Below are 453,739 nucleotides of genomic sequence, written 5' to 3'. Positions count from 1 at the left end.
AGAACTATCTCGCTGGATTGTTTTCTTGTTTATGGTTCAACTACGTGGCTCTGCGTTCTAAACCCAACTTGACTCCTTCTAAGCAGTGTGACCTTGAGCAAATTATTCATCGTATGTGCCCTAGTTTCTTCACTTGCAAAGTAGGAATAACAATACCTACTTCATCGAATTGTCATCAGGCTAAAATGGGTTAATGTATGCAAAGTGCCTAGAACGGCCCCCAGTTTCTTCCTAGCATTGTGCTCAGCACATAGTAGGCACTTTGGAAAATACTTGCTGAGGGGATTTGACTAAATGAAAGAAGGAACATTGTCCCGTTCACGAGCAGACACCGCATGTACAGGAAAAAAATCTGTTCAAGATACTGACTCACAGGCTTTGAAAACCTCATGCTTTCCAAAGGAGACAGTTTGGAGGGTGGGGGGATGCGCTAGCGGTTTGGGATGGAAATAATATAAAATTAGATTGTGATAATCACTGTACAACTATAAATGTAATAAATTCATTGAGTAATAATAATTTAAAAAATCTGTTTAAACTGCTTCCGCTCTGCCTCAAGCTGGCCAACAGATGTCACTGCAGCTCCCTGGGTGGAGGAGCCAAGGCCCCAGCAGGTTGAGCCAGGGCGATGCAGCTTACCCGGGGCACTGGACAGGTATCCCAAACGGAGGGCCAGAAATTATCATTGTATCGACAAGTCAAAGCCAAGCGCTAAAGCCAAATTATGTTTTATGTGATTACATATTCTAAAGCTGCGTTTTCTTTCTGTTTTCTCACTTTATTGAATAGTGACAAGGAGCTGGCCACGCAGGCATCTTCTATAACCGCAGCCTGAGTTCAACGAGGTGAAACGTAGTGGGAGATAAACAGAGCGGGCATCCGACTTGCAGGAGAGGAGGCCACGAGCCCTGCGTGACACCTCTTCCTCTGCGCTTTGGATTTGTGTGGGGCAGGGGCAGTGCCTGTGAATCTTCTCTGTGTGCCAGGGTCAGGGATATGCAGAAGGGAGCTGGGCCCGGCCCTGGGGAAGCGTCTGGTCTTCGCCCAGACAACCAATCTGGGCCAGCAAACCAATCAGTACTAATGACGGTCTGGGGGTGTCTAGTGACAGGAGGAAGAGGGTGAGGTCGGGAAATCGAGGGGGGCTTCTTGAGATGTCTGGCTGCTGTCTGTTGGGGCTAAGGCACCCTGGGCCGAGGTGCTTTGTGAGCAAAAGTGGGGGGCCTGGAATAGCTGGGCTCCGTGACTGGTATGGCTGGAGAAGAGCATTCAAGAAGCTGTTTAGCCTGCCTGGAGGACAGGGCCAAGGACAGGGAGCATGTTAGTTACCGAGCGCTGGCAGACTAGCTAGTCTAGCAGTCTAGCACTTTTTCTTTTCCCTGCCAGGTCTTGTCAAAAGTCAGTGGAGTCCAGCAGCCTGGTATAACCCTAGCGTATTTTTGTTCCAGTGTAATTATTCACGGAAGTCCCTTTCGCTCTCCAAACTTTCCTAGTTTGGACGGTCACCTTAGCTCGAGACCCACCTGCCTCCGTTACCATGGTGAGTCCCTCTTTCCTGAGCACAGGAGCTGGATGTTGTCCATCTCAGCAGGTACGGCTGGGAGGAGAGGAAGAGTGAGTCTCATTCCGGGGAACCTCGGAGCCTTTTCTCCTTCTGCGGAGGGGCTGAGATGTCTCTTCCCTTGAGAAGGAGCCCCCATCAGGGTCTCTGCCCGCAAGGGGTTGGAGCAGATTTCCGAGTTTGCTGGAAGCTGCCGATGGAGGCTGAAGAGAGCTCCTTGCCTGTTCCTTGTCGGCTGTTTTCCTACCTCCAGGCCACTGCAGGCCTGGCCGCAGGAGGCAATGGCCACAGGGGTTCAGATCCACAGTGAAGGGGTGGGGCAGCCCTGCCAGGTACTCAGACCCAGAGCAGGAGAGGATGGCCGGGGGTACCCCGAGCTCTGCATCTGCTCTGTTCCTGACACCCTGTGTGACCTGGCTGGGCTCCTGCCCTCTCTGGGCCTCGACTTCCCCACCAGTACCCTGAAGGGTTAGTTGAGATGGTCTGCGTGGGACTGGCCACCCCCGGGAAAGTCGCCCTGAGGCAGTTCTGTGGGCAGGGGGTGGGGGCGGTGAGGGAGGGGTGAGGGCACAGGCGGGGGGGACTCCGAAGGCGGCCGGGCACATCTCCGCAGGAATATTAACTGTCCCCGTCACTTCTCCCAGTCTGGGAAAGGCCATGCCCATAAATTAGGGCTGTGAGTCTGCCAGGAAGAGACTTAATGAAAGGAGGAGATGGACTTCGGAGAGAGCAGGCAGTGCCTCTGGAGGTCAAAAGTCCAGCCCCAGCCTGGACAGAAGGGACCTGGAGCCAGGGAGGGGCGGGGGAGTCCACAGTCAGGGGCGGCCTGGGCCAGGAAAGCAGTGCTCACCACTGAATTCCCAGCAGCCGGCACCCAGTAGGGCCTCACCAATGTGTCTGACTGACTGGGGACCAAATGACACGGCAAGTCATGCCGAGCTCAGATGGAAACCCGGGCCTCTGGACTCCAGCTGGTTCCCCGCCCCCCAGACCAGAAGGGTCTGGATAGGAAAGGGGTCGCAGAAGCAAAAGGCTTCTCCAGGAGATGGTGACGGCGGCTTCCTTTTGTTTTTGAGAGGAAAGGTCAGCTTTGACAGGGTTGCAGAACCCCCGGAAGCCTGATGCGTTTCTGTCCCGCGCAGAGCTGCCTCATGTCTATCACATTTCTGACAGTCACACACCTCTTCTCTCCCCCCTACCTGCTCTTTAACGGCACATCCTGGATGGAGAGTCCCCCCACCCCCTGCCACCCCGCCCCTGGCACCTGCAGTTCCCTGCCCACATCAAACTTGCCCCAGCATTCGCAGCATCCTATTAGAGACAAAGGCCAGCCATTCGGTGGGTTCTTGGCTCTGCTGAGAGAGGGTGTCGGGAGGGCCGGCCAGACCCCTCCCTCTCGCCTTTTTCGGTGAGGCCTCTCTGTGGCCCCTTCCCTCACCCCCCTGCCTCCGGTGGACCTCTTCTGTCTCCAGTGCCCAGCATAGAATGGGCAGAAGGAAGGAACACGTAAGAGAGCTACGCAGTTCTCCTAGCCCACCTATCACAGCTCTCCACGTCCTGACTTTGCCAAGGGCGGAAGTCCCTCTAGCGCCTCCCAGTGGAAAATGAGGGGAATGCAGAACCATCTTACCCACCCACATCTCTGCCCCTAGCCATTAATGGTCTTCTTGAATTCTCAGACTCACAAGATCTTCTTGCCTCCAGGCCTTTGTACGAGTTGATGAGACTCCTGATCGGTCTCTGTTTTTCAAACGCCTACTCATCCTTCAAAACCCTGCTCATATGTGACTTTCAGAAGTTTCCCTAGGCTGGGTCAGGCCCTTACTCTGAGCTCTCATGATTTCCTTGGATTTCTTTTCTCTAGAACTTGATTGAATATAATTCCTCCCCTGGGTCATTAGCTTTTCTAGGACTGGAAAGGTTATATTCAGTAGAGACTAAGCGAATTGCTGGATTTGCAGAGGAGGCAAGGCTGGGGGCCCTGGGGACCTGCTGATAGTCCCATAAAGCCAAAGGCCACTGACAGGCTGCAGGAAGGGTAGCAGCTCAGAGACAACATTTAATGGCAATCAGGGAATGGCACTAAGGTTAAATGTTGATTGGCAAACATTCAGCACTCGATGAGTTGATTTTTTTTTTTTTGTCTTTTGTCTTTTTTGTTGTTGTTGCTGTTGCTATTTCTTGGGCCGCTCCCGCGGCATATGGAGGTTCCCAGGCTAGGGGTCGAATCGGAGCTGTAGCCACCGGCCTACGCCAGAGCCACAGCAACGCGGGATCCGAGCCGCGTCTGCGACCTACACTACAGCTCACGGTCACGCCGGATCGTTAACCCACTGAGCAAGGGCAGGGATCGAACCCGCAACCTCATGGTTCCCAGTCGGATTCGTTAACCATTGCGCCACGACGGGAACTCCCGATGAGTTGATTTTTGACAACTCTTGATTTGATATCTAGCTTAGCGACAGCTGTCATCTAAAACCCTCAAAAATTTTTGCTGACAATGAACCCACAGCTAGTAGCATTTCTCTGTGCCGGGACTCCCTGCGTGCCGTTTTAGTCTTCATTACCAAGGGGTATGTCTTTGGAAAGGCGGGGGGAGGGGGGCAAGGGGGTGCGGGGCTGACCCGTTAGAGACACAGACCTCTAACCTGCGTAAGCGAGACCATCACTATTGCGTCCTGCGGGATTGGTCGAGCACGCTTTGAAAGTCACTGATGGTTGGGAATGAGTCAAGAGAATTTAACCCCTTCTCCTGAGGAATGACTGGGAGGAGGGAGTTTGCTGGGAGGAGATGAGGAGACTCGTGCACTGCCAACCACTCTGTGAAGAGCTGTCCTGGGCTGAGGTGTGCTCCCGGCCTCCAAGGCAAAGCTGGGACTATTGAGAAATCCCAGGCGGATTCCTCTGGCGCCGAAAGGTATGCACCCAGGAGGGAGGTAGGTGAGTGCCTCATCAAGAGAGGGTGCTCCTTGCTGACATGGCTTTCAAGGCGTCCCACGTTACCTCTGAGGTCCCTTTCAATGTCTAGAAGACATGAATTCTAGAATGACACAGCCCTAAGATTCTAAAATGCGAGAACGCTAGACTTCTGCCACATAAAGGACATAAAGGAGTATCAGCTGATTCAACACAGGGGACGATGTCAAAGCAGCAAATAATGACCACTCCTCTTTCCTGTCTGAGTTAACTGCCTCTGATTCGCCGATGCTGGATTTGCTCCCTGACAGCCTCATCTGATGCTCGTGATTGTCAGTCCAACGCCATCTTCCCCACGACTCCCAACCCCACCAGAGTGATGGATGTGGAATCAAAGGTAAGAGGAGGGAGGTTCCCGTCGTGGCTCAGTGGTTAACGAATCCGACTAGGAACCATGAGGTTGCAGGTTCGATCCTTGGCCTCGCTCAGCAGGTTAAGGATCCGGTGTTGCCATGAGCTGTGGTGTAGGTCGCAGACGCGGCTCGGATCCCTTGTTGCTGTGGCTGTGGTGTAGGCCGGCGGCTACAGCTCCGATTAGACCCCTAGCCTGGGAACCTCCATATGCCACGGCAGCGGCCCAAGAAATGGCAAAAAGACAAAAAAAAAAAAAAAAAAAAAAAGGTAAGAGGATGCAGAGGAAGTGTAGGATCCCACCCTGGCTGTGGAGAACCCTATCTCAGGATAAAGAGCAAACTGGTTTGGAGAGCAATGCATCCCATCGGGAAGTCCCTCCACATGTCTAGCCTCAAGCTTACGACATGCAGTCAGAGCCTGTTTCCTCTCCCCTTGTCTGGGAGAAGACACCGAGGGTCACCACTTCACCTCAGGAAGGTCCCAAATGCTCTCCCAAGGGTCCTCCCACCCCCTTCAACGACCAAGGTCAGCAGGAGTGACACGGCGCCATTTACAAGAACGGAGCATCTGAGATTATTGCAGACTTTATAGAAAACTGCTCAAGGGAGACTCAGATTTCTTGGGTGGGGGCGGGAAGACAGGCCTCAAGCCAATATGGTGGGGGAGGGGAACCTCCTGTGCGCAGAGGCAGCTCAGACCAGCCATTCCGCCTGACCTGGGGGTGGGAGTCAGGGAGAGGCAGCCCCCTCCCCTCTCACCAGTTGTGCTTTGGGATCATGCAGAAGGCAGGGCGCTGAGCTCTGACCCTGGACAGGAGGGCTTGTGCCTGAGACAGGAGGAGAGAACCCCCTTCCTCATCCAGAAGGTGTAGGGGGAGGGGAGACAGGGGTGGGAAGCCGGCAGCAAAAATTCCCAGGGGAGGAGTCAATGGGGGGCGGGGAGAACATGAGGGCAGCAGCTCCTGGCCCTTCAGAGACCCCTCCCCCACCCCTCTCTGTGACCCAATGGTCAGGTGACACCGGGTCTGAGGCCAGCCCATCTACTTTGCACCCCCAGGACTCTCCCCTCCAGGATCTCCCACGGGGATCTGCTGGACGGCTGGGGATGCTTGGCACCGGCGCCTGTTTTGCAGGGCTGGAGAGCTCACCCTCAGAGGGAAGCACAGGTGCATATAGCCCAAGGATGGATTCCTCGCTGACCTCGTGAGCAGCAGGTGCGGTACTGAGTGCAAATGATGGCCGTGAGGGGGACGGAGAGCCCAAGACTTGGGCAGGCGGATGAAACTCGGATTGAGGTGAAGAGCCGAGAGTTTGAGACGGGGGACAAGCACTGAGTATTGGGGGCTCAGAGCCAAAAGTGGAAAGGCTGAGGACTGGCTCCGCACTAAGGTGATAACGGGGTTTGCCTGTCCCTGGGACGGGAAAGACAGACAGGAGCTGGGCCAAGGAAGGAGGGGGCCAAGGAAGTGAGGGGCCTGAACCAGAGCCGGGTGGTGGGTGGTATGAAACACATCCACAGGTTGGGGAAGGGTGCTCGATTCTCAGAACCCCCGGATGTAGGTCTCTAGGATGGAGAGTTAAGAGCTCCAGAATGAGAGGGGAAAAAAGGCTCAAAATTCACAAAAACCTTGGGGGGGGGGGGCGCTCTGCCTGATACCGGAATAGGATATGAGGGCCCCTGAGCACTGGAACGGAGCTGAGGGCTCCAGGTGCAGAGTAGTCTAGAGGGATGTTTCCTGTTGAGAGGTCTGGGTGGCGGAAGCAGTCTCAGGGCCTCTAGACTGAAGGACAGAGTCTCGCGCGGGGTCGGGGGGGCGCGCTTTGGGTGGTTCAAGAGGGATGCCAGAGCCTGGGATGGGCAGGTGGGACTTATGGAATCAGAAGAGGGATGTCTCTGGGTCTTTGATGGAGACAATTCTTGGAAGCTGGCGGAGATGGGGTACCGCTTGGGGCCTCCGGGTAGGGGAGATGGCATAATCCCAAGGTCTCGGGTCGGTCGGGGTCAAGTCTCACAGCCCCAAGCTCGCGGGCGTCTCCGACCCACGGCTTCGAGCCAGGCAGCCTCAGTAAGATCATCAGCTGGCAGGGGCGGACCCCAAGCCCCAGCGGGCAGAGTTCAGAGGCCGGAGCCGGGGGAAGTGGCGCGAGAGCCGGCGGGGGCGGCCGGGGCGGGCGCGCGGCGCGGGTCGGCGTCCTGCTCGTAGCGGTAGTGGTAGCCTTCCATCTGGTCCCGGCAGGCCTCGCGCAAGTTGCGCATCCAGCGCTGGATGCCGCGGCGGTTTAGGTAGAGCACCATTAGGAAGATGAGGCCGATGAGCGCCAGAACCAGCCCGAAGAAGACGTAGGAGGCTTCCAGCTCCGGGCCAGCGAGTTCCACTTCTTCCCCGCGACCGTCGAGGTCGCCGTCGGCGCAGCGCAGCCGCGCCTCGTCCAGGTCCAGGAAAGGCCGGTCGTGCAGCGCCCGTGGGGCGGCACAGCGTAGGCGCCGCGCGTCGGGGACGCGCTCCGTGGCGTTCCGCAGCCAGGCCAGCAGGGGGCGCGCGGCACAGCCGCAGCGCAGGGGTTGTCGGCGAGCAGCAGGCGCGGCGCCGGGAGGTCGCCCTCGCGCTCCAGCGCGCGCAGCTCGTCGGGGCCCAGGCCCGCCAGCGCGTTGAGGCGCGCGTCCAGCTGCTCCAGGCGCGGCCGGCGCAGCGCGGCGGGCGGCAGGTGGCTCAGCGCGTTGCCCGCCAGGCCCAGGAGGCGCAGCTCGTCCAGCGGGGCGAGCGCGACGTCCAGCGCAGCCAGCAGCGCGGGGCCGCCCCGCGCCAGCGCGTGGTTGAGCAGCAGCGAGCGCAGCGTGGGCAGCCCGCGGAAGGCGCCGCCGCCGAGGACGCGCAGCGGGTTGTGGCTCAGGTCGAGCGCCGCCAGGCTGGGAAGCCCGTCGAAGGCGCCGTCCTCCACCACCTCGATGTTGTTGTGCGTGAGGCGCAGCGCGGTCAGGAGCGGCAGGCGCACGCCGCCCGCCTCCGCCTCCTCGCCGTCCGCGTCCCCGCCGGCGAAGGCGGCCGCGCGCAGCACCGTCAGGTTGGCGCCCACGATGGTGAGGTTGCGCGCGTCGGGCGGCACGTCCCGCGGCGGCTGCCGGAGCTCGGCGCCCGACGCGCAGCGCAACAGCAGCCTGGGGCTGCCGAAGCAGTAGCACTGGAAGGGACAGGGCGCGGCGGGCCGGCTCAGCGCCGCCGCCACGAGCAGCAGTCCCGGCAGCAGCGGGCCCCTGTGTTCCGGCCGTCCCGCGCGCGGGGCCATCGCGACTGCCCCCGCATCCAGCGCCCGGGCCGCCGCGCTCACCAGTGAGTTCGGAGCGCCTGGGAGGGGAGGGGCAAGGGAGGGGGGCAGGTGGGGCAAGTCCTTGACCCGGAGCTCCTGGCGCTCGCGGTCGGTCCGTCCGCTGGCTTTGCAGTCCGAGGAGGCTTCACTTTCCTGGCTGGAGCGGGAGGGGTCAGGCGGGGAGCCGAGCCCCCCGCCCCCGGTGCCCTCCTCGCCCTGCGCACCGGCCTCCGACTTCCGCGGCGGTGCCGGGCTCCGAGCCGAGTGGGCAGGGTTTGCCTCCCCCCTCCCCGCCTCCTGGCCTCCTCCTCCGCCCCCAGTGGTGTCTCCGCGCCCTCCTTGCAGAGAGGCGGAGTGGGAGGCTCCCGAGAACCAGGGCTTTTGGCTGCCGCTCTCTGTCGCTCTCTCCTCTGCCTCCTCGGCTTCTGGGCTGCTGAGAAGTTTGGCTCCGAGGTTCTGACTTGCCTCCGCTTCATCTCCCCCTACCCGCCGCGTTTAAGCTGGTTCCTCCCTCTCCGGCACGTGTGGGGCGGGGCCCGCCCGGGCGGGGAGGGCTGGCAGGTGGGTCAGCATCACCGAGAGAGAAACTGGGGGGAAGACGTTCGAGTTCCTCCGACCAGCGCAGGCAGGGATGAGGGGTGGGCTGGGCAAGAACCTCATTTTTCCGCCTCTTCCTAATCCCTGTGATCAAGCAGAAGGCTGCGCTAGGAGGAGGAAAATCCCCAGCCTCAGCCCCCTCCTCTGCGACCCCAGTTACATCAGGCCTGGCTGGGTCGACACCCCTGCAAGTCCCGCGAGACCACCTTCTTCTCCAGCCCCACCCCATCCACCCCGAGGAAGTCGGCAGCATCCCCTGCCTTCTCCCCACCCCTCCTCCCCCAACTCACTGGCTTCTCTGCCCGAGTTCTGGCATCTGATTTCCTCCACCAGGCTGGACTCCTCCCCCAAGCCCTCGCCTAGGCCCTGGGACTCAGTGGGTGTGGTGATTCAGCTCTTTGCCATCCCCTGCCCCAAGACCTGGGGACCCCTGCTAGATGGTTCTGGGTCTCAGGACCTGAGGGTTGGATGCCTGCCCCTCCTCCCCTCCAGGGTACCCCACCTATACATGGTGAATGCCTCGGAGAGTTCTGGGCTCCAGAGGTTGTCCAAACAGAAACAGTTTTGCAGCATGGAGTAGGGGTCTCAGAGGGGCTGGGCTGAGCTGTTTTTAGGTTTGTTTTGTTCTGGATTTTTTTTTTTTTTTTTTTCCCCAGAACTGGGAAGCTCAGGACCTGATTTAAAGAGACAGGCTCCTGAGAAGGGAACACTCTTGGCCTTGGCATGAATTATTCAGGCTAGAGAGGCTGACACTTGATCTGAAGGCCCTTCTGGTATCAGCAGAATTAGTTGGGATAAAGGCTCTGTGCCGCCCCCCACCTCCCCGCCCCCGAAGAATCAGTCAGTCTCTTTCTTCTGAATTAGGATTGGTTGTTGAGTTGACTCCTTCCGTGAGGTTATATTTAACTGATCCACCGACAGGGCGATACCACTTAAGGAGAAGAGGTAGACCCTGTGGTGGCCTGGGTCTCAGGCAAGGGCCAGTGTTAAGGAGCAGGGCTTTTGATGCTGGGGGTGGAGGGTAGCCCTCCTCTTCCCCTCCCCTCTCCGTCCCCGTCATCACTCCCAGGTATTGGCAGAAGAGAATAGTAACTTGCACATGCATATCGGCGTGTCCGATGGATGTACATGCGAGGTTGCACATGTACAGTAGAAGCTTGACACATAAAGAGACCTAGGTGTGTCCACATGTGAGCACACAGCCTCATGCTCACTTGGTGTGCATACACATGCATAGGAAGGCTTGCACAAGCTTGTGCACAGCTCCAGGCAGGCTCAGGTGTGCCTCTTACAAGTCCATGCAGGCTCATTCACACACGGGCACATATGGACATAGATTTGAGAGCATCCTGATATGTGTCTGTAGACCCATAAGCACATACATATTTGAACATTCGTACTTCTGGATCCATGCAGGTGTTTGGGTGTGTTCTCAGAGGGGCACGCTTATGGGCCGATGCATGGAAGCACGTGCATCCAGAGGTTGCCCAACTCACTCTGACTGAGCCCACTTCTGCCGGCCACCATGCCCCTGGTCTGTGGAGTTAACAGGGCGTGGTGTCCTTTCTCATGTGGGCACAAGGACTCAAACAGATGCTGTTGAGGCTGAGCTCTCAGCTCTTGCCCCAGTCCCAGCCATGGCCCATGGCAGCTCTAAGCCCCAGCTCGGACATCTTCCTCAGTGGGAGGCACTGGCTCTTCTGCACTATTGTGTTTTCAGTACAAGGACTAGCATGAGACTGGGCAGTACATGTTTGCAGATGAATGAAAAGTTATTTGCCTCCTTGTCCTGCTGCATGGAGCCCCTTCTGCCTCCAGCCACTAAGAAATCACAGACCAACTGCCAAGGCCACACCTCCCTCCACAGGCCCCATGGTGGCTGGTTTCTGATTGGCTGATGGCTCTCCTGGAAAAGGCCTGCAGAGGAGCAGGCAGCTTTGCTTGGTGGGGGGGTGGGGTGCAGGTGCTAGACACCTCCTTTGGGGAAGGGAGGTCTAGCGAGAACCTAGCACCATCAGGAGCCAGAGAACAAGGCAATGACTATTTTATAAATGGGAAGGAGAGCCCAGAGGGTCAGGGACTTGCCCCAAAGCCTGTGGTCCTCAGGGCTTTGCCTGGAAATCTGGCCCCAGGGTCCTTTCCCAGGGCTTTGTCCAAGGTGGTAGCTGTGTCTGAGCGGGGCCAGCACCACAGGGAAATCTCACCCTGACCCCAGGAATCTGAAGCTAAGAACAGATGCCAGGGTGGGTCTGCTGTGACCTTGGGCCTCTCTTCACCCCTGGACTGTCGGCTTCTACTTCTGCAAAGAACGTGGGCTTCTGAATTCCTGGTCGTTTCAGAGCTATTGGGATATTATGAAAGGAAAATATTTTGAAACAAGAAACACTGTGTCATTAGGGCCCGGGGCCTGGCACCCATGTAACTCTGCATGAAGCACCGCCCTTTTGGGGACTCATTAGCTCCCATGTCGTTTTGCTCTGTTCCATCTTCCTTCATCCCCCGATACCACAAATTCATGGTAGCTGCTAACAGGGACAAGTCTGCAGGTGCTGTCTCTGCCTGTGCCTCCACCCTGCCTTCCCCCCATCTCCTGTTTGTGCAGGTGTTCCTCTCCTCTGTCCAGGACCCCATGGACCCAAGTTTGTGAGTCATTTGGGGGTGTCTGTTCTCTGGGGGAACAGCCCTCTCCCTTTCTGGGGTTGTCCGTGTTTGGCATGCAGTAGGTGTTCAGTAAATGTATGTCCAAACTACAGAACATTAGAGAACAGGTAAGCAGTTGGAAAGATAGTGTTAATATCAGAAAGAGGCTTCTCCACCCCAAACTGATCAATAAACAGTGCAACTCCAGCTAAAAAAAAAAAAGTCTCTGTCCAGTAGCTTCTGAGGCTGTGTGTCTGTTCTCTGATGCATCCAGTGGGTTTTTCTCACTCTTTGCCCCACGTGGGCACTCTCTGCCCTCCCCTGGATGTTATTTCTCCACTCAGGCCTTCTGCCCCTTCTGCTTGAGCTCTTTCCTCCTCCAGGGAGCCTTCTTGGCTTCTTCTCTCTCCTTGAACTTCACGTAGTGATCAGAGGGGGAGAGGTCCCCTGAGCCCCCTGAGGGTTGGCAGTTGGAACTCGGGCCCAGTTGTCGGCTCAGAGCTCAGCGTGCAGAGGGCCCCAGGGAACACTTACTAAATGCAGTACTGATTGAGAGATCTCTGGCTCCGTCCACCCTGTGAAGCAGGCTAGGTGAGGACCCCCCCCCCCACCCCCATCTACACTTGACTCAGGAGACAGCTTCCCAGAAAGGTTAAGTGCTTTCCCCAAGGTTGCACAGCTGACCAGGGCCTGAGCCTGCCAGCAGCTCGGGTTTCCTGTTCGTTCATCTCCCTTGCCGCAGCCCTCCCCATCCTAGATCCTCTCTCTAGGGAGTGTGACTGGGTCAGATCCCAGGGGAGCCTGTGGGCCAAGAGCTCAGGCCCTCAGGGTTTTCTTAGGACTCAGCAAACGAGTCACCCCAGCCCCGCCCAGGCAGAGTGATCCGCTGCCCTGGGCTGGAGTGACAGGCCCCATGTCAGCCCCACTGGACCCCAGTTCTTGAATCTGTTATCCCACAGGGTCTCAGGGCCCCCCTCAGCTTTCCAAGGCGCTGTCCCTCCCCTAAACTCCAGCTCCTACCCTGGATCCCCTTTCTCCCGGCAGAGACCCTGCTCTCTGGAAGCTCCTCTAGGCTTTGGTACAGAACCTGATGAGGTTTTTGACTTCCCTGAGGTCACCCGGCAGGTAGCGCTGCCCCATCTGCCTCCAGCTCCATTTCTAACAGGACAGAGTCTCCAGTGCCACTGGAGCCTGTGGGCAAGTCTGCCTTTCCCACTCTCGGCTTCTCTGTCTGCAAAGGTGCGTATGTGCACAGGATGAGCTAGGAGGGCTTTTGAGTCTTGCATCCCTTGGCCTTTTAAGAATTGGGGGTTGTGGAGGAGAAGGTAATACTGTGACTTGCCCGAGTCGGGGGCCCTCACCAAATTGTGACCTTGAACTTGGCCCCACCCTCCGCTATAGGGCAGTGGGAGGACGGTCGGGGGGTCCTCCTGAGTCTGATGTTCGAGCAGCCTGCAGTCCAGGCTCCCTTCATCCCGGCAGCCCTCATGCTGGCCTCCCCTTCCCTCCGCTCCCCCTTCCTCTGAGGCAAGTGGAGGAGCTGCCTGGCAGGCCTGACATGATGAAGCTCAGTCATTAGGTGGCGGGGGAGGCCCCAGGTTCTCTCCTGGAGCTTCTGCGCTGGCGGGGAGGGGCACACTCCACGGCGGCCTCTGCTGTTCCCATTTCTCCCTCCCCCTGCCCCCACCACCGCGAAATGGGAAAATCCATAGGCCCAAGATTCATTTTCTCCATTGAGTCAGCAAAGGCCACACTCTGCTTCTGAGGGGCGGGCCAGTGGCTTTTAAATAACTCTCCGATATTTAATACCCTCCTCCTACATTCTGTGGCCTGGGCCTCTGGGGAAAGGCTAGAATAAACGAGTTGGATGAATCCTCTGAAAGTCTGAAAGTCATAAGGGCTCCTGCCCAAATCTTCCCCCCCTCCAGACCCCCAGGCCATGGGGGGTGGGGGGGGAACCCGTTCCTTACCACCTTCGCACTGTGCTGTATAGTTTCTAGGCGGTACCCCAGTTTAGAATTGGAAACGAGTTTAGAAAAGGGGATTTACCCCATTTGTCTTTTGGTCTTGGTCTCCGGCTGGCTGTGTGCTTTCGAGCAGGTCCCTGTCCCTCTCTGGGCTTCTATTTCCTCACAAGGTGCTTCACCCTGTGGGTTTCCACTTGTTCCGCGTGGGTGCTCTCTGCCCTCCCCTGGATGTTATTTCTCCGTTGCAGCCTTCTGCCCCTCAGGGCTCAGCTTGAGCTCTTTCCCCCTCCAGGGAGCCTTCCTGGCTTCTTCTCTCTCCTTGAACTTCACGTAGTGATCAGAGGGGGAGAGGTCCCCTGAGCCCCCAGAGGGTTGGCAGTTGGAACTCGGGCCCAGTTGTCGGCCCCCAGCTCAGAGCTCGGCGTGCAGAGGGCCCCAGGGAACACTTACTAAATGCAGTACTGATTGAGAAATCTCTGGCTCCGTCCACCCTGTGAAGCAGGCTAGGTGAGGACCCCCCCCACCCCCATCTACACTTGACCTCATCAGCCTGTGGGTTTCCACTTGTCCCTCTAGCTGTTCCATTTCCCGAGTTACTGCCCTGGTCCAGGTCTCCTCTCATGGAGCTACTTTTTGCCTTCTTGGGGAAGCTAAAGGGTAGGGCAGACTGAGGCGCAAAGCCAGGCAGCATCTGGCCCCAGGATTTCAGTGTAAGTCGGGGACAGGTGTGCGTGGGGGGACGGGGGGAGGAACAGAGTTGGATTCTCAGGAGCCCTGCCCACCCCCATCCCTGTTTCCTTTCTTTTGCACGTAGAGGTCAGGACAGACCCAGGGCAATCATGTATGTAAATCTTGGCTTCCTTACAGCTCAGGGTCTCTTGGGTTTCAAGGCAGTTTGAGGAGGTAAGAGCAAAACCCTCTTCCTAAGCTGTGTCAGGGTCAGGCTCCTGACCTGAAGTTAGCGGCCAGTTCTCCCGGCTTCACCACTGTTCCGTGTCATTGGGAAGACAGGGATTGATATCTCTGTTGGTTATATGAGAACCCGGGAGGTTAAGAGATGTGCTTAGAGCCACCTCAGATGAGTGATGGAACAGGGCCTAATATCTAGGATTTCTAATTCCCAGCTCATGCCACTGCCTGCTCTGGGAGGAAGTTGGGGGCTGAAGGGTGGGACTGGAAGAGTCAGGTGGCCTCCTGCTTAGTCTGGGAGTGATCTTATTTTGCTTGACTGCCCTGGCATCCTCTGGGGTCCTTATGATCCTCCTCTGCTGTACCAAGCCTTCTACTTCTAACTCTATAGAATCTTAGACTCAAAGCATTGAATTCTAAGAACCGCAAGGCTTGGAGAGCCGTAGAACCATGATCTGTTCGAATCAGAACATAGGATTCTTATGGTGTTGGTTGTATGAATGGTGGTAAAACAGAAGCTGCGGTAGGTTGTTAATATTGATGTTCCCCAATGAACCCTGCCTACTGTGGCCATGCTTTTATCCTGTCCCTTCCCACACCGACTTCGGTTTGGCCGTGTGAATTCCTTCAGCTCTTGAGACATCAGCAAATGTGATGCAAACGGAGGATTACAGATTGCTCGTGCCTGGGGTCTCCTCTCTTCTTGCTCCCCTGAGATCTCCATGCGTAGAAACCTAAGTAAGCCTCTTAGAGGAAGAGACCAGAAATGAGCCACCCTGCTGAAGCCTGCTAAACCAGCAACTCTCAGATGATCTTCCAGCTGCCTGAGTGACCCCAGATAAGACCAGGAGACCTACCCAGCTGGCCCAAGCCCAAACTGCTGACTTGCAGAATTGTGAGCGAATAAAGGGGATGCTCTTTTGGGTCATTAACTTTTGGGGGCTGGTTTGTTACACAGCAGTGGATGACTGACTCAGAGCCTTAGAATTAGAACGGTAGATCTTAGTCACCGATTCCACATACTGCTACAATGACAGTATCATAGATTCTGGGACCAGAAACTGGCGTCTTTGGTGTAGTACCAGAGGAGTGAAAGGGCCCTGGGACCTCACTTCTTTAACTCTCACCTGTGCTGCACTCTCTAATTCACGGACCAGTGGACCCACTTGCTCTCTTCCAACCTGGAGTCTTCTGCCCCAGGGACCCTGACACTTTAGTGTCTGCCCTTCCTGTCATGCCGTCTTCTTGTTCCACCTCTCAACCAGTCTCTCAGTTCCATCCTTCTTTAGGGAAACTTCCCATATTGATCTACTTGCTCTGGTCTTGGGAGATAAATGTGGATTTGGTGGACATTTGTCCTGGTATTTATCCCAGTTCCTGGCACAGTGCCTGGTACAGAGTGGGGGTCAGTGAACATAGCTGGAGGGAAACCAACCATCACCGCCATCAGGAAACTTTCCTCTTTTCCAGCCCTGTCCCCTCATTACTGCAGTCCATGAACTGTCCATGGTTCTGAACGCCTATCCTTGCTACTGTTTGCCTCAGAATGGCTACTTCCCAAGGGTAGGAATCCTGGAATTCAATCAGTCTCTCCCCAGCCCCCTCTCTCTTCCTTCCTCCCTCCCTCTCTCTCTCTCTCTCTTCATCCCTCCCCTCCTGCCCTATCTCCCTCTTCCCCCACCCCATCCATCATATACAGATCATTGGCCCAAACTATTTAATGCAAACTAATATGAGATGATATATACTAATTAGGCTTAGGTTTAGCCGTGTGCATCAGAATGCCCCAAACAGCAGTCTCTTAAATGATATGGAAGTAGTTCATGTTTTTCTTTCATAGAAGAGAACATGGTTCCAAGTCAGCCCAGAGTCTGAACAGCTGCTCCATAGTTATGAGAAACTAGCCCTCCTTCCAGTCTCCCACTCTGCCTTCCCTAGGGTGTAGTCCCTTATGGTACAAAATGGTTGCAAGGGCGCCAACACTCACATCAGGTAGCAGATGGAGGGAAAGGATAAATAAGGGTACTCCCTCCCTTTATGGGCACTTCCGATGATTTCAGGCAGCACTCTCACCCGCATGGCCACATCTAACTAGGTTCAAAGGGCCTGGGAACGAGGGTCTTTTAACGAGGGGTCGATTTTCCTAGCAGAAAGTTGTGGTCTTTATTACTGCGGAGGAAGGAGAAATAGTTACTGCAAAGTAACTGGAAAGCTCTGACATTAGTACTGGAACAGTGGTGTTGGTGACAGCGACTGTGGCATCCTAGTTGTGTTGATGGTGACAGCAGTGGTCACGGTGGTAGAGGGAGTGGCAGTGGCGGTGACAGCGGTGATGAGAGTGGTGGCGGTGATGAAGAAGGACGTAATGGCGAGGGTGGTCACGATAAAGCTGCTGGTCCATAAACGCTCTGATCCAGGAGCACAGACTCACTCAAGCATCCTCCTGGACCAGGAGAAAAATGGGAAGATAGACCCAGTGATGCCAAGGTGTCTGGTGCTTGGGGCCTGCTCCAAGCCCCAGGGGAGTGATTTCTGGCCCTCCCCTCCGCTGCTTTGCGGTTCATCAGCCATGAGACTCTCACCTTCCTGAGTCCAAGTCACCCCCAGCCGAGCATGAATCAGATTTCCCCCACACCCCGTTTAGGCTGGAAATAACTCTGGAACGAAAATGTAAGGCCTTAGGGAGGGGAAACAGGAAGGGTGATATTGGACTTCCATTTATTAGACAACAAATGCTGACGTAATTTGTTGTTTCAGTCAAGGAAATCTTTGCTGTGAAATATACAGAGAAACACATAGACATATAGTCTCAGACACAGAGACGAATGGTAGAGAGAGCTGCAGATGTGCAGAAACAGGCCCGTAGTCATGGAGACGCGTAGCCACAGACTCACGAGGAGGCACTAGGCCATCTGATTCCATAGGACGACCTTTCCTGTTACCCCAGGGTCCCATGCACTGAAGCCAAAAGGACAATGAAGAGGGGGCTCAGAGCCCAGTAGCCACTCAGAAAAGGAGGCCTTTCGACCTTTGAAACCTGTCTTGCCTGGGGTGAGATTGTACCAATGCACTGAGGCCTGCCCCGGGCCAGCCCAGGTTCTGCGGCTGAAGGTGACCAGAGGGGTGGGACTGGAGTAGGAGGGGGTGTGTCCTCCAGGACGTCTCCCCCCGGGGGCCCAAGGACACACCTGGAGGCCATTAGCAGAAGAGCCATCAAGCTCCGGCTCCAGGTGAGAAGGCGTGATGGGAACATGTGGCAGCCTCCTGGCCGCTGGAGCTGGAGCAGGGAGGACACCTTGGCCCGAGTGGATCCAGCATCACTCCCCCAGCACCGCCCCCCCCAGGATGCGGCGGTAACCACAGCGCAGGCCCTGGTGCTCAAGATGGGTGGTGAGCCCACCTCAGCCCTTGGACACCAGATTTCCTGACCTTCGTAGTGACACTCCTCTTCTAGGGAGCCTTCCAGATGATTCCACTGCCCCCTTTCCCACCGCCCTGCCCCTGACCTACCTACCCTTTCCATCGATCTGTGCTTGTCGGTAAATGGCAGCCCTGCCCGGCCCAGCAGCTGCCGCCCTCCTCCTCTCTGCCTGGCTGGAGCGCTTTTTTTTTTTTTAACTACAGTTTCAGTTCTTTCCAGCGATTGACGATTTTAGGGTCCCCCTGGAGTCTCAGGGCCCTTTGCTGCTAAGCCTTGGCCCTGGGACTCGTAACTGCATCGTTTCCCACCACGGGAGCGCTGGCGCTCCAGCTCACCAAGGATCCCTAGAGAGCCCCCCTCTTTACAGACAGACCATCTCGTGCCACCCAGCCTAGACCTCAAGACCTGGAGGTTTCCTGCCATCCCAGAGCTTCTGGTCCTTTCCAGCCTCCTGTTGGCCATTTCCAGGGATGCCTTAGTGCCAGTTTTTCCCATTGGGTTCCATTCTAGTTCCCTCCCTTTCCCCGACTGTGTCCCCAAGTGGTAGAGAAAACATTCAGCCTCAGGTGTGGTTGGAGTAGCTTCCCCCAACCCTCATAAGGTCTCCTTCCCCTGGGGAGCTAGCTCTATGACTGCATCGCTTTCTCAAAGGCTGCGAGTGGGCAGGAGGACCTCGAAGCTGGCCAGAACATGGGTTATTAGCTGCCCCACGCATTCCTGGACGTCGGGCAGGAACCTGGGACAGACAGTGGAGGAACCTGAGCAGTTCCCTGCTGCGTGGCCCTCCCTCCGTGCCTGGCAGCCCCAGGGCACACCCGCCGTAGACAGTCCTCCCTCCTTAGCGCGGTAGACAGTCCTCCCTCCTTAGCGCGGTGGTGCCTCCTCGCTGTGCCGGGGCTTCAGCTCGGCCCTGCCCATGGGTCCCCGGCCCTGCCCTGGGGAAGGAAATAAGAAGCCAGTTGCAAGTTCAGAAAAAGAAAGGCTAAAAAGGAGCCCACAATCGGCCCTAATTAGCCACTGGGAAGAGAAAAGGAGGTCAGAGGACTGAGTCGACTTCTGAAAGGAAGCACCTGGCAGGCAGAGTGGGGCTGGTTGGTGCTCCACGCCACCCAGCACGGGGCTGGGCCTCGAGCATCCGGACCCACCCGACCCCCAGACTCCTAGGGCCCCCAGCTGGGGAGGGGCTCCACTTCTACCCACAGGCCCTTTGGAAGAGGCTCTGGATCTCGGGAAGGGGGAGGAAGGGCCATGGGAGGAAGGGAGCCGGAGGGAGGGCGGAAGCCAGGCTGACTTGACTGAGCATCCCTCGTACCCAGTGTGCTGAGTTGAGAGCTTTACACATGGTTGTGTTTAGTTCTCACGGTGGCTCTGAAATGGAGGTACTTTGGCCCCAATTTTTAAATAAAGAAGTGGACCCTCAGGTTAAGTAGTTGACCCAAGATCACACAGCTTAAAAGGGGCCGAGTGGAGAGTCCAGCTCAGGCTGTGGGCTCTGCAGCCTGTGCTCTTGGTGCTATAAAGTGAGCGCTCAGAGGGCAGAGCCCTAGCCCGCGTCATCCCTGTGCCCCCAGGACCCAGTCTGGGGAGGGGCAGGCACATGGCACGTGCCGAGAAGAGCGGTGAGCTCAACAGGCAGAACAGGCTGAACCAGGGAAGGACATAAAAAAGAGGGGGACAGATGGAGGGATGGGGGCGGCACTGCCTCTGGAGACAGCCAGATCACTCCGGTGCTGGGGGCCCCCATGCAGGGGACCCCCAGAGTGGGGTGGGGGGCTTTCCTGGGGCTGAGGACCGTGCTGGACTGAACACAGCCTGTGCCCAGCCATGAGGGAGACAGGCAGGGGACAAGTGCATGTCTTCTCCCCACTTTGCTGCTCCTCCTACCACTGCCCCACCCCAGACCATTCAGCTGAAGCAGAAAACAAAATGAGGAACCCTTAGCTTTTGCTGGAGCCGTGCCACCCCTGCCTGGGCAGATCACCAGCAGGCCAGCTGGGCCGGGGCCAGGCTGTGGTCCAGAGCGGCAGGGAGTGGGGGGCCGGGGGGCTGCGGAGGAGAGGAACATCGGGCCTTAGGGCAGGGCCACTGTGGGCAAGGCACCCCTCCACACTGGCTGCTGCTTCTGGCACAGGCTGAGTGTCCCTAACACAGGAGACAGGAGGCAGAATGATGAAGGGGATGGGGCCCCTCCTTTGGCTGCCTGTGAGCACCCCAGTAGCCCCTGGGGTGTAGGAGAGAGAGATTTGGGGTCAGGCTGACGTCGCATAGCAGCTGGTTCAGTCTTCACAACTACCACCCTGAAAGCTAGTGATTCTCAACCCTGATTTTAAAGATGAGGAAACTGTGCCTCGGGCGAGGAACTTGCCTAAGGTCACGGAGTGAGTAGGAGGAGGGCTGGGAGTCCACCCCAGGCTCCTTGGCTCCAGGCCTGCCCTTAATCACGATCTCCTGAGAGGAGCAGCAAGAGGCTTGCCTGTCTGCACCCACCAGCAATTAGGGGCCCCTCGGTATTGTGAAAAATGTCACTGGAGTGTGTCTGATTAGCCTCATCAGTGCCCAGCATGGGACACGTGTGTTTTTAAGATGGATTACCATTATCCTTGGCTGAAGAATTGCATGGGGTTTTCTAATTACAAATTATTCCTGCTGGATTTCATTATGCTCCCTCTTGTCCTGGCTTTTTGTGTTCTCAATAATCTTACAAAAGTTGAAAATCATAGTTTGCCAAGCTTATTTTCTAGGTCTTAAAATATACAGCTAAGCTTTTATTAAGGCACAGTGTTGTTATATACATATATTTTTGTTGGTGTTTTTTTTTTTTTCAGTGTTGTTATATTTTTAACAAGTGAATGTTTGACTCAATAGTGTAGGCAAGTGTTTGAATTTTACCCTTCCACATTTATAATGAGTCAGAAGAGCAGGATGGAGATTTACCTTCCTATAGTAAAACATTCATTCAAAAAGCAAATTTCCTGGGTTAGAGGGAGATTCTTAAAATGTTTCGAGCTGTTTTCAGTCAATAGCCAGTAGTTGTAGCTAAGTAGCCTGGGTAAATGTGGTCATTTCTAAGTGAGACTTTTCACTGAGGACTGAACATTCTTTCGATTTAACGACATTAACAAAGATAGCAGATAAAGAGTGCTTTATAGCATTAAAAAATGAGGAAGAAGAAAATGCAGCAGTCAGCAGGACCCAGCATGGGTTTACCTAAAGGAAATTGGGCTAATCTCCCATCTCCTCCTTGGGGAGAAACTGAGTACTAGATCTGTGGTCGGTCAGAGTGTTGAAAATCTTGATTTCAAAAAGGCATTTAGAACCTCTCCCAAGGTATTTTTCTGGCAAGATGAGGGGCAGGATCAGATAGTGATCCTCGAGGGGAACCCCTAGCTGCCTGGCTAGCGGGTGCAGGAGAATTGATGAGTAAATCAAGGGCAGCCTGCAAGGCTGAGTAGCACTACTCGGGCTCCAGCCTCCATCTGACCAGCGGGTCTGATGTGTTTCTGAAGGACTTGGATGAGGCCAAGTAAGATGTGTGTCTAATCTGTGGGCGCGAGAGTGACTGTGTCAGGTGGACAGATTGGGTTTCAGAATGATCTGAATCGACTTGACCTACAGGTTCAAGTTCACCCAGGTAAATGTCAAGTCCGTACCTTCCGGGGAAGAGGTTAGGGGAGGGAGAGGGGAAGGATTTATGGAGCACACACTCTCTGCACACCCTTTGAATAAGATCGTTCACTTAGTTATGAAGCCCCTTGAGGGAGGACGTTGCTCTCATTGTATAGAGGAAGCAGCGGAGGCCCTGCGGGTGGAGCTAAGCCCTGGCTCTAGGTCATGGCTAGAAACAGAGCTGAGATCCAGACCAAAGCTGGTCGGACTCCTCAGTCCAACTGCTCACGAATTGTTTGGGATGCAGTGGAGCTTAACAGCGGATTATGCGAGAAGACAAAAACACCCATTTATGTGATGTTAGCCCCCACGTCGAATGCGGGGGCTTTCCTGAACCTCAGTTCTGAGACCACCCCGGAGCCAGGCGTCGGGCGCAGAGATGAGAACATCTAGCCCCTGGGCAAGCTGAGCATCTGGTCGAGGCAGAGAAACCAACACCACCACAGGTGAACCGACAGTTGTGGGCGTCCTGGGCGCTATGGGGGTTTAGGAACAGGGGCCTACCTGCCTCAGGGCATCCGAGGACGGTTGATCTGGGAGGTCAGGGAGCACATGGGTTGCCGGCCCAGGTAGAGGACACCGGCCTGGGCATTTGATGTCACCCCCTCTGCTCTGGGCTCACTACGAGCCCCGGGAAGGGTTGGGGCTAAAGGGATGGGGAATTTTGCCAACCCTCCACTCCCAGCCCGCAACCCAGAAATGGAAGAGAGCAAGAGGAGTGGGTGTTCTGGAAACCAGCGTGAGGGCCGTGCCTCTGGGAACTCTGGGAGGTTCTGGGACCTTGGGCTCCAACCATGAGGGTTCCTTTGTCACCGCCAGTGTGTCCTAAAGCTCTTCCATACAGTGAGGAGGGCCAGAAGCGGGTGTTCAGGGGCAGTGGACAGGCAAAGCGCAGATGTCCTAAGCATCATTTGGAAGAGGAAAGGACAGACCACGTCCTTGTGCCCGTGGGGGTGACGCTGTGAAGAAGCTAGGGAGGTCTACGCGGTGGGGGTAGCCTAGGTGGGCAGAGGCGGGAGGTCAGGGGACGGAGGAGGGGGCTGCTGAGATGCAGTTGTCAAGGTCTTCAAAGGCCACACCATGTGGGCCTTGCCGGCCTGTTCAAGATGTTCACTTTTATCCCAAAGGCAAGGAGAAGCCACTGAAGGCTTTTAAATAGGAGAGGTGACAATTTCATGAGCTTTTTGGAGAGATCACGGTCACTGCAGGATTGAAGAGGGGCCACGTGTGAGAAGACAACTGAGGGGATGCTTGGAAGAGCACAGGTGGGTGGTGCCACTGCCTGGACTGCGTGGCGATGTGGACGTGGGGAGACGTGGTGGGTTTGTCCCTCGGGGCCTGGTGACAGACTGGGTCTGGGGGCAGGGGTGGGATGGTTCTGGAGTGCCTGGCTTGTGGATGATGAGATCATTCACTGAGAGAGGGAAGATGGAGGGCAGGGTGGGCAGAGAGGGTGAACTTGGCCTTGGTCCTGACGAGAGAGATGCCCGGAAGACCAAGTGAAGCTGCTGAATGGGCAGCTGGACACTGACGTCTGGGGTTTAGGAGCCGTGTCAGGGCTGGAGCTGCAAAGCTGGGGGTTGTTGGCATTCAGGTGGTAGTTGAAGCCGTCTGCTTATTCAAGGCCCTTGGGATCCCCTGCCTTCCCTGGGGATGCAGGGCCCCGTCCTGCTCTGAGGCTGGCCCTGGGCCACCGCCTGGGCTCCCACGGCTGCCCCATCACAGTGCGTGGTCAATGTCTGCCTCCCTTCTTAGGTGGCGAGCTCCTCGAGGGCAGAGACCACATCCATCTCTGCATCCCCAGGGCTCAGCCGGGGGCCTGGCACAGAGGAGGCATGGGTGGCAGTTTGATAACAGAGGCATGAACCATCTCTCAGTGGAGTGGGCATGAGTTTCCCACCCTAGAAGCACATGCATAAGGTTCTAGAGCCCACTGGGGAGTAGAGGGGATTCCTCTGTCCAGCAGGTGTCCTCTCGGGATCCTCTGAGCCCTGGATTCGAATTTCCAGGACCCGAGTCACATTCCCTAGGGAGGAGGAAGTATTATTTCCTCTCATCCCTGAGTCCAAACCTCTCTGTGGCCTCCTCCTCCACTGGAGAGGTTTCTGGAGGCTGTGCTGACCTCAGCAGATGCTGCCCTCCCCCTCAAGCCTCTCAGCTCTGGAGCTGCCGCCCCAGCGTAGATGCCTTGTTAGAGGTTCGCAGAAGTTGCTGAGGTAGCTTTGGCCTGGCCGCTAGGGCTGGCTGCCTGCCCTGCCCAGCTTCTTCGACCTCAGCCCTGGCCTGGGCTCTCCTCCCTTCCCAGCCACCCCTACGCTACCCACTGCATTCCCTACTGCAGCAGCTTGGCCACTGCAGGAGCCAAAGTGGGCCTCCACCTGGAGATTCTGGGGGCTTGGCAGGAAAGGGGTGTACATGGAAGGAGGAGGCGGGGGAGCAGACTGGGGTGAAGAAGCTGGGCAGGGGGGCAGGGGATGGGCCTGGAAAGGGGCAGTGTGACACAGAGCAGAGGACATGCAGGATTATTTAGCTTCCTGGCTTTGCCCAGGGAGAAACTGAAGAGCTGGAAGGGAAGTGCTGGGGGCGGGGTGGGAGGTGGGAGAGGGCCCAGGAGGCTGTGACTGTGACAGTCCCATCTGCAGGAGGGGCTGGGAGCTATGAGGGTCCTGGGGCGGGAGGTTCAGGAGTCCAGGTTGACTGAGATGGACTGTTTTCCTGTATGAATCAGGTGTCTCCTGTCTTGTCTCCCTGTTACACGGGGAGCTCCTTGAACACAGGGACTCTGCCTCCTCCATGTGACTGGGATATTCCTAAGGCGGGGACTCGTCTAGAGTCTCCCTGAGGTGGGTAGACACGGCCCAGGCAGGACCAAACCTTCAACCTCTGTCCATCCACAGCCCTTGGCGTTGGGGCAGCACAGAGAGGAGAGGGGACTGGGCCCCTGCAACTCAGACAAGGAGACAAGAAGACACCTCACAGGTGGGAAGGGGGAACCTCAAAGCCTGGGAAATGGGAGATAAAACCAGCAGAGAGGAAGGTTCCAGCCCCCCACCCCTGCGGGCTGAATTCTTACAGAGGCAGCAGAGCCTGAGAACATGTACATTGTTACAATAGGTGGGAATGCTGCAGTCTTCCTACCCTGGCTCAGAGTGTTCAGCCTCAGATAACTGGCCAGGCAGTGACCCACGCCAGCTATGCCAGCCTGGGTAGCAAACACTGTGAGGGACAGCCAGGCTGCCCCAGAAAATCCAGAACCCCCTTGGCTTCCAACCCACCATAGAACATGACCACAGGAACTTAAAATGGACCAAGACATGGCTGTACCATACCCTTTGTTAATATCATTTTTATGCTTGGTTTTAAAATAAAGCTTATTTTACTGTTAGTTTCAGAGAGGGCTCACCATAGAAAATTTGAAAAATAGAAGTTGAAAGAAAAATAAATAGACCCACCATTCCACTATCCAGAGATTTTTTGGACAAATTTCCTCCCAGTCTCTTTTCTATGCATACTTTCTCCACGATGGTGTTAACACTGCCCCGATCTTTAACATTGTTTTTATTTTATCTTATTTTATTATTTTATTTACTTATTTTTGTACTTTTGTCTTTTTAGGGCCGCACCCGAGGCATGTGGAGCTTCCCAGGCTAGGGGTCTAATCAGAGCTGTAGCCACCGACCTGCAAGACAGCCACAGCAACACCAGATCCAAGCCGCATCTGCGACCTACACCACAGCTCATGGCAATGCCGGATCCTTAACCCACTGAGCGAGGCCAGGAATTGAACCCGCAACCTCATGGTTCCTAGTTGGATTCGTTTCCCCTGCACCATGACGGGAACTTCCCTATTTTATTTTTTCTTATAATTATGAAGGTAAAGCATAATCTTTGGGTTTTTTTTTTTTAAAGGAAAGTACAGAAAAAAAGCACAAAAAATCAAGAAAAAATTATTCACAATCCCATTAGCCCATAAATCATTGTGTGAAGATATTGGAATATTTACTTCCAGTCATTTTTCTGTGCCTCACACTTAAAACACGTTAGGAACCATAAGTACAAATTCTCTGTGTTTACAATTTGGGAGATAGCATTATGTATTTATAATAACAAAATCACCCACCTGTATTTGAATCCTGACTCCATCACTTACCAGCGGAGTGACTTTGAGAAAGTTACTAGACCTCTAGAACCTCAATTGCCTCATCTCTAAAATGGGATCAATCCTTACCCAGTGAAAAAGAGAGTTTGCTGAGTTCCCTTGCAGTGCAGCAGGTTAAGGATCTGGCATTGTCACAGCTTCAGACCCTGGCCAGGGAACTTCCACATGCCGTAGAGAGAGAGAGAGGGTGTGTTAGCTGTGCAGATTTGTTTATATAGAAGTCCTGGAATGTGTCCAGCATTTAGGGATAGTAGGCATCTGTCACATCTTGTGCTGCCTGTGACTAATCTATTGCCTTTTTTTTTTTTTTTTTGAGTGAATATCCCACTAGGTCAGTTCTTATGGCACCTGGGATGGGGATCTTCCATTTCAAAGCTAAAAGGGGCCAGCTATTTTCCCACTGCCACCATCTGCCAATTTGGCCAGTCCCTGACTCAGGACTTTGATGTGACAATTAGTGAGGCTAGGAAGAATATTCATTCAAATTCACTTGTGCTGACATGTAGCAGTGCCACGTCCAGGTGTGCAGTGTTGTGGAGATGTTCAAAGGTCGGTCAGGCTGGTGGAGGTGTTGGGGCCCCCTGTTCCCATGGCATGAACTTAGCTGTGACTCCATCTGCCCACTCTTGATTCTCCAGCTTTCTCATCCATTCTGAGCTGCCCAGTGGAACTGCTACATTTTTTTTTTTCTGTTTTGCTTAGTCTGAGTCAATTTCTGTTGCTTGTAATCACAAAGGTTGCTTCCTAAATCTTTTCCACAGTAGCATAAATTTTAAGCACGAACTTCAATTCCCAGCCAAAGTTTTAATGCAGACAAGTCCTGGATGTGCCTGAATGTTGTGCTTAATGCTGATCTTTTGGACAAAGAACAGGGTGACCCTAGATCTGTGCCTTGTTGCTCAGCCCAGAGCCTGTGTGGAGAGAGGAGATACTCAGAGCTGCTTGAAGGAAAGAATGAAGGAAGAGAGAGAGCAGGCAAGGGATGGATTCCTACGTGCCCACTTTCTGCAAGCAGTTTGTCTGTGGTCCACTTGAATTTCTGAGTTTTTATGGGCCTCTCCCTGATGAATCCTGTGACTTGAGCAGCCTAAAACCATTGCAACTCATTTTCCCCTCCCGTGTTTTCCATTGGATGGCGTGACCCAAGATAAAACCCTGAGTAGCTCCCCAAACCTTTCCAGTCCAACTCTTAAATGTTTCTCAGTCCATGTCTTGCCTCCCTCCTCAGGATACCAGCTTAGTCTGTCATTTTCTGTCATCTATCTGAATTTGCTCATGGGGACCTGACCTTGCTCGCCACAAGACTGGGCTTCAAGAGTTAGGTATCAGGCTCCAGAGGCCAGGTCACGTTTGACCAGCAGGACTGCTTGCCTGGGTATCTCAGGCCTTAGGCAAGGGGCTGCAGGCAGACCCAGCCAACAAGCAGAGCACCAGACACCAGCCAGGCCTGGATCTCACCTGGAGCCAAGTTTGGGACTATCAGTTTGGTAAGGGGAGGTATTTGTGTGCCTTTCTAGAACTCCTAGAGGGCAGGGGATGAGTCTCATTCAGCTCTTTATCCCCCGCTCCCACACCCCCAGCCCCCCTCCCCAGTCCCGGCATAGGGCTTGGCATACTGTTAGGGCTCAGGAAGTGGGCATTGATCCGAGACTTTGGGGTCACTGCCTCAGTCCCCCCTTGGCACACCATCCGAAGCTAGACCTGGACCAGCTACCTCTCCTGCCTCAGCTCCCCGCTTCCTATCTCATGCTCTAGACTCCATCCACACCAACTAGTTCCCTGAACGTGTGCCAGGCTGTCTCAGCGCCATGCTTTGTACATGCTGTTCTCTTTGCCGAAGGCCCTCCTCAACCGGGCCAGCCTGCCGATCTCCCACTAATCCCTTCTTCCTTTTAGGCTCAGTAAGTGCAATTACCACCTCCCCTGGGGAGCCTTCTCGAACTGACCTCGTGACCCATCTGGGTCCTGCGTGCAGTGACACCACTAGGCCACACTTCTGCGGGAACTGGGTCTCTTTCTCTCCATACTTCCAGTGCCCAGCCGGGGCCTGGCACAGACGGCAAACCAGGGGGTGTTAGGTGGCCCTCTACCCCCCAACACACACACACCTGGAAGGCAGGAGATGTAGCTGGAGAGGTTGTAGGACCTTGAATGCCAGGCTAAGGAGAGAGGCCTAGTCAGGTTTCATTTTTCAATAATCCTGGTGGCCAGGACCCCCTCATTTTGGGGAAAGAAGACTGATTTTTCAGTTTATCCCTCCCCTAGCCCAGAGAATAGGGGATGGTTTTTGACAGGAAGGTGGGCCTCTGCCTGACGTCATGGCCTCCCCTTCCCCTGGACCCCCTTCCTTGCCTGCCTTTACCCCCAACGCCTGAAGTCTCTTCCCCCAAAGCTTGGGGTCCAGGATCCAACCGCACTACTCAAAGGCCAAGTCCAAACCTCATCCCCTGTTATGTAAGTGAATTATCCGCTGTTCCCAACTAGCGCCAGCCAGATCTCCTCCTCCTCCTAATTGATTTAATCTTCTCATACCAGAGAGCTGGGCGGGGCTGGGGAGACAGTGTTGATCAGATGCCAAAAAGTCAGTGACGTAGGCTCGTTAATTACAGAGAATCTAGGTCATGGATTGGCTCTGGGTGGCTGGTGTTTTTCCCCTCCCCTCTCCAAGGCCATTTTCAGCTTCTTCTTAGATTTTTCATCTTCTCCTTAGACCTCAAACCTCAGGCCTAAATGGAGTGAAAGCTGAGGGTCCCATTAAACCCTATTTCTGCCTCTCAAATCTCCCCAAACCCTCCGCTCAGGATGGAAATGCCCTGCATTCCAATCTAAACACAGCTCAGTTAACCTACTTGTTGAGGACTGAAAAGATACACAGATGATTTAATTTGAGGATGGGAAGAGCCTTCAGAGATGTCTTTATTTACTTCCCACACCAAGCACGTCTCCCCTCTGTAGCTTCTCTGATAGAAGATGCCCAGATCCTACCTGTGCAGCGCCACGGATAGGAAGCTCACTTCTCTAAGAAGGTTCTCCCCTTGTATTGATGTCCTTTCTCACGTGGGGCTGAGCTCTCAGCCTTGTGACTTCCTCGGGGAGCCAGTTTTGCCTCTGGAGCCACACGGCCGGCCCCAGGACGGCCACCTGATCCTGGGACATGGTCATTGTCACCCCTAACTTTTCTCTTCTCCAGGTTGAACACCTTGGTTGTTGTTGATCTTCTTCTTCTCCCCTCCCCTCCCCTCCCCCCTCCTCCTCCTCCTTCTTGTTTTAAACCAGCTCTTCACTTGGTAGATTTTACAGATGACTCCTCTCTGTATCTCTCAGGTAGACAAGCCATGGATGTCATCACCCCCCACCCCCCACCCCTGATGCACAGAGCAGAGCACAGGCTCCAGGGCAGTGTGGACAGCTCATGTCAGGGCTGGACCCCCACCCTGTTTGATCTTGATGTTAGACTTTCATTGATACCAAGCTGAGATCTTTTGGGGCCTTAGTGCACTTTGAACTCTACTTGGGTGCAAAGTCCACTCACCCCCGTAGTAATTTTTCTCACATTAGCAATGGAAGGTCTCCAAGAAAATGATCTTTGTTATATTAGGACTATCTCCATGTTTCCCATAATTCTTCTATCCATATACCCTGACATTTATCTTTCCATATAATCACGTAATTATATATCCACTCTTTCACCCACATGACTATATACCTATATATGAATCTATCCACTCACCAAACACACTATCCACCTACATACCCTTCCATTCAGGTGTCCCCATGCATGTACTCATTCACCTGTCCATCTGCCCACCTACCTACCAACCCAGTTGCCCACGTATCCATTTTCTTTCTGCCTATACAATCATGTACTTATCTGCCAATCCATCCATCTACCCACCCATATACCCACTCAGCCATCCACACATCATCCCTTCATCTCCTCTCTCTCCTAGTCACCCATACATCTATATTCATCATCCGTCCAACTCTCTATTCATCCATCTAATACTTACTGAGATTCTATTACATTTTGAACCTTGTGTTGAGTATTCTGAGTGATTCAAAGCTGAATAAAATACAGACTCTCTCTCTTCACTCTTCTTAGGAGAAGGACAGGAGCAGATAAGGCAGTTGATGCTGAGAGTTATAAAAGAGGAACAAAGAAAATGCTTTGGGGATTCAGAGGAGATAGAAGTGGCATCTGGATAAGGCTGTGGATGCCTTCTCACCAGGGAAGACTTTTGGTTTGAGCCTTGAAGGAATGGCAGGCGGTATTTGGACATACATAGATGCAATGGAAGTAATTTCAAGAAGCAGCAGCACATCCAAGATATAGAAAGAATTCCTATCTTCTTCTTCTTTTTTTTTTTCTGTCTTTTTAAGGCCACACCCACAGCATATGGAAGTTCCCAGGTTAGAGTAGAACTGGAGCTGCAGCTGCTGGCATATGCCACAGCCACAGCAATGCAGGATCTAAGCCATGTCTGTGACCTACACCACAGCTCGTGGCAATGCCAGATCCTTAACCCACTGAGCGATGCCAGGGATCAAACCTGCGTCCTCATGGATACCAGTCGGGTTCATTAACCTCTGAGCCACGACAGGAACTTCGTGTCTTATTCTTTATATCCCTGCCAAAGTGCCTAGTGCAGATATGGACACACATTAGTAGCCTAATACATACTTTCTGATATTTTTTCATTTCTCGACAGGGGCACCTCCCAACACTTGATCAGGATCAGGATAAGAATTCATTCTTTCTCTTTTAAGAGGATTCTACTCTTGCCTTGTTAGATGGTCTTGAGCAAGTCACAAAACCTTTCCGGGTTTCTCTGAGTCTAGGGTTGAATTTCTGTCTCTATCAGATGATCCTTTTCCCCTAATCTTAGTTCCCTTTACTGTGCATTCTGCAGGGAGGTCAGCATTTCCACACATCTTAATTTTTCTTTTCTTTTCTTGGCAGCAATGAACACAATCCCACCTGTCTTCAATGTCTTCAGACTCATCCCCAGGCAAACATCTGCACTGGCTCTAGTGTAGAGGGAGGGACATGTTCCGAAAGGGACATAGAAATGAGGTAGAAGCCAGGAGCCATGAACTCAAATCCACTTTTGCCTTGAGTTTGCTACATGACCTTGGGCAAATCTCTTTCCCTCTCTGTTTTAAAGTTTCCCCCTATAGAATTTTAGCTCTGAACACCACATTTGAGATCATCTAATCCAACATTCATCTTACAAATTGAAAAACAGCCTCAGAGAATGTACCTGTTTGCTCTAGAGCATGTCAGAATTAAGCTTCAAATTTTCTGACTTTCGGCTCAGGGTTTTCTTTATCCAACGACTACATTTTATCACCAGTCCTAGCCCCCAAAATCTTGGGGAGAGCGTCCTCTCCCACCTCCGTTCTCCAGGAAACAATAAGTGAGTCTTGCAAGCGTTCTGGCCGGGTATTCCTGATTCATGCCTAGGTGGGGGCTGGGCAGGCAGTATTTAAGAGCAAGTATTCCGAGCCTGACGGAGTTAATTATGTTCATCAGGGAGAGAGAAGAGAAAGGAACAAGGCGCTCTGGTTATCTACTGGGCCTTAATCAAATTGAGAAACGAGGAAATCCATCACCCAGAGGCTAAGGGAGTTGGAGAGCTCAGCTTCCGCTGGCTCCAAGTCCTGTAATGGGTTGGGCGCTGTCCAAGGTGCTGACATCTTCACTTACTGCTCTGGGTTGCTGGGAGGAGCTGGGAGGGGCCGCATGGGGCAGAGGGATGGCAGCTTTTAGGAGATGGCCCAGGATAGAATGGAAAAATGTCTGGACACGTTGGGGAGAAGCTAGAGCTCCTAATCTTTCCTTTTCCATTTGCCTGTCTGATTTAGAGAAAATTATCCCTTCTTAAATCTAGAATCTTGGGCTGGGATTAGGGAAATGAGAGGGGAGTGCCCTAGAGCCTTTGATCTCAGGGAGTGCACCCCCCCCGCCCCTGGCATGAGGATGGAAATTCAGTCTTTGTCCTTTGGAACTTCCACATATTAAGGGGAGATGCGGCTTCTGTTTTTATAAAATCCTCAGTTCAATGGCAGAGAAATGAACTTGCCTTTGGGAATTTATTAATCTGGTGGAGAATCATCATTCTGCCTTTAACTCTAACTCAAGTATGATATAAGGGAGGCAAGGCACAGACCCTGTTTACAAGGAGCCTTCAGTCTAATGGGGAAGACATGGTCTTTCTTTAGAAAACTCTGAGTTTGGCTGAAGAGACATGCCTTAATTTAGAGGGGAATGTCAGTTATAATCAAAGGGACAAGATACACAGATATGTTAAAAGGTGCACTATGAAAAACCAAAGAGTCAGATCTTTACATTTGTAATTGAGGTTATTGGTCTTAGATGTTTTGTGTCAATCAAGGAAGGCTTCCTGGTAGAGGTGAACATTTTGAGCCCGTAGACCTTAGGCCTCCTGAGAATTACAGCCAGACCTTTTCATTCTTTTATATCCCTTTTGGAATTAGCTCAAGTCTGGGCACAGAGAAGGTTCTTGTTTAATGAACAATCAGCAGATAGGGAGTGAATATTCTTACTTGGTGGGTGTGGAGACAGCTGAGTGAGGATGAGGTAGGAATCAGGAAAGAGGACTGGTTGGAATGGAATGCCAGAGGTTGGGGGTGGGCTAGGGAAGGCAGTGGGATGATAGCATGAGCAGAGCAAGTAGCCCAATGTGTGCCCAGGACAGTGAAGCACAGCATATGGAGCAACTCCCTCATGTTTTTGGAGCTGGGGAGAGACACTCTATTGAATCTTGGGTTATTAAAGCTAGAGACTATTAAATTACAAAATCATAGACTGCTCAGCTTCTAGACCCACAGAGATGTGGAAAGTTAGGGTATTAAAAATCATAGCATCTTAGCAGGGCAGAATCACAAGGGTTGAAATTATAGAACTGTGGAATATTAGAGCCAAAGAGTCAAAAATCCGTATTAGAGAATCTTAAAACTCAAGAATCTCAGTGTCAAAAAGGAAAAAACCCCAACAATTTATTGACTCCCTCTATTTGTATCAGTTATGGTGCTGGGAATGTTGGAATATACTAGAGTATATTATCCTGTTTAATTCCCATGAGAAGCTTTAAGATGTTCAATCCCACTCCTACTTAATGCAGTACTTCTGACAAATGTTTATCAAGACAGACTTGCATAAATTTCACCACAGGGAAGACATTGCCTCAGTGCATACCTCTACCCCCTGCTGAATGGAAGCCAGGAAGCTCTCCCTTATATAAGCTGCATTCTGTCTCCCTGTAGTGTCCCCACACTGGTCCAGTTCATGTCCTCTGAGCTCCACTGAGTAAGTCTAATCTCCCACTCACATGACAGCTTTTCAGATGGCTAAAGACAGTCCTTATTTCTTTCTTCTCTAGGATAAGCTGGTTTGTTCATTCTGTAGCTAGAAATGGGACAGCAAGTCAAAGAATATTTGAGCTGGAAAAGCTCTTAGAGGTCATCTTGTCCAGAGACTTCCTTTTACCGCCAAGCAGTATAGAATCATGGTCAGGAGCCTGGGCTTTAGAAAGAGATGAGCCTAAATTCAGAATCCAGAGATCCAGCACTAACTTGCTATGTAACCTTGGGCTTCGATCTCCTTATCTATAAAATAAAGAGAATAATAATATCGACATAGCAGAGTTAGTTGATGCGAGGCTTGATTGAGATAATGCAAGGGAAGCTCTTAGCAGCATGCCTGGCACAAAGCAAGCAGTCAATAAATATTAGCTATGATTTTTGGAGGCCCAGAGGGGGCAGGGACTTGCTCAAAATCACAGAGCAACTCAGAGGCAGAGCTGGGGTGAGACCAAGGACTCCTGCCTCCCATCTCAGGGTCCTTTCCTGTTCCACATTTTTACTCTACCTTCCTGGGGGAAAGGAAAAAAAAAAAAACACAGGGAACTGGAATACTTGGCTCACTGAATCAGTTAGAATGCAAGTAAGATGAAACTTGGTTTAGAGTGGCTTAAACCTTCTCTTTCCTTAACAAGGAAGCTGAAGGAAGGTGAATCCAGGATTGGTCTGGTGATTCAACCATGTCTCTGCTGACCCAGGCTTTTCCCATTCTAAACCTTGAGAGAGAGGCCCCTTGTGATCACAGACTGGCTGATGTGACACCAAGCATTATGTCCTCCCAAGCAGGAAGAAGGGGTATGGGGGCAAAAGGGGTCTTCTCTCTTGCCTCTCTCTTACCCAAGAGGGGAGGCTTCTTATATCTCACTGTCCAAAATAAAGTCACATGTCCGCTTAAGAGATGACTCACTGGCAAAGAGGAAGGGCATTTCCATGAATGGCTTGGCTCATCCTTGGGAACATTGCTACTGGAAAGAGGAAAAGGGGATTGGCTGTGGGAGGCAACCAACAGTGCCTGGCATACCCACCCTCTGTCTCTTTTCTGGGTTGGGCTTCCCTCTCAACTTGGCCTCTGCCAGGTGGCCTTCTCTGATTTCCACCTCCTCGTCTCACAGACCCTCTTGGCATCATGTACGTGAGAATTGCCCAATTCGAGTCACAGTCTACTTTGCTAAGCTCTCATCTTTTCATGCCTAAATCTTATCTTCCCAGCCCCTCTATGAGAATTGGGAGAATAATACCAGCTACTCATGAGCAAGAACGTATTGGGTGCCAGGCACCATTCTAGGCACTTGTGGTAGCTTACTTCCAAATGATTCCAAAGAGCCACACCTGCCAGTATCCATTCCATTTTGTGTTCCCCTCCTACACTGTACCAACGTTAGTCTGTGTGACACATAGAATATGGTAAAAGTAATGGTATGTCACTTCCAAGGTTAGGTTATAAAACATACTGTGGCTTCCATCTTGGTAGATTCTCTTTCTTGGATCATTCATTTGGGAGGAGGAGACCTCTTTCCCTGATGCATTTTCTCTCCCAATTACATTAGTTAGCAGCTATTACATCTATTGTGTATATGTGATTCAAGACAAATAGGTTTATTAGAAAAAATATTGGCGTTTTAAGAGGGGGCATCCCTGGGCTCTTGAGCAACCTTGGCCACATTAACTGCACTTTTCTAAGCTTTGGTTTCTTTATTCACCATACAGGGATGATAGCCCCTGTTCCACATTGCTCACCAGGAAGCCATGAGGGTCAAGTGTGAAGGTGCTTTGTGAAATGTAGAGAAGAAATTGAGGGCCTCGACCCACTTCTTCAGTTTCATCACTCACCATGATCTCCTAGACTGCACTGTTGCCCTGCTGAGCTAGTGGAAATTTCCCAAGCCTGCCAGGAGCTCTCTGTGTGCTGAGCTTTTATTCTGTGTAGTTTCTTCTCCCTGAACACTCTTCCCAACTTCTCTACCTGGTGCGTTCCTACTCATCTTTCAAGACGCATCTTAGATGTCCCCACTTCTAGGATGCCTCTCTTGACCTGGTTCAAGGCCTCCTACTTCTCTTGATTAGAGCACTAGCCTCCTGCCTGAGCTCTGGGCCTCCAGCTTCCCTCTTCATTCAAAGCCCCCATGGTGCAGCCTGCAGCCTTTCTAAAACACAAATCTTGTCCTGTCACTCTTGGCTTAAAATAACCGGTCAATTGAATAATCCATCAATCAATGCTTCAAGGGCTCCTCTTTGCCCTCAGGAAGACATCCAAAGCTTTCGGCTAGAACTCAAGGCTTGGTCCCCACTGGTATCTCCAGCCTCAGCTCTCCTCTCTCTCCTGATGGCCCTGCACATGCAGCGCCTCCCAGCTACACCACTCTTACACCATAGTTTACACCAGCCTGCCCTCTCGTGTCTTCCTATCTCTGTTGGTCCTGTTGTTTCTCAGGCCCACTCACATCTGCTCTCCCTGGGGTTTCCCATCTAGTCTTTAAGGCCAGATCTGATTTAACCTTTTCTGGGAAGCCTTCCACAGTGGCCCCAAGAAGCAGCCCTGGCTCCCTCTTCTTCTCTCTGCAATATGACTACACATGCTTTTGTTAATCGTTGTCAGCTTGTCTTCTTATACTGGGGTTTTCCTGTACCAGACACACGGCTGCGTGCCCAGCATTGGCAGCACAGGGAAATAGAGCAGCCATGTGATCTGGTGGATAGTACGATGATTGAATGAATGAATGGATGGCAAATGAATGAATGAATGGTGAATGAATCCATCCTTGAACCACCACTTTTTGGCCAGTCTTAGAACTGTTGTTTCCAAGGATTAGCCCATTTCATAGCAAAAGGGGAAGCAGAAGGAAGGGACTGCTCTGGAAGGGAGAAAGAAAATCAATAAAAATGTAAATCTGGTTGAGAAAAGCTGTCCCAGGCTGGCTGTGGGGAGAGATAAGCCTGGGCTGGCTGAGCCCTGCCTGACAGTGAAAGAGAGATTAGGCGACAACAGCACCGTAGCCGGGGCAGGGCAGGGGGAGCATGTCTCCCCTCCGTGGTGCCTCCTCCCTCTGACTTCACCGCCCACTCCCACCCCCACCTGCTCCTTAAATTCTTTCAGGGACATGGGAAGGGACAGGAAACTTACAAATAGTGATCCTCAGGTGCACTGCCTGTGCATGAGTATGTCCTCCTTATTTGGTTCTCCAAGCTTCTGGGAGATCAACTCACATTACAGGTGAAGAAAGTGAGAAGCAGAGAAGTTAAATCTTGTTCAGGGTCACACCATGAGCCAGTGGCAGAGTCAAGATGTGAACCCAAATCTGACTGACTCCAAAACTCCATTTTTTTTTTTTAATTCCATTCAACTGGAGGGCTACAGCCAGGCTTCAGGTGGTCCCCGAGCTCTGAAATCAGAGGCACACTGGTGTATACGTTTGTGTGCATTTTCAGTGGCGAGTCCATCTCTTTTATCAGATTCCCTAAGGTGGTTGTCACCACCCCATGTCTTATACCCTGCTGCGTCCCTGGAGATGGTGGCCTTTGAGCTGGGTCTGGAAGATTGGGTAGGACTTCATGAAGCAGGATGGAGAAGCAAGCAGTGGGGTGGGGCGTGAAGGGGTCCAGCTGCGTGGAGGGAGGAGCACATGCGGGGCTCGTTGGGGGAGAGAATTTGACATGTCCAAAGAGTGGCAAGGGGGCCGTGGATTCTTGCTCCTCATTTATTTATGCTCCAATTGAGGCTCCTGGCTCCCGGCTCCTGAGGGGCACTGCCTGCCCTGCAACTTCCCAGCGTGGGTATACAGGAAAGGAACTCCAGGCTGGGCATCAGGATGCCCATTCTGGTGCCAGCTCTGTCCTCTGCTAGATTTTACTGCCAAAAAATCTAGTAGGAGGGGTTCCCGTTGTGGCTGAGTGGTAACAAACCCGACTAGTATCCTTGAGGACATGGGTTCGATCCCTGGCCTCACTCAGTGGGTTAAGGATCCAGTGCTGCCGTGAGCTGTGGTGTGGGTCACAGACGTGGCTCAGATCTGGTGTTGCTGTGACTGTGGCTGGCAGCTGCAGCTCCAATTCAGCCCCTAGCCTGGGAACTTCCATATGCTGTGGGTACGGCCCTAAAGAGGAAAACAAAATCTAGTAGGAGACTTAACACCTTCTCCTACAACTCCCAGGGACGAGGTAAGAAGAAAATGAGGTCACATGTGCAGTTGCTTGAGGCTTCTCATTGGCCAGAGGCCATGTCAGGGAAAGGGCTGCTCCCTGGAGCCCCCAGGCCCCAGGAAGTCCTCTGGCCCTTACCTGCTCCAGCCCTGGCTCTCAGCCCCGGCTCTCAGCCCCACATCTCACTTGGAGTTACTCCTGGAGTCTCCTCATCCTGACTAGCCCGGATTTTTTTTTTTTCCCCAGGGCTGCAACCACAGCATATGGAGGTTCCCAGGCTAGGGGTTGAATCAGAGCTGTAGCCACCGGCCTACACCACAGCCACAGCCACGCAAGATCCGAGCCACATCTGTGACCTCCACCACAGCTCACGGCAACGCTGGATCCTTAAGCCACTGAGCAAGGCCAGAGATCGAACCTGTGTCCTCATGGCTGCTAGTCAGATGTGTTTCCGCTGCGCCACGACGGGAACTCCTCCAGCCTGGGTGTTTTTAAGCACAAGCACCTCATCTTTAAGTCTCAGCTTAACCTTGAGATGGATTCAGTACAAAGCTATGGCTGTTTGAGCATCAGGGAGGGACAGGGAGAAGCATCTGCAGTATGTTGATGCTGTCAGGTTCTTGGGAAATATGCACAGGTAGACACTTTGCCCACAATGGGGCAAGATTGCCAGTTCTTTCCGCTCCAGCTTCCCTTGTGTCCCAGTTTCCCTTTAACTGAGGTGGTTGGCACGGGCCTGTCTAGGATCTGGCTGAAGGGGACTGGAGTTGGGGATCAATTTAAGTTGGGTTCACAGGGAGATTTTATATCTCTATATGCAGTTCTCGGTCACTTTTGTGTACAGATAAATCATGGCTGGCTTCCTCTGTAGAGAAGATGGCTTCTAGGAATCTTCCTACCCATAGTCCAACCCGTTTGGCTCTGTGACATCAAGGTGTCATATCCAGAGGTCATCCTGTGATATGACTATGTCTTCTGCTGCCCAGCCCTGGACGTATACGGGCAGTAGAAGAAAAACAGATTTGAAATGTACAGAACCAAAAGCTAGTCTGTAGAAAATATTTCCAGTCGTTCAAAGGAAAAATTGTGGAAGTTTGCCCAGCAGTTAGTAAAAAATCTTATGCTGTTTTTCTGAATTGTGGAATGTGTATGTTTTGACTCCTTTTTTTTTTCCATTCTAAGTAAATATTCACCTTCTTACCTAATTTTCTGTTCCTTTTCTTAAAGAGGAGTCTCCAGATTGTATAAGCTTCAGTTCCCCACACAATCTGGATCTCATTCTAGTGCTACCGTTACTTTTGTGTGATCCTGGAGAAGTGGCTTATCCTTCCTGAACAGCTCTCTCTCCTGGAAAACATGAGTGACAGTTTGGACAGGTGAGGACGTGGAAGGCCCTGTGACTTTGTTCCATTTCTGAAACTGTTCCTAGAGGAAGCTGCACAGCCAGACAAAAATTAGACCAGAATATACAGGTAGGGGAGGCTGTAATGTATGAGACATCATGGTGAGCCGTGCATCCAGTAAAACTTAAATCGAAAAACTGGCCATAAGGTGGTTGTTGCAAACTGCAATGCAGTTTATAAGAAAGGATTCTGGAAACAGAAGAGACTTTACGCAAGAACAAATTTAGTAGTGAGCTGTATCTATAATTCCAGGTTATTCCTGCAAAATCTGGGAAACAAGAGGGAAAGAAAAGGGGTATGAAGTACACAGAGCCTTCTCTTGTTGGAGGACTTTGAAATTCCTGGCATGGATAAATACAGGCTCAGATATTTGTTAAACAGTTGAAGGTATCAGCTAGTAGAATAAAAATGGGGCCGAGAACTCTGGTCCCTCTCTCTTCTTTCATGTGGGATGGCCTCGAAGCCCTGCCACTGAGAGAGGCATAGAGGGCCAGAGCCAGGTGCGCCCCAGGCCCCCAGCTTCTCCCCCAGCTCCCAGCAGAGGGCTGGACACAGGGTTCGGGAAGCCCCTGCTGATGGCTCCCCGCCTCCTGCCTCCCAAGTAGCCAGGCTGGGGATGGGTGGGGACCAAATGGGACAGGAGCAGAGGGAGAAACTCTCCCCTTCCCAGAGAGAGAACCAGGCCGGAGAAGACTGGCCATAAAACAAGCCAAGCCAGGACAAGGCCTGACACAGACAAGATCTGCTTGTTCAGACCCAAGCATCCCATGGACCACTTGTTACACAAACCCAGGCATTACCCCAAAAGCAGGTTCTTATGCCAACCCAGGCATCACAGAGAACCAGATGTTACCCCAAAACAGGGGTGTCACAGACCCAAACGGTGTCTACACACCCCAGGCGACACCACATCACTTAGGAAGGGATGAAATTAGAATTCTCATCACAAAAGTCACAGTGGCTTAGGTGGGCCCGGGTCAAAGGTGTGAAATCTTGGCAATGAATGGTACCAGTGAGTCTGTGCTGAATGCTTGGTCCTTGAAGTTAGAAAATGCCCTCCACCAGAGACCCTAAGGCACAGTCACCCACACTGTAGCTCCCTGAGGGCAAGGGCTGGGATTTCCTGAGTCCAGAGAGTGAATCCCCCAGCTCAGCCAAGACCCCTGGGACCCTCACACCAGGTGTCCTGAAGGCCCTGCCCAGCCCGGATGTCCCGAATGTGACCCATTCCCTCCCCAGTGGGTGTCCCCAGAGCTCTGCCTCCAGGGGGCGCCAAATGGACACTTCTCAACAGAGGCTGGACAGGCTCCACCTCCAGCAGAGCGGGCTTGGGGAGGAGACCTGAGTCCCTCCTGGCCACAGAGAAGGTCACCGTTGGAAGGAGCCTGAAAGCTGACAAGTTCATGTCCACCTGATAGAGGTAGAGGCTGAGGCTCAGAGAGGCGCTCCAGGTGAGCAGCAGAGAAGGGCCAGGACCCAGTGTGCAGGGCCACCTGGCCTACTACTGTCCACTTCTCCATCCTAGGGCCCTTGGGGAAAGAGATGCAGTCCTTCCACCCAGGAAAGCCTGGTTTCAAGTCAGCTGTGCAGCTGGAGGAGAAAGCGGGGAAACCCTAGTGCTTCAGGAGTGGCCAACGCAGCAACCCCCCACGTAATTCTTTGGTTCAGATGAGAAAACAAAGGCCCAAAATGGTCAGTAACTTGCCCAAAGCCACAAAGCAAGTGAGCAGAGGACTCAGAATTGGAAAATGGGGCTCTCGACACCCAATCTCAGGCCAAAGGCTCTTGCTGTGGCTGCCACTCTTGGCCAAGGTGGGGGGCCCAGGGATAGCTCACACTCTGGATTCCTCAGGCTCCTTCTTTGGCCCAGACACTAACAGCTGCTGCTGGAGGCCAGGGCTGGACATAGTCGCCTTGGTCCCCTCCTCTTTTTCCTGCTGTCTCAGGATGGCCAAAATCAAGGCGAAGCAGGCCAGGGAGCCTGTCTTGAAGAAGAACTGCAGACCGATGAACCTGGGAGAGAACAAGGGATCCCTGAACATAGGAGCGCCTTGTCCAGGGCTTGGGTGTCCTGGGGATGGGAGCAGAGCAGGGTCAGCAGTCATCACCCATTGTGTAGTTGGAGACATTGGGGCCTTGTAGGGGAGAGGCCTCTGGCTGCAGGGCAGTGGGCCCTGTCACCATGGCCTTGGTTGACCCCCATGGGGGGTCCTTTTGTGGAAGGGGGGAAAGGCTCTGAAAAGGGAGCCTCCGGTCGGGGCAGAAGCCCGGGCATCTTCCCTGCCCTGTCCCCCCTGTCTTGTGACCTGGGCTAGCCCCGCCTCTCTCTGAATCTCTCTAAGGGCTCAGGGGTCTGACAACTGCAACTCTGGATCACCTCACCTGCCACAGAAAAGAAGGATTCCCTCTCCCCAGTTTGTCTAACTCATCAAGGCTCTTCTTTAATTTTCCTCCTCAAGGAAGCCCTCCTGGACCCATGTGCTCCTCAGAGCTGGAAGGGACCAGCTTCCTGCTCCCAGCCCTGCTGGCAAGTCCTTCTGCCCAACTGCTCATCTATCCCAGGGCCAGTGGCCTCTCTGCCTTCAGGTTCCTTTGGGCTCCCCATTGTACAGATGGGAAGACTGAGTCCTAGAAAAGGCAGGTCTCACAGTGAGGGAGACAGAGCTGAGCCTGGATCCCAGGCCTCCTGAGCCTAGACAGTCATCTTCCTACCCTGCCTCAACCTGCTCCCTCCCGCTGCTGGGCCGCTCCAGTTCCCCCTCACTCAGCCAGCACAGACTGGTTGGGCCGGTTATCAGCTGTGTGTCCTTGGGCCAGTTACTTAAATCTCACTTTTCCTCATCCATCAAAGGGGTAGACAGAGTCCAGCTCGCAGGGCTGGTGAGCTCACCGCTGGATAGAGCACCTGTCACCCTGCAGGCGGATGTCAGTGGACCTCCCCTCCCTGCTGGTGTCCTGCCTGGGACCCCAAGAGTATTTCCAGGTTTCCCAGGCAGCCCCCCTGGCAGCTCTTAGCCCAGGTCTCACCGGTTTCGAAGCAGGTCGTGGTCATAGTAGCGACAGACGGCCCGGCGCCCACAGCTCTGGGCCCAGTACACACAGGTGGTGTCGATGGCGCTGCCGTGGATCACAGGGCTGGGCATCCAGGCTGGAGGAGGAAGTGCTCAGGGGACAATGGAATCTGGCATTCCTGTACCCCTCCCACTCCTGGCATATGTAACCCCCGAGGGGCTCCGAGCCCCTCCGGTTAGGTCTTCAGCCTTCAGGCCCACCCCTTACGCTGGTATTGGGTGCCCTCTCCCTCATGGGCTGCTTAGCCGCTTGCACACCCACCTCCAGGGCACCTACAATGGATCTGCGGCCCTGTGGGCCAGTGCACCCTAAGGCCAGGGACTGGGTCCCACTCCTTCCTGTGCCCCCCTGGCCCAGCACACAGTGGGTATCAGGACCAGTGGTCCCCAGCCGATTCCTTACCCAAGACTCTCTGGAGCATAAACTGGATCCCTACAGCCAGAGTCTTATCTTCTTTCTTCACTCCCCTAACGACAGGGACACAGTGACATGAGGACTGAGTGAGTTCCGGCCTTCAAGGGGCTCTCACCACCCCCATCTCTCCTATCACCCAGCCCCAGCCTGCCCCCAGTCTAAGGCCCTTGGACGGTGACCCAGCCCCAGCCTGCCCCCAGTCTAAGGTCCTTGGACGGTGGGGCTCAGGCCCTATGCTCCCTTCAACCCGCAGAGCTAGGTCCCCAGCTACATCAGGGCCCCGGGCTGGCCTCCCTGGGTCCTGGTCACAGATACCTCCCCTCTTTCCCACTCCCTGGTCCCTCCGAATTCTTCCCTTCCTCCTACACTTGGCAAAACCTGGAGCTGGGCAGCCAGACGCAGCATTTAGCTTCCCAATCATTGTAATGCTTCAGCCTGGGGGGCCCTGCCAACCCCTGGCTCCTCCTCCTGAGTAATCCCAGCACCTGGCATCTATCTACAGCTCAGTCCTTCCGCACTGTGCGCTCACATCACCCCCATGTGGTAGGCATAGTACCAGGCCCATTTTACAGATAAAGAGACTGACAGATGTTTCGACAGGTTAAGTGACTTAGCCTGGACCCCACGGCTGCTGGGTGTCAAGGATCAGAATTCTGCAGCTTTAATGCCACTTAATCAGGCTGCCGGCTGGGGCATCTGAGTCCTCTACTTCTGCACTTATGGCCAGATATGGATCTAATGCCTTCTAATAGTGTAAGGGGCTCCAACCCCCTTCTAATTTTCTAGAAAACAGGGAATAAGATAATCCCAACATAATGAAAATTTGGAATTATCCTGCTCTGCCCCTTATTCCAGCCCCCACACCAAGAGACGCTGACTTTGGCTTCAGGTAACAGTTTGCAGTCCCATCAGGCACCCTCAGGACAATGGCCAGAAAGATCTAGCACAGGCTGGGTCCAGAGTGGATACTGACAGGGGCCTAGGTGTGGCCTCTCCCTCTCTGGGGAACATAGTGTTCGGGGCTCTGGGCTCTGGCATCAGGACTGATCCACCCAACACTTGCTGTGTGACCTGGGGCTAGTGCTTGAATTTCTCTGAGCCTCAGTTTTCTTATCTGTAAGATGGGAAGAAAACTACATCTCATCAGGTTGCCAGGAGGATGAAGACGAGGGAGAGTCTAGTCTGCCACGGGGGCCCGGGACACGTCCTCCTTTGAATGGCTCCCTCCAGATTCCTTGTCCTGCCTGTGGTTAAGGCCCTCTTGGTACCACTGGTTCCAGTCCGCCTCTGCTATCACCTTAGGATGAGCATGAAGGAGGGCGTGTGGGTGACGCTGGCCACTGCTGCACCCAGGCTGACCAGGATCATGAAGGGCAGCACCAGGTGGCTGCAGGGGACTCGCAGGAGCCCGCGGGCACAGGGCCGCCCCCCGCCACGCAGCTGCAGTTGGTGTAGAAGACCTGGGGGGCGGGGGAGAAGAGCCTCAGGAACCTCTAAGGACAAGCAGGCGGCCACGGGCCGAGGCCCTGGGAGGCTTATGAGAGACCCGTGGACACAAACGAGCTGGGGCAGAGCTGGCTGGATGCTGGGATTTCGGAGCCTTTGCCTGAGTCAGGACGGCCCGAGCCGGCAGACAGGCTTTCGACCCACAAGTGGGCTGAGGCTGGGCTGATGCCGTGGGGAGAGGTGGACATGGAGGAAGGAAAAGCAGAGCATCACACCCCCCCACACACACCCTTTACACACACTCACACCCCCCCACACTCACACATAGGCAGTCATTACATATACACACGGACTCCACATATGCAGCCCCCCCAACACACACACATGTTCACATGCTTACATACTCACACTCAAACAGCACCGACACTCGCTCGTTCTTTAACCTGGTGATGCCAGCATACTCCACATCCCTGACTGTGCAAGGAATTAAAGCGTGTTTGGGGGAAGGAACTCAGATTTTCCAGTTCCTTTCACTGAAGTCTTCCAGGACACTGGATTCTAGAGTGGGTTCTCCAGGGGCGATTCACGCACAGGATGGAGAGAGGCAGAGAGCACAGTGGGAGTCCTGGTTCCCCAGGTGAGGGAGGGGCAAGGACGTCTTCACCAGAGAGAGCTGTTGGATTGGGGCCTACTGCATGCTTAAAACGTCTCGGGGACTGTGCTCCTTTTCCTGGATTATGTCATGCGGCTCTACACTTCATGAATTTATCTGAGCGCAGCATTTAGCACAGTGCCTGGTATGCAGCAGGCACTCAATACTGTCACCTCCATTTTGCAGGCCAGGAAACCGAGGCACAGATTAAACCATTCGCCTAAGGTAACAGAGCCAATAGGAGGCAAACGGATTCCAACCAGATGGCCTGGCCTCAGTGCTCATAGGCCCATATCCACAGGCGATCACTTGTCCCCTGGGGCCCCTGGAGGGGTCTCAGAGAGATCCAACCAGGACAGGACAGTGAGTGCTAGGAGGCTCGAAAGCCTTTCCAAATGCAAACAGTTTCCACGGCTTGGGGGCGCCTGGCTAGCTTCTGAAGCACCATCGACCAGGTGCTTTGCTCTGCGCCAGCCCAGGGGCCCAGGTCGCTCCCTGTAGGAGTCTCAGGCTTAGATGCTAATGCTCAGCAGGACACACACACTCCCACCCACCAGCCCAGGGCCTGAGGGAGGTGGGTCTTGTCCCCACTTGTCCTTTGGGGACAAGGAGGAGAAAGCGGAGGAGCCAGCTGGTCCTGGTGTTCTTCCTAAGGTTGGCACAGAATGCCCTGCTGCTAGTTATGCTGCTCTTCCTCCCTGCGCACCCCCCACCCCCAGGAATTCCTTGAGAGCAGGGTCCCTTGGCTCTGGGTTTGTCCTCAGCCCCCCTGCACAGGGCCTGGCACAGAGGAGGGGCTCCGTGGAGGTTTGTTGACGGAGTGACTGACTGAATGGGCTCATTGCTCCAACCTCCCCACTGGTCTCCCGTCTCCCTGTCTCCTGGCCTGCAGTCTGCATTCTTCCTCCTTTTTTTTTTTGCCTTTTTAGGGCTGCACCTCCCACATATGGAAGTTCCCAGGCTAGGGGTCCAATCAGAGCTGCAGCTGCCAGCCTACACCACAGCCACAGCAACGCCAGATCCAAGCCACGTCTGCCACCTACACCACAGCTCATGGCAACACTGAATCCTTAACCCACTGACCGAGGCCAGGGATTGAACTCGCATCCTCATGGATGCTAGTCAGGATTGTTACCGCTGAGCCACAGCAAGACTCCTTGGCCTGCATCCTGTTCGCCTTCCCCCTCATTATGGCCTCAGATGTGATCCAGCAGATCTGACCCTGTCACTGTGCTTAAAACCCATCCAGGTCTCCCCATTGCTCTCTGGAGAAAGTCTCCACTCATGGCCTCACATTCAAGGCCTTCCTCGCCTGGGCCTTGCTTTTCCTCTGTGAATCCTTAGGCTTCTGCTCCCAGAAGTTCTTTGCAGTGTCTTGAAACAGTGCGCATGTGTGTGTGTGTGTTTGTGTGTGTGTGTGTGTGCGCCTGTGCGCATGCATGCACATAAGCAAGCTGTATGATGTGTCCCCTGCCTAGAAAGCCATTCGCTGGTTTGCCTGCTCACCCTTGAAGATCCAGCACAAATCCCGAGTCCTTGGAAGCCTCTGGAACCGTCCCGGGGGCTGCATCTCCTACCATCCTTGTCTGTATGTGTGGAGTCCACCTCTCCTGCCCGTCACCCCCCCGGGATTCCTGAGTTAGTTCCTTTTGTCCCCCTCCTGTGTGGACAGCTGGGGCCACATCTGATTCACCTCCGAGCTCTGGGCCCTGGCACATGTCTGGGCTGGGCTGGCAGTGAGAGCTTATTGAAAGCATAACATTCCACATCTGCCAACAGAAAGAGGCGGATGACAGAGAGAAGAGCCAGAGGATGAGACCACTCCGAGGTGGAGGGTGTGACGGGCACACAGAGACGGGGAGGGCGGAGCCCGTGGGAGGCAGAGGGGGCGGCCAGAGGCCTCACCCACCTACCTGGCTTTTGTCCCGAGCCTCCTGGACTAGCCGGCTGGTGCAGCCTGCGTGACAAGGCGTGAGGTACTCCACACGCGCGCTGGAGTCGCAGACGGGGTTAAAGTCATCGGATGGGCAGGAGCAGGGCTCCATGCAGCCTGGAAATAGCTCCAGCCCAGGCTGGGCGCTGCGGGGAGAGAAGGCCCGCCTGTTGGTCCGGCTCTCCCTCCCACAGGCCATGGAGCCAGAGCTACCTCAGCCCCGGAGAGCCGTGGTCAGAGATTTCGGCTCCACACAGAGGTTTTTCACTGCCAGGGCTGCTCCATCACAGGCAGTGATGAGCCCCTTGGCATGGACCCCGCAAGAGGCCTCCAGTGGGAGAAGGGGGGGCAGAGTCTGGACCAGAGGCTCTGAGAACCCGTCCAGCCCCAAGATCCTACAGGTCTTTGAGCTGCGTCTGCAAACGTCTCTGCTCCTCAATGACCCATTTTTAGAGGCTGTAAGATAAATTCTTCGCCGAACGTAGTCTCAGCTGAAAGGGGCCTTTATCTGATGAGGTGGATGTAACTTCCTTTTCTGAGAGCACTCGAGCCGTCTGTGTGGGGCCCAGTCAGGGTACCTGCGTAACTGGGATCTCTGAGCTGCTCCTGCCTCTCTCTGGCCTGGTTCTCTGACAGGTTGGCGGGTTCTCCTTTCCCACCTCCCTCCTGTCTTCTCTTGACCTCTCTCTCACTCTAGCAACCCTGCCTCCTGTCCAGGGAACATTTTAGTTCCACCCAGCTCCCTTCGGAGGGCCTGTCCCCCTGCCCCAACACCCAGGGGTGTCCCTGTTCTTGTCCAGCCAGGACCAGATGGGGTGCACAGGGGCAGGAGATCAGAAGAGAGGCAACTCAACCTCTCTGTGGCTTGCTAGCCTGCTGTCCTCATTGGTGAAACAGGGATGGTGGCAGGACCCGTCCTGGAGATGCCGTGAGGGTTCAGGGCGATGGAATATGGGAGGGGTTGGCACGTGGGAGACCCTTGGTTCTCGGCAGCTATTATATCACTAGGTGTGCTGGAGTATGAGGAATTCTCCTCAATTTGATCTGCTGCTCCCCAAAGACATCTTCAGTGACTTAGAACTCAAAGCTCAGTGAGTAAATTGTGAGAATATAGAAGAGAACGTGGGTGAGATGAGATGCCAGGGTCAAGGTGAAAGGCAGAGGAAGAGAAAAACGGGGCATGTGAGGTAGGCTGGTTTTCCCCCACTTGCCTTTTAAAAAATCATGGGCAAATAGTTATGTACTTTTGACTCTGAAAATCATTAAAAGGCCCCGGCTCCCTCCTCAGCCCAGGGGCTTCATGCAGGCCTGGCTGGAGCTCCACCTCTGTGCCCAGACTAGGCTCTGCAGAAGGATGCGCCCTGGACCTTTGGGAAAAGGAGAAGGGAGACAGAAGGTGGGGAGAGAGAAGGGAGACGGGGAAGGGGCTGGCGAGGTGGGACCAGGACCCAGGGGCAAGGGCTGAGCGTTTCTGGGCTGAGGCTCCCTGTAGTGACACAGAAGGAACCTCAGGTGTGCAAAGTTGGCACCTGCGTGGAGGGAGGAGACGTTGAAGAATAGGAGGAAACAGAAAAAGTTGGGGACTTCTAGCTGAGCGTGGGGCCGCCGTATGCCTGGGGCAGTTCCTGGGCAAAATGGAGTCATTCTGGAGACGAGGCAGTGTTGGAACTTCCAACCTTCCCTCCAAGACGGCTCCCAAGGAGAGAGGGCCTGTGTCATGAGGGGTCGGGGGAGAGGGAGAGGGAGGGATTTTCAGAAGCTTTGCTCCTGGAGGGCGGGGGCAGGCACTGGCCCCCAGACAGGAGAAGAACTCCAATGTTAGGGTCATGGAACAGCAGCATTGTAGCTCCCAGGCTCTAAGGGCCAACGATCTCCAAAGTCTTTAGGCTAAACTCCTTCCAGGGTGTAAGCTTGCTCTGCAGCACTCCCAGCAGGGGCCTTCCAGCTCCCACCGCCCACCCCCAGCAATGAGAACTCCATGTCTACTGGGCAGGCCTTTCCTCTGCCAGGGGGGCAGAGCCTTCCTCAGGCTGAGCTGGTCCTGCTCCTGTGGTGTGGCCTCTGCTCCAGCCCTGCCAGGCCACTCTGCCTTACTTACGCCATCCACCCTGGTGGCCTTGCCCTGCCCCGGCCTCCACGCCTCCTGAGGCCTGAGGGGTCCTGCCCGAGCAGTTCCATCACTCCCTCTTCCAGGGGTACCTGACACCTTCACTGGAGCCTTCGGGAAAGAAGCCCCACTGCTCACAACTGATCCCGGTGGGGAGCTGAGGGAGATTTGAGGTGCCCCCTTGGCCTGGCCTTATCTGGGCCACCCCCTCGCGTGTCCCCAGCACCCTCCTCCAGCTTATGCCCGCAGGCTCCCGCCCGGACTCACCCAGGCTGGTGGTTGATGCCCGCGATATGGTGGGTAGAGCAGCCCATGAAGAAGAGGGGTGTGCTGAGGAGTAGGCATAACAGTGCCCCCAGCAGGCAAAGGATGCCGCAGTGCATGGGGCCCAGGCGGAGGCGCTTGACCAGGATGCCCCCTGCCACGATGCCCAAGATGGCCAAGGGGATGGTGAGGCAGCCGATGAGCAGGTTGGCGTAGGAGGCTGTGACGGAGAACTGGCGCTCCAGGAACTTGGGCAGGAAGGTGGCCATGCCCGCCACCATGGACGACATGCACACCTGGGACAGGACCACCAGCAGGAAGATGGGGTGGCGCAGGGTCCGCAACAGCACCCTGGGGAACACTGTGGGGGGAGCGGGGAGAAGGTCAGAGGGGACCGGCCATGCCACGCGTTTCCGCCCCATCCGGCGCCGTTCACATCGTTCCGTTCCTTCGTCTCACGGCCTTGCAGGTGATTCTCTTGCACTCAGCCCCACCCCATTTGACTCCTTTCCACTTAATTCTGTTCTGTCTTTGAAATGCGGTTGCCTTCCTTGCCATGGAGTCAGCCTTTCATTTGACTGCATTTCCTTCCATTCAATGCTACTCAAGATGCGATTCCACGTGGCTCTATTCCATTTCGATTCTATCTCATTCATCCCATCCCATCTCACTTCATTTCTTCTCTTCTATGTATTCATCTCATTTCCCCCACTCAGCTGTTTCCATCCTGTCCTGCTCTAGCTCTTTCCAGGCCAACCCAGGCCTTCGTCTTCCCTTTTGTGTCCCTGACATGGGCCAGCATCCGCTCCCCTGATCTTCCCATTCCTAGTTTGTGTTTGTTTCTTCAGAGCACTTTACCTAAAATCCTACACCTTTAACCCATTTAGCCACATTCTTGTCATCCCACCAGAATGTAAGCTTCGTTTCAAGCAGGGATCTTTGTCTGTTATGCCAGTTGCTGAATCTCCAGAGCCCAGGATATAGTAGTTACTCAACAGGTAGTTAAAGAATGAAGGAAAGAATGAGTGAATGGACATAGAAATGAATAGGTAATCAAACAGCCAAATATTGGGGCAGAATCTAAAACCTCCAGAGAAGGTGAAAGCTGAGAAGGCCTGGTGCTGGGCTGTTTCCTGGAGGTAGGGCCTGAGGAATGGGGCACAGCTGGAGCAAAAGCACGGAGACAGGAGTAGAATTGACAGCTCTGGCTTTGAAGCTGCCTCCTAAACCAATGCCTATGTACAGGTCTCCCCCCTTGCAAGTCGCTAAACTGTTTTTTTGTTTTTTGTTTTTTGTATTTCTCTAGGCCACACTTGCGGCATATGGAGGTTCCCAGGCTAGGGGTCTAATCAGAGCTGTAGTTGCTGGCCTTCACCAGAGCCATAGCAATGCGGGATCTGAGCCATGTCTGCAACCTACACCATAGCTCATGGCAATGCCGGATCCTTAACCCACTGGGCAAGGCCAGGGATCGAACCCGCAACCTCATGGTTCCTAGTCGGATTCGTTAACCACTGTGCCATGTCGAGAACTCCTCCAAGTCACTAGACTGAAGGGCACATGACATTGAGAAAGGCCTGGCCTGTGGGCACATGACATTGAGAAAGGCCTGGCCTGTGGGCTTCAGGGCCTTCATCAGCGTAGGAAGAGCTGATACTGGAAGGAGGAGAGCGCGGGCCCTGGTTAGGGGAGGAAAGCCAAGGCGATGGCCAAGAAGACTTTGCTCTGACTCGTGAACTCTCTTCACTAACAACAAAAGAGAAGAGGTGTTTCTGCCCTCAGGAGGCTACACGGATTTAGACAAAGTGAGGGGAGAGAGGAGCAGAGGCCTTTGTAAGAAAAGGCATCAGAGGCACAAGGCCAGGCTGGGCTGGAGGAGAGAAGGCCACGGGCTCCTCTGGGCGAAGTGGGGGGCCCTTCTGTTCCAGCAGCAGAAGGACCCCGGCCTCTGCCACGGAGATTTCCCTCCATCCTCAGAGTATGACCAGGGCCAAGCCAGCTGGTTCCCTGGCCCCCTGGGCCTGGCCAAGAATGGTTTCCTTCAGAGCCAGAAAATAAAAACAGAGTCCAGGCAGGGTGGGTGGGAGCTGGGGCCATGGAATTCCCCCTTCTTCGTGTCCCAGGTCAGCCTCCTGGCCCTGGTCCCTTTCCATACATGCCATGTACATTCAGCTGGCACCTGGGATGGGGAGGGTGTGACGCCAGGCCTTCACCCCAGGGCACTGCTCCAGCTTCCCTCCCTCCCTGAGCTTCCCTGGCCAGGAGTAGCCTGGATTTGGCCCAAGCTGTATAGGTGACCTCATTGTACAGGTGGGGACAAGACAGGAGCAGGGACTTACCCAAGTTCATCCAAAGAGGTCGCAGCCAAGCCAGAGGGCCCCGGGGGTTTCCTGACTCCCAGGGTAAGGGCCGTTTCCCCTCTATCCCCCCCCCCCCCGCTGCCACCCCATTCAGCATTCCTGTGTCTCTGGCTGCCTGACTCCAGAAGGTTCCATCTCACAGATTGCTTCTCTCCCATTCTCCTGTGCTAATCACTGCAGTGCACTTTGTCCCCATTCTCTATCTCTCTCCGCATCTGCAACCTGTGCCTAGAACAGATGGAAAATTCCTGGAGGGCAGAGTGATGCCTTCCCCTTAGATAGGGATGCCTGAAAGAGAGCTCTGGGCTGTCTCTAGCTCAGAGACATCCTTCTCCACCGGACAGGGCCTTCCCTTAGCTCAGCGCAATGTCTCCTCCCATCAGACAAACCAGGGCCTCTTTCCAATTTGAGACTATGTCTCTCTTCTGAGACGGGGACTCCTCCTGCACGGAGGCCAGGTCTCCACCATTAGACAAGGCAAGTTCTCCCTCCATCCAGGGACTCGGTATCCTCCATCAGACAGAGACCTCCGTGTCTCTCATCAAAGAGGGCCTCTCCCAGCTCAGGGACCATATCTCCCCCATCAGAGAGGGCTCTTCCTTAGCTGAGGGCCCTCCCCCCCCAAGAGCTTAGGACTCCTCCAACTGAACGGCCATGGTTCCTCCTCCCTCTGCCTCCCTCCTGGCCCTAGGTGGTCAAGGCTAAGCCTCAGGATCAGACGGACCCCTCTGGAGCTCAGCAGAAAGCCCAGCAGCCAGGGTGGTGGACCAGCCACAAGGCCTATGCTGGCCCTGCCTTGGCCTGCCCCCAGGATCATGTAGGAGCTGAAACCGTCAGAGACAGTCTGGCCCAGGACACCCGCTCCAAGATCCATTTTCAGCAACTGGCCCCAGCTTTCCTCTGGGCTGGAGCCAAAGCAATGATTAATAAGCTCTTCCACGGAGCATCATACTGGGGCCTTCCAGCAGCTGGGGGTGACCTGAGGTTAAGGCATCTAAGCCCCTGCTGCGAGGCCCAGTACACCCCTTTCCTGGAGAAGTGGAGTCCTGGAGAAGTGGGGCGAGATTACTGGCATACCCCAGCATGGAATCATAGGAAACTCTTCCCAAGAAGCAGATCGAATAAACTTCCTATTTGCAAAAGTCCTTGTGGAGGGAGGTGGTTCAAGCAAACTCTGTGGTTATCCCACTCCTAAACCACAGGCAACTCAATTTACTGACCTGGGACATGGTCAGAGTAATAATAGGAGGGCGGGGTGGTAATTGAAAGAATAATTGTGTCTTATATAAGCACAGTTTTTTAAAAATAGTATACAAAGGGCCTTCCATTCATCATCCCAGCTGAGTCTCCTAACAGTCCTTGAGAGAGGCAGAGCAGATTACCGATCCAGTATTTCAGATGAGGAAACTCTGGTTAGGGGAGGAAAGTAACTTCAGATTGTGCCCAGTTAGTGTCAGGGCTGGGTCTCTAACCCAGGGCTTCTGACTCATCATCCAGGCTCTACAAGAGCCTGGCACACAGCAGGCACTCAGTCAATGCCTGTGGGATCAGACTCTTTAGAAATGATGGTGGGGTCACAACATGGACCCCAGTTACAGATAACTGAGTTCATAGTCTCGGGGTCGGAGTGACATGGATCTTACTTCTGTATTAACGGGGAAACAGAGGCCCAGAAAGGAGCAAGGACCTAGGACAAAAGCCCAGGTTTCTGGACTTTAGCCCAGAGCTTCTTCCACCCATGCCACAGCCTAGGAATTTAATCAGTATTTACTGAGAGCCTCCTCTTTGCAGGCTCTGGGGTGGGAGAAGAAGGGTCACAGAAGAGCTGGAATGGGCCTTGACCCTCAGGAGCTCGCGGCTTGGGAAAAGGGATGGACAACACAGATCCAAGCTGATACAGGAACTCCAAGGTTTTGGAACGCCGAGAAGCGGGAGAGCCAGGCTGGGGGAAAGAGAGAATGGCTTTGACCTAGAGGGATGAGGAAGATTTTAATAGATGGCAATAAAAAATGATGTTCAAGGCAAAGAGGATCTTATGAGCAAAGGACCGTACGGTGCTCACGAGGGGCCTGTAGGCATGGAAGATGCATCGAGAGAGGCAGGAGGGGCTGATCCTGTACAGTCCCATGTGCCTCTCTGGCCCCACCTCTGGCCTGAGCTCACTTACCTTTGATGAACTGGATCACAGTCAGGTCTGGGGCCATCTGGGCTAGGCCATCCTTCTTTTCTGGAGACGCTCCAGGGCTCTGCTCAGATGGGGAGTCCTCACCCTGGGAAGACACACAGCCAAGGACAGTCAGCTGGATGCCAGGCATTCTGCGCAGGGAAGCTCTGGGCCAGGGAAGGGAGCTCTGGGCCGGGGAAGGGAGCTCTTGGAGAGGACAGCACAGGGTCCACCACCTCATCAGGAACAACAGGGGCCAGCAGAGTCCCTTTTGATATTGGCCCTGCAAGTACTTAACAAGTGGGATTTTTTTTTTTTTTTTTGACTACTCCAACAACTTGCATAAGTTCCCAGGCCAGGGATCGAACCTGAGCCACAACAGTGACAGCGTTGAGTGCTTAACCACTAGGCCACTAGGGAATTCCCTTAATAAATGATTTTGAAAGAACGGATGAAATCCCAACGGTGGAACTTGGCCATCACCATTATGAACATCGTTTTTGTTTAATTTTTTTATTATTCAATGAATTTATTACATTTATAGTTGTACAATGATCATCACAACTCAATTTTATAGGATTTCCATCCCAGACCCCCAGAGCATCCCCCCACCCCCCGAACTGTCCCCTTTGGAAACCATACATTGTTCAGAGTCTGTGAGTCTGTATCTGTTCTGCCAAGAAGTTCATTCTGTCCTCTTTTCCGAGTCCCCATCCCCGTTATTAACGTGGTAACAAGACACGTCGCCATGAAGTTCCCACCATAACCCCCCCATCATCGTCATCCCCAGCACCTTCACTCGCCCCATTCACGTCACCAAGGCCGTCAGGAACGAACGACCCGTACCGCCCTCACTGTTGTCACTGTCCCGGTCAGTATCCCCCACTGCCTGCGCGATCTCCACCGCTGTCACCTGACCCTTAGAATCACCAGCAACACCCATGATCAGAATCACTAATACCAAGATCACGGGCTCTGACAGCCACGCAGGAGCACATTCGTTGCGAGGTTAGGTAACGTGCTCCGCATCCCACAGCGAGAAAGTGGCAGAACTGAGATCGGAGCTCAGGCCTGCCCGAGTAGAAAAAGCATGCTTTACTTCTTAGGTCCTGTGAGTCCGAGTCCTGACACAGGAGGGGCCGAATTCGGAGGCACCTTTGTGGGGTGATGCGAAGGGGCCTGAAATCTGTCTTATTTCTCTGAGTGAGGCACTAGGGGTCTATTATTCATGCATATCTCAGAGCGGTGCTGTCCAATGGAGCAGCCACCAGCCGCATGCGGCCTCTGAGCACTGGAGCTAATGGCTGGGCCAAATTGAGATGTGTAAGATACATATTGCATTTCAAGGACTTAGAATGGAAAAAAAAAAAAAAGAATGGAAAATACATCATGATTAGTTTTCTATATTTACGAAATGCTTAAAAGAGGGTTTTTTTTTTTTTTTGGTCCTTTTAGGGCCTCACTTGTGGCAAATGGAAGCTCCCAGACTAGGGATTGAATTGGGGCTGTAGCTGCCGGCCTACACCACAGCCACAGTAACACCAGATCCAAGCCAAGTCCACCACCCACACAGGAGCTGGCAGCAAGGTTGGATCCTTTAACCCACTGAGCGAGGCCAGGGATTGAACCCTCATCCTCATGGATACTAGTCAGATTCTTAACCTGCTGAGTCACAATGGGAACTCCAAAATGAGAATATTTCACATACAGTGGGTTAAAGAAAATATTTTGTTAAAATTAATATCTCGGAAGTCCCCATGTGGTGCAGAGGGTTAAGTATTCGACGTTGCCACAACCGTGGCATGGGTTCTCTCCCTGGCCTAGGAACTTCCACATGCTGCAGTTCCGGGCAGGAAAAAAGAAATTCAGTTCTTTTCCTTCTGAATGTGGCTCTTAGACAATTTAGAATGCCATTTATGGCTCACATGATATTTCTTTTGGACATGTTGCCCTAAGGAGAACTAGAGAAGTCCCCTCCTCGGTTCTCAGTCCTGGCCCAGCTGTGGGAGAGCGTGGGTCCCTGGGGGGGTGGGTGCTGCCCCAGGATCGGAAGTCAGAGAGGCGGGGACAGACTGCCAGCTTCCCACGTTTCTTATCAAGGAGGGGCAGGCTTGCTCTTCAGACAGGTAGCATCTTGTTAGTTCCTTGCCTGGGGTTCCTTGTCCCGAGGGAACAATAAAAACAAACACCATGTCATCTGCTGCCACATGTGTAACTCTGTGGTCGACACCTCACTTTCACAACTACCCTGTCCTTTAATTCCCACGAGTCTGATGCAGGGCCTTATCACTGCATCTATTTCACAGAAAAGGAAACGGAGGTCCCCAAAGGGGAAGTGTCACCCCGGAGTTATTGACAAAGCAGGGTCTAGTACCGTGCCCTGTACCCATCTTGCCCTCTGGGGTTTGTGGGGGAGAGAGACCTCAGGGGCCGGGGAGGGGGGTCTGGAGGGCATCCATGGGGAGGGAGGTCTGGGAGCGGACAGACAGGAAGGAAGGTGTTTTGACGCAGGGGTGCAGTACCTGCAGGAGGGCCGGCGTGGGATGGGACCTGTCGGGTGCGGGACGTGGGGGAACCAATCTGACCACGGCCGAGAACCTCTCCGGGAGGGAGCAGGGCAGTTAGGAGGGCCGGGCTGAGGGGTCTGGGCTTTCTCCTGCAGGGGGGACTGAGAACACAGACCTCCAGCCCCTGTCTCTATGCTCTCCAGAAGTTTCCGCCTCTCTCCCCGCATCTGTTTTGAGGAATCCTGACTAATAGTGGGCTCCAGAAACAGGAAACATCTAGCCTCTGCTCAGACTGGGTCTCGGAGCACAGTCTATCTGGCCTGCGGTTTGCCCAGGTCAGCAGGTCTGGGCCGAGGGGGCTGGTCCAACTTCCCTTCTTGGGCCATATGCTGACTGCTGCAGCCTGCAGGACTGGGTCTCTGTGTGTGGTCCAGCTGGGCCTCCAGGGGGTCCAGAAACTGTCCTCAGAGGAAGCTGGGTTCCTCAAAAGATCCAGGCCAGGGCTGTGACCCCAGCCCAGGGAGCCAGTGCTGACCCTGGGGGATGATGGGGAACTCTCTGTCAACTTTCAGCTTCCATCACATGTGGCCACAGGAGGCAGCCACGGGGATGGGGTTATCTGCTTAACTTCCCATCCTCTACAGGAAGGAGATACTGTTTTCTAGCAGAGTTCCTGAGCCTCTGAGCTTTGGGAAGGAGCAGCGTGCCCCTGGCTCCCTTACAATGGGATTCTTGCAATTGGCTGTGACTCTTTTCTCTTTGGCTACTGGAAAGCTCAGGAGCAAATAAGTGGTTCAAGGATACCAAGCAAATTCATCTCCATCTCTCTCCTGTTCTGATAACTTTTTGCTGTTATTTCTGGTGTCCTGTTTCTCCTTCTTGATTGAGGGACTCAGCACATGCCTAGCAATGGCGCTTCCAGGGCCTGGATTCCACGTTTCACTAGCCAATCCACCAGGTCATTTAATCTCTCTGTAAATCAGTACCTTGATTTAAAAGAGGGGTTAGGAGTACCCATCGTGGCTCAGGGGAAATGAATCTGACTCATATCCATGAGGACACAGGTTCAATCCCTGGCCTCACGCAGTGGGTTAAGGATCTGGTGTTTCTGTGAGCTGTGGTGTAGGTCACAGATGCAGCAGGGATGTGGCGTGGCTGTGGCTGTGGTGTAGGCTGGTGGCTATAGCTCTAATTATTCAACCCCTAGCCTGAGAACCTCCATATTCTGTGGGTGTGGCCCTAAAAAGACAAACAAACAAACCAACCAAAGGAAAGGTTAATAAATGAAACTATTTCATAGAATGGAGCGCACTTAACACAAAGGGCTCAGAAGAGGGTACGATCAGAGCAGGCGATATGTTTTGGCCTGATTTATTGGCCCTGTACATGTGTTTGGTGTGAGCTGCCTCAAACCTTTTACGGAATATAGTGAAAGTAGGAGACAGAAAAGCATCTAAGAAGAATACAAGAGAAAAGGTAATTTTCCCCTTATTTTTTCTTTTAAGACCTGGCCTGATCTGTGCTAAGAATGAGCACTCCTGGTTACTGAGCTTACATATCAAGTATTAAATCACCCACTTTTTAGCATCACTTTGCCTCATTTCCTTCTTACAAAAGCCCCAAGACGTAGGTGGTATGTTTCTACCCATTTTACAGATGTCAGACTTAGTGAGTGGCCAAGTCAGGATTCACACTCTGCTGGTGTGGTATAGACAAGCCTGCTGTTGGTCTCCCTCCCTGCCACTGAGGGGTGCCTCAGACACCGAGGAAACACTTGCATGGTGCCTCCTGGGCCAGGTCAGCTACCGGGCACTTCTCTTCTGTAGCCTCCGTCTCTTCCTCTGTCAAATGCTGTATTGGGCTAGATCAGTGTTCTTTTAAAAACTGGTTTTTAGCAGCAGAAACCTTTTCTCAATGGAAATCTCACTCAAAAGACTAGTATAAAAACCCCAAGTAGAACTGGTCTGATTGAAGTGTGTGTGTAGGAGAATTCTGGTCCTTCGCCCTGCTGGAGCACACCTAGCCTCAGTCCCCCTATGGTGGCACCCTTAGGATTCTATGGGGTGCAGTTTGAAAACCACTTGAGTAGACTACCCAAAAGGGCCCTCTAGCGCCATTGTTTGGGGAAGCTCTGATCTGCACCTGCGGGAAGAGGAATCCTCTCTTTAGTTTTTGGGGCTGAGATCCGGCCTTGTACAGGCCAATGCAGTGGGAGGTGGTAGTGGCCAAGCTATGAGCACAACCTTGATTGCCTCTGGGCCTGAACCCTGCTGTCCATCAGGCAGAGTGGAGGTTGAACCGGATGATCACATGGAGTTGGCAGAACTTGCCTAGTCTTCTGCCCATTGTACAGACAGGGAGACTGAGGCCAGAGACCTTCTCTGGGTCACACAATCTTTATCTTACATATCACCATCTCCTGGATACCAGCAAAAGCTGCATTTGCTTCTAGGAGGGTATCTTGGGGACCCCTGAGCCTGGGAGGGGGTGCTTGAAGGGACTTCAGAAAGGGCACCCCTTTTATGTGCTCCCCCTCCTGTTCCTACTCACTGCAGAAGATACACATCCCATGTCTGAGGACCTGGGCCTTCTGGCTGCTGATTTTGCCTAACTGGGCCCTTCCTCCTGTCCCTCCACTTCCCCATCAGTGGCTTGAGGGGGCGAGGCCAGCCTGAGCAACCGCGAGCGGACCCAGCCAAGGCGGCCTCGGGAGGCGGGGGAACAGTTCCTCCCACATCAATATTTATTGCCCCAGAGCTGCTGGAAGCAGATCATCATGTTCTTAGTCTTCGGTTCTTTTTTAAGAACCTCTCACCCCTTCCCTCCCCACTCCCCAACCCCGTGTGCTGACAACGGAATGAATCCAGACAGCCAGACAGGTTCACAGCCGGGGAGCCAGGGTTTCAAGGCATCACAGAGACGCGGCTCTTAAAACGCAGCATCTCTGCATTACAGCAACTTCAAGTCAAGGAATTGTGCATTCTCGGAACCCAAAGTACATAGAAGATTGATTGCTTCAGGAATATAACCTCAGCATCTTGCACAACGGCACATAATGAAGAAGTGACTTGCTCAAGGTCACATGACTGACATATGACTAAGCCTGGCACAGCCACGTTCACCCTTGTTTCTTCCACCTAGTCTACCCCATGGCCCAAGTGGCAGTTCTTCTCTGTACTGATGTAGGACCCAAACTGGGGACTACCCGAAACTAGCAGCTCTGTCTCTTCCTTTCCTCTGTGATCATCCCCGCTTCTAAGAACTCTCACCCAAGTTCCAGGAATTCTATCTCATTCACATTTTGGCTTGTGCTAAGCAGAACCGGGAAGGACCATGTGTGGGTCCAAGCCGTCGTCTTCCCCGGAAATCGGTCCTCTCCAGCGCCTGCCTCCCCCTGCTTCTGAGCCCACATCAGCCTTTTGCTGTCTCTGGGGTGCCCATCCCACAGCAGAGCAGGATCCAGGGCTGTGGGGTCCCCTCCCACGCTGCTCTTTGGGCTCATCCCCTGCCCCACCTTACTGCCGATGCCCTGGTTCCTGCCTGGACCAACGCCATAGCTGTCGGATCCATCACCCTGCCCCCAGCTGCTCTCTGCACACTCCCCTATCCTTTCAGAGCCTTTCTGTGCTTAGCACCTGTCATAAAGTCACAGGACTCCCTGCTTCCTGTCCAGGGCTACCCACCCCTCTTAAAACCGGCAGGAAGGCTTTTCCTGATCTGGCCCCTGCGGGCTGGTCAACGTCAACTCTCTTTGGTCCCCCGCCCTGCCCCGTGTAGACAGCCCCTGCCGCAGTAGGGGTGAGACATGGGATGGTGAGGTTTGAGGGGCAGTGGGTGTGGGGTTAGACCCCTTGGGACCAGGTCCCAGCTTTTCCAGGCAGGGACATTTTCAGCCCTTCCTCTTATGGCCAAACTTGCTTGCTCTAAGGAGGTCCTATCTCATATTATGGCAAACATATTCAAATGCACCATCCTGCCACATTAAATTGAATTATTCTTGCTGCAAAATAGTTGACAAGATTTTTACAAATTGTCCCTTTGAAATTAGAATTACTTAGTGACAACCAACTTCCTTAATTTATTATTGTGATTTCTCAACAAATACCTCCCGTGAAATAAGAAGAAACGTATTTATATATTTCTGTGCCACCGGTTCCTGGCACAGAACTCCAGAAACGCTTGAACATAAGGGCGCTAGGAGAATCTTTTGTTCTAATATTTTGTCTTTGACCTGGTTCCTGACACAGAGCTTCTAAGATCTTTGTACTTTGCTGGGATCTCAGATGCTCCTGACTTGGACTTTTTGGACTTTCCCTTGGACTCTCCTGAGTGGTAGGAACATCCTTTGTTTGAAGGAGGTGATGCTGGCCGGCTCCTGGATGAGGACAGCTCACCAGAAAGATCAAGCCATGATTGGAAGCTTGGAACTTTCAGCCCAATTCTGCAGAGAGGGGGAGGGGCTGAACATGGAATGAATAATCAACCATGCCTACAGCATGCAGCCTCCATAAAAATCCCTGGAGTATGGAATTCATAGTGCTTCCAGGTTGGTGAACACAGCCAGTGCCAGGTGGGTGATGCACCCCAGCTCCTCGGGGACAGGGGCTCCTGTGCTTGGCTTCCTCCCAGACCTCACCCTATGGGTCTCTTTGGCTGTTGGTCTGTATCCTTATCATATCCTTTATTACATAATGCGCTGGGAAACAAGTTTTCCCCGAGTTCTATGAGCCAGTCCAGCAAATCATGAAATGCAAGGAGGGGTTGGGGGATCCTCCAATGGGGAGCTGTGTCAGACAGAAGCTGTGTGGGTAACTCGGGGACTCTTCTACCTGGGACTGGCCTCTGCAGTGGGGGTGGTCTTTTGGGGTTGAGCCCTTACCCTGTGGGGTCTGGCATTGTCTCCAGGTAGACAGTGTCAGCGTGGAGTCCCGTTTAGGACACCCAGTGGATGTCACAGAGAATTGATCAGTGCAGGAATAACCCCATGGACTTGGTCACAGAAGTACTGTGTGTCGGGGGGGCGGGGGGTGTAAAGGTGAAACAGGAATACTCTTCCTTTATACCCCGGACTTGGGAGAAGAGAAAATCTAATGCACAAATTTTCAGAATGTAAAGAAATCTATAGGAGTACTAAAGAAAAATTAATGAAGCTGACATTAATGACATAATTGAGCTTTGGGGTTTTGTTTGTTTGTTTTGCTTTTTTCTTTTTAGGGCCACACCCGCAGCATATGGAGGTTCCCAGGTGAGGGGTCGAATTGGAGCTGTAGCCTCCAGCCTATGTCAGAGCCACAGCATCGCAGGATCTGAGCTGTGCCTGCGACCTACACCCCAGCTCACGGCAACGCCAGATCCTTAACCCATTGAGTGAGGTCAGGGATCGAACCTGCATCCTCATGGATGCTAGTCAGATTCGTTAACGGCTGAGCCATGCCAGGAACTCCCATGACTGAGTTTTTGGAAGACATTTCTATTTTGTCATTTTCTTTTGTATTTTAGAGTCAGTTTATTGTTTTTCAGGCCTCACATTTTTGTGGGTACCCGGAAAACTTAGAGACCGCCGGTCTAGAATCATCTCTCCTGCTCAGTGGCCCCACGTGGTCCCGGCGTCTCCTCCCACCTGCGACCTTGAGTGCATCCTTGTACCTTCTGGGCCTCAAGGTCCTCCTTTGAGGAAAGAGCCCAAGCAGCTAAGCAGAGGGGTTCAGTGAGAGTGCCCTGACGTGCCTCGGCAGCTGTTACTTGTCAGAGAGCCTCTGTCCTCACCAGGCTGTGCCTGATTTAAGGGCAGAGCCTGTGAGCTGAGCCCAGGGTCCAGCCCGATGCCTGGCCCAGGGGAGGCATGCAATGCATGTTGGTCCCCTCACTGTTCCTGAAAAAGCCAAGTTCATTTCTACAGGCAAATCCTTTGCCCAGGGTGGTTCCACACCTAGAATCCCACCCCCCTCTCTTTTCTGCGCTTCCACCCATCCTTCAAAGTCCAGCTCGGGTCCCCTCTCTTCAGAGCCGTCTTCTCAGATGCTTCTGCAAACCCTCCACCTCCTCCTAGCTCTCATCCTTGCTCTAGCACATTCAGAATCTACCAAACGCTTTAAGTAATGAGCAGAAAGGCAGTAGGGTCGTAGTTGGGGGTGTGGGCTCAGACAGGCTTGGCTTCTGGTCCCAGCCCTGTCCTTGCTGGCCTTCTGATCTTAGGCAGGTCACTTCCATCTCCAGCCCTCGATGGCCTCAGCTATGGAAGGGACTCACTATGCAGGGAGGCTGCGGGAAGGTGATGGAGCCTGGACAGGAACGGCTTTGTGAGCTGGGAAATGCAGCACCCAGGAAGGATGAAGTTTAATGTCACCAAGGAGGACCCATGGGTGGGGGCTGGAGCCTGGAGTAGGGCAGGGATGCAAAGGGGGCTTACTTTGCTGACAGGTGAGTCGGAAACTGCCAAGACCTTGCGCCGGAAGCGAAGCTCATGCTTCTCCTTGGGCATCTCCTTGGGGAAGAAGAAGTAGGGGATGGCCGCCAGGGCCACTGCGCCAGCAGAGATGAGGAAGCCCAGCCACCAGGCACCCACCCATCGGGGTCCTTTGATGTTAGGCTGATGCCACCTGGAAGAAAAGGCCATGGTGATGTTGGGGTCAGGATGGGGTGTCACTTCTTGGTCACCACCCAGGACTGGCCTGAGACATGAAGTGGCCTGGGCCCAGAGTCAGGAGACCCAGCTTCCAGTCGTGGCTCTGACAGTTATGCCTTGTGTGACCTTGGGCAAGTCTCTGGCCTTTCCTAGGCCTTGACTTTTTCAACTACTAAGGCAATGTGTGCTGTGGTCACTGTCATTAACTTTGGAAACGGACTGCTGGGTCTGAATCCCACTGCTAACATAACCTTTGGCAAATTAGTTAATCTCTTGATGCCTCAGTTTCCTTCTCTGTAAAATACAGATATCAGTAGCACCTACATTATAGGGTTGTTGTGAGAATCATAGAAACTAAACTGTGTAAAGCATTTAGAGGAGTTCCCGTCAGGGCTCAGTGGTTAACGAACCCGACTAGCCTCCATGAGGATGCAGGTTCGATCCCTGGCCTCTCGCAGTGGGTTAAGGATCCTGTGTTGCCGTGAGCTGTGGTGTAGGTCGCAGACGCAGCTCAGATCCTGAGTTGCTGTGGCTCTGGTGTAGGCTGGTGGCTATAGCTCAGATTTGACCCCTAGCCTGGGAACCTCCATGTACCACGGGTGTGGCTCTAAAAAGACAAAAACACACAAACAAAAACATTTAGAATAGTGCTGGGGGAGTTCCCTGGAGGCCTAGCAGTGAAGGATTCAATGTTGAAACTGCTGTGGCTTGGGTTTCAATCCTAGCCCAGGAACTTTGCAGGCTGCAGGCATAGCCCCCCCCACCCCCCCGCCCGCAAAAAAGAATAGTACAGGCCCATAAATAGTACGGGCGCATAAATGCCAGAGCATGAGGTTGGAAGGTGAGCAAGGAGTCTGTAACTTTATCAAGTTCCCCAGGTGATTTTGCTCCCTTTCCAGGTGTAATTGGGACAAGATTATCCCAGATGTACCTCCTGCCTGAAGTGCCTACATCTCCCATCAAACCTACTGACTCCCTGGCAAGTCGGGTATGTCCTCCCTCAATCACCACAGAATCTGAAAACACTTTATTTCTATTTTTTATTTTTTTGTCTATTTAGGGCCATATCCGCGGCATCTGGAAGTTCCCAGATTAGGGCTCGAACTGCCTACATCACAGCCACAGCAATGTGGGATCTGAGCCGCGTCTGGGACCTACACCACAGATCACAGCAACACCAGATCCTTACTAAACCTCTGAGCCACGATGGGAACTCCTGCAAACACTTTATAACAATTTAGATGCATGATGACACCAACCCGTGAGTGGGGCTGGTTCCCGGGTGCTTGATCCTGAGCTCCTCCGGGACGGGGCCCAGAGTACACAGTCAGCACTCAGCAAATGTATCTGTAAAGCTGGGAGTGGAGCTGCCTTTGCACCGATTCCCTCCTCCACTTACTATGCCCTGGCTTCCGGGTCAGGCTGGTGGGAGCTCACACTCGCATCTCTTCAAACCCTCCGCCTCTCACTTTCAAGTCTGTGCCTGCAGTGAACATGACCGGCCCCGCTCATGAAATCCCCAGAGAGAAAGAAGGACTAGGGAGGTGGCACCCTGGTCCACAGAAATGGCACATCCACCCACGAAGGTGTCTCAGCAGCCAGGATGATGTCAGCAGAGCCAGAAACATAATCCCTTGCCCTGAGCTGGCGTGTGTCTGGGAAACTGGACTCCCAGGACTATTCCATCAAGGGAGATAGGAGTTGCAGGAGTTCCCGTCTTGGCGCAGCGAAATGAATCTGACTAGGTTGCAGGTTTGGTCCCTGACCTTGCTCAGTGGGTTAAGGATCTGGCATTGCCATGAACTGTGGTGTTGGTCGCAGACGTGGCTCGGATCCGCGTGGATGTGGCTGTGGCGTAGGCCAGCAGCAACAGCTCTGATTAGACCCCTAGCCTGGGAATCTCCATATGTCACTACCAACTCTTGTTCAGAGCTGCCTGGACCTGTCCTGACTGCAGGCGCACTTGGGCAAAAACCTGGAGAACAAGAAACAGAATCTGCTGCGTCCATCTACTCGAGCTTGCTGAAAAATCTCCAGGTGCAGGATGGGACATCTGAACAGTGGGAGGCAGAAGGCAGAGTTGGGGGCTCAGAGCTGCTTGGTGACCAGCAGGCAGCTGAGATGCCACAGTGACCTGTTCTACAAAGACGCCACTCCCATGCCCCTTAGGGCACCAGAGATGGAACCTACCCAAACTCCTCCCTCCTGGCTGCCTTCAGACCAAATTTTGGTCCCACTCCTTGGGCCACCTGACTATTTCCTGGAGCAGAGACTGCTGTTCCCCAGATGGTGACCTTGGCACAGGTTGCCAGGCTCCGGGGTTGTCAGAACTGGTAGAGTCCTTAGAGGTTACCCAGTGGATTTCCCACCTGAGACAGGCTCAGGGTAGCTGAGTCCTGCTTCAAAGTTCTCTCCAGCAGGCCAGCGTCCTCTCTGCGTCATCTGGGGCTTGTTCCCCCTAAAGATGGGAGCCCTCTATAGGCTGAGAGAATATGTGGCCCTGTCTGCCCCACAGCGTATCCGAACGTGGGGCTGGGGGCCTGGGCCAGCTCAAGGGTGGAACTGGGTGAGGATCTGTAACACCAGTGATAACTACAACGCCCCATTCACCGTAGAGCCTATGGCTACCCTCTCACCACATTCTGACTGCAGCCTTGGGAGGTGGACAGGACAGAGCATCTCAAAGATGGGAAGGCTGAGGCTCAGAGAAGTTAAGAGGTAGGTCTAAGGTCAGTGGGACTGCTGGGATTTGAACCTGGGTCCCCCCAGGCTCAGTGTCTCCTACGATGCTCAGTGAGCTGGGTCTGCGTGCTCCTGGGGACAATTGCGTGTGCCGAGGCTCACCTGCTGGCATTCGATCGATGTCCACGTAAAGGCGCAGCATGAGGCCTCCCAGCCCATAGGCCATGCCTGGCCCCATCATGGTCACTGCAAACAGGATCCCTGCAACAGGATGCCTAGGTCAGGCCCCACTGGCATGGCTGCCCGCTGCAGGTCAGCGCCTGCCCAGCCTCCCGTGAACGCGAGCAGCCCATTCCCCCGCCCCTCAGGCCTGGGAAGCTCTCCAGGGCCTCTCTGGCCACATGGAGCAGAGGTCAGGGACTTGTACCCAGCCCGACCTGGCCCCCGCTCAGAGCCCCAGGCGTGGCCGGGTCCTTACCCAGGTAGAGGGGTGAGTTGCTGCTGTGGGCAAAGTCGTCGATGTAGGAGATGCCAAAGGGCTGAATGGGCACCCCGCCCACGCCGAGGAGGGTCTGGGCTGTGAACATGATCCCTACCACGGCCAGATGCTGGACCTCCGTGGAGCCTGAGCAGCTGCTGTTGGACAGGGCTGGGGCTGGGGCTGGGGCCTTTCTGGTGGGCAGGCACAGGGATGCCTCAAAGTCCTGAGACAGGTCCGCTGAGAGGTGATAAAAAGAGAAGAGCAGTCGCTAAGACTTACAGCACTTATTGGCGCAAGGTACTGTTCTGAGTGCCGTGTGTGTAAATTATCTGACCCCGCCACAAACCCAGGGCATGGGCGCTCTCATTTCGCAGATGAGAAAACTGATGCTCAGGCAGCAACCAGCAAGGGGTGGAGCCAGGATTGGAACCCAGCAGTCCAGCTGCAAGTCCATGCTCTTAAACGGCCCTGTGCCACCTATCTGAGCAGAGGTATGTGGAAGTGCCATGGCCATGGTGGCTCCTGGGTGGGGGTGGGGTGGGGCTATTGAAGGAGGTAGAGTTTGGACTCGGGGAAGAACAAACAAGATTTTCCAGAAAGAGAAGGTGGGGAGAGGTGTTCCAGGAAGAGGTCACAGCACATGCAACACCAGGGGCTTGAAAGTTCCGCAGGGCTGTCTCAGGGTCAGGAGCAGGCTGAAGGCAGGGCCTGGACCTCGGAGGGCTCTCATGCTCTTGGCCTTCATTTTGGGAAGGGCTCGGTGTCAGCTTGGGACACAGATGCAGGGTGCAGTAAAGGGACATTTCTTAAATTAGTACCAGACATTCGTTTTCTGTAACTCACCAATATTTGGTGAGCAAACTTAAAGAGACTCTCATACTATTATTATCCCAAATGTGGGTCTAGGAGGGGCCTTCTGTCCGTGGTTGGCCCCGCCCTTTCTGAAGCCATGTCCACCTGGCCCAGAGAGCCACTCTCTGGAGCTGGAAAAAGCCACGTGAACCAAGGGCAAGGACCTAGAGCCTCACCCGAGGCTGCATGAGTTGAAGACGGTGAGACTGACAGAGGCCATTGCTCAGCCCCTCTGGGTCTTGGCGTCCTCATCTCTCAAACAAGCTTCCTCAAATGCAAGTTCCACAAAAACATGGATTTCAGAAGCAGAATGATCCAGTAGTTCAAAGCAGGGGCTCTAAGGGCCAGGCTACCTGGGCATCTCAGTGCTCGACTAGCGGCTGGCCTTGGGGAAGCCCCACCCTCTCTGTGCCTCGGTTTCCTCATTTGCAAAGTAGGATAATGATAACACCTGCTCAAAGGGTGGTAAACATTAAGAGTGATGAGCGGTGCCTGTGTACAGGGCCTGCTAGACATTAGATAAGAGGATTATACGGCTCTGTCTTCTTTTTCCACCCCGGGGTCCCCAGAGCCCAGCAGAGGGCCTGCACATAACTATTAATGAGAATTAATTAATTACTATTGGCTGAGGAATGAGTGAAGGAAATAGCTGTGACCGTCAGAGCAGGTGGTATTTTGGGGGTCACCACGTCTGGTTCACCCATTTGACAGATGTGGACACTGAGGCTCAGACAGGAGAAGGGCTTTGCGGGCCTGGGGTTTCCTGGGGGAGTAGCAGGGCGGTGTGCGGCAGTGAGCATGAAGAACGTGTGTGATCCTGTGCAGGAAAAGCTCTGTTAAAGTGAAAATTCTGCACAGAGAAATGCGAGGAAGCATCATTCTTCAGCATCCCCATCCGGCCTCTGGACAGTTCTCCGCTCAGGCCCCGACAAGCACTCTGCCTGCCAGAACTTCCTGCCCCCACGTGGCCATCACGCATGCGTCTCCCGCCACCTGATATGCCCCCTCTCTCTACCCTGAGGCCCAAATGCCACCTCCCCCAGCTCACTCCATCCTCCAGTGTCCTTCCCCTACTCAGGGCTCTACGGCTCCCTGGCCCCGTCTCCCCAGGTGCCGGATTCTCCAGCCTGTGGTGGGGCCACCCATGCTCATGCCAACCCTCGCTCCCTTGGAGCTTCTTGAGGGCTGGTCATATCTGCTCCACCTTCCACCCCTGGGCCTGGCATGGAGTAGGAGCTCCGGGGTCTGAGCTGGTGGGAGGGCGAGGGAGGAAGGATGCTTTCTGACAGCCCTCCTCCCCTGGGAAGCCTTCCAGGATGTCAGGCTGGACTGCGGGCTCCTTCCTTGGGCTACTACAGCCCTGTCCTTCCTTCTTCACACAATTGATACCCTGGGCAGGGGAATGGGAGGGGTTATTTGTCTCTCTTCTCTCCCAGACTGGGAGCTCCCAGGAGGCAAGGACTGAGTCCCCTGAGAGGGTCCACCACAAAGTAGGCAGTACTAGGGTTTCTTGGGTGGACCCCATATGGGAAGGGGTGGTGGAGGGGGAGTGGATGGGCATGTGGATGGATAGGTGGGCGGATGGGTGGGCAGGTAGGTGGACGGATGGGTGGATGGGTAGGTGGACAGATGGGTGGATGGGTAGGTGGATGGATGGGTAGACCGGACAGGAAAAACTGCTTGGGTCATTCTCCAAGGGATAAGCATTCATCTGTCAAGGTGATTCTCACAAATCCCACTGGGCTAAACAGAGGCTACACTATTCCTAAAATTCTTTCATGTTTTTGTCTGTGCATTCACTCACTCATTCTTTCTTTCATCAATATCATGGCTTCTTGTGAGGCTTAAATGCATCAATACATGTAAAGTGCTTAGAAGAGTGGTGTCTCATAGGTGCTGGGTGATACTGCTATTATTAGTCCACAAACATCTCCTGAGAACCTACACATGCCAGGCCCTCGATGAGGCTGTGTTATTAATTCACCCCCACCTCAAGAAAAGACAGTGACATACAAGCAGGCCCTCACCCCTCTGCCCCACTACACCCTACCTCCCTGCCCAGGGCTGCCAGAGGACCCGCTGGGGCTGAGACTGCTGGAGGCAGTGGAGTGAGTGGGGGGGGACTAGCAGACATGCTGGGAAGCTGGGCCCATCCTGACCTATGGAAGCCTGGGGATGGGCCCTGGTGCACGGAAATGCAGCAACTCCTGTCCACCCTCAGCCCACCCCCTGCTGCTCTTACCAGGGCTGGTGTGGTCATAGCGATACGGCTCTGAGATGAAGTGCGGGACAGTCATGAGCACGCCTGCCACGGTCACAAGGAGAGCACCATAGCCAATCAGCCGGGGGCGATGCACTCGGCTGCCGAAATAGCTCACGAACACGATCAGGGCTGTGTTCCCCACCTGCAAAGGGATGAGGGGACCCATTAAAGTGGAGCAGGGGGCCCTCCGTGTCACCATGGCCAATCTTGGTCTTCCCTTCTATAGAATGGACTAGCTGTCTGAATACGAATCATTTGGGTCCCTCTTACAAATACCGATGCCAGGGCTTCCTAGGAAGGGCCCCACTGCTCCCACTATGGAGAGAATTGAGAGCAGCGTGGACAAGGCTAGAGGTTCAGTTTCATTCTAGAATACGGGTTGGAGCCCGGGTTAGAACTTGGGGTGGTGGGGCAGTCAAGGAGAGGGATCTGAGCTTCCGGGACGTCCTGAATGAGTAACAAAGTCTAAAGCCAGAGGACTCAGGCTTGGAATTTCAAAATCCTCAGATGTGGGTGCTGGAGGGCACTTGAGGGCATGCAGGAAGGGCAGGCTCTGTGTCGGACGCTGGGTGTGTACCCCACTCAGCTGCTTACTGGCCGATCACCAAGGATGAAATACTCACCCTCTGAGCCCCGGGTTCCTTGTCGGCCGAGTGGGGCAGAATTAGCAGAGGGCCAGTGGGAGGGCTGACCCTGGGAAGGAGGGCCATTCTCCATTTTATAGACGGGACACCGAGCCCTGGAGTCAGGGAGCGACTTGCCCAAGGCCCCAGAGCTATGTAATGACGTTCCCTTTCCCCCTCTGAGATGGGGAGTTGGGTGATAAGGAATACTGAGGCTGTGGTGCAGACTGCAGGCCTTGGTTGGGAGGAAAGTGACACATCACTTCTGGAAAGTACAGATGGCCGGAGTTCTCCTTGTGGCTCTGCCATAACGAATCTGACTAGTATCCATGAGGATGTGGGTTCAATCCCTAGCCCTGCTCAGTGAGTTAAGGATCCAGCATTGCCATGAGCTGTGGTGTAGGCCGGCAACTGCAGTTCCGATTCAACCCCTAGCCTGGGAACTTCCATATGCTGCAGGTGTGGCTCTAAAAAGACAAAAAAAAAAAAAAAAAAAAAAAAAAGGCTAGATAGCCAAAGGACCATTTTGTATTGTTTCCTGGTTACTAATCCGATTACACTGTGCTAATGTACTCTATTCTTTTTGTTACAGATTATCTTAATGGTAGGCCAGGGTAATAAAAGAGATTAAAGAATTCAAATAATTCAAAAAAAAAAAAAAGGGCGGGAGAGAATTTTACAGAAATCTGCAGAGGGTGGGGTAGAGAGAGAGGGTTCTGCGGACAGCGGCCTTCTCCGAGGGTGCAAACATCTGGTGGGGGAGGGGCTGGGCACAGCTGGACTCTGATCTCCAAATCCACCCAAAGCAGCTTGTCTACTCCCCACTGCTTGGCCGTCCGCCCAGAGGCAGAGGCCCATGGATCCTGGGGCACCTCCAACCCTGGCATCCTCCCCGCCCCCCCCAAGTCTGCCTTGGATCTGATCTGAACCTCTCCCACTCCTGTGGAATTGACTGCCTCTGATTCCTTCCTGGGACAGACACTAGCTGGGTGCCTGGAAAAAGCTAAAGGACCCGAAAGGAGAGTGGGTGGATATGGGGACCCTGGCTAGCTCTGAAAGCCTCCCCCGTCCCCGTGCCCCAGCAGAGTGTCCCCAAGGGCGGCTGGGAAGTGGTTGTGATGGGGTTGCAGGTGGCACTGGGAGGGAGGGGCTGGGGTGGCGGGGGTGGAGTCTCCGCAGGGTCTGCCCCTGAGGCTGCCCCGGGGCCAGTACCTCGTTGAAGGCGGCCAGCAGCCCGGAGGTCTGACTGGAGAGGCCGAAGCGCTTCTCCACCGTGGAGATGGAGCTCTTGAGGTAGCCGGAGATCATGAGCTGCGCCAGCTGCAGCAGGCTGTGACACAGGACGAAAAACTGCGGGGGCCCCCGCGGGGGCGGCAGCAGCGCGGGGGGGGGGGGGGGGCAGGGAGACGGGTAGGGAGACAGAGATGGAGATGGAGGGAAAGTGAGGCCATGAGGTAGAGAAACGAGCCAGAGGAGACAGATAGGCAGCAGCAGAGAGACGGAGGGAGGCAGAGACCAGAGCAAAAGGGGAGAGAGAGAGAGAGTTAGAGAGCAGCACACGGCTTCTCACCTGGGCCTAAAACCTGGAAAAGCCGTCCCGGGTGCCTGGGGGTGTGGCAGGCACCGGGGACCCACATGAAAGCCAGAAAGCAGGGTCTTCGTGGGGCCCAGAATGGTGGGAAGCTCTCTGCCCCTCAGAGCACCCGTCACCAGGCTGGACTGGAACCCCCTCCCTGTTCCACCACTCTGCCCCTTTCTCCAGGAAGCTCTCCGCCCCACTCTGTGCTCTCTGGAAGCTCCCCTGGGTGGCCACCTGCACACAGCAACCCCCCCACCAGCTGCCCAGCCCCACCCCACCCAACCTCACCCACATACCCCACCTGCCTGCAGTTCTACAAAACTGGCAGAATTTCTAAGGAAAAAAAAAAAAAAAACTTGCTTCAAAGAATTAAAAATAGAGTGTTTATGCCAGAGCTTGAAAAATAGTCTTTGTTCTTGGTTTCCTCATCTGTGCAGGAGGGTGACATCCCTGCCTTCCTGGGTTGCTGTGAGAACTAAAGAAGATGATGCGGGAAAGGTTCCAGCGGATGCTTGGATGTTTAGTGCTGCCCCTGGCGGAGCCAGAGCTCCCAGGATTCATATAGGTTCAGGGTCACCAGGTCCTGCTCTTTCCTACCAGAAAAAGAGGTGGCGAAAAGACTGGCCCCTCACTGCCCCACAGAGAAGCCCCTCGGGAAGGAGAGAGCCTGGGCCTGGAACTGAGCTAAGGGCTGCTACCTAGATCGCTGCCACCCATTCTACAGGAGAGGAAACTGAGGCTCAGGGAAAGGGAGCAATGTGCTTGGTGTTTCATGGCCAGTAAGTGGTAGAGCCTGCCCTGCGCAGCTCGGATAACCCTGCACCTGCCAGGCCCTGAGAGGTACCTTGATGCTGTGGAACACACTTGGCCTCAAGTCCTGAGGATGCAGGCTGGCTTTGCCTCCAGGTGTGTCTTCTGTGCCCATCATGGCCTTGGTGTCTTTGTCTGGCACCTGGAGCGCCTCACCCACTGGCCCTGTGGGACAGACAGCCGGGGGTGAGAGTGGAGATGACCCAAGCAGCCCAAGGTGTTTCAAGGGGTGGTGAGAACCTGTCAGCCTTCTTGCATCGTAGGTGCTGGAAGGGCCCTTCCTGAGAAGGTGGGTGTGTGCTCCATATGCCCACGCTAGCCAGATCCCACTGGGACCGCCTAGTGATGCCTTCATTTCATTCCTAGCATAAAGCATCCTTCTAAGGAGAAGATGCTGCCACACAAGCTTTAAGCTGTGGCCTTACTGTAGAAATGCACAGCCTTAGCCGCCCTGGGGCCTCTAGCTGTGAGACATCCAGGGCTCATGGAGGCTGAGTCTCGGTCTGTCTGTCTTGCTCAGTCTAGGACCAGAGGTCTGGGACCAGGTGTAGGGTCAAGGCTTGGTCCAATGTCAGGCCATAAAGGCTTCACCTAGGGTTAGTTTTGGAGAAATACCATCACCTCCACAGGGCACCAGACTACATGTAACCACAGAGCTAACCAGCCCAATGCCCAAATCATGCAGGAACCGTGTTGCTGGGCTGTGCAGAAAGGGCCCTCAGAGGTCACCCCATTTAACCCCTGCCCATCCACCCCTGGTCAAAAAGAGGCCCCAAGTGTGGAGATGCCTCAGGAGGCAGAGCTGGGTTAGAACCTGGATCCTCGGCCCCATTATGCATGTACCTCCCATGGTAACCGCGGTAACCACGTCAGGCTCCCCCTCACTGCAGCCCTTTCGGAGGCATCTCTCAAGGTCTCCTGACATGTAATCTCAGCGAGGAGCCAGAAGTCTGGCCTGGGGAGATTCCACCCCTTCATTTAGAATGAAAACCACCTGCACCTCCTGGCAGGCCAGGCCTCCTTGGCCTTCCTCCCCTCCGAGGCCCCACTTCCTGCGGAAGCCTCTCCATTGTGTCAGATCCCTCTCAACCTGGCAGGAGCTTCCCCTCATTCAACAAACTCCATGGGGAAGCTGAACACTGCCCTGAGGACACTTCTAACCCAGAGCGGGGAGGTGGGGACTCCCACTCCATCTCCAGACCTGGAAGGCAAACTCAGGGAGGAGGGTGACAGAGAACCGCCACCAGAGAGGGTTTTGTGCTCCTCATAACGAGGTACCTGGAGCCGGAGGAATTTTTAAAAATTAAGATATAATTCACATACCATAAAACTTACCCTTTCAGAGTAGACAATTCAGTGGTTTTAATATATTCAAAAAGTCATATACCGTCACCACTACCTAATTCCAGAATATTTTCATCACCCCAATAAGAAATCCCATACCCATCAGCAATCATTCCCCATTCCTCCCTCTCCCCAGCTCCTGGCAACCACGAATCTATTTTCTAGCTCTCTAGGTTTGCCTGTTCTGGATATTTCATATACATTCATGTAAATGAAATCATTAAACATGTGGTCTTTTGGGACTGGCTTCTTTCAGTGAGTATAATTTCTCACGGTTCATCTACGTTGTGGCATGAATCAGTACTTCATTCCTTTTGATGGCTGAATAATATTCCAGGGCATGCATGTGTATCTATCACATTTTGTTTATCCACGTATCTCTTGATGGACATTGGCGCTGTTTCAGGTTTGGTGAACACGCATACACAATTTTTTGCGTGGACAGTTGTTCTCAGTTCTCTTGGGTATACAGCCGGAAGTCAGGCTCTTGGGTCACATGAGTTAACACTCGATGTTTAACTTTCTGAGGAACTGTTTTCCAACACTGACACTCCTGCCAGCAGTGGATAATGGTTGCAATTTCGCCACATTCTTGCTAATACTTATTATGGTCTGTCTCTTTTTTTTTTTTTTTTCAGTTCTTTCACAATCTATCTTGACTTATCATGGGTTTTTTTTTTTATTTTTTTTATTTTCCCACTGTACAGCATGGGGGTCAGGTTATCCTTTCATGTATACATTGCAATTACAGTTTTTTTCCCCCATGTCTCTTTGTTTTGTTTTTGTCCTTTTGCCTTTTCTTGGGCCACTCCCGCAGCATATGGAGTTTCCCAGGCTAGGGAGTCGAATCGGAGCTGTAGTTGCTGGCCTATGCCAGAGCCACAGCCACGCAGGACCCGAGCCGCGTCTGCAACCTACACCGTAGCTCACAGCAACACTGGGTCCTTAACCCGCTAAACCAGGCCAGGGATCGAACCTGCAACCTCATGGTTCCTAGTCGGATTCTTTAACCCCTGCGCCACAACGGGAACGCTTGGTCTGCCTCTTTGATGAGAATCATCCTCATGAGTGAGAAATGCTATCTCATGTGGTTTTGATTTGCAGTTTCCTAATGACGGATGAGGTGGAGCATCTTTTCCTTGCTTATTGGCCATGTCTTTGGGAAAATGTCCATTCAGAGAGCTTGAGGAATCTGGCTGAAGAAATGGAAGCGTGTGTGACTAGAGAGATGTCCCTTTTCAGAGGCCTGAGCACTCAGAGGAAACAAAGGAGATACTGAAGCAGAAGTAACACCTGCCAGGGAGAGCTAAGTGATTGGCCTAGGTAAGGGGCGTGGAGGGGGCTCTGTGGAGACCCCTTCGAAGGAGAAGAGAAGGTCCAAGCCAATGTGGCCTCAGGAGACTGATGGGACCGTTCCTGAACCCCGGTTCCTCTGACAGCAGAAACCAGTCACGGATTCCAGCCCAGATCCTGTGCGACGCGGATGTGCGGGCTCATGTGCCTGTTCTACATGCTCCTGAAGCCTTGTCCACAACGCGCTGCCTCTGTGCTTCTGCGGAGGACCCGAGGCTCGCAGGTAACTAGCTCCGCTGGCTCTCACTGGCGCAGGAACTCAGGCCCAGGTATTACCCTCAAGGGGCCAGGCCAACCAGGTGAGGAGGCTGGAGCAGAGGGTGGGAGGGCAGAAGTCCCTGACCTGGATCCCCAGCTCTGAAAGAAACCCATGGGATGGATGCGGGAGGGGTCAAAGGGTTACTGGGCTAGCGTAGACCCTTCCTTCTCCCTGTGGTTCAGTCTATAGCGTGCGCCTCTGTGTGGACGAGGGAAGACCTGGCCCCGTTCCCCTGGGTTCTGGGAGCAGCCACCAGTCAGTGGCCAGTCAGTCACTAACCAGGGCTGGTCAGATGGGTCATCAGCCCCCTTTTGGCCCTTCCCGTGAGCCGGAGGCCGCCACAGAAGGGCTGGTAGTAGACGGTCCGACCCCCGATAAGGAATAGAACTCCCTCGAAAGGAGGGTCCGAGTCCAGGGCTGTGTGTCCACCTTATGTGCTGTCTCTGAGGCCCTTCCTGTCCTGGGAGGGTTTTTTCAAGGACCAGTCCTGACAGGAGAGAGGGCAGCTGAAGAAGTGAACATGGGCCGGGCCAGGGTGGCCTACAGGGATGAGGGGAGACGCGGGGAGCCAGGCCCCAGGAAAAAATTCCAGCCTCTCCCTCTCCTAGGTGGGCAGCCAGTTTTGGGGGTCCCAGGAAGGCCAGGTGGTTCCAAGGGCTGGCAGCCCACAGCCCCAGAGCTGCCAGGCAAGGGTCTGTGTGACTGTAGTGGGTCACGCAGCTGGTCACAGACACAGGCACCCTCATGTCCATCATCTGGCAGGTCACCAGTCCACTAGTCCACTGTCCTTTAGGAGACTTGTCTGCTGGGGCTGTCAGTTGACCGCCTGCCCTGCCGCTGCTCAGCAAGCTGGTCAAAGAGTGACTTTGAAAGCCTGCCAGCCTGAGACCTTCCGATCAGTCTGAGACTCTGGGGGTCTGCCAGGCAAAGGGTCTGTCTTTCCCTTGACCAGGAATCTGAGTCTTCAGGGAAGGGGCCAGGTTCCAAGAGCAGCCTGACAGGGAGGGCTGCTTTTCTCGGCCTCTTTCCTGGAAAGGCTCAGAGGCCTGCCTTCCCCAGCCACCTCCCAGCTACAAAGAGCAAACCTCAGGCAGATCTGGGGCTGCAGGTAGGTTTCAAAGTCCTCAGACCTGGGTCTGAACCGCAGCCCCATCACTGGTCTGCTCTCTGAGCCAGGATGTGGGACTGTTCCCTCTGTAAGGTGAGGATGTAGCATCTATGTCAAGCAAAGACAGCTCGGTGCCTGGCTCAGGCCTGGCACACAGTAGGTCGGTCCCTGAGGGCGGATGCTGTCCCCTCTCCTGATAACCTTCAAGAAGCTCCGAGGTTCAGGGCCCAGCTAAACGCACTTCCTTCCAGGCAGGCCTGTCTCCTCCACATCAGGGCCCCCTGTCATCACCGTCACTCCTTCTCTGGGTCATCTCTCCGCTCCCATCCCAGCCCATCGTCCGCAAGACCCAAGACCTGGACCCCCTCCTGCCGTGCACATACTCTAGCTGGGGAGGCAGCTGCCCAGACTGGAATCCTCCAGCTGCAATCCCTCTGTGCGACCTTAGCCAGCAGCCCCTCTGCCTCCTCGTCCTCATGCAGGGATGGCAATCCCCACCCACCCTGCAGAGAGCACCTGCCGAGAGCCAGAAACTTCCACACCCACTCAGCCTGGGCATGCCTTACCGACTATGTGAACTTGACTTTGCTTTACCGCCTCATTAGCACTTTTTCTTCTTACTGTTCTTACACTGAGCAGCCCCAGCAAATGGTTTGATTTTTTATTACAGGAACTTCTGGAAAGACAGAGCGACTCTTCAAGGGGAACCATCAACAGAGTGTGCACCTCAGATTCTTGGAATATCTTCCCCCCAAATCCTCGTCTTGCTCTCTCTACCAACACAATTTTATCATGATTCTTTCCCAATCCGAGGCAAGCCTCCCTCCCCCACCCCCTCCCCATCCTGCAGAGCCGGCCTTAAAACAAACTTCCAAATTCTCAACAAATATTGACCTTTCCTCCCCACTCTGAGACACTGCCAAAGCTTGGAGAAGTGGTGGCGTCCCTTACCACAGTAAAGAGACTTTGTCTGAGCGGCAGAGTGTGTCAGGAATGTGCAGGGAGCCAGCAAGGACATAATGCATCATAGGTGCACCGTCAGCATGGTTCTCCTCCCTGTCAAGTGCAAACACCTCGCCTGCCTCCGTCCTTGCTTTGGGACCTGAAGGAGCGTGGCCGAATCTAGAACCCAGGAATGGATGGAGAGGAAGTTCCATCCTGGAGGGAGAGGGGGAGCGAGGAGGGCTGGCTCCCTGGCTTGGCCCCACCCCCACAGGAAGTGGGAGGATGGAGGACTTTGTCCTGGGGTTGTGCTATGCGCTGGGCTGGGCACACGCACCCATCCTCTGAGCAAACCATTAGGGTAGGTGCTATGAGGAAACTGAAGCAGGGAGAGGGGATGGGCTCTTCCAGGTCCGGGGCTGGTAAACGGCAAAGCCTGGGCTGGAACTTAGATCTGCCTGTCCCCTGACACCACAAGGTGGTAGCTGCCAACGATGGACTTAGGACAAGTGGAAAATGCTCCTCAGGTAGCCATTTCTTTTTTCTTTTTTTTTTTTTTTTTTAAATGTCTTCCTTAGGGCCACACCTGCAGCATATGGAGGTTCCCAGGCTAGGTGTCTAGGTGTCCAATCAGAGCTGTCGCCGCTGGCCGATACCACAGCCACAGCCACTCGGGATCCTTAACCCACTGAGCAAGGCCAGGGATCGAACCTGTGTCCTCGTGGATGCCAGTCGGGTTCGTTAACCGCTGAGCCATGCAGTAGCCATTTCTTATTCTGGTCCGGCTTCCTTCCAGTGAATTTTCAAAGGGGGTTGTATGGAGATAGTCAGCCATTCCACCAGCTGACTCTTTTTAAAAAAAATTTTTGGGCCATGCCCATGGCATGAGGATATTCTCAGGCCAGGGACTGAACCCGAGCCACAGCAGTGACAGGGCTAAATCCTTAACTACTAGGCCACCAGGGAACTCCCTACCAGCTGACTCTTGAGCAAGTCAGTCAGTCAGTCACGGGTCGGTAAACACCTGACTGGCCTCAGAGAGCACGGTCCGGGCGAGGCGGGACAGAGAAAGGTGCTGAGAAGGACGTGTGGCTCCCGTCTGGGGGACGTGCTCATGACAAAGGTTAAGACTCTTAACCAGGGCCCAGGTTTGAACTCTGAGGAGGGATGTGGTGAGAAATGCCGAGAGAACCTGGGAGGCTTGTCGCATCCTGAGGCCGGAGGAGGAGGGCTTAGCCCAAGGAGGGGTAGGCAAAGGCCACATTTTCTCCAGAACTTTCCAGCCTGTCTCTCAGCAGAGACAGCACAGACTAGGATCACGTAGACCCAGTGTGGCCTTGGGCCAGCAACGAGACCTCTCTGAGCCTCTGCAAAATAATGTCTCGCGTCTCACAAGGGTCCCATGGGATGATGTTCAAACTCCGAGATGTCCCACATTGTCGTCTGGTCAGTGTTTGCCCTAAATTCGCCAGGGAGCAATTTCCAAGCCTGGCACCAGGCTTCAGAACCTACATCCTCCTGTGGGACACTCAGCCCCAGTGTTATTCTCTCACCTCCTCCTGATCCCCGAAGAGGCACAGGCACATCTGGAAGCTTCCTTCCGCTGTCTCCTGTCTGCCCTTTCCACTCCATCCCTGCCTGCTGCATTCTAAGGCCATTTGGGGTTTCTTTTGATAGTCTCCCCGTGTGAGAGAAAGAACGACCTCTCGTCAACACCTGCCACCACACACGCTTTGCTGGGGCCATCGGAGGAGCCAGCAGAGAGAGAACACAAGGCAGAGCCCTGGCCAAAAGCTCCATATGCAGCTGTGTGAACTGTGCACCATGAGGTGACCAGCGCCCTCTGGAGTTGTGCAGCGCATAGCAGTCCCGCCTAAGGACATCTGACTCTCAGATATTTTTCTTGGCCTTGCATAATGCTGGCTTGCTGAGTGTTTTTACGTTAGTTGCCAGCATCAGGAAATTTCATATAAAACTCCCAACTTTTGTTTTTTCTTGGAAGATTAGTAGATCTGGCAACACTGGGCCCACATTTCCAGTCGGGTTTTTTGTTTTGTTTTGTCTTTAGGGCTACATCTGCTGCATATGGAGGTTCCCAGGTAGGGGTTGAATCAGAGCTGTAGCTGCCGGCCTATGACAGAGCCACAGCAGCACAGCATCTGAGCCACATCTGTGCACCACAGCTCACGGCAACGCCGGATCCTTAACCCACTGAGCGAGGCCAGGGATCAAACATGCTTCCTCATGGATGCTAATCAGATTCATTCCCGCTGAGCCACGATGGGAACTCCTGGGCCCACGTTTCCATATGAAAACACTCACCTGGTCTCAGACTGCCGACTTTCATGTGGCGATTTGGCCTGTCAGAGCCCCTTTGGGTCCACCTGGCCACCTTAGAACCCTCTTCGCCGGCCTTGAGCTTCCCCATCTGTGCCCCATAGCAGCCCTGGGCCTGAGGCGTCTGCTGGCCAAGAAGCCAGGGCTGCGTTAACCCTCTGAGAGGTGAGGCGACAAAGCCAGAAAGGGCCGTGACTTGCCCAAGGTCGCCATGGAGGGGACAGAGCTGTTCTCTGCTGGTTCTAGGAGTGAGGATGAAGATTAGTTCCATACATCCTGACAGCTCAGCAGGGCAAGTGGCTGGGGTCCCAGAAGCCAGCAGCCCAGGGCTCTGCTTTCAGGGAGCTCCCAGGGTGTGTGTGTGTGTGTATGTGTGAGATGGTGAGGCAGACATTTAACAGACATGTGCTCACTCTGTGACACAAGGAGTTCCAAATCTATAGAAACATAGTGAGAGGTCCCAGCCTACACTGGAAGGTTCTAGAAGGCTTCCTGGCAGAAGAAACATCAGAGTAAAGGGCAGAAGTATGCAAGTGCAAAGACTGCTCAGGGAACAAAGAGTCCAGCAAGACTGGAGCGCCGGGTTCAAGGTGAGGAGGTGATGCTGAGATGTTGGAGGGGCTAAGCTCTGACCGCCCTTGAACACCAGACAGGAGGGCTGGGCTTTGTCCTGAGCCCAGTGGTGAGGTCTGATGTGGCTTCCTGGGAAGACGTCAGGTGCCTGTGGAGGGTTAGTGGAGACGTCAGGATGGGCCTGGGGCTGGGGAGACGGCAGGGGTGGAGTCCAGGGACCGAGTGACCGGAGGGCCTGGGCCAGGTCATAGCAGTGGGGTGTAGAGTAATGAGCTGATGGCCCCCGGGGAGGTGGGAGGGCTAGGACTTGGTGGGAAAGCAGGTGGGTGGGGAGTAGGGGGGACTGAGTTGTCCTGGGGTCAGGGAAGCGGGGAGAGGTGAGGCTTGGGTCTGTGTACCCCATTGAGGGCAGGTTTTAGGGTGATGGTCTCAGATGTGGTGAGACTGGGCTGGTGAGAGTCTCTAGGGGGCGATGGCCAGGGGGCTCTCAGTCTGGAAGGCCTGCAGGCAGAGACCGAACAGGAGGCACACATGGGCAAACTCGCCTTGAGAGGGAGCAGCCCCCACCATACGACCTGATGGAGGAGGACAGAGCAAGAGAAGGAACCCATCCTGCCACCACAGTCAGGGGCCAACACTGAGCGCGTGGGGGGCGGGGGGGCGCGGTAGTGTCACAAAGGAGCCGGGATGTTTCTGGAAAACCTACCAACCTTATACCTTCACACCAGAGCGCAGAAAAGGAAATATTCCCAGCAGCACTGGGCCATCCGTCTGTCACAGTGATGGGAGAGACCGCTCTCCAGAGGTGATGGGGTGGGAGGAGGCCGACCCCTGCCTCCAGCCCCTCCTACCCCCGAGATTGTCCTGGGCTCCCCAGGCCTGCCGGCTCCCCTGCCTAGCTCCGGAAGCCCATGCCAGCTGCTTCTCCCTCCGCAAACCTCACCCCTACTCCTGATCCAGGTCCTCAGCCCTTTTTCAGGGAGGCCAGGCTAGTCACCATCCTGCATGATTTACGTTCCCTCTTACCTGCTTGATTAGCCAGTGGACTCTCCCAGACAGAGGCTGTCCTCTCCTGGGTCCTGATGGAGCCTATCAAGTTCCTGTTGAAACCCTCTGGGCCAGAAGACTTTGAAATCAAATATTTGTTTGCCCCACGGTGGCTCTGACCTTGAGAAGTTGATTTAGCCTGTCTAAGCCTCAGCGTCTGCCCCCGAGCACAAGCATTTTGGGTAGGATTAAAGGAAAATGCCCTGCCTGGTAGGCTGTGGTCCTTAACAACGGCTAACCCCCTTCCCCCCAACCCCATCTGCAGCTTGGGACTCCAGACACCTCAGCCTCCAGGAGGTCAAGGCCACCCCTAGTAACCACTCTTCTCTGGCCCCAGGAAATGCTTGCCATTCGCCAAATTCATCCTATGCTTTTTCCGCTTCTCAGCCTTTGCATGTGCTGTTCCCTCAGCCCGGAGTGTCCTGCCTTTCCAGCAAACCGCTTCTCATCTTTCAAGCCTGGCCCGCCTTAAAAACATGATGGTTGAATTGAGCTAAACTGAATGAGGGAGAAGAAAAAGTTGGGGTGGGGGTAGGGGGTTCTGGGGAAGCAGGGGCTGCAGTGTGGGCCTGGGCTGGGGTGGGAGCCGTGCGGGGACACTGAAGCTTTCACTTCCCAGTGTGGCCTCACGGGCGCGGGTGAGGGTGGTCTCTGGCTTTGGACTTGGCTGTCATCTTTGGGAAATTCCTCCTAGCAAGACCCTTGGATGGTCTCTTGGGAGGACAGCATGCGGCAGGCATCCAGCTGTTGCTTTCTGGTGGTTTCCAGGCTGGGTCAGAGACCTTGTGCTGGGACTTTCTAATCCCGATTCTGGCCCTGACTATCCCATCTAGACCCGAGATGACCCAGGAGACAGTGATGGGGGGAGGCGGCAGAGCCCTGAGCCCACAGGGAATCTGGATCAGCCTCTTTAGGCCTTAAACACGGCACCTGAGGCTCAGAGACATGTGGCTATTGACTCAGGCTGCAGCAGCTCTCCCCAACCACGAGTCCCAGCTCATCTTTCTTTGTGCTCACATTATTCCCCAAGGCCCCATTGCAACCCCCCTCACTCCTTATCATGAGTCTTGAGTCCTCACTAAGAGTAGGCTTTCATGACTGACAAGGGATTAATCTCCAAAATATGCAAACATCTCATGGAGCTTAATATAAAAAAACGAACAACCTAAGCAAAAGAAATGAACAGAAGAATTCAACAGCAATGTCTCCAAAGAAGACAGAGAGGTGGCCAAAAAAAAAAAAAATATATATATATATATATATATATATGAAAAGACGTTCAACATCACTAATTATTAGAGAAATCCAAGTCCAAACTACAGTGAGGTACCACCTCACACCAGTCAGAATGGCCATTATCAAAAAATCTACAAACGATAAATTCTAGAAAGGGTGTGGAGAAAAGGGAAGCCTTCTACACTGTTGGTGGAAATGGAGGACAGTATGGAGGTTCCTTTAAAAAAACTAAATATAGAACTACCATATGATCCAGCAATTCCACTCCAGGGCATCTATCCAGAGAAAATCACAATTTGGAAAGATACATGCATCCCAACGTTCATAGCAACACTGTCTACAATAGCCAAGACACGGAAGCAACCTAAATGTCCATCAACAGAGGAATGGATCAAGAAGATACGGTACATACATGCAATGGAATATTATTCAGCCATAAAAAAGAATGAAATAATGCCATTTGCAGCATCATGGATGGACCTAGAGATTATCATACCGAGTGACGTAACTCAAAGACAAATATTATGCACTATCACTTATATGGGGAATCTAATAAAAATGATACAAGAGATCTTATTTAAAAAACAAAAACAGGAGTGCCATTGTGGCACAGTAGAAATGAATCCAACTACTATTCATGAAGATGTGGGTTTGATCCCTGGCCTCGCTCAGTGGGTCGGGGATCAGGCATTGCTGTGAGCAGTGGTGTAGGTTGTGGACGTGGCTTGGATCCCCAACTGCTGTGGCTGTAGCTCCGATTTGACCCCTAGCCTGGGAACTTTCATATGCTGCTGGTGTGACCCTAAAAAGCAATAAATAAATAAATAAAATTAAAAAACAAACTCACAGATTTCAAAACCAATCTTATGGTTACCATAGGTGAAACTGTTGAGGGGCGGGAAGAATTGGGAAAGTGGGAATAAGGTACACACACCACTGTATAAAAGAGATGATTAATGAGAACCTCCTGCACAGCACAGGAAAATCTACTCAATAGTTTGTAATAACCTATATGGGAAAAAATATGGATATATTTGGATGTATGACTGACTCACTTTGCTGTACACCTGAACCTAATACAACCTTGGAAATGAACTATACTCCAATAAAATAAAATTAAAAAAAAAAAAAGAGTAGGCTTTCGAAGCAGGTTGGAGGAAAGGGAACAAGGTCATGGGGTGGGGATGGGGGGTAGGAGCATGGGGAGGCAGGAGGACAGCATCTCTGCTAAGCCTTCCCCAATAACCCATCTCTGCCCAGCCTGTACAGAGTTCTGCGGCCTCAGGAATGGCTCATGTCAGATCCTCTCCCCAAGAGGCTCCCAGCCTGGTAAAGTAGGCATTGTTTCCCATCACTTCAAGTATTAGTGCTTAGGGCTCTGGGCTGCAGCCCAAGAGGGGGAGCAGGAACTCAGTTTACCTCCTCTGTACCCCTAGGGTGTGGCTGAGGCCTAGACTGGCATGGAAGAGGGAGCCAAGGCTGCTCTTACAGAGAGGCCGTCAATATTTCCTCCAGGGACAGAAAACTGAGCTTCTCAGCACAGGAAGGGACCTAGGGACCGCTTCAGCTGACCCCTAACGTCTAGCGCACAGGTGAAGAAATGAGCCCCAGAAAGGGACAGAAGTAGACTGGGCGCTGGCTACCTGGCACCCATTTGCAGGGTTTCAGCAAGCTCACTCGCCATCTGGTTCCCAGCTGCCCGAGAACTGGCCCATCAGGCAAGGCCTGGCCTGGGAGGAATAATGCCTCTGCCCGCTCCCCAGCCACTAGCTCCCAGAGAACAGCTAGCTTTGTCTGGAGGCAGTGGAGGAGCACACAGGCGGGTGGAGGCTCACCAGCGTGGGCTGTGTGGCCGGAAGAGAAACTGCTGAGGGCAAGGGCATAGGACGGAAAGGGCTTTGGCATTGGGCAGACCTGGTTCTGGCCCCTACTCTGCTGCTTGTTTGCTGGGTGACCTCGGACAAGCCACTTGCCCTCTCTGAGCATCTGTTTCCTCACACATTAAAAAGGGGCAGAGCATGGCACTAAATTCTCATAAAGCCAGTGATGCAGCGTTGCAATTCGGACCTGGTTCTTTCCCTTGCCCCACCTCCCTGTCCTGGGTTGGCCCACATTTAGGTCTAGGACAAAAAAGAGCAAAAGAAACAACACCAGGCACAGGGAAGGGTGAACACAGAGAGGGTCAAACAGCATATGGGAGAGAGGTTACTTCCAGCTGGGAAAATCAGCCTGGAAAGCTTCCTGGAAGAGGAGGAGGAGTTAAAAAAACAGGGCAAATTTCACCAGGATGGAATGTGGGCAGGTGTCTTCCAGGTAGAGCTAAAGCCGAGCGATGAGGCAGAGGTAGGAAAAGGTAGGAAAAGCCGGCTTCTCTGAATCGCAAAGTGGGAATAGCCTAGGGAGAACATTTTCTCAGGCCCCTCCTCCACTGATAGGGAAGCGCTGCCTGTTGCCTAAGGGCACGTGGTGAACGGCTGGTGGGGCCTGGCCGAGGGCCGGATCGGACCCTGATTCCTCTCTCTCTGGTGCCTGCCCCTGGCTGGGACAGCTGGCCCCTCTCCCTCAGGAATGGGTCCCTTCCCAGGCTCCAGGCTGGGTATCCTGCCCCGCCTGCATCGCCACATTCCCCAGAAAGAGTGCACAGGGGAAAAAGCCTGGCCACAGCTCAGGTTGGGGCTCAGGAAGGGAGGCCAGAGGTGGCTTCTGGTGGCTCAGTGGGGGTCAGCCTCCTGCTGCACGTGTGGGAAGTGGAGGGGCAGCGAGAGAATATTCTGGAGCTGCGCCCTACCCGGGTCAGGATGACAGCTGGAGGATCAGCGCAGTACAGCCAAAGTCACTAGATTCTTCCCGTATCCACGGGATCACCGACCCTCTGACGCCAAGGCTGACTGGGAATTGGGGTTGTCAGTGGCCCATCTCCAAACCAACCCACCCAAATCTGACCCCGCTGTCACCTCTCCTGGAGGAACTGCAGAGGGAGCATCCAGCCCTACCCTGCCTTCCACGCCACAATCCTCAAGCCGTGGCTGCAACACAGCCACGCCTGCCTGCTCGGCCAAGGAAGCCCTCACATCGTGCGTGCCCTGGTCGCAAGTCCGGCCTTGCCTGAGCAGGCGGGAGGCACACGGATGGCTGGAGGGAGGCCAGAGGTGATGGCCACAGCGTGTCCCGCCCCAGAGCCACTGTGTCTGAAGAGCCTTTGTTTCTTCCACCTCCCGCCTCCTGCCCAAGAAATGCTCCACTGGGAGCTCCGTTTCCAGAACCACGGCCCTCTCCACATGGTGCTTTGGTCACATGCCAGACTTGGCTTCTCAAGGCTTCAAGCCACCTCCCCTGCAGACTCCTCCCACACCACCGCCACCCGGTGCCTGTAGGGCTCTGCAGGTCGCTCTCTGCATCAGCTCCTTTGCTGTGCTAATCTTTCCGCTTCTCCGCCTGCAGCTCTGTCTCTCTTCTGTGGCTCTTTTGGTCTGGTTCTCTCTTTCTCTCACTGCTCTGCTTGTCTTTATTTCTGCTGGTCCCTCCCGCAGCCCCCTCTCCTGCTGGTCGCCCCTGTCCCTGCAGATACTCCAGCTGACACCTGTCGATCTTTGTCTCCAGCTGTCTCTGGCCTTCTGTCTCAGCCTTTGTCTGACTCCATCTATCTCTGGATTTGCTTCGTCTCTGACTACACGTCTATCTGTTTTTATCTGCTTTGTCTCTATCTTTGCCTGCTTCAGAGAAGGAGCAGGGCTCGAGGAACTGGCAGGGGGCCTGCTTTCCAATCCCATCTTGGGAGATCAAGGGAGAAGAGAACCTCAGGGAGGTCAGGCTGGGTGCCCTGCCTCCAGCTGAGTAAACAGCTAGTCCTGCCCCTCTGGTCATTATTCATTCAGCACGCCTGCCCGCTCTAGGTCCAACCACATGCCTGGCTCCCCGTAGGGACCTGCAAGCCCCCTGCTGTGCACAGCACACTTGCGTTAGCTCTGTAGCCTCACCCTTTGCAATGCCTCTCCCTTACTTTGTCTGGACTTACCTATCCGGGGTCCCATGACTTCTGGGGTGCGCTGTTTCAATCTCAGGACTGGAGCTCAGCAGGAGAGAGGAAGCGCAGACCTCTCGAGGGCTCCTGGAGATGGGGATGCCCGGCGTGGGGACTCCAGGCACCAGGTCGGTCGATGCTTCTTGGCCACACAGGACAGCAGCCACCTCTCAGCCTCCCACCGAGTACGGGCTAAGAAGTCCTGCTCAAACTTGACTGCACTCCCCAAGTGCCTATGTCACTTGTTCCTTCTCTCTCTCTTTCTCTGAATTCCTCTGATTTCTGGCCAGGGCAGCCCGGGGCTAGAGTTGTGTAGGAGGCTGGGTCTGTTTAGATCCAGCCCCACGGATGGGAGGAGGCTGCTGACTAGCCTCCCCTCCGCCTGTTCCTTCCCAGCCCCTAGGCTTGGCATTTCCCCTGGATGTTTTCTCCTACTAGCGGTGGAGCTGGAGCCGTGAGGGGCCCCGCAGAGGGGAAAGCGGCTGGGCCGGGCCCTCCCAGGCCTGGGGTCATTCAGTGCTGATTTTCCTGAGTCTCCTCTCTGCACCCCCATTCTCACTCCCAGCCTCCCCCCCACCAAACTGTTGTCCCCGTCCTGGTACCTTTCCCACCCTCCATGAGCCCCAGGCAAGCCCCTTTCCCTCTCTGTCCCCCTTCACAGAACCTCTGTCCCCCTTAAGCTCTCATCCTCTCCCATCGAACCCCAAATCCTGTCTCCTCTCTGGGCTCCACAAACCCAGAGCAAGGAAGGACCCTATCCCCTGGGAATCAGAGTGGCCAGCGCCTGCAGGAGGGATGGCGGGGTGGGGGATGGGGGTGGGTGGGGGGCGGGGAGGGGTAGCAGGGGATGACTCATGGTAGCAACTCCCTAAGTAAGACGATCTCAGTGGAGGGGGCTGGAGAACAGAAGGGCACATATAACACCGGCCCAGGATTTTGGGGACTGTAGCCTGAGGATGGAGGCCTTGGAGCCAGACCCTCTGAGTCCCATCTCAGCCTTGTCATTTACCAGTCAAGTGCCTCAGGCAAGTCCCTGCACCTCTCCTGGTGTCAGCTGCCTCATCTATAAAGAAGGAGCAATCGTCCTCCCTTGCAGGGCTGCTGTGCAAGTTCAGTGAGTGAGAACGAAGCCAAGCCTGAGGCCCGGAGCTCTGAGAAGGTAGCAGCAGAGATGGGGCTCAGAACAGGGCAGCAAGAGGGACAGCAAATCTGGTTTGCTCCTTCCAGGTTGCTCAGCACTTTCACGCGTGAGGTCCTGTTGGGGCCTCCTAGTGGCAGAGGGCGCCGGGCACCTCTTCCTCCACTTTGCTGATGAGATGTTGAGTCTCAGTAACCATCCAGAGGCCACCTTTTAGTAAGTGGTAGGGTTGTGCCTTGAACCTCTGATGCCAGGAACCAGGCTTTTTCCTCTGCCCAGGCTGCGATTTTCTGAGGAAGACCTCTGGGTTTCCCCAAATCCAAGATACAGAAGTGAACCCAACTCGCTTCTGAGAATAGAGTGATATGAGGAGGTGGAATTGGAGTCCAGCTTTGGAGGTGCAATGACAGACAGACATCAGCCCCACTTGGCTCCTAGTGGCTGTATGGGATGCTAGAAGGAGGTGGGGTGTATCTGAAATAATCAGATCAGCCTGGCACATAGTAGGCCTTCAACTGATACTCATAGTGTGAATCTCCGAGAATCCAGAAATTGGAATGGAAGACCATCACTTGGGGAAAGGTCAACAGTTGGCTTGGGTTGATAGAAAAACCAGACCCCCATCCTGCTTAAAATCAGGGTCTCTTAAGCAAACTGGCCTAAGAGCAAATTGACTCTCTCTTTAAATCCTTCAGACTGAAGTCCACCCACAGAGTCGGGCAGAGGTGCAGACTTCCAGACTCCAAAGTGCAGGTGCACGGTTGAGAGAGGGAAGGTCCCTTTAGACTTTCTGGAGGCTTACTCACCTCCATCTTGGTCCTGAGGACTGCGTATGGGGTGGCATAATCTGGGTATAGGCTGGGACCAGCGTGGCTGGCTACGTTCACTTCATCAGTCTTTGAGCACAGCAATGCACACCATCCTGCAGGGCACGGAACATGCAGTAACCTCAGGCATGAGGGAACTTCATTGATGATTCCAGCCTTCCCAGGCTAACACAGCCGAGTCCAAGTATATTCCCAAACTTAGCTGTAGAACAGGAGCAAGAGTCCAGTCCCCAGAACCTTCTGGGAGTTAGATTAACAGGACTTCAGACAGTTCTTGGGCTGATCCTGCAGGGAGGTCCCACTCTGGGTGGCCCGGGCTGGAGGTTCAACCAAACTGGTTTGCGCCCCACCTTTGCCACTTGTGGTATGGTGTTTGCCGAGCCCCGTGCATTTGACAGAGCCCCGTGATGTGTGTGCATGGCAGCACCATCCATGGAGTCCCACAGTTTGCAAAGACAGACACCCTTTTTTTAAAGTCCCACACTGTTGGCAAAGCCTGGCATGGTTTGCAGAGTGCTGCAGCTTCCAGGGCTCTGCGACGTTGGTACAGCGTCTTGCGCTGGAACTGATGCTGCTTGTGAAACCCTAGGCTGTTTGCAGAACCCAAGCCCTTCTGCTCTTTAAGTCAACCCACGTGGGAAAATGCCTTTTTGCCAATGAGACAAAATAGGAGACTCCTCATTTTGTAGAACCATCTGAATTTGGGTACAAGGGAAGGGTCCTGGGCTCCAGCCTCAAGACCTCAGTTCTGGTCCCAGATCAGTCGCTACCTCGCTGTGGGACTTGGAGCAAGTCCTGTCTCCTCTCCGGGCCTCAGTCTTCTCATCTGTTAAATGGAAATGGTGACATCAAACCACCCACCCTCAGAACTGTTAGGAAGGTCACTGTAAAGACGCCTGGAGGATGGGGAGCAGAGCGGGGGCGGGGGGAAGAGGAAGAGTGGCCAGAGGCCCCTTCCTGAAAAAAGGCTCCAAACTCAAATGGCCACATCAGCATGTTTACTCCCACTTCCCTGTGGCCTGGCAGCTGGGGAGCGGATATCTATAAATGAGCCCTGGGCTAGGCAGACAAGTAACGGCCTCAGCGCCTCAGCCATCCCTACCCCAGATGCTGCCTGGGGGTCTGACCCCCAGCTGTGCTGACATCCTCTTACGCCTGGCTCATTAGATCTGCCCCTAGAAGGCAGTGTCATATTTATTTCACCCATGAGGCCTCTGACACGCAGAGAGGCCATGTGACTTGCCCAGGGCTATCTGTCAAGCAGATATCCGGGGCTAGGATCTGCGCCAAGGGCACCAAGGCTAGATGCATGGTAGTAAGAAGGTCAGAGCAGGGAAGAACTGGGAGCTCACTTGATGCAATGCCTCCCTTCTTCAGATTGGGAGACTGAGGCCCCGAGAGGGACAGGCTCTGATGTTTTGTGACCACGAAGAAGTCACAAATCTCTCTCTGGGCTTTAGTTTCTTCCCCTAGTGGAGGAGAAAGAGACCCCCTCCTGCCAAGGGTTCAGGACTTTCCCCTCTTTGTTGGCATGGCTCCTGGATCGGAAGGCAGCAAATTTCCCAACAGGGTAAAAGGGAAAACATGGATCTGCAGGCAGGTGGCCGTCCGGCCTGGCCACCCAGCCCTCCCCACCCTGGCTCAGCACACCCACCCTTGCACAGCCCATGCCGTGCTCCCTGCAGCCTAATTGGCCTGGAGTTTCTTCCTGGAGAAGCCCTTTTGCCCTAACAGCAGCCTTCCCCTAAGAACACCTGCCTCCACCTCTCAGCGGCCTCTCCCTCCAGCTCAGAGAGAACACGTTCTCTGCTAGAAACTCTGCATCCCTCCCTGAAAGCAGCAGCCCTGCGTCCCAGACAGAGCATGAGCTTGGGCCTCAGCTGCTTCAGTCTTGACTCAGTAAGAAGATCTCTGAGACTCAACTTCCTCACATGAAAAGATGTCAAGAAACCTGGCAGGGCTCTACTAAACCCAATCATCTCACCCTCTCATCAGTCTGGGTGTTTGAAGTTCTCCCAGGAGACTGTAAACTCCCCAGTGGCCAAGCTGGGTGACCTGAGACCAGTCGCTTGCCCTCTCTGATCCCCAGTGCCTTTGTCTGTGAAATACCTTCCAGGGCTGTCCAAAGGCTCAGAGGGGTTGATGGATTGTGCTCGCTCCGTCTGAGAGCTGAGCAGACATAAGCCGATATTAATATGGCGATGATGTAATGATGATGAGTCTCGGAATTCTGGAAGCAGAGGATGAGGAAGAAGCAAATGAGATGCGTGCCAGGTCAGTCTGACCTCATTGACAACCCCATGCGAATCAATCACTGCGAAGGCCCTCTGAAGCGGAAGGGCGCTCACGGGCGAAATGGGGGCTCACGGGCAGTGGGGGCGGGTGGGTGGGGGGAAGTTATTAGCAGCTACTGTTCTCTGAGTGCTGCCCGCTATGCCCTCTCACAGGGCCCAGACTGGACACTGGCTGGCCCGTGGTCCCCAGCCCTGGGTCTGCCACTCACACACGCCCTGGCATTGGTCAGGGCCTCTCTCCTGCCTGGTCCTCAGTGTCCTTATTTAAAGCGGTGAGAGTGGGCTCACTCTGCTCTGCCCGGCTTTGGGGAAGGAACCTGGGAGCTGATGGATGTACCGCTGCTTTTGTAAAGTGCTAAGTACGGGACATGAGGGATGATGGTTATTAATAATCCTGCTCCTGGGAGAGAGGGCATGGGGGAGGGGATGCAGCAGAGGCTGGGGGAGGGGAGTGAGCATCTGCCCCTGGCCGTCAGGGCCTCAGCGCCCCGCAGACTTTGTAACACTGCCCCCTGGGGGTCAGAGAGGAGGTCTGTGCCCCTGGCTCTTCCAGGAGAGTCCAGTCCAGGAGGAGGGACCAGAAGGACCACTGTCGGAGGAGGCTGAAATGGATGCTCCTGAAAGAGCCCAGTGAGAGCAGTCACTGCCTGCTCCCTGCTCTCTCTCCTCCACACTCTCAAATCGGCCCACTTCTTCCCATCCTGCTGTCACTGCCCTGGTCCTGCCACCAGCAGCTCTGGACTGGAGAGTCCCAGCCTCCTCTCCATCTCCAGGCTCTACCTTCCTGTGAGCCAGAGAGAACCTTCCAGCCCTTCAATCTGCCCATGCCCTTCCTGCTTAAAACCCTGTCCCCACCTTGGCCCCCCAATAACCTCAGGATAAACCCATCTCTCTCAGCCTGACATGGAGTGCCCCCAACTCTCTGTCTTTTTTTTTTTTTTTTTTTTTTTTTGTCTTTTTAGGGCCACACCAGTGGTACATGGAAGTTCCCAGGCTAGAGGTCGAATCGGAGCTGTAGCCACCTGCCTACACCACAGCTACAGCAACACCAGATCCGAGCCTCGTCTTCGACCTACACCACAGCTCACGGCAACACCGGATCCTTAACCCACTGAACGAGGCCAGGGATTGAGCCCACATCCTCCTGGATACCTGTCGGGTTTGTTAACTGCCGAGCCACGACAGGTACTCCTACTTCTCTGTCTTCTGCCAGATCGGAATTTCCACTTGCAGGTGAGGGGAAATGGTGGTTAAGCCCAAGGCTTTGGGGCAGGAATACTGGCTTCTCCATAGGGTAGCTGGATTATTGAACTCATTGCTTGTTGGGTTTTTTGGTGCGTACGTGTGGTAGAATATCCAAAATGCAAGATTGACCATTTGAACCATTTTACGTATAGAGTTCAGTGGCATTAAGTTCAGTCACATTGTTGTGGCATCGTCCCCACCGTTCATCTCCAGAATTTCTGCATCTTCCCAAACTGAAATTCTGTTCCCAAGAGTGAGTTAATCCTTTATGCTTCTGTTTTCTCATCTGCAAGTTGGGACTGATAAGTGGACAGCTTTGCACAGTACCTGGGAGGTAAGTAATAGACGCTTAACAATCATTGCTACTCTTTTATGCTCTGGAGGAAAGTAAGTGTGGCAGCACTGCAGGGGTTGTCTCTAGAAGTCCAGGGCTGTCACAGCCCAGAGTCATTTCTGTGACTGGCAAAGTTTATGACAGCTGCTGGGGAAGATGAGTCACTTCCTCCCCTGAGGAGGCGATGAGCCTGGAGATGGGAAGGCAGGAAGCAGAGTGAGCTCGAGCAGCTGCTTCTTGACCAGGCTGGCCCTCCTAGGATGCTCTGGGGACCACTATGCAGGCAAGGAGGATTCTGACAGGCAGTAGGGTCCAGTGTGGGCCCGTTTTCATCAGTACAGTTTCTTTTTCTTTGCTTTGCTTTTTTTCCTTTTTTTTTTTTTTTCTTTTTTAAGGGCTGCATCCTTGGCATATGAAGGTTCCCAGGCTAGGGATTTAATCAGAGCTATAGCTGCTGGCCTACACCACAGCGCACGGCAACGCCAGATCCTTAACCCACTGAGCGAGGCCAGGGATTGAGCCCACAACCTCATGGTTCCTAGTTAGATTCGTTTCTGCTTTGCCACAATAGGAACTCCCCCCTTTCTTTCTTTCTTTCTTTCTTTCCTTCTTTTTTTCTTTCTTTCTCTCCTTCTTTTTCTTTTTTTTTGTCTTTTTAGGGCCACACATGCAGCATATGGAAGTTCCCAGGCTAGGCATTCAATCGGAGCTGCAGCTGCTGGCCTACACCACAGCCACAGCAATGCGGTATCTGAGCCAAGTCTGTGACCTACACCACAGTTCACGGAAACGCCGGATCCTTAACCACTGAGCGAGGCCAGGGATCGAACCCAAGTCCTCATGGATACTAGTCAGGTTTGTCACCGCTGAGCCTCAACGGGAACTCCAGGACTCCTGTCTCTTGAGTGAAAAATATGGACTATCTTTCAGAAATAGCCACAAGGGAAGGCAGTTCACAGAAGCAAACCAGTCTATTCCCTGGAGTCCCTCAGACCTGAAATCTGCGAACAATGAGCTGTGTATTTCATTTTTCTAAGCCTCAGGGTCCTTGACTATACAATGAATGTGATAATTATGACTGAAATTCATTACAGGACAAGTATTATCCAAAGTACTTTATGGAGTTCCCGTCGTGGCGCAGTGGTTAACGAATCTGACTAGGAACCATGAGGTTGCGGGTTCGGTCCCTGCCCCTGCTCAGTGGGTTAACGATCCGGCGTGGCCGTGAGCTGTGGTGTAGGTTGCAGACGCGGCTCGGATCCTGCGTTGCTGTGGCTCTGGCGTAGGCTGGTGGCCACAGCTCTGATTAGACCCCTAGCCTGGGAACCTCCATATGCCGCAGGAGCGGCCCAAGAAATAGCAAAAAAAAAAAAAAACAAACCCAAAACAAACAAAAAAAAAACAAAGTACTTTACTTGTATTAATTCAGTTAATGTTCCAACTACCTATGATAATCCTCCATATCCTGCGCAGCTTAGTGCTGTGCAGTGAGCAGTAAGGTCTGAGGCACACATGCAGTGGTATCACAGCTCCGCTGGCCGTGTGGTAAGATGCGAACGATCACCACACAGCCTGTGACGGCTTTCACAGCATTTCCATGTACCTTAGCATGACACACACCACAGCTCATTCACCAGAGGAAGCTGTGACAGAGGTGCCGGTGGGCCCCAGAGCTGACCACTCCCCACGAGTCCTCTCACCTGAGGAGGCTGTGACAGCTGTGCACATTTACCTCAGATATGACCACTGACCACAAGTCCCCTCACCCCAGAAGGCTGTGAACGAGGTTCACAGGTATCCCAGGCGTGACTGCTGACCACAAGTCCCTTCTGGGGAGGTTTGACTGCAGTGGTCATGATCCCCAGACCTGATCCCTCACCAGAAGTCCCCCCACCTGAGGAGGCTGTGACAGAGGTGCATGTGGACAACAAACCTGACCACTGACTACAAGTCCCCTTTCCCAAGGAAGCGTGACTGCAGCACACCTGTACCCCAGACCTGACCACTCACAATTTGCCTTGCCTGAGGAGGCTGTGACAGCAGTGCCCATAGACCCCACACTTGACCCCTCACCACAAGTTCCCTCACCTGAGGAGGCTGTGACAGCAGTACAGGAGTACCTCAGCGGTGACCCCTTACCACAAGTCCCAACCCTGAGGAGGCTGTGACAGCACTGCATTTTATCCCAGACCTGACCCCTCACCACAAGTCCCCTCACTTGAGGAGGCTGTGACAGAGCTGCATGTATATTTCAGACCCGATCTCTCACCACAAGTCCCCAAACCTGAGGAGGTTGTGATGGCCGTGAAGGCATACCCCAGACGTGACCTCTCACCACAAGTCCCAAACCTGAGACGGCTTTGACAGAGGTGCATATATACCTCAGACCTGACCACTGACCACAAGTCCCTGCACCAGAGGAGGCTGTGACAGCAGTGCCCTTGTATCCCAGACGTGACTGCTGCCCGCAAGTGCCTTCTCCTTGTTGGAAATTACAATAACTCTGGCTCAGGTCGTCAGTGTTGGAAAGTGAGACATATGGACAAGGAGAAATCTCGACAAGGATCTTTACTTCTGCAGAAGGGCGTGGGCACTCCAAAAAGTGTGCGCGCCGAACAAAGGACCCTCCCCTATTTATCCCTAACGCAGGTGATGTACCTGTCCCCTTCCCATTGGTCAGGTCTGGGCGCACACTCTTCCTGGTTGGCTAATTTGAAACAAACTGTTACTGCGAGAAGAGGGAAAGGGGAGGGGGAGGGGTCGCAGGAAGGTGAAACGGAGCAAAATGGAGTGACCAAGATTTCCTTTGATAGAAAAGATATTATGTTACTTTCCACATCCTGAGGAGGCTTGACTGCAGCGCACGAGGACCCCAGACCTAACTGCTGACCACAAGTCCTCTCACAGGAGGAGGCTGTGATGGCAGCGCAGGGGTACCTCACAGATGTCTGCTCACTACAAGTCCCCTCACCCAAGGAGGCTGTGATGGAAGTTCCAGGTTACCTCAGAGGTGACTTCTCACCAGACACCCTCACCTTGAGGAGGCTGTGACATGGTGCACCTGTACCCCAGACCTGACCCCTCACCACAAATCCCCACACCTGAGGAAACTGGGACAGCGGTGCCCACGTACTCAGACATGACCCCTCACCACAAGTCCCCTGACCTGAGGAGGCTGGGATGGCTGTGAAGGCATACTGCCGACGTGACCCCTCACCACAAGTTCAAGCTGGAGAAGGCTGTGACAGAGGTGCATGTATACCTCAGACCTGACCAATGACCACCAGTCCCCTCACCTGAGGAGGCTGTGACAGCAGTGAAGGGGTTCCTCAGAGGTGACCCCTCAGCACAAGTCCCCTGAGGGGGCTCTGATGAAGGTGCACTTAACCCAGAACTAATTCCTCACCATAAGTCTCGTTACCTGAGGAGACTGTGACAGAGGTACCCATGGACCCAGACCTGATTGCTCACCCCAAGTCCCTGCCCCCAAGGAGACCATGACAGCAGTGCCTTGTATCCCAGACATGACTGCTGACAATAAGTTTCACCTCCCAAGGAGGCTTGATTGTGGTGCACATGGACCCCAGACCTGACCAGTTTCTACAAGTTCTCTCACATGAGGAGGCTGTGACATCAGTTCAGGGGTACCTCAGAGATGACTGGTCACCACAAGTCTGCAAACCTAAGGAAGTTGTGATGGCCATGCAGGCATACCCCAGACATGACCTCTCACCACAAGTCCCCACACCCAAGGAGGCTGTGATAGCAGTGCCCGTGGACCCAGACTTGATTCCTCACACAAGTCCCCAAATCTGAGGAGGCTGTGACAGCAGTGCAGGAGAACCTCGCAGGTGACCCCTCACCATAAATCCCTGAACCTGAGGAGACTATGACAGCAGTGTCCTTGTATCACAGATGTGACCGCTGACCACGAGCCCCTTTTCCAGGGAGGCTTATCTGCGGTGCATGTGGACCCCAGACCTGAACGTTCACCACACCTCCTCTCCTGTGAGGAGGGTGTAACAGCAGTGCGGCAAGCCTGAGATGTGACCCCTCACCACAAGTCCCCGCACGCAAAGAGGCTGTGACAGCAGTGCCCGTGGATCCAGACTTGATCCCTCACCAAGAGTCTCCTCACTCGAGGAAGCTGTGACAGCAGTGCACCTTTACCCCCCATCTGACCCCTCACCCCAAGTCCTGGAATCTCAGGAGACTGTCGCAGCAGTGCTTATATCCCAGACGTAACTGCTGCCCACAAGTCCTCCTTCTACGAAGGAGCCTTAACTGCAGACCTGACCATTTACCATAAGTCCCTGACCCTGAGGAGGCTGTGACAGCAGTGCAAGGCGACCTCAGAGGTGACCGCTCACCATGAGTCCCCAAACCTAAGGAGGATGCGATAGCTGTGAAGGCATACCTCAGACGTGACCTCTCACAAGTCCCAAATCTGAGACAGCTGTGACAGAGGTGCACGTATACCTCAGATCCGACCTACGACCACAAGTCTCCTCACCCGAGGAGGCTGTGAGGGCAGATATGGGGTACCCCAGATCTGACGCTTCGCCACGAGTCCCCTCACCCAGAGAGGCTGTGACAGAGCTGCACATTTAGCTCCGATCTGGCTGATACCACCTCCCAAGCTGTGACAGCCATGCGTGTGTACCTCAGACATGGCCACTCAACACCTATCTCCTCCTCTAAGGAGAAGGCTGTGGCACAGAGAGGTGAGGAGACTCGCTCAAGGTTACACAACTGGTAAGAGGCAGACTGGCATAACCTGGCCCCAGAGCTCACGTTCCTAACTATGGCACTTAACTGTCCCAAGGGCTAGTGAGAGGACTTTGTCATCGGTCCACTGGTCACTCAACCATGGGGTTGAAGACAGAGCAGCGTAGGAGCAAACCACCTTCGCCTGGGTTCCGGAAAGAACGTGGATGGGATCAGGGTATCCGTGTTCTCCGCAGGACCCCGGTCAAAGAACATTAAACCTCATACCCTCAGGGAACTTTCATTAGCCAGATCCTCTGCCTCTGGAGGGAAAAACCTTAGAGGGAAAGCTATCCGGGATGGCCCCTCAGTGGCTGTGGTGGCGATGGCAGAGAACACGTCTTCACAGCACTTCACAGTTTGCAAAAATCTCATCTAGCATGTCTTCTGAAACCTCCACTCCAGCCAGAATTGCTGGTACTACTCTCCTGGTTCACAAAGAGGAGATGGAGGCAGAGAGAAGCGAAGTAATTGCCCAAGGAGAGCTGGCAAGTGGAGGGGCTGGGATTTGAACCCAAGGGTGTTGGCCCCTGAAGCTGATGCTACACTGCCTCCTGGTGGCAGGAAAGTTGGTGACAGTGATAAGTGTGCTGGAGGCGCGGTCTCTTCTCTCCCGAGCTCCAGGAACCTCTTGCCCGCAGCAGGAGGCAGCCCAGATTCTCCCCAGCCTTTTATAACTTCCCTTTCCTCCTTGGCACCTTCATTTTCTAGCCTCTTGGCTCTGTTGGAGCCTGGCGCCAGCGAAGGTGAGGAGCAGCAGGGGTGAGACGGAGACAGACAGGGTGTCACTGACGACTTCCCGGGGCAGAGGGCTGTGGGCGCTGCCTGCCACTCAGGGGGAGCTTCAGAGGGCTGCCTGCCTTCGCTTAGGAGCTCAAAGATGTTCCTGAGATACACAAGCTCCTCCTGGAGACATTTCTGGACCTCCCCACTTTCTCAAGGGGGAGAGATCCGGACTGGGTGTGCTATGGGCTCCCCATGGCCCCAGGAGAGAGATGCAGGGCTGTGTAACCTGGGTGGATGCTTATGACACCTGCCGGCACCTTTCACCTCTTCTCAGCCTGCACAGAGCGTGCATTAAGTGAACAAGCCCTCATTCTGGGAGAGGCAACCGTTTCAGAGAGCTCCAAGCCAGGCTTGATTCACACGGGTCTGGAACCAAGACCTGAGCACATAGGCACTATCTAACCTCCCACACCCACTCGGTGGGGAACAAACACCCCCGCAGTCTCAGATCTTCACAAAATTCTCCTCCACTCTTGTCTTGAGCTCTGCCGCCCTACATGCACCGCGCCACTAAATCCGAAAACTTGCTTTTGTCTCTCTCTCATCTCCTTCTCTCCTATCTGATCTGACTCACTGGGAGCTGGACCCTGAGCTCAGAAGTCCCTGTCCTCCTCCTCTGCTGACTGTCCCTCCCACTCCCTCCTGTTCCTTCCTCCTCCCCCTTTCTACTGGCCAATGCCCATCAACCAGTGGTAGGAATCTGTTCAATTTTATCTTTTTATTTATTTGTTTGTTTGTTTATTTATTCAGGGCGGAAACAGCAGCGTATGGAAGTTCCCAGGCTAGGGGTCAAATCAGATTTGTAGCCTCTGGCCTACACCACAGCCACAGTCATGCCAGATCTGAGCCACATCTGCAGCCTATACCACAGCTCATGGCAACACCAGATCCTTAACCCTCTGAGCGAGGCCAGGGATCGAACCTGCATCCTCATGGATACTAGTCAGATTCGTTTCCGCTGAGCCACAACGGGAACTCCTCCAATTTTAAAATGCAACAAAATCTCCCCTGACCCCTCATTGCCCTCCAGTCACCCATGTCTCTTTACAAACATCTTGAAAATATTGTTCACTTTCTCCATTTACCCCCTAAATGTCCATGTCCCCAAACTCCCACCCCCACTGTTCCACTGGACCTGTCCAGGCTGAGGTGGGCAGTAATTTCCTCCTTACTGGATCCCTCAGCCCTTCTTTTTTTTTTTTTTTTTTTTTTTTTTTTTTGTCTTTTTGCTATTTCTTGGGTCGCTCCTGCGGCATATGGAGGTTCCCAGGCTAGGGGTTGAATCGGAGCTGTAGCTGCCAGCCTACACCAGAGTCACAGCAACTCGGGATCCAAGCCGTGTCTGCAACCTACACCACAGCTCACAGCAATGCTGGATCGTTAACCCACTGAGCAAGGGCAGGGACCGAACCCGCAACCTCATGGTTCCTAGTCGGATTCGTTAACCACTGCGCCACAACGGGAACTCCCCTCAGCCCTTCTTAACTGATCATCTTTCCAGTTTCATTAAGCAGCTTTTACTGCTGCTGGCCACGCGTGCCCTTTGGAGAGCTTTCGTGATGTCACATGCTCCTGGCTTTGCTTCGCTCTCTCCGGCCATTTTTCTCCCCAGCATGTTTTGCCAACCCTTCTTGTTCTGCCTCATTCTCATGCTGGTTTACCTCCAAGGTTATGTCCTTACTCTAAACCCTCTCACTAGCCCCATAAAACATAGACCTTCCAAGTCTTTGTATGCAACTTGGCTCTCTCCTGAGCTCCAGACTTAAACCCTCCAATTTCTGCTAGACCTCCCCACCTAACTATCCCATGGGCTCCTCTAATGCAACATGTCCAAGACCAGACTCCTTGTCTTCCTCCAAAACCTTCTTCTACCTACACTGCCCGCTGCCACCTGCTCCACCCCATCAACATCACCGCCCTCTGCCTTGTCACCCAAGCCAGAAAGCCAGCCTCATCTCACCCTCTTGCATATGCAGTTATCAAATTCTGACTATCCTTCCCCTGGAAGATTTCTCTGATTCTTGATAGTTAAGAAGCAGGAGGCTTGGATACTAAAAACTAGGGTAATGAAACCACTGCTCAGATGAACTGAAGTGAAGCATGTGACCCCCTGGGCACAGTCATTGGCACAAGGAAGCACTCAGTAAAGGGCAGCGGCTTCTGCCATCATTACCATCGTTCCTTCTCCTTCTTTCTCTCCCGCCATCTCGCTCCCTGGCTGGCCTCCCTGCCTGTTGCCTCTCCCGCTTGAATCTCTTCTCCTTGTGGCAGTAGGTGTGATCTTTCCGAAACGTGCACCTGTTAGTCCCCTGCCTGAAGGCTGCCGTGGTTCTCAGTGTCCTCGTGCTGAGTTCATATTCCTTGGCCTGGAATTCAAGACCCTTCTGGCTCTGGCCCCTGCCGACCTCTTTAGCCTCGTCTTTGGAGACTCCCAGTCTCTCCCTCTGTTCCACATCCCAAACACACTTTTCTCTGCCCCTCGGACACAACTGCCCCTTCCTGACTCTGCCACACATTTTCCACCCTGTCCCTGCCCTGTTGGCCCGGAGAGCGCTCCTCCACTGCTTATAATTCACAACCACCTGAAAGATGTCTTCTGAGAGGCAAGCCTGTTTTGTTCCCTTCTCTGGGCCCATCAGCTCTGCAGTAGCCCAGATCACACTAGACATGATGGGGGGTCAGTTTTTTCCATAGGCTATGCCACCCCCCCCCCCGACGCTGTCAATTCACTGTGATCAGGCACCCAACCTGAAGCCAGCTTCATTTACCGTGGAATGAACGCTGGACCTCAGTTCTCCTGATCTTCAAAGTGTAAGACTCTTGCTGTAGCGTGGATAGCTGTGACTGGTGAGTCGACCATCTGCGGCTACCAGTTACACCAAGATTGCAACAGCATTTTTACTTTCAGTACAACCAAGCAGCTCTGTAAATAAAATCTTAACATTTTGGGCCTGTTTTTTTTTTTTTGGTTTTGTTTTGTTTTGTTTTTTTCATGCCTTTCTTTTCTTTTTAATGAAACTTTTTTACATTAGGACATTTTATGTGACAACTGCCAAAAAAGTATTTTTAAGAATTTAAGTGAAGTAAACACCTTCCTCTTTGGTTAAAAAACAAAACAAAACAAATTTTTTTTAATTTAAAAATCAAGTAGACAGCAAAGGCAGAGAGCCTGGTTAACCCAGAGGAGAACAAGAACCCTGGGCAATGGAGGAAGATGAAGTCACAGAAGGCTTCCTGGAGGAGGTTTGACTTAAGAGTTAATAGATATCGAAGAAAGCGTGAGGGTGAGCCAGAGAGGGCAAACGAGCGAGAGAGCGTGCAGCTGTGGGAAACGGAGTGGCTCTCTGTTCCGTCACACTCGTTCCTCTTGCCTCAAAATACTCAAACTGTCCTCTCACCCCCATCTTCTGGCCAATAGCACAGCACTTTACAGTTTACACAGAGGGTTTTCACAGCTTGTTCCTGATTTGTGTGTTTGTCTTAGAGGCTAGCCTGAGAGTTGGCTAATCTGAGACTCCATTCTGCCTTGTCCTCGGCCCACTGTGTGACCTGGGAAATTCCTTTCACCTCTGAGCCTCGGTTTCCTCGTGTCACATGGGGATGGCAGTTGATGCTCAGTAGGTAGCAAAGCCTCCATAGACCACAGAGTTCTGTGCCCCCGTGAGGACTATTAATCTTGTTGTTCTAATATCAGCGAAGCCCAGGGGAAGCTGCTAACCAGCCACTTGGGTGTCCCCAGAAAAACATTACATTTGGCCCTATTAGAAGGGGAGCCTGGGGGCAGGACCCCAGCAGGCTAAGGATGGGAGGGCCTGAAGATTTAATGAAACCAGTCTCAGCCCCGGCCTAGTCCTCCCCACTGAAGCAGTGCTGGCCTGGGGAGAGGAAGGGACAGCTGGAGTGGCCCAGGTTGCAGGTGAGCTGAACCACCTTCCTTAGGCTGCAAAGGAAGTGCCTGGCACCTGTCAGAGACCAGGAGGGACAAGGTTCTGAAAAGGCACAGTTTAGAGGAACAGGCAGCGAGGGCCCCTCGCCCCAGTGTAAGAGGGGCTCTAAGGGAAGGGAGGTGGCCTAAAATCTTTCTGCCCCAATTTACAGCATTCCAGGCTGGCTGCTGATTTACTCTGTGGCTTTGGCCACACACAGCCCATCCCTGGGCCTCGCCCTCCTTGTCAGCAGCAATAGGGCAGCAGGACAAGAAGTTCTCCACAGCCAAGGGTTTGATTTCTCAGAAATGCTGGAGGGGAAGCCCTGACGTGGCCAGGACAACACAGACGCCATCTCCAGCCCCAAGGGACCCCCTGGCTGTGAGGGAAACATGGATGATGACACACAGAACGATTTGGGCCACCAGACAGGGACACGTCAGTGCTTCTCCCTTGGTGGGCCTTTGGGAGCCCTGGGCAGGGAACCTGGAGTCTGCTTCAGTGCAGCTCTGTCACCAGCTCCTTGTGTGACCATGAGCAAGTCACTCCTTTCTCTGAGTTTTTTTTTAATTTGAAAAACAGGGGGAGGCGCATGGGGATTGGACTACATTGCTCGCTTTTAAGGACCTTCTGGCTTTGATGTTCTGCAATTACCCTGCAAAGCGTGTCCAACCCGCTTTCATGGGCCCAGTCAGCGGAGGGAACAGCTTCTCAGAGTTGCCGTGGCTTTCAAAGAAACGTGGCATCTCATAAGATGCTGAAATAAAAGAATAAAAATTCCCCCTGGCTAGCTGATTATGGGAAAGAGTTCTGCTTAACTCAGGCAAACCCTTTTATTCATGAATTCATTTATGAACACTATTTGTTGAGGGTCTATCATGAGCCAAGCTCTACCAGGCCCTGGTTGTACAACAGTGCTGCCCAGGACACAGGGCCTGACTGTCACAACCTTTTCCTATGGAGATGAACCCAGTTTACCTTTCTCTTAAATCCGTTCTTGAAAAGAACATTTTTCTAGCCATGGAGAGCCTCTGTTTCAGAGTCCATCTGAAACTAGTTGAAAATGCCCTCGGAACAAAACAGAAATTCATAACTCTGACATCTGCCTAAGAAATGGAGAGAGGAAAATAAAACCTTTGCCCTGACTCTTCCCCGGGGGAAACGAGAGCTTCCGAAGCCTCCAGGTGTCTTGGCTTGGTGGAAAGAGTCCAAGGCAGAGCCAGAGGCCTGGTTTCCAGCGCCAAGAATGGTACAGACCAGCTGTTGACCTGGGCTGCTCCCAGCTCCCACCCAGGCCTGACTCTTCATTTGTGAAGAAAGAATCAGGGACTCAACGATCCGAGGGCTGGTCCCACGCTTCCTTGCTCTGTGATGTGACAAGGCTTTTGTTAGAAGAGGGAGAAGCTGGAGGTGGTTTTGGAAAAGCAAGAGCATCTGCACCAGGGGTCACAGGGGCAGAGAGGCGTGATCTGAACATCAACGCGACCTGGCCCTGGATCGCTCAGTCAAGGTGAAGGGCAAGTCAGCACTTCTCTAGCTCAGTTCTGGGGGTTGGAAAGTCTCGCCTGGGGGGTCTTGGGCTGCCAGGCCTATGCGGAAACCTTCTTCAACAGCCTGGGGAGGGGACTGACTCCCTGCACTGCTTGGTCTTCTCTCCTGACACTGGTTCTGGGGCTTTTCAGTTCTCTGTAGTTCCCCCCGAGCTGGGCATGAAATGGCTAAACAGTGACATGTGCTAAGCTGCAGCCCGGAGTGGGAAAGACCCCAGTGTGATGTGGGGTCTGGCTTTCCCCCCCCGCCCCCCAATACGGGGAGAATCCATCTTCCACTTGGATTCCATTTGGGAAATGACTCCTTCTACCCAAGGCACGGATAATGCCTCTACCCTTGTAGGATCACCAACCTCTGGGGTTGTTGGGGACTAAGGGATTTCCTGGGACATTGGACTTGCAGTGCCAAAACCGGCAGTTTTGGGCAAATCAGGATGGTTGGCCCCTGGATATGACCAAGAAACCGGACACAAAGACAGATCCCAGGGCCCCAGCAGACACTGCACAGAAAGGGGAGCTGTTCTTGGCTGAAGCAGATGGCATTCTGCAGCAGCCTTTGGGGCCGGTAGCTCTCCCTGCCAATAAGATTTCATAGAAAGGGGATACTCCATGATCTGATTGATATGGTTCATTTATGTTACTTTTTTTTTTTTTTTAAAGAATCAATGGATTGAGGGTGAGAAGTTTGCTTAAAGGTGTAAGTTCCCATGCTAGGGGTCGAATCAGAGCTACAGGTGCCAGCCTACACCACAGCTCACAGCAACACCAGATCCTTAACCCACTGAGCGAGTCCAGGGATTGAACCTGCATCTTCACAGATACTAGTCATTTTGCTTCACCTACACCTCAATGGGAACTCCTTGCTTAAAGGTTTTTTAATCCAGTTCCTATTGATATAGTTCCTATGTTGAACTTCCTTTGCATCATTTCAGCCCAAATACCCCAGTTTGCATACCTCTAGTTATATGGAATTCACTCATTTTCAAGCCAGTCTTTTGCCTTATGGGATAGTTCTAATTGTTAGAAAATTATTCCCTGTATGGGACTAAAAAAACTCTGGGTCCCTGGAGCTTCTAAAACTGGTCCCCCAGTTCTTTGTGAGTCTTGTAACTGCCCTTTGACAGCCCTTCAGGCACTTATATTCACCTCTCTTCCCCACCAGACAGAACCAGCTTTTCAACCACTGAGCATTAGATAACTCACCATCTTGGGCATCTTGGTTGTGCAATGGAATTCCAGACACAAAGAAACTGCTGGGGTTAAGATCCATGATTCGAAAGGAAAAGATGCATGTTCTAGCTAACGATTCCTTGATTTTTCTGGTTTCCAGTATGGGCTGATGTTTGCTGTGTCTGTCTGCAAACTTGCTGATCTGACCCACTATGGAGTCCACCTGTAATGGATCAAAGGACTCCTCACCTGTCTTCTACCTGGTGGGCATCCCCTCTCTGCCTGAAACCCTCTTCTTCCTTGTCTTCTTGCTTTTCCTCTTAATTTACCTGCTTATCCTGGTGGGTAACGCCCTGATCCTGGTGGCCGTGGGGACAGAGCCCAGACTCCATAAACCCATGTACTTCTTCCTGATCAACCTCTCAGCCCTGGACATCCTCTCCACTACAACCACCCTCCCCAAAATGCTGTCCCTCCTCTTGCTTGGGGACCACGTCTTCAGCTTCCCCGCCTGCTTCCTGCAGATGTACCTCTTCCATGGCCTTAACTGCTCTGAAGCCTTCATCCTGGTGGTCATGGCCTATGACCGCTACGTGGCTATCTGCCGGCCCCTGCACTACCCTGTGCACATGACCCCGCAGACCAATGCTGCCCTGGCGGCCAGTGCCTGGCTCGCCGCCCTCCTTCTGCCCATCCCAGCAGTGGTGAAGACCTCCCAGATGGCATATGACAACATTGCTCGAATCTACCACTGCTTCTGTGACCACCTGGCTCTAGTTCAGGCCTCCTGCTCTGACACCACCCCCCAGACCCTCCTGGGCTTCTGCATCGCCATGGTCGTGTCCTTCCTGCCCCTCCTCCTGGTGCTTCTCTCCTATGCCCACATTGTGGCCTCGGTGCTTCGCATCAGCTCCCGAGAAGGACGCTCCAAAGCCTTCTCCACCTGCACCTCCCACCTGCTGGTGGTTGGCACCTACTACTCATCCATCGCCATAGCCTATGTGGCCTACAGGGCTGACCTGCCCCTTGACTTCCACATCGTGGGCAACGTGGTGTTTGCCATCCTCACACCTGTCCTCAACCCTCTCATCTACACCCTGAGAAACAAGGATGTCAAGGCAGCCATCACCAAAATTGCATGTCGCCAGGAGCCAGGACATCCTGGGGGCCCTTGATCCTTAGATGTACTTAATTCTGTTCCCAGGATATCAGTGTGCTAAGAAGACAGAATGCCATCAAAAAAGTTCCTTGAAGGAAAGAATGACATAGCAGGGCTGTCACCAAAGTGGCACATCCCCAAGACCCAGGGCATTCTGAGCCACTTGATCCTTAGTTGCAACTAATTTAGCTCCCTGGACACCAATGACAGTGCCCAGCACAGAATAAACACAGTATTTTAAAATGACTTACTGCAGCCCAAATTGACTTTATTCAGTTGACCAGAGAGCTAAAACCTGCTACTCAAATATGGGATCAAGAAGTCCTAGAAGTTCCCTGGTGGCTCAGCTGGTAAAGCAGATTTGTCACTGCTGTGGCACAGGTTCAATTCCTGGCCCAGAAACTTCTACATGCCATAAGCAGGGCCAAAAGTAACAACAACAACAACAACAAAAACAAAAGAAGTCTTCCCACAGGTGCTGTGGAATAATTATAGTTTTCTTGTTTTTACTCAGTCCTGAATGTGATGATTAAAATTTGATCACCCAATCACATATATCTGGACCATACTTCCCTTAAAAAAGACACAGGCACCCGCATGTTTATTGCAGCTCTATTCACAATAACCAAGACACGGAAACAACCCAAATGTCCATTGACAGATGATTGGATTAGGAAGATGTGGTATAAACACACAATGGAATACTACTCAGCCATAGAAAAGAACGAAATAATGCCATTTGCAGCAACATGGTTGAAACTAGAGACTCTTATACTGAGTGAAGTACATCTGAAAGAGAAAGACAAATACCATGTGATATCACTTATATCTGGAATCTAATATATAGCACAAATGAACCTTTCCACAGAAAAGAAAATCATGGACTTGGAGGATAGACTTGTGGTTGCCAAGGGGCGGGGGGAGTGGGGTGGATGGGGAGCTTGGGGTTAACAGATCCAAACTATTGCCTTTGGAATGGATTAGCAATGAGATCCTGCTGTGTAGCACTGGGAACTATGTCTAGTCACTTATGATGGAGCATGATAATGTGAGAAAAAAGAATGTATACATGTATGTGTAACTGGGTCACCATGCTGTACAGTAGAAAAAAATTGTATTGGGGAAATAAGTATTACAAATAATAATAACAACAAAAAATTTGATCACCCAATCATTTATAAAAATTTTTACTAGGTGCTAGAGAAAGAAATAAACCAGACATAGTTGCTGCCCTCAAGGAATCCATAGTCTAGTTTGAGAGTTGGACTCAAGGAAATAGTGTAAGGTGATAGAACAGAGAGAAGAAAAGGTGGCTGTGGGAGCCAAGAAGTTAGCATTCAATTCAGTGTTAAAAATTTCTCTTGTAAGTTCTTAGACTTTTGGCATTGATACCACTTTTTTTTTTTTTTTTTTTTTTTTTTAGAGCTGCACCCGTGGCATATGGAGGTTCCCAGGCTACAGCTGCCAGCCTGCACCACAGCAATGCGGGACCTGAGCCGCACTTGTGACTTACACCACAGCCCGCAGCAATGCTGGATCCTTAACCCAGTAAGCTAGGCCAGGGATCGAAACCACGTCCTCATAGATCCTAATCGGGATCGTTAACCGCTGAGCCACAAAGGGAACTCCTGATACCATTTGTTTTTTAACAAGTACTCAGGCGTCAGCAATATGGTCGGGTGGGAGGCTTAAAATAACTGCATAAGAAAATCACTGGCTGCTCTAATCAGGGAACTCTGATAGGGTCCACGTTCCTGTCCAATGGGAAGAATCCGTTTTCAGCTTGGATGCCCATTAAAAAGTGATGCTGCCTGCCAAGAGCCAGTGGGAGGAAGTCAGAGTGGCTCCACGCACCATTGCCCACAGTGACCCATTTGGGGGAACTTGTGCTTCCAGTATTGACGCTTCTGGCCTCTGGATTAAGCAGTCCTGATTCAACAGAAGACACAGTAAATCTCACTAAGTTTAGAGTTACAACTTCTGCCTGGTCATTTTCAGCCCACTGTGCAAGTGGACCAGCCATCAAAAAAAGGAGTTGCCATCCTTAGAAGGCCAATGGACCCTGATCTCCTGGAGGAAGTGAGACCGCTCTTACATAATGGGGGCTTCGAGGTCGGTCCTCAGGCACAGGAGCATTTCTTGTTTCTTCCATGAACTTTAACTTTTAGTGGGCAATTAAAGCAACCCTAGCTTGATGAGACATAGTGACCAGGGTATCCGAACTGTCAGGGATGAGGGTCTGGGTCATGCTAGAAGGAAATCCATCTAGACCAACTGAAGTGACAGAATGTGAAGGAAAGAGGTTGGAATATAGGATGGGAGGCAGAAGAGAGAGAAGATGAGTGTCACTGGTGGCTTTGGGACTGACTGCGGCAACTGGGGCAGTAGTTAATCCTTTGCTTAGACATTCTCCCTGGGAGTTCCCCTCATGACTCAGCGGAAACGAATTTGACTGGCATCAATGAGGTTGTGGGTTCGATCCCTGGCCTCGCTCAGTGGGTTAAGGATCCGGCGTTGCTGTGGCTGTGGTGTAGGTCGGCAGCTGCCGCTCTGATTTGATCCCTAACCTAGGAACTCCCATGTGCCATGGGTGTGGACCTAAAAAGACAAAAAAAAAAAAAAAAGAATTTTCCCCTGAAATTGTGACTAATCAGAATCCTGGAAACCCTATGTCCAAATGGAGCAAACTTTTTGTGATAAGTATATGACGTAAGAGGTTCAAGGCTTAGACTGTGAAGTAGACACAGCTGGTGGTCTGCCCTCCAGCAGCTGAGCGTTAGCTGCTAACACCTCACACACATACATCCCAAAATAGAGGCATAATGGCCCTGGATCTTGTTGCCTTTCTTTTGGGAGGCAGGGAGGGAGCACGAGAGTAACGTTACAAGCAGAGCAGACCAACCACTGGGTACTAAGCCATCTAAGCTTAGATGCCAGCTTTTGATTGCGGAACGTGGTAAAGCCAGCTGTTTGGCATCTAGAGACCCTGAGAGCCCATGAAAGTTGCATCTTCTCCTGCAAGAAAAGAGTATCACCAGTCCCCCTGGTAAACTGAATATGTGCAGGCAGCCTCTGGCCTGGATCTTGCTAGATAATACAAACGAAGCTCCTGGAATAATTTTCAAAGACTCCTGTCCTACTCCCATCATTATCTCATTAATCCTCTCCAAACCTCTATGAGCTGGGCAAATTATGTTCCATTGTTTACAGCTGGAGAAACTCAGACCGGGAGAGGTTAAGTAATTTACCGAAGGTGACAGAGTTAAAATATATTAGAACTGGTATTCAAAGCCCAGACTTGTCCCTTTGGACCCCACGCTCTTAGCCACGATAGAGCAGTTAGAACAAAGGCTGGGGAACGAAGTCTTGATCAGCCCAGCAGCTCTGATGTTAAGCATGAGCATCAGCGTAAGTCATTTCACTTCTCTGGACCCCAGTTTCCTCCTCTTGGCTGCCTGCCTCCCCTGGCTGTTTGGGGGACTGGACCGAATAATGTCAATAAAAGCTGCCCCATTGATTGTCAAGTTCTGGAACCCATGCGGGCCGATAACAACATTGTTCTCATTATCAGCAAATCCCAGAGGCAAGTCCCCTCCCAACACCTGCTCTAGGAGGGGCCAAGAGGTTGATCCTGGGTGACTGGGTGGGGCTGAGTGCCCCCAAAGGAGCCCCATCTTGAGGGAGAGGGCCCCAGCAGGCCTGGCTGAAAGGAGGGTTAATAAGCTACAGCCTAGCACCTACCTGCTTCTCTCCTGCCAGGCCAGGTTGGAAGACACAAAGAAGACACCACAGGAGACACCAAGGTAGACGGGGCTTGGCAGGTGAGTGGGCTGGGGATGAAGTGCCAAAGCCCAGCAAAGACCAGAGTGGGGAGATGGGGCAAGGATGGTGGGGGGCGCGGTTTAGAACCAGGGCCAGGGATCGGGAAGATGGGCTGGGTGTATACAAGAGGCAGGCAACCAGGATCCAGGTTGGCTGTGCACATGTGGGCTGTGGGACCTTGGACCACACATCCCGGCAGGTCTGTGTGCTCAGAGGTGGGATTCACATCATCCTGGCCAAGTCCTTCCCACAGGAAGGCAAGGCTGATGACAGCAATGATAATGAAAACGCCAACAGACTTCGAGTTCTTACCTGTTCTGGGCTCTTGTGTAGCATTGTCTAAGCATTCTTTCCACAAGAACTCACAACAAACCCTGGCCATCACAGATGAGGGAAATGAGCTCAGAGAGGGGAGAGCGACTGGCCCAAGGTCACGCAACTGCAGGTAGGAGCTGGGATTGGAATCCAGCCCTTTCCGACTCACAGGTGCACACACTTGACCACTAAGGCCCACAGGACGTGATGGAGGGCAAGTCCCTGGCTGGCAGCAGGTGCTCACTAGGCGGGAGAGCCTTCATCCTCTCCCTATGGAGCACGGACCCTGTGACATGCGCTCTGCCAAGCCCGGCGGCGGGGGGACACCCCAGAAAGAGTTCATGGAATTAGAAACCCCTTAGAGATCGTCTCCTCCAAACCCCTCACTGTACAGGTAAGAAAACCAAGGCTCAGGGGCCCAAGGTCACAGCAAGCACGTGGGAGAGCTGGTCCAGGAGCCAGGCCCCGTGGTTGCCGCTCCTTTACAGCAGGCTGCCTCCTGAACAGCCTCCGCTCTCACCCCTCACCGGCCATGGCCTTGAACGAGGGCCTGTCCTCCAACCCTCAGACTCTCATTTGCTAAAGGCCACAGCCACTCCCGGGAGGCGCTGGATGACGGACAGGGGGGACATACCTGAAGTGTAGCACCAGGTCGGACACGTGCTGATCGGCTTTGCTGTCCTTCCCTGTCCCCACCTGCACCGTCACCAGCTCGTAGACAGTCAGTGCCAACAGGGAGCACGCGTGGGGCAAGTTCTGTGCCCTGGGAAGCAGCGCCCTTAGGCCCTGAGCCCAGGCTGTGTCACTCAGGTATAGTGTGCAATTCAAAGCAAACCGAGAGCCCTGACCGGTGACACAGGTGTGAGCAAGTCCAGCCACGTGTGGCTAGTTCCTCTGATGGGCTCGAGGAATGGGCTTTGAAAGAGCAAAGGTGAAATTCTTTGGGGATGTATTTGTGGTGTCCCTCCTTGGCTGATGGCGCAGTGCCACCTGGCAATGAAAAGCCATGTGCCACCTCTCCACTGTGGCCTCACATCCCTACCTCCATCCGCAAAGCAGCGGGACAGAGCAGGGGCAAGAGAGGTAGCAGAGTTGATGGCTTCTAAGGAGCCCTCTGGCCTCAGCTCTCTGTGTTTCTGCCCCTCGGATCCTCCGTTTTGCCTCCCCTGGGCCTGGCAGCCGTGACCGCCTCTCTGAGAGCAGAAATGTCCAGGGCAATGCAGTTTGCATTCCTTCAGGTGTGAGGAAAAACCTGGTGACCACACTATTTGGAGTGGGGTTCTACCTAACTGAGGGTAAACCTTTTAAAATGGAGACCATCAGGTCACGCTCTTGCCAGGTCCTGGGGGTGGCCTCTGAGGTTCTCTTCCAAGGAGCACACACGCGGGCTGGTTGTCTCTTCCCCGCTCATTTCAGACAAAGCATTGGCCAGTCACCACTTCCAAATCTAGAAACCAGGCTTCATGATCCAAATCAATCACAGAGCAAACCTGTACATTTTTAAAAGGTGGTGAAGACGGGTGGCGGAGGGGAATCTGGCTGGAAGAGAAGATTCAAAAAACCCTTTTTTTTTCTAGTCTGATATTCCATGATTCTAGGACCTGAGAAGTGTTTTTTACCTAGTTTGTTTTGCATTTGTTTTAGAAAAGAAAGAAGGTTGCTGTCATTCCTAGGAATTCAAAGGGAAACCCCTGGTGAAATCACTAGGGTTCAAACAGCAGTGATGCAAATATAAACATGAAGCTGCCTGAACTGCTCATCAGAGACTCCCCCTGAAGTAGGGATGAGCCCGAATCGCCTCGGCTCAAGCCCAGAAGCCCCCCTGTTGATCCCAGTGCAGTTAGCAAACATCCTCTGATATAGGGGTTCTTGTCTTTGGGCAGCTATAGCTTTTGGTTCCCTGGGTCCTTTCCAGCAACAAGAGGTCTCATGACAGCTCCTTGTGGCTTCTTCTGAGCTGGTATTGGAGGAGCCAACAGCAGAATGGGCATCAAAAAATGAAACAGCATCCCCACTGGGCTGTGACAGCCAGGAGGAAGGAAGGTGGCAGATGCAGGATGCACCCTCAATGGGGGGGGGGGAGATACATCTGCTTGGACTCCAAAAGGGAGAGAGTTGTCCTGCTGAAGGCATTTGTCCCTCTCATCGATGCCACATGAGTGGGAGAGCACCCGGAGAATTCAGCAGGGAGAGAGGCAGGTGGAGCTGCTGCACCTGCAAAATGAGAGGGGGGCCATTCACTGAGTCTTGAGTAGCCTGAGCAGCAGCATGTGGCAGAAAACCCAAGAAAAATCAGCCCTTCCTAGTGAGGTGGTGATAGTGATGTTACTTTAAAAAAGAAAAAACAAAACAAAACAAAAACAATAACATAGGAATATAAGAGCTCATCTAAGACCTGACGCCCAAAAGATAGTGTGGGACTTGGAGCAGAGACGAGACAGAAATTCTTTCAATGCACTTATCACAGTTGTAACTAGATAATTAACTGTGTTGTTAGCTGCTAAAAATACCATCCTTCTACTAGAATTGAAGCCCCGTAAAGACAGAGGCCTCATATGCCCTGATTACCGTGTACACTGTAGCTGCTTACTAAACACCTGATGGAAGAAAGAAGGAGTAAACTGTAGGTTAAGATAGAAGAATTTATCTTGGATGGTTCCAGTCCTCTAGGGATTTGGATTGCAATAATTGTAGATGGGACCATGCAGAAATCTCCTTGCAAACTCCTGTTTTATCCAGTTTCCAGATGATCTGGTTGCCTGTTGCTCCAGCATGTAGTTCTGTCCCACCATGGATGCCACAGCCTGTAATGGATCAAAAGACTCTTCACCTGTCTTCTACCTGGTGGGCATCCCTACTCTCCAGGGGTCCCTCTTCCTCCCTGTCTTCTTCATCTTCTTGTTCTTCTACCTGCTCATCCTGTGGGTAACGCCCTGATCCTGGTGGCCGTGGGACAGAGCCCAGACTCCATAAACCCATGTACTTCTTCCTGATCAACCTCTCAGCCCTGGACATCCTCTTCACCACAACCACTGTCCCCAAGATGCTGTCCCTCCTCTTGCTTGGGGACCACGTCCTCAGCTTCCCCGCCTGCTTCCTGCAGATGTACCTCTTCCATAGCTTCTCCTGCGCCGAAGCCTTCATCCTGGTGGTCATGGCCTATGACCGCTACGTGGCTATCTGCCGGCCCCTGCACTACCCTGTGCACTGACCCCGCAGACCAATGCTGCCCTGGCGCCAGTGCCTGGCTCACCGCCCTCCTTCTGCCCATCCCAGCAGTGGGAAGACCTCCCAGATGGCTTTGCCACATGTTCAATCTACCACTGCTTCTGTGACCACCTGGCTGTGGTCCAGGCCTCCTGCTCTGACACCACCCCCCAGACCCTCCTGGGCTTCTGCATCGCCATGGTCGTGTCCTTCCTGCCCCTCCTCCTGGTGCTTCTCTCCTATGCCCACATTGTGGCCTCGGTGCTTCGCATCAGCTCCCGAGAAGGACGCTCCAAAGCCTTCTCCACCTGCACCTCCCACCTGCTGGTGGTTGGCACCTACTACTCATCCATCGCCATAGCCTATGTGGCCTACAGGGCTGACCTGCCCCTTGACTTCCACATCATGGGTAACGTGGTGTATGCCATCCTCACACCTGTCCTCAACCCTCTCATCTACACCCTGAGAAACAAGGATGTCAAGGCAGCCATCACCAAAATCGCATGTCGCCAGGAGCCAGGACATCCTGGGGGCCCTTGATCCTTAGATGTACTTAATTCTGTTCCCAGGATACCAGTGTGCTAAGAAGACAGAATGCCATCAATAAAGTTTCTTGGAAGTTCCTGTCGTGGCACAGTGGTAAACGAATCTGACTAGGAACCATGAGGTCTCGGGTTCAATCCCTGGCCTCGCTCAATGGGTTAATGATCCAGCGTTGCTGTGAGCTGTGGTGTAGGTTGTAGACATGGCTGGGATCTGCGTTGCTGTGGCTGTGGTGTCGGCTGGCAGCTACAGCTCCAATTAGACCCCTAGCCTGGGAACCTCCATATGCCGCAGGTGTGGCCCTAAAAAGAAAAAAAAGACCAAAAAAAAAAAAAGTTTCTTGAAGGAAAGAATGACTTATAGCAGGGCCAAAAATACACCATTGAGTCTTCCCTTTTCATTAATCATAGGCTAGGTAATAAAATCAATCCTTCTGTGGAAAGAAATAGAATAAATAAGATAAAATACAAAAAGGAGATCTCTGGTGGCCTAGTGGGTTAAGGATCTGGCATCGTCACTGGTGTGACTCGAGTTGTTGCCATGGTATGGGTTCAATCCCTGGCCCTGGAAATTCTGCATGCCATGGGTATGGCCAAATTTTTTTTTTTTTTTATCTTTTTGCCTTTTCTATAGCTGCCGGCCTACGCTACAGCCACAGCAACACAGGATTCGAGCCAAGTCTGTGACCTACACCACAGCTCATGGCAATGCTGGATCCTTAACCCCCTAATCGAGGCCAGGGATTCAACCAGCAACCTCATGGTTCATAGTCAGATTCGTTAACCACTGAGCCACAATAGGAACTCCCCCCCCCAATTTTTTTAAAATATATAAAAAGTCATATAAAATATGAAAGTATATTTTTAAAAGTATTACATATATTTTTTAAAATATAATAAGGCTAAAAGGTAGTAAGATGGGAACACAGAGAGGTTAGTTATTGAGACATAGAGAGGCATATAGATCAATGAAACAGAATAAAGAGACCCAAAGGAGACCCTTGAATATATGGGCAACCGATATATATGTTATGATATATAAATGACATTGCGTTCAATATCAAAGATGGATACATAATAAGATATTAGTACTATCAAGGCTCCAAATGTCAAAAATGAAATGTGTCTCTTACCTCAAAGAAACACAATCAATCTCAACCTAAGTATGAAAGGTGAAACTATGAAACTGTATAGAAGACTGTAATTCTGATTTGGGGAGGGGGAAATATTTCTTAAACAAGATTTTTTAAAAGGATGTAAACCTAGAGAAACAAGTATAAACTCAACTGCTTTCAAATGTAAAATTTCTATTTATCAAAAACACCAAAAAAAAAAAAAAAAAAAGAGAGAGAGAGAGAGGGGAAAGTCAAGCTACAGAACAGAAGAAATTTTTTTGCAATGCATATAATCAACTAAAAGACTCAGGAGTCCTGGCCAGGATATTTAGATTCATCTTATATCAATTTTTTAAAAGGTAGTCAAGCCATTAGAAAAATGAGCAAAAGAATTCACAAGAAGGAATAAATGTCCAATACATATAAGAAAATGTGCCCAACTTCTTTAGTAGAAGGAAAAGCACAAATTACAACAGTTACCACTAGAAACCACTCACTTCCACTAGAAATAGTTAGCACTAGAAACCAAATGTCAGTCTGATGACACCCAGGTTGGCAAGGATATGGGTTGATGGGGCACTCATACATCGAGAGTGGGAAAGGTTTTTTGTTTCTTTGCTTTTTCTTTTCATGGCCGCACCTGCAGCATATGGAAGGTCCCAGGTTAGGGGGAGAATCAGAGCTGCAGCTGCTGACGTATGCCACAGCCGCAGCAACACCAGGTCTGAGCTGCATCCACAACCTACACCAAAGCCTGGGGCAATGCTGGATCTTTAACCCACTGAGCAAGGCCAGGGGTGAACCCATCCTCATGGACGCTATGTTGGCTTCTTAACCCACTGAGCCATGACAGGGACTCCGAGAGTGGGAATGCTAATTGGCACAGACAGACACTTTGGAAAATGGTTTATCACTATCTTATAACGTTGAAGACATACATGCTCTGTGATCTAGCACAGCAGCATTTCTTTAATTTGTGAAATGTTCATAAAAAGTAACACTACATATACCAAGAAAATATGAAGGAGGAGTTCCCGTTGTGGCACAGTGGAAACGAAACTGACTAGGAACCATGAGGCTGCGGGTTCGATCCCAGGCCTCGCTCAGAGGGTTAAGGATTGGTGTTGCCATAAGCTGTGGTGTAGTTCGCAGCCGCGTCTTGGCTCTAGTGTTGCTGTGGCGTAGGCCGGTGGCTACAGCTCCGATTAGATCCCTGGCCTGGGAACCTCCATATGTCACGGGAGTGGCCCTAAAAAGAAATAAAAGACAAAAATAGAAAAAAAGAAAAGAGGAATTAGGTATACATGCGCCATAGAGGAATCTCACATAGTGCTGGGTGAAATAATCACAACTCAGTTATACAACACTCAGGCAAAACTAAACTGCATTTTTGATCAATACATACAGATGTAATTATGAAGAAAAGAGAAGGCATATTTATTTAAAATCAGAATCACAGTTATTTCTGCAGGTGAGGAAGAGGTTTGTAATCAGAGAGGGCTACCAAGGGGCTTATGGGGTGAGGTCAACATTTTGGTCTCCCCTGAATAATAGTGACATGGTATATTCTTTATGATTAGACTCTATATACTTAGGCTTTGCCGTGAGCTGCGGTGCAGGTCGCAGGCGGAGATGCTGTGGGACTTCCCTCCTGATTGGCTGGAGTGACAATAGGAGGCGGTACCGGTGAATTTAAAGGAGAAGGTGTGAAAAAGTGTAGAAGAGGAGACAAGGGAACAAAGCAGGAACGTATAGGACGACTACCTGCCAGCATTAAAGTCTTATTTGAGTGAGGTTTATTGTCTGCAGAGCCTTCTTGTGTTAAACTCAGATACATCAGGAAAATATTTAAAATTGATTTCATTTTTACCTAAAAGAGCAGTTCTTCTCCTGAGTTATAGTATGTGACTACCTGTGCTAATGTTACTGATTCTTCCCAGTGGAGTTTTTTTTTTTTTTTTTTTTTTTTTTTTAAGGCTAAGCTTTGGGGCTTTGTTGTATCTGCAGAGATGATCTGTTTTTTTTTTTTTAATTGACCCTCACAAATGGCTGCCTAAGCTTCTTGTCAGAAAAATCAAATCTGTCAGCAAATGACATAAGGTGTCTTTCATGTGTTATGTGCACAATCATGAGCCTACTATGTGCTATATTTTATAGCTCAGTGTTACTGGGAGAGGAAGGAAGAAGAAAGAGATAAAAATAAATTCCAAGATTTCAAAGGCAACTTTAAAATACTTCTAAACTTAATTAGAATATTGAGCTCTAAAACTGACTTTGTCACTTAAGTGAAAACATTTTTGCAGCCATGAAATTTTGGTTACATTTTAAGAACGATATTTATGTAATACCATTTTTCTGAACTGTTTTTTTATATTCTTGATGATAGACAAAATATTCTTATTTTCTGCTTTCTATTTGTATTCTAAATAGTATGGTTCACTTTAATTTCTTGTATCTTCCCCTTAAGTTTGCTTCAAATATATTCCCAGAATCATTTGCACTTACCCTGTCTAGTGTCACCTTTGAAGACTTCGTTATTTCTAAGTTAACTTTGTTTTGTTCTAAGCAGTGCATGTTTTAAATAACCTGCCCACTTTTCCTAAGCTGGGTCACCAAATGCTACACCCACAACATGTGGAAAGTGAACAGCACCCTCCTAAACAACCAGTGGGTCACAAAAGTAACCAAAGACAAAGCAGAACATATTTTGAGATGAATGAAGATGAAAGAACAATGTGCTGAAACTTATGAGATGCAGCGAAAGAGAGTGCTTAGAGGGAAATTTATAGCTGTAAATAATATTTACGTTAAAAAGGAAGATAGCTCTCAAATGAATAACCCAATTTTTAACTTTAAGAAATGAGACGAGAAAAGCAAACTAAGGGAGTTCCCGTGTGGCTCAGTGGTAATGAATCCAACTAGTTTCCATGAGGATGTGGCTGTGGCCAGCAGCTACAGCTCCAATTTGACCCCTAGCCTGGGAACGTCCATATGCCGTGGGGTTTGGCCCTTAAAAAGACCAAAAAAAAAAAAAAAAAAAAAGAAAAAAGAAAAAAGAAAAGCAAACTGAACTCAAAGCAATCAGCAGGCATGAAATAATGATAAAGATGAGAATGGAAATAAATGGAAAGAGTAGAAAAACAATAGAGAAAACAGACAGAAGCAAAATTGGCTCTTTGAATGTATCAACAAAACTGACAAACATTTAGCAAGATGGGCAAAGGAAAAGGAAAGAAGACCTAATTACTAAAATCAGTAGGACGCAACGTTGTCTCTATGAGGATTTGGGTTCGATCCCTGGCCTTGCTTGGTGGGTTGAAGATCCTGCATTGCTGTGGCTGTGGCGTAGACCAGTAGCTGCAGCTCCAATTTGACCCATAGCCTCGGAACTTCCATTTGTCACAGATGCGGCCGAAAGAAAGGAAGAAAGAAAGGGAGTTCCCATTAAGAAAGGAATTCAGCTGGTTAAGAACCTGACATAGTCTTGTGAGGATTCGAGTTCAACATCTGGCCTGATCAGTGGGTTAAGGATTCAGGTGTTGCCATAAGCTGTGGCGTGGGTCACAGATGTACTTGGATCTGGCGTAGCTGTGGCTGTCGTGTAGCTTGGCAGCTGCAGCTCTGATATGACCCCTAGCCTGAGAACTTCCATATGCCTCAAGTGCAGGTGTGAAAAGAAAAAGAAAAAAAAAATGAAAGAAAGGACATGACCTCTGATTACAGAGACATAGAAATGATAAGAGACTGCCACATAACATCTGAAACAAAAAGCTGAGTTTATCCCTTAAGCATGGAAATGTTTCGTTTGTGGCACAGTTTATTTCCGAGCAACACAGGGAGCTGACCTCATAGGGTTGTGGAAAATCTGGAGATTAGGGTTGGTGGACTTTTAGGGGGAGGAGGAGTGTCTAGAGACTGGTTTGCCTTTAGCTCTGGAAGTGTGGTTACAGCAGTGAAGCGGCTGCTGGGTGGCTGGCTTTCAGCAGTGTGTGTGCTGATGCGAAGTTGTCATTGAGTGATGAAACAGGTTTAAAAAAAGTTCTGATGACTATTTGTCACCATGGCTACGGAGGAGCCAGTCATTTCCTAGAAGTATGGGAACATTTTTATGCTCAGAGGTAATGAAATAAATCATATTTTATCCCATAATGGTAAAATGGTAAGCCTCAGAATGTTGGCTTTTGACAAGGAAATCTCAGCCAACTCTTAACTCTCCTATTGAGGTTCATTTTCTTTAGTAAAACCAAACAAAATTAGAAACCTGAAGGGAATCGAGGTCTCGGTTTTTGTTGGATGTCTCCAGCTTAACTGCAATTCTACCAACTGTTGTACTCCAAGTGGATTCTTCTGGCCCAAGTCCCCAAGTCTCTTAATTAGTTTTATCCATAACACACCAGAAAGTCTTTAGTCATCCTCGTGTTGCTGACAGCTGGGTCTGGATGGTCCTTAAGGAGTTCTGTAGTCTCTGAGAGACAGAAAACAGATCAAAAGAATTCACCTGTTGTGTGGATTGTTATCTGCTGATTCTGCAGAATTCTTTGCCTTTAACTTAAGAATGATTATATCTTCTCCCCCAGAAACACCTCTAGCATTTACATTTATGATCTGGAAGCAAAGATCCATAGACACAAATTTATTCCAAATGCGAAGTTCTCTCTTCCATCAGAGGGAGAAGGTCTGGAGAGAAGATGGCCCATATAGCGCTTGTTTGCTATTCAAAGAAACGACGGAACCACCTTCAGCTCCATGGTGAAGTTCATTAGATCACGAGGAGCAGCTACAGCCTCTGCTGTACCAGTTTCTGCTTTCCATGAAGTTTGATACTCAGCTGCCAATGGCTTAGTATTCTCGAATCCTACACTATCTGCTATGGAAGTCTCTTCTCTGGGCTGAAATGAATCATTCATGCATGGTTTCTCCCAGTTCTGGGCAGCAGCCTCAGGCACTGGTGTAACAATGTCATCCCAGTCATTGCTGTGACTCAGCATCCTCAGAGCCTCTGGGTTTGAAGCTTGGACTGTCCCGGTACAGGCATATACACACAGATTTTATTTTATCTTATTTTATTATTTTATTTATTGCATTTTAGGGTCACGCCCACAGCATTTGGAAGTTCCCAGGCTAGGGATCGAATTGGAGCTACAGCTGCCGGCCTGCACCACAGCTACAGCAACGCCAGATTCTTAACCACTCACCACGGCTAGGGATCGAACCCACAACCTCATGGGTCCTACTCAAGTTCGTTAACCACGGAGCCATGAAGGAAACTCCAACACACACATTTTAGAATCTGCTTACCTCTTGGCCCAGAATTCCTACTTCTAAGGATCTATCTCAGAGAAATATTTGGGTATATATGTCCCCAAATACATATTAAGAGGATGTTAATTATAATATTATTCATAATAGCAATAACTGGGTACAACTTAAATGTCTGTCGTCAGGGAAATTACTACACAAATGTCATGTCCACGCCATCAAATACCAAATTCAGATAAAAGAATAAAGTAGATCAGATAAACGATTCCAAGGCTTGGTTTCTTTCATTTTTCTCTCAATTTAATTTTTATTTTACTTCAGCGTATGCTAGATTTACAATGTTGTGTTAGTTTCAAGTGTCCAGCAAAGTGGTTTAGTTATACGTATATTCAATCTTTTTCAGATTTCTTTTCCCATATTGGTTATCACAGAATTTGAGTCAAGTTGCCTGTGCCAGACAGTAGGTTTTTGTTGATTATATATTTAGTATGTAGTAATGTGTATATTTCAAGACATTAGGTTAGAATATAACGGGATAAGGACAAAATGATTCAAGATATGCTAAAAGCAAAACAAAGCAAAACCACACACACGCACATGTTTAGAAAAGGTCTGACACGAACACACCAGTTTAGTAACAGTGATTTCCTCTGAGGAAGGAAGGAGAAAAATGGGGAAGGGCTGGTGTGAAAACTTCCACTTTTACAAAAGAAAGCTCTGGATTGATGAAAATACTTTACCAGGGGATCTATCTGTTACATGTGAAATTTTAAAAATCACTTAAATTTTGTACATGTTACTGAAAGAATGACAGAGTCAGAAATAGAGAGCTATGGAGCCAAAGGAAGCATCAGGAAGCCGAGGCAGGAACCATCTGTGACTTGACCTTGGCCTTGGGGCACAGACCTCCGCCTCACATATAACAGCGCTAGTTCTATTCAATCATGCAGCAGGTTTTTCCTATTTGGGTTGATTGAAATAACTGCTCTTTTTAATTGAATGTTTATCATGAAATCTTACCGATAGCCCATTACACTCTTTTTACAGATAAGGAAGAAAGGCTCAGTGAGGGAAGGGATTTGTCCAAGGTGACGTAACTGGAAAGAATTCAGATCACAGCCACCATGTGCTGCTCGCTAAGCTGCTGAACCCGTCCAAATCCCAGCTCTGCCACCAGCCATTTGCACGACTTTAAGTCCACCAGTCACTCGTTGGACCCTGGCCAAGCCACTTCTCTAGATCACAGTTGCCTCAAATGTCAAACACTAGGAATAAACCTAATGGCTGTTGTGAGACCAGACAGGCCAGCAGGAAGCAAACTGCTTCATTAGTGATAAAGTTCCGGGACTCAGGAGGGTGGTTAATGATGCTGTTTTCATCCTCCGCAAAGCCCAGAGCCAAGTCCCCTGCTCCATCCTAGGAAGTTGCTCCCAGCTGGCAGGGACAGGGTCCCATAGGAGAGTCGACTTAACAAAGAGCGCCCAGCAGGCCCTGGCTCTGAGGTTTAATGGGCCGTGACTCAGCCCCAACCTGGCTCTCCCCCTAGGGCCAAGGTGATGACTCCACAGATGACACCAAGCTGAATCGGGCGGGTCAGGTGAGCGGGGCTAGGGAGGGAGTATCTGCGTGGCTGAGGGGGCCTGGGGCAGGTAGAGCCATGCGGAGGAGCCTGGGGGCGCCCCCCTCCCATGTGTGAACCTCAGGGTCCCCATGTGCACACACTGTCAGATTGTGTGACTGTGGGTCAGCGTCCCCGCAGGACAGACAGGGATGAGCGGTCACAAACCAAGAGCCTGATGGTATGGTTAGAGTTTGTCACAAGGAAGCCAGGCCCATGACAGGTAAAGAAATGAGACTATTGACTGAGGCCTCTGCCACCACTGAGCCACAGATGGGGGACCTGCGTTCAGAGACAGAAAATGGAAGGTGGTGGGGCCAGCGTGGAAACCCAGGTCTTTCTCACTCCAGTTAAGGAGCCCAAACTCTGTAATTCACACATGTCCTGCTCCTCTTCTGTGGGAACAGCACAAGTTAGGGGAACTATGAGAGAATGGCATGGATTTGGGAATTGCAATGACATGTAATGGCACAAAGACTCTAAGAATCAAGCATGCAACAGGAGCTTCATAAATGGGAGAACCTCACTCTCCCTTCTTAGAGGCTTGGGCCACGAGACATCTCTGACCCCTCACTGGGCCACTCAAAAATGTGTACTGAGGAGTTCCCACTGAGGCTCGGTGAAATCAATCTGACTAGTATCTGTGAGGACACAGGTTCAATCCCTGGCCTCTCTCAGTCGGTTGAAGATTCAGTGTGGCCGTGAGCTATGGTGTAGTTTGCATACCCGGCCTGGATCTGGCGTTGCTGTGGCCGTGGTGTAGGCCGGCGGCTATAGCTCTGATTCGACCCCTACCTAGGAACCTCCATATGCCACACCTGTGGCCCTAAAAAAAAAGACAAAAAAAAAAAAAAGTGTGCTGAGTTGGGAGAGACGTTTCAGATGGGAAAAATGAGTTTCAGATGGGAAAAAAGAGTCTCAGAGGCCCGAAGTCACAGCAAGTGAATGGCAGAGCTGGCCCAGAAGTCAAGATGGACTCAGTCCTTTGTAACAGCCTGGCTCCAGAACAGTCTCTGCTCTCAACCCCTCACCACGCTTGAACAAGGCTCTGCTCTTCTCCAGCCCCAGCTTCTCATTGTTGAAGGGGTGTACCTGCTCCCTGGCAGGGTGGGATGATGGGAGGAGAAATATACAGTGTTGGGGTGGACGTTTGGTAATTGGTCTTTCTGTCCTTCTCTGTCCCCCACCAGCACTGTAATTGGCTCATAGATGATCCCGACCAAGGAAATGGTCTTATAACAACATTTAGTGTCCTTAAGCCCTGAAAGCATCCCCCTGGAGTCCCTTTGCGGAGCACAGGGTTAGGGATCTGGCATTGTCACTGGGGTAGCTTGGGTTGCTGCTGTGGTGTGGGTTTGACTCCTGACCCAGGAACTTCTACAGGCCAAGGGCTTGGCCAAAAAAAAGCCTCAAAAACAAACCATCAAAAGCCCTCTATAATGTGTATTCAAAATAAAATCATTTAATTAAGGCAAAAAAAAAAAAAAAAGAAATGTAAAGTCTAGAACATTTCTGATTTTTACCATGATGCTACACCAATGCTTTTTAAAAGATGTGGAATTCTAAAGTCTTTCCAAAACATTTTTTGGTGCCCCATCTGACTAAGTATGTACTTTGTTTGTCTGTTGCATAGGCCCATTCTGCCCAATAGACGTTTAGAGAAGGGAAGTGCTTCAGTGCCTTTGGGGTGAGCAAATAAACCTCAACTCCATGGTCTGACTTGTGGCCCCGAGTAGGTGGAGCAGCCTGGGCTTATTGATGAATTGTCCCCAGGCTCAAGGTGATAATCCTGCCCAGATGCTAGTTTAGTTCTGGTTCTGTCACCACTGACTGTGTGACTTTGGGCAAATTATAGCCCACATCTGAGCCCCCCTGTTGTATTCCTAATCCGTATAAGAAAAGGATTAGACTAAAACTATTTCTTGCTAATGACCCTTTCATTCCAATTTTATGATTCAGTAGCAAAACAAAGCCAGTTGGGAAAGCTGCATTCGGGCTCCTGCCTCTGGAGCACTGGGTCCTGAAAACGGTGGTGGTGGATTATTAAACAGAAACAATCAGTCTCCATTACAGCCCCTGCAAATGCTGGCTGTTTGATGGAGCCGTAGACACAAGACAACCCAGTGTGATAAGTGATGACAAAGAAAAGTGCAGGAACCCAGAAAAGAGACGCCCAAGCCAGGGGGACAAAGGCCTCACGGAGGAGGGAAGATGAGGCAAGAGCAAGGAGTGGCCATTTGATGAGAGTAAGGAGAAACAAAGCTGAAGAGAGGGTAAGGAATCAGCTTCGCTCATGAAAAATCCTTATGAACACTGGGTGGGAACCAAGACACTGGGTTTAAGACCCACCTCTGCTATGAACTTAAGGGCTGACCGTGAAAAGACACTCTGTTTCCAGACTTCAAATTCAGACCTCTTAATAGAAATGGGCCAGGAGTTCCTGTTGTGGCTCAGGGGTTAAGACCCGACATTGTCTCTGTGAGATGCGGGTTCGATTCCTGGACTTGCTCAGTGTGTTAAGGATCTGTTGTTGCCACAAGCTGTAGCATAAACCTCAGCTGCAGCTCCAATTTGACTCGTAGGCTGGGAATTTCCATTTGCCACAGGTGCAGCAGAAAGAAAGAAAGAAAGAGAGAAAGAGAGAAAGAAAAGAAAGAAAGAAAGAAAGAGAGGGAGGGAGGGAAGGAAGAAAGAAAGAAAGAAAGAAATGGGCCAGAGGAGGGAGGAGGAGGTGTACGACTGGACTTGATAGCTCTGAATTTCTGCCCCTCAAACCCCACCTCAGCTTAATTCAGTGACATTCAATCCAAAATTGACTTTTTTCTAACAACGTGCAGGAAAATGTGATCAAGAGTTAGTTGTAAGTAATTATGCTTATACTTAACTAGAGAGTAAATATAGAATTCTCATTCCAGAATCCTTTGTTTCTGTGGTTTCCAAATATTCCAGTGTCCAGATGTTCCAGTTGCCCATCTTGCAAAAATCCAGCTCTGTCTCACCATGGAGGCCACAACTTGTAATGGATCAGTGGGTGGCTCACCAGTCTTCTACCTGGTGGGCCTCCCCTCTCTTCCAGAGTCCCTCTTCCTCCCTGTGTTTTTTATTTTTCTCCTCTTCTATCTTCTCATCCTTACGGGTAACACCCTGATCCTGGTGGCCGTGGGACAGAGCCCAGACTCCATAAACCCATGTACTTCTTCCTGATCAACCTCTCAGCCCTGGACATCCTCTTCACCACAACCACTGTCCCCAAGATGCTGTCCCTCCTCTTGTTTGGGGACCACGTCCTCAGCTTTACTTCCTGCTTATTGCAGATGTACCTCTTCCAAAGCTTTACCTGCTCTGAAGCCTTCATCCTGGTGGTCATGGCCTATGACCGCTACGTGGCTATCTGCCGCCCCCTGCACTACCCTGTGCACATGACCCCGCAGACCAATGCTGCCCTGGCGGCCAGTGCCTGGCTCGCCGCCCTCCTTCTGCCCATCCCAGCAGTGGTGAAGACCTCCCAGATGGCATATGACAACATTGCTCGAATCTACCACTGCTTCTGTGACCACCTGGCTGTGGTCCAGGCCTCCTGCTCTGACACCACCCCCCAGACCCTCCTGGGCTTCTGCATCGCCATGGTCGTGTCCTTCCTGCCCCTCCTCCTGGTGCTTCTCTCCTATGCCCACATTGTGGCCTCGGTGCTTCGCATCAGCTCCCGAGAAGGACGCTCCAAAGCCTTCTCCACCTGCACCTCCCACCTGCTGGTGGTTGGCACCTACTACTCATCCATCGCCATAGCCTATGTGGCCTACAGGGCTGACCTGCCCCTTGACTTCCACATCGTGGGGAACGTGGTGTATGCTATTCTCACACCTGTCCTCAACCTCTCATCTACACCCTGAGAAACAAGGATGTCAAGGCAGCCATCACCAAAATCGCATGTCTCAAGACCCGATCTGGGATAGGAGACTTTGACCTTTAGATGTGGCTAATTCTGCTCTCAGGATACCAAGTAACAGTGTCCAGCACAGACTGGAACAGAATAAATAATCTTGAATGTATAGATTAATGAATGTGCGGTAGGAAGAGAAAATTCAGTTGAGCAGATGGCTTCAAAAGTTGTCAGGATTTCCATCGTGGCTCAGTGGAAACAAATCTGACTAGCATCCATGAGGATGCAGGTTTGATCCCTGGCCTCACTGGGTGGGTTAAAGAGTGTTGCCATGAGCTGTGATGTAGGTTGCAGATGTGGCTTGGATCCCAAGTTGCTGTGGCTGTGGTGTAGGCCAGTGGCTGTAGCTCCAACTGGACCCCTTGCCTGGGAACCTCCATATGACATAGGTGTGGCCTTAAAAAAATAAATAAATAAATGCAAAGTGGTTGTCATATCTTGGTCCGAGGCTTTCGTCCAGTACAATGGAATAATGTTAATCTTTACATGACATCTTGATTTGTTGTATAAGAATTTCACTACTTCATAATTCAAAAAGCCTTTTATTTATTTATTTATTTTAAATTACTCAAATGAATTTATCACATCTGTAGTTGTATAATGATCATAACAATCTGATTTCGCAGGGTTTCCATCCCACAGCCCAAGCACATCCCCCCACCCCCCAAACTGTCTCCTCCAGAGACCGTAAGTTTTTCAATGTCTGTGAGTCAGCATCTGCTCTGCAAAGAAGTTCAGTCTGTCTTTTTTCAGATTCCCCATGTCAGTGAAAGCATTGGATGTTGGTGTCTCATTGTATGGCTGACTTCACTTAGCATGATAATTTCTAGGTCCATCCATGTTGCTAAAAATGCCGGTATTTCGTTCCTTTTAATGGCTGAGTAATATTCCACTGTGTATATGTACCACATCTTCTGGATCCACTCCTCTGTCAATGGACATTTAGGTTGTCTCCATGTTTTGGCTATTGTAAACAGTGCTGCAATGAACATTGGAGTACATGTGTCTTTGCGAGTCATAGTTTTCTCTGCATAGATGCCCAGGAGTGGAATTGCTGGATCAAATGATAGTTCTATTTTCAGTTTTCTGAGGAATCTCCATACTGCTTTCCACAGTGGTTGCACCAATTTACAGTCCCACCAACAGTGTACTAGTGTCCCTTTTTCTCCACACCCTCTCCAGCACTTATTGTTTGTAGACTTTTTGATGGCGGCCATTCTGGCTGGTGTAAGGTGGTACCTCAGAGTGGTTTTGATTTGCATTTCTCTAATAATGAGTGATTTGAACATCTTTTCATGTGTTTTTTTGGCCATTTGTATGTCTTCTTTGGAGACCTGTCTGTTTAGATCTTCTGCCCATTTTTGGATGGGGTTGTTTGTTTTTTTGGTATGGAGCGGTAGGAGGAGTTTATAAATTTTGGAGATTAATCCCTTGCCAGTCGATTCACTTTCAAAGATTTTCTCCTATTCTGTGAGTTGTCTTTTCATGTTGTTTAGGGTTTCCTTTGCTGTGCAGAAAATTTTCAGTTTGATTAAGTCCCATTTCTTTATTTTTCTTTTTGTTGTCAATACTCTAAGAGGTGGATCTGAGAAGATGTTGCTGTGGTTGATGTCAGAGAGTGTTTGGCCTGTGTTTTCCTCTAAGAGTTTTATAGTGTCTGGTCTTATATCTAGGTCTTTAATCCATTTTGAGTTTATTTTTGTGTATGGTGTCAAAAAGCCTTTTCTAAAAAATATCTGCATGGCAAAAAAATATTTATAAGCAAAGTCAAGTAACAAAAGACTTACATCACAGGGAAAGGGCAAATATTCACAATAGATGAAGAGTTCCTAAAATTTTAGAGGAAAAAAAGTCTAACTTTCCAATATAAAAATGGCCAAAACATGTGAAAAGACAGATTATAAAAAATTGCAGTGGTCTTTAAACAATGAAAAAGTATTCAGTCTACTGTATTAAAAATACTGTGTAAAGAAGAATTTAAACTAAAGCTTTGCTAAAATGTCATTTTTCACATCATCAGATTAGCAAAAATCCAGTATCTTGGCAATATGTGTGTAGAAAATCAGCACTCTCACCAGTTGCTTGTGAGTAGCGTGCTGCTATAAGACCCACCAAGAGTGTATATGCACTTACTCTTTGACCCAACAATCTCATTTCTAGGATTCTATCTCAAAGACACACTGACAATGATTCATTAGGCTACTCATTCCTCAAAAGGGGACTGGTCTGGAAAATTTTTTTCATTTTCCCTGAGAATTCCCAAATGTGCCATGTTTTCTCATATCACTGCTTCATGCATCCATCCATTCACCCACCTGTGTATCCACTAAACATTTATGTATCCCCTTCTTTCTACAAGATACTGCTTGGGACTAAAAATGCAAGGGTAAACAAGAAAGATTCTAACCTTATTTTCAGGAATCTCACAGTCAGGCAAGGAATAATATAGGATGGTAAATGGTATAGTACAGAAGATTTATGGAGATTCACAAGAGGAAAACCATACTTCAAGTAGGACCTCAGAATCTTTCGAAGGAATAATACATTTAAAAAAGCATCTAGGGGAGTTCCCGTCGTGGCGCAGTGGTTAACGAATCCGACTAGGAACCATGAGGTTGCGGGTTCGGTCCCTGCCCTTGCTCAGTGGGTTAACGATCCGGCGTTGCCGTGAGCTGTGGTGTAGGTTGCAGACACGGCTCGGATCCTGCGTTGCTGTGGCTCTGGCGTAGGCTGGTGGCTACAGCTCCGATTCGACCCCTAGCCTGGGAACCTCCATATGCTGCAGGAGCGGCCCAAGAAATAGCAACAACAACAACAACAACAACAACAAAAAGACAAAAGACAAAAAAAAAAAAAAAAAAAACTAAGAAGCTAACATTGGAAAATACCAACACTGTAAGCTTTATTCAGATTTCTCTAAGTTTTCTATTCATGTCCTTCTTTCATTCTAGAATCTAATTCAGATACCACGTTGCATTTAGGCATCACGTCTCTTTGGTGGACTGACAGTATCCTGATCTTTCCTTGTCTTTTCACGACCATTGTCGTTGTGAAAAGTAGTAGTAAATTTAAATGCAGATGATCAAGTGAAAAAAAGTCCATCTGAAAAGGCTACCTACTGTATGATTCCAACAGGGTGACGTTCTGGAAAAGCGAACAATGGAGGCTGTAAAGATCAGGGGTTATCAGGGTTTAGGAGGTAGGAGGCATGAACTGGCAGAGCACAGGGGATTTTTAGGGCACTGAACCTATTCTGCACAATCCTGTAACAGTATATCTGTCTATCTATCAATCAGCCTATCTCCTATATACATAGTATACATTTGTCTAAACCCAGAGAATGTACCACACCAAGAGTGAACCTTAAACTATAGACTTTGAGTGATGATGTTGTGTTATGTAGGTTCACGGATTACAACAAATGTACCACCAGAATGCATGATGCATAGCAGGGGAAGTTGGGTGATGGGGAGATGGGAGGGTATGGACAGGAAATATATGAGAATCCCACTCAGTTTTGCTGTGAACATAAAATTGCTCTAAAAATAAAGTCTCAAAAATTTTTTTAAAGGGGGCAATAGGTATTTTGTTGAATATTCCTCAATTTGGACATTATATCATTAATGGACTGAGGTTATGAATTTTGGTTGGATTGAGGTAATATGCCTTTCTTGCCACAACATATCGGTGGACAAATGGCATCAATATTATTTATTAACCTAGGACTGGTTTCGCTGTGTGTATTGTTAGCTTGGTAAGAAACGGATAGGAGTTCCTGTCGTGGCTCAGTGGTTAACAAATCCGACTAGGAACCATGAAGTTGTGGGTTTGATCCCTGGCCTCACTCAGGGGTTAAGGCTCCAGCATTGCCATGAGCTGTAGTGTAGGTTGCAGACATGGCTCGGATCCTGTGCTGCTGTGGCTGTGGTGTAGACCAGTGGCTACAGCTCCAATTCAACCCCTAGCCTGGGAACCTCCATATGCCGCGGGAGTGGCCCTAGAAATGGCAAAAAGACAAACAAAAAAGACAAAACAAAAAACCACTCCTTTTTTTGGTCTTTTGATGGCCACCCCCGTGGCATATGGAGGTTCCCAGGCTAGGGGTCCAATCGGAGCTGTAGCCACTGGTCTACACCACAGCCACAGCAGCACAGGATCCGAGCCGCATCTGCAACCTACACTGCAGCTCACAGCAATGCCGGATCCTTAACCCACTGAGCGAGGCCAGGGATCAAACCTGCATCCTCATGGATACTAGTCGTGTCGGTTAATCACTGAGCCACGATGGGAACTCCACAAATAATTCTTCAAAATATTCTGGGGCCGCCCAAAAGTGGACTGCTGCTGCATTATAGTCATTCAGTAGGGCCTTGAAGGGTGAACAAAAAGGTAAATCCTGACAGTTCACCTGAACTTTGACAGTTCACCTGGTTTTTCACCTGGCAGGTTCATTTCACCTGGAAGATAAAATGAAATGATCGATGGCCAAAGTCTTTGCTGGGCTATGAAGGAACTTAGAACAAGATAAGAGGATTGGTGAAGAGAACACCTAGAGAAGACTTAAGGTGACAGACTTCTCAGAAGGGGCACAAACTGTGAAGATATTTGGTCCCATGTGACAATTTACCAAAGGGAACCCATCATGGAAAAGGCTCTCAAAATCAGCAAAAGCAGAACAAATCAGGTAAACAAGATGGTCTATCCATGGCTAGCAGCCAGACTCAGTGAGTCTGAAGGCTACACCCCTGGCACGAAGTGCTAGGTCCCCGAGAACTGTTCATAACGCTCTTCGCATTACCACCAAAGCCTAGGGACAAATCCAACCCCCACCCTCATATATGCTCTTGGAGATGCCAGGGAGTTGATCCCTCAGGGATGGTGGGTTCTCAAGGGAACACCATCATAAGGAAAAGTACCCCAGGGGCCTGGCAGAAAGGAGGAAGCGAGGGGTTTTAATGGGTCACATCTTAGCCCTAACAAGTCCTTGCATGGAGGCATCACAGGAAACACCGCTATGGACCAGGCTTAACAGGTGAGCAGGACGAGGGATGGAGTGTCCAGAGACAGGCAGAGAAAACTGGGGCAGGGAGATAGAGGCCAAGAACCTAGGACCTATAGACCTAGGCCATGGATGAGGAAGACTGGTTGGGTGTATACAAGAGGCAGGTGTCCAGAATGGAGGTTGGCCATGTGGGCTGTGGGACCTTGGACCACACATCCTGGCTGTTCTGGGCAAGGGGGCACATTCACAGGTGAGATTCCTTATCTCATCAAATCATTTCCTCCCACAAGAAAGCAAGGCTGATGGCAGCAGGAACACGGAAAACACTAGCACATTTCAAGGGTTTCTGGCTCTTGCGTAGCGTTGGCTAAGCACTCTCGTCACAAGAACTCATAACCTGTGGAGGTCACAGATGATGAGGGAAATGAGCTCAGAGAGGGGAGAGCGACCGGCCCAAGGTCACACAACTGCAGGTAGGAGCTGGGATTGGAATCCAGCCCTTTCCGACTCACAGGTGCACACACTTGACCACTAAGGCCCACAGGACGTGATGGAGGGCAAGTCTCTGGCTGGCAGCAGGTGCTCACTAGGCGGGAGAGCCTTCATCCTCTCCCTATGGGGCACGGACCCTGTGACATGCGCTCTGCCAAGCCCGGGGAGGGGGGGACACCCCAGAAAGAGTTCATGGAATTAGAAACCCCTTAGAGATCTTTTCCTCCAAACCCCTCACTGTACAGGTAAGAAAACCAAGGCTCAGGGGCCCAAGGTCACAGCAAGCGCATGGGAGAGCTGGTCCAGGAGCCAGGCCCCGTGGTTGCCTCTCCTTTACAGCAGGCTGCCTCCTGAACAGCCTCCGCTCTCACCCCCCACAGGCCGTGGCCTTGAACGAGGGCCTGTCCTCCAACCCTCAGACTCTCATTTGCTAAAGGCCACAGCCACGCCCGGGTGGTGCTGGATGACGGGCAGGGGGGACGTACCTGAAGTGCAGCACCAGGTCGGACACGTGCTGATCGGCTTTGCTGTCCTTCCCTGTCCCCACCTGCACCGTCACCAGCTCGTAGACAGTCAGTCCTAACAGGGAGCACGCGTGGGGCAAGTTCTGTGCCCTAGGAAGCAGCGCCCTTAGGCCGTGAGCCCAGGCTGCGTCACTCAGGTATAGTGTGCAATTCAAAGCAAACCGAGAGCCCTGACCGGTGACACAGGTGTGAGCAAGTCCAGCCACGTGTGGCTAGTTCCTCTGATGGGCTCGAGGAATGGGCTTTGAAAGAGCAAAGGTGAAATTCTTTGGGGATGTATTTGTGGTGTCCCTTCTTGGCTGGTGACCCTGTTGGATGGCTCAGTGCCACCTGGCAATGAAAAGCCATGTGCCACCTCTCCACTGTGGCCTCACATCCCTACCTCCATCCGCAAAGCAGCAGGACAGAGCAGGGGCAAGAGAGGTAGCAGAGTTGATGGCTTCTAAGGAGCCCTCTGGCCTCGGCCCACTGTGTTTCTGCCCCTCAGGTCCCCTGTCTGCCTCCCAGGTGCGGGCAGCCCTGCCTGTTTGAGATCAAAAGTGTCCAGGGCGGTGCAGAGCCGGTTCACTCTTTTGCTAGGTCCTGGAGTCTGATTTCTGGAACATTATTTCAAAGGAAAGTTTGCATTGCCAAGCACTGTTGCCAAAACTCAGCCTCTGTCCTCTAGTGCCACAGAGAAACACAGAGACAAGAGCTGTGGGTGAAGGAGAAAAAAAAATAGCTTTTATTGCTTTGTCAGGCAAAGGAGGCCACAGCAGGCTAATTAATGCTTTAAAGAGTGTGCGCCTCTTTGGGAAAGAATTACAGGGAGTTTTATAGTCTAAAAGGAGAAAAACAGGGTTTCAGATAAGAATCAGGTTAGGGCAAACATGCATTCTTCTTTCTTTTGGGGAATCTTAATCAGCAAAGCTGCCGTCAGGAGATGTGATCCCAGTGGGGGGTCTTCTGGGTTATTTCCTAGAATAACGGTACTTGCGAAAGGGCATATTGATCAGAAATTAGAAGAAACAAGGAAAGTTCCTGAAAAATATCCTGTGCTACTCATCTTTAACCCAAAGGCAATTGTGCTCAGGGTGCCTCATCTTTAGCTTACAGGTGATGCGTTTAGGGTGCAGTCAAACAAGGGAGAAACACAAGGAAGGGTTCCTTGCTGTTTAATATTAAAGTGTTAATTTCTAAAAGAAGCATAAGGAATATAAGATGCCTACATCATTATGTGCATCCCTTGAGGGGGAACCAGGATCCTGCCCAAGGCTGTACTATTGTCTCTTGACTCTTCCTCCCTGGTCTTCACGTCCCCCTCCCTTCCCACCCACTCCCATCAGGAAATGTTAGAACCTGCCTCTTGGAACTCGGGAAGGCCCTGGAGGCTGAATGAGGTCCATTTCCTAAAAATAAGAAATGGAAGACACGGGAAGTCTTTTGGACCGAGGAGCCCTACGGGGCCCTGCTCAATTAAACTACAAGTTCCTAGTACTTATCGCAGAGCGACTCAGATAAAAACCTGAAATATAAATTTGTCTGAAGTTATCCATGGAAAAGCAGAAAAGGAAACAGAAAATCTTGGTCTAGTATTATCTCCCTTGGGAACTTGAACTTCTGGATTCTCTAGAAAACGTGGTATAGATGAAAGAGTCCTGCTCTGGGAATCGAAGACCTGATGCTGGTGGTGGCTCTGCTTCCAGTAACTTTGGCATCTGAGAAAACTTCTGCCCTTTCTGTGCTCAGGGTCTGGCCTTCCAGAGGAAAACTGGTTAGACTTGAAAATAAAAAAGCTTTTTTTCCAGAGTTTACAGCAGTGGTTTTACACATAAGAGATGTTTTGGGGAGAGAGAGGATCAGAAATGACTAGAAAAAAGTCACGGGGCCGCTGCTCATGGAATCATTAGGATCAACATGGACTTGCCTGAGTCTATGTCACTTGCGGGGCAGGAGTTGCTCAGTCCAAAGAACAAGTAAAATGTAGAGGGTGAAACAGTATTTTTCCCCCCAGATCTGTGGGTTGAAAATACTCCCTCCTAATTCTTCTGAGAAGGGTTCCTTCCTTGGAACAGCTATTGCAAGCAAATCTCCTGTTCCTCTCCATCCAAAATTCTTCTCCTGCAGTGACTAGGGACGAGGGAAGCACGCTAGGCAGAGGGCATGCAGAACAGGAGCATCTGATGAGCTGCAGCAGCCGGTAGGGAGGCAAGGTCAGTGGAATAGTAGGGATTCTGTCTTGGATTCTCTGTGCTGCCTAGTTGTGGCAGCCACACATGAATCCACGATCGGCTCCGACTTCAGGCAGGCATGACTCTTCCTACCAAGAGCATTTTCAAAGTCATTCCCTTCACTGTAACTTGTCAAACAGCCCCACACCCAGAGATAGGACAGGGGGAACTCAGACAGAGCCAGGCAAAACCACTGCAGCCAGCGGACAAGGGAGAGGGAGCCATTCCCTGGTTAATAATTATGATTGCAAGAGAGCGTGTTGCCGTAAACCTTAGAGAATCAGCCCTCTCTAGTGATGTGCTGACAAAGCTGTCACTTTTTAAAAACTTAAAGCAAATGCCAAAAGAGAAAGGGGCTTAGGGGCCTGGTTGAAGATATCTGATATTCCCCAAAGGACCCTATGGGACATGAAAAAGGGACCAGCAGCAGCAGTTCTTCCATAGCACTTAACACACCTGAAGTTAGGTTAATATGTGATTCTTTGTTCAATCTCTTTCTCTACCACTAAAACATCAGCTCCGTGAAATTAGAGATCTTCTTTGTTTTGTTCAACCTGTTACATACCTGGAATATAACACATGGTGTGTATATTATAGGTACTCTGTCCACACTTAATTTTCAAAGGGAAAAGGGATAGAATGAAAGAGCCCATCATTTCTCTCTGAGAGCTGGTTGTAAAGAAATGTGATTACATTGATTATGCAGTGATCACTGTGTAGACTGATTTCTAGGATCATTCTTCTGGTTTCCAGATGTTCCCCCTGCTGATTTCCTGGGCATCCAGCTTAAGCCATCATGGAGACGGCAACCTGTAATGGATCAGAGGACCCATCGACCGTCTTCTACCTGGTGGGCCTCCCCTCTCTTCCAGAGTCCCTCTTCCTCCCTGTGTTTTTTTTTTTTTCTCCTCTTCTATCTTCTCATCCTTACGGGTAACACCCTGATCCTGGTGGCCGTGGTGACAGAGCCCAGACTCCATAAACCCATGTACTTCTTCCTGATCAACCTCTCAGCCCTGGACATCCTCTTCACCACATCCACTGTCCCCAAGATGCTGTCCCTCCTCTTGCTTGGGGACCACGTCCTCAGCTTCCCCGCCTGCTTCCTGCAGATGTACCTCTTCCACAGCCTTCTGCACCGAAGCCTTCATCCTGGTGGTCATGGCCTATGACCGCTACGTGGCTATCTGCCGGCCCCTGCACTACCCTGTGCACATGACCCCGCAGACCAATGCTGCCCTGGCGGCCAGTGCCTGGCTCGCCGCCCTCCTTCTGCCCATCCCAGCAGTGGCACAGACCTCCCACATGGCTTTTGCCAGCACTGTTTACATCTACCACTGCTTCTGTGACCACCTGGCTGTGGTCCAGGCCTCCTGCTCTGACACCACCCCCCAGACCCTCCTGGGCTTCTGCATCGCCATGGTCGTGTCCTTCCTGCCCCTTCTCCTGGTGCTTCTCTCCTATGCCCACATTGTGGCCTCGGTGCTTCGCATCAGCTCCCGAGAAGGACGCTCCAAAGCCTTCTCCACCTGCACCTCCCACCTGCTGGTGGTTGGCACCTACTACTCATCCATCGCCATAGCCTATGTGGCCTACAGGGCTGACCTGCCCCTTGACTTCCACATCGTGGGCAACGTGGTCATGCCATCCTCACACCTGTCCTCAACCCTCTCATCTACACCCTGAGAAACAAGGATGTCAAGGCAGCCATCACCAAAATCGCATGTCCCCAGGACCCAAAAAATGCTGGGAAACACTGATTCATAGGGGAAATTCATTCTCCCACAAACACCGGTAATAATAAAGGAAAATTTGGACAATTCAGACAGCCAGGCAATTAGAACAATAACTCTCAAAAGACAGTCCTAGGAGTTCCCGTCGTGGCGCGGTGGTTAACAAATCCGACTAGGAACCATGAGGTTGCGGGTTTGGTCCCTGCCCTTGCTCAGTGGGTTAATGATCCGGCGTTGCCGTGAGCTGTGCTGTGGGTTGCAGACACGGCTCAGATCCCGCGTTGCTATGGCTGTGGTGTTGGCCAGAGGCTACAGCTCCGATTGACCCCTAGCCTGGGAACCCCCATATGCCGCGGGAACGGCCCAAGAAATGGCAAAAAGACCAAAAAAAAAAAAAAAAAAAAAAAAAAAAAGACAGTCCTAGTTATTCTTCCATTGTAATAAAATAATGATTTTCTTTCCTTAATTCAAAGACAAAATGGATTGGACTTTTCCATTCAATTTTTAAGCTGAAAATCCCAAATTTCAAAAGATGTGAGTACAATTGTGGTCACAGTTCCATTAATTCAAATAATTTTGATTCTCAGGGACTTCAAGTATTTGACTCGAAAGAAATTCAGTCTTTTCCTTTGTGTCGCTTCTTCTAATACTTCTCAAATGTCCCCAGGATTCCTGACACAGAGCTAAGAATCAGTCTTGCCCTTTTTGCTGGAATGTCAAAAAATCTGAAACTGCTACCCTCTCAATCTCTGTTGCCTGAAATTTCATTGTCAATACTGAAATTTCAAAAACAGTCACACAAGAAATTTACCTCTCGTGTGGAACCCCTCATGTGTTGTTAAATTAGAGCATGCCATTCTTCTAGCTTATATTTAGGCAAAAAGTATCCATTACCAGGTCTGTGTGGGCATGAAAGCATTACAATTCTTTTAATTCTAAGCCACACCATAGTTTTTCCATCCACGACAATGGGGAGCTAAGAAGAGAAATTTCCCCTTACAAGCGTATGCTGTGTCCCAGACATACCACTCTTTCTCAAAATACAGTCCTAGGTATTCTTTCTGGCCTTAGAAGCCAGCCCCAGTTGTTTATTCCTTCCCCATGCCAAATTTCATCGTGAAGAATGTTCGTTACATGCAGCCTGCGCTGCCCATTGGCACAGTCTCTCTGTATTTCCCAATTAAAAAAATTAGTTTCAACTTTTGTGCATCAAAGGACTATCAAGAGAGTGAAAAGACAACCCATAATGGGAGGAAATATTTAATATTTGCAAATCTGATAAGGGATTAATACCCAAAATACATAAAGAACTCCTACAGCTAAACAGCAACAACAATGACAAGCCAAAACAATCAATTCCAAATATGGGCAAAAGATTTGAATAGATATTTTTTTGAAGAAGATATACAAATGGCAAATAAGCACATGAAAGATGCTCAACATTATCAGACATCAGGCAAATCAAAACCATAATAAAATATCACTTCATCCCCATTAGGATAGCTATTATTTAAAAAAGAAAAATAGTAAGTGTTAGTGAGGATGGGAGAAATTGAAAACCTAGAAAAAAATCATGGAGCCATTGCGGAAAACAATATGGTGGGTCCTCAAAAAATTAAACATAGGGAGTTCCCATTGTGGCTGAGAGAAAACAAACCTGACTAGTATCCATGAGCCTGTGGGTTCGATCCCTGGCCTCGCTTGGTAGGTTAAGGATCCAACGTTGCCATGAACTGCGGTGTAGGTCGAAGTCGCAGCTTGGATCCTGCATTGCTGTGGCTGGGGCATAGGCTGGCAGCTGCAGCTCCCATTCAACCCCTAGCCTGGGAACCTCCATATGTCATGGGTGTGACCCTAAAAAATAAATAAATAAATAATTAATTAAACATAGAATTACCAAATAATCCATAAATTCCACTTCTGGGTATATATCCGAAGGAATTGAAAGCAGAGCCCTAAAACATATTTGTATACCTGTGTTCATAGCAGCATTATTCACAACAGCCAAAAGGTGGAAACAACCCAAATGTCTATTAAGAGATGAACAGATAACATGTACATACAATAGAACATCATCCAGCCTTAAAAAGGAGAGAAATTCTGACACATGGATAAACCTTGACGACATCATGCTAGGTGAAATAAGCCAGGCATAAAAGGACAAATATGGCGTAATTCCACTTATATGAGGTAGTTGGAACAGTCAGATCATAAAAACGGAAAGAAAAACAATAGTTACCAGGAGCTGGGGGTGAGGGGCAAAGGAGAGTTATTTTATGCATATGGTGTTCCATTGGGGATGATGAAAAAGTCCTGGAAAGGCCAGTGTGATGTTTGTACATCGTGAATCGACTGGATGCCACTCTACTGTGCATTTAAAAGTGGTTTAAAAGGTACTTTTAGAGTTCCCATTGTGGCTCAGTGGGTTAGGAACCCAACTAGCATTCATGCGGATACATGTTTGATCCCTGGCCTTGCTCAGTGGGTTGAGGATCCAGCATTGCCATGAGCTGTGCTGTAAGTCGCAGATGTGGCTCAGATCCCACGTTGCTGTGGCTGTGGTGTAGGCCAGCAGCTGCAGCTCTGATTCGCCCCCTAGCCTGGGAACCTCCATACGCTGTGGGTGCCACCATAAAAAGAAAAGAAAAAAAAAAGCTAATTTTTATGTTATGTATATTTTACCACAATAAAAAATATTTTAACTGGTAGTTTCACATCAGGCTATAAGCTACAGGTCCTGGAGTAGCCGAGGGGCTGTGTGCCATTTTGTCAGCTGCCGACCTCTGTGTGGACTGATGGATGAGCTGTGGCCAGAGGGAGGTGTATGGAGTTTAATCACATGATTTAACACAGACACAAGGATCAGTGGAGCAGTTTGCCCTAAACAGCAGGCTGGGAAGGCGGGCATTTGAAACCTGCACACTTAGGGGAGTTGTTGCCCCGTCTGTATCAGGCTGCTGGGAGGATTTGCGTGAGACAGGGAAATCTCACATCTCAAATATTGCTAGGCTGCGTCCAGGAAATTTCACCCCCTCTCCATCCACACTTCATCCACCTGGTCCAGATGTTCCTAACATCTCTCTCCTGAATTAGCACAACAGTCTCTGCACTGGTCCCTCTGCCTTTGTGCCTGCCCTCCACTTAAGTGGCCAGAAGGGGCTTTCTGACACACAAATCTGAGGCACACACCTTACCATTCTCAACATAACTTAAAGGCTCTCTCTGATCTGGCCCTAAATGACTTTTTTGACATAACATCTCACCACTGCCTCCCTCACAGCAGTTCTGAACTTCTTTCAGTTTCCCAAACACACCAAGTTCTCATTCTCACCAATAACTCACTCTTGTCTCTTCCTAAGCCCTCTTCCTCTTGGGATATTTCAGTAGAAATCTTACTCAGTCTTCTGAAACATCACCCTGGCACCTCACCTGAAGAGTGAGGTAGATACCTTTTGTAGGTGCCCCTTAGCACTCGATAATTCCCCCATCATGGCACGTTTTCACTTTTAATTCTTAGTCCTTAGGAGAAAAGAGCTCTGGGCTCGTATACCTATTAGTCTGTGTAGGTGCCTTGCTTGTTTTATTTTTCTTCTCCTGTACCTCCAATGCCCCAATTCCCATCTCATTCCTCTTCCCACTGAAGCACCTACTCTGATGTATTTGCTGTATGTCCATAAATATACGCATATCTTTGTAAATATGCAGTGTTTTTGTGCTTGTATGTACATGTTTAATTTACATCAAAAATAATTATGTTACATATCTTCATTTATTACATTTTCTACTCAGTTCTGTTTTTTAGATCTGTCTGTATTGGTATTTATGTATCTAGTCTCATTGGTTCCTGTTGATAGTAAGATTCCATAGTATGACTTCATCAATTTCACTTTTCTAGTGGAGGACACCTAAATGGGCTCCAACTCTTTGCTACCACTGTGTCGTGATAAATGTCCTTGCGTCTGTCCTTGTATGAACCCATGGACGAATCTCCCTGAAATATATAACAGGAGTCAAGTAGGTTAATCATGGGTATGCCTAAACTTTAGCTAAACATAGTCCCTGTTCATTATTTGCAGTTTCTGTATTTGTCAATTTGCTTACTCACTAACCCCAAAACCAATATTCATGGCACTGTCAGGGTCACTCACAGACACACCCGGAGAGCAAAACAGCTGAGTCCCCCTTGTGCAGGTTGCCAGATGAGGTCTAACAAGGCAATACTCTGCCCTCCTGTTTCAGTTCATACTGTAAACAAGGGTCCTTTCCATGATCTATTTTTTGCCAGTTTTTTTTTTTCACATTTTCAGCCTTTTTTGGTAAATTCCGTATATAAATTGGTACTCAAACTAGTGCTCAAATGCTATCTAGGCCCCTCATCTCAAAAAGTCTGTGATGTGCCTTATGGAGAAAATCCATATGTTAGATAAGCTTCATTCAGACATGAGTTACAGTGCTGTTGGCCATGAATTCAATGTTAATGACTCAAGAATATATACCAAATAAGGGGTTTTTAAACAGAAACATCCATTGGAGTTCCCCGTCATGGCTCAGTGGTTAATGTACCTGACTAGCATCCATGAGGACACAGGTTCGATCCCTGGCCTTGCTCAGTGGGTTAAGGGTCCAGTGTTGCTGTGAGCTGTGGTGTAGGTCGCAGATGCAGCTCAGATCCGTGTTGCTGTGACTGTGGTGTAGGCTGCAGCTACAGCTCCAATTGTACTCCTAGCCCAGGAACTCTCATATGCTCCACGTGCAGCCCTTAAAAAAAAAAAAAAAAGAAAAAAGAAAAAAGAAAAAGAAAGAAAGAAAGAAAAAAGAAAAAGAAAAGAGTAAGAGCTGCTCCTGGCCAACGTTTCCATCAGTTGTAAAATGGAAGAGCCAGGGTTGGCTTATCCATGGGCACAGTAGCACAGTGCCAAAGGCTCACCATATTTTTAGGAACCCATGAAAATGCTTTCATTACTTTTAAAATCAGAAGAAAAAAGGACTACAATCCAGCCTTGGTTATATTCATCTTTATCACAATGTAATCGTAAAATATAATATTTTATATTTTTTGGTAGAGGGAGGAACTCAAAAAACAAAAAAACACTGAGGGGCCCTGAAAGTTATAATGCGACTCTGAAAAGAATCTCTCAGAATGAAACCAACATGGGAAAAATGCCTTTGAGAGATGGAGCAAGGAGAGCAAAGTCATCACGTGACTCTCTGGATTGGCCATGTCAGAAACGCAACTACCCACTTGGACTCCCCGGTTAAGTGAACAATAGAGTCTACATTTTACTTGAGCTGTGAGTTGGACGTTTGTTATTTTCTTGGCTGCCCAGAAACTTCCTACGTTTGTGGGTTTCTATCTTCTCCCACTAAGGATGCCTTCACGTGTTCTCCAGCTTCCCTTTCAAGTAGATCCCAGGCATGTGACCTAAATTCTCTGGCCCAATAGAGATTTTGTGATCTACCTGGAATCTCTTATTCTATTTTTTATAATGATTTTTTTTCCATTATAGCTGATTTACAGTGTTCTGTCAATTTTCTACTGCACATCGAGGTGACCCAGTCACACATACATGTATACATTCTTTTTTTCTCATATTATCATGCTCCATCACAAGTGACCAGATCCCAGTGCTGTACAGCAGGATCTCATTGCTTATCCATTCCAAAGGCAATAGTTTGCATCTACTAACCCCAAATTCCCAGTCCCTCCCACTCCATCCCCCTCCCCCTTGGCAACCACAACTCTGTTCTCTATGTCCATGGTTTTCTTTTCTGTGGAAAGGTTCATTTGTGCCATATATTAGATTCCAGATATAAGTGAAATCATATGGTATTTGTCTTTCTCTTTCTGACTTAACTTCACTTAGTATGAGAGTCTAGTTCCATCCATGTTGCTGCAAATGCCATTATTTTGTTCTTTTATGGCTGAGTAGTATTCCATTGTGTATATATACCAGTTATTCTTAATCCGATCATCTGTTGATGGACATTTAGGTTTTTTCCATGTCTTGGCTATTGTGAATAGTACTGCAATGAACATGCGGGTGCATATGTCTTTCAAGGAAAGTTTTGTCTAGATATACGCCCAAGAGTGGAATTGCTGAGTCATATGGTAGTTCTATGTATAGTTTTCTAAGGTACCTCCATACTGTTTTCCATAGTGATTGCACCAATTTATATTCCCACCAACAGTGCAGGAGGGTTCCCTTTTCTCCACACCCTCTCCAGCATTTGTTATTTGTGGACTTATTAATGATTGCCATTCTGACTGGTGTGAGGTGGTATGTCATAGTAGTCTTGATTTGCATTTCTCTAATAATTAGTGATGCTGAGCATTTTTTCATGTGCTTGTTGGCCATCTGTACATTTTCTTTGGAGAAATGTCTATTCAGGTCTTTTTCCCATTTTTCAATTGGGTTGCTGGGTTTTTTCCTATTGAGTTGTGTAAGTTGTTTGTAAATTTTAGAGATTAAGCCCTTGTCAGTTGCATCATTTGAAACTATTTTCTCCCATTCTGTAAGTTGTCTTTTTTTTTTTAAAGTTTCCTTTGCTGTATAAAAGCCTGTCAGTTTGATTAGGTCCCATTGGTTTATTTTTGCTTTTATTTCTGTTGCCTTGGGAGACTGACCTGAGAAAACATTTGTAAGGTTGATGTCAGAGAATGTTTTGCCTATGTTCTCTTCTGGGATTTTGATGCTATCTTGTTTTACATTTAAGTCTTTAAGCCATTTTGAGTGTATTTTTGTGCCTGGTATGAGGGCATGTTCCAGTTTTATTGATTTACATGTGGCTGTCCAGTTTTCCCAGCACCATTTGCTGAAAAGACTGTCTTTTTCCCACTTTATGTTCTTGCCTCCTTTGTCAAAGATTAATTGACCATAGGTGTCTGGGTTTATTTCTGGGCTCTCTGTTCAGTTCCATTGGTCTATGTCTCTTCTGGTACCAGTACCACACCATCTTGATTACTGTGACTTTGTAATATTGCCCGAAGTCTGGGAGAGTTATGCCTCCAGCTTGGTTTTTGTTCCTCAGGATTGCTCTGGCAATTCAGGGTCTTTTGTGGTTCCATGTAAATTTTTGGATTGTTTGTTCTAGTTCTGTGAAAAATGTCATGGGTAATTTGCTAGAGATTGCACTGAATCTGTAGATTGCTTTGGGTAGTATGGCCATTTTTACAATATTAATTTTTCCAGCACAGGAGCATGGAATAGCTTTCCATTTCTTTGCATCCTCTTTAATTTCCTTGATGAATGTTTTATAGTTCTCAGCATATAAGTCTTTCACCTCCTTGGTCAGGTTTGTCCCCAGGTATTTGATTTTTTGGTGTAATTTTAAAAGTTATTGTAGTTTTATATTCCTTTTCTAATATTTCACTGTTAGTATACAGAAATGTGACTGATTTCTGAATGTTAATCCTATATCTTGCTACTTTGCTGAATTTGTTGATCAGTTCAAGTAGTTTTGGGGTTGAGTCCTTAGGGTTTTCTATATATAGTATCATGTCATCTGCATACAGTGACAATTTTACCTCTTCTCTTCCAATTTGGATACCTTTTATTTCTATTGTTTGTCTGATTGCTATGGCTATTACTTCCAATACTTGGTTGAACAGCAGTGGTGAGAGTGGGCATCCTTGTCTTATTCCAGATTTTAGTGGGAAGGCCTTCAGCTTTTCTCCATTGAGTATTATATTTGCTGTGGGTTTGTCATAAATGGCTTTTATTATGTTAAGGTATGTTCCCTCTATACCCACTTTGGTAAGTGTTTTTATCCTGAATGGATGTTGGACTTTGTCCAAAGCTTTTTCTGTGTCAATTGAGATGATCAGGCAGTTTTTGACTTTTCTTTTGTTAATGTGATGTATGCTGTTGATTGATTTGCATATGTTGAACCATCCTTGTGAACCTGGGATGAATCCCACTTGGTTGTGAAGTCTGATCTTTTATATGTTGTTGGATTCGGTTGGCTAAAATTTTGTTGAGAATTTTTGTGCCTATATTCATCAGAGATATTGGTCTATAGTTTTCTTTTTTCATGGTATTTTTGTCTGGTTTTGGTATTAGTGTGATGGTGGCATCATAGAATGTCTTTGGGAGTGTTCCTTCTTCTTCAACCTTTTGGAAAAATTTAAGGAGGATGCATATAAGTTCCTCTTTGTATGTTTAGTAGATTTCACCTGTGAAGCCATCTGGTCCTGGACTTTTATTTGTAGGGAGTGTTTTTATGACATATTCAATTTCATTTGTAGTGATCGGTCTGTTCAGCTGATCTATTTCTTCTTGATTCAGTTTTGGCAGGCTGTAAGCCTCTAGAAAGTTGTCCATTTCTTCTAGGTTGTCAAATTTGTTGGCATACAATTGTTCATAGTATTCTCTTGTGGTTTTTTTGTATTTCTGCAGTATCCATTTTGGTTTCTCCTTTTTCATTTCTTATTTTGTTTATTTGGGTTTTTTCTCTCCTCTTCTTGGTGAGTCTGGCTGGAAGATTGCCAACTGTGTTTACCTTTTCCAAAAACTAGCTGTTGGTTTTAATGATTTTTTCTACTGCTTTTTGAATCCCTATTTTATTGATTTCCTTCCTTCTGCTGACTTTAGGTTTCATTTGTTCTTCTTCTAATTCATTTAGGTGATGGGTTAAATTGTCAATTTGAGATTTTTCTTCATTTTTGGGAAAGGCCTGTTTTGCTATGAATTTCCCTCTGAGCACTGCTTTTGCAGCATCCCATAGATTTTGAATGGTTGTGTCTTCTTTATCATTTGTTTTGAGGTATTTTTAAATTTCCTTTTTGATTTCCTCATTGACCCATTGTTTTTTTAGTAGCATATTATTTAGTCTCCATGTAGTTAGTTTTTTCTCATTTCTTTTCCTGTGGTTGAATTCTACTTTCATGCCATTGTGGTCAGAGAAAGTACTTGAAATAATTTCCATACTCTTAAATTTGTTGAGGTTAGATTTGTGCCCCAGTATGTGATCAATCCTTGAGAATGTTCAATATGCACTTGAGAAGAATGTACATTCTAATTTTTTTTTTATGTAATCTCCTGAAAACGTCTAACTTTTCTATTGTGTCATTTAGGATCTCTGTTGCCTTATTGATTTTCTGTCTAGAGGATCTATCCATTGATGGTAGTGGAGTGTTAAAGTCTCCTACTATGATTGTATTCCCATCAATTTCTCCTTTTATGTCTGCTAGTATTTGTTGTAGGTATCCGAGTGCTCCTATATTAGGGGCATATATATTGATGATTGTAAGATCCTCTTCTTGAATAGATCCTTTTACCATTAAATAGTGTCCTTCTTTGTCTTTCTTTATGGGCTTTGTTTTAAAGTCTATTTTGTCTGATATGAGTATTGCAACTCCTGCTTTCCTTTCTTGTCCATTGGCATGAAATATCTTTTCCCAACCCCTCACTTTCTATCTACATGTGCTCTTTGAGCTAAGGTGAGCCTCTTGGAGATAGCAGACTGAAGGTGTTTGCTTTTTTATCCAATCCGCCACTCTGTGTCTTTTGATTGGAGCATTCAGTCCACTGACATTTAAGGTAATTATTGATAAATATGTATTTATTTCCATTTTAAACCTTGTTTTCCAGTTGATTCTATGTTTTCTTTTTTGGTTGGATGATTTCCATTTATTTTATGCTTGAGTACTTTTCTTTTTAGTTTTTGTGAATGTAAAAACTACATTTGGTTTTGATTTGTGGTTTCCCTGTTTTTCAAGTATGTTAACCCCTTCCTGTATCTGCTTCCTTTAGCCTGAGAGACATATAGGCTCAAACACATTATTTAAAAAAAAGGAAAAGAAAAAGAAAAATGAATATATATTTTCTTACTTTCCTTCCCCACATTCTAAGATTTTGTAGTTCTTTTTTAACATCTTCCTGTGTATCCTTTTGTTGTTCCTTGTGTTTATCATTGCGTTTAGAGTAGGTTTTTTTCGTCTTGTAGATCTATATGCTGGCTTATTTAAGTGATTGCTTTCCAATTGTGGTTTCCTTCATCCTATTTCTTCCTACTTCTGTTTCATTTAGAGAAGCCCTTTCAGTATTTCTTTTAGAATGGGGTTAGTATTTCTGTACTCTTTTAGCTTTTGTTTGTTGGGGAAATTCTTTATTTCCCCTTCTATTTTAAATGACATTCTTGCTGGATAGAGTATTCTAGGCTGCAAATTTTTTCCTTTCAGAACTTTAAATATATCTTGCCACTCCCTTCTGGCCTGTAGTGTTTCTGTAGAGAAATCAGCTGTTAGCCTTATGTGGTTCACTTACAATTAATGCTTAGTTTTTTCTTGCTGCCTTTAGAATCCTCTGTCTTTAATTTTTGCCATTTTTACTATAATATGTCTTGGTGTGGGCCTATTTGGGTTCAACTTGTTTGGGGCCCTCTATGCTTGATATCAGTTTCCTTTAGATTTGGAAAGTTTTCAGATATAATTTCTTTTTTTAATTACTTAATGAATTGTATTACATTTATATTTGTACAACAATCATCACAATCAAATTTTACAGCATTTCCATCACAAACCCTCAGTGCATCCCCCACCCCCAACCTGTCTCATTTGGAAACCATAAGTTTTTCAAAGTCAGTATCTGTTCTGCAAAGAAGTTCACTGTGTCCTTTTTTTAGATTCCACATGTAAGTGATAGCATTTGATGTTGGTGTCTCATTGTCTGACTGACTTCACTCAGCATGATAATTTCTAGGACCATCCATGTTGCAGAAAATGCTGTTATTTCTTTCCTTTTAATGGCTTAGTAATATTCCATTGTGTATATGTACCACATCTTCTTTATCCACTCCTCTGTCAATGGACATTTAGGTTGTTTCCATGTCTTGGCTATTGTATATAGTGCTGCAATGAACATTGGAGCACATGTGTCTTTTCGAGTCATGGTTTTCTCTGTCAGACATAATTTCTTCAAATATATTTTCAATCCCCTTTTCTTTTTCTTTTCCTTCTGGAATTCCTATTATGTGTAGATTGGCCCACTTTATATTATCCCATAGATCTCTTATATTGCTTTCCTGGTTTTTTTCATTTAGTTTTCTGTCTGCTGTCTTGATTGGGTGATTTCCATTATTCTACCTTCCAAGTCACTAATTCGTTCCTCTGAATTATTCATTCTGCTTTTAGTGCTTTAGCTCAGTTTGCATCTCTGCAAATGAATTTTATATTTTTTCTATGTTCCTCCTTATATTTCCTAGTTCTTTTCTAAAGGAATCTACATTACTTTTTATCTCTGCTTTTAATTTGTTGATATTCAGCCTTAATTCCTTCAGTATTTTCACTATATCCCTTTTGAACTCAATGTCTGTCAAACTGCAGAGGTCTGTTTCATTGTTTGCTACTTTAGGTGAATTCTCCTGGTCCTTTAACTGGGAATGGTTTCTGAGCTTCTTCATCATGCTTATGTTTTTCTTTTTCTGGGAGTTTAGGGAAGCCAAACTGTAGTCTTGGGGGTCTATTTCTATGCAAGAGCACCTCTTTGTATTTTGTGGGGGGTTACTATTTATTTTTTTGTGTGGGAGTTTGAATATTTGCTGTCTGTTTCTTTGGTGTGAGCAGGCTGTTCTCCCCAGGGTGCTGAGTGTGTTTCTGGGAGAAGGAGGCAATGGGTCGGGCTAGTAGTCGGTGCCCGGTTGTAGGGCTCTCAACAGAAGCAAGGATCTGCAGGAAGGTGGCACAGGCTACTCCTAGTTGCAGGGTCCTGGAAAGTGGCAATGAGCCTAGGCAGATTGACAAGGTGCCCAGAGCCTTTGGCAGCGGCAGCAGCAGGGTGTGTGAGTTCCCAGGGGAGTGAGAGCAACAACAGGTAGTGTTTCATTGCAATGCCCTCCTCTGAGATGACTGGAGTCACAAGTGGTGCCTGTTCAGGGACCCCTAATGGTAGTGGCCCACACCCACCTCTGGAGTCACTGATAACTGCAGTGGTTTGCCCCTGCCACCTGCAGATCACGCAAGAAGCACCCCCATCTCACTTAGCCCATGCAGGAGGTGCTACACAGGCTGCTCCTAGTTGTAGGTTCCTGGGAAGTGACAGAGATCAAGCATATGGGTACTGCCCGGAGCATTCGGCTATGGCAGCAACTGGGTGGATGTGCTCTCAGGGGAGCAACAGCAACAACAGGTGGTGTCCCGTCACAATGCCCTCCTCTATGGTGCCCTTGAGGTAATGGGGGCCGCAGGTGGTGCCTCTTCATGGACCCCCTAGTAGTGGTGGGCCACATCCACCTCTGGAGTCAGTGATAACTGGGTGATTTGCCCCTGCCACCTGCAGACCACGCAAGAAGCACCTCATCCCACTTAGCCCCCACAGGAGATGCTGCACCAGCTGCTCCTAGTTGTAGGTTCCTGGGAAGGGACAGTGATCAAGCATCTAGGCACTGCCCAGAGTGTTTGGCAGTAGCAGCAACTGGATGTGCTCCCAGAGGAGCAAGAGCAACAACAGGTGGTATCCCGTCTCAATGTCCTCCTCTGTGGTGCCCTCTGAGGTGGTTGGGGCTGCAAGTGGTTCTCCTTCAGGGATCCCCAGTGGTGGTGGGCCATGCCCACCTCTGGAGTCAGTAATAATTGCAGTGTTTTGTGACCCCCCCATAGGCTGTGCAGGAAGCACCCCATCCCACTTAGCCCATGCAGGAGATGCTGCACCAACTGGTCCTAGTTGTAGGGTCTTGGAAAGGGACAGTGATCAAGCATCTGGGTGCCACCCAGAGCATTTGGCAGTGGCAGCTGCAGGGCAGTGTGTTCCCAAGGGAGTGCAAGCAACAGCGTATGGTGATTGGTTGCAGTGTCCTCTTTTTTTTTTTTTTTTTTTTGCGCCAACCCCTGAGGTGACTGGGGCCTTGGGCAGAGCGCACTCACAGGCCCCCAGTGGTGGCAGGCCACTCCTCCCTCTGGCCTCTGAGAAGACTGCCACAGTCTTTCGCCGCTGCCTGTAGGTCACGCAAGAGGCACCACCTCCCATTAGCCCCTCGCTGCCCCCAGCCCGCCCAAGAGGTGCCCGGCCACCTGCAGCCCATACAAGAAGCACCAATCTCCCAAAGCCTGAGCAAGTGGCTTCTCGCACCCCGTAGTCTGAGCCAGAGGCGCCCCGCCCTCTGAGAGCTCGCTCGCGCATGCGCAGGGAGACTGCTATGGCGGCCGCCTCTCCTGCGCTTGGCCTCGCCAGCAATGGCGCTTCGCCTCCCCTGTGGGCCCAGCCCTTCTCCCGGGTTCCCTCTGCGGAGGCGGTCCACTCCCCAGCCTGTAAGTAGCACACCGCTCCCTGGCCCGTGGCACGACCCCCCCTGGCCCCTCAGGCTGTCCTCACACAGCCAGCCAGGTCCTCTCCCCGGGACTGACCCCCAGAGCCTGAGGCTCGGCGCCCAGCCCCCGCCGGAGCGTCTCGGGCGGTGGGGTCGGGTGGTGGTGCCGGGAGTCTGGGTGGCGGCTGGGTGGCGTCTGGGTGGCGCAGGTGTCTGGGCGGCTCCCACTCTGCTTTGCCCTCCTCAGTCCAGCTGCTGCGCTTTTCTCCGTGACTTCGTGACTTCGAGGTCCCACCCTCTCGGCTGATCTCCGGTGGGTTAGGTGGCTTCCCAGGGGGCGGGTTCCTTTCCTCCTTCACAGCGTCCTCTCAGGAATGCCGTCCCCACCCAGTTCCTTCTCTCTCTCTTTCTTTTGTTCTGCCCGGTTATGTCAAGAGTTTCTTGCCCTTTTTGGAGGTTTAAGTTCTTCTGCCAGCGTTCAGTAGATGTTCCATGGGAGTCGTTTTCCATGTAGATGTGGGGATTTTTGATGTGTTTGTGGGAGAAAGTGAGCGCGACGTCTTGCTCCTCCACCATCTTAATCCGCCTCCTACCTGGAATCCTGAGTAAAATTCTTTCCTGATTAAGCCAGCTAGAATTGGTTTCCGCTTTTGCAACAAGACTCTAACAGGTACAGCTAGTTTGAACTGAGCTTCTGTTACCTGCAACCAAAAGTGTTCTGTCTGATACACGGCAGAGCCCTCTTCTGCCCCTGCTCCTTCCTTAGGGAACAGAGCCTATCACTGGTGGTGTCTTCCCGGCAGTCAAAGCTCATTTGTCCCCAGACAGAGAATGAGTCAGGCTAGATTCTAGCCAGGAGAGGACTCCCAGGGCCGGGAGAGCTACATAATCGCAGCTTGAAAGGTCAGTGTGATTTCAGGACTCTCCCTTGTCTTCCTGACTCCAGCCTCTTGTTTACCCAGGACCTTCCCTCTGACACCGTTTTTAGGAGGTGGTGTGTAAGCAAAATCCCTTTGTTTGTTACTTTTTCCCTCCCACAAGCACCGCAGACACTCCCTGTTTGTAAGAAAAGTGCCTCTTCCTCTTCCCAGTGCCTAAATGGAGAGAAGGTAATAAATATGGAAGAAATTTTTTATCTATTTGTTGTCCTTGAAGTAGAGAACCCAATGACCATGACAGAAGGAGTGTCCCGAGACAAACTGCAGGGAGGTTCAATGAAATGAACTAATTCTGCAATGCTAAACAGTGCAGTACATTTCAAGAAAACTTGGTGCAGGAAGATCAGTACCTATACATGTCTCGATTAAGTTATCAAACTTCAAGGATAAAGAAAAACTATTTCAAGTATTTGGGGAGAAAAAAACAGCAATTCTTGTATTCCTCCTCAGCAGCATCATCAATGTTCCAAATGGTAGAATAATGTCTCTGAAGTCATTCAAGCCTAAAGGCAGTAGGTAAATATTCTGAAATATGAAGGCACTTGGGAAGTATAGCGTCTGTGAGCTCTTCATTAAAAACCTACTTCAGGAGTTCCGTCGTGGCTCAGTGGTTAACGAATCCGACTAGGAACCACGAGGTTGCGGGTTCGTCCCTGCCCTTGCTCAGTGGGTTAATGATCCGGCGTTGCTGTGAGCTGTGGTGTAGGTTGCAGACGCGGCTCGGATCCAGCGTTGCTGTGGCTCTGGCGTAGGCTGGTGGCTACGGCTCCGATTCAACCCCTAGCCTGGGAATCTCCATATGCCGTGGGAGTGGCTTAAGAAATAGCAAAAAGACAAAAAAAAAAAAAAAACCTACTTCATAAAGTAATCCAGACAACCAAGAGATGAGTCAAAATAAAGGATTCTGGAATAGGAAGCATGATAAAAGGATAATGGTGAGTACTAAATAATCCACTTAAATGTAGAACTAAGACTCAAGAACTCTGGAGATTATAACTGCAGAAAAGAACTTAATGTTAGAAACCTTGACAAAGTAAAATTAATTACTAACATTTTTGAGGATCCAAAGGAAATGAGAACAAATGTACAAAGTTAATATCTTCTAAAATTGAAATGAGAAATTTAAAAAAATGACTCCACTATCTTAATTTTTTTATAACTTTTTCATTTTTTAATCATTGTGTTATTTTCAAGAAGTAATATCTCTTGGCATTCCCATAGTGATGCAGTGGAAATGAATCCGACTAGGAACCATGAGGTGGGTTCGATCCCTGGCCTCACTCAGTGGGTTAAGGACCGGCATTGCCGTGAGCTGTGGGGTAGGTCGCAGACTTGGCTTGGATCCTACATGGCTGTGGCTATGGTATAGGCGGCAGCTGTAGCTCCGATTAGACCCCTAGCCTGGGAACCTCCATATGCCACAGGTTCAGCCCTAAAGAGACAAAAAAAAAAAAAAAAAAATTAATATCTCTTGAGCTGAGTACACGTTTATCTGACCTTCATTGGTTTCTTCAGTTTCACTTCATTTCCCTTGCCTTCTATTAAATGTAAGTAAAATAAAATTTAACTATTTATATATGTTTTTTCAGATTATTTTCCATTATAGGTTATTATAAGATATTGAATATGGGGAGGGATAAATTAGGAGTATGGGATTAACAGATATACACTACTGTGCATAAGATAAGCAACAAGGATTTACTGTACAAAACAGGGAACTAGTTATATTTTTAGTAGGACTTGTGTAATAATAAAAAAATAAAAGAAGCTTCATGTTGAAAATAAATAAAGAGGTTCTTTCCCGGTCATCCAACTACCAAACTGCTGGCTCCCTTCCACAGTCTCAACCTCAAGAAGCCAAAGAAGGAAAACACTGGGACTCTGAAAAAACTGTGCAAAATCCTTGGTATGACAGGGGCCTTTTTAGAACTGGTATATTAAAAGGTGATTTGGGGCAGGAGGCAGCCTTAAAGAGTTGGAGAAAGAGGAGTTCTCATGGTGGCACAGTAGATTAAGAATCTGACTGTAGCAGCTTGGGTCACTGTGGAGGCATGGGTTTGATCCCTCACCCAGTGTAGTGGGTGAAAAGATCCAGTGTTGCTGTAGCTGTGGCTTGGATTCAGTCCCTGGCCCAGGATCTTCCGTATACATAAAATTTTTAAAAATTTTAAAAAAAAAGGGGAGTTGTAGGAGGAGAAAACGAAAGGGGAACCTATTGGAGTTCTGCTTTGATGTCTTTCCCACCATTATCTTGGAACAGATACTGCCTGTCCCCACACCAGCAGCAACTCAGAACTCCATTCAAAGTGGCCTCAGCAAAACCAGGGCCGTACAGAGAACTTCTGAGGAACCAAGAAACAGAGGTGTGAATCACTGGCTCAGGCATTTTCCCAGATCTTTTGTTCCCCTCTAAAACCTCAAAATTGGGTAATTGCAGTCTAATTATTATCTGATCCTAAGGCTACTTCTGCCTATGGGGCAAGAGGTGACTTGACTCCTGAGGACTCGATTGTTAGGAAGAGAGGGATTGGTTGTGGTTTTTTCTAGCTGTGGCTCAGCTTCTCCCCACATCCTGAGTTAATTGGGACTGACAGAGTTTGGGTCTAGCCTTCCCTCATATGTATTGCTTGACACTGCTAACCAATATGAACAATGAATTACAAGACTAAATAACAAGGCATTTGAGGTACAGAACCGTTTTTTAGGAAAAGCAATGTACTGGGTTACATATTTCAACAATATCAGAAATACTAGGAGTTCCCATTGTGGTGCAGTGGAAACAAATCCAACTAGGAATCATTAGGTTTCCAGTTAGATCCCTGGCCTCACTAAGTGGGTTAAGGATCCGGTGTTGCTGTGAGCTGTGGTGTAGGTCACAGACACAGTTCAGATCTGACATTGCTGTGGCTGTGGTATAGGCTGGTGGCTCCATCTCCGATTAGACCTCTAGCCTGGGAACCTCCACATGCCGTGGGTGCGGCCCTAAAAAAGACAAAAAAAAAAAAATTAAAAAATAAAAGAGGAGTTCCGTCGTGGCGCAGTGGTTAACGAATCCGACTAGGAACCATGAGGTTGCGGGTTCGGTCCCTGCCCTTGCTCAGTGGGTTAACGATCCGGTGTTGCCGTGAGCTGTGGTGTAGGTTGCAGACACGGCTCGGATCCCGCGTTGCTGTGGCTCTGGCGTAGGCTGGTGGCTACAGCTGCGATTCAACCCCTAGCCTGGGAACCTCCATATGCCGCGGGAGTGGCCCAAGAAATAGCAACAACAACAACAAAAAAAAGACAAACGACAAAAACAAAAACAAAAACAAAATAAATAAAAGAAATACTAAAGGAGAGAGACCAAGAATTATAGTTAGCTTATTAAATGCATGTATTATGATGCAGTAAGACATTAGCAGTGTATAACACAAACAAGGAAACTGAAAAAATCCATACATGAGTTCCCATTGTGGCACAGGGGAAACAAATCCAACCAGTATCCATGAGGATGTGGGTTCCATCTGTGGCCTCACTCAGTAGGTCAGGGATTCAGCATTGCTGTGACCTGTGGTGTAGGTTGCAGAAACAGCTTGGATCCTGCGTTGCTGTGGCTGTGGTGTAGGCAGGCAGCTGTAGCTCCAATTTGACCCCTAGCCTGGGAACTTCCATATGCCATGGGTGCGGGTCTAAAAAGCAAAAAAGAAAAGATCCATGCAGAAGTATTAAAGATTAAAAATATAATGGTAATAATATTTTAAATTATACTACATCAAATATAATAGTAGTATAATTTAAGTAAAGAATACTACCTGTGTGTGAAGTTAATAACAGAATAGATATAACTGAGGAAGTTGGAGGAAATTACTACATTGAAAAAACATTACACTGAAAAAAAAGTGCCTAGAATTAAGAAGAACAAAGAAGAAGAAATATTTAATATCAGATATTTTTCTAAAACCTGTGTAGAGATATGGAGAATTTCAACAGAAAACAGGAAACTATCATAAAGAACTAGATAATAATTCTAAAACTGAAAAATATAATATTTGTAATTAAGATGCAGTGGTTGAGTTTAACAGCCATCTAGACTACTGAAGAAAAAAATAAATGAGCTGAAACATGTGTCAGAGTAAAATATCAAGAATTAGGAATGAGGCAACAAAAGCATGACAAATAAAGTAAAAAGTATGAGATTTATGGAATAAAGAAAGAAGGTTTAACAGGCAAATCCAGAGGCAATGGGGAGAGAAAATGTGGCAGAAGCAATACATGAAGATCTAACGATTGAGAATTTTTCAAAACTGACTGAAGACTTCAATTCACATATTCAAGTAATACTGCAAACCCTAATTAGGATAAACAGGCAGATCATAGTAAAGTTGCTAAAAACCAAAAACCAATAAAAACTCTTAAAGAAGCCAGAGAAAAAAGACAGATTTCCTTCAAGTAACAATCTTTATGCACTGACAGCATATTTTTCAACAGAAGATGGAAACAGAAGATAATGTAATAATATTTTCAAAGTGATGATAGAAAATAATTGTCAACCAAAACTGTATACCCAGTGAGAGTATCCCTTAAAAAAGAAAGACAAAATCATTTTCTGACCAAAACAAAGCTGAAAGAATACATCATCATCAAGTTCATACCAAAGGGTGTTTCAGGCAAAAGGAAACCAAATTCTGATGATGGGCAGAAGCAGGCAGAGTAAGATTCCACACACACAGACACACACACATCTAACTCCATGGTCCTTATAATAACCATTTCCCCTACATTTCTCAAATGCTGGAGATACTAATCCAGAGTTGATTTACCACAAGTCTAAGACCTCTACACAGGAAACTCAATACATTAGTGAGAGAAATTAAAAAGCTCTTCATAAATGGATATACCATGCTGGTATGTTGGAAGACTTAATGTTGTAAACATGTTGATTTTTCCTAAATTAATGTTTATGTACAATGAACTTCTAATCAGGATCCGTGCAGGGTTTTGTGCATGTATGTGAGGAAATTAACAGTGATTCTAAAATTTAAACAGGGAGTTACCATTGTGGCTCACTGGGTTAAGAACTCACCATAGTGTCTGTGAGGATGCGGGCTTGATCCCTGGCCTCTTCACTGGGTTAAGGATCCTACATTGCCACAAGATGCAGCATAGGTCACAGAGGCAGCTCAGATCTGGTGTGGCTGTGGCTGTGGTGTAGGCTATCAGCTGTAGCTCCAACTCGACCCCTAGCCTGGGAACTCCCATATGTCACAAATGTGACTGTAAAAATAAAAAATAACATTTAAGTGTAAATGCAGAGAGCCAAGAATAGAAAAGACGGTCTTGAGCAGAAGGAGGAGAGGAGGGTGCAGAGGAAGGAGAAAGATGAAGAAGGTGGAGGAGATTAGGGAGAAGAAGACTCCGAAGACTGAGAGGAGGAGGCGGAAGAGGGAGGGGAAGGTGAGAGTTGAAGAGCATGAAGGTTTGATGTGGCAAATAGTGCAGTAGCAAGTGGGAGAGGGAGCTGACACTAAGATTTCTGGGTGTGCTGAAGACTCAGCTATGACATGGGTCTTCACAGATGGGTGAGGATTTGGGGTTGAGGAGACTCAATCCCCAACACTAAACAGAGTTTACTGAAAATTCTTCAGACATATCATTTCAGCTGTTTTTTCACAACATGTTGGGAGAGACTATTTCCCCAGTATATAAATGAACCTGGGCAGGGAGATGACCAGCCCACATCACACCATGAGTCGGTGATGGATCCCTAACCACAGAGCCTGTGGCAGAGCTGAGTGCCTGGGGGAGGGACCAGGATCTGCTCACTTGGACTTTCTCCACAGGAGCCATCGTGTGGCGCTCACTAGGAGGACTTTGAACAAGCCCCTGACCCCTTCTTGGCCTCAGCATCCCTATCGAGACAGATGGAGGCATAGGTCTATGATCTGGAGCCCCATCTCCCATCCATCCCCTCTCCACACTGGGAGGGTGGCACAGAGCTCTGCCTGCATTTGAGGCAATGGAGAGCACCCCCCCCCCGGGGGGGCGAGCGCAGAACCCAGGAGCACAGGAAGCAGTCACTGATGTATGACTACAATCACTCCAAGTGTAAAGCCCTCCTCTAGGCTTTTCTTCTCACATTCCTGGGGTAAACAACCTGCCCCTGGGGTGGAAAACAAGCCTGGGCTGGGCAGCAGAACACCAGGGTTCCAGTTAAGCTTTGTCATGGGCTTGTTGGGTCCCTTGCCAAGTCCTTACCCATCTCTGAGCCTCAGTTCTCTCCTTGAAAAATAAGGGGCTTAGACAGAGGTATCTTTAAAGGTCCATCTGAATCTGACCCTGTAGGATGCTGAAAGTTGGATGTAAGTCCAGGGATCTCAATATTCTTAAAAGGGGCAGGCTTCAGTGGACTTTTTTTTTTTTTTTTTTTTTTGCTTTTTAGAGCTACACCTGCAGCATATGGAAGTTTCTAGGCTAGGGGTTGACTTGGAGCTGTAGCTGCTGGCCACAGCCACAGTAATACCAGATCCGAGCCATATCTGTGACCTACACCACAGCTCACAGCAACACCAGATCTTAACCCACTGAGAGAGGCCAGTGGTTGAACTCACATCCTCATGGCTACTAGTCAGATTCTTAATCCACTGATTGACAATGGGAACTCCCTCAATAGACATTCTGAATTAACTGTTCTGCACTGCCTTTTCCTTTGAATCAAATTGATAACATTCACTCATTCAACAAGCATCTATGAAGAAAACACTGTAAGCTAGGCATAGGAAATAGATGAACAAGACCCATTCTTGTCCTCATCGAGTCTATGTTCAAGTGAGAATACAGACAAGAAGTAAGGAAATAAGCAAGATAATTTTACTTTATATAGTGCTATTCATGAAATAAACCATTTAACAATGCATAAATAAATAAACCATCAGATCCACGGGTGGGAGACCTAGCTAATAAGAGTGACTCTAAGTAATTCACTCTTCCATTCTGGGCCTCATTTCTTTCTGCAGGAGAATAACAATCCTGGGTTGAGGGAGAGAATGAGCACAGGGTGATTTTTCTGCTGCGCTGCCATGACAGTGAGAACCAGAGTCATTGGAGTGGAACACATCCACGATCCAGGTGAGAAGAGCACACTCACACTCAGGTCACAGGGAGGAGGGAAGGGAGAGAGAAGCCACAACCAATATCGGAACACTTGCTCTGGGCTGTGCACTGTGTCAAGGGGTTTTGTTCATTGTTTCTAAGCCTCACAACAAACCAGCCATGTGAGCATCTCTGTCCCCATTTTGCAGAGGAGGAAACACATTTTGAGAGATGACGTGACTTTACAAAATAGCAGAAAGATGAGTCAGGTTTCTCTGATTCCAAGTCTGTAGCTGATTCAAGTATTAAAAAGATTTTTAGGGAGTTCCCGTCGTGGTGCAGTGGTTAACGAATCCGACTAGGAACCGTGAGGTTGCGGGTTCCTTCCTTGCCCTTGCTCAGTGGGTTAATGATCGCCGGCGTTGCTGTGAGCTGTGGTGTAGGTTGCAGACGCGGCTCGGATCCTGCATTGCTGTGGCTCTGGCGTAGGCCGGTGGCTACAGCTCCGATTCGACCCCTAGCCTGGGAACCTCCATGTGCCACGGGAGTGCCAAAGAAATAGCAAAAGACAAAAAAAAAAAAAAAAAAAAAAAAAGATTTTTAGTGAGATACAAATAAGTATGATACAAAGACTTTGCATTCTTTGAGAAGAGAAGGGAATAGATGTGAGGGCTGAGAGGTTAGGAAAGTCTTCCTGGAGCAGGTGGGTTGTCAGCTGGGGCTTTGTAAGTGGGTTTGAGACAAAAGAGAGAAACGAGAGAGCATGAAGCATTGGACTGAGACATGGTCACTGGCTCAAGGGAGGGGTGCCTAACAGTGGCTCAGGACAGATGAGGCTGGAAATGTAGACTGGCCCAAGAAAGAGTCCAGGATGCCTTATTGTGGATTATGGTCTTGGTTCTTGGACATTCAGGAGCTGCAGGAGGTGAGCAAATAGGGGAGGGACATAGCACAGGAGAGTAAATTCGAAGTCACAAGACCTAAGGTGGGATCATGATTCTCCCACTTATTAGCTGTGTGACCCTAGACAGTTTACTTCATTTCACTGAAGCCAAATAGCTCGCTCTATAACATGCCTGACTTGTGTTTATCATTGCATCCTCAAGCCACTGGCCCAGGATCCAGTAAGTGTTCAGTAGATGTCTATTAAATGAATTAAGACTAAAAACTCCCTATCCCAAAGACCTAAACATAAAAGCTAAAAGCATAAAACTCTTAGAACAAAACATAGAGGAAAAGCTTCATGACACTGGGTTGAATAATGATTTTTTGGATATGACAACAAAAGCGCAGGCAACAGTAGAAAAAAATAGATGGATTGGGCTTCATCGAAATAAAAATCTTTTCTTCATCAAAGGATACTATCAAAGGAGTAAAAAGGCAAAGCATAGAATGGGAGAAAATATTTGCAAAGCATGTATCTGTTAAGGAATTAACGTCTAGAATACGTAAAGAATACCAACAGGAGTTCCTGTCATGGCTTAGTGGTTAATGAACCTGACTAGCATCCATGACGATGTGGGTTCGATCCCTGGCCTCCCTTAGTGGGTTAAGGATCTGGTGTCAGCTGAGATGTAGGTTGCAGATGTGGCTCGGATCTGGCATTACTGTGGCTGTGGCATAGGCTGGCATCTACAGCTTTGATTGAACCCCTAACCTGGGAACCTCCACATGCTGCGAGTGTGGCCCCAAAAAGACCAAAAAAAAAAAAAAATGCCAACAACTCAACAACAACAAAAATTCCCAATGATCCAATTCAAAAATGCACAAAAGACTTGAAGAGACTGCTCTCCAAAGAAGATATGCAAATGGCCTAAAGCACATGAGATGGTGTTCAACATCTCTAATTATTAGGGAAATTCAAATCAAAACCACAATGAAATACCACTTCACCATCAGAATGGCTATTAGCAAAAAGAAAAAACAAGCAAAATCACGTGGAAAATTGAAACCCTTGTGTGTTTCTGGTGGATCACGTATGTGAAGGCCAAGCCTAGGGCCTGGCCCCAGGGAGCGCTCAGTACAGGACAGCGCTCTGGAGGCGAGGTGACTTCTGGGATGGTGATAATACACTTGGTCCAGTGCAGCCTGAAAGTTCTCTTCTTAGATGACGAAAACAGTTCTGTGATTATCTTTGCCCTTGTACTTTTCCTGTAAGTGAACCGGATTCCCCTGAGGTCTAGTCTCCCCTCAGAGGGACCCAGCACAGGATAGACGGGCCTGCCTCAGGCACACACACACGTCCTACCTCCCTTCTCCCCACCTCCCAAGCTTCCTGATGCCCTAATTGGCCTCCAGAGGGGAGATGGATCTCATTGAAGGGCCCTAATTAATCCCCAGGAACCCAGGTCCCCACAGTCTCCTCTCACTCCACACCAACTCCCCAGTTATTTGTTCCAGACAAGAAAGGAACTTTGCAGACTCCCCAAGGAAAGAGAGGCCTTGGGAAGGGAATGTCACATGTGTGCTCTGCGCCGACTGTTGTAATGAGGGCCCAGGGACCTGGCCTCATCAAGACAGACCTGGGACTTGAGAAGTGAATGCTAAGTACCCTTCCCTGCACCTGTTCTGGCTGGACACCCACACTCACCTTTGCCCTGCATTATAGGCATCTGTGTTCTCACCTGGCTTCCCCATGGGCATCTAATTTCCATGTCTCTGTTCATACAGCTCCATCTGTCCCTCCATCACTGCTAGAGGTCCTGTCCTCACAAGAGGTATTTCCATCCCACACTTCTGCTCATCCTTCAAGGCCCCGAACAAACTCACCTCTAAGACTTAGCTGAATGCCAGACAGGCCACCTTGCTCTCCCTGGGGCACTCAGGGTTTGTGGCTCCTGGCAGAGCTCTTAGGACTGCGGGCCTCAGAGTAGAACTGGTCATGTGCATGGCACCCTTCTTGGCCAGACCCCGGATCCACAAGCAAGTGGAAGCTGGGGCAGAGGAGGCCTCTGTCTCGGTGCTTCTCTGCTCCACCTTTCCTCCCAAGTGGATGCTCTGCATTGTGCTTAGGGCTGTTATGTAACAACAGGTTCTATAGTGAAATAGAAAATGACATAAAAATTTCCTTGCTGCAGGACTCCTCTGAGCCATCACCACATCTGTGTGACACTCTAAGAAGGTTATTGAGCTCCAACAGTTCTTAAACATTTTCGACTACAGATCTTTTTTTATGGTATTTTATTACTCTCATTTCTATTTTCTTTATCAGCCAGAACACTCTTGTATGTTTTTAACAAACCCATTTTTTTTCTTTGGCTTTTTAGGACCACACCCGCTGCACATGGAGGTTCCCAGGCTAGGGGTTGAATCGGAGCTACAGCTGCCGGCCTATGCCACAGCCACAGCAGTGCCAGATCCAAGCCATGTCTGTGACCTACACCATAGCTCACAGCAATGCTGGATCCTTAACCCACTGAGCAAGGCCAGGGATCAAACCTGCATCCTCATGGATCCTAGTTGGGTTCATTAACCCCTGAGCCACAACAGAAACTCCTTGACTACAGATCTTTTTCACTCTTGAGCATCTTATGGGACCAGTGTTCTGTAGAATCACTCTGGAAAATTCTGACCTAGTTTACAACTCACGTGTGCCTGGTCCAGTTGGGGGAAGATCATTTTAGAGCTTCATCTGATACCATATGCCCAAATAAACCCTAGGTGAATTAAAAAATGAAATGTGAAAAATGAAACTATAAAAAACTAAAGGAGGAGTTCCCGTTGTGGCTGTTGTTAACGAATCCGACAAGGAACTATGAGGTTGCGGGTTTGATCTCTGTCCTCGCTCAGTGGGTTAAGGATCTGGTGTTGCCATGCGCTGTGGTGTAAGTCGCAGACATGGCTCGGGTCTGGCATTGCTGTGGCTCTGGCGTAGGCTGGCGGCTACAGCTCCAATTAGACCCCTAGCCTGGGAACCCCCATATGCCGAGGGTGTGGCCCTAGAAAAGACAAAAAGACCAAAAAAAATTTTTTTTTAATTTTTTTTTAAATAATAAAAAATAAAAAACTAAAGGAAATGTGGGCCTAGACTGTGGATCCCCCAAGTCTGGCCCTGAGCCTCGCTCACAGGGTTCTGTCATTATCTGCAGAATGAACACAGGATTTATGATGTCACTGACAGACAAGCGATGTAGGTTCCTCAATTTTGCATCCTGAATAAGCTGCTTCGGTGTCAGATTAACAAGCTTCCATTTTGGCTCTATTCCTCCTATGAAAATACATCTAGGAAACTAAGAACCTGACACCTGAAAAAGTTCCCTCATGGTGCCACTACATGGCCCTCACATTGGGCCTGCATTAAACACCCTTTCATCCAAGCAGTGACTTCAGCCCTGAGATGATGGTTCCCTGGCAGATGGAGAGGGACCTGGAGAGAATCTCCTAGACCTTCTCCTAATAGGTCTGGTCTTTCTGAGCAGGACTTATTCCCCCAAAAGACCCTGTGGCTCATTCCCTAGGGCAGATGCTTCGTACTTTCCCACTTGGCCACCCTCTCCCTCGACCCCTGGGATCCTGACATCACACATCCTTTTAGCCAGTTCTGTTTCTCTGGCGACCTTCCTCTCCTCTCTTCCCACCACCACTGCCATGATTTAGTCTTATCTTCTCTGCCCTCAAGCATCCCTGTCGCCCATCTCCAGGCCTGTGAGCTGGAAGGGCAAGGACCAGGTGTCCCTGACTGGCAGCAAGGAGCTCATGTTTCTGGATGGGTGGCTTCACTTGCTAGGGAGAAGTTCCAACCAGAGGTGGAAATTGGGTTGGGTAACCTGGAGAAGGAAGCTGAGCCCCTTTCCAGTACGCATGTGCCCAACAATATCATGAAGTTGTCAGTGACTAAGATTTGCAACTTTTAAAAATTGAAGTATAGTTGATTTACAATATTAGTTTCAGACATATAGTGTGGTGGTTCTGTAGTTTTGCAGATTATACTCCATTATAGGTTATGACAAGATAATGGCTATAATTCCCTTGCTATACATCCTGTGGCTTATCTGTTTTACACACAACAGTGTGTATCTGCTAATCCCATACTCCTAATTTGTCCCTCTCTCCCATTCGCTCTCCCCTTTGGTAACCACAAGTTTGTTTTCTATGTCTGTGAGTCTGTTTCTGTTTTGCATATAATTCATTTGTACTGTTTTTTAGATTTCACATACAAGGGTTATCATATAATATTTGTCTTTCTCTGACTTATTTCACTAAATATTCTCTAGGTCCATCCATATTGCTGCAATGGCAGAATTTCATTCCTTTTTTATGGCCAAGCAATATTCCATTGTATATATGTACCACATCTTCTTAATCCAGTCATCTGTTGATGGACATTTGGGTTGCTTATATCTTGGCTGTCGTAAATAGCGTTGCTATGAACATTAGGGTGCATGTATCTTTTGCAGTTAGTGTTTTTGTTTTTTTCTGGATATATACCCAGGAATGGAATTTTTGAATCATATGGAAATTCTATTTTTAGTTTTTTGAGGACCCTGCATACTGCTTTTCCGTAAAAGTAAAAATAAACAAACGGGCCCTAATTAAACTTAAAAGCTTTTGGATAGCAAAGGAAACTATTGACAAAATAAAAAGACAATCTATGGGATAGGAGAAAATATTTGCAAATGATACATGGTTAATATCCAAAATACACAAACACCTCATACCACTCAATGTCAGAAACCAAACAGCCCAATCAAAAAATGGGCAGAAGACATGAATAGACATTTTCCCAAAGATATACAGATGGCTAACTGACACATATAAAGATGCTCAACATTGCTGATTATTAGATAAATACAAATCAAAGCAGCAGTGAGCTATGACCTCACATCTGTCAGAATGGCCATCATCAAAAAGTCTACAAATGGGAGTTCTCTGGTGGCTCAGTGGGTTAAAGATCTGGCATCAGGTTGCTGCTGTGGCATGGGTTTGACCTCTGGCCCAGAACTTCTGCGTGTCATGGGTGTGGCAAAAAAAAAAAAAAAAAAAAAAAGTCTACAAATAACAAATGCTGGAGAGGATGTGGAGAAAAGGAAACCCTTGTGCATTATTGGCAGGAATGTAAACTGGTAAGATGTGTAACTTTAATACTGATCTCCAGGCAGGATGGAGACTCTCTCCCCAGCCCCAAGTTTAGGAGACTAGTATCTTCTGAGAAGAAATACCAGGTGATCACATCTGTCACATCCCCATGGGCAGAGACTAGCAGCAAGAGGTGCTGCTGGAGTGGAAGAGTGAGGGAAAGCATCCTGTCTCTTTGCTTCCACAGGAGTAGGAATCATTTTGAGTCCTCAGCATGTGGCGGTTTGTCAAAGGAGAAAGCCTCAGTGACATGAGATGAATGGACGGACGGACGGATGGATGGATGGATGGATGGATGGATGAGTAGACGGAAGAGTAGGTAAAGAGATGAATGAGGTGGTTTCAGGGTTGGGCATAGAGCCCTCCCCTATAGGGAAGCCCACTTTCTAGGACTCTCCTGCCATCACTACTGTCCTCCAGATCAAACCTGAGACATACTCTTAACTCCTCCTTCCTCACCCTACTATCTGATGTTCATCTTGGGTTGAACAGAACTGTTGGAAGATCTTTCAAACCCATAACCTCCTTTCCACCCCCAGCCTCTGCCCACCCTGAGTCTCATTGCCTTTCTCCAGTGTCATGATTTTAACCTACTCTCTGACCTTCCTGTCTTCAGTGGCTCCCCCAATCCACTTTTGTTACTATATATCAGTGATCTTTCTAGAACACAAGTGTAACCATGCCATTGCCTATCTGTATTGCATGTCTGTCTCCCGTAGGATAAAGTTTGAACTCTTTGGTTTGGCACCAAGGGCTCTGTCTAGCCTGGCTCCAAACTGCTAATCTATAGGTGTTCTACCACTAGTCTATACCACAGCCTTTATGCAGATCCTCTTATGGCATATGGATTACAAAGAAGCCCTCTTTCTGGTGAATTCAAAACCGTGTCATTGAGAGCAGATGCTGTTTGATCTAAGCACAAGCAGGAGAGAGGGTAAGGGGAGGGAAGACCTTATGAGTGGAATGAGGGCTGAATGGTGCCTTTGTGCAGTGTGCAACTTTTTTTTTTTTTTTTTTTTTGTCTTTTTGGGGCTGCACCCACAGCATATGGAGGTTCTCAAGCTAGGGGTCAAATCGGAGCCATAGTTGCCAGCCTACACCACAGCCACAGCAATGCCAGATCCTTAACCCACTGATCCAGGCCAGGGATCAGACCTGCATCCTCATGGATACTAGTTGGGTTTGTTACCACTGAGCCGTGATGGGAACTCCCAGGTGAAGCATGCATCTCCATGTAGGGAGGGACTAGGAAGTGTCCCCTTGTCCATGGCCTTCTTTTTAGACTCTGAGCTCTGGCAGGGCAGGCTGCTTCCATCCCATCTCACTGAGCACAAGCCCTCCTCGGCAGTTGCTCGTCTCTCCTTCTGCAAGCCTGGGGCTCACAGACTTGGGGCGGAATGTGGGATGCTGGGTGGGCTCCTGGCTGGGGATCTGGGGCCTTGGGTTTTGGTCTCCGGCCCGGCCCTAACATTCTGGGGCCATCGGGCAAATCTTATCCTATCCTGTCCCTTGATCAGGTCAAGTTTAGAGCCCTGCAAGCCCTGACAGAATAGAACCAGAAAGGGCCCAGTGAGGGTGGGAGCCCAATCAGCGGAAGCCCTTCCACCTTCCTGAGCTCCTGTGAAGCTCTGTCACTCTGAGGGGCACATAGCCTGGATGGCCCTCCTGCCCAAGCCTCTGGAGTGTTCAGTCCTACTCCAGCCCATGCCCCAACCCTGGACAGTAGGCATAGGAGGAGCCCTAGCCCTGGCTGTGCACTGTGCCGAGTAGCTGGTGGCCACTGCTCCCTCTGGACCTCAGTTTCTCCCTCTGTACAGTGGGGATTAAAGGAGGTTATGCCTGGGCCCCTGTGGCTCATACATCCTCTGGTCACATAGGCAGCAGGAGGGACAACAGGCAGCATCATTCCCACCTGAGACTGTAGAACTCCACAGACTAGGTACACTGTGGGGCTCAGATCTCCAGACGCTTCTGGAGGGGCTGAAACAGGGACCTAGGCACAACTCTGACCCCATGTGGCTAGGGCCCCAGAGCCTCCCAATGGCCAGTTTGGGAAGGCCTGATGGCAGAGCTAAGGACAGGGAAGGAGAGAGCCTGGGAGATCCGCTTGAGCCAAGGTTTGGAAGAGGGGAGCAAGGAGGCCAGCCTGCAGGTGCAGACAGCTGGGGCCAGGAGGACAAGGCAGGGCCAGGTCATGCAGGGCCTTCAACGCCAAGCTGAGGAGCTCAACTGAGGACAGTGGGGGGCTGAGGCACAGTTTGATACATGGAGGGGCAGGCATGCCCAGATACATGCTCTAGAAAAGTCACTCTGACTAGAGAGTAGGGAGGGGGTAGCGGATGCCAGTGACCAGTGAAGAGGCCACTGCCCTGGTCTGGGAGGGGACGATGGGTACTGATGTGTGGCACTGGCCACAGTGGAGGGGGTGGGGTGGACTGCAGGACACTTAGAGGGGAAGCTGCAGAACCTAGCTGCTGACGGGCTCTGGGCTTGGGTCGCCTAATGCCACCCAGAGCACAGTCAGAAATCTCCAGGTGGGGAATCAGGCCTGAAGAGGGTGGGGAGACTGGTCCAGAACCCAGGCTCCTGGCTGCCAGCCCCGACCCTCTCCTACAACAGCGCAAATCATCGAGGTGATACTGCGTAGTTTCCTCAGGCCTCGACACCAAGCCCGGGACCGTGGATCATCAGGGACCATACCAGGTTCTTCACATTCAGCAGGATTTCCGGATTGTTTTGCCCTCCTGCAACAGGGAGCCTTCCAGTGCTGCTGCTAAAATGCACAGCCTGGCTGCTTGTAGGCCATGTCAACCCCCTCGTCTTCTACAAGGAGAAAGCACAGAGCTCAGAGAGGTAGAGAAGCACCTAAAGCCAGGCAAGCAAATGAGTAGCCCAGATTTTCCCAGGTTCCAGAACAGCTCTCCCACACCCAGAAGCCTGAAACCATGGGCCTGGAGACGGAAGGGTCTGACCCAAGGTCATCATAAGTGGGAGGCAGCAGCAGGACCCTGGCCCTGGGTCAGCCCCCAGGGGCCACAGCAGCAGCCAACTAGCTGCCTCCCCTTCGGGCCCCCCTCCCCCAGCTGCAGCCCTGGGAGAAAGCCGGTGTCCTGACTTTCCAGCAGTCACTGGGCCCCCATCTGTCTTGCTGGGGCCAGTGCTGGGACATCTCCAGGCTGCCTTCAATTATGAGCTAATAAATATGAGATGTGCTGGGCGAGGAGGGGCTGCTCAGGCTGCCAGCCCTACCCCCCACCACACTGCTGCCAGCCTCTGCTCCAGGGAAGATTGGATTTTGTGTTGTTCATTTTTTATCTCTAGTCCATGTCGGATGGGGAGATACAAGGCGTGGGCAGTGGATAATTTTGTCCTTCCTCCGCTATCTGGCGCAGCACTGAGATGAGGCAGGCGATGTCCTAGGGCCGCCTGCAGCCCTCATGTGAGGCAGTCCCCCACCCCAAGCCATCAGCCCTGGGGTCCTGCTCTCTGCTGAGGCAAAATGACATGCATAGAGGAAAGAGTCCTGGATAGGAAGACAAGGGACCAGTGTTCAAGCCTTGGCCTGCTGCTGACCCTCTCTGCAACCTAGTCAAGTGTTGGAAGACATTCTGTGAGGCTCTTCTGTATACCAAGCCTTACATAGGCAGGCAGGAGCCACAAGAAAACAGACCTGCTCCCTGCCCTCAAGGAGCTGGCAGTCAGCTCCAAGTAAACAGACATCCATGGGAGTCTGTTTGGCTCAGCGAAACCAATCCAACTAGGAACCATGAGGTTGTAGGTTCGATCCCTGGTCTTGCTCAGTGAGTCAGGGATTCAGGGTTGCCATGAGCTGTGGTGTAGGCCAGCAGCTGTAGCTCTGATTTGACCCCTAGCCTGGGAACCTCCATGTGCTGCGCACGGCCCTAAAAAGCAATTAAAAAAAAAAAGACATCCGTGGAGGGGTGGCAGATGTTGGCACTGGCATGAAGGATGAGGATTTGCCGGGAGGGAGGGAGGGGAGGGGGAGAAAGGAGACGTGCGGGCAGAGGCAGAGGCAACTGCTTGAGTGAAACGCAGCAGAACACAGTGAGGGACCATCGTGTGCTTAGAGACCTGGGTGAGGCTGGGGCACCAGGTAGAAGGAAAACCAGGAGAGGAGAATTTCAGTAGATGAGTATCGTGATCAGATTTGCATGTTAGGAAAAAAATCTCTCCAGTAACTGTGAAGAGCAGATTTCAGGGAGTGGTGGTGGAGAGTGAAGGCAGAGAGTTCAGAGAGGAGGCTGATGGTCCAGGAGAGAGAGGAGGTAATGTCCTAAATCAGAGCGCTGAATAGTGAATCCGGAAGCCATCACTGTCATCACGCTCATCATTGTGATGAATGCTGCCGTTCAGTGTTCCTAGGCACAGGCTCGGTGTTTACATCATCGTTTCTAACTCCTAAACAACTCTCCAGATGAGGGTATTGTCCCCATCTTTAGGATAAGAAAATTAAACCCTGGGTGAATTAAAGAGTTGCCCAGGAGTTCCCACTGTGGCTCAGGGAAAACAAATCCAGCTAGTATCCATGAGGATGAGGGTTCTATCCCTGGCCTCAATCAGTGGGTTAGGGATCTGGCCTTGCCATGAGCTGGGGTGTAGCTTCCAGGTGTGGCTCGCATCCGTCGTTGCTGTGGCTGTGGCATAGGTGAGCAACTGCAGCTCCAATTTGACCCCTTACCTAGGAAACTCCATATGCTGCAGGCGTGGCCCTAAAAAAAAAAAAAAAAGCAAAATAGAGTTGCCCAGAGTCACATACATGATGAGTGGCAGAGGTAGGATTTCCACCCCAAAAGCCCACGCTTTAGGATTTATCACTAAAGCCATGCTGTTGCTACTGTGTCCTGTTCCTGAAAGGAAGGCACAGCTTTCAGAAGGTCTAATAGGGCATAACATCCATCTGATTCCTGTGATTATTTGGATGTGGAAGCAAAGGACAGAGAGGATCAGAGGAAGCTGTGCAGGCTTCAGGCCGGGGAGGCTGGAAAGATGGAGCATGGGAGGAAGCACAGGTGTGGGAGCAGCGGACGTGTTTGGTGGTTGAATTAGAGATCAGTTGGATATCTGGAAGTGGAGCCAAGCCCAGCCTGGAGAAGGAGATTTTGGAGTTGTTGACAAACAGTTGGTCACAGTTGTGTGAGTAGATTAGGTCATTAGAAGAAATTTGTATCGCAAATGGAAGATTGAGGCTGGAACTTTGGAGAATTCCAAAGCAGCAGGAGTACACATAGGGGATCACAGTGGTGCAAGGTGAGTCAGCCCTGTAGAAATGGAATTGCTTTAGGAAGGTCAGGGAGTAAGAGGTTTAAGAACCAGCAGGCAGACAGCTGTCATTGGAAACTTGTAGTCTTCATGGGCACCTGGTTACCAAACAGTTGGAGGGGCCTATACATGCCCTACCCACTGCCCTGGGGGCATTTTTTGACCCTGGCGCATGAGTGAATCCTATCCAAACTCTTCCAGAAGTCCTGAATCAGGTAAGGAAAGCAGCAATGTTAAAAAGGAAGTAGAGGAGTTCCCTTTGTAGCTGCAGATTAAATGAATCTGACTAGTATCCGTGAGGATGTGGGTTCAATCCCTGGCCTCGCTCAGTGGGTCAGGGATCCGGCATTGCCAAGAGCTGAGGTGTAGGTTGCAGACATGGCTCTGATCCGAGTTGCTTTGGCTGTGGTGTAGGCTGGCAGTGGTAGCTCAAATTCAACCCCTAGGCTGGGAAATATATGCTGCGAGTGTGGCCCTAAAAAGAAAAAAAAAAAAAAAAAGGAAGTAGAGGAGCACTGTGAAGGGAAGAAAACAGAAGATTGTAGGAGGAAGAGAGAATGGCTGAGAAACGCTTAAAGACTGTTAGGAAGGTATGATAACTGAGAAACCACCGAGAAGAAAAGAAGACTTTATTTTGATGCTGTTTTCTTTTTTCTTTCTTTTTTTTTTTTTTCCTGTGTCCTCATGGTTACTAGTCAGATTCATTTCCAGTGAGCCATAATGGGAGCAACTGATGCTATTTTCTAATAAAATCGTAGTTAGCAAGGAAGAAGCCATGGTCCACTGTGGCTGAATGTTATTTTATTTTATATTATATTATTTCATTTTATTTTATGTTATATTTATGTTTATTTTTTGGCTGCCCACAGTATATGGAGTTCCCAGGCCAGGGATCAGATCAAAATCACAGTTGCAACTGATGTCACAGCAGCAGCAATGCCATATCCTTAACCCATTGTGCCAGGGATCAAACCTGTGTCCCAGCACTACCAAGATGCTGTCGATCCCATTGCCCCACAGCAGGAACCCATGTGGCTGAATGTTAAATGAGTGAAGAGTAAGAACTGCATAGAGCAAGGGAACTAGAACAGCACAAGTGCCGGTTGCTGCCTGGAAAGACATGTGGAATGTTACCTTTACACTTGGATGACATATCAGTTGGGTATAATATTGCAGTGCACGTTAACAGAAAAGCAAAACTCCAACTGGATTGAGAAGACTCAACTCAAGGGCCATCATAAAGTGGGTTGTACCAGAGTACTCAGTGTTTGTTTTTGCTCCTCTTTTTAATCTTGATGAAAAATTTGTTGTAGAACTATCAGAATTGTAATATGCTTTACCACTGACTCAGCTAATTTCATGTTTGATTGGCAGGGTTTTTTTTTTAGGCTGTTGATGGACATAAATTGTTTTCCTCTGGAAAAGGTGGGACACAATCTCCATAGGCTTAGGGCAGTTTGGTGGAGTGAGAGGAGGGGAAGCCAGTGTGAAGAGGGGCGAGGAAGTGTAGACAGCAAGAGGAGAAACGTTTTCAAGAAAACAGGCTGTGCTGTGATAGGAAAGAAACAGGAGTAGTTGTAGAGTACCGTGAGATGGGAAAGTCATAAACACCTTGAACACGAAGGAGTCAGTGGAGGGAGCGCTTAGAGAGGAAGGAGTGATGGAGGGAACCAGTTCCTGAAGGGAGTGGGCAGAAGATGGGTTCCAGGGCTTGGAACCCACGTAGGGGCACCTCTATGGCCACCATACCCCATATAGCACAGTGGTTCAGCTCAGGGATTAGAGGGAGATGGTCTGGCTTTGAAACCTGCATCATCAAGACGGCTTGACTTTGGTCAAGTTACTTACTCGAAGGCAGAAATGTCCGTTCCTTGTTTCCAAACCGGGGATACTAGCAGCATTGGTGGTACAGTGGTGAACATAGCTGTCTTCCAAAATGGGGATACTGACAGTGCCTGTCCCAGAAAGTTATTATGAAGATCAGATGAGTTGATACAGGTAAAGAGCTTAGGACAGTGCCTGGAACATATGAAGTGCTGGATAAAAGATAGCTATCTGTGGTCAGTGCAGACTAGCGGTTAGCTAACTTGTAAAGCTAGAGAGAGGAGGGGAAAGACTGCTGAGGCTTGTGGAAACTCCACTTGGAAAAGAGGAAAGATAATAGAGCCCACACCAGGGGCTTTGTTCTTTGGAGTTAGAGCTGGGCGCACCTCCCTGTGCCAGCCAAACCTTGATGTTTTTATCTGGACAGAGCTCCATCTCAAGAGCGATTGTGATGAGTAATAACATAAATGGGTAAAACACTTAGCACAGGGCCAGGCACTGAGAGGTGCTCAATGACTGGTAGAAACTTACAGCGATCACCCTCCCAGTGGCATAGACCTGGCTGGTCTGGGCCTGGAGCTTTAAGCATGAGCAGGTGTGCTGAGGAGCAGGGTGGGGGTGCTGGGCTCTGCAGAGGGTCTGAATGGAATGATCGCACCATCCCAGGTCCAGGTTGGCCAGGAGAAGAAGAGAAGCCAAGGAAACTTCGAGGATAAGGGGATCTGAGGCTGGAGGCCTCCATGAAGGTAAAAGCAAGAGGAAGGGGCCAGGAGAAAGATCTATGGTTTGAGAGGAGGATTTCTAAGTTTCATTCTGTCCTACTTCTGAGCACTCACAGTATGCCAGGTGCCAGGTGCGGCAATTTACATCCCTAACCTCATCCAACCCTGAGACCCCCCCCCCCCGAGGCGTGTTCATTCCAGGCGCCTGTCCCTCCCCCAGATCTATGAGGCCTTGTGACCCCCTGATCAGGTGCAGACCCTAAGTGGTTCTGCAGTCATTGTCAAGGTTGGGCAGGACAAAGGAGCAGGGCCAGTCAGATCCCCTCTGTCACGTCTGTGAATTGGGAAGGATGGGGAATATCTGGTCATAAGAAGTGACAACAGCAACGTGGTTCAGAGGGAGGAGCCATGGCATTGGGTTGTAGCTGTGAGAGGTCATGTGCAAAGGTCGTGGGGAGCAGGGTCTCTGAGGAACGAGAAGAGAGAGGCAGAGAAGAGAGGGCAGACTCAGCCTATGAGCAGACAGCAGCCGAGATCCACGGGCGGAGAGATGAAGAGAGACACCGGCCCCCCAGGTAGCCTCTGTTCCTCCCAAGGTCTAGGTCTGGTTCCAGTCCTTGAAGCTTCCTCCTTCCCCAACTCCCCTTTGTTTGATTGGGCTCCATTATTTTTCTGTCCTTTGCCTCTGAAGAAATCCAGATAAAGTATATTCCCATTTGGCAGATGAGAAAACTAAGGCTGGGGTGGGAAATGACTTAAAAAGTCACGTAGCTAGCAGGCTAAGGGGTAGAGCTAGAATTAGAATCCAAGAACCTTCTTTCTCCAGAGCCCTGTCTCCTCCTTCCTGAGCCCCAATTAGGCCAGGGCCCCTTCTCTTCATCCCTGGTTCTTACCCTTAGACGCTGTTGCTCCTTAAATCCCAGAGTCCTGCCAAGTGGGAGCGCAGTCAGGTGCCAGCAAGAGGCTCTCCTGGCTGAGAGGATTGCTTTGTTCCCCAAATCTACCCCGCCTCAGGGCCCCTTCTTGGGATCCCTCACCCCCCCAGTCCCTTTGAGTCTTCCCACCCCTCTGGGAACTCTTGGCATTCATGTGGAAAACACCCACAGTGGCTGGGCATGACATTTTAGGGCTCTGGGGAGAGGATAAAGGGGCTTGCAGGATGCAGATGGGGGGACGAAGGCCAGATCTGAGCAGTGATGGTGAGAATACGTTCCCCCAGAGTGGGTCCCAGGTCTACATAAGGCCCAATAATCCCCTTGAAACCTCACAACTTCCTAGTAAAGTCAGTCCTGTCATCCCCATTTTACAGCTGGGAAAACTGAGACTCGGAGATACATATAAAGTCCTTCCCAAAGCGAAGTACCCAGTAAGAGACAAAGCTGGGCTTTCCCCCCTGACCTCTTAAGTCTAAGCCTCGGCACCTCCTGCCACTACAGCTGCCTGTCCTCCCCCAGGAGGAAGCTGCCACTCAGAGAAGAGCCCTCACCTGTGGGATGGCTGTGGCTCTGGGCCAGTGGCCTCCCTCCCTGGGTCTCAGCTGAGTGGGGAAGGGTCCAGAAGGCAAGGGATTTCTAAGATCCACCCGCCTGCTGGTCCAGTGACTTACAGTCTCCACTGCTGGGCATCGTCCAGTCCACTCCCCATCCTCCCTAACAATTAATCTCCAGCCAACAGTCCCAGCTGCAGTGCTCTCACCATCCAATTACCGGAGTTGCTAGCACAATAAATCTTGGTCACACAAATGCAGGCAAATCTGCAGCTATTTTCATGGCCATTACTGTGCATAGGACATTGTGACTCAGGTCATTTGCCTTTTTAACAGGGGGCGCTGCTCCCCGCCTCCCATCTTTCCTGTCTTCTTTCACATCTCTTGGGTGGCTGCCCCACCCCCTCCCGTCCCCCTCTGCCCATCGTCCCCCTAAGCACACAGTCCTCCCTCCCCTCGCCTAACTGTAGGTCATGGGGCCAAGATCAGAAGAGTCTGTGTGACTTTGGTTAAGTCAGTTCACCTCTCTGAGCTTCTGTTTCTTTACCTGTCAGACAGAAGTAGTATCGATCTTATACGGTTTGGGGAAACTAACCCCAGCGTGGCACACACCTCACTGGTGGTACATAGGATGTTTGTTTTATTGGCTACATATTAAATGTGTAGAAGGAAAAATACGACCAATGTATCAAACCTGTGATCTCCTGCGTATTATTACCTAAAAGACAGTGAAATTAGGTATAGACATAAAATATGCTAAAGAAAAATATTAAGAATAATACATGGATTTACAAAAATCATGGGAGAGGCATGGGACCGAGAGAAACTGCATGGCTACCCTTGGTAAATATTTGTTCTGCTCTCCACACTGCCTGCCTGTGGAGGGAGCGTGGGGACCCGTCCAGCTCTGAGAGGCAATCGGATCTAATCTGGTGTATGGGAGGGGTGCCTCATTCTTGTGATAAAGTGTCCCCAGTGCCTGTTCCATGCAGGCTTCTGGTGGGTGCTGGGGACACAGAGCTCAAATGGCAGGTCCTTGCCCCAGTGAAGGCCCCGCTGGTCTCCCTCACTTCGGAATGAAACCCTCTCGGGACGCGCCCAGGTAGCTGTCTTGACTGTTACCTGACATGATGTTGAGTGGCCTTTCCCTGAGGCTCTGGTTTGAGGAATGGCAGCACCAGGCCCCAAGCTGAGGAGCGGAGCTTGAAGGCTGCACACACTCCATAAAGACAGACGTGAAGGAGCATGTGGGACACAGGACAGGATGGGCTGTGGGGGCAGAAGTCAGCAGCAGCCTTGTAAGACGTGCTCTCTTTGTGCTGAGAAGTCACTGCCATGATGGAGAGCGGAGTGTCCCAGAGCTCCTGAGAGGAGTGGGTGAGCCTGAGGGTGGGCAGCAAGCTTGGGGAGTTGGGAACCCACAAGCCCACCCCGGGGCAGCCCCTGAGTTGCGCAGAGATGGGGATGAGGCCTGCAGGGCAGGACTCCCACTGCAGGCAACTGTCCAGCACCAGGGATGAAAGAAGCATGAGCAGTGGACTCAGAGGATGCCTCCCGGCCTTCCTGGCCTTCCCACGCTCCACCCAAGAACACACAGGCGAGAACAGGGGCAGGATCCGTGGACAGGACAGATGACCTCGGACCACCTAAGGGTGACGCCATCCATAGACAGGGCCAGGCCTTGGGCCTCTGACAGAAGCAAAGGAAAACTCAGCTGCCATCTCTGAGTGAGGTCTTGGCAACAGAGAGGGCAGAGGGGGAAGCATGCTGTGCCAGGAAAACCACGCCCACCATACCTCAGTGGACGAGACAGGTCTGTAGGTCCACTGATCTCAAACAGAGCAGGACAGAAGCAGATCAGGCACACACCCAGAATTTCCTCCTCTGGAAAGCCACTGCCCACCTCAGGGCATCCATTTCTCCTTGGGGACAGCAGAGTTAGTCACTTATTGTGATGCTGCAGGATGGTTTTGAAAGACTGACAGATTGCTGCCCTGTCACCAACTCCAGGCACTGCTGTTGAAGAGTCCAGGGTGTCTGTGGCCAGTGGGGAGTTGGAGGAGATTGCCATCTGGTGGTCACTGTTGGCAGTGCCATGGGGCCACAGGCAAAATCCTGGTCTGGGGGCTCCCAGGCTTAGATCCAGGCTTGACTTTAATTGTATGACCTTGGGCAAGTCACCCTCTGGGCCTCGTTTTTCTCATCTAAAATATATCCAATGATGCCAGCCTTACATGGCAATAGTGGGCATTAAACTGAACAATTGTGCTGACATACCTCTCTTGGGCAGGCCCCTTAGCAAAGGTTGGATACACTCAGGTCTTGTCCTAGTCAGACTCAGAGCAAGGATCACCTCCGAGACAGCGGAGGAGGTGAGTGCTCTCAATTTAGATGCAGGAAAGCAATCCTAGGCCCAAATCACCCTCTCTTAGAATCCCCCAGAGAAGCCAGACCTGGGCTCCCAAGCCTTGAGCTTTCAGGTAGCCATGCTCAGCCCAATCTCAGACACTCAAACCCAGGGTTTCCCACGTCTGCCCTGTACTCATTAGAAGAAGGTGTGCCCTCTGGGTGGTTGCAGCCTTACAGGTACATGGCTTGGGGAGTACATGGCTCTGCACTAGCTGGATTTCAGGCCCCCTTGCCCATTGGCCAGACACTTTTGTGTGCTATACCAAAAGAGCAGCTCTGTCCAAATGCATCTCTTACCTGAGCTCCTGACTCTGAAACCCATCTTTTCCTAGTTGGCAGGATCAGCCTCAGCTCCCCAGCGAGTACAAGTGTGTCTGTTGCTATGGACCCTTCTCAGGTCCCATTGGGCCATGAAGGTGTGATGAAGACCTGAGCTTAGTATGAGGCTTCTGCCCTCCATCAGCAACCCCTGGAGCACTGGGATACTCCCTGGCCCAGAAACCAGACTTGCAACCCTACTCCCCAGCCCTAACACAACCTCCTGAGAGTTGTATTAAAAAAAAAAAAAAAAAAGTTACTCTCCTGCAAAGGGAATCTTTACATGAGGGGTGAAAGGTGGTAGATTCAGTGTCCCCTTTAGGTCTTCTCTGATTCCTGTTGCCACTACCACGCTGGCTTGTGGGAGCCTCACTCTCCACTGCCAAGGCTCCAGGTCAAGTACGCTTACCCAGTTATCCCGCAGTGCCAACAACCTAGTGGAAGCCAGCCTGCAGTGTTAGATCAGGCTTTAGGAAAGGTTTTTGAGTAAAAGCACAAAATGTGGCATGAACCTGGATTTTGCTGAAGTGACAAAGAAGGTGTCCCTCAGCTCTAATCCGGGTGCCATAATGGCACCTTCCTGAATCCAGGGTGACCAGTGATCCTCCACTAGGTCACTTAGATGCCATGAAGTCCCACCAAAGGAATGAGGTCAGGAAAGGCAGCAGCGTCCCATCCTACCTCAGCCCCACCTTTGAGTTCCCAAATCTGGAGGATCTCTACTTCTCCAAGTGAATGAAAATGGAAATGGCCATTCATTCATTCATTCATTCAAGTAAGGATTGAGCACCCGCAATGCTCGGGGATGGGATAATACGGTGAACATACATACATACATGTGTGTCTGTGTATAACTGAATCACTTTGTTGTATAGCAGAAATTATCACAACCATGCAAATCAACTACACCTCAATGCAACTTTTTTTAAAAACGTATTTATTGAGCACCTACTATGCTAGGAGATGGAATAGTATGGTGAACAAGTGGGCACTGGGCAGGTCTCCGATGGAGCCACTAGTGGACATAGCGCCTCCCCCTCAGAGCTCCTACCTATCCATAGGACTTAACCTTATGCAAACTCCATGGCCTAGATCCATCATTCAACTTCAGCAACAGGTACCTGAGCTTTCATGTCAAGCACACAAAGTCGTAGGACAGGTGCTGCAGCTTTCTAACCATTTTGCAATGGCTTGACCTGAAAGAAATCTAAGTCTGAGGCCCCTGAGGAGAAGGAGTCAAAGCAAGGGGTGTCAGGAGACAGTAAGGCGGACCGTTGCCTTGTGGCCACAGTGTGACTGCTAAGGGCAGAACATGCCAATTCAGACGAGACCCAGGGTCAGACTGAAGGGGACCACATGGACAGCAGTACTAGCCATCTCTGTTCCTCCCACCCCACAGGGCTGGTGAGGGTGTGGAGGTGGCAGGTGAGGGGAGCAGTGAAGAGCAGGTCATGCATCTGCCGCATCAGCATTGCTTGGGGACTTGGTAGAAATGCAAATTCTCAGGCCCCACCCCAAACCTGCTGAGCTAGATTCTGGAGTAGGCAGAGGGCAGGAGACAACTAAAAAAAAAACTCTTCAGGTGATGCATAGGCACACACAAGCTTAGAAGCACTTCCGTGGGCACGTGATGGGCTAACCTAATTACTGCAGGGCAAGACCATAATTACCGCGGCTTCCATTTTCTGAGTATCTGCTGCGTGCCAGGCACTTGATAACTTGTAAGTTTAAATACCTTATCTCACAGAACTTTCAACATCGCTTTGGGGTACTTTTAGTATCCTAGTTCTTTTTGTTTTTGTTGTTTTCTTTTCTTTATTTAGGGCCGCATCTGTGGCATATGGAAGTTCCCAGGGTAGGGATCAAACCAGAGCTGCAGCTGCCAGCCTACACCACAGCCACAGCAATGCCAGATCTGAGCTGCATCTGTGACCTACATCACACCTCAGGACAACACTGGATCCTTAACCCACTGAGCGAGGCCAGGGATTGAACCCACATCCTCATGGATACTAGTTGGGTTCATAACCTGTGGAGTCACAACGAAAACTCCCTTAGTATCCTAGTTTTTACAGATGAAGAAATTACAGTTAACTGCCAAGTCGTTTATCCTTTCCAAGGCTCAGTTTCCTCATCTGTAGGGCAGAGACAATGTCTTGCCATCCTGGTTGTTGCGAGGATTAGAGACAGTGCTGAAGGACCACCCACCTTGCATGATGGCCTCAGGCCTGGCACAGGGTGCAGCCCCAGGGACTGGCCCACAGTGGGGAAATGCAGAGGCAGCCTCACTATCTCCAACTTGCGGCTCAGTCGGAGACCCACCCAGTGCGCACAGGCTCCTGACCTCACTCTGCACTAGGTCAGCTTCACCTGCTACCAAAGTTCTATGTTTACCCCTCAAAGGAGCTTATGCTCTCATTTGTGTTTCTATTCCTAGTTGATGACAACAAAATCTATGTTTAGGATGACTCTGGGACTTGGAAGGCAGCTGCACTGAAGGTTGAGGGTATTGGAAAGTAATTTCCAGCTGGATCTAGGTTCCCAAGGGGAGAAATTAATGCCTTTCTCTTGGATGAAACAGAAGGGGAAGACCTTCGGTCTGAGAGGCCACTCTAGAGAACTTACTATCACAGGGATCAGCAGAAGCAGCAGCCTCTTACTAGCTGCAGAATGCCCACCCTGTTCCAAGGACCTAAGAGGCACTGCCTCTGCTTTGTAGCAACCTGCAGGGTAAGCATCACCAAGAGTTCTGCTCCTTATTTGCCATATGGCAAAATTATAGACTCCATTACTTACAGGTGTGTGACCTTGCAATATATCATGTGATTGTTGAATGAAATGGGAGAATCTATGTATAACTCTAAGCAGACAGCAGGCACTTTATCCGTGTTATGCCCCTCGCATCGTCTTTCCCACGTTGTGCTATAACCTGGCCCTGCAGTGGGAATGGGGAATAGCAATGACTCAGACCAAGTCCCTTCCTACTTGAAGCTGAGATTTCCTTTTCTATATACAGGCTGGGCCATTCCTTAGTAAGGGAGCAAAAGGTCTGGGGCGAAGTCAGAAAATTGGGCAAAATCATAAAGCCTGTGGTTTGCTGAGGATGCGACGGAGGCAAGGCCAGATGGCTGTCCAGCTTTGGCGAGCCCTCCTCAGTGGGCCACGCCTTCCTCTCCTCCCCTCCATCCATCGCCCTCGTTTTCAGCCTAACTGTCCAGTGTTGCCAGTGAAGGTGAAGGAGTGAAGTCATTTATCCCCTATCTACAGTAAATGACTCCATTTCCTAAATTCTCTTGAGGATTCGCTAGCTCATCAGATCCACACGACTCCGAGGTGAATCTCAGGGCTCGGAGCATGCTCCTGCCATAGGTGAATAAATGGGTTCCCAGAGAGGGCCCATCAGGTCAGGCCAAGACCCTGGACTCCTGACTTCCTAGTCTGGTCCTTTCTCCATTCCATCCCAGTGTCTCTCCTGGTAATATACCCTTCAGGTAACACTGTCAAACTTTAGTAGACTCAACTGACATTTCTCACAGCTTGTAGTTCTGCTCCAGGGAGTGACTGACAGGTTGTGGTACCAAGTAATCAAAGTTTATATTCCCCTGGTTGCAAGCTATATACATCCAGTCCATATTCGCTTAAGAAATAAATAAAAATCAAAGGTCGGGGGTCAGATTCCCGTAACAGGGAGGATCCTCGTGGATGACATCAGGACTGGCGTTGCCTGGCTCAGTTCTTTCAGGCTTCTGCCCCATACAGGCATTGTCCCCTGGCTGAGGGCGAGATGGCTCGTTGTGTTCCCAGGCCTCCAAACTTCCCAGTTTAATGCTCCCAGCAAAACAGAGAGTTTACCTGAAATGCTATTCTTCTTCCTTCGAATATGCTATTACTAAATCCCTAGGAAGATAAAGGGACAAAATCTTCAAGTTACTAAAACTCTAAAGAGGTCTGAAAGAACTCCCAAAGTTAAATCCATGGCATCCGCTCTCTTGTACTCCATTTTTGGTATAAGGATATGTTTTATACTCATTAGATTTATGCAAATCTTACCTACTATTTGAAATATTCAAAAGGATCAGCTATACTAAATTTGTAACTGGTAATTATATTTAAGCAGTTTAATCAAATTTGTCACTGTTTAAATATTCAAGAGGTTTTCAATGTTTTATTGAATGAGTTTAATAAACTAAGCACTAGACTTTATATAGTAGTGCACATTCCTCTCAAACCCACAGGTCCCTGTTAGTAATCCAACAGAACGTACAAGAATAAAATAGATCATTGGATTTTAAAAAGTGATAATATAAATAATTATTGTAAAACAGTTTTGGGGGGGGCTGCACTCGAGGCATATGGAGGTTCCTAGGCTAGGGGTCAATAGGAGCTACAACAGCCAGCCTACACCACAGCTCATGGCAATGCCAGATCCTTAACCCACTGAGCAAGGCCAGGGATCGAACACACACCCTCATCATTCCTAGTTGGATTCGTTTCCGCTGCACCATGATGGGAACTCCCTGTAAAATGATTTTTAAGAGGAAAATGAGAAGTTCTCAGAACTTCATTTATTCTTTCATCTTTATATTACTTAGTGTTATGACGAAAGGCTCATTTGAAAGTTTTTCAATAGTCAATTTAAGAAAGCAGATTGACCTACTTAAGTAGAACTTGAGGATTTTTGCTGAAACATTTGACAAAGTTCAGCAGTGCATTAAGCATTTCAATGGGACAAACCGTCAAGTAAAAACCATGAGTTAAGTTAAAGCTATCACCCCACTTAACTGAGGAAAATATGTGTGGCCTCTCCAGCTTCCATTTAAGAATAACCTCAAGGTTATTTTCAAAATAGAAAGACACGCAGTGACAAGCATGGGGCTGGTGTCAGCCAGGGGTGATTCTGTGCATCCTAAGTCCTCCACTTAATGGCTAGTATGTAATATGCAGCCAAACCAGTCACGCTAATCTCTGCCCTGCTTCTCTCAGAAGGAAACTATGTTCAAATGACAGTGTGTGAAAATGCAAAGGATTATTATTAATCAGGTTTTCGGAAAGTTAAAGTTCTTATGAAAAGCAAGAAAGTGCCTCAAATTCATTTTTTGAAAGTAGTTGGCTGCAAACTAAATATAAGTATCAGGGTGATAAATGTCTCACTGTTTCCTCAATGACAACAAAACAGTAGCCATCAGAATTAAGCTATTTATTCATCTTCCTTGTTTCCAAGAGTCATGGTGGTTCTTATAGTACAGAGAGCATTTCTGGCACTTGGCATCACAAAGCCAAAGCACACCCAAACGCACTGAGCCCTGGTATCTCCCTGAGTCCCAGAGAATCCACTCTGCCACAGAGGGGGATTCCAGTGCAGTGAGAAGCCCCAAGTCAAAGCTTGGCTTTAGGCTTGGGCTGTGATCCTGGGACAGCCAGGCAGGACGCAAGCTGAAGCCTGAGAGCAGCTCACTTGCGGCAAGTGCTGTGTGACTGGCCTGGATGTAGGTCCCCACAGAGGAGACTCATTTGGACCCAGCATTCAATAGGCTGAGAGTGCCGTGCCAGCCACAGAGGGACACAACCCCTCCTCCCATGGGGGGACTCGCCTGCCCTTTCAGTCAGCTCCAGAAGGCCAAGGGTCTTTGACCCCTTTGTTCATTCAGCACACCTTTACTGCTGTCTATTCTATGCCAGGCCCCATGCGAGGTGCAGAGGACAGAGAGGCGTCAGACACAGTCCTTACCTTCAGGGAATTCAAAATAGGAAAGAAAAATGTATTTAAAAATAAGTCACTGTGGTTCAAAGTAAAAAGGATGCAGAGAGGTGTGAGACGGACTTGGCCCTCAGGGAGTTCCCAACACAGACAATAACTCAGGGCAGCCTGGGTTAAGAACCAAGGAGCTCGGGCCATGCATTCTGGCAGCACAGGCAAGGATAACGCGACAGCCACTGGGTAATGCAGTGGGGAAGCTTTGCAGCTTTTTGGAGAAGTCTTAGCAGCCTAATCTGCCCAAAGTGGAAGTAATGAGCCCTGCTGCCCTCGGGCCCACCTCTGTGCCAGCTTGCTTATCCCTGGCTGCAGCTGCATGACACCCTGTGGGTATCTGAGGGGAGCCTGGTGATCAGGAGGAGCAGGTCCAAATTACAAAGGCCTGCAGTAAACGTTAGGGGCCCAGGAGTGAGTGAACCAGGCGTTAGCATAAGCCGGGCCAGTGGCTGAATGAGGAGGCTGGTCTGGGTGCATACCAGTGGGAGGCCCCTAGGTGGGCCTTCCTGCACCCCTAACAGAGGGCCATCTGCGCTGGATGGGTCCATCCTAAGGGTCCGAGGACAGGGCCCGGGCCTCGGGACCACAGCCTACACAGTCTTCTCTTCATGCTGCTAGACTGCAGGCCTCCAGTCTGCGTTCCTCTTTTCTTCACAGCTGCCATCACCTGCTCTATCTTTGCCATTTTCCCAACATGCTGTGGCTGAAACTGGCTGTTAGGGAACCAATTCCTGGTATAGGTCCCAGGCCCTGAGGACCCTGACGAGGTGGAGTGCCTACAGCCCTTTCTGCTTGTCACCTGGCACACAGAGAGCTTAAAGTTACAGGTTGCGTCAGAACTTGTGCAGCCTGACCGGTGTGGGCCTCTTTCCCTTCCCACACATTTCAGCAACAGCTCTAGCCTGCTGTCATTTTGCCTTCATAGCAGCCACCACCCACACTATCTCTCCAGCCCAGGCGTTGTCTGTGCCCCTTTCTCTTTCTTCCTAAAGGTGCTAGGACTCCCACTTGCTGTTTTTTTTCCTTCAAAGCTGCTGTCACCCCTCTGCTCCTTTCCCTAATCCTTATCCTGGATGGCCCCTGCCCCCAGTCCTCTTTTCTTGCTATACTTGAAACACACACATAGGTCCTTCACCTATTAAGAGTTTCACTGTTGGCGTTCCCGTCGTGGCTCAGTGGAAACGAACCCGACTGGTATCCATAAGGACACAGGTTCGATCCCTGGCCTTGCTCAGTGGGTTAAGGATCTGGTGTTGCCATGAGCTGAGGTGTAGGTTGCAGACTTGGCTCAGATCCCACATGGCTGTGGCTGTGGCGTAGGCCGGCGGCTACAGCTCTGATTTGACCCCTAATCTGGGAATTTCCATATGCTGCAGATGTGGCCCTAAAAAAAAAAAAAGGACACATACAAAAAAAGTTTCACTGCTAGTCTTCAAGGAGAAGCAAACATGAGGCAAAGAGGAAGAAGAAAGAGGCAACTGAAAGATGGATGAGATATCTTAGGACAACTGGACATCTGTGGTCCTCAGTGGCATTAGACTTGGCTCCCTTCCTTGACTCCCTTTTTGGATGGTCCCGAAGGAGTCCCATGTTATCTTCTCCACCCTCAACTCTGGCTGTATAACTTAGCCACCTCCCCATTCCTGTCTACTTGAGGTATGCTCAGGAAAGCTGTGCTGACGGAGGAGTTGCTACTACTCAGAGGAGGGGGCCTCCCTTTCAACTCTCTCCCCTCCCCAGTTCCTACCTGTACCCCCGACTCTGCCCACTCCCGGAGCCCAACCCCTCTCCACTTGCCAACTTGACAGAGGTCCTCTCTGACGGCGGCTTCACATAGAGAAGTAGAGATGACTAGTCACCATTTCTCCCACCTGCTGAAGGTCCCACATGCCAGGCTAAATGTAAACACCCTTCAGCCGGCCAGGTGGAGCTATTGCTTTTCAACCAGGGAATGGCAACAGAAAGGACCTCACATTATGCACAGGCACCCAACTGGAGAAATAGTTAGATAAACATACAAATGAGTAAATGAATGATCATAACCAGGTATTGGGAAGATAACTTTGGCACATGTATGGGAGGCTGGGGGGATTTTTAAAAGCCACATTAAGCCCTGGGCTTAAGCCATATGCAGAAGTAGGTGAAGTTAATCTCTCCTTTCATGCCGTAGGACTTTCTGCCATCTGACTGGTGTGTCTGCAACCCCTGGCCCCCTAGGCTGTGTGTCATGACTCAAACCTGCTCTCCAGGATCATTACCCAGCACCCAAATATATGCACCTGGCACCTGTTTAGGGCAATACCCACCCAAAACAGGGACAAAAAAGAAATCTCTCATGATAGAAATGTCTGTCACAGTAACAGGCGAGGGGGGAAACGACCTAAAATAAGAGCAGCCATCTGCTGTCATCTGAGAGACCCGGCTCTGGCAAAGTTCAGCCCCAGACAGAGAAGCATTCCCTCCTTCCCCATCAGTGATTTTGGTAGATCCAAACACACAGGCCTGATGCAGAGGTTTGGGAGTCTGGAGAGCTTCCTGATGGGCCCAGACAGCACCCTGGAAAAAACAAACTGAGAAACCCAGCAGCGTGGACAAGCCCGGGGCAGATGCCTCCAGGAACCAAGGAAGATGCAACTAAGATAATGACATTAGGAGCTACCATCACTCCTAACTTAGAGCCCAGCATCTACAAACTGCCCCACCAGTTGCATTTATCTTCTTCCTCTTCCAACCCTACCACCTGTGAGCTCCTCGAGGGCAGAGACCGTGGGAAGTTTTGTCCAGTGCTTTACAGTCCTAACGAATGTCCTTTTCCCATTAAGAACTGTCCTAATAAATGAACTTCCAGTTCATCTTTCATAGGAGTCATGCCATCAGAGTCCAGAAGTACCACTATCAAGGACCACTGGGACACTGAGCTTCTCATTTTCTCTGTCGGAGAGAATGCTTGCGGGCTGAGGCAGGGAAGCTTGAGCAGAGCTGCAAAGCTGGAGAACATAGGTGACCTCATGATTCTACTGTTCTGTCCAGCTTCTCTAGAGAGCCTGGAGAGCTCTGAGCATGATTAGAAGGGTGTGGGTGTTTTGTTATTAAAAACAGGACAGTCCATCTGGACCTTCCTTTGTGCCGGGACATCTGCTTGTAACTTCATGCTTGGATAAGTGGCAAGCCATTGGAAAAGCTGAGTCACTGGACTTCCATTTTGAGATCAGAGTCCCATATGCAGCCAGGACTTGCTGATCAGGGAGCATGCAGGCCCTGGGCCTCTCCTAGGAATGGGAAGAAGTAAAAAAATCCCAGAACCAAGCCTCTCATTCTACAGATGGAGACCTGAGGCCCAGAGAGTTCAGGTGACATGTCCAAAGTCCCAGAGCAAGCCAGTGACAGAGCCAGAACTACATCATGGTCTCTCAACCCACCGTCCAGTGCTCTTCCCACTGCAGGAGCTATGGCATGATTTTCATTTTGCTCTTTGGAGGAGAAGTGAAGAATGGTCGGGAGCAGAGTATTACATTTTTGGATTCCTTGTGGACTTCGGTAACCTCTGCTATCCTGGCTTCCACTGTCCTGGCAGTGGTTGCCTCCCAGGGCAATCCTTCTAACGACAGTTGGGTCCTAAGCCAATTAGCTTTGAGCTGGCTCAGAGTTCCTGTCAGGGCTGGTGCAGTCCCCCCGCACATGGCTCAGGATCTCTCGGTCTGTAAACAGGCGGAAGGCAATCTGCTCACACTCCTGCTTGGCCCCACATTCAAACAAACACCCAAACAAACCTTCCTTCTCCAGGGCAGCCAAATCAGAGTAACCACAGGGCCCACAGTGCAAAATCCAGGGGCGGGACCAGCAGGCAGCCTCCGAGGGGCTCTGGTTGAGGTAGATGCCCAGGTTGACCCTCCGTTTCTTACTGGTTGGGTGTGAGTACAAGAGCCATGATTCTGACAGGGTTCCAGCTCCCCTCTCTGGCCTCCATGAACTGCCCAGCAGAGGGCTCTGTTGAACGGTAGGAACGTCCTTGCCAGCAGGGTCCTGGTGCCCACTTGGGATCTCCAGGGGCTGGAAACTCACCACGCTGCCTTGGCAGCCATGCGGAGGCTCACAGAGCTGTTGGTTCAGGGCTGGACTCTGAAAGCATTCACCATGGTCAGTGCTGAGCGCCTCCGCCCGACACCTGTTTGGTGTCCGGGCACTACAGTATAGCACAGGTTGACCAGCCCTACTGGTCACCTCTGCCACTTGGCACTCCACTGTCACCGTGGGCTTAATAAGCCTGCCATGGTGCCATGTGGCTCCTAGGTCATCACTGTAGATCATCAGGGAATGAGGCCTGGCTTTGTAAAGGAACCGAAAGCAAAAGAACCGGTAAGGGATGTAGTAGGTGTATGCAGGGATGACCAGCCTCCCCGACTGCAGCTGGATGCCATGCCCTGGGCCCACAGCAAATGTGGCCCAGTGCGCCACATCCGGGCCAATGACCTCCTCGGTCAGGTCCCTCACCTCACTCCACGAACAGCCAGAATCCTGACTGCAGATGAAGCAGAGGCGGGCAGCATTCCTGCCCGATACGATCTGTTGACACTCAGTGACGTGGCCCCGCACACAGATGAAGAATAGGTACACGAGGCCATTCTTCCGCTCCCACACAGGACAGGGGTTCATGGTCCGATGCCCAGGTAACGTGGCTTCCATTAATGGCTTCATGGGCTCCCACTAAACAAGGGGAAAAGCGAGAGAGCAGGAGTGAAAGACTAATAGGAAGACATGAGGCTCATTAAAAGCATTAGCACTTCTCAGAGATAAGAAATAAATGGTACTGAAATCAATAAAATCGTGAACGCGCAAGTGTTCACTGAACCTTCCAATCTCCTCTGTCTGGAACACTCTCGCCACCCTGCCTCGATGTCCACGTCATCTTCCCAAACCCAACTCAAGGTCACCTCCTTTATGAAGCCTTCCATGAGCCTCCCTCCCCAACCCTACCGAAGACAAAGCAGTGGTTTCCTCTTTGTACACAAAGAAGAGTTACAGCACATATCACATGTCATACAGGTAGACCTTGGAGATACTGTCATTCAGCTCCAGGTCCCTGCAATAAAGTGAGTCACATGAAATTTTTAGCTTCCCAGTTTTTAAGTTTTATTTACTATATACTATAGGAAGTGTGCAATAACATAACGTCAAAAAAGTCACACCCCGATGTACACACCTTAAGTTAAAAGTACTTTATTGGAGTTCCTGACTAGTGACCATGAGGACACAGGTTCAATCCCTAGCCTCACTCAATGGGTTAAGGATCCAGTGTTGCCATGAGCTGTGGTATAGCTCACAGATGCAGCTTGGATCTGGCACTGCTGGGGCTGTGGTGTAGGCCAGCAGCAGCAGCTCTAATTTGACCCCTTAGCCTGGGAACTTCCATAGGTCATGGGTGTGGCCCTAAAGACAAGAGACCAAAAACAAAAACAAAAAACTTTATTGCTAAAAAATGCTAACCATCATCTGAGCCTTCAGCAAATTGTAATCTTTTTGCTGGCAGAGGGTTTGAAATATCTCAAGAATTACCAATATGTAAGAGACTCAAAGTGAGCAAATACTGTTGGAAAAATGGTGCCAACTTGCTTGACACAGAGTTGCCACAAACCTTCAATTTGTTAAAACTATTGTATTACCTATGAAGCACAGTAAGGTGAAGTGCTGTAAAATGAGCTATGTGTGTAATTTTTTAATGTGATTGGCACCCTTCTTAGACTATGAGTCTTTTGAATATAGAAAGTGAATTATTCTAATAACTGCATCACTAGTGCCTAGCACATGATGGAAGCAAAATATTTTTTTTAAAAGACACCCCCCACAAAAAGAAAAGGAAGCAAAGCAAAGCAGACAAATATGGAAATTTTAGGCAAATAAAGGGAAATTTAAGGTTTTTTTGTTTTGTTTTTTCCTTCCTCTAGTACCCTGGGAGGCAATTCAAACAATGTCATTAAAAACTAAAGCGGAGGAGTTGCTGTTGTGGCTCAGCAGAAACGAATCAGACCAGCGCATATGAGGATGTGGGTTTGATCTCTGGCCTCGCTCAGTGGGTTAAGGATGCAGCATTGCCGTTATGGTGTAGGTCACAGATGTAGCTCAGATCTGGTGGGCTGTGGCTGTGGCTGTGGCACAGGCCAGTAGCTATAGCTTCAATTTGACCTCTAGCCTGGGAACCTCCATATGCTGCAGGTGTGGCCCTAAAAAAAAGAAAACCAAAAAACCCTCAAGCAGAGAGTCAGAGATACCTAGTTCAAAGCCTGCATTCATCACTTATCTTGTGATCTTGACCAAGTTACTTCATCTCACTTTATCTCATTTCTTCATCGGTTGAATGGAGGATCTAATAGTGTGCTCACAGAGGAGCTGGTAAGAATAAAAAGTGAAACGAAGCCTCGTCAGACATCACAAAGATCTAATTTCCATTAAAATATTTTAAAAATGATATTAGAAACTGGTAAGAAAATTTCCAAAAACCCAGAAGAATTACACAAAGAATAAGATCAGACAACTCACAGAAAGAGGAAAAAACAAATTAAAATGTGAAGGAAAAGGACTTCCAATTACAACAATTTGAACCAAACTTTCTACTAAGAACTAAGATAGATAAAAAATTAAGAAAAAAACATCACCTGAAAGCACCAGAGAGCAAAAAAGGCCATGAAGAATTATAATTATAGGCCAAGAACTGAGAGAAGTTCATTCAGAGAGGCTGCTGTGGTATTTTGAGTACCTTTTCCCCTGACGTATCTCTAATTCTCAAAGAGGTTGAGAAGCTGAGCAGTTCATCTGAAAGCCCTCTGGGGCTAGAAGGACAAAAATTAGAAGTCCTGGTAAGGGCACCACACTTTGGAAAACCTTAGCTAAATCCCCAGGAGTAAGGGTGAAACTGAAGTACACCAGCCCTTACAAACATCACTCTAGAAAACTGGTTGCTTTTATCTACTAAAGTGGCACATGAACACATACCCTGCAATCCAGTAATCCCATTTGTAAATATAAACCCAACAAAAGTGCATGCACACAGTACTGAAAACATGTCCAGTATCTATACACGTAATGGCTAACCTGAACAGGCAACAAGAGTAGAAGGGCTCAATTCACTGTGTGCAGTCATACAATGGAAAACTATGTAACAATGAAAATGAAAAAAATGATAGCTGTCACAACAATCTGGATAAACCTCAAGAATACTGAACAAAAAAAGCCAAACATGAAGAATATATACATTAAAAACAAACAAAACTAGGAGTTTGCATCGTGGCACAGTGGTTAATGAATCCGACTAGGAACCATGAGGTTGCGGGTTCGATCCCTGCCCTTGCTCAGTGGGTTAAGGATCCGGTGTTGCCATGAGCTGTGGTGGAGGTTGCAGACATGGCTCTGATCCCGAGTTGCTGTGGCTGTGGTGTAGGCAGGGGGCTACAGCTCCGATTAGACCCCTAGCCTGGGAACCTCCATATGCCGCGAGAGTGGCCCAAGAAATGCCAAAAAGACAAAAAAAAAAAAAAAAAAAAAAAACAAACAAAAAAAAAACTAGAGAACTGTAACTCTGGCTCCTAAGTACCTATGGGAAGAGAAGCTTCTGCAGTGCTGGCAATAGTCTATTTCTTAAGCTGAGCGGTGAGTCCAGGAGTGTTGGCTTTGTCGACACACACAGCTGACATTTATGTTTTATGCATTTGACACTTGTTTTATGTTTTCTGTATCTCTGTTACCATTTTACATTGAAAAAATTTTAAAAGGGGGTATTAGGATTACGTACTTGTATTTCGTTGTTTCTGTATAAAGCACTGGAAGCATACATTTGAAATAGCAGTGACTGCCCCTAGAAGGTGGAGGCCTGGGAATGGGATGTACACTTTTTATATGGTTTTTATCCTTCAGCTGTAAAAATGTGTTAACTTCCCAAAACAAGGTGAAAGAAAATGAATTCCTGCATGAATGAGCAAAACATATCAAACAAAGCTCAGATCACAGAATCTCGGCATCATAAGGACTTTGTGCTAACTCTGTCCTACAGAAGATTCTCCTCTAAGTCTTGTGGACAAGGCCATTCAGTGTCTCCTTGAACTAGTCTAGGAACATGGAACTCACTCTCTTTGGGGCAGCCCATTCCATACCAGAGTGCCTTATAACTTCAAACATGTACCAAAGTCGACTTAAATTGTTGGGCAGAAGCCCATCTTCCTCCACAAAGCTCTCCCAGATTGGCCAATCGATCAAAGACCGCTTCCTAAATGCTCCCAAATGGCGCTGTTTCTCTCTGAAACTGTATGCATGAGAAGTCACATCACTATCTGATCTGACTGCATTTTAAACTGATGGAGGCAGGGACCTCAGTCCCCTGTGACTCTCAGGAAATTGAGGCCCAGAAGGCCACCTGCAGGAGGGAATAGCCAGGCCTGCCTCAAGGGGGAGTGAAAAGGCACCCACAGAGGCTACTCCAGAGCCTTGCAGATACTACCAGAAAGAGGAGGTACAGAAAGTGCTGTGGATGTCAGAGACAGAAAAGACTGTGTCTGGACACAGAGAATCCAAGGAGAAATCACCCTGACTCTGCTCACCTTCACTGCACCCACTTCAGTATCAGCTTAGATGCCGTGCCCTGCACCAGAGCCTCTCTGATCCCCACTGCATTTCCCCCTCTAAGGAAACACTTCACTTGTCATGGACCTGCCCTGTGACACCTGATGGATTCTGAGTGGGCGTTTTTGACAGTTCTCTCTGTGCCCAGCTTTGCTTTCTCTCTGCGGTTTGGTTGTGCAAATTCTTCCCAAGAGGGATCAGAGTCTTATCAACTTTTGTATCCCCTCCATTCACAACATCCCCCAACCTAATGCCTGTCCTTTGTAGAGAAAAGGAGCTAGGAGATGCTCTCAGATGAAAACAATCATCTATAAACAATGTATGGAGGCTTCTCTCCATGCTCCTCCAGGACCTATCTCCCCTCCCTTACAAGTGCCAACAAAAAGGTCTAAGGAGGCTTAATTTCTACTGTCACCCTGGGGATAGTGCCCCGTCTCCTCAGCACCCTGTGGGGCAGACCAACACCTTATGGATAGCACTGAATATGGGATCTGATGAGAAGTAACAGCTGCAAACTCATCTGGATGATTAAGATTGCTCAGATCAACAACCCTGAGCAGGATCCAGGAAGATTTAAGAAATCCATTAGCACAGCTACTCCCTTTGGGAACAGAAGGGGAAAAAAATGATTGGGTTGTCTTGCCATTGGCAGTCAGAAGCTCAGTCATCCTTACTAGCTGAGAGGAGCAAATGATATGGGCGGAATCATTTTGCTAGTCAGCGGAAACGAATGTGACTAGCATCCATGAGGATGCAGGTTTGATCCCTGGCCTCACTCAGTGGGTTAAGGATCCAGTGCTGCCGTGAGCTGTGGTGTAGGTTGCAGATGCGGCTCAATCGGGCACTGATGTGGCTGTGATATAGGCCAGTGTCTACAATTCCAATTCAACCCCTAGCCTGGGAACCTCCACATGCCAAAAGTATGGCCCTAAAAAGACAAAAAAAAAAAAAAAGATTTGGGCCAGATAATGTCTAATATAAAGTTGACATGAAGCTGGAAGGAACTGTGAACAAAACATGAAAGTGTAGAAAGATTAGAAATGATCTCAACCAGATGGGAGTAGTAGGATATAAACAAGCTAAGGTCTGACAGAAAAAACCAGTCTTGAGATAAAAAACTTAGATGGAGAACATGATTAAAAAACAGCAAATGTGGAGTTCCCGTTGTGGCGCAGTGGAAATGAGTTTGACTGGTATTCATGAGGATGCAGGTTCAATCCCTGGCCTTGCTTAGTGGGCCAGGGATCCGGCAATGCCATGAGCTATGGTGTAGGTCACAGATGCGGCTCAGATCTGGCATAGATGGGGCTGTGATGTAGGCCGGCAGCTATAGCTCCAATTTGACACCCAGCCTGGGAACTTCCATATGCTTCAGGTGTGGCCCTAAAAAGCAAAAACAAAAAACAAAACAAAACAAATATAAGAGCCAACAAGCATATCAAAAGATACTGAACACTGATAGTAATTAGGGAAACGCAAGTTGAAATGATGATATCGCTTCCTATCTATTAGGATGAAAATTATCAAAAAAAAAAAAAAAACAGGAAACAAAATAAGCATTGGTGAGGCTACGGAAAGATTGTGCTGTTAGTGGGAATATAAAATGGTGTGTCACTGTCTGTGGAAAACAAATAGAGGTTCCTTAAAAACTTAAAATAGAATTACCACATGTACTAGCAATTCAATTTCTTAGGTCTATAATCAAAGAACTGAAAAAAACTCTCAAAGAGATGTTTGTACATCCATGTTCCACAGCCGCATTATTCACAACAGCCAAAAGGTGGGAGCAACTCAAGAGTCCATCAACCAATAAATAAACACAATAGAATATTATTCAGCCTTTAAAAAGGTAATCCTGACACATGCTACAACATGGATGAACCCTGAGGACATCACACTAAGTGATATAAGCCAGTCACAAATGACAAATACTGCATGATTCCACTTATGTGAAGTATCTAAAATAATCAAACCCATAGAAACAAAGTACAGTAATGGTTTCTAGGGGCTGTGGAAGGGGGTAATGAGTTACCGCTCAGTGAGTATAAAGTTGCAGCCATGCACTGATGAATAAGTTCTAGAGATCAGCTGCACAACAATGAGATACAGTTACAGTACTGCGGTGTTCACTTAAAATGGAGAAAATGGAAAGTTTAATGTTCATTTAAAATGTTGAGTTAATGTTAGGTTGATTTTACTTAACAAAATCTCTCTCTCTCTCTCTCTCTTTTTTTTTTTTTTTTTTGTCTTTTTGCCTTTTCTAGGACCGCTCCCATGGCATATGGAGGTTCTCAGGCCAGGGGTCGAATTGGAGCTACAGATGCTGGCTTACGCCAGAGCCACAGCAACATAGGATCTGAGCCGAGTCTGTGACCTACACCACAGTTCATGACAATGCTGGATTCTTAACCCACTGAGCAAGGCCAGGGATTGAACCTACAACCTCATGGTTCCCAGTCAGATTCATTAACCACTGAGCCATGACAGGAACTCCAACAATTAAAAATCTTTTACCACAATTAAAAATCTTTTAAAAGAACATAAAATGTGAAAAAGACTTGGAAGTTTTCATTGACCATCTACTTAACACTTATGCAGTTACCAAAAAAGTAACTGCTATTTTAACTTAGGTTGTATTGAAAGGATCTAAGACAGGATAGGCAGCTCTCTGCTGAGCAGGTCAATCTATCCTTGGGGTCCTAAGTTCCATTCTAATTACCATACTTGAAAAAAGACACTGACATCCCAGACCACGTCCAAGGACAGTAATCAGTTTTCAAGGGACCAAAAACTAAATCAAGACTGTGGCCTAGGGAGCCGCTCAAAGAACTGAAGCTGTTGAACTCAAAAAATAGAAGGTGTGAACACTGCTTACAGGTACATCCAAGAGTAGCTCTCCAGAACAGGGACTTTATAGAAGGTACAGGTGGACTTCTCCAAAAGGGTAATTATAGGAAAGTACACTTACCACTGAAGTTCCTCATTTGAGGAGTTGTAAAAGTGGAACCTTAAGATGACTAATGAGTTCCTACTAGGAATATGCAATTGCTATTATTTAATTACATATTTAATTACATCTGCAGATAATGAAACAGAGTCAAGTATTCAAGGTCACAGCCAAAAAATGATAGGTCTTGCCTGACTCCAAAGCCATGCTCTTCTTAACCACTAAGCTATTAGTAGCCACCAGTGGACTACAGAAGATTTCTATACTGGGAAAGAAGTTGGGCTGATAATTCTTCTAAGACTCTACAATTAAGTAAATGAGAGAATGAATGTGAATAAAATAAAGAGAAGAGAGAAGCGTTAAAGTGGGCACATCTCTGAATGTGTGTGACTAGCGGGTAGTGAGGTTATGGTAACAGATAAAAATCGCTTAACTGCCTGTCTGTGGCAGAAAGGAGGGCAACATAACCACAGCATTGCCTGAAGGAAACCACGAGCCAGAATTCCCAGCTGGGCTGCAGGACACCAGTGATATAAGCAGAGCTTTGACCCTGGGAAGCCAAAATAAAGACTCGTGACAAGGTCTAAGATCAAGGACCGGAAATTCCCTAAAGCAAAAAACTTCCCCACAGGGAAACAGAAGTCCTCAAAATCAAAGGCGCGGTGCGTGTAGCTGGCAAGACCCACCTTCAGCATTTGCACTGTAAAGGCAAAGCAAGGCATCCCTTCGGGACATGGAAGTTTGTTGTTATTGTTTTTCTTTTTAGGGTCCCACCTGTGGTATATGGAGGTTCCCAGGCTAGGGGTTAAGTTGGAGCTGCAGCTGCCGGCCTACGCCACAGCCACAGCCAAGCAGGATCTGAGCCATATCTGGGACCTAAGCCACGGCTTGCGGATCCTTAACCCACTGAGCAAGGCCAGGGATTGAACCTGCATCCTCATGGATACTGGTCAGGTTCTTAACCCACTGAGCCACAACGGGAACTAGGACATAGAAGTTTTAGTGGTGATATTTCTGTGAGCAGAAAAGCAGGGCACGTTAGGAGGATTAAAGTACCTCTTATTATAAAAAATGTATGTATGTATATAATGAACTCTCAAATCCATTGTCTCACTTGATCCTCATTTCAGCTAGCTCTGAGAAAAAAAAAAGGCAACAATAAGAAAAATGAGATCTAGGAGTTCCCTTCATGGCTCAGCGGTTAAGGAACCTGACTAGGATCCATGAGGCTGCAGGTTTGATCCCTGGCCTCGCTCAGTGGGTTAAGGATCTGGCGTTGTCATGAGCTGTGGTGTAGGTTGCAGATGCAGCTTGGATCCCGAGTTGCTGTGGCTGTGGTCTAGGCCAACAGCAGGTGTGTCCCTAGAAAGAAAAAAACTAAAAGGGGGGGAGGCAAAAAAAAAAAGGAGGGGGGATCTGAACTGTAGTTCACAGACCCATGGGCAGCAATCATTCTAAAAGGTGCTACTTAGGGACAAGGGCTCCAACCCCTGTTCTGCCACCTATCTGCACACCTTGTGTGCCTAAGACAAGTCACTTTCAGCCCATTTCCTCTTGTAAAATGGAGATAATAATATGTACCCCATATAAAGCATGGAGGAGGAAGAGGAAGAAGAGGGGTACAGGTGTTGTTACCCTCCACTGCATCTTCTGCTGGTTGTGGTCTTAAGCTACCTACCCGTTGGAGCACCAGGATCCCTCCTCAGAAAAACTAGATGAGCAATGCTTACTACTTTGGATGACTTAGGAGGCAAAAAGAGAATGAGAATAAAAAGCATATCACACATTGGCTAAACCCAATGAACCAAAGAAGTCTTTAGTCAGTGTCTGAGTTGGAAGTCTGCTTTTACTGCTTTATTATAGCTGTGTGACCTTGAGCAAGTAGCAACCTCTCTGAGCCTGTTTCCTCAGTTGCAAAATGTAACTGACAACAGTTTCTGGGTCATGGAATGGCTGTGAGATTCAGCGTGCTCCTGGCTCACGATAAGCACTCAGTGAAAGCCACTGCTTTTACTGCTTTTTTTTTCCTCCTCAGCTCTGACACAAGGCTTTTCTTTCACTGATGGAAAAAGGCACAGGAGTTCCCATCGTGGCGCAGTGGTTAATGAATCCAGCTAGGAACCATGAGGTTGCGGGTTTGATCTCTGGCCTTGCTCAGTGGGTTAAGGATCCGGCTTTGCCGTAAGCTGTGGTGTAAGTCGCAGATGCGGCTGGGATCCTGTGTTGCTGTGGCTGTGGTGTAGGCCAGCAGCTGTAGCTCCAATTAGACCCCTAGCCTAGGAACCTCCATATACCACAGGAGTGGCCGTAGGAAAGGCAAAAAGACAAAAAAAAAAAAAAAAAAAGAAGAAAAAAGAAAAAGACACAGACTCTGACATGCTCTGAACAATGTAGAAACCGAGACGCAGGCTCAGATCTGGGATGAAAAGTCACCTGTACTGAGTGCCCAGTCCTCACCCCTCGCCTCAGCACCAGGTGGAGTGCATCCTCGTCCCTGCTCGTGGAGCGCTTCTCTGCAAAGGCCAGGAAAGTGCGGGTGGGGGGGATATAGAGCAGGGCTGGGATCCGGTAGGTGACCCCTCTCTTGTCTTCCTGCTGGAACAGAGGACGGTTGAAGGAGCACGATGTCATTTCTTCCATGACCTCTGCAAGGAGAGGAGGCAGCTAAATGGGTGTCGCAACCAAACGCTGGCTTGTATACAAGTTCTGCTCTAATAGTCTGCTTCTGGAGATCACTGGGAGGCACAGATGTACTCAAATGTTTACATTTTTATACCAAAGTTCCATCATGACCTCCACAGCACAAAGCCAGCAACATACCATTTACCAAGTCTATCTTCCGGACTCTACAGGAATCCTACACAGCCTCGGTCAAGTGCCTCTCCAGAGATTCTAATGTGTGCTTCTGCCAAGAGGTATTACCAGCTCAGATGATTTCTAATGTCAGTTGCTTGTCTTGGAGTTTTTAGGTCATTCAAGTAACATAAATATAAACCCAAATTCATGAGGGAGTGCCTGGGGTTAAGAATTCTCCTGGGAGGGAGTTCCCTTCGTGGCTCAGCAGTTAATGGACCCAACTAGGATCCATGAGCATGGAGGTTTTGATCCCTGGCCTCAGGGGTTAAGGATCTGGTGTTGCTGTGAGCTGTGGTATAGGTTGCAGACTTCAGCTCGGATCCCATGTTGCTGTGGCTGTGGCAGGCAGCTGTAGCTCTGATACCACCCCTGGCCTGGGAACTTCCATATGCCATCAGTTTGACCCTAAAAAGCAAAAAAAAAAAAAAAGCATTTTCCTGGGAAACTTTTCCCTTCTCCTAAAGCCTAGGCAATCTTCTTTGTCCTCTCAGTAGTGAGATTTCTTTTTCCTACTCCAGTCAGAGGATATAGACTTTCAAAGCACCTAGCTTCATTTGGGGATCTCAGTTCCAACCAGAGTCTAACCCGTGCAGGCCCATCATTTTATTCACCGTGACAGCAGGTCTACTAAAACCCAAGCTTCTGGGTAAGTGGGACCAGCAAACATCCAAGGGAGCTGAAGTCAGGTAAAGGGTTTTGCTTACACTTGGTCTTTGGGGCCCTTGAGCTTTCTCTTACTTTCTGGCAAATTCAACCATAAATGAACATTTATCCAACACTGTACAGGTTAGCTAGCCTGCCATTACACTGAAAATTGAAGTCTCAAGGTACATGTTTCAAAGACACTCAGGTGTTCAACTTCTCAGAGGCCCCCAAAGAGAATCAAGCCTGTCACCCAAGCCTTATCTTCCAAATTAATTGTAAAAATAGTCAGGCTGTAGGAGTGAGGCCAAGATCAAGTACACATTTTAGACCACACCTTCTGGGCAATGAACTGAAGAATAAGGTTGCACTGCTTTTAGCTGCAGCCTCCCAGTGTCAATCAAGACAAGCTTTGCCATGGACAGCAGGTGAATGATTTATTTAGCATATGAATTCATTTTTCATGTAAATGATTCATTTCACTCGTTTCTAACTCAAAAAGAGAGAATAAACAAGGCTCACTATCTAACTGGGTAGGGAGGTGGCCTCCTTAGTCCCGAAGAACGGGCTGCCTCACTCCAATTCTGGGCTCACAGTAACTGTCTTCCTCACACCATAGCTGAATACATCTCTCTTTCCCCAATTCAGGCTGTCCTGCTGGAGGGTCAGGCTTTCTTCCAGGCAAGGATCCATCCCTGGGCCAGGCTGGTGTAATGGTTTAGAACACAGGGTTGGACCAGGCCAGGACTACATCAGTCTGGGCATGGCCTTTACTTCCTCTGTGCTTCCAGATCCTCACTTATAAAATTCAGGAGAATGGCTGAGAGAATTAAGACGTTTAAGTGGCCGTTACATGACAGAGTAACCTTGTGCTAACCATTTCTCTCTCTAGGTCTTGGCTTCCTTGCTTAAAAGCTGTGACCCACCATACTTACCTAAGACGATCCAATGAAGAACCCACTCAAAAGTGCCTTATAAACAGTAAAGCACAATGGAGGTAAAAAAGTATTATAAATTCTGATGTCTTCAAAGTTTCGCGTACGGCTTTGCTATCACTGTAGCCATTGGAGTCCCTGTCGTTACTCTTTATTAACTGTGATCATGCTGATCGTGTTGATGACACAGGTAACACAAGAGGTGGCTCTAGCACCGATACCCAAACTATTGGGCCCAAACCATATGCTGGGAGCTAGGGGTAGAGCAGACTCAGATATGGTTCCGCTCTGGAGTAGTTCATTTTAGCAGAGAACTCAAAGTTATTAATTAATTGCTGCTCCATATAATCATCTTTCAACCAAGCCCTGCCTGTTTTCTTACTGGGAGAAAATATAGCATAGTATGGACTTTGAAATCCAAATGGCTTTCACACTTACTAGCAAATCTTTTTACCTCTAAGCCTGTTTCCTCAATTGTAATGGAGGTAATACCATCTATTTCTCCAGCTTTAAGAACAATGTTGGAGTTCCCTTGTGTCTCAGCTCTAACAAACCTGACTAATATCCATAAAGATGAGGTTCTGATCCCTGGCCTTGATCAGTGGATTAAAGATCTGGCCAAGAGCTGCGGTGTAGGTCGTAGATGCTGCTCGAATCCAGTGTTGCTGTGGCTGTGCTGTAGTTTGGCAGCTGTAACGGTGATTCAACCCCTAGCCTGGGAACTTCCACATGCCGTGGGTGCAGCCTTAAAAAGGAAAAAAAAAAAACAAAAAAAAAACAACAGACATATGAAAAGATACTGAACACTGGTATAATTAGGGAAATGCAAGTCAAGACGATATTGCTATCATTTCCTATCAGGATGGCAACTATCAAAAAAAATGAGAAACGAAATAAGCGTTGGTGAGGCTGTGGAAAAACTGCACTGTTGGTGGGAATATAAAATGGTGTGTCACTGTGGGAAACAGTATGGAAGTTCCTTAAAAATTTTAAATAGGGGAGTTCTCATTGTGGCTCAGCGGTAATGAATCCGACTAGTATCCATGAGAATTCGTACTTGATCCCTGGCTGTGCTCAGTGGGTTAAGGACGTGGCATTGTCTGAGCTGTGGTGTAGGTTGCAGACATGGCTCGGATCTGAGCTTGCTGTGGCTGTGGTTAGGCTGGCAGCTGTAGCTTCCCTTCGACCCCTAGCCTGGGAACGTCCATAGGCCGCTACTGCAGCCCTAAAAAACAATGTAATTCCAGACTCCAATTAACTCCGTGTTGCAATCAGTCTCCAGTGAACCCTAGAAGGAGGCCTCCCTATTAACAACTAAACTTAAGGAGCACCCATCAAATGCCAGGCCTCTGAAGACCCCGTGGTCCAAACCCCTCTCCTGGTACACATGGGAAAACTCAGACTCACAGAGGGGAATAAACTCCTCTAAGGCCACTCAGTGATCAGGAACAAAATCTGGACCAAGGCCCAGATCTCTTAAGTTTCAGCTTAGCGCTCTCTGCAGCCCACAGGTCCTCTCTAGTAACGAGGGTCTCGGTTCCCTTTCATCTCCAAGTAAGTGTGGCTTCAGGCGAAGGAAAGCAAGCACAGAGCTGGCGGAGAACACTGCCTACGTCTGAGACCCCGGCCAACTAGGGTGGCTTAGACTCAGTATTTCCCGCGGCTGCAGTACCTAAGCCCACGTGATGCTGCCGAACCTGTGCCCAGTCACAGTGCCCCACAGTCGGGGGCTCCAGTCCTCCAGCCCCACTCACCTGCGTGGGGTCCCGGCTCCTCCTTCGCTCGGGGCAGAGCTGGCCGCGAGGCCAAGCCTTCACGTCCCGGATACCGACGTCCGGGAGAATGCCCAAGGCTGGGGACACCGAGGCAGGAGAGCGAGACTGCGGACACGGTCACAGGCCACGGAAAGTGGAGAAAGAGGCGACAGAGACATAGAGGACAGTGCGGTGGCTGACAGACCCGGGACGCCACGAAGAGCCGGTAGGAAAGCGGGGCGGGGACGTGCGGAAGCCGCGGCGGGCGGAGGTTGGGACCTGCCGTTGGCTGCGGCGGGGAGTCGGCCCCGCCCCTCGGGCGGGCGTAGGCGAGGCCCCGCCCCCGCCCGCCCGCTCCCCCGCCACCCCGCGGGGTTCCCCTTGCGGCCCTGCCTGGGACGTCACCCTGCTTTCTCCAGCTCCCGGTGCTTGGGACTTGGGACTTCCCGGTCCTTCTCCGACCCCCGGACTACCACCCGCTCCAACTCGGGCCCAACTTCAGTCTCCGACGAGCGCTCCGCTCCCTGGCTCCGCCCCACCCCCTTCCACTTCCTCACCCTCGTCTTCAGTCCCCTGGCCTCGCGCTCTCACCTATTGGCTGCGGGTTTGTTGCTAAGTATCACCGCCTAAAACTTCCCTGAACAGCTTGAGAGTTGAGCAAAGGTTCCAGGTTTCGGAGGTGACTCCGCCAAAAGGTTCAGAGATGCAGAGCATTGGGCAGCCCACCCTTTAAAAAAATGATAGATATTATTTTTATATATGCGTGTGTGTGCGTATATAAAAATGTATGAGAAAAAATAGTATAGGTTATAACACGCTGAATAAAATAAAACCCCGTGAGTTCATACTGTTAAGCGCAAATGAGTAAAGAGGAGGGAAAGGACAGCTCTTCCTTTGGTAGATTTCCAATTATTGAATGTAGCACGTGCCTGAATACAGAATGGCTTATGTTGAACACCTGGTTTCCTTTTGGGAGTTTGGAATTTTGATACATGCCAGGCGACAGTGCCCACATGGCCAACCTCCAATGAACACCAGGTACGGAGTCTCTCATGGGTACTCTAGGCAGGAACGTGGCACACACGCTGCATTGCATTGCTCGGGGAAATTGTGCTTAGTGTTGGAACCGAGCTACTGCTCTGGGGGGGTCTTAGGCACACAAGCCTTTCTGATTGTTCTTAGGGAATAAGCCTGAGCCTCCATGACCTTCCCTGAGTTCCAAAGGGCAGTTGCTAATCAGGGAAGGGAAGGGAGGCAGAGACCCGAGAGGAGCAGTGCAGCCCTGGGGCAGGGCCCTGGTTCCTCCTTAAGGAATATACATAATAACAATTTTGAGCCTTTCTGTAGAACTAAAACCCCCAACAAATAACTTTTTTTTTTTTTTTTTCCTTTTTGTTCCCAGGCTAGGGGTCTAATCGGAGCTGTAGCCACCAGCCTACACCAGAGCCACAGCAACTCGGGATCTGAGCCGAATCTGCGACATATACAGCTCACGGCAACGCCGGATCCTTAACCCACTGAGCAAGGCCAGGCATCAAACCCGCAACCTCATGGTTCCTAGTTGGATTCGTTAACCACTGAGCCACGACAGGAACTCCCAGTGTTCGGTATCTTTTCATATGTTTGTAAAAATATAATACTGAGGCAGAATAATAACTCAAGATAGTCAGTGGAGGAGCATGGGCTTCATTTTTTGATATGACTGTTGATTAACATTTGTGGTTTAAGGGCTTCAGGGAATAACATCCCACAGGCCTTTCCTCTCCTCCCCAGGCGACCGTCGGTACCCCTCCACCGGGCCCCCCCCCCAGGCGGTCTGATGCACGAGGTTATCGGCGCGGGGGCGTCGCCGCGGGGAGGACGCGGGAGTGGGTCGGACACTTTATTTATACAGCGCTTTTACAATATTTTTAAATATCCAACCAGTCATCAAACTTCGAGAGGCTTGTGATTAATTTTAGTTGTTCTGGTTATGTTTGTCTGTCTCTGGTGGACATATTACCAGATATAATCAGGATTCAACATTTGTGCACGCCGATCTACTGGTCGTTAGGCGATTGACTTCTCTTTTTATCTTATGCAGCAGGTTACAGAGCAAAAGCAGTAGAGCAGTTCAGAAGTTCAACATAGAGCACATACTCAGGCTGTTCCCTTCACAAATTTTACAGACAGAAAGCAGCCTAAAAAGCAAAAGTATGATTTACTATAGGAACAGGTCTGGAATCGAGGCATTAAGCTTCTTAACTCCTGGTTGGGAGTCAGTTGCATTTCATCTTCAGACATAACCCCCTGTGACTCAGTTTACGGGAAGAAAAGGGCAAAGAAACCCTGAGACTTAGGGGACATGTCCACCCCTAAGACCCCTATTGAACAAGCACTAATAGAGGTAACTGGGCAAGGGCAATGGGAGAAAACCACAGCTTTCTGGACCTCATATTGGTAACCCCCATCTTTATGGGATTAAAAACACCTATAGGACAATAGAGAGGGGGACTCATCTTCCCCCTCCCAGCTGTCCTGGGAGCTGTTTGCTTTCCTGTAATAAAGACTTTGCTTGCTTGCTGCCTGTGTGTTCTCAAAATTCATTCTTTGGCTCTGTGAACAAGAACCTGGATTTGGTAACATCTTTCTGGCATCAATACCATAATTGGTAATGACACATGTATGAAGAAAATGCACAGGTTGTTCCTGTCGTGGCTCAGCAGTCACAAACCTGACCAGTACCCAGGACCTGGCTTGATCCCTATACTTGCTCAGGAGGTTAAGGATCTGGCATTGCCACGAGCTGTGTGTGGTGTAGATCACAGATGCAGCTCAGATCTGGAGTTGCTGTGGCTGTGGCTAGGCTGGCAGCTGTAGCTCTGATTCAACCCCTAGCCTGGGAACCTCCATGTGTGGCCCTAGAAAGTAAACAACAACAAAAAAAAGTTGGGGTAAGAGAGAATTCACTGTCTCTGCCTGACTGCTCTCAAACGAGGGCATTAGTCTTCTGCTTCTGGACTGGAACTTACACTTTTGGTTCTTCGGATTCTCAGGACTTTGAACTCATTCTGGAACTACACCACTGGCTCTCCTGGATCTCCAGCTTACAGACACATCATGGACTTCTCAGCCTCCATAAGCATGTAAGCTAATTCCATATAATACATTTCTTTATATCTACTCAAACAAATACTATTAGTTCTCTTTCTCTGGAGAACCCTGATACAGTGGTAAAGAGGAAGTGATGATTTCTAGGGTCAGCGATATTCAGTGACCTTTCTAAGATATATTGACCATAATGAGATGAGAGGTAGGAGTCAGAAATCTTTAAAGTAGGCTGTTCCAACATTCAACACTACTATATAACTATAAATGAAAGAGTTGAAGGGCCGTAAAATACCTTGACTATCAGCCCACTATTGACTGGCTTTAGCAATAAAAGTCAGACTGTATACAGACCAAAAAAAAGAACCCCAAAACACAAAGCAGAGGAGTTCCCATTGTGGCGCAGCAGAAACTAATCTGACTAGGAACCACGAGGCCTCGCTGAGTGGGTTAAGGATCCAGCGTTGCCATGGGCGGTGGTGTAGGTCACAGACATGGCTTGAATCTGGTGTTGCTGTGGCTGTGGCTAGGCTGGCATCTGTAGCTCCAATTGAACCGGTAGCCTGCGAACCTCCATATGCTGTGGGTGTGGCCTTAAAAAAGCAAAACAAGGAGTTCCCGTCGTGGCGCAGTGGTTAACGAATCCGACTAGGAACCATGAGGTTGCAGGTTCGGTCCCTGCCCTTGTTCAGTGGGTTAACGGTCCGGCGTTGCTGTGAGCTGTGGTGTAGGTTGCAGACGCAGCTCGGATCCTGCGTTGCTGTGGCTCTGGCGTAGGCCGGTGGCTACAGCTCCGATTCAACCCCTAGCCTGGGAACCTCCATATGCCTCGGGAGCGGTCCAAGAAATAGCAACAACAACAACAACAACAAGACAAAAAGACAAAAAATAAATAAATAAATAAATAAATAAAAGCAAAACAAAAAACAAAGCATGAAGCAGACTGGTTTCAAGACCAAAATGGTGTGGTCAGAGCTGGATGAGTGGACTAGAATGACACTGTAACCTGAAAAAGTGTCGGCAGTGGTGAGGCACTACTGAGATCTAGAGCCAAAGGTCTGATACAGTCAATAAGCCAGGAGACGGGGGGAGGCCATGCCTTGTGCTCGTGGCCTCACTCAAGGGTAGACAAACAGGAGTCATAAGCCTGGCATGCAGTGGTAGCCTCTGCGTCGGAAGCATAAGCTTTTCAGCTTTGTGCCTAGGCTGCGATGGTGCGTGTGATGCCATGTCAGGTGTGATGATGGGTCCAGGCAACAATGGTAGATACCTGGGTGGTACAGGAAGCTTGATTATAGTTGGTCTCATCAAAGAAAGTGTCCTCTTTGAATAAGCCATGAATGACCCAGACAATTCAATTAATAGCTGTAATTCACTTCTACTTTGGGGCCCCGAGGAAGAGTATCTTGGACAGTCTGCAATCTTCTAAGTGAAAGACTAAAAGACCCGGTCACTGGCAACAGCCCCAGAATCAATAAAAATGACAACCTATCCAGGTCCTAGGAATATTGTCTAAGGTAAGGGTGGCAGTTTTCAATACAGCCCTTTGTCCTGATCAAGCCCTCAGCATAGTCAGTCTTCCAGAATTCTCACTGGGCGCCAAAAGCTTGCCGCTCAGCCGGACCATCAGTGAACCAGGCCCTTGGAGAAGTCTCTGAACCAAGGGGCCCAGTGAGCTAGTAGCTTTGCTTCACACGGCCGGAGGGGAATACCTTTCCTCTGAAGGAATAGCTGTCATTTTTCATGGAAAACTAAGATGCTGAGGCTGGCCACATCCCAGCCATTTCCACTTGACTAGGCGACTGCTGGGCTTTCTTGTTAGTTGTCAAATCTGAGTTGATATGGCTTCCATGGGTCAAATGTTTGGTTTCAGCAAGAGCTCTGTAATAGCCTAATCGTAATTCCTTTTTTATTTGGTATTTGCAAAAATACACCGTTGTACTGGGAAGTGGCCTGAGTGCTCCAGCAGTCACCAAGTTTGCAACTAAAGCTGTGATTTTCATTTCTTTCTTCTCAGAATTCCATATTGTTTTTTTTGGTGGAAGACTCAAGAGGAGACAGAGGCCACTTCTCTCTATGCAGAGGTAGTCCCTGAATGGGAGACTTAGAGCATTCACAGTTCAATCAAATGTACAACTGACGGCAGTAACACACGGATGTGAAAGCCACAAAATATTAGTACGCTGAATCCATTTAGAGGGTCCCCCTACAGCTCATTTTAATTTTCCTTTCCTATTGCAAATTTTGTCCAAACCCCACCAGAATTCAGGCACTTTCTCCTCCTCCATGGGAAGCCAAACCAAGCAGTTTAAAATAGGCAGGCTGCAGGCTATAGCCATTGTGAGACTAGGACTCTCCCAGCCAAGAGTGTGGGGACATCACAGGAGTGGGAGGAGCAGCCTACAGGGGCAGCTGGGTCAGTGAAAAGGCCTTTTCTCCTGACTCCTGCTCGGGGATCAGTGCTGCCTCTTCCCTACTTCTTGGCTCTGACATGCACCTGTGGCTCAGGGATGCTATTTTGTTTGGAGCCCCCACCCCCACCCCCCACACCACACCACTGTGGATCTGCCCCCAGTCCTTGGCACTTACGACCATTCCTATGCCCAGGGTTCCCTGTCCTCAAGCGACAAAGTAGTATGGTGACTTAGATGCTTATATTCAATTGTGTTATAAAAGGGGAATCCCTCCCCTCCTCAAAGATCCCCCCACATACCCCGCTTCTTTCCTTAAAGCAGGAGAAGGAGTGGGAGGGATCAGGTCATGTACTTACTTTTGTTTCAGGTAGTCACCTGCTTGGACTGAACAAACTCTCAGGATTTTTGGTCCATTCAAAGCTCTATATCCTAACTGCTGACACCACTTACTTCACTTTTGGGGCACCCTTTCCTCATCAATCACAACCATTCTGCTACATACCTGGGGCCACAGGCTCGCTGCCTCATTGTCAAAACATCCTTTCCTTCTCCTGCACCAAGGAGAACGAGCAACAACCTAAGTACCAGCTGGGCAGTGTTTCAGTCCTACCTCCTGCTGCTTAGTCTCAGAACATTAATATGCAAGACAGCCAAGGACCCTTACTTCCCTCCTCACTCAGCAGTATTTGCTACCAGACCCCAAATTATCTTCTCAAATCCTCACCTGGCCCATGACCTTTCTCTTCTGGAAAGGCTTGTCAGGATACCATCCCTTTTACCAAATCGTCAAGAGTAGTGCATGAAGGGTCTCGAATTTCATCCTACTTGCAAACTAACAGGTTAACTTATTATTTTTTCATGGATATTGGCAGATGACATGAGACTCCGGATCAGAGACAAAGAACTTTATTACTTAGAGCGCAGCAAGCAGTAAGAAGCACCTTTGTGCCAGTTCCCATCCCCGCTCCCCAACAAAAGCGTCACGGGTAGGTCTAGATGGATGCCTCAACCTGCAGTGGGTTGTGTCACAGGAAAAAAAACTCTGAGCTTAAGGGAGTCAGCACTTTCACAGTAAAGAGTGGGCCAACGTGCTCCCAGGGAAGAGACGTGACCTCCTCTCTCCAGGTTGCTAACTACCAACACAACACTGAGTTACGGCCCAGGCAAAGAGTGGGCAGGCTCTCGAGTTCACACAAAGCAAGAACGTGCAGGGATGCTCAGGGCTCTTGGCCGACTGCCTCTCCCAAGGCTTTCTCCTTCTCCAGGGGGTCACCTGCCACAGCATTATAAACCAAGTCCCGGGCACTAAGAGCCTGGACACTATTTGATGGTTTCCCAGAAAAGTCTGTCAGTCACAGGGAAATATTCCCAGAGCCAAAGCTCCCTTACAGCAGCCAAGACCCACTGCAAAAAAATTCTGACGCCTTTACTACTGCCTCTGAACGGATCTAAAGCTGGCGTGATAAACTATGGGAAGAGGCTGGCTACAAGACAACCTACCATTGCCACCCCTCCTCACCCGAGCCAACCAGCCCAAGTTCTAACAGTTCACATGGTTTCTGTGCACAGAGGTAGGGACGCCCCTCCTTTCACGCTTGTGCAGGTGTGTCTCTGTCGGGAAGCAGGAGGAACCTGCTGTCCACCTGGGATGAACACTAGCGTCCGCAGTTTCAATGGGTGGATGACTGCTCGATTACTGAGGAAGTCCTCCTGCTCAGAGGAGACAGAGCACCATCGAGCAGCTTCTGAGCAACTCCCAGTACTAAGAGCCCACAACCACCTCCCCAATCCTCATGAACAGGCAATAATGTGTTTAAAACATTATTTTGAGAAGCAGGTCATAGACAACACCCGACTGGCGTGAAAGATCCATGGCATAAAAAAAGGTTAAGAATCCTTGTCAGTTATTCTTGAAGAGGTTGTGGATATCAGCGGAGTTATCTGAGCACGTGTGCTTTCAGGCTAGTGAAGAATATTCTATTTAAAAACATTAGGGGCTGTCAGTGGGGACAGGATATATTTTTACAAAAAATACTGTGGTATTAGCAGTTTTCTGATAACTTCCAACAGGGAGACAGGGTTTGGGTCAGGGAGGAGAGGTGTCTAGTCATGGGTGGAGACACGGTAGAAAGTTGGAAAGAGAAAGCTCAAAATTGAGTAGAAACCTGGGACTCAAGGAGAAATACAACTTGGGTGTATTCAAAGGAACTTTTACATTTTCTTCCATTCCTTAACATTGTTCTGAAGCAAAAAGAGTTGTTTCTAAAGATATAGGAAAACACGAATTATCAAACACACATTAGCAGCTCAAATTTGCAAATGCAAATGAAAAACAGCTGTCTTTCCCCACTCTCTTCTGCATTCTTAAACCTTTGGAAGACTTAAGTCCACCCTAGACAGGTGTGAGGAGTAGAGAAACAGGAGGAAAATTCGACGGATGTCAGGGTTTCCTGGTGAGAGGGGGGCTGCAGACCTACTAAAAAGAGTTAAGAATAGCCCAGCAACATTCAGAACTGGCTGGAGTGACCACTCGGTTAAAACGTGTCAAAACCCAGCCAGAGGGGCTCTGCAGCTTTACCAAGGGCACCCACACTGAGGCTTGAGCACATTCAAGTGATGGGAAACTGTCCTGAAATCCCGTAATTGGGAAGGTGGGGTGGTGGGGGTACTGCAAGAGGACCATGTGGCTGGACTGCTAACCCACTTCTTTATTTATCAAATTGATACTGCCTTAACTGGTTACTGGAATCAGGGAAAAACCTTCAGCGATCCATACAGCCTAAGAAATTTCCAAGTGGGGCTTATGGGCAGATTTAAGGGATTACAGGATTCATATTTGATTAAAACATTCATCAGAAATGTTTTTATATGTGGGCATTTCAAGGGGGTTAAGGAGCCTCCATAATCTGAAAGTATACATATCTGAAACCTCTTTGACAGGTTCAGACACTTAGTCCTAGAAAATGAATGAGATTTGCCCAAGGTCACAAATTAGAACAGAGCTAGAAACAGCCCAGGTCTTTTGTCTCTCACTTGAGGACCTCTTTACCTGCCCCCAACTCTCCCAAACCAATTTCCTTCCTTGGGATAGTGAAAAACTAAACTACAGACAAACATATCAAGTAATAGGGAAATAGTTAAAACTATTTCTACTATGGAATACTATGCAGCTATTAAAAATGCATGTGACCTATGTATAGTGACAAGTACCTAAGAAATATTAAGTTAAAAAACAACATATTTCAACATAATTCAACCTCATTTTAAAAAATGTGAAAATTTTTACCATATACAAACATAAAAAATGTTTGTATATGGTAAAGAAAAAGGTAAAACTGGTGTGAAAGAATTCCAGAGTCATCATGGGGGGGGGAGGCATTATTCCCTGTCTCTAACCTCAGGCTCTGGGATCTCTGACAGATAGTAACTCCTTCATATAAAAATGATTATCCAATTACACACTTTTAAAAGCTTCAAGGAGCTGACAAAGTAGGATTATTACTAGAGGAAAAAAAAAAAAAGACACTAGAAGCTCAGAGAATTATATGGCCTATCCAAAGTTTATGGAGATGAAGAGTACAGAGTCCAAGGCTTCGAGTCCTGACCAGTGATGCTCCACAATCCCCTACTGTGTGGGGCTAGACAGGGGAACATTCCCATGTCAGAGGAAGGTGTGCTAAGTAGGATTTCTTAAAAGCTGATTATAGTTTTAGGTATGAGTGAGGCTCAGCTGGAACTCTCCGTATGTAAAGCTGGAGAGACAGTATTCCCACAGGTCACAGGTTCTAGGCAAGTGCCCAGGTCTCCATTCACAACTGGAGCTGGACACATCAGGTTTAAATCCCAGCTCCATCACTAGCCGTGTGAAATATTATTAAATTTTTGTGCTTCAGTTTACTCATCTATAAAATGGGGATAATGGGAGTTTCTGTTGTGGCACAGTGGTTAACGAATCCAACTAGGAACCGCTAGGTTGCAGGTTCGATCCCTGGCCTTGCTCAATGCGTTAAGGATCCAGCGTTGCCAGAGCTGTGGTGTAGGTTGCAGATACCGCTCAGATCCTGCATGGCTCTGGTGTAGGCTGGCGACTGTAGCTCCGATTAGACCCCTAGCCTGGGAACCTCCATATGCCGTGGAGGCGGCCCTAGAAAAGGCAAAAAGACAAAATAGAATAAATAAAATAAAATAAAATGGGCACAGTAACAGTACCTACTTTCTTAGGGCTGCTGTGAGCATTACCACAGTATAAGTTAAAGCCCTTTAAGTACCTGGAACACGCCCCGGGCACAGAGTAAGTACCGTCACCACTGTTCTCAGTGGAAAGCTAGCACTTCCTCACCTACAGGTTCTCAGGGGCCTCTGGCCAGTGCAACAGCCTAGAAATCGAAGGAACTTAGAGTCATAAGACCACTACTGTTCACATGTGCTGTTCAGTTCCTTCCATCAAGACTATGACTCCATTTTTTTCACATCTTCTTTCCTTTTATTGAAAAAAATTTTAGAAAACGGCAGTTAATAAAGGGCACAAACAAATCAACAGGGAAATCAACAGGGATATACTAGTGGAAAACATAGACAAGATAAAACTAAAAATACCATTGGCTTCTTTAATTGGTTAAGAGCACAAAAATGTAACAGGCAAAAAGTCTTTTTTAAACGAATTAAAAAGCTGTGTTTTCTTCCCCCAATTCTCCCCAAGTCAGATATATACACACCCACAAAAACGGTGTGTGAAAGAAAATTGTTGTACACAAGAAGTTGTATCCTGAATTAAGGGAAACAGCTATTGAAACGGGCATTAACACAATAAAGTTAGCAACAGGTTAACAATTAAACTGAGTCTTCAGAGGCGGCATGGCACAAAGCTATACTATATAAAGTACTGCTAGGTATGAAGGAAGAATTTGTACAGCTCTTAGCAAAAATGCTTTTCCAGAAAAGCAAATCAAAACAATGCAATCAGCAGACCAAAGAGGCTATAGCTAGCTATCAGAGCTACAACTTCTCATATCTGAGCTAGAAAATCCTATTTATCCAGAATAGACTAAAACTTTAGGACAAAATGGGGACATTTTTAATATCTCTTACGTTAATCCATTTTAGGGCTTCTATTTCTTTTCCCTCACCCTTCGATTCAGCACGATCCAGCAGAAAGATGGCTGCTTTTAGAACTGGCTATTTTATTTTTCTTTCTGTGGCGAGACTGTCATGGAGCCTTGATATTTCAGGCTCGTATGCATCCATGACCAGTGTCCCACTGTGGTCAAAAAACTTAGCAATGGACTTGGTGAACTCGGCTTCCCGTTGCTGCTTTGTTCTTCCACTGATGAAGGTCAGCTTCAGAGTGTATTTGTCATCGAACCTAAGCAAAGATAACAAATCCAAGACCAAACACAGACATTCAATCAGTAACAACAGAGCACCAAGTGTTTTTGAAGAACTGGGCTGAGCTGGCTACTGGTAATGCAGGGGACACACAGCATTGTCCTTTAAAAGAAAATCCAGGGACACCTTCAAGACAGATGTTTGGGTTTAAAGGCGTTGCCACACCTTCCCTGACTGAATTACCACACGCCTCCTTTACCTCGTCATAAACTACTGAACCACAGGGACCATCTTCTCCCACTTTGTTGTTATGCTAGAAGGCAGGGTCTTCCCAGTAGACACTCCTCTCCAATCTTCCTTGACTAGTTCCCATTTGTTAATACTATACTTGGGCATAAACTTCTGGGAAAACCTCCCAAACACTCCCTAACTAGGTCAGATGTCTCACCTTCCTCATCCACAGAACTGTTCATCAACAGTCAACCCCAATACTGAGTGCCTAGCACCTGCTAGGTCTATTGACAGGCTCTCGAGCTGTCAATGAAATTAGCTATTGAGATGCTAACTATGTATCTGTGTTCTTCACTTGTCTCAGGGATTCTTGAGGGCAAGGATTTCCTTTTTTTTTTTGGTCTTTTTGCCATTTTCTTGGGCCGCATCTGCAGTATATGGAGGTTCCCAGGCTAGGGGTCGAATTGGAGCTGTAGCAGACACTTGAGCCTGTCCGCCCCCCTCCCCCCCTGGATGTTTAAAACAGGAAAACTACCACCTACTTTTCAGGATCACTGCTATGGCTATAACAGTGCCTATGATTAACGTGCTCAAAAAAAAAAAAAAAAAATTTCACAGCTTGATAAATTGTTGTCTAGCCAGTTACTTCCAACCTGGAGAGCTAGGAGTCCTTGAAGTATTTTCAACACCTCAAAATTTTTTCTCCAGCTCTGATCAACTGCTGCTGATATGACATTCATTTTTGAATTTGGAGCCCAGTTTCATGGCAGGACATGATCTAATGCATTTCAGAAATAGTTACTCATTAATTCAACAAACATTTATTCAGGACCAACCATATATATTAGGCAATTTTGAATTCTAAGGATATACAGCAATGAACACAACAGACAAATCTGTCTTTGAGACTTTTAGTGTGTGTGAAGGGAGTCAATAATGAAATATAGCAAGTCTTCACCAAGCAGATGCTTGAGCATAGCATAAAAAAGGTGAGAGAACAAGCTATCTAGACAAAAAATATTCCAGGCAGAGGACACAGTAAATGCAAAGGCCCTGAGGCAAGTACATGCTCAGAATGTCTGAATAAGAGAAAGGAGGCCAATGCCAACAGAATGGAGAGGAAGAGGATGAGAGCTACAGAGATGAGGAGTGTGTTTGCATGTGTGTGGGATGCAGAGAACAGATTAAGTATGGACTTGTAAGCTATGCTTAGGACTTCAGTTTTTTCCCAGTGAGAGGATTTTGAGCTGCGGGTTGAGCTGATCTGCCTTATGTTTTAAAAGGATCACTCTGTCTACTGGAAATAGACCGTGGGCAGGGCAGGGAGAGCAGCTGCAGAGGTCCATCAGGGCATTCTTAGAGTAACCTAATTGAGAGATGACGGCCGCAGAGGAGATAGTAAGTGGTTAGAATGAATATAATTAGAAAGCAGAGCTGACAGAATTTGCTGACGACCTATTTGAAGGACTGAGAGAGGATTCAAAATGATTCTGGAGTTCTTGCCTGAGTAACTAGAAAGATGAAGCTGCCATTTTCTCCATTGCAGAAAAAGGGAGAAAGCAGGTTTAGATGAGGGACAGCAGTTAGGTTTTTAATATGTTAAAATTCTGAAATGCTTATTAGGAGCCAGTGTTAAACAGAAAGCCGGGTCATGGCTGGAGTTGAGAGAAGAGGTCTAGGATGAAAATACTGATTGAGAGATCTTCATCATTACCGACGGAATTTAAAGTCCTGAAAGTCTGAGAGTTCCTGCTGTGGTGCCATGGGTTAAGGACCTGGCATTGCTGCAGCTGGGATGTAGGTCCCAGCTGTGGCTCGCATTCGATCGCTGGCCTGGGAACTTCCATAGGCCACAGGTGTGGCCATTAAAAAAAAAAGTCCTGGAAGTCTGGATGACATTACACCTGGTGAGTGACTATAGCTGGAGAAGGGGTGCTAGGAGTATGCACTGGTGGCATTTGAAATTTAGAGGAAGGAGATAATGAAGAATCAATGAGGAGACTTGGGAGAAAACACTAAGGTAAGAAGAAAATTAGAATATTATGGTATTTTAGAAGTCTAGCTTTTTTTTTTCCCTTTCCTTTTTGGCCACCCAGCAGAATATGGAGTTTCCAGGCCAGGGATCAGATCCAAGCCGCAGCCGCAGCGACACTGGAGCCTTAACCCACTGTGCCAGGCTGGGGATTAAACCTGAGTCCCAGTGATGCCCTGATGCCGCAGATCCTGGTGTGCCACAGCAGGTTCTCCTAGAAGCCTAGTTTAAAAAAAATAAAAAAGCTTAACAAGGAGAGAGTGAGCTACTGTGTCAAATGCTGCTGACAAGTCAAGTATAATGAGGAAAGAGAAGTGAAGATGATGGGAAGGAAGAAGGCAAAGGGAGCAGAGAAGTGAGAAGACCACGTGAGGAGAATAAGGGAAAAGAAAACAACTCATTTAGTTGGGAGAAATTACATCTGTACACTAGAAAGAATGACCCAGCAGAGGGAGAAACGTCCAGTAAAGGAGAAGGATATAACCTAGTGGACAAATGGAGGCTTCAGATAGGCACTGAGAGAAGGTCCCATCGTGGTGCAGCAGAGACGCAGCCGATAGGAACCAGGAGGTTGCGGGTTCAATCCCTGGCCTCACTCAGTGGGTTCAGGATCTAGCACTGCCACGAGCTGGTGTAGGCTGCAGATGTGGCTTGGATCCCATGTTGCTGTGGCGAAGGGCGGCAAATGTAGCTCCAATTAGACCCCTAGCCTGGGAACCTCCATGTGCTATGGGCGCGGCCCTATAACGACAAAAAAAAAAAGATAGGAACGGAGAAAGAAGGCAGTGTGTGGTGAGCGCTGAAGTGGATAAGGATGGGAGACTTCTGATGGCTGCTATCTTCTCAGAAACAAAAGCTGAGAGTGGAGATGGGGGAGGAGGGCAGGAAGTTTGAGGACAGAGGTGAAGGTTTGCAAGACCCTCTAGGACAGTGGGAGAGTAGAGCGAGTAACTGGACTGCAGAAACGCCATGGATCTCAGCCAGCTAAGGAGGAAGCGAGACAACGAAGAAGAGAGGGTCAGGGAGAAGGGGGTGGTGGACGCCTCCGGGGCTGAAGGGCTGTGGGACAAGAGAACGAGAAGGAGATAAACTGGAAAAATAAACATGCTCAGAAAGTGGGATACTTGAAAATGAAATTATGGAAGGTAGTAGTTATCAGTAATAGCAAAATCTAGGGTACTGTCCAGGGAAAAAAGTATTTAAGACGTGGTGGTAAACAAGATAATCAAAGGAGAGGAAGTAAAACTGAGAGGCCAGAGGACTGGAAGAATCACGAAGCTCTGAAAGGAGCGATGTTAGACAGAGTGCCAACGAGCCAGGCGCCAGGGCCGTGAAAGAGAAGTGCGCCTGCATCCAACCATGAGACGTGAGAGAGGTGGTCTGCTTCACCTCCATGGGCACCAACAGTGCAGCAGGTGGTAAAAGTCAGCAAGGAATGTTAAAAAAAATTAGAACCCTCACACACTGCTAGTGGGATTGGAACACAGTGCAGCTGTTTGGGAAAACAGCCTGGCAGGTCCTTAAGCAATTAAGAGTTCCCATATGATCCAGCAGTTCCTCTCAAGTAGGTATATACAGGGGAAATGAAAACGTCTGTCTACCCACAAACTTGTATAGGAATGTTCATAGCAGCACTATTCTTCATAGTCAAAAGGTGGAAATGACTCAAATATCCATCAACTAACAAATGGATACATAACAAAGATCATGTTATGTGATTCCATTGCTATGAAATTTTCAGAACAGGGAAATGTATTAGAAACAGAAGGTAGACTAGTGGTTATCTAAGGCTGGGAGAATGAGGTACCTCTTTCAAAGACGATAATGTTCTCAAGTGACTGTGGTGATGGTCGCGAACATCTTGAAATACACTAGAAACCACTGAACCACACACTGTATAAGGAGGTCAACCATGGTATGTGAACTATACTTCAACGAAGCTGTTAAAAAAGGCCTAAGTCAGAGGGAAAATAATTCAGTCAACATGTTGGGACGGTCTAACATTCTGCACCTCTGCTTTCGTGGTGTGGCACGGGGTGGAGACTTACGACAGCTGAGACCAAAACGGCAGCTAGGAGCCCTGCCAGGAGACAGAGAGGAGAACTCGGCTGCAACTTCCAAATGAAAGTCAGCTCCTCCTCACAGGCATCTCCACAAGTTGGTGATGAAAGGCTGTTTGGCATCGATGCTATAAATAGCTTCATATATGTGAATAACTGTACTTAAAATCTGAGAGCCTACTATGTGCCAGGGACTGCACCATGCATTTTTAGAACAGTGACTAAAAGCATGAGTTCTGGGCTCAGACATGGGCTAAATTCACTTGGGGGCACTAGCCCTCCCTGAGGTTGAAATTCATGTATAACCTGTAATCACTCCTTCATACAGATGGGTTCCCCTGTATTCATAGTTCCACATCTGTGGATTCAACCAACTAGGGATTGTGCAGGACTTCGGTATTGACTACTGAGCAAGAAGTCCTTGTATAAGTGGACCCACACAGTTCAAACCCCTGTTGTTCAAGAGTCAACTATGTATACCAAGTGGCATCCTCCTGACAACTCTGAGTCATTTTTTTTAAACTTTCCTAAAGCTTAAATAGTTCACCTGGTACACCAGAAGTCACACAGCTAGAGAGAGATGAGCTGGAATTTGAACCTGGTTCTGGATACCTAGAAAGACCTGGGGTGTCAGCGGTACAAGCTACACCCACTGCTGGTCAGAAACAGATTGAACTGTGCTTCTCTGAGCTGCCCAGTGCACTGCTTCAGAGAGTCCTGATTGCACAGACTGCAGTCAGGACCACAGAAGACACAGAAGCTAATGGGGTTCTTCAAAGATAACTGACGCCATACCTTTGGCCTTTACAGTTATATGTTATAGTTTATAATTCTGCTAATAGGCTCAGTTTATTGACCACAAGACACATCGTTCTTCATTCTTCTACCAAAGTGCTTTTGCCTACAGTTTATTCCCAGAGCACAAGCTCAGAAGTTCACTGCCAGGGAAAACCGTCTAGTCCATTCGTAACCCTCTGTTCATTTTATTTGACTAGCACTACGATCTGCAAAGAGCAGGCATAGAAAATAGTCTGCGGATGATGACTCAACACCCAGAGAAAACGCAACATTAGGATTTAAGACTTCGTGAGGATAGTCATACCTTTTGAGACTGGATGACAGCTGCCAAATATCATCCGGATCCATCCCTGTAGGATCTTTCCTGTGGGCCACGAGGAAAATGCTCTTCTCCTTATACGACGTATAAATGGTCAGGATCCCCATCATCACAAAATAGGTTCAGACAAAGTTAAGGGGAAAAATCCACAAACATACACTCAAGAGAGAAATGACACAAATGGACAAGCAAGGGCCACACAAACTTTCATAGTGACAGTCCTAAAAGAGTTTTGTCTTGCTGCAAAAACACAGAAAATGTGACTATTTCATTTTCACCCTTGTTTATATACCAAGACAGGCAAAGCTCTCTCTCTGGTTAACTCTCCAAAGAACATCTCGAAAATAGGAAAATGGTAGAAGGCATGTACCAGCTCTCATCTTTCCTGTTCAAGGACAACACGTATGAGAAGCTTCTCTATTATCTAGTTTGTCTCCACACAATACAAAACTAGTAATCACAGTGGATTTGATCATGCTCAACCAATTTCAAGGGTCATTAAAAAAGAAGAAAACTGACTTCTGATTAGTTTACTACAAGAACAGTTACTTCCTGTATACATGTAGGCTTATTATTATACTTGGTTTTTGACAGTATTAACTACCATGTTTGAGTACGTGTGTGTCAGAAACTGGCACGATAGTTTTGTGTATGTGTGTCATTTAAATTTTATGAAGGGGACAGGCAGGAAAGTATAGAACAAAGTGTAAGAGCTTTGCAGTAAAGCAGCCCTAGATGTGAATTCTGGCTTTTAGCCAACAAATTACTCCTTACCCTAAGGCCTAATACTGTCACCTCTAAAATGGGGATAAAACTGACTTTTTAGAATTGTCATGAGATTTAAAGATGGTGTATATATTTTCAGTGTCTAGTACACAGAAAACATTTACAATGGTTGTCATTACTATTATGTATAAAAACGACATGATTATAAACATGGCAAGATCTTTTAAATAAATATAACCAAACAAATGAAATTCCATCAAGGCACTTCTCTTGGGTGGCCATATAATTGTAAGAGGATTGCTGTTACTGTTCAAACCTCATTGGAACGCCTCTGTGAAATGTCTTTAGAATCCATGGCATAGGCTTCTGAACTGCTATAACAGTGAAAAAGTTCATACTAGGATGATATATCTGATACTTAAAGGAGTCAAGATGCAAATTCTGGGACTATGATTTGTGATCAATTTGGCTAATAATTTTTTTTTTTAGCTGCATGTCCAGTACACAGAAGTTCCCAGACTGGGGATCAAATCCAAGCCACAGCAGTGACATAAGCTATAGCAGTGAAAATGCCAGATCCCTAGCCTGCTGAGCCACTGGGGAACTCCAGGATAATACCATTTTTGATCAGAATATGCTTTATTCAATGGCTTTCTAATTACCTCTGAAGAAAAAATCCCCAAAGTGTAATTTTTTAGAAATATTTTAGGTAGGGTAAGTTACAACAAAACTGCCTACCAAAATGATTTGTTTTAAACAACGAGTACAAAGCAGACATGCAATAGCCCTAGGTAGCTATTAAGAATGAGGTAGTCCTGGAGTTCCCACTGTGGAGCAGCAGAATAAGGATCCTGCATTGTCTCTGCAGTGGCATAGGTTCAAATCCTGGCCCAGGTACAGTGAGTTAAGCTGCTGCAGCTGCAGCTCAGATTTTATCCCTGGACTGGGAACTTCCATGTACTGAAAGTGGGGTCAAAAAAAAGAGAGTTCCCGTTGTGGCGCAGCAGAAACAAATCCAACTAGTCTTCATGAGGATGCAGGTTCAATCCCTGGCCTTGCTGTGGCTGTGTTGGCTGGCATCTGTAGCTCCAATTTGACCTGGGAACTTCCATATGCCTCTGGTGTAAAAAAAAAAAAAAACAACAAACAAAGAGATAAAAAAAGGATGAGGTAGTCCTGTACATACTAATATGGAAAGACATACAATATATATATTTTTTAAGTTAAAAAAAAGTTGACTTGGAGTTCCTGTTGTGGCTCAGTGGAAACAAATCAGACTAGTAACCATGAGGTTGCAGGCTTGATCCCTGGCCTTGCTCAGTGGGTTAAGGATCCAGCATTGCCCTGAGCTGTGGTATAAGTTGCAGACAAGGCATGGATCCTGCACTGCTGTGGCTGTGGTGTAAGCCGGCAGCCACAGATCTGATTCTACCCTTAGCATGGGAACTTCCATAAGACATGGGTGTGGCCCTAAAAAAAAAAAAGTTGACTTGGGGAGGAGGGAGTGGGAACTGTTAGAGGGGGTCGGCGGTTTATGCGGTTTAATCTGGCTTTAAGAGGAACCACAGGAAAACTATGAACATATATAACTTTATATATCAATGCATTATAAACTCATTTGATTTTTATAATAATTCTGAGTGTGTATTACTCAATTTATAAGTGAGAAGCATTCAAACAGTCTCCAAAAAGTTAAGTTCTTTTTTATTTCTTTTTTTTTTTTTTTTGTCTTTTTAGTTATTTCTTGGGCCGCTCCCGCGGCATATGGGGGTTCCCAGGCTAGGGGTCCAATCGGAGCTGTAGCCACTGGCCTACACCAGAGCCACAGCAACGCGAGATCCGAGCCGAGCCGCGTCTGCAACCTACACCACAGCTCACGGCAACGCTGGATCGTTAACCCACTGAGCAAGGGCAGGGACCGAACCCGCGACCTCATGGTTCCTAGTCGGATTCGTTAACCACTGCGCCACGACGGGAACTCCCAAAAAAAGTTAAGTTCTTATTAGCATAAGGCAACAAAATAATTTGGAGTTTCTTTTTTTTTTTAGGGCCGCACCTGCGGCATATGGAGGTTCCCAGGCTGGGGGGTCTAATCAGAGCTGTTGCTGCTGGCCTACACCACAGCCACAGCAGTGTAGGATCTGAGCTGCATCTGTGACCTACACCACAGCTCAGGGCAACACCAGATCCTTAACCCACTGAGCATGGCCAGGGATTGAACCTACAACCTCATGGTTCCTAGTCAGATTCGCTTCTGCTGCGCCACAACGGGAACTCCCAGAATAGGTTCTTACTGTTACAGAAGCCACACTTACATCTCAACATCGGTAACTTTCAGCCCAGCCCCTTGGCTTCAAGGAAACCCGACACATATCTGAACCTTCAAAATCTGATCTCTTCCTAATGCAAGTACACCTCAGATATTGTGGGTTTGGTTCCAGACCACAAATATAAAGTAAGTGTTGCAATGAGTCACACCAAATTTTTTGTCTTCCTAGTACACAGAAAAGTTATGTTTACATATATTGTAGTCCGTTAAGTGAACAGTAGCATTATGTCTAAAAAAAAACAATGTAGGAGTTCCTGTGTGGCTCAGCAGGTTAAGTATCTGATGTTAACACTGCTGTGGTGTGGGTTCAGCCCCTGGCCCAGGAACCTCTGTATGCTGCAAGTGCAGGCAAAATAAATAAAAATTTAAAAACCAATGTACATACTTTAATTAGAAAAAAAAAACTTTATTGGACTTCCCATCATGGTGCAGTGGGTTAAGACTCTGACTGTAGCAACTTGGATGGCTGCAGAGATGTGGCTTTGATCCCCAACCTCGCACAGTGGGTTAAATAAAGGATCTGGCATTGCCACAGCTGTGGCTAGAATTCAATCCCTGGCTTAGGAATTTCCATACGCTGTGGGTGCAGCCATAAAAGTTAGCCATAAAACTAAGTTGTAATCTTTTTGCTGTTGGAGGGTCTTGACTCAATGGCTGTTGACTGAACAGACCGCTGAAGGTTGGGGTAGCTGTAGCAATTTCTTAAAATAAGACAACAATGAAGCTTACTGCATCAATTAACTCTTCCTTTCATGATTTCTCTGTAGCACGTAATGTTGTTTGATGGAATTTCACCCAAGTAGAACTTCTTTCAAAATTCTAATCAATCCTCTCTCAATCCCTGCTGCTTTATCAACTAAGTTTATGCATTATTCTAAATCCTTTATCATTTCAACAATATTCAAAACATCTTTACCGGAAGTATATGCCAGCTCAAGAAACCACTTTGTCAGAGTTCCTGCTGTGGCTCAGTGGAAACGAATCTCACTAGCATCCATGAGGATGCAGGTTCAATCCCTGGCCTCACTTAGTGGGATAAGGATCCCGTGCTGCCGTGAGCTGTGGTGTAGGTCACAGAGGCGGCTCGGATCTGCATTGCTGTGGCTGGTGGCTACAGCTCCAATTCGACCCCTCGCCTAGGAACCTCTATATGCCTCAGGTGTGGCCCTAAAAAAAAAAGAAGGAAAGAAACCACTTTCTCTGCTCATCCATAACAAGCAACTTCTCATCTGTTCAAGTTTGATCATGAGATTGCAGCAATTTAGTCACATTTTTAGGCTCTACTTCTAGTCTTCTTGCTATTTCCTCACTTCGAGGTCATTCATGAGGGTTGGAATCAACTTCTTCCAAACTCCTGTTAATATGTGCTATTTTGTCCTCTTCCCATAAATCACAAATGTTCTTAGTGGCATCTAGAATGGTGAATCCTTTCCAGAAGGTTTTCAATTTACCTTGCCCAAATCCATCAGAGGAATCACTATCTACAGGAGCCTTATGAAGTATATTTCTTTTTTTTGCTTGTTTGTTTTTTTGCCATTTCTCAGGCCGCTCCTGAGGCATATGGAGGTTCCCAGGCTAGGGGTCCAATCGGAGCTGTAGCTGCCAGCCTGCGCCACAGCCACAGCAACGCAGGATCCGAGCCGCATCTGCGACCTACACCACAGCTCACAGCAACACCAGATCCCTAACCCACTGAGCAAGGCCAGGGATCGAACCTGCAACCTTATGGTTCCTAGTCAGATTCGTTAACCACTGAGCCACGACGGGAACTCCTGAAATGTATTTCTTAAATAATAAAATCTGAAAGTTGAAATTACTCCTTGGTCTGTGGGCTGCAAAATGCATGTCAGGTTAGCAGGCATGAAAGCAACATTAAACTACTGAACACTCCCATCAGAACCTGCCTGAGTGCATTGTCAATGAGCAGTAATATCTTGAAAAGAATCTTTTTTTCTGATCAGTAGGGCTCAACAGTGGGCTTAAAATAGTCAGTAAACCGTATTGTAAATTGATACGCTGTCATCCAAATGTGCTGTCCTCCAGACTCTCTTGTTCCATTTATAGAGCACAAGCAGAGTAGATTTAGCATAATTCTTAAGGGCCCTGGGGTTTTCAGAATAATAAATGAGCACTCACTTCAACTTAGAGGCATTAATAATGACTTAAAGTCATTAGCCCCTAACAAGAGAGTCAGCCTGTCCTTTGAATCCTTGAAGCCAGGCACTGTTTTCTCTCTAGCCATCAAAGTCCCAGATGGCTTTTTCTTTCAACATAAGGCTGTTTCATCTACACTGAAAATCTGTTGTTTCGTACAGCCACTCTCATGAATGATCTTAGCCAGATCTTCTGGAAAACTTGCTGCTTCACCTTGCACTGTTATGTTACAGAGATGGCTTCTTTCCTTAAGTCTCATGAATCAACCCATGTTAGCGTCAAACCTTTGGTCTGAAGCTACTTTACCTCTCAGCTTTCATAGAACTGAAGAGAGAGCACCTTAATCTGGATGAGACATTGGCTGAAGACAATCCTTAGCTGATTTGCATCTTCAAATAACCAGACCACTACAACTTTCTCCATTTCAGGATTAAGGCGGTTTCACTTTCTTATCATTGGTGTGTTCACTGGAATAGTGTTTTTAATTTCCTTTAAGAACTTTTTCTTTGTATTCACAATTTATCTGTTTGGCACAAGAGTCTTAGCTTTTGGCCTGTTTCAGCTTTTCTTCTTCTTTTCTCTCTTTTTTGCCACACCCACAGCATGCAGAAGTTCCTGGGTCAGGGATCAAATCAGGAGTGACAACACCAGATCCTTTACCTGCTGAGCCACCAGGGAACTCCCTATCTCAGCTTTCAACATGCCTTCCTCGCTCAATTATTCCTAAGCTTTTGATTTAGAGTGAGAGACACTTAAACACTTCCTTTCAGTTAAACACTTAGTGGCCACTGTAGGGTTATCAATTGGCCAGTGCAATATTGCTGCATCTCAGGGTATTGGGAGAGATGGAGGGACAGCCAGGCTGAAGCCGTCTGGACACACACACATTTATTACGTTCATTGTTTGTGGTGCTTCAGAAAACAATTACAACAGCAACATCAATGATCACTGATCACAGATCACCATGACAAATATAATGATAATGAGAAAGACTGAAATACTGTGAAAATTACCAAAACGTGACAGAGATACAAAGTGAGTAAATGCTGTTGGAAAAATGGTTCTGATAGACTTGCTTATTAACACACAGGGTTGCCAGAGACTTTCAATTTGTGGAGGAAAAAAAAAAAAGCAGTACCTGTGCAGCACAATCAAGTGAGGTATGCCCATACCCTGGAATGAGTGGCTTGAAGCAACCTGGTCTTACGGGAGAGGAATGCAAAGAGCTGGTTCTCACTATTAATGTGTGGCTTGTTATTAGGTGCTCACACCTGGATTATAATAACCTCTACATTAGTAACTACACAGAAATAAAGATAAATCTAGATCTAAAATATCCATGATAATTATGACACAAATTTCCAGATGCACACACTTCATAATCCTAACACTAGCAGGCCCCCAAATCAAAGTTTGTTTTTTGTAGGGAGCAGAGAAAAGCATCCGTAGAGATTTTAAAAAACTGTCAGTAGAAAACAAACCTGATTTTAAAGGATATGATATGACACACAAAGCCAAAACAGGCTTGGACTCTGGAAAGGGGTGCATATAATCCCAAATCAAAGCCACTATGGCAAAGAAACAGGAGATGGTACAGATGGTGAGGCGACCGTCAATTAGACCAAAATTCTCCACATACTTGTACTTTTCCAGAAGTACCTAGTGAGAAGAACAAGGAGTCAAGCTAAAAGGAATACCTCTTTCCTTATACCTGCTTTTATTCTTAACTTCCATGATGAAAGTTAAGTTAATCATGCAAATAACCAAGTAGTTTCCTCAGATCAAGATTTTGCCACTCAAGCTGCTTACAAAGATCCCAGAGATAAAGTTCATCAATTTCGCATACATTGAAAAAAAAATCCACATTTCCTTCCCTAGAAGGAAGCTAATTACCCCACTTCCTTTTTTTTTTTTTTTTTGGTCTTTTTAGGGCCGCACCTGAGGTATATGGCAGTTCCCAGCCTAGGGGTTGAATCAGAACTGCAGCTGCCGGCCTACACCACAGTTCAACCTATGCTGCAGCTCATGGCAACGACGAATCCTTAACCCCTTGATCGAGGCCAGGGACTGAACTCAGGTTCTCATGGATATTGGCTGGGTTTGCTACCCTGAGCCACGACGGCAACTCCCTTTTCTCCCCCTTTTAAGTGCAGACATGATCCAGCATGGAAGAATACCTCTATTCCCTCAACCTTTTGGCTCTAGGCTAATTAACCTCAAAAACAGTAGCCTACCAGCTTTCTAGAATTCAAAATTTAGAGAATTTGAGGAGATGTGAGGTAATTAAAAATCACATTTTAACACATGCTCCCCTACATAATCTGTGAGGATTTTAGAATCTGCTTTCTGGTTCAATTCCTAAGACTGAATACTAAGGTCACTCCAAGTCACAGCTGGAAAAAACCCTGCAAGAAACAGGCTATCAGCTGCCCACATACTAAGAGACCCTCCCTACCCCCTCCACAACTTCCACCTCAAGAAAATACCTTTTTGGCAGAATCATCCAAAGAATTTTTCACAGCCGATCCATCCCATTTGTCAATTTTCACAGGCTTATCATCAATCTTCCACTGTCAAACAAATAGGTAAGTTGCACATTAAGAGATGTGGCGTCTTACTGAGATGAACTGCTTCCTTAAGAGCATCCTCATGTTTATATAACATTTATTCTCTCTTCTGATGCTGGACAGCTAACAGAGCACTTAAAAAGGAAGGTGAAGGAGACTAGGTCACTAGGATCAGGTGGTACTAACACGACGTGGCCAGTCTCAGTGCCAAAAGTCCAATCAACAAGCTCCAAACCGGAACACTGACATGGGCTACAGAGATTATAGTGTGACTCAAATATCCCGTCCCCATTCCACCCAAATGTGGGAATGGAAAGGAATTCCGCATGCTCATTCTTTCATCCTGTGATCACAAAACTCAGCCAACATACACCCATGAACTTTAAGACACTAACAAAATGATGAGGGTCCCTTTAATGTTATTTTTGTCTGCTAAGAAACAACTTGTATATTTTACCAGCATGTCTTAACTGTAGGGAAACAGCACATCCAGTGTAACCTATTGGAAAGCACTTTGAATTAAAAACTGAGTCCTAGCATGTTGGGTATGACTTGGGACAAACCCTGTTTTGATTTCCCTCATCCACAGAGGTTTATAAGGATTCCTAAACACTGTGCTAGTCAGAGGAAGTGGTTCTCTCACACACTGTTGTTCTATCACAAAATGGTAGAACAGCTATGGGTAACAATTTAGCACCTTGGATTCAACTTCCCACTTCCAAGAATTTTTTCAAACCTGCACACATATGAAATAATATATGAGACTAGCAATGTATCGGCACTGATGATAGTAAGAAGTGACTCAAACGCTGGCTGGGGACTGGTTAAACAAACTATGGTAAACCAGATATCCTGAGAAGGGAGGGGGACATGGGTGGGAGTGAGACTTCTCAATGTATATCTTTTGCTAACCACCTGAGTATATTACGTAGTAAAAATTTTCTAACATTCAAGTGACTGTGAACACAGCTTAGGAGGAACAGGGTCCCCCAAGGATCTGATAAGCCCGCCTTTTATAGATCATCACGCCCAAAGCTTAATTGTTTAGACCAAGTGAGCAAATATGGTATTTTATAAAAACTACAAACCAGGAGTTCCCGTTGTGGCTCAGCGGTAATGAACCCAACCAGTATCCACGAGGACGTGGATTCAATTGCCAGCCGTGCTCAGTGGGTTAAGGATCCAGCGTTGCCATGAGCTGCAGTGTAGGTCATAGATTTGGCTCGGATCCCAGTGTTGCTGCAGCTATGCTCTAGGCTGGCGGCTGCAGCTCCAATTCGTTCAACCCCTAGCCTGGGAACTTCCATATGCCGCAGGTGCGGCCCTAAAAAGACCCCCCCCCACCCAAATTTACAAACCAGCAAGCAATCCAAAATTCATCTGGCTTTTTAATACATATTTTACTGAAGTACAGAAACTTCATGTTTATCTTTCTGATTGAGCATAAGTTCAGAGATAGTGCATATAAAAAATTAAAAAAATGGAACAAATATCTGTGAAAAGTGAAATTTTAAATGAATGTAAAATATAATTCATCAAACTTAATTTTGTGATTCTCTATACCATTACACAAAAAGACAAACTATGAAGTTTGTTGGGAGAAAAAACACAAACGAAAACAGTCATATTCCATGTGATTAAAAGTCAATCAAGGTTTTTTCCCTCTGGTGTCTCATAAAAACAAGAATTTTCTTCAGGAAAATCATGAGTGGCAACATGTTATAATAATGATCCTCTCAGCCTGCCAGCCTACAAATCAAACATGATGCCTAATTTTAAAAATACAAATTGAGGAGTTCCCGTCGTGGCACAGTGGTTAACGAATCTGACTAGGAACCATGAGGTTTCAGGTTCGGTCCCTGGCCTTGCTTGGTGGGTTAAGGATCTGGCGTTGCCATGGGCTGTGGTGTAGGTCGCAGACATGGCTTGGATCCTGAGTTGCTGTGGCTCTGGAATAGGCTGGCAGCTACAGCTCCTATTAGACCCCTAGCCTGGGAAACTCCATATGCCGCGAGCGCAGCCCAAGAAATCGCAAAAAAAGCCAAAAACAAAACAAAACAAAACAAATTGAACCAAGAAGAAATTAATAGGATATCTAAATAGCTCCCTCAGTTAGGTAAATCCCATTTGATAACAGCAAGCAAAAAAAAAACAAAAAAACAAAAAAAACCCCTGTACAGCTAGAATCCAAAACAGAATTTGAATTATTTGTGAGTCAAAGATATTAACAATTTTTTTGGCTCATTCCAAAAATTTTTAAATAAAATTATATTCTCATAGAACCTTAGCCACACATCACTACCTGCAGGGCATCACAGAAAAAAACCTTTCCTCTATAATTCAGAGGGTAATTTGGAGTTTTGGGATTAGAAGCCATTATAATACATGCTAAAATAGCCTCAGCTCTAACTCCACTGGTACCTAGAAGCATCTTCAGTAAATGGAATAAGAACATTTCCAGTGAGTTAAACGAACAAGAAAGTTTATCACTGATTTCTCAAGAGATGGGAGCATCATTCACTCTGTGTACATGAAAAACCTTAGCCTATTTCAAGGCGAACGGCATTTCTGCCATAGGACAGAGACATACCTGGAGAAAGGGCATGAGGGTGGGGCGTTCCCATTGTGGCTCAGCAGCAAGGAACCCAACTAGTATCCACGAGGATGAGGGTTCAATCCCTGGCCTTGATCAGCGGGTTAAAGATCCATCGTTGCTGAGAGCTGTGGTGTAGGCTGCAGATGTGGCTAGGATCCCGAGTTGCTGTGGCTGTGGTGTAAGCTGGCACCTGCAGCTCCGATTCGTCCCCTAGCCTGGGAACGTCCATATGCCACGGGTGCAGCCCTAAAAAAGACATTAAAAAGAAAAAAGACATAGCAGATGTGGTAACTCTGCACGTAATTCCTCTTCCCCTCATTTCCTCCTGCATAGTATAAATACATATATATTGCACGTAATCAACAATCACAAGTATTGACTTAGTTACTATTTGCACCAAGGGCATATATGTACACAAAGAGTTCTGTAAGTTATTTAAAAAAATAGCAGTCCTGCATCTCCTTAAGATTCTTGTTACTGTCATTTCTCACTCCTCAGACAGAAAGACTTATTTCAACTCCTTTTGCTGACTTTTTAGGTATACAACTGAAGAAGAAAAGTTTATATAGTTATAGAAGATCAATATTGCTTTGGTCTTTTTTTTTTTTTTGTCTTTTGAGGGCTGCACCTGCGGCATATGAGGTTCTAGGCTGGGGGTCTAATCAGAGCTGTTGCTGCTGGCCTACACCACAGCCACAGCAACGCTGGATCCGAGCTGCATCTGTGACCTACACCACAGCTCACAGCAATGCCGGATCCTTAACCTGCTGAGCAAGGCCAGGGATCGAACCTGTGTCCTCACGGATGCTAGTAAGATTCATCTCTGCTGAGCCATGATGGGAACTCCAGTTGTGGGTCTTTGAAAGATTTTTTTTTTTTTTTTTTTTGGTGAAGTTGACTCGAAAGGTTGTAAACATGAGCGTTTTCCACCACGTGAGCATACGAGATGGTGTGCAAGCACTGACACACTGAACCTGGACTTCCTAGCCCACAAAACTGTGAAAAATAAATTCCTGTTGTTGAAGTTACCTGGGCTACGGTATTTTGGGGAGAACAGCCCAAACTAACTAGTTTAAAGATAATACTAAGTAAGGGTTTATGAAATTTGTACAAGGTGAAAGCTAGGAAGTGATAAAGCTAGGACTCAGTTTTCATGATTTCAAAACCTGTGCTCTTTCACTGTTGCACACTGCTTCCCACAAAGTATAAGGAATTATTAGCGATCGAAAACAAAAGGACACAAAACAGACCCCCTGAAGTACCATGATTCTTATCTAATAAGTTATAGTTAATAACAAAAAATGTAAAAAAGATTTTAATCTTGAATATGCTACCCAAACCTACAAGATATAAACTATTTTGAATTCTCCATTTTCCTCCACTTAAAACCAACTGCAATTTGACTGAAAGTAGTTCAAAAAGCTTTACTTTAAGGAAGTTCCCTTCGTGGCTCAGTGGTCAACAAACCCAACTAGGATCCATAAGGATGTGGGTTGGATCGCTGGCCTTGCTCAGTGGGTTAAGGATCTGGTGTTGCCGTGAGCTGTGGTATAGATCACAGATGCGGCTCAGATTCTGCATTGCTGTGGCTGTGGTGTAGGCTGGCAGTTGTAGCTCTGATTTGACCCCTAGCCTAGGAACTTCCATATGCCAGGAGTGAAAGAAAAAATAAAAAAATAAAAAAGTCATGTTTTAAAGAATCACTTCCCTGCCACTATCAACATAAAACATTTTATCAAATAAGCATACTTGATGCCAGATCTGGAGGGCTAACCACTCACAAAAATTATGTATTTGATGGTTTTAATACAGTACAAAGACTCACTTTAGTTATGATTCTCTGCTGCAAATTCAAACAAGAAAAAAAGATTTTTGGTAACGGTGAAAATAGAAGTAGAGTTAGGCAGTGATAAAGACCTCAGTGGATTGCTTCATAAAGTTTCTTAGCTTCACAACTGGGCTGTTAAGACTCAAAGGATCCCTCAATTCACACTGAAGAGACGAAGGATACCGTAGGTGAGTTGTGCTCATGCAAGGTCCCTGCTCCGGTTTTAAAAGAACTGAGCATGGCTCTAAGAAAAACTAATACACCTTTTCTCTCCCTTCTTTGGTCTCACCCAGTTTGGAAAGTGGATAACAGGCTGCAAAGGGGGAAAGTAGCAGGAGATGAGGCACAGGACAGAGGGAGCATATTCTAGACAGCCTTGTTTACTAGGCTAACAGACTTGGGACAAAATCTGAAACAAGCAATGGAGAATATTTTAAGCAGGTAACAACACCATCAAACTTACGGTTTGCTTTTTTTTAGTCATTTTTAGTGGCAACCTAGCAGATGGACTGGAGGGGAGTAACACTGGAAATACATCAGATGGGGCCTGATTTAGAGCAGCAGCAAGGGGGATGAAAGGAGACTATTTCTAGAGTAGAATCAGCAGGACTTACTATCAGACTAGTTATAAAAAACATGAAAGAGAGACAACAGAGATGACCACTCTTCCAGAATTAGGGCTTCCACAAGTGTCTGAGCTGTCATGCTGTTTTCCAAGAGAAGGAATACAAGAGGAAAGAGGAGAAATACCCATTGGTATATGCTGAGTCTGAGAGGTATACGCTCTATAATTACACTGATTTTAGAACTTTCTAAACCAAAATCAGATCGTGAACTGATGGCAGACTCAGAGATACTGTTCAAGTTGGAATATGCACCCTTACCTCCCGTATGCACACATCTGGCAAAAGATCAGAAAGCAGCAAGTTCAAAATAAAAAAATGTTCAATTTGGGGCGCTAATGACATCTACCTTGAGAATGCTATCATCTAATTGAGATCCTAATTCAGAAATACTAGGATATCTCAATGAAAGATACAGCTCTTGGTGACACACTTAATCTTCAATTCCAATCTATTTTTTTATAAAAACGGCCAAGAAATACTAAAATGAAATTACTTGCTTAATAGAGGCTTATTATTGGCTGCAGCGATCACTGGAGTTATGCTGGAGGTCAGAAATGACCATGTGGGAGTTCCCGTCGTGGCACAGTGGTTAACGAATCTGACTAGGAACCATGAGGTTGCGGGTTCGGTCCCTGCCCTTGCTCAGTGGGTTAATGATCTGGCGTTGCCGTGAGCTGTGGTGTAGGTTGCAGACGCGGCTCGGATCCCGCGTTGCTGTGGCTCTGGTGTAGGCCGGCGGCTACAGCTCTGATTAGAACCCTAGCCTGGGAACCTCCATATGCCTCGGGAGCGGCCCAAAGAAATAGCAAAAAGACAAAAAAAAAGAAATTACCATGTGTTAACTGTGAGCACAGACATTCATGGCAGCACCAGAGAAACTGGAGGTCAGCAGACTGGCTCTGGCTGCTAGTCTCACACACTGATCAGAGAACTAAGTGGAGATGACAAGCAGGCATTTGGACATTTAAGTCTTAGGCTCCGTGGAACAGTCCAGGCTGGAAATACAAATGTGGAAATCATCAACTTATAGATGGTATTTAAGCCATGACACTGGATAGGTATTTCCTTGGCATGAGTGTAGACAGAGGCTTGACAGTATTTACAGGACATTATTACCAAAAAAAAAAAAAAAAAAAAAATCAACAACAATAAAGACAGAGACAAGTGGAAGAAGAGGAAGACCAGAACAAGCGGTGTTCTAAGAGTCACATAAAGACAATAAATATTTTAAGAAAGAAGTAAACGATGAGTCAAATGTCCAAGGTCAAGTAACATGAAAAACCACCACTGGGATTTGACAAGAGGGAAGGCAGAACACAGAAATGGTGCAGGCAGCACCTAAAAAGGGGCCTGGGCGGGTGGAGGTTATTCATGTCTGTGTTACACAGTGAGTAGTTAACTCAACAAAATGTACACATCAGTGGTTTTTAATGTACTCACACAGTTGTGCAACCATCACCATCTAATTCCAGAATATCTTCATCACCCCAAAAGAAACCCCAAATCCATAAGCAGTCACTCCAGGGAGTTCCTGTTGTTGGGCAGTGGAAACGAATTCCAATTATTATACATGAGGATGCAGGTTCAATCCCTGGCCTTGCTCAGTGGGTTGGGGATCCAGCATTGCCATGAGCTGTGGTGCAGCCCGGCAGCTACAGCTCCAATTTGACCCCTAGCCTGGGAACTTCCATATGCCATGGGTGCAGCCCTAAAAAAGACAAATTAAATAAGTAAATAAATAGGTCTGGATATAACTTCCAGAAGCTACAGTTCAACACCACATTTTTTTTTTTTTTTTTTTTTTTTTTTTGGTCTTTCGTTGTTGTTGCTATTTCTTGGGCTGCTCCCGCGGCATATGGAGGTTCCCAGGCTAGGGGTTGAATCGGAGCTGTAGCCACCGGCCTACGCCAGAGCCACAGCAACGCGGGATCCGAGCCGCGTCTGCAACCTACACCACAGCTCACGGCAACGCCGGATCGTTAACCCACTGAGCAAGGGCAGGGACCGAACCCGCGACCTCATGGTTCCTAGTCGGATTCGTTAACCACTGCGCCACGACGGGAACTCCTCAACACCACATTTTAATAGCCAAAACAAATCTAGCCAGGAGACAGAAATCCAGCTACGAGGTTAAAAGGATTTGGATATAGTTCTGGATAGCATGCTTTAATACCACATGGCAATTTTAATAGCCAGAACAAATTAAGCAAACAATTTTTCTTTATAACCTGCTGTGTAAAACAAAATGCTCTGATGTATTTTGGGGAAAATAACTTACTGTAATGAGCTAAGTTATTCTGTGATGGAAGCTGGAAGGTTATATTTGCACACCTATTTTTAGGATCAGGAAATGAGAATTGCTTTGTTCTTAAAGTCAGTTTCATAGAAGCAGAAATTCACAGCTGCTTAGGGAAAACTAGAAACACATTTGCATCTCTTATTACAGTTCTTCATGGCAAGTGAAACTACAGCTGCAGGAAATAAAATAACCCTCCAAAATACCAAGACAAATCAAATCAAAGAGATTGTGAGCCTCTCATTCCCACAAAGCAAGTTTCTCTATTCATTCAGCTCCGACTCCACTGACAGTAACATTTTCCCCATGTTTTCTTCCACAGTACCCGCAGCTTTCAGACAGTTAGAGGCACCATCCCCTAAGGCCGTTTCTGAAGACCGAGGTGGCAGATCTGAAGTTTTTTCTCTGCTAAATTCAATGCTCCGAGTACTTATTCTGTGTTGATCACTTTAGAGAACTATAACAAACTGGACAAATACAAATTGGTAAAATACAAGACAGTATGTCATGTTAAGTGGCAGCTTAATTCTTATGTGCAATAAATGCTAGAGACTTCAGAGGAAGAACTCAATTCAAGGCTGAAATGAAGTTTTCCAAGAAAAAGCACCTCAACAGCTGCTGACTTATTTTCTCTCTCCTGGGCCCCTCACTTCCTGGTCAATTCTTTTTTTTTTCGGTCTTTTTAGGGCCATACAAGCAGCACATGAAGGTTCCCAGGCTAGGGACTGAATCAGAGCTGTAGCCACTGGCCTACACCACAGCTCACAGCAACGTCGAATCCTTAACCCACTGAGTGAGGCCAGGAATTGAATCTGCGTCCTCGTGGATACTAGTCAGATTCGCTTCCTCTGAGCCATGATGGGAACTCCATCCAAGGCCACGTAGTTTTTAACATGCTGTACTAGAACTCAAACTTGTCTTTCTTTTTATCTAAACCCTATATACTAGTATACCCTATATACCTTTTTTTTTTTTTTTTTTTTTTTTTTTTTTTGCTTTCTACGGCCACAGCTGTGGCATATGGAGGTTCCCAGGCCAGGGGCTGGAACTCCAGAATACTTCTAATTTCTCCCACTCTAAACTATTGGAATAATTTTTCTAAAACCACTATCTATAGATATATGCTATCTATATAATGGTTTTAGAAAAACTATTCATATACTATATGTATATAGTGGTTTTAGAAAAACGATTGACACTCTATTATATGTATATATATGTGTATACATACACACACACACATATACATATGGCTTAAAACCCTTCAACAACTTCCTATGCCTACTTCAAGCAATACATCCCCTCCTCCATCTGGTTTTATCTACTTGCCACTACAGGTCTCTTAGAGAACAGTCAGTCAACTCATTACCTAAGAAACACCAAGCATGAGGCACCCACCATGGACCTTTGCTCAAGGACAATCCTCCCTGGTAGGCAGTATGTCCCTGTCTCTCTCAAAATAAGGTCACAGCTCCACTCTCAAACATGAGGTCTTTCCTTGGGGGCAGTCACTCCCTCATCAGTTAGATCTTAGGGATCATTCTCTCTCTAACTTCTGTAAAAGGAACAGATGTAAATACCAAATACTTTTTTTTTCCCTTTCTTTTTTCGCTGCCCTGTGGCATATGGAGTTCCCAGGCCAGGGATCAGATTTGAGTCGCAGTTGCAGCAACACCAGATCCTTAACCCACAGTGCCTGGCCAGGGATTGAACCTATGTCCAGTGCTCCCAAGAGGCCACCGATTCTGTCATGCCACAGCAGGAACTACCCAAACACTTCTGTTTAATATTTTGGGTACCCCATGTCCTATATGCAGCTATATTGCGTACTGATTTCTTTTGTCTGCCATCATGCTTCTCTGTTAGATACTACAAGTTATAGACATCTTTCACCTGTATTATCTCATTTGATTCTCCCCCAAATCCTAATATTTCAGGTGAAGAAAGGGAAGCTTAGTGAGGTTAACTGACTTGTCAGTCTTCATACAGTTTGAAACTAGCAGAGCTATGTCAAAGCCCAAATCTTATGATTCCCCAAATCCAGGTTCTTCCAATAATGCACCAATGCCGTATACTTTTCAGTAATCACTGCCTTTGAAGACTGTCCACACTTCATGTTTGCCTACCATGTGTTACACACAGAGAAGTCTGAAAGCTGTTTTCAATTAAAGTAAACAATCCTGATTTTTCACTCTATTAAAATAAAGACCCCCTGTGTAACATTCCTTATCAAACTGGCCCAGGGCCCTAAAATGAGAGAATTGGAAGGAACCTTAGGGTGGATGAAGACTAACTCCCTCATTTTACAAATGAGGAAACAAGACACAGGGAAAACAAGCATATTTCAAGGTCACACAGCTAATTAGACGCAGGCCCAGTACTAGGACCCAGATCTCTACACAATTGTTACTTTCAAAATGCTATGCAAAGGGCAGGAAGGGCCTACCCCGAGAAGAAGTTTCCTTTTTTTTTTTTTTTTTTAATTTTTTTTTTTTTAAGCCCTTGTTGCTAAGACTGCATTTAAAAAAGAATAAAGCAAGAAAGAGAGAAACAGAGAAAGACTGGATGGGCGGGGCGGGGGGAGAGAAGAGTGAACAGGCAGCAAGCTCAAGAATCTGATTCACCTAAGGCACTTGGTGGCAGGAAGAGAGGGGAAAGGGTAGGGGGTTGGGTGAAAAAGGCGAGAGAAAAAAGATAAATCTTAAAAGCTTCCTGTCAGCATGTAGGTCAAGTTCAGTATTCGGGGTATCACAACAAAACGCCTAGAAACTTTAGTAAGCAAAAGGCCAAAGGCACTCTAGAATCAGTAGCAAAACTCAAGTGTGGCGGGGAGTTTGGACACCACTGACTTCAAACAGCTGCCTTCATTTAGTCGAGATTCAGCTTTCCCTGTCGGTGAAACGGGCACACTGAACAGTGGCCCCGAGTACCACCGAGGAAAAGCGAGGGCCGCAGGAAATGTGGAAATAATCAAATTATCCTAAGTAGCAGCAGTGGCCGAGGTTAAGGACCAAAAAGGAATGAAGTCCTAAAGAGGAGAGAGCCCGAGTCTGAGGTGCGTAGAGAGCTGAATACAAGGGCCCGTAGGGTCCCCGAGGTGGGCCAAACGAGGACTCCCCTAGAGAAGCCGCATAAGAAAAGGGGGGAGAGGATGGTGGGCTCGCCGCCTCCCAGGAGTCCCCAGGCCTCGGCTGTCCCCAAAATCCGACTCCTCACCTTGTCCAACAAGCCGCTACGGCTACTGCCCGTCCCGCAGCTGGGACCGCCGCCAGCCCCACTACTGCCTCCGCCACCACCGGATCTCCCACCCTGAGCAGCCGCCGCCGCCATCTTTCCTGCCTGTGCGTCTCCCTCCCCTCCTACTTGTCCGAAGCTGATTGGCTGGAACTGGCGGCGTGGCGTGCCGCGCGGAGTACATCGGGACCCGTAGTTCAGGGCTGGCTGACGCGAGGTTGCCAGCGGAAGTGGCCGCGGGGCTTGCTGGGACTTGTAGTAATCAGAAGCTCCAGCCATCGGTTGCCGCCTACTCGGCCAGCCAACGCGTCGCGGTTACTAAGGGTTGGAGAAGGTAGTGGTAAGCGCCACCGTGGAGCTACTCCGAGATCCCCGGGAGGCTCGCCGAGCTGCCCGCCTGACCGGGACGTCGCCCCCGCGGAAACCTCGGAGGCGGAAGCGACGCCGGAGGCAGGTGCGGCTGGAAACTTAGTTTCATATGTAGAGTTTCCCAAAGAAGCGAAGGAGCTTGTCTTTAATCCTTTTCTACCCCTGTTACTGCCCTTACCGGTTCTTTGGTGACTGTCATCTTAGCTGTTAGTATTGTTTTCGTATTTTAGGGAACTCACATTCATTGTCTTCTATCTGCATTTGTAGCCATGCTCTCATTTAGTCCCGTAACAGACCAGTCAGAGGAGGATACTAAGAAACTTAAGGCCAGAGAGCATGTATCAGAACCTAGTTTAGAAGCCGGGTTTTTTTGTTTTGTTTTGTTTTTGTTTTTTACATCAAACCCGTGTTATACTCCCTTTGCCATTGACTGGGGTCCTTGAACCCTCTAATCAATAGAAAATGGTAAGAGGCCAGATGAGAAATTCAGGTGAGGCTTTATTGGGACTCCTGCTTTAATGCTATGGAGCAAAAATAAGAAACAGGTGCTCCCTGAGGGAAGGAGGCAAGCTGGTCCCTTAAATGAGATGAAAGAAGGGGAGGAAGGGATGGCTCAGGTGGTCTGCCTACTGCCTTGGTGGTGCTGGGATTATGCCCAGTACCCTCCTCACTCTTGGCACCTCAGAAGTGGCAGTTGGCTTATGGCCTTTTTGTGTTTTATTGTTCATAATTTGCCTCAACTGTGCTTGCATGCAATTATGTTTTGTTCCTTCTTGTTTCTTTGTATTTTGTTGCTCAAGGCGATGTCTGTCCAGGTGCAGGCACTCCAGTAAAGGATCCCAGATCCCAGCCTAACTCACCTTTGCCACTCTGCTTTTACAGCTTTAGGACACAATAATATTATAGATTTTTATTGCTTTTGTTTACACAAGTATTTGTTGAGCACCAACATCACTGGAAACTGTACCGAGGAATCCTAGGGGATCCTGTCCCCTACTTTCATGGAACTCCTACTCTAATGACCTAGAGTTATCATATAACAGGTCTTAATACACTATGATTTAGTACACTGCATTATTAGTTGTTTGTTTTGTCCCCATGAATTCCTCATATGTGTCCAAATGACTGAACAAATGGAGTACATACTCTGGAGTGGTCACTGTTCTGGTCATGAGGGACAGATCGCTGAGTAACAGGCAAAATACCTGTTTTCATGAAGCCAACACTCATGTGGTCATCATTATTACTAAAGTACTAGGTGCAATTTCTTCACTTCTGTGAAGCAATCCAGTCAGATGCCCCTGTAGCTTTTTGTTCATCTTTTATAATTTATTGTGTTTCAAAACCCAGTTCTAATGTCACTTGCCCTGTGAAACCTTCCCTGACCCTTACTTCGCCCCTCTTTGCAGGCAGGATGAAGAGCTCCATAGATAGCATTGTGGGCACGATTCCATTTAGTTCAGTAAACAATCACTTGAGCCTCTTCAATGCACCAGACCCTGTATGAGACACTGGGGATAAAGATATAGGTAGGACCCAGGCCTGGCACAGTGCCTCCATTAAGAGGTGAGCTGGGAGCTCCCATTGTGGCTTAGCAGTAACAAACCCGACTAGTATCCATGAGGACACAGGTTCGATCCCTGGCCTCTCAGTGGGTTAAAGAATCCAGCGTTGCCACAAGCTGCGGTGTAGGTCACAGATGAGGCTCAGATCTGGCATTGCTGTGGCGGTGGTGTAGGCCAGCAGCTGTAGCTCTGATTCTGCCCCTAGCCTGGGAACTTCCATATGCCATAGGTGCAGCCTGAAAAGCAGGGAAAAAAAAAAAAAAAAAGGTGGGCTGAAGTGGTAGTAAAGATAAGGGCCAATCTGAGGAGGGGGATATACAGGAGAGCTTTCTGTTTGAGTCAGACAAAGAAGAGGGGCAGAAGTGTGAGAGCCCAAAGGAATGGAAAAAGCAAATGTACGCAGGTAAGAAGCATTACTCTGTGTGTGTGCGTGCGTGCGTGCGTGCGCGCGCGCTCGAGGTCCCACATTTAGATTGAGATTAGCTGCTTCAAGGTTGAAAGAGAGAGAGAGTTAGCTGGAGCTAACTAGGCAGGCAGCCTCGAAGTCTGCAAGCTGGGCTTTCTTATTTTCACCATGCAGATGAAGTTCATACTTAGGATTACGTTGTGGGCCGTGTAACGCGGGGGTCTGTGCTCTTCTTAGCCATTAGTCATACATCTGTGCCTCCTCGCCTAGTATCTTTTATGCGGAACTGGAGTTCCTAGGATAGCTAGTGAGTATCTTTTCCCAGATTGTGTCTTATCTTTCAACTTTGCTACTTTTATTGTGCATGATTTTGTGTAAATGATCACATAGTAAATCCTTTCCTTCCTAATTTGTGATTTGTGCTTCTTTAGCCCCACCCCATTGTCATAAAATGATCTTTTTTTTTTTTTTTGTCTTTTTGCCATTTCTTGGGCCGCTCCTGCGGCATACAGAGGTTTCCAGGCTAGGGGTCTAATCGGAGCTGTAGCTGCCAGCCTACACCAGAGCCACAGCAACGCTGGATCTGAGCCGCGTCTGGGACCTACACCACAGCTCACGGCAACGCTGGATCCTTAACCCACTGAGCAAGGGCAGGAATGGAACCCGCAACCTCCTGGTTCCTAGTCGGATTTGTTAACCACTGCGCCACGACGGGAACTCCCCGTAAAATGATCTTCTTGTCCCATCTTCCTGTCTATGTTTTTCTATTTTCTATTTCTGGGATCTTTAGTTCTTTTTTTGGTGGGGGGGGGCTTTAGTTCTATGGTATTTTTTCAGGCCCCAGGTGAGATACATTTTGGAGCAAAGGGTCACAGCAGGATATAATTAACGAGAAAGTTCAAGATCCCTAAAAGACAGACGAAGGAATGCAATATCTATTTTACAGGCAAAGAAACAGGTGAAGAAACCAAAAAAAAAGGAAGTCAAGAGGTCAAAGATCAAGTAAGTACTATGCAGATCAAAGCCAGCATCTCGTATATTCTGTAAGCTATTGGAGTTTTCTCCAAAAGTCATCGTCTCTGACATTTCCCAGCCAGCTATTTACTCATTCATTCATTCATTCACCTATCTAGCAGGTATATGTAATTGGTCACAAGAGGGATTGCCTGAAAGACAGATTGACTAGACGACTGTCTTTCCCCATCCAGCCATCCCATATATCTCTTCATCCAACACATTTTGGGTGAGTTCTAGGCTCTTTCCTGGGCTCTGAGATTACATAGGTGAATAGCCATTATAGGCCCCTAGCAGGTGGAAAGTTTGTAAAGGGAGCAAATATTATAGTGATAAGTATTATACCGGAAGTATGGGGCATCATGGAAACACACAGGAAGGGCCTCCAACCCATTTCAGGGTGGTTAGGGGTCAGGAAATTCTGTGCGCTGTGTTGAACCAAAGGAGACCTCAAGATCACCCATTCATGCCAAAAATAATCATGGAATCTATTATGCGCCAGTATTAGGTGCTGAGAGTGAAGAGGTGAACACTGTAGGTGCTGTCCTTCCTCTGGGGGAGCTCAGAGTCTAATTAGGGAGGTTAGAAATATATATAAAAACCCTTGGGCCCTGGGCATACCATCGAATCCTTCCGTTTGGCTCACTGTATTTATTGGGTGTTTTCTATGAGCTTTCCAAGGGTGGTGAGAGACAGTGAATTGGACATGTTTCTAGACTTGGAAGTTCAGGGACCGTTGAAAGAGCCCCCTCGAGATTTTTTGTAATCTTATAAGGTGAAAAGGAGTCCAGCCATGGAACAGATACAGGAGAAGCACTCTAGAATTTAGCCAAAGCAGCAGTTGTTTCCCTCTGGTGAGGGCTTTATGGAAGCGGTGACATCTGGACTGGGTCTTTAGAAAGACCCTTTTTTCCCTATTACCTCATTTAATTCTTAGCAACACTGCTCTGAGGCACAGGGTTGGTTTGGTTTTGTTTTTTAAATTTTATGGCCACACCTGCAGCAAATGGAAGTTCCCAGTCCAGGAATTGAATCCCAGCCACAGCTGTGGCAACACAGGCTCCTTTAACCCAATGCTCAGGGCCAGAGATGAACCCACACCTCTGCAATGATCTGAGCCACTGCAGTCGGATATTCAACCCATTGTGCCGTGGAGGGAACTCTGAGGCTCAGGTTTGTATTGTCGTTTGATACGTGAGAAATAGCAGGCACAGAGAGGTAAAGTGATTTGCCCGAGGTCACTGATAGAAACCAGCTTCAAATTTAGGTCTCATGGCTCCAAAACTGCTGCCACTCCTACCGCATCCTTCTGCTTTTCATGTTTATCATGTCCAGGAAAATTTTCTCAGGAGGCCTGATCCCAACTCTCCACTCTGCTCCTTCCTTGTCCTGAATCTCTTCCCAGACCCTGTATCTCAGGGTCCCACATTTCTTGCCAAGGCCTCCCTTCTCCTGGCCAGGGACTTACGGGTTCCCAAAGCTCTGCTACCGCAAGTTGTCTGAAACTGTCCCAAAGCAGATTTGGGAATGACTGGATCCCTTTAAAGAAAAATTCCTGTCTCTTAAAGAGCTCACGGCTTAAAAAATTTACATCTTCGATTAGAGAGGTTTTTTTTTTTTCCCTAAAGGAAGTGCCATTTGAGCTGATCTTAAAGCGTGAGATCAGCCAGGTGAACAAGATGGAAAGGGCTAATTTAGGCCAAAGGAGTACCAAGGCCAAAGGCACAGAAGGCGGCATGTGTTGGGAGAATGGAAGATGATTCTGTGAGCCTCTTGGGCAGGGCTGCCTGGTGCTGGAAGGATTAGGACACAGGTCCCAGGGGCCTTCAAGACCAGGCTCAGACGTGCTCAGTGGAAATCCAGTTGGAAGACCGCTGCCGTGTTCCAGGTGGGAGATGATGAAAGATTTAATGAAAACAGGGAGAGACAGAGCAAAGCGCACTAGAACTGTACTTCTGAGCTGGAATCGTCATGACTCAGTGACCAGTTAGTAGAATGCCCTTTCACCTGGCGTTATATTTGTCAGACATCTCTTTCTAAAGCACAGCTTGGCTCATGGCTCTCCCGCTTAGCTGTTATCCATGGCCTTCTGTTACCCACAAGGCGAAGCCTGGGCTCCTAACCTGGCACTGAAGGTCTTCAGGAATGGGCACCAGCCTTATTGACCCAGACTGCCCAAAATGCCCTTCCCCACCCTGGGTCAGGTTGTTTCTTTTCTGCACCAGATGTATCCACCAGGGTGCCCCCAGGCCTGTGGCCATTTCTGTTTGGAAATGCTCGTCCCTCTTTCTATCAGCAAACTCAATTCCTCTCTCGAATCCCGTTTGTCCAGTTCATACCTCATCATTTGCATATCATCTGGCCTAAAATATGAGAGCCCTCTTCCCTAAACTCAACATTTCTAGCAAGCACTTAATATGCACCAGGCATTATCTTTCTAACTTGATCCTCTCACTTGTTTATTAGATACTTTGCAGGTGAGGAAACCGAGGCTTAGCCAGGTAGAGTGATTTGCTCAGTCCACAGCAAGACAGAGCCAAGATTCAAACCTGGTCTCTCTGAGGCCAAAAGTGATGCTTTTCCTAGGGGTTCATTGAGTTACAATTGGTTTAAACCAAAAAACCTGAGGGTCTATCTACTTCTTTACTTAAAGGGCCGGCCCATTTCTGAAGCAGGCCAGTGGGCCTCTAGGGCCTCGGAGAGAGGCTGTGTGTTGGGGTGGTCCTTCTCACTCCTTACTGCCCCTTCTCACTCCTTACTTCCTTGCTTGCCTCTCAGGGACATGGCCTCCTCAGGAGTCTACAAACTGGACGATGGGAAGCCTTACCTGAGCAACTGCTTTCCAGCCAAAAGTCTGCTTCGGATGCCAGAGGAAGGTCAGGTGACTTCTCACTTCGGTACCTTTGCCTCACCCCCCGGTCCCGCTTCAGAATGTCTCTGATGTTCATTTCTTCCTCTTCAGCCCCCTTCGCTGCTGTTCCCTGCCCCGCCCAGTCCCCTTCCTGCCAACCCATCTCCCTCCAGCAGCCTCAGGGAGGTTTCTTTTTTTTAAAAAAAAAAAATTATTCATTTATTAAAATTTTTATTTGTATAGGTTGTTTTCCATTTACAGTTATTAGAAAATAATGGCTATATCCCCTGTGTTGTACAGTAAATCCTTGAGTCTAACTTAAACCCAGAGTTTGTTCCTCCCACTCTCTCTCCTCTATATTGTGACCCCCACCCCCACCCCCACGCTGGTAACCACTAGCTTCTCTGTATTTGTGAATCTGCTTCTTTTATGTTATAGTCTAGTTGGTTGTATTTTTTTAGATTCCACATATAGGCAATATCATACAGTATCTTTCTCTGACTTGTTTCACTTTGTATAATGTCCTCCAAGTCTATCCATGTTATTGCAAATGGCAACATTTCCTTCTTTTTAATGGCTAAGTGTATTCCATTGTGTGTGTGTGTGTGTGTGTGTGTGTGTGTACACACACACACACATCTTCTTTATCCATTTGTTGTTAATAGACCCTTAGGTTGTTTCCATGTCTTGGCTGTTGTAAATAATGCTACTGTGAACTTTGGGGTCCATGTATCTTTTCAAATCAGTGACTTTCATTGGGGGGTATATACGCAGGAGTGGAATTTCTGGATCATACAGTAGTTCTGTTTTTAGCTTTTTGGAGGAACCTCTATACCGTTTTCTGCAGTGGCTGCACCAGTTTATATTCCCACCAACAGTATACGAGGGCTCGCAGGGAGCCTTCTAAAGTACACACCTGATCATAATATTCCCTTCTGTTCAGTGACTTCTGACTGCTGGTTCCTTTACCTGCAGCTCTGATGGCCCTTATCCTTGGTTACAACGCCATCCTTTGATTTATGCCCTCTTCCATTGTGTTGCATTTTCACATAGCTTTTAACATTTTCCCAGAACGTTCCAGCCCTTATTCCAGTTCTCCAAACTCCTCCTATCCCACAGCGCTCAGCTCTTCTCCCGCGTCTGCCAGTAAGCCCTGTCCAGCAGCTCGAGCCCTTGGAGCCCAGCCATTCTTGTGAGCTGTCCTTCTCTGTTTCTTATTTGATGCATAATCATCTTCTGCCCAGCTCATAAGTAAAATGGCTTCAACTTGACTTTGCTAGGTAGTTTTTCAAACATTTGCCTGGTCGAAGACTCTCCTGGGGCAGGGACTCCTCCAGAGTCCTGCAGATGGAACACTGCCCAGGAATGTGGGTTCACTGGATTGGATGTGTTGCTTCGAAAGGGTAGAGCACGGGAGAAGGACCTTAATTCCTCTAGATGAGGTGACTTGCTGGTCACTCTGTACATGGACTGTTGGAAGAACCTTTTCCTCTAGTCTGTCCTCCCCACGTCTCTTCAGTGATTTCATTTTTCACAGAGACCGTCTACGGCTGCCTCCCTGTTTAAAACCCTCCCGTGGAGCCCTCACTGTGAACTCGTGATTTCACACATGTAGATGGACAGAGAGAGAAGTAAATACAGCTGTGTGTATCTGCCTGTGTTCGTATATGTATATGGACCGAGGGCAGTGACACCTCAGTCGTGAAGACCCTGGCATCTAGATGTTGGTTTCTAAATACCATTCTCCAGTAAGAGGAGCCAGGGATCCTCAGGCAAAAAGTTGTTTCTAGGGCTGAGGCAGGGAAAATACATATTGAGCCTGGAACACGTGTGATGCCAGAAAATAAAGCAGTGCTGGGAAAAATGATGATGGCTGCAGTTCCCATCGTGGCGCAGCGGAAACGAATCCAACTAGAAACCAAGAGGATGCAGGTTCGATCCCCGGCCTCACTCAGTGGGTTAAGGATCTGGTGTTGCCGTGAGCTGTGGTGTAGGTCGCAGATGTGGCTCGGATCTGGCATTGCTGTGGCTGTGGTGTAGGCTGGTAGCTGTAGCTCTGATTAGACCCCTAGCCTAGGAACCTCCATGTGCCATGGGTGTGGCCCTAAAAAGACAAAAGAAAGAAAAAAAGGAAAAGAAAAATGATGACGGCAATTTTTTTTTTTTTTTTTTTTTTTTTTTTTTTAGGGCCACATCCGTGGCATGTGGAAGTTCCTGGGCTAAGGGTTGAATTGGAGCTACAGCTGCTGGCCTACACCACAGCTCACAGCAATGCCGGATCATTAACCCGCTGAAGGAGGCCAGGGATCAAGCCCATATCCTTGTGGATGCTAGTCAGATTAATTACTGCTGAGCCATGATGGGAACTCTGCTGGGGGCAGTTTGAAAGGGTCAGGCACCACCCTGAAGGAGCACCCAATGGCCAAAGCTGGAACAGTGTAGAGCAGCAAATAAATAAAGGTAGAATTGGGTTGTAATCCACAGAATAAGTTAATAGTCATAATCCCATACTTAGGTAATTGAACGTACAATATGTAATTAAGTGAGGGAAAAGGAACAGCTCTTCCTTACAATAGAATTCCAGGTAATGAATTTGAAGGAATGAGGAAATAGAAAATTAACTTTTTTTTTTTTTTTTTTTGTTTTTTTAGAGCCATACCCGCCATATGGAGGTTTCCAGGCTAGGGGTCTAATCAGAGCTGTAGCTGCCCAGCCTGCACCACAGCCACAGCATCACCAGATCCGAGCCTTGTCTGTGACCTGCAGCACAGCTCACGGCAACACCGGATCCCTAACCCACTGAGTGAGGCCAGGGATCAAACCCTCAACCTCATGGTTCCTAGTCAGATTTGTTTCCACTGTGCCACGACGGGAACTCTGAAATAGCTATTAAAACATCACAATAATCATTTTACAGGCTAGAAATTTCTGTGGATGCTATATCAGTCAGGGTTCTCCAAAGAAATAGAACCAATGTGATATGTGCATGTATGTGTGCGTGTGCATCTACTGCTAGTTGTATTTGCATATACATATATGTGTATATGTATGTGGACATACACACATGTAAAGCATATAGTTTTGAGAACTTGGTTTGTGAAATGGTGGAGGTTGGCAATTCTGAAATCTACAGGACGGGCAGGCTGATAACTCAGGGAAGAGCCAGTGCTGCAGTCTTAAGGCAAGATTTCTTCTTCCTTTGGGAAGGCTGTTTTTGCTTTTAAGGTCTTTCAAGTGATTGGGAGAGGCCCCGCCTTGTCAAGGATAGTCTCCTTCATTTAAAATCAACTGGTTGTGTTATTAACCACATCAACAAAATACATTCACAGCAGCATGTAGACTAGCATTTGATTGACTGCTTACCATAGACTACCTAGCAGGTCGACACATAAAATTAACCACCACAGATGCTGGGAATAGTGGGTTAAAGTCTGATGAGAAACAGAATATCTGTATAGTCTTGAGCTATCTCTGTTAATTATAGAAGGACTTCTTAGTAGAAAACTAGGGGGACACCTCTTTGGCCGAGTGATCAAAATCAACATCACCAGTAATAAGACCTCGTGACATCATGTACCTTCTGATACGCGGCGCTGAGAAGGCTTGGCGTCACTTCTTCTCAAACTACCAGGCCTTCACCTAGTTACGAGAAAACATCAAACAAACTCACCTTGAGGGACATTTATGAAACAGTTGGCTAGTACCCTTCAAAAGTGTCAGGATCACACAAGAAAAAGAGAGAATGCAGATCTGTCAGGATTGGGGGAGACGAAGGAGACATGACAAGTAAATCTTGTGACAAGTGGCTCTCTTTAGAGATCTCTCCACGTGTGAGATCTTGCATTGGATCCTGGAACGGAAAGGACACTAGTGAGAAAGCTGGCAACCTTCAGTGTGTAGATTAATTACTAATATTATACTAATACTAATTTCTTGCTCACCGTCATTGTCTTATGATTCCATAGAATGTTAGCGGGGAAACCGGGCAAACGCTGTGCAGGAGCTGTGTATTATTTTACATCTTTTTCTGTAAGTCTGAAATTATCTCGAAATGAAATTTATGGGAAAAAAAGCCCTTTCCTGGATACTCTTCTTGCTAAAAGCCTACCCCATTAAAAGCCAGACTCCTCCTTCTGGTCCTCACGGCCCTTCAGATCTGCCCTGCTGACCGCTCAGCCTCATCTCTTTTCCCTCCTGTTCATCTGCTGACACAACCCCGGCCTTCCTGGCTATGTGGGCGGTTTTCGCACCAACTGAGCCTGGAGTCTCAGGAGTTGGGGCTACTGGGATAGGGCCAAGGTCCATGCTCCAGATGGGGGCAGCCTGAGAAATGAGTGCCTGGGCTTTCAGGCCCAGGAGGGCGTAGGACAGGGCTCACGTCAGACAGAGGGTGGGAGCTGCATCAGAGGCAGGATTAGGGGCAGTGGTCAGGCAAGCCAGGGTGAGCCCCCGAGGCAGGGGTAGTGGGCTAAGTGAGCTGGCATCCAGTGGTCGGAGGCACCAGGCTGGTCCCCACCACTCTGTGCTGTTCTTCTGTGCGGTACCAATCTTCCATGCCTCTGAGTGCTGCTTGTGCCCAGGCTGCTTGGTTTTTCCATCTTCTAGTCAACTTTCCACAGACAAGAGCTAGCTCATGCCCTGGCTGGTAGCTCCCTGCTCCGGGGCTCACAGCACACTTGACATTATTGAGCTCTTTCATTCAGATCCTCTGCTGTCATCTTCTCCATCCATAAGCCCCAACTCCCGGCATAAAGTAGATGCTCAGAAAAGGTCTGAATGGATGATCGTGGGTGGGGGCTGTGGCTCAGGGTTCATTCAGCAACACTCACAGCGTGGCAAGCTCTGCACAGGCCTGGGTAACATGGACGTGAATGAATCCAACCAAGTCTGTGCTTTTAGGGAGCTTCCACTCTAGACGGCAAGACAGACGGTAAACAAGTGAACACACACTCTAATTACAAATACTGTAATAAACTACTGAGAAAGGAAAGAATAGATTCTAGAATGTTGTCATGATTTTTGTTAGGTGGGCTTTCTAGTAAATCTCTTTTTTTTTTAAGCTTAATTTTCTAGTTCTTTCTGCAGTGAACACGTGTTATTGGGTCTTTAAAAAAATGCCAACTGTCGTATCATTTTCTTGTCCTGAACTCCTAATGCAGCCTTTGCCCTATAATAATAGACTCCAGGGTAAGGTCTGGCAAGATGCAGCCTGTTGAGTTGCTGTCACACAAGGGCCTTTATCCAAGAGATGGTAAATGAGGGAGTAATTAGCCGGCCCAGGAAGAAATCCGCTCTGCGGAGGAGAGTCAGAGACAGTGCTGCATATTGGGAAATACTTTTATCTGCAATCTTGAAGAAACAATTAGAGTTTGGCAGCAAAAATAGAGAGGAAGAAATTGGGCAGGTCAGTCTACACTTTGAGTCTTAGCCTTTTCATTGGTAAAAGGGCGAGTCGCAGGTCTTCATTGGGTTTATGGGTCAGTTCAATGAGACAGGTGTATAGACGCCCCGCCACCCCCAGCGACAGCACAGGATTTGTACATATTAGGTAAAGAGGAGCTAATTTTGATTTTAGTCATAAAGGCAAGCATTCTGTAAGTGCACTGGTTGTGGCTTTGGGGAGTTTGCTCCTTTTTCACTGTTCTGATCTCCTCAGCAGGCCGAGGACACTGGTTAGTGGCTCGGAAATGTGGCCCCAAGAAGAAGCCCAAGGCTGTGGTTGCAGCACCAGCTGAAGGTCAGGAAAGCCGGAAGGTTTCTTTTGAGGTCGGAGGGAAGAAGGGGTCTTGGCAGGAAAACCAAGTGGACGTTCCTGGACACGTGCTGGACCAGGCTTTTCTGGTGAGAGTAAACGCGCCCTGGAAAGGCTAGCAGCACCAGCTGGCGACTATCTTGGTGGGGACAAGGACGTGCCTGCTGCCCTCTGGTACTGGGACCCCAATTCGCCCCAAACTATTAGTGTGATCTTGGCAAACTGAGTACAGCCAGGATGAGGAAGCGACCTGAAGCTTTCTTTATATGTAAAGCTTGTGAGATGGGTACTATCGCCCCTATCGTGTTGTCGCTGTTGTTCAGACAAGGAAACCGAGGGTCCAAGAAGCAGTTTTCCTTGGTCAGGGTCCCTCAGCTATTAATTAGGGCTCCACTTTACCCAGGATTGGAACTACTCAGCATTAGAGTTCTGGTCTGCTGCCTCCAGAGCCTGTGCCTTCAGGTTTTATCAGGTAAAAAGTCCTAATTGAGCTGCAGAGGCAAAGAAGAAGGTCAGGGGAAACAGTAAATTGGAAATCCTGGAGCTCCCGTTGTGGCACAGTGGAAACGCATCTGACTAGGAACCAGGAGGTTTCAGGTTCAATCCCTGGCCTCACTCAGTGGGTGAAGGTCTGGTGTTGCCGTGAGCTGTGGTATAGGTTGCAGACACGGCTTGAATCCTGCGTTGCTGTGGTGTACGCTGGCAGCTACAGCTCCAGTTAAACCCCTAGCCTGGAACTTCCATATGCCGTGGGTGTGGCCCCAAAAAGCAAAAGAAAATCCCATTCTAGCGCCTATTAGGGTATAAAGATTCCTACTTTATTGTGGGGAGATGTCTCTAGGAGCAGGTGCACTGGGAAGGTCCCACAGACCACAACCTTTGTCCTTTGGGTTTAGTGTTTGGCTGAAAGTTGGGATGCCGACTAGGTATACCCAGTGTCTAGGGAGGCTTTATGAAGAGGGCTGGGCTGGGCCTGGTTGGCACTGCTGGAGGCCAGGCAGGTGATTTCACATCTACTCTGTGCAGTGCCTCAGCGTCTTTGCAAAAGAAGACATTCGTAAACCACTGTCACTGTGAAGTCCAGTGCTCCTAGCTCTCTAAGAGCAACTCTGGCAGCCTCCTTTGTTCCCAGGCTCTGCTTATGGTTCCCAAGAGGTAGGTCTCTGCACAGATCAGATTTGGTGAGAGCTTTAAGGAAGCAGCTGGTTGCATCTTAGGATGGGTAGTATGAGCTTTTGGCAGAAGCCTGTGGCATTTTTTTGCTTATTACGTCCGCTTCTCACTGGTGGTGAGGAAGATTGAAACAGCAGTGCTGAGGAAGGGCAGAAACACTCCCATAGTGCTCTTCTGTTCCCTTTGTTTTCAGCAGCACATGCATCCCGCATTAGCTGAGGTAGTTATCAGCCACGTTGCCACTTTGGGTGGCAGAAGCATCAAGGTTGTTTTTCAGAGCAATGGGATACCTGTTCTTCTGTTGGACAGTTCTGCTTGAGTGTTTCTTCATATTGACCTACTGCACCAATCCCCTTACTCCAAGTCCCCAGAACACCTCTTGTCTAGTTTGTACGATACTGTCTCGGTGATGGTGCTGCTGTCTGCCCAGTCACCAAGGGGCTGTCCTTGACGCTTGCCTCTCCCTCACGGTCCCGGTCCCTCCCATTACCAGCCCTTGCACGTCTGTGAAATAGCCATCAAATCTGCATTCTTCTCATCTGCACTGCCTCTGCTCTAATCTGGCCCCCCATCATCTTTTATTGGGCTAATCCAGAAACTTCCTCACTAGTTTGAACCAACTAGGATGCTTTTGTTTCACATAAAAAGAAGCCAGAGGCAGAGTTCCCATCATGGCTCAGCAGTTAACAAATCTGACTAGGAACCATGAGGTTGTGGGTTCGATCCCTGGCCTTGCTCAGTGGGTTAAGGATCTGGCGTTGCCATGAGCTGTGGTGTAGGTTGCAGACGTGGCTTGGATCCCACGTTGCTGTGGCTCTGGCATAGGCTGGCAGCTACAGCTCCGATTCAACCCCTAGCCTGGGAACCTTCATGTGCCGTGGGAGCAGCCCAAGAAATGGCAAAAAGACAAAAAAAAAAAAAAAAAAAAAGAAGAAGAAGAAGCCAGAGGCATTTTATTCCAGGGTAGTTTAATTCGCTGGTTTACTAACATCTTCTAAGGCCCAGGTTCCTCCATCTTTCTGCTCTTATCTCCTCGGCACATTAACTTGTCCTCTTGGGCTGATTGCCTTCGTGATCCTGAGGTGGCAGCTAAAACACTGGTCATCACATTTAAAGGATGATATCCAGAGGTAGGAAAGAGATTGTCACTGTCTTATATCCATTTTTAAAAGTAAGAAGGTTCCCAAAACTGGCCTCCCATCCCTAGCAGCCATCGTGTCCTTGGCCAGATGTATATCGCAAGTTCCAAGGTCATTGGTTAGGGGAACGTGACATCATGATTGGATTAGACACAGTCAAGACTTAGCTTGTTCATCTGGGGTTGAAGGATGCATCCACTCAGAAATGTGAATGATGTTGGGGTTCTTTAACAAGAAGTAGGGAAGAGGCTTTAGTTAACCATGTCTGGTATATTGGTCTCTCCCCACCCTTTCCAGTCTTGTCATCCTTTCTGTATGTGTCAGACTCAGCAGTTTTCATAAACTTGCTATCAGCCCCTTGCCAAAGAACCTCTGAGAGTTTTCCATTGATTGTAAGGTAAAACCACGCTCCTTCCCAGAGCCACCGTGAACCCGAATGATCTAATCCTTCCTAGCCTTGACCTTGTTTTTCATCCTCCAAATGCATCTTGCTTTCTTGCGCCTTGGTAGCTTGCCCCCCACCCCCACCCTGCCACAACTCTTTCCACCCACTTTCATGGCACTGACTCGTACTTAGTACTTAGGTATCAGCTGAAATAGAACTTCCTCAAGTGAGTAGTTTCTCACTTCGACACTGAAGTTAGGACCTCTTGGTACCATCTCTCAGAGCATCTTGGGTTTCTCCTTTAAAATACTTATCACACTTATAAATACGTGCTGGCTCCATGGCTTCCATGCACTTTTAAGCTTCACGAAGGCATGGAATATTTCTGCTTTTTCTTCATTGTCTTCTAAATTCCTAGTTCTCTGCCCAAACATAAAAGGTACCATAACTAAATGATTAACCAAAAAAAAGGAATGGGATTTGATTAGACAGAAATAGAAACTCCAAAGCTGAGATTTTCCTCTAACTTTTTGATTATGAAGAGCAATGTATGACAGTCCTAAGAACATAGTGTTCAGTGATTACAAATTTGGATTTATTTATTTATTTTTCGCTTTTTGGAGCCGCACCTGCAGCATATGGAGGTTCCCAGGCTAGGGGTTTAATCTGAGCTACAGTTGCCGACCTATACCACAGCCACAGCAACGCGGGATCCAAGTCGTCTCTGCAACCAACACCACAGCTCACGGCACGCCGGATCCTTAGCCCCCTGAGCGAGACCAGAGATCAAACCCGCAACCTCATGGTTCCTAGTCGGCTCTGTTTCCACCGTGCCATGAGGGGAACTCCTAGATTTTTTTTTTTTTTTTAAAGAGCCAAGTAGAGGAAGGGGGGCCAGAAAAGAGAAGGAAGAGAGAGGGAGCAATCCTCCTAAGAGCCCCAAAAGTCAGCGTTTCCATCCCCAGCTCACAGGTGGGGAAGAGGCGGAAGAGCTGAGGTGGCAGCTTGGTTCTGAGCACCTGCACAGCCCCACAGCCCGGGCTCTCTCCACGGTGCCGGGCTGCCCTCCTCCATGGGGAGTCATTTGTTGTCTTGGCCAATTCCGTGAGCTTTGTTCGGGCCTTGAGTGCTGATTCCCCGCCCTGTGTTCCAGCTGAAGCACCACTGTGTGAAGAATCCGTCAGACCTGTGCAGCATTAATGTGAGCGGCCTCAAGTTCTCCCAGGTAAGGCCGGCCGGCAGGGCTGCGACTGCGCTGAGCCAGACCTTAACTAGCTCCTGGCTGTTTGACCATTGAATTTCTAGAGTCCCCAGCAGCTGGGAATCTGGTCACAGGGAGGGGCCGGGTAAAACAAGGACTTACCGGGAGAAGCAACATTCAGACACAATCTTGTGCTATAAATTTGGTATTGCCATTGCCCCAGGTGAAGTGAATTAAAGGAAATAAATCGCCTTTGGAAGTGGTTTGAATTGGCACAGAATGTTGTTGGGGATGATTCATTGTGTGACACTGATTTCCCTTTGACCGAGAAATTTCTCAGGTTTTGCTGCCAGGAGGAGTAATGGTTCTCCCAAGATGCTGGTTTGTTCTTAACTCGCTGGCTCTGGAGCTTATGTAATGAGTCATGTTTCTTTGTTTGCGCTGGGCTAATAGGTAGCTTGGAGCCAGATTTGCGGCCTACTATTAGCCACTATATATATTGCATGTTACGGCATATGTTTTTGGTTTATAGGCCTTCCATGGCCTCTGAAGAGAGATTGCTTTATAAAGCCACACAGCAATTAAAATGTATCAACACAGGGAGTTCCCTGGTGGTCTAGTGGTTAGGACTTGGCACTTTCACTACTATGGCCAGGATTCAGTCCCTGGTCTGGGAACTGAGATCCCACATCAAGCCACTGCATGCTGTGGCAAAAACAAAAAAAACCCGTACCTTCAATAAATAAGTAAATAAATGAAAACTAATCTTAAAAATGTGTCAACACAAGAAATAATAGTCTTTTTTTTTTGCTTTTTCTAGGGCCACCCCCACGGCATGTAGAGGTTCCCAGGCTAGGGGTCTAATCAAAGCTGTAGACGCTGGCACAGCAGTGCGGGATCCGAGCTGCGTCTGTGACCTACACCACAGTTCACAGCAATGCCGGATCCTTAATCCACTAAGCAAGGCCAGGGATCGAACCCGCAACCTCATGGTTCCTAGTCGGATTTGTTAACTACTGCGCCACAAGGGGAACTCCTCAAAAATAGTCTTGAAGTGAAGAAGGCAGGTTGCAGAATGATAGCTATGTATGATAGAAAAGTATGAGGACATAAAGTTTTAAGTTTTAAAACATGTAAATAATACCACATATGGTTTATGGATACACCTACATACATGTAATACAAGTAAAAAAAGATATGGGGAGTTCCTGCCGTGGCTCAGTGGAAACAAATCTGACTAGCATCCATGAGGATGTGGGTTCGATCACTGGCCTTGCTCAGTGGGTTAAGGATCCAGTGTTGCTGTGAGCCAGGGTGTAGGTTGCAGACAAGGCTTGGATCTGGTGTTGCTGTGGCTGTGTTGTAGGCCGGGCAGCTACAGCTCCGATTAGACCCCTAGCCTGGGAACCTCCATATGCCACGGGTGCAGCCCTAAAAAGACAAAAACCCCACAAAAACCACAGATAATGGGAGTGATACTCATTAATTCAGGGTAGCTGTCATCTGTGGAGAGAGGGAGACAGGTGTGATTGCAGAGGGTTATGTTGGGGGGCGGGTGAAGTCTCTGCAGGGTTTTATTTCTTTAAAGAAATTGGAAGCAAAGACAGCAAAACATTCAGATTTATTAAAGCTGGATGGTGGTTACATGAGTCTTCAGGGTGTCACTCACTATACCTTTCTGAACATTCGAACTATTTCGTACTAGAAAGAAAGGAGCAGGGAAGCCCTGCCTGCTTTCAGCGAGTTATCTGCTGTTGTGCTTAGGAGTATTTTACCCTTTGAGGCCTTTGCTCCTCCGACAGCAGCTCTGGAGCTTCAGCAAGGCCTCCAGGCAGGGAACTAATCTTGTATTCTTTGAAATGCCTTCCCACAGGCTAAAGACAAGGACTTCAAACATTTTAATTCTGTGATTTACATCAATGCCTCGGAAAACCTGCTGCCTCTAGGTAAGTGTTCTTCCTGGAAACTATCTTTTGCCTCTTGGCTGGCACATCCAGGCTCTCACAGTAGAATTTGCCTGTCAGTCCCTCCGTGACTGGCAGTGCATCTTTTTTGGGATGCAGTAGGCAGGGTGCCTGAGGACGCACAGACCTAGTTTCCAGCCCAGCGCTGGCACGTACAATATTTCTCTACCTGCACAGAACATTTCTCTGCGAGCTGCTGCTTCTCTGTTTGTAGATGGAGATAATCCCTTTCCTTTCTTCCTCCCCAAAGCAGGATACCTTATAAACTCTGACAAGGAAAGTATAGTCAGCCCTCCATATCCACGGGTTCCACATCCACAGATCCAACCAAATAGAATAGAAATTATTTAGGAAAGAAAAAAATTCTAGGAAGTTCCAAAAAGCAAAACTTAAATTTGCCATGCACCAGCAACTATCTACATAACACTTATGTAGATGTTTACGGAGCATTTACATTATATTGGGTATTATTAGTAATCTAGAGATGATTTGAAGTATACAAGAGGCTGTGTGTGGGTTATATGCAAATACTACATCGTTTGAGCATCCACAGGTTTTGATGTCCTTGGTGGTAGCGCAGGATGGGAGGTCAAGGTGGAGGAAGGGGGCTACGGTCCTGGAACCCATCCCCTGCGGAAACTGAGAGACCGTATCCACCAAGCGCTCCTGTAGGACTTCCTTGTGTATTCAGCGATCCACAGCGACCCCTGCTGGGTGTCAGGACTGCATGACGGCTTAGCTTTAACAAACGAGTGTGTCCCTTTCCTGTTCTGGTGAGCTCAGTTATAGCAGGATACGGTAAGTGCAGTGATAGAGGGAATCAGAAAATGCTATGCAAGCAAATAAGCAGGCCATCAGCTGAGCCTAGAGTGTCAGAAGAAACTTCTGAGAAGAAGAGTATGTAAGCTGAGACCTGAAACATCCATAGGAGTGATTCAGGAGTTAGAAGATGAGAAGGTTATTTCAGGCCAGTGCGACAGATGTGGGACAGCCGTGCCTGATCAGGGGCCCTGAAGAAGCTTTGAGTGCTTGCCGGGGCTGTAGGTGGGGAGAATGGAGACTAGAAAGGTGGGTGCGGACTGCATCCTCGAGGGCCCGGGGTGGCTGGACTTCATCCTGCAGGCAGAAGAGAGCCTTGGAAGGCTCCGAGATAGAGAGGCTCTGTGGTGGCTGTGAGGAGCATGGATTATAAAATGGGAGGCCGGGAACCCTGGGAGATGGTTTCATTTTTCCAGGAGCGGGGCGGTGAGGCCTCGCCCAGGGCTGTGCAGGCAGGGTGGCGGGGCTTGAGAGAGAGGGATTCAGGAGGGAGAGAGAACCAGACGTGGTAACTGAAGGGCATATGGAGAAAGGGAGGAACCAAGGGCGTTGACTGCCACAGACAGCAGGAGAGGAAGGTTTGGGAAGAAACAGGATGAATTCGGTTTTGAACGCTTTGAATTTAAGGGGTGTTTTTAAAGAAGCACGTGGGCGGCAGAGTGCCTGCACTTGAGGAAGCAGCTTGGTCGTCTGGAGCATGGGCTTGAAAAAAACAACAAAGGCCAGCAGGCATATGAAAAGATGCTCAACTTCACTAGTAAATAAAACAATATCAAAGTAGTAGTTTCTGCCTATTAAATATTGACAAAAACGAGAAGGACTGATGCCTGCCAGTGTTGGTAGGGAAATGGGTACTCTCACATTCCAGTGTGAAAAATTGGAACATCTTTGGAAGGTAGTTTGGTGATGTCTCTTAAAATCGTCTGGTAGTTGTACTTCCATGAATTTACTCTGCAACCACATACTCATACAAGGATGTTCCATGGAAGCATCCTGAAAGCAGATCTTTCATCAGACTCTACAGGACAGCGCCACACACAAAACCACCGTTGGCCGCACTTTACACCAGGCTCACCTAGACAACTCGGAGTAATCCCACCCAGTATGCCAGGCGCACGGCGCCGGCAGTTCCTTTTACGGAGGAATCCTCACAGCAATTCATGCAGCTGTTGATGTACCATCTGAGAGCCATTCTCTGGCCCCCAGCTCGGGTCCAAGACGATGAGACTCTCACTGGGTGGATGCAGGAGCCACTCTGGCTTAGAAACCTTGTTCCCATAGGAGCAAAGAACTGTTGTAACATGTGTAGACATGACTCCTAGAGTTCCTGCAAAGGACGTGTCTAATTATAGAAGCCCTCCCCTTCAGAGAGAGTTCCTTTATAGTTTCTCATAGTCCCGATGTGATTTAATCAATCTGGGGTCTTTTTTTTAACCACAGCAATATTGCCTAAAAACGCTATGACCGTACCATTTATTTCAGGTAACCGGGGGAAGAGGGCTAGAAAGTGAACCCAGGGTCCAATTCTCAAGCAGAAGGGGAAAAGTGTCCTTACCTTTTATCCAGATAGTCTAGCGACTATCACTAGGGAAATGGTTAAATAAAGTAGGTTATGTCTATACTAGAGACCATAATTCAGACATTATGGAGATCTACACATCTTGACTTGGAATAATCTTCAAGTCATATTGTTAAGGGGAAAAAACACGTCACAGCACAAGGTGTATAGTATAATCCCCTTTTTGTAGAAAGAAGTGTGTGTTTCAGTACACGCATGAGAGAAAGTCTGAAGTATTTTATGTGAAACTTTGAATAGTTATCTCTGGATGTTGAGATTAAAGGGAACGTTGATTTTTCTGTTTTTTGTTTTAACTTATTTTGGTGGGAATATTCTACTTTAATAATCAAATAATAAAGATACTTTTTAAGTGGGCTTTGGAGTTAGACTTGGATTCAGCTCTTGGCCTTGCCGCGTACCAGCAGTTCTATTTCTAGCAAAGCACTTAGTCCAGCTGAGCCCTAGTGTCTTCAGCAGTAGAATGGAAGTAGCAAACCCTGCTTTTCAGGGTGGTTATAGATCGAGAGCCCATGTATGTAAAGCACTTTACACAGAGTCTGGCCTGACCCTAGAGGAACCCAGTAAATGACCACCGTTAACAGCTTTCTCTTTTGTCCTTCACAAGCTACACTTTCCCTCTTTCTCCTCCCCTTATAGAGGCATTTCACACCTTTCCAGCCTTGAAGGAACTGGAGCTGGCATTTAACTGCATCAAAACAGTCTACGTGAAATATGGAGACTTTAAGTCCTTGGAAGTAAGTTAGAGGTAGGGAGTTTTTGGTGCCCACCTGTTTCCCTGCAAGGAATGATGTAGAGGAGTCTGCTGGGTGGAAGGGGCTCTGAGCCTTTGGAGCTGGGCCCTTGCTTCAGGGCGTTCCTTTGGGGAGGGTGGCGGAGTTGGTGGTGGTGATAAAGGAGTCAGGGTGGGAGTGGTGGCAAGTGGATGAGCATGTGCTCTACCTGTGGCCATGGTGCCTGATCCTGGAACATAAATGCCAAAGGTCATGGCCAGAGGGGTCTGTGCAGAAGAGTGAGTTGAAACGGAGTATTACAAGAAGGAGAATTTGAGGGGAGATCTAGAGCCAGTGGAGTCTGAGCCATGGAGGTTAAGGCACGGCAGATTGGATCAGCCGAACTAGAGAAATAAATAGTGCCCGGTCTGAGTGAGCCAGATTGGTTCTGATGAGCTTGGGTGAGGCTACAGGCCACAGGCCCAGGGATGAGAGTGACACAGTGTAGGCCTCCTAGAAGTTCCGCAGCAGATGCTTGACTTTTGTACCTCCATGCTGTTTTGTCTTCAAAAATACACCAAAAAATTGCATTCTTGGCTTTCTCCTAAATTAAAATTTCCCAGTCATTCATTTTCTCATCCTGCAGGTTAATCACCTCTTCACCATTCATAAAAACTTTGAGGCCCTTTTCCCCGAAGAAACAAAGCTTTTGTCACTACCTGATGGTGATGGTCTCTGCTTCCACAGAGAGTGGAGAAGAGCAGAGCTCGAGTGAGATGTGGGCCTCCAGCCAGGCTCCCTCACGAATGATGGGCTCTTCCCCACAGGTTGGCCTTCTGGAAAGTTTCAGAGTCACACCTCAGCAAAACATCTGCATGTCATGAGTCTTGGGGTTTACCCCAAAGAGCTGATAACTTAAATTTTTTAATCTGTAAACATCAAGGATCAGCCATTCTTCACAAAAACTGTATTGAACCTGGTCTGACCTAAGAGAGAGAGAGACTCAGAAACAAAGACAGACCTGCTACAAGAGTGAATTTTTAAGAGTTAAGGCCGCTTATGTGCCAAGGTTTTAACAGCTTGGGAAGGCAGTCTTCCTAAAATGGATTATATGTCCTTGAGTGTTTAAAGTGTGTGTGTCCTGGAAGTAATCGTACCTGTTGTCTGTGATTTCCAGTCATATCGAGAATAACAGTGATTTATGGTGATTTGGGAGAGGAGTGGTCCTCATACTTATCCAGGATGCAAAGCTCTTGAAAGTCCAATAAAATGGGGATCGGGGGGAGAGAGAGAGAATTTATAATAACCGATGCAATTTTGTGTTAGGTTAAAAAACATTTCGTAGCAGAGTTTATTACAGACAGTGGGAAACAAATTCCAGGTGTTCTAGAAATACAGGGAGCCATTTCCCTCCCCTGCAGCCCTGGGAGCTTCTTACATACTTTCATCAGTTTCTTATTTTGCCTTTTAAAAGAGTAGTTATGGAGCTCCTGTGTGTTGTGCACTGTGGCAGGCAACTTAGCTTCTTCAGCCCTACTATGTCAACCCCCCATTTTATTTTATTTATTTTTCTTCCCTTGATTTTTTTCTTTCCACTGTACAGCATGGGGATCAAGTTACTCTTAATGTATACATTTTTCCCCCCACCCTTTGTTCTGTTGCAGTATGAGTATCTAGGCATAGTTCTCACTGCTACTCAGCAGGATCTCCTTGTAAATCTATTCTAAGTTGTTATCTGATAACCCCAAGCTCCCGAGCCCTCCCACTCCCTCCCTCTCCCGTTGGGCAGCCACAAGTCTGTTATCCAAGTCCATGGTTTTCTTTATTGTGGAGATGTTCATTTGTGCTGGATATTAGATTCCAGTTATATAAGTGATATCATATGGTATTTGTCTTTGTCTTTCTGACTTATTTCACTCATTATGAGAGTCTCTAGTTCCATCCATGTTGCTGCAAATGGCATCATGTCATTCTTTTTTATGGCTGAGTAGTATTCCATTGTGTATATATATACCACATCTTCCGAATTCAATCATCTGTTGATGGACATTTGGGTTGTTTCCATGTCCTGGCTATTGTGAATAGTGCTGCAATGAACATGCAGGTGCATGTCTCTCTTTTAAGTAGGGTTTTGTCTGGATATATGCCCAAGAGTGGGATTGCGGGGTCATATGGAAGTTCTATGTATAGGTTTCTAAGGTATCTCCAAACTGTTCTCCATAGTGGCTGTACCAGTTTACATTCCCACCAACAGTGCAGGAGGGTTCCCTTTTCTCCACAACCCCTCCAGCATTTGTTATTTGTGGATTTATTAATGATGGCCATTCTGACTGGTGTGAGGTGGTATCTCATGGTGGTTTTGATTTGCATTTCTCTTATAATCAGCGATGTTGAGCATTTTTTCAGGTGTTTGCTGGCCATCTGCATATCTTCCTTGGAGAACAGTCTATTCAGGTCTTTTGCCCATTTTTCCATTGGTTGGTTGGCTTTTTTGCTGTTGAGTTATAGAAGTTATTTATATATTCTGGAGATTAAGCCCTTGTCCGTTGCGTCGTTTGAAACTATTTTCTCCCATTCTGAAAGTTGTCTTTTTGTTTTCTTTTTGGTTTCCTTTGCTGTGCAAAAGCTTTTCAGTTTGATGAGGTCCCATGGGTTTATTTTTGCTCGAATTTCTATTGCTTTGGGAGACTGACCTGAGAAAATATTCATGATGCTGATGTCAGAGAGTGTTTTGCCTATGTTTTCTTCTAGGAGTTTGATGGTGTCCTGTCGTATATTTAAGTCTTTCAGCCATTTGGAGTTTATTTTTGTGCATGGTGTGAGGGTGTGTTCTAATTTCATTGCTTTGCATGCTGCTGTCCAGGTTTCTCAGCAATGCTTGCTGAATAGACTTTCTTTTTCTCATTTTATGTTCTTGCCTCCCTTGTCAAAGATTAATTGACCATAGGTGTCAGGGTTTATTTCTGGGTTCTCTATTCTGTTCCATTGGTCTGTCTGTCTGTTTTGATACCAATATCACACAGTTTTGATGACCGTGGCTTTGTAATATATCTTGAAGTCTGGGAGAGTTATGCCTCCTGCTTGGTTTTTGTTTCTCAGGATTGCTTTGGCAATTCTGGGTCTTTTGTTGTTCCATATAAATGTTTGGATTGTTTGTTCTAGTTCTGTGAAAAATGTCATGGGTAATTTAATAGGGATTGCATTGAATCTGTAGATTGCTTTGTCAACCCCCATTTTAAGTGCCAGGGATCCATAGGAAGGAGACGTGACCAGGCTCTGACTCCACAGCTTGGATCTACGGGTTGATCATGATTGATGCTTTGAAGGACCTACTTCACAGTTTGATAGCAACTGATGGAGATTAGTTATCTGGCAGACCAAAGTCAAGATGCAGAATATGAATGAAAAGAGGAAATCTGGCCAAGCATCTGTCTTCACCTTTCTGTGATTTGCACAGGCTCTCTAAGAAAAAGGATAAACCTGTCAAATGTCCTGAACTCGCGGCTCACAGCAATGAATACTTTGATGTGTAATAAAACAGTGTGACTCAGCAGATGCAGCATCCAAGTTAGGAATCTTTTGTCCTCGTTTGCCAAGAAGGCTGTCACCCAGAGTAGAACTCTTGCGGAGTCCGTTTAGCTTTGTCATGATTTGATTCTCTGCATACATGTCTGAAGAAGAGTCTGGAGCCCTACCCTGAAAGTCAGGGGACCTTGTTTCTAGTCTTGGTTAGCCACTACTTTGCCACACGTCTTTGGCCAAATAATGTACCCTCTCTGGAACTTACGTTTCCTCCTCCTCTAGATTCTGGCCAGCTGCGAAATTCTCTGAGTCTATTCATTTCTTTGAGCTGCCCTTAATTCCATAGAAAGCAACTTTAGACCCAACATTAAATAGCCACAACAGCCAGAGCAAAGGTCAGCAAACATTTTCCATAAGAGGCCAGACAGTAAATATTTTAGGCTTTGCAATGCATATGGTCATAACTAATCGTAACCGGTCAACTCTGCTGTTGTAGAAGGAAAGCGGCTCTGGACCAATGGGCAGGCCTGTGTTCCTGTAACACCGTACGATGCTGACAGTTGAATGTTACATAATGTTCATACAGTGTTATCCATGTGTGTGTGTTTTTCCAATCATTTAAAAGTGTACAAAGCATTCTTAGCTTACAGGCCATATAAAACAGGCAGCTGGCCAGATTTGGCTGACAGGCCTTTGTTTGCCAATCTGAGCTAAAACACTGATGAACAGCTCAGCGTGGTTGGAATGGAGTGAGACGCAGTGGAGTGTGGGGATAGTGAGCCTGACTAGGATCCATGAGGATGCGGGTTCGATCCCTGGCCTTGCTCAGTGGGTCAAGGATCTGGCGCCAGATCCACTGAGTGAGGCCAGCGATCGAACCCGCATCCTCATGGATCCTAGTCAGGTTCTTTTCCACTGCACCACAGTGGGAACTCCTGAGAAACGAATTGTTGAGGCAAGGAATAGCGACTTTATTCAGAAAGCCAGCAGACCGAGAAGATGGTGGACTAGTGTCCCAAAGAACCATCTTACCTGGGTTAGAATTCAGGCTTCTTTTATACTAAGGCAGGGGGGGGAGTGGAGTCAGACATTTCCTGGTTCCTCTGGAGGGGATGTGTTAACTTCTTCCTGCCTGCAGTCATTCACAGCTGAGCCTGGTCGGGTGTTTCCTATGAGTTAAACCAAAGTATTTTAGCTGAATGCTCATTATCTGGGAGGTAAGGTTCCCAGAGATGGGCCATTATGTATAATTAAGCTTATGGGCAACATGCCTTCAGTGCATGGCTTGTAATAGAACGCAAATGTTCTTCCCTGTGACAGAGGGGGGGGGGGAGCAGACTTGCACAGAAGGGCCAAAGTGAGTGTGCAGAGGCTTTTCTAGAAGAGAAAGAACAGAGACCAGGCTGATACCATTTATCACAACTGCCTTTGCCTTGGCAGAGAGAAACTCAGTTTCCTGACTGGCCCCCCAACCCAAGTCAGCTACCTCATGAATCTAGGTGGCCAGTTAGGATGAGCTTTGGGTTGTTGTCCTCATAAGCCAGTTTAATTCAGCTGATTTTTGTGTGTGTACCTACTATGTGCCAGATGCTAGGTTACAGGGATACAGAGATCCTGTGACAATGCCTTTTACTCCAAAAAGTTTATAGCCCAGTCCACCACTGCCTGCCACAACCTGCTAAGCCCATCAGGTACCAGTATTCTCATTCCTCAGGCTTATATTCAGTCATCACAGATACCCGGCTGACTGAGAAGTACCTCAGAGAAGTCCAGATGAAGCAGTCAAAGCCAGAGGAAGGACAGATTTCATCTGGCTGGGGAATTAAGAAAGGTTTTATAAGGAGGCAGCTCTTGAACTGGGCTTTTAGGGCTGGAATTCGGATGCGTGGATCAGGGGCCTTCCTGGTTGAGTGAAAAGCTCAAGCAAAGATATCTAGGTGGGGTGGGGGGTGGGGGGAGGGGAGAGGTCGCTTTGGCCGGCTCCAGAGGATAAGCAGAAGGCTCTCACCGTGGGAGCAAGGGTTAGCAAACAGGTTGAGAAGTGACTCGAGTAGACCTTGGGTATTCATCCAGAGTCAGGAGGGTTTTGGTCTGTGGGTGATGCCCCCTGGCCCTGGAAAATTAAAAAAAAAAAAAAAAAGTAGCCAGCTCCCACCTCATGTATGAGCATCATTGTCACAAGTCGTGCTCCTGTTCCCTCATCTTCTGTCTTTGTGCCATAGTTCCTGGACCTTTCCTTCAACAGCCTGACTGTGGAGGCCATCTGTGACTTGGGGATTCTGCCACACCTCCGTGTCTTGCTCCTCACAGGCAACGGGCTCACCTCCCTGCCACCCAACTTGGCTGTCACAGAGCAGTAAGTGTTACATCCCGGCGTCTGCCCCACGTCATCCCTTACGAGCCTTTGTCCCTGTAGGTGCAAGTATCCAAGGAAATAGTGCAGAGCAGCTCACAAGGGCAGTACGGCCAGGCCGTGAGTGTCAAAGCCACCTCCTGAAGCTCCCAGAAAAGGCAACTGTGGGAACAGGGCCCCGAACACCGAGGAGGCCTCAGCTGAGTGTCCCACACACCTCTGTGCTCTCAGGGGGACACCAGCATCTAGCGAGTCACTTTCCCTTCCTGATTGGTCGTTGCTTAGTTGGTGCTTCTCACTAGACTCTTCCCCTTTGCAACCTTCTAAAGGTGTTTGCTTTGCATATTCCCATTTTGCACATTTGCTGAGGCCGCGCGTTCTGGCCAGAATATACCAGTCCTTCCTCTCGTAATAAAACAGGGAGTTCCCGCTGTGGCACGGTGAGTAAATGGTCCAGCTTGTCTCTGTGGAGGCACTGATTTGATCCCATCCCTGGCATGACCCAGGAGGTAGCGTTGCTGCAGCTGGGGTGTAAGTTGCAGCACTGGCTCGGATTCCATCCCTTGCCTGGGAACATCCGTATGCCACAGGCATGGCCAAAAAAGAAATAAAAAGTACATCTGTGTATGTCAAGCACTGTTCTGACACACTTAGCATATATCAACTCATTTAATCTTTACAATAATCCTATTATTATCCCCATTTTATAGACGAGGAAATTGAGGCACAGATGGGTTAAATAATTCACCCAGAGTTACAGAGCTGATGAGTGGCAGAGCCAGGATTTGAAGGTTGTCCGTCTGACTCCAGAGACCACCCTGTGATCCTTACATTCTGCTCTTGTGTAGATTCTGTCCCTACTCCAAGGGCTAGTTCAGACCGTCCTGCTTTCCCCATCGGAGCCTTCCTGTCTCAGCCAATTTTTTTTTTTTGACGTATGGTCGATTTACAATGTTATGCTGGTGATTCAGTTTTATGTATGTATGTATATATATTTTTCATTATAGTTTATTACAAGATGTGGAATAAATACAGTGCCCTGTGCTGTCCAGCAGGACCTCGTTGTTTATCTGTTTTATGTGTAGTAGTTTGTATCTGCTAATCCCAAACTCCTCGTTTATCCCCTCACCCCTTCCGCTTTGGTAACTACACATTTGTTTTCTATGTCTGTGAACCTCCTTCTGTTTTGTAAATAAGTTCATTCGTATCATCGCTGAGATTCCAGACATCAGCGATAGCCTGTGACTTCATTTAATATGATAATCTCCAGGTTTATCCATGTTGCTGCAAATGGTATTTTTTCATTCTTTTTTAACAGCTAAGCAGTTGCTACTGCACTGTGTATATGTACCACATCAGCTTTACCCATTCCTCTGTCGATGGGCACTTAGGTTGTTGCCATGTCTTGGCTTTTGTAAGTGGTGCTGCTGTGAACATAGGGATGCATGTATCTTTTTCAGTTAGAGTTTCCTCCAGAAGTATGTCCAGGATTGGGATTGCAGCATCATATGATAGCACTGTTTTTAGTTTTTTTAAGAAACTTCTGTACTATTTTCCATAGTGACTGCACCAACTTACAGTCCCACCAATAGTGTGAGAGGGTTCCCCCTTCTCCACACCCTCTGCAACATTTATTACTTGTAGACTTTTTGATGGTGGCCATTCTGACCAGTGTGAGGTGATACTTAATTGTAGTTTTGATTTACATTTCTCTAATAATTAGGTTTTTTTTTTTTTTTTTTTTTTTGCTTTTTAGGGCTGCATCTGAGGCATATGGAGGTTCTCAGGCTGGGGTCTAATCAGAACTACAGCTTACAGCTGCTGGCCTGTGCCACAACCACAGCAACATGGGATCCAAGCTGTTTCTGCAGCCTACACCACAGCTTACGGCAATTCTGGATCCTTAACTCACTGAGCGAGGCCAGGGTTCGAACCCACAGCCTACCTCATGGTTGCTAGCTGGATTCATTTCCACTGAGTCACAATAGGAACTCCCTCTAATCATTGGCAATATTGAGTGTCTTTTCATGTGCCTGTTGGCCATCTGTATGTCTTCTTTGGAGAAATGTCTATTTAGGTCTTCTGTCTCATCATAACCATTTTTAAGTGTGCAGTGAAGTGACATTAAGCACATTCACACTGTTGTGCAGCTGTCACCACCATCCCTCCCCAGAACTCTTCATCTTGTAAAAATTCCATTGACTTTTTTTTTTAACTCAGTGAATTTTATTACATTTATAGTTGTACAACAATCATCGCAATCCAATTTTATAGCATTTCCATCCCAAACCCCTAGGCCATCCCCCCTGCCCCCCATCCTGTCTCCTTTGGAAACCATAAGTTTTTCAAAATCTGTAAGTCAGATCTGTTCTGCAAAGAAGTTCATTGTATCCTTTTTTAAGATTATAAGTGATAGCATATGACATCAGTGTCTCACTGTCTGACCTACTTCACTTAGCATGATAATTTTAGGTCCATCCATGTTGCTGCAAATGCCATTATTTCTTTCCTTTTTAATGGCTGAGTAATATTCCATTGGGTATATAGACCACATCTTCTTTATCCACTCCTCTGTTGATGGACATTTAGGTTGCGTCCATGTCTTTAATATTGTATATAGATAGCACTTTAATGAACATTGAAGAACGTGTATCTTTTTGAGTCATGATTTTCTCTGGATAGATGCCCAGGAATGGGATTGCTGGATCAAATGGTAATTCTATTTTTAGTTTTCTGAGGAATCTCCATACTGTATTCCATAGTGATTGTACCAATTTACACTCCCACCAACAGTGTAAGAGGGTTCCCTTTTCTCCACACCCTCTCCAGCATTTATTATTTGTAGACTTTTTGATGATGGCCATTCTGGCTGGTGTAAGATGGTACCTCATAGTTGTTTTGATTTGCATTTCTCTAATAACGAGTAATGTTGAACATCTTTTCATGTGTTTTTTAGCCATCTGTATGTCTTTGGATAATTGTCTGTTTAGATCTTCTGCCCATTTTTTGATGGGGTTGTTTGTTTTTTTTGGTATTGAGTTGCAGGAGGTGTTTATAAATTTTGGAGATTATTCCCTTGTCAATCACTTCATCAGCAAATATTTTCTTCCATTCTGTGGATTGTCTTTTCATTTTGTTTAGGGTTTCCTTTACCGTGCAAAAACTTTTAATTGGGTCCCACTTGTTAATTTATTTTTTTATTGTCATTACTCTAGGAGGTAGATCTGAGAAGATATTGCTGTGGTTTATGTCAGAGAGTGTTTAGACTATGTTTTCCTCTAAGAGTTTCTCTCTTTTTTTTTAATTTTCATTTCTATTTATGTATTTATTTATTTGGTCTTTTTGCTGTTTCTTTGGGCCGCTCCCGCGGCATATGGAGGTTCCCAGGCTAGGGGTCCAATCGGAGCTGTAGCCACCGGCCTATGCCAGAGCCATAGCAACGTGGGATCCGAGCCGCGTCTGCAACCTACACCACAGCTCACGGCAACGCCGGATCGTTAACCCACTGAGCAAGGGCAGGGACCGAACCCACAACCTCATGGTTCCTAGTCGGATTCATTAACCACTGCGCCACGACGGGAACTCCCCTCTAAGAGTTTCATAGTATCTGGTCTTATATTTAGCTCTTTAATCCATTTTGAGTTTGCTTATGTGTATTGTGTTAGGAAGTATTCTAATTTCATTCTTGTACATGTGGCTGTCCAGTTTTCCCAGAACCACTTATTGAAGAGACTGTCTTTTCTCCATTGTATATTCTTGCCTCCTTTGTCATAGATTAGTTAACTGTAGGTGCATGGGTTTAATTCTGGGCTTTCTGTCCTGTTCCACTGATCTATGTTTCTGTCTTTGTGCCCGTACCATATGGTTTTGATGACTGTAGCTTTGTAATATAGTCTGAAGTCAGGGAGCCTGGTTCGTCTAGCTCCATTTTTTTTCTTTCTTAGGATGGCTTTAGCTATTCTGGGTCTTTTGTGCCTCCAAACAATATTTTGTTCTAGTTCTGTGAAGAAAGTCCTTGGTAATTTGATAGGGATTGCCTTGAATCTGTAGATTGCCTTGGGTAGTGTAGTCATTTTGACCATATTGATTCTTCCAATACAAGAGCATGGTATGTTTTTCCATTCGTTTGTGTCATCTTTGATTTGTATTTTTTTTTTTTTTTGTCTTTTTGCCTTTTCTGGGGCTGCTCCCACAGCATATGGAAGTTCCCAGGCTAGGGATCTAATCAGAGCTGTAGCCACCAGCCTACACTAGAGCCACAGCAATGCAGGATCCGAGCTGTATCTGCAACCTACACCATAGCTCATGGCAACACCAGATCCTTAACCCACTGAACAAGGCCAGGGATCAAACCCACAACCTTATGATTCCTAGTCGGATTCATTTCTGCTATGTCACAATGGGAACTCCTCCTTCCACTGCTTCAGGTGGAGTGTTAAAGTCCCCTGCTATTACTGTGTTATTGTCAGTTTCTCATTTTAAGGTCGTTAGCAGTTGCCCTATATATTGAGGTGATCCTATGTTGGCTGCATGTATAGTTACCATTGTTGTATCTTCTACTTGGATCCATCTTTTGATCATTATGTAATGTCCTTGTCTCTTATAATATTCTTTATTTTAAGGTCTGTTTTGTCCAATATGAGTATTGCTACTCCAGCTTTCTTTTGATTCCCATTTGCATGGAACATTTTCTTCCATCCTCTCACTTTCAATTTTTAATTTTTTAGTTTTTATTTTTTTACTCTTTATGGCCTCACCCATGGCATATGGAGGGTCCCCGGCTAGGGGTAGAATCAGAGCTACAGCTGCTAGCCTACACCACAGCCACAGCAACACAGGATCCAAGCTGTGTCTGCCACAGGTACCACAGCTCACAGCAATGCCACATCCCCAACCCTCTGAGCAAGGCCAGGGATCAAAGCAGCATCCTCATGGACACTAGTTGGATTTGTCTCCCCTGTGCCTCAATGGGAACTCCCTCACTTTCAATTTGTATGTGTCCCTAGAACTGAAGTGGGTCTCTTGAAGACAGCATGTATATGGGTCTTATTTTTGTATCCATTCAGTCACTCTATCTTTTGGATTGGGGCATTTAGTCCATTTACAGTTAAGGTAGTAACATTGATATATATGTTCTTTTTTTGTCTTTTTTTTTTTTTTTTTTTTTTGCTATTTCTTTGGGCCGCTCCCGCGGCATATGGAGGTTCCCAGGCTAGGGGTCGAATCGGAGCTGTAGCCACTGGCCTATGCCAGAGCCACAGCAACGCAGGATCCGAGCCATGTCTGCAACCTACACCACAGCTCACGGCAACGCCGGATCGTTAACCCACTGAGCAAGGGCAGGGACCGAACCCGTAACCTCATGGTTCCTAGTCGGATTCGTTAACCACTGCGCCGTGACGGGAACTCTGATATATATGTTCTTATTGCTGTTTTATTAACTGTTTTGGATTTGTTTTTGTTGGTCTTTTTGCTTCCCCTCTTGTTATCTTGTGGTTTGATGGCTATTTTTAGTGTTGTATTTGGATTACTTTTTCTTATTTGTGTGTTTATCTATTGTAGATTTTTGGTTTGCAGTTACCCTGAAGTTTTGATATAGGAGTCTATATACATATGAGATTGTTCTGAACCTTAACTGTTTAAAGATGTTGGTCTCTTAATTGCATCTCCATTGTCCTGCATTGGTACCCTCCTCTTCTCATGATTTCTGATTTTGGTAGCATATTTGTGTGTGGATGATTTCCTACCTTTACTATATCTATGCCTTTGCTGGTGAGCCTTGTCATTTGTAATATTTTTGTTTCTAGTTATGGCATTTTCTTTTCTGCCAAGAAAAGTTCCTTTAGTATTTGTTGTAAAGGTGGTTTAGTGGTGCTGAATTCTCTTAGCTTTTGCTTGTCTGTAAGGCTTTTGATTTCTCCTTTTAATCTGAATGAGAGTCTTGCAGGGTAAAGTAATCTTGGCTGGAGGTTTTTTCCTTTCATCACTTTAAATATATTGTGCCGCTCCCTCTGGCCTGCAGAGTTTCTGCCGAAAAATCTGCTGATAACCTTATCGGGATTCCCTTGTATGATATTTGTTTCTTTTCCCTAGCTGCTTTCAATATTTTCCCTTTGTCATTCATTTTGGTCAGTTTGATTAATGTGTGTCTTGGGGTGTTCCTCCTTGGGTTTATTTTACATGGTATTTGTTGTGCTTCCTGGATTTGAGTGAGTGATTCCTTTCCCATGTTAGGGCAGTTTTGGTTATTACCTTTTAAAATATTTTCTCTGGCTCTTTCTCTCTCTCTTCTCCTTCTTGTACTCCTATAGTATGGATGTTGGTGCATTTAAAGTTGTCCCAGTGTTCTCTTAGACTGTCTTCATTTCTTTTCAGTCTTTTTTCTTTTCTGTGGCAGTGATTTCCACCAATCTGTCTTCCCCTTTGCTTATTTGTTCTTCTGCCTCCTATAACCTGCTGTAGGTTCCTTCTGGTGAATTTTTTATTTCAGTTATTGTAATTTGCATCTCTGCTTGCTTAATCTTTAAATATTCTATTTCTTTGTTCACGGTTTCCTATAATTTATCAACTTTGCATCCAGTTTATTTTCAAGATCTTGAATCATCTTTAATATTATTAAAGTCTTTGTCATGGAGGTTGGTAATCTCCAGATCACTTAGTTGTTTTTCTGTTTTTTTTTTTTTTCTTGTTCCTTCATCTGAGTCATAATTCTCTGCCTTTCCCCCCCTGCCCCCGGAGCCACACTTGCAGCATGTGGAAGTTCCAAGGCTAGGGGTCAAATTGGAGCTGCAGCTGCCGGCCTAGCCACAGCTACAGAATGCCATGTCTGCAAGCTGCACACAGCAACACAAGATCCTTAACCCACTGATCAAGACTAGGGATTGAGGAGTTCCCGTCGTGACGCAGTGGTTAACGAATCCGACTAGGAACCATGAGGTTGCAGGTTTGGTCCCTGCCCTTGCTCAGTGGGTTGACGATCCGGCGTTGCCATGAGCTGTGGTGTAGGTTGCAGACGCGGCTCGGATCCCACGTTGCTGTGGCTCTGGCGTAGGCCGGTGGCTACAGCTCCGATTCGACCCCTAGCCTGGGAACCTCCATATGCCGCGGGAGTGGCCCAAGAAATAGCAACAACAACAACAACAAAAAAGACAAAAAAAAAAAAAAAAAAAGACTAGGGATTGAACCCCTGTCCTCATGGATACTAGTCAGTTTCGTTGCTGCTGAGCCACAACAGGAACTCCCTGCCTTTTCATTTTTTATACATTTTTTGTGTAGTCTCCTTTTTGCAAGCAATAGGGTTGTAGCCTCTCTTGTTTCTGATGTCTGCTCCCCTTGTGGCTGAAGTTGGTACAGGAGCTTGCTGCAGGCTTCCTGATGGGAGGGACTGGTGCCTGGCCACTGGTAGGTAGAGCTTATTTTTATCCCTGTGGTGGGTGGGGCTTTGTCTCTGCATGTGATTAGAGATGGCTGTGTGCCTGGGAGGTCCTTAGGCAGCCTCTTTGCTGATGGGTGGGGCTGTGTTCCCACCTGGTTTGCTGTTTGGCCTGGGGCTTCTCATCTCTGATATGTGGGGCTAGATTTTTCCAAAACGGCTACCTCCAGGGGAGTTCTCAGTGGATTATTCCTGAGACCTTTGCCTCTACTGGTCTTCCCTCACAATGAGCCACAGTCACCCCCTGTTTTCCCAGGAGATCCTTCAAGAACCACAGGCAGGTCTGACCCAGATTCCTGTGGAGTCTCTGCTTTGCCCTGGGACCCAGTGCACACAAAGGATTGTGTGTGCCTTTCAGTAGCGGAGTCTCTGGGAGTTCCCATTGTGGCTCAGCGGAAACCAACCTGACTGATATCCATGAGGATGTGGGTTTGATCCCTGGCCTTGCTTAGTGGGTTAAAGATCTGTGCTGTAGGTTGCAGATGCAGCTCAGTTTCTGCATAGCTGTGGCTGTGGTGTAGGCCGGCAGCTGCAGCTCTAATTTGACCCCTAGCCTGGGAACATATATATGCTGCAAATGTGGCCCTAAAAAGAAAAAAGAAAAAAAAAGTGGAGTCTGTTTCCCCCAGTCCCATGAAGCTTCTGTGTATAAGCCCACCGGCCCTCAATGGCAAACGCTCCAGGGACCCCTCTTCCCAATGCTGGACCCCTAGGTGTGGGAACCTGATTTGGGGCTCAGAAGTCTCACTCCCATTGGTGAGCCTCTGCAGTATAGTTGTTTTCCAGTCTGTGGGCCGCCCACCTGGCATGGGGTTGCTTATATTGTGTAATATCCCCTTCTACCATCTCAATGTGGCCTTCTCTTTGTCTTTTGGTGTAAGATATCTTTTTTTTTTTTTTTTTGGTAATTTCCAATCTATTTTGTTGACAGTTGTTCAGCAATTGGTTGTAATTTTGTTGTTTTCATGAGAGAGGGTAAGTTCCAGTCCTTCTCCACCCTCTTGTACCTATCTGTTGTGTATATAGTGGTGTGTATGTGTCAGTCCCAACCCCCTGATTTGTTCCTCCTGCCCCACATTTCCCCTTTGGTAACTATGAATTTGGTTTCAAGATCGTTGAGTCTGTCTCTGTTTTATAAGTTCTTTTGTATCATTTTTTGGTTAGATTCCACATATTAGTGATCCCATGTGATATTTGTCTTTGCCTGACTTATTTCACTTCATATGATAATTTCTAGGTCCATCCATGTTGCTGCAAATGGCCTTATTTCATTCTTTTTTATGGCTGAGTAATATTCCATTGCGTATATGTACCACATCTTCTTTATCCATCCCTCTGTTGATGGACATTTAGGTTGCTTCCATTTTTTGGCTTTTGTAAATAGTGCTGCAGTGAACATTCAGGTGCATGTATCTTTTTGAGTTGTTGTTTTCTCTGAATATATGCCCAGGAGTGGGGTTGCTGAATCATATGGTAGTTCTATATTTAGTTTTTTTTTCGAGAAACCTACATACTGTTTTCCACAGCAGTTGCACCAATGTGCATTCCCACCAAGAGTGTAGGAGGGTTCCCTTTTCTCTATAACCTTTCCAGAATTTATTGTTTATAAATTTTTTTTTGATGATGGCCATTCTGGCTGGTGTAAGGTGATACCTCATAGTTGTTTTGATTTGCATTTCTCTAATAATTAGCAATGTTGAGGATCTTTTCATGTGTTTTGTGGGTTTTTTTTTTTTTTTTTGCTGATTAGTTTTAACTCAAATGTGAATAGAAACAATGAGAGATCATGACTTTCCCTGGCAACTCAAATCACTTTTTTTATCACCAGATCTAGAGTTTTTGGTTATATAGATCACCATTAATTCCAAATCATCTTTATTTATTTATGGAAATTGATGTTGGTTGAAGCTATTCTTCAATCCCTGCAGGAACTGCACTGTTTCTAATTCATACTTCTCCTAGGGTTTAGTCCTCCACTGCCCTAACTTCAAGCAGGGGCAGTTGCTCAGGGATCCTTTTCTGTGGCACACTCTCCAGTTTTTGGTACTTGGAATTAGCAAGCTTGTTAGAATCTCTGCTTACTTTCTTAGCTTCTCAGCTACATTTGGAGTCAGCAGAGAGCCTAAGGGAAAAGTGCCCAGAGTGTTATATGATTCCCTTTGGGTTTCCTTCTCCTTCCAAATCTTGGCCCCTAATTTTTTTCTCAGCTTGTTAGTTCGGATGCCTTAGAGAAGATTATTTTTAGGAGTTCTCTTGTGGTGCAGCTGGTTAAGGATCTGGTGTTGTCACTGCAGCTGTTTAGGTCACAGCTGTGGCAGGGATTTATTCCCTGGCCTGGGAACTTCTATATGCTGCAGGTGTGGCCAAAAAAAAAAAAAAGGAAAGATTGTTTTTAATAGTATATTTTGTCTGGATTTTCTACTTTATACTTAAGGGAGAATTGGCTCATGTTTTTTTAGTCTACAGTACTGTAAATCTTCCCATTTATTTTGGCTAGGTACCTAGGTGCCTGGTATGGAAGCTTTTTTTTCCCCTTTTCCTTTTTTAGGGCCACACCCGTGACATATAGAAGTTCCCAGGCTAGGGGCTGAATCAGAGCTACAGCTGCTGGCCTATACCACAGCACTTCAGGATCCCAGTACCCCTACACCACAGCTCATGGCATTGCCGGATTGTTAACCCACTGGGCGAGGCCAGGGATCGAACCCATGTCCTCATGGATACTAGTCAGGTTAATTATCACTGAGCCATGACAGGAACTCCAGTTTTTCTTAATCTTTATGGTCTTTCTCAGTAGTCTCATCCCTTCCCAAGTCTTAGTTATTTCTGTCTCACTTCTGTCTTCTGAGCTGTACGTCCATATATCCTATGTATCGTACCAAAGGCATCGCACACATGCCCAAACCAAGTCTCCTTCTCCTGTGTCCCTGGCCTCAGTGCTGGGCACGGCTCTTCATTCCCTGTGCAATTGTCCAGGCTAGAAATGTGGTCCTCAGCCCGAAATCTTCCCTTCCGCACCCCACACATCTGTTCACTTGCCAGGTTCTGCGAATTGCACCTCCTAAATTTTTCTTAAACTTGCCCTTTTCTGTTGTCCTGTTTGGTCTCAGTCTCCGGTTTCTCACCTCCCAATCCATGCTCCTCACCGCCAGCCAGAGGGATGCTGTCACTGCCCTGCCGAAAGTTCTGCAGCAGCTTTCCAGTGTTCTAACCTCCGTTAACATAGACCGCAAGGCTTTTCATGCCTCGGCTCTACCGACTTCTCCCTCCTCCTTTCTTTTTACTTATTTTTCATTGCGCAACACACCTCATCCATTCTGAACCATTTTTATCTCCATTTCTGGGTAGATCACAGTCTGTCTGGGTGAGGGAAGGGAATCATGTTTGACCTACTCCACCCTGAGACTGCTCTCTCACTGTTTTTGACCAACACCAGGCACTTGGTCCTGTTAGGCCTGTTCCCTCTCCCCCTTGGACAGAAGGGCCAGCTCTCCGGCTTGACCAGTACAGAGCAGGGGGGATGGTGACCTCCTTTTTTCTAATTACTGTGTTCCTCATAATGCCACTTAAAAGAGCACTGGCCTTTTAGCAGCTACATCATAAGTTCTTTTTTTACACAAGCAAGCCGTTAAGCTCTGTCTCCCTCATTCTGTGTTTGCGTGGTGGGTTTTCTGTATCTTATCACAGAAGCTGAACTGACAAGTGAATGAACATAAGAGTTTGCTAAATTTCATCTTGCTGGCTGCAGTCCTTGGTCCAGTCTGTTAAACAGTTAGTTTTAACCTAATCCAAAGTCTTACAGCAGAAAGTAAATGAAATCCCCTTTCAGCATATCGATAGAGGGTGAAACTGACTGGCCCAGAGATGCTCTGTACTAACTAGAAGCACGCAGCAAGCAAAGCTGCAGCACCATCAGAACCCAAGCCCAGGCTCCTGGTCTCTATCCCCATGCTGCTTCTAAGACGGCACCTAAGATCCCTTTCCCGAAAGGAAATGCAGCCACTGGGGTCTACTGCTGCCTTCTACAAATTCCCTTGAAGCTGTCAGATTTTCAGTGGTGTCAATTCCCCTTGCCAAGAGAAGGTATGATAAAAATAGCACTACTCTGAGCAGCTGGAAACCCCAGTTTTTCCGTAACAGACTCCTGCCTCTCTAAAGACCTCTCCTCCCAAGACTGCCATGGGAAGGGCTCAGCGGGAGAGTCTGGTGCTTCTCTGTGAAGCTTTGCATCTTGCCTTCCTCACCTACCTAGTGATGCCCTCCTATTTTAAGACATCTGTTTTCGAGACAAAGTGAACCTTCTCTCCATTCTAATTAGAGTTGAACTTTAAAAAGGCAAAGCAGTGTACCTGTCTCAAGTGATAGGCCAGAGCTAGCTTCTTTATTATGGGCCTTCCGAGGAATTTTGTGAAGGCTTATTTCTTTGCCGTTTCATATTTGGCTGGAAAACAATAAGGATCGGCCAGTCAGTTATCAATCAACAGAGCTGATGTGCACCTTCCTGTAACTGCTTTCAGGCAGATTAAAAATTCAGTGTATGAAAGTTGGTCGTTTCAGGAAGAGGAAGAGAGTCATCTGTGACCTTGAAAAGTCCCCATGAACTAAAGGCTTCTTTCCTTCTCTGCGGAGGGTCTCTGCTCTCTGCCTTGAAGCCCCTTCCCCCACACCTTTCCAGGAGGGCTCTTTCTGAGACCATGTCTGACCTGTGCCTGTTTTCATCAGAACTGTCATGGTTATAATCTACAGAAACCCGTCATGATTAAAGAAACAGAAAGGGAGGAAGAGCAGCAGCAGGGCGTCTCACAGCCGTGCCCCAGGGACAGACTGAATGTAGGTCCCGAGCATTGTGGAGCAGCCCAGAAGTTCTTTCTCTCGGCTTTCACAGCCGCTCCTCTCTGTGCCTTGCCTTGGTCCCCTGGGCCCCATGATGAGACACATGACTGGCCAGAGCTTCTAAAAATATTACAGCTCCAGCCACAAAGAGGTGATTTTTCTCCCCGCTTCCCTCCCTCTCTCCCAGCTGTCAAGAGCGTGGCCAGTGCCGGCTCCGAACCGCTGCCACCGCCCCTGGGTCCTCCCCCCAGCGTGGGCCACCGCCCCCCAGCCTCCTGCCTGCCTCTGCTTCGGCGTTTGTCCCTCTCTCTGCTGTGCGCCCATGGCCTCCACGAGTCTCTAAGCACTTTTGAGAGGGGCGTGTTCCCGTTCACATTCCTAGTCTCTGGCTTCGCAAATATGTGTTAAAGAAATTCATGAGTGTGAGTGAATGAATGCACAGTTGACTCTCCATCTTTCTCAATTCACCTTTGAAGCCTCGCTGCCTTCAGGTGTGCGGTTACAGGCCTTTTGGCCTCCCCGCCTCTCTTTGTCGCGCTCCATCTGGCCCAGGCGACAGCGACCCTTCCCCTCCCCACCCTTCAGTCCACGGAGGGCTGGAAGATGTGCTGCGAAGCCGGTGCCGCAGCCGAAAGTGCCTGGGGTTTGGCGTTAAATTTGCCCTCTGCCGCTTTCTGGCTATAAGACTTTGGGCAGGTGACTCTGCGTTTGAATTCCGTCATCTGCAAAGGGGGTAAAAGCCAGTTAGGCCTCTCGGTGGGTTCCCCCTCCTCCATTTCTTCCTGGGCGTGGCAGAGTGTGTCCTCTGCCGTGTTCATTACGAGTTCTTTGCACTCACAGGGAGGCATCTGTGACATCGCTGACCAGCAAGAGGTACATCCTGAGGTTCCCGGCACTGGAGACCCTGATGCTGGATGACAACAAGCTCTCCCACCCCAGCTGCTTTGCCAGCCTGGCTGGGCTCAGGAGGTAAAGCTGCAAGCCTCTCTCCACAGGGCCCTCTGTAACCCCCAGCCTTGCGCACACTGTGAGCACTGCTCTGGAAGCCAAAAGGCCAGGGCTTAAATCCCAGCTCCACCACTTTTATCTCTGCTGCGGGTAAGTCGTGGCGCCTCTGAGCTTTAGCTCAGGCCCAAAAAGTGGGCTATGAGTAAGGGTGTCTCTGACCATGTGACTGGATTAGAAGAAGCAACGAGAAGAGAGGAGAGGAGATGATGTTGGAGATGGGATCCTGACCCTGGGAGGAGGCAGAAAAAAAAGAATCAGAATCAGAAAGATAACCTCTACCTGTAGTCTGCCCTCTGTATCTGTGGGGTTTGTATCCAGAGATTCACCCAGCGTAGAACCTGCAGATGTGGATGGAGGGCTGCCTGTATTAGGTCGAAGTAATGAAATGCTGGCATTTAAATGGTTACGTTTTAGATCCCTGGAATATTTACTTTGGATTCAAATTCCACTTACTAAACACTGCTTTGTTCCAGGTCATTTACATATAGTCTCATGTTATCCTTGCAAGAACTTTGAAAGGTTGATAAATACTACCCCCATTGTAGAGACAGGGGTGCTGAGGCCCAGAGAGGGTGAGTCACTGGCTCAGGGTCACACAGAAGAGTAAGTGTCCAAGCCGACTCCCTGTGCTTTCCCTAACGTTGCTCCGTAAATGTCCCTGAAGTATCATTACTCCTGTGATTCTGTATTCACTTTCCTTAATTGAAGACTGAAGAAGTTAAGCCTGGATCAAAACAGGATTTTCCGGATCCCGTACCTACAGCAGGTTCAGCTCCGAGATGGGTCTGGAGACTGGGTTGGAGGCAGGAGAAGTCCCCGGAAAGGGCCCCAATCCAGGCTGCAGCCCAAGTTGTGGATGTTTGAGGCCTCAGATGACCAACCGGATTATACAGTGCTGCCCATGAAAAAGGATGTTGACCGGACAGGTTAGTGAAACCCCTTGATGCAGAGACACTCTAGCCCCGTGGTGTGAGTAAGCTTCGGAGAGTTGGTTCTGAAAGTCTGTAGTTCCCCGGGGAGCTGCTGCTTTTAAATTGCTGGGCCCAGGGAGATTGTGGCCTCATGTGAACTATTTCAGTGACTTCCTAACTGGTTCTGTCAGTCAGGATGCTTTTAAAATCCAGTTGCGGAGTTCCCGTCGTGGCGTAGTAGTTAACGAATCTGACTAAGAACCATGAGGTTGCGGGTTCGGTCTCTGCCCTTGCTCGGTGGGTTAACGATCCGGCTTTGCTGTGAGCTGTGGTGTAGGTTGCAGACACGGCTCGGATCCCGCATTGCTGTGGCTCTGGCATAGGCTGGTGGCTACAGCTCCAATTGGACCCCTAGCCTGGGAACCTCCACATGCCACGGGAGCGGCCCAAGAAATAAAAAAAAAAAAAAATCCAGTTGCAAGTAGATTTTTTTCTTTTTTATCTCAAATAACAAACTCGTAAGTAAGACTTTCCAGAGATGGTTGGTTCTGGGGGCATGGATGTTCTTGAGGAGCTCAGGCTCTTTGTGCCCTCTCTCCTCTATCCATGACCTGCTTGCTTGCCCTTCTGGCGTTTTCTTGGAGGCGGGTTCCCATTGAGGTCTCACGGGGGCTACTTCAGTTCCAGGAATCACAGCTAGATGGCGACATTCAGAGGCAAAAAATGAAGGAAATGTGACCTTTATTCTAACCCCAAATTTCTTTAATACATGAGTGTGTATCTGGATTACGTATTCTCCGCTGATCTAGTTCTCCGTTACTCAGCCAATACCACGCTGTTTTTCTTTATATTTGCTTTAAATTGAGGAATAATTTACATAGAATAAATTACGAAGATTTTAGGTAGAGCTTCAATTTTTACATACACACCCCCCCCCCACAATTTTAGCTATCACCCGTGTCATCCCACTGGTAACCTCCTCTGAGAATACCCAGCATGCTGACTCCTGTCACCGCAGTTGGGTTGTGCCCGATACGCTGCTTTGCCATACAGCACGCGCTCTTTTCTCGGGGGATGTGTTTCACTCAGCACTGTGTCTGGGGGCTCGTTCATGTTGTTGCATATGTCAGTGGTTCACTCTCTTCTGTTCTCTTATTTATTCCCTTTGTACCGCAATTTATTTGCCCTTCTCACTGTTGATAGGCATTTTGGTTATTTCTGTTTGGGGGCCATAATGGATAAAGCTGTTAATTTTTTACACATCTTTTAGTGGACATAAGCACTCATTTCTGTTGGGTGTATACCCAAGAGTGGAATTGCTGAGTCACAGAGTAAAAAACGTTTGTTTAGCATTGGAGGATATCGCCAAATACTTTTCTGATGTGGTTGTACCAGTTTTCAGTCTCATATTAATGAAAGAGATTTCCGGTTACTCCCTATCCTCACACATGCGTGGTAACACCAGTCTTTTTCATTTTACTGGTTTGGGTAGGTATGTAGTGGTATCTCTTTGTGGTTTTGACTTCATTTCTCAAGTGACTAATGATGATGGGTATCTTTTCATATGTTTATTTGTCACTCTGATAATCCTTTTTGGACGTGTCTCTTGGCCTTTTTGCCTATCTTTTTTTTTTTTTTTTTTGCCTTATCTTGAGCTGCTCCCTCAACCCACCGAGCAAGGCCAGGGATCGAACTGCAACCTCATGGTTCTCAGTCGGATTCGTTAACCACTGCGCCACAACGGAAATTCCCCTTTTGCCTATCTTTAAATTGAGTTAGGTGTCCTTTTCTTGTTGATTTGAGTCCTTTATATACTGAATACAAGTTCTTTGTGGATCCGCATATCACAAAAATCTTGTCTCAGTCTGTGGTTTGCTTTTTCATATTAATGGTGAATTTTGATGAACAGTTCTTAATTTTAATGAAGCCCAGTTCATCAGTTTTATGGTTAGTGCTTTATATTTCCTGATCAAGAATTTTTGCCTCTCTCAAGCCATGAAAATATTTTTCTATGTTTTCTTCTGGAAGCTTATTTTAGTTTTTTCACATTTGGTCTGTGATCTATCTAGAATTAATTTTTGTGTATGGTGTGAGGAGGTAGAGGTGAAATTTCCTTTTTTTTTTTTTTTTTTTTTTTTTTGCTTTTTAGGGCCACACCCATAGCACATGGAGGTTCCTAGGCTAGGGGTTGAATCAGAGCTACAGCTGCAGACCTATGCCACAGCCCCAGCAACTCAGGATCCGAGCTGCGTCTGCAACCTATGCCACAGCTCACAGCAATGCTGGATCCTTAATCCACTGAGCGTGAGGCCAGGGATCGAACCTGCAACCTCATTTATTAGTCAAATTTGTTTCTGCTGCACAACAGCAGGAACTCTGAAGTTTACTTTTTTTATATAGATATTTAATTGACCCAACACTATCTGTTGAAAAGATGGATATCTTTTTCCCCATTGAGTTGTCCGGGAGGCACTTTGGTAAGGCAGGTAACAATGTATGTGCTTAAATTGCTGGAGACAAGTAATTTGTAACACGTAGATAGTGAAGTTCTCTAGCCACATTGTTGTTCTCGAAAATTGCTGTAGGTGTTATAAGGCCTTTGCCTTTCTCTGCAAATTCTATAATCAGCTTGTCAGCTTCCACACAAAATCCTGCTGGGATTTTGACTGGAACTGCATTGACCCTGTAGACCATTTGGGAGAGAACTGACATCTCTACAATATTGAATCTTCAGATTCGTTAAAATAATACATCCCCCATTTTTTTTTTTTTTTTTTGTTGCTGTTGTTGTTGTTCTGCTCTTTTTTTTTTTTTTTTTGTCTTTTGTCTTGTTGTTGTTGTTGTTGTTGTTGCTATTTCTTGGGCCGCTCCCGCGGCATATGGAGGTTCCCAGGCTAGGGGTCGAATCGGAGCTGTAGCCACCGGCCTACACCAGAGCCACAGCAACGCGGGATCAGAGCCGCGTCTGCAACCTACACCACAGCTCACAGCAACGCCGGATCCTTAACCCACTGAGCAAGGGCAGGGACCGAACCTGCAACCTCATGGTTCCTAGTCGGATTCGTTAACCACTGTGCCACGACGGGAACTCCTGCTCATTTTTTTGATTGGGTTGTTTGTTTGGTTTTTATTGCTGAGTTGTCTGTATATTTTGAAGATGAAGCCCTTGTTGGTTGCATTGTTGGCACCTATTTTCTCCCATTTCCTAGGTTGTCTTTTCATTGTTTTTTTATGGTTTCCTTTGCTGTGCAAAAGCTTGTAAGTTTGGTTAGGTTCCATTGGTTTATTTTTGTTTTTATGTCTATTGCCTTGGAAGACAGACCTAAGAAAACATTTATACGGTTTTTGTCAGAGAATATTTTGCCTATGTTCTCTTCTAGGAGTTTTATGGTGTCATGTCTTATGTTTAAGTCTTCAAGCCATTTTATAGCCTGGATTCTTTTTATTTTTTTTTACAGCCACAGCTGTGGCATATGGAATTTTCCAGGCTAAGGGTATAATTGGAGCTGCAGCTGAGACCTACAACACAGCCATGGCAACATCAGATCCGAGCTGTATTTGCAACCTACACCACAGATTGTGGCAATGCTGGATCCTTAACTCTCTGAACGAGGCCAGAAATTGAACCCACATTTCTTACAGAGACAATGTCGGGTCCTTAACCCACTGAGCCACAATGGGAACTCCCTAAAAGGTATTTTTTTTAATATTCTTTTTGTAATTATTGATTGTTGATATACAGAAATGCAACTGACTTCAGAATGTTGATCTTGTATCCTGCTACTTTGCTGAATTTGTTGATCAGTTCCAATAGTTTTTGTGTGGAGTCCCTAGGGTTTTCTGTATATAGTATCGTGTCATCTGCATAGAGTGACAATTTTACCTCTCTGCTTCCAATTTGGATATCTTTCATTTGTCCGATTGCTGTGGCTAGGACTTCAGTACTATGTTGAATAAAAGTGGTGAGAGTGGGCATCCTTGTTCCAGATTTTAGTGGTAAGGCTTTCAGCTTTTCTTCATTGAGTATTATATTGGCTATTTGTCATAAATGCTTTTATTATGTTGAGATTGTTCCCTCTATACCCACTTTAGTAGGAGTTTTTATCATTAATGGATGTTGGATTTTGTCAAATGCTTTTTCTGCATCTGTGGGGATGATCGTGTTTATGTATTTTTTTTTTTTTTTTTTACTTTTCTCTTGTTAATGTGGTATATGACATTGAGTTGCATAAGTTGAACCATCCTTGTGAACTTGGGCTCAATCCTACTTGGTTGTGGTGTATGATCTTTTTTATGTGTTATTGGATTCAGTTGGCTTAAATTTTGTTGAGAATTTTTGCATCTATATCCATCAAAGATATTGGTCTATAATTTTCTTTTTTGATAGTGTCTTTGTCCGGTTTTGGGATTAGGGTGATGGTGGCTTCATAGAATGTCTTTGGGAGTGTTCCTTCTTCAACCTTTTGGAAAAGTTTAAGAAGGATGGGTATAAGTTCTTTTTTGTATGTTTGTTAGAATTCACCTGTGAAGTCATCTGGTCCTGTAGGGAGTTTTTAAATTACATATTCAATTTCATTTCTAGAGATTGATCTGTTCAAATGATCTATTTCTTTTTGATTTGGTTTTGGTGGGCTGTGTCTTTCTAGAAAGTTGTCCATTTCTTCTAGGTTGTCAAATTTGTTGGCATGTAATTATTAATAGTATTCTTTTATGTTTATTTGTATTTCTGCAGTATCCATTGAGATTTATCCTTTTTCATTTCTTATCTTGTTTATTTGTGTTCACTTTGTCATCTTCTTGGTGAGTCTGGCCAGAGGTTTGTTAATTTTGTTTACCTGTTCAAAGAACAAACTCTTGGTTTTATTGATTTTTTTTTCTATTTTTTAAAAATCTCTATTTCATTGCTTTCCTTTCTGATCTTTATGATTTCCTTCCTTCTGCTGACTTTAGGTTTTGTTTGTTCTTCTTTTTCTAATTCTTTTAGGTGTTAGGTCAGGTTATTGATTTGAGATTTTTCTTGCTTTTTTTTTTTTTTTTTTTTGAGGAAGGCTTGTGTTGCTGTGAACTTCCCTTTAAGAACTGCTTTTACGGTATTCCATAGCTTTTGTATGGTTGTTTTCATTTTTTGTTTGTCTCAAGGTATTTTTTAATTTCCTCATTGACCTATTGGTTTTTGAATAGTATATTGTTTGGTCTCCATGTGGACAGTTTTTTCTCACTTATTTTCCTTAGGTTGATTTCTGATTTCATGTCATTGTGGTCAGAGAAGGTTTTTGAAATAATTTCTGTAGTCTTAAATTTGTTGAGGTTAGTTTTGTGCCCCAGTTATGTGGTCAGTCCTAGAGAATGTTCCATGTGCACTTGAAAAGAATGTATGTTCTGGGAGTTCCCATTGTGAATCAGTGGGTCAAGAATCTAACTAGAATCCATGAGGACACAGGTTTGATCCCTGGCCCTGCTCAGTGGGTTAGGGATCTGGCATTGCTGTGAGCTGCAGTGTAGGTCACAGATGAAGCTTGGATCTGGCATGGCTGTGGTATAGGCCAGCAGCTGCAGTTCCAACTCAACCCCTCATCTAGGAACTTATGTATGCTGTGGGTGTGGCCCTAAAAAAGAAGAGAAAAGAATGTATATTATGGGTGTTTTTTTTATGTAATGTCCTAAAAATATCAAGTAAGTTTAACTGTTCTGTTTTGTCGTTTAGGGTCTCTAGTGCCTTATTGTTTTTCTGTCTGTAAGATCTGTTCATTGAGGGGTATGGATATTAAAGTCTCCTACTATTAGTTTGTTCCCATAAATTTCTCCCTTTGGGAGTTCCCATCATGGCACAGTGGTTAACAGAACTGACTAGGAACCACGAGGTTGCAGGTTCGATCCCTGGCCTTGCTCAGTGGATTAAGGATCTAGCATTGCCGTGAGTTGGTGGAGGACGAGGCTCAGATCCTGCATTGCTGTGGCTCTGGCGTGGGCCAGCATCTACAGCTCTGATTTGGCCCCTAGCCTGGCCACCTCCATATGCCGTGGGAGTGGCCCTAGGAAAGGCAAAAAGACAAAAAAAAATTTTCTCCCTTTGTTTAAGTTTGTATTTTGGTGCTCCTATATTAGGGGCATATATATTGATGGATGTGTAATATCCTTTTCTTGAATTGATCCTTTTATCATTAAATAGTGTCCTTCATCTTTCTTTATGGCCTTTGTTTTACAATCTGTTTTGTCTGATATGACTATTTTTCTTTTTCTTTCTTTCTTTTTTTTGGTCTTTTTAGGTCCATGCCTATGGCATATGAAAGTTCCCAGGTTAAGTGTCAAATTGGAGCTGCAGCCACAGCCACAGCGACGTAGGATCCGAGCCACATCTGCAGCCTACAGTGCAGCTCACAGCAGTGCTGGATCCTTAACCCACTGAGTGGGCCTACGGATTGAACCTGAGTCCCCACGGATACTAGTCTGGTTTGTTACTGCTGAACCACAACAGGAACTCCTGTCTGATAGGAGTATTGCGACTCCTGTTTTCCTGCCATTTCCAGTCATATGAGGCATCTTTTTCCATCCCCTTACTTTCAATTTAATGTGTCCTTTGCCCTAAGGTGGGTCTCTTGTAGGCAACATAGTGTAGGCTCTTGGTTTTTTTATTCAGTCTGCCACTCTATGTCTTTTGATTAGAGCATTCAGTCCATTGACATTTAAGGTAATTATTGATAAATATGTGTTTGTTGCAGTTTTAAACCTTGTTTTCCAGTTGATTCAATGTTTCTCCTTCGTTGCTTTCTCTTTTTTTAGTTGGATGATCTCCCTTTATGCTTGTGTCCTCTTCTTTTTTTTTGTGAAGGTATTCTTTGTTTCTGATTTATGGTTGCCCTGTTTTTCAAGTATGTTAATCCATTTCTATTTCTGCTTGCTATAGACCGATAGTCACATAGTCTCAATCATGTGAAAAAGTTGGAACACTTCGTGAATCTGCATGTCATCCATGCGCAGGGGCCCTGCTCATCTTCTCTGTGTCATTCCAGTTTTAGTATGTGTGCTGCTGAAGCGAGCCCCTGAATTGTTTTGAGAAAGTAGGGTCACTGGAGAGCATGGAGGGCCTCTGATCCTTGAGTCCAAATGGCCTCACCTGATAGAGGGGGTGTAGTTCTGCCTTTAAACCCATGGTCACTTCCAGACTGGTCGTATTGTTCCAGTGGCTAGTTTGACTGACTCTTTGGGGTCTGTCTTCCATTTGGTTCTTCAGAGATAGAACTCTGTCCCCAGAAATACCTAGCTTGAATCTAGGGCCCGCGGTTTTCCAAAATCAGGGTTGTATGAGGTTTGTCATCTGGAAAGCTGGGATGGAGGTTGTGATTGGAGAATATAAATGCTCTTATAATTAGGTGGGCAGACTTCAGCTCTTCCTTTGAACTCTTTCTTGAGAGTTCTTTCCAGAATTCATTTATTTTCCCCATCTGAACCTCTCCCTCATCTTTTTCACCCTGAGGCAAGTACCTTAGCTAAAACCAGGCCAAGAAGATTAAAAGGGAGCTGATTAATTTAAATAAGGTTACCTGTTTTGAAGTGGATTTGGCTGATTGACTTACAGGAGTGGTGTTGGATAGGGAGGTCTGAGTGCCCTAGGAGATTGCGAGAGATAAATACACCCTTCCGTTAAGGCAGTTGCTTGTGCTCAGTGAAAGAAGAAAAAGGAAACCATGATGTCAGGTACAAAATCAAGTTCTGCCTGGTACGTTTGGTCAGGGAGTTGGGAGGGAGGTCTCTGAGTCGTTGTTAGAGGGAACACCCTCCAGAGGGCGCCAGAGCACAGTTTGAGCCCAATCGTGGTTCTGTGTTGGTACTTCTGGTCTCAGAGATGGGGTTTGCGATGGGAAGGTAGGAACCCAGAGGACGTGCACAGTGAGCAGTGGTTGGTTACAGGCTGCCCCTGACTCTCAGGTTCCAAAGGCCTCACGTGGTGGAGAGGATATAGGTCTGCCTTCACGTCTGTGGATCACTTCCTGGTCGGGCAGCCCAGTGGCCAGACACTTAGACCGGCTGTCAGGGGTCTGAGAGCCATTTGTTATCCAGAGGCAGAACTCTGAACCCATAAAGATCTGCTTTGAATCCTGGGTATTCAAATTTGCAGAATCATTTTTGTGTGTGGTCTGGCATCTGGAAATTTAGACTGGTCATCGTGAATGGAACGTGTAGTCGTGGAAGTCCTTTGGTGGGCACGCTGTGACCTTACCTGTGAACGAGCTCTGGAAAGTTCTCTCCAAAGTGCTTTATTATTTTCCATCTGAGCCCCTCCCTTCTGTTCTTCACTCCCGAGGGAAGTAACATAGCTAAAACAAGGTCAAGAAAATTAATGGTGAGCTGATTAATTTAAAGCCGGTTAAGGAACCTGAATTGGTTTTGTCTGATTGATTAAGGTAGTGGTCCTAGGTGAGGATTGAATGCCCTGGGAGACTTTGAGAAAGAAGCACACACCTCTGTTGCCTGTGTTCAGTGGGAGCGGAAAAAGGAAATCAGGCTGTCAGGTGCTCAAGTCAAGTTCTGCCCCAGAGTATGATCCAGAGCCCAGAGGAAGGGTTCTGTGTTGCGCTTAGAGGTAACGGCCACTAGAGGGCGCAGGAGCCCAAGTTGAATCCATGTTCCCACTTAAAAGCTCAGCGATGTTCAGCATAGGAATGGAAAAACCCCAAGGAGTGGATGGTTACAGGCCGCCTCTGACTCTCATGTTCGAATGGTCTCGTCTGATGGAGGCGACATTGTTCTGCCCGCACATCTCATCTCTGGGTCACTTCCAGACTGGTTGGGTAGCACAATGGCCAGACAATTTGATAGGCTTTTTTAAAAAAAATTTTTTTAAGGGCCATACCTGCAGCCTATGGAGGTTCCCAGGCTAGGGGTTGAATCAGAGCTACAGCTGCCGGCCTAGACCACAGCCACAGCAATGTGGGATCCGAGCCTTGTCTGCGACCTACACCACAGCTCACAGCAATGCCAAATCCTTAACCCACTGAGTGAGGCCAAGGATTGAACCCACAACCTCATGGTTCCTAGTTGGATTTGTTTCTGCTGTGCCACAACAGGAACTCCTTGACAGGCTTTCTAAAGTCTAGCTGCTGTTGGATTATCCGGAGGAAGAGCTCTGGACTCAGATATACCTGGCCTTACTATTGGGCATGGAGTTTTCCAGAAGGAGGCTTGCATGGGTTTTCCTATCCAGAAAGCTGGGTTGTGGATAGGAATGAAGTTTCTAAAAGCTGTGGTCCTTTGTGGTCACGCTGAGTCCATCCCTGTGAATTATCCCTGCAGAGTTCTCCCCCAGAATACTTATTTTTTTTCCATCTGAGCTTCTACCTTCTGTCCTTCACCCCTGAGAGAACAACCTTAGCTAAATCCAGCTTCCATAATTTAAGGGAAGGCTGATTAAGTTAAAGAGGTTTCCCTCTTTCGCTGATTGACTTAAAGTAGTGGTGTTGGATATGGAGGATTGAGTTTCCTGGGAGACTCTTGAGTGAGAAATAATCTGCTCTGTAAGATTATAAGATTGTTGAGGGGAGATGCGAAATCAGGCTGTCAGGTGGGCCAGTCAGGTTCAGCCCCAGTGTGTGGTCAGGGAGTCAGTGGGAAGTGCTCTGAGTTGGCGTTAGCAGGAAGGGCTGCTGGAGGGTTTCAGTGCTGTGGCAGTGCACACCTGCTGTCCTGTGTTGACACTTCCAAGATCAGGTTCAAGATGGGGTTAGCAGAACCACAAGAAAGTGCCCAGGGAGGGGTGATTGGTTACAGCTGCTTCTGAGTCTCCGGTCCAGACTGCCTCATCCCATAGAGGCAGTGGACTGGTCAGGCCCCAGACTTGTCGGGGGACCCACTGTCCACAGCATCGTCGCTGTGGGTCACTTAGAGAGTGCTTGTGTAGCCCAATGGCCAGACACTTCGACAGGCCGTCTGGGGTCTGAAAGCCCTCTGATTATCCAGAGGCAGAACTCTGAGCCCATTAATGCCTGGCTTGGATCTTGGGTATTCAGGTTTCCAGACTCTTGCTTGTGTGTGGTTTGGCATCTGGAACTCTGGGCTGAGTCAGAGTGGTTATAATTCATTGAGTGGCCCTTCCCGCTCCCTGTGAGCACTCTCCTGACAGGACTCCCCAAAGCTTCTTATTCCTTCTGAGACTTTTCCTCGTGTCATTGAGCCCTGTGGGAAGACTCTTACCTGAGTTCAGGTCCTTGAATTCAGGGGAGGCTGATTGACTTCAAGCAGCTTAAGTGCCGCGTGGTGGGTTCAGCTGGCCGACGTGAAGCAGTGGAGGGGTTGGGGAGGATTGGGTGCTCTGGGAGGATCTGAGAGAGACACCCCTCTTGGGCAGAGATTGCTGTTCCTGGGAGAGGAGGAGGGACATCGGGCTTTCCTGTGCTGACGCGCAGTGCAACCCCCGGCCCTGTTCAGGAGCAAGGGCTCTGACCTGGCTTTGGAGGGAAGGGCCGCTAGAGGGCGTCTCGTGCCGGCAGAGCCCCCCTGCTGCTCTGTGTTGGTACTTGCAGGCTCAGAAATTAGGTTAGTGTTGGGGATGGCAGAGCCTCAGGAATGATAGCAGCAAGGGAAGGATGGTTACAGGCGCCTCCCACCCCTCAGTCCAAATCGCCTCTCTGGTTAGAGGGCCCGTAGTTCTGTGTTCAGATCGATGGCTTCCTTCCAGACTTGTCGGGGGACCCACTGTCCAGACACTTTGAAAGACTGTCTGGGGTCTGGCTGTTTTTTTGATTCTCCAGAGAAAAAAAACTGTGGACACAGAAATTCCTGGCTTGAATCCTGGGCCTGTGATTTTCCAGAATCAGCCTCGAATGAGGTTCGGCATTTAAAAATTGGGCGGGTGATCGTGAATGGAGTTTGTAAAAGCGGTTGTAATTCAGTGGGGCTGTCTTTGCCTCTCCCTGTGAATTCTTTCTCCCCAGAGCCCCTTATTCTTTCATCTTAGCCTCTCCCTCCTGTCGTCGACATCTGTGGGAAGAGCCTGACCTAAAACTGTGTCTGTGAGTTAAGGGGGTGATTAGGTGAAGGCTGGATACATAATTTGTAGTGTGCTAGGCAGTGGACCTCAAGCACTGGTATTGGGTAGGAAGGATTGGGTGGCCTTGGAGAATGAGAGAGAGAAGCACCCATCCTGTATACAGTCCTTGATTGTCGTTAGAGGAGGAAGGAAGTCAGGCTGTAGGTGCTCAAGCCCAGGGCAGCCCGTGGATGTTGAGGGAGCAGGATGAATGGCTCTGAGTTGTTTTGAGAGCGGAAGGTGGCCTGAGGGCGCTGCAGGGCTGGCAGAGCCCACCTGCTGCTCTCTGTTGGGCTCCAGATGGGGATGGGGGAACCTCAAAGACGTGACCAGGACGGAGGGGTTGGTCAGAGGCCATCTCTGATTCTTGGGTCCACATGGTCTCACTGGATGGAGGGGACATTGTTCTGCCTTCACATCCATGGCTCCCTTCCAGACTTGGGGTATGTTCCAGTGGTCAGACACTTTGCCCCACGGTCTGGGGGGCCGACTCCCATTGGATTCTCCAGAGGCAGAACTCGGGATCCAGAAGGACTCAGTTTGAATCTTGGACATGCAGTTTTCCAGATTCCGGCTTGCATGGGGGTGGCATCTGGATAGCTGGGCTGGTGGTTGTGAGCAGTGTTGAGAGAAAAGGTTATAATTTGTTGGGGAGGGGTCTTTACCTCTCTCTGAACCTCTCTCGAGAGTTCTCCCCAAAGTTCTTTGTTTTTGTTGCGTCTGAGACGTTTCCTCCTGTCCTACACCTTTGTGGGAAGAACCTGACCTAAAACAAGCTCTGCAAATTCAGGACTGGCCGATTAACTTAGATCTGGTTATGTGACTTGTATTGGGTTCTGCTAAGTGATTTAAAAGGTGGGGTTTCTGGAGTTCCCTTCGTGGCTCAGTGGTTAACGAATCTGACTAGTGAACCATGAGGTTGAGGGTTCGATCCCTGGCCTTGCTCAGTGGGTTAAGGATCCAGCGTTGCTGTGAGCTGTGGTGTAGGTTGCAGACGCGGCTCAGAACCTGCGTTTCTGGGAGTTCCCATCGTGGCGCAGTGGTTAACGAATCCGACTAGGAACCATGAGGTTGCGGGTTCGATCCCTGCCCTTGCTCAGTGGGTTAACGATCCGGCGTTGCCGTGAGCTGTGGTGTAGGTTGCAGACGCGGCTCGGATCCCGCGTTTCTGTGGCTCTGGTGTAGGCTGGTGGCTACAGTTCCGATTTGACCCCTAGCCTGGGAACCTCCATATGCCGTGGGAGCGGCCCAAGAAATGGCAAAAAGACAAAAAATAAATAAATAAAACCAGATCCCTGAATTAAGGGGCGGGGCTGATTAATTTCAAGCTGGTTTTGTTACTTGTGGTGTGTTAGGCTGATGGACTTAGGGTTGTGGGGTTGGATGAGGAGGATCGTTTGCCTTGGGAGACTTTGAGAGAGAAACACCACCCTCTGTATGGCGCTTAATAGTCGTTAGAGGGAGAAGAGGAAGGAACTCAGGCTGTCAGGTGCTCAAGCCAGTGCAGTGCCTTTGTTTAGGAGGCAGGAGGAAGGGCTGTGATTGTTATTAGAATGAATGGCCGCCAGAGGGCGCCAGAGCGCCCTCAGAGCCCAACTGCTTTCCAGTATTTGCACTTCCAGGCTAAGAGCTGATGTTTGAGATGCAGATTGCGGATCCCCAAGGATGTAACCAGAAATGAAGCATTGGTTACAGGCCACCTCTGATTCTTTGGTCCACACTGCCTCACCTGTTAGAGGGGATATAGTTCTCCCTTCACATCTGTAGATCGATTCCAGCCTTGTCATGTGTCCCAGTGGCCAGACAGTTTGACCTGTCTCGGCCCTGACTGCCAGTTGATTCTCCAGAGGCATAACTCTGGACTCAGAAATACTTGGCTTCTGGAGTTCCCGTCGTGGCTCAGTGGTTAACAAATCCGAGTAGGAACCATGTGGTTGCAGGTTCGATCCCTGGCCTTGCTCAGTGGGTTGGGGATCCGGTGTTGCTGTAAGCTGTGGTGTAGGTTGCAGACACGGCTCGGAACCCGTGTTGCTGTGGCTCTGGTGTAGGCCGGTGGCTACAGCTCCACTTCGACCCCTAGCCTGGGAACCTCCATATGCCATGGAAGCAGCCCTAGAAAAGGCAAAAAAAAAAAAAAAAAAGAAAGAAAGAAAGGAATACTTGGCTTGGATCTTGGGAATGCATTTTTCCAGAATCAGGCTTGCTTGGGCGTTTTGCGTTTGGAAAGCTTGTTGGTGGCTGTGAATAAATTGTGTAAAAGCCATGATAATGTGGTAGGTGGTTTTTGCCTGTCTCTGAGAGCTCTCTCTGGAGAGTTTTCTCCAAAGTTCCTTATTCTTCTTCCATCTGAGCCTTTTCCTTCTGTCACTGAACCCTGCAGGAAGAACCTGAACTAAACCAGGTCTGTGAATTAAGGCTGGATCTGATTAATTTAAAACCAGTTATGTAACTTGTAGTGTGTTCAGCAGATGGTCTTAAAGTGATGGTTGTTGGATGAGGAGGACTCTGTGCCCTGGGAGACTTGGAAGGAGAACCACCAGCCTGTTTAAGGCGCTTGATTGTTGATAGAGGAAGAGGAGGGTGGAAATCAGGCCAAAAGTCCCCAGCCCAGTACAGCACCTGGATTTGGTCCAGAGGCAAGAGGAAGGGCTCGGAATTGTTGCTGGGGACAATGGCCACAAGAGGGCGCCAGAATGCTGGCCCACCCCGACTGCTGCTGTGTGTTGGAACTTCCAAGCTCAGAGTTGGGGTTCAATAAGGGGGTGCAGGAGTTCCCATCGTGGCTCAGTGGTTAACGAACACGACTAGTATCCATGAGGATGCGGGTTTGATGCCTGGCCTTGCTCAGTGGGTTAAGGATTCAGTGTTGCTGTGAACTGTGGTGTAGGTCCTAAAACGGCTTGGATCTGGCGTTGCTGGGGCTGTGGTGTAGGCTAGCGGCTATAGCTCTGATTATTGACCTCCATATGCTGCGGGTGCGGCCCTAAATATACAAAATACAAAAAAAAAATAATAAAGGGAGTGCAGAACTCTGAAGAGGTGATCAGAAAAGGGGGGTTGGTTCCAGGTTGCCTCTGATCTTTGGTGCAGATGGCCTCGCCTGAGCGGTGTGGGTGGTACAGCGGTGGGCACAGCCGCCTTCCAGATGGCCTCGCCTGATAGAAGGGACGTAGTTCTGCTTGTACATCTATGGGTCTCTTCCAGACTCGTCTTGTGTCCCATTAGCCAGACAGTTTGACCGTCTGTCTGGGTTCTGATAGCCATCAGGTTCTCCTGAGGCAGAATTCTGGACCCAGAAATACCTGGCTTGAATCTTAGTCATGCAGTTTTCCAGAAGCTGGCTTGCTTGGGGTTTGGCATCTGGAAAGCTGGGCTGGTGGTCGTGAACGGAGTGTGTAAAAGTGGTGATAATTCTGTGGCTGGGGGGTGGTCTTTACCTAACCCTGTGGACACTCCCTTGAGAGTCCTCCCCGGAGTTCCTTATTCTTCTGAGCCTCTTCCTTCTGTCCTTGACCTCTGTGGGGAGAACCTGACCTAAAACCAGGCCCCTGAATTCGGAGGGGGTGATTAATTTAAAGCGGGTTATGTGCCTGACATCAAGCTGTGGTGTTGGATGAGGAGGACTGTGTCCTTGGGAGACTCTGAGAACATCGCCCTCTGTGAGGGGCTTGATTGTTAGTCGAGGAAGAGGAGGGGGAAATCAGGCTGTCAGGTGCCCAAGCCCACTGTAGCCCCTTTGTTCAATGGGCAGGAGGAAGGGCTCTGAGTTGTTATACGAACGGCCACTGGAGGTCGCCAGAGTGCTGGCAGTGCCCAGTTGCTTCTCTCTTTTTTTTGCTTTTGAGGGCCGCACCCACCGCATATGGAGGTTCCCAGGCTAGGGGTTGAATTAGAGCTGCAGCTGCCGGCCTACACCACAGCCACAGCAACGCCTGATCCGAGCAGCATCTGTGACCTACACCACAGCTCACGGCAATGCCAGATCCTTAACCTACTGACCAAGGCCAGGGATTGAACCCATGTCCTCAGGATACTAATCAGGTCCACTACCGCTGAGCCATGACGGGAACTCCCCCAGCTGCTTCTCTGTTGTTGGCATTTTCAGGTCAGAGTTGAGGTTCGAGATGGGGATGGCGGGTCCCCGAGGATATGACAGCAAGGAGGGGCTGATTACAGGCTGCCTCTGATTCTTTTGTCCAAATTCCATCACCTAATAGAAGGGACACTGTTCTGCCTTCATGTGTGTGGATTGATTCCAGAGTTGTCATGTGTCTCAGTGTCCAGAGAGTTTGACCCATTGTCTGGGGTCTGACTGCTGTTTGATTCTCCAGAGGTAGAACTCTGGACCCAAAATACCTGGGTTGAATCTTGGGAATGCGTTTTTCCAAAATCAGGCTTGCATGGCGTTTGCCATCTGGAAGGCTGTGCCTGTGCTCCTCCTCAATGGAGTCTATAAAATTGGTGATCATTTGAAGGGCTTTCTTCGCCTCTTCCTCCCAACTCTCTCTTGGGAGTACCCCCCAGAGTTCCTTACCTTTCTTCCTTCTGTCGTTGACCTCTGCAGGAGGAACCTGAGCTAAAACCAAGTTCATGAATGAAGGGGCGGGGCTGTTATATCGTGTAAAGCCGGTTATGTGATTTGCAGTGGGTTCGGCTGATTGACTTAAGTAAGTCGTGGTGTTGGATAGGGAGGATTGTGTGCCTGGGAGACTTAGAGAAACACCACCCTCATTAAGGCACTTAATTGTTAGAGGGTGAAGAGGCGGGAAAGGAGGCTTTCAGGTGCCCTGTTCAGCTAATCATGGGGTTTGGTCAGGAGGGAGGAAGGTCTTTGAGTTGTTGTTAGAAGTAATGGCCCCTAGAGGGTGCCAGCGTGCAGGCAGAGGCCAGCTGTTTCTCACTCTCTTTTTTTTTTTTTTTTGCCTTTTTAGGGCCTCCCCATGGCATATGGCAGTTCCTAGGCTAGGGGTTGAATTAGAGCTGCAGCTGCTGGCCCACACCACAGCCAGAACAACATGGGATCCAAGCCACATCTGTGACCTACACCACAGCTCACGGCAATGCCGGATCCTCAACCCACTGAGCGAGGCCAGGGATCGAACCCATGTCCTCATGGATGTCAGTCGGGTTCATTAACACTGAGCCACAACAGGAGCTCCGCCAACTGCTTTTCTGTGTTGGCGCTTCCAGGCTAAGAATTGGGGTTCCAGAGGAGATGGCAAAATACGGATGTGATCAGAAGAGAGGTGCTGGTTTCAGGCCGCCTCTAATTCTCTGGTTCAAGTTGTCTCACTTGATAAAGGGGGCATAGTTCTGCTTTCATGTCTATGGGCCCGTTCCAGACTGGTCATGTTTTCCAATAGCCAAATTTACCTGCTGTCTTGGGTCTTTCACTGAATTCTCCAGAGGCAAACATATGGACTCAGGAATACCCACCTCGATTCTTAGGTATTCGACCTTGGAATGCAGTTTTCCAAAGTCAGGCTTGCGTGGGTTTGGCATCTGGAGGCTGGGTGGTGGTCGTGAGTGGTGCGTGTAAAAGTGGTGATGATTTAGTGGGGTCTCTGCCTATCACCGTGCACTCTCAAGAGAGAGTTCTCCCCGCAGTTTCTTATTCTTGCTCCATCTGAGACTTCTCCTGTCATTGACCCCTGCTTTTAGAACCTGCCCTAAAACAAAGTCCTTGAATTAAGGGGAATGGCTGATTATTTAAAGCCAGTTATATGACCTGTAGTGGGTTAGGCAGATTAACTTAATGTAGTGTTGTTGGATAGAGAGGGATGAGTGCCGTGGGAACGTTTTAGAGGAAGATACCCCATCAGGAAAGCACTTGGTTGTTGTTAGAGGGAAGGGAGCTAGGAAATCAGGCTGTCAGGCACTCAAGGCCAGTGCCGTCTTTGGGTTTGGTCTGGAGGCAGGAGGAAGGGCTCTGAGTTGTTGTTAGAAATAATGGCCACAAGAGGGCGCCAGAACACTGGCAGATGCCACCTGCTCCTTCCTGTTGGCATTTCCCAGCTCAGAGTTGGGATTCCAGAAGGGGAGGGTGGAACCCCAAGGAACTGACCAAAAAGGAGGTGTTGGTCACAGACCACCTCTGACGCTTCATTCCGAATGGCCCTGCCTGAGAGAGGGAGCATAGTTGTGCCCCCACATCCGTGGGCTCCTGGTAGCATCATCCAGTGGCCACACAGTGGGAACGACTTTGTGGGCTCTGACAGTGCTTGTCGCAGAGGCAGACCGGACCCAGGAATACCTGGCTTGAATCCTGTGTGTGTAATTTCCAGAATCAGGTGGGCGTGGGCTCTGGTGTCTGGGAATGTGCTCCGGGGGTGGTGAATGGCTGGCATAAAAGTGGTCCTTTGTGGGGGCACCCCGTGGACATCCCTGTGGACTCTCTCTGGAGAGGTCTCTCCAAAGTGCTTTATTTTTCCACCTGATCCCCTCCAGCCTTTTGTTCACCCCTGAGGGAAGTATCTTAAATTAAACCAGGTCAAGAAAAAAGAGGGGGCTGAATTATTTAAAGCGGGTTACCAGATCTGAAGTGTATTCGGCTCATTGACAAAAAGAATTGGTGTTGCATAAAGAGGATTGAGGGCTCTGGAAGATTTTGAGTGAGAAATACACCCCCTACTATTTGTGCTCAGTGAGAGCAAAAAGGAAATCAGGCTGCCTGCCAGGTGCTCAAGTCAGATAGCCTACAAGGGTACTGTCGCGGAGCCGGGAGGAGGGTAGTGGCCTCTAGAGGCACCAGGTCGCAGGTTGAGCCCACCTGCTGCTCCCTGTTGGAACTTCCCAGCTCAGAGATGGTGTTCGAGATGGGAATGGCAGAACCCCAAGGGCGTGTCCAGCGAAAAGGGCTTGGTTGCAGGCTGCCTCTGGTTCTCAGGTTCAAATGGTCTTGCCTGATGGAGGGGACATAGCTCTGCCTTCACATCGGTGGGTCCCTTCTAGCCTGGCCAGGCGGCTCAATGGCTGGACAATTTGATAGGCTGGCTGAGGTCTGACTGCAGTTGGGTTCTGGGTATACCATGCTTGAATCTTGGGCAGGCACTTTTCCAGAGTCAGTCTTGCGTGGATTTAGTCACCTGGAAATCTGGGCTGGTGGTCCTGAATGGCTTGTGGAACAGCTGTTGGTTGTTGGGTGGGCGCGTGGTGCCCACCTCTGTGAACTGTCTTTGGGTGCTTCTCCCCCCAAATCCTTATCTTTTCCATCTGAAACAGTCCCTTTTGTCATTCATTCCTGAAGGAAGATCCCTTGCTCAGTGCAATTCATGTAAACTAACAGGACATTCATTAAAGACGTTTGCCAGACTCGCAGTGGGTTCGGCCCATTGACTCAAAGTAGTGGAGGTGGATATGGAGATTGAGTTTCCTGGGAGATTTTGCGGAAACACCCCTCTTTGTAGGCAGCGAGGTGGTCTTTTCGTGAGCGAGCTGTGTGTATTCCTGTAAAGGCTCCCTGAGAGTGCTCCCCGCAGTTCCTTCCGTATAGTTTTCCGTCTGATCCTCTCCTTCCTGCTGTTCACTCCAAGGATTGTACCATTGCTAAAACCAGGTCATGAAAATTAAAGGCCGATTAATTTAGAGCCAGTTACCTGGCATGACGTGGGTTTTTGTGGACTCTCTTAAAGAAGGGGTGTTGGGTAGCGAGGATTGAGGGTCCTGGGACATTTTGAGAGAGAACTGTCCCCTCTTGTGCTCCCTGAGAAGAAAAAGAAATCAGGCTGTCAGGTGCTCAGCTCAAGGTCAGACCCAGTGTTCGATCATGGAGTAAAGAGAACGGGTTCTGAGTGAGTGTTAGGGGACCAGCTGCTAGAGCGCAGCCCAGCACCCGCAGAGCCCATCAGAGGCTCCAGTTCCACGCAGCCCTGGGCATTGTTCAGGAGGCCGAGGAAGGGCTCTGGGTGGTTCTTAGAGGGAACGGACGTTAGAGGGCGCCAGAGCGCAGGTTGCCCACCTGCTGCTCCGTGTTGGCACTTCTGAGCTCAGAGATGGGGTTCAAGCTGGGACTGACGGAACGTCAAGAACCAGCAGAGCGAGGAGAGCTTGGTTGCAGCACTCTGGCTCTCAGGTTCAAGTGGCCTCACCTGATGGAGGGGACATAGTTCTGCCTTCACATTTGTGGGTCTGGATGGGGAGCCCAGTGGCCAATCTGACAGGCTGTCTGAGGTCTGACTGCCACTTGATGCTCCAGAGGCATAACTCTGGACCCGGAGATACCAGGCTTGCGTCTTGAGTGTGCGTTTTTCCTCAGTCAGGCTTTCATAGTGTTTGACATCTGGCAGTCCGGGCACGTGGTCCTGAATGGTTTGTGTGAAAGTAGTGGTCTTTTGGTGGCCCAAAGGGTCACACCTCGTGCCCAGCAGATCACACCTGCTGCTCTGCATTGGCACTTTCAGGCTCAGAGATGGGTAAGATGGGTATGACATTGGCTTATGGAACCCCGAGGATGTGCCCAGTGATCAGGCGTTGGTTACAGGCAGCCTCCAAACCGCCAGTACCAATCGCCTGGCCTGAAAGAAGGGACATAGTTTTTCCCCACCTTTGAGTCCCATCCAGACTGGCCAGGGAGCCCAGTGGGCGGACACTCTGATGGGCTGTTCGAAGTCTAACGGCCTTTTGATTCTCCAGAGGCAGAACTCTGTACCCAGAAATACCTGGCTTGAATCTTGGGCATGTGGTTTCCAGAATCAGGCCTGCATGGGGTTTGGCATCTGGAAACCTGGGCTGGTGGTGAATGGATTGTGTGAAGGTGGTGGCCCTTTGATGGCGCACACTGTGCATCCCTGTACACTAATCTCTGGAGAGTTCTCTCCAGGGTTCCTTATTTTTTTTCCATCTGAGCCTTTCCCCCCGTTGTTCACCCCTGAGGGAAGTACCATTGCTAAAACCAGGTCACAGAAGTTAAAAGGGGGTGATTAATTTAAAGCCAGTTACCTGACACGAAGTGGGTTGGTTGATTGACTTAAAGTGGTGGTGTTGGATCGGGAGGATTGAGAGCCCTGGGGAGCTTTGAGAGAGCAGGGCACCCTCCCTTAAGACAGTTCCTGTGTTCACTGTAAGAGGAAATAGGGAAAGAGGCCGTCAGGTGCTCAGGTCAAGTTCAGCCCCAGGATATGGTCAGGAAGTAAAGAGAAAGGGTTCTGAGCCACTGGCCGCTAGTGGGCGCTGTGGCGCAGGTTGAGCCCACCTGCTGCTCTGTGTTGGCACATCCAAGCTCAGAGAAGGAGTTCTAGATCAGAACAGAGGAACTGCAGGAACTCAGACAGCAAGGGGAAGTTGGATGCAGGCCATAACTGACTCTCAGGCTCCAATGGCCTCACCTGATAGAGGGGAAATCGTTCTGCCTTCACATCTGTGGGCCACTTTCCAACTGTTGGGTACCCCAGTACCCAGACAATTTCATAGGCTATCTAAGGCTTGACTCCCATTTGATTCTCAGGAGGCAGAACTCTGGACCCACACATACCAGGCCTGAATCTTGGACCTGCAGTTTTCTAGAATGAGGCTTGCGTGGGTTTTGGCACCTGGAAACGTGGGATGGTGGCCATGAATGGTGTGTGTGGCCTGCTCTGCACATTCCTGTGAACTGTCTCTGGAGATTTCTTCCCCTCAGTCCTTGTGTTTTTTGTTTGTTTTTCCATCTGAGACTTTCTCTTCTGATCTTTACCCCTGAGGGAAGATCCTTAGCTAAATCCAGTTCATGTAAATTAGTGGGGGTGATTAATTTAAAAACCATTACCTGAATTATAGTGGGTTCAGCTGGTTGACTTAAAGTCAGTTGTGTTGGATATGGAGGATTGAGTTTCCTGGGACACTTTTACAGAGAAATACTCACCTTTGTAAGGCAGCTGACTGTGCTTAGTGGGAGAGGAGAAGCTAAATCGGGCTGTCAGGTCCTCAAGTCAAGTTCAGCCCTCCTGTATGATCAGGGAAGCAGGAGAAAGGGCTCTGAGTTGTCGTTAGAGGATACGGCCGCTAGAGGGCGAGGAAGTGCCGGCGGAGCCTCACCTCATAGAGGGGACATAGTTCTGCCTTCCCATCTGTGGTTCACTTCCAGCCCGGTCGGGTAGCTCAGTGGCTAGACGGTTTGGCAGGCTGTTAGAGATCTGACTGCCGTGTGACTGTCCAGAGGCAGAACTGTGGATCCAGATATACCAGGATGGATCTTGGGCATGCAGTTTTCAGGAAGCAGGCTTGCATGTATTTTGACATCTGGAAATCTAGGCTAAGGGTCCTAAAAGGTTTGTGTCAAACAGGTGGTCCTTTGGCGGGTACGCTGTACGCATCCCTGTGAACTCTCTCTAAAAAGTTCTCCCCAAAGTCCCTTACTCCTTTCTCTCCTATTTTTTCACTCCTGAGAGAAGTACCTTAGCTAAATCCAGGTCAGGAAAATGAAAGGGGCTGATTAATTAAAGCCGGAGTGAGTTCAATTCATTAACTAAAAGTAGCAGTGTTGAATAGAGAGGAGCAAGTGCCCGGGGAGACTTTGAGGAAGAAATGACCCCCTCTCTAAGGCAGTTGATTATGCGTATTGGAGAAGAGGAAAGAAAATCAGGTTGTCTGTCAGGAGCTCAAGTTGAGCGCAGCCGTTGTGATTTGTTCAGGAGACAGAAGGAAGGGCTCTGAGTTGTTGTTGGTGGGCATGGCCACTAGAGGGCACCAGAGCGCTGGCAGAGCCTACCTGCTGCTCTGTTCTGGCACTTTCAGTGTCTGAGCTGGGACATGAGAGTGGGATAGCAAAGCCCCAAGGGCGTTCCAGGTGAGGAAGGGTTGGTGTCAGGCTGACTCTCTAGTCCAAATTTCAGACCGGCTGCGTGGTCCAACAGCAGGACATTTTGACAGGCTGCCTGGGGTCGGACAGCGGTTGGAGTCTCCACAGGCAGAACTCTGGACGCAGAAACACCTGTCTAGAATCTTGGGCATGCAGTTTTCCAGAATCAGACTTGCGTGAGGTCTGACATCTGGAAACCCCATGGGGGTCGTGAATGGGTTGTGTAAAGTGGTGGTCCCCTGGGGGCTCACTGTGCCCACCCCTGTGAACTATCTCTGGGGAGTTCTCCCCAGAATTCCTTATTTTTTCCATCCGATCCTCTCCCTCCTGTTGTTCACCCCTGAGGGAAGTACAGTAGCTAAAACTAGGTCAAGAAAATTAAGAGGAGGGCTGGCTGATGTCAAGCCCGGTACCCGCCTTGCCGTGGGCTCGGCTGATTGACCTGAAGAAGTGGATTGGATAAGAAGGCTTGAGTGCCCTCGGAGACTTCGGGGGAGAGATACGCTCTGCTGTAAGGCAGTTGCTTTGGTCAGTGGGAGAGGAAGATGGGGATGGGACTGCCAGGTGCTCGAGTTCAGCCCGTGTTTGTGCAGAGGAGCTGGAGGAAGCGTCGTGGTTGTTGTTGGTAGAACGGCAGCTCGAGGGCGATGCAGTGTTGGCAGAGCCTCCCTGCTGCTCTGAGTTGGCACTTTGGGGCTCAGAGATGGGGTTCGAGATGGGATTGGGGAACCCGAAGGACGTGTCAAGCAGGTGGGGCTGGTTACAGGCTGCCTCTGCCTCTGGTGGAAATCGCCTGGCCTGATACAGGGAGATCCTTCTGAGGTCACCTTTATGGGTCATGTTCAGCCTGGTCGGGAGCCCAGTGGCCAACACTTCATGGGCTCTCTGGGGACTTGTGATTCTCTAGAGGCAGAACTCTGGACCCAGATTCTAACTAACTTGAATCTTGGGCATCCAGTTTTTCAGAATCGGGCTTCTGTTTTTTTTTTTTTTTTTTTTTTTTTTTTTTTTGTCTTTTTGTCTTTTTTTGTCTGTTGTTGTTGTTGCTGTTGTTGCTATTTCTTGGGCCGCTCCCGCGGCATATGGAGGTTCCCAGGCTAGGGGTCGAATCGGAGCTGTAGCCACCGGCCTACGCCAGAGCCACAGCAATGCAGGATCCGAGCCGTGTCTGCAACCTACACCACAGCTCACGGCAACGCCGGATCATCAACCCACTGAGCAAGGGCAGGGACCGAACCCACAACCTCATGGTTCCTAGTCGGATTCGTTAACCACTGCGCCACGACGGGAACTCTGGGCTTCTGTTTGGTTTGGCGTCTGGACCTCTGGGCCGATGGTCGTGAACAGACTGGGTGAACATGGTGTCTTTCGGCGAGCTCGCTGTGCCCATCCCTGTGAACAGTCTCTGGAGAGTTCTTCCCAACCCTCCTTATTCTTGTTCCGTCTGAACCTGTCCATCCTGTGGTTCAGTCCCAAGGGAAGTGCCATTGCTAAGCCAAGTCGTGAAAATTAAAAGGGGGCTGAGTAATTTAAAGCCGACTATCGACATGAAGTGGGTTGACTTACAGGAGTGGTACTGGATAGGAAGGGTTGAGTGCCCTGGGGGACTTTGGGAGACAAACACACCCTCTGTGAGGCAGTTGCAGGTGCTCAGGGCGAGAGGAAGAAGGATTCAGGCTCCCAGATTCTCAAGTCTAGTTCAGCCCCAGTGTATGTTAAGAGAGTCGGGAGGAAGAGTTCTTGGTTGTCGTGAGAGGGAACAGCAGCTAGAAAGTGCTGGATCTCAGGTTGAGCCCAACTGCTGCACCCGTTGGCACGTCCCTGCTCAGAGGAGGGGTTCATAACTGGAATGACAGAACCACAAGGACGTGCCCGGCGAGGAGGGGTTGTGTCCAGGCCCCTCTGACTTTCAGGTTCAGTTGGCCTCACCTGATGGTGGGGACATAGTTCTGCCTTCAGGTCTGTGTGCCTACGTGGCCCACTGGCCGGACAGTTTGGCAGGCTGAGGTCTGACTGCCAGTTGATTCTCGAGAGGCAAAACTCTGAACGAGGATGTCCCTGGCTTGGGCATCTTGTTTTTCAGAATCAGGCTTGTGTGCGTTGTGGCCTCTGGAAAGCTGGGCTGTGGTGGTGCATGGCGTGTGTAACGGCTGTGGTCCTTTGGTGGCTACCGTGCTCATTCCCGTGAACCATCCATGGTGGGTCCTCACCCCAGATCCTTATTTTTCCATCTCGGCCTCTCCCTTCCGTTCCCCACCCTGAGAGAAGAATCTGAGCTAAATCCAGTTCGTGTATAAAGACGGGCGGGGGCAGGCTGATGAAAGACTTAAGCAGCTGTACTGGGTTTGGCTGAGGGACTTCAAATAGTGGAGTTGTGTATGGAGGACTGAGTTTCCTTCCAACTCCGGGAGGGAAATAACCCTTTGGCAAAGAACCTGGTTCTGCTTTAGTGGGAGAGGAGAAAGGAGATCAGGCTGTCAGGTGCTCAGGTCAAGGTCAGACCCAGTGAACGATCGGGGAGTCAGGAGGAGGGGCTCTGAGCTGTTAGAGGGAAGGCCGCCCAAGGGCACCTGAGCGCCAGCAGAGCCCACCTGCTGCTCTGTGTTTGCGCTCGGCTCTGCGGGCTCAGAGATGGGCCGCAGAGTGGGCTGGCGGAGCCCCAAGGATGTGCCCGGCGAGGCGTGTTGGTCATGGGCTGCCTTTGACTCTCCAGACCCAATCGCCTCACCTGATAGAGGGGACAGTAGTTCTGACCTCACTCCCCCGGGTCACTTTCCCACTGGTCACGTAGCCCAAGGGCCAGACACTTTGATGGGCTGTCTGGGGTCTGATAGCCTTTCTTTCCGTTCTTCAGATGAGCAAATCTGGACCGAGAAGTACCTGACTTGAGATTTCCGCATGCAAGATTCCAGAGTCAGGCTTGTGTGGGGTTTGGCATCCGAAAATCTGGGCGGTGGTCATGAATGAATCGTATAAATTGGTAGTCCTTCGGTGGTCAGGCTGTGCACATCCCTGGGAACTATCTCTGGAGAGATTTTCTTATTAAGGAAGAAGAATTTCCTTATTCTTGTTCCATCTGAGCCTGTGGTACCTGTTGTTTACCTGAGGGAATTACCTTGGGTGAAACAAGCTCAAGAAAATAAAGAGGGGGCCGATTAAAGCCTGTTACCTGACATGAAGTGGCTTTGGCTTATTGAGTTAAAGAAGTGGGGTTGAGGAGTTCCTGTCGTGGCTCAGCAGTGACGAACCCAACTAGGATCCATGAGGACACAGGCTCCATCCCTGGCCTCGCTCAGTGGGTTAAGGATCCAGCGTTGCCGTGAGCTGTGGTGTAGGTTGCAGACGCAAATTGGATCCTGCGTTGCTGTAACTGTGGGCATAGGCCCACAGCTGCTGCTCTGATTCGACCCCTAGCCTAGGAACTTCCATATGCTCAGGGTGAGGCCCTAAAAAGAAAAAAAAAAAGTTGAAGGATTGAAGAGCGCTCCCTCCAAATCTTTTATTTCTTTCATCTGTGCCTATATCGTCTGTCCTTCACCCCTGAGGAATGAACTTAAGCTAGATCAAGTTCACGTACATAAATGAAGAGCTGATTAAAGACTTTTCATGACTCGTAATGGGTTCAGCTGATAGACTTACAATATTGGTATTGAATATGTAGGACTGAGTTTACTGGGAGACTTTGAGAAATAAATACCACCTTTCGGTAAAGCAGTTGCATGTGCTCGGAGGGAGAGGAAAAAGGAATCAGGTTCCCTTGAGTCAGACTCAACCACAGTGTAGGATCAGGTCCTAGGAAGGAAGGCTTCTGAGTGGTTGTTAGAGGGAAGGGCCGCTAGAGGGCGCCAGAGCGTAGGTTGAGCCCAAACGGGGCTCCGTGTTGGCCTTTCCAAGCTCGGAGATGTGGTTGGAGATGGGAATGCGAGATCCCCAAGGTAGTGCGCCCTGAGGTCTGATTGGTTGCAGGCTGCCTCTGACTCTCAGGTTCAAATGTCCGCGCCTGATGGAGGGAACACGGTTCTGCATTCCCATCTGTGGGTCACTTCCAGACTGGGAGAATAGCCCAGTAGCTGGACACATTGATAGGCTGCCTGGGGTCTGATAGCCTTTTGATTTTCCAGAAGCATGACTCTGAACCCGTGAATACCTGGCTTGAATTCAGTCTTCCATAATCATGCTTGTGGGGGTTTGGCCTCTGGAACTCGGGACTACAGATTTGAATAGAGAATGTGTGAAAGTGGAAGTTCTTTGATGGCACACGGCTTCCTTCCCTGTGAACTCTCTCTGGAGCCTTTCCCGCCAAGTTCCTTATTTGTGTTCATCTGAGCCTCTCTTTTCTGTTCTTCACGCCTAAGGGAAGTAATTTAGCTAAAACAAGGTCAAGAAAGTGACGAGGGGGCCCGAGTAATTTAAAGCCACTTAGCTGACTTGAAGAGGGTTTGGCTGATTGACTTAAAGTAGTGGTGTTAGATAAGAAGGACTGAGTGCCCTGGGAGTCTTTGAGAGAGAACTACACCCCTCAATAAGGCACACACTTGTGCTCAGAGGGAGAGGAAAAAGGAAATCAGGCTGCCAGGTGCTCAAGTCAAATTCAGCCACAGTATTTGCTCAGGGGAATAGGAAGGGTTCTGAGTTGCAATTAGAATGGCCACTAGAGGGCACCCGAGCACAGGTTGAGCCCAGCAGCTGCTCTGTGGGTCAGTCCAAGCTCAGAGATGGGGTTCAAGAGGGAAATGGTGGAACCCCAAGGATCCCAGCAAGAAGGGGCTGGTTATAGGCCAACACTAACTGTAGGTTCAAATGGCCTCACCTGGAATTCCCATCATGGCTCAGCGGAAATGAATCCAACTAGGAACCATGAGGTTGCAGGTTCCATCCCTGGCCTCACTCAGTGAGTTAAGGATCCTCCGTTGCTGTGGCTCTGGCACAGGCCGGCAGCTGTAGCTCCAATTAGACCCCTAGCCTGGGAACCTCCATATGCCGCAGGTGCAGCCCTGAAAAGCAAAAATAATAATAATAATAATAATAATGGCCTTACCTGATGGAGGGGACATAGTTTTGCCTTCACATCTGGGGGTTACTTCCACTGGTTGGGCAGACCAGTGGCCAGTTTGATAGGCTGTCTGAGGTCTGCCTGCCATTTGATACTTCAAAGGCAGAAGTCTGCATCTGGATATACCCATCCTGAGTATGTGGCAGGCACTTTTCCAGAATCTGGCTTGTGTGGATTTAGTCATCTGGAAAGCTGGGCTGGTGCTGTGCAAAAGCTAAGGCCCTTTGGTGCACAAGCAGGCCCCATCCCTCAGAACTATCTCTGGAGAGTTCTCCCCTTAAATACTGATCCCCCTCCCACCTGAGCATCTCCTATCTGTCCTTCACCCCTGAGGGAAGAACCTCAGCTAAACCCAGTTCATGTAAAGTAAGGGGGTGCTTATTAATTTAGAAAGGTTTTCTGCCATATAGCACTGGGAACTCTGATGGAACATGTAATGTGAGAAAAAAGAATGTATACATGTAAATAATAATAATTACAAAAAAGGTTTTCTTCTAGTGGGTGCAGCTGATTGACTTAAAGTGGTGATGTTGGATATGGAGGATTAAGTTTTGGGGAGCCTTTGGAAGAGACATAGCCCCATTTGTAAGTGATTGTGTTTAGTGGAAGAGGGTAAGTCAAATCCGGCTGTCAGGTGCTCAGATCATGTTGAGCCCCAGTCAGTGAGTCAGATGGAAGGGCTCTGAGTTGTGCTTAGAGGAAACAGCCTCTAGAGGGCGACACAGTGCTGGCAGAGCCCATTGGCCGGTCTGCGTTGGCGCTTGCCGACTTGGAGGTGGGGTTAGAATGGTGGAACCCCAAAGACGTGCCCAGTGAGGAGGGGTCAGGTACAGGCTGCCTCTGACCCTTCGGTCCAATGTGTCTTGCTTGATGGAGGGGACACATTTCTGCTGTCACCTCTACGGGTCCCTTTCAGACTTGTTAGCCCAGAGTCTAAACACTCTGACAGACCTTCTGGAGTCTGACAGCCTTTGGACGCTCCAGAGGCTGAACTCCGGACCCAGGAACCCCTGGCTTGATTTCGGGGCAGGCCGTTTTCCAGAATCAGGCTTGCGTGGGATTTGGCATCTGGAAATCTGGGCTGGTGGCCGTGAATGGATTGTGAAAATGGCCATCCTTTGGTGGTCAGGCTGTGCCCATCCTGTGAGCTGCTCTGGAGAATTGTCAGCGAAGTTTCTCATTTTGTTCCATCTGAGCCTCTCCCTCTTGTTCACCCATGAGGAGAGTTCCCTTCTTCAATCTTTTGGAAAAGTTTAAGCAGGATGGATATAATTTCTTCTTTGTATGTTTGGTTGAATTAGCCTGTGAAGCTGTCTGGTCCTGGGCTTTTGTCTGTAGGGAGTTTTTTTTTTAAATTACATGATCAGTTTCATTACCAGTGATCACCAGTGATCGATCTATTCAAATTAACCATTTCTTTCTTTTTCTCTCTCTCTTTTTTTTTTTTCTTTTGATCGGTCTATTCAGATTAACTGTTTCTTCTTTTTGCAGCTGCATATGTAGCATACGGAAGTTCCTGGGCCAGGGATTGAATTAGCACTGCAGTTGGGGCTTCTGCCACAGCCACAGCAACACTGGATCCCAGCCGTGTCTTTGACCTACACCACAGCTCACGGCAACACCAGATCCTTAACCCACTGAGCGAGGCCAGGGATCGAACACGCAACCTCATGGTTCCTAGTCGGATTCATTTCTGCTGCACTGTGACAGGAACCCCTCTCCTCTCTGATCTTTATGATTTCCTTCCTTCTGCTGTGAACTCTCACCGAGGTTTTATTCCTCTTTTTCTAATTATTTTAGGTGGTAGGTTAGGTTGTTTATTTGAGGAAGGCATATCGCTATGAACTTCATTCTAAGAACTGCTTTTGTGCCATCCAGTAGATTTTGTATGGTGGTGTGTTTTCATTTTTGTTTGTCTCAAGGTATTTTTTAATTTCTTCGTTGACCTATTGGCTTTTTTTTTTTTTTTTTTTTTTTTGCTTTTTAGGGCCACACCTGTGGTATATGGAGGTTCCCAGGCTAGGGGTCCATTTGGAGCTACAGCTGCTGGCCTATGCCACAGCCACAGCAACGAGAGATCCGAGACGCGTCTGCCACCTACACCACAGCCACAGCAACACCAGATCCTTAACCCACTGAGCAAGGCCAGGGACCGAACGCGCAACCTTATGGTTCCTAGTCAGATTCGTTAACCACTGAGCCATGACGGGAACTCCTAGGAAACCTATTTTTGATCCCTGGAATCTCTTAATATTTCCCTTTTATCCTTTGAAAATTTGACTAAGATGCATGTATATTTACCGTTCCTTTTTTCGTTGGTACCGTTAGGTGTTTTAAGAGTTCTTCCAGATGGTTTCTTTCCTCTTGGAACATTTTTTTTTTACTTTCCCATTTCCATTCTCTGTTTTAAATTAGTTTTTCACAAGGGCCTGTTCTTCTCCACAACACATTTATGAAGTCTCTTATTTTATCATCCTTTGAAATTACAGAATTATTAAGTTTCTCTTCCATACTAACATACTTTTTAAACGAATGAAATAGCCTTTTGAATTCCTTAGAGGACATTAATTAGTCTCTTTAAAGTTTGTATTCTTTAGTAAACTCTGTTGCTTTTTTTCAGATGCTAGTTCTTTATATTTTATAACCTTCATCGTGTTAATTTTCCTCAACTCTTAGGAAATGCTCGATGGTGGGTCTCTCTCTTGAAGAATCCCCAGTCTGAGCCTTAGAATGAGGTTCGGGTTTCTGTAGGCGCTTCCTGTGATTTGAGGAGGGCCAGGGATGAGTTCCGGGGAGGGCTCCTCAGCGCGTCTCTCTCTGCGTAGGGCGCGCTCTCCCCAGGGGATCACTGCTTAGCACCTGTACCTGCGACCAGGGCCGTCCTCCGACGGACTCCCACTTTGTTCCTTGCACAAGCATTTCCCCAGTTCCTTCCACACCCTTGTCGTAGAAGTTATTTATGCCACCTCGTGTTCCATCCCTACGTCTGCTGGTTTCATTTTAATGTAACATTTCTCAGTATAATATCATTCACATTTGGAAGTGGTCCCGTTAGGACAAAGGTGAGTGGTCCCTGCACAGGATCCAGGCTCAGCAGATGCTTTGCTTCATTGGGTTGAACTTAGCTGTTTATTGGCTCATCCTGGTGGATGGGCCCAAGAATGGCATCACTCCGCAGCCTCCTCCTCACTTGCTCATCTCTCCTGCGTTCACTGTCTTGACACACTTATTTCTGCTAACACAACAAATCCTCTGGCAGAATATCTTTTAGGTCCGTTTCTCTCTTCTAAGGCAGTTGGTTTGCCTTCTGACCAATACTGACTGCCCAGTAGTTCTGAGGCTTGGAAGAACTTGCATGGTGCAAAGTCAGAAAGAAGCCCAGCGTGGCTAAAATACAGTGAGCGAGGGCGGGGTGTCCTGAGAGGTGGGATTGGAGAGGTAGGCAGGGGCCAGATCAGGCAGGACCTTGAAGGGCTGGCCAAGGACTTTGAATTTCATTCTGAGTGCAAAAGCCTTCTTACCCAACATGTCACAGCTCCTCTTCCCAGTTGGCAGTGGAGCGGAGGACCTCTGGGGACCTCCTGTAGGAGGCACCCTGCTGCCTGCAGTGGGCGGCCGACCCAGACCCTGCCTGCTCAGCTAGTGCTCTCACCAACCTTTGTTCTGTTGCTTTTTTATTTCAGAGGTCGTGTTTTCATCTTACCCTGGATTTTCAACCTCAGAGGTAGGAACTGCCTATTTTGTATTGGAGTTAAAACATTAATTTTAATAAACTGAAACAAGTTAATGGAGCCACGAGCAGCATTTGAATATATCTCACACTGAGGAGACCCATTTACTGGGTGTCTGCCATGTGCTGGGCCCTGCGCTGGCCTGCAGAGATATGCAGCAGGGGACTCAACAGACAGGTCCCTAACCCTGCACAGCCACAGGCTGGCTTCCAGTGTTGGCAGACACTGTTGAGCAGTAATGATCACTGCCGCAGGTCGTCAGGCTGGCATTGAAGTGAGGCTGCCACCAGGATGAAGCCTGGAAGCTCCCTAACAAGAGCCTCCCTCTCGAAGCTAGAGTGATCCTGGCCAGACATAGCCTCGCCCAGAGTCTCATCCTTGGAGTCACAAGCTTAGACACTTGATTTTGGTCAGCACAGAAAACTGGACTTTCTCTAGGATAGATGCTCACCAGCCAAGCTCATGAAGACTGATGCACCAGCTCCTGATTTATTCACTTCTAGGAAGAAGTACCACCAGGCAGTTAGCCACCTGCATCCTTGGAAGGTAGCTCAGTGTCCCCACACACACAGCTGGGTGAGAAATTAGGCCAGTTGCTGTATTGTTGCCACTTAACAAACCAACCCTACAGTTGCTGACTTCAAACCATAGCAGTTTATTATTTCATCCAGTCATTTGGGTTAGTTACGTAGCTCTGCTGGTGCTGAGGCAGGCACATTCATGCAGCTGGCTGGTTGGCTGGAGGCTGGGCCTATGGACAGCTGGCCCAGCTTGGCATCTTTATGTTGTCTCTTCATCCTGGACTTCTTTCCAGCCTGGTGGCATCAGGGTTCCAAGAGAACAAGGCTCTGACACTCAAACAATGGCCCTTTCTATTGGTCACAGCAAGTCGTCAGGCCAGTATAATACTGCAGTACAGTTCTGATACTAGGCACCCGACTTAGCACAGATCCCACAAGTTAAGGGCACAGTGCCCAGCAAGACTGCCCCCACTTCAAATACCAGCTGCAGGTTTGGGGTCCCTAGGCTGTTCCTGCTTGTGACCTACTAGCAATAACTTCTAGAGTTCTCACGATCCCCTACGCTTTGGTAATTTGCTGGAACGACTCATAGACTGCAGGAGAGCGCTATACTTAGGTTCCTTTACCATAAAGGGCACACATCAGGACCAGCCAAATGAAAAGACACGTGATGAGGGCTGGGAGGGTCTGAGACACAGAGCCTCTGTGTCCCCCTCCTGTGGAGTCCATGTGTGTCCCCCTCCCGCACATTTGAGGTTTTCCTCAACCAGGAAGCTCACCTGAGCCCCAGCGTCAAGAGCTTTTATCAGAATTCATTACACAGGCATGACTGATGGAACCATTGGCCACATGATTAAATCAGTCTCCAGCCCCTCTTCTCTCGGCGATGGCAGGCTGGCTCAGATCCCGGATCCTCTAACCCCATGGTTGTCTTTCTGGGGTGGACAGCCCCCATCCTAAGTCACTTCATCAGCAGGAACTCAGGTATGATCCAGGGGCTGGTGAATAACGAAGACATTCCTGTCACTAAGAGATTGCAACACTCAGCGCCAGAACCCCAGACAGATTTTTAATCAACAGCAGCCAGTGTGCTTTCAAGGAGGTCGAGACACAGGCTCCATGTCTGAATAGGGGAGCAGCAAGCTCACTCCACGGAAGGGCCTGCGTGAGGCCTGGACCCGCTTGCGGCCGCAGAAGCCAGAGGTAATGGTAGGTTGCTCGGTGCTCAGTTCCCAGCTGTCTGGCATCTGAGAACGTGGAGAGAGAATCAAATGGTTGAAACTTGTAGTGGCCTCTGTCAAGGTCAGATGGTCTCCCTCGGAGACAGCGCCCTCTGTCCTCAGCCGTGCCCTCAGCTCAGGACGCCCCTGCCCCTGGACAGAGCTGGGTGCCCGCCCTGGCCTGTCTGGCTCGCTCTTTCCTGTGCTCCGGTCTGCCTGCCCCCTCTGCCTCACCCAGCCTTGCTCCAGGTAGGGATGGCACAGCTGAGGACACAGCTTACCAGAAAGCCTCCTCGTGAGAGGAGGTGTCCCGAGTCCATTTAAGGGCCAAGCACCGTTTCTAGAGCTTTTGTTTTACTTTCACCCCTACTTGTCTCGCTTGTGGCTCAGGTTGGACCCCAGGAGGACACCCAATCCTTGGCCAAAAGTAGGTGCTCCCCAAATGGTCATCGAATGACCAAGTGAAATGGAAGTGACTTGCTCAAGATGACACAGCAGTTAATGGAGCTCAGAGCAGAATCCGTTTCATCTGAACCCAGTCATCAGCCCAGCATCCACCCTGTAGTTTCCTCTGAGCCCCGTGCCTCCCACGGAGCCAGTGAGTGACTGGGCGAGGCCGAGTTAAGCCAGCAACTTCTGTTTTCTGCCTGATGAAACATGTTGGGCCTGAGGCAGGCCAGGGTGTGTGCAGAGACTGACCCAGATGCACTGGCCACACCCAGGCCCCAAGACTGGCCTGAAGTCTTCCAGGATTTAGCAGTTTCAGTCCTGGAATAAAGAACCTCCACCAAAGGACGTGGATTAGCCCCTTAGACTAGGTGTTCAAGGCTCACGTCCTTTCTGCTCTGTCTCCTCACGAGGAAACATCCCCTTAGCGGTGCAAACACCTGCCCTTTTGGCTTCTGGAGAAACTTTAGCTCAACTGTATAGAGGGGCCTCTACGGCCCCCCTAGGGCAGAAAGTGGGAGCTGGGAGCAGACTCTGGTGTCCGCACCACTGCTGAATTGTCCTTTGGCTTCAGAGGACTTGAAACGGAACTTAGGGTGCCAGAGAACCAGCTCACCTTGTGACGTCAGAGAACTTGGAGCCAGAACCCGTGACATGGGACCTTTGGTGACTCCGGCCTTGTGACCCTAGATGTCTCTTCCGGCGGGGCCTCTCCAGAATGGTCCTTTCCACCTCAATGCTTAGGAACGCTCTGCCGGCCCCCTTCTTTGTCACCAGGGCACTTTGACCTTGACTTTCTTTTCCTTCTCAGACGACCAAGGTCTGTGCTCTTCCTCCGGTATTCGAGATTCTTCCCGTGAACTCGCTGAAGGCGAGGAACCAGACGCTGGCCCCGCCCTTCCCCGAGCTGAGGTGCCTTAGCCTGGCCTACAACAAGGTGACTCCCTGCCCTCGCCCTCTCTCCGCGGGGACGTAGACGGGCAGCTGGGGTGTGCGCCGCTCCGGCCCGAAAGCGGGCTCAGGAGTTCCGGGGTGCGGGTTCTCCGGGTGGGGGAAGCCGAGCGCATGCAGGCGGAGGCAGGAGTCATCCACGCAGTCGCAGATAGTGGTTTAGCCCTTAGCGTGCGCCAGGCTCCGTGCCAGGCGCTGCGAATACAAATGTGCAAAGAAACATTTGGCCTGTGCCCTTGCGCTTGTCCCCTGCAGGGAAGACTGGCCCTGGGTGAACAGGGACGATGTGCGCGTGCGCAGTTCTGGAGACACGGCCGCGCTGGGACGCATTGAGGGGGCGGGGCCCTAACCCAGTGTCTGGGGTCCGGGGAGGCTCCCGCCCGAGGGTGTTGGAGCTGAGACGGGAATCCGTGAGCTGGGCGAGGTGGAAAGCGAGGGTAGAGTGACGTGAGAACGGCCTGGCCTCATGGCGTGGCGGATTTAACATGTGTTTCCTTAACGCGTGTTAGGTTAGCATGTTTTTCCAACCGCCGTGTCCTCTAAAACGTAAACGTAAACCCCGCTCATTAAACCCTGCTCCGGTGCGAGATGCAGGCCACTTTCAAGCTACTCTGCTTACATTCCTTCGAGGCAAGCAGCTGCTGCGGCTCCCCAGCCCCCAAGTGTTCCCTCCTAAGAGTTACAATTTTAGCTGCGACATTTAGGTCTTTGGTCTATTTTGAGGTAACCTTTATATATGGCGTGAGACAGGGCTGCAACTTCATTCTTTTTTTTTTTTTTTTTTTTTTTTGTCTTTGTGCCTTTTTCTGGGGCCGCTCCTGCAGCACGTGGAGGTTCCCAGGCTGGGGATCGAATCGGAGCTGTAGCCGCTGGCCTGCACCACAGCCACAGCAATGCGGGATCCGAGCCATGTCTGCGATCTACACCACAGCTCACGGCAACACCAGATCCTTAACCCACTGAGCGAGGCCAGGGGTAAGACCTGCGTCCTCATGGTTCCTAGTCAGATTTGTTAACCACTGAGCCACGATGGGAACTCCTCCAACTTCATTCTTTTGTATGTGGATGTGCGGTTTGTCGGTATCATTTATTGAGAAGAACTATTCTTTCTCCATTGAGTGGTCTGCTCACTCTTTTCAAAAATTAGTGGACTATTGATATATTAAAGGTCCTCCTCTTATTCTTGAAACTGGTAATTTGTGTCTTTCCTGTATTTTATTGATCCAAAATAGAAGTTATCCCTTTTACTGACTTTTTTTTAATGCTAAGCTGCTTCTTTCTTTGGATGTCTCTATTATCTGTTTTCCATTTCATTGATTTCTGCTCATAATTTTATTTCTGTCCTACTCAAAATGAGTTTAATTGGTTCTTTTTCTAGTTTCCTAAGTAGTATAATTTTATCATTGAATTAGACTTTCTTCTTTTTCACATAAGCATGTAAAACTATAAATTTCTTCTTTAAGAAGAAGGAATGGTGGAGCTGTGTCCTACAAATTGTGCTTTGCGTTTTGATTTTCACTCAATTAAAACATTTAAAATTTTTTTGTGATTTCTTCTTTGGCCCATGGGTTATTTAGAAGTCAGTCATTTAATCTCCAAATATACAGGGATCTTCTAGATAACTTATATTTGTTGAGTCCTATTGTGGTCAAATAATATCTTTGTAAGATTTCATTCTTCTGAAATTTATTTATTTTATGGCCCACCCTCTATTCTGTCTTGGTGAACGTGCTGTGCGTACTTAGAAAAAAATGTATATTCTGAAGTTTTGGGAGCTAGTGTTTTATAAATACCAATTAAGTTAATGCGGTTGGCAGTGTTCACTGAGTTGTTTCTGTACTATTATGTTATCAATTATTGAGAGCAGTATGCTGAAATTTCCAGTCATGATTGTGGACTTGTTTATTTCTCCCTTTAGTTCTGTCAGTTTTTGCTGCATGTATTTTGAAGCTCTACCACCAGGTACATATTCATTTAGAGTTTTTATATCTACTTGCTGTATTGATCCTTTTATTATTACTTGTCTTCTTTTGCCTCTAATAAAACTCCTTGTCTTAATGTCTCTTTTGTCTGATTTTAATAGAGGTACACTCTCCTAGGCTCACTGTTTGTATGGTGTATCTTTCTTTTTACTTTCAACCTATTTTTAGCTTTGTAGTTAAAGTGCATCTCAGGGAGTTCCTTTTGTGGCTCAGCAGTTAACAAACCTGATAAGGATCTATGAGAATGTGGGTTTGATCCCTGGCCTCTCTCTGTGGGTTAAGGATCTGGCATTGCCATGAGCTGTGGTGTAGGTCGTAGATGCGGCTTTCTTTTTCATCTTCTAAAACTACATTACTAGTAGTGGTGAGAATAGGCATCCTTGTCGTCTTCTTGATATTAATGGAAATGCTTTCAGCTTTTCACCGTTGAGTATGATATTGTGAGTTTTTCATACATGGCCTTTATTATGTTGAGGTAGTTTCCCTCTCTGCCCCATTTCTGGAAGCTTTGTGTCATAAATAGATACTGAAATTTTTCAGAAGTTTTTTCTGCATCTATTGAGATGATAATATGTTTTTTATTCTTCAGTTTGTTAATGTGGTGTATCATATTGATTGATTTGCAAATATTGAAAAATCTTTGTGTCCCTGAGATAAATCCCACTTGATCATGGTGTATGATTCCCTTAATATTTTGTTGGATTTGGTTTTCTGCTATTTTGTTGAGCATTTTTGCATCTATGTTCATGTGATATTGGCCTATAATTTTGTGTGATATCTTTGTTTGGTTTTCTGCCAAACCAGAGGAGATACTGGACTCATGGAATGAGTTTTGGCCATGGTGAAACTGGCATCATAGAATGAGTTGCTTCCTCTGCAATTTTTTTCAGAGTAGTTTGAGAAGGATAGGTGTTAACTCTTCTCTGAATGTTTGGTAGAATTCATTTATGAAGCCATCTGGTGCTAGATGTTTATTTGTTGGGAGTTTTTTAAAATTAATGATTAAATTTAATTATTGGTGATTAGTCTGTTTATATTTTTATTTCTTCCTGGTTCAATTTTGGGAGATTGTACCTTTATAGGAATTTTGCCCATTTCTTCTAGGTTGTCCATTTTATTGGCATATAGTTTTTTGTAGTAGGCTCTTATGATCCTTTGTATTTCTGTATCAGTTGTAGCTTCTGATTTTTCATTTTTGATTTTATTGATTTGGGACCTCTCCCTTTTATTCTTCATGTACTTGGCTAAAGTTTTATCACTTTTGTTGATCTCTTCACAGAACCAGCTTTTCGTTTCTTTTCTATTTTTTTTTTTTTTTAGTCTCTATTTCATTTACTTCTTCTCTGATCTTTTTGCTTTCTTTCCTTTTGCTAACTTTGGGTTTTGTTTGTTCTTTCTCTGATGCTTTTAGGTATAAGTTCAGGTAGTTTATTTGAGATTTTTCTTATTTCCTGAGATAAGCTTCTATCACTATGAACTTTACTTTTAGAAATTTTTTTGCTGTGTCCCATAGGTTTTGGGTCATCATGTTATCAATTCCTTTGTCTCTAGGTATTTTTAATTTCCTGTTTGTTTCTTCAGTGATCCACTCTGGATGGTAACATGTATGAATTAGGTAACATGAATTAGGTAACATGTATTTTAGCCTCCACATGTTTGTGTTTTTTGAAAATTTTTTTCTGGTCATTTATTTCTAGTCTCATAGTGCTGTGGTCAGAAAAGATGCTTGATGTGATTTTAGTTTACTAAGACTTGTTTTGTGACCTAGCATGTGATCTGTCCTAGAGAATTTTCCACGTGTTCTTGAAAAGAATGTGTACTGTGTTGCTTTGGGAGGTAATGGCATATATGCATATACATATGTATCATTTTTTTGATACGTATATTTATTTTTTGATATATATATCAAGAAAGTCCATCTAGCCCAGTGTGTCATTTAAGACCACTGTTTCTTTACTGATGTTTTGCCTGGATGAACTGTTCATTGATGTAAGTGGGATGTTAAAGTCGTCTACTACTATTGTGTTACTGTGGATTACTCCTTTTATGTCTGTTAATATTTGACTTATATATTTCAGTGTCTCATGTTGGGTACATATATAGTTACATTTGGTATGCTTTTTTTTTTTTTTGTCTGTGCCCACAGCATGCGAAATTCCCAGGCCATGGATTGAACCTGTGCCACAGCAGTGACTCAAGCCACTGCAGTAACAATGACAGATCCTTAACCCACTGTACCACCACAGAATTCCTTTACCTTTGTTTTGGATTGATCTCTTGATCATTGTGTAATGTCCTTCTTTTTCTTTTATTAAATCTTTATTTTAAAGATTATTTTGTCTGATATAAGTGTTGCTACTTGGCTTTCTTTTGATTTCTATTTGCATAGAATACCTTTTTCTAGCCCCTCACTTTCAGTCTGTGTGTGTCTTTAGATCAGAAGTGAGTCTCTTGTAGGCAGCATATATGCAGATCTTGTTTTTTGTATCTGTTCAGCCACTCTGTTTCTTTCAGTTGGAACACTTAGTCCTTTTACATTTAGAGTAATTATCGAAATGTATGTTCTTATTGCCATTTTGTTAATTGTTTTGGATTTTTTTTTAGGTCTTTTTTTGCCTTTTTATATTATCCTCTCTTGGCATTGATGACCATCTTTGTTTCGGTTTTTTGTCTTTTTTTTCTCTCTCTTTTTTTTTTTTTTTTTTTTTTTTTTTTTTTTTGGTCTTTTTAGGGCCACACCTGCGGCATATGGAGGTTCCCAGGCTAGGAGTCTAATCAGAGCTACAGCTGCTGGCCTATGCTACAGCCACAGCAACACTAGATCTGAGGCGTGTCTGCGACCTACACCACAGCTCATGGCAATGCCAGATCCTTAACCCAATGAGCGAGGCTGGGGATTGAACCCGAAATCTCATGGTTCCTAGTTGGATTTGTTTCCTCTGCACCACAGCAGGAACTCCTTGATGACCATCTTTAGTGGTATGTTTGGATTCCTTTTTCTTTTTTGTGTGTATATCTATTATAGGTTTTTGGTTTGTGATTACCATGAAGTTTTTGTAAAGCAGTTTATATATATATAAGTGACCATTTTAAATTGCTGATCTCTTTCAAATACATTTGACAACCCTGCCTTTGTACTCCAGTCCCCTCATAATTACTGGTTTTATATCATATTTTACATCTAATTGTTTTATGTATCCCTTAACTGCTTGTTGTAGACATAGATAATATTATTACTTTTGTCTTTTAACCTCTGTACTAGTTTATTTGTGGGTAATTTTATAATTTTTCTTGTATGTTTGCCTTTACTGATGAGTTTTTGCCTTTCTTATTATCTTCTAATTGTGGCCTTTTCTTTTTAAGCTAGAGAAGTTCCTTTAACATTTATTGTAAAGTTGGTTTGGCAGTGCTGACCTCTTAGCTTTAGCTTATGTGCAAAGCTTTTGATTTCTCATAATCTAAAGGACAGCCTTGCTAGATAGAGTGTCCTTGGTTGTAATTTTTTCCCTTTCATTACTTTAAATATTTGATGCCACTCCCTTCTGTCTGGCAGAGTTTGCACAGAAAAATCAGGATAGCCTTAGGGGAATTCCCTTGTTTGTTGTTTCTTGTGTTTCCCTTGCCACTTTTAGTATTCTCTCTTTAATGTCTGTCTTTTTAATTACAGTTTGTATTGGTGTGTTCCTCTTTGGGTTAATCCTGTGTGGGACTTTCTGTGCTTTCTGGACTTAGGTTACTGTATCCTTTTCCAAGTTAGGGAAGTTTTCAGCTATTATGTCATCAAATATTTTCTCAGGCCCTTTCTGTCTCTTATCTCCTTCTGCGATCCTTACAATGTGAATAGTAATGCACTTGGCGTTGTTCCACAGGCCTCTTTAGCTGTTCTCATGTTTTTTAATTACTTTTATTTTTTCTGTTCAGTAATTTTCACTACTCTGTCTTCAGCTTACTAATCCATTCCTCTGTATCATTTAAGCTACTCTTGATTCCTTCTAGTATGTTTTTCATTTTAGTTATTGTATTTTCCATCTCTCTCTCTCTGCTTGTTCTTTATATTTTCTTTCCTTTTTTTTTTTTTTTTTTTTGGCAACATCCATGGAATGTGGAAGGTCCCGGGCCAGGGATCAAACCCACACCACATCAATGACCCAAGCCACTGCAGTGACAATGCCATATCCTTAACCTACTGAGCCACACAGAAAATCCCTATATTTTCTAATTTTCTGTTTAAAATTTATAATTTTCTCACTCTGGCATCCACTGTCCTCCTGAGTTCTCTGATCATCTTTACAATCATTACTCTGAACTCTTTCTCAGGTATATTGCCTGTCTCTACTTACTTTTTATTTTGGGGTTTTGTTCCTTCATCTGAAACTTATTCCTCTGCCACCTTATTTTGTCTAAGTTGCTATTTATGTGGAAGGTTGTTTCTTGACCTTTAAGAAGTGGCCTTCTGTAGGAGATGTCCTGGTGTCCCAGCAGTGCGTTTCCTCTTGATCACCTAAGCTGTGTGCTCTAGGGGTTCTCCCTAAGCAGCCTGCATGAGTCTTACTATTGTGGCAGGCTAACTATATGTGCAGTCTGGTAGGCATTGTTGGCCCCTAGGCTGGTTGGGTGCCAGACCTTGTCTTGTGTTGATGCTTGGCTGCAGGTTACTGGGGCCTGGTCATGAGGCAAGTGGCTACAGAATCTTATAGGTCCTCATGGCTAGTGCAGGCTCACTGGTGGGCAGAGTCAGGTCCTGGGGTTAGTGCTGGACTCCTGGCAGGCAGTACCATGTCCTGGAGGCTGGCTGTAGGCCAGGGTATCCCAGAGCTGGCTTTAAGATAGCTGGGTATGTGGAGGGTTCCTGAAACAGTTGGGTATGGGGTCCAGGATGTCCCGAAGCTTGTGTTGGCCAACTTGTGGGTAGGGCCAGGGCCCAGGTAAGATCTGGGCTTCTGAATGCTGGCTCCATAGGCTGCAGGATTGTGGGTTTTTTTGTGTCTAGTATCTGCCTCCTGTTGGGTGAGTGTGGTCTGGAGGCTAGTGCAGGCTTCCTAGTGGGCAGGACTGTGGTCCCTGTCCAGTGGTGGGAGGATCTGTGTCTTGGCCCTCTGGTGGTCAGGGGCATGTCTAGAGATGGAGCTGGGCTCAGAAAGACTTCAGGCAGCCTATCTGCTGATAGGTGGGGCTCTGTTGTCACCCAGTTAATTATTTGGCCTGAGGTATCCCAGAGCCTACAGGCTGTTTGATCAGGCTAGGTCTTGGCACTAATGGTCCAGTGGAAGGATCTCAAGATGGAGGGCACCAGTTGAAATATTCACATGGTAGAAACCTCCCAAATATGACTGGCACCTGTGTTCACATTGTGAATCACAGCCAAGCCCTGCCTTGCTGGGAGACTATAAGACAGCAAGTAGATCTGGCCTGGGTTCCTATCATGTTACTCCTTTTGACATGGTTCTCAGTGCACATGAGATTTTATGTGTGCCCTTTGATAGTGAAGTCTTTATTTCCCCCAGTCTTTGGGGGCTTCCGAAATTAAGCCCTGCTGGCCTTCAAAGCCAAATTCTCTGGGCGGGGTGGGGGGCTCATCTTCCTGGTGCATGACTGCTGTGCTAGGGAGCCGGATGTGGGGCTAGAAGTCTTACTCCTGTGGGACAGCCTCTAAAATACAAATTTCTTCCAGTTTGTTTCACAGACTGGGTCTGGGGCTTGAGTTTATTGTAAGTCTGCCCTCCTACTTGGTTCAGTGTGGTTCCTTTTCATTACGTCTTTAGTTGTAGATCTTTTCTGGTAGGTTCTGTTTGTTTGTTTGTTTGTTTTATTTCACTGATGCTTGTTCTGCAGATAGTGATTTTGATGTACTTGTGAGAGAAGGTGAACTCAGGGTCTTTCTACTCTGCCAGCTTGGCCTTTGATGCAATTTTAAATAAGATTATTTCATTATTAGTTTGTAACAATGCAACAGACTTTTGTATCTAAATCTTTTTTTTTTTCTTTTTAGGGCTGCAGATGCAGCATATGGAAGATCCCAGACTAGAGGTCAAATCAAAGCTGCAGCTGCCAGCCTACGACACAGCCACAGCAACACCAGATTCAAACCATGTCTGCAACCTACACCACAGCTTGTGGCAACACCAGATCCCCAACCCACTGAGAAAGGCCAGGGATCGAGCTGGCATCCTCATGGATATTAGTGGGGTTCTTAACCTGCTGATCCATAACAGGAACTCCCTGAATATAAATTTTGTTTCCTATATCCTTGGTGAATTCATTTATTAGTTATAATAGCTTTTGGGTGAAGTGCTCTCTATATAGAGTATTATGTCATCTGCAAACAGTGATAGTTTTACCTCTTCCTTTCCAATTTGGATACCTTTCTTTCTTGTCTATTGCCATGACTAGGACTCAGAATACTATGTTAAACAGAAGCTGCGAGAATAGCCATGACTTTGTTCTGAATTTATCAGGAATACTTTCAGCTTTTCATTGTTGAATATAACGTTGGCCTTGGGTTTGTCATGAATGGTCTCTATCATGTTGAAATATGGTCCCTCTATACTCACTTTGATGAGAGGTTTTTTTTTTTATATCATGAATGGATGTTGAATTTTGTCAGATGTTTTTCCTGCATCTCTTGAAATGATTATGTGATTTTTTTGCCTTTCCTTTTGTTAATGTGGTATATCACATTCATTGATTTACCTATACTGAGTCATCCTGTGACCCTGGAGTAAATCCAACTTGATCATGATTTATGATCTTTTTTATGTATTGTTGGATTTGGTTTGCTAAATTTTTTTGAGGATTGTTGCATCTATATTCATCAAAGATAATGGCCTATAATTTTTTCATAGTGATTTTGTCTGGTTTTGGGATAAAGGTGATGTGGAATGAACTTGGGAGTGTTACCTTCTCCAGTTTTTTCGAATAGTTTGAGAAGAATAAATACACGTTCTAATTTATATTTTTGGTAGAAATCCCCTGTGAAGCCATCTAGTTCTGGACTTTTGATTTCTGTGATTTTTTAAAATTACAGATTCAATTTCACTTCTAGTGGTCAATCTGTTTCAAATTGTCTGTTTCTTCTTGACTTAGGATTGGAAGGCTGTTTCTAGAAATTTGTCCATTTTTTTCAGATTGTTCAATTTGTTGGCACAGAACTATTTGTATTTCTCTGATACCAGTTATTTCTCCTCTTTCATTTGTTATTTTCTTTACTTGGGTCCTCTCATTTTTGTTGGTGAACCTTGCTAAAAGTTTATCAATTCTGTTTGTCTTTTCAAAAAAGCAACTCTTGGTTTCATTGTTCTTTTTAAAAAAAAATCTCTGTTTCCCCTCTGATCTTTATTATTTCCTTCCTTTTTCTGACAGGCATTTCTTCGTTGTACTTTTACTAATCCTTTTAGGTAGTAGCTTAGGTTGTTTATTCTCTTTCTTTCTCTCTTCCTTCCTTCCTTCCTTTCTTTGTCTTTTCTAGTGCCGCACTCATGGCACATTGAGGTTCTCAGGCTGGGGGTCCAATTGGAGCTATAGCTGCTGGCCTACGCCAGAGCCATAGCAACGCGGGATCTGAGCCGCATCTGCGACCTACACCACAGCTCACAGCAATACCGAATCCTTAACCCACTGAGTGAGGCCAGGGATTGAACCCACAACCTCATGGTTCCTGGTCAAATTCTTTAACCACTGAGCCACGACGGGAACTCCGTATCTTTTTATTTCTTGAGAAAGGCATATATCACTATGAACTTCCCTTTTAGCTTTGCTGTAGATTTTTCAAAGTTGTATTTTCATTTTCATTTGTCTCAGGGTTTTTCTGAATTCCTTTTTGATTTCATAATTGATGCATTGGGTTTTAAGTATAATGTTGTTTAGTCTCCACATGTTTATTCTGTTCCCATTTTTCTTTCTGTAGTTGATTTCTAATTTCATACCATTGTAATCAGAAAAAAATGTTTGGTAGAATTTCTATCCTCTTAAATTTGTTGAGGCTTGTTTTGTGAACTAGTATGTGACTTATCCTGGAGAACGTTCCATGTGTACCTGAAAAGAATGTGTATTCTGAGTTTTGGGATGTAGTGCCCTGTAGATACCATTGGGTCCAATTGGTCCATTGTGTCAGTAAGACCTCTGTCGCCTTACTTATTTTCTGCCTGGATGATCTGCCCATTGATGTCACTGTGGTGTTAAATTTTCCTATGATTATTGTGTTATTGTCAGTTTCTCCCTTTATGTCTAGCAGTATTTTATACACTTAGGTGGTCCTCTATTGGATGTCCATACATATGTGCTAGAGAGTATAATATCGTCTTCTTGTATTGATTAATTTACCATTATATAATGCCCTTCTTTGTCTTTTAATTATAGCTTTTAAGTCTGTTCTGTCTGATATGAATATTGATACCCCCCCCCACTTTCTGGTCATTTCCATTTGCATGAAATATCTTTATCCATTCCCTAAATTTCAGCCTCTGTGTGTCTTTCATCTGGAATGAATCTCTATTAGGCAGAATATTGATTTGTGTTGTATTTTTGTCCAATCAGCAGCCCTCTTTGTTTTCATTAGAACATTTAGTCCATTGACATTTAAAGTAATTATTGTGTTCTAGGAGTTTTATGGTTTCTGGTCTTACATGTAGGTTTTTAATCTATTTATATTTTTACAAATGGTGTTAGAGAGTATTCTAACTTCATTCTTTTATATGTAGCTGTCCAGTTTTCCTGGCCTTTTTTTTTTTTTTCTTTTTATGCCTGTACCTGTGGCATGTGAAAGTTCCTGGGCTAGGGGTCAAATTGAAGCTGCAGCTGAAGGCCTATGCCACAGTCATGGCGACACCAGCTCTGAGTCACATCTGTGACCTACACTGCAATGTGTGGCAACCCTGGATCCTTAATCCCTGGAGTGAGGCCAGGGATTGAATCCATATCTTCATGGATACCATGTCAGATTCTTAACTTGCTGAGCCACAGCAGGAACTCCCCCAGCATCATTTATCAAAGAGATTATCTTTTCCATTGTATATTCTTGCCCCTTTGTCATAGATAAATTGTGTGGTTTTATTTCTGGGCTTTCTATTCTGTTCCATTGATCTATGTGTCTTTTTTGGTGTCAGTACCATACTGTTTTGTTTACTGTAGCTCAAAGCCTACCAGATATTACTTATGAACATAGTATATGCTCAGCAATATACTGACAAACCAAATCCAACAAAACATTAAAAGGGTCCTTGATCAAGTGAACTCACATCACAGCTGTATATAGAGTCACAGCAGTGATAGCACCAGATCCTTAATCCACTGAGCCATGAGGGAACGCCACTTATCATGTTCTTCACCTCTGTTGGCTTATTATTTATATTTTCTCTCTTTTTTAAAAAGACTTCTAACTTCTCTCTTCCCCGGTTCTTCCTTCATGTTTCCAATCATTGCTCTGAACTCTCTCAGGTATATTGCTTATCTCCACTTCTCTTAGTAGTTCTTCTACAGTTTTATCTTGTTCCTTTGTCTGGAACCTAATCTTTTGCCATGTTATTTTGACTAAGTTGCTATTTGCACTTTTATGTATGTGGTTGGTTACATTTCTTGGCTTTGCAAGAGTGGGCCTCTGTAGATGTCCCATGCTTCCCAGCATTGCTCTCTTCTCTTGTCATCAAGGCTATATGGTTCCCCCTAAGAGGGCTCTGTGTATCTCGGGTCTTTCTCTTGTGAGAGGCTGACTATGTGGGTGGTCTGGTAGGCTTTTTTGGTCCCTAGTCTGTTTGGTTTCCCAGGCTTTGCCTTGTATGGATGCTTCTAACCTCTTTTTAGCAGGACCTGGTCATGAGGCAGCTGGTTTCAGGACTCTTGAGGGCCTAGGACTGGTACTGTCTTACTGGTGGTTGGAGCCATGGTCTTGAAGACTCTGTGCTTGTTGCCCACCAACTGGCCGGTGAAGCCAGATCTTGGTGTTAGTACTTGACTGTTGGCAGGGAGGGCTGTTTCCTGATGTCTGCCTGTAGGGTGCAGAGATCCCAGAGCTTGTTTCATGGGGGCGGGGAGGTGGTTTTTGACATAACTGTGTATAAGGTCCAGGGTGTCCTGAAGATTGCATTGGCCTGGTAGTAGGTAGTGCCAGGTCCCAGCCGGTACCAGGGTACTGGCCTGCTCTTGTCAGGCTCAGTCCATAGGTTGCAGGATTACAGTTTTCTTGCTATTGGTGTCTGCCCTGTACCGAGTGAGGCTGATCTAGAAGCTAGTGCAGGCTTCCTGGTGGGAAAGGTTGGTGCCTGCCCATTGATGGGGAGAGCTGGATCTTGGCCCTGTGGTGGGAAGGGCCATGTCTAAGTGTACATCTAGAGGCAGTTTGTGGGCTCAGGAAGTCTTTAGGCAGTCTTTTTGGTAATAGGAGTGGATGTGTTCCTGCCCAGTTAGTTGGTTTGGCCCGAGGTGTCATAGCACTGGGGCTTACAGGCTGTTGGGTAGGGCCAGGTCTTAGAGCTAATGAGCCACCAGCAGTGGCACCCACCAGCAGTGGTGTTCACACAATGGAATGTTCGCAGATGTGTTTGCCATCAGTGTCTGTGTCCTGTGGGTGAGCTGCAGCTGTCCCCCACCTCCCCAGGATACTCTCCAAGGCCAGCAGGTACATCAGCCCCAGGATCCTGGTGCATGAGGTTTTGGGTGCACCCTTTAAGGGTGAAGTTTCTATTTCCCCACTCCTATGGGGCTACTGCAGTTAAGCCCTGCTGGCCTTCAAAGCCAAATGTTCTGGGGGTTTGTCTTTCTAATACCAGACCCCTGGATGGGGAACCTGAGGGGGCTTAGAGCTCTCACTCCTGTAGAAGAGTCTCTGCAATATAATTATTCTCCAATTTGTGTGTCACCCAAGGGGTATGAGATTTGATTATATCCTGAGTCCGCCCCTCCTACCCATCTAGCTGTGGTTCCTTCTTATGTCTTTGGTTGTAGAAGTTCTGTTCTGATCGGCTCCAGTTTTTTCATCAATAGCTGTTCTGTAGATAGTTGTGATTTTTGGTGTGCTCGCGAGAGCCGAGCTCAGGGTCTTTCTACTCCACCATCTTGGCCCAATAGTAACAGAGTCGGAGTCCATTTACATTGAAAGTAGTCCTGGATGTGTATGTTCTTATTGCTATCTTGTTAATTGTTGGAGGGCTGTTTTTATGGGTCTTTTTTTGTTCTTTTGTGCTGTTCTCTTGTGATTTGACCACTGTCTTTAGTGTTATGTTTGTATTACTTTTTCTTTTGTATCTATTACTGACTTTTTGTTAATAGCTACCATTATTTTGTTTATCTTTTTTTTATATAATTTTTTTTTATTTTCCCACTGTACAGCAAGGGGGTCAGGTTATCCTTACATGTATACATTACAATTACATTTTTTCCCTTACCCTTTCTTCTGTTGCAACATGAGTATCTAGACAAAGTTCTCAATGCTATTCAGCAGGATCTCCTTGTAAATCTATTCTAAGTTGTGTCTGATAAGCCCAAGCTCCCGATCTTTATCTTTTAATTTCAAATGCATTTTAACAGCCCTGCCTTTGTACATTTCTCCCCTCACAATCCCTCCCACCTTTTTGGGTCTTTTTTAGGGCCGCACCCGCAGCATATGGAGGTTCTCAGGCTATGGGATGAATTGGAGCTGCAGCCACTGGCCTACACCACAGCCACAGCCACAGCCACACCAGATCTGAGCCATGCCTGCAGTTTACACCATAGCTCACAGCAATGGTGGATCCTTAACCCACTGGGCGAGGCCAGGGATCAAACCTGTGTCCTTGTGGATACTGGTCAGATTTGTTTCTACTGACCCACAACAGGAACTCCCACAATTCCTGTTTTGATATCATATTTTACATCTGATTGTTTTGTGTATCCATTAAGTGCTTGTTGTGGATACAGATGATTTTCCTGCCTTCGTCTTTTCACCTTCCTACCTTTAAGTTTACCAATGAGTTTTTTCCTTTTGTGATTTTCATGTTTCTAGAGTGGCCTTTCTTTTTTGCTCCAAAAAGTTCTTTTAGCATTTCTTGTAAAACTGGTTTGGTGGTGCTGAACACTTTTAGATGTTGCTTGTCTATAAAGTTTTTGATTTCTCCATCAATTGACCACAGCCTTGCTAGGTAGAGCATTCTTGCTTGTGTCTTCTCTTTCATCATTAAATATATCATGCCACTTCGTTCTGGCCTGCAGAGTTTCTGCCGAATATCAGCTAATAGCCTTGTGGGAGTTCCCTTGTATGTTATTTGTTGCTTTTCCTTTGCTTTGCTGCTTTTCATATTCTTTTTTGTCTTTAATTTTCCCCATTTTCATTACTGTATGTCTTTGTGTGTTTCTCTTCGAGTTAATCCTGCACAGAACTCTCTGTGCTTCTGCACTTGGATGTCTGTTTCCTTTTCCAGGTAGGGAATCCTTCAGCCAATACGTCTTCATGTATCTGGTAGGTCGACTATGATTCTCGGCCCTGGATAAGTGTTGTTTTGTAGGAGACGTTCTGTGCACCCAGCAGTGCCCTACCCTCTCCTCACTAGAGCTGTAGGCTCTAGGGGTTCCCCCCATGAGGGCTGCTTGGGTTTTTCGGTTATAGCTGGCAAGCCTGTTAGACTCACTTGGCCCCAGGTCCTGTTGGTTGCCAGACCCTGCCTTGTATGGAGGCTGTTGGCTGCTAGTTTGCATGACCCAGTCACCAGGTGACTTACTACAGAACCCTTGGGAGCCCTGGGGCCAGCTTACTGGTAGACAGAGTTGGGGTCCAAGAGACCCTGGACTGTTGTGTGTCCCCCGGTGGGTGAGGACAGGTTCTGGGTCTAGTGCTGGCCTACTGGTGGGCAGAGCCGTTTCCTGAAATCTGGTTCCAGGGCCCAGGGATCTCAGAACTGGTGTTGGATCGCTGGCGGGTGGGTCTGATTCCTGACATTTGGTTGGGGGTGTCGAGGGTATCCCAGAGCACATGTTGGCCTGCTAGTGAGTGAGACTAGGGCCCAGCTGGTCTGAGGGCAAGGTCTGGCCTACTGGTGGGCAGGCCGTATCTGCAGACTGCAGGGCTGTGGTTTTCTTATGGCTGCTGTCTGCCACTGGTGGATGAAGCTGGGCCCAAGGCTATGGCAGGTTTCCTGGAGGGCGGGTCTGGGTCCAAAGGATTGGGAGGCTGGTGCCTGCCCACTGGTAGGTGGAGCAGGGTTCCAGGGTCTCAGGTCTAGTGCCTGCACCCTGGTGTATGGGGCAGGTTCTTGGCCCTCTGGTGGGCAGGGCCATATCTCGGTGGAGCTGTGGGCTCGGGGGTGCTTAAGGCAGCCTGTCTGCTGGTGAATGGGGCCATGCCCATGCTCAGTTAGGTGCTCAGCCTGAGGTGTCCCATGCTGATGTCTACAGACTGTAGGGCCAGGAAGTGGCTGCATCCTGGGGCTAATAAGCTAGAGGGAAGATGCAGAAATGGTGCTTTCCAGCACCACGGTCCATGTGATAGCATGAGCTCCCCCAGGTGGCTGCTACCAGGTGTCTCTGTCCCAAGGATGAGCTCATTTGCATCGTGCTCTCTGGGAGATTCTCCAAGCTCATCATTTGGGTCTGACCCAGGCTTCTGTCAAATTACTGCTTCTGCCCTGGGTCCTGGAGGATGGGATTGTGCGTGTGCTCCCAGCCTTCTGGGACTCCCTAAAGTAAGCCCCACCGGCCCTCAAAGCCAAATGCTCTGGGGACCATCTTCCTGGTACAGGACCCCTGGTCTGGGGAGACCAACTTGGGGCTTAGACTCTCACTTCTTGGGGAGAACTGCTACAGTTACAGTTATTCGTCCATTTGTGGGCCACCCACCGTCGGGGTAGGAGACCTTTCCCCTCCTGCCCGGCTCATTGTGGTTCCTTCTTTACATCTTTACTCATAGACCGTCTCTTTCGGTAGATTACAGCCCTCGTCACTGATGGTCATTCTGCAGGTAGTTGTGATTTGGTGCGCCCATGAGCTCGGGCTCTTCCTACTCCCCATCTTGGCTGATCTCTGCACTTAAACGGATGACCGGGTATGCCCAGTGTCTTTGGTGTGAGGGCTGGATTTGATGTGGATGCCAACCACATCTTTCCTCGGGGTGTGCTGGACACTGTCACCTTGATAGAGTGTGTGGCTGGTATGGGAGGAGCTAGAGAGCCTCCAGCAGGGTGTGAGGCCGGGCCTCTCTCTGCTCAGTGGCCGCCATTGCTCTGTCAGGAGAGTGGGGTCTGCTGCCAAGTTACTGGAGTGGACGCCCTGAGGGTCTGGCTCGAGCTGCTCTGTCCCCTTAGGTGGGTTTCTCCTTCTCCCCGCTCTGGCACCTGTGCCCTAAAGGAGTGGACTACTCTAGTGAGTGGGCTTCATGCACTTGGAGAGGCCCAGCGCTCTGCCTGCGTCGGCGTCTGTAGCTCTGCTCAGCTGCAGCCTAAGGCTGCATCTTCTCCCCTGTTGTGGTCGGCCCAGATTTCGTGCAGGGTTGTGGCATAGTGCGCAGGGCCAGGGCATTCACTAGGCTGGGACTGGGGATCACGGCGCTGTGGCTGTGGGGGCCGAAGCGGCTGCGCTGCGTTGAAAGTTGGTGCTGCTTCTGGGGTGCTGTTGGAGTACATGCCAACAAAGGCGACTGCTGCCCCACGTGGACCATGCCCGGGACCCTGAGCTACCTCTGCATCCCTAGACTGAGTTTCTTCCCGGCACCTGGCCGCCCTAGATCCAGTGCCAGGCTGTGGCGTGGGGGAGAGGGGCGGGGGTGCCAGGCTGGGGTGTGGCGGGTGACGGCTACCAGGCTGACCTCTCTTCTCCTGAAGCAATAGCCTCGGTCCTCATATTTCTAAAAATTCATCTAATAGGTTCTCCAAGGACCAAAATCTTTAACTTTGTTCTGGCCCCTACGTGCCTCTGCAGCCTCATTTGGCACCAGCCACCCTTTCTCGCTGCTTTTAGTCCCACGAGCCTCCTTTAAACTTCCAGCAGGCCCTTCCCTCCTTGGCCTCGAGGCCTTTCACGCGTCCTCTCTTCGTGGGGAACGTTTCCCCCGCATCAGAGTAATACTGGCCGCTCCAGCAACATAAAACCTCAGTGACTGAGCACACAAGCTGCTCTCGTGCTTTTGCAGAATCCGTTGTGGATGCTCCCAGTTGGCAGGGGCCCTTCCACCTGATCCCGCAGAGCCCCGGTCCCTTCCTGCTCTGGCTGCCATCCCCCAGGCCCGTACGTGTACTGGGTTGGATCCTATGAAACTGGTGGCAGTCGGTTGAGTGAGAAGAGGGTGGTGAGACACAGCGGATCCCACAGGAGGTTTTCAGTGGCCTGTGCCTGGAACTTCCACCCATGTTACACTGGCTGGAATGGACTCTTATGCCCACATCCAGCTGCCTAGGGGGCAAGACGGTGCCGTCTAGCTGTGTGCCCGGAACGTAGAGGAAACGGGTTTGGGTACAGTTTGTGTGACAGAGTCCACCCTCCACCGCGTTCACTGGTGACCTCTGCCCATCCTGCAGATCTCAGGGTGCCCTGTCCTGCCCTGTGACTAGGTCAGGTCACCCTAGTGCTTCCTGCGCCTCTCTTTGGTGGCACTAATCACGGCTAAAATTTACTCTCTTTGTGGTCCTCGTTTGCCACTCGTGCTGTTCTTTAAGGCTGGGACCTGTCTCTGTCTTGCTCCGACCAAGCAAGTGCTCGCTGCAGGTAGGCATTCAGTAAATATGTGCTGATTGAAGGAACAGAAATGAAGGAGAGTGACTGGGTCACTGTCCAGGGGGCATCTAGTGCTCCCGCAGCAGTGAGGCTCCAGAGAAGCCAGCCTGAAGTAGCGTCCCCGTCTGACCCACCGCCGTTCACTGTGTCCAGGCCTCTGAAAGGCACTGCTCCTCCTGGCCCCTCTCTCCTTTGTCATTGCTAACAGACACCCTGTCCACGCTTGTCCCCGGAATTTCCAGCCACTCTGCTCAACAAGGACTATGACCGCTTTGCCCTTCATGGTGGCAGAATGCCTCTGGGTCCCAGCCAGCCAGGAGGTGTTCCTTACCGGCTTTGCTTATCCTTCAGCTGCGTGTGGACCCCAGACCTCCTGTCTCTCCCCGGATCAGTGCCCAGGACAGGCTGTGGTGGAAGAGACCATCAGTGCTGTTCAAAGACGGACGGGGTGTCTGAGGTGGCACTGAGGAAGGTTAAGTGTCAGGCAGCTCACATCCTGAGTCAGAGCCTTGCCACGTCTCTAGGCTCTTTGTGAGATGAGTGCAGATGTGTTTGTTATTATTTCGTTGCCAACATCCTCGTACTTGGTAGAGGGTACATATCCAGTGTGGAGAAGTGAAAAAAATTCTTACCTTTCAAATGTGAAACAGCGCTGGTGGGATTCCGGACAGGAGAGAGCAGGTGAAACTGCAGGGATGGGAATGCTGCCCGGCAGAGTCCGCAGCCTCACTCCCCCAGCCCCAGCCCAGTGCTGGCGAGCGTGCAGCGCTGCATTGTGGGGCCTGGCAGCCCTTGGGCAGAGGTGGGGCCGGTTCCATCTGATGCTCTCGTGCGTTCCTTACAGATCGCAAAGGAAGATGCCGTCCTGCCAGTAGCTCTGTTCCCCTCTCTCTGCGAACTCATCTTTCACAACAACCCTCTGGTGGCCCATACACGAGGTATGGCACCTACAGACCTGTGCCCTCGGCCCAGTCCCCCAGAAGCAATGTGGGCATCCTCACCCCTGTCTCGTCATGCCAAGCCCTGTTCTGCTTTGTGTCAAGGGTGGACAAGGTTCATAGTGCACTGCGGGCTGGAGAAAAGAACAGATGCCACTAAGCACCCACTCAGCACCAAATCATCCTGACAGCAACCCTGTGAGGCAGGCATTATTGTTCCCGTGCACAGTGGGAGAAACTGAGGACCAGAGAGGGTCACAGTCCACCCAAGGTCACACAGCAATAGAGGCAGAGCTGAAAATGGAATAAGAATTACCTAAATCCTGCATGAGCTCTTTAATGCCACCCTGCTTTGTGGAACAGGTCTGTTGTGACTTTCATTCCCACTTCTCAGGTGGGGAGGAACACGGGGACAAACTGCAGGGCCCTCCCCTCCCAGAGCATACTGAATGTGGGCAGTGCCACGTCAGTGGTGAACTCACTGTCCAGGAGCTGAAAGCATTTTAGATCCTGGGCCCTGGAGTGACACCAGTGGAGTTCTATCATTGCCTGACACTGTGTTGATTTCGGCAAATTCTGCCCCCCCCCCCCCCCGCTTTTGCGTTTTAAGGGCCACACCCGCGGCATGTGGAGGTTCCCAGGCTAGGGGTCCAATCAGAGCTGCAGCTGCCGGCTTACACCACAGCCACAGCAACACAGGATCCAAGCCACATCTGCGACCTCCACCACAGCTCACGGCAACACTGGATCCTTAACCCGCTGAGTGAGGCCAGGGATCGAGCCTGCAACCTCATGGTTCCTAGTCGTATTTGTTTCTGCTGCACCACAACAGGAACTCCATGATTTAGGCGAATTCCTTAACCTCTCTGTGCCTCAGTTTCCTCAGCTGGCACAATGTAGGGCTAGTGTGAGAATTAAGTTTATACATGTGCGTGAACAGTGCCTGGCACACATAAGCCCCCAGCAAATGTTAGCTAACAGTTATCTTATTTCCCCCCATGGCTCCAGGGGTGCCTCCACTGCTCAAAAGCTTCCTCCAGGAGCGGCTGGGAATCCACTTAATTCGAAGGAAGATAGTAAAGGCTAAGCATCATATTTTGATGCCTCGGAGGGACTCAAGGAAGGTAAGGCCTTGAAGGCAGGACCCCAAGCCCAGGGGAGTGCAGCCTACTTAGCGCACGCAGGGCACCTGGCAGCAGAGCTGCTGAGAATCAGAGTAGAGCAGAGCCTGGGAGGACACTGAGTCTGACCCCCAATTTTAAGGAGAAAGTGAGGCCCAGAGAAGATGCTGTGGAGAAATGGAGAAATCATTTAGAACTGGTGTCAGTCTGGCTCTAGCAGCTCCCTGGCTTCCTGAACTAGGGCGAGATTTCTATTCTCTGAGTTTCAGCTTCTCAACTTTAAAGCTCAGAGCTGCTAAGAGGACTGCATGAAACAACAGATTCAAAAATACATTATAAACTCCTACGACCCCTACCAATGCAAGGTATAGTCACCCGCAGCCATCACGAATGGCTGCAGCAGGGCTCGAACACACATCTCCTGCCTGACTCTTAAGAAGCATTTCCGAAGGTTGAGAGCCATCTGCCCCTTCAGCACCTCCCCGGCTAGTGGCCTGAGGGTTGCCTTCTTGGATGCCGTAAGGTCAGTCAGGATGCCAGAAGTTTCTGTAAGATGCTCCTCCCTCTGGCACTTTGGTCTTCTCGTAGCCAGACGCGGGGCTGGGCATTGCCGATCCCCATGGTTAAGTACAGTGGTTTCCCTGGCCACCCTGGGTACCGCTGTGCTTATCTTATCCTGAGCCCTCAGACGACTAGAGTAGCGTTGAAAACCAGAGGGAGACATTGAGCGCGTTGCCATCGTCTTTCCCCTTGTGCGCTGCCTCCTCCCAGGATCCTGCTCCCTCCCTTCCCATCAGCCCCCTGGGGAGGGCGGGGTCAGGGTGAGCCAGATGCCAGGCACCCAGTCGTCTCTCCGCTGCACACAGCGCCCCTGCTGAGACCCTGTCCCGTGCTGCCCCGTAGCCCTCCACACGGACAAGGAAACGGTCTCAGAGACATGACGTAACTACCTGTTAAAACGCAGCGTTGGGATCCAGGGGAGCCTCCGAGGTTCCGACTAATAGAGGGTAAACGCGAATACCAGCGGCCACGTGAGAAGCAAGTCAGTGCTTTGGAAACCTCGGCCAGCAGCGTCTAGCCTCCAGAGCGTGGTGTGGCCTGGAGGCGGGTGGGAGGTGCCTGCGTGTCCCCAGAGCTGTGCTGGCTGTACAGCCTTTTCTTCGGGTAGTTACACAGACCAGGGCTGCTGGCCCTCCCTCATCCTAGGCATGGCCAGGACTGGGGCGGGGGTGGAGAACCCACCAGCAGGGACCACGGCGCCGTGTGGGTCCTCCAGTGCGAGAACACAAACGGGAGGTAGAACAGCCTGCCCGCCATGCCCAGCAGTGCAGCCCACCTGGGACCCGGGGCCTAGTGACTCTCCGGCCGGACCAACCCGATGGCGCAGTCTTCCCCAGGAGAGTGATGGCAGAGAAGACAAAGAGCATCCCCAGCACAGGCCTGTGACAGGGAGGGATAAACGCGGCCCTGTCCCCACCAGCCAGCAAGTGATGGCACTTCGTGTTTTGGCCGCTGAGACATGAGTTCTGAAAAAAGGTTCCCTCAGGCTCCAAGTCTGAATACTGACGTTTTACCTACTTTGAAAAGGAAACCTTAAGAAGAACCTTGTTTTATAAAGCGGTCGCCCTCGCACTCCCCTCGCACACCATCTCGCGCGGGAGGGCCCTGAGCCGGCAGGCAGGGCCTGTCCCCCGTTTAAAAGCTCAGGGGATAGAACTGTGCTTGAGATCGCTGCACCGCACTGCCTGGTCTTTCAAAGTACAGGTATAAGCAGACAAAGAATCAAAACCACCCACCGTGTAACGAGGCAGAGGAGGCAGAAGGAAGCCCAGTCGGGGGAGACTGGGCCCCTGGCTCCCTCCTGGCAGATGAGGCACAGGAGAAGCAGGAAGGATGACGGGCTTTTGCTGATTAAGGAAGCTGAGCGGGTTTGCAGGACACATGTCATCTCCTTGGTTCTGAACCCTGGGAGACATGTGCCTAATGGGTCTGTACCTCAAATACAGGAACCAGCACCCAAAAAAGGACCTGATGCTGCCACTTTCCAGAAAATGCGGGACCATCTCCCCCAGGAAAGTCAAGGGCACTCTGTGAAACCTTGATCAGAGGAATGAGGCTACTGAAGGCCAGAGTCTTAGGGTCAAGAATGCAGAATGAGGCCTGGAGTCTGGGACAGGAATCAGAAAGGCTGGCTTCTGCCACTGAAAAACTCTGTGACCTTGGACAAGTCACTTTACCTCTCTGAGCCCCAGTCTCCTTATTTATAAAATGAGGGCACTTATTTACTAGATAATTTGGGGTGTAAATAAATATTTCATGGATGGGGCATATCATAGATGCCCAGTAAGTGTCATTTTGTCCCCTCGCTCCCCCTCTGAGTCTTCACCCAGTGTTCTGATACCCGTGGGCCCTAGGCTGGGGAGGTCCAGGAGGAAAGATTCTGATTAGGAAGCAAACCAATTAAGCCCTTTCTCCCACAACAGGTGAAAACTCAAGTCCCAAAGGTACCAAAGCAGCCTCTGCTTCTCCATCATCCGCCTGTGACCACAATCCAGTCTTCCTCAAAGGAGGGGCTGGAGTCCGAGGCGGAGCTCATGAAAGAGCTGCCCACCAGTAACTCCGGTTCCGTGAAGCGAGAGATGCCCATCGAGGGCCTGGAGGGCCTTTCCCTGTCCCACCGGACCTTCGTGCCACTGCCTCCCATCTGCTCCGACTCCACTGTGCAGAGTGAAGAGACAGCCCACCAAAGCGATGCCCCCGGCCGCCTGAGCCCAGACCGCCTGTCAGACGAGGACATCAAAAGCACAGAGTCCGTCTTCTTGACCCAGGTGCCTGGACCCACCTGACCCTCGTTCCTGTCTTCCCACGGGTTCCTTCCCCCCTTAGATGACCGGACTACCGTGGGCAGCTGGAACTAAGCACGAGGCAGGTCTGGAAACCAGAAAGCAGCACCCTCGGCAGGGCCTGCAAATCCCTTCTGGGAGATCCACTGATCCAGGCTACTGCCAGGGACACCCATGGGGACGAGTCATGGTCCTGTGGCACAGACAGCATCTGGGCCCGGCTGGGGCAGTGGTTCTGACCAGTTTCTTGGAAGGGTTTCCTGCTGTCTCTGCCTGTCTGCTTAAAGTCACTTCTGATGCTGCCTCTGAATCCTGAGAACGCAGATGAGACGCTGGTCCTGCCCTCAAGATGTGCTCAGTCTAATGGGGGAGCCGGACAGGAACACCACCTGCAGTCAGTGCTGAGCCGGAGGAAAAGCCAGGGGCTGGGAGCCTAGAGGACAAGGAGTGCCTTTGCCCTAGACCACGAGGGCTTCCTGGAAGCCGTTCAGACGAGCTGAGCTTGGCAGGCTGCGTAGGAGTTAATGAGGTGAAGGCCTGGGCAGCAGGGACATGCTGGGCAGAGCCAGCAGCATGACGCAGGGTACGGAGGGAGGAAACAAAACGAGTCCACAGAGGACCCGCACCTGGTGCAGTGTAAATACAGGCGAAGGGACGATGGGAAGAGGGGATTACAAGGCCAGAGGAGTTGGCAGGGCCCCCCTGAACTTTATCATTGTAACATTAGCCTTCCTCATCTTCCTGCTTCCAGTGTTTAGCTGCCAATCGCCAGATCCTCCCAAGATGTGCATCTGTTCATCCATGTCTCTCCATCCATCCATCCCCTACTTGTTCCACAGATGACTTACAGTGACATACAGATTCATACACTACGAAAGTATCTTTGTTGACTGTACATGAGAACCTTTTTGGAACAAAGCAGAGTATAAACAGACAAGTATTAAAAAAAATAAAAGAGAGTTGGATGAAAGGGCAGTATAGACAGAAAAGGACATAGTAAGTGCAAGGCCAATTCTGCCACTGAAACATGCACATCATGTGCTGCTACTCTCAGAGGTGTATTGTGAAAATGCAATTCTGAGCTTCCTGGCAGTCAATTATGAGTTCTCATGATTGAAAAAAAAATCTTTTTTCCTCCTTTGCCTAACTGCCCAGGCTGTAACGTCCAATACATCAATGTCTTACTCCTCCTGATCTTAGTGAAAAGACCTTCAGTCTTTCAACATTAATATGGCGTCTGGGTTTTCCGTAAGTGTCCTTTGTCAAGTTGAGGGAATTTCTTTCTCTTCCTAGTTTGTTGAATATTAGCAGTTAGATGTTGCTACTTGCATCTGTGTCTATTGAGACTATGGTTTTTGTCCTTTATCTAATGGTATGGTAATATGGATTGATTTCCAGATGTTAAACCAACCTGGCATACCTGGGATAAATTCCATTTGGTTATGGCATATAATCATTTTTCTATGAGGCTGGTTTGGTCTGCTGGTATTGGGGGGGGGCATTTTTGTGTGTAGTTTGGTCTGTAGTTTTCTGTGTTGTTGTCCCCTAGTTTGAGTTTCATGGTAATACTGACCTTAGAGAATGAGCTCAGAATATTCCTACTTTCTCTTATTTTTGGAAGAATTTATGAAAATTGGTGTTAATTCTTCTTGAAATTCACTGCTGAAAATTGGTGTTCTTTTTGAAATTCACTACTGAAGCCATCTGACCCTTAGGCTTTTCTTTGTGGGAAGTTTCAAAATTACTAATTCAGTCTTTTTACCTGTTAGATAGGTCTATCCAGATTTTGTTTCTTCCTTAATCAGCTCTAAGTTTTAACACAGGGTGTAACTGCATTCCTCCCGTCCTCATAGAGGTGTTTCTAATCACACTATCAGGGTAAGGCTGGAAAAGGGAATTCAGATGATGTCCATTCACCCCTTTTAAAATTCTCTATGGCTTGCCATTAGAGTGAGGACAAAGAAAGATAGAACTAACACCTCAGCTTGGCATTTAAAGGTCCTCACTGACCTGAACCTGCTTGTTGCTCCAGCTGCTTACTCTGTATGGTACCTTCGACCACACCAGGTTTCACCTCCGTCACATGCACTTGGCTGCATCTTTGCTCCTGCTATTCCCTGCCTGCAGCAGGCCTCCTTGCTCATCACTTGCAGCCCAACCCCCAACCACTGCCTGGGGATGATGGCTCTCCTGGTTCTTCAAGACGTAGCTCAGGCTAAAGCATCAATCTTTCCAATAAGCTTCCTGGCCCCCCAGGTTGGTTAGGGTTTTCTGTGGCCTCACCCAGCACCGCTGTGCTCCCTTCTGTTACAGCATTTATCATAGTGTATGGTCCTTGTCTGTTTTCATGTCTGCTTCCCCTCAGCCCAGTCTTGGTTCTTGCCCTTAACAGGATCTAGCTTGGGGACCTACACAGAGCTTGGAGGTGTCAGGGGAATGCCTTTTCTTTCTCTTTCTGGGCACAGGTCAGTGGGCTGTCTTCCTGCATCTTCCAGAGGGATGATTCAGAGACAAAGGAGAAAGGCCGGAGTCCACCCCCCACAGCACCCGGAGAGGCGAGGAAGACTCGGAAGAAGCTCCAGTCTGCCTCGCTCCCTCGAAAGTACCACGGCTATGAGGAGCTGCTGACAGCCAGGCCTGACCCAGACTTCATTGAGCCAAAAGGTAGGTGAGGAGAATGGCTCTGGGCAAGGGGTCTTCTCCATGGCCCAGGGCAGGTCGGGGCCAGGCCTCTTTTCCAGGCCAGGGTGCTGTCCTCTGTCTGAACGTCTGTCAAAGGGCCCCCGAGGGTGTCCTGGTTTGGAGGCCTACTTGTTAGAACCCCTGGCTCGGGTCTTCATGGGCTTTGGGGGTGTCACATCTGATCAGGGATTCCAGCATGTCTGGACTCAGCTGCTTTGGTTGGAAAAGTCTCTCCAGAAAGGGTCTGATAAACAGACACCCAGACTGGTCAGGTTCCTAGGCTCCTCCCAACCCAGTTAAGCCTCAAACTGAGCATCTAAAACCCTGTTTGAGACAAGGGAGGCAGCACCTTCTCTGACCCCTTACTTCAGATGGATGTGTTTACCGTTGCGTACTGGCACTCAGCTCTGCTCCTTTGGGTGTCCCTTCAGTGTGACCCCCTGAGGTCAGGGGGTTACCTGGGGGTCCATCCCTTTCCCTACTCCCAGGCTTTTTTCCATCAAGATCTGTGCACATAGGGAACAGGTATTTCCTGGCTCCGTGATGGCACATCTGGCACCACGACCGATGAGGGCAGGAAGCGGGAACAGTGTTATCTTCTTGGGGCCCCCGTCCTTTTCCTTGGGGCTGTTAGGAGATGGGAATGAGGAACTGGGGGACATCTAGGAGGAAGGGAGCGTGCCCTGACTCGGTCTTCCCCGGGCCCTAGGAATCCAGAAGAACACCCAGGCCTTGAAGCGCATGTTCAAACACCCGCTCCCGTACCGTCCCGGCAGGCCCAGGCTGGACGCGCCTCAGAAACGCTATGTTCCCAAGGAGAAGCGGGTAAACCCCCACCTCACTGGGTGTGTGAACGGCACCCCAAGACTGACAAGTACGGAGGTGGCTGTCACCTTGGGACCTTCAGAGAGCCGAGCTTCCCCCCAGGGCCCCCACGTTTCTCTGTCCTGTCATCGGGACTGTACGAGGAGGTGAGACCACGGAAGCGCAAGCGGTTGACGGCTGACCCTCTGCTCTCTCCCCTCCCGTCAGACCCAGAGGATCCCCGTCCCCCCTCCACGGAAGACGCGAGCCCAGCTGCTGGATGACATCCTTATTCGGATGCGGGACCCCCGGCATCTCACAGAGGCGCCACTAGGTACAGCCCTGGCCCCTGGTCCTCAGCGGCCAGGCCCCGAGATCCAGCCGGTGACTCGCTTGCTGGCCTAAGGCCGAGGCGTGCGTCGGAGCAGGAAGGGCCCTTGGAGAGCAGCTCCCCTCCCCTCCCCTCCCCGAGTGCGGATGGAGACCCTCAGGTTGGAGTCGGGTAACCAGCTGCCTCAAGTCCCACCGTGGTTACCAGCCCCACCTGCGGCTTGAGACCGCATCAGGAGGGGGTTCCTCGGGCTTCTAAGGCCTAACGGGGGAGACCATTTTCAGGGCCGGCCGCTCCTCTCCCCACCCCACCCCACCCCACTTTCCGGAGGACTCTGGACCAGTCCCTGCTGCTGGGGGTTAGGTGGGACCCGGGGCAACCATGGTGCCCCTCCTGGCTTCCCCTCCTGCAGGAGCTGTTCTGCAGCAACGGACAGAGCAGCGGCTGGTGAACCAGAAGCAGTACCTGGAGGCCAAGCGGCTGCTGAAGGAGTTCCGCGCTCGCTACCGGCGGCTGGTGCGCACCTCGCTGCGCACAGTGCTCGGGGCCACAGCGCCACCCCAGGCCCGCCCCGCGCTAAGCGAGGCGCAGCCTAAGTTCAGCCGCTTCCTCGAGTTGATGGATGAGTTCTACCAGGAGCCCACGGCCAGTGACTCAAAAGGCTAGTTCTGCACACAGGGCCATAGGCGCCACCCGGCCTGCACCCCATACCCTCCCTGGGGCCCCACCCCGCTGACTGCTCCTTGGGACCAGTGTGGGGCTCAGAGCTGGGCATGGGCCTCGCTCGCTGGCTGCAGAGGGTGGGGAGCCATCAGGACCCCCCTTCCTGGAGCTGGGCAGGGACTGACGCCTGGCCCAGCAGCAATAAAGACTCTGGGTGCATAGAGCAAGGCAGCCCTGGTTCCCTTTTTGGAGCCTGGGCCAGGGCGTCGCGCTGGGGAAAGAAATCCCAGCTGATGTGCCTCCCGGGGTCCTATGGGGAACCCGCCTGGGTCCCACGTACCCAGCAGAGCCGGGGTAAGTGCTAGGACGAGAAACGGGGGTGGCGAAACACAGATGCAGCACAGACGTAAAACCTCACAAAAGTTAACAGACTTAGCCAGTGGGGCGGTGGGTGGGTGTGTGTGTGCCCAAGCGCGCGTGCGTGCATGCGTGCAAGGGAGGCCACAGAAGCGAAGCCTCTAGGCCCCCAAAACGGTGCTTTTTTTCGGGTGGGCGTCTTTTCCCATTGTGAGGGCAAACGTGGGGAAGAAGAGAGGATTGGGAGTTTCCTTCTTTAGATGGTCGTGGCCACAAAGTTGGGACAAGTTGAGAGGAGGGCTTACGTGGAGTTTCCCAAGCTCTTCTAATCCGGGACATGAACCGAAGTCCCACATGCAAACCCAGTGGGATGTGGCTCTAAAGCGGCGCAAAGTCGGCCAGGACCCGAGGTAGGTAAGCTAGTTCTGGCCAAGGCAGCCTGTGAGGTTGGCCCATTCTAGGGAGTGCAAAGCAGTCAGCACCTGCGACAGAGGAGGATCAGAGGACCCCGGGACTGAAGCCCAGGGATGTGCGTTTGCGGATGGGTGCTGGGTGTGACTCAGTCACCGGGGCAATGCTTGCGGCTCAGACTCCCCTCCTGGAGGTGCCTACAGTTCAGACATGGGGAGGAGGCCTGCAGCTCCCGGGATCCCGGATCAGCAGCCTGAGGGTTAAGGATCCTCAGCAAGGTACAGACTCCTACAACCTAAGCTGCAACTAAGGTGACTGTAGAAGTACACAGTCTTGGAGCCGCAGGTGTGAGGGCAGCATGGTGCAGTATCTGCTGTGTTTCCAGTGTGAGACTGAGGATACAAAGGTTTGCATGTTATCATACTCAGCCAGTCTCATACTTGTGGCCAGATGCATATTTCTACCAAGCCGAGGTCGCAGCGGCTGCATTCAAGTGCAGACCGCCTCACACCCGGATCAGGTTAGAGTCTGTCCGTCCCGTCTCACTCGCTCACAGACACTTGGACAGAGGCGGGCACTCAGGGTCGCCTCGGCGGCGCTCGCAGCCGGGCGCACATCGCCAACGTCCCACGTGGGCTCTGCCGAGTCCCACCCCCACCCCCTCGTGTTCAGGAGACTCCACGCCCACATGCACACGGTAAACCTTGCTAGGCTCACGTTCTGGAGATCTGGAATACTCCCTTCCACCAGAGACACTCAAACTGGAAGGCTCCTGCAGCACCCCGTCCCGGCCTCAAGGCAGGAAGCCTGCTGCCCATCTCCCCGACAGATGATGCGGCGCCTACCCGCGCATCCAGTTCCCTCCAAAGGCGGCCCCTTCCTTTGCTGGGGAAGCTCTAGCCAGTGGGGGTTCAGCATCCGCCCGCGTCCCTCAGCTGACCCAGCTCTGCTCTTTGGCCCGGAGTGGATCTGCTCTCTGTCCAGCCAGGCAGCCCTTTACTGCCGTGAGACACCCTGAAGGGGCTGGACCTGCCGCGCTCAACTCCCGCAGTGATTCCACGCGCGACGCCCTCTGAACAAACGGGAGGCTTTATTGAGCCTTTATCAGCAGACTAATACCAGCACTGCTGTCCCTCTTTTATCCTTGAAATTAACCTTTGGTATCTGATGCAGGATTTTACACTTTATCATCTTAGTCTCAGCCCGGAGTTCCAGGCTGCGGGACCATTCTGCGTTGCTGCTTGTTGACTTTCCCATCTCGGAGCCTGTTTAGAGAGTACACCGAGTGCTGGCCCCCTTTCCCTCGGCTGTAAACAAATCCTGTCAACGTTGAATTCCCCAGAAGGAAGCCGCCAGAAAGCTACCAGGGCTCTGCCGAGCGCATCTAGGAAGACCCAGGTATGACCGCTTGGCAGCTCATGTTCCTCATTCATCCTTTCAGCCTCAGCTGTGTCCTTGGCCTCTGCTCCCAAACTCAACTGTGCTTTTCTTTGTGACCCAGTATGACCTCGATGGGCACCATACTGTGTGGTACTAAGAACTGATTATACCTCTGGTGCTCAGCCTAGAGCCGGGGTCCCTCATTCATTTCTGGAATGAATGTGCCGGGAGCAACAGGAACCAGCTCTTGCCGGCCGTCTTAACGGGGTTATACATGGCGGTGGCGAAGGCCGCTAGAAGCCAGTGCTGGGCAGCTTTCCACAGGCACTGCTTGGCATTTCCTCAAACCCATGTGTCTATCAAGAAAAAGCAGGAGTGCCCGTCATGGCTCGATGGTTAACAAACCCGACTAGCATCCATGAGGATGTGGGTTCGATCCCTGGCTTCATTCAGTGGGTTAAGGATCTGGCGTGGCCGTAAGCTGTGGTGTAGGTCACAGACTCGGCTTGGATCTGGTGTGGCTGTGGCATAGGCCAGCGGCTACAGCTGTGATTGGACCCCTGGACTAGGAACCTCCATATGCCACAGGTGCAGCCCTAAAAAGACGAAAAAGCCGCCTTCCAGCCTGCCTGCTGCTGTGAAGTATCAGCTCAGTGGTGTATCGCACTGTATGTGCATCACCTCCCCACACTGGTGACAGCCGCACCCTGGGAAGCCGTTCAATCCATCTCAAGTAATTTGGACTTAGTCACATTACAGGGTTCAATTTTAACTGTCTCCTGTTTGCTATATGATATTGGGCAGGTCATTCAAACTTACCCCTGGCATCAGTGGGGTTTTCAATCTCTATGGGTCCTTCGGGTGTTAAAAATACACTTTGAAAGTTCCCCTCTGGCGCAGCGGGTTACGGATCCGGTGTTGCCACAGCTGTGGTGCAGGTTGCAGTTGCAGTGCAGGTTTGACACCTGGCCTGGGAACTTCCACATGCCCTTGGGTGCAACCAAAAAATAAATAAAAACGTATGTTGAGCTCTGGAGTAAATTTCAATTGCTTAATATCCAGGATTTTGTGTTTCTGAAGCAGCATGTAGTCCTCATTGCAGTGACTGAAGCCTTCAGCTGGATTTGTCAACTGAATGAGCACTGAGCACTTATCAGGGAGGCCTCAGTGATGGAAGCCAACCCCCCACCCCCACCGCTGCCATCACGGTCACTTACTCTCTCCACACATCCTAGGTGTCACAGGGCATCACGCCCTGGGCTGGCTGTCACCCAGAGCCCCCTTCCTTCTCCACAGCAGATGCAAAGGTGGCTGCCACTCTTCTGAGCCTTCTCCAACCTTCTAACAAAAGCAAAAACCAGAAGAAATCCTTTCTCCCACTACCAATTCTCCAGAATTAGGTAGGCCCATCCCATTTTCCACGTCACTTATGCAAGAGTCCAGTGAACACCCAAGGAGAGTCAGCAGTGGCCACAGGAGAACAACTGAGACACAGCGTGTGCCTCACCATCCTTGCTGTCCCAGGGTCCCTCCCACCCCACAGGCCCAGTCCGGGAGGAGATCCGACCTCAGAAGCACCCTGAACCATACTGTTAACCAAAGCCAGTGGCGCAAAATGGCACCACCCCGAGCTTGATTTGGGCCAGGGCAGCAGAAGCAGCGGTTGGTAGCTTTGGAGTCAGGGCTCCAGCTTCCAGGCTACACGAGGGCCACCTGCTTCAGCACGCCAGGCTGTCGTTAATGAGTGTGGCACATAGAGCATCTCCTCTCACTCTAGGGACTAAGGGACCATCACGCCTGTTCTCCTGCCTCGAACCAGGTGCGCTATTTCTTGCAAATCATTTTGCAAGAGGTTGGGCCAGATGGTTTCAAAGGTCCCTCAAGAGCTGGTTTACCATGTATGGCATGGAATCTTACCTCAATCCTTCAGATTGGTTTTACAGGTTTAGATGGAACATGGATACATTTGTTGTTTGTTGGATGAGAAACTGACACAGGCTTTCAATTCCTGAACAATGGTTCCATAAGAGAGCGTTTTTAAAAATCAGATGTTCTGAGAACAGCCCCACTATGCAAGGGCAGTGTCACCCTGCATATTTGGTCTTTCTTTACTCATAGTCTTTTTTGATGCCTTCATCAGGAGTAAGAATGGCTGAATACAAGAATAACAGAAATAACTTAGAACTCAAAAGATGTAGTTGTACCCCCTGGAAACCCCATCCCACTTAATTTCTGCCACCTGAAGGCCAAAACAAGACATTTCAACACAGGCATCTCCCAGGGGGCAAAGAGCACCAAAACTCCACACAGTCACAGCTTGCCTCGGGTGTGTCGGAGTTTGCTCTCCAGAGCTAAGGCTTTGACTGCAAACATAACATTCATGTGTTTGCCTGACCATATTCTCACCTCGGGCCTCTCAGCGGGCAGACGTACGTGGAAGAATGCACTTGGGGACATAGTGCATTGTCACATGTGATTGCTTGTTGGCAGGAGCATCCCTGACGGGGCTTACCACGTCCCGGGTCCCCTTGGCCAAAATGCTCTTTGTGATAAGTTGGAGGGGAGGCAGCCAGCACAAGTCCCAAGGATTGAGGCCCCTTCTCCATTCTACTACCGAGAGCAGATGGAATAAAACCAAAATTCAGCCCATCTCCGATGTCTCGGGGGGTGGGGGGGAGATAAGGCCCTAAGGACAACTGGGAGTAAACAGTGCATCAGGGGCACACGCGCACGCACACAAATCTGTGAGTTGGCCCTCTTCCCATCCGTAGGCATCCATTCCCTCATCAGGACTTGAGAGTCCTGCCGGAGGTTAAGGGTTGAACCCACTGGTGGCAGACCTTGGAGAGGGGGCAGAGGGGGCAGGGCTAACAAGGGAGGATCTGGTGCCATCTGACACCAGGGCCCAAGAGCTACGCTTGAGGTCCCACGGCTTGATCTTCGAGGAGTGCGCTGCCTGTTTTACCCCTTAGGGAAGAAGAAGAAAGGGTGAGGAACAAACCTGGCCTTACCTTGGCTCTGTCCAACCAGTTCTTGATTTGAGACACCAGAAAAGGTAAAGAGGGAGCCTGCCCCAAGTTTGAGGTTGCCTCCCACACCTACTGAGACAAGGCAATAAGGAAGGATTTACTCACAAAGCAAAGTGTGTAAATATTTTTCTTAGGAAAAAAAAAATACTGATAATACATAGAACAATGTGCACATTCAAGTCTTGGCACTTTTCCTTCATCCAATTTCACCAGTTTCTAAACTGGCGACTTCTGTAGGTATCACACGTCTCTTTTCTGTAGAACGATCTTTAAAAAGCTACTGTGGATAACAAGCATGTAAAGATGCATTTCTGGATTATCTTTGGAGGAAAGGCTAGTCAGCAGCCTCTTTTCCTGGAATCCCAACCCTTTAAAAAAAAAAAAAAGCAAACCTGGTTTCTCATTGAGTCACATGAATTTATAAGCAGCTATACGCACTTCTAAAATCCAGGCCAAGCGACCAATCTGTGGGTTGATGAGGAAAAGGCTGGTGAAGAAAAACTTAAGTCCCTAAGGAGTTCTTGATTTGCAAAGAAAAATGAAGGGCTGGCTGGGTCTTAATCTCTCATAGTTGACATGACGGCTTTTCCAATCACAAGACATCACTTCCCAGGACTCCCATTCACATTACTCTCACGTGGGGTTTCTCCCTGTCTGGGTGTGCGTTTCGGGGATCTGGGCACATTTTAATTCTTAACTGAAAACAAGCAGGAAGAAAAAGCTGTTAAAAAGTCTCCTAAATCATTTGGGCATCCTCCTCGTGAGCAAATTTTGTGTGTAACTTAAAGACTATTCATTCTGACCCTAGGATTAAAAAAACAAAACTGCAGTACAAACTAAGACACAGGGCACTGAACCTCCAGTTCCTCATTTCTCTAAAAAGGGAAGAGGGGTGTCTGGGGAAACTGAGTTGCCCATTCCAGCTATAAAATATATTTTATGGTTATGACCCAGCCTTCATTTTTCTTCCCTTCCTCACTGGCTGCCCTTCCATCTCAAAGGAAAGCCACACAGGACAAAGGAAAGGAATCAGCTCTGATGCCAGGTCTGGTCGGGAAAGGCGTTAGGAGGTTACTAGGTTGAGACGTGAGCCGCCTCTGCCCACGGCAGTGGTCTTCGAGCTGCCTCACTTCTTGGGCTTTGTGCCGAAAGCAGCTCTGTCGGGACAGAGGGATGCTCCTGTCCTTACAAGCACGGAGGAGAGAAAATCGTTCTCCCCTGGCGAAACTCCTAACCCTAATCCTAACAGTATGGAAAGCAATACTGCCACCACACCCACGCCACTGATGGCGCGCCCTAAAATGCTCAAGGGTGCTGGACAGGACCCTGAAGGGGCCTCCACGACCATCACCACGGCTCGGCTTGTCGTAAACCCTCCAGCCACACACACGTTTGAATGCACCCCAGTAGACACTCGGCTCATCAAGAGCAGGGACGGCCCTTTCCATCTCTATCCATGACCCAGCACAGGCCTGGCGCACAGTTCGAAGCTCAGGAAGTATCTGTCATATCGAGCAAAGAGGATGAGCCGCACAGCTTTCGGCTGTCAGCTTCACCAGTCAGGCACAGTGACAACCTTCCATCTTGGTTTGTCAGTTTATAATCACACAGCAATTAAGTAAGCAGCTTTTAAACTCTTAAGGGCATTTTTTTCCTTAAAAGAAAATGAACAAGAAACACAAGAGGCATTCATCACCAGTGCTTCCTCCAGGCAAAAATTTTGAAATTAAAAGAATAAATGAAGCCACTTACAAAAGGTTTTCCCGGGGAAGCCTCCGTCAAGAATTAACCTCCTAAAAGGAGACAATCATACGAAAGGGGCCAGAGGCATAATCCCCAAATGAGACACCAACCCAACAGGCCCAGATGACTCCTTCCAGCAGGTACAACCCACGGGTCACGACCATGCTCCCGAGTGTCCTTCCCCTTCTCGGGGGCACATTTCTTGGATTTCCCATTCCAATGACTTCCATCTTCAACCTCTCACAACTTGCTCTTTAATAAAAAAACAACACAGAATGTGTATACAGAAGGAACAAAGTTAGTAGGACATGGGAAATTTCTTTTTCTTTCTTTCCGACTCTTTTTTTTTGTTTGTTTTTGGCCGCCCTGTGGCATGTGAATTTCCCAGGCCCAGGATCAGATCTAAGCCACAGTTGCTACCGAAGCTGCAGCTGCGGCAACACTGGATCCTTAACCCACTATGCCAGGCTGGGGACTGAACCTGCGTCTCAGCCTTCCTAAGAGGCCGCTGATCCCATTGTGCCACAGCGGGAACTCTGACGTGAGAGATTTCTGTGGGGAACTGGATTCCAGTAGTTTGTATGAAATGTTCTGTGAGCCAGTGCATCTTTCACTCTAGTTCACAAATCTTCCCCAGCATGCTCTTTTCCTTCCCTGTCTTTTTCTGCAAAGAATTTATGTCAACAACTCCATTGGTGACCAACTTTCCAACTAAGCAACAAAAGGGAAATTTTTCAGAAAGAAAAACTGTTCAGGTTTTAGTTGTTAAGTAGGGGAAGCATCTTAAAATACAGACAATACCATAGTGGTTTTACCCTCTACCAAAGCTGAGCAGATCAAAGATTAGGTCTCCTCCCGCCTTAATGTAACCTCCTTTGGGTGTGTTTAGAGGACTCCTGCTCGGCTGGAAGTCTGGAAACAACAACTGTCAAGACCATTCGAGGCTCCACAGTAGGTGATCTGGAAGCTGGATCCAGCGTTTGGAATATTCACTTAACAAGAAATGTTCACTCTGCACCTGGTGCTAAAACTTGTTGCTACTACTAAGCAATTTCTTAAAATGAAAGTATTATTACTTTGGGGAAATATTTAAAATATATGTATCTTTTCTATTAAAAATATTTATCTTTTTTCCAAAAACAAAAATCAGTTCCAACGGAAACGTGTTTTTAAAATTACTAGAGATATAGAAAAAGGTAACAAGTGGAAAAATAAGTGTCTTTGCTACCACCAATGAGACCAGCCTTCCAGCCAGTCACATTTACTACGATCGAAAAGGAACTCCAGGACGTGGCAGTGACCGAGGTCTTCTCTGAGGGCTCCGCGTCCCCTACAGACTGGTGCCAGCTCTTCTCTCCGGGGCACCAGTATGCCCTCCAGCAGCCTTTGGAGGACATGTGTTGCTGGCAGGACCTAAAACTGAAGTGGCATGAATATAAAGTCATGAGCTCCATGTCTGTTTTCTAAACACACATCTGCATGTGTGCACGCGCAGACACACACGACACAGCATACATACATTCAGGTGAGTGTCGCTCCCCACCGGCGTGGTCACGGAGGAGGTTCCGTGTATCTCAGGGACGACCAGAAGGCTTAAGACATACCTGGAACTCCTCTTTGGGAACTGTTTACGAGCTGCCCGAGAAAACGGTGCTGACTGCTTTACAGCTGCGCCTCATTCATGACTCCAAACCCTTTTGATAACCTGCCTTCTCTTCCAAAGGCCTGCAAAGAGCTTCTAATCACAAACTGAAAATTCTCTTTCCTGTAACCCCAGAGAGTAAAGACTTGCCCAAGAAGGGAGGCAAATCTCCTGAGAAGAGTCCCAAGTCGGGGATGGAGTAGATTCTCGGGGATCTTGGGAAGCGAGTCGCTGTTGGGGAGCACGGTTCCTGCCTTAGTGGGAGGCGGGAGTTGGAAGAGGTGACCATTAACACCCTTCCCAGTTCAAACCTTAGCGTCCAGACGTCTCTAGACCTTGAGGACAGTTCCAGAAATGTTTTCATCAGTGGCAACAGCATTGGGAAAACTCTGCAGGATCCTGCTGAGGCCACTTCAGGGGGACAACATGTATCGGGAGATAGAAGACCTGAAGGGTTACAATGTCACGTGACTTTATAGCAACAGCTCACACATGCACAGGGAATGCCAGCCCACCTGAGCTTCCCTAAAAATCCTATCCTAATCCCTACTCTCAAGGAGCCCAGATGGGCAGGAGCACCAAGCACCACCAGAGATGCAAAAGACACATGGTGTCAGCTGCTAAGGAAAATAAACCCCAAAGGTCCATGGGACTGAATTTACCAGCTGCATCCAGCTAGATACCTTGTTTCCATAGTATGGAGTTTCAGTATTGTTCTTGCCTGACTTGTGGGCAATTTTTTGGATTTTAGATCAACATTGCAGATAACCCTTGGCCACGTGGAGAGTAATAATGAAGTCTAAGTGTACTTTATCTCACAGAGTAGGGCCCCTGGAAAAACAGAAGGCTGTAAACTGGGGGGCAGGACAACTGCACAGTGTATGTGGATACGTCCGGTCAGTCTCAATCATCTGCATGTGGATTTTGCACAATCAATATTCAAAGCCCAGCAGCCTTCCCTGGGCTCCCCTGGCATGCCCTCGAATTGCCGTCCATTATGGCAACATCTTTAAGTGTGGGAAATCCATGGGATTTGTTGTTGGGACACCCAGCAGTCAGTCTGGGCTATGCCACTTAGCAGTTGAGTGAACCCCAACACCTGCACGGCAGTTTCATCACCTGGAAACGGGGCCAGTACCGCTTACATGTCAGGTCTCCTGAGAAGACCAAATTAAACAATGACTGCGAATGTGGTCTGTCAATGACACAGCATTAATCAAGTGTTATTTTTTAAACAAGGAATGTAAATTCACTTTTGTAGAAGCATAAAAACTGATTTCATTAGGCATATTTACTTGTGGCAAGGGAAGGGGGCACATAATCTTTTTGGATCTGCCAAAGCAGCACACTGTTCCACTTCTTTGCAAAAAAGATGGAACTAGTTCTTATCTGCAAGGCTGATTTAAAACAACACCTGCTGAGGAGGTCAGGAGGGCTCTCCGTTTGAGAAGGTAACCCCTCTTTCTCTACCACGTCTAACCCTGGCCATTGCGCTCCTGAATTTCATTCCAAGCAGGTGCTGCCAGATTTGGCCCAGAAGCTCTAAGGGGTGGGTCATTAGGGGTGAGAAGTGCTTCTGGCCTGGGTCACAGGGAGGCAGGGATGCAGTTCCCTTGAATATATACTACAAGGCCCTGGAACCTCTCAGAATCATATCAGACAGTATCTTGCCAGCCAAAGAAACCCCAAGTGAGAACACCTTGCTCTTCAGGGTAAAGGACCAACCCCCAAGACCTCTGAAAAGTAGCCAACACTGTTCCTCGGGAGCTACTTGGCCCCGGCCACGTTGCTGGACCGCAGGAGATACTGATCCACGCTTCCTTTTCGCCGACTCACAGTCCGCCGCTCGTTGTCAAACATGCGCTGCAACTGCAGCGCCAGCTGCCGGTCCTCTTCCTCTTGCTGCAGCTTCTGCTCCATCTCCCGCAGCACCGGGTCGGCTGGGGCCAGACCCACCTCCCCACCGCTTTGCCTCAGTTTCTTAAAGGAGCCGTTCTGCTCCAAGTGCTTGGTCTTGCAGCGCCTCTTGCGGCCCCGCCGCAAGGACGGAAGGGGCTCCTCACCCAGGCCGTCTGTCAGCGCACCGTTAGGCAGCTCGAAGTGCTTCCCTGCCTTCAGCTGTTTCTTTGCTTTGAGGACCCCACCCAAAACACTGTTTTTCGGGAGCACGGAATTAACAGCCGAGACTTTCACCGTTGTGGTTACACAGTTTTTATCCATCTTGGCATCTGGGGATGACCCTGCCCCTTCAAACGGCTCCCTCTCCAAAGAGGTCCCACTGGCTCCCACTTTGAGCTCTGAAGAACAGCAGGTTTCCAGCAGGCTCTCGGTGCTCCTTTTATTGTCACTGCCCCGTTCTGCTGGCGTCTGGCTAACAGAGGGGAGATGATCCAGGTCCGTGGGCGTGGGTCCTGTATACTCGGAGAGGACCTGCCCACTGGACAGTCTTGTGTTCAGAGCCAGAAGTGACCTCTCCTTGCTGGAATGGGTAACTTCAGAGACCAGTAAGTCTTCCCCGGTGTCCGGAGCCAGGGAGGTCAGGGTGGCTTTTGAAAGGGTCTTTTTGATTTGCCTCTCCTGAAAGATCTGTTCCCATTTTTTGAGGATCCGTGGACTAGCCTCGTAAGAAGTCTGCTTCTGCAGGCTTCTGTTTAGGTTTCGGGGCGTCGATTTGATGATGAGGGGACTCAGCACTCGGCCATCAGGGAGTCTCTTGGGAGGGGTACACGGTGAGCAGACAATGGGCTTGAAATGATTTAGTTCTTCGGAGATGCTGTCATTGCTCTCAGGGCTGATGGAGCGCTCTGGCTTATGCAGGGAAGTCAAGGATGCAAGGGAGCTGAAGGGTAGGCGCTTTTCAACGGTTAAGTCGGGGGCAGAGAGGCAGCGGTTGTTCTGGGTGGACAGGAGGACGCCAATGATGGGGTTGGAGGCTGGGGTTATGGTTGTGACCTGAAAGATTTTAAAAATTACACAGACATACACTTTTCCCCTTCATAATTCATTCATGATGGCAGAGAGACAGGGAGAAGGGTAAGAAAAGGGACAAAGGGTGAGGTGAGCCGAACACACGTGGGAAATCCCAACCCAGAATGCACCCGCCATGCGCAGAAACGCCCACACACTTGAAACAATGAAAGTGAAAATCTTTAGGGGGAAAACTCATCTAGACCTTTTAAGAAGGTTCTTCTAGAGGCGCTCATTCCGCCCATGTGGCTACTAAATCAAACTCTCTTCCAGCAGGTCTATTTGTAAAATTCTCCAACGTAATTAGTATGCCCAGGACCTGTTCTGCCTCTTCTCATCTGGAATAGTTTCTTTCATGGCCATGTGCAAGCGGTTAGATGAGACTAGGGAACCCCAGAAGCCTGAGTCTGAGGTTTACCTTGGCTTTGCTGGTTGGGGCTGCCCTGAGTCGGCTCTTTGCTCGGTCCTGACCCGTGTCACTGCAGCTCTGACTCCTTTCCATCTTGGAATTTAGGTTCCTAAAGAATAAATAAAAGACAAATAGTCAAAAGTAGCCCATGATAGCTAAGGAAAAAGAATGACAATCCCTTCTGTGCTTTTTCAAAGCCATGCAGCTACAACAGAAAATGAATGAATTTATTAACAAAATACTTTCTAAGAGCAAATCCTGTCCGAGGAGAGGGAGTTCTCCAGAGAGGACATCTGGCTTAACCTGTTTTTCCAAACTCAGACTCTGCCCAAATGACACACGACCAATGGCGATTTCACTCATGCTTAGAAAGATACAGGAACGCCTCACCTTCCTTAACGGGGTGGATACAGTATAAAATCTCCTCTACAAACAGTAAATTTTTTCCTTTTAGTAGATCTGAACCTCTCCTCAGGCTAAATCAGCCAAGAAACAAATATATAAGTACTTACAAACTGCACAGATAGCAATGCACTAGATTCCCATGAGGGAGTCCAAGTTAAATGTCACCAATCCCTCGATCCATTACATTTGAGTTTCCAAAGGCCTACATTTTGGTTAAGAGATTTCAGGAACACATGGTTTTTTTGGTCTTGTGCATGCATTACATTATGACTTTGCAAGCAAACCAAAAACTACAGTACCTGCACCGTCACGTTAATCTCGCTGTGGGAGAACATGTGCAGATGGCCACCCCTGCCCCGCAGACTGTAGGCGGGGATTCCTGATCATCTCACGACTCACCTTTGTTTTCTACACTCCAGCTCTTGCCTAATACATGTCTAATGAGACTGACGCTTTCACACGTTTGCAACAGATATTTTACCCGTGATACGACGTTACTCAACAAGCATTTAACATACACTAACTACGTGTCAATCACTGATGAGCACTATCCAGGCCTGGAGATACAGAAAAGAGGGAAGTACAGTCTAGGTTGTCAAGGAATCAGAGACCAGTGAGGCAGACAAATAATTCGGTACAATATAGTGAAATGGTACAACAAAAAATGATGCCTTGGAGACAGAAAGGCGTAAAAGAGTTCCTAATTACCTGGATGGACTAAGAGCGGGGTTTGAAAAGCCTTCCTGTGGCATGTGTATTTTGAAGGATAAATAAGAATTTGCCAGAAGACAAGATGGACACGTAGCCATGCAGATGATCCCAAAGAGAAATTACGTCCTTGGGTGGTTCCATTTAGCTTTGAAATGGAATAGTGGTATCTACTCTTTTGAGCAAACAATTTAAAATTTTACTCTGCCAGACTAGCTCCTTATAAAGGAGGTGATAAGGTTCGTTTCCAGGGTACCTCTCCTCTCCCTGCACCTCTACGAAGGCCTAGCCTACTTGTTCCAGCATTTCTGTGTTACTCCTCCCATTCAAACCCCCTAACGTCTCAGGACCACATCACTTGCTAGATGGCTCCAATCTGATGGACTGATCTACACTATGGTATTAATAGGAGAAAGGGATGGCCAACCTGCATCATACGTTTGCATTTTACTAAGAAAATTCAACATATCCAAAAAAAGTCATGTGAGAGTTATACTGTCTGGTGGGACATCTATTTTGGAACCGGTCAGAAAACACAACATTACCCTATAAAGGCAACTGCTTACAAGTCAGCTTGGTTTGTATTTTACCTAGAATAGTACTGAAATTCATTTGCACTCTAGAACTCACAGAAACTTTCAGTGGTGTAAGCCACCCAGAGGTAAACTGTAGGGCAGATTGAAATGCTGGGGTGAATAACATTTACTTTGGGTCAAAAAGAATGGATGCAGAGCTAAAAGAGATAGTACTGCTATTTCAAATATGTGACTTGTTTTGCATGATTCCACAGAAGAAACAAGTACACTAGGAGAAAGAGATTTTCTCATCAACATAGAAAGAATTTTGAATTTTCAACAGGAAGAGCAGTTCACTGATACCTGCCTTCAGATGTACTAAGCTCCATGTCATTTGAGGTGCTCAGACTGAGGCCAGATCTATACTTTAAGGTCCAAACATTCCAAAATTTTAAAATTGGCTTAGTTTTTTTTTTTTTTTTAAACAAGCTATGCATCTATTTTGTCAGCAATAACAGCAGTCAAATTTAAAGATACTGGCTACAGGCCCAAGTTATCAGAGGTACCAACGACAACCTGCTGGAGAGAACCTCTTTACAAGCCCTCTCAATGGAGCTCTATTTGGTGAAAGAAAAGGCCCAGGGAGGAAACTCATACCTGCGGCGCTCGGGCATACAACATGGACACCTAAAGCCATTTCTGACAATGTAAAATCTTTCTAGTAAACCTCGGCATGGCTGGACCTGTCATTGTCTCTTCCATCCATCCGGTCAACACTTGGCTGAGCCTCAGTGCAAAAGCACTTGAGATGGATGAAAGATAATTTTCAACCACAGAAGCATCCAGGCATGGAAGCTCATCATAACATTCCACAGAACGGCTGTAAGAGAGCAATAATTATACAGCTAACCGCTCTAGGTGTGTTCTTTTAAGAGTTTTATGTTACATTTCTTACCTTTAGGTATCTGAACCAGTTTGACTTAGTTTTTGCCTATGGTGTGAATGAGGTTGGCATGTGGATATCCAGCTGTCTCAGCACCATATGTAAAGAGACTATTCTGTCCCCCACTGAATGGTCTTGGCACCATTACTGAGAATCAGCAGACCATGGATGTATGGGTTTATTTCTGAATTCTCAGTTCTGTTCCACTGACCGATATATCTACCCTTATTTCAGAAAACACTCTTGATTTCTGTAGCTCTGCGGTGTGTTTGGAAATCAGGAAGTGCAAGTCCTCCACCTTTGTTCTTTTTCAGGATTGTCTGAGCTTTTTAGGATCCTTTGCAAGTCCCTATGTGAATTCAGGGTCACCTTATTCATTTCTGTAAAAAAGGAGATTGGATTTAAACAGGTTATTATAATGAATGTGTAAAAAACAAACGGGCGTACTGCCATACTAATAACATAAAGTCTCCTAATCCATGGGCATAGAAGATCTTTTCCTTAATGTAGGTGTTTTTTAAATTTCAACAACAGTTTTTAGTGTACATGTCTTGCATCTCCTTGGTTAAAGTTATTCATAACTACCTGGTTTGTTGATGCTACTGTAAATGGAATTGCTTTCCTAATTACATTTTCGCATTGTTCACTGCTAGTATACAGAAATGCAACTGGTTATTGTGTGTGGTGACCTTGTATCCTGTGACTTTGCTAAGTTTATTAGCTCTTAACAGTTTTTCACGAATTTCTCAGGATCGCCTACAAATACTATCATGCCATCTGTGAATAGAGATGTGAAAGGAAGAATTCCATTGCAATCCGGATTCTTTTTCTTTTTTCCCCAGTTTTACTGAGATATGTTCGACACATAATATTGTGTAAGTTGAAGGTGAACGCTGTATTGATTAGATACACTTATACACTGTGAAATGATTCCGCGGCAGGGTTAGTTGACACCTCCATCACCTCATATAATTACCATTCATTTTTTTGTTGTGAGAACATTTACGATCGACTCTCTTAGCAACTTTCAAATACATAATTCAGTGTTAACTATAGTCACCATGCAGTACATGAGATGCCCAGAACTTATGCATCTTGTGACTGGAGTCTATACCCTGTGACCAACCTTTCCCCATTCTGCGCCCCCTCTGGCAACCACCATTATAACTCTCTGTTTTTATGGATTTGGCTTTTTTTTTTTTTGTCTTTTTGCTATTTCTTTGAGCCGCTCCCACGGCATATGGAGGTTCCCAGGCTAGGGGTCCAATCGGATCTGTAGCCACCGGCCTACGCCAGAGCCACAGCAACGCGGGATCCGAGCCGCGTCTGCAACCTCCACCACAGCTCACGGCAACGCCGGATCGTTAACCCACTGAGCAAGGGCAGGGACCAAACCCGCAACCTCATGGTTCCTAGTCGGATTCGTTAACCACTGCGCCACGATGGGAACTCCTGGATTTGGCTTTTTAAGATTCCACATAAAATTGATATATAATATTTGTCTTTCTCTCTGACTTACTAGTTCACTTAGCATAATGTCCTCAAGGTCTGTCCATGTTGTTGCAAATGGCAGGATTTTCTTTTTGCTCACGGCTGATGTCTATGTAACATTTTCTAAGTCCATGTATTGACACTTAGAGATGGTTTCCTTACCTTGCTTACTGTGAATAATGTTGCAATGACTGTGGGAGTGCAGACGGCTCTCTGAGATCCTGACTTCGTTTGGACATATACCCAGAAGTGGGATTGCTGGATTACAGGGAGTGATGGTTTCAATTTTTTGAGGAACTGCCACACTGTCTTCCACAGTGGCTGTGCCAGTCTACATTCCTACCAAAAGCGCACCAAGTCCCCTTTCTCCACATCCTTACCAACACTTATTATCACTCATACTCTTTTTTGGTTTGTTTGAGTCTTTGTTCGTTTGTTTTTTTAGGGCTACCCAGCAGCATTTTTAACTGGTTTGGATTTTTTGTTTTCAAATTGTATGAATTCCTTCTATAATTTTGACATTAACCCCCTTATCAGGCTAGTGGTCGAATCGGAGCTGCAGCTGCCGGCCTTCGCCACAGCCACTCCAGATTCAGGCCATGTCTTCGACTGATGCCACAGCTCACAGCAATGCCAGATCCTTAACCCACTGTGCAAGGCCAAGGATCGAACGAGAATCCTCGTGGATACTTAGTTGGGTTCATTACCACTGAGCCACAACGGGAACTCCTATCTCATATTCTTGAGGATAGCCATTCTAACAGGTGTGAGGTGAAATCGCATCGTGGTTTTGATATGCATTTTACTGATAATTAGCGATGCTTAGCAACTTTTCATGTACTTGTTGGCTATCTGTATGTCTTCTTTGGAAAAATGTCCAGTTCCCCTGCTGATTTTTAACTGGTTTGGACTTTTTGTTTTCAAATTGTATGAGTTCTTTCTATAATTTTGACATTAACCCCCTTATCAAATATGATTTACATTTGTATGGAATCTTTCCCTGCCCCTTCATTTTGAGTCTATGTATCAGTAAAGCTGAAATGAGTCTCTTGTAGACAGAATACAGTTAAGCCTTTTTAAGAATTCATCCAGCCACTGTACGTTTTTGTTTTTGTTTTTTTTTTGCTTTTTAGTTCCGAACCCATGGCATATGGAGGTTCCCAGCCTAGAGATCAAATCAGAGCTATAGCTGCCAGCCTATGACACACCCACAGCAATGCCAGATCCAAGTCATGTCTGTGACCTATACCACAGCTCACAGCAATGCTCAATCCTTAACCCACTGAGTGAGGCTAGGATCGAACTTGCAACCTCATGGTTCCTAGTCAGATTCATTTCCACTGCGCCACAATGGGAACTCCCACTGTATGCCTTTTGACTAGAAATTTTAATCTGAGTAATATATTCTATTGTATGTGTACACACACACACACTTCTTTATCCATTCATCTGCAGATGGATACTTAGGTTGCTTCCATGTCTTGGCTATTGTAAATAGTGCTGCAATAAACACTGAGGTCCATGTATCTTTTCAAACTGGATTTTTCTCTGGATATATGCCCAGGAGTGGGAATGTAGGATCATATGGTAACTCTATTTTTAGTTTTTTAAGGAACATCCATACTTTTCTCTGGAGTGGCTGTACCAATTTACATTCCTACCAACAGTGTAAGAGGGTTCCTTTTTCTCCTCACCCTCTCCAGCATTTGTTATCTGCAGACTTTCTGATGACGGCCGTCCTGACTCCAACGAGGTGCTGCTTCACTGTGGAGTGATGTTGGGGGTCAGCGGGGAGGGTGCATAGGTGAGGTGCCCCAGTGGCTTGTGGGTAGGCTTCTTGATGGCGTCGTGATGTAGGTAGTGAGATGGTCATCCTTTAATGCCCTCTCCGAGTCGCCTCTGCTGCCTTCCCAGCCTCTTCCAGCCCTCGGTCACGTAGCTCAGGGCTCAGTACTCTGGTTGAGGCAGGAGGAGAAGCCAGCTGCTTCCCCCTGACTTTCCCCCCGGGGCAATCGCAGCACAGGAAAATCTCTCGGCCCCGAGCTGTGCCACCTTGGAGGAGAGGGATTCGGGTGAAGTCAAAGGGATCCTCTTCCCTCTCTAACGCATCAAAACGCATGTATATTTTTGCTCCAGTGGTGTGCTGGAACTATATTCATAAAGGATACTGGTTTGTGGTTTTCTTTTCTTGTGATGTCTGCATCTGGCTTTGATGTTAGGATGATCTCGGCCGCAAAGAATGAGTGAAGAGGGACGAGTTCACGCCTACTTGTTGAAGGAGTCTGAGAAACAGTCACGTGGGTTCTTCTTTTAACGTTTGGTAGAAACATCAACGAAATCATCTGGTCCTGGGCTTGTCTCTGTCGGAAGTTTCAAATTACTGGTTCAACCTTTTCACTGGTTATGGGTCTATTCAGATTTTCAATTTCTTGATCACTTAAGTACTTTGTTTCTAGGAATGTGTCTATTTCGTTCAGGTTATCTAATCTGTTGGCGTAAAATTGTTCACAGTATTTTCTTTTTTATATTTTTATTTATTTTTTTGTCTTTTTGCTATTTCTTTGGGCCGCTCCCGCGGCATATGGAGATTCCCAGGCTAGGGGTCGAATCGGAGCTGTAGCCACCAGCCTACGCCAGAGCCACAGCAATGCAGGATCCGAGCCGCGTCTGCAACCTACACCACAGCTCACGGCAACGCCGGAGCGTCAACCCACTGAGCAAGGGCAGGGACCGAACCCGCATCCTCATGGTTCCTAGTTGGATTCGTTAACCACTGCGCCACGACGGGAACTCCCACAGTATTCTTTTACAATCCTTTTTTACTTCTATGGGTCAGTTAGCAATGGCCCCATTTTCCTTCCTGATTTTGCATGTTCTCCCTTTTTTCTTCATCAATCCATCTAAAGGTCTGTCAGTTTTGGCGATCTTTCTGAAAAACCAACTTTTGCTTCCTCTATTTCATTTATCTTCACTATGATCTTTATTATTTCCTTCCTTTTGCTTGATATGTGTTTAGTTCACTCTTCTTTTTCTGGTTTGTCAAAAGATTACATTATTTGAGGTTTTTTTTCTTTTTTAGTGTAGGCATTTACAGACATCCCTTTCCTTCTAATCACTGCTCTTACTGCAGCCCAGAAGCTTTAGTTGTTGGTTTTCTTTCTTTCCTCTTAAAGAATTTAAAAATTTATCTTATGATTACTTTTTGGCCTACTGATTTTTAAAGAATGTGTTTGTTTAACTTCTACATATTTGTGCATTTTTCAATTTTCCTTCTGTTACTGATTTCTAGCTTCATACCACTGTGGTCAAAAAAAGATATTTTACATATTCCAATCTATTCAGATTTACTGAGACTTACTTTAGGGTCTAACATGTGGTCTATTGTGGAGAATGTCCCATGTGTGCTATAAAAGAAAGTGTGTTCAGTTGTTGGTCAGAGTGCTCTATGTACGTTAGGTCTTGTTGGTACACAGTTTTATGCAGGTCTTCTATAGCCTTTGTTTACCTTTCATCGTTGAAAGTGGGTATTAAAGTCTCCAATTATTAATATTAAAATGTCTATTACTCTCTTCAGTTCTGTCAGTTTCTGCTTTACATATTTTATGGATCCATTATTACGTGTGTATGTCTTTACAGCTGTCATTCCATCTTCTAGTGGAATGACTCTTTTCTCATTATCCAGTGCCCTCTTTGTCTCTTGTAATAATTGTCCTAAAGTCTACATTGCTGGACATTGTATAACTACTCTAGTTTTCTTTTGGTCACTGTTTGCATCTTTCACTTTCAACCTCTTTCTGTCTCTGGATCTAAAGTGAGTCTCAGTATATATTTGGATCATATTTATTTTATAAAAATCCATTCTGCCACTTTCTGCCTTTTAATTGGAGAGTTTAATTCACTTACATTAATTTACTTACTGATAAGGAAGGACTTCTGCCATTTTCCTATTGTTTTCCATACCCCCTATACCTTTTGTGTGCCACAATGCCTCCAGCAATGCCTTCTTCTGTGTCAGATATCTCCCAGTGTACCAATTTTATTTCCTTTTTCCTTCTTTAAGGATATATATTTTATTTTCTCAGTGGTTGCCCTGGGGAAAACTATTAACATCTTAATGTTTTAAATTAATACCAACTTAATTTTTTTTTGATAGGCAAGAAATAGATTTAATTAAGATAGGATGACGCTTGTGAGAGATGCCAGCAGGCAGGCACAGAAGCTCTCCCATCTTAATTTTCAACAGCATACATAATCTTTACCTCCCTTATTTTGTTATTGTAACACAGAGAGTTGAAAATATCATGTAAACCATAAACATAACATATAGATATTATTACTGAACTATTTGGTCAAGTTAAGAGGCTTCAAGCTGGCTAAGGATAGTTAAGAGCAGAGAACTTGATAATGTTCTTAAGATGTAAGAGCTCAAACCATACCTTCACTAAAAAATAGGGGAAGTAACTACTCCCTTCACCTTTGTGCCCATCCATTTCTATATTCCCAAGCCCTAACACAGTGCCTGGCATATATTGGACATACTCAATAAATTTCTTTTTTTTTTTTTTTTTTTTTTGTCTTTTTGCCTTTTCTAGGGCTGCTCCTACGGAATAAGGAGGTTCCCAGGTTAGGGGTCTAATCTGAGCTACAGCCGCCATCCTACGCCAGAGCCACAGCAACTCGGGATCCGAGCCACATCTGCAAGGTGCACCACAGCTCATGGCAATGCCGGATCCTTAACCCACTGAGCAAGGCCAGGGATCGAACCTGCAACCTCATGGTTCCTAGTTGGATTCGTTAACCACTGCACCACAAGGGGAACTCCTCAATAAATTTCTTATAAATGAATAAAAATATGTACAAAAATGCCTATCTACTCTTTAAGGAAAGGAAATTTCAGCATTTATTAGGAATCTATTATCTGTCAGGCATTGTGTACATGGTTTAAATATACTGTATCTTATCTAATCCATATAGAAACCCTGTAAGTATCAGCATCCTCAATTTACAAAGAACTGAGGCAAGTGACTTTTCCCGGGTCCCACAGCTGATGCCAACCAAGGTTTAAATCTGTATGTCCAAGATTCTACGGTTGTGCTCTTTCTATCGCAGCATTCCCACCTTATATCCTACTCTACTCTGCCACAGAACAGACCCAGCACGTCCAGGGAGGCTCTTGCTTCCAAACACATAATGAAGTCATAAACAAGAGAAAGCAGCATTGTCTGAAAAGGCAACCAGCTTAAAATTTCCACTGCCAAGAGACCAGATGGTTTCTGGGATGTCTAGTTAAGCTAAAAATACCAACAACCACAATGAATCTGACTTACAAACAGAGAAAAGGAGGAACAGCCAGTGTAAACATGCAGCTGGAAAGCTAGAAAATTTAGTGCTTATAAAACACTGCTTAAAGAGCTTTCAAATGGTAATACAGGATGTCAAACATCAGACAGCTCATGTTCCTGACTGCCCGCCATCCCTCTCTCTTCTCTCACCCACCCGCACCACATTAGTTTCCTAATCGAGCGCGCAGGTCTGGCCGAGCTGAGTCTCACCAAGACGCTACATGCTGGACAGGATCCTCCTCCCAGCCCCTAGCCTGAGAAACGGGCAAGAGTCTGCTACAATCCTTCCCTTGTTTACTTATTACGGGGTTACCTGTCCCGTGTACACAAGCATTCTTTATTAAAAGTGTACAACTGAATGATTTTTAGTATATTCACAGAGTTGTTTACCCATCATCAGATCTTTAGTCCCTTTCCACCACCTCATAAGGAACCTCACACCCTTTAGCTGTCACTCCTAAACCCTGCCTTCTCCTCCAGTCTAAGCAACCACTGATCTACTTTCTGTTTCTACATAGTTGCCCATTCAGGACATACACTAGTACTTGCTGATGGACAGGGACAGTGGCTCCACAGCTGTGTTTCAAAAGGCCTAGCATCATGAAAAAGGATTGAAGTACCCTCAAACAACGGGATAATGTCACAAACTTGTATTTTTTTTGAATAAGGTAGGTTATAAATTATTAAACAAACAGAGGCAAGGGAGCTTCCTGTGCAAAGGCAGATCATTTCAAGACACAGATCCAAGCACAGAGCCTTCTGTCACAGGTAGCAGGGCACAGGTTTGGAGTCAGAGAGACTGGGGTTCCAGGTCCATCTCTGTCACCTACTGAGGTGAGACGTTCTGGAGAGAGTGACTTAACTTCTTTGAACTGTATTTTCCTTACCTGAAAATGGACAATAATGTTATAAACCTTACAGGATTAACCTAAGAACGAAAGGAAATGAGGTATGTAAAGTACCAAACGTGGCAGGAAGCCCTAGGAAAAAGGTGGGTCCCTGATGCCACCCTTACCATCCTGCTGGGCCCCTCTGAAACGACCAAGGTATTTCTATTTTAGTCTGGCAGAGGGATTACTGACACCTCTAAAACCTGCTCCTCAAGGTCCGCTTCTTCCTTTTCCAGCCATACTCCAGACTTTTAACAAGGTTGGTCCTCTTAACCAGCTCATCCACTTGTTTTCATTCTCTTATCCGTCCCCCAACACACACACACACACACACACACACACACACACACACACACACGATCTGCTCCAAGCCATCATCAAGCCTTGCTGTGGTTTCTTTCAAATCACTACCTCATTTTCTCTCTCAGAGTCTCCTTTATGTTACTGTTTGGACTATTCCCCACATAAAACTTGCTAATTCTAATCCCGGGATTTTTACAGACTCTCTGACTGCCCCTGCCTCTTCATGCCCTGGCCACATTCCTCCACCCTTTAAAACTCTGCTCTCAGCCACCTGGACACTTCGATTTTAGAGGTGAAAAGAATCTTGAGAAACCACTCGGTAAAGTCCCCTGCCCAGCAACAGGTAGGGCGCAACAACTTGCATTTTGCATGAGACAGAAGGAGGTCAACTGACTTGACTTAAGCTCACCCCACTTCCCTAAACCCCCCTAGACAGGCTTCCCTACCCTCACTTCCCTGGTTTGCCTCCTTTATGGATTCTAGTCCTCCAGCATCATGTCATTTATGCGTCTGGTATCTGTTAACTGAAAGCATCTGTATTTTCATTTGTTCGTTTTGACACCAGAGGAACAAGTCTGCATATTTCAATTCACTGCAGCACTGGGAGTGACCGGGTGTGCTGGTACCACTGCTGAGTCTGCGCTCGGTCTCCGTCTCCCCTTGCGCACGCGCGCGCGTGTATACACACACACACACACAGCCCTTAGAGTGAGCACACACACTTCATGCAAGGAGCCTTTGGCAGGTCGGAGCTCTCTGATGAGGCGCCTTTGTCCGGGTCACTAGCCTTGAGCCAGGCACCCCTGCTCTCCTCGGCTCCGGGCCTAGCAGCCCTTTTACACCTTGTGGTCACACAATGCCTTTGGCTAAACTGTTGGTTCTTTCCGTAGATGGAAGATGTGGAAATGAAGAATAAGTAATTACCCGAGGACGAGACCTTTTCCTAGCTTCCCCTTTGGTGAGCTCAGGAACGAACTGTGCGAACAAGAGAGCATTTAAGAAAAATCACAAGAAGATGACCAGCCTGCACACACAGTGGGGGACGGCGAAGGCTCTGGCCTTACTCATCTCAGCGATTAACCAAGATCACGTCCCCTTTTCCCTTTAAAAACTTTCACGGCTGAGCAGAACCTTCCGAAGCGTTTTGGAGGGAATACTGAGTCTACTGTCTCCTCAGATGGCTGGCATTTTTTTTTTCCCCCCACAGCTGCAGCTGAGGGATAGGGAAGTTTCCAGGCTAGGGGTTGAAACAGAGCTGCAGCTGGGGCCTACACCACAGCCATGGCAACACCGGATCCAAGCTGCATCTGCAACCTATGACACAGCTTTCGGCAACGCTGGATCCTTAACCCACTGAGTGAGGCCAGGGATCAAACCTGCATCCTCAAGACGACAATGTCAGGTCCTTAACTGGCTGAGCCACAATGGAACTCCCAGCATTTGGATAAAAAGCTACCTTCCTCTCTACTAACACTTGTCTGTCTGATTGATTCTCTCTCTCTCTCTCTCTCTCTCGTACTGTTTTTCGAGTGGTGAGCGGAAGGACTTGAGTTCGGTAATATTCATGTCTCTTTTTGCTGTACCCCACTCCGAACTACAGACTCAGCCTTAAAGTATTTAGACACTAGAAAACAAAATAATGTAGCTTATCTCTACTTAATTAAGGCTTAATTATTACTCAGTAGAACACAGATTTTTCTTTTACAAAATCTATACAAAGGATCATGATGAGTTGTTGCTAATGCATTAACGGGCCAAAGGCAACCATAAGGTAGAAAAGCTTAATGAATGAAGTCCCTAGGACCCCTCCCTTAAATCCCACATCAATCCTACGGAGTCTAGTCTAAAACACAGCCCCAGACAACCTGTTTCCTCTCTAGCGCCCAGAGTCCTCTCTCCTAAAGACCCTGTGCTGCAAGTCTGACAATCAGTTCTGACAAAGACCCTTACCTACCCACAAGCTAGCTTTTCAAACATTCCACACTTATTTATTGAGCCTCTGCTACGTGCCAGGCACTGTACTAGGTACTGTGAATGCAATGGTGAACAAGATTTTATCCCTGCTTGCAAAAGATTTAAAATCCAGGGGGTAGTTGCCGTTGTGGCGCAGTGGGTTAATGACCTAGCTTGTCTCTGTGGAAGTGCCAGTTCAATCCCCAGCCCTGCACAGTGGATTAGGGATCTGGTGTTGCTGCAACTGTGGCAGAGGTTGCGGCTCGGGCTCAGATTCAACCCCTGGCCCAGGAACGTCCATATGCTGTAGATGTGACCAAAAAAGGAAAAAGAAAAATCCAGTGGGAAGATGCACATGAGGGCCTATATGAGGGTCATGGGGGACAGAAGGGGGGAGCGGAAGGAGCCAAGAGACCGCAGTTCTAACTCAGCGTCCTGCTACTCTAGCAGTCTAGAATTTGGCAAGCCACATTTCCTTGCTGGGCTTTATTTAGTCTTCTCATCCATACAACAATGGATCTAGGTAAGACAATATTTAAGGTCCTTTTCAGCTCTAAGAGTTCTAAAGGACGATAACAACAAAAGAGCAGCAACAATACTCACTGAAGCCTTATCGTGTGCCAGAAATATCACCAGGCACCATTAACTTAAGATACTTTTGGGAGTTCTCATCGTGGCTCAGCGGTGAACGAACTTGACTAGCATCCATGAGGACGAGGGTCTGAGCCGTGGCCTCGCTCAGTGGGTTAAGGATTAGGCATTGCCGTGAGCTGTGGTGCACGTCACAGACATGGCTCAGATCCTGTGTTGCTGTGGCTGTGGTGTAGGCCAGCAGCTGTAGCTCCGATTCAACCCCTAGACTGGGAACCTCCACATGCTGCTAGAGCAGCCCTAAAAAGCAAAAAGAGAGAGAGAGAAGAATATAATACCGAAAATTATTTTTTAAATTATAGGTCATGTTGGAAAGCTGTGATGACCGAATTGAAAACTCTGTCATAATCCCAAACTTCCTGATAGCCAAAGCAAAGAGGAAAAACACAACTGGATGTGTAGCTCTTAGAAAGGACACTGGCCCAACAGAGAAAAATTTTCCAGATTGAGCTTTTAGAATAATTTGCAACCAGGTGTTTTGTTGGATTCTTCTAGTAGTGAAGAGGGGATGAGGAATGAAGGGAAATAAATTTAAACAAACAAACCAGATTAATTCTTTTAAATGAGCATATGTTTTATGATTAACGTAGAAATGACCTAGGGTCAACTATTATTCTGTCTGCCTATCTGGAAAAAGTTTCATTTTCAAAGGGCTGTAGAACTGTATTAATGTGCTCAAAAGGCCTCTTTGCTTTTGAATTTTTCAAATGAAAACAGGCTGAGCTGCTGGCCAGACTCAGCCAGAATCTATTGATGGATTTCTTCCAAAGTAATCAGCCTACCAGGCTTACCCACTCTATAACTTTCAAGTTTTTAGGCTTAAGAAACAAAAGTTTATAAAGTTGATAAGAAAAATAAATGCAAATTAATTTGACTTTAATACAGTTGTAAAAAATTCTGAAGGTTTTTCATATAAACTCTCTTTAGGAAATGAACTTGCAGAGAAAACCTATCATTTTGCTGTTGCTTAGCAGATAGAAAAAAAAAATGCATTTGAAATATCTCCAAACTATTAACAATGCTAATTCTTTTCTTATTGTCATAATATATATATATAAAACATAAAAATTATCATTTTAACCATTTTAAATTTATAGGCACATTGCTATACAATCATCACCACACTAACTCCTTTTTTTTTCATGGCTGTACCCACGGCACATGGAAGTTCCTGGGCCAGGGACTGAGTCCGAACTGAAGCTGTGACCTATGCTGTAGCTGTAGCAATGCCAGATCCTTTAACCCACTGCACCAAGCCAGGGATCAAACACACACCCCTGCAGTGACCCAAGTTGCTGCAGTCCGATTCTTAACCCACTGCACCACAGCACGAACTCTACTTTTTTAATATATCTACTGCTTCATCTCATTGTCAGCACTCACAACCCCACACTGTTTTCCTAAAAATCACTTAGAATTGAGACTTAATATTTCCTTATCTAAGGAGTGAAACATGTTGACTAAATAAGAGATGCAATTCGCCATATTACCATACTAAATTTTCTAACCTAAGGTTCCCATAACATCAACAAGTTATTTCCTACAAAGAAACCCTACCAACCAGATCTAATTAGCTGTTTTAATAACTGTACTCATAATTGAACTCAACCCATAACTTTGGCTATTTGGAAAAGAAAAATGCTGAAATCCAGAAATACATACTGCTGACTGCAAATATATATATATTTGCCATATATATATATGCCATTCCTGAAGCATGCAGAAGTTCCTGGGCCAGGAATTGTACCCATGCCGCATCTGTAACCAGAGCCACAGCAGTGACCACACTGGATCCTTAACCCACTGAGCCACCAGGAAACTCTTGCAAATATTTCTTTTTTTTTTTTTTTTTTTTTTTTTGGCTTTTTTTGCTATTTCTTGGGCCGCTCCCGCGGCATATGGAGATTCCCAGGCTAGGGGTCTAATTGGAGCAGTAGCCACCAGCCTACACCACAGCCACAGCAACGCAGGATCTGAGCCGCGTCTGCAACCTACACCACAGCTCACGGCAACGCCAGATCCTTAACCCACTGAGCAAGGGCAGGGACCGAACCTGCAACCTCATGGTTCCTAGTCGGATTCGTTAACCACTGCGCCACGACGGGAACTCCTGCAAATATTTCTTAATGATAACATGTTAAGTGAATATTTTCCTATAAATTAATCCCTTTGTGACTCAGTGTTATAAAAAAGGGCAAAGATGGGCCAAGGAGCAGGAAAAGAAGATATATTACAGATATTCCAGAGCCATATATAACCAAAAGCACAACCCTTCTGAGGAGGGGTAAGAATATTGCGTTATAGGTAAATGAGCTTGGGCTTCAAAGGGCACACCTGCTTTTTCCAAACTGTGTTCCACAGAATGTAACTTTGAAAATTTAAAGAGCTATTCCATTGGAGACATAGAAAAAAACAGTTCAAGAGGTAACTTCATTTGGCAAATATTGAGTAATTAAATGAAAGGTTTTTTTTTCTTCAGAAAAAAAAAGCCACACCCTTCTATACAGACTACATTTTGCCCCTTTGGAGAAAAATTTTCTAGGTTCCTTGCTAGGCATTTCTAAGTAATGACATATTAAACTTACACCCACTTTAAAAGAGTGAATTAACAAGGGTACAGACTGGAATGGTAATAAGTAATTCATCTGTCCAATGTCCACGCCAATTAATTGGGGCAACATGGCCTTCACGTAATATTTGAATTTCAATAAAATTTTCTTTTTTCCAAGTCATTTCAAATTATGAGATGTTAATTAATTAAGCAGAGATTGCCTAAAGCAACATCTAGGTGTTTCAGTGGGTATTTATTGTGACTTGATTGGAATTAATGACACGATCTTTTTTTTCTTCTCAGTAGACCCCTATTATAATCATTAAGATAGACCTACTATAAATGGAGAAAAATCCACATACACATTCAGCCATTGACAATTGTTAGCCAAGCAATCTGGAATTTTTTTTACCTTCAGAGGGTATCTATAGTTCAAGCTCATAAGCGCAAAGCAAGAGTTTCAACATCACCGTAAATGGTTAAGTACGCTGGCTTACATCTCACTTTTTGGATCCTAATTACATCCATCAAGCTTCAGGGGCTACAATACAGTGGCTGTTCCACAAATGCCAAATGAATGAATAAATATTCTAGGAAAGGGCATTCCTGAAAGAAGGAGTTACCATCACCTACAGAAGGGGAGGCATTTAAGGGAAGGAGAGGTTTAGTGAATTTTACTCACAGGAATAACAGGAAAACCAGACTATTCCAAGAGAACGTATACAAAAAGGATTCAGACGTAAAACCATCAGGGATCGCAATACCATGAACTTTACAACATTCTTCAACTTAGTAGCTTTTTTGTCATATTTATTAGTGACTAGCAAGGAAAAGGGTCCAGGTGTATGTCCATAGGAATAGCAAGAAAGAGACCCACTTCGTCGTGCTGTGTGTGCGAAGAAAGAAAAGCACCCGAGACGGAGTTCCCGTCATGGCACAACAGAAATGAATGCAACTAATAACCATGAGGTTGCGGGTTTGATCCCTGGCCTTGCACCGTGGATTAAGGATCAGGCGTTGCCGCGAGCTGTGGTGTAGGCTGCAGACATGGCTTGGATCCTGCATTGCCGTGGCTGTGGTGTAGGCCTGCAGCTGTAGCCCTGATTATACCCCTAGCCTGGGAACCTCCATATGCCACAGGAGCAGCCCTAAAAAAAAGAAAAAGAAAAAAAAAAAGGAAAAAGCAAAGGAAAAGCACCCTAGAAATAAGGGTGAGTAATGCCAGCTTTAAACCAAAAAAGGAAACAAAATGGGGTAAAGATGGTGTCTTTTCATACTAAAACAGACAGCATGGCCCGTAGGAGCTCTCCACGAAATGTCTGTTGAATTCTTTTGAATAAATGATTCCTTCCAACCTTCTTCCCTTCTTTCATTTCTTCTCTTCTTTTCCCGTATCTTCTCTCCCCGCCTCCCTCCCTTCCTTCACCAAGCGCTTCTTTATTCCTCCATCACCCAACATCCATCCAACTCCTCCCGCCTTTCCCCCTCGGGGCCTTCAAAAGTCTGAATGGTCAAGAGACTGCTTGACCAGGGTCTTAACCCCCTTGAAACCACTCAAGACATATATTTACTTCTAGGCACTGAAAATAAAATCAGCTCTGGCCTCGGGTTCCTACTAAAGGAAAAAGTCCACAGAGAGAATCCATGGAAAATCCACTGTCAGCTGAAGAAGTCTTGGTAGTTTCCTCCCAGGACAGAAAGTTCCACTCTGCAGCAGAGCGATTAGACAATCCTACCGTGAGGATACCAGGAGTGGGTAAATTTTACTTTTCTTTAAAAGTTCAGGTCAGCCCCTTGTTCCTAATCCATATTTGAAAACCAGTCCCCCCTTCTCCCCACTCCCACCTCCCCAAAGGAGCTACAACAGGTACGTTTGCTTCCCCAGTCCCCTTGTCTCATACCCCAAAATGAAAAAACCCTGAGTGAGTTCAGAATCAGTCTCTTACCCTGCCAGGAAAGCTAAGGAGTAGGAGCTGTTCTTGGAAACAAATGCCGACCGGTGTGTCTGTATCATCTTGCCTCGGGAAGGTTCTTCATTCTCTGAATCTGAGAGACGTGCAGGACACTGGCAGGAGACAAGGGAGACAACACTGTCCATTTGGGGTTCCCATGGAATCCCCCATCAGTACTGTTCAGAGCTATTACATGCCACTTCTCTCGGAGTTCCAATCTATCTCGGAGAGCCCCATCTAGATAGCCTCAATATAGCTCACACTTCATGTATCCAAAATCACACTCAGTATTTCTCTTCTCTAAGCCCCTCTACCAACCCAGCTGGAAGCCTCAATGACATCCATCATCTTTCCTTTCCTTTCTTCGAAGTCACAACAACATTTCTACAGAGGTTTTTAAGCACCCCAACACATCCAAATATTTTACTTACTCTTCCCAGTAAGAAGGGATTACTACCTGTCTTTTACAGATGGCGAACTGAGGCTCAGAGAAGTTACTGTGCCTACGACGGTGGAGTTCATGCGTAGCTAACACTGGTACTGAGATCCAGAGCGTCCACCTCCGGAGCGCCCCCACGGTATTTCTCCTCTGCTCCTCTCCACTCCTGGAAGGTCCCTCCGATTTCACTCTTCTCACGTATGCTCGTGTTCACTGCCTCTCCTTAGATTCTCATCCTCTCCGACCTTGACTGCTTCAATAATCTACTCATAGGTCTTGCTCTCTAGCTTTTCTTTCCTCCAATCCCCTCCCCAGTCAAGCACACAGAATCCCACCTCTTCGCTGCTTAACTGTTGGTGACTTCAGGATAAGTCCAATCATCTTCACAAACCTTCACAAAGATCTAACCTTTCACAGTTTTTCTCCGCACAGGGAACTCCTTGAGCTCTACGGCCATCAAGCTACTTTTACTCTCCACAGGTACCATCACGGTCTTTCAAAACCCCTTTTCTTTTGGGCCTGCCATGTGTCCCTCTGCCTAAGAGTCTCCTTCCACACTCTTTGTCTGCCTATAAAATACTCATTGGCCTTTCAGAGGCATCTTAAATATTACTTTCTCTGCAAGGGCTTCCAAAAAAACCCTTAGATTAGCTTTCTGCATCTGGCTGATACCCATTCACCTATCTTCATTTTATTTTAGAGTCTCTCTCTCTTTTTTTTTTTTTTTGTCTTTTTGTATTTTCTAGGGCCGCACTTGTGGTACATGGAGGTTCCCAGGCTAGGGGTCTAATCGGAGCTGTGATGTAGGTCACAGACATGGCTCGGATCCCGTACTGCTATGGCTGTGGCGTAGGCCAGATCCTTAACCCACTGAGCGTGGCCAGGGATCGAACCCACAACCTCATGGTTCCTAGTCAGATTTGTTAACCACTGAACCACAACAGGAATTCCTAGAGTCTCTTTTTGAGTCTTTTCTTTTCTTTTCTTTTGGCCATGCCCACATCATGTAGAAGTTCCCGGGTCAAAGATCGAACCCAAGCCACAGCAGCAAAAAGGCCAGATCCTTAACCTACCAGGCCACCAGGGAACCCCTCTTTTTGAATCTTTAAATTTATGTTTGAAGTTTCTTTTAAATATGCCTTTTGCATACAACACGTCATGAGGATTTGCTCACGATTCAAATGAGTCTTCCTTTGAGGGGGAGCCACTAACCACACTGACCTGCAGCTCCTTCTTTAGGAGTCTAACTTCTGCTTTAGACAATAAACTCTGTGAAAGAAGGTCACCACCTTTTCTTTAAACCTCTAAAACCTTTGCAGAGTAGATAAACAGAAAAATGTCTAATGATGAAGCAGTCATCTGACGACTAAAGGACCATCGAAGTTAGAGTTGAGACAGAGGCACGTAAAGCTTCGTATGGCTCAGAGTACCTTGTATTCCTTAAATGCTTTGTTATTGTTTAACCTTGACAGGCAGATATAGACTGTGTTTCCTAACAACCTTTGAGAAAGGGTTGAAGGATTATAATTTACAGAGAAGCTTTTCAATTTTGTGGGGTTCTCACTCCTTAGGAACCCTTCACACAAACTATTTGCTGGAAAAACTTTAATAGCACTAACCTATTATCAAATTTTCTGGGGGAAAAGAAAAGGCTTTGACATCAATGGACTCAACAAGGGATAAATAACGGTAATTTCTGTTTATTTAGGTCTTTGTTATGTAATCAATTCAGCACCAAGTAAAAGCATGCTCAAATCCCAGCCCTGTTACTGAGCTCGCATTGTCACTGTAGGGTTAGTTGCTTCATCTTTCTGAGCCTCAGTTTCTCATCTATAAAATTAAGAATACTCTACTACATATATTGTGATAAACCATTAAAAGCATATAATAAATACCTTAGTTAACAAGTAGTAAGTGCTCAACAAAAGACAGATTTTGTTTATATCAATTTAAATGCTATTCATCTTTTAAGAAAAAACTTTACCATTATAATAGATACATGCCAGGTCCCTTTTGATTATTGAAAATAAATATACATTATTATAAATAAATAATTATGTAAACAGAAGGCACCCCCATCTCCAATCCCTCTGTTTCTACCCCCACGAAAGCTGTAGCCATAAGATAGGAAAATATTTACTTCTCATCTTTAACTGTGGATAAAAATAAGCCTATAAGAACTATGGATTCCTAAAATGGAAATCTGTGAAGTGATTTTTTTAAAATTTGTACGTAAAAAAAATTAAAAGAATGATAATACCCAGAGTTGGCAAAAGAGGAAATTAGTTTCGCACATCTGTTTACTGCTGGTGGGAGTATAACTATATATAAACTTCCCGGAGGTCAATAAAGAATAAATACCAAAAAGTCTTTAAAAGTACACTCCTTTCGATCTGGTCATTCCATTTCTAGTAGTTTATTCTAAGGACCTAATGAGACAAGTAGATTTCATCACTGTGGTGGTCTAAGATAGTAAAATATCAACAGGAGATTAATTAAATGAATTGATTACATAAATTCTGCAGTAAAGAAGAATTAGCAGGCCACTAAATAATTATATGGGATTCCTGAAGTTCCTGTTGTGGCTCAGCGGAAACGAAGCCAACTAGCATCCATGAGGATGCGGATTTGATCCCTGGCCCTGCAGAGTGGGTTAAGGATCTGGCGATTTGCTCACTGCCACAAGCTACAGTGTAGGTCACAGACACAGCTCAGATCTGGCATTGCTGTGGCCATGGCTGCAGCTCTGATTCAACCCCTAGCCTAGGAACACCCGCAGACCTAAAAAAAAAAAAATGTGGGATTCTTTATTTACACGGAAAGACATCCATGACTTAAAATTTATTTTAAAAGTTTATAAAACAGTGTACATACTGACTTACATTTCTGAAAAGGAAAACTATGTTTTACACACACGCATACTCACACATGCAAGTCTAGACGGACGTTTACAGGGATTATCTCCAGGTTGTGGGATGACGAGCCATTTTTCATGTTCAGCTTTAAAATCTTTGGTATGACTATAACTGTCTCACCAAATTGTTCTCTAACAATTTGCATTATTATTGGTATTAACTGTACCATAACAAATATAAGAAATTAAACATTGTGCCTAATTTATTTCCATTCCTTTTTTTTTTTTTTTTTTTTTTTTTTGTCTTTTTAGGGCCGAACCTTCGGCATATGGAGGCTCCCAGGCTAGGGGTCTAATCGGAGCTACAGCTGCCGGCCTGCACCACAGCCACAGCAACACCAGATTCTTAACCCATTGAGCGAGGCCAGAGATCGAACCTGCAACCTCATGGTTTCAGCGGATTCATTTCCACCACGCCGCGACAGGAACTCCTTATTTCCATTCTGAATAAAAGATAACTGCTTCCAGAGTAAGCATTCCTCCTTCTATTTGAATGCAACTTGATTAACATATATCAAACACTTGTGATATGCAAGGTACTATGGGGGATTTAAAACAGGTTAAGATGAATTTCCTATACCCTACAAATTTACAAATCAAGTAGAGACATACAAGCACACAACATAAGGAAGAATGAAATAAGCCCTATAAAAGTTACAAAGTGGGGGGAGGAAAGTTGAGGAGGAGAAAGAGAGAATGGATGATGGGAATAGAGAAATAGGTGAGGAATCCCTATAGGTTTCAGGAAGGTGACAGCTTTTGAACTGGACATGGAAAGATAAATAGCCTTTCGATAGGTAAGGTCAGTGGCATTTCAGTGAGATGAAATGCAAGAGCAAAGATTCTCAGGAGGGCAAGCATAGATTATACATTTGAGGAAAAGCAAACAGCTCTGTTCTCTAGAGTTTGGGGATGTAAGCAAGGATGGAAAGATATGCTAGAATAATTCTAAGGACCTGAATGTTGGTGGGAAGAGTTCTCATTTAACTCCACTGGAAAAAGGGAGCCGCTAAGGTTTTTGGAGCAGGTGGGTGAAATAATCAGTCCACCTCTAATCATAATATTCTCTCTGTAAAATATAATCCTTCAGCTGGCGTTCCCCTGAGACCAATTTGAATGTGTCTTGACTAAACTAAATGAGATTATTTGTTTAACATCAACATCTCTTAAGATGTATTTAAAGCTAAATTAGCATAATTTGAAAGTCCTCAAAAATATAAAAGCAAACAGAGAAAAAGGTAAAAATGACAAAAATCTAAAACTTGAAGTGTTCATAGATCCAACTTTACGTATTTTTGCATCGAAAATTTTGCCAAGTTGGCTACTGCCAATCAGAATTTTTACTTACTGATTCAAGATTAAATTTCAGGTTGATACAATTAATTTCTATTTCAAAGACTGAAGTGGCAGAGGAAAAAATAATTAGAGCAATTTCCCATTCTTCTTATGAATTAATGCTAGAGATAGTTCCCGGAGGAAACCTGGATCTGGCAAAGTCAGAGACAGCAGGTCCTTTCTCTCAAAGGACCATGTAAAGATTAAGTTCTCTCTGCCAAGAATGGCTTGTTCTGAAAAGAAATGCCCTTCTGGGTTATTTTCCTTGGGGACTCTAGTGGACAGTCCTGCTGGAGTGAAGAGGCAGAATCTGCAGTCTTTAGAGACCAAGACCACAAATAACTGGGGCTATGAGAACATACACTGCGTGCCCGAGACTGTCATAGATTTTGTTCTCGCCTTCCTTCTTTCACAGCTCCCAAGAAGAGAGCACTGAGAATACACAAGCATTTCATGTTTGTTAAACTGAAGCTTTTATAAGGTGGGAATGAAAATGGTTGTTTTTAACAATAATTTTAAAGCAACAATTATTATTACAACTGGAATCAAAAAGCCCTACATATATGCCGAGAGTCAGTAAATACTACCAATCCAAGAAACTTAAGTAATCTCAATTTTTGAAGTTCCTGAAATACTAACGAGCTTGAATCACAAAATGTTTTAACAGATACGACTCTAAAGGTATGTTAAGTACATATAGCAAGTAATAGAAGATGTCTGACCCAATATGAATTACTCAAGAAAAAAAAAACACCTCAATTGTAATCATCCATTAAGCATAATTAATGGGTCCTCCAAAGTGCTTTCTTATATTAGTTAAATACACCATTTACAACCTTTCCAATAATTTGCTTCTTAAATAAGTAATGAAAAAATTCAGGCAAGATTTGGCCAATTAGAAGTCTATTAGGTTAAGTTTAAACTAAGTATCTAATCTAATATTGAGGACCTACCTTGCAAATAGAACTGTGTTCCTTACAGCATTATGAGGAGCAAAAGGAAATAAAATAAAAGCTTTAAAAGGAAATCTAGTTGAGAATATAACACACACAGAACTCAAATGTCAAACAGCAATACACAGGAGCTCCTGTCGTGGCTCAGAAGAAATGAATCTGACTAGGAACCATGAGGTTGCGGGTTCGATCCCTGGCCTCGCTCAGTGGGTTAAGGATCCTACATTGCTATGAGCTATGGTGTAGGTCACAGACGTGGCTCACAGCTCGGATCCTGGGTTGCTGTGGCTTTGGTGTAGGCTGGCGGCTACAGCTCCGATTAGACCCCTAGCCTGGGAACCTCCATATGCCGCAGGTGCATCCCTAAAAAGACAAAAACAAAAACGAAAACAAAAAAAACCCCAACACATACATCAAAATGACAAAGCAGGCATAAAACTTGCCACACGGGGTATACTACTCTAGGGTTTTCCTCTCGTTCACCTTTTCTCCCCACTGTTCCCCTTAATCTTTCCACAAGTCTTTCTGCCCCATTCATAAATCACTTTCTCCAGCTCTCAGCAGATGCTAAAGTTCTTCACTGCTCTTGAGCTGCACAGTCAAGACTGTTCCTGTTCACCAGCATAGGTTTTTCACATCCATCAGATCCATGTCACTTGGGCCAAGTGCTGATTTTAAGGCAGGTGTCCATCAGAAAGGTGACCTACTTACACGCTCCAGATTTGTCTTCAGTACTGATGGCTCATCTCTTTTTTTCTGCTCATCCATTTTCTTTTTTCCTATTTCTGTGTCCTCTGGTAACAGCTTGTGAATTGGATCCTCAGAGGTTTTCTCCTCTTGTAACTTTTCTTCTTTTAGCTAAAAATACAAATCACACCAAAGAGTAAAGTTTTAGGCAACTACAGACTTAAAAACATCTTTTACTAAGTAGGCTTTTAGTACAAACAGGGAAGTTTTGAGACTTTTTCTTACTGGATATTAAGCCCTCTTAATTTTTAAGTAAGTCGACTTTTACTTGACTCTTGCCAAATATTTGCTTCATGGCTAAAGATTTAACTGCTCTGCATTCTTGAGCAATATGAAATCATAAAAGCTAAGATAACAACATAATCAAAAATAAAGTTTATTCACTTGGCCAAAAAAGGCTGAACCTAAAAACTTCCCTTGTTCCCATAAACCAGTTACAACTGCATTGGACCAGAAGAACAGCAAAGATGCAGTCCACGGAGGGTCAGAGAAGTTGGGCTGGGCAAGGTAAGTCTCTGGGCCTACCGGCAACAGAAAAAAAGGGGCTGGTCACAGTTCCAGTGCCCGACCGTTTGTGCTGTTACCTTGTGATCCACAGGACATGCCAAGGTACATGGTCTACAAGGACATTTAAGGCAGACTGAAATGCTCCTCACTTGGGGGAGGCGGCACGGCGTTATGAAAAACCCGGGTTCTAGTGGTTCTGTCACCTAGTTATTAGCTATACGATCTGGGGCCAATGAACCTTCACATGGTCACCTACTAAACTGGGCTCATGTTACTTTGCAGAGATTGTTTTAAGAAGTAAATTCAGTAATAGTTTAAAGTACTTAGTGTAGCATCTTGCTATATACTTATATAATATCAAGAGTTCTCTTTTCTAACCTCTTTATGCTCTTTTTTTTTTTTTTTATGGCCAGACCACGGGATATGGAAGTTCCAGGCCTAGGCGTCGAATCAGAGCTACAAGAGCAGGCTTACACCACAGCCACCACAACACCACCGTCTGTGCTGTTACCTTGTGAGCCACAGGATATGGATCACAGCTTGCAGCACCACCGGATACTTAACCCTCAGAATGAGGCCACAGATCGAACCCACATACTCATGGACACTATGTTGGGTTCTTAACCCGCTGAGTCACAATGGGAACTCCTATTCTCTTTTCATTGCTTGAGATGTTAAGGAAATTTAAATGATATAATGTTCATGAAAGCAATCTGAGGCCACTAATATTTTTAATCATACCTGTAAAAAAATAAAGCTGAAGAACAAATAAATACATTTCATTGGCTATTGACTCAGGGTTAAAAAACTAATGCAAATGCAAAAATAACAATAAACAACAGTAAAGACTTAGTCTTATCTTTCTAATTTCTACAGGTATGATTTCGATAAGCCTGAACTAGTTTTTAACATGCTGAGTCTAATTCAAGAGGCTGTGAATATGGGAAAAAACCAACATACACAATATGTTATGTCAGGAGGAGATTCAGATGAAGTAATGTACTCCCAACTCTGCCCAAGCCAAATAAGGAAGAAAGCTACTCCATAGGTAAGGAGAAGGCAAACCTGAAGTCTGTGCTAACGGCTCACAGGAAAGATCAATGCCTTTTGATGGTCACTGCCTTTAGATGAGAAGTTCTTATTCAACAACAGGCCCACAGGCTACACAAAGGGGCATTTCACTTTTCCAGAAAAAGAAAAAGGCAGAGGGGCACAAGAGAGAACAGGTTTTAGCATCACATTAATTATCATTTACTGAACTCCATGTGTCAGGCCTGGGCTAAAGCACTGTACCTACATTATCTCATTAACTCACTTTAAAGAAGAAACTAAGGTTTAAGAGTTAGGTGAGGTATTCAAATTCACAGAGCCATAACCTTGGAGCTGGAATTCCAATCTACACTTGTCTCAGTGGTTCTCAACCAAGGATGATTTTTGCCTCGCAGAGTACATCTGACAATGTCTAGTGACACTTTTTGTTGTCACAGCTGAGGGGATGAAGTGTGTGTACTACTGGCATGCAGAAAGCAGAGTCCAGGAATTCTACTAAACATCGCAAATGCCCAGGATAGCCCCCCATATATACATGCACAGATATTGCTATTTTAAAAAAACTAAATATTAAATTTCCTGCTTTATGATTTTAGTGTTATTTTGTTTAGTGCTTAATGGTGTCTACATACTATGTTCTCCGTCTTTTCTAGTGTTTTAGAATGTATCCTTTGCCTCCTAATAATGTTTATTGCTGCTCTCAAAAGTTTTTGATAATGAACTTGTGTTGCTGGCAGAACAACCTTTTCACTGCAATGCTGAGTCTCTGCTAACACAGCATCATCTTAACAAATCCAAAAATTTACAAAATTGAAAAACCCATATATCCATTTAAATCTTCACATGAATCATGTTGTTTTCTTTCACTGGGTTCTTTAGATGCTATCTTTTGTCCCTTTTGATAGTTATTTACAAGGTCCTGAGACCTTTGTGTTGTGCCACAAGGGAACTCCTACACAAATGCTTTTTATATTTTTTAAAGAAATTCTCAGTAGTTCCCGTCATGGCTCAGCAGAAATGAATCTAACGTCCATGAGGACTCAGGTTCGATCCCTGGCCTCGCTCAGTGGGTTGAGGATCTGGTGTTGCCATGAGCTGTGGTGTAGGTTGCAGACATGGCTCAGACCTGGCATTGCTGTAGCTATGGCTGTGGCCAGCAGCTATATCTCTGATTCGACCCCTAGCCTGGGAACCTCCATATGCCATGAGTGTGACCCTAAAAAGACAAAAGACAAAAAAGAAAAGAAATGAAAGAAATTCTCCCATGCTATCTTTAAAAAGCTTATTATTTGACCTCTCACATTTAGATCTATAATCTACTTAGAATTGATTTTTTTTTTAAGTCAACTATGTTAAGGCCTAACCTACATTATGATAAAATGAACACATATGGAATACAGAGCTCAGTGAACTGACAGTGTATATATTTATGTAACCACATCCCTAAGCAAGATATAGAACATTTTTAACACTCAACAGAGTCCCATCAAACCCACGAGTAATCAATCTCCCACCCTACTCAGCCCTAGGCAACCTTTAATCTGATAACTATGACTATAGGTTAGTTTTGCCTGTTGTAAAATTATACAGCATATATTCCCTTATGTCGGGATTCATTTATTCAGCATATTTTTTTATATTCATCCATGTTACTAAGTTTATTATTACATTATATTCCTTTTATGGATGAGTTGTATTCCATTGTATGAATGTACCATAATTTGTCTATCCATTCAAGTGTTGTACATTTGAGTTGTATTTAGTTTGGGGCTGTCATGAATAAAACTGTAATGAACATTCATGTCGTTTTGTGGATAGATATTTTTATTTTGCCCGTCTAAACAGCTACGAGTGGAATTGCTGGGTCAAGCAGTCAGTATATGTTTAAATTTATAACTTTCCAAAATGTTTCCCATGGAGATTACACCGTTTTATACAGTCAGCCCTCCATATCTGTGGGTTTCCACATCAGTAGATTCAACCAATCACAGATCGAAAATCGAATTACCCAGCTACCAAAGGCCAACTGCACTATGCCATTTTATATAGAAGACTTGAGCATCCACAGACATTGGCATCCACGGGGTTTCTAGAACAATTCCTCCTCGCATATGGAGGGAGGATTGTACTCCCACTAACAATGCATGAGAGCTCCAGCTTATTCACATTCTTACATTCATTTGCACACACAGAAATCTTAGCTGTTCTAGAGAATGGAAGGGGATACACTGCATGTGGTTTTAATAAGTATTTACCTGCTGGCTAACAATGCTGAACATCTTCTCATATGTTTAGTAGCCTATCTTATTTTGTGAACTATCTATCCAATCAAACCTTTTACCCTATTACATAAACTTTATTATTAAGTCCAAGAAAATCTTCATAAACTCTGGCTAAAGGTCCACTGTTAGGTAGGCATTTTGAAAATATCTTCTCCCAGTCTTGACTATGCCTTTTTATTTATTTATTCACTAAGGAGTAAAAGATTTTACCCTTAATAAAATCCAATCTATCATTTTTGTTCTTCTGTGATTAAGATTCTTGGGTTTTTTTTTTTTTTTTTTTTTTTTGTCTTTTTTTGTCTTTTTGCTATTTCTTTGGGCCGCTCCCGCGGCATATGGAGGTTCCCAGGCTAGGGGTCGAATCGGAGCTGTAGCCTCCGGCCTACACCAGAGCCACAGCAACACTGGATCCGAGCCACGTCTGCAATCTACACCACAGCTCACGGCAACGCCGGATCGTTAACCCACTGAGCAAGGCCAGGGACCGAACCCGCAACCTCATGGTTCCTAGTCGGATTCGTTAACCACTGCGCCACGACGGGAACTCCAGATTCTTAGGTTCTTGACTAGTAAATCTCTGCCTGCTCCAGGGTCATTACTTTTTCTTCTACATAATTTTAACTTTTATGTTTAGTCTATGATGCTTGTTTTCTTTTCTTTTTTTTCTTTTTGTCTTTTTTGTCTTTTTAGGGCCACACCAGCAGCATATGGAAGTTCCCAGGCCATATGCTGTAGCCACTGGCCTATACACTAGTCACAGCAAAGCAGGATCCCAGGCACGTCTGCAACCACACCACAGCTCAAGGCAACACTGGATCTTTAACCCACTGAGAGGCCAGGGATTGAACCTGCGTCCTCATGGATGCTAGTCAGATTTGTTTCCACTGAGCCGTGACGGGAACTCTCTATGATCCATTTTGAGTTAATGTCTGATCAACATTTGCTTTTCCTTATTCATCAGTTTGTACCAGGACCATTGTTGAAAGATTGTTCTTTTCCTACTGAATCACCTTTGCGCCTTTGTGAACATCAACTGACTACACATGAGGGTCTACTGCAAAACTACATTCTAGTCCATCGATCTATGTGTCTTCTCCTCATGCCAATACCATACTATCTTGATGACTATCATTTTTAAATCTGGTAGTAAAGTCCTCCATCAGAATCTACCAAAAAAAAAAAAAAAAAAAAGCTACTAGAACTATTGAATGAGTTTAGCACAGTTGTAGGATAGAATATCAAAATATAAAAATCAATAGTATTTTTATATACTCACAAAGATTATATACCATCTACAGTAATATCAAAAGATGTGAAATACTTCAGATAAATTTGACAAAAGATAGGAAACTGAAAACCACAAAACACTGCTGAGAGAAACTACAGAGGACCTAAATAAATAGAAGGATACAATGTTGATGGGTCTAGAGCCTCAGTTACTGAGATGTCAATTCTCCCCAAATTGATCTATAGAGTCAATGTAATTCCAATCAGAACCCCAGAAAACTTTCTGGTAGAAATTGGCAAGCCAATACTAAAATTCAGGTGGATATACAGAGAACCAAGAAGCCAAAATAACTTTTAAAAAGAACAAAGTTGTAGGGTTAATACTAGGCTTATTATAAAGCTACAATAATCAAAACAGAATGGTACTGGTATGAAAATAAACAAATAGATCAATAATGAAGATAGAATACAGAGTTTAGAAATAAACCAACAAACACATGGGTAACTAATTTTTGATAAAGATAGAAAAGGCAATCCAATGGAGAAAGGACAGTCTTCTCAATAAGTGGTGGGAGAAAAACTGAGACACTCACCTGAACACCACATATAAAAATTAACTCTAAATGGAACATATACCTAAATGTAAAGCCTAAAACTATAAAATTTCCAGAAGAAAACGTAAGAGAAAATTTTTGTGACCTTGGGCTGGGCAAATAATTCTTGGATATAATACCAAAAGCACAATCCACAAAGGAAAAATGTATATAAATTGTATTTTTTGAAAGTTAAAAACTTTTACTCTTCAAAAGGCTCTATGAGAATGAGCCTCCCATTGGGAAAAAATATTTGCAAAGCATATACACCTGATAAAAGACTTGTATCCAGAATATATAAAGACCTTTCAAAATTCAACAGCAAGAAAATACATGACCACTTTTTTTATTTAAGAAGGCAAAAGATTTGAATAGATATTAAGTCAAAGAAAACATACAAAAGGCAAATAAACACATGAAAAGATGCTCAACATCATTAGTCATTAGGGAAACAGAAATTAAAACCAGAATGAGATCCCACTACAGACCAGTTAGAATTGCTAAAATTAAAAAGACTGACCATAACAAATGCTGACAAAGATCAAGAGAAACCAAAACTTTCATACACTACTGGTAGGAATTAAAATGGTAAAACCACTTTGGAAAAACTTGGCAGTTTCTTAAAAAAAGAAACACACCTACCATATGATCCAGCCATCTCATGCCTATGTATTTACCTATCTTAAAAAAGGAAAAAAACCTACCATACAATCCAGCATCTCATGCCTAAGTACTTACCTATGAGAAATATTCCATACAAAGACTTGTACGTGAATATTCATGGTAGTTTATTTGTAATAGCAAAGAACTGGAAACAACCCAAATGTCTATCAACAAGCAAACAGATTGAAATGAAATGTGATATATCCACACAATGAAATGCTATTTTGCAATAAAAATAATAAACTATTGATACATGCAACTAAGTGAATGAATCTCAAAATAATTGTGCTGAGTGAAAAATTCAAACAGAAAAGCATAAACAACAAAATAAAAAACAGATAAGCTGGACTTCATCAAAATTAAAAACTTTTGTGCAAAGGAAATTATCAAATTGTCAAAGTGAAAAGACAACCCATAGAATGGGAGAAAATATTTCAAATCACCTACGTGATAAGGATTTAATATTGAGAATTTATAAAAACTCTTACAACTGAACAACAAAGACAACCCAATTCCAACTGAACTAAAGACTTGAACAGACATTTCTCCAAAGAAGAGATATAAAATGGTCAACGAGCACACGGAAAGATGCTCGACATCAGAATTCATTAGAGAAATGGAAATCTAAAACCTATTGAGATACCCATTAGAACGATTACTTCAAAAAAATCAGAAAATAACAAGTGCTAATGAATGTGGATAACTGGAGCCCTCATACATTGCTGGTAGGAATGTAAAATGGTACAGCTGTTTTCTCAAAAAATTAAATATACAATTATTTCTATGACCCAGCAATTACACTCCTAGTTATATACCTCAAAGAAAAGAAGGTAGGGGGTCAAACAAATGCTTGTATACCAATGTTTACTGCAGCATTATTCACAACAGCCAAAAAGTGGGAACAATCCAAGTGTCCATCAGGAGATGAAAGGATAAACAAAATGTGAATACATACAATGGATATCCAGTCATAAAATGGAATCGAAGTACTAAAACATTCTACCATGTGTATGAACCTTGAAAACACTATGTTGAGGGAAATAAGTCAGACAAGAGGACAAATATTTCCTTATATATTTTGGATTGGCAAATCTCTAGAAAGTGGAAGTAGGTTAGAGGTTATTAGGGGGTGGGAGATAGGGAGGTGATTAATACGTAAAGAGTTTCTATTTGGAGTGATGAAAAAATTTTGGAAAAAGAGAACAGTGATAATTGCACCACATTGTGAACGTACAAGCTACTGAATTGGTTAAAATGGCAAATTTTGTGTGTGTGTGTGTATGTGTGTGTGTTTATTTTTAGGGCTGCACCCGCAGCATATCGAGTTTCCAGGCTAGGGGTCCAATCAGAGCTACAGCTGCCAGCCCAAGCCACAGCCACAGCCACTTGGAATCCAAGCCGTGTCTGTGACCTACACCATAGCTCACGGCAATGCTGGATCCTTAACCCACTAAGTGAGGAAGCCAGGGATTGAACCTGTAACCTCATGGACACTGGTTGGGTTCGTTAACCACTGAGCCACAACAGGAACTCCTATGTTGTATATATTTAATAGCACTTAAAAAGCTTTTTAAGTGTCAAATAACTTATTATATAAGTATTATGAATAATAATAAGTATAATAAGTATAAGTATGATAAGTATAAGCATTATAATAACTTATAATAATAATAACTTATAAGTATAAGTATAATTAGTATAAATATAATAAGTATTATAATAACTTATTATGTAAGTATTATATAAGTATTATCTTTTTAATACGACAATAAACAACTTGTATGACAAGTTACCTAAGACAATATTTTAGTAGAAGACTTCAACTAACCTTCTGGTTAGAATCAGGTACTTAAACTTTCTACTAAAAGCCACAGAGCAAATTCCTAGCTAGAGGGCAAGACTCCATCAGAGCCCTACTGAGCTCACTAGATTCTTAAATCCTGTTCACACAAAGGCAGAGATGCCTATTCAATATTTGGAGCTAATTCACAGGTCTTGAATTAATACTTGTTTCACTGTGAAAAATTATTTATCTTCAAAATTGTAGAATCTGAGAGACAGGTATACAGGGGTTCATTTTATTATTTTTTCCACCTTTATATTTGTTTAAATGTTACAAAAATTAAAAATTTAGAAATCATTTATAACATCCACTATGCTACTTAGCAAACCTCAGGTCCTGGGTGATTACAGAAATAACTGAAGGGCTTATAGAGCCTATACAGAGAGAGTTCTAATTACGGTTTTCAAATGCTAAGTAACTCCTCCAAAGTGCTATTAGCACTTCATATGTTAACTAGCCATTCTTAGAGTTTAGAAGAAAACACATATACATACTACATTGTTTCAAATGAAATAAATATATATATATATATATATATTTTTTTTTAAGGCCACACCCATGGCACATGGAAGTTCCTGGGCCAGGGACTGAATCTGACCTGCAACTGCAGCAATGCCAGATCCTTTAACTCATGGCACCAGGCCAGGGACTGAAGCCACACTCCATAACAACCTGAGCCTCTGCAGGAGGATTCTGAACCCACTGCACCACAGCACGAACTCCTCAAATGAAATATTTTAAAATACATTTCATAACACTCAGAATATAATCCTATCATGAATTTTCAACACAAAGTGCTTGTGTCCCATAACTTGTTTTCAAGCTTCTCCTCCCCCAGACACTAAGAGCGTCGTTCAATCTGGAACCATGTCTTATTCATCCTCGGTTTTCCCTCTCCTACTTAAGTCTAGACACACTGCTTGTGTTCAGTAAGTTTAGTTCCACAAATATTTACGGAGCACTAAAATCTGTATGTTAGGCAGTGCTCTCAGTGCTGGGAACAAAGCTGCTTGCATAAGCCTTACATTATAGTGGAAGATGATTGAAATGAGAGATGAGATCTGACTGACCAACTTCTAAAAGGTCCTTTCAGGACTGAGGACAAGATGGCAGAGCAGAAGCACTCTGAGTTCATCTCCTCTCACAAGCACAACAAAGTCACAACTTACTTCTGAACAACTATCGTTAAAAAAGACGGGAACCTACCAAAAAAGATATTCTACATCCAAAGACATAAAAACGAAACACAATGAGGAAAGGTGCGCTCGCAATATAACCAAATCTCATAACACCAAGTAGCCGACCCACAAACTGGAGAAGAAGTACACTGAGAAGTTCTCCCATAGGAGCGAGAGCTCTGAGCTCAACGTCAGGCTTCCCTGCTTGCAGGTCTGGCATTGAGAGAAGCCCACAGAGCATCTGCTTTGAAAGCCAGCGGGGCTTGACTGCAGGAGTTCCACAGGACTGGAGGAAACAGAGACTCCACTCTTGGAGGGTACACACAAAGTCATGTGTGCACTGGGACCCAGGACAAAAGTAGTGCCTTCATAGGAGCCTGAGCCGGACCTACCTGCTGGTCTTGGAGGGTCTCCCGGGGAGGCAGGGGGGCGGCTGTGTCTCAATGTAGGGCAAGGACACTGGTGGCAGATGTACTGAGGAACATTCATCTGTGTGAACTCTCCTGGAGGCCACCATTTTCGCACCAAGACCTGGTCCCATCCAACAGCTTGTCTCCAGGGCTGGGACACTTCAGGCCAAAAGACCCAACAGGGTGGGAACACAGTCCCACCCCTCAGCTGATAAGCTGCCTAAAGACATCCTGAGCCCACAGCCACCTCTAGATATGCCACTTGACCCTGCCCTGACCACCTGAGGGCCAAGACCCAGCTCTACCCGCCAGTGGACAGACACCAACCCCTCCCACCAGGAAGCCTGCACAAGCCTCTAGATCAGCCTCACTCACAATGGGGCAGACACCAGGAGCAAGCAAGCTATGATCTGGCAGCCTCCAGAATTGAATCTGAAATGCAGATCAGAACCTACCCTAGGACTAACTGGTCCCTGACCCTTGGGTGACAAGAGGGGAGTGTACTGCTGGGACACTTAGGACAACCCTCACAGTAGGCCACTTCTCCAAGGTATAGAAATATAATTAACCTTTTACATACATAAAAATACAAATAGAAATTTAAATGAGATGGCAGAGGAATATGTTCCAAAAAAAAGGAACAAGACAAAACCCCAGAAGAACTAAGTGACATGGAGATAGGCAATCGACCAGAGAAAGAGTACAGAGTAATGCTTATAAAGAACTCAGGAAAAGAATGGATGGATGCACAGAGCAGGAAGTTCTAAGAAGTTTTTAATAAAGAATAACCAAATAGCGTTGAAGAGCACAATAACTGACATGAAAAAGACACAAGACAGAATCAATGAATAAATGAGGCAGAAGAACTGATAAGTGAGCTGGAAGACAAAGTAGTGAAAAGCACTGCCACAGAACAGAATAAAGAAAAAGGGTGAAAAGAAATGAGGACAGCTTAGAGACTTCTGGGAAAATGTCAAATGTACCAACAATTGCATTCAGTGATTCTGGAAGAAGAGAAAGAAAGGGCCTGAGAAAATATTTGTAGAGATAATAGCTGAAAACTTGCCTTTTATGGGAAAAGAAACAGTTACCCAAGTTCAGGAATCACAGAGTCCCATACAAGATGAATCCAAGGAAGAAGACACATGGTAATCAAACAGACAAAAATTAAAGAGACAATAGTAAGAGCAACAAGGGAAAGTAACAAATAACATACAAGACTCCTCATAAGGTTATCAGCTGATTTTTCAGCAGAAACTCTGCAGACCAGAGGGAGTGGTAAGATATATTTAAACTGATAAACAGGAAAAACCTATATTCAAGAATATCCAGCAAGGCTCTCATTCAGTGTTTTTTTCTCTTTTTTTTCTTTTTACAGCTGCACCTGCAGTATATGGAAGTTCCCAGGCTAGGGGTCGAAGGGTCGAATAGGAGCTGTAGCTGTCAGCCTATGCCACAGCAATACAGGATCCAAGCTGCATTTGGGACCTATACCACTGCTCACAGCAATGCCAGATCTGTACCTGACTGAGCACGGCCAGGGATTAAACCTGCATCCTTATGGATACTAGTTGGGTTCGTTACACTAAGCCACAATGGGTACTCCTCTCATTCAGATTTGATAGAGAAGTCAAAAGTTTTACAGACAAGCTAAAGCTAAAAGATTTCAGCACCACCAAAATGGCTTTACAACATGCTAAAAAACAAACAAACAAAAACATCCTCTAAGCAGGGGGAAGAAAAGGCCACAACTAGAAACAAGAAATGGAAATGCTCATCAGTAAAGTCAAACGTACAGTAAGGTAGAAAACCATCCACACACAAATATGATATCCAAATCAGTAATGGTGAAGAGAGTACAAATGCAGAATTTTCAAAATGCAACTGAAAGGAAGAGATCAGCAGCTTAAAACAATCATGTGTATATACAGACTGCTATATCAAAACCTCAAGGTAACCAGAAACCAAACATCTATAATAGATAGACACGGAAAAGAAAAAGGAATCCAAGCATAACACTAAAGATAGTCATTAAATCTTTTGTTCAAGAGAAGAGAACAAAAACAAAAGAAAGAAAAAATACCTACAGAAAAAAATCCAAAACAATTAATAAAATGGCAATAAGGGACATTTTTCACAGAACTCGAACAAAATATTTTTAAAATTGTTTGGAAGGACAAAAGACCCAGAATAGCCAAGGCCATCTGGAGAAAGAAAAATGGTGCTGGAGGAATCAGGCTCCCTGACTTCAGACTATACTACAAAGCTACACTCATCCAAACCGTATGGTACTCGCCCAAAGACAGAAATGTAGATCAGTGGAACAGGATAGCCCAGAATTAAACCCACGCACCTACAGTCAGCTCATCTATGACAAAGGAGGCAAGAATATACAATGGAGAAAAGACAGCCTGTTCAATAAGTGGTGCTGGGAAAACTGGACAGCCACATGTAAAAGAATGAAATTAGAACACTTCCTAACACCATACACAAAAATAAACTCAAAACAAACCTTTCCACAGAAAAGAAAATCATGGACTTGGAGATTAGACTTGTGGTTGCCAAGGGGGAAGGGGAGGGAATGGGAGGGACTAGGAGCTTGGGGTAAATAGATGCAGAATGTTGCCTTCAGGATGTATTAGCAATGGGATCCTGCTATGTAGCACTGGGAACTCTTTCTAGTCACTTATGATGGAACATGTAATGTGAGGAAAAAGAATGTATACATATATGTGTAACTGGGTCACCATGCTGTATGGTAAAAAAAAAAAAAATATATATATATATATAACTAAATGATAAAAAAATAAAAAAATAAGCTCAAAATGGATTAAAGACCTAAATATAAAATCGGATACTGTAAAACTCTTAGAGGAAAACGTAGGCCAAACACTCTCTGACATAAACCACAGCAACATCTTCTCCGATCCACCTCCTACAGTAATGACAATAAGAACAAAAATAAACAAATGGGACTTAATTAAACTGAAAAGTTTCTGCCCAGCAAAGGAAACCCTAAACAAAACGAAAAGACAACCCACAGAATGGGAGAAAATATTTGAAAATGAGTCAGCTGACAAGGGATTAAGCTCCAAAATTTATAAACTCCTCCTGCCGCTCCATACCAAAAAAAACCACAAACAACCCCATCAAAAAACGGGCAGAAGATCTAAACAGACAATTCTCCAAAGGAGACATGCAGATGGCCACAAAACACATGAAAAGATGTTCAACATCACTCATCATTAGAGAAACGCAAATCAGAACCACTATGAGGTACCACCTTACCCAGAATGGCCATCATCAAAAAGACTACAAACAATAAATGCTGGAGAAGGTGTGGAGAAAAAGGAATCCTATTACACTGTTGGTGGGATTATAAATTGGTACAACCACTGTGGAAAAGAGTATTGAGATTCCTCCGAAAACTAAAACTAGAACTACCATTTGATCCAGCCATCTCACTCCTGGCCATCTAGCCAGAGAAAACCATGACTCAGAAAGAGACATGTACTCCAGTGTTCACTGCAGCACTATGTAGAAAAGCCAAGACATGGAAACAACCTAAATGCCCATGGACAGAGGAGTGGATAAAAAAGATGTGGTACATATATACACAATGGAATATTACTCAGTCATTAAAAGGAACGAAAGAACAGCACTCTTAGCAACATGGATGGACCTAGAAATTATCATGAGAAGCGAAGTCAGACATTGAGACACCAACATCAAATGCTCTCACTTACATGTGGAATCCAAAAAAAGGGCACAATGAACCTCTTTGCAGAACAGATAATGACTCACTTACTTTGAAAAACTTATGGTTTCCAAATGAGAAAGGTTGGGGGTGGGGGGATGCGCTGGGGGTTTGGGATGGAAATGCTATAAAATTGGGTTGTGATGATCATTGTACAACTATAAAAGTAATAAATTCATTGAGTAATATAAAGAAACTTTTAAAAAGTCCCCCCTCAAAAAAAAAGGCAATAAGAACATACATATTCATAATTACCTTAAATGTAAATGGAGTAAATGCTCCAGCCAAAAGACTTAGAATGACTGAATGGATACAAAAATAAGACCTGTATATATGCTGTATACAAGAAGCTCATGTGTCTGCATCTAGAGACATATTCAGACTGAAAGTGAGGGGGTGGGAAAAGATATTCCACGCAAATAGAAATCCAAAGAAAGCAGGAGTAGCAATACTCTTATCAGATAAAACAGACTTTAAAAATAAAGACAGAGAAAAGAAGGACACTACAAAATGATCAAGGGATCAATTCAAGAATAAGATCTAACAACTGTAAATACATATGCATCCAACATATGAGCACCTCAATATGTAAGGCAAATATTAATAGACATAAAAGGAGAAACTGACAGTAACACAATAATAGTGGGGGACTTTAACACCCCCACCTACATCAATCGGAAGATCATCCAGACAGAAAATCAACAAAGAAACACAGGCCTTAAATGACACCCTAGACCAGACAGACTTAATTGATATTTACAGAACATTCCATCCCAAAGCAGCAGAAAATACATTTTTCTCAAGTGCACACAGAACATTCCCCAGGATAAGATCACATTCTGGGCTACAAAGCAAGTCTTGGTAAATTTAAGAAAATTGAAATTACATCAAACATCTTTTCTGACCACAATACTATGAGATTAGAAATCAACTATTAAAAAAAAAAAATCTGCCAAAACCACAAACACGTGGAGGCTAAACAACATGCTACTAAACACTGAAGAAGTCAAAGAGGAAATCAAGAAATACCTAGAGACAAATGAAAACGAAAGCACAATGATACAAAACTGTGAAAGGCAGAAAAAAGTTCTAAGAGGAAAGTTTATAGCAGTATAAGCTTACCTCATGAAACAGGAAAAATCTCAAAAAAACCTAACCTTACACCTAAAACAACTAGAAAAAGAAGAACAAACAAAACCCAAAGTTAGTAGAAGGAAAGAAAGCATAAGGATGAGAGCAGAAGTAAATGAAATAGAGACCAAGAAAACAACAGAAAAGATCAATGAAACTAAACTCTAGTCTTTTTGAAAAGATAAGCAAAATTGATAAACCTTTAGCCAGACTTACCCAGAAAAAGAGGGCCCAAATCAATAAAATTAGAAATGAAAAAGGACAAGTTACAAGTGACACCAGAGAAATACAAAAGACCGTAAGAGACTACTATAAGCAACTATATACAATAAAATGGACGACCTAGAAGAAATGGACAGATTCTTAGAAAGACACAATCTCCCAAGACTGAACCAGGAAAAAACAGAAAATAGGAACAAAACAATTCGAGTACTGAAACTGAATCTGTGCTTAAAAAGTCCCAACAACAACAACAAAAACCAGTCCAGAACCAAATGGCTTCACAGGCAAATTCTACCAAACAGTGAAGAATTAGCTTCTATCCTTCTGAAACTATTCCAAAATATTGCAAAAGAAGGAACACTTATAAATTTACTCTGTTAAGGTAACCATCACCCTGATACCAAAACCAATATCACACACAAAAAAGAAAATTATAGGCCAATATCATTGATGAACATAGACACAAAAATTCTCAATAAAATACAAGCAAACTGAATCCAACAATACAATAGGATCACATATGATCAAGAAGGATTTATCCCAGAGATGCAACAATTTTTCAATATCCACAAATCAGTATGATATACCACATTAACAAAGTGAAGAATAAAAACCATGTGATTATCTCAATAGACGCAGAAAAAGCTTTGGCTAAAATTCAACATCCATTTATGATAAAAACACTCCAGAAAGTGGGTATAGAGAGAACCTACCTCGGAGTTCCCTCGTGGCCTAGTAGTTAAGGATCTGGCATTGTTATTGCTGTGGCATGTTTTCAATCCCTGGCCCGAGAACTTCCATATGCTGCAGATGTGGCAGAAAAAAAAGAGAGAAAGAACCTACCTCAACATAATAAAGGCCACATATGACACACCCACAGCTAACATACTCAATGGTGAAAAGCTGAAAACATTTCTTTTAAGATCAGAAACAAGAAAAGGATGTGCACTCTCACCACTTTCATTCAATACAGTTCTGGAAGTTCTAGTCACAGCAATCACAGAGGATAAAGAAATAAAAGGAATCCAAATTGGAAAAGAAGAAGTAAAACTGTCACTGTTTGCAGATGACATGATTGTATACATAAAAAATCTTAAAGATGCTACCAGAAAACTACTAGAGCTCTGCAATAAATTCAGTGAAATTGTAGGATACAAAATTAATACACAGAAATCTGTTGCATTTCTATATGCTAACAATGAAAGATCAGAAAGAGAAATTAGGGAAACAATCTCATTTACCAGTGCTAAAAAGAATAAAATAGCTAGCAATAAACCTATCTAAGGAGGGCAAAGAACTGTTACTTTGAAAACTGTAAGATGTTGATGGAAGAAGTCAAAGATGACACAAACAGATGGAAAGATATATCATGTTCTTGGACTCTAGGATGACTAGTCTATTCAAGGCAATGAAATTGCTATCAAATTACTACTGGCACGAACTCGAACAAAAAAAATTTTAATTTGCATGGCAAAGCAAAAGCAATAGTCAAAGGAATCTTGAGAAAGAAAAATGGCTTTCTGACTTCAGGCTATACTACAAAGCTACAGTCATCAAAACAGTACGGTACTGGCGGGGAAAAAAAAAAAACCCCACAGAAATTAGATCCATGGAACAGAAGAGAAAGTCCAGAAATAAACCCACACACTTATGGTCAATCAATCTACAACAAAGGAGGCAACAATATACAATGGAGAAAAGAAGAGTCTCTTTAATATGTGGTGCTGGGAAAATTGGACAGTTACAGGTAAAAGAATGAAATTAGAACATTCTCTAACACCATACACAAAAATTAACTCAAAATGGATTAAAGGCCTAAAAGTAAGACTGGACACTATAAAATTCCTAGAGAAAAACAGGCAGAATACTCTTTGACATAAATCACAGCAGTACCTTTTTGGATCCATCTCTTAAGAATAATGGGGGAAAAAGGCAAAAATAAACAAATAGGATCTAATTAAACTTAAAAGCTTTTGCATAGCAAAGGAAACTATAAGCAAAACGAAAAGACAGCCTACTTAATTGGAGAAAATATTTGCAAAATGATGCAACCAACAAGGGGGTTAATCTCCAAATATACAAACAGCTTACACAGCTCAATATTAAAAAAAAAAAAAAAAAAAAAACAGGCAACCCAATCAAAAAATGGGCAGAAGACCTAAAAAAACATTTCTCTAAAGAAGATAGGCACATGAAAAGATGCTCAATATTGCTAATCATCAGAGAAATCCAAGTCAAATCTATAGTGAGGTTATCATCTCACACCAGTCAGAATGGCCATCATACTGTCTACAAATAATAAATGTTAAAATGTCTACAAATAATAAATGTTGATGGTGAGGAGAAAAAGGAACGCTCCTACAATGTTAGTGTGAATGAAAACTGGTACAGCCCCTAGAGAGAGCAGTATGTAGGCTCCTGAGAAAACTAAAAATAGAACCACTATATGATCCTACAATCCCATTCCTGGGTATTATCTGGAGAAAAACATAATTCAAAAAGATACATTCAACATTCACTGCAGCACTGTTTACAACAGCCAAGACATGGAAGCAACTTAAATGTCCATCGACATATGAATGGATAAATATGTAGTACATAGATACACATGGAATATTACTCAGCCATAAAAAAGGATGAAATAATGCCATTTGCAGCAACATGGATGGACCTAGAGATTTCCAAACTAAGTGAAGCAAGCCAGACAGAAAAGGACAAATATCATATGATACTGCTTATATGCAGAATCTAAAAGATGAGATATAAATTAACTTATATACAAAACGAATAGACCCACAGACATAGAAAATAAATTTATGGTTACCAAAGGGGAAATAGGGTGGGAAGGGATAAATTAGGAGTTTAGAATTAACATAAACACACACTACTATATATAAATAGAAAACAACAAAGACCTATTGCATAGCACAGGGAACTATATTCAATACTTTGTGATAACCTATAAGGGGAAAGAATCTGAAAAAAAATAGATATGTGTATAATGCCATATATCTCAAACTAACAGAACATTGTAAATCAATATAAATTAAATAATACATAAATAAATAAGTAATCCTTCCAACAAATATTCTATGCAATATCAACTATACTTATTTGTGTAAACTGTACCAGTCACCACGTTTTTGGAAGCTTCTCTTCATTCCTCAATAAAAGGTAACCAAGCTGACAGTGCCATGAACACAGGGCTGATGGGAAGAGTGCTGCCCAATGGTACTTTAAAGATTTGAGGTTCACATATCTATAATTTTCTCTTTTTCTTATCTAAATTGGTAAAATAGTCCACCACCCAATGACAGTAGACTATAGAAATACTTGATGAGAGTTGTAGGACTTTCTGGCCTCATGGTGTTTCAGTAATTTTTTCCCCAATAAACAACTAATAACAGATTTTTCCTATATGATTATATTTAAGACATATAGTAAATTATTTAAGTTAGCACATTTAACTCATTTCCTACATTTTCTAGTTATCTCTCAGCCAAAGGTTCTCAAACTGGGACCCTAAACCCATAAGAAAATTCACAAAGGAGTAATGGAAAGATTTTAAGTTAATTTTCAATATGTACTTTAACAATCTAACTAATCATACACTGATAGTCCATAAGGTTGTATCTGCTAAATATCACTCTCTCAATAAATAGGCTGAATACATTTTTGTTGCTTATCTAGGGCTTATTCTTTAATAGAAGGCATCAACAACATTTTAAATTGTTATTGGGGTTATGAAAGGAGTATAATGTAAGTTGATAAAGTTGGGCACCACTGCTTCAGAAACATTGCTTTAGAACAGGATGAACTTGTTCGATATTCAAATTAGTGTCAGAACATTTCAATTTACCTTCGTATCTATAGTGATTAGTGCTCTGTATCTTCTTTCTGGCTCCTAGACTCTCATTTAATACCAACAGCTACCACTTCTATAGAGTCTAACTGGTGACTACTGCTGATGCCACTCACAAAAATAGTGTTTGGAATAAGTAAGAACTACTTGAAGCTTCTACCTCACAGCATCCTGAAATCATACCAAATATTGCATACAGGCTAAAGCCATGACTTCAACTTTAGCCATCACAAAAAGAGCACCAAAGCAACCATCTGCTCTTCTGATTCTTACCCAATTTTAAAGAAATCACATTGATGATACTGTGCTATCTTCACTTTAAATTCTCAACACTTTTCAATTTAAACGTTATGCTTAGAATAAAGTATGCCTATTTATGACAGCATAACGTTTTACAAATGTTTCCCTTTATACAGTAAAGTGTTTTATTTACTATTTATTTATTTATTTTTAATTTTATGGCCACACCCATGACATATGGAAGTTCCCGGGCTAGGGATCGAATCCAAGCTGCAGCTGCAACCTACTCCACAGCCAAGGCAACGCTGAATCCTTTAACCCACTGCGCCAGACTGGGGATCAAACCTGCACCTCTGCAGTGACCCGAGCCACTGCAGTCAAATTCTTAACTCACTGTGCCACAGCAGGAACTCCTATAATAAAATGTTTTAAATTACTTCAATATAAGTTTTAAATTACTACATGTGTTACACAGAAATGCATATAAAATTAATTTTTTTTTTTTTTGGTCTTTTTGCTATTTCTTGGGCCGCTCCCACGGCATATGGAGGTTCCCAGGCTAGGGGTCAAATCGGAGCTGTAGCCACTGGCCTACGCCAGAGCCACAGCAACGCGGGATCCGAGCCGCGTCTGCAACCTACACCACAGCTCACAGCAACACCGGATTGATAACCCACTGAGCAAGGGCAGGGACCGAACCCGCAACCTCATGGTTCCTAGTCAGATTCGTTAACCACTGCGCCACGATGGGAACTCCTAAAATTAATTTTAAGTGTTAAAGTTTATATAAAAATTGAACCAGCAGATCATATATATAGTTGCCAAGCTAAAAGGCTAAATGAAGGGGAAGGCACTTAGGAGAAGTATCAAGTAAGAGCTCTAAGTCATTGGTTACAAAAAGGTAAAAATAGGTCTTCACTGTCCAAAGTTCAAAGAATTCATTTCTGGTTCACACCAATAACTTTCCAGCTTCTTTTTTGTTTTTTTTTTAGTCTTTTTGCCATTTCTTGGGCCACTCCCGTGGCATATGGAGAGTTCAAAGAATTCATTTCTGGTTCACACCAATAACTTTCCAGCTTCTTTTTTGTTTTTTTTAGTCTTTTTGCCATTTCTTGGGCCACTCCCGTGGCATATGGAGGTTCCCAGGCTAGGGGTCGAATCGGAGCTGTAGCCGCCGGCCTACACCAGAGCCACAGCAACTCGGGATCCGAGCCTCATCTGTGACCTACACCACAGCTCAGGGCAACACTAGATCCTTAACCCACTGAGAAAGGCCAGGGACTGAACCCGCAACCTCATGGTTCCTAGTCAGATTCGTTAACCACTGCACCACAACAGGAACTCCACTTTCTAGCTTCTTAACCACAACTTTTTTTTTTCTGTCTTTTTGTCTTTTTAGGGCCGCACCCTTGGCATATGGAGGTTCCCAGGCTAGGGGTCGAATCAGAGCTGCAGCTGCCAGCCTACACCACAGCCACAGCAATGCAGGATCCTAGCCGCTTCTGTGACCTACACCACAGCTCATGGCAACACCAGATCCTTAACCCACTGAGCGAGGCCAGGGATCAAACCTGCATCCTCACAGATAACTAGTTGGACTCGTTTCCGCTGTGCCACGATGGGAGCTTCTTCATCATGACTTTTTGACAGTCAGCCATTGGTCAGCCATTTCTTACTCAAATGAACAAATTTAAAAATGGCAGCAATGGAGGGGGAATACTTTGTGCTAGATTTTTTACAATTCCTAATTTTAAAGAATAATAGTTCTTATATATGGATTACTACTATGTCCCAGGCACTCTTGTACAGTAACCCTATAAGCTAGAACTATGAGGTCCATTTTACAGACCAGGAAACTAAGACATGGAGAGATGAACTAACTTGCCCAAATTCACATGCAGAACTCAGTCGGCCCTTAAGCATTTTAATACCACCATCTCTCAGCTTAGGGCAAGACAGCCACATCATCTGTATGGTGATTTATTGAGCACCTGAAATTTTTTTAAACGTTTGAGATAAACAAGAAAGTTGACTCTCAGAAGTAAGTAGCAAATGAAGCTTTAAACTCTCATTTGAATCCAAAAAAACAACTAAACTTATAATTTTACTGAAAGCGAATTATTTTTTAATTTTTACACAAATTTGGATAGATTTGGGAAATTTAGAAAATCTTCTTGTGGGAGCTTTATTAAATACCATATTTTTGGCAACTCCCGCAACATACAAAAGTTCTCAGGCCAGGGATTCAATCCATGCCACAACCATAGCCAAAGCTACAGCAGTGACAATGCTGAATCTTTAACCCACTGGGCCACAGGGAACTCCTAAATATCATATTTTTAAAAGTTATTTCTGATTCCTGAGTGATTTGGCTTTGAGGAAAATGCTGATATGCATATATTACAATGACATTTCCTATTATTCTATACAGCCATGAAAAACACTGGCATGTAGAGCAGAAACGATCACAGCCTTGTAAATCAGCTATACTTCAATAGAACTTTAAAAAATGAAAAAAATGTTAGCATGGATCTAAATATATAGATATGGAAAGCTCTATGTTAAATGAAAAAGTTAGTAAAAATGGCAGGAACAGTGTGATCCCACCACAAATCTGTTTCGTAAAAACTCTTAAGCTTAAGATATACATGTTTTCCTTCCAGCTTTACTGAGATATAATTGACATAGAGCACTGTACAAGTTCAAGGTGTAGAGCGTAATCATTTGGCTCAGATACATCATGAAACGATTCTTACATTAAGTTTAGGGAACATTCACCATTCCATATAGATACAAAATTAAAGAAATAGGCAACAGTGTTTTCCTTGTGATGAGAACTCCTAGGATTTGCTCTTTCATACTCGGCATACAGCAGTGTTCATTCTATTTATCATGTTGTACACTGCATCTCTAGGATGCATATTTACCTTAGAACTGAGACCTTTGTACTCTTTGACTACCTCCCAGTTCCCTCTCCTGTCATCTCCTGCTTCTGGTGACCACAAACCTTTCTGAGTCTGTTTGTTTGTATCTGAAGTATAACTTACCACACTCTGTTGGTTCCTGTTACACAACGCAGTGATTCAACATTTCTCTACTCAAGATGATCAGCATGATAAGTCTAGTTCAGATCGGTCACCATAACAAAGACAGTACACGGTTATCAACTGTTTCCCACACTGCACATTTTCACACTTGATGACGCAATTGTTCTCCAATTGGAAGTTCGTGTCTCTTAATCTCCCTTCCCTATTTCTTTTCTCCCTGCTCCCCTCTGGCAACCACCTGTTTGTTTCCTGTATCTGTAACTGTTTCTGTTTTGTTGTTGTGTTCGTTTGTTTTGTTCTTTAGATTCCACCAACGAGTGAAACCATACAGTATCCGTATTTTGCTGTCTGATTTATTTCACTCAGCATAATGGGGGTGGGGGACGTTTGGCAGAGGATGCACTATCCTCAGTGAGTTCCTGTTCAGTTTGTTTCTCCACAATGTTTCCAAGTGTCTGGGGGTTCCCACTTCTCTGTCCCCTTTCCTGCTTCCCTCTGATCTCTGGAGGCTCAGAGTAATCAGTGGTTGTGACTATATTACTCACTTCTCCGCATGGAATGGTCAGAACAACAACAACAAAATACCCAAAGATATTTTGGTACTAACATAGTGTGATCTATAGCAAGAAAGATGTGCATTCTGCTCCAACCTATGAGATTACCAAGGAGAGAGAGAGCCAAGACAGTGTAAAGGAGAATAAGAAAAAAAGACTTGATTAATACTATTAAGAGTACAGAAGCCAGAGAGTTCCCATTGTAGCGCAGCGGAAACAAATCCAACTAGGAACCATGGGTTTTCGGGTTCAATACCTGGCCTTGCTCAGTGGGTTAAGGATCTGGCATTGCCGTGAGCTGTGGTGTAGGTCACAAAAGTGGCTCGGATCCACCGTTGCTGCGGCTCTGGCGTAGGCTGGCAGCTACAGCTCCGATTAGACCCCTAACCTGGGAACCTCCATATGCTGCTGGTGCAGCCCTAAAAAGACCAAAGAAAAAAGAGTAGGGAAACTGAATTAAGTAAATGTACAAACAATAAAGCCGCCCAACAGAGAACAACTTAAATGTTTGGAGGCTATAACTGGCAGACTTCAAAAAGCCCCAGAAGATGCCTAAAAAAGAGAAGTGAGTCTCTGAGTCCTCAGTTGGTAGTAGCTGCACCTGCTATTGCAGACTCTCTCCCTTTTGACACACAGACAACCAAGTCCAAGCTGCTCAGGCAGCTCCAGTGGCACTTCAACTTAAGGGCATAGAAAGAAACAGAAATACCTAAAAATCATTTCAGTAACATTAGCTATAAAAGTTGCCAGATCTGCCACAGCCAGCATTGGAATAAGACCACTGTATCAGATTTAGTTTGATGAAGGAGCTGAGAGTAATGCTGGCCAGGAGAAGACCCTTAATTTTAGAAAAAGTTTTAGGGAAAATATACTCGAGAGGAACAGACAATATTTTTGGGCTTAAGGCAGTTACCGAAGAGGCACCTGACACATCTCACTTTGGGATGTGTAATTTGCTAAGCAGTTAGCCGCAGTCAGTGAACAGCCTTTTCAGAATGGTTTTCAGGAGATGAGCCAATGGACAGAAGAGGAAAAAACTGTGGCAGTTCCTAATTAACAATGGAGCAGTTCTTGATGATAATGGTTTAGAATTTCATGAATATATGTTTCTGAATAAATACCTGGAGGATTTTCCAAAACAAGGACCAAGCTGCCACTTCATGGAGCCTGGTGACCTTTGGCTTTTCCAAAAACCCCTGAGTGTTAAGCAAAAGGTCAAACAATAGACTGATTTTATAAATTATTTTAGTGAAAAACAGGACATTCTAAAAGGAAGTGGCATACAGGTCAACTGGAGACCATGGTAATTTTTATTCTCATAATATTGGAGATTGGTGTTATAATCAAATAAAATAATTTTACTAGAAAAATATGATAAACATTTAAATATGGTTATTAGGTGACAGAATTATTGGTAATTTTCCCTTTCTCCTTTAAATCTTTTTGTAACTTGAATTTTTTTCTTTTTACAAGTCACAGAATTTTACAATTCTGTTCACTTTTATAACTAAGAAGAAAAGCTATTTAAATTTACTAAAAGCCTCACTAATCAGATATTTTAACAAAATATCTTCTTTCGTAGTAGAGACAAAAGACTTGCAACTGTTTCTAGAAAATTCCCTCGTTTGGCTTTCAAGTGGCATTGAAATTATTTTATTGATTGACTGCTTTTTTGGGGCCACACCCGCAGCACACAGAAGTTCCCAGGTTGGGGGTTGAATCAGAGCTGTAGCTGCTGGCCTATGCCACAGCCACAGCAACGCCAGATCCAAGTGGCATCTGCAACCTACACCACAGCTCACGGCAACACCAGATGCCTAAACCACTGAGCGAGGCCAGGGATCGAGCCTGTGTCCTCATGGATGCTAGTCAGATTCGTTAACCACTCAGCCACGACGGGAACTCCCATGAAATTATTTTATTTAAACTAGTCTCTAAACCATATAAACTATCAGGCTAATATGGTAATAGATCATCTCCTCTCATAAGCGAAAGAAATAAGAAAAAATAGCACACTACAGATATAACTTGAATAACCTGCAATTCTAATTAAATTTTATCATGCTCTGAACTTCCCAACTGTGTTATTTCCTCTGAAAAGTGTGTTACTGGATAAGCTGTTTCCTGTCATCTGGGTACATGTAAACAGCAAAAGAAGAAAACAACCGTGTTACTAAAATTTTCAGACGCTGAACATCCTACAAGCCAAACAGTTCTTCTCTCATGCAGTCAAAATTAAAATTTATTCTTTTATTTAGAGTTTTCCTTTTTAGAACCACAGAGCTTACCTGCTCTTAAAAATGTACTGTGAGGAGTTCCCATCGTGGCTCAGCGGAAACGAATCTGACTAGGATCCATGAGGACGCAGGTTCCATCCCTGGCCTCGCTCAGTGGGTTAAGGATCCAGAATTGTCGTGAGCTGTGGTGTAGGTCACAGACATGGCTTGGATCCTGCGTAGCTGTGGCTGTGGTGTAGGCCAGCAGCTATAGCTCCAATTTGACCCCTAGCCTGGGAACCTCCATATGCTGCAGGTGCAGCCCTAAAAAGACAAAAAAGGAAAACTGCACTAAGAGATTCTGTATTTATTTCTGGTTCTGGAAAGATGCAGATCAGAACATGCCCAAAGTAGCTACTTCCTCAAAGATTACATATTAACATTTCAGAGGAAGAAGGAAAAAATAGTGAATAATGTAATAAAAAGAACTCTAGAAATCTTAAAACCCATCTGGTTCTATTATGAGCCAGTTGTCCTTACAAAAATTACTTCTCTTAAAGAAGGGGCTTTTAAAATGGATGATCAACAATTCAATTCAATCAGCATGTAATACATACACAGTGCAAGTGCAAGCTATTATAATAGATGTGGTGGAGAATTAAAGAGACTAAACAAACAGATCCATCTTGAAAGATTTTATAATACAACAGGAAAAAATGTTTAAACAAGCAAATAAACTGCTGCTTCCGTGGTGCAACAGAACATATTTTAGTAAATACTAGCTTTTTTTAAAACAAGTAAAATTTTGGAGTTCGCGTTGTGGTGCAGCGGAAACGAATCTGACTAGCATCCATGAGGACACAGGCTCGATCCCTGGCCTCGCTCAGTGGTTTAGGCATCTGGCGTTGCCGTGAGCTGTGGTGTAGGCTGCAGATACCGCTTGGATTTGGCATTGCTGTGGCTGTGGCATAGGCTAGCAGCTACAGCTCTGATTCGACCCCTGGCCTGGGAACCTCCATATGCCACAGGTGTGGCCCGAAGAAGACAAAAAACAAAAAAACAAAAAACCAAGTAAAAAATTTTTTTAAAAGGGAAAGGCCAGCTCAATATTCAGCTCATGATACATTGCACAGTCAAACAGATTTAAGTACATTATATTTTATAGTTCATGGCAGAAAGATAGTAAAAGGAACTTTAAAGATACACAATTTCAAAGATAATTGGGCCCCAAAAGTTTACTTACCTTTAAAAAATTCCTTCAGAAAAGTTAATGTCTGCCTCACAGAGTCAGTACTCACTTCCACTGACTCTATCTGATGACTCTGTGCTCTGGCTGAGGACGAAACTGCATGCTTACCACTTGAACACTTCAGCCAGAAGAGGGAGAAATACCCCTCACAAATGAACCAGTGGTGAGGGAGTGAAAAGAAAATGGATAGGTGAGCAAACCAATTCGGAGAAAGCCTATGGGAGCCACAGAATCATCAAAAGCAGTTCATCTTTCCCACTGCAGAAACCAGGGAGATAAGCAGTCTAGAAACAAAGGCTGTTTCCCCCTCGCCTTCAACCTTTCAGAGTCCAGTGAGTCAAAGTGGACAGACAAGAGTATGCTGGATTATACGTTTCTCAAATCGAACACAAAGCAACTATTATTTAACCAAGTGGTAAAAGTTAAGCACCAACAAATTGTAGGAAATAATGGTGTAAAAAATAAGCTTAAGGCAACCAATAAAAAGAACCTAAAGGGATGAATGAACTATTTCAAGAGACAAAATGACTGAGAGTCAATCTTAAACAGTTTAGAACCATAAAAGGAAATCAATATTGAAAGAATATCTCTATAAAAATTATTTTTTCATTTCAGCATATATTTACTACAGACAAGAATATGACAAGAAGACAAATATTCAAGAGTGAATACAACAAAATTTTTTACCCAAACAATGCAACAAGATGGAGGACCGGGCACATGTTAATATATTTTCCTTCATCTTAGAACCCCATAAAATGTCAGAAAACTTTTTTTCTTTTTGTCTTTTTGTCTTTCTAGGGGCACGCCCGCAGCATATGGAGGTTCCAGGTTAGGGGTCTAATCGGAGCTGTTGCCACCAGCCTACACCACAGCCACAGCAATGCTAGATTCGAGCCTCATCTGCGACCTACACCATAGCTCACAGCAACGCCAGATCCTTAACCTGCTGAGCGAGGCCAGGGATCGAACCTGCAACCTCATGGTTCCTAGTCAGATTCATTTCCACTGCGCTATGACGGAACTCCACAAAACTTTTTAATAGAATATAAAAGCACAGAAAAAAATAGCACGCCATTAGCAATCAAGATCACAAATGACAAAAAGATGAAATTGGTTTTCGCACTTAAATGTTATAAACAAGAAATTCATAGAAAATCTATAAATGGCCAGTAAGCACAAGACGCTCCTCCACTCTAGAATAGGGAAAGGTAGATTAAAACAAGGAGATATTTTATCCAGCAGATAGCAAAATATTAAAAATAATGATAAAGGCTTAGCAAAGATTTAACGAAAAGGGACTCTAGTCCCTCTTACTGCTAGTGAGAGAGTTATGCAGTGAGAGAGTTATAAAAAAAAGTCTTTTTAGGAGTTCCCTTCGGGGCTCAGCAGTTAACAAATCTGACTAGGATCCATGAAGATGCAGATTCCATCCATGGCCTTGCTCAGTGAGTGAAGGATCCATCATTGTCGTGAGCTGTGGTGTAGGTCGCGGACACGGCTCAGATATGGCATTGCTGTGGCTGTGGTGTAGGCCGACAGCTGTAGCTCCAACTGGACTTCTAGCCTGGGAACTTCCATATGCCATAGGTGCGGGCCTAAAAAGCAAAAAAATAAAATAAATGATCAATGATAATAGAATGGTTAATCAAATTTTGCCTCAACCATACTATGAAATGTTATTCAGAATGAAAAAAAAAAATCTATATGAAAGCACCTGCTGACCCCCTACAAAATAAAAAAAAAAAATCCACAGTTAGTTTTTTTTAAAAAAATAGTTACAGAATAGATCATATTATTCCTCAAAATTCCCAGCTTCGGAGTTCCCGTTGTGGCGCAGTGGTTAACGAATCCGACTAGAAACCATGAGGATGCAGGTTCGATCCCTGGCCTTGCTCAGTAGGTTAAGGATCCAGCGTGGCTGTAGCTGTGGCTGTGACTGTGGCATAGGCCGGCAGCTACAGCTCCAATTAGACCCCTAGCCTGGGACATTTTTCACAGAACTCGAACAAAATATTTTAAAGTTTGTTTGGAAGCACAAAGGACCCAGAATAGCCAAGGCCATCTGGAGAAAGAAAAATGGTGCTGGAGGAATCAGGCTCCCTGACTTCAGACTATACTACAAAGCTACACTCATCAAAACCGTATGGTATTGGCACAAAGACAGAAATGTAGATCAGTGGAACAGGATAGCCCAGAATTAAACCCATGCACCTACAGTCAACTCATCTATGACAAAGGAGGCAAGAACATACAATGGAGAAAAGACAGCCTGTTCAATAAGTGGTGCTGGGAAAACTGGACAGCCACGTGTAAAAGAATGAAATTAGAACACTTCCTAACACCATACACAAAAATAAACTCAAAATGGATTAAAGACCTAAATATAAAATCAGATACTGTAAAACTCTTAGAGGAAAACGTAGGCCAAACACTCTCTGACATAAACCACAGCAACATCTTCTCCGATCCACCTCCTACAGTAATGACAATAAGAACAAAAATAAACAAATGGGACTTAATTAAACTGAAAAGTTTCTGCCCAGCAAAGGAAACCCTAAACAAAACGAAAAGACAACCCACAGAATGGGAGAAAATATTTGAAAATGAGTCAGCTGACAAGGGATTAAGCTCCAAAATTTATAAACTCCTCCTGCCGCTCCATACCAAAAAAACCCACAAACAACCCCATCAAAAAACAGGCAGAAGATCTAAACAGACAATTCTCCAAAGGAGACATGCAGATGGCCACAAAACACATGAAAAGATGTTCAACATCACTCATCATTAGAGAAACGCAAATCAGAACCACTATGAGGTACCACCTTACCCAGAATGGCCATCATCAAAAAGACTACAAACAATAAATGCTGGAGAAGGTGTGGAGAAAAAGGAATCCTATTACACTGTTGGTGGGATTATAAATTGGTACAACCACTGTGGAAAAGAGTATTGAGATTCCTCCGAAAACTAAAACTAGAACTACCATTTGATCCAGCCATCTCACTCCTGGCCATCTAGCCAGAGAAAACCATGACTCAGAAAGAGACATGTACTCCAGTGTTCACTGCAGCACTATGTAGAAAAGCCAAGACATGGAAACAACCTAAATGCCCATGGACAGAGGAGTGGATAAAAAAGATGTGGTACATATATACACAATGGAATATTACTCAGTCATTAAAAGGAACGAAAGAACAGCACTCTTAGCAACATGGATGGACCTAGAAATTATCATGCGAAGTGAAGTCAGTCAGACATTGAGACACCAACATCAAATGCTCTCACTTACATGTGGAATCTGAAAAAAGGACACGATGAACCTCTTTGCAGAACAGATGACTCACTTACTTTGAAAAACTTATGGTTTCCAAATGAGAAAGGTTGGGGGTGGGGGGATGCGCTGGGGGTTTGGGATGGAAATGCTATAAAATTGGGTTGTGATGATTGTTGTACAATTATAAATGTAATAAAATTCATTGAGTAATAAAAATAATAATTAAAAAAGAAATCTTTAGGAATGATCACTGGGCAGAAGCTTAAGTGCCAGGTTTTTCTGTGACTAAGAGTTGATAGACAGGCGGTAGGTGACTACCACAGAGCAGGGTTGTGAGTGTTGCAGTCCGGGAGCCTGATTCCTCCAGCTCCATTTTTCTTTCTCATGATGGCTTTGGCTATGCTGGGTCCTTTATGCTTCCAAACAAACTTTAAAATACTTTGTTCGAGTTCTGTGAAAAATGTCCTTGGTAATTTGATAGGGATTGCATTGAATCTGTAGATTGAGTTGGGTATAATGGTCGTTTTGATATTGACTATTCCAATCCAAGAGCATGGTATGTCTTTCCATCTCTTTGCATCATCTGTGATTTCTTTCATTAGCGTCTTATAGTTTTCAGAGTACAGGTCTTTTGTCTCTTTAGGTAGGTTTATTCCTAAGTATTTCATTATTTTTGAAGCAATAGTAAATGGGATTGTTTCCCTAATTTCTCTTTCTTTTGTTGTTGGTATATAGAAATGCAGTTGATTTCTGTGTATTAATTTTGTGTCCTGCGACTTTGCCAAATTCATTGATGAGCTCTAACAGTTTTCTCGTAGAGTCTTTAGCATTCTCTAGGTATAGTATCATGTCATCTGCAAATAGTGATAGTTTTACTTCTTCCTTTCCAATTTGGATTCCTTTTATTTCTTTTACTTCTCTGATTGCCGCGGCTAGGACATCCAAAACTATGTTGAATAGTAGTGGTGAGAGCAGACATCCTTGTCTTGTTCCTGATCTAGGCAGAAATTCTTTCAACTTTTCACTATTGAGAATGATGTTAGCTCTGAGTTTGTCATATATGGCCTTTATTATGTTGAGGTAGGTTCCCTCTATACCCGTAACTTTATAAAGGGTTTTTATCAGAAATGGGTGTTGGATTTTGTCAAAGGCTTTTTCTTCATCTACTGAGAGGATCACATGGTTTTTATTCTTCAGTTTGTTAATGTGGTGTATCCCACTGATTGATATGCAGATAAGGAAGAATCCTTGCATTCCTGGGATAAATCCCACTTGATCATGATGTACAATCCTTTTAATGTATTGTTGGATTAAGTTTGCTAGTATCTTGTTGAAGATGTTTGCATCTATGTTCATCAGTGAAATTGGCCCATAGTTTTCTTTCTTTGTGATATCTTTGGCTGGTTTTGGTATCAGGGTGATGGTGGCCTCATAGAATGAGTTCGGGAGTGTTCCTTCCCCTGCGATTTTTTGGAATAGTTTCAGAAGGATAGGTGTTAGCTCTTCTCTAAATGTTCAATAGAATTCTCCTGTGAAGCCGCCATGTGGTCCTGGACTTTTGTTTGTTGGATGTTTTTTAATCACAGTTTCAATATCAGTACTTGTGATTGGCCTGTTCATCTTTTCTATTTCATCTTGGTTTAGTCTTGGAAGATTGTACTTTCTTTTTTTTTTCTTTTTGGTCTTTTTACTATTTCTTGGGCTGCTTCCGCGGCACATGGAGGTTCCCACGCTGGGGGTCAAATCGGAGCCATAGCCACCGGCCTACACCAGAGCCACAGCAGTGTGGGATCCGAGCTGCGTCTGCAACCTACACCACAGCTCACGGCAACGACGGGTCCTTAACCCACTGAGCAAGGTCAGGGATTGAACCTGTAACCTCATGGTTCCTAGTCAGATTCGTTAACCACTGCGCCATGACAGGAACTCCGAAGATTGTACTTTTCTAAGAATTTGTCCATTTCTTCTAGGTTTTCCATTTTATTGGCATATAGTTGCATATAGTAGTCTCTTATGATCCTTTGTATTTCTGTGATGTCTGTTGTAATTTCTCCTTTTTCAGTTCTAATTTTATTGATTTGAGTCCTCTTTTTTTCTTGATAAGTCTGGTTAAGGGTTTATCAATTTTGTTGATCTTTTCAAAGAACCAGATTTTAGTTTCATTGATCTTTTCTATGATTTTCTTTGTTTCTATTTCATTGATTTCTGCTCTGACCCCTATGATTTCTTTCCTTCTCCTAACTTTGTGTCTTGTCTGTTCTTCTCTCTCTAGCTGCTTTAGATGTAAAGTTAGGTTGTTTATTTGAGCTTTTTCTAGTTTCCTGAGGTAGGCTTGTATTGCTATAAACTTCCCTCTTAGAACTCCTCTTGCTGCATCCCATAGGTTTTGGAGTGTCGTTATCTTTGTTGTCATTTTCTTCTAGGTATTTTTTAATTTCCTCTTTGATTTCTTCAGCGATCCCTTGGTTGTTTAGTAGCATGTTGTTTGGTCTCCACATGTTTCTGTTTTTTTGCAGTTTTTTCCTTGTTGATCTTGATTTCCAGTCATATAGCTTTGTGGTAGGAAAAGATGCTTGATATGATTTCAATTTTAATAAAGTTACCAAGGCTTGATTTGTAGCCCAGAATGTGATCAATCTTAGAGAATGTTCCATGTGCACTTGAGAAGAATGTGTATTCTGCTGCTCTTGAATGGAATGTCCTTTAAATATCTATTAAGTCCATCTGGTCTAATGCTTTATTCAGGGCCTGTGTTTCCTTACTGATTTTCTGTCTGGATGATCTGTCCATTGCTGTAAGTGGGGTGTTAAAGTCTCTCACTATTACTGTGTTATTGTCAGTTTCTCCTTTTAAGATTGTTAGCAGTTGCCTTATATATTGTGGTGAACCTTTGTTGGGTGCATAGACATTTACGATTGTTATATCTTCTTCTTTTGATTGACCCTATGAGCATTAGGTAATGTCCGTCCTTGTCTCTTAAAATATTCTTCATTTTAAGGTCTATTTTGTTTCATATGACTATTGCTACACCAGCTTTCTTTTGATTCCTATTTGCATGGAATATTTTCTTACATCCTCTCACTTGCAGTTTGTATGTATCCCTAGAAGTGAAGTGGGTCTCTTGAAGACACCATTTATATGGGTCTTGCTTTTGTATCCATTCAGCCAGTCTATGACTTTTGGTTGGGGCATTTAGTCCATTAACATTTAAGGTAATTATTGATACATATGTTCTCATTGCCACTTTATTAACTGTTTTGGATTTGGTTTTGTTGCTTTTTTTTCTTCCCTTCTTCTCTTGTTCTCTGCTCTTGTGGTTTGATGACTACCTTTAGTGTTGTATTTGAGTTGATTTTTCTTGTGTGGCACCTGTAGATTTTTGGTTTGCAGTTGCCCTGAAGTTTTGATATGGGAGTCTATATATATATATATACACATGAGATTGTTTTAAGGTGTTGGTCTCTTAATTGCAAGTGTATCTCCAGTGTCCTGAATTCGTACCCTCCTCACAATTTCTGATTTTGGTAGCATAATTGTGTGTGGATGATTTCCTATCTTTACTGTACATATCCCTTTACTGGTGAGCCTTGTCATGTGTGGTATTTTTGTTTCTGATTGTGGCCTTTTTTCTGCCTGAGAAGTTCCCTTAGTATTTGTTGTAAAGCTAGTTTAGTGGTGCTAAATTCTCTTAGCTTTTGCTTAATGTGAAGCTTTTGATTTCTCCTTCTAATCTGAATGAGAGTCTTCAGGTAAAGTAATCTCGGTTGGAGGTTTTTTCCTTTCATCACGTTAAGTATATCATGCCATTCCCTTCCGGCCTGCAGAGTTTCTGCCAAAAAATCTGCTGATAACCTTATCGGGGTTCCCTTGTATGTTATTTGTTTGTTTTCCCTAGCTTCTTTCAATATTTTCTCTTTAATTTTACTCAGTTGATTAGTATGTGTCTCGGGGTGTTCCTCCTTGGGTTTCTTTCATATAGTACTCGTTGTGCTTCCTGGATTTAAGCGAGTGGTTCCTTTCCCATCTTAGGGAAGTTTCTGGCTATTATCTCTTCAAATATTTTTTCTGTCCCTTTCTCTCTCTCTTTTCCTTTTGGCACCCTTATAATATGGATGTTGGTGCATTTAACATTGTCCTAGAGTTCTCTGAAAATTTCTTCATTTTTTTCAATCTTTTTTCTCTTTTTTGTTCTGTGTCAGTGATTTCTACTAGTCTGTCTTCCACTTTGCTTATTCGTTCTTCTGCCTCCTATATTCTGCTGTTGGTTGCTTTTAATGAATTTTTTATTGCAGTTATTGTATTTTGCATCTCTGCTTAAGTTTTAAATCTTGTATTTCTTTGCTCAGTGTTTGCTGTAAATTATCAATCTTTGCCTCCAGTTTATTTCCAATGTTTTGCATGATCTTCAGCATCATCAGTATAAAGTCTTTTTCCTGGAGACTGATAATCTCCAGATCCTTTAGCTGTTTTTCTGGGGGGTTTTCTTTCTCTCTTATCTGAGGTATAGCACTCTGCCTTTTCATTTTTATAGGTTTTTGGTGTGGTCTCCTTTTTGCAGACAATATCGTTGTAGCCTCTCTTACTTCTGATGTCTGCCCCCCTTGTTACTGAAGTTGGTACAGGGGCTTGCTGTAGGCTTCCTGATGGGAGGGACTGGTGCCTGCCCACTGGTAGAGGGCTGCTGATTCCTATTCCTCTGGTGGATGGGGCTTTGTCTCTGGGTGAGATTAGATGTAGCTGTGTGCCTGGGGCGGGGGTGGGGGGGGTTCTTTAGGCAGCCTGTTTACTGATGGGTGGGGCTGTGATCCCACCTGGATTATTGTTTGGCCTTGGGCTTCTCAGTGCTGATATGTACAGCCAGATTTTCCCAAAATGGCCACCTCCAGAGAAATACACATTGATAAATAGTCCCAAGAGTTTTGCCTTCAATGTCCTTCCCCAACAATGAGCCACAGTCATCCCATTTTCCCAGGAGATTCTCCAAGAACTGCAGTCAGGTTTGACCCATATTCCTATGGAGCCTCTGCTTTGCCTTGGGACCCAGTGCACATGAAAGCCTGTGTGCACCTTTCAAGAAGGGGGTCTCCATTTCCCCCAGTCCTATGGAGCTCCTGTGCACAAGCTCCACTGGCTTTCAATGCCAGATGCTCTGGAGGCTCTTTATGCCAATGCCAGATCCCCAGGCATGGGGCCTTGACATGGGGCTCGGAACTCTCACTCCTGTAGGTGGGTCTCTGTGATACAGTTACTTTCCAGTCTGTGGGCTTCCCACTTGGAAGGTATGGGGTGGCTTATATTGCATAATCACCCCTCCTACCTCTTGCTGTGGCTTCCTCTTTGTCTTCTGGAGTGGGATATCTTTTTGAAAGTTTCCAGTCCATTTGGTTGAAGGTTATTTAGCACTTGGTTGCAATTTTGTTGTTTTTATGAGAGAAGCTGAGCTCCAGTCCTTCTATTCTGCCAGCTTAATCCTGTCTCTGACTGGGGGTAGGTTTCTAGGTGGGGGATTCCAGGTGGGAGTTGAAATGCTGACTTAAGGTTGTACTTGTGGAAAAGAGAGAGTCTGAAGATTTCAACATCAGTATATTCTCTCAGTTTCTTCACTTCCTTCCAGATAAATCTTTTCTTTGATCCTACTTGAGTTATCTCCTCCCATAATCATACCCTAAACCTTGTCATGTTCAATAACTAAACTACCTCCCAGTCTCACTTTTTTTTTTTTTTTTTTTGGTATTTTTGCCTTTTCTAGGGCTGCTTCCTGTGGCATATGGAGACTCCCAGGCTAGGGTTCTAATCGGAGCTGTAGACACCGGCCTACGCCAGAGCCACAGCAACACTGGATCTGAGCCGTGGCTGCAACCTATACCAGAGCTCACAGCAACGCCGGATCCTTAACCCACTGAGTGAGGCCAGGGATCGAACCTGCAACCTCATGGTTCCTAGTCAGATTCGTTAACCACTGTGCCATGACAGGAACTCCTCCCAATCTCACTTTTAAGGCTCTCACACTTAGACCACCACTTCCCAGCTTTCCAAGTTTACTTATATGCTAGTGACCCTACTTTTACAATTCTTTATCACCATCAAAACTTTCAGTCTACTGACTCTACTACTCTTACTATCCATCATGTCCCTCATGCTCTTAATTCTGTCCCTTAAATAACCACGGTCTAAAATGACAACAACTTCCTTTACACACCTTCAAGTCCACAGCATCTCTCCCTTTGTCACACTTTTGGCAATACCCTAACCCTGGTCAAACTCAACCCACTGCTTACTCCAAAAGTGCTCTAATTGGTCTTATTTCCATTTTTAGCCTATGAGGCAGAGTCAGCTAGCTGCCTACCCAGTATTCATTCTTTCAATCCTTCTTAAAAGAACTTGATGTTACTTAGGAAGTTAATGCACCCAGCTAAAACATTATGCTGCCCTGGCAGCTAGAGGGAGTCTGTGATACTGACTATAAAATACATGTGAAGTCACTAGGTGGGGTGCTGGAGAAAACCCTTTAAAAGGCCCAGTTAAGGAGTTCCCGTCATGGCGCAGTGGTTAACGAATCCAACTAGGAACCATGAGGTTGCGGGTTCGGTCCCTGCCCTTGCTCAGTGGGTTAACGATCTGGCGCTGCCGTGAGCTGTGGTGTAGGTTGCAGACACGGCTGGGATCCAGCGTTGCTGTGGCTCTGGTGTAGGCCGGTGGCTGCAGCTCAGATTCAACCCCTAGCCTGGGAACCTCCATATGCCACGGGAGTGGCCCAAGAAATAGCAAAAAGACAAAAAAAAAATTTAATAAATAAATAAATAAATAAATAAATAAATAAATAAATAAATAAATAAAAGGCCCAGTTAAGCTGAAATATGCCCTTTTCCCTCAGCTTTCTGTCTAGCTTGGATTCTAGAGAAGGATCAACCACCTCACACCACAAGGAGACAGGCACACTTGAAGATGTCTAAATAGAAAAACAAAAGGAGTCTGAACCCCTGATGTCCTAGAGCTGCCATATCAGTCCTGGGCAGCTCATCTCCAGTTGTTGTTGTTGTTGTTGTTTTAACTTGAGAAAAATAAAACTAATTCATTTAGTCATTATTTGGGAGTCTCTACTATTCACAGTAAACACAATTCCTAACTCCTAGATCCATTCTAGTTTATTCCCCACACAGTAACCACAGACCTTTTAAAAGCATACATCAGATCATATTCCTGGCTTCCCATCACACTTAAACTAAAGTTAGGCTCCTTTCCAGGCAACTAGGCCTTCTTTGATCTGGCCCTTCTACCTCTCCCAACTCACCTCTTACCAAATCCCCATACCACCCTTCCACCCACAACCTGCACACTCAGCTACAGCCACACTGTTCCTTAAACAAGTGAAACTCGTTGACACCTCAGGGCCTTTGAATTTGCTGCTCCCTCTGCCTGGAAAGCTCTTTACTCATGCCTTTACGTAGCTTTCTCCCTCATGTCTTTCAGGTAGCAACTCAAATGTTGCCTTCTCTAAGACTTTCTCTGATCACTGTATTGAAAACAGTCTTTTTGCGTCTCAAATTTCCCTTCCATTCCCCTGTAACTCTTCTTACTCTGCTTTATTAATATATATTAAATATGTGTTTGCTTATTCACTGTATGACTATCCCCCACTGAATGAAATCTCCCTGAGAGCAAGAACCTTGGATGTCTTCTACAGCATCATATCCCTAGTATCTGGCACGCAGTAGGGACACAATAGATATCTGATGACTAAATGAATATATATCATGATCTCATTTATACTGAGAAAGACTAACGTGTGTGTGTGGGTGTATCGAAGTATATAAAGGATCTAGGATATATACTAAACTGTTGACACTAGTTATCTCTGGGGAAGAAAGTGGAAAATAAAAAAAAAAAGAACTTTTATCTTTTGCTCTGCATATTTCTATATAAGACAAAACTAACTGTAACACATTGCAGGAAGAAAATTTTAAACATACTTAGAAATACAAACATATTCATAGAATCATAAAATTTAGAAAATAATAGTAACCTCAGTGACCATAACACTGTACCATGGGTAGGAGGACCTATGATTATTAAGCAAACATCTTTTAAAAGAACTAGAATTAGGGGAATGAAATTTCGTGTTAATTTTTTATAGCCCTTATAAAGATTCTTACTGTCACTTAAAATAATAAAGTATACTAAATAATAAGTATACATCAAATTAGCAATGATGAGTTGTGTAGAGTTAATTGCCATCTCTTGTTCAGTAGAAACTGAAACATCTCCCCCCACCCAAGGATTCATCTAGATAATCATATGTTTACTTTGTTTCAGAAAACACACTTTCTAGAGACATCTTTTATCAAGTTCTCCATCCAAATGTCTAGTGTCTTAATTTGTTTTAATTTATTGAGGCATATTTTTACATATTTTATAATCCATCCATTTCAAGTATATAATTCAATGATTTTTGGTACACTTGCCAAGTTGTGGAACATACCATTCATCAGTTTTAGAAATCTTCACCAGCGCAATAAAATCATTAATGCACATTTACTGTTAATCCTCATTCCAATCCTACTCAACTGACCATTAATCTACTATCTGTCTCTACACTTTTGTCTCTTCTAGACATTTCCTATAAATGGAAACATACAATATGTGGTCTCTTACATCTGGCTTCTTTCACTCAGCATCTTTTTGAGGTTCATCCACCTGGTATCACTGGTTCATTCCCTGTTATTGCTGAATAATATTCCATTGCATGGATATGTCATATTGGCACCTTCTGATTCTATGACTTGGATTTCTATTTTCCAGGTTACACAATGGATGTAGGACAACTTGGGTACTTAGGGTATGGTTACCTTTTATTTAACCCAAGTGACACAGGTGAGTGTTTTTCAAACCCAATCCAGTTAATACAGATGAGACTGTCCTACCTTCAATCAAGAACATCCTGCCACTGGTTGCTTTTAAAACCACTTTCCTGTCCCTCTCTCCTAACAGGAACAAAAGAACGGTTCCTCGAGGCTTCTTCCTCCTCCCCTGGCTTACAAACACCTCTATGTTCACCATGCCTTCTACTTTACCTCCGTTTTCTATCTCCAAGTCCTTGTTTTCTCTTTGTCTTCAAGCTGATAGCTTTAAAATTTCCATTTTCTCCAAGTTTCTGAGAAGTTAATTAGAACTATACATCTGCATATCTTGGAATTTTATTTAAGAGAAATCTGTGGTTCTTTTGATGCTGTCCTTGAGAATAACTGCTTTTTATGTAGAAAAAAAAGCAAGGTCAAAGATATATAGTAATTAAGGACCATTTTCTATTACCTCTTCTCTTTAACATACAGATTTTTCTCATTCAGTCTAAAATACCACAACAATGTCATTGTCTTACCTCTGTTTTATGATGTTGTCTGATTCAGACTAAGTGCCATGTAAAACATTAAATATCTACATGTAGAATGATTATCTAATCATTTATGAACATGGGTATGGGATGGTGGTTCAGGGAGAGGACTGGAGAAAGATGATACAAATCTTACACTTCTTATTACCAGCTTTTTTGAAGTCTTAACTCTCCAAACGATTCCCAGACAACCAGTTTGAAAACATCAAAAATAAGATGATGTGGACACAGCTAAAAGCTTTCCGATGGTAAATGTTCTCTAACGAACGAATTATTCCCTACCCCCTTACTAGTCTAAGTTACAGTTCTTCTGGAATACTTACTAAAGTGAAAGGACTAAAGATAACCAGCTACATGTAATTAGAGGAACCCTACAAGATAAGGAAAAATAATAGAGCTATGATTATTAAAGCTTAAATGTTAACTTTTAACTAACAGTTAAATGCCACGAATACCTCTCCTGGTGGCCAGATATTGCAGAAGGTGTGTGATAGGCCCTGTGAGCAATATTTTCATCTTTCAAAGAAGAGCTTAAAAAGGGGTTCTTAGTTAGTATACTCTACTTCCATTACAGCTACAGAATCTAACTGGAACTGTATAAGGTAGGGTAGAGAAAGACATCATAAATCTTTAAAACCCCTAGTAAACCGAAACTCCCACAAACTATTCTTTAATGTCATTATTACAATTTGCTTTAAGAAAATGAATGGCATAACAATATGTATACTATACCCTTCTCAGGCTTTCATATTCCTCACGAAGTCCCCCAGGCTTGCTTAATTTGATTGGTGCTCTGAATATAAACTCTGGAGAGAAGGGAAAAGAAAACAACTGTTAACAGAATCTTCTAGGAAGGAACCAAGCCCTTGTCCTACTGCTGCCCTCAAGCATAAACCACAGAGAAATTGTGCTCATCTCCCACAACTTGAATATTCGCTCATTCATTCAACAAATATTTATTAAAGGGTATAAACCAGGCACATTTCTAAGCACTGGGGAGAAGGACTGAATAAATACAGTCCTTGCTCTCATGCAGCTTACAGTACTGTGAAGAGAACTAGACAACAAACAAACGTATGTATATAATACAACTGGTGGTACTAATGGCTGTCGAGGAAAGTAAACATAGGATAGAAGAAAAAAGGTTATTTTAGGTGGAGAGGTCCTGAAGGGTCTCCCTGGTAAAGAAACATGTTAAAAGACCTCAAGGAAAACTGTATTTAAAGCTCTTAGGGCAATGTCACCAAATACCATTTTAAATGAGCTAAAGTTCTACTCATAATACTATGTATTTCTACTTCTTTTCAAGATGAGCAACAGAATATTTTCCTGTCTATAACCTATAAATATTTTCATTATACGACCTGATTTTTTTTTTATCCTCAAAGCCTTTGGTGGTTTTGTTCAGCTCATAGTATAAAGTCAAAACTCTTCAAAATGTCACTCAAGGTTCTGCAGAGACTGATGACAACTTTAACTTTCTAAAGCACTGCATCTCTCAACTCTTGACTATCTAGTTACTATATATGTATATAATATACTTTCAGACCTTTTTATGCTGTTTTCTCAACTAAAATTCTGTTTTCTCCCCTTCTCCATACATCCAGGCCCACAAGAGGTACACAATACATATTGGTTACATATACAGGTAATAAAAATCCAACTTAAGAACAGAAATAAATGATAAGCCCTAAATGCTATCAAAGAGGAAGGAGAATAACTCCCTGTGCTCGCACCCCCCATCTCTTTCCACCATCCGTCCAGGCCACCGTACAGTGAGTATGAGCATTCTGGCTGATGTCGTCGAAAAGAGAAGTAAAGGCCAGGTTCTTAGGCCATGCTCCGAAGTCATCATCCACTTTTTCTTTTTTTTTTTTTTTTTGTCTTTTTAGGTCCTCACCTGCAGCATATGCAAGTTCTCAGGCTAGGGGTTGAATCAGAGCTCCATTTGCAGCCTACACCACAGCCACCGGCCCTACAGGCATAGCAACGCTGGACCGGAGCCGCATCTGCGACCCATACCACAGCTCAGGGCAATGTGGGACCCCGACCCAGTGAGTGAGGCCAGGGATGGAACCTAGATCCTCATGGATACTAGTCAGATTCATTCCCACTCCCATCATCCAGTTTCTAACTGTGATGATGAAGCGTGGTTCCACTGGCCAAGTTTGAAATCATGGATGATCATAAAGCTGGGAAAACCGCCGTGAACCTCACAGGCAGGCTAAATAAAGTATGGAGTGATGAGTCCCAGATGCGATGGGCAACTCGAAGATCTAGAAAAATGGCAGAATAACCTGCTCCCGTCCTGTCAGTTTGGTTTCACTGTACTGACAACCTCCGCTGGCATCACCGACCATGAAGAAGCAAGAGGAAAACACTCAGGAGGGAAAATCCTCAGATTCTTTCTCCAGGCATATAATACACACATGCAAATAAAATGCCTCAGTGGGCGGGGGGGGGGGGGGGGGAAATACACACTTCTGCCTCCTTAAAAGTACATGACAACATTTCTGCATAATTCTACGTACATTTACTGTTTAAAAACTATTCTAGACTTACTAATAACTCTACTTCCCATTCAGGCTGATAATATTTGTTATAGAAAAGTAGGCTCCTCAAAAAGTTGACTTTTGTCCTTTTTCAACTATTTTATAAAGACTCATACCCACCAAAGAAATGTAGAAGAGACTTAGACAGAAACCCTGAACCTAATGCAGATGCAGAGAACAGTAACTTAAAGCTCTACCAAGCAGTAGAGAATTGTTAGACCCTGGGCTTAGGAGCAAACATTCCATCACCTTCACCTACTTTAAAAAAAAAAAAAAAAAAAAAAAAGAGTTCCCATTGTGGCGCAGTAGGAACAAATCCGTCTAGTATCCATGAGGATGCGGGTTCGATCCCTGGCCCTGGTCAGTGGGTCAGAGATCTGGCTTTGCCGTGAGCTGCAGTGTAGGTCACAGATGCGGCCCAGATCCCATGTTGCTGTGGCTGTGGTGTAGGTGGGCAGCTGCAGCTCTGATTCAGTCCCTAGTCCCTCCATATGCTGAGGATGTGGCCCTAAAAAAAAAAAAAATGCCAGAAGTTTCCTTGTGGCGCGGTGGGTTAGGGACCTGGCATTGTCACTGCAGGGGTCTGGGCTGCTGCTGTGACCCAGATTAGATCCCTGCCCTAGGAATCTCCACATGCCATGGGAGCAGCCAAAAAAAAGGGAAAAGAAAAAGGAAAAAGTCCTGATGACTATCTTAGTCATATTGCTTAAGCACATTTCTAATTGCAGGCAAACAGTATTTAAAATTAGATGCTTTATAAGAGGAGCAGAAGAAGGGAGGGAAAAGCAAAACCCTTAAGGCAAAAATGTACTTTTAATCCACTTACGGAGAAACATATTACCTGAAAGATACTTTATACAAATTTTGTCAGTGAATCTTCACAGCTGCTTTATAAGGTAGTTTTTAATACCTATTTTATAATGAGGAAAATTTGAAGTTAATGCCATGCCTAAGGCCACAGAACTATTCCATGGCAAAATTAAGAGAAAATCAACAGGAAAAAAGAGGGAAATTACACAAAGATGATAAAGGCAACCCATTAAAGAAGATGTAATAATTATGAACTTGTATGAATCTTCAACAGAGCAAGAAACAATAAGATTATAAGAGAATAAATCTAAAATTATAATAAAAAATTTAACATACCACAATTAAACACATGTAGATCAGGCAGATCAAAATGTAATAAAAATACAGAAAAATTGAAATATAAAATTAACAAACTTGATAATATCTATATACACGTATGGACTCAGTGAACAAAATATATATTCCTTAAAGCAAACAGGGAACAATTATAAATACATTAGTTCACAAAGAAGTTGCAAAAAATTGCAAAGAATTCATATTATACAGACTTTGCTCTTGGAACTTATCTGCCATTTTCCAAATCAAGTTCTCTAGCTACCTGGCTGATTACTCTGGGTTACCCAATATTCTTCCTCAATAAATTCCTTTTCTGCTTAAATTTGCCAGAGTAGACTTCTGCTGATTAAAACTAGCAACACTGGCTGATTCTGTTTTGAACATGGTACTGTGAGATGACCAATAAATAAAACACTATTAAAACTAAGAAAAAAGAGAGAAACACTGTAAATCAACTACACTTTGAGAAATGGAAAGAATAAAAAAAGAGAGAAGACAAATAACAAGAATAAAAAGGAGGGCAAAATTAGAGATATCAAGGTGAGTTTAAATCTCCAGACACTATTAAAAACCATGTTATAATGAATGATCATTTTGCATGTCTGCAAGCACATCCACAGGTTAAATTGCGGAAATCAGAATTGCTGGGTCAAAGAATAGGTGCTTCTGTAACTCTGACCGACAATAACAAACCCCCTTCATAAAACCTCTACAGATTTATAGTTCTACCAGCAACGCATCAGAGTGCCCTTTCCTCACAGCTTTTCCAACACAGTGAGTATTGAAAATTTTAGCTTTGCCAATCTACCAGGTGAAATTTTATGTCTTATGTACTTATTTTATGAGTAAAATCGAGTACTTTTCATATGTTTGAATAACTGCATTTCCTCTGATATGAAATGTAAATGCATTTCTTTTATTCCTGTTGGAGTGAACTTTTTCTTTCTTTCTTTTTTCTTTTTCTTTCTTTTTTTTTTTGCTTTTTTTTTTTTTTTTGCTTTTTAGGCCATACCTGAGGCATATGGAAATTCCCAGGCTAGGCATCCAACTGGAGCTACAGCTGCTAGCCTACGCCACAGCCACAGTCACAGCCACAGCAGATCCAAGCCGTGGATCTGCAACCCACACCACAGCTCACAGCAATGCCGGCTCCTGACCCAGTGAGCAAGGCCAGGGATTGGACCTGCGTCCTCATGGATACTGGTTGGGTTCGTTTCTACTGAGCCACAATGGGAACTCCCTGGAGTTAACTTTTTCTTCTTGATTTGTTAAAGCTCTCTCTATATAAGGAAAGTTACGCCTATGTCACATGAAGAGCAACACTTTTCCTAGTTTATTATCGGTCTCGACTTTGCCTATGGTGGTGATTTTTATATAGTTATATTAATCAAACTCCTTTATGGCTTCTGCATTTTGCATCACATTTGGAAATACCTTCAGGCTATAACAAATTCTATCATAATTTCTTCTGGTACAAAGTATAAGATTCTTTTCATACCTACTTTTAAAAATTCTAAATCTATTATATTTTTATTTGGAAGGAACATAATGAACATAATCTTATTCAGACTTTTAATAAGTCTACCATCCAACACAAAGGAACAAAATATTTTAGTGATAGCCTGCTAAAAATGATTATAACTTTTACTTACTTTTGGAGAATTTGCTTTCTCTAGAATAGTTCTTGCTGACATTTAGAAGAAATGTCCAGAGACCTTTACATCTTCATTATATAGTGTAAACACTATAAAATTAAAAGCCTGCTCCCCAATTTAGAAGCTTCCAAAGACTTGGATAAGTCATTCTCAACTGCCTCTTCTGTAAAATCAGAATAATATCTATCATGACAGGCAATTACAAGGATCAAATGAATATAATGAGTGAAAACACTCTATAAACTATTTTCAGCCAGTAGAGTGGCAAGCAGTAGAATCTAATAACTATAAAATAGTCTTTGGTGTTGGTAGGATAAATAAATGGTAGTTTGGTCTGATTTATTTGCAGGTGCAACTTACAAGAAACAAAAATTATGATCCAGTGGCTTTGATATATACATTATATGGCAGTTAAATTCACTTTGGGACACTTACTAAGAAATCTCACACATAAGGCCAAGTAGGAACTTCATGTAGTAATGAAATATTACTATGCCTTGGCTCATTTGAGAATAAAAGGTAATGGCAGAGGTAGGGATGAAGTACTAATTTATATTCACCAAAATCAGAACTGAAAGAGATTATTTTACTCTTGGATTAAGATTAATGATGTTTAATGCTTTAAGAACACAATATGCTGGAGTTCCCATTGTGGCTCAGTGGAAAGGAATCCGACTAGCATCCATGAGGACTCAGGTTCAATCCCTGGCCTCGCTCACTGGGTTAAGGATCCCGCGTTGCTATGAGCTGTGATGTAGGTCGCAGACGTGGCTTGGAGCCCTTGTTGCTGTGGCTCTGGCGTAGGCCGGTGGCTACAGTTCTGATTGGTCCCCTAGCCTGGGAACCTCCATATGCCACAGGTGTGGCCCTAAAAAAGACAAAAAGACCAAAAAAAAAAAAAAAAAAAAAAAAAAAAAAAAAAAAAAAAAAAAGACAAGAATACAAAATGCTGGAGTTCCCGTTGTGGCGCAGCGGAAATGAACCTGACTAGTATACATGAGGCTGCAGGTTCAATCCCTGGCCTTGCTCAGTGGGTTAGGGATCCAGCATTGCCATGAGCTGTGGTGTAGGTCACAGACGCAGCCCGGATCCCGAACTGCTGTGGCTCCAAATGGACCCCTAGCCTGAGAACTTTCATATGCCACAGGCACAGCTCTTAATAGCCCCCCCCCAAAAAAAAAATATATATGTATATATATATATATATATATACAAAATGCTAAATAGCCACGTTTTGTGACTTTTTCCTCCAACAGGACTATGCTGTATGAACTGGCATCATGCCCAAAAGCTCAAAAAACTACACAGTCAACAAAATAATGCTTGAATACAAAAACAGGTAAGCATAAAAGATTATAAATGATCCAATATGATATTAACTTAAATATTTAATCCTATTTCTTGGTTTAGTAATGCCCTCTAGAAATGTCAACAAGGCAAAAAAAAAAAAAAGAAAAAGAATTTTTTGTGGTCTTTTTAGGGCCCTACTCACAGAATATGGAAGTTAGCAGGCTAGGAGTCAGGAGCTGCAGCTGCTGGCCTACACTCCAGCCACAGTAATGCCAGATCCAAGCCAGGAATGCAACCTACATTGCAGCTGATGGCAATGCGGGATCCTTAACCCACTGAGTGAGGCCAGAGATCGAACCTGCCTCCTCATGGATACTAGTCAGGCTCACTACCACTGAGCCACAACAAAAACTCCCAAAATTCCATATTTCCCCCTACTGGCTTGGCAAAACCAACATATTAAGTTCTGATAATCTGAACTATCAAGTAAGTAAGAGTATTTAGAAATTCCAAACTTCTCTGCCTTGGCCTCATCTATCACAGTATTTTAATGGAAATTAAAATACTGGCCACATCTACCTCACAGGAATGCAAAAGACCACACTTAATTGTAGTACTAGTACGTTGTACAACTATAAATGTAATAAAATTCATTGAGTAATTAAAAAAAAAGAATCAGAACAGGCATCAGAATTCCCATGGTTACTGTAGCATTATTCACAATACCCAAGATACAGAAACAACCTAAGTGTCCATTGATGGATAAATGGTTAAAGATGTGACATATAAATACACATATGAATATTATCATCCATTAAAAAAAGGAGGAGTTCTCACTGTGGCTCAGAGCCTTAAGGACCCAACATAGTTTCAGTGAGGATACGGGTTTGATCCCTGGCCTCGCTCAGTGGGTTAAGGGTCTGGCGCTGTCACAAGCTGTGGCATAAGTCGCAGATGCAGCTTGGATCCAGTATTGCTGTGGTTGTGGCATAGGCTGGCAACTGACGCTCTGATTCGACTCCTAGCGCAGAAACTTCATATGCTGCAGGTGCGGCCAAAAAAAAGCAAATAAAGAAAGAGAGAAGGAGATCCTGCCATTTGCAGCAAAGTGGATGGACCTTGTGAAATAAGTCTCAATGAAATAAATGCAATAAGTCAGACAAAAAAGACAAACATTGTATGAACTCATTTATATATGAAATATAAAAATATGAATTTATAGAACTAGAGATGGTTGCCAGCCAGGTTCTAGGAATGGGGGAAATGGGGAGATCTAGTCAAAGTGTATAAAGTTGCAGTTATACTGTAGATAAGTTTTGGGGATCTGATGTCCAGTATGGTGACTATAGTTCAAAGTGCTGTATTATATACTTGAAAGTTGCTAAGAGAATTGGTATTTATGTGAGATGATGGAGTTGTTAGCTAACACTACGAAGATAGTCATTTTTGCAGTATATAAATGTATCAGTATACCTCAAACATACTACTGACATAAACACAATTATATGCCAATTGTATCTCAATAAAGGTTGGAAAAATACCATCTCAAACATAACCTGTGTCATGCAGTTTTTATCTCTGTTGACTAGTTTAATGTACTACAACAAAATGGAAAAGCAGGTAAATCCAAACCCACCATCATTCTGGAAGCAGCGAAGGTACATTCTTTTTAATAAACTGAATTTTTACAAAAACAGGATTAGTAGCAATCAATGAAGAGTCCCTATAATAAATAAAAACAGCTGACATTTAATCTGAACACACTGTATGCTAAATGCTGCACACATACACACACAGAGAGAAAACAGAAAAGACTTAACAACGGCAGGTCTAAATGCCTATCTTAAAAGACCTGCTTACAGGGTTGGCCCTTGGCTAATGCCTAAGGACTTGGATTTCAGGACAGCTCCCCCCTCCCTGATTAGGTACAGGTCCACTATACTAAAACTGTTGTTTTAAACATAGTTATATGGAAGACCTTCTTTCCTGCTGGGGTTCTGGAATTTTGGTACATGCTAGGCAGACAGTCCCTACATGATCAGCCTACAGTAAAAACTCTGGGCACTGAGTCTCTAAGATGTTTCTCTGGTTGGCACCATTTAACACATATTGTCACAACTTGTTGCTGGCAGAATTAAGCACATCCTGTGAGACTCGACAGAGAGAGAACTCTAGAAGCTTATGCCTGGTTTCCCTTGGACTTTGTCCTCTCCCTTTGTTGATTTTAACCTGTATCCTTTCACTGTAATGAATGCTAACCATGAGGACTACATGCTGGACTATATGCTTAGTAGGACTACATGCTGAGTCCTCCTAGTAACTCACTGAATCTGTGTGTGGGAGGGGGCGGTCTTGGAGCCCTCCTGAGACACACAAACACACATATATATCATGGACTAATATCTCCCCAAATCTCCGTTTCTACTGGAGAAATGCAGACAACACACCAGATAACTTCTAAAGTTAATGATTCAGTACAGGTACACCTGGCTTTACTCTGCTTTCTTGCAGTTCACACAAATTTAAGGTTTATGGCAACCCTGTGTTGTCAGATGATGATCGGCATTTTTTAGAAATACAGTATTTTTATTTTGGGTTTTTTTGAGTAATAAAGTATTTTAAATTAAGGTATGTATATTGTTTTTTTAAGACATAATGCTATTGCACACTTAATAGACTATAGCATAGTAAAACCCTAAACTTTTATATACACTGGGAAACCAAAAATTCATGTGACTCACTTTATTGATATATTTGCTTTATTGTAGTGGTATGGAGCCAAACTTGAAATATCTCCAAAGTATGCCTGTAATAACTTTTTTGTTTGTTTCTTTAGGGCCGCACCCGAGGCATATGAAGTTCCCAGGCTAGGGGTCAAATCAGAGCTGTAGCCACCAGTGTACATCACAGCCAGAGCAACTTGGGATTTGAGCCGTATATGTGACCTACATCACAGCTCACAGCAACCCCAGATCCTTAAGCCACTGGGCGAGGCCAGGGATCGAAGGTGCATCCTCATGGATATTGGCAGCATTTGTTACCCCTGAGCCATAACAGGGACTCCCTGTAATAATATTTTTATTTCATTTTCACTCACTACTTAATGAGTTTCCCTAAATTCTGAAATACTCTATTAAAGTCTAATATAATGAGTAAAAGTTTAAACTTACATAAGAGTAGTTACAACATCAAAATAATTTCTTTGAAGTTTTATGAAATGTGGTATTTCAATCCACCTGGTCCATGATGAGAAAAAGAGCAGAAAACAACAAGAAAAGTGAAAATCTCCTCTGTTAAATCAAAGTCTTTTTCTGAAGAATATTACACTCAACATTATTAATTATGCTAAGATATTTATCAATCATGATTAACCTTTTAGATTTCTTGACTTTTAGTAAAGAAAGAACAATCATTTATAATAATAATAGTTTCTGCTGCTGATGTCTTTACTTTTCTTAGTTTCTCTTTACTTCCCTCTGCCTTCCTAGAGTCATATGTAAGCTGCCTCTATTCCACAAGTTGAAGCTGTGGTTGAAATCTCTGCAATACTACTATAAAAACAGAGCAACAGGAAAAAATCTAGATAATCTGGTATGTGATACCTTTTTAGATCAATATCAAAGACATGATTCATAAAATAAGTAATTGATAAGCTGGATTTCATTAAAATTAAAAATTTCTCGGAGTTCCCGTCGTGGCGCAGTGGTTAATGAATCCGACTAGGAACCATAAGGTTGCGGGTTCGGTCCCCGCCCTTGCTCAGTGGGTTAACGATCCGGCGTTGCCGTGAGCTGTGGTGTAGGTTGCAGACGCAGCTCGGATCCCGAGTTGCTGTGGCTCTGGCGTAGGCCGGTGGCTGCAGCTCTGATTCAACCACTAGCCTGGGAACCTCCATATGCCGCGGGAGCGGCCCAAGAAATAGCAAAAAAAAAAAAAAAAAAAAAAAATTCTGCTCTGCAAAAGACGTCAAGAAAGCGAGAAGAAAAACCACAGCTTGGAAGAAAAACATTTGCAATAGATGTGTTTGATAAAAGACTGTTATCCAAAATATACAAAGAACTATCAAAACTTCATCAGAAAACAACCTGATTTTGGGGGAAAAAAAAATGGGCAAAGACCTTAACAGATCCTCATCAAAGAAGATATACACTTAGCAAATAAGTATATGAAAAGATATTCAACAGCATATGTCATTAGGGAATTACAAATTAACACAAGACGCCGTACCCCTAATTAGAGAGGCTAAAATCCAAAACAATGACAATACCAAATGTTGGTGAGGATGCAGAGCAACAAGAATTCTCAAGAATCCATTTTTGCTTCTGGGAATGCAAAACGGTAGAGCCACTTTGGAAGACATCTGGCAATTTCTTACAAAACTAAACTTAATCTTACCATACAATCCAGCCGTTGTACTCCTTGATCTTCACCCCAATGAGTTAAAAAGTTACATCCACACAAAAACCTGTACGTGGATGTTTATAGCAGCTTTTGTTATAATCACCCAAACGTGGAAGCAAGCAAGATATGCTTTAGTTGGTAAATGGAGAAAACTGAGGTACCTACTGTGAAATTAAAGAAACCTCAGCTAAAATTGGCGTAGGGACAGGCTGTAGAGGGAGTGCTCACATCCCACCCTGCATCTGTTAGTTATTCCAAAGAGGAAGAGCTGCACACCTATGCCTCCAACACAAAGGTGTTGCTTACTTTACTATCCAGCAGGAAGAAGAAAATTTCTCTCCACTCAACAAGAGCTCTGCCAGCCAGATATTGGAGCAGTGCACAGACATCCAGCTTCTTCAGATGGACTCTTTCGTTATCACAGCCCCTTCTCAAGTCCCCTCTTTCCCCTATAAAAGCAAATTCCCCTTCCTTGTGCTCTGGCCTGCCATAGTTTGCCTACCCCCAATTGCAATTCCTCTGGCTGTTCCCAAATAAACTCACTTTTGCTGGTAAAATATTGGCTACTATATTATTAAGTTGATAATCCACACAATGCTATTCAGTGCTAAAAAGAAATGGGCTATCAAAGCCATGAAAAGACATGGAAGGAAATGCTAATGCATGTTACTAAGTGAGAAAAGCCAATCTGAAAATGCTACCTACTGTGTGTTCCCAAATATATGACATTCTGGAAAAGATAAAACTACAGAGACAATAAAAACATCAGCAGGAGTTCCCGTCGTGGCGCAGTGGTTAACGAATCTGACTAGGAACCATGAAGTTGCGGGTTCGGTCCCTGCCCTTGCTCAGTGGGTTAACGATCCGGTGTTGCCGTGAGCTGTGGTGTAGGTTGCAGACACGGCTTGGATCCCGCGTTGCTGTGGCTCTGGTGTAGGCCAGTGGCTACAGCTCCGATTCAACCACTAGCCTGGGAACCTCCATATGCCGCGGGAGCGGCCCAAAGAAATAGCAAAAAGACAAAAAAACAAAACAAAACAAAAAAAAAACATCAGCAGTTGAGTAGGCAGAACACAGAGGATTCTCAGGGCAATGAAAAGACTCCTAACATTATAATGATGGAAAAATGTCATTACATGTTTGTCCAAATCCACTAAATATACAACACCAGGAGTGAACACTAAGGCAAACTATGTACTTTGGGTGATTTATGATGTGTCACTGTAGGTTCACCCTTGGTAACCAATCTACCATTCTGGGGAGTGACAGTGACAATGCAGGAAGCGATGTATGGGTCGGGGCAGGGATCATCAGGGAACTCTCTGTACCTTCCTTCCAATTTTGCTGTGAAACTAAAACTGCTCTAAAAAATAAATTCTCTGGGGGGGGGGAGCAACAAGATGTCAAAATAACCAGAAAAAGCAACATCACCCTTCTCAGTCCAGAGGAATTAGTTCCAAAACCCACTAATCCCTCCCCTAGAATCTATAGGGATTTTCAAGTGTTTCAGTAGCACAGAAGAAAAAAAAAACAAACAAACTCATCCTTCCTTCAACTCACAGAAAAGAAATAGTAGGAATTATTTCAGGTGTCACTGAGCTGCTGAGTATCTTGGTATCTATAAATGAATCCAAGAGTGGAAGTTCTTTTTTTTTTTTTTTTTTTTTTGTCTTTTTTTTTTCTATTTCTTTGGGCCGCTCCCGCAGCATATGGAGGTTCCCAGGCTAGGGGTCCAATCGGAGCTGTAGCCACCGGCCTACGCCAGAGCCACAGCAACTCGGGATCCGAGCCGCGTCTGCAACCTACACCACAGCTCACGGCAATGCCGGATCGTTAACCCACTGAGCAAGGGACCGAACCCGCAACCTCATGGTTCCTAGTCGGATTCATTAACAAGAGTGGAAGTTCTTAACATCTGTTCTCTGCTGACTGCATCTGACCCTTGAACAACACAGGTTTGAACAGTGCAGGTCCACTTATGTGCAGGTTTTGTGTTTTTTTTTCAATAAAGACATTCTACACTACCATAGTGGAATCTGTGGTTTAATCTGCAGTTGGTTAAATCCATGTATCCACCATAAGGTTATACACAGATTTTGCAGACGGGGTCAGTTCCCCTCACCCCTGCATTGTTCAAGGGTCAACTATACCATGTTTAACAGGAAGAGAACCTCTCTAAGGATATAAGGAAGCTATATTTCCTTGATGGCCCTTCCTGAAAAGGATCTTCTCTGGGCGGGGTGACTGGTTATTAATGAAGACAAACAAACAAAACAAACTACAAGACTGGCATTTCGCTAACTGCACAAAACCTTCAGGATTAAAGTGTCATTTACAAAATGTCCATGCTCAATACAAAATTAGAAAAAGATCCTCACTCGACTATATTGGGAAAACACTATCCTAACAATTTTCAAACCCAAAGGTAATCATCCCTTGGTACTTGCCTATGCTTGAGTTTTTACCTCTCGAGGTTCAATTTCTTATCAGTACAGCAGAATGAAATAGAACTTTCAATTTAGGAATCCCAAGACCTTGATCTGAATTTGAATACTCCAACTTATTACCTAGTTGTCCTTTGGTAAATTAAAAAAAAAAAATCTCTTTTGGAGTTCCCATTATGGCTCAGTGGGTTAAGGATGCGATGTTGTCTCCATGAGGATGCAGGTTGGATCCCTGGCCTCACTCAGTGGGTTAAGGATCTAATGTTGCCATAGAGGTCGAAGATGCAGCCTGGATCCAGTGTTGCTGTGGCTGTGGCGCAGGCCTCAGCTGCAGGTCGAATTTGACCCCTGGCCCCAGGAACTTCCATATGGTGCAGGTGCAGCCATAAAAAGAAAAATAAAATCTCTTTGGCAAATTTCCACCTCTGTTTCCACCACTAGCATCATTCTGATAGCTGGCAGTTATGCAGCAGTTAACATTATGCCAAGCCACTTCTAAGTACTTTATATTTTTAACTCATCTAATCTTCATAATGACCCAATGGGGGAGATGCTATCATCCCCATTTTACAGATGAGGAAACTGAAGCACAGAGCACTTAAGTTGCCTAAGGCTCCATTGCTGTGGGTGAAAGAGCTATGATTTAAACTCAGGCACTCTAGCTCCAGGGTCAGTGCTCTTACCTACTACTCTTACCTACTATTCTTTATTACCTCTTCAATATCAGAAAAAAGAAAAAAAAAAAGAACAACTCTACGTAACAAAGGACAGAGGATGTGAATGGGTAGTTTATAGAAAAAAATAGATTCAGATGACAAACATATTAATATATATTCAATTTTACTAAATTCAAGATATTTAAAACTACTGAAATAATCTGAAACTTTTATGTATCATATTGGAAAGGATCAAAAAGTTTGACACAGACAAGAGTTAATAAGGGTATACTTAATGATATATCATACATGTATACAAGGCTGTGTGCATAAGAATATTCACAGCAGATCAATCATAATTCTAAAGACTGGAAACAACCTAAATGTCCTTCATTTAGAGGCCGACTGGATAAATTATCAGTGACTAGGATACAACAGATCTATTTCAATACTTTTATTCCTACTCTGGTTTCTTAGTTTACCTGGTTTTGTTAGAATGCCATTCATTGTATATGAAAAAACACAGAGGCTGTGGATATTATATTCCTAGAGGATTCACCATGCTCTCTGATGGGCAGTTAGAATGATGGCACAGCACCCCAAAAACCAATCAGGACATGAACCGATTCAAAGTTGGCTGCAGTTTTTGGAAAGCTTGGAAAGCTCATTCAACTCGTTTGCAGACCTCTAAGGATCTAACTGACAGTGTGGGGTATTTACCAAGCCGGCCTTCCTTGGAAGGTCCTGAACTTTTTTCTCCTCAACACTGAAAAACTGCTAAAAGAGTGCTTTGCTTTTCATTAGCCTTCTGTGAAGCTTCTTAGCCTTTTACCTGCAGAGCTAAAGAATCATCAAATGCCTCAAGAGCAAAAAAAGCAGGTGGAGAGGCCTAGAGTTGGGAGTCGGGAAGATGTACCCCCCTCCTCCCTGGATCCTGGCCTCTCAAGTTCTGGTTGCCTTGGCAGCCGTGAGCTATAATTTCTGCATCCTTAGCCCCATGAAGAAACTCTGCTGGCTTTTCTGACTCTTAATGGCTATACTTTCCGTTTGCCAAGAATCTACAAATGTCCAAAGTCCTAGCTGCCTTGGCAATTTACCAATTCCTTCATATAGGGTTTTTTTGTTTTTTTAAATCAGGCTTTTCTAGTTATTTTCAGCAAGAGTTTGGTCTGCTACTATCTGCCCCATCATCGCCAGAGGCACAATCTACATTCTTCACAAGCAGCGAAGAAGACAAGATTTTCGTCATGAAACCACAAACGAGCACTAGAGAGGGAACAGTGAGGAAGAAGACAAAAGGAGAGAACATTCTTTTGAGAAAGTCAAAAGAGGAATCTAATAATGGTAGAATATGTGTGGTCCAAGTCCGAGAGAAACTTACAATCTTACTAGAAAACAAAAAATACATGTGAGTGAAACAACTATAAAACAACGAAGAGTTGTAAAACCAAATACCTACGAGCTGCACAGACAGCACGAGGCAGAGGTGCGCAACAGCAAAAGAAGACAAAGGACATCTTCTCCAACAAAGCATATGCAAGGAAGGAAGAGCCCATTATCCACATTAATCTCAAGGTTACCTCCTTACACTCCCCACCAAACTTCTGAACTACCATCAAACGGAGCATGAGAAAGGAGAAACTTCAATGTTAAGAATACTACTTAGAAGTAAGGAGGTAGAAACATGGGAAGGGAACCCAACATGTGTTCTAAAACCAAACTAAAGTGCTTTCTATTTTATCTTTTGTTTGTTTGTTTACTTCTTCTAACTCTCCAAGAGTGCCAATACCAGCCAAGTACCAACTGTCTTGAACTAATGCAATTGTTCACTTGGCCACTTGCCCAAGTCAGTAACAATTCACAGCAGGCAACCCAGTGTTTACCTGGGGAAGAAAGGTAGAAGAAGTGTGCAGAGGAAAAGTTAAAAGCTGATAAAAACTCAAACTGTGCTTTAATCCTTTGGCAAAGAACTAATGAAATAAAAACGTCACAGCCCACACACCAAGAACTTGTAAAATGTTTGTAACTTGTGACCTAATAATTTCTAAGAAATTTAGCTAAGAAAATAATCTAAAGTACAAAAAAACTTTCCATAAAAAGATGTTCACTACAACATTGTTCATAATCGCAAAACAGAAACTGAGAATAACCTCAAGGCCCAATATCAAAGGAATGATTATGCTAGTTATGGACAGTCCATACAATGCACTATTATTATTCTGGCATCAAAATTATATGGAAATATTTTTAAATAAGCTGAGATACTGCTTTACTAAGACAGGAACCCATTTAGGTTAAATGAGAAATACACGTCACGAGACTGCATATGCCTTATAATTTCAAACACGAACATCAAACAAAGAAACAGTAATGTAACTGTAGAATCCACAAAGGGAGAAGAAAACATTGTGATATTTCTATGTGATAGTGACAACGCATCTAATTATCACACGTAAATGTGTAAGAATAATGGAAGCCATTATCAGAGATCAGGAAGTTAAAGAGGGAGGTGCTATGGGGAGAGAAAATGGACACACACAAAAGACTTGCGACCTTCTCCCCAAAGCATTTACTAATATAGCTTATTAGCTAAGACAAAGTCAAAAAAAAGTTTTAAGAAGAACTTTAAATAACTAGAGACGATGACAAATGCAAAGTCACAAAATAAACAATTGCCAAATGCAACTTACGAGCAAACCTTGCTACAGACATCTATAAGAGGAAGAGAACAAGAGCTGGGTAGGAGAGGCAAGGCTTTAGGAAAGCAGATGAAGCTGCATCTATCTAACTGGTAAAACTTAGATAAGTGAAAAGACGGAGGAGGAGCGATTCATGTGAACAGCAAAGCATGATCAGAAGTGTGATAATACTACCGAAATGCACGTTTAAAAGGCTGAAATGGTAAGTTTCAAGTTGTTTTTGCTTTGCTTTGTTGTTGTTTTGTTTTGTTTTTTGTCTTTTTAGGGCCATACCTGGGGCATATGGAGGGTCCCAGGCTAGGGGTCAAATCGGAGCTATAGCCGCCGGCCTACGCCACAGCCACAGCCATGCCAGATCTGAGCCATGTCTGCGACCTACACCACAGCTCATGGCAATGCTAGATCCTTAACCCACTGAGCGAGGCCAAGGATAGAACCTGCAACCTTGTGGGTACTAGTCAGATTCGTTTCCATGGAGTCATGATGGGAACTCCCTCGAGTTGTGTTTTTTATCACAATTGTAATTTTTCTTTTAAGGGGGAAAGCTGGATAGTGAATATATATATTCTGCTAGAGCAGCAAGTTTATGTAGAAGAGCTGTATGGGCCAGAAAGGTAGGCTGGGTCAAATCATAGAGAACCTTCAACATTAGGTGAAGGAATCTAGACTCATCCATCTTCAACAATGATAATATTATCATATTTAATCTTATTAATATGGTAAAACTATTAATACACAATAAAACCTCAGTTATTCAGCTTGGGAAATAGGATGTTTCTTAATTTTATGTGCTAACAATGCCAAATCTGGGCAGAATCCTCCCCATGCATAGGCTAAGGGAGCTATTCAGGACCCCTGTTGCTGTTTCAGGAATGCCTGAGCTAGTCACTCAGGTAAACATCTGTTGTTAACATAGCACTGTACCATTCACCTGTTATGCCTGGTAACTTCCACAGTAGAAAGATGCCAGGCTGTGGAGGCCAATCAGACTCTATCACTTAGTGTGACACTGGGCATGCTACAACTTCTGTAGCCCTATTTCCCTGTTTCCCAAATAAATTGTTATGAATGATTGAATGACATGATTTTAAAGCAATGTCTGGTACAATGTTGGATACATAATGATATTCATTAAATGTAGATAACCTCCTTTACAAGGAAAAAGAAAAATTCTACTTCATCTTTTCAGGGATAGAAATTTCTCATAATTGTAGGGAAGTATAAGGAATTCAATGAAAAAATAAATGACATCAGAAATTTTTTTTCCTATGTATGAGTGGAGCAACTAGACAGTGCTTATTAAGCTAAAATTAAGGATAAACATTCAAATTCCAAGTTGCATCTTGCTTCCTTAAAGAATTAACCTAATTTGTACCTTGATTTGGAAAGAATAATAAGGGGTCCTAAGCAGCCTAAGGCTGTGTAGACTCATGGTCAGATAGTAAATATTTTCAGCTTTGCAAACCAAAAGACAGCTGCTCAATTCTGCCACTGCAGCATGAAAGCAGTCATAGACAAGATGAATGAACATGGCTGTGTTCCAATAAAAATTTACAAAAATAACCAGCAGGCTGGATGTGGCCTGCTGAATGTAGTTTCCTAAATCTGGTACTATGGATGGAATGTCTGCGTCTCCCTCAAAACTCATATGTTGAAACCTAATCCCCCATGAGATGGCATATGGTAGTGGGGTCTTGGAAAGGTAATGAGGGCCTGAGGACAAAGCCCTCAGGAATAGGATCAGGGCCCTTTTGAAAGGGACCTCAGCGAGCTCCCTTGTCCCTTCCACCAAGTGAAGACACAGCAAGACAGCCATCGATGAACTGGGAGGCAGACCCTCCCGAGGCACTGAATCTACCAGTCTTGATCTTTTACTTCCCTGCCCTCCAGGACTGTGAGAAACACAGTTCTGTTGTTTATAAACCAGCTACTCCACGATAGTCTGTTATCACAGCCGAAACTGCTTAAGGCACCTGGTTTAGAAAAAGACAAAGAGTAGAAATCAACGGAACTTGTAACAGCAGGTATTTAAACGAGAGAAAAGTATAAGCTTCCTTGTTGAATCCAGAAGTGGCCCAAACAACAAGGCACAGTAAGGCCGATCAGCACAAAGCCTGAGACACACAGTAAGAGACCACAGCACCAAAGGTAGGTATAAGAATGCTACCGAGATGAAGGCCATGCAGACCTGGACAGACCAAGACCATGTGGCTGTCCCCATCACTAAATCCACCACCACACCGGTACAAAAGCTTTGGACTTAATTTCTGCTCTTTTCGCAGCAAAGAATCCACCACACGGTCCATGAGGTGTAATGATCCCACTGGCTTTGCATGTATCCCTGCTAAGCCTGAGCCTGTTTCTTCATCCACAAAAGGGGAGTAACATCTACCTTAACTGGGCTGTTTCTCTCATCGGCTCTTGCGGTACCTATTCGGTAGAGATTCTGTGTGTGTTGAATGGTAGCCTAACTACCAAGGCCTGTCTCTTAAACTCCTTGCTTTTCTATCTACATACTGCTTCCCTAGCTCTTTATAAAGCAGAGAGCTGACCCTATCATCCTCCTGCTTAGTAACTTTCATTGGCTTCTCTCTGCCTCCAAGATTTATAACTAGGACCCAATCTACCGTTACAGCCACATTTTCTCCCATTCCCTCAGTCGCCTCCCCTCCCCAGTTTGCACACGTCACAGGGTAGATATGGCACACCCTGTCTCCTCTATGACTTTATATATGCCACTTCCTCTTCCCACAATGCTTTTTTCTCCTTTTCACTGTATTAATTAGTTCAGAACTCTGTTCACTGTCCTCTCCGTTGCAGAGCTTTTCTCACTTAGCCCAGAGAACTATTCTGCACTTGCCTCAAGTATAGGAGAATTTATTATCTGTTATAATTACACGTCTCTGCCTCTGATCCCGCACACCCTCATTTTCTTGACGATGGAGATGATTTCCAGGTAAAACAGTGTCTCAGGGTAAAACAGTGGCTTAATATTTTTTTTTTTTTTGAATGAACCAACAAAAAGTTCTTTAATACTAGCACCATTTTGTACTAAGATCATTAAAGAATTTATTGTCTGAAGGAAGATGAACTTAGTAAAGCTTTTCTTTATAATTAAGGCAAAGGTAAACTTCAGTAAAGTTCAAGGCAAATCCAAAGAGCCCGACCTTTTAGGAGGTGTTATTACAAGAGTTTTACAGAACCAAACACCAGACAACACTCAAGAGAAATGGCAAAGCAGAAGTAAAGGGAAAACCGGTCCTCTGCTATTTAGAAAAATAAAAACCAAAACTGGATATAATTTGTCTTCAAGCTTAAAAATTTAATCGCACACACATGTGATGAGGAAGACTGCCTCGGTAGTTCATGGGGGAAAAAAAAAGTTCTGCTGCCTACAAACTCTGTATGAGCAAGGCCAATGCAGTCTTTGGCAGTATTAATAAGAATTCAGCATCCAGGCAGAGAGGCAGTAAATTCGACTACACTTTGCACTGGTCAGGAACTATTTAAAGAATGAAGGTCAGTTCTGAGCGGCATTATCGAAAGATGAACAGAGGGTAAAGGAATCATGATACATAATCAAAAACTTTTAAAAAGGACTTTTTCAGGGCTTTTTCCCTTATTAAACATTTACTGAGTATCTAATATTCTAGGCACCATATTAAGTGCTAAACACACAAAGACATAGTCCCTGACTTCAAGGATTTCCGCGTAGTGCCAGCAACACACAATGAACTGAAATCCAGGGACATGACAAATACACATACTCACCTGGTGGCACAGAGGAAGATCATCAACTCCTATCTGAGTGAGAAAAAACCACAGAGATCTTTTTTCACGTGGGTCTTATGAGTCTGATTTGACAGGAGGGGAAGAGGGGAGGAGTATTCCAGGTAGAACCATCATAGGTAACAAAAGGTCAAAAAGGTTTCAAAAAGCATACTGAACTTCAAGAACTCGAGGTAGCGGAGTATGACCAGAACCTTGGGAAAGGGAAAGAGAGGGCCAACGGGATGAATTTGAGAAGTTTAACCTAAAAATTTAGATAGAAAGAATCAGTCTTTAAATATTTGAACATTGAAACTAGGGAAGAATATTTTAATTCACTAGACACTTAATTTCAAAAAATTAAAATTGTCTAAAAATAGAGAGCAATGAGAACAGAGTCACCAGAATGTGAGAAATAGCCTTATTCATGTGTAAGATCAATCTTCCCCTGGTATTTGAGATCTCGTCCCTAACTACTAATGATATTGAGTGTAATTCCAGATGCTTATTGGCCTTTCCGTTTCCTCCTGTGAAACGTCTACTCCAACCCCTGCACCACTTTTTCTATCAAGGTATCTGTCATAGTGATTTGTAGTTCATTCATCATTGCAAATATTTTCTACCACCCTGTGGTTTATCTCTTTTTTCACATGGTAGTTTCAATTTTTTTTTTTTTTTTTTTTTTTTTTTTTGGCTCTTCTAGGGCTGCACCCACGGCACATGGAGGTTCCCAGGCAAGGGGTAAAATTGGAGCTGTAGTCACTGGCCTACACCACAGCCACAGCAACGCCAGATCCAAGCCGCATCTGCGACCTACACCGCAGCTCACGGCAACACCGGATCTTTAACCCACTGAGCAAGGCCAGGGATCAAACCCGAAACCTCATGGTTCCTAGTCGGATTCGTTAACCACTGCGCCATGACGGGAACTCCAGTTTTGATTTTAATTTGACCAAATATCAATCTTTTCCTTTATTCTTTGCATTTGTGTTTGAATAAAGAACTCTTCCTATCCCATTTTCATAGATATGCCTAGTAGTTTCTAAGTTTTATAGCTTGACCTTTAATCCATTTGGAATTAACTTTTTGTGAATTGTGTGAGATAAAGATCTATTTTGTAGTTGTTGTTTTCTATAAGGTTAGCTAACTATCCACAATAACTGAAAATATTTTTGCCTCACTGATTTGTAATCCCACAAATATATAATATATACAGACATGTCACTGGACTCTTTACTTTTTTTGGACTCTTTAAATATTTTATACTGATTCAGTGTTCTTGGCCACTAATCATCCTAATTGACAAGTTCCACTAAAAAAAATAAAAATTAAATCCCTTCTATTTCAAGTGTTCTAAAATGTAAAATAATGAATGAATGCTAAATTCTGTCAGACGCTCTTCTGAGCATCTACTGAGATGATCATATGGGTTTATTCTAATTTATTAATATGGTGAATTATAGTAGATTCTTAATGTTAAATTGAACTCTCATTCCCAGAAAGCTACTTGATTGTGATATTAAAAAAAAATACACTAGTGCAGATTTCACTTAGGACTTTTAAAATCTACATTCATGAGAATGGCCTATATTTTTCCTTCCTTATACTATCCTTGTGTAATTTTGATATCAAGTTCTAAAAGCTGCCCCCCCCAATGAGTCTGGGAACATTTTTATTCCCTGAAATAGTCTGCACAAAGATTATCTTATTCTTCAATATTTGGGTAACCTGTAAAACCATCTGTGCCTTGTGCTCCTTTAATGCATAAAATTTCTTCTGCTTTTTATTATTGGAATGTCTCAAATAGTAGAGAGATGAGTGTAATGAACCCCAATTTGTCCATCACCCAGCTTCCACAATCAATTCACTGCCAATCTTATTTCATCTATTCCACTCATCTTCCCCCCTCCCCTTGAGTAAATTATTTTAAAGAAGTCACAGACACCATTATCGTCTTACCTATAAATGTCTTAGCATCACTCTTAAAAATAAGGACTCTTTAAAATATGTAACCAGAAAACTACTGAAACTACTGTCACACTATAAATTAAAGTCTTTAATACCAGCGAGTATCCAGCCAATATTCAAATCCCTATCAAATATTTTTAGTTTTTCAAATCAGAATCCAAATAAGTCCATACACTTAAACTGGTTGCGTGTGTGTGTGTGTGTGCAGATTTTTTTTTTTTTTTTTTGGTTTTTAGGGCCACACCTGTGGCATATGGAGATTCCCAGGCTAGGGGTCGAATTCGGACCCACAGCCAAGCAGGATCTGAACCCCATCTGTGACTTAAGCCACAGCTCACGGGCAACACCAGATCCTTAACCCATGAGCAAGACCAGGGATCGAACCCACAACCTCATGGTTCTTAGGTGGATTCGTTTCCGCTGTGCCATGACGGGAACTCCTTAAACCGGTTGTATCTCTTAACCTGCAGGTTTCCTCTTCAAATTGCATTTCTTCTTCCTCCTCTTCTCCTTCTTCATACATTTAGGGGAAAAAATGGGCGATCTATCCTGTATTTTCACACATTCTGGACTTTCCTCATTGTATCCACATATCGCTTAGTGGGTAGATTTTACCATTTGTTCAATTTCATTTTTAGTTATATTTCCATTAATATTTTCTACTTATTCTTCTTGATTCAGCTGTGATAGGTTGTATTTTTTAGGAGACTATTTTATACAATTTTTCAAATTCACATAAAGCTTTCCATTCTAAATGTATGGGTTCAAAACTCTGTATCATATCTCTAATTGTATTCCATTTCATTCCTAACATTATTTATGCCTTCCTGCTTTTCTTTCTCCTTGACCAATCTTGCCAGAGATTTGTCTATAATATAGAGCCTATATTAATATTTTCAATGAAAAAGATTTTGGTTTTATTAAGCCTCTTCACTGTTTGTTTTCAACTCCATTAATTTCTATTCTTATCTTTTCCTACCTTCTACTTCCTTTGAGTTTAACCTGCTGTTACGTTTCTAACCTTTTCAATTGGCCTTTTAACTCAATAATTTTCAGCCTTCTATTCAAATATCTTACAGTTTCTATGACATAAATTTTTTTCATATTAATATCTCTGAAATCAGGCTGTTTCTTAAAATCACTGTCAGTCAGGCAAGCAGTGATAGTGCCAATGTCACTGGTTATATATGCATGAACACAGACAATTAAAAGAAATTATTTGGCAGTTATCCCTCCTGGCACAACTGGCAACTGTAGCTTCTCAATGTTACTCAATAAAGCTATTACAGACCATCTGACAAAGAACTGAGTCCCATCTGAAGACCTTCTACGGATACCTTCTGACCAGTTCAAGAAAACATCAGAATGAAAATTTGATGGGTACCGGCAGTTTTAAAGAAAATGCTAGAGACTGAGTTTTTTTAAGAACTGTTCCATCACTAATGCTCTCAATGGCATAGTGACCAATACTACGTAGAAAAACACAGACCCCTATGAGTCAGTCAAAAGGTGATTTCGAAGGATCAGACCCAGAGAATGAAGCCACAGGAATATTCTGCTAGTTTATGACGTCACTTCCTTTTACAAATGTACACATGTATCTAAATAAATGCAGATGAGCTCTTTCAGTAAGCATGGAGTCTCAAAGACCAAGTCATAGGAAAGCATTGTATTTGGAAAGGAAGTGACCATCTCACAAATGATGGCATCTTCAGATTAAATGTATATGATACAGGCACTTAAATTTTTCCCTTAGTATTGCTTTAGGTGTTTTCCACAGATTTTGACAGATAGTGTTTCCATTGTTACTTAATTCTTTTTTTTTTTTCTTTGTCTTTTTGCCTTTTCTAGGGCCACACCCATGGCACATGGAGGTTCCCAGGCTAGGGGTCTGATCGGAGCCGTAGCCACCGGCCTACCCCACAGCCACAGCAACGCGGGATCTGAGCGCATCTGTGACCTACACCACAGCTCACGGGCAACCCCGGATCCTTAACCCACTGAGCAAGGCCAGGGATCAAACCCACAACCTCTTGGTTCCTAGTCGGATTCATTAACCACTGCACCATGATGGGAAATCCTTTAATTCTAAATATTTTCCAATTTCCATGAATTTTTCTTCATCAAACATTATTTTGGCTTTAATTTTTAAATTTTCAAATATGGGTTGGAGGTGGGGGAATCAGTTATATTTGCTATTAATTTTTATCATATTGGGGTCAGATAACATGGTTTATATATCAAGCTTTGATATTTGTTGAAACTTTGTGCCTAATTATGTAAATCTTCCACATTTGGTTAAAAAGATGTATATTCTCTAATTTGGGAAGTATCTGATTCTCTACATGTGTAGTAGATCAAGCTATACATTGGTTTTTTTTTTTCTTTTTAGTGCTTACACTTAAATTTTTAATATGCATCTGACTGAAAGCCTAAACTTAATCAATATCTCTCTCCTCTTCCTGAACTATATATAACTTTTTAATGCTGATCACTTTCCCTCCCAGCTTACATTTTATCCTTGTCTGGTATTTCAGTTCCACTTTGGTTTTAGCCCCCACTATCAGGCATAATTATTCTTTTTCATACAGTCAACGCTAAGTTTTTACCTACTAATTTGTTCATCCTGACTTCTTGTATCCCACTCCCTCCCCTAAGTTACATTCCTCTCCCCTGGAAGTACATTCTTTAGTGATAGCTCTTTCAGAAGTCTATATGTTTTTGTTTCATCTGAAGATACTTTTATTTTGCCTCACTCTGGAATGATACCTTAGCTGAGTATGAAATTCAGATCTCTCTCGGCACTTGGCAGCTATTATTCAATTTTGTTCTGGCCTCTCTTATTGAGAGACGTCTGCTCTCAGTCAGATTCTTGCCCCTTTGTTTTTCCTTTCTGGTGGTTTTCAAGTGTTTTGGTCTTCCACAGTTTCACTGCAATGTGTTCAGGTGTGGGGTTTGTTTTGGTTTGCTCATTTAATTCTGCTAGATCCTCATGAGTCCTAAACCTAAAAGGTCATGTCTTTTTTAAATTAATTCCAAAAAATTCTCAAGTCATCATCTCTTTAAATACCATGTTCCCCTTGTTTTCTCCTTCTCCTTCTGGAGTTGCTGTGAGCTGCTGGGTCCTCCTGCTTAGTCTGTCAGTTCTCCCCTCTCTCCTATTTTTCTTCATCTTACTGTTGTGCATGCGCAGGAGTTCCTCATATCTAACTCCCAGCTTACTATTTTCTCTTCGTCTGTGTAAGCTATTGCTTATTTACTGAGATTTTTTTTAACCTGACTATATTTTTCATTTCACTATGTTTAGTTCTTTTCAAATCTATGTTTCATGTCTTATTCACTTACTGGGATGTCAATTATTTCATGTCTCTAGCCACTTAAAATACACTAATTTATCTTTCAAACTTGCCGTTCTATTTCAGTCCTTAGAGCTATAATCCTCCTGCTTGTTATAGCTGCTGACTCTCATTTGTGGTAGAAAATTATTTCCTTGTGTGGCGCTTTTTTTTTAATGGCCACATCTGTGGCAAATGGAAGTTCCCAGCTAGGGATCAGATCAGAGCTGCAGCTGCTGGCCTACACCACAGCCACAGGCACACCAGACCCAAGCCACATCTGCAACCTACACCACAGCTCACAGCAACGCGAGATGCTTTAACCCACCGATAGAGGCCAGAGTTAGAACCTGCATCGTCAAGGATACTAGCCAGGTTTTTAACCAGCTGAGCCACAATGGAAACGCCTGCGTGTCATTTTTAATCATAGATTCATCTTCTGTTGGGCTTATTTCTTCTGCGGAATTCCCTGGGCCCAAGATATGGACCACCCCTCAGAGTCTCGTTTTTTCTTTCTCCAAGTGACCCACAGGTATCATTAGTTTGGAGCCAGCTTTTATATTCATTTCTCAGCACGGAGATACTTGACGCATATAATATACACTCAGATCCCAACTATGAGTAAGGCATAGTTTTTGCGTTACAGTTTCTCAAGGAAGCTTTTTTCTACCTCTTCCTTATACAACACCCAGCCAAAACAAGACGAGATTTCTTTTTATTGACTTGTGTCAGTAGGAAGGTTTTTTCCTAGCTCACCCTTTCACCTAGAATCCAGCAAATCAAGAATCCCAGATTAGTGCAGAAGTCTCAGTTTTGGTTCCTTCTTCCACGCAGTGAACACTCAATCCCTAGGAATGAAAACCAGAAATAACCTCTCACTCCATTACTTCATCTTGTCCAGCACATGAGCTCAAGGTCTTACTGAGGTTTTGGGTTTTAGTTGCATTTCTGGTTTTGGAACGTGGGGGTTTTCCTGCAAGCTCAGAAACGCACTTTTAAAAACTGCTGTATATCATCCTACTTTTCTGGTTACTTGTTGCAGCAGAGTCTTCAGCTAATTTCAGTTAGCCATCCTGATGAAGAGAATTTGGGATTTTCAGTCCATTTGCTACACTGTCCCTGTAGGAGTGGTCTCTCTAAAATCCAGAGAGGAACTCCTCTAGAAAGCCCCTCAGTGGCTCCTCCCTTCTCGGAATGACATTCGAAGTCCACCAGTATCCAGTAACCGCTTATTTCTGCAATTCTGCCTCCTTCCACTCTCCCACATGTACTCTGTGCTCCAGCTACCACTACGTGCAAGCCCTAGAACTCTCCTTTTGTTTCATACGCCTATGCTCATTTTTCTTTTTCGGCTACACCACAGCATATGGAGTTCCTGGGCCAGGGATCAGATCTGAGCCACAGCTGCGATCTGATCTGCAGTCCTTAACCCACTGTTGCACCACAGCAAGAACTCCCTGTTTCATACTCCGATGCTTCTAAATGCACTGATTTCTCTCAGTTTTATCCTGCCCCCCTCCACCCACTGAACACCTGAATACTCAGGGTCAAGGGTCTGCCTTTCACTGAAGCCATTCCCGACCCATTCAAGCTGGGTTCTCACCCCTCCCCCACCCAAAGAGCTAACATTTGTAGGGCTCTTTATGTACTAATACCCCATTCTAAGAACTCATTTATTCTTCACAACAGCCTTATGATTTTGCTACCATTATTATCCCATTTTCAAAATGAGGAAACTAAGGTACAGAGAAGTTAAGCAATGTGTCCAATGACACACAGCTATAAATGGCAGACCTGGAATTTGAACACAGGTAGTCTGTCTACAGATCCTGCTTCATTAACTTGCTCTATTTAAATATACCATATTGCCTTCAATTATATCTTGCATTACAGTTTTTGCACTTAACACACATTCAGTTGTATGTTTATATACCACTCTTCTCAACTACACTGACCTTAAGAAACAGAATTATGCTTTATTTCTATTTGCAGCCCCAGCGCCTAGCACACAGAAAGCCTTTAACTCAAAAGGTTATTAAACTAATGAATAACTGAGGGAAGGAAATATCCCCACAGCCACTGCTTTAGTCCAGCCCCTTCTCATCTCTTGTCTGAACTACTAAAACAGTCCCCTAACTGGGCTCCCTTCCTTCAGTTTCTAGGGACTCCAAGCTCCAATCAATACTCTCTCTCTAAAGCACATTAGGACAATGTCATTCGATTAAACATTTTTAAGGGCTCCGCACTGTCTATAGGATAAAGTCCCAAATTCCTTCAGCGTGACACACCATGACCTTCGTCATCCAGCTTCTGGAGTCTCTTCTCTTCTCTTCCCCCTTCCAGCCCCACAGCCCATCTATATTTAACTTCTTGCCAGTTCCTGAATGTGCCAAGAACCTTCCTGCTTCTATACATAAAGGTTCTCCCGTCTGGCATCACCGTCCCCTCCTCTCTCACCTGGTGACTTCCTACGCTTTTCCCAACACACAGTGCAAATGCCTTCCTCAAGTTTCCTTACAAGGCTGTCAGTCAGCCCAGGGCTCTACTCTTCCTGGCACTTACATTTACCTCCCTGCCCACTTTGCATTGTTATCTGATAAGGTGTTTCCCTAACCAGACTGTGGGAGCTTAAAAGACAGGAACTGTGTCTCATTCATCTCCTTTATTGTATTATCTTACATGGTGTGCACCCTAAACGCTCACTGAATTACTAGAATGAAATCTGACAAACACATCCTACACTCAAGCAAATTCAGATATAAATGAATTCAAGGAGTTCCCATCGGGGCTCAGCGGAAATGAATCTGACCAGGAACCATGAGGATGCAGGTTCGATCCCTGGTCTTGCTCAGTGGGTTAAGGATCCGGTGTTGCTCTGAGCTGTGGTGTAGGTCAAAGATGCGGCCTGGATCCCACGTTGCTGTGCCTGTGGCATAGGCTGGCAGCTACAGCTCAAATTCGACCCCTAGCCTGGGAACGTCCATATGCCACAGTGCAGCCCTAAAAAAAAAAGAAAAAAAAATGAATTCAAGGTAGGCAAGTCTAAGATGAACTGGAAGTGGGACAGGGAATGGAAATATGAATGGAAAACAAATACCACCTAAATTCCTGCTGCTCAATCCTGAATTCTATAGGACAGAGCTATTCCATCAATAGTAATGAAGGCTTAGCTTGTGAGGTAATCACATCCCAAGTTTTAAAAAACACAAGGTAAATATTTCCACATTAGTATAACACACAAGGGCACTCTCGAATTCTAGAATATGTATTGCTAAGGATACAAAGTTGAGTCATTCTACACATTTTAAGACAAATCTCTTCAGACGAGGAAATTCCTGTCCTTTGACACCACAGTCACGTGACTGCCTTAGGCATTAGTCCTACATGCACTTTAGGTTGCACACATAGCAAACACTGTCTGCAAACTGAGTAATAACCCAGAACTACTTGTTTTTCATAAAAAGAGGAAATTTTTTCAATGTATAAATGTTAACCCTAAGTAAACAGCGAGGTTGGCGTGGGATAAAGGTAAGGAATAAACGGGACCCTATTCAATTTTTTTGATATATTTGATTTCATGAAATGCACTTTTTTTTTCTTTGTTTTTTAGGGATGCACCCACAGCATATAGAGGCTCCCAGGCTAGGGGTCCAAGCGGAGCTGTAGCTACCAGCCACAGCAGCATGGGATCTGAGACCCAAAAAAAAAAAATCAATGGAGGGAGTTCCCACTGTGGCTCAGCAGATTAAGGGCCCAACGTAGTCTCCGTGAGGATATGGGTTCCATCCCTGGCCTTACTCAGTGGGTTAAGAATTCAGCCTTGTCATAAGCTGCAGTGTGGGTCGCAGATGTAGCCTGAATCTGTGTGGATCTGCCGTGGCTGTGGCTTAAGCCTCAGCTGCAGCTCCAATTCAACTCCTAGCCTGAGAATTTCCATATGGCACAGGTATGGCCATAAAAAGAACAACAACAACAACAAAAAATGGGCCAGAACTGTTTCTAAGAATTATATTCTCTAGAATATAAGCTCTACGAGGGAGGGATTTTTGCATATTTCATTCACTGATACGACCTAGGACCCAAAACAGAGCAGGCATTCATTATATACTTGCTGGGATTTTGCTCAAGATGGTCCAGATTCTCAATGTGTCAATACATACACTGGGCTGCAGATCCACATAGAACAGAAAGATGAAGTCTGAGTTCATCTTGAAATGATCCCTGACTTAGCCTTTGCATACACTGTTGCACAGATCAACCGATACTGTATCCAAAAGCAAATCGACAATGTATATAAGAATAAAATAAAACATTTTACACAGGAGTTATTAAGCTTCTCAACTTTACAACTTTCCAAGAAGCTGACAAAAACCAAAAATGTCACCAGCACAACCAAATTTTCAACACGTACAAACTCATGCACTTTTTTCATTGATGATTTAATTCCAAAAGAGCCAGGATAATAACAATACTCAGATAAAATAATACCCAGTATAATAATACTCAGATAATACTCAGTTATTTTGTAATAACTTATATGAGAAAAGAATCTGAAAAAAAATATGTATATATAACTGAATCACTTTGCTGTACACCTGAATGTTACACAGCATTGTAAATCAACTACATGTCAATAAAAAAGGAGAAAAAAAAAATACTGCAACAAGAAAAATAAAATAAAATATTTCATTGCACAGGTGATGGTATAAAACCCTTGGTCCAGTGTGGAGTTAGAGCTGAAGCTTCTTATAAGCGGAAGCAAATCAAAACAGAATCGGCAGTAAAGTAGCCCTGGAAGTAAATGAAGAATGAAAAAAAAAATCAAAATAATGAATCACATCTTACAGATTGAGAAGGAAACCTGTGAAATATTATTGCAAAAATAACAAACAAACAAACAAACGAGTCAGGGGGCTTCAACAACAACCACAAAATAAAAAAAAAATATATATATATATATATATATATACATTTTTTTTTTTTTTTTTGCCATTTCTTGGGCTGGTCCCTCGGCATATGAAGGTTCCCAGGCTAGGGGTCTACTGAGAGCTGTAGCCACCAGGCTACACCAGAGCTGCAGCAACAAGGGATCCAAGCCGCATCTGCAACCTACACCAGAGCTCACAGCAACGCTGGGTCCTTAACCCACTGAGCAAAGCCAGGGATCGAACTCGCAACCTCATGATTCCTAGTCAGATTCGTTAACCACTGCGCCATGACGGGAACTCCATAAAAAAATTTTTTAGTTGTAAGAATTTCACTTACAACAATTTTTAGTTGTAGTAAATTTCACAGCAGTGAATTTACTACAAAATTTCATTTCCAATTTTATAAAGCAGATCTGCCTTTTTTTTTAATCAACTGACTACTGCTAAGCAATTTACTTCTGAATATACCTAAAACTGCTAATTCTATTGCTATTTCCCTCCCACAAAAGTGCAATGTAAATATTTATGAAACTGGTATTTTTACTTTCTCTATTAAAAACTATCATGAACATTTAACTGTGTGTTAGGCTCTTTTAGCTCTTCTTTAAGGGTTATCCTTTCAGCCCTTGTTTATCTGCTCCTAATGACTGTAGCTGGTCGCTCTCTGCTGTTATGGGCTTTGGTACTCCCATACAATGAAGGACTTGGGTTAAAACAATCGTTATTAACCCTTTTTCATGCAACCCTTTGAGAATCTGTTGAAAGCCTCAAGTGATCTCTTCATAAAAATGTTATATAACAATTTTATTTTTTATTTTATTTTTAGGGCTGTATCTGCAGCATATGGAAGTTCCAGAGCTAGGGGTCGAATCAGAGCTGCAACTGCTGGTCTACACCACTGCCACACAATGACAGATCCAAGTCACATCTGTGACCTAAACTGAAGCTTTCAGCAATGCCGGACCCTTAACCCACTGAGCAAAGCCAGGTATGGAACCTGCATCCTCATAGATACTAGGTGGGTTCTTAACCCACTGAGCCACAACAGGAACTCCTATAATAACTTTATAAACAATAATTTATAATAGCAAAAGATTGGAAACAACCCAAATGTCCACCAACAGATGGTTAATAAAATGTTATGTCCATTCAATGAAATTCCTTGCAACTGTTAAGTCAAATGAAAAAACCTATGTACTGATAGGAAAAGATATCCATCACTTATATTAAAAAAGCAAGTTACAGAATACTATGTATAATACATAACCTTTTATGTAAGAACATCAAAAAAATATATTTGAATTTCCATATGTAAGCATAAAGAAACTGAGGAAGAATAAACATGAAAATTTGATGCAAACGGGAAATGAAAAAAGGAGTCTAAGGAAGCTTTTCACTGTATATTTTCTTGTATTTTTGTTTAAATTATGTAAATTGCCATTAAATTTTTAAATTAAAAAATATTGCATATAACCTCAAGAGGCCTAGACAACCTGCCAAAGCTAGAAGATGATTCCTAAACACTGTTCAGCAATATTTTGACTTAACAAGTATGCAATTATATATTCAATGATCCAACAATAAGAACAGCCAAAGGAAAATATTTTTCTTTATGTTCCTTATATAAACTTACAAAGTAGTTGGTGGCTACTAAATGAATCAATAGATCCTATTTTGGAATCTCATTTTATATAATTTTCCTTAAGTACTGATAAACAAATTTCTTCAAGGAAAAAGTGTGTACACATCTTCGAGCCATACACCCTCTCCTAGTTCAAATCTCAGAACTGCCATGTCACAGGGAGGTCCAGGCTTGGGAAATAAAAACAGAAATGTCTGTCCTCCTGGACCACACAGTCAACAGCACTAGCAGGGGGACCGGAGAAATACTCTTATTTTCTGACCATAATCTCGGAATTTGAAGCAAATTAAATAGCATATGAGATCATCACATGGCATCTACCAATTAGATGACGCCTGTGGAGGCCTTCATCCCTGATCTGAGCAAGAATCAGATGAAAATGGGTTTTCATCCTTGGGCAAGTTACTTAACCTCTCTTGGCCTCAGTTCCATCTGTAAAATGGAAACAAAAAATACTTATCTCATAAGGCTGTTATGAAACTTAAAAGACATAATAAGGACCAAAGACAATAAGACACAAATAAAAGTAAAGTATCCTAGGACAGTGGCAGGGGTCTGATTGCTCGAATCAAAAGAGACTGCATCCTGGAACCTGCAGTTTCTAGGGAAGTGCACGTTCATACACAAGCGATGCCTCCTTTTCGCTACTGAAAATAACCCATGGCAGAACTCTCACCACAAAGGTACAAGTATCTGGCCTTTCCTGATTATGTTTCTTGAAAATCTCTTCCTAGGCAAGCTTTTATCAAAGAACTCTAGCTGTTATGTTGACTAGGTGTGTCTCAGAGAGTCCCGAGTTATAACACTGATTTGTTTTGTGTTTTAAACAGGGCACTTGCTATGTCAAGCTCAGCACCGAAGAGTGGCAGGCTGCTGGCGGGGGTGGGGCAAGAAAGGCAAAGAAGTCGAAAGCAACAGTCCTACTACAAACTTTGAATTGCCAGGATAATAACCGGAAACCTACGCTGCCATGGAGACAGCCCCCGCCAACCAACCTCCATTTGCAAAACTTTTAACCCCCAACCACCTTTTTCTTGAAGAGCTCTACTAGAGATTATTAGTGTTATTATAAATGCCATCATGTATCGTTTCTGCTCGGTGCCAGGCTCTGTGCTAAGCATGCATTTTTCAAGATTCTGTGCAAACTGCACATGTGAGCTCATTCTCGCAACCCACTCTCCCCTCGAGTCTGAAAAGCTCCCTTCACATCCTCAAAATCGACCGGTCCCCTAAACTCCGGACACTCCACACTTCTCACTGACCCATTCAGGATCAGGAGTCGCATCCTTACAAGCAATGCCACGCCAAGCTCCTCACCAAACACTAAACCAAGCAAGCATTTCTCTGATTCTCCACGGCCCCTGCCAAGTTCGGTACCCCGTTCCACTCGCCAAATCCAACCTGGCCCTAACTTGTTCCAAGAAGGCTCCGGTTCCCTCCAAACTTCCGACTTACGTAAAGCGCGGGATCCCCTCACCGCCCCTCCAAATCCTGCCCGTACTTCGCTGCGAAGTTCAAAATTCATCCAAACAGACCGCACCTGGGCAGCGCCCGGTTGCAACCCCTCGAGACCTCTCCACGCCCGCTCGAGCAGGGCCTGGGACCCGCCACCCGCTAACCAGGCCGGGCCGGGGCGCCGCGGCCTCGCTCCGGACCCCAAGGGGAGGAGGGGAGGCTCCACCTGGCTCCGCGGGCGCGGCGCGCGGCTCCTGCTCCGGCCTGGGCCCCGCGACGGCCGCGCCCCCGTCCCGACGCGGGCGGCAGCGCTCCGGTGGGCCGCGGCGGGCGCGCTCGCCCAGCACCTCGGCGTCGGCCTGCTCGTCGTCGCGGGCCCGACGGCAGGCCCAGCCCGGGCCGCGGGCGCGGCAGCGCGGGCAGCCGGGGCCCGCCGCGTCGGCGGCGCGCTGGGCGCAGCCTCGGCACAGCGAGTGGCCGCAGGGCAGAGCCGCCGCTTCCCCCGAGGTCTCCAGGCACCCGGCGCAGCCCGACTCCTCCGGCCGCGGCGGTAGCGGCGGCTGCAGCAACGGCGGCGGCAGCACCAGCAGCGCGGGGCCGGAGGCCGGGCCTGGGGTTCCTGTCTTGGCTGCCGCCATCTCGTCACAGCGGCCCCGCCGACCCCGCCGACTCAGAGCGGCCGCTGCCGCCGCGGAAGAGGCCCGAGTACTCGGACCTGCCGCCGCCATCTTGTTTCCCGTTTGAAGGCAGAGTCCGTTGCGAGGGAGAAGAGTAGAGGGCGGGGCCGTGCGCGGCGGGCAGCGCCATATACATATTCATGAGGGGCGGGGCTCCAGAGGAGGCCCGCCCGGGACCGGGTTGGCGGGAGGTGAAGTCGCGTTAATATTTATTAGTTATCCTTCCTCTCTCCTGTCTTCAGCCTCGCTTTCCAGTCTTTGGCAATTTCCTCTTATTGAACCAAAATAAGTTGAGAACTGAGGAATTTATGTGTAAACGCTGAACAACATTAAACCTTCTGAAGCAATGACACTTGTTTACCCTGCAATACTCTGATAACGGGCTGACGTGAGTGGGGATTATGTGAATTATCCAGAACCCTGCCTCCGTGCTTCATTTGATGGGCGGTAGCTGTTGGGACCAGCAACTAACTGCCAAAAATAACAGCTTCTTGTCAGTCCTCATCTCTGCATACCCTCTCTCTCCACATCCCTTCCTGAAACTTCCCTCCCTTGGTTTGCGAAACCACACTTTCCTGGTTTTACCCCCACCGTCTCAGCTCTTCGATTCCGCTCTTGAGCCCTCTCCCTTGTTCTCGGCTTCAGTGTGGGTATTACTCGAGGCTCTGGCCTCAGTCCTCTCCTTACTCCTTTCCGTGCAGTGCCCATCCCCACGGCCCCCGCCCCCTCCGTACCCCCGTTTTCTTCCAGCTGAAACTCCTGAATGGGTATCTGCAGCCCAGCCCTGCATAGTCAACTGCCTGAGGGAAACATCATCTTGGATGCCTGCATCCCTCACGTGCTCAAGTCACTGTCTCCCACCCTCCTTTCCAAACAGCTCTTCTTATTTCCCTCATTCTATTCAAGGCACTATTTTCCCACTTCCTCAAGCGCCAAACCTGGTAATCTTTACTTCTGCCTCATCCCCCACATCTGTCGGTTTCCTAGTCCTGCCAGTTCTCCCACCAAAATGACCCTTTTCCCACCCCTCCCCTCCTCTTCATCCCATTCCCACTGCCCAATTCACGTGTCATCATCTTTTACCTAGATTATTGCAGCGGCTTCTATGAATTGTCTCCCAGCCCACAGACTCTTCCTCCAATCCATCCTTCAGAGGTCTCAGAGTCGCTTCCTAAAGGACAGCTCTGACCATGCCATTCCTTCTTGGCTGAGTCACCGAGTGAGGTGCTCAGACTTTGGTGCCAGCCCGCTCTTGGGACACAGAGGGTATGGGAGAAGCAATGGCTTCTCTCTGATAGAGACATGGGTTTGCTACAGCAATTCTCCCACTCTTTGCTTTTTTTTTTTTTTTCCCCTCAATAAAGTACATTTGGAGCAGGAAGGCATTAAAGAAATGGCATTTCCTGTTGGGAATCTTTATGGGAATGCACAAGTTTTGTAAGGAGAGAGAAATTAAAAAAAAAAAAAAAAAACCAGCATCATGTAATGGAAGGCATCAGAGACCCTGGGTTTCCACGAGATTGCCTGGAAACAGTGCCTGAGCTGATAGTAAACCAGTCCAAGGCAGAGTGATTGGTGGGAGTCAGAGAGCAGAGAAAAGACGTGGATTCCCAAAATGAGAACCAGATGGCTACAGCACGGTCAAGAACAGAAGAAGGTCAATGAGTAATTGAAGCAAGAGCTTGTGTGCACAGAGGCCCAGACCATCAGCATCCTGCCAAACACAGAAGCATGGCCTCAGCCAGACTGTCCTTTCTCCAGGGATCCTCTTTCTTTCACGTCCCACTTGAGGTTCTTGAGGACTCTTTGCCCACATTTTGACAGGGGAGGCCTGTGGTCCAGATATCAAGCCAATTACCATCAGACATGGGGTGAGCTGTTCACTCTTGACAAGCTGGGGCTCTTAGTCTGAAGTCTCTTTACGGGTGGAGAACCACCAAAATGTAGCCTTCACACAAAGAGAGGAAATGTCTTTGTGCAGAGGGAGAAAGCAAGAGTTCTGAGTAGCACCAGACCAAAACCCAGGAGATGGAGAATCACCTGTGGCCACCTTCTCCCTCGCACTAACTCGTATGATCTCAAACAGAAAAATTCTCTCTGGACCTCAGTCACCTTATCTGTAAAACAAGGGTATTGGGGAGTTCCCGTCATGGTGCGGTGGTGAACGAAGCTGACTAGGAACCATGAGGTTGCAGGTTCAATCCCTGGCCTTGCTCAGTGGGTTAAGGATCCAGAATTGCCATGAGCTGTGGTGTAGGTCGAAGGCATGGCTCGGATCCCACGTTGCTATGGCTCTGGCGTAGGCCGGCGGCTACAGCTCTGATTTGACCCCTAGCCTGGGAACCTCCATGTGCTGAGGGAGCGGCCCTAGAAAAAGGCAAAAAGACAAAAAAAGAAAAACAAAAAACAAAAACAAGGGTATTGGGATTCAGCAGTTCTCAACCCGGAATGCACCTCAGAGAGAGACACACACACACATATGCACACACGTATACAGACATAGGTCAGAGTCCCTTCTCAGATCTGCTGAGCCCCAAAACTGAGGGTGGGATGCAAGCATGTAAATATTTATAATGCCATAGGAATTCTAATGTATATGTCTAGATAAGACCACTACGATAAATAAATTCAAAAGTCCTTTCTGGCTCTAACATTCTAGAAGTCTGACTCCCCATTTCCAGTCTCTTCTTTCCTTTATGCTGTTGCTGAAGTAATCTCACTAAAGCAGGAGCTCTGGCAGAAGGCAGGGCAAATCTAAAACACTTGGAGAGTTGTTCACACGTGAGAAAGGGAGGGCAATGAGGATGGTTTTAAAGTGTCAAGCCTGGGAGCCTGAGATCATGAGCACGACGGACACCTTACGGAGTTCCCAGCGTGGCTCAGCAGAAGTGAATCTGACTAGCATCCGTGAGGTTGCAGGTTCGACCCCTAGTCCCACTCAGTGGGTTAAGGATCTGGCGTTGCCGGGAGCTGTAGTGTGGGGTTGAAGATGCGGCTTGGATCCTGCATGGCTGTGGCTGTGGTGCAGGCCGGCAGCTGCAGCTCTGATTCAACCCCTCGCCTGGGAACTTCCATATGCCTCGGGTGCAGCCCTAAAAAAACAAAACAAAGCAACAAAAACAAAGAAACGAAAACACTCGACAACTTACAAAAGAGTGTGACTGGCTGGGGAAAGCAGGCTGAAAGATGGGGGCATGGTGGATGTATTATTTCGCTTACCACTGGTGTCCTAAACTTCTTCCTCTTTAGGGGAATGCCTCATTCTACACAGTATTGCTGAGATGAGGGAAGCCAAACCAGGAAGCTAGGCTTCTCCGTGCCCTGGAGCAGCCAGAACATGACATGTGACCTAGGCTCGGCCGCCTGGCCACCCCTCTCTGAACTTTGAATCTTCAGAAGATGACACAAGGACATATTGACACGTTAAGAATTATTCACAGGAACAGAGAGAGGAGGCGTCCAATCACGGTGGGTCCCTTGGGGGCTGGGGTTGAGGGGATGGCCGCCGTGCCAGACTGTTCCTGAGGCATGAACTTAGCTGTCATGCCTGCTGCCTGGCCTTCCTAGGTTACAACCCATTTTCCCCACCTCGCTCTCCAGCCTCCCTGTCAACTCTTTGCATCTTTTGAGTGAACTCCTCTTTTTTTTTCCCCCTTACATTTCTCACAATTTCTGTTGTCTGCAACAAAGTACTCTGACTGAGATACTGATTTGTTGTTGTTTTTGTTTGTTTGTTTTTGTCTTTTTGCCTTTCCTAGGGCCGCTCCAGCGGCATACAGAGGTTCCCAGGCCAGGGGTTGAATCGGAACTGTAGCCACCGGCCTACGCCAGAGCCACAGCAATGAGGGATCTGAGCTGTGTCTGAGACCTACACCACAGCTCACAGCAACGCTGGATCCTTAACCCACTGAGCAAGGCCAGGGATCAAACCCGCAACCTCATGGTTCCTAGTCAGATTCATTAACCACTGAGCCACCACGACAACTCCCTGATTTGTTGCTTCTGAAGTGTCACCTGAAAATGCTTGTCAGGACTGCTTCCTAAGTTATGCAATAATCGGAGAAGCTTAGTCCAACAGCCCAGTGTAAAAGACGCCCCAGTGTTGCTTTTTCTCTAAGTCCCCTCCTGTGCCACAGCCCAGCAAGGGAAGGAGGACGCACACACTCAAATGCTGTCATCGAGGAGGCCACCTGGAATGGGTCACAGTCAGCCACACCTTCCAGCACGTCCTCTCCTGCTGCCTTTGCTCTGCCACTCCCGACCGTTTGCATCGCTGCCCACACTCCCCGCCATCCTTCTCGTAGTGTGTACCTAACTGGCACGCCACGGTCTACACCACTGCTACCCCGTCGGCCCTCCTCACCCACATCATGAGCTCAATTTTGGAGGATAAGGACGAGGTCACCAGTTAGACACAGGGAAGCCATTCTGGGCAGAGGGAAAACAAGAGCAGAAGCACAAATGTATGAAAGTTCAGGAGCTGTGGGGGACTGATAAGGAATTTGATGTGGCTGGAACATTGGGTTGGACGTGAGTTGAGAAAATTGGAGAAGAAGCAATGAGATCCTGCTGTGTAGCACTGGGAATTGTGTCTAGTCACTTATGATGGAGCATCAATGGGAGAAAAAAGAATGTATACATGTATGTGTAATTGGGTCACCATGCTGTGCAGGAGGAAAAAAAATAATTTATTTGGAGGAGAAAAGAAAATTGGAGAAGAAAAGGAACTAGAATTCAGTGAGCAACTTCCACATGCTTGGCACAGGCCAACAATAATATATGTGTCTTATCTAAACCTAAAGAAACCCTCTGAGCTGAGTATATTATCATCTCCGTTTTACAGAGAAAGAAATTCAGGCTATTGGGGGACCACTGGAAGGCTTAATACTTGGACCAAGGGAGGGTCATATACAGATCTATATTTTATAAGGATACCCCCGATCCTATCATTATCAGTGAGGAATAAAAAATAATCTAAGCGAACTTCATTCCACCCCCCATGGAACCAAGATCTCACTGGAGAAAGTACAGTGCCCCCAACATTCACATATGTAACAAATATCTAGTGAGCACCTGCTATGTGGTAGGATCACAGATCTGCTGAGAAATCAGCAGAGAACAAAAAGGCAGGCCAGGTATGGATGCTGAGCCAGCTTTGGTGGGACCAGCTTCAGGTACAGTATTTAGCACATTCCAGATGCTGTGGAATGAACCAACATTATCGCCTTAGTTATGGCTTTAGTGTTTCACGAGGTCTGAAGTGTGGAGCACTGCCAGAAAAGAAAAAGTTCCGTTTAACAAACAAGCCGCACTGGTGGAGAAAAAGAATTCACTTTCTTTACATTTCCCCTCCAGATACCTACAGACCCACCTAGAATCCGCAACCGGGCTCACCCTCTCTCTCTCTGCACCCCTCTCCCACCCGCTAGTCTCGTTTCCTCTCTACCCTACCCTCAGAGACCCTCTCCTTCTTCCTCTAGGCTCTGGCTCAGGATTCCAAGCAACCAGTGCTCTCTTTGATTGGGTTGGTCTTCTTTTAAGGGAAGAGAGGTGGCTCTGAATCCTTTAGGTTGGACATACAGAGTCTAAGGAAATAAAATGGGCAAATGGCCCTCCCTAACTCTGTTTCAGAGGGAGACATCTAACAGGCAAAAGTTTCCAGTCCACTGGGAGCCACACAGGTCAGAATTCTGGGCCACAGAACAGATAGGAGTAGGGTGGAGAGAGCATCTGAGGAAGCACAGAGAAAATACCCAGCACACTTTCCACCCAGTCTTGTCTTTAGCTTTTTTTGTTTTCTTTTTAGGGCTGCACCTGCAGCATATGGAAGTTCCCAGGCTCTGGGTCAGAACCACAGCAACGTGAGATCTGAGACGAGTCTGCAACCTACACCACGGCTCCTGGAAACGCCGGATCCTTGATCCACTGAGCAAGGCTAAGGATTGAACCTGCATCCTCATGGATACCAGTCCGGTTCATTTCCGCTAAGCCACAACAGGAACTCCTAGTCTTGTCTTTTTCTATTCTCTGTGTTGCAGCTAGAATGATCTTTCTAAAGCATGAGCCTGGGGGGAGAAGGAAGGGGGATTCAATGAAGGTGGTCCAAAGGTATAGACTTCCAGCAACACGATACACGAGTACTACAGCTGTAATGTGCTACTTGGTTAATGCAATTAACACTGTTGCATGTTGCTTATGAAAGTTGTTGGAGTAAGTCTTAAATTCTCATCACAAGGGAAAAAAAATTTCTTTTTAATTTTGTATCTCTGTGAGATGAGGGATGTTCCCTGGACTTATTGTGTTGCTCATTTCATGACGTATGTAAGTGTAACCACTATGTCTACACCTTAAACTACTACAGTGCTGAATTATGTCTATTATATCTCAATAAAACTGGAAGAACAACATAAAGCATGAATCTAAAAAAAAAAAAGACAAACATTTCTCTGCTAGTATTGATCACCTTTTCAGTATAAATTACATGTCTTATTCTAGTCTGTTATCCTCATGTCATCAAAGAAATCCTGTCCCTTCATCTTTTCTGGACCAAATGCTCCAGCAAGAGGAAAAAGAGGAAAAGAGTGAGAAAGAGAGAAAAACTTTCATTTTTGTCATAAATGGATGGATAGTAATATTGACAAGAATGAAAATTTGCCTTCGTACTGTGATGAAAGCAGGGGGAAAAAGTCAGGGGGGCCACCTAAGAGCCTCTAAAGATGGACTTTTGGTTCGGAAAGAAACAGACATGAGATCGGCTCGGCGGGAGCCTGAGAACAGAGAGCATGATCTCCTAAGTTCCTTTGTCCTTGAAGGAGGATAGATTCTATACTAATCCACCAGGGACCAGCTGATTGGTTCTCTTCTAGAAATTTCTGAGCTCTGCTACCTCCAGGCCCGAGAAAAGCCTGAGGCCAGGTCTCCCGGGACTGTGATGTTGCTAAGTGACCACCAGGGGGCGAACCAAGACTACTGAGCTCTCCCCACCATCCCTTGCCCCCAGTTTCCATGGAGCCAAATGCAGAACGTCAGAGCGGGAATCCACTTTAGAAAACATCCAAGGCTTCTCATCAAACATCTTTGTTAACAGGGAAGAAAACCAAGGTCTGAAAAAGAGAAATAATTTGTCAAGGCCACACAGTGAAAATGGTAAAGCAGTGTCACCAGAAACCAAGTCTACCAGCGACTCCAGACCGGTTCATGCTCTACTGCGCCAAGATTTAAATCGGTTCATATTTAATTCTACAATACACTGGTTTTTAATGATATCTTTTCTATGAAAATGACTTGTCTCTCGAATTAGATTGTAAGTTCTTGGGGCCAGGGACCGTGTTTTGCCCAGCATCGTACGTCTCCTTCAGCATTTGGCGAACGGCTCTGCAGGCAGCCTCTGCCCAACACCAGGCGGAGGATTTCAGCAAATAACCTGCAGCAGACCCAGCAGTGGTTTCTGAGAACACAGAGACGAAAATATACTGTCCCTGCCCTCAAAGAGTCCACTATCTAGGGGAGAAGGCAGATATATCAACTAATGACTGTAATTATGGAGGTGAGTTTTGTTTTATTTTTTACAACAACTCCTTCCTTTATTAATTTTTTTGGCTGCGCCCATGGCATGTGAAAATTCCCAGGCCAGGGATCCAACCCATGCCACAGCAGCGACCCAAGCTGCTGTAGTGACAACTCCCAGATCCTTAACCTGCTATACCATAAGAGAACTCCCAGGATGAGGTTTTTTGGCTTATTGTTTTTTGGTTTTGCTTTTTGGGCCTGCACTCGAGGCATATGGAAATTACAAGGCTGGGAGTCTAATTGGAGCTGCGGCTGCCGGTCTGCGCCACAGCCTCAGCCATGGCAACGCTGGATCTGAGCCTCATCTGCGCCCTACACCACAGCTCATGGCAACGCCGGATCCTCAACCCACTGAGGGAGGCCAGGAATCGAACCCGCATCCTCATGGATACTAACCAGGCTCGTTTCCGCTGAGCCACAACAGGAACTCCGCAGAATGAGTGTTTAATAGTGGTGTAGACAAAGTGATATGAAAGTGCAAGAACAGGAAGTGACTAACTACTGGATGAAACACAAAACTGGGTCCTAAAGGAAGAATAATTCATCAACGACGGGAAATGGGGGAATTCCCTGGAACGCCAGTTAGGGAGCTGGCACTGTCACCCTGAAGTGCCAGTTAGGGGTCTGGCATTGTCACTGCTGTGGTCCAGGTCACTGCTATGGCGTGGGTTCGATCCTTGGCCCAGGAACGTCTACAGTCAAAAAAAAAAAAAAAAGGGCAAGGAATGTGTTCCAAATAGAAGGAAGAGTAGACTAAGCCAACACACTAAGACATAAAGACATGGTGTATCCAGTGGTTCTGAGTAGCCGGAGCGTAGTATATACAAGCAGCTGGAGGGAGGGAGCAGCAAATAAGCCTGGAAAGGAAGTTTGAGGTCAGCTGTAATGCTGATGTCTATCCATTCACTTTCATTCTACACACAGTAAGTCCCCCCATGTGCTGTGCAGCACTGTTGTCGATAACTATGGTTGTGAAATGAGAATAAAATGAGGGCGGTCATAACAACGATGAAAACATGAGTGTGGTTTAATTCCAAGAATTTGGAGTCTTGCGTTTATGGTTCATTCCTCACATGAATCATATAGTCCAGATAAGCAGTCTCTCCTCCAATTATTTTCATTTAAAAAAAAATGCAGTAAGCCCCTTCTATGTCCTAGGCACTATTCTAAGAACTAGGAATATAGCAGCGATCAAGAATGAAGGTCCAGGCTGTTATAACGCTTTCCTCGCTCATCGGGGAGGCAGATTATATGTAAGTGAAGAAATACACTTCAGGTAATGATGTGCCACAAGGAAGATAATATAAGGCAATACTGTGATAGAAAATGACTGGAGGGGACATCGTTAGATCGGCTGAGTATGGAAAACCTCACCAAGGAAGTGACGTGTGAGCAGAATGAAGTGTCAGCTGGGGAAAAAAAAATGAGGGAAGAGCGTTTTGAGCAGGAGGAACCTCCAGGGTGAAGACCCTGGGGAGGGTCCAGGCAGCTTGGTGTACATGGGGACAGAAGGGCCAGTGCCCTGGAGCGTGACCAGAACCCGGAGAACGGTCGCAAGTCAGAGGGCAGGTGGCGGCCAGGTCATGGAGGGGCTTCCAGAATGTGGCAAAGGATTGAGATTTTATTCTAGGTGCAGTGAAGAGGGTTTAAGCAAGAAAGTCACAGTGAGGAGTTCCCGTCATGGCGCAGTGGTTAACGAATCCGACTAGGAACCATGAGGTTGCGGGTTCAATCCCTGGCCTTGCTCAGTGGGTTAAGGATCCGGCGTTGCCGTGAGCTGTGGTGTAGGTTGCAGACGCGGCTCGGATCCCACGTTGCTGTGACTCTGCCGTAGGCCGGTGGCTACAGCTCCGATTCGACCTCTAGCCTGGGAACCTCCATATGCTGCGGGAGCGGGCCAAAGAAATAGCAAAGACAAAAAAAAAAAAAAAAGTCACAGCGAATGACTCACATTTTTAAAAGATAACTCTGGCAGCTCCCCATTCCATCTTTGGGTGGATGTTGTGGCTGCCACTTGGGCTATGGATCCCAAGTTGTAGGGCGCCCAGCACCCTTTCACTGGTGCTCTAGCTACATCTTCATGGACCTATGAAAAGAAGTCTCTGAGGGAGTTCCCGCTGTGGCGCAACAGGATCAGCAGTATCTCTGCAGGGCCAGGATGCAGATTTGATCTCTGCCCTGTGCAGCGGGTTAAAGGATCTGGCATTGTCGCAGCTGCAGCGCAGGTCACAAGTGCGGCTCGGAAAGTCCCCTGAGCATAGAGGAAGCAGGAGCAGAAGATCTGTTCTCCTTAGGGCTTTGGTTACCAATGATGCCGGCTAGGAGTTCCCTGGTGGCTTAGCAGATTAAGCAGCTGGACTTGTCACAGCTGTGGCGCAGGTTTGAACCCTGGCCCGGGAATATTTGCATGCCGTGGACATGGTCAAAAAAAGATTTGACATTCACAGTATTGATGTCGGCTAAGGGCTGTATCTTTCCCACTCATGCTTTCCTGATACCTCCTCCATCAGCATCTCTGTGGACAGACTGTCCTGGGAAGAGTAGGGATTGCTCGCTTTACAAATAACATCAACTTTCACGGTTCCTTTAACTAAGACTTTCCTCCTCCTGTACCTAAGCTGGACACAACTTTCAAGAGTCAATTCGTTTATCCTTTTCAGGACACCATCAAGTAAAGGCTGTGCTGTAAGGGCTCTGGAGAGCCGAGAGATGTATTTCCAGGGATTTTACAAGCGATCATTAAAACATGATTTCTCTCTTTCTTCCTGTCTCTCTTTCTTTCTTTCCTTCCTTCCTTCTTGCCATACCCAAGGCATGTGGAAGTTCCCAGGCCAATGACTGAACGCAAGCCATAGCAGTGACAATGCTGAGTCCTTTACCCATAGGCCACCAGGGAACTCCATAAACACGATGATTTTTCAACATTAAATTATATAAATTTCCAATTAAATAAGTTATATTTAAAACACTGAACTCATCATTCCCTACTTTTACTACATTTTACTGTTTTACTGCATTTTACGGTCAATGTTCTTTTTTTTTTTTTTTTTGTCTCTTTTTTTAGGGCTGCGCCCTCAGCATACAGAGGTTCCCAAGCTAGCGGTGGA

General features: G+C 46.7%; 8 protein-coding genes, 2 long non-coding RNA genes and 3 pseudogenes across 29 annotated transcripts; 8 read left to right on the top strand and 5 right to left on the bottom strand.

Annotated features, from left to right (window-relative positions):
- Nucleotides 5,460-10,737, bottom strand: TPBGL (trophoblast glycoprotein like). Its single transcript, XM_021062510.1, is given in 2 exon segments — nt 5,460-7,449; nt 7,452-10,737. Coding segments are annotated over 2 exon segments (1,167 nt in total). The 5' UTR covers nt 8,176-10,737; the 3' UTR covers nt 5,460-7,006.
- On the bottom strand, nt 38,682-78,952 carry SLCO2B1 (solute carrier organic anion transporter family member 2B1). Its single transcript, XM_021062511.1, is given in 16 exon segments — nt 38,682-40,491; nt 41,506-41,626; nt 41,953-42,017; nt 43,262-43,358; nt 43,361-43,424; nt 45,976-46,141; nt 48,370-48,727; nt 52,894-52,996; nt 61,807-61,986; nt 64,213-64,227; nt 64,871-64,965; nt 65,183-65,422; nt 68,280-68,442; nt 70,136-70,273; nt 71,347-71,477; nt 78,641-78,952. Coding segments are annotated over 16 exon segments (2,403 nt in total). The 5' UTR covers nt 78,927-78,952; the 3' UTR covers nt 38,682-40,310.
- Nucleotides 62,575-81,505, top strand: LOC102160367. Of its 2 annotated transcripts, XR_002335536.1 has the most exons (4): nt 62,575-63,010; nt 65,560-65,676; nt 73,761-74,232; nt 76,047-81,505. It is a non-coding gene; the product is annotated as an uncharacterized LOC102160367 (long non-coding RNA). The 2 variants fall into 2 exon arrangements; XR_002335537.1 differs by lacking the exon at nt 65,560-65,676.
- Nucleotides 103,782-104,744, top strand: LOC100739359 (olfactory receptor 2AT4-like). The gene has a single exon (XM_003482567.1). It carries the CDS (start codon nt 103,782-103,784, stop codon nt 104,742-104,744), a length of 963 nt encoding a protein of 320 aa, XP_003482615.1.
- LOC100739332 lies at nt 111,594-112,665 on the top strand (annotated as a pseudogene).
- LOC100627340 (olfactory receptor 2AT4-like) lies at nt 123,607-124,569 on the top strand. The gene is given in 4 exon segments (XM_005667128.3): nt 123,607-123,766; nt 123,769-124,473; nt 124,476-124,531; nt 124,534-124,569. Coding segments are annotated over 4 exon segments (957 nt in total).
- Nucleotides 133,538-134,534, top strand: LOC100739258 (annotated as a pseudogene).
- Nucleotides 179,052-197,667, bottom strand: NEU3 (neuraminidase 3). Its single transcript, XM_003482565.4, has 3 exons — nt 197,363-197,667; nt 193,609-193,820; nt 179,052-184,325 (listed from the first exon to the last, which is right to left on the bottom strand). The coding sequence occupies exons 2-3, from the start codon at nt 193,813-193,815 to the stop codon at nt 183,246-183,248; spliced, it is 1,287 nt and encodes a 428-aa protein (XP_003482613.1). The 5' UTR covers nt 193,816-193,820; nt 197,363-197,667; the 3' UTR covers nt 179,052-183,245.
- LOC110255399 lies at nt 199,624-202,703 on the top strand. The gene is made up of 2 exons (XR_002335535.1): nt 199,624-200,487; nt 202,467-202,703. It is a non-coding gene; the product is annotated as an uncharacterized LOC110255399 (long non-coding RNA).
- Nucleotides 207,324-232,413, bottom strand: SPCS2 (signal peptidase complex subunit 2). Its single transcript, XM_003482563.4, has 5 exons — nt 231,968-232,413; nt 221,325-221,408; nt 220,337-220,497; nt 213,614-213,748; nt 207,324-208,225 (listed from the first exon to the last, which is right to left on the bottom strand). The coding sequence occupies exons 1-5, from the start codon at nt 232,262-232,264 to the stop codon at nt 208,039-208,041; spliced, it is 864 nt and encodes a 287-aa protein (XP_003482611.2). The 5' UTR covers nt 232,265-232,413; the 3' UTR covers nt 207,324-208,038.
- XRRA1 (X-ray radiation resistance associated 1) lies at nt 232,237-357,227 on the top strand. 14 transcript variants are annotated; one of them, XR_002335533.1, is made up of 20 exons: nt 232,308-232,439; nt 235,272-235,327; nt 238,118-238,215; nt 243,847-244,031; nt 247,793-247,864; nt 249,714-249,786; nt 252,839-252,936; nt 258,657-258,790; nt 271,893-272,021; nt 272,769-272,986; nt 303,505-303,545; nt 306,552-306,677; nt 325,184-325,277; nt 326,286-326,401; nt 328,882-329,226; nt 331,707-331,905; nt 332,633-332,748; nt 332,956-333,061; nt 333,471-335,887; nt 336,458-336,910. XR_002335533.1 is itself a non-coding variant. In XM_021062496.1 (19 exons), exons 3-19 carry the CDS (start codon nt 238,122-238,124, stop codon nt 333,722-333,724), a joined length of 2,397 nt encoding a protein of 798 aa, XP_020918155.1. In that variant the 5' UTR covers nt 232,308-232,439; nt 235,272-235,327; nt 238,118-238,121; the 3' UTR covers nt 333,725-339,264. The 14 variants fall into 14 exon arrangements, 12 of the variants coding, with proteins under 12 accessions (XP_020918159.1, XP_020918158.1, XP_020918160.1 ...); XR_002335534.1 differs by lacking the exons at nt 243,847-244,031; nt 336,458-336,910 and adding an exon at nt 357,147-357,227 and having other exon boundaries at nt 232,237-232,439; XM_021062496.1 differs by having other exon boundaries at nt 243,850-244,031; nt 333,471-339,264.
- RNF169 (ring finger protein 169) lies at nt 335,563-443,154 on the bottom strand. 6 transcript variants are annotated; one of them, XM_021062509.1, is made up of 8 exons: nt 442,613-443,154; nt 409,180-409,253; nt 369,716-369,862; nt 363,358-363,476; nt 345,669-345,768; nt 337,787-345,235; nt 337,087-337,210; nt 335,563-336,858 (listed from the first exon to the last, which is right to left on the bottom strand). In XM_021062509.1, the coding sequence occupies exons 1-6, from the start codon at nt 443,112-443,114 to the stop codon at nt 344,051-344,053; spliced, it is 2,127 nt and encodes a 708-aa protein (XP_020918168.1). In that variant the 5' UTR covers nt 443,115-443,154; the 3' UTR covers nt 335,563-336,858; nt 337,087-337,210; nt 337,787-344,050. The 6 variants fall into 6 exon arrangements, with proteins under 6 accessions (XP_020918168.1, XP_020918163.1, XP_020918167.1 ...); XM_021062504.1 differs by having other exon boundaries at nt 337,087-345,235; XM_021062508.1 differs by having other exon boundaries at nt 335,563-337,210.
- Nucleotides 387,809-393,624, top strand: LOC102158166 (annotated as a pseudogene).

This window comes from Sus scrofa, chromosome 9 (assembly GCF_000003025.6).
Source record: "Sus scrofa isolate TJ Tabasco breed Duroc chromosome 9, Sscrofa11.1, whole genome shotgun sequence".
In the NCBI taxonomy this organism is placed as follows: Eukaryota; Metazoa; Chordata; class Mammalia; order Artiodactyla; family Suidae; genus Sus; species Sus scrofa.
This window is presented reverse-complemented; position numbering and strand designations above follow the sequence as displayed.

Bases quoted from the DNA above. Each gene is read 5' to 3' on its own strand.
- LOC100739359 (XM_003482567.1), top strand. From the start codon at position 103,782: ATGGAGTCCACCTGTAATGGATCAAAGGACTCCTCACCTGTCTTCTAC.
- NEU3 (XM_003482565.4), bottom strand. From the start codon at position 193,815: ATGGAAGAAATGACATCGTGCTCCTTCAACCGTCCTCTGTTCCAGCAG. The intron at 184,326-193,608 runs GTGACTTTTCAT...CCCCTTGTTTAG, and splicing joins GGACTGGGCACTCAGTACAG to TGGGAGCCCATGAAGCCATT.
- SPCS2 (XM_003482563.4), bottom strand. From the start codon at position 232,264: ATGGCTGGAGCTTCTGATTACTACAAGTCCCAGCAAGCCCCGCGGCCA. The intron at 221,409-231,967 runs GTGAGGAGTCGG...TTTGTTTGACAG, and splicing joins GTAGCGGCTTGTTGGACAAG to TGGAAGATTGATGATAAGCC. The intron at 213,749-220,336 runs ATATCCTTTAAA...CTTTGTCTGAAC, and splicing joins TTGGCTTTGTGTGTCATATC to CTATTTTGTGATGATGGGGA.
- XRRA1 (XM_021062491.1), top strand. From the start codon at position 238,122: ATGGCCTCCTCAGGAGTCTACAAACTGGACGATGGGAAGCCTTACCTG. The intron at 249,787-252,838 runs GTAAGTGTTCTT...CTCCCCTTATAG, and splicing joins GGAAAACCTGCTGCCTCTAG to AGGCATTTCACACCTTTCCA. The intron at 272,022-272,768 runs GTAAAGCTGCAA...CCTTAATTGAAG, and splicing joins AGCCTGGCTGGGCTCAGGAG to ACTGAAGAAGTTAAGCCTGG.
- RNF169 (XM_021062504.1), bottom strand. From the start codon at position 443,114: ATGGCGGCGGCAGGTCCGAGTACTCGGGCCTCTTCCGCGGCGGCAGCG. The intron at 409,254-442,612 runs GTGGAGCCTCCC...CCTTCTCTCCAG, and splicing joins CGCCGCGCCCGCGGAGCCAG to AGTTTATATTCAGAGCACCA. The intron at 345,769-363,357 runs GTAAGAGACTGA...TTTATTCTTTAG, and splicing joins TCCTTAGCTTTCCTGGCAGG to GAACCTAAATTCCAAGATGG.